The 539,886-nt window shown below is 37.8% G+C and overlaps 3 protein-coding genes and 4 pseudogenes across 3 annotated transcripts; 2 read left to right on the top strand and 5 right to left on the bottom strand.

Moving 5' to 3' along the window:
• Window positions 1-8,396: 8,396 nt before the first annotated feature.
• LOC124962944 (60S ribosomal protein L23a-like) lies at window positions 8,397-35,776 on the top strand (annotated as a pseudogene).
• A 4,556-nt stretch (window positions 35,777-40,332) lies between these two features.
• LOC124962945 (midkine-like) lies at window positions 40,333-40,756 on the bottom strand (annotated as a pseudogene).
• Window positions 40,757-53,824: 13,068 nt separating this feature from the next.
• LOC124962941 (dynein axonemal heavy chain 6-like) lies at window positions 53,825-346,806 on the bottom strand. Its single transcript, XM_047522202.1, is given in 79 exon segments — window positions 53,825-54,212; window positions 77,953-78,175; window positions 80,913-81,064; window positions 83,826-83,898; window positions 84,391-84,576; window positions 88,306-88,433; window positions 90,865-90,994; window positions 100,370-100,491; window positions 101,356-101,475; window positions 102,501-102,639; window positions 104,885-105,031; window positions 105,792-105,880; window positions 109,472-109,632; window positions 118,445-118,635; window positions 126,330-126,496; window positions 128,327-128,462; window positions 133,203-133,436; window positions 137,798-137,977; window positions 141,207-141,387; window positions 145,758-145,825; window positions 148,162-148,326; window positions 150,478-150,603; window positions 151,319-151,522; window positions 152,845-153,041; window positions 153,792-153,915; window positions 155,171-155,432; window positions 156,425-156,660; window positions 157,635-157,802; window positions 159,075-159,317; window positions 160,761-160,901; window positions 161,693-161,845; window positions 164,429-164,660; window positions 186,050-186,204; window positions 187,769-187,842; window positions 188,338-188,484; window positions 192,629-192,800; window positions 198,300-198,431; window positions 202,688-202,845; window positions 205,980-206,127; window positions 206,948-207,169; window positions 212,650-212,793; window positions 213,311-213,493; window positions 216,149-216,271; window positions 217,161-217,716; window positions 225,029-225,136; window positions 226,484-226,632; window positions 228,493-228,660; window positions 231,298-231,435; window positions 235,877-236,038; window positions 236,317-236,472; window positions 236,559-236,684; window positions 239,670-239,783; window positions 239,898-240,062; window positions 241,362-241,581; window positions 244,355-244,451; window positions 246,534-246,714; window positions 255,503-255,622; window positions 256,915-257,007; window positions 257,578-257,790; window positions 264,235-264,378; window positions 265,920-266,033; window positions 270,290-270,418; window positions 274,971-275,222; window positions 278,826-278,978; window positions 279,741-279,892; window positions 295,367-295,487; window positions 300,821-301,021; window positions 305,554-305,670; window positions 306,102-306,270; window positions 314,148-314,271; window positions 314,976-315,096; window positions 315,184-315,318; window positions 318,225-318,492; window positions 337,715-337,977; window positions 340,528-340,701; window positions 345,251-345,325; window positions 345,327-345,484; window positions 346,183-346,258; window positions 346,678-346,806. Coding segments are annotated over 77 exon segments (12,468 nt in total). The 5' UTR covers window positions 345,477-345,484; window positions 346,183-346,258; window positions 346,678-346,806; the 3' UTR covers window positions 53,825-54,108.
• LOC124962942 (spermatogenesis-associated serine-rich protein 2-like) lies at window positions 119,905-121,780 on the bottom strand. The gene is given in 1 exon segment (XM_047522203.1): window positions 119,905-121,780. A coding segment is annotated over 1 exon segment (1,632 nt). The 5' UTR covers window positions 121,668-121,780; the 3' UTR covers window positions 119,905-120,035.
• A 26,777-nt stretch (window positions 346,807-373,583) lies between the features above and the next one.
• Window positions 373,584-408,147, top strand: Suclg1 (succinate-CoA ligase GDP/ADP-forming subunit alpha). The gene is made up of 9 exons (XM_047523273.1): window positions 373,584-373,745; window positions 381,339-381,442; window positions 387,814-387,930; window positions 391,001-391,213; window positions 391,375-391,432; window positions 394,532-394,615; window positions 396,266-396,417; window positions 406,073-406,261; window positions 407,901-408,147. Exons 1-9 carry the CDS (start codon window positions 373,649-373,651, stop codon window positions 407,925-407,927), a joined length of 1,041 nt encoding a protein of 346 aa, XP_047379229.1. The 5' UTR covers window positions 373,584-373,648; the 3' UTR covers window positions 407,928-408,147.
• A 28,866-nt stretch (window positions 408,148-437,013) lies between these two features.
• Window positions 437,014-438,073, bottom strand: LOC124962860 (alpha-globin transcription factor CP2-like; annotated as a pseudogene).
• A 90,761-nt stretch (window positions 438,074-528,834) lies between these two features.
• Window positions 528,835-529,707, bottom strand: LOC124963536 (40S ribosomal protein SA-like; annotated as a pseudogene).
• Window positions 529,708-539,886: the final 10,179 nt, after the last annotated feature.

The following is a 539,886-nucleotide window of genomic DNA, read 5'->3' as shown; positions in this document are numbered from 1 at the left end:
AAAAAAAAAAAAATTGGAGTCCTGTGTGCATTTACACCCACCTTGTCACTGTGGCTGCAAAGTTGACACCAGAGGGTGTGGTCAGGAGGCCTTTCCGAATGCAAATTCTGGGAAGTTTCTAGAACAAAAAACTCTCTCTCCTATGTCCAATCAACCACTGAGCAGAGTGGGTGTTACTTTGTGTAATATCACCTTTTATCCCCATCCCCTGCCAGAACGGAGCACAGGTCCCCATCATCTCTCCTAACTCATCTACCACTTCCACTTTGACCCCCTCCAACTTCCCCTCCACACTGAAGCCTGAATGATCTTTCTAAAGTCTATCTTTGATTGTGCAAGTCCCTTGCTTGAAACAATGTCATGGCTCTGCAGGGTTTGCAAGATGTGGGCCAAGCTCCTCACCGAGGGCTCATGGCCCCCACCTCTGGCCTTGCTCTCTCTGCCTTTTTCATTCTTACCTGCTTTGACTGGATTCCATGAACATAGCTCACTCTGAAGGCCTCAAGGCCTTCACCTGTGTTATTTCCTGTCCATGGAATGCTATAACCTGGTAAATTCCTATTCGAATTTTAGTTCTTTATTTAGATCACATTTCAGTGGACTCTTATGAATCCTGGTCACACTCATATCACCATCATTATTTTTTAAGTTCTAGTTTGAGGTATCTCCAAAATAATTATCCCTAAGCCCCCAAATATATATATATATATATATATATATATATATATATATTTTTTTTTTTTTTTTTTTTTTTTTTTTTTTCCTAGTACTGGGGATTGAACCCAGGGCCTTGTGCTTGCAAGGTAAGCACTCTACCAACTGAGCTGTATCCCCAGCCCCCCAAATATGTTTTTAAATTATTTGTTCTTTTTAGCTATACATGACTACTATAGAGTGTATTTTGGCATATTATACATAACTTATCCTAATTGGTCATATTACCCTCTTATAATTTTCTTTTTGCCTGTTCATTTCTTGATCCTGCCTGCACATTAGAATGGCCAGGAAGCTTTTTAAATGCCAATGTTGGGGCAACACCCACCAGAGATTACTAGTTAACTAACTAACTAACCAGGGTGAGTTCTGGGCTTTGATAGTTTTTAAAGCTCCCAAGATATTCACATGTGCAACCAGATACAACAGCACTGGATAGGATGCTCTGTGGAGCCAGGAATCACATCTGTTAATAAAGGTATTGAAAAATGAACCAAGTAGTTTCTAGAAGGAATGGGGAATCTTTAAGGATAAAAAAATACTATGCACCAAATATGAATTGGTTAGAAAGTTATAGTTTTTTAAAAGATCTGTAGAACAATCACTAACTTTCATGGTTAAAAACCAATCATTAAGGTCAGTTTTAGAAAATGTCTGTAGTTTTGTTTAATTTGAATTCACAGTAAAAATAACACATTTAGACCATTGTCACTTGTGTATGGCTGGGCCCCTTTGGAAGCCTTCTCTTTTCCCTGTGTCTACTGTGAAGCCAAATGCTTCAGAACTGCCAGAACTCAATAGCAAAGCATAATAAAAATTCCCTAGTCAATACTTCTGCCTTGTTTTCCCCCAGAGTTGTCTCCAGTTTATTCACCCTTGCTACTCTTTCTGAGGGGTTGGGAACCTCCAGGGCCAGGGAGTGGTCCAGCAATTCAGCTCTTCCCCTCTGCTTGCAAATTTCACTGAGCAAGGCAAAAGCCTGAGGGTAGCTGAATAATGACCACCACTGTTTTTCCAGTGCTTGACTTGGAGGCCTCAGCTCATCTAGGCAAACTGTTAAGCTCTTTTCTGTTGGGAATCACACTGGCACCAACATTGTATCAGGCTTCCAGGAGCAGGTTAGCAGTCACCTCTGCACAGTGTCACCCAGGTGGTATGTGGGGAGAGGAATGACAGGAGAGGAGGAACAAGGGAGCAGAATAGGCACATGCCAATTCTGGGAGACCTTCCTTTGTGGCAGGAAATACAATGGTTGAGAAGCAGCAACCAGCACTCAGAGAGGAGGAGAACTTTATTTTATGCTGGCGGACCCAGAGGAAAACAAAAACTCCAAACTCTGAGCCCTTATACACAGTTTCTCACAATATTTATAGGTTATTTGACACCATCTTAGACCCATCCTATCATTGGGTTTTTTTTCTCTTTTTTTAAAAAAATTCCTCATCTATGTGGCTGAAGGCCTTATGCAGGGTCTCTAACATAAAGCATGCTCTCAGAACAGATAAGAAGAAATAGCTTTTTTCACAGACATCTATTACATTTCAGGGAGTAGTAGGACTCTTAGGGCAGTTATTGACAATGCAAAAGATAGGGACCCATGGTTAATTAAGCTTCCTGGAGAAAGGCTAAAGAGGGAAGGGGAACTGACCCCTTCCCCAGGCATTGGACTCTTATCATAATGTTTTTGTGATTCATAACCAGGTCTTGTTTTGCCATCACACCTTCACAAGTCTGAGGTTAAGACCAGTGGTAGCATAAGGGATAAAATGGGGACTGGGCAATGTCATCCCAAGTAGACATACAATTATGAATGCCCTTCAACTAAAACCTAATGTTGAATTAGTTGAATTGATTGCTCTTTGTAGTGAGGGAGAACTCTCTTATTGTCTTCTCTGTGTTTAGATTTCCTTATACCTTGGGTATGTTGCAGCAAGTGGGTGCTTAGGAGAGCTTGTTGTAGGATTTGGATTGGTGTCATCTGATGATTCTGGGGCAAGGAAGTAAGGCTTCATTCTGGGTAGGGTGCTCTCAGAAAGTAGGTGTAATTCTGATTATCTACCTTAGTCAACTTAGGTTGCCATAAAAAAGTACTCCAGATTGGGTGGCTTAAACAAAATAAATGTATTTCCTCATAGTTCTGGATGCTAGAAGTCTGAGATCAAAGTGTTGGCAGGCTTCCTTTCTCCTGCGCTTCTTTTTTTCGGCTTGGAGATGGCTGTCTTCTTACTGTATCCATGTGTGCCTGGTGTCTCTCTGTGTCTAAATTTCCTCTTGCTCTAAGAACACCAAATTGGATTACAACTCTTCCTAACAGTCTCACTTTAACTGAGTCACCTCTTTAAAGACCCTAGTTATAAATATAGTCACACTCTGAGATCCTGGTAGTTAGTGTTTCAACAAATAAATTGGGTGGGGTGGGCGCACTGCCAAATGCAGTCATGCCTACCCATAATTCCAGCTATTCAGGAGACTGGAGAACGAGGATGGCAAGTTTGAGGCTACCCTAGCAACTTAGCAAGACCCTGTCTCAAAATACAAAATAAAAAGGGCTCGGGATGTAGCTCAGTGTCAAAGCACTTGTCCAGTACAAGTGAAGCTCTGGGTTTGATTCCCAGCCCCACCAGCTGAAAAAAAAGAGGGTGGGGAGGCATAATTCAGATGCCTCTTAATATGTCTCAATATGACTGGAGAAATGAAAGGATGCTAAAGTTGGAATTGGCAAAGAAGCAACAGCCACGCGTTAGGATAGGGGGATGTCAGATCTTTTTTGTGATTTGAGCAATATACCTGTTGTATGTGTTTAGTTGTGATTATGGATGTTTTCGTCTTCACTCATCATGGTCAAAGAGTGGACTTGTTTGATGCCGAGTTCTGTAAAACTGTTTATGTCCATCAGGAGAACAGCAGACCTACTTGTGGGTGCCAAGCCAGCTTGTAAGCCATTCCAAAGCCTGACAGAGCCAGGCCAAATCCAAGGTATTAGAGGACGTTTTCTCTTTCTCACAGTCTGGTACAAACAGTATACTTGCTAAGCAATCACCACTTTGGGATAACTGACACTCTTTCCTACTTAAAAATTGTGGTGCCAACATTGTGTGACTGAGGGACTGTGGCAACATGCTAAGAACATAGGGAACTTGCATATCTGGCAGTGGAGGAAGTGGATGTTTCCACAACTCTGTCAACATAGGGTTTTGGCTGCTTACCTGGAGGACACACTCTGCTGGTGGAGCCCTATGCTGAAGCTCCCAGAAATGTGCTTGATACCTGGCTTCTTCTGGTTTATTATTACGCATTAATGGGTAACAAATTACCATTAATTTCAATGGCTTAAAAGAGCACATATTGTTTTAGATTGTTTGGATCAGGAGCTTAACTGAGTCCTCTGCTTGGGGTCTACTCACCACACCTGGCTGTCTTGACCACCTGGAAAAAGGCATAGAGGTGAGCTGATGCCACAGCAAATTCTCTACCCGCCCTTAAGCTTTTTTTTTTTTTTTTTTTTTTTTTTTTTTTTTTTTGAGGCTAATTCTGATTTTTCGGTAAAGAGTAAAAAGGTATTTCCTATTTTTCTCAGGTGATTGTTATTAAGGAATAAGCCTCATAGGTTTGTGCAAATTTAAGAAATCATTAGTAGGGGCACAAAGCAAGGAGTGAAGAGTGGATGAACACAAGGAGGGCTTCCGGAGGTATTGACTCTTCCTAAAGGATAAAGGGAAAGGACTAGGGAAAGGTTCAGAAGCATGTAGGCCTCTGGCAGAGGAATGTCAGAGGTTTGAACTAGTAACAATGCTCAGTTCAGTGAGTTAAACTCTATGTGAATACTCTGGATAGGCAGAGAGGAGGCCATGAGTATATTTAGGATCTCTCTCCTGACAAGGAAGGGAAAGTCAGGAAGGCCTTTAACCCAGAATCAGAAGGCAGGTGAGGACAGGTCATGTAAGCCTTCCTGTCACCAGATCTGGATTAGCACTGTGGATAGTAGACTTAGGAATGTCTGGAGGCAATATATGTAAAGTAGATGATTCCACTGACTGACCCCTGAGGGTCTTATAGAATAAACCTACTTCATGACGGATTGGCTAAGACAAGAAGCCCACTGAAAAAAATGTCAGAACCAAAGTTATCCATGTAGTAGACATGTCAAACTCAGTATCTCACCATATATCAACTTTTAAAAAGTCCTACTAAATTTAAAAATGATTGAAATTGTATAGAGTATGTACTCTGATTACACTGGAATTGGAGTAGAAATCTGTAACAAGAAGGTAACTAGAAAATTTTCCTAATTTGGAAAAGTTAAACAACATACTTCTAAACAATCTATGGTCAAAGAAAAAAAAAAAAAAAAACACCAGGGAAATTAGATAATGAATGCTAGTGAAAATATAATTTCTCAAAATTTGTGTGATACAGCTAAAGAAGTGCTTAAGGGGAAATATATAGCTTTAAATGTTTGTATTAGAAAAGAACACAGGGTCCACCTTAAGAAGCAAGAGGATCAAAAGTAAATCCAAAGGTAAGTGAAAGGAAGAAAATAACAAAGAGCAGAAATAAAAAACAATAAGAGAAAATTAACAAATTTGGGTATATTTTGTGATCCATTTTACTTCTCGCTTCCCTCTGGCCACACTGTTTGGCGAATAATTCATATGGAATCAGGAAAGCGCGTGATATAATAGGTAATTACTTTCTTTTGAGTTCCTGAAGGTTTTTTCTTTTTCTTTTTTTCCTTTCTGTACACCCAGGCGAGAACGTTTTGCCAGTAGGTGGCAGCGCTGGCACCCAAAAACCTGTAAGTTAGCGTCACGTAAAGGCTTAGGGACCAACGATTGTCTGCCGGCCTAAGCTGGAGAGTCTTTTGAAGACTGGAGTCAGCTCCAAGAAGGCAAATCGCTACTCGAATTTAGGACAGGAAAAAGCGATTTCACAAAAACAGCGGAACCCTAATCGTTCGTGGAATTGAAGCTTGGAAAATAGCCCTTTAAAGCTGGAGGAATCCTGCAAGACGAGTTAGGCATCTCAGAACTTCCCCGCCCCCTTCCCTGATTGTATTCAAATCTGAGCTGCTTTCCCCACCCCTTTTTGCGGGGAGGTTACCCACGGTTTCTATTAAATTCTCAAAATGGACAGTGACTTAAAACAATGAATAATCGCTGCAACAAATGCTCCACTTAACGCCCATTCAGAAGTTAACCACTCATAAACCTGGCTATAAAGGAAGATGGTAAAGTCCCCTCAGGCACAAGCGGGGCTCATCCAGCTGCTTTTATAATTTTTTGGGGGGTGGGGAGTACCGGGAATTGAACTCAGGGGCACTCAACCACTGAGCCACATCCTCATCCCTATTTTGTATTTTATTTAGAGACAGGGTTTCACAGAGTTGCTCAGTACCTCCTTTTTGCTGAAATTGGCTTTGAACTCGCTATCCTACTGCCTCAGCCTCCTGGGCCGCTGGGATTATAGGGGTGCGCCACCCCGCCAGGCTTTTATATTTTTATTCCTTAAGAACCGATGCTTTGAAAAATCCCCGGCGTGTGGTTGAAGCGGAAAGGAACGTCTACTTTTCGCTGACCTACCGTACTGTGCTCCAAACCACGCAGTTTTCATGAATGTCCTCATTTAATCTTTGCGGCAGTCCTCTGAGTTCGGTGTTATCATCCTTAATATTCCCCCAAATCCTTTAAGAGGACATTTAATAGAATGCCTGACTTTTGTGGTCCCGAATTTTAGGTGGACACCCACACTGTCCGTTCCCCTTTGTTTTACAAATACAACTTCCACGCAATTTCCTTTGCTTAAATGAACTTTCCTTTATATAAATAACCTATCATTTATTTATTAGGTCTGTGTGTTTCAGTCACGGAAGTCCCTCCTCTCAAAATACTGAGGTAGGGGCAGAGACTCACAAGCCTTTAAGTCGAATTACAAAAAGTGCAGGAACTTTGCTTTTTCCTTCTTGCTAGGTCACGAGGTGGGCGGCGGCACTGGAAGGGTTTGGACTTGGAGTAAGGCTGCTCAGGACTCCCGGGGACGTTTCGGCGCTCTCCCGGGGCTAGAAGTGGGTGATGGGGCCCACGTGGCCATCGCCGCCTGAATCTCTTGGGCGGCCAAGTAAACTCCAGAGCCAGCAGGCGAGAGACACCTGGCAGCACGCAAGCGCTCCTGACCCGCCAGCCTGGAGCGTACAGCTGGAGTCCCGCGAGTCCACAACCCAGCGGCTCCCGCTATCTCAAGTCTTCCTCCCGCGTCCCAAGTCGCGGAGCCGCTGTGAGGAAGCTGGGTCTCTGGATCTGGGTCCTGCTGCCAACTCTCTTCCTCCTGCCCCCGGGAGCCGGGCGCCCACCTCCTCCACCTGCGAGCTGAAGCCCCAAGTAAGGCGCACGTCCAGCGCGGGCGAGAAGGCCTTTTCTCACTTCCCCGGGCTGGTTTCCCTCCATACCCCGCCAAGCACCGTGCACTCGGACCCGGAGCCAACTCCCGGGTCTGGGCTTCCACCTCGCACCACAGCGGTTCCTCGTTCGCGAGCCTTTCTGCGCCCTCGGGTACCCATCTCCCTCTGAGATAGGGCGGAGCGGGGCTAGCACTTGGGCACCTCTATTTTGGAATTTTGTTCTTCTCTAAGTACAGTTTCTCCTGCTTTTGTAGAAAATGTAAAAGCACCCCGCAGCTGCTTGATTCAACCTCTGTAATGTCCAATGCCGGAATTAGAAGGAACTCTGCGAAGCTGAAGTCATTACCCTTGTTTTACCGCTTCAGGAATCTTGAGTCTCAGATTCGGTGCTCCAAGACACAACGCATTCACGCAGTCTGACAGCCTTGAGTCCGCACGTAGAGAGCTTCTTTAGATATTCGTGGGAGCATTTTGTGGGTGAGGGAATTCGAAGGGAGGGATACCGATGGACCTGCTTGGGTTCACTGAGCGCTACAAGAGCGTTGCGCAAAGCAGGCTGATATTGCGTCTCCAGGTGGAGGGAGATGAATGAAGGTTTCCTTATTTTGATTATTATTATTTTTTAACATTTGAAGTTTTCTGAGGTCCTCAAGTCCCCAGAACGCAGTGGAGGTTGAGATAGTGGGTTCTGTCAGTGTGCATGCCTACCACTGGAGAGTGATCCCAGGCTAGCTATTTCCGGCGGCCTGTGCCCCCTCAGACGCCAAGTGCCAGAGTTCAGGGGTTGGCTCTCCTTCCTTGACACCTGCGCAGATACCTGGCCCGCCTCCATCTCTGGACATCAGTAATTTAATTCATCTTCCTTAACTACAGCAAATGAGAGGGTGACCTAATTGGCTAGTTTGTGGCGACCGGCCCGGAAGTCACACTGTGTTTCCTATGGTGCTGCGGGAAAGTGGACGCCGGGAGGCTCGTCCTCACCCCAGGAGCGGGGTGCTGCGGAGGGAGAGGGAAGTTGGCACCCGGCAGTTTCAAATTCTGCCGCGGAGTGGAGGCTGCATGCCTGTTTTACCGACCTGGAGTCCACCTCTTCATATGAAGATATGAAGGTATAATGTCTTTCACTTCGGCGCAATCTGAAACCAGTCTGCAATTATATTACGATGCGTGGAACTTGATAAGGCCTTTTTCTCTTTTCTTTTGAATTTGTCATGAAGCTTTTATTCCATCGGTTCTCCACTTTTTTTTTTTTTTTTTTTGACCCAGGACCAAACAAACAAACAAACAAACAACAGAAGTTTTGAGAGCTTCAAAGAGGTTTTCTTTACATGGGTTAAAGGAGATATTAAACTTAAGAATGTGCAAGTGCACCCTTCTGTTAACCATCAGCCGGGTGATGCCCTTACATACATGCAGCATCCAGATAATTCTACCATAGGCTTGTGAGAGATTGAGGGTCAAAGAGGAAGGCAGTTTAATATTAGGTAAAAATTTGTCTTTTCAGTTTCCTGAAACAGGTCTTAGGGACACTCAAGATCTTTGGACAATACTGAGAATTCTTGTTTTATTCTGTGGATGAACTGTCTTAGTCCCTGAGAAGCTGGGAAGGCCAGTCAGTGAACAAGGCTGTATGCTTGAGCCACATGCTGAAGAGGGCATTGCAGGTAGGTCCCTCAATTGGTTGGGGGTTTTGGAAACTCTGGAATCCAGCCTCCAGTCCAGCACAGCAGCTGGCCAGGACAGGATTCTAGAAGACTGTTGGATTGGAGGGCTGGTTTGGATTCTATCCTTGGTTAATTATTAGCTTATCTGAGGACAAGTCCACCCACAGACTCTGAACACCAGGCAGGTTGTGTCTCTTAATATTCCAACGGAATGCTTGAGTGTTCTTTGCTATACTTTCCTGCTAATTTTTATGCCTGCTTTTTCTTCCCCACTGGAAAGTTATTTCCCTACTTATCCTGTGCTTGCTCCCTGGTAATGGTTCAAATGTCTCTCAATGTGAACTTTCCTGATTACCCTATTAAAGATGATGTCAGAATCCACTCCCCTTCTTGTCTGCTTTCCTTGGTTTATTTTTCTTTGTAGCTCTTGAACACCATTTAATTAAAGCATTTTATTTTTTGCTTTCCTCCAACCCCACCCCGTCCCACTCCACTCCATATAATCTTCATGTGGGTAGGAATTTTTGTCAGTTTTCTTTTCTCAGTGCCAGAAGAGTGCCTGGCCATAATAGGTGCTTAATAAATATTTGTTGAATGAAAAGGGTGAACTAAAGCCAGTTTACTTGAGCATCGATCTGTCTGGGCTGCTGAAAAGCAATCTGGGAAAAGTGCAGTTATCACAGGTCCCAGGATGAAGAAGGTGAGAGGTACAGGGTCTTAGGGAGTTGACTGCACTACATATGTCATTGCCCTCCTTTGTTCCTTTCATTGCATGTAGTCACCTGGTGTCTGTTAAAAATTGTGCCTCTGTCTTCATGGATATGTCTTCCTCTTTTAAGGACTATTGCAGCAAATTTTAGAAGGGACATGTTCATAGTGTTCCGTTTTTCATAACATTAAAATACATGGCAGCCATAATTACAGTGAAATGGGATGATTATTTTTTTCCCCATGGAGATAAAACAGCCCTACTCCTGAGGATATGGGTCTGAGGAATGCAGAGGCAGTTGCACCTGTAATCTGTGCTCTGGGCTGGGGACTCACCAGTAGGCAGAGACAAGGTAAGAGTTGCCTGATTAGAAGTCCTGAAGACTCTTCTTCCAGCATGAGCCCTGCCAACCGAGTGCCTGGGATTCAATGTCAGTAGCCCACAGGACTGTTTACTGGTACATAGATTGGGAAGCAAGTGCCTTGTTTGTCAGAACAGAACTTACTGAAGATGCCCTACAAGATAAGGTTCATTTAGTTAAAAACACTATTTGAACTTTCCTGTATATGGCAATTATTTCACTATAAGGGAATGTGAAAATAAGAATTCTTGACATAAAAAAATAATAACAATAATGGAAAAGCCCCTAAATTGGGTTAACCTGAAAAGAGAGAATGGAAAAGGTTGGCACCTGAAGGATTTCATGATGGTAGTATGGCATTTATCTGGCAGATCATCTGGGAGAGGAAAAGGGAGTTGGTCAGAGCCTTAATAGACTTGGAGCCAGGTGGCACTTCTGAGCAATAGTTCAGTCAGTAGTCTACTAATTGAAAAAAAAAATTGACTCTGAATTGCCAGCAAAGTCTGTTGCATGGTGAGGCCCTGTATGCTATTTGAAACCTGGAGCTCTGGAAGGGCTTCAGATCATGGGTCCACCACCTGACAAGCTTTGAGGCCTTGAGGAGAATAATAAAATTTGCAAGGTCTCAGTTCTCCATGTGGAAAGAAGTTGTGTCCTACGTGGTTCTATATTCCCTGCTCTTTCTCCCCACAATTTCTCTGTTCCTGTTCTCTCCTGAATAGAACAGGGGAGGTTTTTACTCCTGCCATATCACCCAAACTGTTTTTGTGTAGGTCCCCAGTGACCTCATTGTTGCCCAATGCTAAGGTCCACTCTCAAGCTCTCTCTCATGTCTGATCCATTACCCTCCCTTAACCCATTTGATTTTTTTTCTTTGCAGTTCTCTAGCAGTCTTGAGCTGGTTGCTTATTGTCTGTGGCCGAGTGTTCTTTTTCCCCTGACTTCTCTAGGTTAGAGGACTGCAGAGCCAAACCCAGACCTTTTCCCTCCTATTGATACTTGGACCAAGAGAGACTGGAGATCTCATCGAGTCTCATGACTTGAAGTAACATCTAAATAGAGGTGATGTCCTCATTTTTATCTCTGGCCTCAGCCTGTCCCAAACTCCAGACTCATGTATCTGCCTACCAACCTGACCTCACATATAGGTTGTCTGCTTGCCATTTCAACTCTCCAGGTCCAACCCTAAACTTGGCACCTTCCCCTCTCACTCAATTTCATCCTGTGTTCCCCTTCTTGGTGGATGTCATCTTCATTCTTGTATCAGCAAATCTTCTTTTCTAACTTCTAGAATATATCCAGTATTTGAATCACCTCATTAGGCTTGTCACTTCCACACTGTTCTCTCACTTGGGTTATTTTGGTAATATCCTAACTGATCTTCATGTGTCTGCCATCATCCCTCAGAAGTCTATTCATCACAGCTGCCAGAGTATACTTTTAACACACGGAGGCAGCTATTGTCACTTCCCTCTCAAAATCCTGGGCTAGTTCCCATCCTGCTCAACTTAAAAGCCTGAGCCCTTCCAGGAGCCCAGTGCCCCTGTGTGCCCAGTTTTGCATCCCACTTTTTCATCAGTCATCCCTCTGGAATCATGCTGGCATCCTTGCCCCTCCAACACATCAAAGACCTTTCTGCCTCAGGCCTTTGCACTGCTACTTCTCCTCCTGAAAATGTTATGGGGCGCAACTTAAGAACAGACCGATCACCACTAAGAAGTCCAAATTTGAGAGCTTTATTAAGCTGGCCAGCTGACTGTCTCACACCATGCCCCCAAAAAATGGCTATTGGGAGAACAGCCCTGACCACAGGGTTGTAGTGGTTCTTATACCAAAAATCACATCAATCATAAGTGTCTGTTGCTATGATTCAAAATTACACTTTAACATTATGAGATCATCGACAGAGGGGGAAGTGGGTCAAAATGACCCTTACCTTGGTACAAACTAAAGAATGGTTACTAACATCCACACAATCACCGTTCACATGGTACATTGTTTAGTAGCAATAGGAATCAAAAGAGAGCAATTCTTTACTACATAGGAATTGCCATTGTATATTAGTAAACATGTCACACCAAGTAACTGATGATGGGCACAGAGATGGGGTGTTCCCATGGGAGAAGCTTATTTCCTGGAGGTTGGGTGTGTTTGGTGTGGTGGTGGAATCCTGGAGGCCAGGTGCAATCAGACAGTCTGGGGTCCCTGTGATAGGGTGCAGTGAGTTGGTCTGGGGGTCCTGGCGGCAGGGAGCAGTCAGTCGATGTGAGGGCCCCAGAGGCAGGGAGTGATCGGTCGGGCTGAGAGATCCTGGAGACATGGCCAGGGGTCCTACAGGGCCTGGCTGTTGTCTCAAAATGGCGGCAGCCACGTGTAACCAAACCTGCAGGTACTGTAACAGTGAACTTCCAGGCAACAGCAGGCAGCTGGTGCTCCACTGGCAGTTGGTGATCAGTTTGCTGACGGTTGTTGGACGATCGGGAGGTGAACCTCCGTGTGTTGGGTGATAGATAGGTGTAAGGCAGGCGGTGGACAGGCGAGAGGTAGGTAAATGGCGGATGATAGGCGCCTGACCATGAGCAATCTGCATTCAAAAAAGGCAACGATATGCTGGCAGACTGCAGGTGATCACAGCAGACAAATGGGGTAAACAACAGGAGATCGATAAGCAGCAAAAACTGCCTCACCAAGAAACAGATATCCTCTGCTTGAAACAGGAGTTATGGAGCGACAAGGAACGCAGCCTCCCTCTAGTCCGCCATCTTGGATCCCAAGAAACTTATTTCCTACATAACATGGAGTCTCAGAGCAAAATGGAGTCTGTTTAGTCATTTCCCTTAGAGTCTGGTCTATAACATTCTCATGGAGCCAGTTCTGTCAGCCCATCACAGAAGGATGGTTCTTTTCTCAGATGTCCCCATCATTGGCCCTTCACCTTCTTCATAGAAAGACTTAGATGTTCTTCTAGGCATCCAGTGGTTTTCCTGATCCCCCTATCTAAAAATTGTACCCCACCCTTACACTAGATCTACTTACATGTTATTATAATTTGGAGATGAGGTGTTCCCTGAAAAGCTCATGTGAGGCAATGTAGGAATGTTCAGAGGTGAAATGAGTAGATTATTAGAGCTGTAACCTAATCAGTTGATTAATTCTCTTTTAGATTAATAATTTGAATGGATTACTGGGTGGTAACTGTAGGTGGGTGGGACATGGCTGAAGGAAGTAGGTCATAGGGGTGTGCCCTTGGGGCTATATTTTTTTTTTGATTCATTGTACACAAATGGAGTACAACTTTTCATTTCTCTGGTTGTACGTGTTGTAGAATCACACCATTCGTATAATCATATATGTACATAAGGTAATGATGTTTGTCTCATTGTATTATCTTTCCTTTCCCCCAACTCCTTCCCTTCCCCTCATTTCCCTCTACACAATCCAATGTTCCTCCATTCTTCCCCTACCCACCCCCCACCCCGTTGTGTATCAGCATCCACTTGTCAGAGAAAACATTTGACCTTTGGTTTTGGGGATTGGCTTATTTCACTTAGCATGATATTCTCCAACTCCATCCATTTACTTGCAAATGCCATAATTTTATTCTTTTTTTTATTTATTTTTATTGTAAATAAATGGGATACATGTTGTTTCTCTGTTTGTACATGGAGTAAAGGCATACCATTTGTGTAATCATACATTTACATAGGGTAATGTTGTTTGATTCATTCTGTTATTTATTCCTTCCCCCCACCCCTCCCACCCCTCTTTTCCCTCTATACAGTCCCTCCTTCCTCCATTCTTGCGCCCTCCCACCCCCATTATGTGTCATCATCTACTTATCAGCCAGATCATCCGTCCTTTGGTTTTTTGTGATTGGCTTATCTCACTTAGCATGATATTCTCCAGTTTCATCCATTTGCCTGCAAATGCCATAATTTTATTATTCTTTATGACTGAATAATATTCCATTGTGTATATATGCCACAGTTGCTTTATCCATTCATCTATTGAAGGGTATCTCAGTTGGTTCCACAATCTGGCTATTATGAATTGAGCTGCTACGAACATTGATGTGCCTGCATCACTGTAGTATACCAATTTTAATTCCTTTGGGTATAGGCCAAGAAGTGGGATAGCTGGGTCAAATGGTGGGTCCATTCCAAGTTTTCTGAGGAATCTCCATACTACTTTCCAGAGTGACTGCACCAATTTGCAATCCCACCAGCAATGTGTGAGTGCACCTTTTTCCCCACATCCTTGCCAACACCTATAATTGCTTGTATTCTTGATAATAGCCATTCTAATTTGGGTGAGCTGAAGTCTTAGTGTAGTTTTGATTTGCATTTCTTTAATTACTAGAGATGTTGAACATTTTTTCATATATCTGCTGATCTCTTGTAAATCTTCTGTGAAGCATCTGCTCAGTTTCTTAGCCCATTTATTGATTGGGTTATTTGTATTCTTGGTGTAAAGTTTTTTGGGTTCTTTATAAATTCTGGAAATTAGTGCTCTATCTGATTGGGGGTTATATCTTATCCCTGGTTCCTTGTGCTCTCTTTGTTTCCTGGCTGCCTTGAGGTAAGCTGCTTTCCTCTACTATGCCCTTCCACCACAATGTTCTGCCTCACCTCAGACCCAGAGCAATGGAGTCAGGCAAACATAAACTCAACCTCAGAAACCAGGAGTCCAAAGTGAACTTTTCCTCCTCTAAGTTGTGCTTGTTGAGTATTTTGTCACAGCAATGAAAAGTTGACTAACACATATGTTCTCCACAGCAGTTATCACTAACATTTCCCAAGTCAGACCCTGTGTTTCATTCACTGTTGTATTCCTAGTGTCTAGAACAGCACCTGGCACATGGGGCGTGGGCATGGCACAAATAATGGAGGAACAAATGAGTATTGGATGAAGACAATAGGACAATGCATGTGAAATGCTTGGACAGTGTCTAGTACCCAGTGAATATTTGATAACAGGATGCTTTTAGCATCACTACTGTCATTACATGGCAGATGCCAGAATAAAAGAATTTGATTTTTTAAAATCTGAGCAGTTTTCAGTGAAAATATCATACAACAGCCTTATATGTAGATTAATAATAATTGTAACAGTGACAATAAAATAAGTAATAAAATAAAAACTGATGCATATTGAATAAACTGAAGAGAAGTGCAGGTATTTTGAGGTAGTGTGGGGTAGTAGGCAGTTTATATTGGATAGAAACAGACCAAAGTCAAAACATGATCTTTTAGTATGGGTTTTGGAAATATATTTGCTTAATATCATGGCTGATAATGACAAAACAAATTTAGTGACAATGAATTGGGCACTCCTGGATTTATTAATATTTCAGCTTTTTTTGTGTGTCTCCCTGTAGAAAACTGTGTACAAAGTCCTGTGATAGATTGTGCGGAAGTTGTACGACTATGTTGTCTGTAGGTAACTGGTCCCCAGCCAACTCAGAGGATGGATCCCTTTGATGATAAGATCAATTCTTCCCTCTAAAATAAAAAAAAAAAACTAAAATTGTGCTGAAAGAGACTTCTAGCAAACTAGTTGCCTTTGAAGCTAATAATTATTTTGTTTTTCATTTTAAATGAGCTAAAGCCATAATTGTCAAACTCAGCTTTTCATTAACATTCACTTAATCGGTATTTTCTACCAGCCGGGTATGGTGTTGCTTGCCTGCAATCCTAGGCATTCGTGAGACTGAGGCAGGAGGATTGCAAGTTTGAGTCCAGCCTTAGCAACTTAGGGAAGCCCTACTTAGCTTAGCAAGATCCTGTTTCAAAATAAAAAATAAAAAGGACTGGGGATGTGGCTCAGTGGTTGAACACCCCTGGGTTCAATTCCCAGTATCAAACAAAAACAAAACCAAAAACAAAAAGTAGTGTTTTCTACCAGATTGATGGAATTCTAACCAACAGTGAGGCATTTGCTCACTTAATTAGCCTTGGCAGCCATTTTTTTGGTAGGCATGCAGTTTCTATTTGGATTTTTGAGGTATTTAAATAATCACGGTATTATTAATCAAGCCACTGGGGATGTAGCTTAGTGGTACAGCATTTGCTTAGTATACACAGGCTCTGGGTTTGATCCCCAGCACCACACACATGCACAAAACAAACCCTTATTACTCCATAAGAGGATGCCTATTGGCTGGAGACCCTGTATATCATTCATCTCTTAATATTAGTTCAACAATTAATAATTATTTGCTTTCTTTTTGCAATACTAGGTATTAACCTCAGGGGAACTCTACCACTGAACCATATCCCCAGCCCATGAAGTAGCTTTTCAAAATTTCAAGGGTGTAGCTGAAGCAGAACCAGAATTTAGACTCATTAGTGCATTCTTAAAACTTTGGGGGAGTAAACAGAACTGTAATTTAAATGCTTTAAATAACAAAGTTGCAGGTCAAAGACAGATGTATTCTGTTTGGCATGCATGAAGTTTAAGAAATTGAGGCAACCGTTATAAATTGGAAAATTTTATTTAAATATCAAGATTTTTAGTAAAAGTATTGCTGGCGGCTAAGCTAGGGAAGCTTCCGGGATCCTTGCTGACCAGATTCATTTATGTGCCTGCTGAAGAAATAGGCAAATGTGTTGGGCAACTTGGCTTATACCCATAATCCCAGCTATTTAGGAGGCTGAGACAGGAGGATCACAAATTCAAGGCCAACCTGGGAAACTTAGTGAGATCCTGTCTCAAAAAATTTTTAAAAAGGCTGGGATATAGTTTAGGTATAGAACACCCATGGGTTTAGTCCCCAGTTGAGAGAGAGAGAGAGAGAGAGAGAGAGAGGGAGAGAGAGAGAGAGAAATGATGGAAAAGGGAATTTAAACAGTTTGATTAAGCTGGAGAGAAATAGCTAGATTGCTTCCCCACTGGTCTCGCAGAAGTGGCACAAACAAAAACCAGATGATTGATATATATTTAGATTTAGATAGGCTATGCTAGACAGAGAACGTGTCAGTCTTAATTTCCTTGGTATCTGTCCTCACAAGGAAATTTTTATTCTCAACATGAGGAAATTCAGGAGTTCTCTGTTTCAGAAAGTCTGCTCTGGGGCTGGGGAGATAGCTCAGTTGGTAGAGTGCTTGCCTCGCAAGCACAAGGCCTCTGGGTTCAATCCCCAGCACCACCGCAAAAAAAAAAAAAAGTCTGCTCTGGAACCATAGTCCTTTCTTCCCTTGTTCTAGTCCTGGCTGGGGTTATTTAACCAGTTCAGTTTATGGAGAGTCGTGGGCTTGTTTGCTGCTGATTTCCCTGGCTCTCATCTCACCCCCAGCAAGGTGGTTACCTTCCTGCCTCTACCCTCACAGATCCGTATGTGCAGTTCTATTCAAATCGTGTTTCTGTGGAAGATGGCAAGCAGGTGGCAGAGAACTTCAGCTGCTCAACTCTTACCTATGTTGTATTTAGAGATTTTTTGTGATGCAGACTTCTTTGAAAGGGGTTGCTGCTGTTGAACAATAACACAAATGCAAACACAATTGATCCTTGTTATTTGCTGATTTCATATTTGCAAATTTGCCTATTAATTAAAATTTATTTGTAATCCCCAAATTAATACTTCTGATACTTTTGTGGTCAACTGAGGTCGTATGCATAACTGAAAAATTTGAGGTGCAGTGTGCACATTCCTATCTGAGGCTGAACAAGGCTGTGCTGTGCCTTCTTGTTTCTGCTCTCATACTGTCAACAAGTGTCCTTTTTGTGGCTTACTTTGTGCCATGGTTTTGCATTTTTGTGCTTTTTATAGGTAATTTTACTGTTTAAGATGGCTCCGAGCATGTTTCTGAAGTGCTGGCTAGTGTTCCCAGTGTAGGAATGGTGTAATGTGCCTTATGGAGAAAATGTGTGTTGAGCTTTTCAGTGTTACATACTAAATAAAGTGTCTCAACAGAAGCACACACAGAACAAAGTTGTGTGTTGACCAGTTGACACAAATGTGACCAGAGGCTCTGGGGAAATCAACCCTGTATTTCCTTTAGGAGCAAAAGGTTTGGTATTCATGAATCCAGTGTTTATGGTGAGTTTATACAACATACCGTGAATAATGAAAATTGATTATAGATTGAAACTCCACAATCCAAGGAAGTATGTTACATAAAAGGCTACTGAAGTTAAAGTCTTTTGTAAAGGAATATGTTCCAAATCTTCTTTCCTGTAAACACAAATTTTCACATTTCTGGATTGTGCGATGTGTAGTTCACCCCACATGTATGTTTGACCTTTGCACTTGAACTCCTTGAGAGCTGTCCTGTATACTTCTTTGAACAACACCCCTTGATAAACAGATACTTTATAAATGCCTTCATAAAAGACTGAGAGACACTCAGGAAGCCAAGGACATAATGTCCTGGCCTTAGATAGACACACACCAACACTGAGTCTGTGAGAATGCTGGAAGAGGATACATAGAACACTATCCATTTTTCTTCTGTTGAACCAGGAGGCTTTATAAGAAAGAAATTAACTAAAGCAGTACAGGGACAGGAGCAAACTAGGAAGCCAGGGCTCACTGAGACCACAATTTCATGGGCTGGGGTTGTAACTCAGTGGCAGAGCACTTGCCTAGCATATGTGAAGTACTGGGTTTGATCCTTTGCACCACATAAAGGAATATATTTCCTAAATAAATAAAATAAAGGCATGCTGCCCATCTACAACTACCAAAACAAAAAACAAAAAAAACCACAATTTCAACTTTAGCTGTAGTTTAGGATGACCAGGGAAGCTTTAAAACTACTACCTTTTGGGCTGGGGATGGAGCTTAGTGGTAGCAGTCTAGTGATATCAAGCCTAGCAGAAGTTTGGGTTTAATCCCCAGCACTGCCAAATAAACAAAAATTCCTACCTCTTGAGACCCAACATCCAGAAATTCTGATGTGATTGGTCTGGGGCTGGATCCAGCCAGTGGACTTCAAAAGCTTTGCAAGTGATTCCAGTGTGAAGCTAGCCTTGAAAGCCTCTACTTTTGGGAATGTTGAATTTGAGATATGAAGAAGTAGGGTCATCAAACTGGAGGCTATCACTTGCTAAGTGAAATAAGCCAATCTCCAAAAACCAAAGGCCAAATCTCTCTGATGTGTGAATGCTAACACACAATAAAGGGAGAGGGGAGGGAAGAATAGAAGTTCATTGGATTAGACAAAGGGGAATGAAGGGAAGGGAGGGAGGATGGGAATAGGAAAGACAGTAGAACAAATTGGACATAACTTCCCATGTTCACAAATGCATACATGACCATTGAAACTCCACATCATGTACAACCGCAAGAATGGGATTCTAATTAGAATAAGTTATACTCCATGTATCTATATATAAAAATACACTCTACGGTCATGTACATCTAAAAAGAACAAATAAAAAAAGTAAACAGAGTCATCAGGTCTACTCTGTACCTCTTTGAGGTACCTTCTCAGATGTCTCTTGGTATCAGGTATATCTTTAGATTCCTCTCCAATTCCTGTGCTGTTCATTGTAGTGTAGGCATGAGGCCACCTCAGAGCTGGTAATTTCTGCTGCTTTTCTTCCTGAATAAACATTTTGATGGAAAAAGGAAAAAGGATGTTGAAATACTGTTGGCAATGCATACTCTTGCTGCTGGCAGATGAATCTACCTGGACTCAAAAGTCTAAATCTTACTTTGATCATTTTTATCCTGTAATGCAGTTTACCTCAGTAATTCACTTTCTCCTTTCAGATTCCTGACTCCATCCTCCCGCCTATATCATACTTTGATGTCATCTCATTTCTTTTTAGCAAACTGAGTTGAATTCCTTCTTGTGGACCATAAAGTGAGACCTGCTATCTTACTTCTTTGGCATTATCCATGTCCCTTATACCCTTGGTCTAGGACTTCATCACTAATGACTCTAAGAAGTCTTTCCAGAAAAGCAGCATTGTGTAATTTGAGTTGGGCCTCACGGACTCCTACAATATCTCTGCCCTCAGCAGCTGTCAGATGCTGCCATAGGGCGAGAACCTCCAAAATGTGCTCCCCAGGGATATCTGCTGCCACTTCATGTACCACTTGGAGTATTTCAAGCTCACAATGCCCTCATGGATGATCTCAGAACAGAGGCAAGGAGCTATATGCAGAGTACCTCTTCAGTGCCAATGTGAGGAACTGGGAGCCAAGAGGCCTGTCTGGGTGATGCTCATGGTCAACTCCCTGACTGAAATGGACATGAAGTCCTGGAGGGTTCCTGTCCTAGACCTGTACCTTGCCAGGAAGCAAAGTGACTGGGAAACTGACTGGGGTAGTAGAAGAGGTGGAAGAACAGTGCCATCCATTGAATGGGCTGAACCCTTCCCAGGTAAGACTGCATGAAGGATTTGGTGGTATTTAGTTGTGTGGGTGGATTTATTGAGTTCTGACACAGGAGATAGACCAGAGGTGCAGCTTATCTAAAAGTTATCTTTGCTCAAGAATGCTATTCTGAGCATTAAAAAAATAAGCTTATTTGTTATTTATATCACTTATTTGAGTATTGCCAAAAAAGAAAATATTTTTTCTTGTCATCCCAACAAATATTGCATGCTAGTGTATGCATTTTAAATTCAGATCATTCATTAAGAAGCTGCTTTCAGAGACTGTGGACAAGTGAATGCCACACTAGTTGTCATAGGGTATGGCCTAGTTTGGAGATGATACCGGCTGTGGCTGTTTTGGGTAACAGCAGTCCATTTGAGATCATTGTGCCTTTTCAGGACACTGCCTCCTGGACAGTGCCTTTTCTAGACAGAGTTATGTTCTACTTACCCATGGTTTATACCTCAGGGCACTGGAATTTAGGTTGATGTTCAGGAAGTTCTTCACTTCACATAAAACAAGCAAAACTTGATTAAATAGCTTGATTTAACTTTATGAAAGTTGTCTTAAAGTCAGTTAGGTGGGTTTGATCCCCAGCACCACATTTAAAAAAAAAAAAAAGGCATTAGATCCTTCTGGGAGCCAATGGAAGGTTTGTAATATGAAATAAATCTTGTTTTGTGAATGTTCTCAGTGGGTAACCTTGAGATGTTGGTCCTCAGGATTTGGGATGGCCGTTAACCCAAATATCTGCTTTAGTAGACCTTGAAATGCTGAACTAGAATGTTATTTAAAGGATGTAAGGACAAGTAACAGCTTGAAAATAGTGTCCCTCAGCTGATAATGAAATGTTTAGGAGATTTGCTTTACTAAAATTCTATAATATTATGTACTCTGATGCTATAATATAGCATTTGTTTGGCACATTGAGATTTATGGACAAGGTAGGAATCACTAAGTGCGTTGATCTCCTGGCAGAAGGATTTCTTCTGTTATTTTGGAAACCCAAGGGGCCAATATTCTTATTTTTTCAATATCTGCATGTAATATAATGTTTTGAAAAAAAGTGCTTTGTTTTGAAGTCTCATTGATTTTGACCTTACAGGTTTAAAACGTTTGAGCATTTTAACAAATTTTAAATTTGTGAGCATTTTAACCTGAGCCTTTTCTTCATACTGTGAATTGGGAGAACAAAAACCTTAGAAGTAAACTATTAGCTAAAACAAGATATCTTTAACTTGCTTTAGATGTGTAGCACTCTCTCTTAAAGTAATACATTTATTTAAGAGACATTTTAGAGCTCTATAGTTATAAACTAGAATGTCATGTTAATTTCATAACACATTCTTTAGGGTCATGGAGAGATTTAGAATGTATAAACTAAATTTCTTGTCAGACATTGAGGTTAAGCTAATAAAGTTAGAGTTTAAATATAGGAGGGAAATACTATTCAATTTATTCCCGAGACTCTTGTTTAAATGTAAAGTCCTCATGTTTCATTCATAAATAGTGAAATATTCATAACCTAAGGACTATCAGTTTTCTGTGTCCATGCAGATTCAATCAACATCAGAACAAAAACATTTGAAAAAAAACTACAGCTGGATTGAACATACAGGTTTTTAAAAAACCTGCTAATTTCCTAAACAATATAGTTTAACAACTATTTACATAGTAGCTACACTGTTTTAGGTATTACAAGTAATCTCGAGACAATTTAAAGTACATGGGAGGATGTATTTAAGTTATATGCAAATATCACCATTTTATACAAGGGACTTGGACACACATGGATTTTGGGGATCTTGGAACCAAAATGACTATACATCAAGTTTATGTCACACATAAATTTCTAGAATTTAAGAAACAAGAAACTTGTTATATGAAACATACTCTTCCTACTCTTCATTAAAATGCTGATTTCATTACAATAAAAATATACTTGATTTTCATGAAAAAATAACTGAATTGTTTTTTATATGAACTTAATTGATTCAATGAATCAAAGAAGTGAAAAGTCTGAGAAAAATATCAGTAAGACTCCCTGATTTTTTTCCTTTGACATATTAAATCATTTATCCATTTAAAAAAAAATGACTATACAGCTCAGTGACTTTTTTTTATTTCTGGGGATTCAACCCAGGACTTTGAACATATCAGGCAAGTGCTCTACCACTGATCTACAACCCCAGCCAATTCATTAACTTTTAACAAATATGTATATGCAAATAACTATCACCCACATTAAGATTTCTATCACTTCATAAAATTATTTTAAAGTTTTTTGTTTTTTCTCTCTTGGTGCTGAGGATTGAACCCAGGGCCTTGTGCATGCTAGGCAGTGCTCTACCACTGGACCACCTCCAGCCTTTACTGCCAAGTTTTTATTGCAGCATAACTATACAGAAAAGTTCACTTGATGAACTTGTAGCACCCAGGGCAGGAAACAATGGCACCAATTTCCTGTCCTCCAAGGATAACTATTATCCTGACATCTTGAAGCATGAATTAGTTGGGCTGCCTTAAGTGTCCTACTGCTGAACTGCACTCCAGACCCCAACTGCCCCTTTTAGATGGGGCCAGTTCTGTTACTCCTTTGGTCTCAATCCCCACTCCTCCACGTTACCTTTCATTTAGCCCTCTTAACTCCTATACATCCTGTCTGCCAGGCTTTGGTCCCGCTCATGGCTCCTGGTTTATGTAGTGTAGGTTGCTCAGCCTAACCGATGTGTGTCAATAGGATAGACATGCCTGACACGGATACCTGGATTCATCTTGCCAGTTCAGGGCAGATACCATCCTTGCCCCTCAGGATGGAGCTGGGTTGTGACTACTATTCTCTGCTACCCAGATTTTGTGCCTCCTTCAAATTACTGGTTGTGTTGCTGCTCCTTATGTGAAGAAGTTTGTGAGCTGGGAGCTGGAGGCTCCCTCACTTCTACCAAGTCAGCACAGGTGGGTTTCCTTTAAAGATTCAGATTCCCCTGGAGAAACAATCTTTCTAAATCCCATGTCCATGATTACACACCACTGGGCATCTATGCACAGGCTCTGGGCATGGGTCATTGCTATGTCAACTTCCCCTGAGGCTAAAGAAATGCCTTGTCTAACCACTGGACTCCCCTGCCTACTTCCCTACAATGGACTGGATGTCATAGTGAGGTACGGTGGGCATCTTGGACAGTCCCAGTCTCCTCAGCATTGGACTCTGTCCTTTGGGACCTAGCCACCTCTAGATTTAGGGTCTGAATCATGGATCCCTAAAATAACATGAATGCACCCACCAGTTCTGGGATTGTCCCCTGCTTTCCACAAGAAAGGCCCGCAGTGTAAAAGTCTTTTGCAGACCCTAAAACCTCTTTTGTGGATGCTTAAGTGTGATTTGAATTGTTGTACAAAGACCAGTTTGTTATTGTTTTCTCTTGCCAATAGATGGCACTAACATATTTCATATTTGCCTTCTCAGCTATCCCTCTTCTAATTGTTCCTCCAGTAGTATGGGATGTATTAGCCTTCTTCACTTCTAGGAGCATAATAACTCACTCTCTTGTCTGAAAAGCTGCCCCTCCTTTTACTTTTTATTTATTTATTTATTTATTTTGCTCCTGACAAAATGAAACCTTATGCAATGATTTAGGCTTGGTGGATAGGCTTCTGGATCTTATGAAACACTGAGTTTCTTAAACCATAGTTTGAGATGTTGGGAAGATAGGGATCATTCTTTTTTGGAGCAAGTTGTCTTTAGTTTGGTCAGTCACCTGATAGAAGAAACAACTGGCTCTAGGATGACTTACCAGAAATGTGCTTGGCATGGAGCTTGTGGTCTAGTTTGGAGAGGCTGGACAAATTCCTACAGAGATCCAGTCTCCCCCCTCTAAGGGTCAGGAGAATGCTGGAGGAATGGGAGACAGGGAGGAGCTGGCAGTCTGAGGGGCGTCATGAGGAGCAGGCGATCAGATTCCTTGCAGAGGCCTAGCTAGTCTGAGCTAAGAGGTTCTAGTTATACCACATGCTGCCTTTTATTTTATTCCCCATGCATTCTTGCATTGGTGCATTGGGAGGCAAATAGGCAGAGGCCAGCCAGCAGAGGCACTGGAGACAGTTACTGGACTAACCCTGGACAGGCACAGCTAGAGGCAGAGGGTGGGACATAGAGTTGGTACAGGGCAGCCTTGGGCTACGAGATCTCCTGTTTCTAATCTAGCTCTGCTTCTTAGTGCTATCACCTACCAGATTTAGAAGTCTGATTTACTGAGAGGTTCCTCGATCATAGATTCCAGTAAGCTAGAGTGGTCTCATTTTTTCATATTGAGCATGATGCTGATGGGGGACTTCCCTACATTTTCCAGAATGATTTGGAAGACATTTGAACATAGAGATCTGATATTCTCGTTTTCCTGGGTAGGTTTAGTTTAAAGTAAAGGTCTAAGAAAATTATGTGAACTGTTTGAAAGGGAACCGAGCCCTAAAATATGGGTAGGTCTGTTCAGGTACTTGTAGTGCAACATCCTCTGTAGAAACCTCTAGAGGTAGGTAAGCTCTGTGTAGGCACATGCTGTGCCCTCTGCCTGGAGCCCTGCTGCATGCTTTTGCTCTCGCTGGTGGCTCATTCAGCTTACACATGACTTCTGTGAAGAGTTCCCGAGTCCAGAGTTGACCTTCTGCAGTCTTCTCAAAATCCCTGTGGAAGTGTTTACTAGGGTCCTGATCTGGCCTTGAGGCTGAACCTTTGGTTTTTATGTTCTACCAGCAGAAGGTGCTCATGAATGGTTGTTGGATAATGAGTGAGCCATTGCAGAATGTACCAGCCAGGTAGGACATGTGATAGTCAGATTTCAGTGTGCGGCACTGGGGAAGAACCAAGGGCACCAATGAATTTGTTAGTGCCTTGGTGGACAGAGGGCACGATGTGAATATGTCCCCAAGACCCAGAATAGTTGAGTACAGCTCTTCTAATAGCGTGTGAACCAGCATCTTAAAATTCATAGGAAGTCTAATCTCTGTGTTTTGCTTTGATTACATCCTTTTGATTTTTGACATTCTTTCCCAACATTACTATACCATAGTAGTTATACCTAGGCATAGATGGGTAGAAGTACTATAGTTACTATAAATATCCTAGGAACCTATCACATCTGTTTCCTGAATAAGACTTTGTTCCTGCTTTTACCATAAGCATGTGAAAGATGTGAACACTCTTCCTAAATTGGAAATCTGATGGACTTTTAGCTCTTTTGGGTTTGAGGGGGGGGTTCCATAGCAGTTCTTTATTTTGGTCATCCCTTTAATTATTTCTTCTCCTCCTCCTCCTCTTCCTCCTCCTTCTCCTTCTTCTTCTTCTTCTTTTTTTTTTTTAACCAGACATGGAAAGTCAAATCAGCTGTGAACTTTATGGCTGCCTGTGATGTTCATGAACTCCTAGGTGCATACTAGAGTTCTGTTTTCCACCTGGGAATGGGTCTGGCTTAGGATTTGCCTTCACAATTCGTAAGCCTCTGCATGGGCTAGGCACTCTGTTTCTTATTTGGGGGGCTCAAAGACAGCGCAAAGGTTGATTCTGCCTTCCCTCAACTCTGGGCTGCCTCTCTTAAAGTCTAAAGTAGACTTTGTAAAAAGAATAGGTATTTTTGCATTCATATATGGATACCACACAAACTATTAGTGTTGTTAGATACTGTCTAGGCTGGATCTGGCCCTGCCTGGCTGCCTTTGGGTTTGTAGGTCATAAAAGAAGTATGTCATGGACTCTGCAACTTAGTTTCTGCCCCATATCTCTAACTTTTCCCTTGGCGAATGTGGTTTAGAGCAGGGAACTCCTTCAAACTTCTGGCAGCAAGCTCTTTCTTGACATCTGTTTGAAGGGTCAACTCAAGGACACCTCTAGACTTTAGGAGTAACTCCCAGCAAGTCTTTATAGCAGACAGAGTGAGGGGGGAACTCTCTAGCTCTCCTAAGAATCTACCTCCTGAGTGGTAATGAATGAAGCAGAAGAGAAAGGGCAGGGCAAGGAGACAGGTGGGTTGGGACTAGTGGTTACCCAGGACCCTCCAAAGAGCTGGTTAAAGTCTCTGGGGGTCCAGGTACTCTAGGTGTTTCCTGACCCAGGGATGGAGCCAGGAGGCTGCCCTGGACCTTGAAAGTGGCTGTTGACCATGTAGTATCCTGCCATACACCACAGGCATTATTGCACTTATCCATATAGGAGCCCCCCTTATTCTCAGTTTTGTTTTCCATGGTTTCTGTTGCCCATGATCTGAAATACTAAGTGGAAAATTCCATATTTTTAGAAAGATCTATATAGAGAAGACACATTCATAAACTTTTATTATAGTATATTTTTGTTAGAATTGTTGTATTTTCTTATTAGTTTTCTAAATTTTAACTGATAAAACATAAAAACCATACATACCAATGGGATGATGTGATATTTTGATTCTTCTAGCTTTTTGAAATGTACAGTAGTTTATCATTAGCTATAGTCACCCTACTGTGCAATAGCACACCAGAACTTCTTACTCCTATGTAATTGTACCTTAGTTCCCATTGACTAGCCTCTTCCCATCCTTCCCCCCTCACCTACTCTCTCTTCATTCTCACACAGCCATTTCTTGGTATGAGCTAGAAGCAGTGGCGGGAGGAGAGGGGCAGGCAAAGTGCTCTGGCATATGTTCCTTTTCTTATAAGGATAACAGTTCTATTGGATCCAAGCTCTATTCTTTTTTTTTTTTCTTAACTTCTTTTTTTTTTTATTGTAAACAAATGGGATACATGTTGTTTCTCTGTTTGTACGTGGAGTAAAGGCATACCATTTGTGTAATCATAAATTTACATAGGGTGAGCTCTATTCTTATGATCTCATTTAGCCTTTAATTATTACCTTAAAGGCTCTGTCTCCATGTACAGTCAGGGGGTGGGGATTCATGTTTCAGCATATGAATTTGGGAGGATAAGATGGATGTGCTCAATTGGCTGTGGGAGTCAGGGCAGGACTTGAGCTAGTTGGAAAGGAGAAACAGTGACCAGGAGCCCTAACCAAAGAAAGGAGAATGCTTTGCAATAGCACACCAGAACTTCTCCAGACATTCTGGAGGTGTCAGGAAGAGAAATGGAAGGTCCAGTCTGCCCTGTGCATTCTTCCAAGTTCCTTCCATGCTCTCCTGACTTTCAGGAACAGATCATCAAGTACAAAATAGCACTTTCCCAGGTTGAAGTGTCACTCAAGTGCAGTTTCTCTGGTCTTGGTGCTTGAGTTCTTTCACTGATAAGAACTCAGTTCCAAGATTTGAGAAGTGCCTCCCCCTCTGCCTAGAAGTAAATATCCAAAGAAGTGCATGGCAGTTTTAGTTCCTAAGCATGGCAGCATAACTTATTAGTCTTTAAAAATTTTAACTGATAAAACATAAGAACTATACATACCAATGGGATGATGTGATATTTTGATTCTTCTCTTTGAAGCAGGACTTTCATTACCATCTTGCTTTGAAGCTGGTCTAGACAATTCTAAGGGACTAGTCCTCTTTAAGGTAAGGGAGAAGGAATTTTAAAGAGTAACTGGAAAGGGAGAAAATGAGCCTGAGAAGGACATCCCCACTGCCTGGATATCTGGGTAAGGTGGAGAGGCCAGGACCAGGCATCTTTTAGGTATCTTAAAAAGTTACTGGGGTGAATGACCTGAAGACAAAGGAGAACCTTTCCCTACTGCTCCCAAACGATCTTCAGGGGACTGAATGGTTCTCAAAAGTGAACTCAGAAAAAAGAAAATACAGCAACCCCAGGCTCTAGAAGGTAAGGTGAGTGCCTGAGCAGATGGGAAGCCCTTTGTTTGGAGCACTGGGTGGTTGAAGGCTGGTGGGGTCGTGTGAGCCCCATAATGGGCGGTGTCTTTCATATACAGAGCAGCTGTTTGATCTGAGGGGGATGAAAGTGCTGAAAAGTGGAGAGACTCACTGGGGGGGCCTTCGTGTTTGACAAAAAAGGCATCCGCTGAACTTGAACCCCCTCAACCAGTCCCACAGCTAATGAAGTCTCAGGAAAGAGAAAGAGGCTGACTGAAAATGCTGGACAGGGGCCTTAACTAATTTATTCCACAGCTCAGAAAGAAAGGGAGAGAGGACTGTGGGAGGAAAGGAGACAGTGGAAAGGGAGACTTGGGGCGGGAAGTGGAAGGAGGGTGAAATCGGAGCACTGGTGTGAACTGTCTGGTAATAAACTTGTTACTGTCTTCAGTGATGCAACCTTTCAGGAGACAGTGCAGGGGCTGTGCCTGTGTCATTGGAAGAAGTGAGAGTAGTTTTTTGCTGATAAGAAGATATGATTTAGAGTGAACTGATAATCATCTTTAAAAAAAAAAAAGACATACAGTATATATAATATAAGGCAAGCTCTAATGTGAAAGTAGCAGGATATCTTACCGTGTTTTCCAAAGAGAAAAATAAACCCTTTTGTCTTTTTACCATTGGAAACTCCATGCAAAATAGGAGTTTTGTCCTATTATGATAATTTCTAGTAATTCTTTCTTTCTTGCTGTCTTGTTACCCTTCTAGAAATCTAAACTCATGCAAATTAAAAGAGTTTTGAAATGAAGCAATTTGTATTTGATCTACAGATGAGTACTTTTTGCTTGTGGATGATTTTTGAGGCTATCCTGTGCAGATAGGATAGCTGGTGCTATGTCATTGAACCCTGTTTCCACACAGGTGTAAATGGCATGACTTGGGGAGGGAGGAAGTACTGGAATCATATCTTGGGCTGTTCATTCAGGGTCTGTGGTTTTGGTAGGAGGGTACAGTGATTTGGCACTTACAATACATCTTGCAAGACAGAATAGGCTGTGAGAAGAAGACAGTATCGTGGATTTTTCTCTCAGAGGTGGAAAGTGACCTGACACTGTGATCTCTAGCAGGACATGAAGGCTGTAATTGAATTTTCTGATCTGGATCATAAACAGGGCAGTGTGTGCAGGAGAATTTAGGCATGCTACCTCTCCTTACCTTAGAGGTTCTTGGGTCTGCAACTCAGGCAATCCTCACCTAAGGAGAGGTGGCTTTGGATACTTAGAGTGGTCAAGGGCAGGATTTTTTTTTTTTTTTTTTTTTTTTTTTTTTTTGGCGGTGCTGGGGATTGAACCCAGGGCCTTGGGCTTGTGAGGCAAGCACTCTACCAACTGAGCTATATTCCCAGCCAAGGGCAGGATTGCTGCCCCTCCCTGTTCCTCCTTCAGCAGAGGTCCTAGGGTAGCTTTGACTTGGGGGCCATGGGAACACCTTCTGGGGTGTCTGTACAGTGGACTTCTGTATCCAACCTGCTTTCTTACTTGAAAAGCTGCAGAGAACCTTAATTTTGTACTTTCATGCAGTTGGAAATTTCCTTTTTCCTGTTCTATGATTTGCCTCAGTCATTACTGTCACAGGAGAAGAGATGTTTCCAGAGGGTCTGAGAAGTTCACAGAGGGAGAGGGACTTTGACTCAGGAGCACTGTGGTTCTCAGCATATGTGACGAAAAAGGATTTTAGTCATGCACCTGAGAAAGGCATAGACAAAGGTTTATTTAGAAAGTAGATACACATTCAAGGGAGAACGTGTACTACTTAGAGAGTGAGAAGCCCCTCCTTGAGTTGGCATCCGATCTTTATGGAGGAGCTGTAGTTAGGGAACTGACTGGAGATGGAGCCAGGGTGGAACTGCAGTTTTGCACCATTCTCCCCTCTGCTTGTGAATTTCCCTCATTTTATAAGGGCGTCAGCCAAGGGCATGTCCTAAAGATCTAAGACTGCTTTCTGCATCTCAGTGACTTGTGGGCATTTCCTTTGAGACTCAATATCACTCTTTTTTTCCCTAAATCCCTATCTCAGCATTATCATGGGTTTAAGGATGTCTCAGGCTATAGTTCCTTAAAAAACAATGGAGGGTACCCTTCCCCAGACCTTGGCTTTTTTTTTTTTTCCTGTTCATTTTATATTAACTTCAGTGTTTGTTCACAGAAAGGCTTTTATGTTGTACTTAAAGACCAAAGAAACAAAAACAAAGAAATAGAGGAAATATCACTGTATCTCTGTAATTTTGTATTTCTGTATCTATCTCTATCTCTATACCAATTCATGTATCTATTGATTGATCTGTGGATCATCCATCTATCTTTCTGTTTTTACATACAGAGACCATCCATAGAAGAAGATACAAGATTCTGGCAACAGCAGTTGCTTTTAGGGAGGGTGCTTGGGGAACAAGAATTAGAGAGAGATCTATTTCTACATACTTTTTGGAATTTTTACCATATGCATATTAACTGTAAAAAAAAAAGTAGAACTGAGATTATTATAGTTTGTCATGTCCCAACCCTCTAGAATCCTAACACTCAGCACCTCCAAATGTGGCCATATTTGGACATTTGTAGATGACAAAATTAAGATGAGGTCCTTAGGGCAGGCCTTAACCCATTATGGACACAGAGACAGATACACAGAAAGAAATGTGTAGATTGGAGGCATGAAGGTAGGAGAATCCTGGGTGGGATCCTTCCCTAAGGCCTCCAGAGGCAGTGAGACCCTGTGGACATCTTGATTACAAACACAACCTGCAGAATGGTGAGACAAAACATTTCTGATCTTTAAGTGACCCAGTTTGAGGTGCTTTATTACAGTATCCCTTGGAACCTCATATAACATGTGAGAAAGCCTTAGCGGGAACTGTAAAGTTGGTTAGGAATGAGGAGAGGGTCAGTGAACAAGTGGAGCAGGGGGGGCAGACTCAGCCAGGACTTTCTGACCCTGTTTCCCCTCTGATCACCTACATGTTCCCTGATTTTGGTTTTTCGACTTTCCAGGACTAGGCATACAAAGGAAGGAAGATCATCAGGTGATATCTTAACATCACCTGTTATTAAAGATAGATGTTAACCAGAGTTGGGCAAAGGTGACTTTTGATAGAGGTCAAAGAGAACTGTTCTGAGGGCTCCTAGTTTCAGTTTTATAGGCCCTTAGATTAAGCCTTGTAATTTAAATTAGATCACATACCAAAATGCAGTTAGTGCCTGTTGGTCGCAGCATACCCTCATATGCAACACAAATCTACAGGCAAACTCTGTTTTGGTTTACTAACCTATGTTATCTGAACAAGTTGTTTGATATCTTTTCTTGCTTTTTTTTTTTTTTTTTTTTTTTTTTTTTTTTATTCTTTTTTTGGTATTGAGGATTGAGCCCAGGGCTTCACATGCTGGGTAAGTGCTCTACCACTGACCTATACCTGCAATTCTTTTATTTTTATTTTGAGACAGGGTCTCACTAAGTTTCCCTTGAACTTAGAATTCTCCTGCCTCAGCCTCCCAAATAGCTGAATTATAGACATTGCCACTTGGCCTAGCATTTTTGTCATCTTTAAAATATGATTAACAATAGTTATTATTTTTAGGACCTTAAGAAGATAAATGAGAACCTAAGCTAAGCATATAGCATGGTCCTGACACTCAGTTAACACTGAGAAAATTATAAATGTTATTAGCTTAGTTCTGGGATACAAACTTCTTTAAAGTTTAATCAACAAAAATAAACATAAAAAATTCTAACAGACTTTGTAAGCCTTGCATGATAAGGTGAAATGTCTTTTAAATAAATCTGACATTTGAGTGTGTTGAGAATGGGCTGCATAAGCAAAATTCTTCTTTTTATTTGATTCCCAATTTATTCAGAAAATAGGAGACAACATTCTTGTTTAATATCTGATGTGGTCTATACATGGTCTCTCCCTCCCTGTTTTGCAGAATGGCATGTCTATTAGAATAAATGGCTCTAAATACCAAGAAATTTTTTTTTTTAAATTGATGAATACCCTTGGAAGAAAGTCTATTAGCAGTAGGCAACCTGAGTTTGTCCTGAATGCCTTTAGGAGAACAGCAAAGCCTATACACAGGTATTTGTGAGCCAGTAAGACTTTGAGAGAGAAGTTGGCCTGAGTTGTATTGAGAATACAACTTGAGACCTTGGCCTGGAACCAGGTATATCTGATAGGTGTTTCATAATGCCCCTAATTCTCCCCCGTAAAGGTTTGTTCCTCCAGGTAATCTGATATCAGCAATTCCCCACAGTTGTGGGTAGGTCCTGATTATTCGGGTTTAGAATGCAGGGCTCATGACTGTGGAAAGCTGGGTTGCCTCACTTATATCATAATTTGCAAATAGCAAGTGTATTTACCTTTTTGTCTGGCCTATGACCATGAATGACAAGCTGAGCAGGCCATCAGCTCAGCTCTGGACTTGTCACCAATACAGGGTTGGGAGGGCGGGAATACACTATAGTCCAGAAGTACCCTAGATAGAAAAACTGGTCTTCAGGCCCTGGGGAGATGCCTCCCAGGAGAGGCTGGAGGTGCCTATGCAGGGAGAAGGGAAAGCATCAGAAAAGAGAGGAGGGGAGGGGATTTTACAAAGAAGGATCTGCCCCCAACCCTTCAGTTAAGACTGTATGACAGGAACAGGAAAGTTAGAGTAACTGAGGGAAGGTGGAAGCTGTGGGGGGATGATGAGGGGGACGGGGGTGGAACTATGGTTTAAGTGAGTTTGGAGGGGTCCAAACTCCAGGTGTTGCCAATGTCATGGTATCAAGAGGTGGTCTCTTTAAAAGGGGAACAGGTCATGAGGCTCCTCCCTCTGGAAGGGCATTAAGGCCCTTATAAAAGAGCCTTCCACAGCACTAGCTGGCTGGCCCTTCTGCCTTCTGCCATGCAAGAACACAGTAAGAAGGCTCTCACCAGATCAAATACTGGTGCTTTCATCTTGGACTTTATGAATTTCTTTATAAATTGCAGAGTCTTAGGTATTTTGTTGTAGGAGCACAAATAAACTAAAACAAAGGGCATGTGTGCAGGTAGGCCCATGCCAGAGTGACCTGTGGGAAGCAAATCAACATGTCTCCTTGTTTTCCCAATCAAAACAGGAGTGTGTGTGAAAGAGGAAAAAAAGAGGGGAGGGACTGGGGCTAATGAGGGTGCTTTGCTGACATGAGACCTCTATGTCCTGTATCTGGAGAGTTGAAAATGTCTTAGCGAAGACCTCTTGGTTAGAATGCTCTGATGGACTGAGCACATCTGTGTTTCAGCCAAGAAGAGAATGTTCCAGCAAAAAGCATCTTGTAGGCTGATTCCTTGAGAATCAGATGGAATAGTATCTGTCAGAGTCTATATATCTGTATCCATATCAGGGAAAAGGTGATAGAAAAATTCCACAGGATCTTAAGTGTTGTCAGTAATCTTGTAGGGATTATCCAGCCCTAATGTTGACATGATGCCAGAGCCCCCCTTTCCCTTAGATTTCCAGTGTCAGACAGAATTTCCTGTTGAGAAAAATTCCTTGAATCCTGATTTCCCATCATAGATGACCTCAAGTATGCATGCTCTTTTCCCACTAAGGAAGAAACACATTGCTCATTAGGGTATCAAAGACTCTGAGAAGTTCCATAAGAATAAAACGTGGCAAATTTCATTTAGTTTTCATTTCCTTTTTTTTTTAACATTAACTTTCATTAACTTCCAATGGATCTAGTGAATCTATTAACTACAATGCTGCACTGATGATTAGAAAAGACATGTGTATATCAATATGTTCTTCTGCAGGCCTACCTGTAATCGGACCTCCTGGATTCTCCAGTCATTCCCCCCAGGCAGCTCCTGGGTCTCCTTACCTCTTTGTAGCTCTCATGGAAGAGTTCCAGGTTGTCATGTCCCTCTTAGGACTCTTCCCCAAGTATGATCTGATTGGAATTGACTTAGGCCTCCTTTTCTTTGGACACCAGGCAGGGATTTGTGCTCTCTGTTTTAGCAACAGATCCTTGTATATTGAGAGATGAGACTATTGCCAGTTGTGGACAAAAGAAATAAGCAAATGATTGCCTTGTCATTGAACTTGAAAGGGACCTGTGTTTTCTCCTCTCTCTTTCAGGTTTTCTTTGCTGTGAACCAGTCCCTGCAGCAGGAGAGCCTGCAAGCGGGCAGCTTTCAGATCACCTACACCATGGACGATCTCATTAGACTCCATAACTGTGGGGACCTCCGCTCTGTCATCTTCAGCCATGGCAGCTCCCCAGTGAGTGGCCTTGTCCTCTGATAACATCAAGAAAAAGACATTACCCATGGGCATCTGGGTGTACTAAGGAGAGAGGTCATGTAAGGCTCTAAAAGTAAAATTGGCAGATTTAGATGTCATTGAATGAGATGCTTCAGCTAATGAGCATTCTTTATGAAGCTTCTAAGGATGAAGGGGGGCATTGATCAGGACTAATTCCAGGCTGCAGTTACAGGGTGAAGCTTCAGAGGGTTCAACAGCAGGCCCTGTGAACCAGCTGTCAGGTTCCAAATCCAATGGCCTCCTGATTGACTTGACACTTTTGAGAAATGATGGAGCAAAACTTGTGATCTTCCTATCTCAGTGTGCTGAGTTGCTGGGATTATAGGCATGCACCATTGCCCCCAGCATGCTTTTGAAATTTTTATGGAGGCTGCACATGAGAGCTGGGAAGGCTGCCAGCATTGCAGACATGGATCATTCCATCCTGCATTATAACTGGATGAGTGCAGCCATGCTGTGGTGGTGTCAGTGTATACCTAGGACAGGCCTTTTGCTTTGGACCATCAAGGGGAGCCAAGTGACTTATCAGGTCTCTGAGGATCTCAGCCCCTCAGCAGGAGGAAGGTGGAACAGATATTTACTATGCTTTAATCAGCAAGCTTCCATGGAACCCCAGCACATTCTCTTCCCCCTCTTTGCCCCTCCTCGCCAGGATATTGTGAAAGTGGCCAGTACCAACTCAGCTTTTGAAGTAGTGGAGTGTGTTGTCTCCCCCTCCAGGACCAGTGTTCTCACCTCATAAAATATTTGCCCAGGAGAGAAAAATAGGAAGTGGAGAAATAACGAAAATATTAAACGTATAAAATTTATAAAACAGGTAAATATTTATGGATATATCGTGTTTTGGATAGTGGAATCATAATTATTAATTCTAAGATATGTAACCATATAACATTTCTTTTATGAAAAAAGCAAGTGTTTTTCAAGTTAAAACTGTGCATGGACTGTACAAAGATATGTTTTCCTTTATATAAATACATAGCATCGCCTTTTCACCAAGATGGCGCCGAAAGCTAAGAAGGAAGCTCCCGCCCCTCCCAAAGCCAAAGCAAAAGCAAAAGCTTTGAAGGCCAAGAAGGCAGTGCTGAAGGGTGTCCACAGCCATAAAAAGAAGAAGATCCACACATCACCTACCTTCTAGCAACCCAAGATGTTGCGGCTCCGGAGGCAGCCCAAATATCCTCGGAAGAGCGCCCCCAGGAGAAACAAGCTTGACCACTATGCCATCATCAAGTTCCCCCTGACCACTGAGTCAGCCATGAAGAAGATTGAAGACAACAGCACACCTGTGTTCATTGTGGATGTCAAGGCCAACAAACATCAGATCAAACAAGCTGTAAAGAAGCTCTATGACATTGATGTGGCCAAGGTTAACACCCTGATCAGGCCTGATGGAAAGAAGGCGTACGTTCAACTGGCTCCTGATTATGATGCTTTGGATGTTGCCAACAAAATTGGGACCATCTAAACACAGTCCAGCTGTCTAATTCTAAATATATCCTTTTTTTTCAACCTAAAAATAAATAAATAAATAAATAAATACATGGCCTCAAACAATCTTTTAAGCAGAATGGAAGTATTATCTTAAATAGCCTAAGAGTTTTTTAGTGCACTTCACTTAATATTCTTTTGCTTGGGTAGAGTATGAAGCATAACAGACAGGAGACACCAAGAATAGCATGTCCCTCCTCACCCTTCTCTTGACCACCTCGTCATTCAGGTGGCGGGATTTGATGTTCAGGTGAAGCAACTTCATGAGTTACAATGTTGTCTTTGTTTTCTTTCTTTCTTTTTCTCATGGCAGAGGTTCCCAATTTCATAAACGCCTCACTTCAGCCTCAGGAGCACATCACTTCCACCAGGAGCTGATCTAAAAGTGGAATGAGAGAATGGAGGAGCGAGGGAAGGCTCTTTTGGAGGAGTTTCCTGACGAGGGCTTTTCCTTTGCTTTAGGAGCTGGTCGGCTCTGATTAGACTCTGGGATCTGCTGCCTCTGTGAGGGGAATGTTGAGGTGAAGCCCCTGCTCAGGGCCCGTGTTAGCCAGGAAGAGAGATGTCAGCAGTGACCTGCTTCATTTGCAGAGAGGCTCCAGCTGGTGCTGGGAATCCAGTGTGGTGGCAGTGTTGCTGGATGGCCCAGATATGTGACATCATCCATTGCTTTCCCTCCACACGGGGGCTTACTGACACACGAACCAGCAGGGAAGGCATCTCTCTGTCCTCTGAACTCAGCACTCAATCCCAACTTCTTTCTGACATCTTTTGCTTTTTAAACTGTCACTAATGTTTGTTTCTCTTTGCTTCCCTTCCTTTGAGACTCCCAAGTTAGGCCTGGGGCTGACACATCAGCCATTGTTAACTATTAATATATACATGGATGGGGGAAATAATTTCCTTTTCTGGGTCTTTTGAAATAATTTCTCTTCTGCTTTTGAGTGATTTTGACCCATAATTCTTTGTAGCCTGAGGAATTAAGGACAGAGAAGCCAGAGGCTGGGCAGTGTACAGAAGGACCATTTGCTGGCTAGGTGATGTCCTTTCAGATCCTTACACTGTCTTGGTGTGTCAGCAAGCTTCCCATTGCTGTAACAAATGCCTGAGACAGATCAACTTAAAAGGAGGAAAGACTTATTTGGCTCACAGTTTCAAAGGTTTTGGTCCATGACTGCTTGGCCTACTTGTTTTTAGGCTTGTGGTGAGACCGTACATCATGGCAGGCATTTGTGGTGGAGGAAACTGCTCCCCTCATGGCAGCTGGGAGGAAAACAGAGAGAGAAGAAGAGTGTAGGGTCCCAGGATCTCCCCCAAGGATGAAACCCCAATGATCTAACTTCCTTTCACTGGGTCCTTTTAAAGGGTCCACCTCCTCTCAGTGGTGTCATCTGCAGGGGACAACACATAAACCTTTGGGACATATTTAAGATCCAAACCATACTCTTCATTAATTTGAATAAGTCACCTTCCTCAGTTTTGTTTTGTTTTTTTTTTTTGCAGTGCTGGGGATTGCAAGGCAAGCATTCTGCCAACTGAGCTATATCCCCAGCCCTTCCTCAGTTTCTTTACCAGTAAAATGTGAGTTTAGAGATTAACACTTGCAGAATAACAGTAAAGGCTTCCCAAACAAAACCTGCTCCTCCATAAAAGGAAATGAAAACACTGAGAAAAAAATGGTCAGTATCAACTTTTACAGAGCTCTGGAAATGAAATAAAGACTTGAAACAAGCCCAGAAGTGTGTTTATGTAAGAAAACTAGAGATTAGTGACATTTAATGTGCTCCATTTTATCCTCTTTGTCCCAGATTCTTCCTAGCTTAGTCTTGAAAACCAACAGCCTTGAAACTCAGTAGCTATGACAACTGGTTGCTTAACAGTTATTGGAGGGGAGATAATGGGTTTGGAGTTCCCCTGAAGCTCCATCCTTAAAGAATCATCATTATTTTACCTATCTCATAGCTCCCTGAAAGTTTCATTCCAAGCTTATCTTCATTTGACTTGACTCAAAACTTATTCTGTGTATAGCCATATTCCTAGGGTGTTTGTTGAAAATAGTCAATGGCAGTTGTCATAGCTGCCCTTGACAGCAATAATTGTAGCTTACAACAGACTGACCAAAAAACTTAAAAGGAAAATGGATGTGAGATGTGCCATATGGGATCTTGAAAAGTTTTGACATATTCTTGGGAATCTCAAAGGCCAAGTGTAAGAGAAAGGCTGTGTAGACCTGAGAAGGTCCTAATCTGTCACCTCTGTCTGCACAGAAGAAAAACGAAGGCAGGGTTGTAAACTGCCTGCTGGAGCATTGAAGGCATGCCCCAAATTCATGCAGCCTCTCTTCAAAGGCTGGGAGACTTACTGGTTCAAGGTATTTAAGGAAATCTGAACAGTCGCTCTTCACTAAGCTAACTGAGCAGAGACTTCAGTGGCCACACCTATCAAGGAATCCTGACCTTACAGAATTAGTCCTGGAAAGTTACTAAACAAATAGCAACAACAGCAACATAACAATAACAACAGCAGATAGCAACAACAATGTACCCTAGGAAGAGGCGTTGGCTTCATCTAAGTTACCAGATTTGTGAACCTAGAGTTGTTCATATTCTTTTATTATCCTTTTACTCTTCCTGGGATCAGTAGTGATGACTCCTCTTTTACTTCCAGTATTAGCAATTTGTGGCTTCTCCCTTTCCCACTGTTTAGCCTGGCTAAAGGTTTATTAGTTATATTGATCTTTTTGAAGAACCAGTTTTTGATTTTGTTGATTTTCTATATTGATTTTATGGTTTCATTTTCATGATTACTGCTTTAATTTTTATTATTTCCTTTCTGCTTGATTTAGCCTTAAACTGCTCTTCTTTCTCTAGTTTTTGAAGGTGAAACTGGAGTTTTGAAGTGAAACTTGATTCACTACTTCTGCTGCCAGGTGGGGTCTTGTACAAGCCACAGGCCTCTGTGGTCAAGAAGTGTTGCAGTTCTTAATGGTGGGCCATGCCCTCTAGTGTTGCAGCAGACCCCAGCAGTTCATTGTCAATTTCTTCTTATTTCAGGGTTCTTGTCTCATGAATTTGAAGAATGAATGCCACGGACCAGGATGAGTGATTGTAATGAAGAATTTTTTGAAGAACAGGAGCAGCAACCTTGCAGTGCACTAGGGGACAAGGGGACCCAATAGCAGGTGTTCTCTGCTGAGGTGTGCTAGTTTAGGAGTTTGTATAGCACTTGACTCACTGATATTGGTCCAAACTTTTGTTAATTAGGGCTTGGAAACATACTAAGGCTATTGGTCAATTCTTGAACCCCAACTTTCATTCAAGTTTGCCCACTTCCATTTTCTTGTGGCAGGTCAGGAAGTGGGAGGTTAAGGTCCTGGGATGGGGCTGCAGCACTGCACACAGTGTTCTGCAGCAGGCATCCCCACTGTGTGCAGGCCATGATGCTGCTGGGGTCAGCATGCCTTGGCTCACCTTGGTTCTGGCTCTACACCTCTGCCCTGCCTATACCGAATCCATGCCACCACTGTACTGCTCCACGCTCCACTGCCACTTCTCAGCAGAGACCAGTAGGCTGACTGGGTGCAGCTGGCTGCAGCTGGGTAGCTCTGTCAAAGGTACAAGCTCAGGGCTGGGGTTGTGGCTCAGTGGTAGAGTTCTTGCCTAGCATGTGTGAGGCACTGGGTTCAATTCTCAGGACCCATAAAAATAAATAAATACAATAAAAAGGTCCATCAACAACTAAAAAGTATTTTTTAAAAAAGACACAAGTTCAGATTATTGATTTTAATCTTTCTTTTCTAATATATACATGTTGTGTGAATTTCCCTCTAAACATTGTTCTTACAGCATCCTGCAAATTTTGATGTTTTATTTTCACTTTCACTTAGTTTGATCCTCTCTTAAATTTCTCTGGAAACTTCTTTGAATCTTGTTCTATTTAAAAATATACTGTTCAATCTTTATGTATTTTGGGGTTTGGGGAATACCTTTGTGTTATCAATTTCTAGTTTAATTCAGTTGTCCAAGAACTTACATTGTATGACTTCTATTCTTTTAAAACTGCTGAGGCATGTTTTTTGACCCATAATGTAGTCTATCTTGGTGACTATTCCACATGAAAGGGTGTTTTCTTACATTGTTGGATGAAGTATTTTATAAATGTCAGATCCATTTGGTTGATAATGCTTTTCAGTTCAATCATATTTCATATCTGAACTTTTTTTTAATATTGAAAAGAAAAGCTTTTATTGGGGGGAAAAAAAGTTGGTTCATTTATTTATTTCTCAGTAACAGGTATCATGGTGGGAAAGAACGAAGTGGGTATTGGGAATCAAATCCCTTTGGGGAGAGGCTCAAGCTTCTCAGAATCGTGTCCCTCCCCACTTTGGGCACTTGGGAGTCGGGGTGGGGAGTAAAGACAGAGGCAGGGCATGATTGATAAAGCTAACAAACAGACAAAGGCACTGGGAGGTGGTAGGTTATATCTTGGGCCTGTGGGAGGGAAGGGTGCGGGCCTGGCCCTAGATAAGGCCAGTGGCTACATGGCATCCCGACCTGGCCTCAGTCCTTTCCTTTCCCTTTCTTGGCTTTGGCCTTGACTTTGGTCTTGGGAGTAAAGGGCTTGGTCACGCGGATGGTCTCCTGGCACTGGACATTGTACCCGACCTTCTTCCAGGTGCCTTGGCGGGTTTTGGTGCCTGTGCCCCCAACCCACGCCCCCCAGATCTCAAACTTGTATTTGCAGTCGGCTCCAAACTCCTCCTTCCAGTTGGAAGGCACCCTGCCCCGGATGCGCGGAGTCTGGGTCCCGTAGGTGCCCTCGAGGAAACCCACACCGTAGTCCTTGCTGCTGGGGGTGCAGGGTCCCCAGGTCCACTGCGCACTCGCTCCCTGGGACGCCCTTCTTATCTTTCTTTCTGGCCACCGCGGAGGTGAGAGCCAGCAGCGCGAGGAGGAAGAGGAGGAGAAAGTCTCGGTGCTGCATCTCCCTGGCTGCCTGCACTGCTTCTTTCCCTCCCACGCCGGGTCATCATAGCTGATTTTTCAAGAATCTTTATCACGTCTGAGTCTGATGCTTACTTTGTTTATTTAGACTGTTTTTCTTTTTTTTAAGCATATATTTTAAATTTTTACCAAAAGCTGGACATTAATCTGGCAATGAGAACTGCAGTGAATACTGTCATGTGCTGCATGACAACGTTTCTGTCAGTGATAGTGGATATTTGTGTCCTCCAAAAGCTCATATGTGAGACAATGCAAGAACATTCAGAGATGAAATGATTGGGTTATGAGAGCATTAACCCAATCAGTGAATTAATCCCCTGATGGGATTAACTGAATGGTAACTGAAGGTGAATGGGGTGTGCCTGGAGTAGGTGGTTCATTGGGGGTGTGCCTTTGGGGTATGTATTTTGTATCTGGCAAGTGGAGTGTCTCTCTCTCTCTCTCTCTCTCTCTCTCTCTCCTTTCTGATCATCATGTGAGCCACTTCCCTCTGTCTGCCATGGAGCGAAGATGTCTGCTTCCTCCCTTTCTGCCATGATGTCCTGCTTCACCTTGAGCCCCAAGGAATGGAGCCAGCTGTCTCTGAACTGAGACCTCTGAAACTGTGAGCCTCCAAATAAACTTTTCTCCTCTAAATTTATTTTTATCAGGTCTTTTAGTCACAACAGAAAAAAAGCTGACTAAAACATGTAGACTATGTATACAATGGTGGACCAATTAGATTGTATCATCTAGTGACATCATAGATATCTTAGTTTGTCTAAGTACTCTATATTCTCACATAGAGTAAAAATCACTGAATTTTATGCTTTAAAAGACCAAATCTTACTCTATGTAATTATTTGAATTAAAATGTTATAAAAAATGAGGGGTTTGGCTCCTATGTCTTGTTCATTGAAAAGTTCTGCCACAAAATAAATTGCTATTTCTGCCTTCTACGGTGCCCCTCAAGTCTGTGTGAATGAGTTCCCTCTTCTGTAAATCTCAGGTTCCATATTTGGATTCTTACACTATGCCCAATTCCATCCTGTCTCAATAAATGACTTTTTCCAACAAAGCTGTTAGCTAGGGTCTTGCCTTCTAAGTACCTGACAGTGGTGTAGGCTCCAGATGCCCTGTCTAGTTCCCTGGTGTGAACATTAGGAGGCAGCTTTGTCCTAAGTACTGATCAGGGATCGCAGAGATGAAGGTGCCTGGACACTGGAGCCCAGTGGGCTTTGCCTTCTGCTTTTGCTAGATCAGTTGATCTCCTAAGAGCTTCCCCTACATCCAGTGCTATGTTAATTGGGTGCTTGATGGAGGGTTAAGGTAGATGTGGGTTCTGGGCAGGTGGGAGGCTGCACAGCATAGTTTGATCTGGGTAGTTTAGAGGGTGGGCCTTTGGGATAGGGTTTGTGCAGGGGCAGATGGCATGAGTAACACTGGAACACCTGGCCTTGCCTGATTCTAAGGGCATAATTTATGATGCTGATGTATCCCTGGATAGAGCTCTCACAGCCCCTGGACTCCCAGATGTCAGGAGGGACCAGGATGGTTCTTTCTGGAATGATTATTTTCCTGTGACTGCTTTCTCCCTGTGCCTTCTGAGGTGGGGTTGATTAGGTGGGGTTGCTGACACCCTTACTCCTAGCATTTTAAAATTTAAAAAGCTGGATTTGGGATATAGCACTTTACTAGAATGCTTGAGACCCTGGGTTCAATCCCAGCAATGCCAAGGAAAAAGAAAAAGTCATATGGCTAAGAAAATACTTAATTGCAAAATGAGGATAACCAAAAACTGAGTGTACTGGAGCTTTTATATCAAACAGTAGCTTTTGTCATGGGGATCTGCAGACAAAGTATGAAGATAAGAAATGGAGCTCATCTTTGGAAAAGTCAAAGGTGCTCAGTAGAAGCTATAATCCCTTGTTCCTGGTTGTAATTCTCTCATTCTCAAGTAAATAAATAACCGACTATGAGTGTTTAAAGCCAAGATTTTTTTATTTTCTTACTTAGGTGTTGATCTTAAATCAGCTCAGGCTGACTTTTGGGCTCCTGGTTTGCCAGGGTTACCTTGTGAGTGGTGATAGCCTCCCCCCACTCCCTGGTTTGCTTTTGGTTAGAGTTGCTCTAGGCTGCAGGGAGAAGGAGGTTGGGAGCTAATGGTTTTACTAAAAAGACCATTGGAGTGGGGACTCTTGCTCCTTTCAAGGGAAGGCCTGGAGTGAGGGGTGTCCTGGGGTACAGTGGTTGCCAAGAAACATGTGGAGCCAGACACTCCTTTTATGCATAGAGATTTCCATAAGTGAAACCAGGAACCAAGGCCTCTGTGTTCCCTCTGGTTGACCTTGTTGTTACTTTTGGTGGTGTTGTAGGCTCCTGAGATCCCTGATTGTGGCTCCTAAAACTACAATAGTTCCTGTTCTATGCAGAAACCTCTAAGAGGGGAATTTCTCAGACTAGGTGGCTTTTGCTTTTTCTGGAAAGTGATGATTGGGTAGTGATCACTCATTTGGTCTCACCAGCCTGCTTGCTTCCCCAGAACCACATTTGCATTTCTTCCATAGATGGGAACACCCTCATATTCCCCAGACCAGTCCCCGTCCTTTAGAATCCTGCTCAAATGTCACCTCCTCTGGGCAGTCTTACCAGATTGGGGGTTTGATATCCAGGTTCTGTCTCTCCTTTGCTGTGTGACTCCAGGAAAACTCTCCCCATTATGCTGATCTTCAGTGACCTCATCTTATCCTGCCCTGCCTGCCTTGCAGGGCTTTCATGAGGCCCAATTACTGAAACTCTCTGAAACTGTACTGTGCTGGAGAGACGGGAAGGGGGTGGGCAGGGTGATTTATTTGTTCTGGAGTGTGTGGTTGAGGACTATGTTGGATGGTCCTGAGAGCTACAGCATTTCTGCTTGTTTTTCTCACCGCAGGCCATTTTATGGATAATAACATAGTGCTGGATGTGTTGCATGGTAAAGGCTATGAGGTAGAACATGCCCTGGCTGAATGACCCATCAACAAGTAACCTTCCTGTGGTTTTATCTGGGTAGGGAGCAGCAAGGGGACTGAGACCCCCATAGGACTGCCTGGGTACCATGGTAGCTTTTATATTCAGGGGCTCCAGCATGGCCATTTCCTCGGGGCCCAGAAGAATGGCCATTTGGTGGACATTAGATGACTGATGGACATCAGATGTAGGTGGCTGGGTGGGCACTTGGGACTGCTGAGGGCACTCTATACTCTTTTCCGGCAGCATTTAGGAGGGAAGGGAAGGAGGAGGAAAGGTTGCCCAGGGTCCTGGGATCCTCAGGGATTAATGCACTTTCCACTTCCCACTTTCACTAGGCACTTGACTTCTTCCAGTAAAGCCTCCCTGGGGTTTGTTTTTCTCCATTCCTATGTCTGTAGCCCATTCCAGGCATTTCTCCCTCTGGTTCATTCTTTGTCATTCTTGAGACTAATCTTTCAAGTATCCTATACTCAAAACCTTCCAAGATTTCTTTTTCTCTTTCGGAGTATAGTTTCTTCATGCTGAGGTCTCAGCATTCAGACCTCCCCGTTTCTATTATGAATACACTGCTTTCATCAGAAAACCATCCATTCCTGCTACCTTACCACCTTTATTAATGCTGCTTCCCCTAACTGAGGTGCCCTCCTCTCCTGCCCATGATTGGGAAATCTGCCCCTCCTGGAGTCACCTCTGCTGGCTGCCCAGCCTCTCTCCTTCCTGGTCTTTTTCAGCTCTTGAGTGAGAGCCTCGCCCTAAATGGTTCTCTACCTGTGGCAAGGAGACTGTGGGTCTCCCTTCATCTATTGAACTGTGTCTTCCAGGAAAGCTGGGGTACTGACTGAACTGGGACTGGACAGCTGTCCCTGCGGGTGCTAGAGAGGACTTGCCTGGGTAGTGTATGTGTGGTGTGCATGTGTGTGGTTTGTGTAAGATGTATAGTGTGCGGTGCACATATGTGGTGTACATGTGCACGTGTGTCTGTGTGCACGTGTATGTTCTGTGTGTCGCTAGTTGTCCCCAGGCTCTCTAATTTTGCCTCCAACCCTGATACCAGCCCCTGGGGTGGGGGGGAAGAAAGTGAGAAAACAAAATTTTACATTATTTATTATTTATTTATTTTTTAGTTATACATGACAGCAGAATCCATTTTTTAATATATTTTTTGTTGTGGATGGACACAATACCTTTATATTATTTATTTTTTAATGTGGTGCTGAGGATCAAATCCAGGGCCTCACACATGCTAGGCAAACACTACCACTGAGCCACAACCCCAGGTCCAGAATCCATTTTGATATAATTATACAAGCATGGAATATATCTTATTCTAGATCCCATTTTCATGGATGTACATGATGGTGGGATTCACTGTGTTTCATATATGTACATGGGACAATTACATAAGATCTATTCCACTGTCTTTCCTTTTCCTACCCCTCCTCTGTTCCATTTCCCTCTAATCTACTGCACTTCTGTTCTCCTCACCCCCCTTATGGTGGGTTAACTTTCACATATCAGAGAAAATATTCAACCTTTCATTTTGGGGGATAGGCTTATTTCACTTAGCATGATAGTCTCTAGACCCATTCACTTGCTGACAAAAGTCATAAAGTCATTCTTCTTTATGGCTGAGTAATACTCCATTGTGTATATATACCACATATTTTCTTTATCCATTCATCTATTGAAGGGCACCTAGGTTGTTTTCATAGCTTAGCTATTGTGAATTAAGCTGCTATAAACATTGATGTTACTGTACCATACCGATTTTAAATCCTTTGGGTATATACTGAGGAGTGGGACAGCTAGGTCAAATGGTGGTTCCATTCCAAGTTTTCTGAGGAATTGCCATACTGCTTTCCAGAGGGGTTGTACTAATTTGTAGTCCACCCAGCAATGTATGAGTGTACATCTTCACCAACATTTATTGTTACTTGTATTCTTGATAATTGCCACTCTGAATGGAGTGAGATAAAGTGTCAGTGTAGTTTTAATTTGCATTTCTCTAAATGCTAGAGATGTTGAACATTTTTTCATATATTTGTTGATTACTTCTGTGAAGTGTGTGTTGCAGTAAAATGAAATTTAACTCCTATTTCTCATTCTACATAAAACTCTGCTCAAAGTGAATCAAGGACCAAAAACCCTGGACATATGAGAAGAAAAGGTAGGCCTAACACTGCAACATATTGGTTCAGGAACTGACTTCCTTAATAGGATTCCTAAATGCAAGAAGTAAAATCAAGAATCAATAAATGGGATGGCATCAAACTAAAAAGAAAAGCTTCTTTACAGCAAAGGAAATAATCAAGAGCATGAAAAGAGAGCCTACAGAATGGGAAAATATCTTGCTCCTGCCACCTGCTCCTCAAATAGAGCATTATTTCCAGGATGTATAAAGAGCTCAAAAAACTTAACACCTGCCGGGGTCCAGCCCAACAGGAGTCCATGGGTTCCACACCGGTAAACAGGGCGCGGGGAGACAGCGTCGGCGATGGATGGAGAATGAAAGACACAGACTCTAGTTCTGGTGCAATCAATCCCACTTTATTCTGGGGAAGGCTGGGTTTATATACATTTTTCTTCAGGCTATAATGACAATCTTGTGGTTAATATTAAAGAAGTTTTCAAAGCATAGGCAGAAATTGTTTTTAACAAGGAACAGAAAATTATGAGAAAACAGTAACCTTACAGATTATCCTTACCTAATCACAATTGTTTTAAGAATATCTAACTACGTCGGTGAACTAATACAATATTTACTTCCTTAATATCTAAACTCTATGTGACCTAAGACTATTCTTAATATTCTCGTGGTTAAAACAATAGACAAGTACTCTCATGTGACTATCTCTACTAGGTCCATCTGGTTAATATCTGAATTGCTGAGTTAAGGGGTACAGGAGGGCAGCGGTCCCAATGGTTATTGTGTACCAACGTTTATTATAGGGGTGACATATTCTTAGTAGGAAGGAAGGAATGTTATGAAACCTTATTCTTATACCTCACCACCACACATGAACAAAACCATCGTTAAAACTTAACCAGCCTGTTGGAGACAAAGGCAGATCTACAACTATTTTCTCCAGAGGCTTTCAGGGACTCATTGTATGGTTGCAAAATTATTTTTAATTTTGTTAGTGGTAAAGACCCACTGTTTTTCAGATTGTAGGTAATATTTTCTGGAATTTTTGTTGTATTCCCTTCATCCCCTTAAGCAATCCGTTCAGACTGAAATGAGTAATATATTATCAGAGAAAACACCATGCTTCGGAGCAAAACATCCGGCAATTCCTTTTAGGATGAGCCTTTGCAATCATCCTCCAGAGGATCTTTGTCGAGCACTGGATGGAATTCCGGATGCCCCCGCAAACACCAAAACAAACAAACAAACACAACCCCCACAAATAACCCAATCAATAAATGGACAAAGGAACTGAACAGACACTTCACAGAAGGAGACAGTATTTTTAAACACTCTTCAGGAGATTGTGATGCACAGTGAGGGCTGGGACCTGCCCTCTCATCAATCTGGGAGGCTCACACTTTGCAGTGGGGAAAACGAACATTTACTGATGGATTGTCAGGTGGTAGCCAAGTTCACATAGACTCTCAGTTATTTCTCAAACCCAGGTAGGAGTAGCTGGTAGGTAGGAATTTCTTCCTATTTACTGATGGAAAAAACTAAAAGGTCACACAGATAGTCAGAGCCAGGATGGAACTCAGACTCCCTTCACCTCTGAAACTATCTTTTTGCCCTTTCTCACACCTTTTACTTTCTAGCTTTTTCACTTTTCTTTGTGCAGTTTCCTCTGCCAGAGATTCATTCACTATCCCCAACCCCAGTTCTTGCTGTTGGAATCTGTGACATCAGTGCAAACACCGCATCCTCGACTGCTGTAGCCTAGGGTTACCCTCTTCATGATCCTAAGAAATTTGTTCTGTGCTTCTGTAGCAGTTTTGAGTAAGAGCTCTCTTTTCCTTCTGGAGCTGTCAGGATAAGTATCTAATTTTCAAAATTAGGTTTCCAGAGCCTCTATCCTGGCACTTTGGTCCTTCGAGTCAGTGAGGGAGGATGAGATCTCCAAAGGAGCATCAGGGAGAAGGGGCCAACTGGGAAGGGTTAAGGGCCAGAGTAGGAAAAATGCCCACAGTGAGGGGTCTGGCAAGGAGGAAGAGGGCAGTGTGGACACACATGATAGTCCCTGAGGGATGATTCCAAACATATGGAACTTGAACCCAGGGCAGGCTGGTGGGCCGGGGTCAGGGGCAAGCAGGGCCACTAAATGGTGACCTAACTTACTCCAGGAGGTCCTGCCAGCTCTCTGAGTCATGGGGTAGGGTATTAGGAAGACCAAGACGGTTGAGTGTTGGGATGTGGGGAGGGCAACCTGTAGACACCACCCTTCACCTGTCAACAAGCTGGAAAACACAGGAAATGCTCCTGGCTGTAAAGTTGCCCTTCCCTGGACAGAGGAGAGGAAGAGATGGGTTTCCTTTGGGCCTTATCTGCAGGGGCTGAGCCAGTTCTTCCATTTACCCCCAGGATAATAGGTATTGTGTTAGTTTTCTATGGCTGAATTAACAAATATCACAAATTCAGTGGCTTAAAACACCACAGATTTATTTTTCAGTTCTGTAGCTCATAAGTCTGAGCTAAAATCAAGGTGTTGGCAGAACAGTATTCCCTTCAGGAAGCTGTAAAGAAGAATCTATTTTCTTTTTCTTGCTTCTGGACACTTCCCACATTCCCTGGGGGCTATAACCTTTTTCTTCATCTTCAAAACCAGCAACATTGTATCTCTCTGACCATTTTTCCAGTCACATCTTCTGACCATGGAAAAAGTTTCTCTGATTTTAAAAACAGGGACCATGTAATTAGATTGGGAATACCAGAATAATCCAGTACACTTTCCTCATCTTAAGTTCCTAATCACACCTGCAAAATTTCTTTTGTCATGTAAGATAGCATATTCAATTTCTAGACAGTAGGGCATGGACATTTTGGAGGTCATTATTCTATCCACCACAAATATTAGTGGGGATCTGGCAGATGTCCCTTAGGCTATACAGTAAGGTGCCCCAAGGTCTGGTAAGCCTTTTTAGGGTACAACTTCACTCATCCCCCTTTACAGAGGGCTGTACTGTGTGCTCAGCACTGAGTGAAGCATACTGCATAGACTGGTCCTCACAGGTGAGATAGGTCATCTTTACACAAGTGACAGAAACTCAGAAAGGTTAATAATCTCATCCAAAGCTCGAAGCCTGGGCTTTTTCCTTGATACCACATTTTTAAAATTCTCCAAATCTTGGAGAGCCTTGGGTAGGGTACCATTCCTCTGCAGGCCTCAGTTTCTTTGTTCCATCTACATGGTGTTCCAGTATGTGCCAGGCATTGTGCTGAGGAAGTTAATGACTATAATAGGTTCTGTCCTTTAGGAACCTTATATTTGTGACTTTGTTTATGGGGTCTTTAGTCTCAGGGTCAGAGTTGGGACCTTTTGTTTTCTTTCTTTTCCACTTGATGAATTCCTTCTTTTACCTTTTTTGCCTTGTATAGGTCTTTCCCTTATTTATTTTCTTATACCTCCTCCCTTTCTCACACAGGGTGGTTAATAGTAACTGACCTCTTAGGTTCTGCCAGGTTGTTGGTTAGAGCTGAGCCCAGGTTCTGGCAGGTAGACAGTTTGTTCATCAAGGCTGAATCAGAGCAGAATAAATGATTTCTTATATAAGCTGGTTGTCTGCACCCACATCACTGGAGGAGGAAACTTAGGCAGATAGATGGGAGCATTATGGTCTATATCAGGAGATAATGAGTGGAATTCTTCTCTTACTGCACTTCCTCTACCCCCAACCAAATCCTTGTTAAAAGTTCTATTGTAGGAAGAAACTTGGCCCTTCTAATGGCTTAATTTTTCACTGAAGATAATGTTTGGGGACTATAGCCACCTTTAGGGAAAAGCTAGAAGCAAGTCTGAGTTTCCCATCAGTTGTGAAAATACATGTTACCTTTGGGAGATGGTTTAAAGGCAGACCTGGTGAGAGGTGTTAGAAGCCAGACCTATGAGCCAGCACTTTACATCGGGATCAGGTGGCCACCCAGAGAGAGAGAACCTCTTTCTATTCCAATAAAGCCCTCAAAAGAATACAAGAGGATTAAGGGTCACTACTTTTTTTTTTTTAAGCAAATGGAATTTAAACAGTTTCTACCCCCTCTTTAAATGCTATAATCTTCATTGACTTTCTAGACAGTATTCACCTGTTTGTTGTTGGCAAAGTGCAGTAATTATATACAGTTTTAAAAGAATCTTGGGTTTTCTCCCAAAGCATAGGAGATTTTAAAGAACAGGGTGAGGATATGTGGAGGGGAAATAAAGGTGTCAAAGTGATTCATTCTCCAGGTAACTTTGTGAACCATGTGTTCTTGGCAGGACCATGAGGTCTGGAGTCATGGGAGACATAGGAGCAGGAAGAACCATGCTATGCAACCTTTCCCCCAATACTTCCTCCTTCTACCCACATTTACAGAGAGGAGTAAAAGCCCATCTTATGCTGGTCCCATTGGCCATCTTGGCATCGGAAGTGCCAGTCTTGGCAGTACTGGCACCGGAAGCCGTGTTTGTAATCCATTTGCAGCTGACTCATGTGTCCCTGCCTAGAAGTGTGGACCTGCTCTGCTAGGCAGGACAGAAGTTCCAGAAGTGGAGACACCTGGAGCAGAGGCAGCGATTCCTGCAGTTCAGCAACCTGTCGCTCCGCTGGGAGGAGAGGTGAGGCAGTTGGGCAGAGCCATGCAGGCAACTGTCCTTCCCCTGGAGCACAGGTGGTGCACAGACCCAGGTGCCTCTTAAACTGGGGGTGATGGGAATTGCCCAGTCATGGAGCAGCTTTCCCGGTCGTTTGTCTTCTGTCCTCTGCTGTGATGTGAATCCAGATTTAAGGTAGCTGCTTCCAGCCAGGGCAAGGGTCACATGTTTATGCTTGTTAAAGAACAAATGTGGGGGCAGGGATGGGTCTTTCAAAAGTAGAATGAAGCAGGAACAAAGGTTGCAAAGAACTTAATTTTCCAGCCCCTTCTTCCAACAGATCTGGGAGAATTTCATAGTTTTGCAGAACTAGAATCAACTTGGTAGGAATGGGTCTGTTTTCCCATAGTGGTTAAACACATGGTGCCCTCTCAGGGCTAGCGGGTGGCTCAGAGTTGGATAGAAGAGCCTGGTTCTGCAGGGCATAAAGCTGATAGAACTGTATCAAAAAGGCTGGGATCCATGATCCAGTGAAATTAAACCCAAGTTAATTGAGTCCCTCCTATGTATGCTGATATAGTGGTGTTATGTCTGTTGGGTGAACCACGTAGACATTGATCCTGCCTTCAAGGAGCCCACAGTATGTACAGGAAGCCAGATTTTGAGTTAATAATCTGCAAGGAAAGTGTAGGTGCTGTGGGTGTGTGTGTATTGTGTATGGGTTGGGAGGGTGGTGAAGAGCAGCCTCCCTGAAATAATCCTTAAGCCAAGAACCAAATTGTGTGTGTCAGGGGGAGAAGGGGTAGTTGGCAAGACTGCTGAAGTCTTTTGTCATTTGGTTTTGGGGGAGTAGTGGCCAAAGATGCAAAAGAGGTTCAAAGATACAGGAAGCCTGTCCACATACTAATATCTATTCTTGCCTTTAAAGGGGGGAAATGAAAAACCCAGGGGGCTTTTGGGGAAATTGGAGTGTACAGTGGGATTCTGCTGTGCCTAGAGTTTCTGTAGTTCTGTTGGCTTCCTAGTTGCTGTGGCTCCACAACCCCAGGTCCCCGTCCTGGACAGGCACATTTCTGCTAAGTCGCGGCTCCCTCACCACAGACATTCCCACCACAGCCAGATGGTGGCCAGTAATGCCTGCGCGTCTTTCTGGACTCCTGTGTACTGGGTACTGGTGGTGGCTTTCCCAACAGAGACATCCCTCTTGTAGCAACTGGAGGAGCCAGGCCAAGACCCTGACCCCATGGACTTTAAGGATGGCCATTCCTGCACTCCACATTCTGGTCTGACCTTGATAAGCCCAATCCAGGAGAAGAGACATCTGAAGAAGCCCAGTGGTGATTCTTCTCCTCCTAAGGAATGACCTGGATTATCCAACAGTGTTGGGAGGAGATGCACAGTTTTGTAACCTAATGAGCTGTATGAAAATAAATTATAAATGAATGGTATGAAATAATTACCTACTGTTTTGTGTAGACTTTTTTCATGATGTGAATTTAAGAGGAAAATAACTTTTGCACACACCCTCTGCATGCTATCATTGCTTTCTTCCCGGGCTTTGTGCTACTCAGCTGCAACTCTGGATCTTGACTTGTTTCTTCCTCCTGCTACTGTCCTCCCAGTTTGCCACTGATTCTGGATGCAGGGCAGTCAGTGCGACATGCACGTCTCTATTTAAGGTCTGGTTAGTAGGGTGCTCCCTATGTTCTGACAGGTACTTTCTTTACATTTGTTAGTGTGACTTGCTGACATGCTGGAGATTTAGGGGGATGGTAGGCATTTTCAGGGATGTTATGCAAGAAAGTGGTTTTCAAACTACCCACTCCTGTCTTGTTATTTTTTCTTTACGTTTTTTGACAATGTCTTTTACAAATGAAATCTTATGGGTCAGCTATAGAAATAATTGTAGAACTGCCCTAGTTGTGTCTGAAATGGGAACTTTAAGCCCTATCCAGCTTATCTGCCTCCCTCTTGGCCCCAGCATTCAGACCAGGATCTCCTGCCTTTGGCAAGGTTTCCTCTTGGTCCTCTTGGGCCTCTGAGTAGTTCACAAAAACCCAAAAAGGTCTGTGTAGGACTTGAGTGGGACCAATAAGAAGTAGTTGTGTTTGTTTCAAATCTGGTTTAGGGTAGCTCTGCCCTCCCTTCCTTTCCTGAGACTTTCTTGTGAGCTCATTCTCAGTAATTTTTGTGGCTTTAATGATGGTAGTACAATGGCACTTAGGGTCCATGTCTACCACCTTTATTTCATTCTGTACCCCATGTACTGTAGGAGGTAGGAGGACTAAAACCTTCCAGATTTCCTTGCTGCTATGACTTAGATTCTCCCAATGAGATACAATGAGTAAGGTTTGGAAGGCAGGAGTGGGCAGAGGGTCTTCTCCTTCATCGGCTGTAGCATTCATAGTCTCCAGCAGACATATGTTTGTGCAGTGGCCAGGTCTACCTTGCACTCTGGTCACCTTCATGGGTGTGGAGCACCTGTAAGGTTGGCACTTTCCTGCAGCTTTCTGGCTTCAGATTACAGCTGCCATGGTGCCTCACAATGACCCTCTACTTCTGCAGTTGTAGAAGTGCCTTTGGAAATAGGTGTTGGCACCTATTTCTGATTGAAACACCGAAGAGTAGTCTTGATTTGTGCACTGACAGAAATGGTACTCCCTGCTTCTTTGCAACTTGAGTCTGTTCTTAATTTTATCAGAAGTGGATAAAGGTGGGGGGCAGAGATAAATGGGACAGTAGGATCACTGTGGTTGATCCTGTTTCTCCCACTCTTTGTAAGGGGGTGGTGTGACATTTTTGAGAGGCCCACATCCTAGCTGGGTGGTTCCTCAGTGTCTTGGGTTATGTTATGTTCAAGGAAGCCTATGATCTATGTTGGCAGGGCTGACATAAAATGTCGAAATGGGCTGCTTCACTTATTCATAGAGCCAACAACCTCTGCTTTTGAGGTGATGGCCTTAAACATACCTTGGTTAGTTTTCACCCAGATTCATACTAAAGTAAGAAAGGAAAATCCCTCTGTACTTGGCTAGGAGCTGCCTGCACTTTCATGAAAACAAAGGCCCTTCCAAGGTTTGTAATATAACCTCATAGAGTGGGGAACTGGCACTGTGGCCGAGATAGTATCCTGCTCATTTGCTTTACTAGCTCTTGCAGCCACTGTATACACCTCCCAGGTGCTGGGTTCTGAGAGACTTAATTGGTCTAGAAGTGGAAGCACCCAGGGCTATGTGACTAAAGTACACATTGGCCTTTCCTATGAGTGTGATGAGGAAGGGAGCCTGTGCAGTGAGGGGATAAGTCCTGACTCTTCTGGTGGACCCAGCCAGTTGCTGATGGGAAGAGGCCTGACTCTCACATGGGGTGAAGTAAGCAGGTTTAATAGATGGGTGCAGAACCACCATCTTCACATCAGAGCCAGATTGCTAATGGAAAGAACTCAAAGCACTTTATTTTAGGTCATAAGAGAAATAACACCCATACTTACTACCTTTAAATCAAATCAGAAGTAATACCATTTTGCTCCAATGTAAATTGGTCAAACTTTCCCCTCGGTCAGGGAAGGTCTCTGGACCAAGGAGGCATTTTTTCACTCATTCAGTTGGCAGAGCAAAGCCGATCCCTTAGCAATCCAGTAGTCTTTGGACCGCTTGGAGGGCAAGAGGATAGTCACCACAAAGTTGGTTGAATGGCCTAATTAAAGATAGAGAGGGTGGGGGATAAGGATTGTTATTTAAAAACAGATACAAAGAGACAAAATAATGAGAGTTGAAACAGCTGGGTTACAGATCACCTCTAAAGAGGTAGGCAAATAGTCCTCTGTGAGTTTCAATTTTATGCACTATAAAATGAAGATTTTAAGCCGACTATAGTGGCACAAACCTGTGATACCAGCTACTCAGGAGATTGAGGCAAAGGGATTACAAATTTGAGGTCAGTTCGGGCAACTTAGCCAAATCCTGTCTCCGAAAATTAAAAAGTGGGCTGGAAGTATAGCTCAGGAGTAGAGTGCTTACCTTGCATGCTCTAGGTCCTGAGCTCAAGCCCCAGTAACACCCATGAGAAGATTTTAAAACAAATAGTCCTTTAGGACCTGTACAGCTTAGACATTGTAACTTTATGAGCTATGTTTAAGTTTTATGCAGTCTGAATCTAGGGCACTGGACTAGGATTCAAGGCTTAGTTTTGAATGGCACAAAGGAAAAGTTGTAGGTTGGGCATCCATCCATCCTTCTATCCATCCATCCATCCATCCATCCAACCATCCATTCTTTGTTCTATTCTGTAGTGGTAGGCACCTGGGCTCCTGAGATAAATAAGCATAGTTACAGTTGTTTTCTATCCTGAGCTCTTATACATCCAATATAAAAATTCACTTCTATAACTTTTCCACTGTGGGTTTCTATAAGGGGACCAGGGTAAGGTTGAAAAGAGGGTCTCACCCTGGGGATGGGATTGCTACTTATAACACTGCTTTCTCAGCAGCCCCCATCTGTGTGAACTTTGGGGAAGGCAGTGATGCCCCCAGCAGATAATGCTATATTTCCTTCTCCTTACTTTTGTGTGCCATCCCCTGCATGGTGCCTTGAGGTGCCTGTGACAGGCCTCCCAGTGCCACCAGCCCAAGTTTGAGGAAAAGCAAGCTTGGAAAGTCCTAATATGTACTTACTGATTTTATAGGGGCTAGAAATTTAGCCCAACGTCCTAAGTACCCCCTTTCGACCTCTCCTTCCCTTTCCCAGGCTTCCATTCTCACACCCACCCCAGGTAATCAGTGCCTCAACTGTATGAGGCCTCCTCTAGGTATGAGGAAGTACTTGGGGACACAACCAAATTCCTACAGTCATTGAATCTTATTTAAGCTGAATCAGTTTGCTCTTGTCCAGAAATGAATTTAGCTGACTTACAAAAATTCTTAATTTCCACATCCCACCACTGCTTTCTAAGGGGTTCATTGTACAGTCCAGAGATAACTTAGTAGTTTGATACAACTGTCTTCAACAGTGGTGATAGGGATTGATGTGTGTTGAATCACACGTCACATATCCTAGAAGGCTGATATCAGAGGCTCTGTGCCATAGTGGTTGCAAAACAAGAGTGGTTAAAGCAACCATACTGCTACTCCATCAGTGGATCAAGGTTAAAAGGAATTAACCACAGCTGCTTATTGTGAAAGGAAACAGGAAGACTGGAAGGAGCTTATGAATAGCTCAGTTTGTGTTATGAAACGGATGTAGAAATAAAGATTGTATTCCTTAAAGGGTCGGTGGTGCTTGGTGTGTAATATCTGAGAACCTGACACAAAGAGTTAAATGGGTCTTCGAACTATCAAGTCAGACAGGACCAGGTGCTGTCAGTGGTCCTAGCTGGACTAGTTCCCAGCGGGGTGGGAATTGTGCCTCAGTGAATGAACATCTTTTCCACCTGAGATTAACTCAGGCCTCCGTAGACTTCTACTAACATAAAAACTGCCTGTTTCCATAACTCCTTGCACTGCTACACTAGACATGCATTAGTTCAGTTAATTAGACCTGGATATGCATTAGTTCAATTAATGTTCAAAATAGTATAATTTTGTGACTTTTAACCTAAACACTGTAGCGATAAATTTTAAGAATGCACTGACCTATGATCCAGACTTACTGTTAATGTTTTATTCTTTTAATGGAAAAATCAAAAAATAGATAAAATTGAAGTTCTTTTTGTCCCCATCCTTTCCCCACACATTCCTTACACCCTTCTCAAATTATTTTGAAGCAAATACTAGAGAACATACACATTTTTCTTCAAATATTTCAAGCATGTAACTCCCAAAAAGCATAAACACTCTTATAGTAAAAGCATAAGAACTATTATAAACATTATAATAAGCACTATTATAGCACTATTACAGCAAAACATTAATCATTCCTAATAACAAATACATAGTTTATTATTTGATTTTCTCAAATTAGTGTGTATGTATGTGAATAGCTACCTATATATTTTTATAGTAAAAATACATTATATCTGTGATTAACAATTAGCTTGATTCAGGGTTCACCTTAAAATAGTGATATGTCTCAGGAGGGGGATATAGCTCGGTTGGTAGAGTGCTTACTTAGCAGGCACAAGGCCCTGGGTTCAATTCCCAGCACAACCAAAAAAAAAAAAAAAAAAAAAGTGATGTGTCTCTTAAATCGTTTAATTGGTAGGTTCCCCCTCTACTTCTTTGCCACCCCTAGCAATGTATTTATTGAAGCAACCAGGATATTTGGACCTGTTAAGTTTCCCAGAGTTTGGATTTTGCTGATGACATCTGGTGGTGATTTTAAACATGTTCTTTTATCCTTGTAAAGGAGTGTTTAGATCTAGAGGTGTGATCACATTTAGGTTTGAGTTTTTGGCAAGAACACTTCATAGGTGGTGTGAACTTCCATCGGGAAGCACATTTATGTCTGATTGATTTTCTTTTTTGGGATATTAGCAACCATTGGCTATTATTACCATTATTTCATTAGAGGATAATTATTTTAAAATTCAGTGACAATTAAGTCTCAATAATTCATTCGTGATTTAATTTTTTTATGTGGTATAAGATAAAATTTAATACAACCAATTGTTCCAGCACCATTTGTGGAATAATTTCTTCATTCTTGACCAATTTTAATGTGATACTGTTATTATGTCAAGTTCCCACATACACGCAATGTTTCTGGGCTCTTCATGTGCATTTGTTGAGTCTTGTGCCACTGGAACCCCATTTGAATAACTACATTTTAATATTTGTTAAAATTAAACTTTCCTGTTTTATTTTCTTTAAAGTTGTTTTTGTTATTCTTTGTTTTTTGTTTTATATAAGTACCAGACTAGTAAGTTCCTTCAACAATTATATTTATTTTATTGAGAATATTTTAAATTCAGAGATTAATTTGGGAGGTGTTTTTACAATATTATATCTTCCCACTTACAAATATGATATAGTTCCTCTATCCAAGTCTTGCTTTATGGCCCACAGTCACATTTTATGAAGTCCTCCGAAAGGATTTTGCTCCTTTCTGTCAGGTCTGGCCTTAGTCTCCTGATCAATTGTGTTTTTATTGGAATAGGATCTTTTATTTCACTTTCATTTCTATGTGTTTTTGATGGAACACAGGAATTCTATTGATTTTAAAATATTTGTCAATTCTGCTGGACTTCTATTTCTAGCAGATTTTCTTTAGATTATTTTGGGTTTCCATTTAATCAATTAAATTGGCAAATAATTCTGTCTCTTTTTTTCAAATTTTTACAGTTCAGTTTCTTGTCTTATTGATTTGTTTAGAATTTTCTGAATAATGATAAACTGCAGGAGTTTGAGTAAATACCTTGATATGAAGTTTTACCTTAATCAGAGCTTCTAATATTTCGACAGTAAGTATGATATTGGTTGAATTTGAAAATTATTGATTGATGTCATCATTGTCTTGAGTTGGATGTTGATCAGTGGGCAGAGACTACCACATCCTCTTCTGTGAGATGAGATTACTTTTCCTCACAGAGCAGCTTCTCACATTCTCCCAGAGTTCCTAACTGGGAGGCTCAGATATCAAGGTTTGCCCTTTCTATATCTGAGAATGTTAAAGTGGTTCTGTGCCAGAACTTTTGGATCATGACTAAAATTTATATTACCATTTAGAAAGAATTTAAACAGTCTTCTTTCTTAAAGTGAAATATTCCATAGTTCTTAAATCTAATTTTGTCACCCATAAATTTACATCCAAATCCAGGGAAAAAGCTGAATCACTGTTCAGACAAAATTTGCACCATGACTGCTTATTCTACCTGCAGTGTACTTAGGTGGTATTTACTATGTACTGGACACTTCTCTAAGCACTTTAAAGGTATCAACACATATCTTCACTATTTTAGAAATCACCCCACTGATCACTGAACCCGACTGACCCCATACCGAGGTTGGATGCCATTGCTGAGCCTGCCTGCCTGACCCCTACTGCTGAGGGACACTGCACTTGCCTCTGTGGTGACTCAGCGCACCCTCGCTGGGGCTCCCCAGCTTCCTTGGAGGCTGTTACAGGCATTTGAATTATTCCTGAGGGCCTGACCATCATCATCAGAAGGGCAGCTCCCTTCCTGAGACACCTACAGGAGACTGGAGGCCCTTTGACAGAACTCAGGATTCAAGAAGAGGAGGTGTTAAGAGACTCAGGACCAACTCAGAGTGGCCGGGAGAGTCTCTCCCACTGGGTGAGGCTCCCCAGATGGGGCAGTAATTCCGGAATGTGGGGAACTTTGTGGAGCAGAGTTGCCCAGTGAGATTCCCCTGCTGGAGTCATGAAGCCAGACAACCTGGAGCATTGTAGAGGAGGGCCACCCAGCGAGAGGCTTCAGTGCAGAGCGAGGGTACCAGGCACAGGCGGCAGGACTGAACCTCAGGCAGATTCTTGGAGGAGGGCCGCCCAGTGAGAGACTTTGGCACAGGGCAAAGCTCCCTAACCAAGGCAGTAGGTCCGGGCCCCAGGGAACGTCACAGAGGAGGGCTGCCCAGTGAGAGACTCATTCACAGGGCGGGGCTCCCTGGCCCAGGAGGTAGGTCCGAACTCCTGGGAACATCGCAGAGGAGGGTTGCCCAGCCCAGGTGGTAGTTCTGAATTGAAAGGAACTTCTTGGAGGAGAGTTGTCCAGCAAGACTTCCCCTCTGGGTGAGTCTTTCCTGCTGGGCGAGGCTTTCCCACCAGGGTGGCAGAACCAGAGACACAGGCCCAGATCAGGCATGCCCCAGCCCACAGTCTAGTCCTCATTTGGCTGACCATCAGTCAAACAGTGGAGGTGACTCTGCCCATTAGCAGGGAATATACCCCACCTGAAGGCCACCACCCCTAGAGGGGCAGCTTCGTTGTGAAGCACTGCATGATCAAGTTCCTCTAAGACTTCAGGTTACTGAAGGCTAAGAGGTGAGTTATTGGAAATCTACAGGGACACTATTAGTCAATAGAGGAAATCTGCAGTATCTCAGAGTTTCACTACTAGAGGGGTAGATACCTGAGCAATATGAGAAAGCAAGGAAAGAAAATGTCCTAAACAAACCTAGATGCTATATCAATAAAATATAATGACAGCATGGCGGAAGAAATGTCAGAAAGGGAGTTCAGAATGTACATAATGAAAATGATCAGAGAAGCAAATGATGAGATGAAAGAGCAAATGCAGGCTTTGAATGATTGCACCACTCAACTGTTAAAAGAGCAAATGTGGGAGGCAAAAGATCATTTCAATAAAGAGTTAGAGATACTGAAGAAGAAAAAAAAAACCAAACAGAAATCCTTGAAATGAAGGAAACAATAAACCAAATTAAAAACTCCATAGAAAGTGTAACCAATAGGATAGAACACCTGGAAGACAGAACTTCAGACATTGAAGACAAAATATTTAATCTTGAAAATAAAGTTGACCAAACAGAAAATATGATAAAAATTATAAACAGAATCTACAAGAATTATGGGATATCATGAAAAGGTCAAATTGAAGAATTATTGGGATTGAGGAAGGCACAGAGAAAAAAACCAAAGGAATGAACAAACTATTCAGTGAAATATTATCAGAAGGTTTCCTAAACCTGAAGAATAAAATGTAAAATCAAATACAAGAGGTTTACAAGACACCAAATATACAAAATTACCACAGAACCACACCAAGTCACATTATAATGAAAATACCTAACATACAACATAATAATAGAATTTTAAAGGCTGCAAGAGAAAAGTATAAGATTACATATAGGAGGAAGCCAATACAGATATCAACAGATTTCTCGACTCACACCATAATAGCTAGAAGGGTCTGGAACAACATATTTCAAGCTCTGAAAGAAAATAGATGCCAATCAAGGATCTTATTCTAAGCAAAACTTACCTTCAGTTTTGGTGATGAAATAAAATCCCTCTGTGATAATAAAAGTTAAAAGAATTTACAAATAGAAAGACGGCACTACAGAACATTCTCAGCAAAATATTCCATGAGGAAGAGATGAAAAACAACGATGCAAATCAGCAAAAGGAGGAGCCAAATAGAGGAGAAACCAAGTTGTGTTAAAAAAAAAAAAATGAGCCAAATGACCGGGAATACAAATCATGTCTCAATAATAACCCTGCATATTAATGGCCTGAACTCATCAATCAAAAGACATAGACTGGCAGATTGGATTAAAAAGAAAGATCCAACAATTTGCTGTCTGCAAGAGACTCATCTCATAGAAAGAGATACTCACACATTAAAGGTGAAAGGACAGGAAAAAAACATACCATGCACATGGACTCAGCAGAAAAGCTGCAGTATCCATCCTTATATCAGATAATGTGGACTTCAAGCCAAAGTTAGTCAGAAGGGTAAAGAAGGACATTTCATACTGCTTAAGGGTAGCATAAATCAGCAAGACATAACAATCATAAATATCTATGCCCAAAACAGTGGGTCATTCATGTACATTAAACAAATCCTTCTCAATTCCAGGAATCAAATAGACCACAACACAAAAATACTAGGCGATTTTAACACACCTCTCTCCCCACTGGACAGATTTTCCAAACAAAAATTGAACAAAGAAACCACAGATCTCAATAACACAATCAATAATTTAGACTTAATGGACATATATTGAATATACCATCCAACAAAGAGCAAATACACTTTCTTCTCAGCAGCACATGGACCTTCTCTAAAATAGACCATATGTTATTCCACAAAGCTACTGTTAGCAAATACAAGAAGATAGAGACACTACCTTGTATTTTATCAGATCATAATGGATTGAAACTAGAAATAAATGACAGAGTAAAAAACAGAAACTACCAACACATGGAGATTAAATAATACACAATTGAATAATGAATGGTAACAGAAGGCATCAGGGGGGAAATAAAAAAAAAAACTCTTAGAGGTAAATGAGAACAGAGAATCATTATATCAAAATCTCTGGGACACTATGAAAGCAGTACTTAGAGGAAAATTTATTTCATGGAGTGCATTCAATAAAGAAGAAAAAATCATCAAATAAAGGACCTAACACTACAGTTCGAAGCCTGAGAAAAAGAAGAACAGAGCAATACCAAAAGTAGTAGAGGAAGAAAATAGTTAAAATCAGAGCTGAAATCAATGAAATTGAAACAAAAGAAACAATCAAAAAAATTGACAAAATAAAAAGTTGGTTCTTTGAAAAAATAAACAAAATTGATAAACCCTTAACCAAACTAACAAAGAGGAGAGAGAAAACTCAAATTAGTAAAATTCGGAATGAAGAAGGAAATATCACAACAGACACGAGTGAAATACAAAACATAATTAGAAGCTATTTTGAAAATCTATACTCTGACAAAATAGAAAATCTCGAAGACATCAACAGCTTTCTAGACACATATGAATTACCTAAACTATACAGGAGGACATACACAATTTAAATAGATCAATTTCAAGTAATGAAACAGAGAAGTCTCTGTCAGGGGCAGGGCTCTGAGGGCCCCAGAGCTGCACCATGGCCTGATCTCTAAGATGGTGCCTGGCAGCTTGCCAGACATAGCTGCACTCATATACAAGTTTTAGGAAGTAACTCTGGTTGGCTGTTGTACATGAGGTGATCCTGGTATCTGCCTGGAGACTGTTCCTTGATAGGCTGACTTTCCTGGTAGTCTACTCTCTGATAGGCTGATGTTCTCAATATAAGTCTGAGACTTGTGGAATAAAGTCCTTTTTGGTTCCTGTGATCAAGAAGAGCGTACGCGTTGTGATTGTCCCCGCGGGCAGTGGGCGATCATAAGTGGTGCCGAAACCCGGGAACTCGAGTTACAAAGAAGGAACTGATCAGGTAAATACAGGGAAAGTAAAGTACAGTCTGGCCAGGTTAAAGTTCGTGGGATAAGCGACGGAGTTAAAGTTCGCAGGTTAAGCATCGGAGATTGAGTGTTGTAAGTGCTTTCACTTTTGTTTTGCTAGTTAAAGTGCTTTGCATTCTGTTAGTTTAATAGAGAAATATGGGCACTGAAATGTCACGAATGCGCATGGAAGGTCCCTTAAAGGATTTGCTCCAGGCCAATGGAATTCCTCTTGAAACTAAAACAGCCCGAAACTTTTTACGCACAGTGGAAGATATTGCGCCATGGTTCTTGGACGAGGGATTACTGAATATTCCTCAATGGGAGCTTCTAGGGGAGGATTTGAGAGCGACAGAGAGAGTAAAACCATTACCCCTGGGAACCATGGCCATATGGATGTTAGTTAGAGGGTGTTTAGATACTCCTAATACCAAATGCAGAGAGGCCATAAAACAAGGGGAAGAGGTTTTGGAGGAAATAAAAGAGGAAAGGTCTAAAGCATCAGAAAGGGCATCAATAAGATCAGAGACAGACAAGGAAAATGAAACTGGGTGTGAGGATAGTTCAGATGAAGAGGAGGATTTACTATGTAGAACAAAAAATCTTGCTATTACAGGATCTACTAAAGAAAAGATGGGGCAAACACACACCACACATGGTGACCCTGCGCTCTCAGCTCTTAGACTCATGCTGAAGAGTAGTGGCCTTGAGTGGTCTGATACACAGGCAGAAAAAGCCTGGGACACCTTTACTCGGGTGGCTCCTTGGCTTCCTGCCACTAATCTTTTTGACTGGTCCATATGGGATCGTGTAGAACAACTTGTTAGGAAGAGGAAAATCGGTTTAGGGAGGGTCCCCCATTGGGAGTCTACCCTACATTATCTGCCCTTAAGGCCTGCTTCTCTCCAGGACCTCCCAAAGCAGGCTTCCAGCCAGTTCCTCCTGTTGCATCTCCTTCCAGAAACTTGCCACATAGTAAACAACATTGGGAGACCTTTAATGAGGAGCCCAATCCATCTCCATCTGCTCCTCCAAAGGTTGAGGAACCACTAGGGCAGCCAACCTCTACACATAGGGAGGGCCCACTACCGCCCTGGGGAGGCTCATTGCTGCCATCTTGTATTCTGAGGCCACATCAGACTCCAATGAAAGCCCTCGCCCTCCTCCTTCCAGATGGTGAGAAATCTTCCCGGTGGCCATTTTATGATACTGGGCAAGAACTCACAGACTCTAACCTCCCCCCTCCCTGTATGGCCTTCCCAGTAAATGTTAAAATGTTAGTTTGGGAAGGAATGACTACCAATCACAAATTGGCCTGTGCAGGGATGAAAGATTGCTCCATGGGAAGGTGGATTGTGGCTACCAAAGATATTGGCACACAGCTTCCGCAAGCGAGCGGGCAGATGGAAAAGGATTCCTTATCTTCAAGTCTCTTCTTTCTTGTGCTTCTCTGCCTCCTTCTCCCCATCTTAATCCCTCCTCCTCTTCCAACTTTGACTCAGTTGTTTCTGCTTCCATTCCCCGGTCCAGCCCACCTAGTCCTCCTGCCATGAGGTCCCACGTACGCTGGTGGGGAGGGAGTAACCAGCCCAACCATCAGTGGCATGTCCTACTAAGGAGTATGATATAGTAGCCCCAGGCCCCACAAGTATTGGGAGATAATTGTTTCATAATTTTCTGCATCCAAACCTGAATTGATTACTAATCAGGATTAAGGGTTAAAATGCCCTAGGCATCAAGTTTCTGCTGGAACATTTTAGCCCCTTTCAGATCCAGATCTCGGTCAAAGCTTACATTGAAATGTAAATGGAGGAAGCTAGAAGACTCTCAGTAGGAGACCGGTCTCAAACCCAAGGAAAAAAAAAAAAAAAAGAGAGAGAGCAAAAAGAGTCTTACCTGAACTCCAGCAAAAGTAAATTTTATGGTGCTTTACTAAAGTACTTAATGGCCGCTTCATTTTTCCAGGACTCTTGTTTTTTTGGATTCTACATATTTTTTGAGCTCATGACTTTTTTGATCAGTTCTATTTTTTTTTATTCAACTAGAGTTTTTGAACATCTGTTACATTGCAATGGAGATTCACCTATAAAGTTTCAAGGCCTTTGATTTTGTGTTATGTGTATGTCGTGCTGTCTGATGTCATGTTTTGTCTGTATCAAAACTGAGCGCTCCTAAAATTAAAATTTAAAAATGGATCCAAATACTTTTAATTCACGTGATTTAAAAAGGTTCAATTTAATTTGGGTAAACTAATAGAAGTAAAATGTCTTGAAAATAACTCACAAGTCTTTAGGTGGTCAAATTAATAAAATGTTGATGTTAATAAAATGTTTAACATCAATTTTTCTAGGACTTTCCTTCAACAAGAAAAAGATGGCAAATACTGTTCAGGACACTTGTCTGATATCTTGGTTTTTACAAAATAATTAGAGTTGACATGCATGGGATTAAAAGTTTCAACTGTGTTTCAATTAGAGTACTATAAACAACAAAATATTTAATCTTATTAAAATAGAGTAATTTTTTTAAATTTAGATATTTCATAAGAGTTGTTTCAGAATGTGAACAAAAAGGGGTCAACAGGAAAGAGAAAATAAAGGTTCTGGGTATGGAAATATATTTAGTAAAAGGGAAAAGGAAATGTTTCTGGGTAAGAAAGTGCTTGTGTGATGAAATAAATGAGGGTCTAAGTAAGTGCTAAGAAAGTCTATGTAAGTAAAGGGCAAGTTTCAACAAGTTTGCATGTAACTAAGTTGGTTGTATGTATGTGAAACATTTAAAGCTATTTAAGGTTTTTCCTAAGGTGAAATACTAATGTTCTAATATAAACCAAAGTTTAATCTATATGGTAAAATGACATGGTAAAATAACAAGGATTTCTTAGAAACACTAATTTACTCTTAACTTTGTGTCTATTAAGTTTTATTCTTTAGAAAAATTAAGGGGTTTATACAATTATGGTTAAGCAACTGTTAGAGTATTGTACTACGTTATAGAGTCTAAATTTTTCTTTAAAAACTAAATTTGGTAAGATAAGTGTCAAGGTAATTGTGAAATGGTCACTCTTTGTATATTAAATGTGTTCATATTTTCCAGGTATACAAGTTTTTAAAACAGGGAATTTATCAAGCTGCTATTCTCCAAACTAAACTTGTCTGTAATGGTAACCAATAAAACTCTCTTACCCTACCCTGAAGCAGTAGCTCAAGTAATCTTAAAGGCACTTAAATCATCTATCACAGTGTTTGGAATTCATCCAGCTACTATCATTATTCCCTATGATAAGCATCAACTTTCTTGGTTATGTAATTTCATGGATTCTTGGACTGTTGTTAGATGCTCCACTCAAGCTAATTCTGTAATATTCCCAAGAGTTACCAGACAACAACCTATTCATAAGGCTCCTGTGATTTTCACTGATGGATCCAAAACAGGGACTGGAGCTATTTGTTCCCTAACTCTTCTGCTCAACAAACAGAACTCTTACTCAGATAGTTTAATGTGCAGGGCTTATTGCCTCAAACTCTACTATTTTTCATCCTTTACGGACTTTAATGTGCACATCTCACCCTCAAAAATACTCTTTATAAACAAAAAGGGGGAATAGGGGAGACCTTCAGGTCCCCTAAAGATAAACTTTCTCTTTGCCTCTTTATTTTAAATTTTTTAACTCTGGATAATGAGGGTCACTCTGCCGCTGAGAGACATGGCAATCATAAACAACATGATAGAGCAACGGTAAAATGAAAGGATGTTCTTACAGGACAATGGAACGGCCCGGACCCGGTGCTTTACTGGAGCCGCAGCTTGGTTTGTGTGTTTGCACAGGATAAAACATCGCCTATCTGGGTTCCTGAGCGACTAACTCGACCAGTGCCAATGCTACCAACAAGTAGCCTTTCCCCCCTTGAACTAACTTACAATCTCTTTTTAGTCTCTTAGGAGGAACAGTTCAATTATGTACCTTTCCACCTACCCCAGTTTGTGTGTTTCCCCCTTTTTATGTTTCTGCTAACTAACGAAACAACTGCTTCTCTCAATTGTACTTCAGATTTGTGCTATCTCTCAATGTTGGAATGCTTTTAGGTTCCCGCTGGCAGACTTAATGTGTGTTCCTACCTTCCTACCAGTCCCAGTCTCTGTTACAGATGCGGAATTGCCAGTGTTACTATCAAGAAACAGGAGAGGGGCCAAGATGGCGGACTAGAGGGCGGCTGCATTTCACGTTGCTCCAGGACGCAAGATTCAAAAGAGGAGATAGTGAGAGACTTGGTACCAACTCAAAGCCAACGGGTGAGTCTCTCCCTTTGGGGAGGTGTCCCGGATGGGGCGGTAGTCCCGGAACACAGGGAATTTGTGAAGTGGAGTAGCTCGGCGAGACGCCCCTCCCCCTGCTGAAGCGGTAAACACGGACAACTGGGATCATCGTACAGGAGGCGGCTCAGCACAGCGCTTGGACTCGAGCAACCACTGGGGCTCCGGGTGACTGCCTGAGGAGGGGCTGCGTGGCGAGCTGTTTGGACCCAGAGCGACCGCTTCTGAACACCGGGGGGTTGCCCGGAGGAGGAGGAGGAGCGCAGCGGGTCACTTGGTCTGGGAGTGACTGCATCAGAGCCACGGGTGGTTGCCAGAGGAGGAGCTGCGTGGTGAGCTGTTTGGACTCAGAGCGAGCGCTCCTGAACACCAGGAGGTTGCCCGGAGGAAGAGGAGGAGCGCGGCAGGTTGCTTAACCTAGGAGTGACTGCATCAGAGCCACAGGCAGTTGCCAGAGGAGGAGCGGCATGGCAAGCTGTTTGAACTCAGAACAACTGCTCCAGAACACTGGTGGCCTGCCTGGAGGAGGAGAGCGGTGGGTCGCTTGGTCTGGGAGTGACTGCATCAGGGCCGCAGGTGGTTGCCAGAGGAGGAGGCGAGTGGTGAGTTGATTGGACTAGAGGCGACCGCTCCTGAACACCTGTGGCCTGCCTGGAGGAGGAGCGTGGTGAGTCGCTTGGTCTCGGAGCCACCGCTCCTGAACACCCAGGGGGCTACCCCGAGGAGGAGGAGGAGGAAGAACGGGGCGGGTCACTTGGACTTGGAGTGACTGCCTGGGGCTGCGGGTGGTTGGCGGGAGGAGGAGACCCGAAGTGGGTTGTTTGGACTCCTGGTGACTGCGTCGGAGACCGGGCGGCTGTCCGGAGGAAGAGGTGTGTGGCGGGTCTCTGGGTCTCGGAGCTATTGTGCAACGCTCCAGGTGGTGGTTCAGGGGAGGGGCTGCATAGCCAGGCTATTGGTGCAGAGCAGGGTCCCAGGAGCTAGGTGGCTTCTTGCTGGAGGAGCCGCACAGAGACTCGCCTAGGGGCGGAGCGAAGTTTCCAGGGCGGCGGGAAGATTCTCTGGGAGAGGCACCCTAAGGAGACTCGCCTGTGAAGGGTGAGGCTCCCAGGCCCAGGACGTAGGTTCGGGCCCCTGGGATCATTGCAGAGGAAGACAGCCCAGCCCAGGCGGTAGTTGTAGATCGAGGGGAACCTCTAGGAGGGCAACTGACCAGCGAGATGTCCCCACCGAGTGAGTCTTCCCGGCCAGGGGAGGTTTTCCCACAGGGACAGTAAAACCAGAGACACAGGCACAAACAGGAATTGTCTCAGCCCACAGCCTAGTTCCCCATTGGATGACCATTGGTCAACAAGTGGAGGCACCTCTGCCCACTAGCAGGGAATATACGCCACCTGAGGGTCACCACCCCTAGAGAGGCAGCTTCTTCGTAGAGCTCTGCATTATCAACCTCCTCCAAGACTTCAGGCTACTGAAGGATAAGAGGGGATATACTAGCAATCTTCAGGGACATTATAAGTTGATAGAGGAAATCTGCAATATCTTAATGACCCACTGATCCCTGAACAATATGAGAAAACAAGGGAAAAAAATGCCCCAAACAAATCTAGATGTTACATCAATAAAATCCAACGACAGCATGGCAGAAGAAATGACAGAAAGGGAGTTCAGAATGTACATAATTAAAATGATTAGGGAAGCAAACGATGAGATGAAAGAGCAAATGCAGGCATTGAACGATCGCACCAATCGACAGTTAACAGAGCAAATTCAGGAAGCAAAAGATCATTTCAATAAAGAGCTAGAGATATTGAAAAAAAACCAAACAGAAATCCTTGAAATGAAGGAAACAATAAACCAAATTAAGAACTCCACAGAAAGCATAACCAATAGGATAGAACAGCTGGAAGACAGAACTTCAGATATTGAAGACAAAATATTTAACCTCGAAAACAAAGTTGAACAAACAGAGAAGATGGTGAGAAATCATGAACAGAATCTGCAAGAACTATGGGATATCATGAAAAGGCCAAATTTGAGAATTACTGGGATTGAGGATGGCTTAGAGAAACAAACCAAAGGAATGAACAATCTATTTGAAGAAATAATATCAGAAAATTTCCCAAATCTGAAGAATGAAATGGAAAATCAAGTCCAAGAGGCTTATAGGACTCCAAATACACAAAATTACAACAGACCCACACCAAGGCACATTATAATGAAAATACCTAACATACAAAATAAAGACAGAATTTTAAAGGCTGTGAGAGAAAAGAACCAAATTACATTCTGGGGGAAGCCAATATGGATATCAGCAGATTTTTCAATCCAGACCCTAAAAGCTAGAAGGGCCTGGAACAACATGTTTCAAGCTCTGAAAGAAAACGGATGCCAACCAAGAATCTTATACCCAGCAAAACTTACCTTCAAATTTGACGATGAAATAAAATCCTTCCATGATAAACAAAAACTAAAAGAATTTACAAAAAGAAAGCCAGCATTACAAAACATTCTCAGCAAAATATTTCATGAGGAAGAGACAAAAAACAAAGAAGCAAATCAGCAAAGGGAGGAATTATCCTAAAGGAACTGTCAAATAAAGGAGGAACCAAGATGTGTCAAAAATTTTAAATATGAACCAAATGACCAGGAATACAAATCATATCTCAATAATAACCCTGAATGTTAATGGCCTGAATTCATCAATCAAAAGACATAGACTGGCAGATTGGATTAAAAAGAAAGATCCAACAATATGTTGCCTGCAAGAGACTCACCTCATAGAAAGAGATACCCATAGACTAAAGGTGAAAGGATGGGGAAAAACATACCATGCACATGGACTCAGCAAAAAAGCTGGAGTATCCATCCTCATTTCAGATAATGTGGACTTCAAGCCAATGTTAGTCAGAAGGGATAAAGAAGGACATTTCATACTGCTTAAGGGAAGCATAAATCAGCAAGTTATAACAATCATAAACATCTATGCCCCAAACAGTGGCTCATCCATGTATTTAAACAAATCCTTCTCAATTTTAGAAACCAAATAGACCATAACAAAATAATACTAGGTGATTTTAACATGCCTCTTTCACCACTGGACAGATTTTCCAAACAAAAATTGAACAAAGAAACCATAGATCTCAATAACACAATCAATAATTTAGACTTAACAGACATTTATAGAATATACCATCCAACCAAGAGCGAATACACTTTCTTCTCAGCAGCACATGGATCCTTCTCTAAAATAGACCATATATTATGCCTCAAAGCTAATGTCAGCAAATACAAGAAGATAGAGACACTACCTTGTATTCTATCAGATCATAATGGATTGAAGTTACAAATTAATGAAAGAGTAAAAAACAGAAACTACTCCAACACCTGGAGATTAAACAATATGCTACTATATGATGAATGGATAACAGAAGATATTAGGAAGGAAATTAAAAAATTCTTAGAGGTAAACGAGAACAAAGAAACATCATATCAAAATCTCTGGGACATTATGAAAGCAGTACTTAGAGGAAGATTTATTTCATGGAGCGCATTTAATAAAAGAAGTAAAACTCAAAAAATAAATGACCTAACACTACAGCTCAAAGCCCTAGAAAAAGAAGAACAGACCAACACCAAAAGTAGTAGAAGACAGGAAATAGTTAAACTCAGAGCTGAAATCAACGAAATTGAAACAAAAGAAACAATACAAAAAATTGACAAAATAAATAGTTGGTTCTTCGAAAAAATAAACAAAATTGATAAACCTTTAGCCACACTAACAAAGAGAAGACGAGAGAAAACCCAAATCACTAAAATTCGGAATGAACAAGGAAATATCACAACAGACACGACTGAAATACAAAACATAATTAGAAGCTATTTTGAAAATCTATACTCCAATAAAATAGAAAATTTCGAAGACATCAACAGGTTTCTAGAGACATATGAATTGCCTAAACTGAACGAGGAGGACATACACAATTTAAATAGACCAATTTCAAGTAATGAAATAGAAGAAGTCATCAAAAGCCTTCCAACAAAGAAAAGTCCAGGACCACAAGGGTTCTCAGCTGAGTTCTACAAAACTTTTAAAGAAGAGCTCATTCCAATACTTTCAAAGTATTCCAGAAAATAGAAGAGGAGGGAACTCTCCCAAACTCATTCTATGAAGCCAATATTACCCTGATTCCTAAACCAGACAGAGACACATTGAGGAAAGAAAATTTCAGACCAATATCCTTAATGAACATCGACGCAAAAATTCTAAACAAAATTTTAGCAAATCGCATACAAAAACACATTAAAAAGATAGTGCACCATGATCAAGTGGGTTTCATCCCAGGGATTCAAGGTTGGTTCCACATCAGGAAATCAATAAATGTAATTCACCATATCAATAGACTTAAAGTCAAGAATCACATGATTATTTCAATAGATGCAGAAAAAGCATTTGATAAAATACAGCACCCCTTCATGCTCAAAACACTAGAAAAAATAGGGATAGTGGGAACATTCCTTAACATTGTAAAGGCCATCTACGCTAAACCCATGGCTAATATCATTCGAAATGGTGAAAAACTGAAAGCATTCCCTCTAAAAACTGGAACAAGGCAGGGATGCCCTCTTTCACCACTTCTATTCAATATCGTCCTTGAAACTGTAGCCAGAGCAATTAGACAGACCAAAGAAATTAAAGGGATACGAGTAGGAAAAGAAGAACTCAAACTATCCCTATTTGCTGATGATATGATGGTATACTTAGAGGAACCAGGAAATTCCACCAGAAAACTTTTAGATCTCATAAGTGAATTCAGTAAAGGAGCAGGATATAAGATCAATGCACATAAATCTAATGCATTTTTATACATAAGCGATGAATCTTCAGAAAGAGAAATTAGGAAAACTACCCCATTCACAATAGCTTCGAAAAAAATAAAGTATTTGGGAATCAATCTCACAAAAGAGTTGAAAGACCTCTACAATGAGAACTACAGAACACTAAAGAAAGAAATTAAAGAAAACCTTAGAAGATGGAAAGATCTCCCATGTTCTTGGATAGGAAGAATTAATATTGTCAAAATGGCCATACTACCGAAAGTGCTATACAGATTCAATGCAATTCCAATTAAAATCCCAATGATGTACCTTACAGAAATAGAGCAAGCAATTATGAAATTCATCTGGAAGAATAAGAAACCCAGAATAGCTAAAGCAATCCTTAGCAGGAAGAGTGAAGCAGGGGGTATCGCAATACCAGATCTTCAACTCTACTACAAAGCAATGGTAACAAAAATGGCATGCTGTTGGTACCAAAATAGAAAGGTGGATCAATGGTACAGAATAGAGGACACGGACACAAACCCAAATAAATACAATTTTCTCATACTAGACAAAGGGGCCAAAAATATGCAATGGAGAAAAGATAGCCTCTTCAACAAATGGTGCTGGGAGAATTGGAAATCCATATGCAACAGAATGAAACTAAACCCATATCTTTCACCATGCACGAAACTAAACTCAAAATGGATTAAGGATCTCGGAATCAGACCAGAGACCTTGCATCTTATAGAAGAAAAAGTAGGTCCAGAGCTTCAACATGTCGGCTTAGGACCAGACTTCCTCAACAGGACTCCCATAGCACAAGAAATAAAAGCAAGAATTAATACCTGGGATAGATTCAAACTAAAAAGCTTTCTCTCAGCAAAGGAAACTATCAGCAATGCGAAGAAAGAGCCTACAGAGTGGGAGAAAATCTTTGCCAATCATACTTCAGATAGAGCGCTAATCTCCAGAATCTATAAAGAACTCAAAACACTCTACACCAAGAATGTAAATAATCCAATTGACAAATGGGTTAAAGAAATGAATAGACACTTCACAGAAGAAGATCTACAAGCAATCAACAAACATATGGAAAATTGTTCAACATCTCTAGTAATAAGAGAAATGCAAATCAAAACCACCCTAAGATTCCATCTCACCCCAATTAGAATGGCGATTATCAAGAATACAAGCAACAACAGGTGTTGGCGAGGATGTGGGGAGAAAGGTACACTCTTACATTGCTGGTGGGGCTGCAAATTAGTGCAGCCACTCTGGAAAGCAGTATGGAGATTCCTTAGAAAACTTGGAATGGAACCACCATTTGACCCAGCTATCCCACTCCTTGGTTTATACCCAAAGGACTTAAAATCAGCATATTACAGAGATACAGCCACATCAATGTTCATAGCTGCTCAGTTCACAATAGCCAGATTGTGGAACCAACCTAGATGTCCTTCAGTTGATGAATAGATAAAGAAAATGTGGTATACATATACAATGGAATATTACTCAGCCATAAAGAATGATAAAATTATGGCATTTGCAGGCAAATGGATGAAACTGGAGAATATCATGCTAAGTGAGATAAGCCAATCTCAAAAAACCAAAGGAAGAATGATATCGCTAATAAGTGGATGATGACACATAATGGGGGGTGGGAAGGGTTAGTGTTGGGGTTGGAGTTGGGTTTAGGGAGGGGGGCAGGAATGGAGGAAGGAAGGACTGTATAGATGGAGGGGAGGGGTGGGAGGGGAGGGGGGAAGGGAAAAAATGGCAGAATGAATCAAACAACATTACCCTATGTAAATTTATGATTACACAAATGGTATGCCTTTACGCCATGTACAAACAGAGAAACAACATGTATCCCATTTGTTTACAATAAAAAACAAAAAAACCAAAAAAAAAAAAAAAAAAAAAAAAAAGAAACAGGAGAGATTTTGGCATCACAGCGGTCATGGTCGCCATGGTAGCAGTCTCTGCAGTGGCAGCCGCAACCGCAGCAGTAGCATTGACACAACCATACAGACAGCAACAACAATCACTTGGCTGAAAATACAGCTGCAGCCTTACAGACTAAAGAGACCCTAAACCAACATCTAACAGCAGCCATACTCCTTGTAAATCAAAGAGTAGACTTACTACAAGAACAAGTGGAGGTCTTACAAGAACTTTTGGGACTGGGATGTGTTTATCCTTTAAGAGCAGTGTGTGTCACCCCTATTGCTTATAATAACCTTAGTTCTGTGGCTATGTTATCTAAAAATCTGTCTACCTTACTGGCAGTTGGTCATCTATGTTTGATAATTTCAGCAGTCAGTTACGAGCTGAAATACTCAGAGTCAATGCCACCAGGATTCAAGTTGCATCGGTATCTAAAGCCCTGGGATTGACAAAACAGTGGGCTGGAACAGTAGCTGTACTGATTATTATCTGCTTAGGGATAGCCTATGTTATATGCAGCCAAATCAGAGTTTGCCAGGATGCCTGATGTCATCGACGGGCTATAGTACAGGCTTTGACAGCTGTTGAGACAGGCACATCCCCCCAAGTATGGCTAAGCATGCTGGACCAGTAGTCAAAGATGGGTAAGATCCGTGGAAATGCATACCAACCTAGGACAGGGTTCTGACGCCTGGAGGTCAGAATTCCAATGACGGGTAAGGATGTAATTTGCCTGGACAACCTAAGACAGGCATGGTCCCAAGTCATCTTTTCTTTATTTAAAGAATAAGGGGGAGATGTCAGGGGCGGGCTCTGAGGGCCCCAGAGCTGCATCGTGGCCTGATCTCTAAGATGGTGCCTGGCAGCTTGCCAGACATAGCTGCACTCATATACAAGTTTTAGGAAGTAACTCTGGTTGGCTGTTGTACATGAGGCAATCCTGGTATCTGCCTGGAGACTGTTCCTTGATAGGCTGACTTTCCTGGTAGTCTACTCTCTGATAGGCTGATGTTCTCAATATAAGTCTGAGACTTGTGGAATAAAGCCCTTTTTGGTTCCTGTGATCAAGAAGAGCATACGCGTTGTGATTGTCCCCACGGGCGGTGGGCGATCATAGTCATCAAAAGCCTACCAACAAAGAAAAGTCTGGGACCAGATGTGTTCTCAGCCTAGTTCTACAAAATCTTTAAAGAAGAGCTGATTCCAATACTTCTCAAAGTATTCCATGAAATAGAAGAGGAGGGAACCCTTCCAAACTCATTCTATGAAGCCAATTATCACCCTGATACCTAAACCAGACAGAGACACATCGAGGAAAGAAAATTTCAGACCAATATCCTTAATGAACATTGATGCAAAAATTCTCAACAAAATGTTAGCAAATTGAACACAAAAATATATTAAAAAAATAGTGCACCACAATCAAGGGGGTTTTATCCAGGGATGCAGGGTTGGTTCAACATCTGCAAATCAATAAATGTAATTCACCATATCAACAGACTTAAAGTCAAGAATCACATGAATATTTTGATAGATGCAGAAAAAGCATTTGATAAAATACAGCACCCCTTCATGCTCAAAACACTAAAAAAGGGACAGTGGAAACATCCCTTAACATTGTAAAGACCATCTATGCTAAATCCATGGCCAATATCATTCTAAATGGTGAAAAACTGAAAGCATTCCTCCTAAAAACTGGAACAAGGCAGGGATGCCCTTTTTCACCACTTCTATTCAACATTGTCCTCGAAACTCTAGCCAGAGCAATTAGACAGACCAAAGAAATTAAAGGGATACGAGTAGGAAAAGAAGAACTCAAACTATCCCTATTTGCTGATGATATGATGGTATACTTAGAGGAACCAGGAAATTCCACCAGAAAACTTCTAGATCTCATAAGTGAATTCAGTAAAGGAGCAGGATATAAGATCAATGCACATAAATCTAATGCATTTTTATACATAAGCGATGAATCTTCAGAAAGAGAAATTAGGAAAACTACCCCATTCACAATAGCTTCGAAAAAAATAAAGTATTTGGGAATCAATCTCACAAAAGAGTTGAAAGACCTCTACAATGAGAACTACAGAACACTAAAGAAAGAAATTAAAGAAAACCTTAGAAGATGGAAAGATCTCCCATGTTCTTGGATAGGAAGAATTAATATTGTCAAAATGGCCATACTACCGAAAGTGCTATACAGATTCAATGCAATTCCAATTAAAATCCCAATGATGTACCTTACAGAAATAGAGCAAGCAATTATGAAATTCATCTGGAAGAATAAGAAACCCAGAATAGCTAAAGCAATCCTTAGCAGGAAGAGTGAAGCAGGGGGTATCGCAATACCAGACCTTCAACCACACTACAAAGCAATAGTAACAAAAATGGCATGCTGTTGGTACCAAAGTGGACAGGTAGATCAATGGTACAGAATAGAGGACACGGACACAAACCCAAATAAATACAGTTTTCTCATATTAGACAAAGGTGCCAAAAATATGCAATGGAGAAAAGATAGCCTCTTCAACAAATGGTGCTGAGATAACTGGAAATTCATAAGCAACAGCATGAAACTAAACCCCTATCTCTCACCCTGCACAAAAATCAACTCAAAATGGATTAAGGACCTTGGAATCAGACCAGAGACCCTGCATCTTATAGAAGAAAAATATGGCCAAATCTTCAACATGTTGTCTTAGGATCAGACTTCCTTAACATGACTCCCATAGCAAAAGAAATCAAAGCAAGAATTAGTAACCGGGATAGATTCAAACTAAAAAGCTTTCTCTCAACAAAGGAAACTATCAGCAATGTGAAGAGGGAATCTACAGAGTGGGAGAAAATCTTTGCCACTCATACTTCAGAGCCCTAATTTCCAGAATATATAAAGAACTCAAAAAACTCTACACCAAGAATACAAATAACCCAATCAACAAATGGGCTAAGGAAATGAAGACACTTCACAGAAGAAGATTTACAAGCAATCAACAGATATATGAAAAAAATGTTCAACATCTCTAGTAATAAGAGAAATGCAAGTCAAAACTACCCTAAGATTCCATCTCACCCCAATTAGAATGGCGATTATCAAGAATACAAGCAATTATAGGTGTTGGCGAGGATGTGGGGAAAAAGGTACGCTCATACATTGCTGGTGGGGTTGCAAATTAGTGCAGCCGCTCTGGAAAGCAATGTGGAGATTCCTCAGAAAACTTGGAATGGAACCACCATTTGACCCAGCTATCCCACTCCTTGGCCTATACCCAAAGGACTTAAAATCAGCATACTACAGTGATGCAGCCACATCAATGTTCCTAGCTGCTCAATTCACAATAGCCAGATTGTGGAACCATCCTAGATGTCCTTCAATTGATGAATGGATAAAGAAACTGTGGTATATGTATGCAATGGAATATTACTCAGCCATAAAGAATAATAAAATTGTGGCATTTGCAGGCAAATGGATGAAATTGGAGAATATCATGCTAAGTGATATAAGCCAATCTCAAAAACCAAAGGATGAATGATCTGGCTGATAAGCAGATGATGATACATAATGGGGGGTGGGAGGGAGGCAAGAATGGAGGAAGGAGGGACTGTATAGAGGGAAAAGAAGGGTGGGAGGGGTGGGGGGAAGGAAAAAAAATAACAGAATGAATCAAACACTATTACCCCATGTAAATGTATGATTACACAAATGGTATGCCTCTACTTCATGTACAAACATAGAAAGAAGTTGTACCCCATTTGTTTATAATAAAAAAATTTAAAAAATCACCCCCCTACTTTGTGAGATCTCTTAATCAAAGAATGCAAGAGTTTCTTTAGTTTTGGAAGATTATCAACAATTATTTTTTTCAAATATGCCCTCCTTTCCATTCTCCTCACTTCTAGGTTTCTTACTAGAGAAATATTAGAGTTTCTGGCTCTTTTCAAAATGTTAATTTTTCCTATCACATGGTGCTGTATTTTGAGGAACTTTTTTTTTCTGTTCATTCTTTAACTGTTTCTCAGCTTTTCTTTGAGATGGTTTCCTTTCTATCTGCTTTCTTTTTTCAGGGTTGTGTCTGAGTTTTAGATCCAGAGTTTTGCAACAGAGCTTTCCATTTATCTGTTCATTTTAAACACCTCTTTTCTTAGATGACTCAAAATGAATTTGAGTGCGAGAGAGAGAGAGAGAGAGAGAGAGAGAGAGAGAGAGAGAGATATTTTGGTATTCCTTTAGTTAAGCATTTTGATACTGGAAGTCTCTGCTCATTAAACTATATTTTCTACTTATTATATTCTAACAGAAATAAGCATTAATTTTGTAATGTCAATCTACACTCAATATTAGAACAAACACAATTTATAACATTTGTAAAATCCTAAGTTACAGGTGGCCTTATTTTAAGTCTAGTTAATTGACCAGAGAACTCCCTTGTGCATTACAGCTAGTGTTTGGGCTTCCATTGAAGTTTTTATTTGATAATTATTTGTACTAATCTTAAGAACATCCTTACCTGTAGTTGAGAGTGTTCCTGCCCGGGCCCCTGTTTTATAGAGTGGGGAATGGTAAAGTGTTGGATCTGGCTCGTAGTTTTGTTGTGGTTCAAAATGCACCACAGGTAGCATTGGATTCATCTGTCCAGGCAAGGCATCTTCTATTACCATTGCCTCATCATCCCATCGAGAAGCATCCATAAACATCCCATGAACAAGAACACCATCCTCAGGAGAGGGTAACTGAAAGATGCAAGTTTAGAGGTGAGAGGAGGAGAAGATGATCAGCAGTTAGGGCCAGTCACATCCTTAACAAATAATTCTAAAAAACCCCCTAAAATTATTGTTACTATATTTTAAAGAGGGGCATCTCAAGGGTCTGAGAGGTAAAATAATTTGCTTCTCAGTTTGATATCAAATCTCATACTTTCCATACCCCACCAGGATGTCAATAGGGATGCCCCTAGGAAGTCCATTTATGGGCTTTCTGATAGTATGATAAAATAGCTTTCCCTTTCTCTTGGGAAGTGAGTAGGATAAGAGTGGTGGGATTATTATCTGTTATTCTTAGCAAGGTCTTGCATGAATGTGGATGCCATCTTTGAAGACAGATTGTATGTCTGCAATAATATTTGCAGTCTTTAAGGAAAATTCCTTTCTTTTCTTTCTTTCCACTTAATGAAATATGATTGCTTTTTAATGTTACTATTGAAAGGGGGAAAGAGAAGAGAGACCCTGTCCTTTAGAGTCCTGGGATTGGATGTCTCCAAGTGTACATATGTGACATTTTCCAATTCTGGGCCTGGGCCTGAACCTTTGAATAAAAGGAGACCTATGCCTGTGGACAGAGGATTAAGTATTGTGGGCAATATGTAGTCCAGGTTATAATGAATGAATTCTTTTGGGGCGGTCTGCTGTTTGGTGTCCTTAACCTTCTGTTTCTTGGGTGCAGCAGGGTGAGGTGGGCTTCCTGTTTTCTTAGCTGCTATGTAGATGTAGGGTTGTCTGAAAGTCATCTTGTCACCTTCTTGCCAAACCATGTATAGGAGCCATCTGGCATCCACACAGAGGGAGAGATTTTTCCTAAGTGGCACAAAGATGGCAAATTGGCTGCCAGTCTTCCTGCCTGTTTGTAACAGATGACAAGCTGTCTAAGCATATACCCTGGCTGTCTTTTTCAAACATTTTCTGGGTGGATCAAAAGACAGGCCAGTTAGACAATCTGAGGTCTCCAGAGAGCTCAGAGATTCTAAGGCATTGTTATGGTTTAGTGCACAGAATGGCTGGGGTGGAGCATGAGAAGTCCTGGTGGTCACTGTAAACTGTTAGGCAGCCTCTGTGGCAGAGAGAGTATGCCATGCTCATAGCAGGGTCACTATCCTGGAAAGTTTTGGTGAGAGCTTTTATGTAGGTGTTGTTTTTCCCTCCTGCTACCTTAATTATTCCTGATATGGGCCTGGGACACCATTCTGTCCAAGAAGGGTCTCAAAATAATGAGGAGTGCATCTCTAAATTTATTTTCTCCTAAATTTGAAAATTATTTTGATCCTAAAACAAATTTCTTTAATCATGTATGCCTTTTCATTATTATTTGAAGATACAGGCAACTAAGAGGCTTTCACCTTATAGTATTTCATAGAATAAGTCATGAATATGGCTGACTTTTTATGTTTTGCTAATCAGAAAAAGTATCTAATTAGATTAATGTTGGGATACTGATTCAATTACCCAGAAGCAATTTCTACTAATAAAGATCATGATGTTTTAAGGAAATTTTCATGAGTCATTCACCCCAACTATTCTGATTGATTAGAGAACAGTTTCTTGACAAAAGCAATCAGGACCAGGTCTTTGATCTCATGGCACATATAGAAAAAATATTATTTATAAGGCACGCTGGGTGGAGAGATGCTTAGAGGCAGAGGCTCCCTTCCCGCATCAGTATCTCTGCACATCTAACCCCGGCAGCACAGATCAAGTGGCAGTTCTTGTCCCTGAGTGCCTCCAGTAGACACCCTAGGGGATCTTAAAACAAAACAGAACAAAAACAATGCCTGGAACTACTCCAGAAATTCTGATGTGATCAGAGTGTGACCTGGGATGTTTAAATAGTTCATCTGGTGATTCTAATTCAGCCAAAGTTGAGAATTACTCATATTTTGGAGCTGTGGTTCTCAAATTTTAATGGGCTAAGAATTACCTGTGGCATTTATTAAAGTATAGATTTCTGGGTTCCAGCATGGAGAACTGATTCAGTAGGTCTGGAATGGGGCCTGGGAATTTACATTTCTAATAATTCCTTGGTGATGCTGTTGCTGCTGGTCTGGGGACTGCACACTGAGAATTACTGCACTAACTGAGTAAACTGCTTCCATAGCACCTTCCTACTAGTTATCAAAAGAGGCTATAGCTAGAAAATGTATAAAGCTAGCGTATCAGTTTTGCTAGGAGGTAACTGAGTGGATTTAGTCTCTAATACTAGTAATTTATTATTGGAGTGCTATGTGGTCACATGACATTTGCCATTTCATTTACACTGCACTCAACTCTGAGGTTGGTGTCATTGGCCCCATTTTACAGATGAAGATGGTGAAGTGTAGACATGTTAGCAATGGCTCCAGCACACACAGCTGATGGTGGGGAGCATCAGAATTCAAACTCAGGTTTGTTTGATTGTGAAGCGCTTGTTTTTAACTGTCTTGCTATATTATCTCTGCAAGATGGAAAAAGTCACCATATGTTTCTAAGAAATAAAATAGTATTGCTTAGAAAAGTTACTCTAAATCAGACTAAATTTAGGCAGTTCCCATCTAGTCATTGCCAATGGGGGAGCTTGTCTTCGGAGTGTAATTAACATTCTGCCTCTCCTTCTCCTGCAAATGGGAGGTGGTAGGAGGTTGGGGCAAGGGAGACTGGCTGAATTCTTGAATACAGTGGGATAGAAGTTTTTTGCCATAACAGCCAGGTAAGCAAACAATACCTCTAGGTCCATGGGCAGTTCCTGTCCAAACTGTATGGTCTTGGCAGCTTCTATTACTGCAGCTTGATCCCGGTAGGAAGGAATAAAGTTGTACTTGAAACTCAGTTCATCTATAGGTAAATTGTATTTCCGAGCATGGTTTTGAAGAGTTCCTGTAAATATGAAAACCAGAAGACTGGTTCTAGACAACACTGCTACTCCACACACACTGTACCCCTCTCCCCAACTAGATTGTTCTAGCATTAGAGAGCTTCCTCTCCATAGAAAATGCAACTATTACCACTCTACTAGAAATTAATTCATATATGAACTGGGGGGTCATGCTGGTTGGTAAGGATCCAAAAGATGTACAAATTCTGATCATGGTTGGGAAGAGAGGAAAGAAGGTCAACTCTGAAGTCAATGGCCCTGACATGAGACAAACTGGTGAGAAAGATTTATGGCCAAATATCCCTTTCTATTTTTTCCATATTTTTAAATTAGTGCATTATAGATGTACATAATGGTGGGATTCATTGTTACAAATTTATATATGTATGCAATTTAACAATATAATTTGATCAATATCATTCCCCAGTATTTTCTTTCCCTCCCCTCCTCACTCCCTCTTCCCTTTCCTCTGTCAAACTGATTTCTCTTTGATTTTCATGAGAGCCCTCCTCATTTTTCTTTTCTTTTTTTTCCACTCTAGATTCCATATATGAAAGAAAATATATGAACCTTGACTTTCTGAGTTTGGTTTATTTTTTTAATAAATGTTCTCAAGTTCACCTATTTTTATGCAAATGGCATAATTTCATTTTTCTTTATGTCTGAATAAAATTCCATTGTATATATATGCCACATTTTCTTTACCCAGTCTTCTGTTGATGGACCCTTAGCCTGGTTCCATAGTTTGGCTATTGTGAATTGTGCTACTATAAACATGCGTATGATTGTGTCACTGTGATGACTTTAATCAGAGCTACAGTAACAAAACCTGCATGGTACTGACATACACTGATTTTCACAGTGGTTGTACTAATTTATGAACCCACCAACAGTGTAAAAGTGTTCCTTTTTCTCCACATCCTCTCCTGCATTTATTATCGTTTGTAATTTTTTTCCTGGTACTTGGAATTAAACCCATGTTGGCTTGGGTTTAAACCCTTGTTGTTTAACTGAGCCACATCCCTAGCCCTTTTAAATATTTAATTTAGAGACAGGGTCTCCCTAAGTTGCTTAGGGCCTCACTAAGTTGCTGAGGCTGGCTTTGAACTCATAATCCTCCTGCCTCAGCCTCCCAAGCAGCTGGGATTATGTGTGCCACATGTGTCTGGCTATTGTTTGTATTCTTGATGACTGCCATTTTGACTGGTGCAAGATGAAATCAGTATAATTTTGATTTGTATTTATCTAATAGCTAATGATGTGGAACATATTTGTATTTGTTGGTCATTTGTATTTCTCCTTTTGAGAAATGTCATTTGCCCATTTATTAATGGGGTTATTGGGTTTTATTTTCTTTTGGTGTTAATTTATATATATATATATATATATATATATATATTTATATTTATATTAACCCTCTGTCAGAAGAGTGACTACCAAATACTTTCTCCCATTCTGTAGGTTCTGTCTTCATATTCTTGTTTCCTTTGTTGTGCAGAAGCTTTTCAACTTGATGCAATTCCATTTATGAACTCAGCATTATTTCTTCTACTGAGAAGGTAATTGTCTGTGCTTATATGTTGGAGTGTTGATCTTATGTTTTCTTCTAGGAGTTTCATAGTTTCTGATATAATTCCTAGATCTTTGATCCATTTGGAGTTAATCTTTGTTCAGGGTGAGGGATAGTGTCTAGTCTCATTCTTCTGCATATGGATAACCAATTTTCCCAGCACCATTAGTTAAAAGTATGTCTTTTCTCCAATATGTTTTTGGCAGTTTTGTCAAGGATCAGATGATTGTGATGTACAGGTTTATCTCTGAGTCTTCTACTCTGTCCCATTGCTATGTGTCTGTTTTATGTCAGTACCATGCAGGTTTTGTTACTATAGCTCTGAAGTATAATTTGAAGTCAGGTATTGTGATGCTTCCAGCATTGCTTTTTTTGGCTTAGAACTGCTTTGGCTATGCTGGGTATTTTATTTTTCCAAATGAATTTTAGGACTTTTTTTCTAGTTTTGTGAATGATGCCATGGGTATTTTGATAGGGTTTGCACTGAATCTATAAATTGTTTTTGGTAACATGACCATTTTTACAATATTAATTCTGCCTAATTCATGAACATGGAAGGTTTTTCCATCTTTTTGGGTCTTCTTCAATTTCATTTTTCAATGTTCTATAGTTTTCTTGTGGAGGTCTTTCACTGCTTAAATATCCTTAACTTTAGAATTTTGCCCAGCTTGTTTTATATGGATTATTTATTAGGGACTAATAATGCGATAAGTTTAGGACTGGGCTAATTGGAATCTAGTTGCCCCAGATTTCATCCTTTTGGAGCCATATTCCCCAAGGGGTGATGGGGAATGTGGATGACACTCTCTCAAGAGCATTTTTAGAGGGAAGGAGACTGCTCAATCCTGGGGCCTAAACAGGTAGAAAGTAGTTGACACCCTTGAGTGTGGGTGACATGGGGAACTGAATCACACACAGTCTGTTCATGGATTCAGGAGTGGAATGCACACTTAGGTAATCTGAGAGGGGCATGAACTAGGTTGCTAGTGAACATCTGGTGTTTCCACCATCCTCAAATCCCCACCAATAATCAAGGAAGAACAGGACTATGTTGGACTGCCCTATAATCAGTAGCTCTGTTTTCAGGTCATTAGCAGATATGCATTTCTCCAGCTCCTAGAAACCCTGTGCATAAAACAAAACAAAACAAAAAATCTTTTCCTGTGGGATTTTCCTTGGGAAAGCACCAGTACCTGTTAGAAATCCTTGAGGAAAGAAGAAACCAGAGATCCAGAAGGACTTGGGCTGTCCTCTTTTGAGCCACAACTGAAGGAGAAACACATCATTAGGCACTTTATTTCTGAGATTGAGTTTGTCATCTAAATCAAAGCCATATTTGAAAGGGCCTCTCAGGAGTTAGTTGTCATCTCCGTTTGACTGCCTGCCTTGTTCTACTTCCTTATCCACCAGTCTTATCGCAAATCCAGAACCTGGTTAGTACAGGGATGGATGAGAGGGAGATGGCAACAAAGTCACAACTGACTTTTTGGGCCCATGTTTGATTTGCTCTGTACTTTATATTTGGGTCCCATGCATAGCTTAACCCCAAGAATGACCTGGAATTAAAATTGAACATGTGGATAAGAGCCTAGAGAAAATGATACAATCAGTACAAAACTTTCAAAGTGATGCCATTCTGACAGTTTCTATTTCTCTGGGCTCAGATGATCCCTCAATAGTTGTTAACCTGAGACTCCTAGGGACCTTAGGGCTGGCCATATCAGATTTACCAAATTTCAAAGGAGTGAATTTTCTTACATCCACAAATGCAGTCCTCAGAATAAGATCTTTGACCCATGATCCTAGTGGCTTCAGGGATGGGTATGCTGTGTTGGACCACAGAGAGGGAACCTGGTTATTAAGAAAACTGTTGTACACCTTTTCCATTTCTTCAGACATCACCACTAATCCAGCAATGGCTTTGTTGAGTGTATCTAGAGAAGTCTAAAAAGACAGAAAGATTGGTACCCTGTTACAGATGTAATTATCAAGTGTAGATGACACTCATTCATGATACAAAGGGCCTACTGGCTTTTTTCATCCTTTTTGCACACAGTCTTCTGGATCAGACTGCAATATTTCATATGATTTTTGGGTACTGAGGTTCAAATCCCAGGGTGCTTTACAGTGAACTGAGATACATCCCCAGTCCTTGTTATTTTTTACTTTGTGTGACAGAGTATCACAAAATTGTTGAGTTGCTGAGACTGGCCTCAAACTTCCTATCCTCAGCCTCAGCCTCCCAAATTGCTGGGTCTGGAAGTGTGTGCCCACATGCTCAACTATTTCATGCATTTTTGTAACATGCAACTTGGGGATAGGAGGAAGGTTAGGTAGTTAATAGCAAAGTCCAATGCAGTGGAAAGAAGGGAAATAGGAGAGTTGTTTCCTGAGGCTGAGAAATGGTTGGGAGAAATGCCACTGCCTAGCTTTCTTCTGGGCTAAGAATAAAATGGACCTATGAGTGATTTGAGTACCCTAGAGCATGGGGATGTGGGAGAGAGGGAAGAGAGGAAATATCTCACATCATTGGCCATCTTTGCATAGCGGGTGCCTAAATCCTCCGGAGTTATAGCACCTGACATCAGAGGGTCTCTTTGTGCTGAAAACACTTCCTTAAAACATGTCTTTTACCCTCTCCTTCTCAAAAAAGACAAAAGCAGGCAGTAGTCCTGGGAGATGCAGGACTGGCAGCAGTCACAGGGAATACAGGGTGACATTTGCTACCTGGCTAATGACAAGGGCAGAGTATAGATTGGTGATGGCTCTTCTGAGTTCCAGGTTTGTGAAAACTGCCATATTTTGATAAAATATAATAGTTAGACATGTTTATGTTGATTAAACAAAAAATAAGGCCTAAGGATCAAATGTACATAGTCCTAGAGTCAGGCAATCTGTGGGTGAAACAGGGCTCAGCATCCCTTTATTCCTTCTAAGGTTAATTGGTTGGTCCCCTCCTCCTGGCACCTCTTTTCATAAGAGGCAGTGGGAGGAAAAAATAACAGTTCCAATTAATTTGTCCTTAGGATCTGAAGAACCATCTGCAGTAGAGTGCAGAAAGGAAGGAGGCCTTCAACCAGGGCCAAGATAGTTCCCCATCTTGGGGAAGAAGTGGAAGGTAGCAAGGGGAACCATGAAATGAGAAAAACAGAGGGGAAAGACTCTTGGACTTTCAAGACCTGTTTAAGGTAGACAGAGCTCAAGGGGCAGCAGATATTCCCCAAAGGAAGCACCAAATACATGTGTGTTTAAATGGGAAAAAGCACATGTTAAATGCTTCCTTCTCCCTATGGCTAGAAGCCTCAATGGCAGGGGCAAGGGCGTCCTCACCCCCAGGACCCGCCCCCTGTCACAGTTCCGAAGTTATCTGGAGGAAAGTGAACTCTCCAGGATGGCAGTCCCCAAGGCCTCTGAGTGCTGCCTCCTTCCCTTGGCTTTTCTGATTGCCACCACAGTGATGCCTTGCTGCTCCCAAAGTAAGGTGAAGGTGAGGCTAGGGGCAAAGCCAGCACAAGGCAGGACTGGACAGAGGTCAGGAGGAGGGAAGCTTCTGGTACAGGACAGCATTCAGGTGTGGGAGTGCCTGAATGTGATTCCTGATGCCCCTAAGATCTGAGGCCTGGAAATCACATGAATTCACTTGTACATTATAATATTCATGGAAGATTTAGTATGTCAGTTACTAAGGAAGCAAAATTGATCAATACACCAATTCTGTTTTAAGAAGTTCTTTGTTGGAGCAGTTATACTCCTGGGGGAATATACAAAAATGTGCTAAGTATAGTGATAGAAATACCTGAAATTTTGGAGCCCTGAGAAAGGGCTTATAAGTCATCTGGTGGTAGAGGGAAATGTGGGTGCTCCAGGAACACATTATAAAGGAAGTGACATCTTGAAGGAGGTGAAGTGTCATAATGAGGAAAAGACAAAAGATGAGCAGCAACCATCTCCTCTTCTTCCTTAGAACAGCAGTACCCCCTTAGTTTTAGCTGGGTACATGGTAAGCCTCCTAGAAATGATATTTACCCTTGCAGCTGGGATGTGTTCCAAGTTTTGGCTAATGGACTACAAGAAGAAATGATACATGCAACTTCTGGATCACAATTTTCTAAGGAAACTGCTTTTCCTTGACCCTCCCTTTCTTCCTTCTCACTGGCTGGTCAAAGACATTAGTGGAGCAGACATCTAGTCCCTGAGATGGAAGTTATCTGTTGAGGCTGCAAGAGCCAGCCCGCTCATCCCTGAAAGAACTCATAATGCAGAATGAACTACCTGCCCTAGACAGGGCTTCTTCTGGGGTGTGAAGGGATAGTAAAGTGAATTTCACTTTGATTTTTCACTTTATTGAGAGTTTTATCATGGTATCATAACATGTACCCTTATTTATTTGATAGAGAAGGTGTTAAATCCTGACCCAGTCACCCTGCCTGCTGACATTGGTATATACGTGTTGAGGTGTCATGGTCACAAGGTGAGAACTTCACATATTCATCTGACCCAGTGACCACTTAACAAGTCAAGCATTGTCAGCCAAGCAGCAACAAATGGAGACTTTGTTTTTTCAATAGGAGACAAAAATGATCTTTGATTTTAAAAAAATTTAACTCATTTTTTCCTAGTCTTATCCCCAAACCCTGCCCATTGGCCAGGTATTAGGTTCCCTGCTGAACAGTAATGCTATCTTGTTAGAATCCATATTTGGATTCTAGTAGTCTTCTTTTCTTATCAAAGTTGGTTAGAGAAACGAAGATGGCCTTTGGCAATCTTGAGGGAGAGTGGGTTGGGGAAGGGAATAAATATGTGAACACAAGGCAAATGATCAAACAATTTGCAAATTTTAGTTGTACTGAAATCATCAGGGGAGTTTACTTAAAACTCAAGGGGTTGAGGGTGTGGCTCAGTGATAGACCACCTGCCTAGCATGTGGGAGGCCCTGGGATTAATCCCTCTATTACTGGGAAACAAACCAACAAAAGCCTCACATTCCCAGGTACCATGTCAAGAAATTCTGATTTAGAAGGTCTGGAATAGGATCTAGGAATCTACTTTTTCTTTTCCCCTTTCTTTCTTTCTTTCTTTTTTTTTTTTTTCTTTTCTTTTCTTTTTTCAAAACAAGATCTTGCTAGTTTGCTCAGGCTGGCTTCAAATTCCTGGGCTCAAGTGATTCTCCTGCCTTATCCTCCCCAGTAGCTGGGAATACAGGTGTTTGCTGCTGTGCCCAGTTTCAGGAATACACATTTTGAACACATACCACAGAGGAGTCTAGTGCAGGCATTCTGTAGCCCACACTTTGAAAAAACTTTGGTTTTCATTGTTTTGCATAAAAATTGTATTATTAAATTCAAAGTAGATAGTGAAAACAACCACTGACTTACTCTCAATTGAGAACATAAACCCCTGATCAATTTCTAGTTTTTCAGTGGTAATTCTAAGGATAATGGATAAACTGAGGATCTGTAATGCCACATATCACTCAGTCATTATTAGAAAAAGGGAATACAGATTCTTTAGAGGAGGATAAATTTAACAGATAAGCTGGATCTGAAGAGTTATTAGCACATTCAAATAGAAATGGTGAAGTGATGGGAACTGAAAACATTAAGCACACTCATATTATATAGTTCCTACAAGGCTTTGATATCTAGTAACAAAGATGTAGATGAGCTCTCATACATGTATTAACTTTAGTAGATTGTTAAACCGGTCCACTTCCTGGCCAAGAACGGTGGTCAAGGAGTTCAGGCGTCCTTGATGATCCTTAACAAAAAGGCTCTCAGAAGCACCCTCCATTTCCAGTGTTTCTGAAACAGAGAGATGACTCCTCGGATCAGTCTTCATTGATTTCTGTTCTCATTACATTCTAGTATCATGTGCTTATCTTAACATTTTTTTCTAAAATCAACTTCTTTCATTATGTAAGCCAGACATACATGGCTTAAATGTGACAATATTTCTATTATTTATAACTTTGGTGATTCATCTGTTTACATAGAAGAAATCACAGAAATGCAAGCTTAAATTCATTTGTATCAGAGGAAAAATGTGTGTGTGCATGTGTGTGTGTGTGTATGTGTGTGTGTGTGTACATAAAAAGCATTATACCAGAGCATTTTATTTCTCACCATGGATATTTTTATCTGTGCCAATATGTAGACTCTGACTCTGAGAGAGATGGATAGGTCCTTGATTGCTTATGTTAAATAAAGAGAGACTGTGCTGAGGAGAAGGAGGACATGAACCCAAAAGAGTAAAGCAAAACCTACTCCCTTTCATTTTGGATAACTATGGGGAGGAGGAGAAGAATTGAGAGAGAAGAGAAAGAAGCAGAAGACCAGCATGACTTAGTGGTACCTGCTAGCTTGAGTGAGGGGTTTGTCTGAAAGAATCTCCAAAGGTCACTTGGTTAGAGGGCATGAGGTTGTGTGCCTAGCTTTGCCTGAATGAGAGACTTCAGTGAATGAAGACTTCAGTGGCAAATGCTTGCAGGTCAAAGCACCTGTGTGATAGTTAAGGGCATTCTAGAGCTCAGAGAGGCCAGGGACCCATTCTCCCTTCTACCTTAGATTTGTAAGAGGTATACCTTAGAGGAATGTAAGCCTTGTTCTTCCCTGAATATCTATATTGTATTGAGGAAAGGAGAGTTTGGTGGTGGTAGACTGAAAGATGTGAGAGACTTAGCATCTATCCCAAGTTACTAAGCATTATTTAAAGGAATTAGTGGAATTATTAAACAGGTCCGTGGTTCTATCAGGATAAAAAAATTAGCTCATGTTTTCTCCCTATAATCCACCAAATGGAGACTGATGAAGAACCACATGAACCATAAAAAAGGAAGGAATTGCATTTTCCTTGCACATTTGAATAAAGTGGGGAATAAATAAGGGATTCCAAAATATGTGCATCAAATTCCTTCTTAACCACTCACAATTTGGCTGCTGGAGAAAGAAAAATTAACCAACAGTACAGATAATCCCATCTTTTGAGTCCACAGAACTGCAGTTACACATGCCTGGTATTCCCTGTCTACCATTCCCTTCAGTGACAATTCCAAACCTTCAGTTCTTTTGTTGAGCAAATTGCACCTCAGTCTCAGCAGACAAATTGCTTATTATTTCATAGTTAAAGTATAAGTTTTCTGAAACTTGAAGAGAAAAACCTCCTTAGTGTCATTGGGACTCAATGAAACAAGTTCATGACCTCTGTAGTCAGTCATTTGTCTATCCATCTCTTTTCCATTCAGTTTTCTATAAATTGCTTCCCAAAATAACTGTCTCTGCTTTAACATCATTAATCAGAACTCTCTCCCCAGTAGACCTTTTTTTTTTTTTTGAGGGCTTGCTCCTCAGAGGCAGAGGTCACATGGTTGAGATCATGTTCTGAGGTCACATGTTCTAGGTCACATGGTTGCTTTTCTTCTGCGGGTCTTAAGTGTATTGTCAGGACTCAGTCATTTTCTTTTTCCTATTATCGCTTCCAATCATGAGCAATAGATTTTGGAGTATAAATCCATGGGCAATCTAAGAAAAGTATGAGTGTGGATCTCTTGTGATCATTCAGACAGGCTCCTCAACTCATTAGAAATCAAGGTAAAAATAACTTAGCAATTTCTCCTGAATGGGGAAAAATGACAGGACTGTTCAGTTGAACCTCAAATGATGATGGAAATGCCCAACATGGTAGTACTTGAAATGTGAACATTACAACTGAGGAATTAAATTTTAAATTTATTTAATCTAAGTTTTGATTTAAGTAGCCACATATGGCTAGTGGTTACTGCCCTGAACAGGGCAGGTCTAGAAATTTTAGAATCACGAAGCCAAGGAAAACTTGGGACAAAGTCTGGTTAAAGTTACAAGGGGCTAGAAACCAATTGGCTCTTGGCAATGTATGTTGGCATCTGTATGTTGAAAAAATGTAGGCTTCTAGTTTAAAAATGGAAAACTCCATGTCACACAAGCTCTCTTGGCAAAGCAAAGTCTAAATAATGGTGGAATGAGACGGACATCATTACCCTATATACATGTATGATTACACAAATGGTATGAATCTGTATTGTGCGCAACCATAGAAATGAAAAGATGTACCCCATTTGTGTACAATGAATCAAAATGCAGTCTGTAAAAATTAAAAAAAAAAACATAAAAAAAGGTCTGAACATCTGTCTACCACTCAATTATCTGAGTTAACTCCTACAACTCCCATTATATACAGATGCAAGGAATTATTTATTACCTGGAACTCTGGTCCAGACAGAAGCAACAAGCTCTTGGACAATTTCATCATTGCTTTTCCCCTCTCCGCCAGCAGATGATCTTGGCTGAACATCAAGTATGGTGTTGATTAAAGTGTTGGTTTCTTTGTACTGTAATCATGATAAGACACAGAACAGTGAAGACTCAAATTTCCAGAGTAATTTGTAGCACATATAGCTTACCTATAGAAATAAGGAAAGCTCTAAAAAATAGGTACATTTAATTTAATTTAATTTAATTTAACTTAATGGCAGTAATGCTTAACTTGAGATGTATCCTGTTAACAAATTTTTAAGTGTACATTGCTATTGATTATAGATAAAATGCTGTATGCTCTCTAGAGTTTATTCATCTTGTGTTATTTCTTCTTCATGCTTGTTGATTAGTAAGAAAGATAACAGTTATCTTACTAACAATAATCATTTCATTGACTTTGTCCAGTATATTGTTGATCAGTTGGATCTTGTCTACAACTTTAGATTGGGCTCTCTAAGGCAAAGTACTTTTCTTGGCAAAGTACTTCAATTCCTTCTTCATAAAAACAAACAAATAGGGCTGGGGATATAGCTCAGTAGGTAGAGTGCTTGCCTTGCAAGCACAAGGCCCTGGGTTCAATCCCCAGCACCAAAAAAAAAAAAAAAAAAAAACCCAAAAAACAAAACAAAACAAACAAAAAAACAAATATACAGCAACAAAGCCTCACTAGCCTTTTGTGGCAAATTAATCATAGCATGAAGCTGTGGGCTGAATGAGCAGTGGTCAAAACACCACTGACAAAAAAAAAAAAAAAAACAAAACAAAAATAACTCCTGAGCTTGGACAGCAAACCTTAGAAAACTTCTATTTTGGCTTTAACCCTGCTCCCAGAATCATCTTTTCCCTTTCCTTCTTTTTTATAGGAAAGTGGAGGTTCTTCTGCAGAATGACAGACCTGGCATCAGGACAGGTTCAGGCTACCTCCATTTCTGGGCCCATGTTGTACCTCAAGAACAGAACAGCTTTGACCAAGCAGAAATTTGAGTTCTATGACAACTGGTTCTAAATATTACTTGTTAGGGGGATAAGCAAAGGAAAGAGTGGAATGAATCTGACACAGTTTTCCCACGTACCTATGTGAAAACAACACAGTGAATCCCACCACCCTGTATATACATAAGAAAGGGACTCTAACTAGAATAAGATATAATCTATGCTTGTATAATTATATCAGAATGGATTCTGCTGTCACATATAACTAAAAAGAACCAATAAAAATAAAAATAAGGGGAGATCCAAATGGCAGACTAGAGGGTGACTGCATCTCCCGTCGCTCCAGAACCCAGGATTCAAGAAGGGGAGGTATTGAGAGACTCGGACCAACATAGAGCCGCGGGGTAAGTGTCTCCCACCGGGTGAAGCTCGACCCAGGCGGCAGGCCCGGACAGGGGCGGCTTCTCGGAGCAAGGGCAGGGCAGCCAGAGACTTCCCCAAGCAGCCCTGCTCCCTCCGGCAGCAGGCTCCATCCACAGCCAGCTTCTTGCAGCAGGCTGCCCAGTGAGAGCTTTTCCACACAGAGCCAACCCCAAGCCACGGACCGAGCAGCGGGCCCTGGCCCACAGGCGGCTTCTGGGACCAGGGCACGGCAGACAGAGACTTCCCCAAGCAGCCCTGCTCCCTCTGGCGGCAGGCTCCATCCACAGCCAGCTTCTTGGAGCAGGCCACATAGTGAGAGCTTTTCCACACAGAGCCAACCCCAAAACCTGAACCCAGTGGCAGGTACTGGCCTGCAGGTGACTTCTGGGACCAAGGCAGGACAGGGAGAGGCTTTCCCCTAGCAGCCTGGCTCCCCCAGGTGGGGGCAGGCCTTGTCTATAGCCAGCTTCTAGGAGCAGGATGGCCCAGTGAGAGGATTTCCATGCAGAACCAGTTCCCAGCCCTGGACCCAGTAGCGGGCTAGGGGCAACTTTCTTCAGAAGCACTGCATTATCAAGGTTCTCTAAGACTTTAGGCTACTGAAGGCTTGGAGGTGATATACTGGAAATCTACAGGGACACTATAAGCCAAAGAGGAAATCTGCAATATCTCAGAGTCCCACTGATATCTGACCAATATGAGAAAACAAGGGAAGAAAATGTTCCAAACACACCTAGATACTATATCAATAAAACCCAATGACAGCACAGCAGAAGAAATGTCAGAAAGGGAGTTCAGAATGTACATAATTAAAACAATCAGGGAAGCAAACGAGGAGATGAAAGAGCAAATGCAGGCATTGAAGAAAGAGATGAAAGAGCAAATGCAGGCATTAAAAGATCGCACCAATCAACAGTTAAAAGACCAAATACGGGAAGCAAGAGATCATTTCAATAGTTAGAGATACTGAAAAACAAACAAACAGAAATCCTTGAAATGAAGAAAACAATAAACCAAGTTAAAAACTCCATAGAAAGCATAATCAATAGGATAGAACACCTGGAAGATAGAACCTCACACATTGAAGAAAAAATATTTAATCTTGAAAACAAAGTTGAACAAACAGAGAAGATGGTAAGAAATCATGAACAGAATCTACAAGAATTATGGGATATCATGATGAGGCCAAATTTAAGAATTATTGGGATTGAGGAAGGCACAGAGAAACAAACCAAAGGAATGAACAATCTATTCAATGAAATAATATCAGAAAATTTCCCAAATCTGAAGAATGAAATGGAAAACCAGGTACAAGAGACTTATAGGACTCCAAATATACAAAATTACAACAGACCCACACCAAGGCACATTATTATGAAAATACCTAACATACAAAATAAAGACAGAATTTTAAAGACTGCAAGAGAAAAGAATCAAATTACATTCAGGGAAAATCCAATAAGAATATCAGCAGATTTTTCAACCCAGACCCTAAAAGCTAGAAGGGCCTGGAACAATATTTACCAAGCCCTGAAAGAAAACGGATGCCAACCAAGAATCTTATACCCAGCAAAACTTACTTTCAGATTTGACAACGAAATAAGATCCTTCCATGATAAACAAAAGCTAAAGGAATTTACAAAAAGAAAGCTGGCACTACAGAACATTCTCAGCAAAATATTCCATGAGGAAGAGATGAAAAACAATGATGCAAATCAGCAATGGGAGGAACTAGCCTAAAGGAATAGCCAAATAAAGGAGAAACCAAATCATGTCAAAAAACAAAAATGAGTCAAATGACTGGGAATACAAATCATATCACAATAATAACCCTGAATGTTAATGGCCTGAACCCATCAATCAAAAGACATAGACTGGCAGATTGAATTAAAAAGAAAAATCCAACAATATGCTGCCTGCAAGAGACTCATCTCATAGAAAAAGATACCCACAGACTAAAGGTGCAAGGATGGGAAAAAACATACCATGCACACGGACACAGCAAAAAAGCTGGAGTATCCATCCTCATATCAAATAATGTGGACTTCAAGCCAAAACTAGTCAGAAGGGATAAAGAAGGACATTACATACTGCTTAAGGGAAGCATAAATCAGCAAGACATAACAATCATGAATATCTATGCCCCGAACATTGGCTCATCCATGTACATCAAACAAATCCTTCTTAATTCCAGAAATCAAATAGACCACAACACAATAATACTAGGCGATTTTAACACACCTCTCTCACCACTGGATAGATCCTCCAAACAAAAATTGAATAAAGAAACCATAGAATCTCAATAACACAATCAACAATTTAGACTTAACCAACATATATAGAATATACCATCCAACGAAGAACAAATACACTTTCTTCTCAGCAGCACATGGATCCTTCTCTAAAATAGACCATATTTTATGCCACAAAGCTACTGTTAGCAAATACAAGAAGATAGAGATACTACCTTGTATTCTATCAGATCATAATGGATTGAAATTAGAAATAAATGACAGAATTAAAAACAGAAACTTCTCCAATACCTGGAGATTAAATAATATGCTATTATATGATGAATGGATAACAGAAGACATCAGGAGGGAAATAAAAAAATTCTTAGAAGTAAATGAGAACAAAGACACATCATATCAAAATCTCTGGGACACTATGAAAGCAGTACTTAGAGGAAAATTTATTTCATGGGGTGCATTCAACAAAAGAAGTAAAACTCAACCAATAAACGACCTAACACTACAGCTCAAAGCCCTAGAAAAAGAAGAACAGACCAACACCAAAAGTAGTAGAAGACAGGAAATAGTTAAAATCAGAGCCGAAATCAATGAATCTGAAACAAAAGAAACAATTGAAAAAATTAACAAAATAAATAGTTGGCTCTTTGAAAAAATAAACAAAATTGATAAACCCTTAGCCACACTAACAAAGAGAAAGAGGGAGAAAACTCAAATTACTAAAATCTGGAATGAACAAGGAAATATCACAACAGACACGAGTGAAATACAAAACATAAAAATTAGAAGCTATTTTGAAAATCTATATTCCAACAAACAGAAAACCTTGAAGACATCAACAAGTTTCTAGAGACATATGAATTACCTAAATTGAACCAGGAGGACATACGCAACTTAAACAAATCAATTTCAAGCAATGAAATAGAAGAAGTCATCAAAAGCCTACCAACAAAGAAAAGTACAGGACCAAATGGGTTCTCAGCAGAGTTCTACAAAACCTTTAAAGAAGAGCTCATTCCAATACTTCTCAAAGTATTCCATGAACTAGAAGAGGAGGGAACCCTCCCAAACTCATTCTATGAAGCCAATATAACCCTGATACCTAAACCAGACAGAGATACATCAAGGAAAGAAAATTTCAGACCAATATCCTTAATGAACATAATGCAAAAATTCTCAACAAAATTTTAGCAAATCGCATGGTATTGGCACCAAAATAGACATGTAGATCAATGGTACAGAATAGAGGACATGGACACAAACTCAAATAAATACAATTTTCTCATATTAGACAAAGGTGCCAAAAATATGCAATGGAGAAAAGATAGCCTCTTCAGCAAATGGTGCTGGGAAAACTGGAAATTCATATGTAACAGAATGAAACTAAACCCCTATCTCTCACCCTGCACAAAACTCAACTCAAAATGAATCAAGGACCTCGGAATCAGACCAGAGACCCTGCATCTTATAGAAGAAAAAGTAGGTCCAAATCTTCAACATGTTGACTTAGGATCAGACTTCCTCAACAGGACTCCCATAGCACAAGAAATCAAAGCAAGAATCAACAACTGGGATAGATTCAAACTAAAAAGCTTTTTCTCAGCAAAGAAAACTATCAGTAATGTGAAGAGAGAGCCTACAGAGTGGGAGAAAATCTTTGCCACTCATACTTCAGATAGAGCGCTAATTTCCAGAATCTATAAAGAACTCAAAACACTCTACACCAAGAATACAAATAACCCAATCAACAAATGGGCTAAAAGAAATGAACAGACACTTCACAGAAGAAGATCTACAAGCAATCAACAGATATATGAAAAAATGTTCAACATTTCTAGTAATAAGAGAAATGCAAATCAAAACCACCCTAAGATTCCATCTCACCCCAATTAGAATGGCGATTTTCAAGAATACAAGCAACAATAGGTGTTGGCGAGGATGCGGGAAAAAGGTACACTCATACATTGCTGGTGGGGTTGCAAATTAGTGCAGTCACTCTGGAAAGCAGTATGGAGATTCCTCAGAAAGCTTGGAATAGAACCACCATTTGACCCAGCTATCCCACTCCTTGGCCTATACCCAAAGGACTTAAAATCAGCATACTACAGTGATGCAGCCACATCAATGTTCATAGCTGCTCAATTCACAATAGCCAGATTGTGAAACCAACCTAGATGTCCTTCAATTGATGAATGGATAAAGAAACTGTGGCATATATATACAATGGAATATTACTCCATCATAAAGAATGATAAAATTATGGCATTTGCGGGCAAATGGATGAAATTGGAGAATATCATGCTAAGTGATATAAGCCAATCTCAAAAACCCAAAAGACGAATGATCTCGCTGATAAGTGGATGATGACACATAATGGGACATGGGAGGGGTTAGTGTTAGGGTTAGGGTTAGATTTAGGGTGATGGTTAGGGAACGTGGCAAGAATGGAAGAAGGAAGGACTGTATAGAGGGAATAGAGGGGTGGGAGGGGTGGGGGAAGGGGAAAAAATAACAGAATGAATCAAACAAAATTACCCTATGTAAATTTATGCTTACACAAATGGTATGCCTTTACTCCATGTACAAACAGAGAAACAACATGTATCCCATTTGTTTACAATAAAAAAATTTAAAAAAAAGAAAATAAGAATATAAAAACAAATTTTCTGATTAAAACATACAAAAGATTACTTGTCAGGCATGGGGATACCATCACGCTGCCTTTAGCGACTCATAAATACAGCTGACTTGGCTCCACTGTCCAAGCAGAACTGGATGTTTGGGATAGCAACCTTGATCTTCTGGTTGTTATCTGACTCTTATTCATAGGGGCATTTTAATTCATTCTCATAACAACACACTTCCCCTCACATTCACCTTGTTCAGAGTTAGCTGTTGGAAAGTGACATTTCGGCAATATTGTGCAGTGCTGGGATTCAGAAAGCAGGAGGGATGGCTAACAACATGTGCTGTGAATGTGTAGACCAATCTCCTTCCCTGACTATTCCCAGTCCTTTATTAGTTTCTGATAGGCATCTATATAACTTGCTGGGTAAAAGAAGAAATAATCTATATATTTTGTGCTAAGACTTTATTGATTGCAACAGGCAGAATTACCTAATCTAATGTGCATCTCAGATGAATGGTAGGAGAATATGCTACTCCAAAATAAGCCACTTTGACCTAAGGATTGCCATAAAGTAAAGGCCACTTGGAAAATAGCAGATGGAGGGACATTCTATTATCTCCCCTTTTCTTTCTGAATACAAAATATAAAATATCCTTATATTAAAGATGCCCTCCCTGTACCAGGAGAAAAGAGACATTCTCATAGTCAAAAGCCTGTTGTACAAACAGACCTTGACCATACTAATCTTGTTTCACCACCCAGCATAATTAAGTTACTTTCCTATAATTGCCTCTCTTTGCTCAACCTAACACATAGGCATGTGAGTTTTACCAGTTCTTTAAGGTTTCATTTCCTTATTGAAATGAAAGTTTATATTAAATTGTAAGCTTTTTTCCTGTTAATCTATATTATATCTATTTAATTCTTAGGCACTAAGAGTATAGAAATAAAATTTTGCCTTCCCTACAGAGGCATGAATGGATCTAATAACACTCTCTCTTGTTCAAGCTTTCAACTCTTTCTCTCTACATGGCTCTTGTTCTTTCCTAATGCATGTGAGTTTCTTCCATGTGGTAGATGGGAAGAGGTGAGTGTCAGGAACAAGGTCACAGATGGCTGCAGATATATAGCATTCTAGCCAGTGATTCTAGAGGAAAGAAAGTGCCCTTCTGCCAACCTGTATCAGTGTATGCTGTCTCAGGAAAAGACTGTCATTCATCTAGCTTAGTCATGTGTGTACTTCTTGGACCAGTTAGAGTGGCTAAGAGATGAAGCACTGCCTTTGGCCAGGCCTGTGTCACACACCCACCTTTGTCGAGGTAGAGGGTGGTTGGAAGTCTTATCAGGATGTTTGTGCAATGGGAAAGGGACAATTGCCCCAAAGGAAAGAGGTTAGGGTGGGGCATGTATTAATCCAGTAAAAGGGAGGAATGGAGCCTGCATAGAAAAAACATAACTGGTGGCTCACTATATACCTTCTCTCCCAGTCATTCTGAAACCAATGGAAAACACAAAAATCTACATTCCTGGTACACTGTGCCAAGGACTTTACCCCTACCAACTGTGCTGTCTTTCTGCTATTAGCCTTACCATATCTGCACTCAGTTTTTCTTTCTCATACTCTGCCTTTTCACCTCACTCTCCCTTTTCCCTTCCACAACAATCAGAGAGGAAAAAATATTGACAGTAGGTTTAGCCACCAATTTTTTTCTCCTGAAAATAGGATTTAAAAAAAATATATGATTCATTATCCTAACTCCCTGCTGAAAGGCAAAACAATTTCACTGGTAGAGAACATGAAATAAGGTGTCAGAACAATGACCTTTTTGTGGTCTTTCTTTTGTTTTTGTTTTTTGTTTTTTGTTACTGGGGATTAAACCCAAGGCCGTGTGCATGCAAGGCAAGCACTCTACCAACTGAGCTATATTCCCCAGCCCTCCGCTGTTGTTTTGTATGGATTCCTTGTTGCCTAGGCAAACTTCATGCTCTAACACTTACAGAGGAAAAAATTTATGTGGAAAAAAGATCCCCTTAGCCTTGTGAAGCTAAATATAGTCCTTAAACTTTAAAGTTGTCCAGAGCTCCCAGGGACACACACTTTATTTCAAGGCTTTGGTTCACCATGGATATCTGTGCATGGTGAATGATGAACCTGGAAGAGTAGGCAATGCCCAGGTCAGGAGAGATCCTCAAGTGCCTCAAGGTAATGGTGTAACATCAAAAGGTCTTGAATAGAGGAGTAAAATAATCTGATTTGTTCTTTGGACCCACAGCTGGGTACTGCAAACATGCTTTCAATGAACAATGTTTTAATTTATCTGCTTTGGGCATTTGCAACTATACTTGTACCGATCACGATATGCAGTTTCACTTGAAAAAGAGTTTGATTTTTTAAAATACATTTCTGGACTTTTATCATTTAATCGTGTATAGATTTAAGCTTTTGTATAGCATGTGACAAAAGTACTCAGTATGGAGGGAGAAGGGCAGCAGAGAAAGACTATGGTGTTATCCAAATCCCCATGTTCTGATGAGTGTGAGCAGGAAGATTATTGTTGTGGTTTAAATAAGAAGTGTCCCCCAAAAGTTCATGTTGTCAGACAACGTAAACATTTTCAGAGGTAAAACAATTAGATTATGAGAAGTATAACCTAATCAGTGGATCCTTATCCACTGATATGTGTTAATTGAGTGGGAGCTGTAGGCAGGTGGAGTGTTGCCTTTGGGGTTTATATTTTGTCTTCAGTGAGTGTGCTCTCTGTGCTTCCTGGTTGCCAGGTCCTGAGCTGCCTTCCTTTATCACACCCTTCCACCATGATGTACTACCTCACGTCAGGCCCAGAACTATGGAGTCAGCCAACCATGGACTAAACCTCTGAAACCAAAATAAATTTTCGCTCCTCTATGTTGTGATCGTTAGGTATTTTGGTCACAGCAATGAAAAACCTGACTAAAGCAATTATGGACTAAGCAGGAGGCCTGGGGATGGAGGAAATGGAAGGGGTTGGCTGGTGATAGAAAAAATACATGATCTTAGGATTCTGTAAAGGATCCAGAGAGAGCTGTCTAAATTGGAGCCACAGCTGAATGCAAGGTGAAACAATTACATATTTACTTAAGGATATTGTAAGTCACAAAGCTAGTGAGGTGCCAATTGATGTTTTGAATTTATATATACAACATACATAAATGTTTTCATTTGAAAGACCACATACCTGGTAAACTAGGTTGGCATTTTCATGCATTCCAAAAATTTCTGGATCATCTATCAAAGGCAGATTTTCAATGTAGTCCTTAAATTCTTGTAAGCTGTCAGCCAAGGGTGCAAAATATATGCCTGTAATTAAAAACAGAAGAAAAACACATCTCAAAAAAACTGACTCTGTATTGCCAAGTTTGGTGGTTCTCTGCCTCATTCAGATGATATCTGCCTCTTGTGAAAAGGGGATTGTTTCCCCTAAATCTCCTTGCTTTCACTGATGTGTCTAGTTTATTGTTTCTTGACACCTTGAGCATCAGATTAGTGTCTTAACTTTCCAAGGTGTCTCCTCCAGAATGTTTAAATATTCTGAGAATCTAGGGACACAGTGCTGAAAGATATGACTTGTTAAGAGCTCAAATTTATGCTTGTGTTAGAAATACTTTCACATTTCATTTGATAAACAGTGATGACCTTCTCTAGTTCCTCAAAGCAAATGCTATGTTTGCAAAACATTGAAATATAGGGTTACTCAATTTTTCCTAGTAATGACAAGATACAACTTGAAATGTAATCAGTGATTTACAACTCAGTGGTAGAAGCTCTTATAAGCTTACTATCCTAATCTGATTGTTCCCTCCAAGGGGGTTAGGACAATTAATTTATCTGCTTTGACCCCTGATGAGCTATTACTAATCCATACATCTGTTTTTTAAATTAAATTTGCCATATTAGAAATTTTCTTTAATTACATTAAAAATATAACTTTGAAAACATATTTAGACATAATAAAAACAACTTTAATGCAGAAATAATTCAAAGTGGTTTCTGTAAAATATTTATCTTTGTGCATTTACTATCAAACCAGCTTTGAAGGTATCAAGTGTGGGGGTGGATTGAGTTGCAAAGATTAGACACAGCGGGCCCTGGATGGAAAACCAAAAGATGTTGTCAATGGCTTCTTGAGAAAGGTCTTTTTCATAATGTTGAAGTGTCATTCACCTGATTCAGAATATTGATAATTATCTTCTAATGTTTCAGGAGAAAAAAATCTTTTCAAGACAGTACGAAGGCATCTTTGATCCCATGCGTCTGTAACTCTACCACCATATGTAATTTCACCTGAAAAGGAGTTTGCATTATTAAATATATAATTTTTTAAATTGACAAACAAAGCTGAATTATAATGGGTTTGTTTGGTACTGAAAATGGAAAAAGCACATTAAAATTTCCTCCCACTACCCCCTCAAAAAAAGAATGAAAGTCAATTTTTAAAAAGCAAAAAAAAAAAAAAAAAAAAAAAAAAATCTAGTACACATACTTTACCCTAATAATTTTGCTTTTTCCAAGTAAAAGAAACTAAAGACACTGATCTCTATTTATATAATTTTTCCTTTTTCTTGTTTTGCTTCAAAAATATTGATTTTGGTCTTATCCCATTCTTGACTGCAGCATTCTAAAATGTACACACTTTGCATGAAATAGTTCTTCTACTTAAGGTCCACGAATAAAATGGAACCAAACATCTGTAGCCATTCAAGTTCTATACATACCTTATAATTATTGCTATCAAGTTATGGAGGAAAGAGATCCAAGATGACATAGAGAACTTGCCTCACAGAAATTATGATAGGGGGAATTAAAACTTATTGGTATACTGTCTCTCTATTCATAAAGAAGCTACTTTCAGCATGCTTCATTGTTATCCCAAAACTATGAGTAGGAAGGAATCATACTGAAATGATATCTAATGCTGATATAATTCCTTGGATTCCAGATTCACTGCTACAAGTCATCCTTCATCATTGTAGGGTTTCTGACAGGATTTCACCCATGATACTAATAGTGTTGCTGTGAGGATTTAATTTACTAATTCATGAGAAATTTTTACAATAGTGCCTGGCATGTAGCAAAAGCAATGTGTTTTCTGTACTATTATTATCTGGGAAGACATCTTTCCAATTTTCTATGGGTAAATATTGACATGATGTGCTTATCGCAATCTTAAAGTCACAAAGGGAACTTCAGGAGGCATCATTACCACCACTAAACACAGGGAGAGGATGCTATCTTCTAAGGGTCAGGTAGGGGTGAATCAACAACTCTGTGGTCCACAGTAGATGCCCTGGCCATGTGGATATACTGACCAGTAATATAAATCAGTGCATCCCAGGGAATCTTTCCATCCTGGCAGTAAAGGTTGAGGTTCAGTAGAGCACATTCCCTATCACTGTCATTAAATTCATAGCAGATATTCCATCCAAGGGGGCCAAACTTCTTTCTCTCCTGGAATGGAAAATAAAAATAGTCTGACAAAGTTTGATAAAATTAATTATGTGTAAAATAGTGAAAAATAAATGGCTAACATTAAAACTGGGATTCCTGCACTCAAAATCAGTTAAAGTCATGCAGTTCAGCCTCAACTAGGCTTTCACCAAATAGGAGAATCACATCTTTCTTCAATACTGAACCCTCCCCCATATTTACAAAAGAAAATCTGTTATTACTGGAAATTCAACAGATTTGGTAAAAAGAAAATCTGTTTTTCAGGGTAAATAAAATATTTCTTATAGAAGAGGAAAAATAATCCCACCTAGAATATTTTGGCATAAAAATACTGATGCTATAATTATACATTTGGTGAGAGAGAACTACTCCCTACTCTTTTAAAGAGGTTTATTCAAAGCTTTCTGCCTTGCTATACTATCACGTTCCCTCTGCCCGCAGAGAGAGACACGACAAACGTCTGAAGCTTTGGAAGTATATTGCGTACAGTCTTCCTTTCTTTCCTTCTTATCTATCCCTTTCTCTCGTTCTCTTTCCCTCTCCTGCACTTCACTCTTCTCCCGCTGGGCTCTCGCCTGCTCCGGCCGCTTTGTTTCTCCCACTCGGCTCACGCCCGCTTGCACGCCTCTACTCCCAGCTTCTACTCCTACTCTCAGGTTCTTCTCTCTTTTCTTTCTCTTGCACTCTTTCCCTCCGCTTAACTCTCGCCTGCTCCGGTCGTTCCGCTTCTCCGCTTCTACCCCTACTCTCAGCCTCTTATTCTCTCAGCTTCTGCTCTCAGCTTCTGCTCTCAGCTTCTTCCCTCAGCCTCTGCTCTCAGCTTCTGCTCCCACTCCCAGCTTCTTCTTCTCCCAGCTTCCTCTCTCAGCCTCTGCTCTCAGCTTCTTCTCTCAGCTTCTGCCCTCAGCTCCTGCTCTCAGCTTCTGCTCCTACTCCCAGCTTCTTCTGCTACTCCCCCGCCCATCAAGCTTATATACACTTCAACCAATCAGGGGAGAGCACACGAGGTAAACGCGCGGACAGCTGCAGGTATAGAATAGGTAAACGAGGGGGGCATGCTCTAATCACATCGTTAACTAGCCAATCATTGGAATTCTCTGGTTGTTTACTGTATGGCTGGCCGCTTTTGGCTCAGCGCCAGGCGCCATCTTGACCGTGCCCAAGGCTGGGGGTCCCAGAAACCCCGACACTATACTATGTTGGTTACATAATGACTTCTCCATGGGAATGTTTAAAAAGAAAATGGTGCACATAATCTTAAACTTTGTTTTATGACATCCTTTCCTCTTTGTTATTTTCTTATCCTACCTTAATTTCTTAATTCTAAACTGATAATCATTTCCAAGTTCCTTTCTCTTGATCTCAAATTTTCACTAAATTTTAAACTACCTCCTCATCTTAGCAGCTTTTGTTAGTGGAACAGCGAAAGAGCTCCTGATACCTGATTTCCAACCTCTCAGATCTCTTGAAGGACCTTTTTGTTTATCTATCCCATACTTTACACTTTTAATCTTCTTGTTTTTCTTTACTGATTCTTTCTCTATAGAACACACAAAGTTGAAGACTGGGACACCAGTCTAATGAAGACACCACCTAATAATATGTAGTTGGAGAGTCAGAACTAGAATACAAGGTCACAGGAATGGATACCAGACCAAGCAGAGTTTGAGACAGAGGGAAGGAGACTGTTGCTGGGTTAAAGGTCATCTTTTGGGGGATTTGGGGCTTCAGTAATAGGTGGGGAAGGAACCACTAAGGTTGGTGAGTCCACTCAAAGGAACAAATCAGAGTGAAATTATTGTAAAATTAATATGGAGGTCTTGATGGTTGACAAAAATATATGAGCGAAGAGGAAGAATAAAAAATAATCCTGATGTTCTGATTTTGGGTAATTGAGAGAATGGGACCACTGATTTTAGAACCAGAGACTGAAGGGGAAGCGGATTTGGAGTGTGAGACCAAGTAAAGGAGATGGGTTTTGTGCTTGTTGAATTGGCCCTACTGCATTGATTCAGGTGATGGTGTTCTGTAGGCATATAGCATGTAGGTGGGAGCAACAGCTGTGAGATACTGATGCAAACTGAGTATATAGATCAGTGGTTGAATTAAAAGAACTTGGGTTCAAATCTAGAATCCCTCAGTGTTTCACAGTGCCATTGTAAGCTTTCACTTATTTTTTTACTACTTATTTATTTATAACATAATACACATCTTTGTTGCTATTAAATGGCAGAATTGGATATACCTGAATAATTGCATGAAAGAAGCAAATGCCAAATATTATTTGTCTCCATTTTTTTCCAAGGATATTTTCTTCAAAAAATGAAGCTGTCATTTCAGTAAACGCTCGCCTGATATTTGCACGTAACCCTTTTGGAGGCTCATTAGTTACCTGGATTAAGGTAGAGAAGAGAGGGTGATTTGTAGATTTGCATTATTTCTGAATAATACACATAGACTGAAGACACTGAGATAATCTATCTAACTTTCCCATGGAGGCCTTCCTCTCATGCGCAAGCCTACTTTGTGTCTTGTTCAGCCACAGTCCAGGGAGAATATGGCTTGGAGGGGTCCTCAGACCTTGAACGTCAGAAGCATCTGCACAAGAACCTCAGACATTTCCATTTGGTGCTCATTTTTCTAAACAGGGCCAGAAAGCATGCTAAGGTTTTCTCCTTTGGATTTTTCAGTCATCTCAAAATATGACATTGTCCCAAACTTTGTCCCATGACATGGGGCAAGGAGGAAAGAAGCACCTCTTAGTCCTCTTACCTTCCCACATATTGGAAACTTTCTGCATTGAAATTCAGCAGCTATACCACCTGCAGGCCTTCCTCTCAAATCAAATGCTGAAACATTCATTCCCTTTCTTGGGGGAGAGGATAAGTTCTCATCACTGTACACTTAACATTTTCTTGTGAAGGGTAAGAGCTGGAAGAATTGAATGACAAATAGGACTAGAACATGTAAAGATGGTCACTGTCTTGGGACCTAATTTCGCCTGCTTGCTATCAGTTGAAAGGGTATTGACATCTGCCTTTACACCCTGACCACACAAACTTCAACATTGTTCTGTGCAGGGTCTGAGCTCCCTGGAGCCTCTAGACAAACACTCAGAGACCAACTATTCCCATTCCATATGCATACTTTACCTTGACAGAATTCTGAAGAACTGTAACAGGAAATGTACTACTAGGCATAGAGCTTAGAAAAAGTCGAAAAGTGTCCTTGATAACATGACCTATTTGGAACAAAGACAAAACAACAAGAAAGGAAAATGTTTAGCTTGTAGTAGCACTTTTCTACAAGAAATAAGAAAGTATTAATTTTTAAATAAGTTATAATCATAATAATAAATAATTCTAGGGAAGGAAAATACTTCATATTATTTAAAACTCTAGTTGATCTTTTTCAAGTATGTTCTAAAAGGTTTTAAGATGGAGGTGGAAGGAGTTGTTCTGGACACTTCACATTGGGAGGCAGACTTCTAGCAGCATATGTGGATAAAGAAATTAGGCACATATCAATTTTTAATACTTAAGATATTAAGTTCTTTCTCTTTATAATGGGGAAAATTTTCAGTTGAAAAAGAGGACAGTTAATGATAGTGTATTTAGTTCATGATTTTTTTCTAAGCTGCTCACTTAGGGAAAATTGTATAAATATGTTGAGAAAGTCTTGTGGAGAAGAAAGGAAGCCCATTGGTAGAACAGAAGGAGCAGGAATATAGAGATCCTAAGGATGCAACTGACAATTCAACTCAACACACTTTCTGGGCAGTGCACACAGAAGAACTAAGCTCTACTTTTAGATTCAAAGGCCATAACATGTACAATCAGAAGAATGGGAAATTATACTCCATTTTTGTATTATGTATCAAAATGTATAAATGCATTCTACTGTCATGTATAACTAATTAGAACAAATTTTAAAAATTTTTAAAAAGGTCATGGTAAAGTTGGGAAAAATCATTGTTCCCATCACAGGAAGACAGGTATGATTTCCTTGGTATTTTCTGCTGTTTCTCAAACATGCCAGGTTAGGTTGGCTCCTTCCCTTGGCATTGGCATCTTTGCACTGGCTATTCCCTCTTCCTGGAATGTTCTTCCCTCAAATTCCCTCACTTTCTTCCTGTCTTAGTCAAAAGTTATCATCTCAAAAAGGCCTACAAGACCACACCATTTAAAATTGCTATCATCTTACCCCCAGCTCATTCTGATCTTTCTGAACTACCTCTCCCCTTACCCTCCTTTTTATTTTTTCCCAAAGCACAGTCACATTCTATCATACCATGTAGTTTATTCATTGTCTTTCTTCCCACTAAAATGTAGGCACTATAAGAGCAGATTATGTACGTGTGGTTTTGTTCACTGACATACTTGTAGAAAGCAGGCTGTGCCCTGCTGAGTTACTTCAATTTGGAAAGCAGTAATTTGCCAGGAGCTACTCATTTTGAGTACAAGTGCCAAGGTAAATAACTCTATGTCTTATCCGTACAGGTAAGCAACCACCCAGCAAAACCATGGGTACAAATTAATAAGTAATTTATTTATGACAATAAAAATTAACTTCTTAAATTAAAAAAGAGCACATGGACACTGGAGCATATTAAATCATATTAGAAACACCAGGTGCAGGGACTTATCAATCTCAGTAGATGTAACCCCCTCACCTAAGACCCATAAAAGGAGGAACACCCCAAGACTAGACACAGTGGCACACTGATCCTGTCACCTGGTCACTCCTCACCTCTGTGAACTGATTTGTTAACACCCTTATCTGACCACCTGCTGTGATGCCTAGCTTTTGTATCCTGCTCTCTGCTTTTTTACTCTTGGCATGACTTTCATTCTGTATCCCATATATAATATTCTGTGAAGTATGAGTGTTATAGATATTAGTAATTGAGAATGGACTAAAAGAACTTGTGATTGTCTTGGTCATGACTCCTAGTGAACCATGAGTATGTTGGTGAATTAAAGCTGATTGAAAGTGATGCAGCTTATGAATTTATTGTTATTTAATAAATTCTGGCATTGTGGAAAGACACAAACATGTCTGGTCTATGTTAATGGCATAACTCTATCAGGACATACTTTAAACTCCTACAGCAATGTATGGTACATAGCAAGTTCTGAAATGTTTCACTGAACGGGTAGGTGACTGAATATCAAAGCTGAATTTATGTTTCTCGGTTTGGTAATCTAAATTCATGAGCCATATTAAATAGTCAAAATTTAAAATTAATCCTCATACAATCCTAGACCAATACTAAAGTTTCTTGCATAATAAGACAACTAGGCATAGAAGTAAACAGTAACCAATCTTTGGGACTAATTATTTCACTAACTGAGAAAACCAAAAAAAGAAAAAGGTCAAGTTTTGAGAATCATTGTTTTCTACTTATGATTGCAAAGGCATCAAGCATTCCTCCTTGCCCCCATTTTTTTTTTTTTTTTTTTTTGGTGCTGGGGACCGAACCTAAGGTCCTGAGCATGTTAAGCATTTTCTCTACCACTGACCTACAGTAGCTCCAGCTCTAGTATCATGTATCTTAATGTTCATAGACATCACAGGAATTTACAGCTGGAAGAAAATCTTAGAAATCATCTCAGTAATGGACTTTTAGCAAAGATGATCTAAAGTCATTTTATAGCTGGGGAAATTAAGTCCCAGAGGAAAGATATGGCATACATAGTCATGAAGCAGTGGGGCAGAATTTTACTGAAGTCTTAGAATTTTAAGTCTAGAGGGTTTTGTTTTTGTTTTATTTAATTTTTTCCTTCTTTTCTTGTTTCAGTTTACTACTCAAATATATTTTATTTTATATGATTCAAGTTTAATATCAAAACTTGAATGGTTAGCTTATAAATGATTATAGCAAGAGGAGGATTTTTCTATCCATTGAAGGTTTTGTGAGCTGCAAACACATAAAGCCCACAAGTAACTGGTCTCCTTGAAGAACTGGTGAATGCTCTTGTCCTAGTTAGAGTGAAACTTATTGACCTCTCCATGTAGTATCACTGCAAGAAACTGCTTTTTTGATGCCTTCCCTAACATTTAAAAAAAATTCAAATCCTGAAATGTAGTGAAGACCTTCTTGTCATTCTCATTAAATATAAATTCCATTTTGGGGTAATTTTCCACTTAAACATAAATGAAAGGGACCATCAGAAAGTAGAACATCCTTTATTTGTACTGAAAAAGAGTGGACAGGATAGATTCTAGATGGTAGATACAAATGACTTCTTGTCCTTATTGGAAGCAGCCTACAGAAGGCAGGGTCGGTGGTAGGGCTGGGGCCAGGAAGTGAGGGAACGTTTGGGGAAGGTGGCTTGGTAATCAGTGAAGGCCAGTGATTCTCCAAAGGAGCAGTTCCTCACCTTTATAGATAATACTGAGAAAAGCAATTTCCAAGACTCATCGAGAATTTTCACATTCCCAGAAAGCATTCTGAGACCCCTAACAAAGGGCTCTGGACCATTATTGGTTCTCCTGGTTCTGTACTTCTTTTATTTTATAACGATTTCATTTCCTTTCTTTGACCTAAGTATGTTTTACTATTTCTTTTAATCACTCCATAGGAAATATATTTCAAATTCAAATGGCCTCCCATAAAGGTAATATGAAACAGAAGTGATCCAGAGGATTATCCCCTTAATGTGGAGTCTGAAGACCTTTATTTGAATCCTGGTTGTGTAACTTAACTGAACCTGCCTAGTGCTCAAATTTCTCATCTATATTAATAAGAAACACAATTTCTACAATTAAGATCTACTCTAAGGACTTGATAAAATGGTATTATTATGCAAATGTTATGTGCTCAACATACTTGGTTCTGTGAAGGATTTAATTAGCTCTTCCATTGCTAACATCCAAGAAACAGCAAGATGGCAATTTTGCAAAAATACCCAGTTTCCTGATTTCATTGCATCCTTGATCATTTTCTCAGCAATGGGTCCTTGTCCTTGCCCCAGCGAAATTGACTGCACTCTGAATTGAAAACAACAACAAAGACTATGTTATACTATTTTTAAGCAATGCAGATATTTTTAAAAATGTAAATATGCCATGATAGACTCTTTATGAATATGTACATTGCTAATCCCAGTTCTGGCTGAGGTGCAAACATTTTTTTATTTTGTTTTTAAAAACATGTTGATGATAACACACACACAGGAAACAAACAAATATGCAGCAAAAATAAATATATATCTGTGTGAATGACCACAAATGAACAACCATAGTTGAGAACTTTGCTGATACCCCAGTGACATATTGCCTCTGTCCCTTTCCGCACCTTCTTTATTCCTTTAAAGGATAAATTCTCCTTAACAACACAATAGAGCCATTCTGAAAAAAATTTAAGAAAATGTAAGTCTAATAGACATATAGAAAAAGTGTACAAATCCTTAGTGTGTGGCTTAAAAAATTCTCCCAAAGTAAATGTGCATATATATCATTACTCAGGTCAAAAAAGAGATAACTAATCGGCATCCTATCAATCAGTGTTCCAAAAGCAACAAAGTGTAGAATCCGAACACCATAGATTCATTTTTCTTGTTTTGGAATCTTATATAAATGAAATCATATAATAAATATTATTTTATATAAATGATATCATATATTTTTTCCTTAAATATTTAAATATTCATATAATATTCTTTTCTTTTTGTTCTATATCAATCAACATTATTTATTTATTTAATTTTTTATTGGTTATAAATGACATCTACTATTATAGATGAGAAATCTGATATAATTATAAAAGCATGGAATATATCTCTTTCTAATTAGGGCCCCATTCTTGTGGATGTACATGATGGTACATTCACATGGGATTTATTGTGGTGTATTCATATATGTACATAGGAAAATTTTGTCAGACTCATTAAAATGTCTTTGCTTTTCCTATCTCCCTCGCTTCCCTTCATTCTCCTTTGTCTAATCTACTAAACTTCTAGTCTTCCCCTCCCACCCTTTACTGTGGGTTAGCTTCCACATATAGGAAACATTCAACATTTTTTTGTGTGTGATTTGCTTATTTACTTAGCAAGATAGTCTCCAGATCCATCCATTTACTGCCAAATGTCATAAAGTCATCTTCTTAATGACTGAGTAATATTGCATTGTGTGTGTGTGTGTGTATATATATATATATATATATATATATATACACACACATTTTCTTTATCCATTCATTTCTTGAAGGGAACCAGGTTGGCTCAATAGCTTAGCTACTGTGAGTTGTGCTGCTGTCAAGATTGATAAGGATGCATCAATGTAGTATGCTGATTTTAAATGTTTTGAATATATACTGAGGAATGGGATACCTGGGTTAAATGGTGGTTACATTCCAAGTGTTTTGAGGAATCTCTATACTGTTTTTGAGAGTGATTCACTAGTTTTCAGTTCCACTAACGATGTATGAGTGTACCCTTTTCCTCACATCCTCACCAACATTTATTGTTACCTGTATTTTTTGTTGCCATTCTGACTGGAGATGAAATCCCAGTGTAGTTTTAATTTGCATTCTCTAATTGTTAGATATATTGAATATTTTTTCATATATTTTTTGATCATTTGTATTTTTTCTTTTGAAAGTGTCTATTCATTTCCTTTACTCATTTATAAATTGGGTTATTTGTGTTTTTGTTTTTAATTTTTTTTGAGTTCTTTGTATATCCTGGAAATTAATGCTCTGAGGTACAAGTGGCAAAGATTTTCTCCCACTCTGTAGATTCTCTTTTCACACTCTTGTTTCTTTTGCTGTGAAGAAGATTTTTAGTTTGATGACATCTCATTTATTGATTCTTGATTTTACTTCTTGCACTTTAGGAGTCTCATTAAGGATGTCAATTCCTGAGCCAATATATTGAAGTGTTGGACCTACACTTTCTCTAGTAGGTGCAGGGTTTTTGGCCCAATGCCAGTCTTTGATCCACTTGGAGTTGAGTTTTATGCAGGGTGAGATATAAGGGTTAAATTTTATTCTACTGTTTATGGATTTCTAGTTTTCCCAGCACCATTTGTTGAAGAGGCTATTGCTTCTCCAGTGTTATGTTTTTGGTGCCTTTGTCTAGTATGAGACGACTGTACTTAATGTGGCTTTGTCTCTGTGTCTTCTATTATGTTCTAGTGGTCTTCATGCCTGTTTTGATGCCAATACCATGCTGTTTTTGTTACTATAGTTCTCTAGTACAGTTTAAGGTCTGGGATTGTGATACTTCTTACTTCGCTTTTCTCACTAAGGATTGCTTTGGCTATTCTGGGTCTCTTATTTTATCAAATGAATTTCATGACTGATTTTTCTATTTCTATGAAGAATGTCATTGGAATTTAGATGGAAATTGCATTGAATCTGTATAGCACTTTTGGTAGTATGGCCATTTGGACAATATTAATTCTGCCTATCTAAAAACATGGGAGGTCTTTCTATCTTCTAAGGTCTTCTTTAGTATTCTGCAGTTTTCATTGTAGAGGTCTTTTACCTCTTTTGTTAGATTAATTCAAGGTATTTTATGGTTTTTTGAGGTGATTGTGAATGGGATGGTTTTCCTAGTTTCACATTCAGCTGATTCACATCGTTGGAATATAGGAATGCAATTGATTTATGGGTATTAATTTTGTATCCTGCTACTTTGCTGAATTCATTTATGAGTTCTATAAGTTTTCTGGTGAAATTTTTTGGTCTTCTAAATATAGGATCATGTTGCAAAGCAGAAATAGTTTGAACTTTTCTTTTCCTATTTGTATCCCTTTATTTTTTTTCTTTTGCCTAATTGCTCTGACTAGAGTTTGAAGAACAATGTTGAATAGAAGTGGTGAAAGTGGGTATCCTTGTCTTGTTCCAGTTTTTAGAGGACATGTTTTCACTTTTTCCTCCTTTGAGAATGATCCTGGCCTTGGGTTTGTCATATATAGCTTTTACAATATTGAGGTATGTTCCTTCTATCCTTATTTTTTTCTAGTGTTTTAAACATGAATGGATGCTGTATTTTGTCAATGCTTTTTCTGCATCTATTGAGATAATCATTTGATTCTTGTCTTTCCATTGATTGATGTGGTGAATTATGTTTTTTGAATTACGTTTTTTGATTTCTGTATATTTAACCAATCTTGCATCCTTGGGAAGAAACTTACTTGGTCATGGCGCACTGTCTTTTTAATGTGTTTTCATATGTGATTTGCCAGTATTTTATTAAGAATTTGTGGCGGGCAAGACCCGAGGCCCAGGGTTACACCACATGCATCCAAGATGGCGACTGGCAGAGAGCCAAAGGGTGTGCTGAATGCACCTTGAGAAAAACAGGAAGCATTTACCATTGGCTGTATGATAATTAGTTCAGGCGCCTAGCACATGGACAGATATATCTTACATGTATGCTTGAGCTCGTGATCGCTTGACCTTTAATAGGATTGGATGGATGTATCTGATTACAATTGCATATGCATGAGACTATTTATATATTGAGGGTGTTATCTGAATAAAGCGGAAGCTGCTTCATGAACTTCTGAAGTGTACGTGTCGTTTGTCCCGCTGGTGGGCGGCAAGCGGCATTTTTGCATCTGTGTTCATCAAGAATATTGGTCTGAAGTTTTCTTTCCTCGATGTGTCTTTGTCTGGTTTTGGTATCAGGGTGATAATAGTTTCACAGAATGAGTTTGGAAGAGTTCCCTCTTTTTCTATTTTATGGAATAATTTGAGAAGGATTGGTATTAGTTCTTTAAAGGTTTGGTAGAACTTGGCTGAGAATCCATCTGTTCCTTAGCTTTTCTTTGTTGGTGGGATTTTGATGTTTCTTTAGGCACTCTGTCCCAGTATTGAGTTTTAATTAAATCTCTCTTTTTCCCATCTCACAGAAAAGCAGTATTACCGCTGCTTGCATCCAGGGTCACTGAGTGAGGAGAAATCCAGCTTCCCCTTAGTCCCATCTTCTCCCTCTAACATTATGTTTTTTTAATTTATCTTTTAATTTTTTATATCTTGTACAACCATATAAATGAAATGATGTACCCCAACATTATGTTTTTAAAGATTCATTCATGTTATTTTGTGTTATTGTAAGTCCATACATTTTTCATTGTTGCATAATATTCCAGGGTGCTCTTAGACTACGATTTATTAACCCATTTTCTCCTTGGATAAAGTTATCTGTTTGTTGATTATTAATCATAATTCTTCAAAAACATTTTGTATGTACCTTTTGGTCTATGTTGGCCCTCCATTTCTAGTCATGTGACTATTTCTTGCTGTTTGACACAGTATGTATATATAACTTTTGTGTAATATCAAACTGTTTTCCAAGATGGTGTTGCAATTCCATACCTCCACCAGCAGTAGATGAGAGTTTCTCTTTCTTCACATCTTGGCTAACATCTGGTAGATGTGTAGTGGTGTCTCATTGAAGCTTTAAATTGTTTTTTCTTTTTTTTTATTGACCATTTGGTTACTTCCTTTTTTGTCTTTTATCCCCATTTTATTCTTTTATTTTTTAAAAATCCTACCCAGCCTCAAACTTATTTTGGTTGGGTTTAGTTATAATTTATAGACATTATGTATTTTTTGAGCAAATTTTTGTTTACAAAGAGAGTATAGTTATCATATAGCTCCCTTTCCCTCTCCCAGTTTCTCCTTTAACATCTTGCATCAGTGTGATACATCTGTTATAACCGATGAGCTAATATTGACATAATATTATATAATAAAAGTCCACAGATTACATCAGGGTTTACCTTTTGGGTTGTACTTTCTGTAGTGGCTATCTTTTTTATATTGATTTCTCAGAGTTCTTTAGGTCAGATATAAACCCTTTGTTATAATTTACTACTAGTATTTTCTCCCACTTTGTCACTTGTCTCTTTAAAACACTCTCTTAATACTGCCTTTTATGAATAAAAATTCTAGCTGGATGCAGTGGCACATGCCTGTAATCCCAGCAGCTTGGAAGGCTAAGACAGGAGGATCTCGAGTTCAAAGCCAGCCTCAGCAAAAACAAGACACTAAGCAACTCAGTGAGACCCTGTCTCTAAAGAAAATACAAAATAGGGCTGGAGATGTGGCTCAGTGGTTGAGTGCCCCTGAGTTCATTCCCTATATCCTCCCCCACAAAAAAAGAATAAAAATTCTAAATGTTAATGTACTTCAGCCTAATTTATCAATTTTTAAAAATGATCAATCACCCTTTTGCATTTAGGAAAATTTTCAATGCCCAGGATGATACTTTCTTATATTATCTTATATTTATTGTTTTGCCTTCTATTGTTTGGTTCTACAATCCATCAGAATTTATTTATATGTATGATGTGAGATACATGTCAAAATTAATTTTTTTGTGTGTGGCTATTCCAATGAGTTCAGGACTATTTCTTGGAAAGATTCTTTTTTCTTCCCTGCTCTGAGATATCACTTCTGTCATAAATAGGATCCCAATGTACATAAGTTCATTTCTGAATCATCTATTTTTCTCATTCATCTATTTGTCTAGACTTGTACTGCTATCACAATGTCTAAATGACTCCAGTTTTATAAAAAGTTTATATAGTAAGTCTTGACATGTAATAAAAAGTCCTCTTACCTTGTTTTTCTTTAATTGTATCTTAGTTAGTCTTTTTTAAAATTAAAAGTGTACAATTAACTATCTTCCAGTATACTCACAGTGTTGGAAAATCATCACTGCAATCTGGTTGTAGAATATTTTCACTATCCCAAAAAGAAATCTCATACCTAGTGTGATAGAGTTTTGCAGAAAAACAGAATATATATTATGTATGTATACATGTACGTGTGTGTGTGTGTGTGTGTGTGCGTGTTTTCCCATGATACACACACATACATTTAATGGGAATTAGCTGATGTGATTATGGAGACCACGCAGTCCCACAATCTGCCTTCTGCAAAGTTGAAGAATGAGGAAAGTCATTAGCATAATTCATACTGTGTGAAGGTCTGAGAATCAGAACATGCCAGCTCAAACAGAATATTTCCTCAGGTATTCTTTCTGAATATCCTTTCCCTGTTTTCTCCTGGTACTTTCATTATGTGTATATTGGTAGCCTCGATGGCATCTCTCAGATCTCTTGGGCTCTGTTCATTTTTCTTCATTCTTTTTTTTTTCTTTCAGCTCCTGAGAGGTTGAGTAATCTCAATTGACCTATCTTTCTGTCTACTGGTTCTTCTGCTTCTTCACACATGTATTCTTTTAGCGAATTTTTCATTTCAATTATTATAATTTTAGCCTCCAGAATTTCTACTTTGTTCCTTTTTATAATTTCTACCTCTTTACTGATACTCTCTATTTTGGTGAGATATCATTCTTATGTTTTCCCTTAGCTTTCTTTATGTTTTATTTAGCTATATGAGTATATTTAAAATAGCTGATTTAAAGTTTTTGTCTCTCAAATATTGCATGTTCTTTGTTATATGTAGGAGTGAAAAAGAAGTAGAAAATAGAACAGGGTTTACTACTGCCTGAGAAGGGTGTGGAAGGGAGGGTTGTAGAGAGGATGGTTCCTAAGTACAGGGGTGCTGCTGTATAGGAGGAATAACAAGCACAGTAGGATAACTATGGCTGACAATTATTTCAAATGACTGGTAAAGAGAATTTTGAATGATTCCAATACAAAGAAATAATAAATGTCTGAGGTAACAGATATACCATTTACCCTAATTTGATCATTATACATTGTATACATGTATCAAAACATCACACTGTACCCCATACATTACAATTACTATGTGTTATTTAAAAATGAAAATATATATAAAAATAAAGTTTTTGTCTAGTAGATTCAATGCCTACCATTCACCAGGGTCAGTTTCTGTTTTTTTCCCCCCTGTGAATGGGTCATACTTCTTGGTTGTTTGGATGTCTTATAATGCTTTTTGAAAAGTGGACATTTTGACTATTACAATGCGGCAACTATCAGATTGTTCCCTCTCCAATGTTTGTTGCTGCTACTCATGGTTTGGTTAGTGACTTTTGTGAATCCATTTTGTAACAACTGTATTATTTGTTGCATGTTGATACTGACATGTAGACATGACATCTCTATTTGTTTGGCTTAGTAATCAGTTAGTAATTCAATAGTGATTTCATTAAATGCCTAGGGTGACAAGAAGAGATCTCCCAGATTATTGTTATGTGGGCTCTGTGTCTGTCTTGGGTCATGCTTTCAACACTCAGCTGGGCTAAGTATGAGGGAATTCATCCTGCCTGACTGTTGAGTTGAGGTACTGATCTTTTCTAGCCACTAGACTCAGCTTGAAACCTTGCCTCTTGTGTCTAGAGCCAGCTGACTTTTGGACTGGAACTTGTACCAACAGCTCTCTTGGCTCTCAGGCTTTTGGATTCAGACTGGAACTACACATCATCAACTATTCTGAAACTCCATCTTGCTGACAGCAGATCTTAGGACTGCTTAGTCTCTATAATTGTATAATCAGTTTCTTATTAAAAAATATATATGTGTGTGTACATATATTCATCCATACATGTGTGTATATATGTGTGCACATAAATACACACACATATATATGCACATACGCATACATATTTTAAATATATTTATTAAAATATATTAAGTATATATTTTTTATATATTATTACACACATATACATTTAAAAATGTGTGTATATATATACATACATGTGTATATGTGTGTACATGTATATATATATATTTTAATAAGGAACTGACTACACAGTGACAGGGACTAAGACGTCCCAAGATCTGCCGTTAGTAAACTGAAGATTCAGAAAAGTTGATGATGTGTAGTTCCATTCTGAGTCCAAAAGCCTGAGAGCCAGGAGAGCTGTTGGTACAAATTCCAGTCCAAAAGTCAGCTGGCTCTAGACACAAGAGCCAAGGTTTCAATCTGGTTTGGATGAGTGTTCCCCAAAGATGCATGTGTTAAAATTTTGGTCCCTAGGGTCGTGCTATTGAGAGGTGGTGCCTAATGGTGGGTGCGCCCTTGAAAGGCACTGTGGAACCCCAATTTCTTCCTCTTCTGCTCTGCTTCATGAAGTCAGTGTTTTGCTCTGCTACATGTTCCTGACGTGATGTGCCACCCTTGCCAGGGGCTCAAAGAAATGGGCTACCCAATCTTGGAATGAAACCTCCACAAGTATAAAGTCAAAATAAGCTGTTTCTTTCTATAAGTTTAATTGCCTCACACACACACACACACACACACACGCACACACACACACACACACAATCTTTCCTATTGATTCTGTTTCTCTGGAGCAGTCTAACAATGCAGGTCATAAACTCCAAATGAAGAGACTGGATTCATCACATCCCTATAATTCTCAGTCCAGGGACCAGGCTGCATCAGAGCTGGAAGCCATCATGAGAAAGACCCAGCTACTCAGGAGGTAGAAATAAGAGGATTATAAGTTCAAAGCTAGTCTGGGCAACTTGGTGAGACCCTATTTCAAAATAAAAAATAAAAAGGCTTGGAGATGTAGCTCAGTAATAAAGTACCCCTGAGTTTAATCCGCATTACTGCAAAAAAAAAAAAAAAAAAAAAAAAAAAAGCAGCTAAATACTAAAAAAGTTTCAATCACTATTCAACTTCATTATTATACTTTAATATTTTAAGTAATCATTCTGCTCAAATGAAATTTATAGCTTTTATGATTTTTATTCCATTTTAATTATATACATAGAGAAATATTAACACATCTTAATTTTTTTGTGTGTGTGTGAAGAATACCAGAATGGTAGAGTTCATGTTCCACAGCAGAGAAGAACAAAGACAAATTAACAAAGAGATAAAAACTGCATAATGTGACCTTACCGTTCTGAGTACCCACTTTCCCGAGCGAACCTCTGAAATGCACCCATGGGATCTGAGCCTGTGCTTAAGATGAACACCAGCGGGGTGTTATATGACATGTCTTGGTACACAGTAGCCAGGTCCACAGGTGGTGCTTCTACAAACTGTTTTCCAAGATTTTCTATTACAAAGTCTGTAAGAGCAAAAACCACCTGAAAGTTGAAAAGAGAAGGAAAAAAAATTAGGAAATAGTACGTCGGATGAGGTTCATTCACACTTTTATCCTAAATTTCCCCTTTGACTCCTGGTGGTTGTGCTCTACACTTCTGCACTCAATCTTTTGTGACTGGGTAGGCTTCTTTTTTTAAAAATATTCTTTTTAGATGTTGATAGACCTTTATTTTATTCATTTATTTTTATGTGGTGCTGAGCATGAAACCCAGTGCCTCACACTTGCTGAGCAAGTGCTCTACCACTTAGCCACAACCCCAGTCCTGGGTAGACTTCTTTCTATGGATATAATCTGGTGGATTTGTATACCAATATCTGTTCACATAATTCTCATGACTTCACTGAGCAAGAAGAACTTCTGGATAAGAGGGAAGTTTCTCATCATTCTATTTGTGGTAGTCCCTATTTATCTATCAGGAATATGTTCTTTTTTTTTTTGCAGCTGTTTTAATTTATTTATCTATAAAGATTGACTGCAACAATTTTTTGATGGGTAATACCATAGATTAATACCAATTATATTTCTATAAATTTGGTTCAGGATCAGAACAGGATTCAGCAAAGGGGGAGAACATTCATTTAAAAAAATCCTCAAACACCGAAATGAAGAAATGTCTTTTTTTAAACTTAAAAAAAAAACTTTAATTAAATGCTACTTTCCATAGACTTCCTCAGACTGGTTTACAGTCTAAAGTACAGCCAAGTACCAGGAACAAGGCTTTGGGCATTTTGAAGAAACTGCAATTAAGCTATGGTGCCAAGCGGGGGACTGAGACCCTGATTCAAGTGTCAAATCTCAGGCACAATCTGATAGAGGCAGATTCTCAAATGTTTCCTAGTGTTCTCTCCTTTTCACCAATTAACATTTCCCTTTTCTGGCTAATCCAGTGTGGTACACAATCCCCTCAATTGCCTCTTCTGGTCAAACTGTTATTTGGAGGGAACCTGGCAGGCACCTGTGGCTTCCACTTAGACTGAAATGATGACAGGACTAGCTCTAACCCACTTTCTCCTGAGATAGTCTCAACAATGGGGACTTGCTGAACAAGGCCTCTTCAGGCAGTTGGAAGACTTGGTGTACTGGGAAGAATGTTGCTTACTCTTGGGAAGCAGGGAAATAGTTGCCCCTGATTCCTGGTGGAAATGACCAATCAAAATCAGTCCATATCACTGGGAAAGGTCAGAGGAAAAAAAACAGTTCCCCTCCAAAAACGATAATGAGGAAATAAGGAGAGAATAAACAAAAAAAATATTTAGAATGGCACAAAAAGTGATATGCATAAACTTCTTTTTGTTATTAAATCTAACTATAAGTTTTCTAAAGTCCAGTTATCAGGTTGAATTAAGTGGGATACAGAAGAAAGGCCAATTGGAATTTCTCTCAAGAGTTCATAGCTTCAGGCTGAGAGGTCCTGGGTTTGCGCTGGGGGAGCCCCTTTTTGAATGAGGGCTTGGGTGGACAAGCCTCCATGCTGGCTCCAGTTCCATTGGTCCCTGCAGAGTGAGCCTGGCCCCACTCACTAGTGTTTCCAGGTGCCTGGGGTGGAGCACTCTGATACCTAGAACCAGATGAATACCAGGAGCTACTTCTGTAACGACCCATACTGTCATGTTGCCCTTGGCTCATAGGGTCACTGGACTTTTGGCCTTGAGGCCTGAAGCCTTGTCCTCCTCGTCTGTTCCCCGACAATACTTCCTGATGAGGCTGGTAGGGTTGGCTGCTGTTGGCTGTAGGAGTCTCTCCTGGTGCTGAATTTCTCTTGTTAGCACCTGTAAGGCTGGCAGCAGAGGCACAGGTCGAAGAGGAAGCAGCAGAGGCATCACTTGGGTCACTCAAGGACACAGATATAACTGAGCTACATCGTGATCTGTTTGAATAGCTGTTCTTTGGATGCGACACTTGTCCAAAGGAATCAATGCTCTTCTTTAGAGTCTCTACATCACAGGTGAATCGGGCTACTCGTCCCAGATCCTCATCATATTTACGTTCACTAACAAAGTGTTTGATATCAGCTCTGAGCTCGACCAATTGCTCCTCTGACATTCGCACAGCCTCATCAGTCATCTTCTCTAGAAGTTCAGCTTTCTTTTGTCGGCTAAGCAAAATTTCCATTGCTTCAGCTTTCACTTTATCCATTTCAGCAAGCAATGCCACTTCTCGATCCATTAAACAACTTTGCAGTTCAGCAAAAGCTTGTTTCATTTTCTTAATGGAAGCATCCATCTCTTCTTTAACTACAACTCGATACCGTGCAAGAGAGACTGTGCAGCGCTGGAGGTCTTTTACAGATTTTTCAATATTGGAATCAAGTTTTTTATTGGTGGAGGAGAGTGGAATGTCCTCCATTCCCAGACTGGAAAACTGAGGTCCTGTGGTGGATCTTGAGAGAGATTTGGCAGCATTCCTGGAATGTTGGGCATTCTGAATAGGGTGTTCAGTTGAAGACCTGGACTCAAAGTCAGAGACACCATTCTCCAGTACGGATCCTGTTCTATCCAGTGTATCTGGCAAGCCAGACTCAGGATCTTCTAGTTCTCTGGCATCTACTGAAAGTGTCTCCAAACCTTCACTGAGTGAGTCCACAGACTCTGTATCATTGATGGCACCATTGACATGGTAACCATTAATGCCACCTTTTCCTGAGGAAGGCACAGATTGCTCCTCTTGAATGGAAACCGATTTACTGAAATCTAGGATACTGTTACTTGCTTTGGCTGTAGATTTTGGTTTGCTTTTCTTCTTTTAGTTCTTTTTCTTGCCTGTTACTGTCCATTCTTTGAGTACTTCACTGGCACTCCCTTCCATGAATGCTTGAACTGTTTTGTCCACACAATTATCAAAATGCTGCAAAACCAGGATGATCTCATTGTTGCTCTTATTGGGAACTATTGCACGCACTGCATTTATCTTTTCTTTCATGTTCTCAAAAGTACCTCCCTGGGCCAGTACAGTATTGGACTGTAAATCAAAAATGAATCCTGATGAATCCTTCTGGCTTTGTTTCCTAGACATTGCAGTTTCTTTGATCTCAAAAAAATACAGAAGAAAAGTATCCTTTTGCTTTGTCTGGGGCCTGAGATTATCTCTGATTTTAAATTGCCCAACAGAAGTCTACAGTTGAAAGTGATAAAATATCTTGGTAGTATGAAATTCCTTTCACTAGCTGTTAACTGCCTTTCCTTCGGTTGTATCAACTTCTTGTCAGGAAGTATCATTGCAGATAGTCATGGCTCTTTTTCCAGGGAGACTCTAGCCGAGGCCCAGCAGTCGCCGCGTCCCCCCAGTTCCGGGCTCTGAGTCCCGGACGCTCCGAGGTCTGAGAAGAGGAAAGGAGAGCCTCCGCCTCCTCTTCTGGAGCCGCCGCCGTCGCCGCCACGCTCCTCCCCCAGCTCTCCAGGAATATGTTCTAAAACCCCCAGTGGATGCCTAAATCTATGACTATTACTGGACCCTATGAATACTAAGTTTTTTCCTATCTATACATACCTATAATAAAGTTTAATTTCTAAATTAGGCATATTAATAGATTAACAATAACTAATAATAAAACAGCATAACAGTATGCTATAAGTTATGTGAGTGTGGTATCTCTCAAAATATCTTATTTGTGTTCATCCTCCTTCTTGTAATGATGTGAGCTAATACAAAGTCTCCCTGATGAGATGAAGTGAGGAAGTATCCCAACCTGGTCTAGAGATATGGCCTAGGATCATATGCCCTTCTGTGGTCAACTGGGAAAAGGTGTTCAGGTGTTTGCCCATATAAATTAGGAAGTGTTATGGTAATCCTCACCTAGCATGTGAGATACAACCCATCTTAGATTAGACACAGTCTTCTCAGATATGACACCAATAGCACAAGCAATAAAAGAAGAATAAATAACCTGGATACCAAAGTTAGAAAATGTTCAAGCTTCCTAGGACACTGGAAAGAAAATGAAAAGACAACGGAGAGAATGGGGTAACATTTTTGCAAATCATATCTAAAATTCATAAAGAACTCTTATAACTCAAAAATAAAAACAAATAATACAACTAAAATGGTAAAGGATCTCAATAGAGATCTCTACAAAGAGCTAGTAAGCACAAGAAATGATGGTCACTATCAATAGTTATTAGGAGCATGCAAAGTAAAACTACAGGATATCACCTCATACTCACTAGGATGGCAGTTCAGTAGTGCCCCCTTATCTGTGGAAGATATGTTCCAAGACTACCCAGTGGATGCCTGAAACTCTCAATGTTACAGAGTCAATATATCTAATAACTGAAATGGTTAGCTAGTAAGCAATAGCCATTAATGGGTGGGTAGTGTATACAGCCTGAGTAAACTAGACCAGAAGATGATTCACATCCCAGGTAGGGTGTAGTGATAGTGTGAGATTTCAGAATGCTACCCAGAACCATGTGCAATCTAAAACTTATGATTTGTCATTTCTGGAATTTTCCATTTAATATTTTTAGACTATTGTTGACCTTGGGTAACCGAAACCATGGAAACTTAAAACTGTGGATATGGAAATATTACTGTAATAAAAAGACAGGTAATAACAAATGTTCTCAAGGATCCAGAAAAATTGGAACCCTCATATATAGTTGTGGGAAGGTAAAATGGGGCAGCATCTTTGCAGCTCCTTAGTTAAACACAGAGTTGCCATATGATTAAGCCATTCCACTCCGAGGTATATATCCAGGAAAAATTAAAACACTTGTTACACAAAAACTCGTACAAAAATGTTTAAAGCAGCATTGTTGGTAATAATGGGTATAATGATAGTAATGGGTATAATCAAGTGTATGATTGGGCAGAAGTATGGCTCATATAGTACAATGTAGAAACAGCATAAATGTACATCATTTGTTGAAGGGAAAAATGAAACGTGGCACATCCATGTTATGGTATATTATTCTTGATAAAAAAGAATGTAATACTGACACCTGGTACAATATGGACAAACCCTGACAACATTAGGCTAAATGAAATAATATATTTAAAAAGCCTGGTATGCAAATATGTAGAGACAGAAAGTAGAGAGTGGTTGCCTTGGGGTGGTGCCAATGGCATTGGTTGATAATGACTATGGGTAATTCAAGGTAATGAAAATGTTCTAAATTGATTTAGTGATAATGCACAACTCTATGAGGACACCAAAAGTCAAGTCATTAAAATGAGTATCTTAAATGGGTCAATTTTATTATACTTCAGTAAAACTGTTTAAAAAAACTCTTGAGGGTCTTTCTATACATGATCTCTTACCCACACTCTCAATGGTGCTTTATCTTCTATACTTTTATTGCAATCACATGTATCCCAACTTAACCCCACAACCTATTTTCTGTGTTCAACAAAAAGTTCTTCAAAGCTGTATCAATATTTGCCAACTATACTTTAGCCTTTTCCAGTTAGTTCCCAGTTAGTTCTCTCTCTCTCTCCCTCTCCCATTTTTATCTCTCTTCCTAAAGAAACAACTTCCATTTTCCTCCAGTGCCTTCCAAACTCACCATTCGGATTCTTAGCAGGTAAATAAATATCATTCCCCTCCCTTGGAAGAATTTATTTATTTAAAAAAATTTTCCTCATATATGTATAAAGGGTAATAATGTCTGTCTCAATCTAGCATCCTTCCCATCCCCACCTGCCCCACCCCTCCCCTCACTCCCTTCTGTATAATCCAAAGTTCCTTCATTCTTCCCTACCTACCTCCCACTATAGATCAGCATCCGCTTATCAGAGAAAACATTCGGCCTTTGGTTTTTTGGGATTGGCTTATTTCACTTAGCATGATATTCTCTAGTTCCATCCATTTGCCTGGAAATACCATAATTTCATTCTTCTTTAAGGCTGAGTAATATTCCATTGTGTATATATACCACTGTTTCTTTATCCATTCATCTGTTGAAGGACATCTAGGTTGGTTCCACAATCTAGTTATTGTGAATTAAACTGCTATAAACATTGACATGGCTGCATCACTGTAGTATGCTGATTTTAATTCCTTTGGGTATAAACTGAGGAGTGGGATAGCTGGGTCAAATGATGGTTCCATTCCAACCATTCCAAGTTTTCTTAGGAAGCTCCATACTGCTTTCCAAACTGGTTGCACCAATCTGCAGTCCCATCAACAATGTATGATTGTACCTTTTTCCCCACATCCTTGCCAGCACTTATTATTGTTTGTATTTTTGATAATTGCCATTCTGACCAGAGTGAGATGAAATCTTAGAGCAATTTTGATTTGCATTTCTCTAATTGCAAGAGATGATGAACATTTTTTTCATATGTTTGTTGACTGATTGTATTTCTGCTTCTGTAAAGCATCTGTTCAGTTCCTTAGCTCATTTATTGATTGGGTTATTTGTTTTTTGGTATTATTTTGAGTTCTTTATATATCTTAGAGATCAGTGCTCTATTCGAGGTGTGTGTGGGAAAGATTTTTTCCCATTCTGTAGGCTCTCTCTTCAAATTACTGATTGTTTCCCTTTACTGAGAAGAAGCTTTTTAGTTTGAATCCATTCCATTTATTGATTTTTATTTTTACTTGTTGTGCTTTAGGAGTCTTGTTAAAGAAGTCAGGTCCTATGCCAGCATGATGAAGAAGATCTGGACCTACTTTTTCTTCTATTAGGTGCAGGGTCTCTGTTTAGTGCCTAAGTCTTTGATCTACTTTGAGTTGATTTTTGTGCAGGGTGAGAGACAGAGGTTTAATTTCATTTTGTTACATATGAATTTCCAGTTTTCCCAGCACCATTTGTTGAATAGGCTATATTCTCTCCAATGTAAATAAATACCAATGTGAATAAATAAATATTTATTCAGAATAAATAAAATTGGGGATTGTGTATGCAAAGATATAAAAACTGAAACTACTGCAATGCTTCATTCATTTTGTTGATAACTTTTGCATATTGAAATTCCATATCTAATTGACCTCTGCAATACTTCTTTCACATATTGTTCCTTCTGCCCTTGTGAATCATTCCTTCTCAAAGCCCTTCATCCCTCCTCTGTGCATCTTAAAAGTTGGTTCTTGTTAAGAGTTTCACTCTTCGTCCATCTGAGCCTTTGTTTTACTATGTATTATTCCTTTACAGATCCAACAACTATAATGGTTTCACTTTTCAACTCAATGCTGATGATTCCCAAATCTCTATGTCTAACCCATATCTCTCTCTAAAGTTTCCTACCTAAAAGTGAGCTGCTATCCACCCTGAGAGCTGACAGGCACTGTAGACTCAGTGATATCTTTCTGTGACACATTTTTCATGTTTGCTTAGTTTTTGGTATAACTATCCATACTGGCACCAAAACAGAAAATGGGAGCCACACCGGTCACCTCATCACATCCCCTTCCATCTCTTTAATCTACTACTTGTGTCTTACTTCAGGTTGCCACAATTTCTCACATAGACTACTTCAATCTGTACCATTTATGCAGATGGCATAAGTTCTCTAACAGCACAAAGTAGATAAGGGATGATGAAGTTCCTGGCTGGCTCTCCAGTCTTTCCTTTCATTGTCTTCTGTATAAAACAACATGTTCCAGTAAAAATACAGAGTCTCTATTTTTTAGAGACCTGGCCATTGTTAGTCTCAAACAAATTTAAGAATCATAACTAACTGGTGAGCTTTAGTAGACACAGTTATAACCCAGTTCTTTAATTTTAAAAAACCTACCTTTTCTTCTTTGCAACATTTAATAAGAATTAGTTTATGGAAAGAACTCAATTCTGAGATCCAAAATTCCAGGAGTATGGACTCTTCTTGTGTTATGGATTGGTCTTCCTTTCGAAATTCAAAATAGTCTTCCAATTCCTTTGAATTAATATAAGTCTCAAAAGATCCTGGAAACACAATTTTAAAAGCTTTAACTTGAATGATTTAACTTTGAAATAAAATAAATGTACATTTGGTAATTTAAAAAGATCATATTAGAAGTATGAATAATTTTAAAAAGTCCAAATAAAATTTCAAATTAGTAAGGGGGTCTAAGTAAATAAAAGAGTATGGATGATCCACTTAAATTTAAGAAAGAAGAAAGAAAAAGCTTGCCTCCAATCCCCTCCAAAGTTTCCAAAAGAGAAAAGAAATACATTAAAAATATTAACTTCACTAATATTGACACTTTAGACCAAGTAGCTATTTATTTTGAAGGATTATTTTGAGCATAGTAGGCTATTAGGCAGTATATCTGGTTGAAACCTACTAGGTACTAGTAGTGCCTCCTCAATTGTGGCAAATGAAAATGTCTCCAGATAGCGCCAAATGTCCTGTAGGGGATAAAATCCTCCCCAGTTAAGAAAAATTGATATAGACCAATAACCATAATAAATGTATTAATATCTTCCTATTAAAAAGAGACACTTACATGCCTCAAAACAACAAGACCCAAACAGGATACACCAGGAATATGATAATAACATGAAAGAATTGAAAACAAAGAGCAGAAATATACAGAGGTAACTAATAAGAGAAGTTTGCTGTCATAATATTTAGAAAACATATTTTAAGGCAAAAATATTATTCATAGTAAGGAGGAATACTTTAAAAAGGAATCATTTATTAAAAAGATAACAATCTCAATCTATTTGCATATAATAGTATAATTTCCCAAGAAATAATGGTAAAGATTCCAAAATTACAAAGGGAAATTTGCAAAAAAATAGTGGCACATCTTAATTGGTCTCTCTGATCAAGTATGAGAAAAAATCAGAAAAATAATACCATAATTGAAAAGCTTGAACTAAATGTTATATTTAGAAACTTAAACTATAATTTCCATAATAAAATATGAAAAGATGATCCCCAAAATCCTAAGTGGTTTTGAAATAAAAAGTGTACTTTTAGAATTGAAAAGGCCACATGTTACGACTTGTGGGGAAAACAATACAGAATGTTTTAATTCTGAGTAGTTGTTTTCTTCAGGGAAAAAGGAAAAGGTGTTGTGAAGTAGTATGAGGGGATTTGGGGATGTTGCTTCTGTTCTATTTCTGAGTAGTTGTTTTCTTCAGGGAAAAAGGAAAAGGTGTTGTGAAGCAGTATGAGGGGATTTGGGGATGTTGCTTCTGTTCTATTTCTGAGTAGTTGTTTTCTTCAGGGAAAAAGGAAAAGGTGTTGTGAAGCAGTATGAGGGGATTTGGGTATGTTGCTTCTGTTCTATTTCTTGATTTGGGTCATGGCTCATGAGTATATACAGTTTGTGATAGTTAATTAAGCTGTATAATTTTGATTTTTATACTTTATGTATGTTATCTTTAATAAAATGTTTTTAAAAATCTATGGACTGGGGCTGGGGTTGTAGCTCAGTGGTAGAATGCTTGCCTAGCATGCATTAGGCACTGGGTTCAAGACTCAGCACCACATAAAAATAAAATAAAGTTCCATTGACAACTAAAAAAAATATTTAAAAAAACTATGGAATGTAGCCAAAGCAATATTTACAGGAAAATCTGTACTTTTAAAAGGAGTATAATAGTAAACATGAAACACTGAAAATTGATGGGCCAAACATTCAACTCAAGACATTGTGAAAACAGTTACTTCAATTTCATAAAGGTGAATAATTTCCCAGTAGAAAATACTGACATTTCAGAAGATGCTTAAAGGAGACATTAAAGTTAGGATTCAAGAGTCTGTTTATAAACACCCTACAGCAGACTTTTTGGTCATATTACCTAAGCATATGGAAATAGGTTGTAACAATATATATTGTGTAAGTCCTTGAAAAACTGGAAATGACTCTTCTAAGTCACAGCATGCAAACCACATGGCAGTAGATAACCAGGGAGCTTCAGGCTTAGGAGGGCGATCCTACCAGAGAAAAGGAAAAAAAAAAAAAGAAGAAGAATTCATAAAGGTAACAATAAAATGCTCTTTTACCTTGTTTAAGTGAAAATTCAAGCTACAATAGTATGGTTTAAAACAACCATTTCTCTGGAACAAGTAATAAGATATAGTAGACCTCTGCAGAGAAGTGCAGCTAACAAAAACTTTTCAGGTTGACATTTGCAGAGAACAAAGTTGATCTGGAGAAGGGTTAAAATTAAATCTGTTAAGTTCACCTCTGGGCTCTTCTCCAACATCTTATACCAGTCTTCCTCAACTCCACAAATATTCTTATGGTTAATTATTATTTTTTTCTATTGAACTAGAATCCAAAGCAGATTCTGGATAATCTCACCTAGAAGGTGAGGAAAGCTGAGCAGTGGAGCAATATCAGTACCAAAACAAGTAACAATATTACCTTAGCTGTGCTGAGTGCATATCTAATTATTTCAATCCCAGATACCTCTAGGAAGATTATTATGTCATCTGACAATATTCCATGAAGCACTTACATGTGGGTAAATAATTTAAAAAAAGAAACGGCTGTGATTACAGACTTAAACTAGTTCTTTGAGAATTTCCTGAATATGTAAAACAGATTTACTGGATATAAACTGCATGCCATATGATTCACCCATTTAAAATATACAGTCTAATGATTTTAGTATATTATCAGATATGTACTACCATCACCACAGTCAATTTTGGAAGACTTAATTCTCTCAAAAAGAAACGATACAGGAGTACTTTGGATACTCTGGAGATATTTCAGGCTAAATTCCAGATCACTGCAATAAAATAAATATTGCAATAAAGTGGGTTACATGAATTTTTTGGTTTCTGATGCATATAAGTTATGTTTATGCTAAACTGTAGTCTATCGTGTGTAACAGCATTATGTCTAAAAAAAGTACATACCATTAAGTATTAAAAAATACTTTGTTGCTAAAAATGCTATCAATCAACTAAACCTTCAGCAAATTATAATTTCCTTACTGGTGGAGGATCTTGCCTTGTAGTTGATGGCTGCTGACTGATCAAGATAGTGGTTGCTGAACCCTGGAGTGTCAATTCCTTCCTTCCTGCCTGCCTTCCTTCCTACCTTCCTGCCTTCCTGCTTTCCTGCCTTCCTTCCTGTCTTCCTGCCTTCCTTCTTTCCTTCCTACCTTTCTTCCCTCCTTCCTTCTTTCCTTCCTTCCTTTCTACCACTGACCTACATCACCAGTCCTTTCCTGATTCATTATAGATATACATAATGTTGGGGTTAATTTTGATATAATTATAAAAAGTATGCAATATAATTTGTTCCAGTTCAGTCCCTAGTACTTCCCCTAACCCTCTCCTCCTCCCTCCCTGTTCCTTTTCCTCTACTCTATTGATCTTTCTTATATTTATTTATAGTTTTTTTAAAAAATGGAAATACATAAAGGTGAAATTCACTATGATGTATTCATATATGTACATAGAAAAGTTTGGCTAATTATTTATTTTGAGATAAGATCTCACTAAATTTCTGAGGCTGGCCTCAAACTTGCAATTCTTCTGCCTCAGTCTCCCAAGTAGCTGAGATTACAGGCTTGTGCCACTGTGCCTAGTTTCATTTCTTTAAATAAGAAAACAAAGACACTTACTGCAGCCATTGACTCTTCATTTCCAAAAGATTTCTCTGTAGAATATGCTGATGTTTGACAGCATTTTATACACAGAACTTCTTTCAAAATTAGAGTCCCTCCTCTGAAACCCTACTGTTGATTTGCTTTATAAACTAAGTTAATATATTTCTAGATCCCTTGTTGTTTCCACAATGTCAATAGCACGTTCACAGAAGTAGATTCTATCTCAAGAAACTCTTTTCTTTGCTTATCCATAAAATTCAATTCCTCATCTGTTAAAGTCTTATCATGAGATTGCAGCAATTCAGTCACATCTTCAGGCTCCACGTCAAATTCTAGTTCTCTTGTTGTAACTACCACATCTGCAGTTTCTTTCACCATTGATGACTTGGATTTCTCAGTCATCCATGAAAGATAAAGTCAATGTCTTCCGAAATTCTGTGTGATACTTTGATTTCCTCTCAGGTTCAAGATTGTTCTTAATGGGTTCTAGAATGTTGAATCCTTTTCAATTTACTTTGTACAGATCTATCAAAGGAGCTACTATTAATGGTAGCCGTAGTCTTATAAAATTTATTTCTTAAGTAATAAGACTTGAAAGTCAAAGTTATTTCTTGATCCATGGGTTGTAGAATGAATGTTGTGTTAGCAGACGTGAAGACATCGATATTGTAATCTCTGTCAGAGATATTGGGTGATTAGGTACATTATTAGTGAACAGTAATATTTTGAAAGGAATATTTTCTTCCCCTCAGCAGTGCAGTAAATCAGGCTATCTGTATTTTGTTGTTCCATTCATAGAGCACAGGTGGAGTAGACAGAGTATAATTCTTAAGTGCCCTAGCATTTTTGAGATGGTAAACATTGACTCAACTTAAAACCACTACCAGCATTAGCCCCTAACAAGAGAGTCAGCCTGTTCTTTGAATCTTTCAAGCTACTAGGTATTGATTCCTCTCTATCTACAGAAGTCCTAGATGGCATCTTCTTCCAACCGAATGCTGTTCCATCTGCATTGGAAATCTTAGCTATATCTTTTGGAGAAATTGTTGCACCTGTACATTAACACCTACTTTGCCTTATACTTTAAGTTGTGGAGGTGGCTTCTTTCTTTAAACTTCATAAACCAATCTTTGCTGGCTTCGAGCTTTTCTTCTGCAGCTTCCTCATCTCTCTTGGTTTTCAACAAATTGAAGAAAACTGGATTCTTGCTCTGGAAATGTGGCTAGTTTGATATATCTAGAACACTAAAATTTATGCCATACAAGCAATATAGTTTCTTTCTTTATATACATATATATAATTATATAAATAATATAAAATTATAATATTTTATATATATATAAATTTGTGTATTCACTGGAGTATTGCTTTAAATTTCCTCCAAGAACTTTTCCTTTGCATTCACAACTTCGCTTACTGTTTGGTGCAAAAGGTCTAGCTTTTGTTCTGTCTTTGCTTTCAACATGCCTTCTTCACTAAAATTAGGGAGGCCCAAGGAGAGGGAGAGAAATAGGGACATTTGGTTGGTGAAGGAGTCACTGTCTTATATGTGTATGGTTTGTGACACTTCAACACAATTATAATAGTAAATCAGAAATCACTGATCACAGATCACCATACAGATATAATAAAAATAAAAAGTTTGAGAATTACCAAAATGTGACAGATACCTGAAGTATGCACAGGCTTTTGGAAAGATGATTTCTGGGTAATTTTAAGTTTCTAGTTTTTTTGGTATTTAAAACATATTTTAAACTTCTTTTCAAAATACACTGCTCATGAAAATAAATAGCTGATACTGGAATGGGCAAGGACTTTGGAAGCTTAGACTAATCAGACCCTGCCATACATTAGTGTGATTCTGGAAAGTTCTCCAAACCTCTACATGAGAAAACTGTAAACAAGGCTGCTGTGATAAAGTTACTTAACCTTTCTGGGCCTTCCTTATTATCTTATCTGTAATAGTGATAATGTCAGGAATCTACTCAAGAATAATATTGAGCCAGGTATGATGGGTGCATGTCTGTAATCCCAGTGACTCAGGAGGCTGAGGCAGGAGGATTACAAGTTCAAAGCCAGTCTCAGCAAATTAGTGAGACCCTAAGCAACTTAGTGAGATCCTGTTTCAAAATTAAAAAAAAAAAAGAGGTGTGGATGTAGTTCAGTAGTTAAGTGCCCCCCCAAATATTAAAAAAGAATAATACTGAGAATAAATGAGATGATATACATAAAACACATAATAAGTCCTCTGTTCATATGAACTATATGAAGATAAGATACATCCAAAGAGAATGAATAGAATATACTTGTATGCAAGATGGGCAGGAGTTGGGGAGGAATGTCCTGGGGCTTGTCTTAGGGGCATGGGATGCTGAGAGTCAAATGAAAACATCAAGTTCAACCTCTCAGTGATAAACTGAGGCTCAAATCCTGAAAAACAGGTACAGATGTCAGGTATGCAGGATCTAAGGACAGGACTTGAGAATGACAGGCCAAGAGTTTAGAGTAGAGCTAAGAGGGAATCTCAGGGAAGGGCTAGAGGACTCATTTCTGTGGGGTGCTACGTTTATGGTACATAGGCAAGTTAGGTCTGTTCAAGCAGCTAGAGAAAATTAGACAAAAGAATGAACATAAAGAAGGGAACTGTAGAACTTGTGGTACAGTATCACAGGAGCTGGCAATCAAATAATTATGTACTGCTGTGATTTATAGTGAGAGATATCTCCAGGTAAGAGAAGTCATGATTTCACAAACAGTATTGCCAAATCTGTGAATCTTATGTTTTGCTGGATTTTTAACTCTTCCTATTTGCAAGATGGCTAACTTTTAAAAACAGGTTCACTTCTACTAACTCACTGGTTACTCCTGATAGCACTTTTCTGCAGATGAAGGCACTGCTGCATAAAGAGGTAAAGTGTTACCAAAATCATGCAGCTAAATAGAGGCAGAGCTGAGCAATAATATGGGCCTCCTGACCCACACCTCCTTCTACACTGGGCCACACAGTCAAATGTCTAATCTTCAGCTACCACAGTCTCCATGAAGCACTGGTAGGTACTTCAGGGCTCTATCTGTAATAACATGCACCATGCAAATATGTAATAGATACCTTTTCCAGTCCTGCAGAACCACGGAGAAAGAAATTCCATTCAGCTTCAGTTAGCAATTCTTGCTGACGCATGATCTCAACACAGAGCATAAAGCTATAGATTAGCTTATGTTGTTCAAAAAGTCCCCTTGAAACATTGACATAAGCAGTTAGGAGAGTTTGTTCCAGTAATATTTCCAGGCGATGCTGTAGATCATCTGTCTTCACAGAAGTTTCTATTGTTGTATTGAACAACTGTGTGGAAGAGAGAACAACGTCTCTGATTTAATTCATTTTCTGGGACAAAAAGAAAATCTCTGTCCCTCCTATCCCTCCCAACGCTAGGTTCAGTGAGCAAACAGCATCATGGGAGGTGAATGCTGTCCTCTAAAAAATCCAGACTTCATCCTAAATTGATATGTGATATTTATTTTCTGTACTCCTTTTCCTTTCCCATTTTTCAAAATAGACCAATACCAATCTCTTAACAATGTTTAAAATGCATCATCTTGATGTGGGACAGAAAGTTTTGGGAAATGGAGGTCACCTGGCAGGACTGGTTTTTTCACATTATCAACTCAGATTTGACAAACTCTTTATTTTAGGAGGAAAACCATAAGGGCAAGGCAAGGTCATACACTCTTTTTAGCACTTCCCCAAGATAATTTTTAGGATGTGGAAACAATGTGCAAGAATTTGTCTTGAAATGTAAGAGAAAATGATTTTAAAGGAGATTTCCATGCTATTTCCTACCTGGAAATTTTGGGAGCACATCCCTCCCCCAAAGGTGCCCACATCACATTGGGAAGGCAGTAGAGATGGTGGCATTGAGGGATTAGGCATGAGGGGGTCAAAGGTGGCCCTACACATTTTCTGCAACTCCCAAACAGCACAGAAGGAAGATCCCCAAATTCTTAAGGACCCAATCTGTGTAAGGAAGTTGAGCAGAGCCTGAACTCATGAGTATGCATGAAGTCACTGGGTAAGGAAACTATGTATCAGAGACTTTAGGGAAGTCTCATCAGTCTGGAGGGCATGCAGCTGAGGTCTCAGGAACCACACAGCCTAAAGGGGCAAAGGTGAGAGGTAGTGCCTGTTCAATTCCTGAGATCAAGATACGCTGCTCATGGGGAAATCAAAACGGACTGGAAACAGCAAGCCAGTTGAGGACCAGATTAGTGCCAAGAAATGTATTCTACTTCTCCCTAAAAATACTGCACTGTGGCCCTAAAGAAGAATGAAATTATGGCATTTGTAGGTAAATGGATGGAACTAGAGAATATCATGCTAAGTGAAATAAACCAATCCCCAAAACCCAAAGGTTGAATGTTTTCTCTGATAAGTGGATGCTGATCCATAGTAGGGGGGAGGTAGGAAGAATGAAGGAACTTTGGATTATACTGAGGGAAGTGAGTGGAGGGGTAGTGGGGATGGGAGGGATGGTAGAATGAGACAGACATTATTACCCTATATACAGGTATGATTACGCTACTTGTGTGACTCAGCACCATGTACAGCCAGAGGAATGAGAAGTTCTGCTCCCTTGTGTACAATGTGTTAAAATGCATTCTACTGTCACATATAACCAATTGGAACAAATTAAAAAACTTAAAAAATAAAATAAAATAAAATTTTCGAAAATATAAAAATAAAAATACTGCACTCCAATTGTGCAGACCTCTTGATACCTACCCCTGGGAGCACAATAGAGCACAATAGGAAAACTGCCTGACTGTGTCAGTGTCCTCATTAAAAGACAGGTCTCCATTTCCCAAATTAAAAGGGCTTAGAGAAAGCATATACTTATTGTCAAGAATTGAGAATGTCCTTGTTAATTGTGCTGAAGGTTTGGTCAACAAAGGGTAATAGCACCCGCAAAAGAAGACTGAACTTTCTTTAACAATTTGATAAGAAACAGAAGTTAAAGCCCAGTGAATATGCGATATTTTGGTGCCAAAATAAAACACAGCAAATCTCAAAATTCCCTAAAGAATTTCAGTGTGAAATGGAATTACGGATGGCTTAGGTTGAGAATGTCCTGGCTAATACTGTCACCTACATATACAGGTTGGGTTTCTGATTTTCCTTACAAACCATAAAACGCCAGGGCTTTGACAATTCATCCTGTATATCTTTTCTGCTCAGCCAAAGCTATTTTTAAAGCGTCTTCATTTTTTTTAAAGGAGACTTTAAAACCTTGAAAAACACAAATTCCAAAACAAAAAAGTTGTTATCAGAATCATTTAGGTGGCATAAAAGGAGTTACTAATCCTTGCTTTGCTTGGCTTTATTACCTGCCAACATAAAGGAAGGAAGAAGAGACATGAAAACACAAATCTCTGCCTCCAGGAATTAAGGGTTTGACTCGGTAAGGATGGTTTTCAAAGGCTGCTAAAGCAGATCACATCCATTGAGAGAGGCCAGGCATGTCTTAACAACACGACTCTCATTTTTTCTCCATTTTTCATATCTGTTCTCTCCTGTAGTTCTAATTGTTGCTGAACCCCTACCAATTAAGACCTTTAGAAGAAAACCAAGCGTGCTCTCCTGTCATAAGAATTGTCTAAATATGTCAATTTCAGTAAGAATTATTTGAAAGTTATGGAGGGATGGAAACAGATTCTTCATTATGAAACACATATGTGGTCAGCACCACGTGAGATATAGGGATGGGTGAAGTTTTACTCCTGCCTTCTGGTAGGTCAGAATGCAGCCAGAGGGAGATGCCTGCCATGCAAGGCAATGTGAGGTAAGTATCATATGCAGCATATCAAATGTGATGGATGAAAGACCATTAAAATTGTTTGCTACTCATTCCAGTGAGAGATGGAATCTAAATTCCCTCCTCTCTGATCTGGGCTATCCTTAGTGACCTTGCTTGATCAACAGAGCGGCAGCAGTGCTGTTGTATGACATCCAGAGCTAGGTCAGAGGAAGCCTTGAATCTTCCACCTTAGTTTCTTTGTACGTTTGCTTTAAGGAGATGTTTTCTTGGAACCCAGCTGCCCTGTAGTGAGAAGGTCATATCCCATGGAAAGGCCACTGAAGGCACTGAGGCCAAGAGCCCAGTCATGTGAGTGAAGCATTTCAGATGCCCAGCCTGGTCAACCTCCAAATGTGTGTAGCTCCAAAAGCAGGCTTTGTTCGAGAAAGTAGCATTTAATCTTGGAAGGAAGGCATTCTAAACAGAGGGAGTGCCATAAACACAAAAGTATCCCCTTGGTCTGAGGAATGTAAATGGAATCAGTGTGGCTGATATGCTAAAGAGAAAGAGGATGTACTTTCAGTTCTCCGCTATTTTCTACTGTGAGTGATGATAAATATGGTCTTGCAAGGCCATATTTATCATTTTTGGATTGGGTCATGGGTATAAACACAAAGGATTAGAAAAGTGGGAGTAGGTTAAATTGCCCTGCACAGAAAAGGGTGGTGAGAGTAGGCAGTGTGTAGGTTAGGAGATGGGGAGATGTAGGCTGTATCCACAAAATAGAAGACATACAGCATGACAAGTCTAGAGATCTAATATACAACATGAGGATTACAGGTAATAAAATTGTGCTGTACTTGGAATAATGTTAAATGAGTATATTTCAACTGCTTTTGCCATAAAAACAAAAATATGAGCAACTATGTGAGATGACAGATATGATTATTTGTTTCAATATAGTAACCTTTTTAATATGTATACCGGTTCTTTAACAGAACATTGTATACCTTAAATATGCATAATAGTTTATTTGTTTTTAACTGATGGGACAATACAGCCAGGAGGGAAGGATTGGAAGGTCAAAGGCTGAGCCAGTGAGGCATGTGTGGGTAGACTGAGAGAAAGGGGCCACTGGAACCTAATAGCAACTGGAGGTAAACAGGGGGGTTTGCTGGGGATGCTTGGGTAAATTCTGCTGTGTTATGAGCACTGAAAACTTCCTGTGTCCCATGGAAGTCTTTAGCAAAACTACATTGCTTACTGAAGCTTTGTAACATCTAATTTGCTTTTGGTAGATAATGGAGTGCTGATACCCAGAGGGGGAAAAAATCCTATTCACAAGAGAACAGATGAAATTCAACTGTGAATATGAGATAAAGGGAAAGGAAGGAAGGAAAGATCCCTTTAAGTCAAAGCCAGTGTAGAAGAGGGAGGAGGTTGTTGTATAAAACATTCTAAAAAGAAAAAAAAAAAAAAAAAAAAAAGACACAGAAATCAATTTGGTTAAGCTGGTGTTGTTAAAAAACTGCAACAAAGAAAACACTAACAGTGAGATGGAAAGTGGACTACTACAGAGAAAGTGTAAGAACTGGTAGTGCAGAGTGTGACTTAAAACAAAAGAAAGGCAGGCAAGAAGGCAAACAGGCATACTTGCTTAGCTGAGGGAACCAAGAAAAAAGGAACCTTGCAAAGCAGTTTTCTTCCCTTCTTCTATAATATTCTGTACAGAGCATTCCAATCTTTAGGAGACATAATGGGTGGGGTCACACTCTTGAATCATGTGTGTGGACCCAAATTCCTGGAGGATTTTATCTGAAAATTAGACTCATGGCATGTCTAAGGCAAGAAACAAGTGGGCTTAAAAGGAAGTCAAAGAGATGAATTTCACTAACAACAACCATGTACTTACCTGCTTAAAATATTTTAATGAATACTGATACATAGGATCTATTTCCGAGAGGCTTGCAATAACAAAGTACATAACAGAGCCTTGAGTGGCTACTGGACGATACTTCTCACGAGCAACATTGATCATCATCTCAGTGGACTCAGCTTCTTTCAGTCTGGTTTTAATGGCACCGGAAGTGATCTAAATAAACATATAAGTTCTTAAGGATATAATTCAGAAAAAATGTGGGAATTTTGATATATCCAGTCAGGACTAGGAAAGAAGAATGGAATGAGTTAATGATTATAATAAGGGAACTCCAGATGCAATGATTGAGGGTCAGAACTCAATGATCTTCTTTTGACTGAGCTGACCCTTGTTTCCTCCAGAGTTTGGAAGGGGTGAAAACAAATAGGCAATTTAATCAGCTCTGAAAAGATTGGAGCAGGACTTCTCTGAGACTCGTGTTTGAGTTACTTCTGAAATGGAAACACTAATGCAGCATGCCTAATAGCTCCCTGCCTTGTGAACAGAGCATGGTACACATAGTCTGTACACATAGTAAAAGAAAGTCTGAAGGAAGAAGGGATACCCTGGAAAATGCCCAACAGAGTGGGTGGAGAGAGGCTGGATGACAGTGGTCCTAAATTTCACCCTTGATAAAAAGGATGACTAATGTTCTTTACCCAACACTCCCAGGTATGAAGTGCTATAAACCTAAGTTAGCTGGAGACATTTTAAGGTATTTAGATATTCTTTAGGTTTTCTATATTTGGAGTTTGCAGGAAGCCTTTTGGTCAGTGGGTTTTCCAAGATTGCCTTCTGTATCTCTCAGACTCTTTCTGTTGCCATCTGTTCCTGTCTCTTATGAGTCACATATAATCCGGAATTTTCTAAATTTATTAAAAATAAAGAGAAACAAGTGAAATGGATTTTAACAATACATTTTAATGCAATATAACCAAAATATTATATAACAATCATATTAAAAACTATTGAGCTGCTTTATATTTTTTATATAAATCTTTGAAATCTGGTGTGTATTAACTCAAGTGCTCAACAGCCACCTATGCTAGAGGCTTCCTACCATAAGGAAGAGTGTAAGTCTAGACTTGTTCACGCCAGCCCATAGGTAAAGGAGGGGAGGGATTCAGTGCAGAAGATGCGTCTGGGAATCAGGAGGTTCAAATTCTCCCTGTAATTGCTCCTAAGGAAGCTGGGGGAAAAAAAAGGGTGGAGTCAAGTGGGGAATCCCAATCTCTTTACTGAACTCAACTAAAACTTTCACAAATGAGTAGAAAAAGGAAGTTGGTAGGGGAACAATTGGATCATGGGGACCCACTAGCAAATAGTTCTTTATTCTCTGAAGAGTACAAAGCCTTGATAATTCAGAACCCAATACTGAATCTTCTTTTTGTCAGAGAATGTTAGAACATTATACACCTTAGTTGGGTTTGGCAAGAACTTGTAGAAATTATGCCCTATAGAGACATAAGTCTTTAGCAGTGGTTAGAGAATATAAGACATATTTTAAAATAAGGATTGTGGGAGTTGGAGGAAGTACAAACTATAGGCAGAAAGTGGCAGGAAATGCAATGATGGCTTGGTCTGATCTCTACTCTATAAAAAGAATGTTTCCAAAGCATTTCCTTGAAAATAAATAAAAGAACCTGCTATTTATAGGAAAAGATGGCAGTAAGAACACATACAACTGCTTCACTCTCTATTAAAACCAGGATAAAATCATATTAAAGGAATTTAAAAAACAGTGTAGACCCACAAAGATGGGTGAAATGGGAGAGGAAATAGCCTTAAAATGTTGGGAGCTGGAGATCACACCAAAGAGTGATCATGACTGAGAAGACCCAGGAAAATGGATTCTTAAGCTGGCATAAGGGGAAAGCCAGAAATTCACCAATTTATAAAACACAATCCTCCTCAAAGATGTAGGAATTAGCAACAGGCACTGCTGGAAGTAGGAAGGGCCTAAAATAAAAATTGGTTGAAAGACTCCTAGGTTGTGTCTCCCACACCACACTGCCAGGGTTGTCTCTTCCCCACCAGAAAAACAGAGAGATTCCCCCTCTGAAGAAAGTATAAGACAGTTTTTTCCCCCTTTGTAGGAGGAAACAAGGAACAGTTGAGAGCTAGGTACCATTCTGAAAACAACAATTAGGTGTGCAGACTTCTCTCTCAACCTCCCAAACACTTGCAGTCAGATCTCCACCCTCAGGCAACAGAAGTACTGACCAGGTTATGATCAGGGAATAATTACAGTGGGAGGTTGGGCTATGGAAAGGTTGGTTGTGTGTGTGTGTGTGTGTGTCTGTGTGTGTGTGGGGGGGTGTTAGAAGTATAAGCAAGGTTAATGAGTAAAATGAAAGTAGTTACCCAGCTGAAGGGAACCATGGGTGTGTGTGGGGAGTGGGGACAAAGAAGGAATGCTGTTTATCATAACAAGCCTTACAGAAAGCCTTCATTCTTTAAACAGTTTGCATGTAAAACTGATAAAATGTAAAAATAAATGGATTAATAAATTTCCAGAAATTATAAACCTAAGGAAAAATGAATAAAAGGAGAACAGAGACCAATAAACAAACAAAAAGAGAAGGGAAATGGTAGACCCAGAATAACTTGTTTATTTTTCTTTCACACCAAGTTCTCAAGAGACTGTAGGATATAAAGAAACAACTCAGATTTGACATCAACAAGAGGCAAAAACATAACCTTATGCATTCCCTGTCTAGTAATGTCAAAGGGAGTTTTTATTCCCTAAAATATTTTATTTTTCATGAATTGATAAAATCATCTTATAGGCTGTGCTCCTTGTATATATTTCTTAAATGATGGCTTAAATCTGAGAAATAATTCACTGCAGTATTGTATGTTTAATGTAAAACTTCATCATACTATCAGCACGTTCTTTTGAACATCAGTTGTGTGCAACCATCATTTTTAACCCCTGGAGTCATAGATTCCCACTTCATGAAATCAGTCATCGAACAGAAGAGCTAGGACATGGAACAAGATAACTGTGACATAAGGTAAACAGCAACAAGTGCTACAATAGAAGTTTGGATAGACCCTACAGAAGTTCCAAGGAGCAGGATATTAATTCCAGTTGTGCATACTCGGGAGGCTTCCTGGAGGACGTGACACTAATATGAATTTATAAATGTGTTTATTCCTTTTAATTTCTACTTTTTCCCAGTTCTTTATATTACATACTTTACTAAAAAGCACAGAGAATAAAAGAAAATCAATTGCCTACAAGTTCTCTACTTGGATTGTAAGGAGGCCTGACAGCGAGGCACTCTTGTGCATGCCCCTGGTAGCTTCAGGTGGTCCCATTCTTGCAGGACCCTCAAAGGCTGTAGTTTTAACTTTTGAAAAGATGCATTTTCTATACATACTGAAAATATTCACTTGCCTTTGAGTCCTGGAGTGCATCAATAAGTTCTTCATTGTCCAGAATATTCCCTTCAGATGTAAAGAGCATTCTTAAGATCTTGTCTTCAATAGACTTCAACTGGTTTTTATCACTGTTGATCCTTACAATGAGCTGGATTCTTTGCTCTTCCAATTCGGGTTTTTCGAGTCGTACCACATCACTAGAACCAAAGTCGGAATAACTGAATCGCGCTTTTGTCAGTGCCCTGTAGTTGATTCTGTTTCCTTTCCTGTTTGAAATTGTTCTTATTCTCAGTGCTCTTTAGCTGAACATTCATGCTATTAGCTGAATTTGAATACACAATGCCACTCTTTCACTGGATTTATACAGTGGCTTTTCACTGCAACTACACGTCAGTTCCTATTCTACATCCTGCATTTCAGAGACCTGCACCCTATCACAGTTCCTGTCACTTCTACTCATCCTATAGAGAAGCTGTTGTCTGCTCTCTCATCATACAATCTCTCTCTCTAATACTTGGCTGTGCCAAACTGAAAATAATGCCTGGAATGTTCTTTTTTTAATGACACAGGAAATTATGAAACCCCCAACACTAAAATTCCTTTTTTTCAAGTAAAATATGATTAGTACTAATTGCATAAGCAATACATGAATTCATTCTCATAAAAAAGAAGACAAATGAATAAAGTACAAGTACCTATTTATCAGTTCCATCTTCAAACACAATTTCTTCCTTAGAGGTAACCACTATTTGACATACCCTCCAAAAGCATGTTCTCTAGGTGTATATTTATATGTACACAGACATAGAATAAACTTAAAGATAAACTGTTAAATAAAAAAATGCCAAAAAATAGTATTTACAGTCTGACAACACATTTTTTCCTTAAAAGCACTTTTAAGAATTCTATATGTCCTGAGAGTTCCCTTTATGATATATAATCTTTCTGTCCTTGAACATGGGGTGTCTTGCCAAATAGCTCTTCATCCATAGTTCTTGACTGTATTTAAACAAGGAGCCTTACCCTGAGGACCACCCTTGTCTAATATTGCATATGAACTTTTATCTCTTTTCACTTTTCCTTTCATAATTTGCTCCCAGTGCATGGTTTGCAGGAGCTCATCTTTATTAAGCATCATGCAGGTCAGGCACCTTACTGTGAATTTTATGTGGATTATCTCTTTTAACCACTTGAAGGCTCCTGGAGGTTGATACTGTGGTTCCCCTTCAGTAGTAGGTCACTTCCTCAGGTCACACAGTTATGAGAAGCATAGTCAAGCTTGCACCTGAGTCTGCTGACTCTAGTACACTATGATGCATTGCCTCATAGAACAAACCTTTGTTTGTTATGTTCATACTGAATTCAGATACCTTAATATCATTATCACCTCAAATTCAATTATTTAAATAACTTTTTCAGAAGTGAGGAATTTGGAGAGAGTTTTTAAGATAAAGGTGAGCTCAGATAACAACTTAAGAGAATCATAAGTCAGATCAAGCAAGTTAAAAATCAAAAGGAATGGCCAAGAAAATCTCTGTGGTAAGTTAGAGTTTCTGAAAGAAGAGAGGAAGGCAGAGGTGAGCTATTTGGATGGTTTAATGGAATACCTTAAAGTTGGAAAGGGGACTTGTCTAATCCCTGAAGGACTGTATTTGGAAATGCTGAGGATCCTGGAGGAAATTTTACTCAATGAACAACTAAATACAATGTGTGCTGCCTGCCTGGGAGCTTAGCAGAGCACAGGATGGCTGAAATAGTGATGGCTTGTTAGAACACAGGCAAATTGAGCTACATCCTCACACAGGCTGCAGGCTGTCAGCTTCCCTTTTCAATGCCATTGGTCGGGGAGAAAATGCAGGGAGATTCTGTACCCCATGACTGATCTCAGCATTGCTCTATTTCTCATTAGGGTACTTGTCCTTGTCCCAGGCAGTCTGAGAGTAGTCACACAGCTAAACTTAGCTATTCAGAAGAATAAACTGACTTGAAAATGTTCAGCCATGAATTTAGAACATGTCCATAAAATGTGATGAAATACCTTTAATTGGCAAGAAGTCAAGCAAGTTAGCAGCTGGCAGAATAATTTCTAAACTAAACAAGGAAAATAAGCCTTAAGCTCACTAGCAATAGTAGGTGCAAGAGTAGAATAATCCTGACTTGAATGAATGTGTATAGTTTTGTAGTGCTGGGGATCTAACCAGGGCCCTCGCATGCTAGATAAGCATTCTACCACTGAGTTATGTCCCCAGCCACCTTTTTTTTTTTTTAATTAATTTAGAGATGAGGTCTTGCTAAGTTGCTTAGGGTATCGCTAAATACCTGAGGCTGGATCCTCTTGCCTCAGCCTCCCAAGTTTCTGGGATTATAGGTGTGCGCCACCACACCCAGCCAAGGTATATATATATATATTTGAAAATGGCTCCAAATTTTATTTTCCTTTAGAGTTAATGAACACATGTACACACATATATATTCACATATACATATATGTTTGTGTATATGTTTGTTAAATATAGTCATACACTGTGCTATAATGTTTGGTTTACAATGAACTACATATATAACAAGAGTCCCATAAGATTATGTTGCCTAGTGTTGTAGCTGTCTTTGTGTAACTACACTTTATTATTTTTTCACAATGAAATTGCCTAATGACACATTTCTCAGATTGTATCCTTGTTGGTAAGTGGTACATGTAAGTATATATACATACATGTACATACACATATAATTAGCTTTTTAAAAATATATTTTTAGTTGTAGTTGGACACAATACCTTTATTTTAATTTTTATGTGGTCCTGAGGTTCAAACCCAGGGCCTCACGTGTGCTAGGTGAACGCTCTACCACTGAGTCACAACCCCAGCCCTACAATGGGTTTTAATAAACATCAGTATTATTATTGTAATAAATATTTTAAAAATTCTACTTTCTAAATATCTTGGCTAGTTCCAAGATTAATATTAACAACTCATAATCCCATTTTTGGGATATGGGAATTTAATCACATACTGAATATACTGAGGGAAGATATTTATTTTTTGTAGGAATGTGATGGGTTGACATATTTGACTCCATGGAAATGTTATAGGCCAGACTATATGGGCAATGACTAAACAGCCTCCATTTTACCTTGAGACTCTATGTTATGAAGGAAATGCTTTTCTCATGGGAATGTCCTACCACTGTACCCATCAACAGTTGCTTTAGCATGACTTGTTTGGCAATACAAAATGATGAAATGGCAATTCTTATATAATAAAAAATTGTTCTCTTTTTGATTCCTAGTTTCCTAAACAATATACCATGTTAATGGTGATGTTAACAGTGATTATTTAGATATCAGTAACCATTCTTTAGTTTGTACCTAAGTAAGGTCATTTTGATCCACTTCCCCCTCTGCTAATGATTTCGGATCCCATGATGTTAGTTTATAATTTTGAATCATAGCAACAGACACTTATGATTGATGTACTGATTTTTTTTTTATTATTGTACACAAATGGGATACATGTTGTTTCTCTGTTTGTACATGGCGTAAAGGCATACCATTTGTGTAATCATAAATTTACATAGGGTAATGTTTGATTCATTCTGTTATTTTTTTCCCTTCCCCCCCACCCCTCCCACCCCTCTTTTCCCTCTACACAGTCCTTCCTTCCTCCATTCTTGCCCCCCTTCCTAAACCTAACTCTAACCCTAACACTAACTCTTCCCACCCCCCATTATGTGTCCTCATCCACTTATTAGTGATATCATTCTTCCTTTGGTTTTTTGAGATTGGCCTATCTCACTTAGCATGATATTCTCCAGTTTCATCCATTTGCCTGCAAATGCCATAATTTTATCATTCTTTATGGCAGAGTAATATTCCATTGTATATATATACCACATTTTCTTTATCCATTCATCAATTGAAGGACATCTAGGTTGGTTCCACAATCTGGCTATTGTGAACTGAGCAGCTATGAACATTGATGTGGCTGTTTCTCTGTAATATGCTGATTTTAAGTCCTTTGGATATAGGCCAAGGAGTGGGTGTACTGATTTATGGTATAAAAACTCCTGCAAACCTATGGTCGGGGCTATTCTCCAAACAGCCATTTTTGGGGCATTATGTGAGACAGTCAGTCGGCCAGCTTAATAAAGACTTTCAAATTTGGACTTCTCCATGGTGATCACTCTGTTCTTAAGTGTGCCCCATAACAGGAAAATATCAAGAGTCCAGGGAAACAGGAGAAAATTTGTAGTACCTACTTTTTCACAGATTTGGAGAAAAAAGTTTCTAGAAACAACAGAACAAGTGACTTCATACACTTGTCAAGATTGGAGAGCCTAGTGAGGGAAAGAGGCAGGCTGGGCTCTCAGCTTTACCCAAACAATGGGTTAGAATAATCTTGAGAAGACTGGGCAAGATTGGCGACTGTGAGCAACTGTGATGAAGAACTTGGCCATATGCTATTATCTTTTTGATTGAGTCATGTGTGATGCTTTTTCCTTTCATAAAATTTCTAAAGAAAACATTAGAAAACTCATGACATCCCTGCTTCCCACACCTCTGTTTTACCTTAACAACTGATCCTCCAGACCTGATTTGGTTACAGTGAAATTGATGATGGTAACTTTAATGCACACCTAGAAAAGAAGCACGGAGTACATAAAAATGCTTAAGTGCACACGACTAGTAAAACAAGAAGTGCTTTCTTCATTAGGACTTGGCTCATTATCACCCAGGAGAATGTATCTTAAGTCTGATTGTTCACACATGCACCCTCCTACACACTCAAGCATAACATAGCTTTCAAAATTCTAATCTGTTTTTCCTCACCAGTATGAGTAACATTTTTGTTCCACAAACCTCATAGTTATAGAAGTCTACATGACGTTTTAAGGAAAGATAAGTTAGAAAAGTGTTGGAAGTAAAATTTTAAAATCAATGACTTGAATTCAAATTCCAGCTGCACCCTTGGGTGAATGTATGCTGTTGAGCAGTGTTTTTAGTTCCTGATATTTAAAAACTGATATAATAGTAGTAACAATTCATAGGTTAGTTATGAGGACTAAATGAGGTAATAAAATCATTTAATTATAGTAATTAAGTTATAGTGTCTGTGTTAAGAAGTTATTATTAAATCAAGCAATACATACTTTATCTCATAATGTTTTTGTGGAAAATTGTTACTATGCTATCATAATATTTTGACATCAATTGAGTAAATCAATAGCAAAACCCAATAAATACAGTAAGAGTGTTTGAATGCCATGCAGTTAACATATATTACAAATCCTTCATGGTTATGGTTTAAATATGAGGTGTCCCCGAAAACATTGCATTGTGTGAGACAATGCAAGAAAGTTCAGAGGTTAAATGATTGGGTTATGGGAGTCTTAATCTACTCGGTGCATTAATCCCCTGATAGGGATTAACTGGGTGGTAACTATAGGCATGTAGGGTATGAGTGGAGGAGGTGGGTCATTGGAGGAATGCCTTTGGCATACATATTTTGTCCTTGTTGAGCAGGGCTCTCTCTCTGCTTCCTGGTGCAATGTTCTGGGATGCTTTCTTTCATCACACTCTTCTGCCATGATGTTCTGCCACACTTTAGGCCCGCAGAAATGGAGTTGGCCTTCTATAGACTGAAATATCTCAAACCATGAGCCCCCAAATAAACTTTTCCTCCTCTAAAATTGTTCTTGCCAGGTCTTTTGGTCACAGCAGAAAAAAAGGCTATCTAAAACACTTGAGTTAAGTTTCTATCTCCACCTCAGAGTTGGCTGACTTGAGGATCCTGAGATGGACTGGGTTTTGTGTGCAGTACTCCCTCTTAAAAGTTAAATGAATGAGGAATCAAAGAGTCAAGTTAACAGAATGTTCACTTTTCTAAGTTCTGAAATGGAACTTGAGACATGATTCTTGGCAGTGGCTGTGTAATTAATCTCCTCAAAGATGACGAGGAGATCCCCGCTGTAGGCTTCACATTTACTCAAGAAGTGTGTCAATTTCATTCAACTTGATCACATCTAGTGAACACATATAGCTATGAGAAAATTCAATAAATAAGATAAAAATGACCCTACTAGGAATGGTATGTTCAAGAATATTGGGGTGGGGGTTCTGATGTAAAGGTCCTTCCTTAGGAAGATCCTGAAGAATGTGGAGATATGCCTGTAGCTGCATAGCACTCAGGGTACCTGGAGTAAAGTGGCCAGGTGAAGCACATGTGGGAGGGGAAAAGTGGAGTCCCACCTGCCTTCATTTTTGTTGCAACTGCCTTGGTTCTAGAGCCCTAGAATAGGGGTTCTCCTGCATGCTGTGTTGTTCAGTGATATATCAAGTGGGGCTCACATAGCATCCTTCAGAATCTACAAGCATGCTCCTCCCTTCTTTATTTCTAAGTACAGACACTGAATATCTGGCTTTTGATTCTCTAATGCTACCCTGTTATCAGTTTTCAAGTAGGCCACCACTTTATTTGGGGGTATATGCCATGGGCTTTCACACTTAAACAATGACTCCCCACCAACCCTGCCAGTTATTGCCATGGACTTTTAATTGAGATCTGGTTCATTTATTAGCCACAAATAACAGGGGATAACAGGGACATAAATAATGTTTGCTGAAGGAGAGAGGAGAATGATTAGAAGGGAATAGTGATCATGTTTATGAGGGGTCACTGTGAACTAGAAGGGAGATGGAGAGAGCATAATGCTGTGAGTCTGGGACCCAGTGGGCAGAGGCTTGATTCTCAACTGGATGGAGAGGATAAAGGTGACTGGAGTCAGAGTCAGGACTCAGAATTGAAATCAGAGGAGGGCCATTGAAATCAGAGTGGGGTAGTGAAGGGTGAAGAAGGAGAAAGGGAGAAGATTATTAGTTTTCCTTCTAAAACGTAGGAACCCACCAAACTTTAGAACTTCATTGCACATAATAATTCCAGTTAGGGTGAGAATTTCGGACTAGCAGTCCATACCTCAGGCAGATAGTGGGGATTTGACATTTTGGTTGTCATATAGAACCTGAAGTTTCTGTCATAATCAATATCTGAGTCTCCAAGGCGAATGAGTAGTCGTCCACCACTGATGAAAGTTTGTTTCAAAAGAATAGGTTCTAGAGCTGGATCCAAGGTTTCTTTGAGCTTCAAAATGGGGAAAAAAATGCGAAAAGTAAGCGATTACAATGGATGGCATCAACTTGTCAAAATTTTATAGGTTTAAATTTACTTTGAGTAAACCTTATTCTACACAATGCATACCTACCCCATACTGCCGCAGACTCTCAGTTAAGTTCTGATTCATTTGTTAGTCACAATATTATATTTTTTCCTCAAAGCCAATATTATGAACGGTTAGAATTCAGGCATGCAACCATTGCCCATGGACCCCATAGGGACACCTTTATGTCAGGTGAGGTTCCATGGTCCAAAAGTTTTCAAAATTTGACTATAATCTATCGTAACAAAACATTTCACATTGTAACATGGTACTCACACACGTTAATTCTTAAGAGCTTATGAGATAAAACTTACTCTATCCATGATATAATTTTGTGTTATAAATATCCTCTTCTAGTTCATTAATAACTGGTGATTGAAACAGACTAAATTTTTTTCATACCCATGAATGTGTAGAGACCAAGTGTGAAAATACCACCCTAACAAATGTAGAGAGCAGCTAGGTATATAATGTTAATGACCCCAAGACCCAGAGAAAGGGAAGGTCCAGTTAGAGTGTCCTGTTTCTGACTAGGGGCCTAACTCCTTAGAGTGCTCATTATAACAGTTAAAATGCTCTTCTGTCTAGGGGCAGAACATTATTGAAGGTCTTCTCTCCACTGCTATGAGTGAGAAGAGTCCCTCAAGACCTCTTGGGTCACAAAGTAAACCTGGGTTCCAGAATTCAGTTTAGGACTAAGGTAAATGCCAAAGTTTTCCAGAAACCTCACTCTCTCCTGTGATTTCGAGGTTTGAAGGAGGATCTGGAGTCCATTACAGAACCTTCGCTGTGTTGCTAAGTGCCAAAGCTTGGCTACATGTGCTCTTTATGGCACCTTGTGCTCTTTATAACTTGGGTGGGGAGTATTGACCTTTTTAATGTCTCAGTGTCCTCACCAGTAATGTGGGATAATAATCGTAATTACCTCATAAGTTTGCAATGAGGATTAATGAGTTAAATACTGAGAACCAAGTCTGGAAAGTAGTGAACATGTTAATGAATTAGTGAATTTTTACATGTTATTATTGCTAGTCACCATGCAAAGGTTGCAACCAAGATGCTCCAGGTCAGTGCTCCTTCCTGAATTTCCTGACTTTCTGCTGATCCGAGATACTGCTTAGTACAGTTAAATGGCTCACAGCCCATGTATTTGCTTACTCATTCTCCTCTAATAAAAATGGAATGGTAAATTAAGGATAAAACACAGCCATTAACCAATCTCTTGGTGCCCATGGCTTTTTATTTGCTGATCTCTTACCTGGGAAACCCTTCTCACTGAGCTCTTCCCATGGCTGAGCTCCTCACAGAGGTTACACCCTAAATCTCACCCTATAGCTATGCATCTAAGACAGGCTCCTATGCCTCTTCTTATTGGCTGTCTCCACACCCTGCTTGTTCCTTCAAAGCCCTTATCACAAGTTCTCCTCCTCCCCGCTCTTATTTTCTATTTTATCTTCTCTTTCTCTCTCTGATTTCTGCCTATTCTCAACTAGATTCTAAGTAATTGAGGACTGGAATCACATCTGTATTGTTTGCCATTTGTTCTCAAATGTTTATTGAATGAGTGAACAATGTGAAAAACATTCATTCTCGGAGTGATATCTGAAGAAACAGAACATCTAGACTCAACAATTCCCAATTTTAAACAATAGCTCATTCTTATCACTCATCACTTAATCTGTTGACATGAATCCCACATAGAAAATAATGTTTATACTCACTAGTGTATCTTATGACTTTATATCATTTGTGTATGTGAACAGTGGCTCCAGCTGGCACTCTGCTTTGAATTTTTCTAACCTTTAAGGCTCATAGTGAGGCCTAATAATGAGCAGTGTCAGAAAACAGAGGCTATCCCTCAACACCAAAACAACGACTGAAGCAGAAAATTCATTCAACCAACTGATTCCTCCTCCTACAAGAATATACTATTTAAGGAACAAAGCACCTGGTTTGACAATTTGAAAAGAAAGTTGACTGGTGTCTTTAATATGATGTGGATGCAGCCTGTATAGAATTTCAGATACAATCTGAAAGTTAGGAACTAACACGAGAAAAGAATGTGAAAAGCAAACCTCTTCCAGTAAGACAGGTAAACCAAGTCGGATGGAATTTTCAAGAATTCGTAAGAAATTACTATCTGTAAGCTTAATGATCTTTAAACCACTTTTGCTTTCCTTGTTCCTTATCCAACGGTTTGCCTGTATGAGAAAGCACAGAGCAGGGCATTTGCTTTAGAGTATGATACATGACTAGAAAGTGAAAGTTTTAAGAAAAAGTTTAGAAATTTTTGTTCAGTCTAGAAACATTGAAAACATTTTAAAAAGGGAAAATAATCTCCTTTTCCAATAAAACACCTATCAAGTCCAATGTTTGTGATTCTTTTGTTCAAATTTAAAACAAATGCAGAAAAGAGTCATCTAGGAAAAAATCTGTACTTATCTTAGTATTCAGGGTTCTTTCTTGATTTTATAATGGCTCCCTTTTCTGAACCCTGATTAGTATAATCTGACTTGTGGATTTAGGGAGACAGATGATGGGATTCTAAAAATTCCAGTCAGGCTTGCCCTAAATTCCATCATACCCTGAATTCATTTTGACTCCTCAGATCTTGTAGAACTTCATGGAATGAGTTTCTGTCAATTTCTACCCTCATAGAAAACAGAAAACTAATGGCCAACCCCCTAAACATAACCAGTCAAAATCATGAATAGAGAGCACTTACACACATCCCTTCTTACTTTCTGCATCCACAAGATGAGGAACCCACACTGAAAGAGCTCTGAACTCTCCTCCGGATCTAAATCTCTATGATCTTACAAATATGTTACAGTTCACTTTTATAACTTTTAATAGACAGATCAATATTAAACAGAACTAACTGGCTACTTTTTATATCAAGCATTTGTTACACACCTGATCTTGGGGATCGATCATCAAAGGCCATCGTCTCCCTTGAGTAACCAAAATGCCATTTTCTGTTGATGTCAAGTCACGGGGCAGCCCATCAGCATTCCATTGCCGTATTTCATAGGGATCTCCAAGAATGTTAATGAGATTAAAGGAAGGATCAATTGGGATGTCCAGAGACTGGCAGTCCTGGATCCAACACTCTATAAGCTGAACAAGGAGGAAAACTTACATGTATGGAGTCAGGAACACTCAGTTAACAAGGGCACACAGAAAACATGAAGGGCGGAGGAAACCAGTACATTATGGTTTGGACACGAAGTGTCCCCCCAGTAACTAATGTACCGGAAATACGGTATCCATTTTAGTAAGAGAGCTGTAACCTAATCAGTAGATTAATCTATTAGATGATTTAATAATTTGAAAGATTACTGGGTGGTTCTTGTAGGCAAAGGGGGCATGGTGGGAGGAAGTAGGTCACCTGGGGTAAGTCCTTGGGGATTGTATTCTATCCCTGGACCCCTGTGCTCTCTCTCTGCTTCCTGGCTGCCATGAGCTAAGCAACTTTCCACCACCATGCCTTTCTGCCATGATGTTTTGTCTCACCTTAGGCCCAGAGCCATGGAATTGTCTGATCAAGGACTAAGCCTCTGAAACTATGAGCCCAAAATAAACTCTTCCTCCCCTAAGCTGTTTTTGTTGGGTACTTTTGTTACAGCTATGAAAAGCTGTCTAACATACAGTGGCTGGAACAGGCAGGCCCTACTAGTCTCCTCAGACATCTTGGAAACAGGATATCCAAAAAAATGGACTAAAAATCAGAGAAGACCAGGTGCTAGAATTAAATAATTAACTATGCATTTGGCATATCACTCTCTTTGTCTGGACCCCAGTTTTCTCATATGTAAATGATTGGGTTGTTATAGGAATTTTCAACCAGGGATTTATTGCCTCTCTTTAGAGAATTTGGAAGCATGTGGAGAAGTTCGGGATTATCATAATGATTGTGGGTGCTATTGGAAGTATTTCATAAAAATAACTAGAGAATCCTTCCCAATATATTTTTTTCCTGGAAAGTGTAGGTAGATGGGAATTTTATTCTCTGATAATTGAGAAGTTTATTTTTTCATAAAGACGAAAGCCCAAGAAATCTCAAATTAATCCTGCTCCCTCCCATTTCCAGTCCTCTGGAGCAGTACCACTTCAGGACACCATATCCTGGTTGATTTTACATGCCACTTCTGACCATAAGGGTAAGAGACTCACTGTCTCATTTCCTTCCCCTAGGTTCTTGTGCTGCTTAAGTGGTGAACAGCTTTCTAAGGCCAGAGAAGGAAAGGGAGAAATATGTTAAGAAAGCCTAGGGGTGGACCAATGGGAAAGAGGGAGTGCTGTGGGACATATAAATTTCCACTCTGTCAAACTTCCATAGTAGAAAGCCTCCATCTGAACTCAGAAAAATGAACCCTTCCTCTGCCCCCTCCAGTTTCAGCTGCTTCTCACCACTCTTTACAGAAAGGAGGTTTACTCACTGATTGCCTGAACTGGGCCGTGAAAGCCCCATAATAAGCCACACAAGCCGCTGCTATAAACACGTTCCCAATGATGTTTGATATCTCCTCCTGAAATTTTGTTATGCTTTCTTCCCATCGAACCTGCTCATCTCCTAATGCAGCTGTTAGCTTTCCAGCACGTACCAGACGTGCTTTTGTCAGGGCCATATTCTTTGCTAGAAAATATTAAGAACCTCAGGTTATTCAATATTTTACTAAACTATTAAAAGTTTATACATTTGTTTTGGTTTGTAGCAGAATTAGGATTATTTAGCTAATGATAGCAATAAATGGCTAAGAAATCTCATACCAATTCAACATTATTTCCCATTTCAGAACCAAGTCAAAGTTTGATTTGTCCATTCCAAGAGCTCTTTTTTTTTTTTTTGAGTTAAAATAAGACATATTTTATTAACTTCAAGTCCTATGAATGTTTCTCAGCAAATTAAAATCAAGTTACAGCACAGGTGATTTTCTTTCTGAAGTCTCTAATGGAGGACCCTTTTCCAACTTTTATAAGTGGCCCACATTCCTTGACTGGCAGCCCCTTTACTCCATCACCAAAGCCAGCAAGGTTGCAACTCTGACCAATCCTTCATAGTCACCTCCAAGAGCTCTTTTTGATGCTACATTACTCTGACTGAAGATGATGTTCTCAGTGCCCTGTAGCATTAATTTTCTAGATAAAATATCTGTTGCTCTGGGTTTTAATGCAACATGCTCCAATAAGTTATGTTCAGATATAGGATGTTGAATACATACAATATATACAGTTTTTCTCATTTTATACTAGGAAGTTAATGAAAGAAGTCCAATGGAAATGTATTCTATATGTTGACTAAAAGCCAGTGTCAGATTGCCTGAAAAATTCTGAACTTTTAAAAATCAGTCATTTATTACCAATGCAAATTTTATGAATTACTTACCCAAACTTTCTTTTTCACTCACACCTTTGTCATATTCATCTTGTAAAGCGTGTATTTGATCTTCCACTTGTCTTAGTAAAGCTTGCTTTTCTTTTAGGGTAGCCATTGTAATATCAAGTTCAGCCTAATAAAATCAAGCAAATATTTAAGAACAGGCCCACAAAGAAGGCTGAATTTGCCCATTTATAATAAAGATCTATTTTATGTTCCTTTTATCATGTTTCTAAATATTTTGACATGATATACAAAGTTAAAACATTTACTGAGTAAAATACAAGAACAGAGTCAATCTAGACCAAACAAAAAGTTCAACAAAGTAAGTCATAAAAGGAGTAGAGAAACAGGTGTGTCAAGCATTTGAACTGAATAAATTACAACAATGGATATTAGCTTTAAATGATAAATAAATATTCTAGCAATAATGAAAAGTAACTTTTCCTACTAGTTCTCTGTAACAGGGTGTGTGAACTGTGACCTGTAGACCACATCTAGGTTGATGCTTGTTTTTGTATAGTCTGTGAACTAAGAAAGCTTATTACATTTTGTAATAATTGGAAAAAAATCAAAAAACAATTTTTACATGTGATACTTGTGTGAAATTGGAACTCCGTTGTCCTTAAATAAAGTTTATATTGGAACATAGTCATACTTATTATTTATGTATTGGTAATGGTTGTTTCTGTGGGGCAACAACAGAGTTAAGTACTTGTAACAGAGATCACATTGCCCATAATGAAATTGAAATATTTAGCCCACCAATTGAAATATTTACTATCTCGATCTTTAAAAAAAGTTTCTATTAGTGGATTATAGTTATATATAACAATGGGGTTCATTTTGACATATTCCTAAATGCATATAACATGGTTTGCTCCATTTCAATCTGGATTTTCACAGGAAAATTTTGCTTATGCCTGTTCTCTATTCACCATTCTTTTAGTAATCTGCTCCTCTAAATGATCATTCTTTGTTCTTCTTGGGAAGACTAAGGACCTCACACATGATTGTTAGTTAAGCTGATTCTAAAATCTTAGTTGACACCATCAGGTGTGGGAGTATTTAGCAAAAAGAAACATAAATTATCAGATGCTAGAGCTAGAAGGCACTTCAAAAACATTATGGACATAATTTCTCTTTTTTTTTCAGATGAATTATACTAGGGACTTATCTTCTTTTAATGCTGGAAGAAGCCTGAATTTAGAGAAAAGTTAAAAAATAAGAAAACCCACCAGCTATTATTTGAAACAAAAGTTAATTTTCAAGTGCTTTTACTATATATCTACATTGTGTAGGATCAATGTGGCATTACAAAGAGAACTTGGATGATTGATGATGATGGCTTTTAAGTCTATGGAAAATCATAATATGGGTAAATATACCTGGGCAGCACGGAGTTTTTGTCTCTTTGGTTCCACTTCCTTGACTACTCGAGAGTACAAATCCATTGCTCTTACCCACATGCACATGGATTTACAAGCTTTGGACACTTTTTCTACTTTTTCAGGAACAAAATCAGGATTATTAATATATCTTTGAAGCTTTGCCAATATTTGAGGCTTTATGTTTTCCTTATCATATTCTAAAAGCCTTCTTAGGAAGTTAGAATCACCAAGAAGTTGCTTTGCTGTGGGCCAATCAGGCCTGAAAGATAGACATATAAGTTAACATTATAATCAAGTAATATAAAACAAAAAAGATATATTCCTCTGAGAACATTACAGTATCATCCCAAAAGATGAATAGTGTTAATCTCTGTACTATAATCCCAGTAATTGGTAGTTACATGCATCACTCCATACAACCTAGATTTGCTGGAGGAAGAATTATAAAATAATAGAAAGTGGAATTCACATTTCATCTCTTTTGCCTAGTTTCAACCCTTAAAAAATCTCTTCCTAGGCTGCCAAAAATATCTCCTTCTAAGTGGAACTTAGATCTGTTGGTCAATCTTGCTCATTAGAACTTTTGCCATATTGGTCTTTCTGCTGTGAAAATTTGATTAGATAAATGTTCAATGATTCTCAGTTCCCGCTGCAAACAGAAACTATCTGTGCTCTGCAGAGATCCTTGGGATCTACCATTGTACCAACCTGAGGGTCAATAGAGAGGCCTGGTGATTAAGGTTTCTTATGGTGCTTTGCTCAGTTTTACACAGAAAGGTTCCTTATAACATAATTTGTTTTGAAAAAAGGATTGTATTACTAAAGAAAATTTGAAAACCATATCTTTAAGATAAAATTTGGATTGTCTGGTGTAGTATACAAAATTTCTCATGATGTGATCACTGGCTTTTTATTCAGCCCCAACCCATTTCATGAACATCATAGGTACCTGAGCTCTCTTCACAAATACAAACTGCACATCATTTCCCAAAAGACCTGCATGTATCTCTCCATTAGATTTCTGCATCTTATAGGGAAAAACATTGTTTTTATCTTCTATCATATAGCACAAAATAAATGTTGAAATAAAATGGTTGGTGAATCAATTTATTGAATGGTCAACCAAATTAATGAGAGGTTAGAGAAGAGAATCAACAAACATATATACAAATACAAAAATATGAAAGTGGAGAAAAACAGTAAAGAAATACTACCAGACAAGCTAATAATACAAGCTTCTGTATTACTCACTTGGCATTCAAGAGAATGGAGATTGCTTCCATTACAGTCATGACCATATCTGGGGGCTTTGTAAAAACCCTGATTTCAGCTATATCTGCTTTATCTAAGGAATCCAGTGCTTTATTGGCAGCATCAAGTGCAGGCAGTGCTTCTTCAAGGTCTCTCTGAGCATCATCTGCTATTGCTTGGGTTTCTTCAGCTTTCACTTTTGCTGTTGCTTCATCTTCTTGCACAATACTACGAACCTAACCATTGAAACGTGACTGCTTAAGTGGTCTCATTACATGTTGAACACTCCTAATCTAAAAATCCCAAATCTGAAACTTTTTGAGCACCAATATGATGCCATAAGTAGAAAATTCCACAACTGACCTCATGTGATGAACCACTGGCAAAATGTAGGCACACTAAAAAATTATACAAAATTATCTTTGGGTTATGTGTATAAAACAGATAAATTTTGTGATTAGACTTGAGTCCTATCCCCATGATATATCATTATGTATATGTAAATATTCCAAAATCTGGAAAAATCCAAAATCCAAACTGTTTCTGGCCCCAATCATTTTGGATAAGGGATATCCAATTTGCATTTGAATTCCAATGTTTTATATTTTTGTTTGTTTATTTTGCTTCTGTGGATTGAACTCAGGGGTGTTTTACCCCTGAGCTATATCCCTTCTAGCCTTAGCTTCCTGAGCTGCTGGGATTACAGTAACGTGCCACCAAGCCTTGCTGAATTTCAATGCTTTAAAACAAAGTCAGTAATAATGAGCTGTATTTATCTTTTGGATTAGATTAATGATGAAAAGGAATTAAGTAGATTACATTTGATGCTCTTCTGTGTTCAACACATACCATGTTGACAGCATTAAAGGGATAAAATTATTATATAGCAAGCAGTTTCTTCTAAGAGCTGCCTTTATATGAAGGTGATATTTTTCTCAGAACCCGTTCAGTCCCACTCACTGAACTACATCAATTCTTTGGGACAGAACCAGGCTGATTTGGTAAAGAGAGATTGTTTCTAGCTTAAAAACATTACTAAATTGGTAGAAAAAACAGTATTGCCAAAACTACTTATTTTAATGATACTATTAGTGACACCTAATTATTTGAATGACATATAATAAAACAATCTGATCATGGATCACTCTGTATAAATGATTAATTATTGACCAAAGACTTCTCACCTATACTGTCAGGTAATATGTCGTACCTGATCAGCACTTTCTTGATCCACTGCTAATTTTTCCATCAGGGTTTCAACATCATGTGATTTTTGTAAAAGCACAGGTTCTAGAGCTGAAAGTTCTAATTTCATATTATCTACTAGTATGTTTGTTTGTAGTAGCTTGGTGAGACCATTCTTCACCCGATCTCGTGCCTAAATGACAACAAAATTTTCTATTATAATGAGCATTATAAACTACGTGTTTACTGGCCTCTATTACTCATAAATTAGAATTTTACATCTACAGAATTAGTACATCAGTTTGTAATATTTCAACTTGTGGAAATTTTTGCAATTTGGAAAGTCTTCAGGTAACAGAACTCTAGAAAATGGACATGACATTTACCACAATGAGTGTGGATACATGTCCCCTGGCCACAGCTATGGGACATCACATCACTGGACTGTGACTCACGAGGGCAGTGACCACATTGCATTATCCTCATTCCTCATAGTAGCAAGTTGAATAAGTGAGGTAAAGGTTCAGACAGGGATACCTAGAGGCCTGGGAGCTTGTTTGCTCAGGGCAGATGAGCAGGGCTGAAACTCCAGGGAGACAAGTCCCATACACCTAGCTCTGGTTTCTGTATCTGAATCTTACTCCCCAGATGTAAAAACTTTTGATTTATATCAAAAGGGCTGTATGTGATAGAGGAGACACCTAGGAAGAACCATTTATTGAAGATAAGTCAGAAAGATTGGTTCAAATAGGCAGTTTTCAAAAATATCTGTTATTTTACAAGAATATGAATTTTATGAGGTAAAATCATTTGAAAAATATTTTAATAAGCTAATGGGAAATGCTTCCATTTTTACTGTGTTTAAACATTGACTATTTTAGGTCATGTTAATGGTCAGATGGTGATGATAATGGCAGTCACTATGTTTTGAGTATCTTATATACTTCATGAACAATGTCTTATTTAAATTCCAGAGCAATCCAAGAGGGAGCTTAAGATATTTTAAAACTTATTTCCTTCTAAACCTTAAAGAAATTATATAACATGCTCAAGGTTGCCCTGCAACAGCAACCTAGTTGCATGCAGTTTGGCAGACATTACAGTACTTGGCACAGGTTAGACCACTAATACCTTATCTTTATTGCTTAACACAAAGTTTCCCTCCATATTAAATACTGCAGAGATGACCAAATCTCTGCTTAACTTTGATGCTGTTACTATGTTCCTGTCATTTAACTGAGACAAGGATACTTATGTAAATGATAGAAAGAAAATATAAATATCCCAGAGGGAGCCCTTCAACTGAGAGCACAGGATCCTTTTGGGGCCATATTTCAGGTTGTCAAGGTCACAGGACCAGATGAATAGAGTTCTGGAATTTAGGACATGTACACAGATCTTCCACTCACTCCCAAAAGTTTTCAGTTCAAGCAAGAAAATGAAAAATTAATGGACTGAAACATACTGAAATTAACTGCTTCTTTTTCTCAGTCAGCATAGTCAGGTAGAGATTGATGAGCTCCAGGTAGGAGGTGGGCGTTGTGTAGTATCGGCGGCGGAGCTCGGTGTAATAGCGGTCTGCTGTTTGGGAGACACTCAAGTGAACATTCACACACATGAGGGAAAGCTTTTCTTTCAGTTCATCATTTCCGGTGTCAACAGTTGAGAAAAATGTCTTTGACACAGAAAGAAGTGCTTCTCTGGGCCACTGTAAATGAAGAAGCAATCTGGAAAATCTATTGGTCATTTCAACAATATGCAGAGTAACAAGAAAACTATTTCTCTGGAACTTTTCCTTGCCATGTCCCTCCTTTCACCAAGTTATCTCTTATACCTGTTTCTAGTGCTTAATGAACTGAATGGCTCTCTCTGTTCATTTTCAGAGAGGCCTGATTCTGCATTTGCTGACCAGTGTGTTCCCAGGACAGTGTCAGTTATAACAGATATTTCTTGATTGAACAAGACTGGGTTTTTTTAGAATTCCATGAACATAGTCATTTGTTATGAGGACCTCATGTTCTCACTCTATTTATTATACAGTTGTGATGTCAGGCCCATCATTGTAGTCACAGTCCTGCACACATCTCAGCTCCTGGGCACTTTTCTTATTTCTTTGAGCTTGCCTGAATCTTAGTAAAATGCACCTCTCTGTTATTCAATGCCTGCAACCGAGCAGCTGTCACTGGCTAGAGAAAAAACAAAACAAAACAAAACAAAACAAAAGCAACCACCACCACCACCAAAAAAACACAGTCATGTTGATGGGCTTCACATTAAATTTACAACTAACTTCTTAATGCAGCCCAAAATTTCTTCTACATTTTCTAATACTTTGGTTTTATACTCTCCTAAGTGAGCATTTCATATCTTACTCGACTTCCTTAGACTGCTCAGGCTTCCTTCTCAGTTGATAACTTTGTTTTCCCTCATCACACACACAAGAAGAAGAGAAGAAAAGGAGAGAAGGAAGGAAGGAAGGAAGGAAGGAAGGAAGGAAGGAAGGAAGGAAGGAAGGAAGGAAGGAAGGAGGGAGGGAAGGAAATCCAATGAGCTCTTACCTCTGTGTCCTCTTGCCACCTGGGTCTGTACCCCTGTCCCATTACTCAGGGCAGAGTTCATGCTCTCTGCTCAAGTCAACCTCTTAATTGATGACTCAATTATTTACTAAAGGACATTAGTTCCACATACTTAACATTGTATACTATATCATCAATGTATTTCTGTTTTTCTGGAACATTTTCATCTTCATCACACACACATGCTGCTTATATTTCTCAGTCAAAAACATTTCACTCTTGAGCTCACAAACCTCTCTTTCACCCTCATTTCTCTGCTTTCATTTTGATAAAACTTCCTGAAGTTGTTGCCTATTATCACTGTCTCTGATTTCTCTCCCCTCTTCTTTCTTAAACCCTCTCCCCCACCTTCCATTAACACAGCTCTTGTCAAGATTACTGATAACTTCTGTACTGCTAAATTCAAGATCTCTTCTTTCTTCATAAGTTATTTTGTCTTTTTCTAATTGTCATTGTCATCCCTTGTATGAATAACTTCCTAGTGGCTTTTAAAGTTAATTCAGTATTGTGAATTATTCTCAATTTTAACTCCTTTAAAATCTCTTCTCAAAGAGCTATCAAAGGGTGTTACCAACCTGGACAAACCAGTCAATTGTGCAGCAGTTCACAAGAGATGGGAACATTCGGCATCGGGACCGAAAGGCCTCTCCAACTGGGCTCATACAGAGAACAACGTGCAGTTTTTGACGGACTCTGCTGATAAAGTACTGAAATACCTGAAAAAAGCAACAATATTTTTCAATTTAAAATAAGGATGAAACAAAAATGAAAATAAGTGTTGGCTAATGCATCTGAGGTTAATACATTATTAACTTAAAATGCTAGCACAGTAGATATGTGAATTACTGTGTTGAACATCCATTCCAACTCCTCTCTCTTACAATTGGAAAGATTAAAAATGATATTTTGTGGACTTCATTTCATCTAGGGTTCTGCAGGTGATTTAAGTTCTCCTCATTGGTATATTTGAGGAGAAAGATATGAGAAAGAATAGCCAAAAAGTTGAAGAAGATGCAGATAGAAAGGAAAAGACTGGGGTAGATGAATGAAATCATGGTGTTGGAGAAATGGAGATGGATGGCAGGTACATTGTTTCCAACAGAGTGAGAGAAAACACATTTCTGTTTCAATTGTGCATAACATTCTGATAGGCAAGGGGATCAAAATTACCAGAACATGCCCACCAGCACTTCTCAGGAAGGGCACTGTAGGTGTGAGAAACAAAATTGTATTTAAAGAAGAGTAGGGGAAACTGTCCAATTTGAACAAGACTATGACTCTAAAGGGCAGGAGGATTTTTGCTTTCTGCTTCCATCATTTTTTTTTTGAAGGTTGATGAATCAACACTTTAGACAATAGAAAATAAAATGCAGAATTACAAAGAAAGCTAATTATATTGAAGAAATGCCATTCATAGATCCCCTAAGAGGTTTTGGAAATTGTTAAATAAAAGGTTACGGCAACATTTTTGTTTAGAAAGTCATGTAACTGTTCTTGCATGTCCTACCTCATCTCTGTTCCCCTCAGAAATTCCAACTTCTTTTGCTTTTGGTCTGGTGGCTGCTAACACATGCTCCAGTTCATCCTTTTCAAATAAATTAGGTACTTCACCTGAATTCAGGATGTTATTTATATCTTCTAGGAATTCCTCCACTACAATCTATAGAAGAGAGCAGAATGATTATTATAATTCATTTTAAAGTTACTACATGTAAATTATAAAGCAAATATTTATTCTAAAATTCACATAAGTTAATTTTATCTTTAGGATTATAAAAATTAGAATCCTAAAATTGTAACAAGTATATTCTAATCCTAAAATTCTAACAATTATATTGATTCCTTTTCCTTATTGTTTTGTTTCTTTTTAAAAAAAATTTTTTAGTTGTAGATGGACACAATACCTTTGTTTATTTAGGTGTTTTTGTTTTAAAGTGGTGCAGGGGATCAAACCCAGTGTCTCCTGCATGCTAGGCAAGCCCTCTACCACTGAACCAGAACCCCAGCACCATTGTTTTGTTTCTTAAAAAGCATTTATATTTTACCTAATGAAGTTAAATTCTATTTTTAACATCTTGTTTCTTTCAATTTCTTCTTACATTTATACTTTGCATATGTACAAATGTATACATACAAGCGATTTAGTTATAGCTGTAGCTATATAGCTATGTCTACTCTTCATTACGGTAGAACATTTGAGATTGGAACTTTCAATAGAGTGTAAGAGCTTTTTGTTTAGAGTTGAGCCAAGACAATGACTTTATCTTTGGAGCTTTAATGCTTAGAATCTTTTTTATATAAATTCCTTGATTTTTAAAAGCAATGCTAAAAATTCTATAAGAAATATTTTCATTTTAGAATAATTAGAAATATAAATAAGCAAAACTAAGAAAAATAAAATTACTCATAATCCCATGACCCAGAAATATTCTAGTCACACGCATGAGATATCTATTTAGATATATATTAAACTGAAGAGCCTCTATGGTTGATGTCATATACACATTTTAAATATCTTCACATTAATGCATACATTTCTATAATACAACTTTTATTTTCTGTTTTTGTGGTGCTGGAGATTGAACCCAGGGCCTCACACATGTCAACAAGTGTTCTCTAATAAACAACATCCCCATGCTAGGAAATTCAATATTTTTCATGTTGCTCAATTATGTGATTATACCTGAATTTACTTATATGACTTTCTCTCTTACTGTACATTGTAATAAATATATTACAACAGATATTCTTATATATGCAACTTTGTATACAGCTGTGATTAACATGTGAAAGTAATATAAAGTTTTTATCTACATATTACCAAATACCTCCCAGAAGGATTTCGCTATTATGTAATCTCCCAGTGAGGAGCAAACAGACTTGCTTTTCCCATACTTTGCCAGCACTACATGTTATAATTTTTAACTTTTTCCACTTGGCAAGAGCAAACCCCTAGCTTATTTATGTATCATTTTCGCTAGGGATTCAATCCAGGGCCTTCAGTATGCTAAGCCAATGCCATGCCATTTTTATTTATTTACATTTCTTTAGTTATTGGTTAGGCTAAATATTTGTTTTCAGAAACTTTTAATTCACATTCTATTACATTTTTATATTTCTTCTATTGGTTTGCCTTTCCCTTTTTTATCTGTAACAAATATTTTTATACTAAGATATAAACTCCTTGCATGTCATAGATGGTGAAATTATTTTCCCTATTTTGTGTTTGCTCTCAATCCTTGTTACAATGTTTTAAAAATTACAAAGAAGTTTAAAATATTTACATGTTAAATCCATCACATTTTCTAGGAGGTTTATTTTCCCTAAAGTTAAAATACCCAAATGTAGCCTTTTCAATAGAATTTAAGATCAATTAGCTTGGCTATTTTAGATATAAATGTAATCTTATTTTAATTTTAGAGTTAATCTGGCCCCAAACAATCCTTGTTTTCTACTTTTCCTGGGCAATGTATATTTTTCTAACTGATTTTACTTAGGGAATTATTTTCGTACTGCTAAAGAAAGAATTTATTACCTTTTGCTATCTTTGTCCTTTCGATTGAAGAATAGTTAAAAATTTCTCAACCCCACTATTATGTATAATTGTTATATACTAATAAAAACATAAAAAACACAAAAGTTTCTCTTTAACCTTTGATCATAATTACTTAGAATTTGCAGGAGGATACTTGGTAAGATAAATAGAAATATATTATAAAATCCTTTTGTAAAGTATAGGGAATCTGCTGTCAGAGACAATAATCCTCTGAACTTCATCCTACGACCTGTTCAAAGCACATGCTGCATTGTAACACTCATACACCTCCTGTTGCTAAAAGTGGGCTGTTTAAGACGAATAATATTATGGCATTTGTGAATAAATGGATGGAATTGGAGAATATCATGCTAAGTGAAATAAGCCAATCCCAAATAACCAAAAGCCCAATGCTTTCCCTGATAAGTGGATGATGATATATAATGGGAGTGGGAGTGTGGAGTGAGAAAAGAATGGAGAAACTTTAGAGTATGTAGAAGGAAGTGAGAGGGAGCGGGGTATGAAGAATGGTGGAATGAGACAGACATCATTACCCTATGTGCCTGTATGATTACATGAATGGTATGAATCAACATTGTGCACAATCATAGAAATGAAAAAATGTACACCATTTGTGTACAATGAATCAAAATACAATCTGTAAAAATAACAAATAATTAAATAATTAAAAAATAAGTAAATATGTACCTGGGTGTCTGTGAAAAGGAAAACCATATTTTTATCCTCTACACCAGCCATTTTGTACAACTTCCTCAGGTCATCATGAAAAGTATCATAATTATATCCACGGCTAAGTTCGATCTGCAAACATTTGTAACCACATATATGAGCTGCAAGTCTAGTAAGAGACTGCTTTCCTGTGCCTCCTACTCCCACGAGCAGGGCATTGCCTCTTTCCTGACGGATCATCCGGGCAATTCTGCAGAAAGTAAAGTAGAGAAAGATTAATTTCAAGATCACTGACATGGCCTCTGCTCAGAAGGCCTCCCTAGCGAGGAATGCTGGTGGCCAGTAGAGCAGAATGCCACAAGGAAAGAACAGGTTACTCTGAGGCTCACAGTTGGGTGAACCATACTGTGGGGCCTTTCCCTTTTACCATATGTCTGCCATTCCCTACAGGCTGGTGGCTTTCTTCCATAGACACATGGATTTAAAATGAAGTCAAATTTCTTTTCCCTTTGTCAAAGTGTAAAGGATTTCATCAGGGACCCAGACAGATATAGGCCACAACTCAGGTGAACCATTACATCAGCAAGCCCAGTTCTACATTTGATGAGCAAGCATAAAAATCATTGAACCTATGAAAAGACACCAGAGTTCTGAAAGAGAAATCAATGGGAACAATTACTGCAAGATACACAAAAGTGTAGAAATTCATGTTAAAAATTTCAGAAAGCACTGTAATCATGACATTATTATCCTAAGCACTTAAAAGGAGTAAATAAAATACAGGTTTAAGAAAAATTAGAGAGATAGCAAATCTAACCTCTAAAATGAAGACCCCAGTGGAAGATACACAGGACAGGTACCAAGGGAAAGAGAATATATTGGATATGGAAAATGAAAAAAACCCCAAACTTAGAAAAAGGAATGAAAAAGAAATCCATACATTGATAGCTTTCTCAGTGCATTCTGTCCCAATGACAGAACAATCCCTAGAAAGGAAGCCAAAGCATAGATCCTTCCCCAAATACATCCTTTCCCAATGACAGTACAATGGGACCCTGAAGGGAAAGAGATAAACACTGAACAATGATCCCAGACCCTTCATTCTTCTCCAAGTAAAAATATTGCCCAGTTAAAAAAAATTAAATTCTCACAAACCTATTTCCTGAGTGCCCAAACTGATATGCTCACCAGACCACTCCTTAAAATAACCTATATAAACTCAGGTCCTTTCTTTGTTCAGTGGCTCATTTTCCACCCAATAAGTGAGTCCACCAGAGTCATTTTATGCCTGCATCCCCTGTTCTGGTGTGAAACTTCATTTCTGAATAAACAGCTGACATGATTCATGATGTTTGTGTCTTGCCTGGTCTTTTTGTACTAACAGAATAGAACATGCTCAAGGGATGTACTCAGAGTTCAGAGAAAAAGAGAGTGACATCAAAATGATGAGATGAAAATAAAAGACAAGAAGGATAAATCTAGGAGGAAAAATGGGATCCCAGAGGCCACTTATTAGGAAGTACAGAAGGAGAGACAAAAGGGAACAGAACTAATATAATAGTGACTGAAATAATACAAGAGGTTTGAGGTGAGCCCACAAATTCAATGGAGCAGAGCAACTAAAGGTCAGGAGAGGAAATCAAATAGGAGATATATAAATAAATATTATAGTAAATAAATACATGTAAAACATTTATGTTACACAAATATATAATATAAATTCACATATAAACACATCATTGTCTGGGAACGTATTTCCCGTTGCTGTGCACAGACTTATAATTTAAATGGGCTGATCCGCTGAATGTACCACCACAAACCGTATAGGAAAAGATAGTATTTATTAAGACATATAAAGCATATACAAAAGGAAAACCATCCCAGGTAGCATACCAACTCAGCAATGGAGAGACATCATGGGCATTTCGCAGCATACATAACCAAAGAAAGCAGTCTTGTCACCTTTGAGTTCTTCTCATCTCTCTTAAATACACTGGAGTAACATATAAAGTTATTGTCTGGAGCCACTGGGCTCAGTGCCATCAGTACGTTTGGTCTCCAGACCTGGATCTGGCCAGGAGCCAGGCCGTGAAAGCAGAAACCAGATGTCTTTAAGTTTTTTTTGTTTTGTTCTTGGGCAGAGAGCTTATCTGTCCTTGATCAGGGGCACTGCCAGACCACTAAGTTTCTCATGCAAGTTGTTTACTCCTTGCCCTGATTTCACTTTTTGAAAGCACTCTTAAACAAGACTCCATTTTTCTCTACAATCATAGAGATCTATATATTAGATATAAGTGAAATGTTTTGTGAACATCTATATAGAATACCTTCAAAGAAATAAATAATTTTAGGCTGGCCTCCATTATCTATTCTATAAGATGTCACTTTACAAGGTAATAGTTAGAGGTAAACATCATGCTATGGGGTCAGAGACTAAATCATCTGCAAATCCTTCCTAAAAGATTCCTTGTAGATATACAGAAATATGAATAAAATAAAAAAATACAAGAAAGGGAAATGAATATCACTATAAAAGTGAGCAGTATGTATGAGAGTTAAGTCTATATGGTGTAAGTAGATAAAAAAGGAGATGATAATATCAATAAATTCTCAAAAAGAAGAAGGAAAATGTAAAAATAAAATTCCTTAAAAATTATCATTGCTGAAAACTTCAGATTGGACCAGCAGGAGTAGAAATCATGGGAGAAATGAAAAAGTAAGTTGAAACTTTTTTTTCATTTTTTTTTACAAGTCTCTATCTAGTTTTATTCATGATGCTGATAATTGCAGAAAACTAGATTCAAATGTTTTAGAATTATAATAGCTTTATTAGTTTTAAAACTACAAATAACATGGTCCCTGTAACCCATGACAGAAGACCACTGCCCACCTTTCCCACAGATAAGCTCCATAAGGGCCTGGATGTTGGTCAATTCTCTATAAGAATAGTGCATAGCATGTGGTAGATGTTTCGTAAATTATCTATATTCAAAAGATCAACTTGTAGAGACTTTAAGAGCTGTCAGATAAAGAACAGTGATTAGTTATCATGCACCATCATCCTTGGTGGCAGGGTAAAGGAGCACAAGGACTTATTTAAAAAGTGCTTCTTCAGGACAAAGCCCAGACTCTTAGACATTACTCACTTCAGAATCAAGTTTTCAAATTTGTCTCCTCCATCTTTATAGTCTCTTCTGTTCTTTAGGCAGGTCTGCTCTTTCCACAGCCAGAACATCTTGATAACATTGCTTTGTCTAGACCAGGGGTCAACAATTTGTGGACTGTAGGTAAAATCCTGCCCCTGAACTGTGTGTGTTCTATGACTTAAGAGCTAAGAATGATTTTCAAGTTTAAAAAAAATGATTGGGTGTGGGGAGCAAAAGAAGTGTAACATTTCATGACTTGTGAAAATCATGAAATCCAAACATTGGTGTCTATAAAGAAAGATTTGTTGAAACATAGCCATGCTCATTCATTACTGTCAGTGACTTCTTAAACATTACAATGGCAGAGTTGAATAGTTGTAGCAGGGGCTGTATGACCCATGGAGCCTAAAATATTTTCTATCTGGCCCTTTGCAAAATACATTTGTTAACTTCCTTCCCCAGAATCTTTTGCCAACTCCTTCCCTAGAACACAGAAGATCCATAGGCACCATTTTCATTGCTATGTCTCTATTACGGTGCACATCTAAATAGATCATCCATTTGCTAATTTCTCTTTAGTTACCCATGTAAGTATAAAATTGAGGAATGAATAGATATATAATAACTTTTTTTCAATATCATACAAGTGTTCTAAGTGGATGGATATTGTAAAAATCTTGCTGATCATGCTATTCTTGTTTCATGTACATTGTTACCCACAGTAATTTAATTATTTCTATCTGGGATTATTGGGGACAAATAACATGTCCATCCTGCTTCCCAGGAAATTTACATTTATATTCTATGTAATATAGCATGCAAGAGATGAATCTCCTAGTCAATGGTTTATTTTTTTATTGGCTCTTTTTCATTGTACATAACATTAGGATTCATTTTGATATAATTATAAAAGCATGGAATATAACTTGCATCAATTCAGCTCCCAGTACTTCCCTTTTCCCTCCCCCAGTTCCCTTCCCTCCACTCTACTGACCTTTCTGCTATTTACTTAGTTTTTTAAAAATTAGTGTCTTGTGGATGGTGAGTCACTGTTGTATATTTGTATACATAGGAAAGTTGTCAGATTCATTCCACTGTTATCCCTTTTCCAATCCCTTCTAGCTTCCCCTCAATTCCCTACCTCTACTCCACTAATATTTCTCCTATTTTTATGGAATTCCTTACCCTTATCTTTCACTTTCTTCCTTATTTTTGATTAGTTTCTGCACAACAGAGAAAATATTCAAACTTTGACTTTCTGGATCTAGCTTATTTCACTTAGCTTGATATTCTCCAGTTTCGTCTATTTATGAGCAAATGTCATAATTTTGTTCTTCTTTATAGCAGAGTAATACTCCATTATGTGTATATACCATATATTTTTAACCATTCTTTTGTTGAAGGGCACGTAGGTTGGCTCCATTGCTTGATTATTAAGATGTGTGCTGCTATAAACATTGATGTGGCTGCATCACTGTAGTATACTGATATTAGACCTTTTGGATATGTAATGAGAGGAGGGACAGTGGGTCATATGGTTCCATTCCTAGGTTTTTGAGGAATCTCCATACTGCTTTTCAGAGTTATGGGGACTAATTTGCAGTCCCACTAACAATGTATGAGTATACCTTTTCCCTCACATCCTTACCAAAACTTATTATTGTTTGTGTTCTTGATAATTGCCATTCTGACTGAAATGAGATGAAATCTAAATATAGTTCTGATTTGTATTTTCTTAATTGCTAGACATTCTGAATATCTTTTCATATATTTGTTGGCCTTTGTATTTCTTTTTGAAGTGTCTGTTTAGTTCTTTTGCCCATTTATTAATTGGGTTATTTGGTTTTTTTGATGTTAAGTTTTTAAAATTCTTTATGTTACGGATATTAATCCCCCTATCTGAAGAGCAAGTGGCAAAGATTTTCTCCCATTGTGTAGGCTCCATCTTCACACTTGTTTCTTTTGTTGTATAGAGCTTTTCCATTTGATGCAATCCCACTTACTGATTTTTGGTTTTATTTCTTGCCTTTTAAGAGTCTTGTTAAGGAAATCAGTTCCTGTGCCAACATGTTGGAGTGTTGGCTACATTTTATTCTAGCTGTTTCAGAGTTTCTGGCCTAATCCTAGGTCCTGTATCTGATTTGAGTTGAATTTGTGCAGGGTGACAGATAGGGGTCAAGTTTCCAGTTTTCTCACCACCATTTGTTGAAGAGGGTATCTTCTCTCCATTGTATATATTTGGCACCTTTGTCTAGCATCACATTACTGTATCTATGTGGATTTGTCCCTGTGTCTTCTACTCTATTACATTGATCTTCATGTCTATTACATTGGTGCCAGTAACCATGCTGTATTTTTTACTATAGCTCTGTAGTATAGTTTGGAGTTCAGTATTGTGATGCTTCCACCATTGCTCTTTTAGCTCAGAATTTCTTTGGCTATTCTGGTTCTCTTATTTTTCCAAATAAATTTTAGGATTTTTTTCTAGTTCTGTAAAGAATGCCATTGGTATTTAGGTGGGGAGTGTATTTAATCTGTATAAGGCATTCTGATGATATTAATTCTGTCTATCCAAGAACATGGGAGGTCTTTCCATCTTCTAAGTGTTCTTTAATGTCTTTCTTCAGTGTTCTATATTTCTCATTGTAGAGGTCCTTCACCTCCTTTATTAGACTAATTTCTAGGTATTTTATTTTAATTTTGGACTATCGTTAAAGGGATAGTTATTATGGTTTAGATATTATATGTCCTCCAAAAGCTCATGTATGACATAATGCAAGAAAATTTAGAGATGAAAATGGGTTATGAGAATTTTAACCTAATCAGTACATTAATCCACTGATAGGGATTAATTGGATGGTGACTGTAGGTAGGTAGGGTATGGCTAGAGGAGCTGGGTGCCTAGGGGTATGCCTTTGGGGTATATATTCTGTCCTTGTTGAGCAGAACTCTAACTCCCTCTCCCTCTCTCTGTCTCTGACTCTACTTTTTGATTGTCCATGTCCTGAGCTGCTTTCCTTTTCCACATACTTCTCCACGATGCTTTGCCTGCCCTCTGGCCCAGAGGAATGGAGTTGGACATCTATGGACTAAGACCTCTGAATCCATGAGCTCACAAATAAACTTTTCCTCCTATATTGTTCTTGCCAAGTCGTTTTGGTCACAGCTTGAAAAAGATGACAAAAACAGTAATTTTTGAGGTTTTCAAGATGGCGGACTAGAGGGCGGCTGCATTTCATGTTGCTCCAGGACACAGGATTCAAAAGATGAGATAGTGAGAGAATTGGGACCAACTCAAAGCTGCCGGCTGAGTCTCTCCCGTTGGGGAGGCGTCCTGGATGGGGCGGTAGCCCCGGAACACAGGGAACTTTGTGAAGTAGAGTTGCTCGGCGAGACGCACCTCCCTGCCGCTGGAGCGGTAAACACGCACAACTGGGACCATCGTAGAGGTGGCTGCTCAGCACAGCGCTTGGACTCGGAGCAACCACTGGGGCTCCGGGCGGCTGCCTGAGGGGGAGATGCGTGGCGAGCTGTTTGGACTCAGAGCAATCGCTTCTGAACACCGGGGCATTGCCCAGAGGAAGAGGAGAAGTGTGGCGGGTCGCTTGGTCTAGGAGTGAGTGCATCAGAGCTACAGGCATTTGCCAGAGGAGGAGGCGAGTGGTGAGTTGTTTGGACTCAAAGCGACCGCTCCTGAACACTGGTGGCCTGCCTGGAGGAGGAGCGTGGTGGGTCGCTTGGTCTCCGAGCCACCGCTCCTGAACACCCGGGGGGCTACCCTGAGGAGGAGGAGGAACAGGGAGGGTCACTTGGACTCAGAGTGACTGCCTAGGGCTACAGGCGGTTGGCAGGAGGAGGAGACTCGAAGTGAATTGCTTGGACTCCTAGTGACTGTGTTGGAACACCGGGCGGCTGTCCAGAGGAAGAGGTGTGTGGCGGGTCTCTGGGTCTCAGAGCTATTGTACGGGGATCCAGGTGGCGGCTCAGAGGAGGGGCCGCATAGCCAGGCGATTAGGTGCAGAGCAGGGTCCCAGGACCTAGGCGGCTTCTTGCTGGAAGAGCCTCACAGAGACATGCCTAGGGGCGGAGCGAAGTTTCCAGGACTGCAGGCAGATTCTCTGAGGAGAGGCAGCCTAAGGAGACTCGTCTGTGAAGGGTGAGGCTCCCAGGCCCACGAGGTAGGTCCAGGGCCCTGGGAACACTGCAGAGGAAGACAGCCCAGCCCAGGCGGTAGTTGTAGATTGAGGGGAACCTCTAGGAGGGGAACTGACCAGCGAGACCTCCCCACCGGGTGAGTCTTCCCTGCCGGGTGAGGTTTTCCCACAAGGACGGTAAAACCAGAGACACAGGCACAAACAGGCCTTGCCTCAGCCGACAGTCTAGTTCCCCTTTGGATGACCATTGGTCAACAAGCGGAGGCACCTCTGCCCATTATCAGGGAATATACCCCACCTGAGGGTCACCAATCCTAGAGAGGCAGCTTCCTTGTGGAGCACCGCATTATCAACTTCCTCCAAGACTTCAGGCTACTGAAGGATAAGAGAGGATATACTAGAAATCTTCAGGGACATTATAAGTCAATAGAGGAAATCTGCAATATCTTAATGACCCACTGATTCCTGAACAATATGAGAAAACAAGGGAAGAAAATGCCCCAAACAAATCTAGATGTTACATCAAAAAAATCCAACAACAGCATGGCAGAAGAAATGACAGAAAGGGAGTTCAGAATGTACATAATTAAAATGATCAGGAAAGCAAACGAGATGAAAGAGCAAATGCAGGCATTGAATGATAGCACCAATCGACAGTTAAAAGAGCAAATACAGGAAGCAAAAGATCATTTCAATAAAGAGTTAGAGATATTGAAAAAACAAACAAACAGAAATCCTTGAAATGAAGGAAATAATAAACCAAATTAAGAACTCCATAGAAAGCATAACCAATAGGATAGAACACCTGGAAGACAGAACCTCAGATATTGAAGACAAAAGATTTCACCTTGAAAACAAAGTTGAACAAACAGAGAAGATGGAAAGAAATCATGAACAGAATCTCCAAGAACTATGGGATATCATGAAAAGGCCAAATTTGAGAATTAATGGGATTGAGGAAGGCTTAGAGAAACAAACCAAAGGAATGAACAATCTATTCAATGAAATAATATCAGAAAATTTCCCAAATCTGAAGAATGAAATGGAAAATCAAGGTCAAGAGGCTTATAGGACTCCAAATACACAAAATTACAACAGACCCACACCAAGGCACATTATTATGAAAATACCTAACATACAAAATAAAGACAGAATTTTAAAGGCTGTGAGAGAAAAGAACCAAATTACATTCAGGGGGAAACTAATACGGATATCAGCAGATTTTTTAATCCAGACCCTAAAAGCTAGAAGGGCCTGGAACAACATTTTTCAAGCTCTGAAAGAAAATGGATGCCAACCAAGAATCTTATACCCAGCCAAACTTACCTTCAAATTTGACGATGAAATAAAATCATTCCATGATAAACAAAAGTTAAAAAGAATTTACAAAAAGAAAGCCGGCATTACACAACATTCTCAGCAAAATATTCCATGAAGAAGAGATGAAAAACAAAGAAGCAAATCAGCAAAGGGAGGAATTATCCTAAAGGAACTGTCAAATAAAGGAGGAACCAAGGTGTGTCAAAAAAATAAATAAATAAATAAAATTTAAAAAATGAACCAAATGACCGGGAATACAAATCATATCACAATAATAACCCTGAATGTTAATGGCCTGAATTCATCAATCAAAAGACATAGACTGGCAGATTGGATTAAAAAGAAAGATCCAACAATATGTTCCCTGCAAGAGACTCACCTCATAGAAAGAGATACCCATAGACTAAAGGTGAAAGGATGGGGAAAAACATACCATGCACATGGACTCAGCAAAAAAAGCTGGAGTACCCATCCTCATTTCAGATAATGTGGACTTCAAGCCAATGTTAGTCAGAAGGGATAAAGAAGGACATTTCATACTGCTTAAGGGAAGCATAAATCAGCAAGATATAACAATCATAAACATCTATACCCCAAACAGTGGCTCATCCATGGATGTCAAACAAATCCTTCTCAATTTTAGAAACCAAATAGACCATAACACAATAATACTAGGTGATTTTAACACACCTCTCTCACCACTGGACAGATCTTCCAAACAAAAATTGAACAAAGAAACCATAGATCTCAATAACACAATCAATAATTTAGACTTAACAGACATTTATAGAATATACCATCCAACCAAGAGTGAATACACTTTCTTCTCAGCAGCACATGGATCCTTCTCTAAGATAGACCATATATTATGCAACAAAGCTAATGTTAGCAAATACAAGAAGATAGAGACACTGCCTTGTATTCTATCAGATCATAATGGATTGAAGTTAGAAATAAATGAAAGAGTAAAAAACAGAAACTACTCCAACACCTGGAGATTAAACAATATGCTATTATATGATGAATGGATAACAGAAGATATTAGGAAGGAAATTAAAAAATTCTTAGAGGTAAATGAGAACAAAGAAATATCATATCAAAATCTCTGGGACACTATGAAAGCAGTACTTAGAGGAAAATTTATTTCATGGAGCGCATTTAATAAAAGAAGTAAAACTCAACCAATAAACGACCTAACACTACAGCTCAAAGCCCTAGAAAAAGAAGAATAGACCAACACCAAAAGTAGTAGAAGACAGGAAATCTGAAAGACAGATTTCAGAGCTGAAATCAACGAAATTGAAACAAAAGAAACAATACAAAAAATTGACAAAATAAATAGTTGGTTCTTCGAAAAAATAAACAAAATTGATAAACCTTTAGCCACACTAACAAAGAGAAGACGAGAGAAAACCCAAATCACTAAAATTCGGAATGAAGAAGGAAATATGACAACAGACATGACTGAAATACAAAACATAATTAGAAGCTATTTTGAAAATGTATACGCCAACAAAATAGAAAATTTCGAAGACATCAACAGGTTTCTAGAGACATATGAATTGCCTAAACTGAACGAGGAGGACATACACAATTTAAATGGATCAATTTCAAATAATGAAATAGAAGAAGTCATCAAAAGCCTACCAACAAAGAAAAGTACAGGACCAGATGGGTTCTCAGCTGAGTTCTACAAAACCTTTAAAGGAGAGTTCATTCCAATATTTCTCAAAGTATTCCATAAAATAGAAGAGGAGGGAACCCTCCCAAACTCATTCTATGAAGCCAATATCACCCTGATACCTAAACCAGACAGAGACACATCGAGGAAAGAAAATTTCAGACCAATATCCTTAATGAACATCGACTCAATAATTCTCAACAAAATTTTAGCAAATCGCATACAAAAACACATTAAAAAGATAGTGCACCATAATCAAGTGGGTTTCATCCCAGGGATTCAAAGTTGGTTCCACATCAGGAAATCAATAAATGTAATTCACCATATCAATAGACTTAAAGTCAAGAATCACATGATTATTTCAATAGATGCAGAAAAAGCATTTGATAAAATACACCACCCCTTCATGCTCAAAACACTAGAAAAAATAGGGATAGTGGGAACATTCCTTAACATTGTAAAGGCCATCTATGCTAAGCCCATGGCTAATATCATTCTAAATGGTGAAAAACTGAAAGCATTACCCCTAAAAACTGGAACAAGGCAGGGATGCCCTCTTTCACCACTTCTATTCAACACTGTCCTTGAAACTCTAGCCAGAGCAATTAGACAGACAAAAGAAATTAAAGTGATACGAATAGGAAAAGAAGAACTCAAACTATCCCTATTTTCTGATGATATGATTATATACTTAGAGGAACCAGGAAATTCCAGCAGAAAACTTTTAGATCTCATAAGTGAATTCAGTAAAGGAGCAGGATATAACACCAATGCACATAAATCGAATGCATTTTTATACATAAGTGATGAATCTTCAGAAAGAGAAATTAGGAAAACTACCCCATTTACAATAGCCTTGAAAAAAATAAAATACTTGGGAATCAATCTCACGAAAGAGGTGAAACACCTCTACAATGAGAACTACAGAACACTAAAGAAAGAAATTAAAGAAAACCTTAGAAGATGGAAAGATCTCCCATGTTCTTGGATAGGCAGAATTAATATTGTCAAAATGGCCATACTACCAAAAGTGCTATACAGAGTCAATGCAATTCCAATTAAAATTCCAATGATGTATCTTACACAAATAGAGCAAGCAATTATGAAATTCATCTGGAAGAATAAAAAACCCAGAATAGCTAAAGCAATCCTTGGCAGAAAGAGTGAAGCAGGGGGTATCGCAATACCAGAACTTCAACTCTACTACAAAGCAATAGTAACAAAAACGGTATGGTATTGGTACCAAAATAGAAAGGTGGATCAATGGTACAGAATAGAGGACAAGGACACAAACCCAAATAAATACAATTTTCTCATACTAGACAAAGGGGCCAAAAATATGCAATGGAAAAAAAGATAGCCTCTTCAACAAATGGTGCTGGGAGAATTGGAAATCCATATGCAACAGAATGAAACTAAACCCATATCTCAAACCATGCACGAAACTAAACTCAAAATGGATTAAGGACCTATGGATTAAGAACATCAGACCAGAGACCTTGCATCTTGTAGAAGAAAAAGTAGGTCCAAATCTTCAACTTGTTGTCTTAGGATCAGACTTCCTTAACAGGACTCCCATAGCACAAGAAATAAAAGCAAGAATCAATAACTGGGATAGATTCAAACTAAAAAGCTTTCTCTCAGCAAAGGAAACTATCAGCAATGCGAAGAAAGAGCCTATAGAGTGGGAGAAAATCTTTGCCAATCATACTTCAGATAGAGCACTAATCTCCAGAATCTATAAAGAACTCAAAAAACTCTACACCAAGAATGCAAATAATCCAATCGACAAATGGGCTAAGGAAATGAATAGAAGAAGATCTACAAGCAATCAACAAACATATGGAAAAATGTTCAACATCTCTAGTAATAAGAGAAATGTAAATCAAAACCACCCTAAGATCCCATCTCACCCCAATTAGAATGGCAATTATCAAGAATACAAGCAACAACAGGTGTTGGCGAGGATGTGGGGAGAAAGATACACTCATACATTGCTGGTGGGGCTGCAAATTAGTGTAGCCACTCTGGAAAGCAGTGTGGAGACTCCTTAGAAAACTTGGAATGGAACCACCATTTGACCCAGCTATCCCACTCCTTGGCCTATACCCAAAGGACTTAAAATCAGCATATTACAGAGATACAGCCACATCAATGTTCATAGCTGCTCAGTTCACAATAGCCAGATTGTGGAACCAACCTGGATGTCCTTCAATTGATGAATGGATAAAGAAACTGTGGTATATATATACAATGGAATATTACTCAGCCATAAAGAATGATAAAATTATGGCATTTGCAGGCAAATGGATGAAATTGGAGAATATCATGCTAAGTGAGATAAGCCAATCTCAAAAAACCAAAGTATGAATGATATAGCTTATAAGTGGATGATGACACATAATGTGGGGTGGGAGGGGTTAGTGTTAGGGTTAGAGTTAGGGTTAGGGAGGGGGGCAAGAATGGAGGAAGGAAGGACTGTATGGAGGGAAAAGAGGGTTTGGAGGGGTGGGAGGGGTGGGGGAAAGGAAAAAATAACAGAATGAATCAAACAACATTACCCTATGTAAATTTATGATTACACAAATGGTATGCCTTTACACCATGTACAAACAGAGAAACAACATGTATCCCATTTGTTTACAATAAAAAAAAAAAAACAGTAATTTTCCTGATTTCCTTCTCAGCAGACTCATTATTGGAGTATAGGAATGAGATTGATTGATGTGTACTTATCTTGTATCCTGATACTTTACTAAATTTGTTTATCAGTTGTACAAGTCTTCTGGTGAAGTTTTTTGGGTCCTTTAAATATAGGATCATGTCACCAGCAAACCGAAATAATTTAACCTCTTTTGTTTTCCTATTTGTACCCCTTTAATTTCTTTTTCTTGCCTGATTGCTTTGGTTAGAGTTTCAAGGAATATGTTGAATAAGAGTGGTGACAGTGGACATACTTGTCTTGTTTTTGGAGGAAATGCTTTTCTCTATTCAGTATGATGTTGGTCTTGGCTTTGTTATATACAGCCTTTACAGTGTTGAGATAAGTTCCCTCTATCTCCAGTTTCTCCAGTATTTTAAACATGATGGGCACTGTATTTTGTTAAATGCTTTTTCCTGAATCTATTGAGAAAATCATGTGATTCTTATCTTTAAATCTATTTATATGATTAATTACACTGAGTGATTTCTCTTTGCTGAACCAACCTTGCATCCCTAGGATGAAACACACTTGATTATGGTATGCTATATTTTTAATTTATTTTTGTATACAGTCTGCCAATATATTATTAAAATTTTTTGCATCTATGCTTTTCAAAGATGTTAGTCTGAAGTTTTCTTTCCTTTATGTGTCTTTGTCTGGTTTTGGTATCAGTGTGATATTGACTTCACAGAATGAGTTTGGAAGAGTTTCTTTCTTTTCTATTTTGAGGAATAATTTGAGAATTGGTATTAGCTCTTTAAAGGTTTGGTATAACTCAACTGAGAAACTGTTTGGTCCTGGGCTTTTCTTTATTGGAAACCTTTTGATGGCTGCTTCAATTTCATCACTTGACATTGATATGTTTAAATTTTGTATATCTCATGGTTCAATTTGGGTAGGACATATGTTTCCAGGAATTTGTCAATATCTTCAAGATTTTCTAGTTTATTAGAATACAAATTTTCAAAATAGTTTCTAATGATACCCTGGGTTTCCGTAGTATTTATAGTGATATCTCCTTTTTCATTTATAATTAGTACATTTGAGTTTTCTGTTTTTGTTAGTTTCACTAAAGGTTTATTAATCTTGTTTATCATTTCAAGAAACCAACTGTTTCATTGATCCTTTGTATTGTTTTATATTCTGAACTTCATTGATTTTAACGCTGATTTTAATAATTCCCTGTAATTTCCTGATTTTGGTGTTAGTTTGATCTTATTTTCTAGGACCTTGAGGTGTAAAGTTAGATTATTTATTTGGATATTTTTATAATTTTAAGGTATGATCTCAGGGCTAAAATCTTTCCTCTTAGAACTGCCTTCATACTGTCCCAAAGGACACATAAATGTGTTGTATCATTATTCTCATTTGTTTCTTAGAATTTTTAAATTTTTCCTGATTCCTTCTGCTACCATTTGTCATTCAAAAGTGTATTATTCTTTCTCTCAGCAAAGGAAACTATTGGCAATGTGAAGAGAGAGCCTACAGAGTGGGAGAAAATCTTTGCCACTCATGCTTCAGATAGAGCACTAATTTCCAGAATATAAAAAGAACTCAAAAAACTCTACACCAAGAATACAAATAACCCAATCAATGAATGGGCTAAGGAAATGACAGACACTTCACAGAAGATCTACAAGCAATCAACAGATATATGAAAAAAATGTTCAACATCTCTAGTAATAAGAGAAATGCAAATCAAAACTACCCTAAGATTCCATCTCACCCAAATTAGAATTGTGATTATCAAGAATACAGGCAACAATAGGTGTTGGCGAGAATGTGGGGAAAAAGGTACACTCATACATTGCTGGTGGGGCTGCAAATTAGTGCAGTCACTCTGGACAGCAGTGTGGAGAGATTCCTTAGAAATCTTGGAATGGAACCACCATTTGACCCAGCTATCCCACTCCTTGGCCTATACCCAAAGGACTTCAAATCAGCATACTACAGAGATACAGCAACATCAATGTTCATAGCTGCTCAATTCACAATAGTTAGATTGTGGAACCACCTAGAGGCCCCTCAACTGATGAATGGATAAAGAAACTGTGGTGTATATATATACAATGGAATATTACTCAGCCATAAAGAATGATAAAATTATGGCATTTGCGGGCAAATGGATGAAATTGGAGAATATCATGCTAAGTGAGATAAGCCAATCTCAAAAAACCAAAGGACAAATGATCTCACTGATAAGTGAATGATGACACAAAATGGGGGATGGGAGGGAGGCAATAATGGAGGAAGGAGGGACTGTATAGAGGGAAAAGAGGGGTGGGAGGGGTGGGGGGAAGGGAAAAAATAACAGAATGAATAAAAAACTATTACCCTATGTAAATGTATGATTACACAAATGGTATGCTGTTACTCCATTTCTTCTTTCACAAAATGTCTCTTTAGTTCTTTAACCCATTTTTTTATAATAAAAATAAATTTAAAAAATTTTTTTTAAAAGTGTATTATTTAATCTCCAGGTGTTAGGGTAGTTTCTGTTTTATATGTTGTCCTTGATTTCTAATTTCACTCCATTATGACCTGATAGGATGCAAGAAATTATCTCTGCTTTTTTTCCAATAATGTATTATGGTATATTTGATTTTTAATAGTGAGAAGTCTTGTTTTCTATATGTAGATGCACCATTGTTTGGGGTATAAATATTTAAAATCATTATATCTTCTTGTTGAATGATTCTGTTAACCAGTATGATGTGACCTTCTTTGTCTCTTTTGATTAATTTTGGCTTGAAGTCCACTTTGTCTGATATGAGAATAGCTTTGTCTGATAAGAGAATAGCTACTTGTTTATGGCTACCATTTGCAGTCTATATTTTTCTCATCCTTTCAGATTTCAGTCTTTGGGTGTCTTTGTAAGGTGATCTCTTGCAAACAACATATTGTTGTATATTTTTAAAAATCCAATCTGAATAGCTTATATTTAATAAAGAGATCTATTCTACCAACCTAGTACTGTGGTGACAACTTTGGAAGTATGTAATAGGTTGAAATGATGTGGTGCATTTATACTTTGAAAACACGGGTATTGAAGTAAAAGTTTTTTCCTGAGTTGGGGGGACTTTTATCCAAGTTACCCTAGGCCAAAACACAAAAACTAAAAATGTCACCAACAAATGGAATGTGCTAAATTACTAAATATTTAGTAATTACTTAATAACTAATGCTTATAATGAAGCCTTTTCCTCTACTAATCAACAATAGATGTTTAAAACCTCTTACTGATTTCTAACTATTCATCTTTAGAGAAAAAGGGCAACATGTCTATGGTATTTTGGATATCTGAAAATCAAATCTCCACCATTCTATAGATGGTTTTTAAATTTCTCCTTATAATATTTTAAAAACTGAGTATTTGGTAATTCTTTTTCACAAAAGTAAGAAAGATGGTAATAAATATAATGAAGCAGATTTGCCTATCATCTGGTGTAGTCTCTGGGTAGTGTGTTAGACCAGAGTGCTCCTGCTGCTGCTGTTATCATTATTTTTATTATTATTATTTGCAGATTTTGCCTCCATGAGTATGGGAATGAAAGTTGTTAGAAGATAGTGTATGGATTTATTGCCAGTTGTATCCTGACAACTCAATGACAATCAAATATATGTCATAATGTAAATTGTGACAAATATAAATTCTTGAATAAGATTTAATTAAAGTGCAGAAGCATAGGATAGGTAGAAGATTTATTTTCTTACGTGTTATGTGAAAAAATTCTGGGACTGAATCATCAGTCTTAACAAGGAACTCACTGACATGGAAAAAAAAAACAAAGTCACGAAAATTTTTCTACAGAAGTAGATCATGGAAAACCCTATTCTCACTCATATTTTGAATTGCTTATTCTACAGAATATATTAAATATGGTTACTGACTTTTAAGTGCAACTTGAAAAATTATAAAATACTCAATATGTTGTTGAAGGTTAGAAATACTCTCTCATGGGCAAAATGAAAGACCCAGGATAATTTTGCCTGGAGAAGATAAAGAGGAATTAGGAATAATTTTCAAATATTTGATGGGGCCATTATGAAAAATAGTGGGTCTGGTCTATTGTTCACTCGCTAGCAGCCTTAGACAATTTACCTAATATTATTCTCTATAGCATATTGCATTGTCAAAAATTTGTTGCAATAATATTTTGGGTTCTACTTGCTCTTCAAGCCCTTCAAAAGATAAAGTCTCTGTTCTCTTCCTATGAACCTAGGACTGGTCTGTATGACTGCTTTGACTATAAGAGTATGGTAGAATTGATGTTATATGATTTCCAAATTAAGTCACAAAGGGTATTTGCCTTCACCAGGAACCACAGGATATAATGATAAAATGAAACTGCTAAGAGCTGGAGTGGCTAAAAAGACCACTGGATGCTTTCTCTGATATGCAGAAGCTAATTCAAAATAAGGGGGGAGGAGATTCAATATGCTGAAATAGAGGAGGGTGTGTTATTGGCTGGTCCATGGAGTGAAATGAAGAAAGCAGACAGGCAACTTCTCCACAAATGAGGTACTGGAAACCTTCAGGAACACTATAGGTCTACAGGGTAGAAACTCTACTGTCTCAGATCCATACTATTAGATGGGAAGACACACAAACAACATGAAAAAGTAAGGGAACTAATCACCAAGATATTCCAATAACAGAATCCATTGATACCACAGTGGAAGAAATGTCAGAGAAGGAGTTTAGAATGTACATATTAAACTGATCTGCAAAGTAAAGGATGGTGTAAGAGAGCAAATACAGGTAGCAAAAGATCACTTCAATAAAGAGATAGAGATTCTTAAAAAAAAAGAAAAAAAAATCCACCAAACAGAAATCTTTGAAATGAAGGAAACATCAAACCAAATTAAAAATTCAATAGAAAGCATCACCACAGACTGTATCACTTGGAAGACAGAACCTCAGGCAATAGGGAAGACAAAATATATAATATTGAAAATAGAGTTGACTATGGAGAGAAGATATTAAGAAACCATGAACAGAACTTCCAAGAATTGTGGGATAACATGAAAAGATCAAATTTAAGATTTATCAGGATAGATGCAGAGATACAAACCAAAGGAATACACATTCTTTTTTAATGAAATAATATCAGAAAATTTCCCAAACCTTAAGAATGAAATGGAAAATCAAACACAAGAGGCTTACCAAACTTCAAATGTGGAAAATTAACAACAGATCCACACCAAGGCACATTCTAATGCAAATACCTAGCAAACAGAATAAGGATAAAATTTTAAAGGCTGTGAGAGAAAAATATCAGATTACATGGGGGGTAAACCAATTCGGATCTCGGCTGATCTCCCAACTTAGACCCTCAAAGCTAGGAGGTCCTAGAATAACATATTCCAAGCTCTGAAAGAAAATTGATGGCAACCAAGAATCCTATATCCAGCAAAATTAAGCTTCAGATTTGAAGATGAAATAAAAACCTTCCATGATAAACAAAAATTAAAAGACTCACAACCAGAAAGCCTGCACTTCAGAATATTTTCAACAAAATATTCCATGAACATGAAGTGAAAAAAAAAAAAAGAACACCAGTGAAGGGAGGAACTACACTAAAGGAATAGTCAATCAAAGGAGAAACGAATTCAAATTAAAAACTAGAAATAAACCAAAAGGACTGGGAACACAAATCACATCTCAATAATAACTTTGACCATTAGTGGCCTAAACCCATCAATCAAAAGACATAGGCTGGCAGACTGGATTGAAAAACAAGACTGAGGGACTGGGGAGATAGCTCAGTTGGTAGAGTGCTTGCCTTGCATGCACAAGGCCCTGAGTTCGATCCCCAGCACTGCAAAAAAATAAAAAAATTAAAAAATAAATAAATAAATAAAAAATAAAAGTAAAAAACAAGACTGAACAATGTACTGTCTTCAAGAGACTCACCTCATAGGCAAAGACATCCACAGACTGAAAGTGAAAGGATGGGAAAAAACCATATTCACATGGAATGTGTAAATATACAGGGTTTCCTATCCTCTAAAACAGACCAAGTTACATAAGCTATATAATTATAATCATATGATTGTAATATTACCTTAATACATTTTTAGCATCTGTAGGGTTGTTCTGACAGCTCCCTTTCTATTGACATATTTTCTTACTTTTTTTCTTGATTAAACTTGCTAGATTTTTATCAACTTTTAGCTGTATTATTTCTTTTCTATTTCACGTATTTCTGATCCTACTCTTATTTTTTCCTTCCTACTATCTAATTTGAAATACTTTGTTAATCTAGCTTCTTTCTGAAACAAATATTTAAAGTGTGCAGCTGAGTACTATTTTGTCCCAGAGTTTCTGATATTTTAAGCTCTTATCATCACTTAGTTCAAAGCACTTTTTATTTACCTTTCTTGTGCTTTCTTCTTTTATCTATGAGATATTTACAAGTGTGCCATTTAATTTTTAAGAAGTTGAGCCATGGAGTTGGGGTCCTAAATATTTTAAGGTGATTAATTTCTAATGTAATAAGTTTGCAAGATTTCAAATTTTAAAAAAATATCTCAAAGCTTATTTTATGACAGAATATAGTCTATCCTTGTTAATTTTCTACTTGTCATTTCTGTGTATAGTTCTCTATAAATAACAAATAGGTCATAACTCCTTCCAGCAAAGTGAGGGGGCTTAAAACCTCCAAATATGATTGTGGATTTTTCTTTCTAGTTTTATTAATTTTTACTTCATGTATTTTGAAATTTTGTTATTAGGTACATAAACATTTAGGATTTTTATGTTTTCTTGAAGAAGTTACCCTATTATGGTTATGAAATGTTCCCCTTTATCTCTGAAAATACTTTTTCTTGAAATTTATTTTATATTAATAGCTCTACTTCAGACTTCTCATTCTTATTTTCCCCTTCTTTTGCTTTTAACCTATGGGCAAATTGATATTTAAAGTGTGACATATGTATAGAGCATATAGTTACTCTTTGCTTTTTACATATGTTGAACATTTATACCTTTTAATTACAATATCTAGTTAATTTTATTTAAATTAATTATTGATATTATTGAATAAAAAGAACACCTGACATGCAGCTCTATGGGAAATTGGATAAATGATAGGTTTAATGATGTAATATTTTGGAAAACAGGTCAAACAGTCCTGCTATTAGGCTCAGAGAGAAGATTGTTAGAATGCTTTTGTTGCAATTGTTCATTCTCTCATTTATCATATGGTACACAGCAACAGATTAATTATACTGTTTGTTAACACTTTTTATTTTACAAATAAGAAATATATACATACATATGCATATATATACATATACATACACACACATATATATAGTATCATAGACAATCTCATAGGTATCCCCTTATGGTTTTAATGTGAAATTCTCTAACAGCAAATAATATTGGTTTTTTTTTCATATGCTTATGTACCATTTGATTATCTTCTTCAATGAATATCTGTTTATGAGTTTTGTTAATTTTTAATTCCATTGTTTGCTGATTGTTGAGTTTTCCAGTCTTTGTATATTTTGTGTATTGCAAAAAATAAATGAATAAATAAATTTTAAAAATAAGGGGGGAGGGGATAAAAAAAGAAAAGAAGAAAGATCAGAATAGTAGACAAAGGAGAATGAAAGGAAGGGAAGAGGGATGGGATAGGGAAAGTTAGTAGAATGTATCTGACCTAACTTTCCTATGTACATATATGAGTATACCACAGTGAATCTTATCATCATGTTCATCCACAAAACACTAATTAAGAAGAAAAAAAACAATAAGTAAAAAACAGAAAGATCAGTAAAGTGGAGGGAAGGGAACAGGGGATGGAAAGAAAGGAGGGGAAGGTAAAATACTGGGGACTGAATTAGAACAAATTATATTCCATGATTTTATAATGATATCAAAATGAATTCTATTGTACATGACAATAGAATTCATTTTGATATCATTATAAAATGTATAACATGACAATAGGGCTTTAATTTCTCATATAATCCCACATCCTGGTTCCATACTTTTGCTTTTAGGCTACTGATACTAGAAAAGCTAACTGGTTTAAATTCATGGCAATTAAAAAAGACCACGGGAACATCTCTGATTCTTATTTGTGAAGAGAGTATGATAACAAGCTAAGAGAGGAGTTTTGAAAGTTAAATGAAATGCTCCATATCATAGTTTTATATGTACACTGAATACCATTATTATTATTGCTCCATAGGATGGAACTGATACCAGAAGTCATAGGAAGTAGATGTTGACTTGTACTGCAAGGGTCATTTTTAAGTACAATCTATGATCAGTGTTCAATTTGTTTTGCTTTAATCTTGAACCCCTCTTTCTTTAGGCATGCATACAATTGGTTTTGTTACGTTGTACACATATCTATAAACAACCTCAGGTCCTTTATGTAACAATACAGAACATATAAAAGCAAAAATGATCTATTAATATATAGCAAAAATAACTACCTCTGGAATTAACAAATTTCATGGAATATTTATTTAAAATATCTTCTAAATTATATTGAGAATTGCTAAAAGACTTTAGTATTAGTATGTCTACCAATTTAAAGAGTTTTATAGAAATTAATTTTTTTAATGCAAAAGAAATAAAATCAATGCATAATTTGGCACCTGATAGCACTATACCTTGAAACATGCTCTATGGCATCCTGGAAAAACACCAACTTTACATCTTTGGGGTTTAAAAGGTTATAATCATCAAGATAATCCTGTAGAACATTTGCAATTTTCTCCATATCAGGCATATCATCATAAATCCGATCAGATTTATCTGCTCCAAACTATAAGGTGATTGATGGGAGAAAAATCAAGTTGGATCAATTCTGATATGACATGAATATGGGAAATCCATTCCATTTAACTTCTTCAAGTGGCACATTGTAATTTCAATAATCTTTGCAATGAAATAAACACAGAAACTTAGAATAGGGCTTTAATTTCTCATACACACCCACACCCTGGTTCCATACTTTTGCTTTTAGGCTACTGACACTAGAAAAGCTAACTGGTTTAAATTCATGGCATATTGCTATTGTTATAAACAATCATGCTGGAATTACATGTAGTTTTTACACAGCAGTCATCTAGGGTTATGTCAATTGTTGAGAATAAAAAATTAGATGTAAATACAGGGAACTGAGTCTCTCTTTGAAACTATTAAGGATGTCTTTTCTCTACTGTAGTAACTGCCCTGGGGACATTTTTGATTTGACTAAAATATATCTAGGCAATGCAAGAAGAATCCCGCTCTTCTTTTTCCTTTGCTTTATTCCCCCATTTAATAATATTATCACTAGAAACACGTAGGAAATATAATCTTTGAAAAGAAAACTTCAAATTTTATTTTTAATGGCAAATTTAAATAGATAAATTTCACACAAATAAATTACCTTATTTTTAATCGATCAGATGATAACACTCCTGATAGATGTCTGGAGGGGTGTTCAGAATGATGAGGTCATGTACACATAATATAAAGAGGTTGTTCATTGTTGAACCATTGTTAATTGAAGCATGCTATTAATGTTGAACCATTATTAATAGCATGCTATTAATTGAACCTAGCTCTGCATAGGAAGCTGGGGACTTAGAGAACAGTGCCCTCTTGGAGGGACACTGGGAATGTGTTACCTGATCAAGAATCAACCTGGTAAAACAAAATAGCTGTCTGTCAAGGAAGGTGGGGTGGTTAGATGGAAGATATATTCTAGGAAGGTCCAGTGGGTAAAATCAGGACCATGTATAGATATTATTGGGGGGATAGACTTGAGAAGCTTATAAGGAAATACAAAGGAAGTTAAATATATGGGAAATTTTGCTACTATAACAGAGTGACCCTGAAATAATAGGGCAATTCTGTTAACTAATCTACTTTCCAACACTGAAAACATTTAAGTAGGACTGTACAGCTTCACAGAATTCAATAGGAATTCCAGTTCTGAGTTGAGACTGCCTCCCTGCTTCCTTCCACATCAAACTGTCTAATGACTGTCTGATTCATACTACTAACAAAAGAACATAACTAGATCAAGTATCAGCAAACTGTTTTTTTAAAGGGTAACAGGTCTTCTGGCTTCTTCTACTACACTCTGCACACAATGTGCAAAAGGATTCGTATAAATGGTACACAACAAGCAGCTATGGATCTGTTCTGATACAACTTTGTCTACAGAAATATGTAGCAGATTGATTTGACCTACAGGGGCCATAATTTGCCCACACCTAGCCTAGATATTTAATCTTCACAAATGTAAACTTCTTATATAACATGAATCTGAATCTGAATTGAAAAATAGTGAATGCTTTATAACCTTCAAATGTGTTAAGACAATACAATATACTTGCCTTAAGGAAATCTCCAAATATGATGGGCTTATTTAAAAAGTATTCTAGGCCTATTGCAATGCCAAAGTGTTTATCTGTTAAAAAGTAAAAACAATTTTAATATAATGATAAGCTTGAATGTAGTATTTTAATGATGAGATATATAAAATAAAATCAGCTATTACTAAATTAAAAATCTTAATTAGTGTGAATATCAACATCATGCCACTTTTCAGATTTAAGATTAAGAATATTTAATAACTTTTTAAATAACTTTAACTTTTGCTAAATAATAAATGTTGGATAAATAAGAAGTACTTTAGAATTATCCTGGCATCTTATCAGACAAAATACTGTTTCTCTTACTTTTCTTTCTATACTTTGAAGTCTATACCTCTTCCTGAAGTCTATAGGCTTTCCTGAATTTCAATAATTATTTCAGAATATTTTTATATATTTGAGCAATCAAATAAAACAACTTTTGCTCATGAATACCTAAAATTGATAAACCCATTTTAATTTTCCTTTATAAAAATCAAATTGCTTTTCTGCTAAAAAAAGAGAATAGCTAAATAAAGATTTATATTTACTGGCCATTTCTGTTAAAATAACGTAGAAGTAGTGTTTGTCTTCATTATTAATCAAACGATCATGGAAGACTCTTTGACATTCATGGCAAAAGAGTCTAAATATCTGCATTTCTTCTCTTATTGTTCCTGGGTCACACTGGAGGATACCTGTTTTGTAAGGAAAAAAAAAAAAAAGAAAGAAAATTCTACATTTGTGGAATCTCTAGTAATAGTTTAATTATGTAGGAAATCCGGAAGTCCAAATTTACCCCACCATTGGCAGAAATGAATGCTTACCCAGTGGGTATACCCAGATAATAATGGTGAACTTGATTTTTTTGGAAGCAAAACTGGGACATGTTATGTGACAGAAACATTTTTTCCTTGCTTCCTATTTCATTAACTCAACATGTGGGCAGCGAGCAGTACGCTACATGAGAAGGGTTACATTTCTTTTTAAAATTTATTTATTGGTTCTTTTAGTTATACATGACAATAGAATTCATTTTGATATAATTATACAAGCATGGAATGTATCTTATTCTAGTTAGAATCCCATTCTTGTGGATGTACACGATGGTAAAATTCACTGTGTTGTTTTCATATATGTACATAGGAAAATTGTGTGAGATTCATTCCATTGTCTTTCCTTTTCCTTTCCCTCCTTCCTTCCCTCCATTCCCCATTGTCTAATCTACTGGAAAGCAGTATGGAGATTCCTTGAAAAACTTAGAATGGAACTACCATTTGACTCAGCTGTGCCATTTCTTGGTATATATCCAAAGCACTTAAATCCAGTTTAACTCAATGACACAGTCACATCAATATTTATAGCAGCAGAATTCATAATAGCTAAGCTATGGAAGCAAACTAAGTGCCCTTCAACAGATAATGGATAAAGAAATTGTGGTATATGTACACAATGGAGTATTACTCAGCTATAAAGAATGACTTTATGACATTTGCCAGTAAATGAATGGATCTGGATCTGGAGACTATCATGCTAAGTGAAATAAGCCAGTCCCTCAAAGACAAAGTTATCAAACTTATCAAACCACTTTTATCATGATGTTTATACTGTTTTCAAAACAACAATTCTCTCTTTCTTCCCCAGTGTTCAATTCTCATCAAATGCTAATGGCTGCTACTCAAATGACTTTGAGTACACTTAGTTACAACAAAAGCAGTGATATATAGCAGTGCCTGGAAGTGTTGTTTCTGCATGGGGAGTCCTCACACAGGATTCCTCTTGCTGTGCAGATGGGGTAGGGACAAGATATACCATGTACACAGTTGTACCAGAGTGTGTACCAATAATACAGTAAGTCCTGTTCACACTGTCTTGTAATACAAGGAATTTCTATAGATAATGATTCAATATTTTAATTCTTTTTCATCTAAAATTTGTGTGTTTGACATGTGTATTTCCTGAAGTTCTTAAAGTTTTGATAATTTTCAGCTAATATTTGTAGAAATAAGGGAATTTCCAGGACATTTTTGATGAGGATAAGTAGAAAGATATTAAAAATCAGAAATTCCTGGATACATTGATGTATTGCCTGAGAGAAAATGGGTCCTAATTTTTTAAAAATGTTTATACTGTTTTTTAAATATGTATTGTTTTAGTTGTAGATGAACACAAACCTTTATTTATGCAGTGCTGAGGATTGAACCCATTGCCCCACACAAGGCAGGCACTCTACCACTGAGCCACTGCCCCAGCCAAAAATGGGTCCTAAATTTTGAAGCTCAGAAGTTATTTTTAAAACAGAAATAGAAAGGCAATAAGGGAGGCCAATAAATAAATGACTAGATTAGACAATGTCTGAAGATCAGAAAGTGAGTCTGAAGAGCACCAAAGAAACAAAACCATATTCTACTATTTTCTGGGGGAAAAAAAATGGGCTTGTAAATCCCTGGAAAAAAACTGCTAATATAGAGGGTAAGATTTCACTGGAGAAGGAAAACAAGTTATGTTATCCTGTGGCAAGGATGGTTTTGGTATGCCCACTTCAAAAGTTATCTCACACAAAGAAGGAGGAAGAAAAATAAAAGTCACATGAGGCTCATGCAAATGAGAGTTGGAAAGATCAGGAAACTGTGGAGAGAACTGAGCATGAAAGAGGAACAGGCAGGGTGGTCAGAGTTCTTAAAGTCAAGCCTCAGTTTCCACCTTGCGCCATTTTCTTGTGTCTCCGCTTTATTAATGCACAAAAGGTAATGAATTAGATTTTGATGAGCTCAGAAAAGGGAACTGGATTTCAGAGTTTAGGTACTGCTTTATATAAAAGTACTTTATAGCTTTCACTTCGTTTACTTAATAGATATTCAGAACAAACTTACTTAAATTTATATCTTTGCTGAGAAAAAATATTAGTGGTATAGAACATAGGGCATTGGATAGAAAGTGAGGAGACAAAGCAGATCATGGGGCAACTGAGAATTAGTGTTCTTGTGCACAAAATAAAGGGAAGGTCTTGATCTGGGAATTGTAAACACATTCTTTAAGTTCTAACCTTCTCTAACACTCATTCATTTCATTCATTCACTCAGTACCAGCCACAATTCCAGGCCTTGGGATGTAGTGCTAAACTAAGTAAAAAGCCCTCAAGGAACTGGCATCCTAGTGGAAGAGACAAATTTTAACACATATGCAGATAAATATCTAGGATATAATTTCAGGTAATACTTGCTGTGAAGGAATATAGAAGGGGAAGGTTTTGTTGAATATGTGACATTTAGGCAAGGAAAGTGAGCCATGTGGGTAAGAGAATTCTAAGAGCAGTACAGAGGCTCTGGGCAGATCCAGTTTCAGGAGTGGCAAAGAGCTGGCAACAGTAAGGAGGAAAAAGGGAGGCAAGCAAGGCAGAAAGGAGGCTTGGTTCATAATAATAGAGACTCAACCACATAGCAGTTCTGGGGAAGCAGCCTAAGGAGGGTCTAAACAAGGGTTACATCTGGCTGCTGTGCAAAAGGCAGAGCTGGGTCCATGGTAGGGAAGGTAAGCAGACAGGCTGAGAGGAGATTAGAGAGGAGGCTTTTCCTGTTAGAAATCTTGGTGAAAGGTATGGGTACTCTAGGCTAGTATGGAGTAGACACAGTCTTCACTAGAAGACTAGAGGATAGATTTGGGATATATTTTGGAGGTAAACCTCTCAGGATTGTTTATGCATTGGGTGAGAGTTATCAAGGATTGTGGCTAGGACAAATGGTAGCACAGGGACACACATGGCCAGGGGTGGAGGGATAAATTAGGAATATAGTTTCAACATGTCAGATTAAAGTAGCATACCTAGAGAGCTGAGAGAAGACATTGAGAAGGGCATTAGATGTGCAGATCAGACATGCAGGGGAGGCTGAAGCTGAAGGCAAGCAATTGAGTACCATCTCTGAACAGATGGTATAACACCACAGAACTGACTGACACTAGACTGTAAAGAAGAATGAAGAGAGAGTCCTGAGGCCCCAACATCTTGAGGAAGGAAAGAGGAGGAACAGCCATCAAAATAGACTAGCAGCAGGAGGCAATGAGAGGAAGCAATACAAGCAAGCATGTGTCCTAGAACACTGGGGAGGGGAGGGGTTGAGTTGTGCTGACCCACGGATTTCACTAGATGACGAGGAGAACTGGGGAAGAGCAGTTTAGTACAGTGGCAGGTATAACATTTTGATTGTATAAATGAAATTACCTAAATGGAGTAAGTGGGACAGTGAGGACAGACTTTTTTTTAAGGAGTCTTTCTAAAAGGCAAATAAATGGGGGAGGGATGACATCAGGGATAAATGGAGCCTAAGGAGAATTAGTTTTTTAAGATAAGAAGTATGACAGCATTTTTTTTTGGTGTGTCTGTGTGATACTGTTAGGAATGACCCAATAGAATAGAAAATTATAAGAGCAAAGTAGAAATTAAAAGAGAAAAATACTTGAGTCAGCAGGAGGGGATGAGATTCAGTGTCAGAGAGGGTGTTGGTACATCATAGGCACAGTGACAGCTCAGAACAGGGAAGGAAGATGAAGGTTATCTGAGAGATTTGGAAGATGAGGCAGTTCTGGTCTGATTGCTTCCATTTTTTTTTTTTTTTTCAGTGAAAGATCATGAGTTGGGAGTGAGAAATGGGAGGGATGTTGGTGGGTTAAAAAGCTGTAAAGTGTTCATTCTGGAGTGGGGGTAGGGGAGACCTGAACAGGGACATGCTATGGGATTTCTAGGCAAGTCACAGACACCTGGGTACACATGATTTTAGTAAGAGGGTTGGTGCCAAAGGAAATGAAAGGAGGGTCAGATAAGAGAGTGAGAATTTAATACACTACCTTGCACACATTTGGATAAATCCCTCAAATTAAAGACATAGTGGGACTTGGCTGGTGTTGGCAGGAGATCAATACTCATTCTGTTATAAATCTCAACTGAAGCTTCCACTATGCTTGATGCAGTTTGCTTTACAGCTTGTGGGAAGTCAGTTAGGAAACCATTTAAGATGGCCTAGAAACAGAAACATGGGAGGGTTATATTTTTTAAATCAAATATTTATTTTTAAAATAACTCTATATATGATCCTGTTTCCTAATAATAACCAGAAAGCTAAATTCTAACACAAAGACACCTGAAAGTCAAAGCTCTTCCATTCAGTTCAGAATTTATTCCCAAGAATGGGCTCATTCTTGTCTTCTGTTGTCGCTGGCTCTCTGCAGTGCCAAATCCACAGGTATTTGTCACCGCCTGCAGCAACACTTTGCACGGGTCTCTACGGGTGGTGGACTGGAAACTGAGCTACCTCTATCTCTGAGCTACTTCCTTACTTGCTTGCTTGTTTATGGAGGATAGAGGAAATGAGGTTTACTTGCTTTGAGAGGAGAGAGAGAGAGGCTTTGCTTAAGAAAGAGACTACACTTTCAGAGATCCATGTCTTCTTAGTTTTGCTGCTTCTGCTTAAAGGTGCGTCCTGCATCCTGTGAACTAAGGGTGCGTCTACCTAAAGTGCTTTAGTGATGTGTCCCGCGTACTGCGATCTGTGATCTGCAACCTAAGGATGTGTTCTCAGTTCTCCACTCTGCGATGTGCCTTCCGCCGCTGCCCCTACTCGGTGCTTCTATCTGCTTGCCGCTTCTTCTTCTTCCTTTCTGCTAATGGCTCCTCTGCTTCTTTCTGCTAGCTGCTGCGCTTACTGTCGCACCTTACCTCTTGCCACTTTTCTCTGCCTGCTGCTGCTCCCTTCTCGTCTACCTACTATCCGCTCATATTCCCTCCAAGAGGCGGAGGGCGGAGTCACGCCAGTTAAGATCAGGCGAGGAGCCAGCTGCCCAATCAGAGCAGGCGCAAGCAGGAGCACTCAAGAACACCTGTGCACGTGTACCTCCAATGTGATCAAAACAGCTTCTGGCTGGCTGCCAGGCGCCATCTTCGGTGAGTTCGCATGGCATAGCCCCCAACATTCTGTGACAGGGATGCTTGAGTAACATTCACAAAAACCTTTTCGAATTTACCATGACCCTACTATTAGGTAATTTAGACTTCTACTCACTGTGAGTCCAGAGGGTCTTCATGGAGGAAATAAACTCAACTGGAAAAGAACTGAAGTCTTCTCTCTCATTTTCATGGGCGAATGACCAGCAAGTCACTAGATTTCACCTTCATGTGTATTTAAAGTGTGATTGTATCAACTCCCCTGCCTCTCATCCTCATCTCAATAAGTGGCCTTGCCCTCCTTCACTCAGATCAGGAGCTTGGAAGTCTATTTTGACACTTTCTAGATTCTGCCATGCACAATCTTGAAAGCATTTCTTGCACCACCCCATTGTATCTTCCACTCTTCCATCTGGACTTCCTCCCTCCTCCTTTCACTCACTGGCCTCTTCACTTCTACTTTCCTCTCCCTTTAATGATACAAATCCCATCACAGCTCCTCTGATGTTCACCATCCTCGAACCTCTCTATTTTACTTCTCTGTCCCCAATGCTCTCTCTGTCTGAGCAACACTGGCTTAACACCCCATACTTCTTCCTCCCTTAGGTTTCCACACTTGCTGTACCTCCTTCCCAATACCCACTCCACATGGCTCTCTCTTGACAGGTACTTTCTCAATCTTTCTATTTTAGGTTCCATGTCATCTCTTCAGAGAGGCGTTCCCTGACCACCCAATCTAAAATAAGTCCTATCAGTCTCTTTGACTTTCTCACACATAAATTGTCACAATTTGAAAGCGAAGATGAACTAGTCTCTCACCCCCAGTTGCTTGGGAAAGCCATTATAGTTTTTAAATAGATGAAATTTCATCACCATTAACCTTGAAGTTACTAATGAGAGAAGCCTTCAGAATGCATTGTAATGTTTATGAATTATTTCATATGACAGATTTGGGTCTTATATATGAGATAGTTGAAAATAAACCAAAGTTCAGTGGGCTTCTTGCTGAACATTAGTTTCAGCAGCTTAAAAGTACTATCTGTCTTTTTGAGGTATATCCCTTGTGGACCCCAAATGAGTTTACCATTCTTCACATGGTCAGTATTTTGAGTAGGAGCAACCCAAACCCAATCTTCAAATTTGATGATAATATGCCCAGCTTTCTTTGTGAAATGAAGAATAGACAAATTGGAGTATATTTGTGTGTGTGTGTGTGTGTGTGTGTATATATATATATATATATATATATATGTTATACATACAAATAAGATTTACATTACACGTATGAGAAAAGTTTCAGCCTGTCTATTCTCTATCACACCATTTCTAACATACATATTAGTAACTATATTTATCTGTATATTTCATTCATTTTTTATTATCTCTCCATGAGGGAAGAGGCATGAGGATAGACATTGTATCTGTTTTGTTTAAAATAATAAACCATAATCTGACACACAATAAGTGCTCAACAAACATTTTTAAAGAGTGAACTTATAGCTATTAAATTGGTATTCATAAATTGAAATTAGCATGTTGTTATAGAACTTACTGAAAACCATAGTTTGGTATTCTACCTATGGTTTTCATGACCTGTTTGACAGTTTTGCAAAGCTCCTATTAAGAATATGCACACAAAACAGAGCCATAGTTCTCACATTGGCGAAGAAAGCTTTGGTATGAGAGTATTATTAGTATTTTATAGAACTGATCATGGTTTTCAATTACTTGTTATGAATTTGTTTACAAATGCTTGTTGTGGTTTGAATATAAGGTGTCTCCCAAAAGCTCAGGTAACAATGTAGCAATGATCAGAGGTGAAATGATTAGATTATAAAAGCTGCAACCCAATCGGTGGATTAATCCACTTGATAGATTAATAATATCACTATACTGGGTCATAACTGTAGACAGGTAGGGTGTGGCTAGAGGAAGTAGGTCACTGCAGGCATGTCTGTTTATATTTTGGGTTTATATTTTTTCCCTGGCACCTCACTTTCTCCTGCTGCTTTTGCATTGCCAGAAGCTAAGCAACTTTCCTCTGTCTTGCCCTTTGTCTGTCATGTTCTGCCTTACCCCAGACCCAGGGCAATGGAGTCTGCATTCATTGACTGAAACCTTTGGAATTATGAACCAGAATAAAATTTTCCTCCTCTAAGTTATTCCTGTCAGGTATTTTGGTCATAGTGACATAAAACTGACTGACATCCTATTATTAAATCTTTCTAACTAGAAATGACATTTAATATAATGGCAATTTCATCAATTTAACTTATGTACTCTTTAGTTTACCCTTAGAATATATAGTGATACATATTTTGGCATATAAACTTCCAATAAATAAACAGTCAAGTGTGTGTGAACTGTGGTTCAAGGCAGAAGCACCATAACATACATATTCAAAATCTGTGCAAATCTTAACCTGTTATTAGTGATATGCTCCCTGCATATATGCAGTGTTGAACAAACTTGCAAAAGACAAAGAAAGCACCTTAAGATCTTGATTGTTTTAAAAATAACAGGAAATTAAAAACATTACATAAATTACATAATAAATTATGATGTTTAAATATAGTATATGTGTATACTATTTAGACTCACAGGCCTCTTTTATACTGTAGAAATAAATCAATTTATTATATATATTGCTAGTAAATTTAATTTATTTATTTTCCTGTTCTTCAGTTCTTGGCTAATCCCAGGATCTTCCACTGCCCTACAATGACAAAGGACAGGGCAGGTAGGCTGTGAACTCTTGGGTCTAGCTTAGATGGACTGTGATTAAATATGAAGTTTGAGATCCATGGGTCTAGATCAAGTTCCCTTTTTCTACAAGTAAAATATCTTTCTTTGGAAAGAAGGGAAGTATGTGCGTCCCACCTAAATCCAGTCCCTGCCAGTGTTCCCCAGAATCTCTTTTACTACCTTTATATTTCTACCCACAACTGGTATGAGTTTTAATTATAAGTCTGTAAATCAGAGTGGGAAGAAGCAGCTTCATCCCAGTCTGTTTTCAGCTGTGATGTTCTTGCTGGATAATGTTCTCATGAGTGGCACATTTGTTTAGATAAGGCAATCCCACAGGAAGCTGAGGGTTGGGATATTTTCTTTTCCAGAAGCCCAGTTCCACCTTTTCCATTCCACTCAGGAAAGTATTTTGGAGTATGACATTTTTGTAACTATTAACCCTGAATTTGTTTTAAATTATTAATAAATGAAACAATTTGCAAATTCAGTACTATTTCATCAGTCATTAAGTTAATTGGGACGTCCTTCAGAATTCATCACATCACAAAAGTGTGTCTGGGTGAGATGACTGGGAATCACTCACTTTAAATTTTAAAAATACAGTGTAAAGATTCTAAAAACTGAAGCAACCTTAAAAATCCTTCTAATGGTTGTGGTGGTCCCCATTGCTATTTCATATCTTGTTCTATATTTTTGTCTTTAATTATAAGCAATAAGTTCTCATCCTTTCATATTCTAAAGATTCTCCAAAATTTTTTACATCTCATTTTGGCATCTGCTTTTAACTTACTGGAACTACTTCAAATATAAAAATTAAAATCAAATTAAAAATAATTTCCCATGAATGTAAGCTATGTCAGTGTGAATAGAAAAATTCTCTGCATGTTCTAAAGAATGTACTTGCTGGCTGTTCTCCTTTCTCTCCTTTAAGAGGGCCTCCATTGGAAGAAGAGGCCTTTGCTGGTAAATGTAGAGGCACACATAATTTCAGCATCATTGAGCAATTAGTGACAAAGTCAATTTCTCCAAACTAATCACCTGAACTGTCTTGTTCCACCTGCATGCCTATTTCCTGCTTATGTGATTGCATTTGCCTAAGTACATTCTGTTCCTGGGATCTCTTCCTCCTTGCTAATTCCCATCTTTCTCCAAGACCCAGTTTACAATCTATCTTTTCTAGGCCCTTGGCTGGTTGGTTATGGCATGCTGTAATCACGCTGTTTTATGTTCTCTCATCGTTCTGTTCAAGATAATATCTCACATTAATTGAATATTTCTGTTGAGCATTTACAGGGTAGGCACCTATAAATTTTCTCCATTTCAAAGACAAGGAAGAAACCCCATAGGGAAAACAGTACTGGTGGAAGGACTATGGGTTATTGTTAGCAGTGGCAGTGGGAGACATGATGATTTCTTAGTGTGTTGAGTTTGACCAACCTGGAGTGTCATGTGATGCATTTGATGCAAATGGACACATACATAACCTGGAGGTAAGGTCTGAGATGTGTACAGAAGTGAGAGCCAGCCAGTAAGTAAGACCTGCTAACTGTGTAGAGTGTTAAGGGGCAAGGGCCTAAGACACAACCTGCCTTATGGGTAGAGGCCATGTTTGGACAATCTTTTTGCATTCCTAAAACTACCTCTGAGACCACAAACACAGAAGACAGGGATTTAAACATCTTCTAGCTATTTTCCAGATGCCCACACCTACCAGTTTTCTGCTCAAAAAAGGGACAGATGGGCTCCACAGAAATATGGTTGGTCACTTTGTGGGAGCCTTAGGACACATTTTCTTTCTCTCCTCTTGTCTAAATTTAGATCCACACTCACCTGAAAAATATGTTTCAGACTGTGCTCTGAGGGCATCGGGAGGCACAGCATGCTGAAGTGTCGGATAAAGCGAGGGGTCACAGGGTTGCGACCACCTCCTGGAGGTGCACATGCTGATACAATTGTTACATCCTACATAGAGAGAAATTCACTTGGGTCAGCCAGCAGAGAAAGAAATGAGATATACCCTTTCCAACAGCAGAGAAAGTATTAGCATTTTCTGAGGACCTGCTATGAGTCAGAATTACATTAACTTTTTGTACAGGTTAAGTGACTTAATCCTCATGACCACCTTACATGGTCACTGTTCTTACTCTCATTTCATGGATGAAAATGAAACCCAAAGTCCTGGATGGTTACATACATTTTTTTAAGGTCAAACAAGGAATTAGCAGTACCAGAGCTGTATTTTGAAAGGTCATTCTGGCTGTCTGCAGACTGGCAAACAGAGTATAAGTATGTGAAGACCAGCAACTGTGCCAATTTAAACCTCCCAATATCCCTATGAGATTAATAGTGTTCATTTTAGTATTCCAGGAGAGAGTGGGCTTGTCTTCAGATAATGGCCATGGAACGAAAAGACATAGTGATTATAGAAATATTTATAATGAATAACATGTAAGTTAGAGGAAAATTCTGGAATTTTGGCCTGTGTCTTCCTTCCCCTTGGGCTAATAACACTATTATCTCAATAACACTATCTTATAGGGATGCTGGGAGGGTTAAATGGGAAGCACTGAAAACAGTGCTTGGTATAATTTGCTTTTGTGGACAAAACTGAAGTCACTCCAGACATGCCCCCTTTGCAGAATAGAAACAGGGTAGTCAACCTAAGCTGCCCTTCTTCCTCTGAGTCCACACCCCAGGATACTTTGCTAATCTGCCTCCTAAACTCTGCTGGTCACACATTTGATCACCACACTGAGGACCTGACCCTCATCTCTTCTGTTATTGGTACTGTAGTTCCTCTGGTCTTGCCTCCTCTCTGGCCCATTCTTCCCTATAACTATTTTCCTCAAGGCTCCCTATCATATATAGGACAAATCTATATTCCTTATCATGGGGCCAGGGCCTTCTGGGATGTGACTTTTGCATCTCCTGCCACTTTGGGACTAACATTTCACGCCACTATGATATTTCACATTCCCTGCTTCTGATGTGTAAAATGCTGCCTTTCTTTTCTCTGATTTGCTCTGCCTTCATAATCCAACTCCAAGATCTCCTTCTTTGGGAAGGCTTCTCTCATCCTCAATCCATCCTTCACCCCTGTCTCTCTCAAGTCTTTTGCTCTGCACTATAAATGTCTGTCCATTTCCAGAGTTGAATTCTCACTTGCCCATGGATTTCCTGACTCAAGAATGGCAAGAACTCAATAGATTGAATTATTTGCATTACACATTTAAGAAATACCAAAGTCTTGTTATAGGCTGAATTATGTCTTCTACCCACAAATTACATGTTGAAATCCTAATTCTCAGTACTTTAGAATGTGACTGTATTTAGAAATAGGGTACTAGAGGTGATGAAGCTAAAATGATGTGATTAGGGTGAGCCCTACTCCAATATGATTGGTGTTCTTATAAAAAGAGATTTGAACACAAAGGGAAGTTCATTGCTATAATTTTAATATGGCTTGATCCTCCATAACTCATGATGGGGTTTAATCCCCATTTTGAGGTATTAAGAGAATGGAAACTTAAAGTATGGTATTTAGGGTTGAGGCTTTGGGGGATGATGACGATTAGATAAGATCCTCAGGGTGAAGCCCTCATTTTTGAATACTGGCAGTTTTAAAAGAACAGGGAGAGAGGAAAGAAGATACACACACATATTCTCTGTGTCTTGTCATGTGATGCTTTGCACTGCCTCAGGACTCTGCAGCAAGAATGCTATCACCAGAAGCAATCCCTCAATTAGGGACCCAAACAATGAGCCAAAATAAACTTTTTATTTATAACACTAGATCAGTGCTATCAGTAACAAAAAATGGCTAAACGCTAAAAATTATTACCAAGATGTGGAACTGCTGCCAACAATGAATACCTAAAAATGGGCAACCAGCTCTGGGACTAGATAATAAGTAGAGGTTGGAAGAGTTTGGAGAACTTGACTAGAAAAACTTGGAGTTCTGAAAATGGAGCATGATAGGTGATTCTTCTGAGGGCTCAAGAAATTAGACAGGGAACTAGTCTCAGATGAAAATGATGATCCTATTGAAAATCTTAGTAAAGGTTATCATTGCAAATAATTTGGCTGAACTATGTCCATATCCCAGAGTTTTATGGAAGGCCAAATTTAAGAATGATGAAAAACTTGTGGAGGAATTTCTAAGTAGTATATAGAAGGACTGTTTGGGGCTGTTTTCAGTGAAATTCAAGGGCAAAAGGAAATAATGGAAAGACTTGAAAATGTGCAACTTGAATAAGGAAGGAGTGAAGAAAAAACCTATAAGAGTGTGGCTGAGAAACCACTTACTAAGATTAGCAGGGATATTAGTTGTTAAGAGATGAGAAAAAGGCCCAGAAAACATCTTGGAAGTCTGTGAGGCAGGGGCTGGGATTGTGGCTCAGCGGTACAGTGCTTACCTAGCATGTGTGAGGCCCTGGGTTCAATTCTCAGCACCACATATAAATAAATAAAATAAAGGTTCATTGACAACTGAAAAAAAAAATTAAAAAAAATAAAAAGAAGTCTGTGAGGCTGCCTCTCCCATCACAGACCCAGAAGCCTTCCAGGGAAGACTTGGTTGAAGTAGGAGCCCTCAGGTACTCTCCACAGGCTGCTCAGGGAAACTTCAGGATTATGCTCCTTGTTTTCCAGAAAAGCACCCCACAGAGACTGCAGCTCTGGTTCAAGTGGGCTCAGGCACTGCTTGGGAAATGGGAGACTTTAGCAGCATTCACATAGTGCTGGTGCACAGAATGCAAGAGTTATGGGGTCATGGCAACTTCCACCAAGATGTCAAAGAAAGTCTGGAAGACCAGGCAAAAGCTTGCTGTGGGTGGAGCCACCACACAGCCTCCAGTGGAGCAATGCTTAATGAAGCTGTGAGAATGGTGCCTCAGCTGAGGCCAGGGAGGGTATAGACACAAGCAGTGTGCAACACCAGCTTAGGTAAGTTGTGGCCATCAGCATGCAGTCCAAGAAAGCAACTATGTGGTCAAGACCAGCAAATTGTGCGGCTGGGGCTTCCTGAGGCCTTGCAGCCCTGTGGTAAGCACCGGATGCCACAGTTGGGGCAGTAAAATTTAATGTCTTTCCTGCTGGCTGATTATGCCTTCTTTTTTTTTTTTTTTTTTTTTTTTGGTACCAGGGATTGAACATAAGGACACTTGACTACTGAACCACATCCCCAGCCCTAGTTTGTATTTTATTTAAAGATAGGGAGATAGGGTCTCACTGAATTGCTTAGCACTTCACTTTTGCTGAGGCTGTCTTTGAACTTGTGATTCTCCTGCCTCAGCCTCCCGAGCAGCTGGGATTACAGGTGTGTGCCACTGTGCCCAGCTGATTACTTCTTTCTTTTAGAATGGAAATATATACTCTGTGCCTGCCCCACTTTTGTAGACAGCTTTGGTTCTACAGACCCACAGCTGGAAGGAGTTTGCATTGAATCTCAGTTGAGAATTTGGGTTTTTGATTAATGTTGAATGAGTTAAGATTCTGGGACTATTTGAATGGAATGAACGATTAGTATTTTGTATATAAGAAGGACATGAGTTTCAGGGGTCAGAGGATAAATGCAGTGGTTTGAATATTGTTTTTTACCTCCCAAACTCATGCTGGAATTTTTCCCCCACTACAAGAAATTAAGAGGGTAGAAACAATCTGACTATGTTGTTTACACGTGGGTCTTTTGGGAGGTGATTAGGATCAGAAAATGTCAAAGGGAGGAGCTCACATGATTGAATAGCTGTGGCTCTACAAGAGGGAAAGAGAGAGATGACACACACGTTCTCTGTATGTCATGATAACGTGATGCCCTGCACTGTCCTGGGACTCTGCCATCGAGAAGGCCATCACTAGATATGGTCCCTTACCTCTGGATCAGAATCATGAGCCAAAATAAACCCTTTTTCTTTAGAACTTATGTAATCTGTGGTATTGTTTTAATCAACAGAAAACAGACTAATATACCCATGGAAAGACACAGGGAGAAGTTGGTCATCTAAGGTCAACTAAATTAAGGATGGAAGCTTCAGAAGAAACTAATCCTGCTGATACCTTGACCTTGGACTTCTAGTCTTCAGAATTATGAGGAAATAAGTTGTTTATACCACCCAATCTATGGTATTTTGTTATGGCAGTTCTAGCAAACTAATAAACCATGTATTTCCTTGCCATTTAAATTTGAATATATCACGTAATGATTTAAAACCTGAAATAACCTGTATATCTTTCCAAAAGAGTTTGTTTCTGTCATAAAATCCACCAAAATCTTGATACTGCCGAAGTAATTCAATTGGAGGCTGAGAGCCATAGCGATCCAGTCTGGGCATATTTAAGTCATCAACAAAAATCACAACTTGTTTGTTTCCTGGTGCTCCTGGGAAAACAAATTCAATTTAAGAATTAAATTTTTTTCTTAGAAAGTATCAGACAAAGCTGCTGTGGTTTGTTCCCACCCAAACTCATGTTGAGGCTTATTCCTAATATACTGATAAAATGGTGTTGGGAGGTGATGAAGTCTTTAAGAGGCATTTGAGGTCATGAGGGATCTTCCCTCAGGAATTGATTAATGTTTTCCTTATAGAAATGGGTCATACATTGCAGGAGATTGGCCCCCTTTTCTGTATTTCACATGTGCCTGGTTGGTCTTCTGCTTTCTGCCCAGAATTGACCTGTATGAGGCCCTCATCAGAAGCTGAGCAGATACAAGTACCATGCTCCTAAACTTCTAAGACTTTGACACAAAAAATCTTTTTCTTTATAAATTGCTCAGTTTCAGGTATTCTGAGACGATGGACTAAAGATAATGATTTCAGATAATTAAATAAAAAAAAAAAAAGAAACCTTAGGTATGACTTTGCACTCAATGATACACTGAGTTCAATTCTTTTCTCAGGAGTGAGGAGAGACCTAGCAGAGTCCCACTCCACGGAGAATACATCTCCTTCTGGCCCCATAAAGGGCCTTAAGGGAGATGTAGATCTGGCCAAGAGGCCCACATTGTTATGTCAGGTGTCCCTCACCCTCACTCTCAGAGTCCATGATGCTGGCAGCTCTCCAGTGAGATCTGGATCTTTCTCAATTCTTGACATACCCATTGGCCTCACCAATTATGTGGCTGGGGTATGAGTGTGGAATGCTAAAGGTTTTCTTTCAAAAATACCATCTTACCCTCAGAGGGAACACAGTTCAAAATTCAAAAGCATTCCTATTGTATCAAAGGGAAATCCAGGATTGTGGAGATACACAATGCCACATTTAAAGAAAACCAATATATACACTAATCAGAAAAAAATAATGATTAATAGCAGAGAAAAGTAGCAACTGAAGAACAGGAGGTGATTTCACCTATGCTGGTACCCAGTACTTAAGATTAGTGGACTAATAGTCATTTCCTGTGGGAAGTCATCCTTATTTAGAAGAACAGATTTGGTTGAGCCAAGGGACACAGAGGCCTGGCTTCCAGGAACTAACAGCTACAGAGGTCTGTCCCAGATTGCCAGGATGCTGCGTGGGAGTGGTTCCGTCTCCTCCTGGAATATTTTCCCTAAGAGAATGGCTCCCCTAACTCCACCCTACCCTGTCCATCACAGAAGAAGCTCTTCCCAGTCTTGCCCCCTTTACTTGTGTGTCTATAAATAAAAGAGAGTTGTATGACTACATGTTGTTGTTAGAGGCCAGAGCTGGTATTGACCAGACCCAAAGTCATGCCCCCTCTTATTTAAAAAGAGTATTGGCTCTTGTATATTTAGTGGGTAGATAAGTTTTGGGGTAATTGAATGATATACAGTCAACATCCTCCTCCGGCAATTAAGCCTTTTCTCATCCATGTAGGATGTGGCAGAGAGGCCCCCCACAATTTCCCTGTGGTCGGTGTTAATGATGAGTGGCAATTCCAAGGTAATTGAGGAAAACTCAGAATTTTACTCCATCTTCCACCTCCTGAAAGCCAGGAAGCATGAAGCAGAGTTTGGAAAGGATTCAAGAGGATCATTTATAAAAATATGGAGCCCTCATCAGAAAATGGGCCCTTTTCCTGTGTCTAATTGAGCAGGTAGAAGAAAGTTATAAGGCAGCAAGCAACTCCAATGTTTAGCATAACAGGGTCTATTAGATTATGTACACTGTAGAACACATATGAGCCTGAGCTCTGACTGGTGACCCACCCAAGAGGGCTGGCTATAGGTTGGGCAAGTGAACTCCAGCAGCAAGAGGCTAGAGGAAGCTGCTGGAGGATAAAATTGAGTGAAGGTTGAGACCCTGATTCCCAACCTCAGGGAATCTTCCAAAGGGGAGGCTAATACCTAACCTGAGGGTAGCCCTTGTAGGAGTCCCTCACAAGAGCCTGCTCCTGAAACTCTGCCTCTCAGACATCTTGGAAAGTCATTCAACATCAGCCAGAGAAGCAGGGACCATCCACAGAGACCATCCATTTAACTGTCTGTCACTTCAGGGAGAATTCACTTATCCTTTCTTCTTCTCCCATCCCAACTTATCAGTTTCTCCTATGAGGAGAGGGGGTGGAATGGGGGTAAAGAGCATTCCATTTCCCCCTTCATCTCCAGTGCCTGGAGCCATAAAGCTGGTTTATGACAGAAGAGAAGGTGAACTTTAAAGTAGGTTTGGGGTTGAAGTTTTACATTGGTCCAGATGCAAACCATCTGAAGGTGATCAGAAGTTATGCTATTTATCTAAGTAGTAATAAGTGTGGTAAAGGAGATAAGGAGATCCCTGACTTAAAATGCTGACTGAAGAAAAAACCCAAATAGTATTATGCTTAATCCCCACCGAGTTCAGAAACTCAATGTGCCAGGTAAAATGAGAATTGTTAATTTTAAATAAAGGGAAATCAATTCAAGTCTGAAGAGCCTGGGTGGAGAGAGAGCTAAGAAGAAGCAAAGAGTGAAGATGTTCTGGTTTTAAGGGGACAACAGAAATAAATGGCTTGCTTATTAACAGTAAGATATCTAGATATCTGGTACAGGAAAATTTATCACTAATAGAATCACCTTGCTATGGTTTAAATATGGTTTGTCTCCACCAAAACTCACATTGAGTCTTGGTCCCTAATGTAAGTGTTGAGAAGTATTGGGAGCTTTATGAGGGATTAATGCTTTTCTGTGGGAGTGAGTTCTTGGGCTTAAGAGACTATATTGACTATCATGAGAGTGGGTTGTAAGTTTTCATTCTCTTTCTTCCTCTCTCACCATGTGACACTTTTCTCTCACATGTGTTTCTGCCATGTGATGCTGTTCACCTTGAGGTCATCACTAGAAGCTGATTTGGGCATCAGCTCTTTCACCTCTATAAAGTGTGAGCTAAATTAACTTCTTTCTTCCTTGTAAAGTAACATGTCTCAAGTATTTTAGTTTAGCAACAAAAATCAGACCAAGGCACACCTTTACAAATAAAAAGAAAATATCCAATTGTCCTTTATTACATGTGGTGTTTACATAATTTATTGGATTAATGAATAGTTTATATAGAAAAAGTGAGAATGACAGTTCTTACCTAGAATATTTTTTCTTTTTTTCTCCAGTTTTGACTCAATGATCTCTTGTGTCCTTGCAGATGAAGTTTGGGCAGAAAAATTTAGATAAACAGGGACATAGCCAGCGGATTCTTGAATTCTATTTAGCAATCCTTTTGCAATAACGGACTTTAGATTAAAAAAATCAGTTTGTTAATTTCACATTCAATATAACATATTTTTAATAACCTGTATCAATAGTAATCCTGTACACTATGAAACAGTATGAGAGAGAAGTTAAATCCAGACTGAAATCTGTACAATTTTCTTACTAGACATTTCATTTAGTTATATTTATCAGAACAAAAGAAATATTCTAATCAGCTCTATCTCAGAAAAAAAAAATCTTATTTTAATTGCCTACCCAAATCCATCTTGGTTACTATCCAAGACAACTTGAAAATGGGAATTACAGGAAGGTGCAAACTTCTTTTAGAAATAACTTAGATGGGAAATATTAACCACTATACATGTGGAATCTTTTAAAACCAAGAAGCCCAAACAATCAGTATCCTCCCTCTACCTTACTTTTTTCAAAAATATTAAAATGATGTTATTTTCATGTCAGGTAGAAGTAAAGAGGCAAGAAGGAACCAACTGAATTTCATCAATAGTGTTTTGAGGATAAAAACTGTTATGGTCAATTCTTCCCAATCAGTGCAGTGGCAGTCCCACAAATACCAACGGAAATAATAGTAAAGCCCCTAAACATAAACTCTGGCCTGAAAGTCTCTTCTGATTTACATAATATCAGCCCAAGGATTTATTCAGAAACTGGCAAACTTTGAAGTAATTCCTAAGGCCAATATAGATTTAGCATAGTCTTAGTCTTCCTGAAAACATGATAACATTTTAAAAAATTTCCTCTGAGAAATATGTGTTATTTCTGGTGTAAGTTCACCGTGCCTTAATGTTTGGAACAGAACTTTTTTGATGTTAGGTTTCCTACCTTGCCAACTCCAGTCATTCCAGTAAACAAAACTGAATGCTTGACCGCAAGTAGTTTTTCCATTAGATACCCAAAGCGCACAGTGTCCATTGTGGGAACAAGCATTTCAAAAAATGGAACATCTCGGTTGTACTTGAAAGTAGGTATAATTCTTTCCCAGGGATCCATTCTTTTAGTGTCAAAGTCCACATGAATGCTCCACAGATCACCAGAACTTGGAAGCTAAAGTATAAAATCAAACACCACTTTCAATAGGTAACAGGCAGTACAGCAAATGGTAATAGACATATTCACACAGAAACAAAGAGAAGTCGAGAAACATGAACTTATTTGGATTTTTTTTTCTTTGTAGAGAGGAGTAGTTTAAATATCAGAGGTTAATTTTTAAGACACAATCATGTAACACAATGTGTGAAAAATCCAATTTACTTATTGTATTAAAATCCCATACCAGAAAAGCATTTTCAATTTAATTCAACATCCAGGGGCTTACTCTGTGCCAAATACTGTGCTTTGTGCTACAAACACATGCTATATGAGACCCAGCTTCTGTCTTTAATGATATGGAAGCCATATGCACTTCAGGTAATATCCATGGGGAAGTGGGGGGGTCTCTTGCATTCTACTACATTTACAAAGGAGGAATGGCTTACATCAACTTGTAGAAGAGTTATGGTGTGACTGAGATGCAGGAAAGCTTTCAGAGTAGTGATGTTATAGCTAAGACTTGAAGAGCAGGTTGGAGTTAGATTGATAAAGAAGGAATGGGATAGGGATAGGGAGGAAGAGGTCAAGTTCAGGTTATGGAAAGTGCAGTGCATACTGAAAACCATTAAAGCACAATGAGAGATAAGAGTGGGGATACAGATAGGGGCTAGATTGCAAAAATGTATTAAAGAACTCAGTTATGGATTCTAAGTAGGTGAGTGACATAATCAGATTGCATTTCAGAAGGTTCATTCTGGCAGCTGTACACAGCAGTGTTGTTTTGTCATTTAATAGTGACTCTTAGTAAGAAGGTAATTTTACATGGCGATCCTATACAGACATATAAGTACATCTACAAATGTATAATATTTGCCCTTGCAATGTATAATTCACTCTATTTTCAATTCCATTCTATTTAAAAAGAAACTCTTGAGGTATAACATAACATTTTATGCCAGATTTTAAGAGTTCAGTTTAAAGAACTCATGTTACAAAAGTTATGTATGCAAACAGTAATGTATACATTTACCTCTGGATCAAGACATAGAATGTGTCTGACACCTCAAAAGTATTCTTTCTTCCCCTTCCTTATGAAGTAATTACTAGTTTATTCATTCTTTTTATCTTTTCATCAATACTACATTCTCTTCATTACTATTCCTTTATTGATTTTAATTCTTTTTGTTTTCTTTTTCTTTTTTTGACAGTGCTGGGGATAGACCTCATCTCCAGGTCCTTGTCTTGAATTCTTAAAGTCATGTAGTTTAAGTCCTCCAAATTTGTGTTCTTTAAGGTTGTCTTTGTTATTACAGGGCTTTTACATTTTTGCATAAGTTTTAGAATGAGACTGTCATAAAAATTCTATTGGGATTTTGAGATTGGAATTACCTTGAATCTTCAGAATATATTTGGGAGAGCTGACCTTAACAATTATGAATATTTTAACCTACAAATGTAACACATAACTTCATTTATTTAACTCTTTAGAAGTTTCTCTCAGCCAAGTTTTTTAGTTTTCAGTAAAGTCTTTTACACCTTTAATTAGATTTATCTGTATTTAATATTTTCTTGCAATGGTAAATGGTATTGCTTTAAAATTTTACTTGTTAACTTTTTGTGGACCTTAACTTCTATAGCTTTGCAAAATTACTTATTAATGCTAATAATTTATTTGTATATTCTTTAGGATTTTCTAAATATTCAGTATTGTTTCCTAAATATAATGATGGTTTTACTTCTTTCAAAGTTTGCATGTTTTATTTCTTTTTCTTGCCTTCTCACACTAGCTAAGACTTCCAATAGTGCTGGCTAAAAGTTGACATAATGGTTATTTCAATTTCAAAAACTAGTCGTGACACTTTCCCTTGATTTCATGGTAAATTAATAGATTGTGACCTGTAATTTTAAAAGCACCAATAGAGAGGGTGAATTATATAGAACTGGACAAAAGTCTAGGGAATAAGAAATAGGCTATTCTATAACTCAGAGAAATGATAAAATACATAAATTATTCAGAGACAGGATGAAGAGAGAACACATTTGAAAAAATATTTAGGAGATAAAGTTCATTGAATTTAGCATTTTACTTGCTATGGGGGGTAAGCTGAAACTATAACAATCCTTAAGTTCTGATTAATACTACATGGCTGTAAGACTCTTAACTGAGACAAGGAACACAAATCCAATAACTCATTCACTGGTACTTGCAGACAGAAGAAAGAATCCAACTTTGCATCTGGACTCCCTCCTGCTCTCAGATGGAATGACTACTGACAGGTCAGTTTTCTTGAACTGCTCTGCCAAATATCCTGTAATCATAGTCCATCAATGGCTATTCACTAAGAAAGGAAACAAGCTAAATGAAAAGATTTTTAAGGCTTACAATGGCCTCTAAGTTCTATATATTCTACCTTCCCCTCCCTAAGACACCTCTAACTTCATTTCTTACTACCTTCCCATTTGGCCATTCCACTCTGACCTCACTACCCTCTTTGCTGTTGGACAAAATTGACAAGTGCCTTAGTGTTTAATGATCTTTGTATTTCTCCTTCTAACTGGAATACTTGCCCCCTAAATTATCATTAACTCCCTTGACTTCCTTCAGGACTTGTTATTAATTAGATCTGAAATGTCTCCCCAAAATTCACATACTTGAAAGCATGTTCTTCAATGTAGCAAGGTTCAGGGGTGGGAGTTTTGGGCAATGACTGGACCATGAGGGTTCTAACCTCATCAGTGGAATAATTCATTTGATGGATTTGAAGGGATTTATTGGAAGATGGTTGAAACTATAGGAGGTGGGGCCTATTTGGAGGAAGTAAATCACTGGGGACATAATCTGGAAAGGCTTATCTGTGACCCAGCCCTTTCCTCTCCCACCTCTTTACCAGCTGCAGTGAAATAGCAGTTTTCCTTCACCATGCCCTTCTACCTTATTGTAGGCCCAAAGCAATGGAGTCAGTTGACCATTGACTAAAACCTCTGAATCTGTGATCCAAAATAAGTATTTCCTTCTCTAAGTTGCTTATGTTAGGTGTTTTGGTCACAGCATTGAAAAGTTGACTAACACAGGACTCTAAAAACATGATCTTGGGGCTGGGGTTGTGGCTCAGTGGTAGAATGCTTGCCTAGCATGTGTGAGGCACTGGGTTTGATTCTCAGCACCATATAAAAATAGATGAATAAAATAAAGGTCCATCAACATCTAAAAATATGACCTTATTACTAAAGCTTTCCTAACTACCATATAAATAAAACAGTTCTTAGCTACTTCCTGGTACTCCCTATCAGACTTTCTTGGACATATTTTTCTCTAAAGCACATACCACCAACTGTCTTGCATGTTTGTCTATTCCTGAATCCCTTTCCTGAAATGTAAGCTGTATGAAGTTAGGTATTTTGGTTACTTGCTTTAGCCCCAGTATCCAGAATGGTGCTATGATATAATAGGCTTTAAATAAATATTTATTGAATTGAATGCTGAATACTTGCTTTGGGCCACCTTTTGCTGCCCTTGGATGATCCCGATTACTTCTCTGGAAAAGGGGTGTGTCTATCTGTCTCAAATTCCCAGGTGTCCCCAGTCTGTTTCATCCCACTCAATTATGAAACAATCACTTTGAGAATGCAGCAGGGTTTCATATCTATTAGAAAATCTTAGTTCATTAGGTCTCTGATTCTTGGGACATCATCTTAAAATTTTTTCACAAATTTTAATTTTGTACAATTTTTACAAACTTTAGAAAAGTTAATAGTACAAAGAATTCTCACATACAATTTACTTAGATCAACAGATTGTTCAAATTTTGCCAGATATGCTTTCTCATTAGCTTAAAAACCAAGAGTCAGTTGTATACATGATTCCACCTTACCCTAAATAGCTGAGTGTTTATTTTCTAAGAAGAAGGATATTTTCTTACATAACCACTATAAAATAATCCAAATCAGGACTCTGAACACTGACATACTGTTTAACTTATATTTTCAAACATTGCTACCTATTTAGTAATGTCATTTATAGTTATGTTTTTTCAAGTTTGATATCCAGTCCAGAATCATACATTGCATTTAGCTATGTATTGTTAGTCTCTTTTCATCCAGAAAAGCTCCTCAACTTTCTTTGTCTCTCATGACACAGACATATTTAAAGTACATAGGCTAGTTTATTTGATAAAAGTTCCTCAGTTTGGATTTTCCAGGTGTCTTCTCATGATTAGATTCAAGTGACGCATTTTTTTAAAAGGATTTCACAGAGGCAAGGTTGTATCCTTTGTAGTGCACCATTGTTGGAAGGCACAGGTGTGTCCTGATATCAATGAAGTTAAAATGATCATATACTTAAGGTGTTGTCTTCAAGGTTTCTTTACTAAAGATATTATTTTTATTTTTTCAATTAATTAGAAATTTGTGGAGATTCTTTGGAACTAAGTAAAAAATGCTTCTGATCAAATCTTCACTCACTAATTTTGTCATCCACTGAATACTTCTTAAATTTTACAATAATAATTGCAAGGGGGTGACTTTCTAACTCTATCCATCATTCCTTCATTGTATAGTATGAAGACCTTTTTTTTCTACTGATTTGTTGGGTATGCATAGTTTTACTATCAGTATGACCTCACAGATTTTTATTTCCTTCACAGGGTCATAACCCCACACTATCAATATTTATTCTGATGCTCAAATCTACCCAGTTTTGATTGATTGGAGTCCCCTTGGACTGGTTCCTGAGTTCTTTTGACATGTCCCAACATTTTTGGGCACTTTTTGTTTTTATTATCGTAAATAAGATGTTTGAGGTTACTGTGCACTTTCTCTGCCTCAGTCCTGGAAATATTATTTCACTGAGGACCTTAGGTTCTTTGTGGAGAATAGTAGTTAGAAAGTAACATATTAGGTATGCACATTTCCATCAAAGTGTTGTTTCTAGTTCATCTCAAAACACAGAACTAGGAAGTTTATGTATGTATAAATTTGACTCCTAATGGTGTTACATACTGATAAACTCACTGCAAATTGAAAATATCACAAGAATCAAAATGATTTTAATCACTTAACTTATTGAATAGGATAATTTAGCTTAATCTACCTTAAACATGTTCAGAACACTTACATTAGTCTTATAGTTGGGCAAAACAATCTAACATAAAGCCTATTTTATATAAATTATTGACTATCATGTAATTTACAGAGTACTGTGCTGAGAGTACAAGTCTAAAAATTAGTAAAATAAATTTGCAAGTTAGAATTTAATATTCAGCTATAGTAAAGAGTTTTAATGAACTCCACACTTTAATTTCTTCATAAGAATGGACAAGGACTTCTAAAAATTTTTAAAACATACAATGAATGTTATCTATGGTTGAAAAAATGAGTTTGAAAATCTTCTGAAGTAAATAATTTATTTTGTGGCAGAATGAAGACTTTTAGAATTTTAATCTTAAATCTGTTTTTAATGATTCAAAATTATGATTTTAAATTTATTTTGTTCTTACCCTAGCATCAGGGTTATCATCAAATTGTGTTCTGATAAATGTATCAAAAGAATCCCAATGATTTTCATTTAAGTTTCCACCCAAAGACCATAAGTAACAGAATACAAAAGTCTGGCACAGCACAGTGTTCAGTTTCACTTGCTCCTAAAAAATAAAGAAAATAGTTTTAATATTTCATCCAAAAACATAAGAAAAATCTTAAGTTGTGTAGTACAGAGGCTTTTTTCTTTTATTTAGACTCACATTGTAAAATGGGCACCATGTATGTTCAACGGCTCACAAAATAAAATTTTCTTATCTACATAATGAAATATTGATGAGACAATGAATGGAAAGGAATATGTAGGAAAAACAGCTCAAAGTTGTCTTTCAACTGCCTATTATAACTTTTCTAAATGCATGCATAAAGGTATTTAAGCAGATTGAGAATATGTTGTAGACTGCAAGTGAATTGAAAATTGAGTACAGGAATAAACTATAGGACCTCTAAGATTTCTTCTAACTTTGAGATTCTATAAATCTAATAATAGTCATTACTTCTCTGAAAAAATAACTTGAAAATCAAATAACCTAAATTTCAGAAAATTTGGAGGTATTTGCAAAGACTCTACACAATAATTTCATTTTCTTAGTTTTATAGAAGTAAGAAAACCCTTCATACCATTGTAAAGTTAATTCCATCTTTGCCCAATATCAAAGACTCTAGTAAGCAACAGAGTGTGGTAACTTTGCTGATGTCCACTTGTGGGATTGCTTGGCTGCACTTTTTGTTGATAAAATGTAAACCTTCATCAACATAACGTTGGAAAAGGTTCAATATATATTCTTGAGCTTCCTCATTCAGCTGAAAATGAACCAAATGAATAAAAGTTTAGCAAGACCAGATGAAACATATCAAGTTTAGAAAGAAATTGGCTAAAACCCATATATTCTACACTCATAAATCTAGTGCATTTATATTCATAAGTGATGAATCCTCTGAAAGAGAAATTAGGAAAACTACCACATTCACAATACCCTCAAAAACAAAAACAAAAACTTGGGAATCAATCTAAGACCTCTACAATGAAAACTACAGAACGCTAAAAAAAGAAATTAAAGAAAACCTTAGAAGATGGAAAGATCTCCCATGTTCTTGGATAGGCAGAATTAATGTTGTCAAAATGGCCGTACTACCAGAAGCACTATACAGATTCAATGCAATTCCAATTAAAATCCCATAGGTATAGAGAAAGTACCTCATAGGTATAGAGAAAGTAATAAAAAAATTCATTTGGAAAAACAAGAGACCCAGAATAGCCAAAGCAATCCTTAGCAGGAAGAGTGAAGCAGGAGGTATCACAATACCAGACCTTAAATTATACTACTGAGCAACAGTAACAAAAATGACATGGTATTGGCAACAAAACAGGCAGGTAGACCAATTGTACAGAATAGAAGACAGAGAGACAAATCCACTTAAATACAGTCATCTCATACTAAACAAAGGTGCCAAAAACATACAATGGAGAAAAGATAGTCTCTTCAACAAATGGTGCTGGGAAAACTGGAAATCCATATGCAGCAAAATGAAATTAAACCCATATCTCTCACCCTGCACAAAACTCAATTCAAAATGGATCAAGGACCTAGGAATTAGACCAGATTTGCACCAAATAGAAGAAAAAGTAGGCCCAAATCTTCATCATGTTGGCTTAGGACCAGACTTCCTTAACAAAACTTCCAAAGCACAAGAAATAAAAGGAAAAAATCAACAATGGGAAGAGAGATCCTACAGAGTGAGAAAAACATTATTATCCTATGTACATGTATGATTACACAAATGGTATAACTCTACATCGTGCACAACCAGAGAAATGAAAAGTTGTACTTCATTTATGTACAATGAATCAAAATGCATTCTGCTAACTAAATAGAACAAACAGTAAAAAATTCATGTATTCAGTGTATTCTGTAACCTTTAGACCAAAGGATATAAATATCATAAAGTATGAAACACATTTTAAGGGAACCTTAAAAGACTAGGAAGGGACACAGAGAAGAGATACTGGAGAGCTGAGAATGTTCTACTTCTTGGTTTGATGAGTACCTGGAATTTGAAATAAAAAAATATAACATGATTATACTACATTAGCATAAAAATGAAATAACTATAAATCTAACAAATCATATATTAGATCTACACAAGAAAAACTACAGTGCTCTGATGAAAGAAACCAAAGAGACCTAAATAAATGGACAGATAAACTATGTTCGTATCTAGGAAGATTAGTATTGTCAGTTTCTCTAAATTTCACCTATAAATTCAATATAATCTCAATCAAATTTCTAGCAAGTTACTTTGTAGATACTGAAAAACTAATTCTAAAGTTTATACAAAAAGGCAAAAACCCCCAAATCACCAAAATGACATTGAAGAACAAAATTGGAGTTCTGACACTACCTAACTTCAAGATTTAGTATAAAGCTACAATAATAAAGACAGTATGATGTTGGAAAAAGAATAAACAAATAGATCAATGGAAAAGAATAGAGCTCAGAAATAGGCCTACACAAATATGGTCAACTTATCTTTGACAAAGGAGCAAAGGCATTCCAATGGAGAAAAGACAGTTCCCTCAATCCTGTCTCTCTCTCTCTCTCTCTCTCTTTCTCTCTCTCTCTCTCTTTCTCTCTCTCTCTCTCTCTCTCTCTGTCTCTGTCTCTCTCTCTCTCTCTCTCTCTCTCTCTCTCTCTCCTCTCTCTCCTCTCTTTCCCTTCTCTTCTTTGTCTCGCTCTCATTCATCTTTGGAGGGGGAGAGGCAGAGAATATTATTCCCTTGGAGAAGGAGATGGTATAGTGGGAATTCTTATAAGTGTTAAAATGTTATAAAGGTAAAGATAAAATCCCATTTTAGTATGCAGGAAATTCAGAGGATAGCATGGAACTGAGTTGTTTTGGATAATAGTGTACACGATTTCCTTCATTTTGGGTGGAACTGTAACTCAGGTTAGAATGTGTCTTGGGTCTAGCTCCTGTGACAAGGGTGGAAGGTTTTCTTTACTTTCTGGCTCTAAAGGGTGTTAGGGGTTCCTAAAATATAAAATCCAATTAATGCCTAAATTTAAAAGTTCCTTTTATTCATAGTGATTTCCTCTTATTACCCCTGGGCCTTCTGAAAAGTCTGTCCATGGTTCAATCTTGTTATTTCTACATTTTTAGGGACTGAGGAAGTGGCTCCTGTTTTTACTGACAGGAACCTGTCTGAGGAGAAGTCAGGAAGAACAGACAGGAAGCAGAGTGACTGGGCAGGCTGGCAGGATGAGGTAACAGGTAATGAGGACAGACTTGGGGAGTATATAAACATTCCTGGAAGACCCAGGAATTCTTAGGGAGAGGGACAAGATAAAATTCCATCAATCAAGCACAATGCTGCTGTAACCTACTGCTATTTGTGCACTCTCGGGAAGTGTGAGCCCCAACAGATGACGATGTTGGGAAATATCTGGTTGCATTTACCTTTTTAGAAACACCCTTCATCCATGTTTTAACATAAGGCATCCATTTTAGTTCTTCAGGATCCACAAACACCATTCCACATCGACTGACTGTGGCAGGGGAGGCAACCTTAAGATCTTGTACCTAAAGTTGGAAAAAAGTTGAATAGGAAATAGTTAATTATGCTTTCTTAATGTTAGTGATTCACAATTTAAAATTTTAATGCCAAAAGGCTTTATGTGGAGGACAGTGGGAAAGCAATAAGTAATTGGAAATGGTGAAGCAAATTTAAGTGAGGCATAAGGTTAAAAAAAAATGAGTATAGGAGGAATTGTCAAATCCTTATGGGTAGGAGCTGGGTATAGTGGCACATGCCTGTAATTCTAACAACTCAGGAGGCTGAGGCAGGAGGACTGCAAATTGCAAGCCAACCTGGGCAACATAGTGAGGTCTTGTCTCAAAGAAGGGAAAAAAAAAAAAGAGCTGAGCACCCACACTCCTGGGTTCAATCCCCAGTACAGAAGAAAAAAAAAATTATGGGCAGGAATAGATTTTTTTTTTTCTTTTCTTCTCTTTACTTTTCTCTTCTTTCCTCATTCTTGGGTCCCAACACCTAGCCAAATACATAGTATGTAGTGGGCATTTAATCAGTAATTGATGAATGAATAGACCTTGGGTGGTCTTTTTCATATTTTATAGCAGTATTTGGTTCCACATCCTTTTTCTAATTTATTGTTAAACATTCATACCACAGTAGGATAATTTATTCATATAAAATAACACTTTTTTAACTGAAGAAGAATTTCAAAGAAAGCAAGTGCTGGGGAAACCAGGATTTATTCTATTTTCCATTTATAGAGAGACAGGAACATTTGAGAAGCTTTGTCAGAACTGACAATCTATTTCAAAAGGATAATTTAAAAATAAGTAAAGAAAATATCATAGATGGTAAATAATACATCAGCTGAAAAAAATTAATGATGGTATGTCAATTTAAGGAATGATTTCATTCCATAGTAAGTCATACATTTACCTCAAAGAGCATGTGTATCTGAGGTGTGAGTTTAATCCTTTCACTGTTAGCCAGGCAAAGCATCTTGTTATCATCCAACACTGTATTCAGGTTTTCAATCCAAAGAGCATCCACTGGTCCATCACTGATGATCCATTTATGATCTTCTGAAGTATCATTCACAGCTGCTCGGACACTTAGTGCCATTAAACCATCTTTCCATTCCAAGGTTATGTTATTAACTTCACCATATAATTCACCCATTGTGATTGATTTAGGATTAAGAACATATGTTTTAACTGCTTGATAAAAGGGATTGCCTAAATTAAGTTTTTGCAAATTCCCTAAAGTTTCTGCTAGTACTTGGTACACTGTGGTCTTGCCACCTCCTGTTGGTCCAACTAACATAACACCATGCCTCACAAGCATAGTTTCATAGAACTGTATCACTTTTTTAACCATACTAATTTCAGGTTGAAGGTTTTTTCCATTCATAACATCCACAATTGTTGACTGTAAAATACCATAGTTGTGTTCTGGAATTTGGACTCCAGGAAAAAGATCAGATATGATTCCACTGAGAAAACAAAAGAAAAATTGATTAGAAACCAGTGGTCATGGATACTTTCTCATATTTCTATAATTACTTGATTCTTTGGAATATGTATAATATTATTTCATCTTGTATGCTGTGATAGAAGCACTCATTTTTTCCTGATCTCTTGTGTAATTTTGTTTCCTATATAGTAGACCAATGTATACTAATATAATAGGAACTTCCTGAGGATAAGCAATATCTCTTATGCTTCTCTATTGCCAATAGTATGTGGTATAGTACAAAACACATAGAAGATGATAAATTTATGAATTTGTTTTAAAAATTATATTTGTGTCTCAACTTTTTCCAAATGTATTTACCTACACATAACTCTATGTGGACATTCAGAAAAGTGAGATGAGAATTTAAGTAGAAAATGAATACTGGGTATTAAAAAAAAAGGAGAAAGAGAAAAGTTGGCTGTTTCTATGAGAAGCATTTTTTAGGGAATGTTTCTATGGAGAAAAGAAATTAAATCTCTACCTTACATTATATACACAAATACACTTGATATACAGTAAAGACCTTACATAAAGTGACAAAAGTATTAGGTGAAAGTATGGAAAAGATGAATTTTGCTATATTTTGGTAAGGAGATCTTTCTAAGAAAGACAGGAAATCTACAACAAAAAAAAATGTTGATAGAGTGAAAACATAAAATCAAACAGACAAAAAACAAATTTAAGTGAGATAAAAGGCTTCATACATAAATTTAAAGAATGAACCAAAGATATATATTTCTGATGTTTATGTCAGATAAAGGTTATGAGTTCCTATAAGAAAAAAACATGCTTCAAGAATAATAAATGTATAATGTGGAGGTGAAGGAAGATAGTGGAAGTGTGCTAGTCAGCGAGTCCTGATCTCATCACAACACAGAAAGAAAGTCTCTCTCTCTCTCTCTTTCCCTCTCCTATTTTCCCAATCTCTCAATTCTTTGAGAGGTAGGTGATAAAATAAATCCTCTAAGGATCAATATTACAAAGTCTGAGACCTGGAGGGACTGGAAGATAGGTTGCCAGAGTAGATAACAAACTCAGAACCTGAACCCAAACTGAAGGGCACCAGAGAGAGAAGGTGCAGGGAGTGGACATTCTCTTAAGCTCACTCACTTAAAAACTGTTGAAAACACCAAATTTAAATTGCGACGGGACGGGGTGATCCAAGATGGCGGCCTAGAGGGAGACTGCACCCCCAGTCGCTCCAGAACCCTGGAGTTAAGAAGGGGAGGCATTGAGAGACTCAGACTGAAATAGAGCCACGGGTGAGTCTGCCCACTGGGTAAAGCTCGGTCCGGGTAGCAGGCCCAGATAGAGGTGGCTTATCGGAGCCGGGCAGGGCAGCTAGAGTCATCCACAGGCAGCCCTGCGCACTCCGGCGGTGGGCCCCGCCCACACAGCCAGCTTCTCCAGGTTCTCAGAACGGAACTGGCCCGCTAGTGAGAGCCTTTCTGACCAGAACAAGCTCCGAGTCCTGGAGCCCCTGCAGCCCAGCGTACTCCGGCAACGAACCAGCGGAGAGCCGAGATCTGCAAACAGCCTCTGGGATTAGGGCAGGGCAGCCAGAGACCTCTTCAGGCGGCTCTGCCCACTCCGGCTGCAGGCTCTCTTCACGGGGCGATCCAAGATGGCGGCCTAGAGGGAGACTGCACCCCCAGTCGCTCCAGAACCCTGGAGTTAAGAAGGGGAGGCATTGAGAGACTCGGACTGAAATAGAGCCACGGGTGAGTCTGCCCACTGGGTAAAGCTCGGCCCGGGTGGCAGGCCCAGATAGAGGTGGCTTATTGGAGCTGGGCAGGGCAGCTAGAGTCTTCCCAAGGTAGCCTTCCACACTCCGGCAGTGGGCTCCTCCCACACGGCCAGCTGCACGGTGCAGGCCCACAGTGAGAGCATTTCTGCACAGAGCCAGTTCCAAACCGTGGAACCAGTAGGGGGCTAGGGGCAGTTTTCTTCGGATGAGCTGCTTTATCAGATTCCTCCAAGACATCAGGCTACTGAAGGCTGGGAGGTGATACACTGGAAATCTACCGGAACACTATAAGCCAGTAGCGGAAAACTGCAATATCTCAGGGTCCCACTGACAACTGACCAATATGAGAAAACAAGGGAAGAAAATGTCCCAAACAAACCTAGATACTACATCAATAAAACCCAATGACAGCACAGCAGAAGAAATGTCAGAAAGGGAGTTCAGAATGTACGTAATTAAAACGATCAGGGAAGCTAATGAGGAGATGAAAGAGCAAATGCAGGCATTGAAGGAGGAGATGAAAGAGCAAATGCAGGCATTAAATGATCGCACCAATCAACAGTTAAAAGACCAAATACGGGAAGCAAGAGATCATTTCAATAAAGAGTTAGAGATACTGAAAAAAAAAACAAACTGAAATACTTGAAATGAAGGAAACAATAAACCAAGTTAAAAACTCCATAGAAAGCATAACAAATAGGATAGAACACCTGGAAGACAGAACCTCAGACATTGAAGAAAAAATATTTAATCTTGAAAACAAAGTTGGCCAAACAGAGAAGATGGAAAGAAATCATGAACAGAATCTACAAGAATTATGGGATATCACGAAAATGTCAAATTTAAGAATTCGAAACAAAAGAAACAATTGGAAAAATTAACAAAATAAATAGTTGGTTCTTTGAAAAAATAAATAAAATTGATAAACCCTTAGCCACACTAACAAAGAGAAAGAGGGAGAAAACTCAAATTACTAAAATTCGGAATGAACAAGGAAACATCACAACAGACACAAGTGAAATACAAAACATAATTAGAAGCTATTTCGAAAATCTATACTCCAACAAAACAGAAAACCTCGAAGACATCAACAAATTTCTAGAGACATATGAACTACCTAAACTGAACGAGGAGGACATACACAACTTAAATAAACCAATTTCAAGCAATGAAATAGAAGAGGTCATCAAAAGCCTACCAACAAAGAAAAGTCCAGGACCAGATGGGTTCTCAGCCGAGTTCTACAAAACCTTTACAGAAGAGCTCATTCCAATACTCCTCAAACTATTCCATGAAATAGAAGAGGAGGGAACCCTATCAAACTCGTTCTATGAAGCCAATATCACCCTGATACCTAAACCAGACAGAGACACATCGAGGAAAGAAAATTTCAGACCAATATCCTTAATGAACATCGACGCAAAAATTCTCAACAAAATTTTAGCAAATCGCATACAAATATATATTAAAAAGATAGTGCACCACGATCAAGTGGGTTTTATCCCAGGGATGCAAGGTTGGTTCAACATTCGGAAATCAATAAATGTCATTCACCATATCAACAGACTTAAAGTTAAGAATCACATGATTATATCAATAGATGCAGAAAAAGCATTCGATAAAATACAGCATCCCTTCATGCTCAAAACACTAGAAAAAATTGGGGTAGTGGGAACATTCCTAAACATTTTAAAGGCAATTTACGCTAAGCCCATGGCTAATATCATTCTAAATGGTGAAAAACTGAAAGCGTTCCCCCTAAAAACTGGAACAAGGCAGGGATGCCCTCTTTCACCGCTTCTATTCAACATCGTCCTTGAGACTCTAGCCAGAGCAATCAGACAAACCAAAGAAATTAAAGGGATACGAATAGGAAAAGAAGAACTCAAACTATCCCTGTTTGCTGATGACATGATTATATATTTAGAGGAACCTGGAAATTCCACCAGAAAACTTTTAGAACTCATAAGTGAATTCAGTAAAGTAGCAGGTTACAAGATCAATGCTCATAAATCCAATGCATTTTTATACATAAGTGATGAATCTTCAGAAAGAGAAATTAGGAAAACTACCCCATTCACAATAGCATCGAAAAAAATAAAATACTTGGGAATCAATCTCATAAAAGAGGTGAAAGACCTCTACAATGAGAACTACAGAACACTAAAGAAAGAAATTAAAGAAAACCTTAGAAGATGGAAAGATCTCCCATGTTCCTGGATAGGCAGAATTAATATCGTCAAAATGGCTATACTACCTAAAGTGCTATACAGATTCAATGCAATTCCAATTAAAATCCCAATGATGTACCTTGCAGAAATAGAGCAAGCAATTATGAAATTCATCTGGAAGAATAAAAAACCTAGAATAGCTAAAGCAATCCTCAGTAGCAAGAGCGAAGCAGGGGGTATTGCAATACCAGATCTTCAACTCTACTACAAAGCAACAGTAACAAAAACGGCATGGTATTGGTACCAAAATAGACAGGTAGATCAATGGTACAGAATAGAGGACATGGACACAAACCCAAATAAATACAATTTTCTCATACTAGACAAAGGTTCCAACAATATGCAATGGAGAAAAGATAGCCTCTTCAACAAATGGTGCTGGGAAAACTGGAAAACCATATGCAATAGAATGAAATTAAACCCCTATCTCTCACCCTACACAAAACTCAACTCAAAATGGATCAAGGACCTCGGAATCAGACCAGAGACCCTGCATCTTATAGAAGAAAAAGTAGGTCCAAATCTTCAACTTGTTGGCTCAGGATCAGATTTCCTTAACAGGACACCCATAGCACAAGAAATAAAAGCAAGAATCAACAACTGGGATAGATTCAAACTAAAAAGCTTTCTCTCAGCAAAGGAAACTATCAGAAATGTGAAGAGAGAGCCTACAGAGTGGGAGAATATCTTTGCCAACCATACCTCAGATAGAGCGCTAATTTCCAGAATCTATAAAGAACTCAAAAAACGCTACACGAAGAATACAAATAATCCAATCAACAAATGGGCTAAGGAAATGAACAGGCACTTCACAGAAGAAGATGTACAAGTAATCAACAGATATATGAAAAAATGTTCAACATCCCTAGTAATAAGGGAAATGCAAATCAAAACTACCCTAAGATTTCATCTCACCCCAATTAGAATGGCGATTATCAAGAATACAAACAACAATAGGTGTTGGCGAGGATGTGGTGAAAAAGGAACACTCATACATTGCTGGTGGGGTTGCAAATTAGTGCAGCCACTCTGGAAAGCAGTGTGGAGATTCCTCAGAAAGCTTGGAATGGAAACACCATTTGACCCAGCTATCCCACTCCTTGGCCTATACCCAAAGGACTTAAAATCAGCATACTACAGAGATACAGCCACATCAATGTTCATTGCTGCTCAATTCACCATAGCCAGATTGTGGAACCAACCTAGATGCCCTTCAGTTGCTGAATGGATAAAGAAACTGTGGCATATTTATACAATGGAATATTACTCCGCAATGAAGAATGATAAAATTATGGCATTTGTAGGCAAATGGTCGAAATTGGAGAATATCATGCTAAGTGAGATAAGCCAATCTCAAAAAACTAAAGGTCGAATGATCTCGCTGATAAGCGGATGAGGACATATAATGGGGGGTGGGAGGGGCTAGCATTAGGTTTAGGGTTAGGTTTAGAGTTAGGCTAAGGACAGCGGCAAGAATGAAGGAAAGAAGGACTGTGTAGAGGGAAAAGAGGGGTGGGAGGGGTGGGGGGAGGGGAAAAATAAAATAAACATCATTACCCTATGTAAATGTAAAAAAATAAAAAAATAAAAAAAAAGAGTGTTGGGCATGTTAAATTTAAGTTCTCTCTTTGATTTCTTAGATATGGAGATGAAGATATTACTGACCTTACAGGGTTACTGTGAAGGTCAAAGTATATATCAAATACTTGGTGAAAATTAGCTGATCTCTTTTGTATCTTCATTGATCTGTTAATTTATCAGTATATAGGATTGATTCATCTTTTTATGTTTTTTATATGTTGCCTTTTATCCAGAAAACTGAATAAAGGAATAATTCACCAAAAAAAAAAATTGCGACGGTAAGAGGTTTCTTAAAACAGCACAAACAGCTTAAAACTAAATTGTGAAAAGAAAGCTAAGCTGGGGGGGTCCACATCCAGTTATGCTCTTAACTCAGCATGGTGTCTTCCCATGCCCAGACAGCTGCAAATTGAACCAGAGAGAAAATCTTGAAGGAATCAATAAAACAAATTAAAAATTCAATGGAAAGTGTCAAAAATAGACTACTTTGAATGTAGATTTTCAGGTCTTGAAGGCAAAGTAGGACAAAGTATATAATCTTGAAAGTAAAGTTGACCATAGAGAAAAGATGTTGAGACCATGAACAGAATATTCAAGAAATCTAGGATAACATTAAAAGGCCAAACTTAAGATTCATTGGGATAGATGAATGCTCTGACATACAAACTAAGGGAATGCATAATCTTTTCAATGAATAGTATCAGAAAATTTCCAAACCTTAAGAATGAAATGGAAAATCAAATACAGAAGGCATATAGGACTCCAAATATACAAAACCACGATATACATTATTATGACACATTATTATGACCAACTATTATGAAACAGATCCACTCCAAGATACATTATTATAAAATCTCTCTGGAGGATAATTTAATAGAATCTATTAAAATTAAAAATGTACAAACCCAGGAAACTTATTTCCAGAATATCCCTTATGCAAATATGTATATGTATCTTTATATACACACATATGTATAAACTAATAAACTAAGACAATGAATAACTACAAGAAAAATTAAACAGAAAAGAAAAATATGTTTCAGCAGTGGGTAATATTTATATAGCTAATAAATTCTGCAAATGATGACTATTTAGCTCAAGTCAGTACAATCTACCCACACAGAAGATGTGTGGAAAGGAAAAAAGTGCATTGTATATCCTCATTTCACTTTAGTAACTAAATATCTAAAACTGAAAAAATCAAAAAGTAACATAAGCATGGTACTCAGATAAATGAGGGGGAATAACAATATAAATAAAATTTTAAAATTATTGTATTTAGAAGTGGGGGTTGGTAAAAGGCAAGTAATTATTGTTTTTCATGAGACTAATTTGTGAAACTATTTTATTTTTAAAACTATGTACACATATAACTTGGAGAAACACAAAATTAAATAATAAAAAAAATGGATAGGAGCAATAACATTTATGTTAAACCCCAAGCTTGAAATTTTTAGGCTAGAAATTTCTCTTAGATAAGGACTTTTAACCAAAAGCTAATTTGTATATAGCACACAGCCTGGTGATCAATATTTTGGGAAAAAAAATGATTAGAATAATGCCGAAAGTTGAGTATATTTATAGTAAATTAGTATTTCTTAAATTAGTATTAATAAACATCGCCAGAAAAGATGAGAAATTATTAATTTGTTAGAGATAGAAATAATGAAGACAAGACCATTCTTTTCCTCTATGTGGTAGCTATGCTTTATTCTGTGACAACATACCTGAACAAAATAGCGTCATCTGTTAGAAATTTTGGCAAGTTGGAGTCTCGTAAAGCTCTTATTAAAACCACCTCTTCACTTAGGTCTGGGTTCTCTCTTTTTAAAGACCTAAATTCAAGGAAATATTTCAGACAATGTTCCAAAAAGGTGAGATGAAATGTGATTTTTCAGAATTGTGAGTCAGGGATTCTACTTGTAGAAAGCTGGACAATTCCCCATCCCATTCCCAAAATTCCTGCTGGAAGGAGAATCATTTCCCCTTCATGCTCAGGGTCCATCTCCAGCACATCTCTAGCACAGGGACAAGTCCTGCTCTGGCTACATAGCCTTGAGGAGAATGACAAGGGCATCTTCTCAAATGCCCTTCCTCATTAACCCAGATTGTATCCAAGATACAATCCAACTAAATGCATTTAGTACCCCAAATGCATCACAATGACTCATATCCTTGTCACTGTCTTTTCCTATCGCCCAAAATGCCCTGCCTTGTTTTTTTTTTTTTTTTGCCCACTCTAACTTACCCTCCAAAACCCAGCCCACTAACTCCATTTTCTAGAAAGTCTTCTATCCTCTGTCCCAGGCCCTAGTGAACCTTGGGCACAGTCCTATGTTGCCCCCACCACATTGTATAGATGACTGCCTACTAGTCAGTCTTGTCCACTGAACTCTTAGTTCAGTGTATCTGAACTCTTAGTTTCCTAGTTCATTACTAGCAATTCTGTAAAGAGGACATGTACTGAATCTAGGAGGTTAAAAGAAAGGAGGATAGAAAGGGCAAGGAGAATTGTGCAAAGCTGTAGGATCACACAACAGGGGCTCTGGATGTACTGAGCCTGAGTCAGTGAGTCATTCTTGAGAGGAAGAACTAGAAAGACTATATTCTCCAAGAGACTCTAGGCAAGTTGGGGATTCCAGATATAGTCTTTTCAAGTAGTTATAAAGAGAAAAGTTTGGGGTTTGAAAATGAGGAAAGCTTTTTGCCTTGCTAGAAACTAAAATGCAGCCCAATCTTGGCACAGAGGTAGAATGTACGACATAAACCTGAACTGAAAATGGGATGACAAAATTTCTTTCAACTCTTGAGGATTTGTAAGGCAACATAAGACTCACCTTAGCATGTATGCATATCAGACCATGTACTTTTTAAGTCTAGTCATACTGTGTGATGATATCAAAGGTTTTTGTACACTAAAGCCCATTACATGTGATGAGTTTAGGGGAAATGAAAATTAGCAGAAGCCTAGTTGGAGTCAGAAGAGCAACCATGTTGATACTCTTAGTGAAGATCTGTCACATATCATGGGAGTGTCACAGGAAGAATGCTGCCAAAGCAGCAGTTATCATTTATAAGTCATTTGCTATGGATTAAGTGTTGCCGTAAGAGCCTCCTGTGTGTTACCCACGTAATGCACTTGATTATAGGATTTGGAAGTTTCAATCACTGTGGTTTCTTACCCAGCCATGACCAGTACAGACTTCACAGCTCTCATGCCAAAATCATAGTGATCCTGTTGAGAGAGTTGTTCACTGCAAAGTTTATACATCTGGGTCATTTTTCTTGCTAATGTTTTACTAGATTCAAATCCTTCAGAATATAGGATTACCTAGAATAGAAAAATTTAACATAATACCTCATATTATATTGATGACAATATATTAGTGTGATACTGATATATTCAAAATTGACTTCTTGGTTTTATGACTTTTCATGTTGTTATATCACTTAATAAAGAAATGTAAAGATTGAGGGTAAAAGAGTTTTCAGTGCCACAGAAAATGGTCAGGCAGAATATTGTGGGTAATACCAGGAAATTGATTCTGGTTTCTCTCTACAGATGAAGATGTGGGCTTGGTGAGTTTCAGTTCAAGGAATAGCAGAGTTCAGTTTTTGGAAACGTACAACTAGAGGTTGGATGGCATTATAACTCCTGAGAACAAAATCAAGAATTGGATTTCTCTAATATGACAAAAAGATCACCCTGATGGACAATACTCCTGATGGCCACCTGCTTCCTTTAGATTCCCTGGGAGTCAAGGGAAATTACACAAAGGTTTGCAGCCTCTCCCTATAAGACTACCTTACTCCTGAAAAATTTTTGCAGCCTTGGTTAAATTAGTTGAATGAATCCTGGCATTTCTGATAGGGTAGGTGGGAATGGACCCTTCAGTCTACCCATAATCTTCCCTAAACACTGCAGTTGGTCTCAGAAGCAGGATTTGAATGATGCACAGACTTCTTACAAGGTCTGTTTTGTTTACCACTCTATAATTACTGATTTTCAGTGTTTTGCACATAGGTGATGAAAATGTTTATTGATGACAGACTGACTATTCTCAATCTGTAACAAGAGGAATAACATTCAGAAGACTAGGTTTTTAAATTTGTCCCACTCAATACTGAGTAACAGCAATAGGACAAAACATGAGATATTAAAAGATATTGCACTGGGTTTTAAACCCAGTTTAGTTTCTATCAGCTAGACAATGAGCAAGAAATTAACCATACATGTCCACAGAGAGACTCAAGAGTGAAGACAACACCTGCCTTAACAGCTTCCCCAATCTACCATGCCCACAAAAATTATTGAGGATACTGAAGTATTGAATTGTAATTCTTATAATGAGGACTTGGCATGGTCTATTCTGGCTTTAATCAATTACCTTTACTTTGTAGAGAATATTTAAAATTAGCTATTATCAAAGGAATTTATTAGCTGTAGGAATAATCTGTGTTTTCTAAGAAATTCCATTCTTAAAGGGGTGGTATCTCTCGTTATGGAATGCAGTGCTGAACATACGGGGCCTCCTGGAGTCTGAAAATATTTTGGCCTTGGTAGTCAGACAGATGAATACATATGTAAGAATTCGCTGAGTTTTACCCTTGTGAGCCTGTGTACTTTATTGTATATATACCATACCTTAATCAAAGTTCCTTGAAAAATAAGTGTAAAACTTAAGAACATTTATTCTTAGTTAGTATTAAGGAACAAATACTATTTTAATTAGAAATATGCCTTGTTAGATAAAGACAGATCAAGCAAAATCATAATTAATTTATTAGTGATTACTGTTTTCTTTCTAAGTTATTGCAGACTGACAAACCAATTCTTCCATTATAGTGATTAGTATAGTTTCTACGCAACATCCCTTGATTCTAATAAAAAAATATGCATAAAGGGAAGTGAGATTAATTCAGTATTTTTAGAACCAATCCTTACATTTCAATTCCTGGAGATGAACTGATAAATGAACTGATTTGTGAATGAACTGATTAATGAAACTCATTGATTCATTCCAGTTTTAGGGCTACTGTATTCTAGATACCATTCTGGGCTTATATAGCAGTAAACAACAACAACAACAATACCAAACAAGCAGAATGAAACATTCTATGTGATAGAAATCATATCTGCAAAAAAAGAAACCATGTTGAAAATTTTGCTTCTTAATAATAGAAAGTTTACCTCTGCAATCAAAGCATAATTTGGAACCATCATTGCAAATGGTCTAAAAAGGGCTTTCAAATTATCCGGCAACTCAGTTCTGCCTGCATATCCGGGATTCATTGTGATGAAGGCTGCACAAGTCATAACCAACTTTATTTCCCTTCCCTCAAACATGAATCTAGAGAGCTGTTTAAAAAGAAAGTATAAATTAACCCTTCTCCAGGCATTTGTAACTTCTCTCACATAATAATTAGGCATGTAAAGAAACATTCAAGCAAAGACTACTGAATTCTGCTGTTGGACAATAAGGAGCATGTCTCTTCTGATTCTATCCTGCCTACTTCCAATAACTAGGTTCAGTGTTTCCTACTCTCTGCTTCCCTGCCCCTACCTTGACCAATCTGTCTCTTCTTTCCTGGTCCAGTCCTGAAATTTTCTAGGCTTCAACATCTTTTGCTTACACTCTCAGTTCAATGATCACTAAACCTCCACTCCCACTTTTCTGGTATTTTCCAAGAAATTCTAATCTATTCTTAGTCTTTGTTACCTTTGCTCTTTCATTCAACAGCAGAGGCTTGTTAAGCACTTGTTGTGAGTGAGGTTGTAGGTTAGACATGGAGGCACAGAGCTGAAGGAGACTGACTCTTGAACTCTTGAGAAGCTCCTATGTTTGCTGTGTATCATTAGAAAGTATGACAACATGGAGCTAAAAATGTTACAGAGGAGGTATGAGCAAAGGATCCCTTGGAGAGGTAATTTGCTTGAGACCTGAAGAATTAAGAAGGGCATTTCAGCTAGATAAGCAGGAGCAGCCTTTCCTGGCAAACAGAGCAGGGGGAAGAAAGAACACTGCATGATCCAGGAATGACCACCAATCCACTTTGCTACAAAATGAAAGTATAGTTAAGTTGATGTCTGGGCATTTTGAGTCTTGCATACTAAACTAAGGAATTTAGTTTTAGTCCCATGGTTGAAAGGAAAGAGAGGAGACTTGTAAGCAGAGTGATAGGAACAAAGATGGTAGTGGAGAGGTTGGGTAAACTATAGACAGGGAGGCCACTAAGTAATTGTCACTGGGGAGAGAATGAAAGCCAGAATTTGAGAGGTGTAAGTGGGGATGAGAGGCACCTAGTAGATATAATTAGTATAATTTGGTGACATTTTAGATTTTGGATTGATAATAGACAAATCAGAAGCAAATTCAAGGTTTCTAGTTGGGCCACTATACAAAGGTGCTATAACAGACATGAGGAATAAGGGTAAGGCCAGGGTGGAGCTGGGGCAGTGTGTCATTGCCTAGATGAAAGAATAGGGATGGCACAACTGAAGGCCAGTTCTGTGCTAAAAGGGTGAATGTGCTTTTCAAAACTCTCCATCTCTGTGCTTTAGTTTCTTCTATACCAGAGGATGCACTCCACTCCAACTACCTCATCTGGTCACTAGCAACTTAAGGACAAGGTTTGTTAACCTCAGAGTCCTCATACTTTCTTTATATCTCACATGGCAGCTCTTGAGTTGGCAATGCTTCTATTTTCTCTGGTCACTGACCCCCACTGTCCTCCAGTTTTGTTTTCAGTTACTCAACAGGATGATAATGATTTACTGGTTCTATCTGAAAGATCTTGCCTTTAATACAGACCTCCCCAGAGTATGTGGAAAAGAGGAGGGTGGACAGTTGAAGGAGTTAGACTTCAGGGTCTCATAGATTTAGGTGTGTACCTTGATATTATGTGTCTATGGAAATATTTTTTAACTTGAATCCTTTTTACCTATAACTTTGTGGAAGTACCATGTACTACACAAAGGCTGGTGTAAAGATGAGATAAATGTAAAGTACACCACAATGAATTTTATCAGTTATTAAAGTCCAATTCCTGCTTTACTTTTATTTGCTCTATAGTTTGTTTCTCTACAGAGGCAATAACGAAAATACTTAACAACTCTTTATCAGGGGCCCCTATTACATGAGTGGCTCCTGCCTCACAGCTGGAATTGAATCTAAAGGTCCCCTGCTCTGTCAGGGAAAACCCTTAGGAAAAGCCTAAGGAGATCTGGGGTTTTACTGACAGGGTCCTAGGGATTATCCGGAGACCCTGGAGGGGCTTGTGGGGAAACTGTGGTTTGTATGGACTGTACATCACTGCTGCCTTTCAAGGACTAAAACTCAGAAGGTCAATACAGAGCATTAGGAGTCTTGGACTCATCTTTCATTGCAATCAACTTTTAATACAAAACGCCCTTCTTCAGAAACATGTTCATATGTGGTTGAAACAAACATTAAATAACAGGGCCACTACATACATTCATTTAACCCTATAGTCCTTGAATTTTCTAGTCCAATGAGCTCTGGAAAGCCAAGTCCTCTTGTATTTCTTAGGACTTCTACCCATTTTTCCACCAGAAGTAAGCTAAGCCTGGGGGCTATAATGAAGGCTGTGAAGCTTATAAGAGGCAATCTTAAAGAAACAGAGTAAATAAATAAATGTCAAAGGCAAGAACAAGAAGGACAAGGAGGAAAAAAGGAGTGGAGGGCAAAGGAACAGGGCGTGAGTGTGTAAGGAATAGAGTTTCTTCAGGGCCGGGACTGAGTCTTATAGTCTCTGTATCTCCAGGTTCTGGCACAGCACTGGTGTTTCTCTGTGTTGCTTGCATGCAGAATTAATTCACCCAATTAAGTCCTATTGCTGTAGTACTCACCAACTAAACTGGAAATCGAACTAGATAGGCTAAATCTAGCATCCTCCTTTCTCAAATACAATAAGTTGTGAGTTAACAACAAACTTAAGAACATCTACTTTGATAGATAGTTGATCAATGCCTTACCTTTGCAGCTTTGGCATTCCTAATGGTGATGAGCTGCTGTGCAATGACTGACAAAACTTCTATGTCAATTCGATTAAATTCATCGAAGCAACACCAGGCTCCTGACTGGGCCAAACCACTGAAGAAGCGCCCCATCATCTGAAATCAAAATACAGTCACACTTGAGTTACACAGTTCAATTCCCTCAGAAGCTAAATTTTGAGCTGAAGTATTAAACAGAAAATAGCTGGTATCTGCAAATAAGCAATGTTTTTAAGTAAATAATGAGCTGTCAGATGTAAGCACTTTTCTACAAGAAGAAATCTTTTTACCTCTCTCCAAATGATTTGAAACTAATTTTTACTGTTAAATAACAAGACAATCTGACCAATTTTCTTTCATTTTTCATAATCTCCACTCATCTCCACAAATACTTGACAGGTTCTCGAAGACTCTAAGACATGGAAGAGACAAACTTAAAGACTTAAAAAAAACCAGAAAATTTTACTAACGTAGGCTTTTGTTATCTTCCAAAGGTACTCTAGGTGGTTGACAGCACATCACTACTACTGAGCAGAAGGCATCACTGCACAGGTTAAGGTATAGGTTCTTGCTTTTTTCTACAACAGAATCCTGATGGCAGAGGAAAATGAGTATGTATTGTTGCCATATAAAGTGTACAGTTTCTCTGGAGACTTGAATTTTGGGTTAGCACATATTGTGTTATCCATCTCTTTAAAAACAGCTAATAGGTTTTCTGTCTCTTAGGTGTTCAACATTGCATACACTGCTACCTGCCCTTATTCTACTTCCCATAAATCATAGAAAGATAGATGGATATGTATGTGTATCTCTACATTTCTGTGTCTACACTTGTATTAGTTGGACAAAAATGAAACAGAAGGGGTAACTGGTAGTAGGGAGAGAATTTTGAAAAAATATTAGAAGATTGAAAGTACGTGGAAATAGACTGCCTAAGTGAGAAGGGAAAATTGCAGACCCAAGACAGAAAGGGAGGAGAACTGTCCTTCATTGGTGCCTCCAAGAAATTCCAAACCCAACATCAGTACATCCAAGGAAAGCAGGCACAGGCTTCAGGGCACTCTTTGGAAATTAGTCAAAGATCAGCTCTTGGAAATATCAGATTTGTGTGGGTCTTATAATAGGGCTCTTGAGATTTCAGTATTGACTTTTTTTGTACCAAGCTAAAACTCAAGAACTGCCTTCTCTAGAAAAGGGATCTGCTTTGGAGAGATATTGGAAAGAGGCATTAACTTGGGAGATAAAGGAAGAAGAGAAAAGGAAAGAAAGATGAATTCAGATCTCTACTTTAGTTACTGAAACTCAAAAATAATAAAGAAAAGACAGCTTTATCCAAAGGTAAAATCCATTGAAATATACCTCTTTGGGGAAAAAAAATCCTTATTCAATACTTAATAGGGGCTTCCTGATTTTTTGACTTCTCCATGGCCACTTACACTCTCAGGAGAAGCCTACTGTCCACACATCCTATATTTTCACAATGCTTACAATCTCCCTCATTTAGAGAAGGACATTTTGAGTAAACGAGCTATCCACACTAGTCCTCAATCTATACTTATGAACCAAGCAGTGAAGATCAACAGACAATTGAGAGAAATCAGTATCATGAAAAAGAAAGAATGAGAAGGATGAACTGAATGAGCAATCCTGGAGAAAACTGAGATAATTTAGGGGACAGAAGAGAATATAAAAAAATCCACATGGCATCCTTGAGATCTGAAAGGAAACTGCACTCCTATAATAAAATCAGATGCTCTAAAAATGAATTTGTCAGAGATCAGAAATAGTCCTTGGAAATTAATAATACTGTAGCCAAGATAAAAAAATTAAATGGATGCACTGAATGGTAGAATGGTGAGTACTAATGATCAAGCTGGTATTCTAGGCAACAAAATTGAAGAAATCTTCTGTAGGAGTGGGAGACCACGTCAGAGCAATGGTCTTTACACTTAAGATTATGCATACTCCTTGGAGTACATGAAGATTTCCCTAGGAATATTTGTGAATGGACAGTTTTAAATGAAGTAAAAAACAAAATTATAGATCTTCATCTTTGATATAGACTCTTTGCTATAATTTATCTTCTTGAGAACATGCTTGTGGTCATACTCGTTCTTCATTTCTATCTCCCCTCCACAAAAGATCCTCTTTCCTTCGCTCCTGGTTGTAGTCTGTGCCTAGGAGAGCAGGAAAATGAGGGTTTGAAGTTCAGCCTTCATATGGCTGTGTTCACTAAGTCATGTGCCACATGAACAAAGACCCAGTAGATCCTAGTAGCTGCCATGCTCTCATCCATACTAAATCCTACTCTGGTACATTGCTCCAGGATGCAAAAACCTCTAGCCTGCCAAACAAAGGAGCAATTCCAAATACTGATTTTGAACAAAAGAACATTTCCAAAGACTGACTGGGAAATAAACACTTTTGTAAGTCAGGTAGTTTCTAATTTTTCACCTTCCATATAAAGGTTTCAGTGCTTATAAGTGAGAGCCAGAAACAGATCTACAGTCAAACACAATTGGGAATATTATTTATTCCAATAAGTGAGACCACACAGTATGAGGAACCTTGGAAACCATGAGGGAACTGTGGATTACTTAATAAAAGAACCTTAGGAGCAGTTATAAGATTTGCACTTATATTAGGAAATTTGGGGGAAAGGTTCAATTAGAAAAGAATTTGGGGCTGTATATTAGTTTTCTAGAATTGCTGTGACAATTTTCATAAACTGGGTGATGAGAGCAACAGAAATCTATTCTCCTACAGTCTGGGGGTTACATGTCTGAAACCAAGCATCAGCAAAGCCATGCTCACTCCAAAAGTTCTAGGGGAGGACACTTCCTTGTGTCTAGATTCTAGTACTTGGAGGTAATCCTTGGCATTCATTGGCTTGCTCTGCATCACTCTAATCTCTGCTTCTTGTGGATCTTCATATGGCATTCTTCTCTCTGTGTGACCATAGCCACATTTGCCTCTGCTCATAAGGATACTAGTCTGTCCAATTCTAATAGGATCCCATCTTAACAAGATTACCTCTGTAAAGATTCTATTCCCAAATCAGGTAATGTTCACAGGTAGGACTTGAATATCTTTTAGGAAGACACAAATAAATCCACAACACTCCAAATTAGGTGCTGATAGAAAGCAGAAATAATTCTGTAATGCATACCCTAATATGGGACCCTAATAAGGACAGCCTGCCTAAAGCTGTCATGGTAAAGATGGAGTTAGTTACTCTGGTTAGTAGGGAGAAGGAGATGTTAAGCCAGATGATTCATACGCACAATGTTCTAAAAGAAGTAAAGACAGTGGAATAGAAATGAAAAAACAGTCCATTAGTCCTGATACTTGCAATGTTTTATTTGAATGGCAGGGTTTCATGATGTTGTGTTGGCTCTTTTCTATGGGTTTAATATTTCATTAAATTCCTTGATGAACAATCCTTGATACCATATGTGCTGTGCTAAGGGTTTACATTTTTATATTCAACCCCTCAACAAAGCAAAGACAACATAATTATAGTTATAAAACAGCATGCAAATTTCATAAGCCTTGGAAGTGAAAAGAAAGGTAAAACTAGAACAGAAAGTTGGCAGGTTTTGTCTAACAGTCTTATTTAATGAGTGGGTAGACAGTGTCTGCCATTAATGTATTAAAAATACAGAAATAAATTTATGGTTTTACATCTTAAAAGCAATCATCAGAAGAAGTGAAAACAAATGAGGATCCCTGTAAGTCCAAAAGTTTTTTTCAGAGGGACTGCAAGGTCCAAGTGTTCTCATAATAACACTAAGGTGTTATTTGCCTTTTCCAATCTCATTCTCTCATCAGGGTACAGAATAGAAAAGTGCCATTAATATGGTTTCAGTTTTTACATTGTAAATTACCTTTAAGAAACTTTTTTTTTTTTTTGCAGTGCTGGGGATTGAACTCAGGGCCTTGTGCTTGCAAGGCGAGCACTCTACCAACTAAGCTATCTTCCCCAGCCCTTTAAGAAACTCTTATTTGTCAAGGTTTGATATAATTTTAAAGCATATTGACAATTACCTAAAGCATTATCAAAATATTCCTCTTTTTTCAAGTACATATCTATATGAGGTTAGATTTTTCTTAAAATATTTCAAACCATACTGCAATGATCTGAATGTAGATTATAATCTTACCATGAATTCTTATCTCCTATAGATTTCTTTCTTAGTACACATGTCTACAGATTGTTTATCTTCTCTGTAAATTTTTCTGTTCCTAGGTTTCCCTGCTATTATATTTTGCATCTCATCTTGTTCCTATCTACTTATTGACATGTAAAGATTTTAAAATATATTTTCCCACCATTTGCCAAATCCTTCCCTGCCCTGATTCTTACCTGGATTACCCAGCACACCATGTGTTTATTCTTCTTCCTTGTTCTATTTTTCCACTTTCATTATGCCTTGCACCACTTCATTTCTGTTGTTTGCCATAACCCCATTTTTTTCCTTGTTTTGTTATGTTGTGTTGCAAATATTGAAAGTCACATAAAACACTTAACATTTGTATTCAGATAAAGGGAATGTACCTTGTAGTCCAAACCATCAGAACAGTTAAAGACAACACACTGGATGGCAAGAGCTTTTGCTAGGTCTTTGGTGGTCTCTGTTTTCCCAGTGCCAGCAGGACCAGCTGGTGCACCTCCTAGGTCAAGCTGCAAAGCCCCCATGAGGCAAAGATAGCAGCGATCCTGAAGAAATTAATAAATTGTCACCATTGAAGGGAACTGAATTTAGCCACAAATTTATAAGTCATTTCTTTTCTATAGGAGGGTCACCATTTCTCATGTAGGGTTTTATACAACTGAAATATACTCAAAGATCATGTACATAATTAAATGATGTAAATCTCTGCTTTACAAAGATGTATCACAGCAAATTTCTTTAAAATTGTTAGATGAAACTTTTCAGAACTGTTTTGACAAAACAGTAATCGTATCAATATTAATCTAAGTGATCAGTAACTTACTGTGAGAGGAGTAATAACCAATCTTGGGCATGCTCCCAAATATTCATAGCCATAAGTGTACTGAGAGAGTGCCATTCTAGCCACACAATTGTCTAGGTCTACGTCCCAATAATAGCGGAGTTGCCTCTGCCAGTCAAAGGATTCAACTTTGTCTACCTGTGTAAGTGATTACAAATGAAAGGCATATTAGACATGCTAATTTCAGAAAGAAGAATGTGAGCTTACTTAAATGAAACATTTACCTTGGCTTTTACAAGTTCAGTGACTATATCTCTTGCATGCACATCAATAGTAATCAATGCAGTTATGATATTTCTGTGCAATTTAGGTAGACTGCCTCGAACTATTGCAGCCAGGGCATTTAATCTCTACAAATTGAAAAAAAATTGTCATTGTCATAGTGAATTTTAAACATTAACTTGCATACACATATTTTTACTATGAAATTTAGACATTTGCTAATATCATCTAGTTTTAAGAATTTATAATTCTTTGACCAAATAGCATAATACTTTAACTCACTCAATTTCCATAAGACTTCTGTGAAGTATAAACTGTCTTTACTCCCATATTACATTTGAGGAAACTGAAGATGAAAGAGGGTAAGCCACTTGATGGCAATCATATAGTTATACAGTAGCAAAATGAGATTTGAAAAGACATTTGCTTGAAGGAAAGTGAGACCATACTCCCAATGTGATGATGACTCTAAGGAAGACAGTTCTGTCTAAAAATTGATATAGTTAAAGGTAGTGTTCTGAATTTTCAGGGATAGTTTTTCCATTGATAATCAAGATACCTAAGCATTTTAATCAGGTCAATGGCTGATTAAGAACAGTTTTTGAAAGTGTTAGCTCCTGATTTTCACTGTTAAACTGTTTACAAAGAAGAGTAGTTTGGTTGAAGGTCTTGCACAGCTGGGTTGAATTTTCACTCACAACCCTAATCAAATGCCACTACTACATAGAGGTCAATGGAATTTTCCCTGCTGGGTCATTTCCCCTTCCTACAGCTCTGGTGATGAAATTTCACCAAGGACATTCATAAGGGTAATTTCTCTTATTTCAAGAAAGTTGTTCTCTCCTTTTTCTGTTTTAAGGGTGAATCTTTAAAAATGCAATATTGCTTATATTTGAATTTGGGTTAAAGATTAGGTCTAGGTCTTTGTAAGATATATAGTTTGCAAATTATTTTCCTATTACTTAGGTTGCTTTTCACTCTGTTAACTGTTTCCTTTGCCACGAAAAGCTCTTTTGGTTGTTTGTTGATGCAATCCCCCTTATCCATGCTTACTTTTGTTACCTGTGCTATTGTTATCATGTCCAACAAATAAATGCCCAGGTCCGTGCCTTGAAGTTTCTCCTCTACGTTTTCTACCAGGAGTTTTATAGTTTCAGGTCTTACATTTAAATCTTTAATCCACTACAAGTTGATTTCAACATATAAGGGTCTAATTTCTCCTACAACTCAATGGCAAAAGACTAAACAACCCAATTAAAAAGTGGGTGAAGGACTTGAACAGACATTTCTCCAAAGAAGACACACATATGGTCAACAAGTATATTAAAAGATGGTCAAAATATATGAAAAAATGTTCAACATCTCTAGCAATTAGAGAAATGCAAATCAAAACGATACTGAGATTCCATCTCACTCTAGTCAGAATAGGAACTATCAAGAATAAAAGCAACAATAAATGTTGGCAAGGATGTGTGTGGGGGGAGTTACCCTCATACATTGCTGATGGAACTGCAAATTGATGCAACACCTTTGGAAAACAGTATGGAGATTCCTTAGAAAACTCGGAATGGAACCACAATTTGACCCAGCTATCCCACTCCCAAAGGATGTAAAATCACCATATTACTGTGATACAGCCACATCGATGTTTATAGCAGCTCAATTCATAATAGCTAACTACGGAACCAACCTAGATGCCCTTCAATAGATGAATGGATAAAGAAATTGTGGTTATATACATAATGGAATATTACTCAGCCTTAAAGAAGAATGAAATTATGGTATTTTCAGTGAATGGATGGGTCTAGAGACTATCTTGCTAAGTGAAATAAGCCAATCCCAAAGAACCAAAGGTTGAATGTTTTCTCTGATATGTGGATGCTAATTCACAATAAGGAGGGCTGCTAGGGAAGAACAGAGGTATTTTGATTAGACAGGGGAGTAAACAGAGGGGAGGGTATGGAGGTGGGAATAATAGTAGAAAAAATTGGACATTATCCTATGTGCATATATGATTACATGACCAGTGTAACTCTACATCATGTACAACCAGAAGAATGAGAAGTTATACTCCATCTATGTATGATATGTCAAAATGCATTCTACTGTCACTTATAACTAATTAGAACAAAAAATTTTTAAAAAGTTCAACATCACTAATCATCAGGGAGATGAAAATCAAAACCAACATGTAATGTCACTTCAAAACTGTTAGGATGCTAGCAAAAATGAAAGGACAACAAATGTTGGCAAGGATGTATAGATAAGGGAACACTACAATATACATAGGACTGAAAAATGGTGCAGCCACTGTGGAAAATATTATGGAAGTTTTTCAAAAAATTTAAAATGGAATTACTATATGACTCAGCAATTCCACTTCTGGGCATATATACAAAAGAACTGAAATCAGGATCTTTAGGAGGTATCTGCACTCCTGTTAATAGTAGCATTATTCATAATAGCCAAGATGTAGAAACAACCTAAAAGTCCATTAACAGATGAATGGATAAAGGAAATGTGGCATATACATACAACAGATTATCACTGAGCCTTAAAAAGAAGGAAATCACATTTAATAATTTGGATGAATCTAGAGGACATTATGCTAAGTAAAATGAGCCAATCACAGAGGGACAAATTATTCCACTTATATAAGGTATCTTAAATACTCAGATCCATAGAAACAGAGTAGAATTGTGGTTGCCAAGGGCTGGGGAGAGAAGAAAATAGGAAGTTGATCTATAAAGTTTCAGTTATGCAAGATGACTAGGTTCTAGGGATCTGTTATACAGCATTGTGCTATTGTTAACAGTACGATAGACATACTAAACAGTTATTCCGTAAAAGCTGCAAACCAAGATAACTCTGTTTTCCTCTTGAACTGTTTTTCTTCTATATTTTTATGTACTCATATGAGTACTTACACCAAGGTAGTGTCCCTAAGAAAAGTTGAACACACACGATTTTCGTAAGAAACTCAAAGCTTTGAAAAGTTATGTCAGAGCATTAGAATTGCTGAAATAAACCAAATGTATACTAACCACGCAAATAAAAACCACTGAAACCATCCTGTATGTGAGTACATTCCATCACTCTGTTAAAAACCTCACCTCAAAATTTACTCTTTCAAAAACTTCCAGGGCCTCTGTGCGATTGCTGTCTTCTGTTTCCAGACACTCAGTCAAATCACGACACCACATAATTTGAGAAATGGTCAGGATAACCTGAAGGGGTTGGGGGAAGAAAGAAAAGAAAAGAAAAAAAATCTTCCTTAAGTGTGATGTATCTCACCAAAGAAGGATCCAGAAATGGAAATTTAACCGGTTTGTTTGTGTTACTTGAGAAGGGTGGCCAGCCACCACCCATTCTGTCCTTGGTTTCCCCTGATAGTCAGCGATGGCAGCTTTGCATAGACGACGCAGAGAAGTGAACATGGCTTCTTCCACTTTACCAAGCCATTCTTCCACATTGCCTCGGGCCTTGAGGCCTTTTCCCAAGCCAACCTACAAGGTAATCAGAGTAATAATAAAATGACTCAGGTAGGATTGTAAGTAACACATATCTTTATTTCTGTAACAGATCCCCAAGTTGTATAAATACTGAAACCTGACCGCAAATACTAGAATTTTCTATTGCTATTCCATAACCATCCCCCTTCCCCCAACACACACACACACCCTACATTGTTTTACTGCTTACTTGTGAAGCCAACTCCTTGTAAGAGGAGTATATGATGTTACACGAATTTCTTCAATTATTTCCATTTTTGTACTTGTCAAAACCATTCCTCAAATGTGTTCTCATTAAAGTGACCTATGTCCTCCCAACTGAAAAGTCCAACTGACACTCTTCAGTACTTCTCATATTTATTTTCTCAAAACTTTTAATGACTTGAATATTGTGCTTGTTTTGGACTCCTTCATCTATTCTTCTACCATCCCTTTATATTTCATGTTTCCCCAAGATTTTAACCTTAATCCTTCCCTTTTTCTTCTTCTGCATCATGATCTGCATCATGATCTTTTGAAAGATCAATTCAGGATAAAAATAAAATGTTTTGGGGGTCCCACTTCTCATCAGATACATTACTGTGCTCTAACTGAACCCAGTTCCTTGGCATTTCTTTGCATAGTTCTTTTGTTTATAATGCTTTATACTTTAATGACTATACAACAGATACTTCTCATCTTTTTTGACTCTGTGTGTGTATGTGTATGTACATACATGTCACTCTACATGACTATACACTTGCTTGATTCTTCAGTCTGCCAACACATTCATTCTCTTGGTGTTCACCATATTCTGGGTGCTCCCACTAGTAACTAACACATAGTGCTCACTGGGTACTGCCTTAAGTACCTGGTAAACTTTATATAAAGTAACGCCTGAAAGTCCGTATCATGCCACTTTACTATTACTAATCCTCACTTTATATGGTTGATTAAATGGTGGGTCTTGAATGTAGGTGGTCTGGCAGAGAACTGACACTCTAAACCAATTTATTATTGTGCTTCTTGTGGAGAGTTGGGTAAGACGTGTTTCTAGTTTTCTTTACTTTGTTTCCAAGAACAGAACATATGTCTCTGTTACTGCATTTACTGTGGTAATTTTTAATTGTTTCATAATATTTCTCCATTAGAGTTTGAGTTCTGTCAGAACAAAGGTTTTTATCTTGGTTATCCTTGAAACCACTAAGCTGGTAGAGTACCTGGCATGCTTAGAGTGAGAATGTGTATATGTCTACCCCAACCCTGGAAGAGTAACAATTTATCTTTGAGGATTTATAAGCAAAAGCCCCTCACCCTTTCTCCCTCTGGAGACAGCATCGCCAAGATATCATTAGTATAAACCTTTTCTGGCTCTCCATCAACACCAGGAATTCTTCCTTCAGCAGGAGGCATAAGAGCAAATTCAAGCTTTGAAATGGAGTCAAAGCATTTTCTTAAGTGTGGCTGCACAGCCTGTGGATTTCGAGTCTGGGCCAAGATTTCCAGAAGTTCATCATTTGACAAGAAGTAAAATCTGTATTAAAGAGAATCTTTAAAATATAACTTGAAATTGAAGCTAAGCCTTAGGTAGACATAGGAAATAAACTACTTAGGCACATGTCTTCCAGTCCACTGATTTTCTGGACCTTTAATTATACTGGATCTGGGTTCCTAGGGAAGCCACATTTCTCTAAATAAATTTTCTATGAATATTAGTGATGATACAGTTCAAACATCTAGAGTTAGTGGCTAGTATGTAAAAGGTAGATATTTTTCATAAAAATTATAAAAATGCTAGCTCTTGTTATGATTCTTATTTGTAAATATCAGTATTACTTACATTTGAGCTCTTAGAGTGAAGATATTATTTATTTGCTCTGGCGAGAATCCATCTTGCCTAGTACCTCACACATACCTACTATTATATACATTATTTGCTCAACAGGTAAAAAATGAATGAGTGGTTGCAGGAACCTTATTTGGTTCTATAAATGTATATGGGTCATCATCACAATCCAAAAGCACATGCACCTTGGTGGTCCCTGCAATATATGCTATGTGGAAAGTGACAGGATATTATTTTGCCAACTGTTTCCAATTATATAAAGGCTATACTTATGTAGAGAAAACTATTTTGTATATATTTCATTGTCATTATCAGCAAGACAGGTTAGAAAAATGTGAACTTATAGAATAGGGGGTTGGCAAGTTATACCCTACAGGCCAAATCGGGCCTGCCATCTATTGTTGTAAATAAAGATCTTTTGTCACACTGGCATGCAGATATATTTTATATGGCTTCTTTTGGGCTACAATAGTGGAGTTGAATATTTGCAATAGACTGTATGGCCTGCAAATTTTTAAATATTTAGTCGGTGGTCTTTTATTTAAAAAGAAAGGCTAATCCCTGCTCTAAATAATGAATATTCTTCTAAATATGTCTTTAGGTAATGTAGTTTATATATTATGTTTAATCTCTTCAACAGAATTTGATTGTCATGTATAACTAAAAAGAACTAGTAGAAAAAGAATTCAACAGGAAAAAATTGAATAATTATTGCAAATGACTACCCTAGCTCATTCTATAGTAGTCAAGAGTATTTAAATATTCAGGTTTAAGACAGTGATTTCTAAAATAAAAAACTGTTTTCCAATCAGCAAGAATCCTTTTTTAATGATATCCTCCTCTGATTCTCTTACTTTTGAGGACTAAGTGAAGCATTTAGCAAATGTCCTGAACTTCTGGTTGTCTTCAGGGAGGATCTAGAATGACATTTCTCAGAATCTCTTTCCATCAAGGTTTCATATTAGATTGCTCCCATAATATGCTCCTCTATGAAACTAGGAAGGTAGAAGGGATGCAGAAGTCATTATTCTTCCACTCAAGCTTGGGTGGAATGAAGAAGGTGGGATTTCGTCCTTGGTTGTTAACTGTCCTCCTGATAATCGTCCCCTTTTTTTTTGTTGTTGTTCTGGAGAGCTCAGACTTTGGAAGCACTTCCCTGAGATCTCTGCTGGTACTTCCAGATTTCCTCAAAATAGCCCTCCGTTCTTCTCTTCTGCCTCTAACATCTATGACAATCTCTAATTGCCTGTATGAATCTTTTGTTCTGAACACCTAGTTTACTTCTGTGTTCCTGACCAAATAATGCAGATAGATGTTAAACAATGTAACTATTTTAATATCCCTTTTGGTTGAAACTCTAGGACCAGCATTGCCTATATTTCAAAATGAAAATTCAGGTCTCCTGGGTTCCATTTCCAAGGAGAGGGGTAAAGTCTGGGGTCCTTGCTCACCAGGGGGAATAAAAGTGTTAAAACTGGAGTGATTACAGAGCTGGGAATAGGAGGTTTTGGGGCTTTGTTAGGGAGAGATGAGGAAGAGTGAGCAACATTCTGCTGAAGACAAAGTATCTTAGTGGGCTTAATATTTGTCCACCAATCAATCTAAAACTGCTTAGGAAGCATCAGTCTCTTTAACTTTTCCCATACACATCTGTGGACATATTCATACCTTGACAGCATTAAAATAGTAAAACAATGCTGCAATAGAGAATTCTTCCAAGATTGAGGGGGAAGGAGGAGGGATGGAATGAGAAGGAAATGCAGAATGAATTAACAAATTTTGCTATGTGCATGTATGCATATAATACAGTGAATTCACCTTTATGTATATCTATAAAGCACCAATTAAAAATATAGTGGAAGGTAGACTAGTAGAGTAGAAGAAAGGAAAGAGGTAGGGAGGGAGGAAGGAACGGAAAGGCAGGGTGCACTGGAGACTGAAATGGAGTAAATTAAATTCCATGCATGTATGATTATGTCAAAATGAAACCAACTATTATGTACAGCTATAATGCACTGATAAAAGGAAAACAAAAAACAAAAAACAAAAAAACAAAAACAAAAACAGAAAAACCTGAGAGAATGTGCTTAGCTTATAAAGTGGGGAGGCTGAATCTGAATTTCCTTAATTCTAGCATGTGTTACTGATTTTATTTCTCTGGTTGATTTATTTACAATGCTATTTTAAAACAATGCTTGTAATGCTTTTATAATATTCTAAATAAAAACTGGTTTGGAATAAAAATAAATCCTGCCAGCACTTACCCAACTAAATATTTACCAAATATTGTAAATTTATTCTTGAGACTTATACTCCCCAATCAAGAAACAAGTTGAATTTTGTTTGTCATAAATCTTTCTTATTTCCTTCTCTGCTTCTATGATGTTTTGAGTTTATAACAATAACCTCAAATTGTTGGACAGCTACTAAAAAAACACCTTAGGTTGCCTTATAAACTTACCTTGGAAAGATAACTCTTTTAGATTCTAAATAGGCCTCTAGACACTTCTGAATTTGGTCAAGTAATGCATTATTGTTTTGAAAAGTTTCCAGAAGCCCTGTTCAGTGAAAAAAATAGTATTGTTAAAATTGTATTAAAATAGAAGGTATGACTGTAAGTGAAAGTAAAATATAATTTTAACATTTAAAAAAATTAGCTTTATTTGATAAAAGAATGGGCTAATAAAAGTGGGGGCTGGCCAAGAATTTAACATTACTTTTAATAACAACATTGATTTTAATATTTACCATATATGAACAAATATATTTGAAACATTTCTAGTTGACCTCCATTTTTAGAGGTCTGGGATTACACAAATAAAAGACAGGCATTTCCTTTTGCTTCCTTTTCCAAACAAAGCCAGTCTAAAGAACCTCCCCATTTTCTGTCACTTTCTTACTTTCTGCACTTTTATTATTTTCTGAATTCACTGCTATCTTTAAATCACAAAATTGGGGCAATGGGACACTATTTCTTCATTACTAACCTTTGGCTCCTTACACAGCAACATCCATGTTTGATTCATTTTTGTGGTTTTGGGGCCTATCACAGAGGCTGCTTCCCCATCTACCCAAGAATCGAATGCAAAGTCCTTACCAAGGCCTCCAAAGTTCTGTGCAATCAATGACCCCATCAAAGAGGCGCTCACACTCACTTCTCAGGCCTTACTCCTAAGCCCTTCTCCTTGTCTGCTCCACTCCAGCTTACATTGACTTCTGTGATAACAGCTGCACATGCTAAACAAGTTCTTATCTGAGGAGCCTTGACTTTGTTTTCCTTTTGCCTTTAACAATTCTCCCTTATATATACATACATTTTTCATTCCTTCTTTCCTGAATGTTACTGCTCGAAATCTACTTTGTTAAAAAGTCTTCTAGAGGTGATATGTAGGCATGTGAATACATGTATACACATACACACACACACACACACACACACACACACATACAGAGCAGCATCCAGTCACTTTATAGCTATTTAACCCTGCTTAATTTTTCTTCATAGCTCAGTATTGCTTGAAATGTTATATATAGTTCTATACTTCTTTATATGAAATCCTTAGGACTTAGATGCATTTTGGAATCAGATTTTTTAAATTTAAAAATTATATTTTATAAGAACTCTAGTAGGGACTGGGACAGTACTCTGTAAATCACACATAACTATATTTTTTAGCAAAAAGTTTGAATATGATAATTGAGTGGGCAGGGAGAGTAAACTTCAAACATGTGAATATGTTAGTTCATTCGGAAACAGAAACTTGAATATGTGATCAAGTTAAGGATCATGGGATGGCAAGATTATTCTGGATCATCTGGTGGGCCAAATGTAACCATATGGACCTTTAGAGAGTTTGAGAAGGAGATGTGATGACAGAAACATAGGTTTGTGGGATGTGACTGCTGACTGGAAAAGGGCCATGAGCCAATGAACACGGGCAGTCTCAAAAGGCAAGTAATTAATTCTGTCATTCCATGTAGCTTTTTCTTTCTGTTTGTATCTTATGTAAGATACAAAGAGCACAAACCAACAAACTGCTTTTGCTTGGCAGGGAAGCTGCCTGTGGATATTCATCAAAATAGGCTATGTGCTGCCATTTGCTACATGATAAGCAGGTTTGACGAGACTTCTGTTTGAAGAGTAAAATTCAATAACCATGTATGTGCACCCAAAAAGACTGATTCCATACCCAGAGAACAGAATTTATTAAAACATTTCAACTTTGAGACTAGAATTACAGTAAGTGATAATATTTTAACTAGTATTAATTAATGAATTAAAATAAGGTGTGGAAATTTTTGTGGTTATGTCTATGGGAAACTTTAATGGATAAACTGAATGTAAATATATGTCTTATGACATGAAATTGTGAAAAAAAAGTAAAAGTTGTGAAAAAAATTACGGTGTGAAAACATTATAAATACCCTGTGTCAACATACTCAAAATGTAAAAATAGAAAAAAGTGAAGTAAATACTTATTTTCCAACATTACACATTAAGTTGAGAGAAGATAATAATAAAATGTATAGTGTTTCATGAAGTGTTGAAAGTACCATATACTATTAAATCCTTGTAGGTGACAAACATTTTAGATGATTGCAAAGTCTTTTTACTTGTTTTTTAAAATTTTGTTTTATACCTGGTTGAGTAGCAGCTCGAAGAGCATTAGGCAGTCGGTTTACTTTCCTCATGATTTCTTTCCAAGATTTATCCACTTGAAGGAACATCTTGGCCTCTGCAGGCAATTGCCTCTGAATATCTGGAGCATTAAAAATACTTTCTAGGTAGAGCCAGTTTCTTTGGCAGGTCAGCCATTCTTCCTAGAAGAAAAATATGGGATCTATCAAAATTTAACTTTCAAATCAGAGGCATATAGTTACATTAAAAACTATCACATGGGAAATTACTGTATCTTCTCTCCTGAGGATTGTTTTATGGTTCCTCCTATATCCTTTGAAATGAAATTTCCTTAAAAGACCCAAGACTCACCTCCATCTGATTTCACCACCACCCCCCAACCACTGAATAATGTTACAATGAATCTGCTGCATGAGTCCCATCCCCAGAGGGAACAAACTAGAGGGACGCATGATGCTTACTTAATTAATCTGAAGGGTTAGGAAAGTGGCAAGTTTAGTGACTATTTCCAAATTTACCCTGGGTTACTATGAAAAAATTCTGTTTTGAATTGGGGTTTCACTATGTTGCTGAGGCTGGTCTCAAACCTGAAATCCTCTTGCTTCCTCAGTTTCCTGAATAGCTGGAACTACAAGTGTGCAATATTGTGCCTGCTTTTTTTTGTTTTTCTTTCTAAATTATGAAGTTTTCCTTTACATTTTTTAAGAAAGTAAAATAAAAATCATAAAACCTGCTCATGACAAAACATGTGGAAAATACAGAAGACTGGGAGAATGAAGAACCTCATGCACTGCCTCTCCTTTTAGAGACAACTATTGTTAATAAAAGAAACCAGAAATGCAGGGCCAGAAATCAAAGTCTACAGACCTCATCTTCCCTTGGGGTCTCCAGTCATTGCGAATGTGGGCGCAAGACCTATGAGAGAGCATCTCACTTCTCACTCTAGATGTGGTAGTTACACCTATGTGTATTTCAACTGGTTTATCTAAGCTCTCACTCTTTCCAGACAACAAATTCTCTGGAGGGTCCCCACTATTAAGTACAGGCTACTTTTAAGAACCCTCTGTGAAAACATGTCCTTTGACTTTGGTCTGTAGTCCCTTCATAAGGCTCAGCCATCAGTCCAGAGGCTGGACCTGGGTCAGCTATGTAGTATTCACTGAAGAGACTGGTTTCCTGAAAAGTTTCTCTTTGAAATAACAGAAGACTGGGGGTGTAGTTCAGTGATAGAGTGCTTGCCTAGAATATGTGAGGCCCTGGTTTTGATCCCTAGCACTGCCAAAAAAATAATAATAATCCTGGGATAAATTACATTTTCCCACTTACTGATTTTATTATTTAACACCAAACTTTTCATATTAGAATATTTAGAAAACTTGAACATAATTAAATCAAACTAAACATCTGATGTGTAGGAAGAAAGTGAGATCAGTATGAGTGGGTTCTTGTCTTTCTATGGGGATAATTTGAGATAGAATAAAAAGGAAGTGTGCAACACAAGAAAGTATTCCAAGGGGACTTCAAGCAACAATAAATATTCTGCCTGTAAATATGAGGTTGTTGTTGCAAGATGCTTAAGGTGGCCCAAGGTATGATACTCATGTTCTTGTGGGAGCCTCCCCTTTTGAGTGTGGGTACCATCTATGACTTGCTTCTAACTATACAGAATGTGGCAAAGGCAACAGGATATGCATGGTTACATTTGTGTTTTATAAGACTGGAGCAGCTGTCTTGCCAGGAGATTTTCTTTTCCTCGCTAGACTGATAAAACTAAATGGTCATGTTGCAGAAATCTGCACAGAGAAAAACTGAGCAATAGTTAGGAGCTTAGGATGACCTTCATATGAGATCCAGTAAGAAATTGAGGCCTTTATGTCCCGAGTTGCAAGGAAATAATTTCTTACAACAACCTGAGGGAGCCTGGAAGTGGATCCTTCCCCAGTTGAACCTCTGATGAGAATCCCATCTGGCTGGCATCTTAATCACAGTCTTGTGAGACCCTGAACAGACCCAGTGCAACCATGTCTAAATTCTTGGCCCACAGAAACTTAGATAATAAATATATATTGTTTTATACCACTAATAAATGTATATTACTTAAGTTTGTTGTAATTTGTTTCATAGAAAAATAATAATGCAAGAGTGATGTTGATAATGAAGCCAGAATTGGGGACAGGCAGTTACTGTAGAAATAGGGGATCAGATCAAATCGAGGAAATGGAGGCCATGAAAGCCATCTGCCTCTGGAAGTTGGAGATTGCCCTTGGGAGAATGGAATGTTAAGGATCTCCAGAGCTCACTGATTACCAAAATTACCGTCCTTGTTAGGGACTACAGGCAAGGAGCTGCTAATTAATACCCTCTGGGCCCTCACCTGCCTGAATTACTTTGGCCCTCCCTCTGCCCATCCACTTCTCACTTTTTGCATCTTACCTACAAAACCGGGGCTAGTCAAATAGGCTGGAAGGAGAGATAAGGGGGGAGAAAACTGGAGAACAAAAGAGACCTTAACCTATAAAAGATGTGGGGCGTGCTCACTTCTTGGGTTCTGGAACATCAGCCATGGCCCCCTTCTCCCTCCTGGGAGAAGTCTGTATTATTACTACTTTTAAATAAAACCTGCTTAATATGCTTGCCTTGGCATGCTTCTCTAGTGTAGACTTCAACATTAGAGGAAGCAGAAATCATCACCCGACTCCGGCGGTGGGCCCCTCCCACAAGGCCAGCTTCTCCAGCTTCTCGGAGCAGGCCCCCCAGTGAGAGCCTTTCTGATCAGAACCAGCTTCAAGTCCCGGAGCCAGCGCGTTGTGCTCCGGCCCAAAAGCAGCTTCAGGGACCAGGACAGGGCAGCCAGGGACTTCCCCAAGCAGCCCAGCCCCTGCGGTGAGAGGCGCCTTTCAAGGCTAGCTTCTCGGAGCAGACCGCCCAGTGAGAGCCTTTCTACACAGAGCCAGCCACAAGTCCCCGAGCCAATGGAAAGCTTCGACCCCCAAGCAGCCTCTGGGATCAGGGCAGGGCAGTCAGAGACTTCTCCAGGCGGCCCTGCCCCCTCCAGCCACAGACTCTTTCCACAGGGCGATTCAAGATAGCGGACTAGAGGTTGACTGCATCTCCAGTCGCTCCAGAACCCAGGACTCAAGAAGGGGAGGCACTGAGAGACTCGGACTAAAATAGAGCCACAGGGTGAGTCTCCCCCACTGGGTGAAGCTCGGCCTGGGTGGCAGGCACAGATAGGGGCAGCTTATCAGAGCAGGGCAGGGCAGCTAGAGTCTTCCCCAGGTAGCCTTGCACACTCTGGTGGTGGGCTCCTCCCACATGGCCAGCTGCACGGTGCAGGCCCCCAGTGAGAGCCTTTCCGCACAGAGCCAGCTCCAAGCCCTGGAATCACTAGGGGGGTAGGGGCAGCTTTCTTCAGAAGCACTGCATTATCAAGTTCCTCCAAGACTTCAGGCTACTGAAGGCTGGGTGGTGATACACTGGAAATCTACAGGGACACTATAAGCCAATAGAGGAAATCTGCAATATCTCAGGGTCCCACTGACATCTGACCAATATGAGAAAACAGGGAAGAAAATGTCCCAAACAAACCTAGATACTATATCAATAAAACCCAATGACAGCACAGCAGAAGAAATGTCAGAAAGGGAGTTCAGAATATACATAATTAAAACAATCAGGGAAGCAAATGAGGAGATGAAAGAGCAAATGCAGGCATAGAAGGAGGAGATGAAAGAGCAAATGCAGGCATTAAATGATCGCACCAATCAACAGTTAAAAGACCAAATATGGGAAGCAAGAGATCATTTCAATAAAGAGTTAGAGATACTGAAAAAAAAAAAAAAAAAAAACAGAAATCCTTGAAATGAAGGAAACAATAAACCAAGTTAAAAACTCCATAGAAAGCATAACAAATAGGATAGAACACCTGGAAGACAGAACCTCAGACATTGAAGAAAAAATATTTAATCTTGAAAACAAAGTTGGCCAAACAGAGAAGATGGAAAGAAATCATGAACAGAATCTACAAGAATTATGGGATATCACGAAAATGCCAAATTTAAGAATTATTGGGATTGAGGAAGGCTTAGAGAAACAAACCAAAGGAATGAACAATCTATTCAATGAAATAATATCAGAAAATTTCCCAAATCTGAAGAATGAAATGGAAAATCAAGGTCAAGAGGCTTATAGGACTCCAAATACACAAAATTACAACAGACCCACTCCAAGGCACATTATTATGAAAATACCTAACATACAAAATAAAGACAGAATTTTAAAGGCCACGAGAGAAAAGAATCAAATTACATTCAGGGGGAAACCAATAAGATTATCAGCAGATTTTTCAATCCAGACCCTAAAAGCTAGAAGGGCCTGGAACAACATTTACCAAGCCCTGAAAGAAAACGGATGCCAACCAAGAATCTTATACCCAGCAAAACTTACTTTCAGATTTGACGATGAAATAAGATCCTTCCATGATAAACAAAAGCTAAAGGAATTTACAAAAAGAAAGCCGGCATTACAGAACATTCTCAGCAAAATATTCCATGAGGAAGAGATGAAAAACAACGATGCAAATCATTCAACGGGAGGAACTAGCCTAAAGGAATAGCCAAATAAAGGAGAAGCAAAAAATCATGTCAAAAACAAAAATGAGTCAAATGACTGGGAATACAAATCTTATCACAATAATAACCCTGAATGTTAATGGCCTGAACTCATCAATCAAAAGACATAGACTGGCAGATTGGATTAAAAAGAAAAATCCAACAATATGCTGCCTGCAAGAAACTCATCTCATAGAAAGAGATACCCATAGACTAAAGGTGAAAGGATGGGAAAAAACATACCATGCACACGGACACAGCAAAAAAGCTGGAGTATCCATCCTCATTTCAGATAATGTGGACTTCAAGCCAAAACTAGTCAGAAGGGATAAAGAAGGACATTACATGCTGCTTAAGGGTAGCATAAATCAGCAAGACAAAACAATCATAAATATCATAAATGAGCCCCGAACATTGGCTCATCTACGTACATCAAACAAATCCTTCTCAACTCCAGAAATCAAATAGACCACAACACAAAAATACTAGGCGATTTTAACACACCTCTCTCACCACTGAATAGATCTTCCAAACAAAAATTGAATAAAGAAACCATAGATCTCAATAACACAATCAACAATTTAGACTTAACCGACATATATAGAATATACCATCCAACAAAGAACAAATACACTTTCTTCTCAGCAGCACATGGATCCTTCTCTAAAATAGACCATATTTTATGCCACAAAGCTACTGTTAGCAAATACAAGAAGATAGAGATACTACCTTGTACTCTATCAGATCAAAATGGATTGAAATTAGAAATAAATGACAGAATAAAAAACAGAAACTTCTCCAATACCTGGAGATTAAATAATACACTATTATATGATGAATGGATAACAGAAGACATCAGGAGGGAAATAAAAAAATTCTTAGAAGTAAATGAGAACAAAGGCACATCATATCAAAATCTCTGGGACACTATGAAAGCAGTACTTAGAGGAAGATTTATTTCATGGGGCGCATTCAACAAAAGAAGTAGAAATCAACAAATAAATGACTTAACACTATAGCTCAAAGCCCTAGAAAAAGAAGAGCAGACCAACACCAAAAGTAGTAGAAGACCGGAAATAGTTAAAATCAGAGCCAAAATCAACAAAATTGAAACAAAAGGAAAAATTGGAAAAATTAACAAAATAAATAGTTGGTTCTTTGAAAAAATAAACAAAATTGATAAACCCTTAGCCACACTAACAAAGAGAAAGAGGGAGAAAACTCAAATTACTAAAATTCGGAATGAACAAGGAAATATCACAACAGACACAAATGAAATACAAAACATAATTAGAAGCTATTTTGAAAATCTATACTCCAACAAAACAGAAAACCTCGAAGACATCAACAAGTTTCTAGAGACATATGAATTACCTAAACTGAACCAGGAGGACATACACAGCTTAAATAAATCAATTTCAAGCAATGAAATAGAAGAGGTCATCAAAAGTCTACCAACAAAGAAAAGTCCGGGACCAGATGGGTTCTCAGCTGAGTTCTACAAAACCTTTAAAGAAGAGCTCATTCCAATACTCCTCAAAGTATTCCATGAAATAGAAGAGGAGGGAACCCTCCCAAACTCGTTCTATGAAGCCAATATCACCCTGATACCTAAACCAGACAGAGACACATTGAGGAAAGAAAATTTCAGACCAATATCCTTAATGAACATCGACGCAAAAATTCTCAACAAAATTTTAGCAAATCGCATACAAAAATATATTAAAAAGATAGTGCACCACGATCAAGTGGGTTTTATCCCAGGGATGCAAGGTTGGTTCAACATTCGGAAATCAATAAATGTCATTCACCATATCAACAGACTTAAAGTTAAGAATCACATGATTATTTCAATAGATGCAGAAAAAGCATTTGATAAAATACAGCATCCCTTCATGCTCAAAACACTAGAAAAAATTGGGGTAGTGGGAACATTCCTTAACATTATAAAGGCCATCTATGCTAAGCCGATGGTCAATATCATTCTAAATGGTGAAAAACTGAAAGTGTTCCCCTTAAAAACTGGAACAAGGCAGGGATGCCCTCTTTCACTACTTCTATTCAACATTGTCCTTGAGACTCTAGCCAGAGCAATTAGACAAACCAAAGAAATTAAAGGGATACGAATAGGAAAAGAAGAACTCAAACTATCCCTGTTTGCTGATGACATGATTATATATTTAGAGGAACCAGGAAATTCCACCAGAAAACTTTTAGATATCATAAGTGAATTCAGTAAAGTAGCAGGTTACAAGATCAATGCTCATAAATCCAATGCATTTTTATACATAAGTGATGAATCTTCAGAAAGAGAAATTAGGAAAACTACCCCATTCGCAATAGCCTTGAAAAAAATAAAATACTTGGGAATCAATCTCACAAAAGAGGTGAAAGACCTCTACAATGAGAACTACAGAACACTAAAGAAAGAAATTAAAGAAAACCTTAGAAGATGGAAAGATCTCCCATGTTCTTGGATAGGCAGAATTAATATTGTCAAAATGGCCATACTACCTAAAGTGCTATACAGATTCAATGCAATTCCAATTAAAATCCCAATGATGTACCTTGCAGAAATAGAGCAAGCAATTATGAAATTCATCTGGAAGAATAAAAAACCCAGAATAGCTAAAGCAATCCTTAGCAGAAAGAGCGAAGCAGGGGGTATCGCAATACCAGATCTTCAACTCTACTACAAAGCAATAGTAACAAAAATGGCATGGTATTGGTACCAAAATAGACAGGTAGATCAATGGTACAGAATACAGGACATGGACACAAACCCAAATAAATACAATTTTCTCATACTAGACAAAGGGGCCAAAAATATGCAATGGAGAAAAGATAGCCTCTTCAACAAATGGTGCTGGGAAAACTGGAAAACCATATGCAATAGAATGAAATTAAACCCCTATCTCTCACCCTACACAAAACTCAACTCAAAATGGATCAAGGACCTCGGAATCAGACCAGAGACCCTGTATCTTATAGAAGAAAAAGTAGGTCCAGAGCTTCAACATGTCGGTTTAGGACCAGACTTCCTCAACAGGACTCCCATAGCACAAGAAATAAAAGCAAGAATCAACAACTGGGATAGATTCAAACTAAAAAGCTTTCTCTCAGCAAAGGAAACTATCAGTAATGTGAAGAGAGAGCCTACAGAGTGGGAGAATATCTTTGCCACTCATACTTCAGATAGAGCGCTAATTTCCAGAATCTATAAAGAACTCAAAAAACTCTACACCAAGAATGCAAATAATCCAATCTACAAATGGGCTAAGGAAATGAACAGACACTTCACAGAAGAAGATGTACAAGCAATCAACAGATATATGAAAAAATGTTCAACATCTCTAGTAATAAGAGAAATGCAAATCAAAACTACCCTAAGATTTCATCTCACCCCAATTAGAATGGCGATTATCAAGAACACAAGCAACAATAGGTGTTGGCGAGAATGTGGGGAAAAAGGAACACTCATACATTGCTGGTGGGGTTGCAAATTAGTGCAGCCACTCTGGAAAGCAGTATGGAGATTCCTCAGAAAGCTTGGAATGGAACCACCATTTGACCCGGCTATCCCACTCCTTGGCCTATACCCAAAGGACTTAAAATCAGCATACTACAGAGATACAGCCACATCAATGTTCACTGGGCTCAATTCACCATAGCCAGATTGTGGAATCAACCTAGAAGCCCTTCAATTGATGAATGGATAAAGAAACTGTGGCACATATATACAATGGAATATTACTCCGCAATGAAGAATGATAAAATTATGGCATTTGCAGGCAAATGGATGAAATTGGAGAATATCATGCTAAGTGAGATAAGCCAATCTCAAAAAACTAAAGGACGAATGATCTCGCTGATAAGCGGATGAGGACATATAATGGGGGGTTGGAGGGTTAGCATTAGGGTTAGGGTTAAGGTTAGGGATAAGGAGGGTGGTAAGAATGGAGGAAAGAAGGACTGTATAGAGGGAAAAGAGGGGTGGGAGGGGTGGGGGAGAAGGGAAAAAAATAGTGAATCAAACATCATTGCCCTATGTAAATTTATGATTACACAAATGGTATGCTCCACGTACAAATAGAGAAACAACATGTATCCCATTAGTATACAAAAAAAAAAAAAAAAAAAAAAAGAAATCATCACCGGTAAATAGTGGTATCAATAACATTAAGCTGTATAATTATGTAAACAGGTCCATACATGTGTACTTTCCTTACATTCCAGACATAACAATCAAAAATTAAATCATACATTTCTAAATTATACAGTATTTAAATGGTAAAACAAACATTTCTAAGGTTCTTATGGTTTTCCTTGGAGGCCCTGTACTGAAATTACCCTTACTCACCAATGTTTGATTAAACAAAGCAAGTTGTTTTTGCCAGTCATCTACTCGTGCCTTGAGGGGACCCACGTAACGTGATGAGGCAATGGTTGCAATGTTGATGGTGCTGTCATCAAGAAGGACCTTTAAGGAAAAGAGGAGAAAAATACATGCAACACCATGCATTTGTGCTTTCAGTGATATTTCAGATGTTTAATCCCAAGAGTTCATTTAAAGGCCAAATTTTGGAATGAATAGTTGTAGCTCCAACTACTTTCTACACATCTATCTTCCTTGTTTATTCTCTTCCCTGTGTTAACAGCTCTATCACCCAGGGACTTACCTCTGACTGCCAAATCTTTGCAGTTCCTGTAATTATTGATGACATGTTTTTGTTTTGTTCAACACTCTCCTCTCTGCTCACTATTAGGTAAATGGCACCTTCTTTACACAATTTAGTCACACAAGCATACCTTCATTACTGACCATACACTATACTTGTAAAATTAACTGTCTTCTGTCCAATCAACACTTCAACTATCTCAAGTAAGATGAAATTAAAATTCATATCAAGTTCTGAAGGTCTATATAGTTTTCCTGCTACTTTTCTCCCTACTGCTCCCCCTCATACAACAGCATCCCACATAGAACATGTGGATTTAAAGAGATGTGTCTATTAATCTGGAGAAATAACTGTCTGTTTCAATTATAAGCTTTCTGAGAGCAGAAACCCCATCAGTTGGCATTACTTAGTTGCAGATCAAATACCCTTCATTTTGAATTTGCTCTTCCATGTATTGCCAAGAGTAATGTCTACTTTTGCTCTTCCAACCTACACCTGGAAAAGTCATTTTATTTCCAAGTTTGGCCTGGAAACACCCTTAGGCTAGGACTTTGCCTTTTAAGTTGGGCTATATGACTCCCTTTGCTAAACGAATGTACCTTTAGATTTCAAGTGACTAAGAATATTTCAATCATGGGTTATATTTATTTTGTGACTGATAGAGTATGAGCACCTACATAACTTAAATTCTTACTGTGCTCATTCATGTTTATTTGTTTCATTGAAACATTTTGAAATGTCCTTTATTCTCTTTGGTATTTCTCAGCTCCCACTGTTGAGGTCTGGCTTGTCTTGGCTGATGTATGAAGAATTCTATGATCACTTCAGAAATAACTGATCTCTTTGTTTTTATGATGCCATCAAGTACAAGTACTGTAACTCTTAAATATACGTGTCACTTTCACTGTTTTGAGAAATGTTTCATGTGTAAGTGTTCATGTCAATTATTCATATTTGTATCTTGCTTTCCAAATTTGATTTTTTTCATCTTTAATGGCACTTATATTTTACTAACTCATCTCAGTCTCTCTCAGAAAATTTTAGAAGTATGGTAAAGACCTTTACCATAAATTTGAACAATCCAGTTACCCACCTGTATGTCATCTGTGCCTCCCAGGATAAATACATCTTTAGCGTCACGATGAGGCAGAATGATGAATTCGGTTGTTTTCCAAGAGTCCTCCACCTTAGAAATAATTCAAGCTTTAGAAAATCTAAATTTATTTGTGTGATTAATATCAACACATATAAATAACTCATCGTAATTCAATATGCACTCCTTACCATCTTATGCTTTAAATTAAAAATATTCTTTTATATAGGCAACCTGCAGATTTGCATGCATTTTAAGGTAAGGAGCTAGTGTTGTAAGTAGGAAAGTTTTTTGGAATATTTAAAACAGTTTTCTTTGATAGTTTGGTAAATAATGTATTTTGCTCTAAACATCTAAAAGATGTTTCTTGGTATGTGGGTTTCTTATAAAAAATTCACATTTCAAATCTTATTGCCATCAAGTTCCTGTTGGGAGACAAGCTGGACAGAAAGAGAGAACTTATAGAAATAATATTAACAGTAGTGATAATTAGTAATAAATAACACAGGTAAGAAAAGAATAAAAGGATGCTGATAATTGAGAGGGTGCAAGCTGCAATGGTGAAAAATCCACCTAGATAATAAAAACTTGGTGATTTTTATGCCGAATCTGAAAACCTTTAATTCCCTGATTTTCAGATAAGTATATACTTTCCAGATTTACCTTTTTAAGAATTATTTCCAAGGAAGCTTCTCCAGAAGCTTGTCCAGATATGTCCTGGATTTGTTGGCCAAAATCAAACACATGCAATTCGGAGAGTCTCTCCAAAGTTAATGGAATTTCAGTATCTACCAGGGAGGCATCAACAGTTTGTTCAATAGCTGCCCAATGTCTAGGCTTCAAAGTTGGGTTCCTCAAGTCAATGATAACTGGAAGCTGGAAAACAAATATTCTTAGAGGCCTTGAGGCTGCAGGACAAAAAGATGGTCAGTGTAGATAATAAATAATTGGATTCGATTGGGAAAAGAGGGTTTGGTTGGAAGGAAAGGAAATCACATGTTGATATCTCCAAAGCCCTTCCCCTACTTCCTCCAACCTGTTGCTAAGGTAACCTGCTCCAGGAATTGTTCCTCCCTGCAGGGAGTTGTAGGAATTGTAGGAGTTGGTAATGCCTCCTGGGTTGGTCCCCTACTGCCTGTACCCCTGGATGGCTTCTGCTTCATTCCCTGCCCTTAGATCACCCCATTGTCACCTTTTGGCCCACCTTTTGGTCACTTAGCAGGCTGGGGAGAGGGAGAGGAAGATAAGGAGAGAAGGAGGGCATGACAACAAAGGAATTCTAAAATGTATAAAAGGGGTAGGGCACCCCTACTTCTTTGGATACCCAGTTCTAGACCCCTTCTCTGAGGAGAAGTCAACCTCTCTTCTATTCTTTGAATAAAACTTGTTTTCTATGCTTGCCTCAGCGTTTCTCAGGGGTTCAATCTTCATATCTGGGGAAACGGAACGTGGCCCTGATTAATTTCACCACCAGCAGTATCGGTATCATGCTTTTATCTTAAAAATATTACCCAGGCTTCTGTTTTCAATTTGTGAATGTAAAGAGCTGGGAAGAGCACTGCTTATACCCTTGAAACAAAGAAAAATCTAGAAAAACTGGAAATTAATGAGTTTTGTTAAGATAATCAGAAAACTGAGTTTTTAGGGTAGCCATCTAACTCAGTATTTGGGGAGAAACAGTAACTGAGAATTGTTTAGCTGGGGCAGATTCTTTGGACTTACATAGACGCCAGTAAGAAGATTCAGTTAAATTTAAAAACTAAATTGCTAATGACTACATGTGGGATAGCATGACAATGTAGTCTCTGGGTCTATAAATACAGGGCTGTTACCAGGAAGATTATAAACAATCTCATGAAAGTTCCTCTTGTAGTGCTGGCCAGGGACACTAGCCACTATTGGAATTCTAATCAATCATCTCCCTTTATTCCCTCTCACAAAAGACTTGATGTGCAGGGAAAAGAGCAACAAGCACATCACCTTAAGGCTCCAGCTGAAACACACTGCAGATATTTGCATCTAACTGGAGAAATGAAACAAGGCAAAAAAAAATTCTACCCTTGGGGGAAACACAGATACATGCTAAGCTGGGCAATATAGCTGGAGGAAGGGCAGGTACATCTGTGAAGGTCAGAATTCTAAGACCAAGGGACATAGTGCCTAGAAAGTTAATCAGAACATTAAGGAATACCCCAACTTACCCCTCCTCCTAATAAGCAGTGAGTAAAAATATCAGTGGAATACAGAATAGAAAACTTCAGGAGACAGATTCTCAGTGGGGCACAATACAGGAGAAGAACCCAAGGTCAGGAATAAATAAATTGAAAGTCCAAATCCTAAATACAATGTATCACAGGAAAATTTAAAATAAGGGGTTCACTGAGAATAACTGTAGTAACCTCAAACCTCAAACCTAGACCAATTCCTAACTAGATCTAACACAACATATCACATACATAGCCAAACAAGAGGAAAGACAAGCTCATCCCCTCAAATAAAAATTATTCACCTAAGTATCTGTTTGGTTTTCAACAAAAATAGTAATAGTCATATGTGGGGAGGGGGAACCCACTCAGCCACCAACAAGCAAACAACAAAACATATCTAAGAGACAAAACAGAATAAGAAATGACATATATGTTAGAAATAGAGAATTGAAAATAAGAAATAGAGAATTTACAGCAAAAGCCTTAAAGGATAAGGTAGAAACATGCAAGATCAGTGGGGAAATGTCAACAAAGAGATGGAAAGTGTAATAAAGATAAAACAAAAATCCTAGAAATGAACAAAGAGAAAAAGAATGCATTTAATGAATTTGATATAAATGAGGAATTAGTGAGCTTGAAGATAATTGAGTATAAATTCCAGAAACTGACACAAAGAGAAAAAAGAATGAGAAGGGGAGAAAACAATCATTGGTATTAAAAAGAAAGATCTGGCAACAGTCTTTGCAGCTGGAGTGTCAATTCTTCTAGAAGGTGATACATAAACTCTCCTCCCTTTATACGTGGATGTGCATAGTGACTTCCTTTCATAGACTAAAGTATGGAAAGGCAAGTTACTTTTTAGCTGAGATAAATGACACTTCAGCCATGTGACTGAATTTAATACCATTAGTGAAAAGTCACACTGATAGCATGTAATTTTGGTTTAATGTAATAAAAATGATACTTTACCACAGCGGTCCCTTAACTCCAGTCTCACCATGAGATAAACATCAGACAAAACAAAAATGAGATATATTTTACACAATACCTGATCAGTACTTCTCAAAGCTATCTTGAAAAAAACAAGGAAAGTCTGAGCTTTGTCATAAAAAAACAAGCAAAATCTGAAAAAGTTTAACAGTCTAGAGGGGGCAAAGAATGAAACTGTAACTTTTGATCCTCGATGAGTCTTGGGACAGAAAAGGGATCTTAGGTAAAATTAAAAATTCAATAAGGCATAGTAATGTATCAATATTGGTTCACTACTTGTGAAAAATATGTCCTACTAATGTAATATGTTAGCAATAATAGAAACTGGGTGCATGGTATATGGAAACCCCTTTGTAATACTGTTAACTTTTCCATAAATCTAAAACTTTGCAGTCTTTAAAAATAAAAAAGTAATAAAATAAATAAAATAAATGAGACAAAACTGATAGAACTGAAAGGAAAATTAGAAAAATTTAAAAATGTAGTTAAGGGCTTTGAATACTCCTCTGAGTCACTAAAGGAGCAAGTAGGCAGAAAATTGGCAAAGACATATAGATGACCTGAATAACACCATCAACCAACTTGACTTACAACACAATCAATGAGCAATAGCAAAATGCATTCTTCTCAAGTACATATGCAAGATTCACTAAAATAGGCATATTTCGGGTCTGAAAACGAACATAACTCTAAAAGGCAATAAATCACAAAAGTATGTTTTGGGGCCATAATAGAATTCACTTTAATTCAATAAATAAAAAATGAAAAAATGTCTATTAAACCTCCAAATATTTTAATAATGAGGAATACATTTCAAAATAGGTTATTTGTCAAAGAAGAAGTCTCAAGGGATATTAAAATTTCTTTTGAATTAAATACAAATATAATGTATCAAAATTTGTGGATTCGTAATGATCAAAAAAATTTATAGTATTAAATGTATATATTTGAAAAGAAAATTTCAAATTAGTATACTAAGGTTTTGCCATAAGAAACTTTAAAGAAAAAAATAAACCAAAAGCAAAAACAAGCAGAAGAAAGGACATAATAAAGATTACAGAAGGAATCAATGAACTAGAAAACAGAAAAATAATTAAAAATCAATCAAATCAAAAGCTGGCTCTTTGAAAAGGTCAAATTGATATTTCTCCAGCTGGATAAACTAAAAAAAAATGGGACAGGAGAAAGAAGGAGAAGGAGAAGGAGAGGAAGAGGAAAGAGAAGAAAAAGAGGCAGAGAAAGAAAGGAGGAAGAAGGGAGAAGAGTAGAGAAAGAGGGAGGAGGAGAAGTAGGGGACAAATTAGGAATGAAAGAGTGGACACAGCACTAATGATCTACATGCTGTAAAGGGATAGTAAGGAAATACTGTAGTTCTATGAATTTAAAAATGTTGGTGCAATGGATCATTTTCTTGAAAGATACAAACAATAAACATCCCCAAAGAAGAAACATAATCTCTATAATTCAGTATGTATTGAAGGAATTCAATTCATAGTTAAAACCCTTCCAAGAAAGAAAACTTCAAGCTCAAATGGTTGCATTGGCAAATATTACAAAACATTTAAGAAAGAAATAATACTAATTCTATACAATATCTTCCAGAAACCCAGACAGGGAACAGTTCCCAACTCCTTTTATGAGGCAGCATTACCCTAATACTAAAGCTATGTAATAAGATTACAAGAATACTATAAATAAATGTCCCTCATGAATATAAGCATAAAAATTCCACAACAAATATTAATAAAATGAATCCAGTAATATAAAAAAGTATAATATGTTATGACCCTAATAGGTTAATTCCAGGAATTCAGATTTGGTTCAATATTTGAAAATTGATCAAAGTAATCTACCACATTAGCAGACTAAAGAAGAAAAACCATGTGATCACAGACACAGAAAATCATTTTGCAATACTCATCACCTATCTATGATAAAAATTCTGAGTAAATTGGAAATAGAATTTACATAAATATAGGGCATCTTTTTGTAACTGTTTATAATTATACATAATAGTTGAATTCATTGTGATGTATTCATAAATGCACAATCCATAATATTCATGTACACATAATTTTGTCTACTTCATTCCCCCATACCCTTACTTTCCCTCTCCTCTTTCTTTCCCTTATCCCCAAGAAGCTTTGGCTAACATTATACTTAAAAAAAGAACTGAATGCTTTCCCTTTAAGTCTAGAATAAGGACAAGGGTATCTTTCACCACTGCCACTAATATCGTACTGGAAATCTTGGCCAGTGCAATAAAGCAAGAAAAAAAATAATGAAAGACATACAGATTGTAAAAGAATAAAGGAAATCTTGATAATCCTTTTGAGGTCTGCTTCCTTCCTGGTTATCTGTGTTTTCATAATGGTGCTGATACCGTGTTGGTTATTTTTGCTTACCCTTAATAGTACTTCTTAGTACTATAATCTCTCCCTCCCCACAATGCCTGGTAACCAGAAATCTACTTTTGTTATAGACTATTCTGGATATTTCATATATATGACATCATGTACCATAAAAGTGTTTTGGTGAATGGCTACTTTTATTTACCAAAATGTTTCCAAGATTTATCTATATTACAGTGTATCAGTACTTTATTCCTTTTTACTGATAAATAACATGTCACTGTATGGATATATCACATTTTGTTTATCTTTAGGCTGCTATGAACATTCATATAAAATTTTTGTGAAGGAATATTTGTTTCAATGTTCTTGTGTACTTAGGATTAGAATTACTTAGTAACATGGTACCTCTGTTTAACATTATGAGAAACTGTCAAACTGTTTTCTAAAGTTGCTGTATTATGTTACAATCCTACCAGCAACATATGAGGGTTCCAATTTCCCCAGATCTCTTCCAAATTATATATATATCTTTTCTGATCATAGTCATTCTAATGGTTGTGAAGTGGTATCTCATTGTGGCTTTGATTTGCATTTCCCTAAAAACTAACAATGTTCAGCATCTTATCACATACCTTGTCTGGGGAAATGTCTTTTGAATATTTTTTCCCAATTTAAAGAGTTATTTACCTTTTTAAATTTTACTTATAAGATTGTGTTATCGATTATAAATACTAGTACAAGCTCATGGAAGAATCTTAAATGTATTTTTCTAAGTGAATAAAGCTAGACCTAAAAGGTTGCATTTGTTATTATTCTATTTATGTAACAGTCTGTAAAAGGCTTCAATCAGGACAGAAAACTAATTCATGGTTGCTTGAGACTATGATGGAGGGAGGAGCTGGCTACAAAGAGACAGCCAGATGGCCAGGTTGATGGAACTTCTGTATGGTACTATTGTATGGAGTACCTGACTACCCATTTGTAAAAACCCATAGAAACACAGAAGTGACCTGTCCTATGTGTAAGTTTTTTAAAAATAACAGTATTTTGAGGGAATTCAAGATGGAATCCAGACTGCAATAAAAGAAATTATTTACAACTGTCTTTTATAACTACACTGAAGACAACAGGGAAGAAAGAAATCGACTTATATAATTTTGGGAAAGTGTTTCACCCATATATTTAAACTTAAAAACATTCTTTCCAAGGTGGAAACTTTTTTGCTCACTGTGCCAGAAATTTTGCTGACCTTTCCTCCCCATATCTTCTTTTAGTCCTTATCTCATCTTTTTAAAAAATACAAAACTGCTTAAAAGGATAAGATAATTTCGCTTTCCTATCTGTTTTAGAGTTAGCCTTGAACATCTACTGCTAAGCTTCTCAGCCGCCTTCATGTCACAGTACAACAGGAAAACGCTGTTGTTGTATGGTGGAGTGGAGCAAATGCCCAAGGCTGCCTTCCCCTTATCTGGCTGTTTGACAGCAGAGCAGATATGTTTCTTGGCACAAATACAATATATTCCTGCATTATTTATCCTACCACTTGGGTAATTCATACTCTGAATATCTTTCTAACCAAGACATTTAATTGTATGATTTGGTCAGTTGAAGCTATGAATGCAATCTGTGCTACTGAAAACAAATGAATTGAACTTTCTTCTCTCTGCAAAGCTAACTTAATTAGGAAATATTTCCTTATTTTGGTCTCTTACGCATCAATTAATAGCAGATTCACCTGTTGTTTTTGAAATGATATCTCACAACCTTACCTTTTCTTTCATTTTTTCCACTTTACTTTTGAGCTGTGGTACTACATTGTTGGGTGGCAAGCCTTTTTCCAATTGATGCACAAATTTGGAATATTTAGAAACCTGACTGTTTAGGAATTCTGGATCCAGGCAGTCAAATTTGGACTATACAAATTTAAAAAAAAATAAGTTAAAACATATGATAACAGTCAAGCTTGAAATAGCAAAAAGTATTTTACTTTACAGTTATTTTTCTAGCACTTATATTGCTAATCTAAATCAACTCTATGTATTTTAGGAAAGGTTTTACTTGTCAAAATTGCTAATAATATAGCAGGCATCAACAATCATGTGTTTGTCTTCCTTATCATCAAATGCATTATAATCTCTGGAATTTATTCCTGAGGCTCAATACTTGTAGAGTCTTGTAAGGAAAAAAAATAACTATTTTTGACTCTTGTAATCAGAAGTTTCAGATAACACGTGTAATGCAAATGCTTTAAAGGTGCACTGTAATACATACATACATCTATAATAGTATGTCTGTTATATTAGCATATAAATGTACACACTTTTGATAACAGTCATACAGACTAAGAGCAATAGAAAATTTGTAAATCTTCATTTTTCTTTTCTTATTTTTTCTAGACTGAGCACTTTCCTTCTGCTCCTTAAAGAGTTTTCTTGTGCATTTTCTAGAGTGAGGGCTCTAATATTCTGTGGAAATTGGAAAATTCTCTAAGCTCCTTCCTTACTTCTCTGAAGTATTTCTTTTTTTTACTTCTGAGATAAATGATAAATAATAGGTGAACCACTAAAATTCTCTAATATTAGGCCATATATTTTGCTTTTTTTTCTTCCTTCTACCAAAAGGTAAGTTCTATGAGGTCTTAGACTCTGTCCTTCTTATTCTCCACTGTTACTACCCATAGCTAAAAGAAGAGTTGAGAAACATTTCTTGCATCACTGGTTTTTGATCCAGACATGTGGCTTCTAAGTATAAGCTCAGCACAGTAGGATGAATATGAAGTGTAAAACATAATTTTGAATTTGATGATATTTCTAACATGTCTATATCACACATGAAAGTATCAGTGGCCATATTCTGCCTCCTAGACAGTTGACCCTTATTAAGGTTTGAATATATAAGGACATCCTAGAAACCAAACTATTGTGGATATTCGTACTTAGCTCCCTGATTAAGAGGGTACTACTGAATGCTCTAAGGAGGATTCTAGATCTTCTTTATCTAATCTTCTTCTATCACAGTGAACAAAACATTTTCTTTTTTAAAAGAACAATATGAATATAAACCTAAAATAACAAAAACCTAAAGCATGTAAATAATAAAATTCTATGGTCCTCAAGATCATGGATGTATCATGATAAAACATGTTTAGAAAGCACAAAGCAGTTAGGTATCATACATGTGGTCCTTTGGTGCCTCCATAATTTATCCTTCTTAAATGGAGGACCCAAGAACCCTCCCTTAAACAACCCTGTCTACATACTTTCTGCTATGTAGCATTTAGTGACAGAAAGACCTCTTGCACTTTACTGGAAAACTAACAAAAATTCCCATAAAACTATAAAACTGAATTTTTAATGTTATTAAGAATATAGCAGGTTGACAAAATGATAATTCATGGCATTAGGGTTTTAAGTTTACTTTAACAGAAACTTAAAAATTGAGAGCTTTTACCTACCTTTAACCATTCTTGTTGTAGTTTATCCCATTCAGAATAAGAATCCCAAAGCAATTGTTTGAGCTTCAGTTCAGCGCTAACTTCTTCCAAAGCTTCAAACTTGGACACTTCTACCTTTAATAACAAAATAACAAAATAAATAAATAAATAAAGTGCATTACTTATTTTCAGATATAAAGAACTTACATTATCCTTCTATTAGTAATACTTAATACAGTGATTACTTGGCAGAAGGTAGGTCCTACAATGAGGAAAGAAAAGATAGAAGCACATGAAAATTTAAAACACCATAAAATCCCACACATATTACATTTTTCATTTGAGTAACAAACTATAACTCTTTATATTTCCTTAAAATTTAAATATTCTCCAAAGACATAAATACCATAAGACCACCATGTGCATGCATTTTCAAGTTGGACCAGACATGCATGTATGTTGCTTTTTTTTTTTTTTTTTTTTTGAAAAACAGATGAGTATTCAGGGCTTCTGTATTTGGATGATAGAAGAAGATGATTGTGTGGCAGCTGGTGGTGGGTAGGCTAGTAAAGTTTAAGATAGATATGACAAAATGGTTTCTTACTTTGTTCTAACCCCAATGAACTACATAAAAACCTACAAAAAAGAAGAATTCAAGAAAACCTGAAGAAAGCATTTTAATGAGGGGTTTTAAGATTGCTTTGGCTTGAAGGTAGTAAACCTAAACACACACAAAAATTGCTGGGCTTTGTGGAAATATTTCCTGCAACCAAGACCATTTAGGCTTTCATATCTACTCTCCAAATGGTTAAGAGCTACAGAAAGAAGGTTGGTTCAGAGGCATTCATGAAGGAAGAATCATCCAAGTATAGATGAAGCATGTATAAAGAGGGATATGCTTCTGTTTCAGGTTGTTTAAAAAATACTTTTAAATTTATGTTTTTCTTTTTATTGTGGTACAAACACAAAACAAGATCTAGCTTTTTAACAAATTTTTAAGAGTACTGGATTGTTAACTACAATAATAATAACAATGTTATACAGCAAATTTGTAGTCCTTTTTCATTTTGCATAACTGAAACTTTATGCTCATATCCCCTCACCCCCAGTACCTGGCAACCACCATTCTACTTTCCACATTTATGGTATGATTACATTAGATATTTCATTAAGTGGAATGAATCATGCAGTATTTGCCCTTCTGTAACTGGCTTATTTCACGTAACATAGTGTCCTCCAGGCTCGTTTATATTGCATATAATATCATTTCCTTCTTTAAAAGACTGAATAATATTCTGTTGAATGTATATACATTTTCTTTATCCATTTATGCACTGATGGACATTAAGGTTGTTCCTACATCTTGACTATTGTTAATAATGTTACAATGAACATGGGAGTAAAAATATTTCTTCAAAATCCTGACTGTAATTCAGGATTCATAATCTATATGTATAGATGCCTAGAAGTTGGATTGATAGGTCATATGTTAGTTCTGTTTTCAATTTTTTGAGAATCCACTATACTGTTTTTCATAGTGGTTTCATTTTACATCCCTACAGTATAAAGAGTTCCAATTTCTCCACATCCTCACAAATACTTGCTATTTATTTTATATTTATAATGGCCATTCTAGTAGGTAAGAAGCAATACTGTGATTTGATTTTTATTCATTTTCCTGCTGATTAGTGATGTTGAGCATCTTTATATCTATCTATTGGCCATTTCTATGTCTTCTTTGGAGAAATGTCTATTCAATTCTGTTGCCCAGTTTAAATATCAGATTTGCCCATTTTAAATGTCAGGTTATTTGCTGTTGAATTGTAGAAATTCCTTATATATTTTTGATGATTCCTTATCAAATATGTGGTTTGAAGGACATTTCCCCCTATTCTGTAGGTTGACTTTTCAACCCACTGAAAAAAAAAATTTTTTTTTTGACAGCACAGAAGCTTTTGAATTTGATGTAGTTCCATTTGTTTGGTTTTGTTTTTGTTGCCTTGGCTTTTGGTGTCACAGCCAAGAAATCATAGCCAAGTACAGTACCTAGAAATTTTCCTATTTTCTTCTAGGAATTTATTATATTTCTGTTTAGCATCCTTTTGTTTCAAATTGAAGGACTCCCTTTAGAATTTCATATAAAGTATGCTTAGTGATCATGAACTTCCTCAGTTTTTGTTTATCTGGAAAGGTATTTATTTTGCCTTAAGTTTTAAGGGGTAGTTTTGTCAGATATAGTATTAGTGGTTAGTAACTGTTGCTTCATTCAGTCCTTTGAATACATTGCTGCAACTAGTGCAGCCCAACTTGTGGGTTCCAGTGAGGGGTGATGGGGGATTAGAAAAATAAAGACTCACTGGGGCTGGGGTTGTGGCTCAGTGGTGGAGCACTTGCCCAGCATGTCTGAGGCACTGGGTTCATTTGTCAGCACCACATCTAAATAAATAAAATGAAGGTCCATCAATAACCAAAAAAAAAAAAAATTTTTTTAAATAAAAAATAAAGACTCACAAACAGATTTTGAAGATAAAGCTGGGATCAGGTGGAGTGCTGCTCTCTGATGGAGATACAGATCTAAAGAGTTATGCCAGAAATCTTTATATATGTCTCATTATCAACTGAAAGACTATGCAAGCATTATTCTTTGTACTAAGAAAGCTACAGTACTAGAAACATCAATGCGGCTTTTCTGCAGTTGCAATCCACAGTTGCAAAGTGCAATGTTAGGAGCTTTGTGTAGCTCTCAAGAAAGTCTATTGCTAAAAGTTACTGTAGGGCTAGAGTTGTGGCTCAGTGGTAGAGCACTTGCCTGGACTGTGTGAGGCCCTGAGTTCAAATAAAAAAAAAAAAAAAGTTACTATAAAGTAGGCAGGAACAGGAGAAGGGGAGCTGGTGAAACATTGTGGTTGTCTAGCATAAGAATTCCTTTATTCCCAGGGCTATGTGCCTGAGATCAAGATCAGAGTTGATAGGACTCTTGCATAAAGCCTCCCTATGCAGGGCATTGCCACAACAGCTAAGCATACTGTGCCCTTGCACAGAAACATTTCCAGGCACCAGGCATGCCACAGCCATGAGGTCATCAGAGACCCCCAATTTCAGTTACCGCTCTCCACAATACATTATCTCATTCTTTTCTGGCTTGCAAGGTTGCTGCTGAGAAATCAATTGATAGTCTTATTGAAATCCTTTGTATATTATATTTCTCTTGGTGTTTCCAAAAGTCTCTCTTTGTCTTTTGATATTTTAATTGTGATGTACGTCAGTCTCGGTGTGGACTTCTTTGGGTTCATCCTTTTTGGAAAATTTTTGGGTTTTTTGAGTCTGGATAGTCATTTCCAGCTCCACATTTGGCAAATTGTCAGCCATTATTTTATTAAATAAGTTTTCTACCTTATTTTCTCTCTTTCTTCTCCTTCTGGGATTCCCATTAAGTGAAAATTGGTCTATTTAATTGTCTCCTATAAGCGCTTAAAGCCATCCTCACTCTTTTTAATTTTTTTTCTTTTTAATTTCTTTCTTTTGCTTGATTGGGTTTGCTGTTGAACTTTTCTAGTGAATTATTCAATTCATTTATTCATTATTCAATTCTTTAGCTCCCAAAATTTTGGTTTTTTAAAAATACACATACTTTTTTCCATCTCTCTGTTGAACTAATCAGTGTTCATCTACCATCTTCCTGAAATTTTTAAGCACATTTATGACTGTTCTCTTTTTCTGGTGGTCTCTCTAAAAGTTGCTAGAAGTACCTGCATCTCTTTTTCTTTATCTTCATTTTTTAAAATATATATTTTAGGTGTAGGTGGACACAATGCCTTTATTTTATTTTTATGTGATGCTGAGGATTGAACTTAGGTACCTCACACATGCTAGGCAAGTGTTCTACCACTGAGCCACAACCCCAGTCCCTTTCCTTATATTTTTTAAAGACACATTTTTCAGCTTTTCAAATCCATCCTTTCAGATCATTTTACTCCCTGGCTTAGGTGAGGATCTCTTCTTTCATCAAACTAGAACCAAGCCAAATCAGGCAATATTCATGGAATCATAACACACATATGCATGCAAAAGAGGTTTAAATCTTAAGAAATTATAAAAGGTCTTTAATAAACCACATTTAAAGTCCATATACATTTTAACAGAAACTAGAGTTACTTATCTGAGAATTTTCCATACTTTGCAATCATTTTTAATAATAAAGAATATATTGTCTCTTGGATATATTAATCTTTAAATACTTAAAAGGCAGGCACAAACCACATTTTGTAATTGAGACTACAGCACAACAACGAGCACATAGTTGACCAAACACGAAATTTTTATGATCACATTGTTACAAGCATCCTTTCTATGCACACATTTTAGAAATGGATATACAGAGCTGTCATTACCTTGAAATTCTTCTGGTAGGATTTATATTGAAAGGCACGTTTTTGAAGATCATCTATAACACATTGTAGATCACTCAAAATAGTACGTATTTTTTCTTGATCAGTGTTAATATCCAAAATCTGTGGATCCTGTAAAATTAAGATAGATTTTGGCTAGTCATGACTATTTTTGATGCAGAGCAATTAGATTAAATGAAATAATAAACATTTTCAAAAAAGATTTTTTTTTCTAATTCTCTTTTCTCTTAGATTTTTAAAACCACATTAAAGACAATTGCTTTTCCTGAATTTTAAAGCAAAGCATATATATCATAAAAAGTAGACATGGTTACCTAATGCATTCTTCATCATCTGCTTTCATTTCCTACACTTCTTTACCCAATATAACTTCAGAAAAGGAGAGGTGAATGTAACCAGAAAGAGAAGGAAGAGGATATAAGAAAATTTCCATTTTACAATAAATAAGTGGAGAGCCCTTTGAATTCTGAGAAGTCTAAAGACAGTAAGGAAAACCAAACTCAGTAATTCCTATTGTACTCCCCCAACATTTTTCTGAAATCAGGTGTGTGTATTGGGAGTGGGGTTTTTTCTCAGTACATCAAAGTCAACTCTGAATCAGACACCAGCTAGGTGTCCTCCAATTCAATTCAACTCTGGAGTTAGCATCACAACCCACAGGTTGAGGGTTAAGTCCTCACAATTTGCCTCCTGCAGATACCAGTTACAACCCCCAGATTTTTTAACATGTGCTTTTGACTTAGCAGTTATAAATTGGTGTTCCCATGATTCCCTCTTTAGGTTTAATTAATTTATAAGACTGGCTCAAAAAACTTAAGGAAATACTTGATTGGGCTTACCAGTTTATTATAAATGTTCTTACAGTGCATACAGATTAAGAAATGCATAGGGTGAGGTATGGGAAAAGGTACCAGGAACTTCCATGTCCTCCCTGGGTTACCACCCTCCAGGAACCTTCACATGTTTAGCTATCTGGAAGCTCTGAGAACCTGTTCTTCCAGGATTTTATAGAGATTTCATTGCATGAGTATGACTGAAACATGGATAACTGTATTGAAATGTGATCAGAAAAAAAAATCTAATGCTAATAGATTGCATAGGGAAAGAGAAAATGTCTGCCCAAATTTTTCTTGACCTCTCTGAGCAGCATTCCTGCCTATCAGCTATGAGGTAGAACTCTTTCTGAAATGGAGGTGTTAGGATCTACTATTAGGGAATTTCTTTATGGCTAGCTCCAGGACAGAAATGTGGGGGAAGATTATAGAGTACATTTTTAGCTTCTACAACCTACCTGGGGGAAGAGAAATAGTTTCTATAGTCTGTCTTGAGGGAAAAAAAAAAAAAAAAAAAAAAAGAGCAGGTGAAAGGATGGTGGAAGGTTGGAGAGCATGTTATGCTTTTCTTTCTGAGGAATTCTTCTGAAACCTAAAGGGCCTCAACATTATAACAAAAGACCATCTTTCCTCTTTATCCCTCTAAAGTTGTACCAAAGCATCTTCAGGAACCAAGGACAAAATACCAAATATTAACTTCATAACTTCATTGTTCTAGTTATTTAGGAAATAAGGGATATGAAAATATGAAATAAGGGATATGAGCCAGAAACTGTGGAACAAACAAAAATACACACACACTCACACACACGCACACACACTCAGACACACACACACACACACACACACACACATAGAGAGAAAAAAAGAAAATTAAGAATATAAGTGTTAAGACATACTAGGCATGGTAGTGCATGCCTGTACACACAGCAACTTGGTAGGCTGAGATAGGAGGATTGCAAGTTTCAGGGCAGCCTCAACAATTTAGGGAGATCCTCAGCAACTTAGACTATGTCTCAAAATAAAAAATGAAAAGGGTTGGGGATGTAGCTCAGTGCTGAAGCACCTCTGGGTTCAATCCCAAGTACAAAAAAATACATAAATATTAAGATGTGTTCTAGCTGACACGTTGGGGTTGAAAATTCAGTAATGAGAATAAAATAGTTCAGGAACAAAGTAGAAACAAGTTAACTAAGTTTGGGAGAATCTAAGAAAATTGGAGAAGACTGGAAACCATTAAAGCCCCAGTTTGGGGAGGTTAATTATTCCATCCCTTGTTCACTACAGTCCTACATTCAAAATTGCCATGTGCTCTAGATCAGAAAAAGTTAAGGGAAGTGTCCAGGAAGAAGATAATTATGTTAAAACTCTGGCTTCTATGTTGGGAATCCTGAAGTTGTTTTGTGTCTTGATTCTGGTAATGGGAATTCTTGAAAGAATTGGTGAACCTGAAGAGGTCTAAGGCCAGGATAAGAAAGTCACAGATTGAGTCTTTAACAAAAAGGCAAAAATAATGAATTGCAGCAGTAGGGACTAGTCTGGTGCTTAAGAGACAGGAAAGGACTGTTAGTTAACACTTTTCTGGGACAACCAGCCCAAGTGCAGTCACACTGTAATGCAAACTGCTATGATCTAGAAGATAGATATCTAGGGGACCAGATATCTATCCCTCCATCTACCATAAGGAAATGCAAAAGGTGGGAGTGTATGGTGTGGCAAGGATGAAGAAATGTCCCATAGGAGGTTTAGATTTTGAATTGAATTAAAATATATAAAAGAGACCAAGTTAGAATAAAATAAACATTTCAAAATAAAATAAATTATCATGAATTTTCACATTTAGGTTTCTCCCCAGTTTTCTTCCATCAGTGAGATTGGGGTCTTGACAGAAAGATGATATTATTTATGGAAATAATGAAATTATACTTCTTTGCCCTAGAGTGCCAGTGAATTAATTTAAAATCCTCAATAGATGAAGCATGCTAGGGAAACTCATGCTATCACTTTTGTGTATGTACATCATTCTACTTTTTAAAATGCATGATTACACACAAAACATGTGTTGGCAGTTTGATCATTCTAATGACCTATGTACATGCACCAAGAATAATCATTCCTATTTTAACAGCAGAATATTAATCACCAAAAGCTGACTTTCTTAACTTAAATCCTTTTTCCACCATTTATTATCTCTGTGATCCTGGGCAAGTAGATTAGCCTCCCTGTACCTTAATGTTCTTCTTTGCAAAATGTAATTAATAAAACCTTAAAGGCATTCTGAGAATTAAATTAGTTTAAAACATTTAAAAATATGAGAATGCTTGTAGAGCATTATACATCTTTTCCAAAAACTTTAAATAATCCAAGTGTCCATTAACCATAGAATAGATAATTAAAGTGTGAAATATTATGAAATAATATATAGCCAAAAAATGAAGATAAGCTATATCCACACAGCATGAACAAAACTCAGGAATATACCAAAAATAAAATAAAGAGCATACTGTATCATTCTAATTAATCAAAGTTCAGAAATAAGCAAAACTTATTTATGACATTAGAATTCAGGGTAGTAGCTGCCTCTGGAGTAGAAGAAAGAATCAATGATTAGGAGAGGGCATTAAAGGTAACAGTAAGGCTACAGTGCTTGACATTCTGAGATACAGAAACATGAATGCGTTCACTTTCTGATAATTCATTAAGGTACACAGTTACTACATTAATATATACTTTCATCTGAGAAAATACAAATATTCTTCAAACACAATAGCAAAACCAATGTTAAGTCCTTAAAACAGCTTGATAAGAAGTAAAGTATCTGCCTTTACTATTTCCAGGTCAATGCATATAAATGTATATTGTAATTTTTTTTTTTTTTTGATACTGGGGATTGAACTCAGGGGCACTTGACCACTGAACCACATCCCCAGCCCTATTGTATTTTATTTAGAGACAGGGTCTCACTGAGTTGCTTAGCACCTCACCATTGCTAAGGCTAGCTTTGAACTAGAGCTCATCCTGTCTCAGCCTCCTGAGCCACTGGTATTACACACATTGTCTGTATTGTATTTCTCTGAGTGAATTACCTTCATGTATTTTATTAATCTTTTTTTGTATTTTATTACTCTTCTGTTGATGGACATTGAGCTTTTCCAATTTTTAGATTTTTATTATAACTTTATATGGTTTTATAATTTTGTGGTAAGATTTAGTCAATGCTAATAATAAAATAATAAATCACTACAAAATGATATTTTCAGGTAGACTTTAGTTAAGAGTCACCTAGATTTCATTGTAAATTCTAAATTTTTTCTACAGTAAAATTGGTACAATTTAACCAAATAATCTTCACTGTCATTTAATTTAATATGCTAAGCAAATTTTAAAATTGTGAAAACAGCTATATATGTTCTAAGAAGTAATAAAAACACTCATTTCAAAATAATGCAAGGAAGACTAGAATTCAATATTATAAATAGGTTTTGCTTGTGATGGTCTGGTATTTATTCAGTATATAAAAATAGAGGTTCGGAAACACTTTAAAGAGTAGTTGAAAGATGTTGTTGACTTGTTAGAATAAAAACAAAAGTTAAATTAAGTATAAAGTGAAATATATTTTCAAAATGGTTTCAATATAGATCTTAAACGTTCTCACCACAAAAAGAAATATGTAAGGTGATGGACAGGTTAATTAGCTTAATATATTTCACAATATATACATGTATCAAAATATGTAAGACTCTATATACACAATTTTATCAATTATATTTTAATTTTAAAAACTATAATGAACTTTTCTCATATTAAAAAAAAATCCTGCTTTCTCTTACCTGTGCTTGCAGTTTTATTTCATTCACTTCTTCATTTAGATCTTCAAGATCTCTACCCAAATGCAGAGAAAATTGCTTAATGCTTGTTTCTCTGTCACCCACTGCTTTATCAATGGCATTCCGAACAGCAACAATAGATGGCTTCATAGTTGCAAAAACAGCAAAGTCTTCAGGAGGGGTGGATATCTGATACAGTTCGATAAGCTTGTACATTTGAACCACTACATTCCCTTCATCTTCCAGGGTTTCAATCTAAATGGAAACATTGGTTGCTCATTAAATAGAGCAGAGTTCTATTTTACCCTTTAATTTTTTTTTCAGATAGGAGACAGCTACTGTGCAATACAAACACCAAACTGTGAATGGTCAGCACAGGAGGAGTGTGTTTTTAACACTACAGTCAAATTGGCTGAAGTTGACTGGGCGATAAATTCAGTCATTGCTACAATACAGGTAAATCAGGCCCAGGAGGTAAGTGGTCAGAGCTGAGCACAGTTAGTAGTACAAACAGTAATGTTTCTTCTCTCTCTCTCCTTCTGCCCCTCTCTCTTCATTGTTCTCTAGCAGCATTGATTTAATGTCTTTCAAGACAAAATGTTCAGTGAGAATGTTGAACTTTAATATTTGAGTTTCCAGACATGTATGCTGAGTGGCAATTAATCCCAGAGCAGCCCCTGCAGTATGGACAGACCTTGTTCCTGGCTGCATGAGTTCAGAATTCAGATCTAGGGTCACTATTGTTTAAATTATTTTGTTATATCCAAATGACTACTAACCATCTTCATTTTGATGTCCTACCTTCTGTGGGCAAAAAGTTTCTGTTTTTCTTAAATTTCTGGCAAGGGATTCCCCAGTTTGGGAGAAATCCTCCAACTGCCCCAGCCTCCAAGTCTTCCTTGTTAAGCAGGAAGCTGACATGTTCATACTATTTGACTCAACCTCCTGCCACAAACTGAACCAAGCAGCATCAAATTATGACCTAGGGTCTTTTTCTTTAATACAGGAATGGGTAGACTCTAGCTGTGGATAGAGGCTATTTGCTTTCAGGTGGAAGTAGAAAGTACATCCTTAACATAAGATAACTGCAGAGAGCTTTTAAAAGAAACAGTTCTCAAACTGTAACTTGCACAGCAATGACTTTGGGAAGTTTGTTAAAACAGATTGCTGAGCTCTTTTGGAATTTCTAATTGGGTATGACCCAAGATGTGCATTTCTACCCAGTTCCCAGGTCCTGCTAATGCTGCTGGTTTAAAGATCACTTTTGAGAACCACTGTTCTAGAGAGCAAAAGAAATAAGAGAAGGAAGAGAGATCTTTTTGGTTTTCTTATGCTTTTCTAGACTCTAGTTCCTGTCCTTCTTAAAGGCCTGGCTGTATCCATTCTTTTGTAATCCAGAAGATACCCAAGCAAATTTAGAATAATTTTCCTCGTTTTTCTAAGCTATGAGTTTTGACTGCTTTCAACAAAGTGTCTAATATCTCAAACAAGTTAGAAATCTCTCTATACCAAGATCTGTTCATCATCCTATATTTCTTATACTGTGGATAAACATATATCCAGGTTTTCTGGGAGTGTCTTGGTTCATACTTAATGTCCTGGCATAATACTTAATGGTGTCTCTTTTACACTCAAAAACATATTATGCAGTCTACCCTGCCTATGCTGGCCTGATACTGCTATCAGCAGGTCAACTATAGAAAGATACCTAGGAGTCATCTCAGACTCCTTGCTGTCCTTTCATTCAGTTGTCCTTTCACTTATACTTAACATCTCTAGAATTCATTTCTTCTCTCCTGCTTTAGCAACACACAGTTCACTAGTTTTCTGAACCAAATACTTATTCTTCATAGCACTTCATCAGTTCCCAAATCCTGTTTCTGTCATCTTGCCTCATGTCTTTGTTCATGATTTTCTCTTTCCCTGGAATGCCTATTTGAATGTTTGATGTACTTTAGGACATAGCTTAAATATTCTATCCTCTACAGGGTCTTCTGTGACCCACAGACAAGAATGATTAAAAAAAAAAATTCAGCCCTTACAACAGTTTCTTATACCTCTACTTAATGTATCATAATTGTCTGCTTTCATTCTAGACTCTGATCTCCTTGAAAACAGGTATAGTTATTATTGTAATTCTGTATTCTGTTAAGTGAGAATTCCCTAAATTTGCTGAATGAATTAATGAAGTTCCAGAAAAAGATATATGTATATGCAGAGCATCTCTATAAGGGAAGCTACTTCCCCAACATACTACCCAGAAAGCATGAACAAATGGTCTGATTTTCCGCACATAGCAACTTCCTATTCTAGAACCGCACTGAGCCTTTGATTATGATATGATCCTACCTTCATAACATAATTGATAGAATTGGAGAGGGGACCTGAATCCATTTACTAGATAGTAGAATCACTATTGGAAGAGAGAAATTATTTTATTTTGTGGCTGGTTAGACTTGCAGGCTGTCACTTGTGAGCTACTGGTGGCCATGTTTGCTACTACAGGGTGAAGTAGCAGCCTGATTGTATTGGGAGAGAAATGAAGCAGACCTTCAAAGAGATGCAGAGTCAAGAGATGCAGAGAGAAGAAATGGAGAGAGAGGATTACCTGGGATTCCTATAGCTGTCCTGTACTGGTTCTAATCAGTTCCTGAGCCTAGTTACACTCTTGAAGAGGGTCAAGAAAAGATCCATGAAACACGTTTGAATTCTTAAATGAGGGCCCTATTTTGGCCTAAGATAAATTACCTGGGTTTTGGTATTTGTCCAAAAAAGCTTAATAAATACAAATAATGATAAATACTTGGCATCTCTAGACTGATGGGATGATGCAAAAGCACATCTGAGGAAAATCAAAATTATCTGTCCCTTTGAGAGTTGCTATTCTTGAAATGGTAAACAAGATTGTAACTTTTGTAGGCATGAGAAATAGATTTTACTATTAATTTTGTTAATAATATATAACAAACTGCCCAGTTATTAATGACTTAATCAGTTTATATTATTTATTCATAGTACTTCAATTTTCAGGTATTTAAGAAAGTAATTTATTTCTATTTCATTCCAAACTGCTATGAATGAAAGTTTTGAAAAACCGACTATTAAAGTCAAATGCTAGATTGCCTGCCACAAACTGAGAGAAGTAAATTAAGTTTCTAGAGAGAAAGAAGCAAGACAGACAAAGATTTCAGTGTGCTTCTGTGTGTGTGTATGTGTGTGTGTGACAAAAAGAGAGAGAGAGAGAGAAAGAGCACTGACCTTTCCATTGGCATTACTTCAGTCTCCGTATCTACATTTTACTCCCCACTTCCATCTTCCCGCTTAAGTTAGTCTGAGTTGGTAACCTTGTCCATTCTTAATAGAAAGGTTACTATTATTAGGCATATATATATTAAGGGTTAAGACTTCTGTTATGACTAATATCTGGTGACCATTCCATTACCATTTACTAAAAATTTGAATTACAATAAATTATGGTTGAGAATTTTGCTTTTGTGGTCAAAGAGACCCAAATTTAAATTCCAGCTTTATCACATACAAATTCTGTGATCTTGGACAGCATAACCTATTTTAGTTCCTGTTTCCTCATCTATAGAATGAGGATAAAAATTATTCAGATTTTGTGAGGATTAAAAATTTAACACATATAAAAAAATTAATACAATGCCTGATTAGGAGTAAGAGTTTGGTAAATATAAGCTGGAATTAATAATGTAGGCAACCCTTTACTTTGTCTAAAAATGTTTCTAATATTTTGATAGTGGTTCTGACTTGTAGTCCCTTAATTTTTCTAATCATATATACTCCTTTCCTACCATAAGAACAGGAATGTTGAGTTATATAAGACAATCAACTCACCCGTTCCTGAATTTCATCAAGAAATACTAAGCTATTAACATATTCTATGGTAGTGCTTGGAACAAATTCAAGTTTATACTCTGCATCTTGGGCCTCAGAGATAATGGCATCCACTTTTTTCTTGCTTAAACGAGGAAGCATAGAATTCAGCACCTAGAAAGAGAAAGAAAATGTGAATCATAAATACATGAATATTTCTACTTTGTTACATATTTTAAATAAGTCCTAATTGGACATTTGCTAAATCAGCAAGTTTTGAAAGCAGCAGTATAAGTGAAGGGAATTTTTTTTCTCATTAAATTATTGCTAGTCAAATGAACAAAAAATATCATATTTTTTGACAAAATAGGTTGCCCAGCTTACTAAACAGTTTCCCTTAAATGCTCTCAAATCTTGCAGGTGTACATTCTGCTTCTTTGCCCTATGTAGTGTGCACTGTGCTGCTCTCCCTAACATTGATCTCTTTCCTTTCATGTTGCGTGGTAGCCTTGTGGTTTGGGAGAAATTGATCTCCCAAACTCAGAAACAGAGTCTGAGTGACCACTTTGGAAATGATCCTTTAAACTAGATCTCAATATCCTATAGAATCAGCTAGCATTGCTACTAGAACACTGAAGGGTAATAGTAGTATCTCTTCCCAGAAAGTTTTGAAACAAAAGAAAAAAAAGTGGGAGTAAGAGGCTAGTCTGACACTTGCAGATCCCTTCCCTATTAAATCTATAAACAGATTATGTTTGTGATAGAAAGAACATGAGACTTTTCCTAGAAATTAAGGATGGCAAGTAGTCTTCCATTAATTTCTTTCATTATAAGAAAATCAATATAGTTTTATTTTTGTAGTGAAAAACAAGAAGAGACCATAATTAAAAATTATTGTAGAGACCATAATTAAAAATTTTCCTAGTTCATATTTACCTCCAAGCATCGCAAAGGTGATGGAATTAGTTTTTCTTTTAGCATCTTAGTGTCTATAAGCAGCAATCCTACATTTCTGGTAGGTCTTAGAGCCAAAGCATCCCTGTGCTGTTTGTGATATTTTTCCAGTTGGTCACTAAAGTACTTAACATCTACATAAAACAATTCATACAAATTATAAAATACATCATATTAGATTTCAAAGGGTCATTATAAAATACATTAAAATCATTGCATTAATAAATTTACACATGCATTTATAATGTTATTATCTATACTTAGAGTTCCTTGTCTAACTGGAGTGTTAGTTCAGAATGTTTTATATTTTATTCTTATAATAAAAAGCCCAATATTTTACAATATAAACATGTTTTCCAGGTCCTATTAAGAGCAGACAGATGAAAATATAAGTTGTTTTATTGTGCTTCACTCTTTTGCATTTCACAGATAATGCATTTTTAACCAATTGAAGGTCTGTAGCAACCCTGCACCAAGCAAGTCTATTGGTACCATTTTTCAACAGTTCAGATGATGTTAGCATTTTTTTAGCCATGAAGTATTTTTAAATTAAGATATATACATTGCTTTTATACATAATGCTATTGCACACTTAATAGACTATAGTGTAAACATAACTTCTGTATCTATATGTACTAGGAAACAAAAAAATTGTGATGATTCATAATGATTAATTATGAATCATTCAGTGATTCTGGAATAAACTAGATTCTAGAGTTAGGTTGGTTTGAAGTTGGGCTTAATCTAAGTTGATTTGAAGTTCTCTGACGATACCTGAAAGAAAAGCATTTTGGGGAATATTCACAACAAAATTTTAAAACAAAGGAGCTCGAATATAATGAAGTTATCTCCATTCCTCTTCCTAACACCTCTCTGCCATTCCTATTCTTTACGTGATGTTAAGGCATTTGCCAGCTTGCATCTGGCATATGCTGCAGTTGCATTTTGACAATCTTCCAGCCTCCATTTTTTTTTCATTCTCCAATTCACCTGGAACCAATGGAAGCCTGATTATCTTTGAATACATTTTTATCATATTCAAAAACAACTCCTTCGAATGCATATACAATTCCATGTTCTGATGCTTGTCTTTAATCATGGGGAATTTTCAAGATAGTGGAATAGAGAAGGTCACTTTCTTGGCTGCTCTGTGTCATGAAACCAAGAAAGCAGATAGGCAGCTTCTCAGCATGGTGGGTGAACAAAAAAAAAAAAAAGGGTTGTTGGGGAGGAACTTTACGACTTTACTGGAATTTAATACTAAACATTCAAAGCAAATCGGGGATACAGGAGGTTGAATATAATAAAATAAGGAAGAAATCCCCAGTGCCATAACCACTACTGCAGCTGGAAGCACCAGCCAGAGCAGTCCCTCCACAACAAAGTAGAGAGAGGAATGAGGGAACTAAAGGAACCCACATTTTTAGAAGACCTTAGGTGTGTCTGGTTACACAGAGTTTAGAGATCAAAGATACTGCCCAACTAAACTGAAAGACATGATGCACCATATTCCTTCATAGGAAAGAGGCTGCTTCTCTCCCAGCTGTGTGTGGAGGACAGAGGAAAAACCCATTTTGTAGCTGTGGCACAAGGGGCCACCAACTGGGGAGTCAATTCCTGGCAATTCTGAGTTTAACCTAAAATACAGACCCAGCAAACTCACGCTGCATGAAACAGAGTGTGCTCAAATAACCAGGAGAAAATCAAACTATATCTAGCAACCCCATCTTGAGGATAGAGCTAGCACCACACTCCAGATGAGCCTGCCTAACACTTTGGAGAAGGGAAGCTAAGAATCTTTTGAATTCCAATGAAAACAATTCTTTAACTTTTCACTGAGTTTTTTTTTTTTTTTTCTTTCCTTTTTTCTTTTCTCTGTTAATTGTGACCTTAATGGTTCATGGACATTATACATATTCATATTTGTTTTTTCTCATTTCTAGCATTTTTGAAACCAGTTATTTTTTCATGGATCTACTTTTTGAGGACTAGAAAGCTTGATTAGTATATTTCAGTTTTGTTTTGTATTCTTTATTTTTCATTTTTAATTTTTTTACCTTAAACATTATTTCACTTATCTGTTTCCCTTGATTCTCTTTCACTCTTTTCTTTTGCTAATAGCCAATCTCTATTGTTCCCTCTTTCACTATTTCTTTAATTTTTTTACATCTATCTTTTCTCCTAATCCTTCATAATAATCACATCCTATATAACTTCTGTTCTTGTAAACCCTTTTACAAACTTATTTTTATTGTAGGCCATAACTGATCATATCATTTCATGTATTTTGACAATTAAAACTGTTGATGTCATAGCAGGAACTATTTGGTTTAATGCTGTATATGCTTTGCATTGTTTGTTCTAATTATTTGTCTCCCTCTAAACAGTGAGGTACTAGAAACCTTCAGGGACACTATAAGTCCACAGGGTAGAATCTCTACTGCCTGAGATCCATACTGTCAGATGACTAGACACAAAAACAATAAGAAAAAGTGAGGAAAGAAATCACCCAAACAAACCAATATACTTCAGTAACAGAATACCACAGTGGAAGAAATGTCAGAGAGGTTTAGAGTATACATAGTTAAACTGATATGCAAGGTAAAGGATGACATAAGGAGTGAAATCAGAGAAAATATGGGAAGTGAAAGATCACTTCAATAAAGAGACAGAGATTCTGAAAAAAAAAATCAAGCAGAAATCCTCAAAGTGAAAGAATCAATAAACCAAATTAAAAATTTGATGGAAAGGATCACCAACAGACTAGATCCCTTGGAAATAGAGTTTCAGGCAATAAAGACAAAATATATAATATTGATAATAAAGTTGACCATGGATAACAGATGTTGAGAGACCATGAACAGAAATTCCAAGAAATAAGGGGGATAACCTGAAAAGTCCAAATTTAAGATTTATCAGGATAGATGAAGGCTGGAAGATACAAACCAAAGGAATGCACAATCTCGTCAATAAAATTATATCAGAAAATTTCCAAAACCTAAAGAATAAAATGAAAAATCAGATAAAGGATGCTTACAAGATCCCAAATACACAAAATTACAACAGACCCACTCCAAAGTACATTATTATGAAAATGCCTAACACACAGAAGAAAGAGACTATTTTAAAGGCTGCCAGGGAAAAACAAAACTTCACATTTACAGGGAAATCAATCCAGATCTCAGCTGATTTCTTAACCCAGACCCTCAAAGTTAGTAGGTCTTAAAATAATATATAACACATATATAACATATATACATGAAATATATAATATATAATAACTCTGAAAGAAGATGGATGCCAGCCAAGAATACGATACCCAGGAAAATTAAGCTTTAGAATTGACAATGAAATAAAAGCCTTCCATGATAAACAAAAGTTAAAAGAATTCATAATTAGAAAGTCTGCACTAAAAAACATAGTCAATAAAATATTCCATGAAGAAGACATAAAATATAAAAGTGAAAACCATCAAAGGGAGGAACTATACTAGAAGAATAGTCAATCAAAGGAGAAACTAATTCAAATCAAAAGCCAGAAATAAACCAAAATGACAAGAAATTAAAATCATTTCTCAATAAGAACATCTAATGCAAATGGACTAAACTCATCAATGAAAAGACACAGACTGACAGATTGAATTAAAAAAACTGACCCCTTTGTTTTCAAGATGGCAGACTACAGAGTGACTGCATTCCATGTCGCTCCAGGACTCAGGATTCAAGAAGAGGAGATACTGAGAGACTCAAGACCAGCTAAGAGCCACTGGGTGAGTCTTCCCTGCCCAGCAAGGCTCCCTGGTCCTGGCGGTAGTTCCGGACCACAGGGAACTTCGCTGATGAGAGCTGCCCAGTGAGACTTCCCCACTGCTGAGTCTTCCCCACCGGATGAGGTTTTCCCACTAGGGTGGTAGAAACAGAGACCCAGGCCAAGAGCAGCTGTGCTCCAGCCCTCAGTCTAGTGCCCCTTTGGCTGACCATTGGTGAACACGTGGAGGTGCCTTTGCCCACAAGCAGGGAATATACCCCACCTGGAGGCCACCACACTGAGAAGGGGAGCTTCCTTTGTGCATCACTGCATTATCAAGTTCCTCCAAGACTTCAGGTTACTGAAGGATAGGAGGTGAGTTATTAGAAACCTACAGGGAAGCTATAAATCAATAGGGGGAAATCTGCAATACCTCAGAGTTTCACTACTAGAGGGGAAGATACCTGAGCAATATGAGAAAACAAGGGAAGAAAATGTCCCAAACAAACCTAGATGCTACATCAATAAAATCCAATGACAGGATGGCAGAAGAAAGGTCAGAAAGGGAGTTCAGAATGTACATAATTAAAATGATCAGAGAAGCAAACAATGAGATGAGAGAGCAAATGCAGGTTTTGAATGATTGCCCCAATCAACAGTTAAAAGAGCAAATGTGGGAAGCAAAAGATCATTTCAATAAAGAGTTAGAGATTCTGAAAAAAAAAAAAAAAAAAACAGAAATCCTTGATATGAAGGAAATAATAAACCAAATTAAAAATTCCATAGCAAGCATAACCAATAGGATAGAACACCTGGAAGGCAGAACCTCAGACACTGAAGAAAAAATATTTCTTCTTGAAAACAAAGTAGACCAAACAGAGAAGATGGTAAGAAATCATGAACAGAATCTACAAGAATTATAGCACATCATGAAAGGGCCAAATTTAAGAATTATTGGGACTGAGGAAGGCACAGAGAAACAAAACAAGGAATGAACAAACTATTCAATGAAATAATATCAGACAATTTCCCAAATCTGAAGAATGAAATGAAAAATCAAGTACAAGAGGCTTATATACTCAAATATACAAAATTACAAGAGACCCACACCAAGAAGGCACATTATAATGAAAATACTTAACATACAAAATAAAGATAGAATTTTAAAGACTGAGAGAGAAAAGAATCAAACTACATTCAGGGGGAAACGAATACAGATATCAGCAGATTTTTCAACCCAGACCCTAAAAGCTAGAAGAGCCTGAAAGAAAACAGAAGCCAACCAAGAATCTTATACCCAGCAAAACTTACCTTCAGATTTGATGATGAAATAAAATCCTTCCATGATAAAAAAACTAAAAGAATTTACAAATAGAAAGGCGGCACTACAGATATTCTCAGAAAAATATTCCACGAGGAAGAGATGAAAAACAACGATGTAAAAGGGAGGAACTACCCTAAAGGAAGAGCCAAATAAAGGAGAAAACAAGTCATGTTAAAAAACAAAAATGAGCCAAATGACCGGGAATACAAATCATATCTCAAAATAACCCTGAATGTTAATGGCCTGAACTCATCAATCAAAAGACATAGACTGGCAGAATGGATTAAAAAGAAAAATCCAACAATATGCTGCCTGCAAGAGACTCATCTCATAGAAAGATAGAGATAGAGATACCCACACATTAAAGGTGAAAGGATGGGAAAAAACATACCATGCACATGGACACAGCAAAAAAGCTTCATCCTCACATCAGATAATGTGGACTTCAAGCCAAAGTAAGTCAGAAGGGATAAAGAAGGACATTTCATACTGCTTAAGGGTAGCATAAATCAGCAAGACTTAACAATCATAAATATCTATGCCCCAAACAGTGGCTCATCCATGTACATCAAACAAATCCTTCTCAATTCCAGGAATCAAATGACCACAACACAATAATACTAGGTGACTTTAACACACCTCTCTCACCACTGGACAGATCTTCCAAACAAAAATTAAACAAAGAAACCATAGATCTCAATAACACAATCAATAATTTAGACTTAACGGACATATAAAGAATATTCTATCCAACAAAGAGCGAATACACTTTCTTCTCAGCAGCACATGGATCCTTCTCTAAAATAGACCATATGTTATGCCACAAAGCTACTGTTAGTAAATACAAGAAGATAGAGATACCACCTTGTATTCTATCAGATCATAATGGATAGAAATTAGAAATAAATGACAGAATAAAAAGCAGAAACTACTCCAACACCTGAAGATTAAATAATATGCTACTGAATGATGAATAGATAACAGAAGACATCAGGGGGGAAATAAAATTTCTTAAAGGTAAACAAGAACAAAAATACAACATATCAAAATCTCTGGGACACTATGAAAGCAGTACCTAGAGGAAAATTTATTTCATGGAGCACATTCAATAAAAGAAGAAAAAATCAACAAATTAATGACCTAAATCTACAGCTCAAAGCCCTAGAAAAAAGAACAGATCAAAACCAAAAGTAGTAGAAGACAGGAAATAGTTAAAATCAGAGCTAAAATCAATGAAATTGAAAGAAAAGAAAAAATCAGAAAAATTGACAAATTAAAAATTTGGTTCTTTGAAAAAATAAACAAAATTGATAAACCACACTAACAAAGAGAAGGAGAGAGAAAACTCAAATTACTAAAATTTAGGATGAACATGGGAATATAATGACAGACACAAATGAAATACAAAATACAATTAGAAGCTATTTTTAAAATCTATACTCCAACAAAATAGAAAGTCGAAGACATCAACAGGTTTCTAGAGACATATGATTCACCCAAACTGAATCAGGAGGACATACACAATTTAAACAGATCAATTTCAAGTAATGAAATAGAAGAAGTCATCAAAAGCCTACCAACAAAGAAAAGTCTGGAGTAGATGGGTTCTCAGTCGAGTTCTACAAAACCTTTAAAGAAGAGCTCATTCCAATACTCCTCAAAGTATTCCATGAAATAGAAGAGGAGGGAACCCTCCCAAACTCATTCTATGAAGCCAATATCACCTTGTTACCTAAACCAGACAGAGACACATCAAGGAAAGAAAATTTTAGACCAATATCCTTAATGAACATTGATGCAAAAATTCTCAACAAAATTTTAGCAAATCACATAAAAAAAACATATTAAAAAGATAGTGCACCACGATCAAGTGGGTTTTATCCCAGGGATGCAAGGTTGGTTCAACATCAGGAAATCAACAAATGTCATTCACCATATCAACAGACAACATATCAAGTCAAGAATCACATGATTATTTTGATAGATGGAGAAAAAGCATTTGATAGAATACAGCACCCATTCATGCTCAAAACACTAGAAAAAAAAGGGATAGTGGGAACCTTCCTTAACATTGTAAAGGCCATCTATGCTAAGCCCATGGCCAATATCATTCTAAATGGTGAAAAACTGAAAGCATTCCCCCTAAAAACTGGAACAAGGCAGGGATGCTCTCTTTCACCACTTCTATTCAACATTGTCCTCGAAACTCTAGTCAGAGAAATTAGATGGACCAAGGAAATTAAAGGGATACGGATAGGAAAAGAAGAACTCAAACTATCCCTATTTGCTGATGACTTTATTCTATATTTAGAGGAACCAGGAAATTCCACCAGAAAACTTTTATAACTCATAAGTGAATTCAGTAAAGTAGCAGTATATAAGATCAATACTCATAAATCTAATGCATTTTTATATATAAGTGATGAATATTCAGAAAGAGAAGTTAGGAAAATTACCCCATTCACAATAGCTTCAAAAAAAATAAAATGTTTGGGAATCAATCTAACAAAAGAGGTGAAAGACCTCTACAATGAGAACTACAGAACACTAAAGAAAGAAATTAAAGAAAACCTTAGAAGATGGAAAGATCTCCCATGTTCTTGGATAGGCAGAATTAATATTGTCAAAATGGCCATACTACCAAAAGTGCTATACAGATTCAATGCAATTCCAATTAAAATCCCAATAATGTACCTTACAGAAATAGAGCAAGCAATTATGAAATTCATCTGGAAGAATAAAAAACCCAGAATATCTAAAGCAATCCTTGGCAGAAAGAGTGAAGCAGGGGGTATCACAATACCAGATCTTCAACTCTACTACAAAGCAATAGTAACAAAAACAGCATGGTATTGGTACCAAAATAGACATGTAGACCAATGGTACAGAATAGAGGACACAGAGACAAACCCAAGTAAATACAGTTTTCTCATACTAGAGAAAGGTGCCAAAAACATGCAATGGAGAAAAGAGAGTCTGTTCAACAAATGGTGCTGGGAAAACTGGAAATTCATATGTAGTAAAATGAAATTAAGCCTCCATCTCTCACCCTACACAAAACTCAACTCAAAATGGATCAAGGACCTCGGAATCAGACCAGAAATCCTGCACTTTATAGAAGAAAAAGCAGGTCCAAATCTTCAACGTGTTGGCTTAGGATCAGACTTCCTTAACATGAGTCCCAAAGCACAAGAAATAAAGCAAGAATCAATAACTGGGATAGATTCAAACTAAAAAGCTTTCTCACAGCAAAGGAAACTATTAGAAATGTGAAGAGAGAGCCCACGGAGTGGGAGAAAATCTTTACCTCTCATACTTCAAATAGAGCACTAATCTCCAGAATATATAAAGGCCTCAAAAAACTCTACACCAAGAATACAAATAACCCAATCAACAAATGGGCTAAGGAAATGAACAGACACTTCACAGAAGAAGATCTACAAACAATCCACAGATATATGAAAAAATGCTCAACATATCTAGTAATAAGAGAAATGCAAATCAAAACTACACTAAGATTCCATCTCACCCCAATTAGAATGGTGATTATCAAGAACACAAGCAACAATTGGTGTTGGAGAGAATGTGGGGAAAAAGGTACACTCATACATTGCTTGTGGGGCTGCAAATTAGTGCAGCTACTCTGGAAAGTAGTATGGAGATTCCTTAGAAAACTTGGAATGGAACCACCATTTGACCCAGCTATCCCACTCCTTGGCCTATATCCAAAGGACTTAAAATCAGCACACTACAGAGATACAGCCACATCAATGTTCATAGTTGCTCAATTCACAATAGCCAGATTGTGGAACCAACCTAGATGCCCTTCAATTGATGAATGGATAAAGAAACTGTGGTATATATATATATACACACATACAATGGAATATTACTCAGCCATAAAGAAGAATAAAATTATGGCATTTGCAGGCAAATGGATGAAATTGGAGAATATCATGCTAAGTGAGATAAGCCAATCTCAAAAAACCAAAGGACAAATGATCTTGCTGATAAGCAGATGATGATACATAATGGGGGGTGGGAGGAAGGCAAGAATGGAGGGAGGCGGACTTTATAAAGGATAAAGAGGGGTGAGAGGGGTGGGGGGAAGGAAGAAATGTAGAATGAATCAAACATCATTACCCTATGTAAATGTATAATTACACAAATGGTATGCCTCTACTTCATGTACAACCAGAGAAATAAGTTATACCCCATTTGTTTACAATAAAAAAAAAATGACCCAACAATATGCTGTCTCCAAGAGACTCACCTTATAGGCAAAGACCTCCAAAGACTAGGAACATAAACATAAACAAGCAGGGGTTTCTATCCTAATATCAGATAAACTGAACTTCAAGTCATAATAAATCAGAAGGGACAAAGAGGGACATTTCATTCTTCTTAAGGAAATTATACATCAATAAGACATAACAATTGTGAATATTTATGCCCCAAACAGTGGAGCATCTACACACATCAATAAACCCTTCTCAATTTCAAGAAGCAAATAGGTGTGACTTCAACACACATCTCTCACCACTGGATAGGTCATCCAAACAAAAATTAAATGAAGAAGCTATAGAACTAAAAATTGCAATTAATAATTTAGATGTAACAGACATATATAGAATATTTCATCCATCAATGACTGAATACACTTTCTTCTTGGCAGCATATGAATCCTTCTCTAAAATAGACCATATCATGTGTCACCAAGCAATTCTTAGCAAATACGAAAAGAAAAGAAATAATACCTTGCATTCTATCAGATCAAAGTGGAATGAAATTAAAAATCTATGATAAAAAATAGGAGCTACCCTAACACCTGGAGATGAAATAATACCCTATTGAATGACCCCAATAGATAGCATAAGAAATAGGGGATGAAATAAAAAATACTTACAGATTAATGAGAATACCAATACAACTTATCAAAGTCTATGGGATACAATGAAGGCAGTTCTAAGAGGAAAGTTCATTGCATTGAGCTTGGTCATTAATAGAATATCAACAAATAAATAATCTAACATTACATCTCAAAAGTTACTAAAAGAAGAAAAAAATCAACACCAAAAACAGAAGACAAGAAATAATTACAGTCAGAGCTGAAATCAATAAAATTGAAACAAAAAAATCCAAAAAATTGAAAAAACAAAAAGTTACTTGTTTGAAAAAATAAAATAGAATTGATAAACCCTTAGCCAAACTAATGAAGAGAAAGAGAAATCTCAAATACCTAAAATTTATGATGAAAAAGGATATATTACAATGGAAACTACTGAAATATAGAAAAAATAATAAACTATTTTGAAAATTTATACTATAATAAAATAGAAAATCTTGAAGACATTGACAGATTTCTAGAGACATATGAGTTGCAGAAATTGAACCAGGAGGACATAGCAAATTTAAATAAATCAATTTCAAGCAATGAAATTGAACATGCCATCAAAAGCATACCAACAAAGAAAAGCCCAGGGCCAAATGGATTCTCAGCTGAGTTCTGCCAGACATTCAGAGAAAAATTAACAGAAATCTTCCTCAAATTTTCCATGAAAATGAGGGAAACCTTTCAAACTCATTATGAGGCTAGTATTACCCTGATTCCAAAACCAGACAAAGACACATCAAGGAAAAAATTTCAGACCAATATCCTTGGTGCACATAGATGCAAAAGTTCTTAATAAAATACTGCATACAAAAACATATTAGAAAGATAGTATACCATGATCAAATGGGGTTCATCCTAGGGAAGGAAGGTTGGTTCAATATTTGGAAATCAATAAACGTAATTCATCACATCAATAGACTTAAACACAAGGATCACATGATTATCTCAACAGATATAGGAAAAGCATTTGACAAAATTACAGCATCCATTCACTAGAAAAACTAGGAACAGTAGGAACATACCTCTACATTATAAAAGTTACATATGTTAAACCCAAGGTCAATATCATTCTAAATGGAAAAAAAATTGAAAGCATTCCTTCTAAAACCTGGAAACAAGACAAGGATGCCCACTTCCACCACTTCTATTCAGCATAATCTATGAATCTCAAACCTGAGCAATTAGAAGAAAGAAATTAAAGGGATAAGAATAGGAAAAGAAGAACTCACACTATCCTTATTTGCTCATAAACATGATTCTTTATTTTGAAAACCAAAAAAACTACACCAAAAAATTTCTAGAACTCATAAATGAATTTAACAAAGTAGAAGGATGTAAAATTAACACCCCCAAAGAAATCATGTTCCACTATATCAGAGATGAATAAACTGAAAGAGAAATTAGGAAAACTACCCCATTCACAATAGCCTCAAAAAAATAAAATATTCGAGAATCAATCCAGCAAAAGAGGAGAAAGACCTCTACAATGAATACTATAGAACACCAAAGAAAGAAGTTGAAGAAGACCTTAGAATATGGAAAGATCTCCCATTCTCTTGCATAAACAGAGTAAATATTGTCACAATGGACATACTATCAAAAGCACTATACAGATTTAATGCATTTCCTGTTAAAATTCCAATGACATTCTTCATAGAACTAGAAAAAGCAATCATAAAATTCATTTGGAAAATAAGAGATCCAGAATAGCCAAAACAATCCTTAGCAAGAAGAGTGAAGCAGGAGGCGTCACAATACCAGACCCTAAACAATACTATCGAGTAATAGTAACAAAAAAGGCATGGTATTGGCACCAAAGCAGACATGAAGGCCAATGGTACAAAATAGGAGACACAGAGTAAAACTCACAAAAATACTGTTATCTCATATTAGACACAGATGCCATAAACACACACTGGAGAAACGGTAGCCTCTTTAACAAATGGTGCTGGAAAAACTGGAAATCCATATGTAGTAAAATTAAATTAAACCCCCATCTCTCATCCTGCACAAATATCAATTTAAAATGGTTCAAGGACCTAGGCATTAGATCAGAGATCCTGTGTCTACTTGAAGAAAAAAGTAAGTTCAAATCTCCATCATGTTGGCATAGGAACTGACTTCCTCAACAAGACTTCAAAGGGCAAGAAATAAAATCAAGAATCAATAAAAGGAATGCTGTCAAACTAAAAAGTTTCTTCACAGGAAAGGAAATAAAAGCATGAAGAGAGAGCCTACAGAATGGAAGAAAAGTCTTTGCCACCTGTGTCTTATAGCATTAATCACCAGAATATATAAAGAACTCAAAAATCTTAATTCCAAAAATCAAATAATCCAATCAGTAAATGGGCAAAGGAACTGAAAAGACACTTAACAGAAGAAATACGAATGGTCAACAAATATATGAAAAAATGTTCAGCATGGCTAGTAATTGAAAAATGCAAATTAAAACTATATTGAGATTTCATCTCACTCCAGTCAGAAATGGCAATTATCAAGAATACAAGTAACAATAGATGTTGGAGAAGATGTGGGGAAAAAAGTAAACTCATACATTGCTGGTGGGACTGCAAATTGGTGCAACACCTTTGGAAAGCAATATGGAGATTCCTAAGAAAACTTGGAATGGAACCACCATTTGCCCCAGTTATTCCACTCGTTGGCATATACCCAAAGGACTTAAAATAAGCATATTACAGTGATGTAGCCACATAAATGTTTATAGCAGCTCAATTCACAATAGCTAAGCTATGGAAATAACCTAGGTGACCTTAAATAGATGAATGGATAAAGAAAATGTGCTATAAATACACCATGGAATACTACTCAGTCATAAAGAAGAATGAAATTACAGCATTTGCCAGGAAATGGATAGAACTGGAGACAATCATGCTAAGTGAAATAAGTCAATCCCCAATAAAACTAAAAGCTGAATGTTCTCTCTGATATGTGAATGCTAATACACAATAATAGGTGGGGTGGAAGGAAGAACAGAAATTCACTGGATTAGACAAAGGGGAATAAAGGGAAGGGAGGGGAATGGGAATAGGAAAGGCAGTAGAATGAACTGGACATAACTTTCCTTTGTTCATATATGAATACACAACCAGTATAACTCTGCATCATGTACAATCGCAAGAAGGGGAAGTTATACTCTATGTATTAATATGTCAAATACATTCTATTGTCATATATAACTAAAACAACAAATAAAATTTTTTACCCTGTGTACATGTATGATTACATGAATTATTTGAATTTACATCATGCACAACCATAGAAATGAATAGATGTACCCCATTTGTATACAATGAATCAAAATGCAGTCTGTAAAAATAAAAAAATAATTTAAAAAAATCTTTTTTTTATTGTAAACAAATGGGATACATGTTGTTTCTTTATTTGTACATGGAGTCAAGGCATACCATTTGTGTAATCATAAATTTACATAGGGTAATGTTGTTTGATTCATTCTGTTATTTTTTCCCTTCCCCCCAACCCTCCAACCCCTCTTTTCCCTCTATACAGTCCTTCCTTCCTCCATTCTTGCCTCCCTCCCTAACCCTAACCCTAACACTAACCCCTCCCACCCCCCATTATGTGTCATCATCTGCTTATCAGCAAGATCATTCGTTCTTTGTTGTTTTTTTTTTTTATTGTATACAAATGGGATACATGTTGTTTCTCTATTTGTACATGGAGTCAAGGCATACCATTTGTGTAATCATAAATTTACATAGGGCAATGATGTTTGATTCATTATTTTTTTCCCTTCCCCCCCACCCCTCCCACCCCTCTTTTCCCTCTATACAGTCCTTCTTTCCTCCATTCTTATCACCCTCCTTATCCCTAACCCTAAACCTAACCCTAACCTTAAAACTAACGCCTCCCACCCCCCATTATATGTCCTCATCCGCTTATCAGCGAGATCATTCGTCCTTTAGTTTTTTTGAGATTGGCTTATCTCACTTAGCATGATATTCTCCAATTTCATCCATTTGCCTGCAAATGCCATAATTTTATCATTCTTCATTGTGGAGTAATATTCCATTGTATATATATGCCACAGTTTCTTTATCCATTCATCAATTGAAGGGCATCTAGGTTGGTTCCACAATCTGGCTATTGTGAATTGAGCAGCTATGAACATTGATGTGGCTGTATCTCTGTAGTATGCTGATTTTAAGTCTTTTGGGTATAGGCCAAGGAGTGGGATAGCTGGGTCAAATGGTGGTTCCATTCCAAGCTTTCTGAGGAATCTTCATACTGCTTTCCAGAGTGGCTACACTAATTTGCAACCCCACCAGCAATGTATGAGTGTACCTACATTTTTAAAACAGAAAATCTTGTACCCTCTGGTCTCTGAAAATTTAGAAGATCTAATTGATTAAATGGTTATTTGGAGTAGGCCTACTCTGTGTGCTGAAAAGTCAGGCTCTGTACTTCATTGACTCCATGATGCTATGGCATAGCACTCAGGCATCATATCCTATCTCCCTGTAAGTTCACTTCAGTTCAATATGCACTGTCACAGTGTGAGAGTGTTGCCAAAGAACAATGGAAGAAGACTTACCTAATTTTTTTGTTTTCTAAAGTAAGGTCCTTATTTTTGTTTTCTAAAGTAAGATCTTTAGTAAGTTAGCATATTGAAAAAAAAAGTCTGTTTCAGTTTTTTAAAACTTAAGAGACATAACAACCAGATACAATTGGTCTTGGACTAGATCCTGGGACAAACCAGATGTAATCTGCTTAACCTGGGGACTTTTGAATACAGAACATGTTTGACAATTGTTTAGCAATTCTTTAAACAATTAAGTTTTTTTTTGGAGGGTGTGTGATACTTGTATTTTGGTTCTGTAGAAACATATTTTTTGAGATGGATACTGAATTATTTAACTTAACACAATGAAGGATTGAAAGAAAAACATAAACATTATAGAAAAATTAATGCTGGTTCATGAGGCAAAGTATCAAAATAGTTATTTAGCATATAAAAAATAAAGCAATAAAACCAGTTCAAAAAACAAGAATATAAATGATGTGCTTCATGATTTAAATAGCAATAATAAATAATATATACTTAATTTTTATAATTATCTGAATTTCTTTGCCTAAAATTTTAATTGAATAATCTATATTACTTTATTTTATCAAAGATAATAGTTCTACTAAAATAATTTTCCCTAGTATAATTTCATGACTAAGACATGTTGATTCACAACCACCAGATCTCAGTGTGGTTTCCCCCTACCAAAAAAACCAGTTACTCAGATTCCTAAGATAGAAAAAGTTATATAAACCTCATTTAATAGAACTGGTAAAGGTATGTAGGTATTCTTTCAACTCATTCCCACATACAGATTATACAGCCTTAGCACCAATAAAACTTCATACTAAAAGATAAGCCATTTGGAGGAAACTGGTTCCCCAAATTTCCTGAAATAAAATAGCAACACTGAGTAAACATGAAAGGGAAAAGTAATTCTATGGAAAATAACCTAGAAATAAATAAATTCTTGACTATTGTTGGAACTTTTTAGGGCTACCATTTCTGTCACCAAATACCACCAAACAGAAACCTACAAGACCACATACTAGGTATTCCTATAAAAAATAATTAGTACATACAAATGGAAGACTTACCAGGTTCTTGAAGTTTAAGAGCTTGCAAATCAAGACTCTCATTTTCCTTAAAGAATAAATGGAACTTTTCAAAAGCAGCTGCATATAAGCGGGCAGATTCGAATGCTGCATGAATGGTGTCCTAAATGTTATAAACAAGCAGACAAAAAAACCCCTGTATTTTTCTTAAGCAGAATTTAGTTCAACATTGAAAAACACACATATATACATGCACGCACAAGCAGTGTCTCTGTGTCCAGCAACATGCTTTGACTTGGGAATACATGATGAGAAAAGGTACATCCTTGATGTCAAGGGGCATGTGATGAATTCAAGAAGAAACTTATAAAAAATTAAAAATCATCTTTAAAATTTGACTTTTGAAGAATTATTCCTAATGATTGAAAAGAAGTACATTTGTAATTTTTTTCTAGTAAACCTGGCAAAGAATTAATGCCTTTTCCAAACTGCAAATTTTATGTCTTAATTGATGTGTTTTTGAGCAAAAGCAAGACTATTTCGCATGCCTACAAAATCACTTGTTTAATCTTTATTGTCAGATTCTCTGCACTGACCAGTCTTTCATTCCAAAATGTCCTTCATACATTGCCCTAATAAAACCTTTTACTTCATTTTTCACATTTGGATCCCTACAATTTCCCACCCCACCCCCAAACCAAAACAATTGTTTGCACTTATTTCAGTCCCTTTAATACCTTTATCAACATATATTATTACATGTTCAATGCCTATGAAAGGCAGTTAGAATTTGTTGTTGGTTTTGGCCTATGACTTCCTGGTTGCACTTCAAGTCTTACCTTATATTTCTTATCAAGATTTCTTGTAAATGCACATTTTGTTTCATGGAAAACTAAAGACAATTAATGTAACTGCACAAACTCAACATACCAATGATAGGGAAAATGTTTCAGAGTCATGCTTTGTAGATGGTAAGCAAGTAGTAGAAAATTTAGTTTACAAAAAATGGTAAACACCCTAAATGTCTACATTAGTTGTTTGTTTCATTTATTTTCTTTGATTAGGCTCTTATATAATCTTCCAGAATGTTTGTGCCTTTACAACATAAATTTTTAAAAAACAGTCAAAACAGTAAAAAACTGTCAAACAGTAACTCTATTGAGCTGACTGATGTGGAAAATCATGTGGGTTACAGAAACATAATATGAGGCTATAGATGGAAAGCTCCACTAATATTCAAAATGATTTCATTTTTTAAAAAAAATTTTGAGATTTCTATTGAAGAAATGTTGCTGAAACAGTATAAAGAATTCCATTGCTTACACATATTCCCTAAACTTCAACAATTTGCCATATTTGCTTCATCATTCTCTTTCTATATGTATTATTTTACTCTAAACCATTTGGGAGAAAGTTACAAACATGCGGTACCTTTACCACATGTATCAAACACAAAAATATTTTCTTGCATAACTATAATACAATGGTCTAAATCAGAAAATGAACATGGATATTTATATTATTATCCAACTACAAACATTATACAATTCAGCCATTTGTCACAATCATGTTTTTCATAACAAAAGAAAGAAAACATTTTTTTACTAGTCTACTGTTCTATGTAGGATATTATATACCATCTTGCCATAGCTTTTTTTTTCTTTTTTGGCAGAGTTGGGGATTGAACCCAGGGCCTTATACTTGCCAAGGGAAGCACCCTACCAACTGAGCTATATCTGCAGTCCCTGCCATAGTGTTTTGATTTCCTTTAATCTGGGACATTTTCTCAATCTTATTTTTCTTTCATGACCTTTACACATTTCAAGATGGTTGTGTGCATTTGTGTATTTCATGCTTCCTTATGTTTCCTATACATTTCTGACTAGAATACCACAAAATGATGTGTGTTCTCAGTGCATTCTATCAAAAGACACAAAATATGAATTTGTGTGATTATTTGTAATGTTAACAGATTGATTACAGTGGCATCTGCTAGGCTTACCATTATAAACTTACTACTTTCCCCTTTGAAATCAATAAAAATGTTATGAAGAGAGGCTCTGAACCTATATAAATATCGTTTCTCATCATACTTTTGCATACTCATTTCACACTAAATTGCTGAGGCTGGCTTTGAACTTGCAATCTTCCTGATATCTCAGCAATTTGAATAGGGCTGTAATAAACATGGGTGTGCAGGTATCTCCAACATATTGATTTCATTTCCTTTTGATATATACCCAGTACTGGGATTGTTGGATCATATGGTACTTCTATTTTTAATTTTTTGGGAATGTCTATACTGTTTTTCATAGTGATCACACTAATTTACATTCCTGCCAATAATATGTCAGGGTTCCCCTTCCTCCACATTCTTGCAGACACTTTTGTCTTTTTGATAACCAGCCATTATAGTTAGAGTAAGGTGATATCTCATTAGATTTGACTGATATGTTCTTTATGATTAGTGTTGCCAAGCATTTTTTCCATATATTTGTTGACCATTTGTATGTCTTCTTTTGAAAAATTTCCTAAGATTTACTGCATACTCATTTTAGTATATAATGGAGATTCTTGACTATTTCTGTGATGGTATATCTGTAAGTTAGCTGATCATTTTTCTTTGTGATCTGGAGGAATTTTTATTCAGCTTTAATATATAATAGTTTTAGAAGGATATTATCTCAAGAGTTAATTGTTCTGGGTCAATTTTCCAAGGCACTTTGTATGTTCTTTTAAATAGAGATTCAACAGGCCCAGTAGTGCACGCCTGTAATCCCACCAGCTTGGGAGGCTGAGGTAGAAGGATTCTGAGTTCAAAGCCAGCCTCAGCAAGGGTGACACAGGCACTAAGCAACTCAGTAAGACCCTTTCTCTGAATAAAATACAAAATAGGGTGAGGGATGTGGTTCAGTGGCCAAGTGCCCCTGAGTTCAATCCTTGGTACCACCACCCCTCAAAAAATAGATTAAAATTTTCTTTTCAAGGACTAGTTATGTTTGCTTGATGCCCTTGTTCTTCTCCTGCAGCAACTCCAATTATGTAGGCTACATATTTTGCCTGTCTTCCATTAGAATTACTTATGTGTTGTACTTATTCTTTATTTTCATTCTCTTGGTTGTTTTCCTGTCTTCTATATCATTATTTTTTTCCTGTAATTTCTTTATATTCATATTAAACTTTTAGTCTTCATTTCTGAGATAATTTTGTCTTTTTGTTCATTTCTATTTTAATTTTGAATATTTGATTCAATGTGGTCTTCCATATATTCAAATGCTTCTGAGGATATTTACTTCAGTGTGTGGTGCTGCTTTAGTTTCATGGTTGGGTTGGGGGAGAAGAATATTCATCAGCAGTCTTAATTCTTACTTTCTGTTTTCTCTTCAGAGTAGTTTTGCATGTATCAAATCTATTTATGAATTTTTTCAACTCATGGATGTGAAGTGATTATAGTTCAAGGGCATTTTGTTCTGTCAGAGAAATATGCTATTTTATTTTATGGTGGTAGGGAAAGATCTGGGTGCACTCTGATTTTTTGGTTCTTGTTTATCCTCCAGATTTTGCATTTTTATTAATTGCCTTATTTTCTCTACATCACCCAACGTTCAGATAATGCCTCTTCTTCCTTTTTAAACTTATTTTCTACCCCAGAAATGATTCCATCTTGAATAATTGCCCTTTAAAGTCCCTTTCCTGCAGTCAGTGCTCTGATTTACCAACACTTTCTAAAAGTCATTTTTGCATGTAGGGTGGGTTTCTTTTTGGCTGTGATTTTAGCTTAACCTCAGGTCAACTGCTTGCTCCCTGCTTCTTTTTCATACATTTTCAAAGGACTGACCTCATTGTCTGCAAAAGTTTGTGGCAAGGGCATGGGAAAGAAAACTCACTGTTATTTGTGCATAAATTTCTGCTCAAAGGTAATATGACATTTGTGTATTCTCTGTTTTCTGGCTTTTGATATGACATAAAATTTGCTTAGCTTTATTTCTTTTTTTTTCTGAAGGTCATTATTCTTGGAGGATGCGTGGGATAAATAATATTCAGACAGCTGCCATTAATTTTGGCTCCTCCAAATTGGAAATACAATTTGTAATCACAAATGTTATAACCAGTCCTTTAAAGGAAAATAATTGACTAAGGAAGAAAAAGTTGATAAACACAAAAGTATTTTGGCTTTTTGTTATTAGGTCAGATGATTTGGTAGTTAGTGAATGAAACAAATCTGTGGAATACCCTCTGTAGTACAGTACTTAGTGGAAAAGAACCCACAATCTAGGACAAATTTTGGAATTAGTCAAGATAATTTGCAAAGTTAAAATTATGAAAGGAGGACAAAGTCAGATGATAGGAGTTTATGATTTTGAATTTATGATTGACAATGCAGTTGGGAATAAGAACTCTATCACAAGTAGGTGTAGAAACAGTAGAGGATGGAATATATTATGTTTAATTTGAATTTGAATACATTATGTTTATTTTACCCTGATTTGATGAGTGCATATTATATACATGTATTGAAAAATCACATTGTATAATTACTGTGTCAACCAAAAGTTTTAAAAATATTTAAGAAGAATGAAATATTAGTTACCCTGACTTGATCATTGCACACGTATTGAATCACACTATTCCAAAGATTTGTAAAATTAAAATAATAATTTGAAAAATAAAATCATACCATGATAGCTACAATGATATCTTTATGAAATGAACAGATTTAAACACTATGTTAATTTTAAGCTACACAAGGCTGTATGTAAAATGGTTATCCTATGACTGACAAATAGGTAGATTTTAAGATTCAAAATTATAGTGGCACTTGCATACCAAGGAGAAAAGGCAATAGAATTTGCGTTAAGGGCCACATTCCTGTTTTCCATAGAGACTGGATTACCCAAAGATCCAGGGAAGAAACAAACCAAGGAGCAGTGCTGCTTCTTCCCTTTTCACATCAAATCTTCTGTAAATGTGCTTTTGTTTTTAAAAATTGGGGCACTTAAGTTGAAAATTTTAGTATATGAAATGCTATGTTCAAATTCTTCAAGTATACTTGAGATAGTGCTTTTGAAGAGTTATAGAGAGACACTATTACATTTCTAATGAGTTTCAAATAATTACATTATACTTTTATAAAGCACAAAACATTTAATAGGAAATGACTTCAGTTAAAAAGATTGTATTGACTGGTAAGTCATCCAGGTTCTGCTTGTGTCTGTTAGGATTTTCAACAGTCATTACTGCTTCACTAGAAACACATGCAAATAGATTGCTAATGATGTGCAACTGTTTTCCCTGATAATTTAATGCTTTTAAAAAGTTATTTCTTGCTTAACAGGGCAATTTTTAAGATACCAACATTATTTTCAAATTTTGCCATGTTGAGATTATGTTTATTCCAATTTTCACAAATATTTAAAGATGAGAGAGGAAGAAAATATATTACTCAATTTCTTAAGAATTGAAAATATAAAATAGTTTTAGTAAAAGTAAATTTACCTTTATTTGAAAGACAATTGTGTGAAAATTCTTATCATCATCAAACACAGATGATAAGTTTGGCCCAGGTCCACAAGTTTTTTCTTCAAATTTGTTGTTAATGTAAGGGCTGGTGAAAGCATCAAAATATGTATCAGGCACAAGATTTGGAACTGATAACACAGTGTTTTGAAAATGATTAATTGAACCTGAAATACCATCCTGTTAGAGAGAAAAGCATAAACATAAATGTAAATATACAGATGATTACATTTATGAATATTCTGAATTACTAAAATAAACATGAATAACTCAATCAACCACGTCAGATGCTGTGTTGATTCTGAGCATATGATGAATTGGAAAACATAGTCCTGCTTTTAGGACACATAGTTTTCTAATTGAGAAAGAGGTAGATTTAAAAAAATGTAATACATTATGATGAGATCCACATTCAAAGTGTGAACAAAACACCAAAGGGTCAGAAGAAAGTCAAAAGAAAGTTTTAAGGAAGGGCTATAAGTTTAGATTGTTGGCAGGGAGAGGAGGGCTTATGTGTGCATGGTGGGTGGTCTATGCCTGTAATCCCAGCTATTCCAGAGGCTAAAGCAGGAGTATCACAAATTCTAGATCAGCCTGGGCAATTTAGCAAGACACTAGCAAGGAGGAGGAGGAGAATTGTGGGGTGGGGGGAAGAGGTTGTTGTTTGAGTAGTAATTTCTATTTTAGAAATCTAGGACTGAGGCTGTACAGAGACTTGCTTAGCATGTGTGAGTCCCTGAGTTCGATCCCTGGTACCATAAAAAAAAAAAAAAATATATATATATATATATATATACACACACACACACACACACATAACCTGAGAGAAAAAAACTTTTACATATAAACAAAGATTTATGTGAAGAACATTCACTGCAGCATAACTCATAATAATAACTAATTATACTTAAGTATTCAAAACTACTAGTATGGTTATAAAAGTTATGGGTATACCTTAAAGAAAATTAGATAAAGTACTTTGTGAATGAATCTTAAAAGATGAGTTAGAGCTTGCCCAGTGTACCAAACTCCTAGAAGTCCCATTCTCTCTATCATTGTGTGTGAAGGAGCCATCACCAAGAGGTGCTGGAGTACAGAGCTAGTGTGGAGAAACAGTATGCAGCAGATGTGTTAACACAGGCAGGCAGACAGGTAGATGTAAGCAGGCAGGTGGGGGAAGGAAAAATAGGGCTCACTCCACCCAGGGTGATGAAAAATAACTCTCCCTCAGAGGACAGGAAATTCCTCCTAAAACCTGCCTCCTTCTTGGTCAGGTACTACCTTCTTAAACTAGAAGAACCAGGTTTAACCAGTTTAAGGGACTTCCAACTTTGAAACATACATAGAGGTACTGTCATTTGGCAGACCCTGATTCTCTATAATTTATTATGGTTCTAAAACCTGGGTAGGTTTAGGTGGGATACTAATATAAACTTTCCAACACATGAAACCAGCACAGGGCACTAGGTCATGGCCTCCAAACTGCAGTAACCTCAGCAAGTTCATAAAACAAGAGGAAGGAGATTCCAAGACCAAATATAAAAATCCACTATGTGGAGTCAGGCAACATGATGCACACTTGTAATCAGTCACTTGGGAGGCTGAGGCAGGAGGATCACAAGTTTGAGGCCATCTTGGGCAACTTAGTGAGGCTTTGCCTCAAAATAAAAAATAAAAAGGACTGGGGATATAGATCACTGGTTAAAGCACCCCTGGATTCAATCCCCACTACCAACAAAACAAAACTCTCCCTGTGGAAAGCCTTAGGCCTCTTCTTCTCTGGGCAGGGGTCTGTTCCACAGGGAGGCAAGGCTCCTTTTGGAGCTTACCTCCATTAAATTAAATAAACTCTTTGTGCTTATTCTCTAATTCTCTTGACTGAACTATTTCAAGACAAGAACTGAGGAAACAAGAGTCTTTTTAGGACCTGCTAAACAGGACTTTCACATCTGCTAATATGTAAATGTATCATAACCCCTTGTTTCATATAATACCAGCAAAATCTCACAGAGCCCTCTTTGAAAAATGCTACCATAGGTAATGGAGAAATTTTAAGCAGAAAAGTTACATGATTAACTTTGCCAATGACAATGACTTGCTAACAGAAATGTGGAAAATGAATTAGAAGGAAGAGAAACAAGCAAATCAAAACAGACTATTATGTCAGGCCAGATAGAGATGATAAGGTTATGATTGAGAGAGCAACTAAAGTTCTACATATAACCTGGTGACTTGACTTCAGGGAGCAAAGGGAGAATCTAAGATATCTCAGATCTCTGGGTACCTGAATAGTGCCTTTCATTAAGATGGAGATAGGGTGGGAAGAGCAAGTTTTAGAAGAAGTAGATAAGTTTAGCTAATTTTGGTGATTTGGAGTTGATCATGGAACATTTTGGTGGCTATTTCCAGATGGCTGTGTCTGGGGCTTAGGAAAAAAAGTACTAGATGTAAATATATATTTATGAGTCAGTATCCTAGAAGTTCAAACAGGCACAGAAAAGAGCACCCAGGAAAAATTCATAGTGTGTGAAGAGGAGGGAACACTTTAGGATAGCATTAATCAAGCGGCTGACAAAAAAAAGATCTTGAAAGAAAGCTGAGAAAGAAAAAATAAAGGTCAAGAATAGAACCAAGGGAAATTAAACCAAGAGTCTATTTCAGGAGGCAAAAGCAGTAAACGGAGTCACATGCAATAGGAGATCTGTCAAACACAACAAGATGAGAACTGAAAAGCAAATACTGAATCAAGTATTTAATACACTGGTAACCCAAGCAAGAACAATTTAAGTATCATGACTTAAGCATATAATTTTCTGAGCTGGGATTGTAGCTCAGTGGTGGAGTACTTGCCTAGCCTGTGTGAGGTACTGAATTCAATCCTCAGCATGACAAAAAAATAAATAAAGATATAGGAAGAGTGAGTCATTATTAAATTTCTTTTAAAAAGCATATAATTTCCTTCAAATGAAGCCCTATATATATGCATGTATGTTTAAAATAACCAGATGGAGATGATTTATGCTAATGACTAAAATAATTGTGGGGGGAGAAAATTCATGAATGAAAGTCTTATTTACACTTTCAATTTTGGGTATGTGAAGTAAAATCTTACACTGATAGGAACACACAAACTTGCTGATTACTCCTAGAGCTCAGTCATTTGTAGGAATTAAAAATAACTATATGTGGAGCAGAGTTTTACAACAGAAAAATTAGAGGGGTGTGGAGTTTTTTGAGGACTCTCACTTGGGAGTAAAGACAACAAACTGCTTGCAGGGGACAGTTTCCTTGTGTCACCTGCAACATGGGGTTACCTGCATCCCAGGTGAAGAATATGAATCTTGCGGTCAGTAGATGTGAGAGCTCAGTCCTTCTCTGCTTGGGACCTCCCAAGAGCAGTTCCAGCCACCAGTAGCTTATCAGTCTGTCTGTCATTGTAAATGTCTTAAAATATTCTATCTCATAAATTACAGAATCATAGACTACTGGAAGAGGAGGCAACCCAAGAACTCATCTGCTTTCTCATTTTAAAAATGAAAAAACTGAACCCAGGGTGCTTATTATATTGTAAAGCCAAGACTAAAATCTACAGATCCTGAGTACTATTGTTTTTGCACTACAGTATACCAGCTAACAACAGAAAATAAGGACTGACTGATTTACTAATCTACACAGGTACACAAATGTGGCAGACAAAATAAGATGACCCCCAAGATTCCTTCCCACCAGTGTACACACCTGTACAATGCCCTGCTCTTGAGTGTGGATGGACCTATGATTATGAAGGGATATAACTCCTGGGATTAGGTTACATTATATGGCAAAGTTAGAAAGATTCTGCAGATAAAATCAAGGTCCAAAATAGACTGATTCTGAATTAATCAAAAAGGTGATCCTCCTGGGTAGACCTGATTGAATCAAGGGAAAGACTTCAAAAGAGAAATTGGGCTTCCTGGAATTCTCTAATAGGCCTTGAAGAGATAAGAGCTATGTTATAAACTGCTTATAGAGGGGGTCATATGTCAAGGGACTAAAGGGGGCTTGGCTGACATTTGCAAAAAAATGGGAACCTTAGTCCAGTAGCTGCACAGAGCTATATTCTTCCAACAATCTGAGGGAACTCAGATGTGGATCCTTCCCAGTCAAGCATGGGATAAAAAAGATATCAGGCCTGGCTGACAAATGAACTGCAACCTGGAGAGGTCCTAAAGCAGAGGATGAGCTAAGCAGCAAGTGTCCACATTCCTGGCCTACAGAAACTGAGATAAATAGTGGTTGCTTTAAACTGCAAAATTTGTGGTAATCTGTTACAGAGCAATAAATGACTAAGACTATGAAATTACCTCAGATGTAGAATGCTTTTGAAAAGATTTCAAAAATGGTGTTTTTGAGAATGATTTCTTGAACTCTTGTTAGAGGGATGCCTATTGTGCATTCTAAGGTTTATATAGAACATGTCCACCCAATGGTGTACCTTACCAAACCCCTAATTTGCCTCAAGTTAAAGAAAATGTGCTATACTTTTAGACAGTTTTTATGTACAGGAAATGCTGTAAAGGAGCAATGCTTTCTCGCTTTTGGAGGAGTGACAACTGCAGTTCTGCCAATCTTTTAATGGTAAAGCAGTTGCTTCATTTTCCAAAAATGTGTTTATTACACAGAAATTATATATTATATATAATATTGTATATTATGTATGAAGAAGCACACACCAGGAAGTCTTCCAATGAAGGCTCAAAGAGTAGTGACTGAATGGTCAAAATCAGTTCTGTGATGAACATGGGGATGAGAGATTCATCTTCTTCCTGTTTTTCTATCACAGGAGCCCCCTAAAGTGAACACATTTGCAGTGTTATAAAGACATTAGTACCAAGATGTAAAGTAAGACAAAGACATATAAACTTTAAGTTTCTATAATTAGCTGAATTTATAATCATAGCATGTGGAAAGAAAAAAGACAAATATTGAAAGATGACATAGTATCATAAAATGTCTGTCCAATAAAAACATTATCAACAAAATGGAAAGTAAACAATAAATTGGGAAAACATGTATACATGTTTTATACAACAAAGTTGGTAATATTTAAATAGGAGTGGAGTTCATATACTTAATAGAAATAATACTAATAACCAATACTTCAATAGAAATATGTTCAAACAAATTTCTCTATTTTTCTAATACACAGAAAATAGCATGATTTATAGTTAGCACTCCTCAATAAGTATTGATAATGAATTTTAATTTGATCTGAATATACCTTTTTGTCAGTGACTTCAGGCTTCTCCTCAGTAATCCATTTCTGAATGACATCTGCTGAAGGTGTTCTTTTCAGTTTATCAGTGAGATAATTCAGAAGAGAGTTAGTAGAATTTACTGTTAAGACATGCAGCGTATTCTCAATTAAATAATCATTTAGATAGATAAAGCTTGAAAAGAAAAGCAAATACTGTTTCAGTTTTCTATACTCACTATATATTTTTCATAGTGACTCTAAATCAAGAATTTAAATTTTAAAATATAATTTCTCCTTGACTTGTGATCTAATTATATAACAGTATCAGAGATTTATAGTCCAGAAGAGTTTTTCTTGGACAGTCTTCCTTTTAAAACACAATTATAGAAACTGATCACCGACCGCCAGGGGAGCACCAGCTGCCTGCTGTTGCCTGGAAATTCACTGTTACAGTACCTACAGGTTTAATTATACGTGGCTGCCACCATTTTGAGACAAAAGCCAGGCACCGTAGGACCCCTGGCTGGACACTGAGCCCCGTCTCCAGGATACCTCAGCCAAACCGATCACTCCCTGCCTCAGGCCCTCACATAGACTGACTGCTCCCTGCCACCAGGACCCCCAGACCAACTGACTGCGCCCTATCACCGGACCCCAGACCGACTGATTGCACCCGGCCTCCAGGATCCCATAACTACACCAAACACACCAGATGTCCAGGACCCCTGCCAGACCAACTGCATCCCGTCTCCAGGACTTCCAGCTGACTACGTCCACCCCTGAGTTGCAGGTCCCCATTTGCCAACACATTTCAAAGCCAGAGCGGCCATCTTGGATAATCCTAGAAGCCGTAGCTCCGATCTTTGGGTGGGGCAAATCCCATCCTGTGATGCCTGCCGGAGGCTTGAAGCTCACTGTCAGGTACCTCTCATGCATCAGGCTACTGAACACTGGGAGGTTTCATTAGTATATGACTGTTACACAGTAGATTTTCTTTTTTCCCCTTTTTAAAAAATTTAAGTTTTTATTTCTTTACTTTTCTTCCTCTCTTTTCCTTTTGTTTACCTGTTCCCTCAGAGTCTCTTTCTCCCTTTTTTGCATGCTAACATCCAATTTCTTTTGATTACACTCTCACCCTTTCTATTTTCTAGAACTTCTGTATATTCTTTTCTTATCCCATTAACAACCACATTCTACATCCCTCTGCATCCTCTTTGTCCTCCATTAGAAACTGCAGACCTTATTGCAAACCTGTTTGTTTTACCAAAGATAATATTTGAACTCATTCTGTGTACTATGACAATTTTGTTATTGTCCCCATAGGGGCTATGTGGTCTAGGATTGCACAGTGTTTGATTTGGGCACTGCTAATATTGATCTCCCCTTAAAGAAAGGGTTTTGGAAACCTATAGGGCCACTATAAGCCTATAGGGGGAAATCTGCAATACCCCAGATCTGCACTGCTAGAGGGGAAGATACATGAACAACATGAAAAAACAAGGGAAGAAAATGATCCAAACAAATCTAGATTCTATATTAATAGAATCCAAAGACAGTATGTTAGAAGAAATGTCAGAAAAGGACTTCAGATTATACATGATTAAGATGATTCGCAAAGCAAAGGATGAGATAAGAGAGCAAATGCAGACAATGAATGATAATACCAATAAGCTGAAAGAGCACCTGCAGGAAGCAAAACATCATTTCAACAAAGAGATAGAGATTCTCAAAAAAAAAAAAACCAAATGGAAATCCTTGAAATGAAGGAAACAATAAACCAAATAAAAAACTCAACGGAAAGCATCACCAAAAGACTAGATCACTTGGAAGACAGAACCTCAGACAATGAGGACAAAATATTTAATCTTGAAAATAACGTTGTCCAAACAGAGAATATGGTAAGAAATCATGAACAGAATCTCCAAGAACTAAGGGACATCATGAAAAGACCAAATTTAAGAATTATTGGGATTGAGGAAGGCACAGAGATACAAACCAAAGGAATGAACAATCTATTCGATGAAATAATATCAGAAAATTTCCCAAACCTGAAGAATGAAATGGAAAATCAAATACAAGAGGCTTACAGAACACCAAATGCACAGAATCACAACAGATCCACACCAAGGCACATTATAATGAAAATGCCTAACATTCAAAATAAAGATAGGATTTTGAAGGCCGCGAGAGAAAAGCATCAGATTACATATAGGGGGAGACCAATATGGATAGCAGCTGACTTCTCAACCCAGACTCTAAAAGCTAGAAGGGCCTGGAACAACATATTTCAAGCTCTGAAAGAACATGGTTGCCAACCAAGAATCCTGTACCCAGCAAAACTAACCCTCAGATTTGAAGATGAAATAAAATCCTTCCATGATAAACAAAAGTTAAAAGAATTTACAAATAGAAAGCCTGCACTACAGAATGTTCTCAACAAAATATTCCATGAGGAGGAAATGAAAAACAACAATGGAGGAACTACCTTAGAGAAAAACCATTCAAAGGAGAAACCAAGCCAACTTAAAAACCAAAAATAAGCCAAATGACTGGGAATACAAATCATATCTCAATAACAACCCTGAACGTTAATGGCCTAAACTCATCAATCAAAAGACATAGACTGGCAGAATGGATTAAAAAGAAAGACCCAACAATATGCTGCCTGCAAGAGATTCATCTCATAGAAAAAGATATCCACAGACTAAAGGTAAAAGGATGGGAAAAAAACCTACCACGCACATGGACTCAGTAAAAAAGCGGGGGTTTCCATCCTTATATCAGATAAAGTGGACTTCAAGTCAAAGTTAGTCAGCAGGGATAAAGAAGGACATTTCATACTGCTTAAGGGAACCATAAATCAGGAAGACATGACAATAGTAAATATTAATCCCCCAAACAATATACATCATTTGTTTGTACATCAAACAAATCCTTCTCAATTTCAGGAAACACATAGACCACAACACAATAATTCTGGGTGACTTTAACGCACCGCTGTTGCCACTAGATAGATCTTCCAAACAAAATCCAACCAAAGAAACCATAAAACTCAATAATACAATCAATAACCTAGACTTAATAGACATATATAGAATATTCCATCCATCAACAAGCAGATTCACTTTCTTCTCAGCAGCACATGGAACCTTCTCAAAAATAGACCATATGTTATGTCACAAAGCAGCCCTTAGGAAATGCAAAAAAATAAAGATACTGCCTTGTGTTCTATCAGATGATAATGGACTGAGAGTAGAAATCAATGACAAAATAAAAAAGAGAAATTACTCCAATACCTGGAGACTAAATAATATGCTATTGAATGAAACATGGATAACAAAAAACATCAGGGAGGAGATTAAAAAATTCTTAGAGGTCAATGAGAACGACGATACAACATATCAAAATCTCTGGGACACTATGAAAGCGGTACTAAGAGGAAAATTCATTGCATGGAGCGCATTCCAGAAAAGAATGAAAAGTCAACAACTAAATGACCTCACATTACAGCTCAAAGCCCTAGAAAAAGAAGAACAGAATAACAGCAAAAGTAGTAGAAGACAGGAAATAATTAAAATCAGAGCTGAAATCAATGAAATTGAAACAAAAGAAACTATTCAAAAAAATGACAAAACAAAAAGTTGGTTCTTTGAGAAAGTAAACAAAATAGACAAACCCTTAGCCACACTAACAAAGAGAAGGAGAGAGAAGACTCAAATTACTAAAATACATGATGCAAAAGGAAATACCACGACAGACACCACTGACATACAGAACATAATGAGAAGCTACTTTGAAAATCTGTATTCAAACAAAATAGAAACTACCAAAGACATTGACAAATTTCTAGACACATATGCTCCTCCCAAACTGAACCAGGAGGACATACACGATTTAAACAGATCAATTTCAAGCAATAAAATAGAAGAAGCCATTAAAAATCTACCATCCAAGAAAAGCCCAGGACCAGATGGATTCTCAGCTGAGTTCTACAAGACCTTCAAAGAAGAACTCACTCCAATACTTCTCAAAGTATTCCAGGAAATAGAAAAGGAGGGTACCCTACCGAACTCATTCTATGAAGCTAATATCACCCTCATACCCCAACCAGGAAAAGACACATCAAGGAAAGAAAATTTTAGACCAAATTCCTTGATGAATATAGATGCAAAGATTCTTAAAATATTGGCAAACCGTATCCAAAAACATATTACGAAAATTGTGCACCACGATCAAGTGGGGTTCATCCCTGGAATGCAAGGATGGTCAACATTCGTAAATCAATAAACGTAATCCATCATGTCAATAGACTTAAAGATAAGAATCATATGGTTATTTCAATTGACACAGAAAAAGCGTTCGACAAAATACAACACCCCTTCATGCTCAAAACACTAGAAAAAATAGGGATAGTAGGAGCATACCTGAACATTGTAAAGGCTATTTATGCTAAGCCCATGGCCAACATCATTCTTAATGGAGAAAAACTGAAACCATTCCCTTTAAAAACAGGAACAAGACAGGGATGTCCTCTTTCACCACTTCTATTCAACATTGTCCTCGAAACTAGCCAGAGCAATTAGGCAGAACAAAGAAATTAAAGGGATACGAATAGGAAAAGAGGAACTTAAGCTGTCACTATTTGCGGATGACATGATTCTATATTTAGAGGATCCAAAAACCTCCTCCAGAATACTTCTAGACCTCATCAATGAATTCAGGAAAATAGCAGGCTATAAAATCAACATGCATAAATCTAAAACATTTTTATACGCAAGCGACAAAACAGCTGAAGGTAAATGAGGAAAACAACTCCATTTGCAATAGCGTCAAAAAAAAAAAAAAAATACTTGGGAATCAATCTAACCAAAGAAGTAAAAGATCTCTACAATGAAAACTACAAAACATTGAAGAAAGAAATTAAGGAAGACCTTAGAAGATGGAAAGATCTTCCATGTTCTTGGATAGGAAGAATTAATATTGTCAAAATAGCCATACTTCCAAAAGTGCTATACAGATTCAATGCAATTCCAATTAAAATCTCAATGACGTACCTTACAGAAACAGAGCAAACAATCATGAAATTCATCTGGAAGAATAAGAAACCCAGAATAGCTAAAGCAATCCTTAGCAGGAAGAATGAAACAGGGGGTATCACAATACCAGAACTTCAACTATACTACAAAGCAATAGTAACAAAAACAGCATGGTATTGGCACCAAAATAGACAGGTAGATCAATGGTACAGAATAGAGGATATGGACACAAACCCAACTAAATACAATTTTCTCATACTAGACAAAGGGCCCAAAAATATGCAATGGAGAAAAGATAGCCTCTTCAACAAATGGTGCTGGGGAAACTGGAAAACCATATGCAACAGAATGAAACTAAACCCCTATCTCTCACCCTGCACAAAAATCAACTCACAATGGATCAAGGACCTTGAAATCAGACCAGAGACCCTGCATTTAATAGAAGAAAAAGTAGGTCCAAATCTTCAACTTGTTGTCTTAGGATCAGACTTCCTTAACAGGACTCCCATAGCACAAGAAATAAAAGCAAGAATCAACAACTGGGATAGATTCAAACTAAATAGCTTTCTCTCAGCAAAGGAAACTATCAGCAATGAGAAGAGAGAGCCTACAGAGTGGGAGAATATCTTTGCCACTCATACTTCAGATAGAGCACTAATTTCCAGAATCTATAAAGAACTCAAAAAACTCTACACGAAGAATGCAAATAACCCAATCAACAAATGGGCTAAGGATATGAACAGACACTTCACAGAAGAAGATCTACAAGCAATCAACAAACATATGAAAAAATATTCACCATCTTTAGTAATAAGAGAAATGCAAATCAGAACTACACTAAGATTCCATCTCACCCCAATTAGAATGGCGATTATCAAGAATACAAGCAACAATAGGTGTTGGAGAGGATGTGGGGGAAAAGGTACACTCATACATTGCTGTTGAACTGCAAATTAGTGCAGCCACTCTGGAAAGCAGTGTGGAGATTCCTTAGAAAACTTGGAATGAACCTACCATTTGACCCAGCTATCCCACTCCTCGGCCTATACCCAAAGGACTTAAAATCAGCATACTACAGAGATACAGCCACATCAATGTTCACAGCTGCTCAATTCACAATAGCCAGACTGTGGAACCAACCTAGATGTCCTTCAATTGATGAATGGATAAAGAAACTGTGATATATATAAAACATATATATATAATGGAATATTACTCAGCTATAAAGAATAATAAAATTATGGCATTTGGAGGCAAATGGATGAAATTGGAGAATATCATGTTAAGTGAGATAAGCCAATCTCAAAAATCCAAAAGATGAATGATCTCCCTGATAAGCGGATGATGACACATAATGGGGGGTGGGAGGGGGCAATAATGGAGGAAGAAGGTACTGTGTAGAGGGGAAAGAGAGGTGGGAGGGGTGGGGGGGAAGGAAAAAAAATAACGGAATGAATCAAACATCATTACCCTATGTAAATGTATGATTATGCAAATGGTATGCTGTTACTCCATGTACAAACAGAAACAACATGTATCCCATTTGTTTACAATAAAAATAAATTAAAAAAAATTTCAAAACAACAGGAAAGCTGCAACAAGAGTATAACAAAAAAAGGTATAATAGTGGCCTCGCATGAACCTCCACCTAGATTCACACATTAACATTTTGCTATGCTGATATTCATTTTTTAATCATGGTAAAAAGGGTATATAACTTAAAATTTATCATTTAAGCATACAATTAAGAAGGTAATGAATATATTATTACATCTCCAGAATTTTTTCATGTTCTCAAAGGAAAACTGTCTTGATTACACTAACCCCCCTTTCTCCTCTACACAAAGCCCCTGGCAACTACCATCCTACCTTCTGTCTCTATGAATTGGCCTATTGTAGTTATCCTATAAAAGTGTAAATATAAAAAAAATAAAATAAAACACAATTATATTCAAATATGCAGCATCAATGTATCTAGGGGTTCTAACTTTTCAATAGTCTATTTAATGAGAAATATAGCTATTAAGAAAAATGCACCTAGTTCATCTTGCCAAAAGGTCATACAATTTTTTAAAGGTGTTTTAAAGAAAAACCTAACGCATACAACAACTGTTATATTTAGAATAACTTTTTGGTTTGCTAAGTAGAGCTTTAGGGTTTCCTATGTCTCTAGGCCCTGATGGTGGTCTTTGGGATAGCTTCATGGACTTTCATGACTACAGACATTTTCATATATAAAAGGGTACACAGTTAAGGCATATTAAATAAATGGTTTTAATTTTGGGTTAAGTTAGTGAACACCAAATAATAATGATCAATGCTTTATAGTTTCACAGACAACTTTTCAGATAATCTTTGGTGATTTTGTTTATAAGAGTGATTTGTAATTATGAAGCTTTAGAATGATGCAAAATCTAAACTCTAAAATAGTCAAGTTCAAGATCCAGCTGGGTAAGCAGATGGCAGAGCTAATGCTAATATCGAGTCCCCTGGTGAGGTGCTAGGAGGAACACTTCCCTCCCTGGCTACCAGTTGCAAAATATGCTTTAGGGACAGGGTGGAACTTTGTGTGCCATACTTCCTTAGTGACCAACAGGATGGAGCAGGCCTTCCCAACATACTTGAGGAGGTTCACAAATCTGTGTGCCTGACTTCTTCGCACAACTTGATTTACTTCAGGAGTTGCTCTATCAGCCTGCCTGTCCTAACAGCTACTTTGATGAGCAGCAGTTGGAGGGATGGGTTTCTGGGGCATGATTTAGGCAACCATATTCCCTAAATTCTCATAACTATTAGGGAATTCTATGGTGAAAGGTTTAATTTTTTTAAAAAAGGTAATGTTCATTTCCAAGACAGAATTCTATATTTTGGTTTTAACTTTTCATTGTACATATTTGAGTAGGACATAAGATGTTTTGATAATTACTCCAGTCATATAAATTGACATATCCCTCATCTTCCAAGGTATAATTTTCAATGAAACTTGAGCAAGATGGATGATCTAATTTATCTTAAAATAAATCTAATCATTTACCATGTCAGCCTCATGCAATGATGCCTTTTGCTGGCCTGTTCGGTGTATGTCATTTTTTCAGAGTCTCCACAAGTAGGCAACTCAAACAGCACATCACTGAAACCCATACCACTTGTGTTTTTATCTAAGAACAACAGAAGACAAGAATTTTTGTGTAAAAATTCCATTTCTCTAAATATGCATTCAAAGAAAGGACAAATAAAATGTAAAAACAACAAAATCCTTTGGTTCACAAAGCTTTTACAACCCTACAAAAAAGTCTAACTATTCAAAAGAATTTCCTATCAAATCAATTTCAATTCAAGAAAAAAAATACAGATAGTTTGTTAACATTCTCCTTAACAGGAATTAATCAGTAGACCATGTTAACTTTCCCAGGAACACCTTGACCCTCAAGCATTTGATCTATCTCCATTAGAATCATTCTTTACAATCCTTGCCAACTGGGACCAATCCTGAGATCCATTCAGTCCCTTAATTTTAACAAACCTATAGACTCCAACAGTAGGCCTGACATACATTCAAGAAGACAGTCCCAATCTGAGTCCATTACAGAAGGTTTATGAATTAATATTCTGTGTCCAGTTCAGTAATATTTACATAAGTGGGAGAACACAAGACAATATTAATAAATGCAATATTAATTAATAATTATAAATAATTAATAAATGCAATATTTACCATTTCCGCACCCCCTTCCACAAAGTACATTGAATTTATAACATATCAAGCAGTAGTTTGAAAGAATAGAAATGCTGAAGAATACAGAAGAGCTGATATTTTAGAAACAGACATTTCTGATATATCCAGGTTCTGTGCCCTTCCTACCCTCAGTAGATTCAAATGTACAGTCATCAGGAATAAATCCTGCAGCACGCAAAGCAAATCGACAAGCCTTCCTGACCACATCTTTTGCCTCATTTCGAAATTCTTCTAGGCGCTCTGTCACCTAGACATTGATGAATATTTATAATTAGTGATACCAAAATATCAAGAATAGAGAAAAAACTTAATCCTTACAGGCAAAATTTCTTACCTCCTCTAGTCGTACGACTTGTGCAGCCTTAAACTCCTGCAGGGTGTAGGTATGACATTTTTCAATATAATAAAGTCCCATAAAGCTCAATTGATAACACAATTCATTTATTTTAAGAAGAGCTGGCTGCAAATACTGAATGAAAATAAGAATTTATCACTGTTTAGCAAAAAATAAATTCTATATTTTAAAAGTATAAAAACATGTGGACAGTAAAAATGGTTAATAAGGAAAATAAACAGCTCTATATGTTACAACTAGCTACAACTACAAAAACATATATTACAAAGAAACACTTTTGAAAATTTTTTTCTAAAATAATTTTTTGAATTATCAGGCTTAATTTATTCAATTCCTTCCTTTTCTGTTTGAAAATACATACATGTTTTTCTGCTATTTAAGGAACAAAAATGAGCAAGTGAAATGAAACTGGGCAATATCTTACATTTCATTAGTTTTTGCTAAAGTCTACTAAAAGATTCTTGTGTTACCTTAAGGACTTTACAATATCCAATCACAATTATAACAGAAGGGAACATCTATGGGATGTTCTAAGGGAACATCTTCATCTATGATGAAGAACAAGGCTAAATTTGATTTTAAATTTTAGTGGGCACAAGTAACTTTGGAAAACTTATGTTTCCTCAAAAGGTTAAACACAGGGTTACTAGTGATCCAGCAATTTCATTCCTACAGATATGACCAAGAGAAATGAAAACATACATTCAGACAAAAACTTGTACATGAATGTTTATAACATTATTCATGATAGCCAAAAGTGGAAATAATCCAAATTTCCATTAATAGATGAATGGAAATTCATCTATTAAAATAGGCATAATCACACAAAGGAACAAAATTTGCCAATGAAAAGAAATGCTATTTTATAACATAGAAAAATCTTGAAAACATTATATTTTGTGAAAAGTGCCAGTCACCAAAAAACAAAGAGTGTGTGACTCCATTTAAAAGAAATGTAAAGAACAGGCAAATCTATAGAGACGAAAAAACTGGTTATTGGTTACTTGGAGCTGGGGAGAGGGAGAAGAGAGTGACTGGGAAGAAATAGGGAATGACTATTTGTGAGTAATGGAATTTTTCTTTTGAATGATGGATATATTATAAAATTGACTATAGTGATTATCAGTAAATTCTGTGGATACACTAAAAATCATTGAATTGTATACTTTATACAGGTGAATTCTATGGTATATAAATGCCATATCCATAAAGTTTTAACAAGAAAATGAATGCACAGGTACCAACAAAGTTGGTTATTTAAAATGTCATAAAAATAAAAATGTCCAGAATAACTTCTTTCAATATTTCTTTCTTCAACCTAGTCTAGAAGAATCATTCACTCTAGTCAAGTAATTGTAATTATAAGACTTGTGATAAGTGTGGGTTAGCATCTAACAGATATTTAAATCATCTCAATGGGATTGTTGTTTATGTCAATTGTAGCTTAAAAGTATGAGAACATTCTAGTCTGCTAGAACCAAATCAAGAGGCGATATTATCAAGGCCAATGCACCACTGGTATGAATGGTGCACAGGAGATAATGATAAATTTTAGCACACAAAATAAGAGTCTTGACTGAGTGAGGTGATTTAGAGACAATTCTAGGGAGAACTATTTTGCATGTTTAGTAACAAAGTTATAATATGGATAGTGTTAAAGATGAAAGGTAGTGAAATAGCTTCGAATGAAGAAAGTAGAGGTCTAGGGGTCAAAATTGATGTCAAGGACTAAATTCAGAATGCTGGTTGAGATGGAGGACTTGAAATGGTACATATATTTGTTCTGTACTAAAATCCATGTTAAATGTAGTTCCTGAATATTCCTTTATTGTGTGACTAACATGGTGATAAGTCTTTCAGATTACTATATGAAAAGTGAAGGAAATGACCAGTAAAAAGAAAACTTGAGGCTTTTGACAAGAGAAAGTAGTGACTCGGTGTCATAGAAACAGACAGCTCATGGAGGGGAAGGAAAAAATAACGGAATGAATCAAACATCATTACCCTATGTAAATGTATGATTATGCAAATGGTATGCTGTTACTCTATGTACAAACAGAAACAACATGTATCCCATTTGTTTACAATAAAAATAAATTTTAAAAAATCATTAAAAAGTTTAAGGAACAAAAAAGAGAGACAGCTCAGAACCCAGCTCTTTTGAACGTGAAAGTAATAATTTCAGTACATTCCCAGGAGTCAAGTAGAAATATTCTAACGTAAGTTGAAATTCTTTGAATAGAGTTTGAATGTGGCCACACATTCTTTTTAGTTTTTTTTTTTTTTTTTTTTTTTTTTTTTTTTTTTAAGTACTGAGGATTGAACTCAGGGGCACTTAACCACTGAACCATTCCTGTTTTTTCAATAGCTTATTTAGAGACAGGATCTCACTGAGTAGCTGAGGGCCTCGATAAGTTGCTGAGGCTGGCTTTGAACTCTTGGTCCTCCTACCTCATCCTCCCAAGGTGCCGGGATTGCAGTTGTGTGCCACCATACTGGGCTTGGCCAAATATTCTTTAACAGTTTTTTTTTTTTTTTCTGTGATCTCCCATCATTCAAAGTAAATATTAAATTTTTTTCCCAATTGTCTTAATCCATAGTAAAGGAACCTATAAGATATACTGGGAGGTACTGGCTCACAAAAACAAGCACCAGATTATTTGGGGTCATTAAGTCCAGAATATTTCAGAGAAGAGGGGAAGTAATAGGGCTGCCAGTCTACTGTTCTCAAAAGGATATATAGCTTTCCTGATCAACAACAAAGGGGATTACAAATCCAAGAACCTGAGCTTGTTTCCAATCAAAGGGGACTCCCTTGTTACACTTCTACATTTTGCAACCCTAGTTAAAATGTAGAAATATGACTGGATTGTCACTCCTAACTGACTAGACAGGATGAAAACTGTGAATTCTCTTAAAAAAGTGAAATATTCCATTTCAGAGAGTCTATAGCTATATCTATAGTAGATTCACACTTTCTTTTTCTGTAATTCTTTAAATTACAATTAATAAATACATACAGGATTAACAATGAACAAATCTTTCTGTAGAGATTTTCGACATTCGGTGATTTTCTTGGAGTGTACATTCTTCTTCCATACGCTAAAAGCCTTCCATTTCCGGAAAAGTGAAAAGATGGGGATCTTAGTGAGTTCTCTGTGATATAGATATTCCTGTTCCCATCGATCAAGTTCAATAAATTCAATATCATCATTGTAAATGTGTGTCACTGCCTTTTGGCTAATTGTATAGTAGTCATTTTTATTGATGTTCTCATAAGATACAACTCTGTGAACAATTAAAAATTTAGACAAATGAATAAAGTGTTCAATATAAAATAAAGCAATTAAAGTTATTTTGTTGTAAGGAGATGAATTTCTTGAATACTATTAAAATTTAAAACTTAAAATTTTATGATTTAATACTATTTAAAATTTAACAAAATTCTAACAAACTACTTTCGGGTTGAATAAACTGCTCAAGAAAAGGAGGGGGAGCTGGTTTTAAATAATATTTGGTCTTATTATAAAGATTTCACGTTCTTGGCATTATGCCAATATCATAGTTACATAATTTTTAGAATAAAAGAAATCTATAAATATTTAAAACTTAATGATCCTGAGTGAAAACGACTAGGAACTGATTTTAAATTTATTATCAACTCTTTGGAAATTAGTCAATATTAATAACATTAAAGAGTTTTAAATGATCTAGTATTGACAGTTATCAGATATGAAAGAAAACATGATTTAGATAAGAACTGACCCAAATTAAGATAAAATTTATGTCCAAGTCATCACACATAAAATAATTATTATTCAGAAATTGTTTAACTCAAGACATGTCTTTCTTTAACTGTCATCAAGGACATTCCTTAACTGTATGTATAAGAGGAAACAGATCAAGTAAAAAAAAAATCAAGAACAGGATAAAAACAGGAACTGGAGTCGAAGAAAGAAAAAAGTAATGAGAACAGAAAGGGCTGATTTTCTAAATATTTTTTAAATAAAATTTACAGTACAAAGACATTTCCTATAATTTTAGCTATAACACTAAATATTATATGCAACTTAATATTAAAACATATAAAATATGATATAGCACCTTATTAGTGTACACTTAGGAATTTAGGAAAGTAATATTGTTGAAGATTCTCTGAGATTTTAGAATGGGATAAAGATTAAATAATATACAAAAACAAACTCCAATTGTTTTTAGTTAAAACTATGCAAAAATATGTATATTAGTAACACTCCAGTGTAAATCAATTGTTTCCCATGTCTGTATTCTCTTCCAGTCCTTCCTTCTGTATTCTGAAGCTACAGTGAAATGACTGAAATTGCTGTTTATAAACAAATTCATGTGCATGCGAATGGTCAGTTTTTGAGGGACTGGAACAAAATTCTTGTATGCTTTGGCTCCACTTGTCAAAAAGTCAAGAACCACTGGCATCAGTAATTTTTATTTTTTAATTTTTAATTTTAGTCTTAGTAAAACTCAGTAAGAATATTTTTGTAAATTGGGACATACAGGACCAAAATGAAAGCAAACCCAAGAGTTGTTCATGTGAGCCCACAAAGAAAACTGAGGGGCAGATGTTACTGTGGAGTGTGGGAGGGGCTGATAACTAACTTGAAGGTTGCTCTTATTTCAGTACTGCAATGGAAAACCTTCTTTGTTTTTATCTGACTCCATTAACTGACTTTTTGATGTGTTCTAATTAACTCACAGCAGAAAGTTCTGCAAAAGTCATTGCATGGGTGCTCTAAGATATATGGAAAACATTTAATTTTTTCCCCTTTTCCCATTGTCAATAGATGAAGATATAAACAGGACATTTTTGCAGTGATTCTAAAATGTGAAACTTCAAAATGTGAAATTTGCCAGTGAAATTATAATCAATTTCAGATGTTTCATTAACATCGGCCATCAAACCAACCTAAAAACTAGAGCAGCTGACCCAGCCCTTAGTTCATGTCTGGAAAACTTGCTCTGTGTGGTTTATCTGCTACTGACATCTGCTAGAAGGTGGTAGATGTGGTCCCTGATGTTGAATTTCAACTTGTTGACCCTCAATGCCACTTAAAAATTATTTGTGTTATTATTTCAAGACATTCATTCTCAAACCCTTAACTTTTTTCCTTTACACACCTCCAGTGTTAACAGAGTAAATGAACACATGTGGGTCTTTTTCAAAGATTGGGTCATCAGTATCAAAAGCATCTGGGGTATTAAGAAGAATCTAGATGTCTAGGTCAAACACACAATCTTCACGTATTATGAAACTCCTGATTAACAAGCTGCCTGGGTGATCCTAATACACAATGTTTGTGAAACACAAAAATTTATCTGAAAAGAAACAAACAATAGCAAAAACAGAACAGAGACAACCTGATCTTCTTTCATACTGTCATGAAAATCTACATACTATGGCTTTCCTTCCTGAGTATATCTCATGCTTTCCTCCAAAGAGAAGTTGCACTACACTTTTTTTCTAACTCTCCTTGTCTTCTGACTACATTTTCTCTGTAAATAAAGTTGTATAGAACTTCTCTCTTCTTCTTCTTAAAACTTTTTCTTGGTCTTGCTGGACTTCTGTGCTTTGAAGTACTCAGCAGTTTCCCCTGAGTTAACCACCACTCATGATACTGACTGCCCATTTAGCATTTCTTGGCATTCAGAATTCCAACTTCAGTTGCTTCCTGGATAGTTGGATTTGGAGTTTGTTCTACTGGTCCTCTCTTTGACAAAATAATCAGAAAAATTAAGCTTCCTCTAAAACCTTAAGAGAGAACTTTAAAAAACCAAGAATAAAATTCCTACTTTGCTGCTAAAGAAGATGACTTTATGATACATTTGTCTAAACAGAGATTCTTGGCTAGATAATGAATCAGGCTAAGATAAAAATCTTTAGTAAAATTATGTTTAACTATACTGTCTCCAAACTAGAAAAAAATATAATTTGTTTTTCAATGCAGGATCAAGGGATCACTTGGCTAATGATTTTGCTGTCGAATCTCTCTCTCTTCATCTGAAATGAAACTTTAAGTCATCTATTAATTTCTGTGTCTTGTTTGAGAGAGTCCAATGGAATGATAAAATTGCCTGGCTCTTGTGGTCGGTCATAAATTGTCCTATTATTTTTCATTTTATGTATAATTCAAAGTGATTCCCTAATGAAACTCTAAAAACAAGTCTTCTCTTGGAGTTAATTCTTGGATTTTTTGCAAAACAATAAAACCTTATTGTGATCTGTTATTTCAGGCAGCAGTTCTATTACACCCAGCAGTGATGGGAAATATTTCTGTTTATCTTTAAAACAGTTCACCAGATTAATCATGTTGAAACATGGTTTGCCTCATGTGACACTTCTGCTCAGGAACTTTGGATAGCTTCTGATTGCTTGGGTTGTTAAATCCTAATTATTGTGCCAGATGTTTGTAGCATTCTCCTGTTTCATATTAGTTGCTTCTTAGTGGGCACAAATTGCCCATTTCAGGCTGGTTTTTCATCATGTCCATTGTTGGCCATATGTGAATGCATGCATATGCTTGTTCCCTGTTTCCTCCTTCCACCTCTTTCAAGTTTCTAACATGCACGAGAGTAATTCCTGCCAAATTAGATAAGCTCTTGTAGCCCTCTGCAACTTCAAGCTCTCTAGTTTCATTATTACACAGCTTTAATTGCTATGATTTGAACCCATTTATTGGATGAAAGTAAGCAAGCACATGCCTGGGAATAAATGAGTTTTGCATTTACAAACTTCAATTTGTTTGATGACGGTCAACATCATGATTCAATATGATTCTAGATTTAACTTAAACTGGGGAAAAGAAATGCTTGCTTTACTTCTGGTTTGATTAACCAAAGATGATAAATTACCTCATAAGAACTCCTTTTTATCTACGAATTAAACAAACACATAACCAAAACACATAACCAAAAGGAAATTGCTAAGTTTCATCAATAAGAGTGAACTATTGTCCAAGAGTGATCTTGGACAATAGTTCTCAGTAGACTGTCTTTCGAGGAGCAGCATTAGCATCATGTGGGGACAGCAGATTTCCACAGCTCCTCCCAAATCTATAGACACTCTGGAGACTTAATAATCTGTGGTTTAACAAGTCCTCTGGGGCTTGCTTGAGAACTTGCTGTTCTGGGTCTATAGTGTCAAACTCCGGTTAAATAATGGAAACATCTGATGGGTTTTAAAGAAGTGCTATTCATCAGGTTCTACCACAAACCACTTAAATATATCATAGGGGATAAAGTCAAAGCTGAGAAATACAGCTTTAGATTCTTCCATTTATTTTTTATGAAAGGAAGCTATCATCCAGTAAGTTGCCATAGCTCCAGAGTACTGCCAGAATGTGTGTGTGTGTGTGTGTGTGTGTGTGTGTGTGTGTGTGTGTGTGTGTGTATGAGAGAGGGAGGAGATGGAGGGAAGGAAAGAAAGAGAAGAGGTGGGGGGAGACAGAGATTGAGATTGAAAGGATAGGAAGACGATCTAAAGGTAAAGATTTTTGATGTTCAAAAACGAAAATTCAAAGGCCTATAGAGTTTCCACTTGCTGACTGACATTAGATTTATTACATTTCAATTTCCTCATGGCCTAGTCTAAGAAAGCTGTCATTGTGTTTCTGATGTCTTCAAAATGATCTGTTAATACATAATATATAAACCACATAGTAGAGTTTTTAAAAATATGGTCCTAACAGTACAAGGTATACAATTATGTTCCTCAGAATTCTAATCCCAACCTCTGATTCAACTGAATGTTTTTCCAATTTACATTATCAAAGAACACATTTTTTACCACAACCTATTAACATAATTGAGGTCTAATGTTCCTAGAAAAATACACTGGGAAACACTGAAGTATGAGACATGGTGTCCTCTTTCATGGCTTTCCATGGGCCTTATATATGCTTGGTATATGGGGAGGGCTCTGTCATCCAGTGTGATCTAACCATTAAATTCAAATAGTTTTAAAATTGAAAAAGTACAGGATATTAACTCACAGAATTGGAAGACAGAGTATCAGACATTATTCTGAATTTCCTATGTACAAATCACAAAACAACATCAACTAGTAAACACCTTAGTATATCTCTACCTCTTTTCAGTTTATGAAATGATGCTCTTATGAGGATGAAAAAAAATTAATGTCAGAAAGCACTAAGCACAAATGCCTAGTATAGTGTGTGTGGCACAAATGTCAGGAGTAGTTATTATCATGAGGTTTAGTATGTCAGGCATAGTACATGAGAGCTTGGATTCTGAAGTCCAACTATTTGATTTGCTAAGTGTAAATTTGGACAATTTATTCAAATGTGGCCCTTAAATGCCACATCATTTGCAAAATGGATTTTCAATTCTACCTATGCTATAGAGTTGCTATGAAGATTAAATTAGTTAATACATATAAAACATTTAGAACAATGTTTAGTATACAGTGAGTGTGTTGGTAGTGTCATGTTGCAGTATTCACTGATTGACATTAGTACCATAATGTGGCTGCCTTAAAACCTTTACTGAGGTGATCAAGTTTATATTTCTATGAACAAATAAAAAAAGCAAAACATGGACTTATATAACTGATATAATAGTGAGGTGAGACACTACATAGATATGGAAAAATAATCCATCGGCTACTAGAAAGGGAATTATGTAACATCAACAGTAGTTCCTTTTATACCAACCAGAAAAAAAAAAAAAAAAAAAACTTAAATATTGCCCAAGCAGGAGTCTTCCTGATCCAACTAAATGTTTAAACTCACAAGACATTCTTAGACTATACTTTCATAAATGGTACAGGAACTACTTCTTATTATCAGAGAAGTATCAGACTTCTCTTTTCCAGGGACTCGAAGTAGCCAAAGAGCCACCTGAGAGCTATCTTCTCTGGGTGACAACTCCCATGCTGGTAGAAGAGATCCACACTGGGAGGGTGTGGAAGTCACCTTGACTTAAAAGTCACAGAAGCCAATATATCATTTTCAATAACTTCATAAGCATACATTTCAGCAACTTTGCAAGGGACATTGCCCCTAAAAGAGTCTCTGTACTTACTGGAAGTCTAAAGTTATGACTCTCAGTGAATTGTTTATAATACATTTTTAGTTCTCCCAATGCATGTATAATTTACCAGTTGGGGTCATTTTTGTCATAAACAATATTACCTGAAAAAAAAATCAACTTTTACTCTTATCAGGTCACCATGGAAACAGAGCTGCCAAATTAACTAAAAAGTATAATCTGATGCAAATTGTACTGCAATCCTCCACAGCAATGTTTCCCAAACTTTGCATGTTATAAAGCAGTCATATAATGATATAACTTTTATAACTACAGAAGCTTGATGAAGGTATTACTTATAATTTCTTCATATTATGTAATAAGAAAAATAAAACATAAGGTTGAAGGGACATAGCCAATATTGATTTTGATAAAAATTCCAAACAAAATCTTGGTCCACCATAGCAGTGACCAAAACTTTTATGAAGTAGCTACCTGAATTTCTTATTAAGACATGATGCCTGATCTGTTCAAATTATTGGTAGTTACTACTGTTGATAAAGTTGATAAAGTTTATAGAATAGGAGGCAGCAAATGGCAGAAAATGAGTTTTTACTCTGTTTCTAACGGTTTGAAATGTCCTTTTCCATTAACCAGAATTTGGATAACTTGTTCTCTTGAAATTATTTATCATGATACTATAATTTTTTAAACTCTAAAAGTTGTTTGTTTTCTTTCTTTGATAAATGTATTGTTGAAACTTCTTATAATAGTATAATTGATTTAAAGCCCAAACTTTTCCATATCAAGTTTTTCAGAAATAATGGTGAAATTTTCAAATACAGACAGATGTTATTCTGTTTAAGAATCTTTCTTCAGTTTCAAATCCATAACAGAAACTAAAAATCCCCAGATAATCATTTTAAAATAATATCACTTTTCCAAAGTTAAGTTTTTGCTTTGAATTCTTAATCCTTGTAAGTATGTGTTAAAATATTTTCTAGCAACTCTTGGAATTTTTTCAGTTCATTCAGGTGCTCAAATATCAGTTAAGTACCCAGTTGTACAAACACCAACTTTGCAAAGTTAAATAATTTGCAAAATATTTTCTGATTCTTAACAAAATTTGTCCTTTGGATCACCAATACACATAAGTATGAAGCAAACAAAGTGGTGTTCTGTTCTTGTTTCTTTGTAGGAAGTTAAAAACAGATGATTATGTGGTGGTGTGGATTTTATTATTGTCAGCATTTTCACAACATTATTTAATTCATAATTGCAGGGAAGCATTTATACATGGGAGTTCCTCTGTGAATAAAATATTACTTGAGTCTCAGGATTATCAGACTAAAGTCTAGAATATGACACATTTTAAGAAGTATTCGTATAATATTTCATTTGCCTTGAATATTTTATGTCCAATAGATTATTTTCCTTTTCAAAGTTCTTCCAAATATTTCATTTCAAGGGTTCTAAATAGAGTTGTTACAAATGGCTAAATGCTACTTAATTAGCAGTTACAAAATGTAGATTGATCAACATGACATAAGAATACTTTTTGTAATAAAACTTTAAATATGTCCTGAATTATAGCAATCTATGTTATCTAACATGCTGACCTATAATTACATTTTTCCTTGATTTTCAAATTCAAGTATAATAAAAGATTTCCACATAACCAGGAAAAACTACAACTCTGCAACAGCAATTCATTCTAACATTAGATATTGTGCGATTTCGTACTCCTAAATTCTTGAGTTTCTTGATCTGATGCTAACCTAAAACCAGGACATTTTTCATATTTTGTTCTCACACATGCTTTAAAATGTTCAAAGTCTTTTTTGAGTGGGTTGGATATATTCTGGTGAAGTGTTAATGTAGCTTGCCTGGCAACACTGATTTATTTGATACTCTTTCTGTATAAATTAGATATTCTTGCCAAAGAATAAATATGATTCACAAAACCAAGTTTAAGTTAATTATTATTTATTTAATTAAAAGACCTTGCTTAATGTTGAATCTTTTTACGGTTTGCCTTATATATCTATTAATATTCCAGCTTTAATAAAAATTTGTCCAATATGGATAAATGGAAGGAAAATGTTTGTGAAAATAAAATCCATTTAATTATAAAGTATTTAAGAAAATTGTAGATCTTAGTCGATGTCAGAAAATTAAATTCTAAAAATATTTTATATAACTTGCATTTAAAATGTTTAAAGTATTTTAAAAACTCAAGGGTGTGGTAAATCATTGAGATACAAAGTTCATTAAAAGATAAAATTATGAAAAAATTTAAAACATAAATATTATTTATACTTGTGTATGGTCAAAAACATTTTAGAAATTCCCAAGGCCTACACGGCTCTTTTGCAAAATTATTAGAGTATGTTTACAAATTATGTTTTGGAAAATTGTTTTTTAATTTTTATAAGCAATTTATTATGAAATTCAATTAAGACTGATTTTGTCTAGTTTATGACATCAAAATCAAATGAGAGAAAGAAATAAGGGCTAGAAAGATAATCAGAAACATTTATTTATTTTTAAGGAACATCTACTACTAAATAATAACATGAAAGTAACAGCAATGTTACATAAATATATATGTATGTATGTATGTCTACGTTTATAGGAAAACTGACGAAAGAGCAAACAAAATAAAAAAAATTAAACAAGAATTTCTTTTTGTTTCTCATACACACAAAACACAGAATTTTGCTGATAAATTGAATTTGTTTTAGGAATCTAAGGACAGGGTCTACTGTCTCAGTAGGAATCAAACTATTTGGGATGACTCCACAGGAAGGTGGCAGGGCTGTGCTTTGTTCCCACCACAAAGCTGATCTCTGGCAGTAGGGGCCATATGGTCTTACCTACAAAAATGTTTTCTGAATTCAGGAAGTTTAACAAGGTAAGCATATGAATATTAGGAAAAAATATCACTGTGGTAAATTTTTGAATAATTGTAATTAAAAAATTAACTTTGGCCTCCATAAATAACTTGGGCACATCAGTGCTCATTTTTTCTGGTTCAAGTGTCTTCCTAGGGCACTCCATATTTATACTACTCATTTGGAGCCTGAGGACCACTTATTGGGCATTCAGTACTTATTCAGGCTATCAATTTTATGTAAATTTAAGATCTCATCACAAATTTTATAATAATAAATAGAAGTCATAATATCTTAAAATTAATAACAAGGTTCTCTTTACTAGCTCAATGAAAAGTAGTATGAGCCACAGACGAGGTTCCTTTTCACAGTCTTATTATTTATTTAATTAAAAGACCTTAAGTGACAATTTTGTCTTTGGAAATGGCAGCATGTAATCTGTATTTCAGTTACACGGTTGTGGATCTCTGGATAATTTGTAGATCCAGAATTTCTTGATCATTTCACTCAAGTCTTCTTTTAGCACTGACTCTAATGCTTATGTTGACAAGTATACTTTGTTCTAAAGGTAGAAAATCAAGGACTTCTACTTAGGAGATGATAGTAAGAGTCTTAGCAAATCCTTTGTTGCATTTGAATTACAAAGTATCTCCTCAAATTTTCCATTTGCATATAATTTTGGATGGATATTCCCACTAATACATGATCAATTATTTTTCTCCAATGAGCAAAACTGGAAAGAGTAAGGGACATTTGCTATTTTCACTTGATTTTAATTGGTCTAAAATTCCAATATTGTGTTCTTACCTTAAAGGTGTTTTCATAAGAGATCCTAGAAAAAGAAAAACGAATCAACACCAAAATCAATAGGAGACAGGAAATAATTAAAATCAGAGCCAAATCATTTAAATTGAGATTTAAAAAACAATTTAAAAAATCAATGAAACAAAAAGTTGGTTATCTGAAAAAACAAACAAAATTGATAAACCCTTAGCCAAGCTAACCACAAGAAAGAGGGGAAAAACTCAAATTATTAAAATTGTGATGAAAGAGGAAGTATCATCACAGACACTACTGAAATACAGATGATAATCAGAAACTATTTTGAAAATTTATACTGCAATAAAATAGAAAATCTTGATGACACTGACAAATTCCTATAGGTATATGACCTACCAAAATTGAACCAGGAGGATATAGAAACTTTAAACAGATCAATTTCAAGTAATGAAATTGAAGAAGGAATCAAAAACCTATCAACAACAACAACAAAAAAAGCCCAAGACTGGAAGCATGCTCAGTTCAGTTCTACCAAACTTTTAAGAACTAATATCAATCCTCCTCAAATTATTCCACAAAATAGAAAAGGAGGGAACCCTTCCAAACTCATTCTATGAAGTTAATATTACCCTGATACCAAAACCAAAGACACATCAAGGAAGGTATGGAGAGCAGTGGTGACAGAGAATGGGAGAGCAGTGACTGAGACGGGGGGTCTCTGATGACTTCATGGCTGTGGTGTACCTGCTGCCTGGGAATGTTTCTGTGCAAGGGTATAGGATGCCTAGCTGCTTTGGCAATGCTCCATCCAAAGAGGCTCTGTGCAAGAGTCTTATCAGCTTCAACCTTGATCTCAGGCACATATCTCCCAGGGATAAAGGAATTCTCATGCTAGACAAACAACAACGTTTCACCAGTTCTGCTATTCCTGAGCTTCCCACTTAACAGTAACTTTAAACAATGGACCTCGTAACATTGCACACTGCAACTGTGGAAAAGCTGCATAGGTATTTTGAGTTTTGTAGTTTTTTGAGTACAAAGAATAAAAAAAAAAAAAAAAGAGAAGAAGAAGAATGCTTGAATAGGCTTTAACCTGATATTGAGACATAAATAAATAAAGATTACTGGCATAACTCTTTAGATCTGCTTCTCCATTAGAAAGCAGCACTCCACCTGATCCCAGCTATTAATCTTCATATCTGCATATATGTATATTTCTTTTCTAATCCCCCATTGCTCCTCACCAGTACTTCCAGTTTGGCCACACTGGTTGAGACAAGAAAGAAAACTTTAGACAATATCTTTGAAGAACATAGATACAAAAGTTCTTTTTTTTTTTTTTTTTGCTGGCGAATTCCATACAAAAACACATTAAAAAGATAGTGTACCATGACTAAGTGGGTTTCATCCTAGGGTATAACCTTATATAGGTTGGTTCTACATATGGAAACCAACAAATGTAATTCATAACATAAATAGAGTTAAAGACAAGAATCATATGCTTATCTAAATAGATGCAGAAAAGCATTGAAAAAATACAGCATCCATTCATGTTTACAACACTACAAAAAATGATGGAAGGAGGGCTGGGGAGATAGCTCAGCTGGTAGAGTGCTTGCCTTGCAAGCACAAGGCCCTGAGTTCAATCCCCAGTACTGCAAAAAAAAAAAAAAAAAAAAAAAAAAAAAAAAAAAAAAAAGATGGAAGGAGCACACCTTAGCATTGTAAAAGCTACGTATGACAAACCCAAGGCCAACATCATTTTAAATGGAGAAAAACTGAAAGCATTCCTTCTAAAAATAGGAACAAGACAAGGATGCCCTCTTTCACCATTTCTATTCAACAGAATCCTTGAAATTCTAGCCAGAGCAGTTAGGCAAAAGAAAGAAATTAAAGGGATAAGAATAGGAAAAGAAGAGCTCAAACTATCTCTGTTTGCTCAGGACATGATCCTATATTTAGAAGACCCAAAAAACTACACCAGGAAATTTCTGGTACTCATAAATAAATTCAGCAAAGTATCAGGATACAAAATTAATACCCATAAATCAATTATGCTCCTATACACCTATGATGAATCAACTGAAAGCGAATTTAGGAAAATCATCCCATTCACAATAGCCTCAAACAAAACAAAACAAAACAAAACAAAACCCTGGGAATCAATCTAACAAAAGAAAAGAAGAAACTCTACAATGAAAACTACAGACCACTAAAGAAATAAGTTGAAGACCTTAGAAGATAGAAAGACCTTCCATGTTCTTGGATAGGCAGAATATTGTCAAAATAGCCATACTACAAAAAGTGCTATACAGATTCAAGGCAATTCCCATCAAACTCCAATGATTTTTTTTTTAAAGAAACAGAAAAAGCAGTCATGAAATTCATTCGAAAAAATAAGAGAATAGCCAAAGCAGTCCTTGGCAAGAAATGCAAAGCAGGAGGCTTCATAATACCAAAACTTAAATTATTATACAGAGCTATAGTGAAAACACAGCATTGTGTTGGCACCAAAACAGGCATGAAGACCAATGGAACAGAATAAAAGACACAGAGACAAACCCACAAAAATGTAGTTATCTCATACTAGACAAAGGTACCAATAGCATACATTGGAGAAAAGATCCCTCTTCAACAAATTGTCCTGGGAAAACTGAAAATCCATATGTAGTAGAAAGAAATGTAATGCCTATCTCTCATGCTGCACAAAAATCAACTCAAAATGGACCAAAGACCTAGGAATTAGTCCAGACCTGCACATACTAGGACAAAATGTAGGTCCAACACTCCAACATAACAGCTCAGGATCCAACTTCCTTAACAAGACTCTTATGGGCAAGAATTAAAATAAATAATTAATAAATGGGATGAAATCATGTAAAAAGCTTCACAGCAAAGGAAATGATCAAAAACATGAAGAGAGTGCCTATAGAATGGGAAAAAAAACTTCACCATTTGCACCTGAGATAGGGTGTTAATTTCCAGGATATACAAAGAACTCAAAAAACTTAACAACAAAAACACAGATAACTCAATCAATAAATAGGCAAAGGACCTAAACAGACACTTCTCAAAAGAGAAATACAAATGGTCAACAAATATATGAAAAAAATGTTCAACATCTCTAGCAATTAGGGTTATGCAAATTAAACTACACTGAGGTTCCATTTCACTCCAGTCAGAATGTCAATTATCAAAATACAAGTAACAATAAATATTGGCAAGGATCAAGGGGAAAAGGATACACTCATACATTTTTGGTGGGACTACAAATTGGTGCAACCACTCTGGAAAGCAGTATGGAGATTCCTCAAAAATGTAGGAATGGAACCACCGTTTGACCCAGCTATCCCACTCTTTGGGATATATCCGAAGGATATAATATCAGCAAACTGCAGTGACACAGCCATATCAATGTTTATAGCAGCACAATTCACAACAGCTAAGATATGAAGCCAACGTAGGTACCCTTTAACACATGAATGGATAAAGAAAATGATAACTTGGCCATTAAGAAGAATGGTTTTATGACATTTGCTGTCAAATGGATGGATCTGGAGGCTATCAAGCTGAGTTAAATTAGCCATTCTCAAGAAAAACAAAGATCTAATGTTTTCTCTGATTATGTGGAAGCTAACCCACAATAAGGAGTAGGAGGAGGGATAGAAGAGAAGTTCAGTAGATTAAACAAAGGGAAGGAAGGGAAAGGAAGGGAGATAGGAAAAGAAAAGGGTATAATGGACATAACTTTCCTATGTACATATATGAATATACCACATTATCGTGTACAACCACAAGAATGGGGTCCTAAAAAGGATAAGATATAGTCCACGCTTGTATAATTATAGCAAATGAATTCTACTCTGGTAAATAACTAAAAAGAACTAATAAAATATTGATAAGGTTATCTATGAGAAATACTAAATACATCTCTAAGACATATCCCTTGAGCAAAACACAAAAATCATGGAAATTGTCTTTACTAGTATTAGTTTCATAAAATGTTTCAAATCTTAATCTTCACTTCCAAAACTTGTATGAGCATGGTTACCCACAGACTGTATATTCCATAATGGAAACAAAATCTTACACTTGCAATTTCATGAATATGATGGTGGAAAAGTACACATTCAATAGCTTTATTTGATAAGATTCACAATTTTCATTCTCTTTGTCAACAATAAATCAAGAACGGAAGGCAAACTGATGGATGTCATTATTCTCTAGAACAGAGCAAAGCCTTTCTTACTGCTGAGCACAACTAAGCACTCAGATGCTACTTATTCTCATGCACCTTTTCCAGTGTAAATCCTAGCTCACACCTAAATGAAAAAACTTACAGCACAAATTTTAGTGACAATTCAAATATGAAATTGTACAGCCCATTTCCTTTATATATGTACTATATTTATGGCAAACAGTGATTTGTACACTGCCAATCTAGGATTGATTAAAGAAAGGAGCTTTCAGCAAACTTTTTGAGATTGACGTCCACAGTATCAGTTAATAAGAGGATTTTGCCACTAACTTCTAACCAATCCTCTTTTCTCTCTGAGCATACTTCCCAAAGGTGCCTCATTTAATTTTTAATTTTTGCACTTAAGAAGTATAATTTTAAATGATTTCTATAGTTTAGGTCTCAGTTTTTGCCTTTATTCAATTCTTTAATGAAAAGCGTTATTTTCCATTTTTTCATATTTGTTCTGGAAAAAATGAACATGCTTATCAAAGAGATGAATTATTTTTTCAGATTTAGAAATTATGCAGCTTCACTACCCTTGGTAAATGAAGACATTCTTAATAGCAAGATTTCAGTCTAATGAGAATTTTCAAATTTCTTCTTGAAAAGGGGTAGAGCACACAGATTAAGAGCTAGCTTCTGAAGCCAGACCATCGATTACTTTTTATACAACCTGGGGTAAATTAGTCAACAATTCTGTGCCTCATTTATGAAGTAGAGGCAACTGTATCTATCTTATAGTATTATTATGATGATTAAGTGATTTAATGTATGTAAGTGCTTTGGAGTAACTAGAATGTAGTAAACACTGATAAATCATCACTTTATGACAAGCAAAATGTGATAACTTGCTATAGTATCCCTCACAAAGTGGATATATGATTCAGCTCTATAGCCAACAGCCTTCCCTCACACCACTACAACTAGCAATTATTATCACTTTTGTTCAAGGTCTACATCTTAACAAAATGAACTTTTTTGTTTTGACCAGCCTTATTCTTCGTTCTGTAAACTGCTTGTGATCTCCCTGGCTCTTGATCCTTAACCTAGTTTCCTCTTGGTAGCCCCAGATCTGACCAGAGTTATCCATTATTCCTCCATGCTGGGTAAGATAATCTACAGCATGTAGTTGTGTATTTACCAGGCTATCTGCCAATGGACTGAGATGAGACATCTCCTTGAAGCTTATTCTTGATACAATTGTGAATGCCTGCCACATCCTGCTAAATTGACTATTTAGTATAGACTTGATAAATGGAACTATTTTCTCACCCAGAGGGACCATGGTAGAGATAACCATTTTAGAACTACACATGGAATTATTTACTACACTTAGAAATTATGTAAAGATATTACTTAGCTATTTTATCATATTACTTTTAAAAGGAATTTGGTTAACATGTCCTCATCTTGTTGAGTCAGTATTTAATATTTTAACTTCTAGTTTAGCTGCTTCCAGTTATGTGGCATCCAAATAATTGTCTTTGCTTATAATATCTGGAGTTCAAGCTAGGAGAGAAATGTTTAACGTCAAACTCATGTGTCCATACAAATGCAATGGTGATAACAAAGCACAATTCCAACAATATCTTCTGATAGAAGACCTCGCATAATATCAAGCACTACACCTATTAGTCAAAAATGATAATATATCAACTCAATTCTAGTAGAGGTGCTAAGTAGTCTCAAAATACAATAAATCGCCAGAACTGAACAAAAACACAGTTTTCAGCTTCCTATTCAATACTTCATCTTGGTCTGGAATAAATGAAAATCCATTTTACTTTTGGTAAATTTTATTCTTTGTATTATAGGGAATGAACACCCTAAATAATACTCCTTCATAACTGGTTTATTAAATAATGTTTTTTCATGTGGTAAAGATTTTCTTACCTTCTGTAGGCCCACTTTACATTATTGATTGTTTCCTTTGCTGAGAAGAAGCTTTTTAGTTTGAATCCATCCCATTTGTTGATTCTTGATTTTATTTCTTGCATTTTAGAAGGAAGTCAGTTCCTAAGCCATCATCATAAAGATTTGAACCTACTTTTTCTTCTGTTAAGCACAGGGTCTCTGTTCCAGTGCTTAAGTCTTTGATTCACTTTGAGTTGACTTTTGAGTAGGGTGAGAGGGGTTTAATTTCATTTTGCTACATATGTATTTCCAGTTCTCCCAGAACCATTTGTTGAAGAGGTTACCTTTTCTCCAATGCATGATTTTGGTGCTTTTGTATAGTATGAGATATCTGTATTTATGTGGGTTTGCTTCTGTGACTTCTATTCTGTACCACTGGTCTATGTGTCTGTTTTGGGGCCAATATCATGCCACTTTTGTTACTATGACTCTGTAGTACAGTTTAAGGTCTGGTATTGTGATGTCTCCTGCTTCACTCTTCTTGCTAAGGACTTTTTTGGCTATTCTGGGTCTCTTATTTTTTCAAATGAATTTCATGATTGCTTTTTCTAATTTTATGAAGAATGTCATTGGGATTTTAATAGGAATTGCATTAAATCAGTATAATGCTCTTAGTAGCATTAATCTACAGGATATATGAAGAACTCAAAAACTTAACACCAAAAAAATAACTCTATCAAAAAATGGGATAAGGATCTGAACAGGCACTTCACAGAAGAACAAATATAATCGATCGACAAATATATGAAAATATGTTCAACATCTCTATCAATTAGAAAAATTCAAATAAAAACTACTCTAAGATTTCATCTTACTCCAGTTAGAATGGCAATTATCAAGAATATAAGTAACATTAAATGTTGGCAAGGATGTCAGGGAAAAGGTACACTCATGCATTGCTGGTGGGACTGCAAATTGGTTGCAACCATTATGGAGATTCTTCAGAAAACTTGGAATGGAACCACCATTTGATCCAGCTATCCCACTCTTTGGTTTATATCCCAAGGACTTAAAATCATTATACCACAGTGATGCAGTCACATCAAAGTTTATAGCAGTTCAACTCACAATAGCTAAACTATGGAACCAACCTAGGTGTCCTTCAACAGATGAATGGATAAAGAAAATGTGGTATATATACACAATGGAATATTACTCAGCCTTAAAGAATAAAATGATGGCATTTGCAGGTAAATGGATAGAGCTGGAGAATACCATGGTAAGCGAAATAAGCCAATTCCCAAAAAACCAAAGGTTTTTCTCTAATATGTGGATGCTAATTCAAAATAAGTGGGTGGGGACTAGGGAAGAATAGAGGTACTTTGGATTAGGCAGAGGGGAATGAAAGGAGGGGATGGAGTATGGGAGTAGGAAGTAGAATGAATTGGACATTATTACCCTATGTGCATATATGATTACACAACCAGTGTGATTCTACATCATGTACAATCAGAAAAATGAGAAGTTATACTCCATTTATATATGATGTGTCAAAATGTATTCTACTGTCATCTATAAGTAATTAGAACAAATAAAAAAAGAATGACAAAAATAAATATATAACATTTTTTCAGAAGACAAAACAATGAAAACATTTTTATATATGAATCAATAAATATAGTTTTAAAACAATAAACCATTAGTCTCAACTTAAGATCTAAAACTTCCCTCTCCAAAAACTGATAAAGAGCTATTTTAAAAAGTAAGATAGTGGTGAGAATTAAAAGTATTAAACATTAAAACTATTTTTAAGATCATTTAAGGGTCTTACGTTCCATTATGTTAATTTTCTCACTTAAAAAGACTATTTTCCTTATCTTTCTCTCTAGATTACAATTCTCCTTCATCTACCACCCCATTTATTTTTTCCCTTTGGTATCCCCAAATTAGTATATTCAATTCAAATGCCTATTTTCCCTTGATGAATCCTGTCTATTCAGTCATCTCTGTTTTAGTTAAGAGTAACTCTTCTTTTCCTCTTGCCCAGATTGATCACTGAAGTTATTCTGAATTCTTTTCTAGTTGTCTACCCTACATGTAGTTCATAAAAATATCTTGTTGGTTTTCTCTTCAAATCTCCAGAATCAGTCCTACATCTTCACCACTTGATTACAAATTGCCATCTGGTCCATTTCTCACTTGAATAACTAAATAAAGGCTTTGATTTTTTTTTTTCCCCCTGTTTCAACACATGCTTCCCAAAAGCCTTTCTACACAGTATCCAGAATGGTCCCTTTTAAAATGTAATTCAAATCATGTGACACTTACTCAAAATCCTTCAACGCTTCTTCAATCCCCCCCAACACACAGAATAGAAGCTGAAGTTCTAACAGTGGCCAAAAAAACCTTGTGTGATCTGACCTTATTTAATCTATTGTAGGCATGTCAGCCTCTTCTTTGCTCCTTGAACCTGTCAGCTATGCTCCCATCTTATTTGCATTCATTTTTCTGCTGCCTGGAGTGCTCTTCTCCTGCACCATCACATAATTTACATCTCCTTCCAGTCCTTATTGCATGCCTGTTTCTTCATAAGGCCCACAATGACCATCACTGTTAATTCACAACCTCTCACCCAGCACTCTCACTCCCTATTACTCTACTTGATTTTTTTCTACAATATTTATGATTTTTTAACATTCCACATAATTTATCCATGTACCATATTTCTTTCTCTGTTAAGACGCAAGCTCCCTGAGGGCAGAAATCCTGCTCTGAATGGTTCACTAATATATCTGTAGCACCTCAATTCCTGCTACAGAGAAGGTGCTCAATTAATTTAAAATAAATTATTGGATCATTGATAAATAATTTCCTACAAATTATCTCTCACTCTTATTAAAATATTTTGGATTTACAACAAATCTCCCATTTTACATTTGATTAGAACATTTTCTTTTCTTTTCCTTCTCCCCAGCAGGAAAACTGTCTTGTCATGACTAAATCAGAACTATAGCCCTGAGTAAGGAAATATGAGAGCAGAGAATGGTGAAGGTAAATCAAGGAATTTGGTGGCAAAACTAAACTATCATCATCATTAAGGAAGACTATTTTAACAATTGCTGTCAGTCCAAATAAATAACAGAGAAAAGTCAGTATCATCTGTTAAGTACTCTAAATAACTATCATCTGTGAGGTTAAACTTTAAAGCAATTCAGATTCACAATTATGTGGCTCTTCAAATTATATCAACAAAAAATGTGTTTTAAGCAACAATGGAAAAAAAGCATGCATGTACTATTAATCTCTATGAATACCCTAAGTTATCAAGTTCATTTTATTAAAACAAATTCCTATTTCTACTCTATAAAGGAAAACTGGAATGACATGTAAACAAATCATGTGTCACTTACTGTTTATAAATTGCCATCTTCTATTCTCATTAGTCACAAAATATCAAAAATGTTTGTAAAACTCATTAAAATAGATGGTATAACATTATATAAATAAATAAGAAGTACAACAGTGTACTATTTCATAGGATAGTTAATTTATATAAATAGATAAATGGAAAAAAAACAAAATTATAATTAAGACTAATCATTTATGATAATTGAAATCATTTTTATCATATTTATCATTAATATTCAATCAATTATGGATAATATTTATATTTTTATCTGCAATGTTTAATGCTAAATAAATTGCTTCATAAAAGATAACTCACTTTAGGTTATATGTATTGTATTCAATGGAAGACCTTGGCACTGCAGGAATCATATAAAGAAATCCAAGATTTTCATTTTCACGTATTATTTTGATGATTTGCAAAGGATCATGAATGTTGGCTTTAATGACTTCTTCTGGATCTTGGAAAATATATGTGGGGTAAGTTGATGACCTACTCCCAAAAAGACCTCTTCTTCCAATACCAGTTCGAGGCAGTTTGTGAGGAGAAGGAGAGAACACCTCATCAGAGGGTCGACGGATCTAAACAAAGTCAATTTAAAAAAATGAGTTTTTGTGGGGTAAAAAAAAAAGGAAGAGATGAAATATTACCCTCAAAGGCAAGTATTTTGAAATTTAAAAATTTCAAACCATTATTGTCCTCAGTATTCCCTACCCACATGCCCACCTGCTTCCCACAAAACAGTTCCCAGCATCAGCTCCCCTTTCCTTCTCCTCTCAGTTAAGCCCATGCCATGTTTATTACATCCAAGTACTACTAACTCTCGGGTGTTCACAAGAGCTCACCACTCTTTTTGCTCGGTTGCTTTGTATCAATCCTGACTGTGGCATCTCCCCTTAACCTACTCAACAGTTCTGACAAACTTGATGCTTTTCAGGGAGTGAAATCTTGGACACTTGTTTTCATAACTCATGATAAACTATTCAAGATAAATGTGAGGGGTGGATACAATCAGCATTAGAAATCATTGTGTAGTGATCTTATTTTATTAACAAATAATTGTCTTCTCTGCATGCCAGTGCTTCTCAAACACAAATGTGCATGCGAATTACCTGGGTGTCTTGTTAAACTGCAGATTCTGATTCAGTACCACTGGGGTAGAGTCTGAGATACTGTACCTATAACCTGAGCACAGGCAGTGTGGGTCCTGTGGGCCTACAGTCCACACTTGGAACAGCAAGGCTAAGTATCATCCTTGTCACACTCACATATTTGAGCTTTTCTCTCTAGGTTTCACAGTCTGTGCCTTAAGTACCACTCACACCCTTTTGTTCCTCAAAAAAAAAAAAAAAAAAAAAAAAAAAAACCCTCTGGGGTGGCATTGGCCACATCCATTCCTCTCATAAAGGTTCCTTGTTTGAGAAAATTTGACCTTACCTCCAAAAGTTGTCACCTACTCTCTCTCAGATTACAGGAGTAACTAGTTTAAAGATAAGAGTAACCATAGTGGATCTGCTTTGTTAAATGACTAATGTAAAAATATAAATGATTACCTTATTGCTTGTTGCATAATTGATAGAGGACGCCATTTCTGTAAAATATTTATTACCACAAGTTCTGTGGAACAACTGTCTCCAAAAGTTTATATTCATAGGAATTGTTTTTCTCCATCTCTGGTTAAATATACCCCACTGAATAGCAGTTTGAGAGGAGAAGCCCAGCAAACAGAGCTGAAAGAAACACATCCTCTCCCCTTTTCTTTTCTTCTTTTCTCTTTGTTCTTCCCTTCCTCCCTTCTTTCCTCCCTCTTCTAGAAAATATTCATTGTTGCATTTCCATTCTAAATTTATCATGAGAAGTCAATACCTGAAAAAATCACCTTCTTAGAATAAATATCTTCTCCTTTTGTATGGAATTTTTTTTTCACATTTCCCTTTAACCCTTAATTCTTTATTGAATTCTTCCCTGGAATGATACAATCAGGAAGCATAGTTCATAATTTAACAGTCCTTTCATCCTTCATTTGCATCCCAGATGTTCATACAAGTACTCTTTTCTTCCTTCACATACTTAAGCTCTTGGAGCCCATTTTATGTCACATTAATTAGTCTATGAGCATTCAAATCTTTTCTGGCTCTAATAGGTCTCTCTTCACAAAACTATATTAACTGAAGCTATGAAGCTATACAATTTTAGATAACTTTTCATCTGATTTCTTTCTCTCAGACTGACCTCACCCAAACCCATGGAGAACTCCTGTCCACCTGGATTCTCCTCAAGCCCCTACCTCTCCTAATTTATCAATCTCAATAACTTTCCACTCATTCCTCTGAGCTTAGTGCACCTCTCAAGGGTAGCTTTTCCTCCACTCACTGACTGTCTCCCGACCCACCGGTTTCTGGTGTAAGGGTTCCTTCCATTCAGTTCATCATTTTGTATCTTAAATGAGCAACAAGAATCATTACTATACTCCACTGTTCTTGAGTGTCCATTTGTCCACCTATCCACTTCCAGACTCTGACGTTCTCAAGGACAGAGTTTCAACTTGGCATTTCTAGCACTCTAGCCCACTGCCTGACAAGCATCAAAAGGCCCTCCAATCAAAAGCTCAAAGAAATCTTGTCTCTTGGTATCTTCATTGTAGGTGTGGCCTTTGCATTTTCTCCTGTTTCTCTTTTTATCTACAGATAATCAATGAAAGCCAAACTCTGGTAATTTCTCTTCTAAGCTACAAAACATTTGGCCTTGCAAGACAACTTACCCACTCTGTAATTCTCACTAGCTAAAAACATTGTCTTTTGAGCTGGCTTAGCCTCTGTTTTAATGCCAGTCACCAAAGTCTTCAAAGATTTCCATTTTTGGCAAAAAATGATGAAAAAAATTAAAATAATTATATAGTATTCAATACACTGATTTTTTAGCATGCAAGAGAAAGAAGACACTGTACAGATGCTGAAAGCTTCCTTCATGTTTTTCCTGTACTGTTCAAGTTTTCCTTAAGTAGGAAAAACTGAGAAATGTTTCCCAATTCCACATACAACCTTATAAAAATGATTTACCTCCTCTTTTGTGAGTTAAACAAATTTTAGTGATACTATACAAAATTAAAATTAAAAGTATCAATATTATACCTGCTTTTTTCCCACATCATCTTGAGGCTCAACAAATGAAGTAAGTGATTTGACAGATTTTCTTTCTGCTGCACTTGGTGATGGTTTAAGGATTCCGCGAGTTCTTAACTGCAGTCGGTTCTGTTCATATATGTATTCTGGCTGCTGATGATCCTGATAGACTTTTAGCACTGGCTTTGGGGAATACAGAGAAAGCCATGTTAATCTTTAAACATTAGTGTGAACTTGCTGTGTTCTTCACTACTCTTTCTCTGCCTCAGCCCTAACAATACCTACCACCATTGTCCATCCCTCACCTAGTGCTTGAATAAGAGTTTCCTACTTGGTTACCATTAATTTTATACTTTAATTTACTAATGGATACCTCTGGGAGTAAGCTTATCACAGAAAAACTCAGAGGCATGAAATCATATTAACTCCTAATTGCCCAGGACAAACTAAAACCATTCACTATCTCTCTACTATGAGAAGGAATTTTCAATATAACAGTTAGTGCACTTGAGAAAGTGAAGGGCAGTCATCAGAGCAAGTAAAGGCTTTGGGAAACCCCAAATTTTCCAACAAATACTCAGTAGAAAGCATGGCAGGAAAAACAGAATAAAAGGGAAATTATGTATGCATTCTTTTTTTTTTTTTTTTTGGTTTGGTTTTTTTTTATTGTAAACAAATGGGATACATGTTGTTTCTCTATTTGTACATGGAGTAAAGGCATACCATTTGCGTAATCATAAATTTACATAGGGTAATGTTGTTTGATTCATTCTGCTATTCTTTTCCTTCCCCCCCACCCCTCCCACCCCTCTTTTCCCTCTATACAGTCCTTCCTTCCTCCATTCTTGCCCCCCTCCCTAACACTAACCCTAACCCTAACACTAACCCCTTCCGCCCCCCATTATGTGTCATCATTCACTTATTAGCGAGATCATTCGTCCTTTGGTTTTTTGAATGGAATATTACTCAGCCATAAAGAATGATAAAATTATGGCATTTGCAGGCAAATGGATGAAATATGTATGCATTCTTAAAGTCAAATTCGCAGGTTACTGAGACTGAAGATATCCGAGAACAAATACAGAGAGGAGATGGTAAGGAAAAACTTGTAGGCTTTAGAGTGGAATTTAAAATGTGAGTGTGAATTCAAGACTTAAAAAATTACAAACATACACATATACACACCTACTAGCCCTGTATATTTAAAGTTCTAAATGCAATTATGTCCAATAGTAATACGTATACATTGTAACTATATCTTGGGTTATAAAATACCACTTCTTGCTAAAAAGAGTACCTAGCTCCATGTTGAGGGCATGAAAACTGCAAAGCAAGCCTTGAACATCTTGCTGTGCTAGAAAGCAAGGAAGTACTCAAAAACTGTTGCTAATATATCCAAAAGACATAGGAATTTAATGATATGCCCCAGAAAATTTAAATATAATAATGAAAAATTATAGAAATTAAGTACTAAATTTTTAAAAAGTTATAAATCCATACTTATATTTTTAAAGTATTTAGGACAGAAGATACAGCTGTTCTCTATAGAAAAAATGATAATTAATAAGTGTACGGAATAATCTGAGTATCAAAAATTATATAGTCAATTTTAAATATATTAAATAAAAAACACAAATCCGTGGGTTTTTTGAATGGCAAAGGACAGAGAAAGCAATATTATTAAAAGATCATAACTCATAATTGTAAATGTTATTATAGAATTAGAAAACCAATATTTTACCATCTATAATGCAATATTTGATTCAGGTAAGAATCACCAGTGGAGACTAATTTATTTTGTAAGACCTTTTTTGGGGAATTTGATATTGCAAAATGTGAAATATCACCTGCAGACTACTTATGAACTTGCCAGTCACAATCTTAAACAAGTGTTTAAACTAAACATCACGAATAGTGAAACAATATGATGTTATATGCTTCCTGATCTGGCAAAATATAGAATTCACAATATTATACATGAAGCATTCATACCAAAAATGTTTCAGCTCACTCTGATTAAGACTACAGTCTTAGAGAGAAAAAGGGAGAAAATTCAAATGACACAATGAAGTAAAATCAGACATATCCAGAATGTGCAATGGTGCTACAAGAAAATCCTGGACTCTTCAACTGATGTTACCAAAAAATTAGTTATAGGACTCTTCTAGATAAGGAGAAAAAAGAAACATAAGTATAAAATGTAGTACTTTAATCTTAATTAGATCCTTGTTAGGGATGAAAAATTATTAAATATATTTCAGGAACAAACATGAGAAATTGCAGTGTGGACTAGATTTTAGATGACACTATGGAATCAGTAATTTTCTTAGGTGTGAATATAATATTATACTATGCAGGGAACTGTTTCTTAGGATTGCATGCCTATGTATTGAGAATTAAGTGTTATTGTGTCCTACAATTTACTTCAAAAAATGAAGTAATAGCATACATGACAAATATGTCATAAGCATATGACAAAATATTGACAATTTTTGAACATAAGTGGAAGGTACATGAGTTATCCACTGTGCTTTTCTTAAACTTTCCTGTATATTTAAAACTTTTCATAAGGAAAATGGGAAGAAGTTGAATTTTAAAAATAAAGTTGCAAAAAACACAAAAAGTGGGATAGATTCACATAAATCATAATAGTAGTCATCCTTCTGAGACAGCACTAAGATTGGAATGAGACATAAAAGGTATTTGAGTTACATGAGTGAATTCCTTTAAAAATACATATTAAAGCAAACTGGGCAAAATTCAACATTATTTTGTTTATATATTTTCTTAACTTTATGTATTTGAAATTTTCAATAAAAAAAGGAGTAAATTTCTTAATATAATTGTAAAAAGTACTTAGCAAAATTAATAGCACACATGTATTACCCTAATTAGGAAAACCTTAGGTCATTATAAGTCAAGAACAAATCATTATTTTCACTAAGACCTTTATTATTCAATTATTATACTTGGAGCATATAAAATAAAGTTTTCTCTGACGGGTCAAATAGTAACACTTTAGGTGTTATAGGTCATACATCTATTACAACTACTCAACTCTATCATAGTACTATAAAAGTAGTCTTAGATGGTATGTAAATAAATGGATGTGGCAGTGATCCAATAAAGTATTATTTATAATAAAAGGTTACAGAAGTGATTTGACCAGTTTGCTAAATTCTGATCTAGAAAATAAAGTAATTGGTGTAAACACACACACACAAAAGGCAAATTTATCTAATTGTCAATGATGTTTCTATATATCTTGAAAACAAAAGTTTAACACTATATATGAATTTAAAATGTTACTAGTGAAATTCTGGTTAAAAATAAACATACAAAATCCATTTGCTTTTCTCTGTACTGAAAATAAACAGAGGGAGGGAAATCATTTCAAAATAAAGAACAAAATGAAGTAAACTAAAATAGTTAAGAATTTACTTGAGAAGTATAAGGAAGTGTATAGCAAACTACTGAATCTCACTGAGGATGAAAAACAAAACTGCAAAAAAATAAGAAAATGCTAAATGTGAATTGTGGGAAAATCACATGGTAATAGCCATAGATATAATAAAGGCATTTGATTAAGTTCAATATCTACTTCTAATAAAAATAATTAATAAAAAATAAGATGTAAATTGTAACAACGTGATGCCATTTTAGATCAGTCTTGCAAAAATAAAAGAATTAATAGCATCTGCTTTGACAAAGATGTGGGTAAACAGGCCCTCTCCTCCCTGTCAGTGGAAAAATTGGTTAGACCTTTCTGGAGGTCAAGTGGGCAATATTTTTCAAAATTAAATATGTAGATATTCCATCACTTATAAAATACAACTTCCAGGAATCTACCTTTTTATGTACAAAGACAAGGTCATTCACTGTAGCACTATCTGTAATAACAAAATAACAAAAGATAAAACAGCAAAAAAAGAATGAATCTTAATTCCCATCAATACAAGACCAGTTAATGAGAACCATATTATAGCATCCTTGCAACAAAATACACCTGTTAAAGAAATCTTCATATGCACCAATTAGAACATCTTTTATATGTTTAAGTGAAATAAGCACTCTTAAGATCAATATATATTACATAATCTTACTTTTAAACTACACATACTTATAGACACTGATATATGCAAATATACTTAAAAGAAGCATACAAAACAGTTTGAAGGACACACAACTATTAATTATAGTAAATATCTGAAGGTAGGGATAAGAATTTAACTTTTTACTTTATATACTTTCACTGTTCCTTTACATGCAATTACAATTATTAAAGGATATAACATTTCTTAAAACTAAGCATTTTCCAAAAATGCTAAAAAGTTTTCAGGACAATAGGAATGCACTTTAAAAACAATAAAAACTATACAACCACATATAATACTTTTACTGGAGTCCCCCAGTATTAATAATATCCTGATATTAAAAAAGGTCTTATAACCTACATAATTAGGTATTTATATTCTACATAATTCTAGATAGGATTTACCTGCTAGAAAACTTGGTTCACTTGTGTATCCACCAACTTAAACAGCGCCTAAAGCTTAATATTCATTGAATAAATATTTACAGTGTGTACGATTTAGTAAACAAGTTCTTAACCTTTTAGGGTTTTCATGCCTTCTTGGTCAAAAGACTGGAAATGATATTAATTCCACTAAAGCAATTCCTGCAATTTACTCTGTTGCCTGAAAGTGGGCAAAATACTGGGTTTTTAACTTACCAGAGGCTCCAATTTTATAGGCTGCTGTCGTTTTCTTGTCCTCTCCTGTGCTTTTGTGGTGTGCTTAAATGTCAAGGGTTTGTACATCAGGTTCAATTTCTGTAGATTTTATAGAACTTGTCCTTCCCTTTGCTTTTATACTATTCAATCTTGAAAACACAAGATTTTGTACAGTATCTTCAGTATTTTTCCTGTTGATTTCATCATTTGTGGGCTGAAAAGACATCCTTACTACTAGAAAAGAATAGGGTAAGGAAAAGAAAAATGAAAAGTCAAGCAGAAGGACTAGGGGAGGGGATATATGGTGGAGGAGGACCTAAGGATAAGGAAGAGATTATTTGCTGAATTCCCCTAAAGAAAACCAACCAAAGTTATACCAGTCTTTACAAACTTAGGACTAGAACCAGAGGAATAAAAATTAGGAACTTTGCCTGGGCTACAAGAACCCTGGGTGGACCCCAGGAATAAGTGATTGGTGATGTTGCTGATGGGGCTGATGTGGGAACCACATTGGCCTAGATTTGGATGAATGAAGAGAAATGCATTGAGATTAATGTTTTTCAGATTTGAGTATGCAAAATATCTCCTGGGGAGCCTGCTTTTGTTTTTTTAAAAGGAGGTAATCTAATACCTGCAATCTGAGAAATAAAATCTACATACTCAGGAAGAAACCAAGAAACAAAGATTGAGGGCTAATTCTAAAACAGTGGTTTTGGAGCTTTTCTGTGCAGCAGAATCCTGAAGAGCTTGTTAAAATGTAGATTCTGATTCATATACTTTGAGTAGCAAAGTCTTAAAACGCTAGAACTGTGAGCCTTTTGGAGAAATCTTGCACTCCTTATCATTGCCCACACTCTCATACCATTTGATGGGATGGGGATATACTTCAAAATAGTTTATAACACAAAAGTCTTGAACAAGGTGTGGCATACCGAGGTCTTAATCCAGTTCAGTCCTGGCCAATAGAAATTTGGAGAGCCTTCTAAGCAATTTTAATTTTTCAAGTAACTAGGAAAAAAGAACAAAACAGGTGAAATTAATTTTAACTGCATTTTTTTCTAACATATCCAAAATATTTTTTCAATACATAATATAAAAATTATTACTGTGATATTTTAATTTTTGGTACTACACCTTTGAAATTCTGGACCCATTTTGCAATTTGGGGCACAACTCAATGCAGGACTAGTCACTTGTTATCTAGTGGCTACCATACTGATTTGCTCAGGTCCTATATTTGACGATTCCCGATATGGCTATTTTTCACTTTCCACCCCTGGAATATGATAAGTAAATAGGTAATTTGTGAAAGCCTTTCGATGACTTTCTATGCCCCGCTGAGCCTTTCCTTCTGTGCTCCGAAAGTTATGCTGTTTCTGACCCGAAGTCGGAGGCCGGCTCTAAGGCTCGGTCCCCACAGGACTCACCAAGTTCGACTAGAAGCAGCCACTGCGGGGGTCTCCAGAGACAGCAACGCCTGGTCTAGGAGTTGGTCTAGGAGGTTGGAAGCTCTAGTTCCGTACTGTTTTCTGTTGCCTAGCAACCACCAGCCCCTCCACTCCCACCGACACCCGCTGCGCGACTGCGTAACCCGTTGCCACGGTAACGCCTTAGCCAGCCACTGCTCTCGGTCCTGAAGCGCTCCCCGTAACAGCCAATCAGCGGCTCGGGCATATTTCCTACGTCGCGGGTTGGTTGGTCCCCTGCGGTAGTCGCCCGGTTGCCTTCTCTGAGCAGGTAACCGAGTGCTGTCTAGGCGCTGCAGGACCGGCAAAAGGCGGTAATTAATTCTGTAATTAATTAACGAGTTAATTAATTAATTCCCTATCAACCGTCCAGGCTCATTATCTCACGTTTTTAAATGACCTCTTCTGTTTTCCCTCAAGAGGCTCAATACTGACTTGACGTTCGCTTTAATACCAAATTCTCTAGTTGGAAGAATTGAAAATCTCAGCAGAGGGATGTGTAGTGTAGACAGCTGAAGTCCCATTCTCCAAGGGCGACCATCCTAGTCCCTGCCCCACCCACCGACATGCTCCTCAAGGCGATAGGAATGTCTCACATTATTTAATGTAAATTAAATAGCCTGAATAAGCAAATTAGTAGAGATTGAAAGCACATAAGTGGTTGCCAGGGCCTGAGGAGAGGAAGGACTAGGGAATTTAATAGGTATGAAGTTTCCATTTGGGTGGTGAAAATATTCTGGAACCAAATTATGGTGTTGATTGCACAGTAGTTTGGATGCACTAAATTTAATGTACAACATTAAATTTAATGTTGTGTTTAACACACACAAATTTGTTGAATAGGTTGCATATTAAATACAACTCAAGAGAAAATAAGTTATCAGGAGGATAAAGAAGTTATAAAAATGAAGCATAAAAATCTAATGATGGAAAATATAGAAGGTGAGATTCATAAGAGTATTCTGAGTAAAGATCTAAATTTTGTTAAAATCTGGTCTAAGAAGGAAAGGAAAGAGAAAGTTGCAGAGATACTTGTAGATAAGGACATTATCTGAGAATTTTCCAGAGCTGAAGTTAGATTAGAATTGGCCTTGAGGTAGATAAAATTTGTTTCAGATGATAATATTCTGGCAGAATTAGGTTGTGCCTCAGTTTATGGTATCCAAATGATTAAGATGTAGAATTATAGCAGAATGAATCTCATAGTTACTGAGCAGCTGAATCATTTCAACAAGATTTAAGAACTATAGAAAAGACACTATGACTTTTGGCATTTCAGTAGATTTTTTTTACATCTCATGTTAACTTATTCTTATTTCCCTGTTGTGATATGCACCTCATTAAATCACTTAGTAAAAAAGCCAATTTCTTGGGGGAGGGACGGATTGGGAAAGGTTGGGTACTAAGTTGCAGTGAGATAGGAGAAATAAGTTCTGTTGTTCTATGTATAATGATGATATAATATATCAAAATAGCTAAAGGAAGGGATTTTGAGTGTTTTCACCACAAAGAAATGAGAGATGTTTTGAGTAGAAATACTTATTCTGATTCAAATATTATATAATTTATACATATATCAAATAATACATGGTACACGCTAAATATACATAATTTTTATATTAGTCTTAAAACAACATAAAAATAAACAAAATGCTATAATCTCCTACAATACTAGTAAATATAAAATGAATCAATTTTGTTATGTAATAAAATTAAAAATATTTAAATACTTCAAAATAATGACTATATAGAAAATTCTACATTTTATTGGACTCAACATGAAATAGAAGACATTAATGTTATTTTTAGAAAATTCACCAATCTTGCTCAACTTAGCATATATTTATAAAGACAGGCTATTAATTCAGATATTTGAAATTTAAAAGTATTTGAAGTTAAAAAAATATTTCCAATTTTAAAAACCTGAGCAAGCTTCTTTTCTAAACAAACAAGTGAAAAAAAAAAAAATTCCCATAAAGCAAAAAGCAACCTTTAACAAATGCTAGAGCTTTATACACAGTAACAAGATTTTTTTGAACATGCTCTGGATATGCTGTAAGTTGGGAGCCAGCCACGTTTGTTAAGTCCAGGCTGAAAGTTCAAAGACCAGATTATGATCAGTGATGTTGCCAAAGAAGCAAGGTTGTGAGCCCTACTACTGGGTGGTATAGGTGGGTACCTTAGTCTACAGATTGATGAAAGAAGAATGGGGAAAATATCCCACTTGTAGTATCTGGTTTTTCTGAGACCTTTGGGAAGTGCAGGAAAGTTCTAGGCAAGTTCTTTTGTTGAGTGCAGGGCCTGATTGGTGTCTTGCCAAAGTTTAGGTACAAAATTCTATCCAATCTAGAAGGACGTTGCTATACAAAGCAAACAGTCCAAAGTTCACAGTGGAGAACTACTTTGAAGGCTGGATAGGGACAGGATTTCTTAAAGAGACAAAAGCAAAATGCCAAAGGGTGGGGGAAAGTTAAGAGTCAGAGGTCATGTGGCTTTCCAAAGGATCATCATTGGGTCTATGCCTACAATTCAAATGCCATACACCACCAGTTTGACTAGATGCCTTGCTACTCCTAACTAATCCCTCCCTGAAGCTGATTTTTATTCTAATATTAGGCCTTTGGTTATTTAATAATGCTTTTGCTGCTAAATTACAGTATATCTAGTCATAAAAATATGTTATCATATTAAATTCCTGAGCTATAAAGAGCCAAGTTTTCCACTTGTTTTTTATTGTTCTAAACACTCCTTAACAATAGCCTATGACAGAATCCTGGGGCAGTTCAATGGCTTGAAATTCTGGTTTGCTCACCTCATTTTACAACAAAGTTTCAGAGTGGTAAACTTTCTCTCAAGGTCACATAACCAGTAAGTTGTTAGTAAAAGAGAATGTAGTCACGTGACCCAGGCACTTTTCTCCTAGGTATTTACTCAAGAGAAATGAAAGTATAGATCCATAAAAAGACTTGTGTGGATATTCATAGCACCTATATTTATAATAGCCAAATCCTGGCATCAACAGGTGAATGGATAGGAAAATTGTGGTATAATAATACCATGGATAATAATAACAATAATAACAATACCAGGAGGATCATGAGTTCAGAGCTAGCCTAAAAGTGAGGATCAGTGAGATCTTGTCTCTAAATAAAATATGAAATAGGGCTGGGGATGTGGCTAAGTGGTCAAGTGCCCCTGAGTTCAATCCCCTGTACCCTCCCCCTCAAAAAAGGAAATTGGACATAAAAGAGTACATATGTCCACTTACAGTTATATCAATATCTAGAAAAGGCAAACCTAATCAATAGTGAAAGGAAATATATTAGTTGTTGCTGGGGCTTGGGAGTGGGGTAGAAGATTGACTGGCAAAGCAAGAAAATTTGGGGGGATGATAGAAAGGTTTTATATCTAGTTTATTTTGGTGGTTACATGGGTACACAAATCTGTAAAAAATTCTATATATTGCATATCTTAGAATGTGTTTTATCATATGTAAATCATAACAATAAAGTTGATTAAAATTACATTCCTATACCTCAAAATCACAAATGAGGCTTTCTAAACATACAGATTTCCAGGCTTCATGCCAGACCCAATAAATTAGAAAAAAATCTCTGGAATTGGTGTCCAGGCAAGTATATGTTGAGAAATCTTTATAGATGATTCACATAAATTACATCACTGGTTAAAGAACCACGTCTGCAGGTAAAAGGTGAAAATGTTTTAAAGTTATATTGAATTAAGCAGTCAAATCATAAAAGCATTTTGCCTATCATGATTATATTTTTATAAGCACAGAATACACATACACACACATATAAACTCAGAAACTATATGGAAGCAATCTCTGTTTTAAGAGATTTATGTGTATATATATATATATATATATATATATATATATATATATATATAATAAAGACCACATACTACTTTATGCATTGAGAAAAATGAGTTATTTTACAATGAGCACAAGAAAATATAAGAAAGCATGAATTTTGCAGAGGCATCTATTCCATTTGATGGAAAGAAAATGGCAGTAGATTAGGTATATTGGAATATTTGGGTCCAGATTTCTATTTTCCCTATGAAGCAAGTGGTATAATCTATTAGATATGGAAAATGACAATCCCCAAAAATAGTGAGACCTAGGAAAGTGGAGTGAAAAAGAAAGCCATACATTGAGAGCATTGATCCTTTCCCAATACATTCTTTCCCAGTGATTAAAAAAAAAAAAAAAACAAACCCTGGGGAGGGGGTGTCCATCAAAATTAGAAAGTCTCTGGGAAGAGGCCATAGCATTAATCCCTCTCTAAACAAACCCTTTCCAGATACCAACCACTGACTCCATGCCCTCCATCTGGTCCAGTAAGATAAATCCCAAAGACTGACCGCTGACTCCAGACTCCCTCCCATTTCACCCAGTGAAACAGACCCCAAATTCCTGAGTGCTCAAGCTGACACGCTCATTAATTAAGTCACCTTTCAGTATAACTAACATAAGCCCAGTCCCATCCTTTGTTCAGTGACTCATTTTCCACCAGGAAAGTGGGTCTACTGGAGTTACCCCATTCCTGCATGAAACTTTGTTCCTGAATAAAAGGCTGAGATGATCCATGAAGTTTGCATACAGCTGGGTCCCTTTGTGCTAATACAATCTCCTGCTGAGAGGGATGGAGGTGGGAAGTGGTAGAAACTTCATATAATTTATATGGGGAATTATTAACTCATCTTTAACTCATATTCTAATTTCAGGTTCTGTGAACTGCTTAAAATTATATTCATGTTTGTGTGTTTATTCTTTTCCCTGTAGTTTTGATCAGATTTTTAAGGATGTCCTGTGACTTATCACTCTGTAGAATTGGGAACTCTACCAACTCAGCAGGTGTGCTGCCCTTGAGTGTTAACATAGGTCACAGAGAGACTATTCAACTTTTCAAGGAGTTTGTGATACTGTATTTTGTTACTTCATTACCACCTTGTGGTTAGATGAATGTACTGCTAAAGAAGGTAAAGACTAAACTGAGGCAGTGGTTTCTTATATTTGGAAGGAACTTGAGGCATTAATTATAAGAAAAATTACTACAAAGTTTTCCTCAAAATGTTGATTCAGTATAAATACATATAATTGAAAATCCATGTCCAAGTCCAGATGATTGTATTCCAGGAATTAAAGGTCTTTTGAAAGGCAATTAAGCTGCATATTAGGATCACTTGGAGAGTTTTGAAAAATTCTGCTGTCCAGGTCACACACCATATTAATTAAACTCTCTAAGAGTGGGACACCCAGACATCAGCACTTTTAAGTTTCCTCTTCTCCAGGTTATTCCAATGTGCAGCCAAATCTGGGTACCTCTGGCTTAGACCTTGCTAATCAAAGTGTGGTCCATGGATAAGCAGCATCAGCATCAACAGACTCCTGCCCCCAACCCTTTCTCCTAGGACCATATCCAGCAGAGACAGCCCTTTACTCAGTGGTTGTCAGGGGAAACCTCCAAACCCTACCTGCTACCTCTGATCTCAGCCTGTCCACTCTATTCTCCTGCCTTTGATTCCAAATTCAAACTAATAAGACCAATCCTGTCCTCCTTCCTGTATGCTTAGTTTCTTATGCTTGACCATAGCATGCTGTGTGTCTTGGGGAATTCTTTCCTGTTGTCATAGTCACTAAAAACTGAGCAAGCATCTTATCCTGGTCAGTCCCAGATCAGTTTTTCTGTAAATATTGTTTCAGCATCTCACTCCTTTACCCATTATGGGGCCCAAATCTGTATCTACCAAGGCTATCCCACCTGGCTTCCTCTTGAACCATTTGTTCCACTTTCATAGCTATTCCATCTTCTAGTGCTTATTCCATATAGAGCATTTTGAAGACATTTATTGATGACTCTTTTACTCACCTCTTTACTCCAAGAATTTAAGTAATCTGGGCTTAGCCAAAGTTTCTTGCCCACAGAGTTCAAATTAGCCCTATATTTTAGAGAGAAATGTTACAACATTTGTATTTGTTGATTTTTAAAAGTAATGCATATCTGTTTTAGGAATTTGCCTTAAAATATTTAATCAAGAGCAACAGATATTTATAAAAATATTTTATTTAAGGATTTTTATGGAAGCTATGTTTGAATAAAATATGATACACATTGAATAGCACTGTTAGTAAAATAATGATGTAGAGCTATTTGTACTGAATGAAGTAATTTAATATATTAAGTGAAAATGTGAATTTAAGATTATGCATTATCATACTTTGTTGAAAAGACTTATACATATGGTATATAGTCTATACATATACTGTAGAATCTGTGTACATATAATGTCCATACATAGTATAGAGCAGGGGTTAACAAACTCTAAATGAGGGGTCAAATTCAGACTGCTACCTGTTTTTGTAACATTTTTTTGGATCAAATCTATGCTAATTTGTTTACATATTTTCTACAACTGAGTTGAGAAGTGTGGCAGAAACCATATCACCCATAAGGTCAAAAATATCTTCTGGGGTTGGGGTTGTGGCTCAGTGGTAGAGTACTTGCCTAGCATGTGTGAGGCACTGGGTTTGATTCTCAGCACTACATATAAATAAATGAATGTTGACAACTAAAAAAATATTTTTAAAAAATCTTCTATCTAATCCTTCAAAGGACGAGTTTGCCAACTCTTGGTGTATGTGTGTGTTTGTGTGTATGTATGAAGTAGTCACCAATTCAAAATAAATTACCATTTTAACTTCAGTAGATTATATCTTTCAGGAAATTTCTCATTGCTATTAAATTTTTCCTGTCATGATTTTGTAATCTGTACCATTATTTTTTACTTTTTTTGTACCATTATTTTTTAATCTTAAGACACTGGAACTCAGTTAATGCTAGAATGACTCTAGAGATTGTGCTTGAAAATTGTAAGATAGTGACACACAGTGGGCAAGAGTAGGAAGCTCTGAGAATTACATTTCTCCCAAGTCACCTTTATTTAGCTAAAAGACGCTTGAAAAGATTACTCCTGTAGATGATAGGACAAATATAGTATTTTGAATATACCAAATTATCATAATTTTCTCTTAAAACCCCACTTAAATAGATAATTTGAAGTTATAAACAGAGAAGTTACATGAATGGAAGAAGAGATGATACTCTAAAACTTTGGTATCTGGAAGGCAAAAATATGAGTGGTAAAGGACTTAACAGACACAAACGAAAGGTGGATTCTAAGCAATGGTACGAAATGAAAATAGCCAATCTGATATACACCACAGTCTCTGAAGACTCTGGAATTGGCAGCACCAGATGTCTCTGGAGACAGGGCTTCAGTAAGGAGGTTGGTTGATGATCTTTTCAATAAGAGATCAGGTTTTCAGCTCTGTGCCATCTTTCCTAACCTCTAGAAAACTAGATATTTATTCTCTGGGGTGGGTAAGACAGAGCATCTCTAGACTTAGGACACAAGGCACATTTGAGAGTGGGTATCATGTTGAAACAGTGGGGTTACCTGAATGTGTGCATACATGACGTTACTCTTTCCCTACTTAGCTCCCAGAATTGTAGCATAGGGTGTCCAGCCATTTAGTTGCCTTGGTACTAAAGACATTCCAAGGACTGGGACATTCACTTTTAAGTCAATGACAGTTCTAAACAAACAAGAATTAATTGGTCATCCTAGCCTCCAAATATTGGCAATTATATCTCCACCTTCCAGGCAGGTAGCTGGGAATATCTTCTCTGGGGTATCTGACCAGCCCACGGGGAAAGACCTGAAAGTTTGGACACTGGATATTCTATAACTAAGTGGTCCAGTTGGATCAACCTCGTAGTAAGGCTCATAGTGCACAAGCTTCACCCAGGTATATGAAGGTTCCAATAGTGACCCTCTCTCCCAAAACTAAGCAGACAACTAAGGACTGTTAGACTATTCAAGGAAGACCTCTAATACAAAAGACAAACCAAAATATTCAAACAGGAAAAACAATTTGAGGAGTCAGCACATGATTCACACTGCAATGATAAGACTTTATCTTCAATTTTAAAACTTGGGTCTGGGAAAGAGAATCCTCTTTTCTATGCAGCCCTATCCATCATGTTCACATTTAAGACAGAAAGAAGGGAATAAAGTTGAAGGATATATCTCTTCCTTTATGGCAAAGTATCAAATGCTCTTTCGGAAGCCCCTATCAGATTTCAACTTGTCTCATTGGCCAGAACTGATCCAATAGTCACATATAACTTAAAGAATTAGGTGTGGAACAGAATTATTATGAGTGGCTTGGAACAGTCATCTATTGCCCAAGGCTGGATGCATTGCTACCTTCTCCTCACACCACACATACAGTTCGAATTCTACAATAAGGAAGAACAGTCAAAAAGATGCTGTATAGGAAATATGTCTGCCACAGAATAGCAGGTTAAAGTGTTAAAAACAGCTGAAATTGAAACTCACTCATTGCTGCAGGAAATGCAAAATGGTTCAGAGACTTTGAAAAACAGCTTGGAAGTTTCATAGGAAATCAAAAATATATTCTTTATATGCCCTATACATTCTGTTCCTAGAGACTTGCCCAAATAAAAATTTAAAAACCTATGTTTACTTAAACCTATATTGCAGATGTTTCTAGCTTATTCATTTTTAATCTCTAAAAATTAGAAATAATCCAAAAATCTATCAATTGGTGAATGGATAAACAAACTGCAGAACATTTATTAAATGATCTATACTATTCATCAATATAAAGGTGTTCCATGTATTGGAGAAAAGATAGTCTTCTTTACAAATAGTGCTGGGAAAACTGGAAATCCATATGTGTAAGAATGAAATTTAACCCCTCTCTCTCTCTCCCTGCACAAAACTCAACTTGAAATGGATCAAATACTTAGGAATTAGACCATAAACTCTGCACCTGCTACAAGAAAATGTAGGCCCAACACTCCAACATGTTGGCTCAGGGACTGACTTTCTTGACAAAATTCCTGAAGCACAAGAAGTAAAATCAAGAATCAATAAATGGGATAGCATAAAATTAAAAAGCTTCCTCACCACAAAGGAAATAATCAAGAGCATGAAGAGAGCCTACAGAATGGGAAAAAAAATCTGGGCATTAATTATCCATGATATACAAAGTGCTTAAAACACACACACACACACACACACACACACACACACACACACATCAAAAAATGGGCAAAGCAACTGAAAAGGCACTTGTCAAAAGAAGAAATTTGAGTGGTCAACAAATATATGAAAAACTTGTCCAACATCTCTAGCAATTAGAGAAATCCAAATTAAAACTACACTGAGATTTTATCAGAATAGCAATTATCAAGAATGCAAATAACAATAAATGTTGGTCAGGATGTAGGGAAAGCGGTTCACTCATACATTGTTGGTGAGACTGTGAATTAGCACAACCACTCTGGAAAACAGTATGGAAATTCCTTAAAAAAGTAGGAATGGAAATACCATACGACCTCTTATCCCACTCCTTGGTATATATCCAAAGCACTTAAAATCAGCATAAAACAGTGACACAACCATATCAATGTTTACAGCAGCACAGTTCATAATAGCTAAGTTAGGTGCCCCTCAACAAACGAAAAAATAAAGAAAATGTGGTATATATACACAATGGAGTATTACTCAGCTATAAAGAAGAATGACTTTATGGTATTTGCAGGTAAATGGATAGAACTGGAGACTGTCATGCAATGTGAAATAAGCCAGTCCCCCAAAATAAAATGTCAAATGTTTTCTCTGATATGCAGAAGTTAATCCAAAATAAGATAAAAAAGAATAAAAGTAAGATCAGAGGAATAAACAAAGGGGAAAGAAAGGAAGGGGGGAAGGATGGGATAGGAAAAGTCAGTGGAATGAATCTGACCTAACTTTCCTATGTACAAATACCACAGTGAATCTCACCAATTTAAAAAAACTACCAAGTAAATATTAGAAAGATCAATAGAATAGAGGGAAGGGATCAGGAGGTGGAAAGAAGGGAGGGAAAGAGGAAATATTAGGAACTGAATTAGAACAAATTATATTCCATGCATTTATAATTATGCCATATTCTATTATCATATATAATTAAAAAAAAAAACAGAACCCAATTTATATTCCCTAAAATGGTGTTGGAGTTTTTAGAGTTACCAGTTGACAAGAGGCAGAACTCCTTTAAAAAGACAGCTATGAATTGGACATCTATCCCATTGTTTCATGGTGTGCTAGAGTAGGGTGTTTGACCCCATGGGTGTACTCCCCTCTGCAGTTTTCCTCATAGGCAGGAAATTGGTACCAGGTTTAAAGAGTGTAGTCAGCAACTCAGTAACATGCTTTAAGTGCTGACCTCAGCTTTCCTGCTGACCTGGGAGAGGGACCTGCCCTTGCTCTCTGGATTCTTCTGCCACTGGGCCCAAAGGTTTGTAAAATTCTAGCAAGAGCAGGCTTTAAGTCCCCAATTAATAGCAGTATTTTTTGAGTATCTACAAGTGCTTGGGATTAATAACAAATCTTTTCCTTAATGTCTATGACTTTAATAAATTTGTGTTTTGTCTCCTTCCAAAAATCAGAGGTGATAGCTCATTGACTCTGCAGAAATTACTTTCTGTCATTTGGCAATACAATATGAGCCAGCCTCCCTGTGACTAAGGGGTATGAATAACACTGCATTTGTTTAAGCTGGCAGTGATAAGTTGAGTTTTCTCAAATCTTCACAGGGTTCATATCCTAGCTCATGCCATGCTGCCAGAATTTGAAGCATTCAGATAATATGATAATATCCTCCATTTACACAGCATCTTCTATTGTGCAGTGAAATTTCAATGCACATTTTATCCTCAAAATAGTTCTAGACCATGGGATGGCAGAAATACATACTGTCATTTAACAGATGGGGACTTTAATGCACAGAGTAACTGCACCTTTAAAAATCTTTTTTTTTTTTTTTTTTTTCCTAGTTCTGAAGACTGAACGCAGGGCCTCAAACATGCTAGGCAAGCACTGAGCTAATAGCCCCAGCGCTCAAAGTGTTAATTAGTTAATTTCAGGACCCAAATCCAAGGTCTCCTCACTCCCAAATCATAGTTCTACTTCTGTTCATGGAAAATGAGTAAGAAAGAAAAGTAAAAACCTGTGTGAAGACAAAGTATATGTTTTTAGGCATGTGGCCTGGCTATTTTAGCCTCCTGAGGCATCCCCAGCAGGAATCTTTGCCTCTCTAGGCCTCTTTTGCTCACCATTATAACCACCTAGCACTGTTGCAACACAGGAAATGCTGAATATTGTTGAAAAAAACCAGTGATTGACGAGTTGTAGCTCTTAAATCCCCTTTAAACCACTGAATCCAGGAATGCTGCAAATAGTTTTGTAGAATAGGTTTCCCTTAATATCTGTCTCTTGTCTGCTCAATGTTTTGTTCTTCTCTTATACTTGTAGTGAAAGAAAAATCTTCTTGCTATGTGAAAGGTAAATAGCTGCACAGACCAGGAAAATATCTAGGTCTGTATAGGTAATACAGGAGACAAGCTAGTTAGTTATTAACCAGCAGACCAGATAATTCAGCTACTTATTATGTTCTAGGCACCTCTCTATGGAGGTCCTTTCCTGACTTTTTCTGCCCAGGGTGGTAAGGCAGATTAAGACCTTATACAATCAGTGTACATTTGTCCTTTTTCCCCTTCTCCAACTGTATCTAGGTGGTAGTAGGTTTTAATAAATACTAGGCAGATTGAGGTGGAGGAAGTCACAGACAGGCAGGTAGTCTGTAAGCTAAGGGGTTATAAGGCTGGAGGAAGGGGAGCCTCAAGAAACTGATGACTTTAAATTTATCTTGGTACCATCTAAGGCAAAGCCCAACCTAATTCCCTAATGGTGGCCTCTCAAGGCATTGGGGCCCTTATATTTTATTTTTTCCATATTTTTATTGATGCATTATAATTGTATGTAATGGTGGGATTTGTTGTTACATATTTGTACATGAGTGCAATATAACAATAAAATTTAGCCATTATCATTCCGCAGGATTTCCTTTTTCCCTCTTCATCTCCCTCCCCCGGTTCCTTTCCTATACTATATTAGGAAATAGAGTATATTTTCACTTAAATTATAGAAGAATTGTGAAAATGTTAAGATATTTGAGAAAGGTTGCGCAGTGTAAGTGAAATGTGTTGTATAAACTAATGTAAATGGGGCAGAAAAGGCATTGTGCCAGTCAGGGAAGGGATAAGGGCCAGCAGTTAAAATATTTTTCACCTAATCACACAAAGTTTTTAAAAAGCTTAGCATTTTAAACATTTATGCTATGGTGATTAAAAATTTTTGAATATGAGTTTAAAGCTTTTCCTTCAATTCTGTTTCTGAACACATGGAAGTAAAATCAGATGGTCAGAGTCTGGGGAGAAAGCCAGCAATGCATCTTGTGTGACCTGAAATATTTCCAAGCCCCAGAGATGCATAGGGAAGAGCAGTGAGAGCTGCATTAGTGTGAAGGGGGCAGAAGATCCTACAGAGGACACCAATTCAGAGAGGTAGAGAGCCACTTCACTAAGTCCACTCTAGTTGTGAAGGGATATAGCCGAGTTGAACGCTAAGCTGAGCACATGACTTGTCTTCAGAATGAACTTGGTAGTATGGATATCTTTTTCTCAAAGTTCAAGAAAAATCTATTTCTGGGCAGGAAAGAGTGAGCCTCCTACTGTGTATTTACAGGAACACTTAGCATAGCCTTGTGCAATCCTCTTGTTCTGCCCCTCTGTGGGTGCTATTCACTACTACTTATTCACCCTAGCTTTTATTCTAGGGTGATCATAAAAACACCTAGAGCCCAGAGGATGGTACAAATCATATCATTCTTTACTGTCCCCAGTAGGTTTTCTTTCATTCTAACAAAATCAGTCCTGCCTCCTAGTCTTCTTTTCTTCCTTGTTTTCATCTTCTCTTCTTCTCCTTCTATCCCTCTGCCCTCTGCAGAATTCTATCTACAGCTTGCCTCACCTCCACCCTGTGTTTGAGACTAGTAAAACTCATTCCAGGCTCCATCTTGGAAGGACATCAGTATAGCATCTCCATGTAACTCTCCAGTTGTCATAGCATAAATTCAATGTATCATTACTTAACCCCCCTTTCCATTAGAGATTTTGAATAGGAAAAAATGAAGGAAGTTAATGAATCCCCTGTCACACCTATATTTAATTGCTTCTTATATCCTAGCCTTTTCTCCCCATTTCAGCTGTTAGGAGGCACTGAATGTTTGCCTTCTCTTGATTTCCTCACAGCACCCATACTGGAACTGGTGGCAGAATCTTTAAATACAATGAACTTTTGGGATATCATTTAGTCCAATGTTTTCAAATCTAGTGGCACACTTGAATTACTGGAGTGCTGTAGTAGGTAGAATAATGGCTATCTATCCTGATCTTCAGGTCCTGTAACTGTGCTACTTTCCATGAAAAAGGGACTTTGTTAATGTGTTTAAGCTTAAGGACCTGGAAATCAGGTCCAGATTATCTAGGTGGGACCCAATGTAGTCCTTAAAACATGAAGAACCTTTCCTGGATGTGGTCAGAGAGAGATGTGCCTATGGAAGAATATTAAAAATGATGACACGTTACTGATTTTTAAGATGGAAGAAGAGAACACAGGCAAAGAAATGTGGGCAGCCTCCAGAAGCTGGAGAGACAGAACACGAAATTTCACCTACAGCCCCCAGTATAGAATGTAACCTCTCCATTTTGATTTTAGCCTAGTGAGACTCCCAAAATCGTAAGAGGTGTTTTTTTTTTAATCTACTAAATTTGTGATAATCTAGTTTCTTCTGTGTTTTTATATTTTTATTAGCTTTCCATAACCATGACAAAATACCTGAAATAATCAACTTATAAGGAGGGAAACTACATTTTGGCTCACAGTTTCAAAGCTTTCAGTTCATGGTTGGTTGGTTCCCTTGCTTTTGAACCTGAAGCAAGGCAATATATTGTGAAGGGAGCTTGTGGTAGAGGAAGCCATTCACCTCATGGCAGTTAGAAAGCAAGAGAGAAAGGAAGAACAGGGGTCAGCATCCCAACATCCCCTTCAAGGTCATGCCCTGAGTGACTTAATTTCCATCTACTGGGCTCCACTTCCTAAAGGCTCCACAACTTCCCAAAAGTGCCACAGGCTAAGCCTCCAAACCATGGGCCTCCAATTCATGGCCTCCAACTCATGGGCCTTTGAGGGACATTTAAGATCCAAGCTATAACAATATTGTTCATGGCTCTAAATGGCAGCTTCACCTAGTTAACTGTAGTACACTGTCTTCCATCTCAGTTGTTCAAAACTTAGCATCAACATGTCTCTATTTCCCAATTCCACACAGAATACTGGAAATTCTGTCAAGGGGCAACTGTGAGTTAGATTTTCTGTGCTGCCCAGTCAGTTAAGGGCTGCAAGACAAGTTCCTATGGGCAGGAATTCCCTAAAAGGAGTGTGTGTGCCCTAAAGGCTCTTCCATACATCTAACACAGTTCAGTTGGTAGTCTGTACTTCAGTTTTGCTCTGGAGAGGCTCGAGGCCATGAACTAGTATAAATAGCTCACAATACTACCCCTAACACCTCTCGGAAGATGCTGTGTAAAGTGGAAATCACACCTTATTACGTTATTTTATCTTTAGAATACCAGAGAGTTTACCTGTATGGAGTCAGATGAAAATATCTGCTCACTTTCATAGAATCAGTATAACTGTTTTGAGCTGAAATATATCTCCAAAGGGAGGAAAAGAACCAAGTCAGCAGTTTAAAGTACTTGGTAGAAATAAGCTACAATGACATAGCCATTAGTTTCACATTTGACCCCAAATCATTGGGTTTAACTGCTAATACTCAATTAAATGCAGGCAATTAATGGCTGCTTAGGGAAATCTGATCTGGAGTGAAAGCACAGACCGTCTCAGGAGGGAGCTAGTTCTGAAAGTGACTGGAGGAGGCATTTTCCTTCTTGACTACTGCTAAAGCAGAGGGTTTCTTATGTATTGTGAACATACCATGCTATTATAATTTGGATCTGGAATGCCCCCCAAAGGTTCATATGTTGAAGGCATGGTTCCCAGTTGGTGGTGCTTGAGAGGTGGGGCCTACTTGGAGGAATTAGATAGTTGAGCCCATGTCCTTGAAGGTTATCCCCAGTATTTGTTTCTTTCTTTTTCTTTCTCATCCCTTCTGTATGGAACATTATTGAAGTGAACCAAACAACTTCCATTTTGCTTTCTGACTCCATTTTGTGAAACTTATGAAAAACATGTTGCTTGCTGTGCTAGATCAAAACAAAATGTGTTAAGATAAGTAGAGTGACGTGCGGTGACGCACATAGTGACTATGCAGACACTGAGAAAAACATTTGGCAGTTTGTTTACACCAAATTTACATTGGTTTTAATGGTAAAACTGGTAAAAATATTTACTAGATGAGTTTGCAGAATCTAGGATTTGAAAAACAAATTATGTAATGTGTGAACTTGTTTTGATGTGACTATATAAACTGCAGACCGATCCGGAGCTAGCGGGCACTACTCCATCGACAGTCTGTCACTATGTCTTGCTGACTAGTGACATGATAGTGCTCCCCAGCTCGAGGCTCCCGGTTGCTGCATGCTGTTACTTCGATTGCTGATTGCCATTTGCTGTGAACCGAGCATCAATAAAATCTCACCTGAGGACCAACGACTGACTACGTGAGTGTTACTTTATTCCTACCCGGTTCCCGATCCAGCACAGGCCGCAAGTGTCTCGACGTGCTCGTGACACCTTCTCTCTCCTCTTCTTTCTCCCCCCACCCTCCACCCTCACCTCCTTCCTGACTGCCATGAGGTAAAGTATTTTTGCTTTACCAATACTCCCTGCTTTGATATTCTTCCTTACTATGAGCCCACAGCTGGGACCAAGTGACTGTGGACTGAAACCTCTGAAACCATGAGACCAAACAAATCTTTCTTGCTTTGTTTGTCTTGGGTGCTTTGTAACAATGACAGAAAGCTGACTACTACATATGCTAAACACTTACATTTTGGAGTAGTCTGAATGTCTTCAAGGCTCTTTTAATTATCATTCAGTGATCAGAACTGCAAGAAAACAAGAATAAGAGCCAGCTGTAATAGCATAGGCCTGTAATCCCAACAACTGAGGATGAGGCAGGAGAATTACAAGTTTGAGGCCAGACTGAGCAACTTGATGAGACCCTGTCTCAAAATAAAAACTAAAAAAGACTGGGGATGTAGCTCAGTGGTAGAGAATCCCTAGTTCATTCTTCAGTGCTGGGGGATGGGGTGGGAGAAAGAAAACAAGAGTAAGCAATGATAAATCATAATACTAAAGCCAAACAGAATTGATAAACTATGATACAATGGCTACTACAAATCAAAGCTCCTCAGTCTGCTTGGTTTTCAAGGCTTGTGCATTTTGAACTCAGCTTTCCTTCCATCTTTACTTTTGCCTGTACAAACCTTTTATACCATTTGGGAATTACTCTTTATGCTAAGGTCTCCCACTTTCCTCTGCTTCTACTTACTCAAATCTTATTAATCCTTCAGCAACTCATCACCCTCACAACCCTCAGACATTCCCTTTGCCTTTAACCACTACTAATACGATGACAATGATGATGATGTTAGAGAAATCAATCACAAGCTACTCAAATGGAAGGGGCATGTCTACTATAATCTGGATTCCCTCCATTGCCTTTAGATTCAAGATGACTTGAACCTGGTGTTGAATATATACTTGTAGAATCAGCCATATGATAAGGAGTTAATTTAATGACTGCAAAATAAAAGCAACAAAACATTGCTGCTGAAGAACACAGAACTTTCATAGCAAAATCAACTTATTAGAACATGGATGTACCATCCCTCATCTGGTCTCCCAAGCATTTCATGCCTGTGCTCACACAATTCTTAGTCTTTAGATTGGGTGTTCATTCTTTATCTTAGAAATATATTTAGAATATTTTACCAGCACCAACTCTCACAATATGAAGACTTACTCAGATTTTAAGTCTTAAGATCTGAGCTCAGATATCAACTTTCGGTTTTGATGAACACTGTGCCTGCACTGTGTATCAAAAATTGTTGCTGTCAGGTGTTGACAGACCAAAATGTAATAGACACACTTTTCCCAACTCCTCCAATTAAGTACAGGTAAAATTCATGTGCTTAAATATGTAATATAAGACAACTCTGAAATGCATAGAGATGATGAAATAATGACTAAGGATATTGGGATTCAAGGGATGATATGGTAGTATGTTTCCTGCGGTTTCTTACCTCATATATACTAGACTGGGTACAGGAGAAACCAGTCACCCAGAAACACTAAGAGCATTATAAAACCATGCTTTCTCTAACCAAAAGATTGGGAAAGGAGGATAGCTTAGTAAGACAGAAATCTTATTAATCCTACCCCAGTCAAACATTACAAAGACATTAGTCTAGCTTTATATTTTTTATCAACTCTAACAGGTGCTCCTCATCACCAGAGGAGAGAAAGAGATACCCTAGTGGGTAGTTAAGGCTTTCACCTCCACTTATGAATAACGAAGCCCTCGCTTAAAGGGGTCAGGGAGGTGACACAGAATGCTAGATTTCCACCCTCACCCAGTAGTAATGAGGTACCCTTCACTCTCCTGGTCTGTGGTGTCAAAGGAGGCCAAGTGGAAAGCTGGAACTTTCATCATCATTCAGCATTCTCCAGCTCCTGAATATTTTACTGCCCTTCCTATAAATCTATAATTTACTATTGCTTCCTGTAAATTTATAACTATTTCAAAATAAAAACATTTTTTTCTAATCCAAAAAATAGGATGTATTCTTTCTCATCAAAGGAGGAGGAAGAGAGAGACAGTGACCAACCCAACATGACTGAGCACATTTCTAAGATACATCTTCAAGTTTGCATTCTATAGTTGGTTGTTTCCTGTTTGGTAGGAAGTATGAAGCAGGACCTTGGGTATAACATTAATTTCTACTCTTATTGGTATCTTATTTGTTTGTATGTTATGACAGAGAAAGTTTGCTTTCCCAGTTTGTGCAGATTTTCAGAATAAAATGGATACAAAAAAAAAAAAAAAACTATTGCTAAATAAAACATGTTGCCCTCGGTGCTTTGCTAACCTCCCACTTGTCTACCACTTGCATTTTTATATGCCTCCTCTTGGGTACTTGATGGGCAGGAAAGATACCCTATCCTAAAGAAAGTCAGGAAGGCATGGAACATTAATGTTGTAATCTCCTACATTAATGTTGTAATCTCTGAGCACTATGATGGTCTCCAATGAGAACAACCTGACTGCAAAACCTAGTGTGCCAATCAGAACCACATCTGTTAGGCGCTGTTAAGTTCACAACTATATCTACTCTGTGGAGCTATCTCCTGAGCAGTTGTTAGAGAAAACAGAGCTGTGAATATTAGACTAGACAGATCCCTTAAGCTGGTTTAAGTCTCCAGGAAGACAAAACATGCTTTGCTTCCTGTAGAAGCGAACAGCTTATGCTCTTTCTTAGCATCTTTTTAAAATGAGGTGATGCTATATTCAATAGCTTGATATATTGTGACTGTCTAATTTTATTTCATCTTCAGGAAGATCCAAAACTTTTGACCACCTATTCCACATGGGGCATTATTTAATATCAGTTATAATACTGTTATAAAAATAAGTGGATCAGAAGGAAGGTAAACTGGCATTGATCAAGAACCTTCTGTGGGCCAAGATGTGTTCAAAGCATTTTGGGCATTGTTGTTTTTTCTATTCCTTGCAAGAACACTGTGAACAGGTGTTGTGTTCTATAATTTATATACAATGCAAGCCATACAAAGGTGTTACCCTCCCAAATTAAATTTGTGAAGGTGTGTGTGTGAGTGTGCATATGCATGCATGTGTGTAGGGGTGGGGGTTGTGTTATAGTTTGGATGTCCCCCAAAGGCTCATGTGTTGAAGATGTAGCCCCCAGTGCACCAATGTTCAGAGGTGAGGATTTCGGGAAGTGGTAGGATCCCAAGGGTTCTAACATCATCAATTAATTAATCCATTGAGGGATTCCTAGCTGAATGGCATCAATGGGAGTTGGTGAAAACTGTAGGAGGTGGGGCCTAGTTAGAGAAGGTGGGTTACTGGGGGTGCCCTGAAAGGGTATTTTTAAATTTTTTGTCCTCAGCCCCAGCCCCTTTCTTGTTCTTTCTGATTCCTGGCTTCCATGAGGTGAGTAGATTTGCTCTGCCACACCCTTCCACCATGAGGTACAGATTCACTGCAGGCCCAGAAACAATGAAGCCAAATATGAACTGAAACCTCTGAAACTATGAGTCCAAATAAATCTTTCATCTCTAAGTTGATTTTCTCAGGTAGTTTGTCCCAGTGGTGAAAAGCTAACTAACACAGCTTGGTTCTCTTTCTTTAGCAAAAGGAATTTTCAGCTATCATAGAAGTAGAGGCAGAAAATCACCTGGAAGCGTTTGAAAACAGATTTCTTTTTTGAGTATGGTGTATCATCTTAGAATTACAAGATATGACTTCTCCTGGAAGATGGTGTAGAGGAGGGGGCACAGTTGTCTGCAAGAAAAGAGTGGGTCACTACATGCAAGGAAGGATAGTGGACTTGCAAGGTGAAAACATGAAGGTGGTTGGCAATGTTGCTTGGCAACATGGGCTTCTGCTACCTCTAACTCTTTTTGGCATAGTGACAGAGGACTTCCTACCCTCTTAGAATTGTCATAAACATTAGGAAGTATAAGTGTGGATAAAGATGATAGAACCGGATGTCTGACCTCTGGCTATTTACAGCATATGGGGAACAAAGCAGAACTCTGCTGAGCCTCATTAAATACAAGTGGGGAACTTTAGACTTGGAGATATTAGGTGATTTTCCAAAAGGTGACACTGCGACAGTACTGGAGCACAGATCTGAGCTCTAGACTGTCTGATGAAGTCCATGCAGAAGTAAGCTGTGCCACTTCCACCAGCAGTGGGTGAACATAAAGAGGCTATTTTCATTTGTTTTCCAAGCTCTTGTTTCTTTCTTATTTACCACTATTTCTTGCTTCTCTTTGAGCTAAGTTCATAGAGAATAATTATTAAAGGACAGATACCATTTTGTTATTATTAAGCATTTGAAAGTCTTAGCCTAGGATAATGGAGTAAGTGGGAATAATCAGGGACATGAGAGTTGGTATATAGCTTTGGGCCTTAAATAGCAGCAGGACACAGATTCCAGGGTATGGAGCCATCTCTGTGCCTTTACCTCTGCCTAGAATGTGTGCTGCCATCTGCTGTCCACACTTGGTACCTGCATCTAAAAGTACAAGCACACCTTTCTGATGTGTTTAATACAGGAACCAAGGCAGAGGCATTCTCTTAGTGAAGGCTCTGGTTGGAACTCTGAAGATATAAGACTAGAGTGAGGTAAGTCCTCATGACTATTTGAGCATCTTGGTCCAGCTGTCTGAGAGATATGCCTTAGATTTTTTCAGTTAAATGAGTCCATGGAAATAATGGTTAACATTTAATTGTTTATCATCTATTGTTTTTCTTCTAAATGTTTTACATAAAATATCTCATTCAATTTATATGCCAACCACATGAAGTAGGGACTGTTATTATCCCTATTTTACAAGTGAAAAAATAGAAGCACACAGATTTCCAGGTGAAATATAAATCTGGAAAATGATCTGTAGGGCAACAAAACCATCATTTTTATTTATTTATTTTCCTGATGTGTAGAAACACTTTGTTTCTCTATCAGCAAAAATCTACAAGCTTCTCAAAGTCTGGGTCCTAACTACATGACTTCTATGAAAAAAACAAAACTACTACATATCTTTCTTATTATAAAAGTAATGTATTAAACCTTGAAAAAAGTTGGAAGATATTGAAAGATCAAATCCTAAAATAGAAATAACCTATAAAATTATAATGAACAAAGCATATTACTTTTGTATTAGTAAACTTCCCATTACTGTAACAAATGTTTGAGATAATTAACTTAAAAAAGAGAAAAAGTTTACTCTGGCTCACAGTCTTGGAGGTTTTATTCCATGATCAGTTGGTCCTCTTGCTTTGGACCTATGGCAGTTTATTATGGTGGGAGCATGTAACAGAGCAAACTTGTTCACCATCTGGCCAGGAACTGAAAGAAAGGAAGAGGCTGGGGTACCATTCCCTCTTTGAGAACACATCTCCAATGGACTAAAGACCTCCTGCTAGGTGTTTCCTCTTATTGGGAGGTTCCATCACCTCCCTATAGCATCAAGATGGGAACCAAGCCTTTAACACACAGACCTTGGAGGGATATTTTGGTTACAAACTATAGCATGACTAACTGTGAAACGAAGTCAAATAAAGGTTCACCCTAGTGGGGAAGGAAATAACTCCTTGGTGGGCTTGTTAAGCAATGTTCCAGAAAGACACAGAAAGGGCATGCTTCCTCTTCAGTCCAAACAGATCCCATCAATTCTGTCAGGTGATATCATTCTGTAAAACTTAACTAATTTTAAAATTATATAAAGCCCCAATAAAAAGGCAACTTTTAATAGCACTTAGCAATGAAAATATTGAGCAAGATTAGTGATGGAGCCAGAGCCAGAAACTCCATAGCCTGGTAGTCTTTGGAGATGTTCTCTAAGGCATCCTTTGTCCTTCAGGATCATAGGTCATTCTTTTCCACCTTAGAGTTCTTTCTCAGGCCACAACAAGTTTTCCAAGAACTCTCTTCTTTCCACTCCCTGAGTCCCAGGACTTTATCTTTCCTTTTTTTTAGTAGAAACTCTTGGGACTCTATTGGTCCCTTCCTTACTCCCCACTCCAAATAGTTACAGAGCAGGTCTAAAGCTTTAGCTCTATTCCAGGGTCTCATGGAATATTGTTCTTTCTTGGTGTCTTTCTAGAATTTTCAACATGAATCACAAATTTGTGCAAAGATATTGGCCATTTCTGTTAAAATGCAAACGTTAACTTGGAAGGAATCTGTTAAACTAGGTCGAAGACCTGGCCTGATATATCTAATCCCTATAGGACAACACTGCCCTGAGAAACAGGGCAAAGTCTACAGTTTTTAGTAGCAGTATGTGCTGCATAGTATGAGAACACTGGATTTTTAGGGAAAAAGTCACTTTTGGAAGAAGGAGTTTGCTGAGTGGGAAAGGAAGGGAACCATCCTTTTTATGGTTTTGCTTAGGACTGACTCTTATTTTCTCATCAAACATTCTCCTGGGAGAAACAGCTGGTAGATACTAAGATGCACAACCCTGGTACCCTTCAATGAAGGAGATGCTGCCTTCCTACTGAAAGTGCTATTGGTAGAGACATTTCAGCTGTCTTCTCATCCTTTCAGACATTTTCTGGGTGAAAAGAAGTATCTCAACCATCATCAAACCCCTTTCCAGAGATGCTCACATTTGTTCATTACCACGTGGAGGTATAGAGGCCTGGCCATGTTGGCCCAGTTCAGAGCAATTTTAAGGACTTTGGCCAAAATTATCATCATGCTTGTGACAAACAGCTTGACCTTTTTCTACCTATTTTGCTGTCTTCCCCACTCCTCAAAAGATTGGTCTCTAGGGTAGTAATCTTGTCCAGGATCTTCATGTTTTCCATGGGGCAAAATCTGCACCAGGGCTCAAGTATGAGAAAAGAAATTATATTTGAAATTAATTTTTTCTAGAGGAGAGGTTGAAGCTTTTGACATTCCTTTAAGGTCCAATGTAAATGTAACTACCTCTTCAGAGGTGCCAAGTGGCTCAATTATTCAATTAACTGTTAGTGGCTTTGAAGGGGACTCCAGAGGTACATTTCAGAAAATTCCTTGTCCTTATTTTCTAAGAAAGGCAACCAAACTAGCAGCACAAGTCCCTGTCAGGGACTGCTCAAAATTCTCCGCTCAAATCAGTAAAAAGTATTAGCTGGTTCTTTCTTAGAATTGCACTGTGATTCATTCCACCTCTCTTTGAGACTATACTTCAAATGAAAATAACATCCAGTCTTTCTGATTCATCTCCCTTCCTTATTCTTCATATAAGGAAGAATAGGTGTTTCTGATTCATGTTACATCATCTTCTATAATTAAGGACAATGATACAGCTTCCTAGCCTATTTGTTGATGAAGGGATCAGTGATACCTGTGGTGGGACCTGAGGGCTTAGGATGGGCTTAGGATGAGCCCTAGAGGCCTCAGCCTCCCTTGACTACAATAGGTTTCTCTTAAAAGTGTGCTTGTATCACTGGGGATGAAGCAGACACTATTGCTTTTAGAAGACAGATTTTTTTTTTCCCCAGAGAGAAGTCCAAAGAATGGGCCTAGAGAAGGCTCTTCTAGTTCCAGTTCCACATGGCAGTCAGACTGCCCGGGTGAGTGAATACACACAAAATCTTAGCACATCCAGGAACATACTTTAATACTGTGAAACCAAGTCACAGTATTAAATAATACTAATGGATGCTTTTCCTTCTTATATTTCACTCTATTTCCTGACCCTTTTATCACCAACACTTACACCTCTTCCCCTTACCAATTTCTATGTTATTCTTGGTATATTGTTCCAGGAAGATAATGTCTTCTACAGACACCTGAGGACAGAAATAATTTAGATTTAGGACAAATGTGTGAATTAATGTCTCCAAGATCAGAAAATGGACCTTGGACTAGGAAAGAAGAGGGGAAGCCAGGAAAACTTAGGTGTTAATAACCCAACCTCCATGTCCTCAGCGTGGCAGTGGAGGGAGGTAAGTAATCCCAAGCATCACTAGACTGGTTGAGGGGTCCATGAAGCAGGTGGCAAGATGCAGCTAATGGAATGCCTGGGCAAGCAGAGATGTTTCTTGTTGCTCAGAGAGGCTGAAAGATTCCCAACATGCCTAAGAAGAGCTCAAATGAAGCTGACAGAGCCAGAACAAAGGGGTCTTTTGCAAGGGATGATGTAGCAATCACTTGGACCATCAGCTGAGGATGAGATGGAAAGATGTACATATCAGGTGATGTCAGCAAGTCAGAAGACCAAATCCTCCTTCTACTGTATCCACTTCACCCTAGCATTATTCCAGAGATTTGGACAAATCTCTGATGAAAGCTGGAGGATCTGAAAATCTTGGGAGAAACAGGCTTATATTAAAATCAAGGTAAGATACAGAACTATAACAGTTTTTACATATAAACAACAAAAATTACTTATCAGGTAGAAAGCCCATCAGACTCTTGACCTTTCTTTTCTCCCTCCCTCCCTCCCTTCCTTCCTTCCTTCCTTCCTTTTTCTCTCTCATTCATCTGAGCCAATTGAAAACATCAACCTTAAACCTAATTTAAAGCTTCTCCTTCCTTCCCAAATCTGGCATGATCTTTGGCTCTAAAATCTGAAGTTGAGAAAGGGTCAAGACCTGTTCTCCTTCCTCTTCCACTACTCCTCCTGTTCTCAATTTGCTCTTGGTGTCTCCAAAAGAGGGGTGAAGTCTGGATAAAATCTCTTAAATGGTGCTATTTGATATTCTCTCCTACTGGTTCATACTCTCTGGAACACTGGATCTTTGTGGGCACTTCATGAATTTTTCGTAAGCTCCTCTCCCATTCCCGTCTAGTACCTTTATTTGCACAGCACCCTAATAATGTAAGTTATGTGCTCCTTGGCTAATCTCTTGTAACTATCTGGGCCTCTTCCATGACTTTAAAAGACAGGATTCCTTGCCCCAGAAGATGATCTTCTTAGGGGGAAGCTCTGCTTCCTTTCCTGGCATCCACTTCACTACTGGGAATACTACATACTAAATTACTGTCTTGTCTGCCAATAAGACCTGTGCTAGTTAGCCTCCTGCCTTTAGAATGTTCTAAGCAGGAGGCTGACATAATTCCCTATGTTTAGGTCTGCCTTCCAAGTTCAAGTTTTCCCAAGCATTCTTTGATCAAGATGTACCTTAGTGCACTGAAGTGAGTTCATGAATTTCTGAAGTTTTGTAGGAATTTAGCCTGGAATTTAATTCTGGTAAGGAGCCCTTCCTCACCAACTTGGCTGGGTGAGGAAGGAAAGGGGAAAGTTAAGCTGACAACTCAAGATCCAAAAAAATTAATCCCCTAATCAGCGAATTTCTGTCTTTTCTTACTTGAGTGGGCTGGGCTGAGGTGGTGAGAACTCAAAGACAAGTTTGGCACTTCTTACCAAACTTTGGAGAGAGGGTGCTCTTGGACTGCCCTCTTTAGGATGTGGGGGTATTTACAGCTGTTGCCTTTAGTTTTAGAGCTTTAGCCAAAGTTGTGAGTCAAACAGAAATATCTTAGTTTACACCTGGTTATTCACATCAATTAAAAAATCTTCAAACATCATTCTTCTATGTGAATAAAAGCTTTTTTAATCTTTAATAACTACCATTTGTCAAATGCTTACAAGGTACCTCAAGAGCTTTACATACTAAATGTATGAATTGCTTACAATACTGATAAGATATGAGAAAAATTGTAACCCAGAGGTCACATAGCTACTGGCTGAGTTGGAACTTAAATCCATGTTTCCAAAACTCAATCTGCAATAAATAATAATATACTTACTGTCTAGTGCAATTGTCCCCCACTTATGAGCTAGAGAATTGGGATGTAGTTTCACATGGGATTAAATTATCCTTATGCCCAAGAAACATTGTGGATTCAATAAATAATGTATATACCGCTATTTCTTATATCAATTCAGTTGAGCACATAATGAGTTCTATTTTTACATCAGGCAATGGTTCAAGGTGCTAGGGATATAGCATATAAAACAAACTAGAATACATGAAAATACAAATTCATTAAAATCATTCTGAAATTATATTTTTTGCATTATGTATTTTACCAGTTAAATGAAACTAAAAGTGTAACTTATCAAGTGAAGGCTCAGGAAGAATTTAGCTATTTGAAATGAGTATGCACACTAGACATATTTGGAACGCACTGATACTATTCAACTCTGTCCCATGGACAGGATTCACTAGATGAGGGAGGAGTTTGCTGTGACATTCGGCCTAGGACTAACAATACTTGGGTCATGGAGAAATATTGGGCAATTTCCTTGGGCAATCCCACATAGCTTGATGCAAATTATAACTACTGTAGTAAACTAGAATGATAATTTTATTAATGATAATGATGAGGAATATCACACGCAGATTTCTTTATCTCTTGTTTACCTTTTGGCTCTGGGACTCTTGAGTTTCTTTCTAAAACTCTTACAGAAGATAGTAACGGTTCCTCCAAACTGGGCAAAATCACTTTCGACCTCGATTTTCAGTCTTTAGGATTCCTAGGAAAGAGGCTTAGTCCAAGTCAAGGGCTATATAACGGTATGTTTAACCAAGAATTTACATTTGAAGACACTGTCAGTAAAATTTTTTGGTCTTTCCTGTCGCGTCTTTTCCTTTACAGGCTCCTGGTGCGAATATAGATTCACTACTGGGGGGGAGGGGTTGGGAGGGGCAGCCCTTCCGGGTCCTCGCAGGGTGGACGTGAGGTGTATCATCCTCTCTATACGCCAGAAGAGGAAAATGAAGGTGCAGAAGACTGGCCTAGGCACAGCATTACTCTTCGCACCTCACCTCTTTGTTCCTTCACTCGTTCGGTCTCCGGGTCCTCTGCGCCTGGGTTAACGCTAGGGGCACCTCGCTTCGCACCCCGCCAGCTCCCCTTAAACTTGCAAATTGGACCTCAAACTACATTTCCCACAACGCCCCGCGCCGACCAGGCTCGCATGGGGTTTTTCCTAAACTGCCGTTAATAGTAAGGTTAACCAAACCCACTTTCGGGGAAGAGCTAAATTATTATCTGCCTATGAGATAGTGTGATGTTTTTTTTTCTCCACCTACGACCCATACTGCTCAGTGAAGAGCCCGCTGCGGAGAGGAATTCGTTCAGGCTATTGTCGGGGCCACCTTCGTGCCTCGGCCCTGCCAGGTCCCCGGGGGGCCTGGGAGTGTCATTGGGGGATGACCGCGGCGTTAGCCTCTGCAGCTGCCACCGCGACCATGGTCTCCGGCAGCAGCGGCCTGGCCGCTGCCCGCCTGCTGTCGCGCACCTTCCTGCGTGAGTCGGGCTGGGGCTTTGTCTTTCTGACCTTCGTGGTTCCTGGGCTCGCCGGGCCTAGCGTCCTGGCTCGGGCCGCAGCTGGCCCTCCAGGGCGGGATCTCGGCCGGACGAGGAAGCCGCGGGGGGCCCATTCCTCAAGTGGGACCGCTCTTGGGCGGAGGGAGCTTTGCTGGAACCTAGAGTGGCTCAGTCAGGATTCGGGTCTGGGAGCTTAGTAGACCTGGGATCATGCTTTTGCCCCCGTGGTGACAAGTGGCGAGTTGGAGGTGGCGTCTAGACTGGCCCTATTTGGAGCGAAAGGTGAAGAGGTCCAGATGAACTCAGCTGGGAGAGTTAGTGTCTGGATTGAGAGGTAGGGAAAGAGTGTGTGGGAAGGAAACTGGGTAATTGTAAAGAATTCGAATTGTTCGTTCTGTGGATTGTAGGGTCAGTGGAAAGGCGGTTTCTACTTCCTGAGTTAGCAGAACCTGGGTTGGCAGGGATTTTAACCAACTTATTTGCACTGTCTCCCTCAGGCGGTATGAACATCTCACTTCCTGAAAATTTATCACCCCAAGGTTGCTAGTCTGAGTAACGCTGTTGAAAATTCTTGCTGTGTTCAAATTCTCTGTGTTTGGTAGGTGGGTTACTGTAGAAAGAAACTTTAGAATTAGTCTCATCAGGGTTTGAAGTTTGATTAGGCCCTTTACAGTCTATTACAACCGTAGTTGTCCTTTTTTTCCCAAATGTTTCAAATCATGTGAAAATAATACCGTATTTTAATGGATCTGAGGTATTGCCACTTGTAAGGTGCACCATTATTTGGCCTACCGTAAATAGTGGCAACAATTGCTAATTAAAATTGTGACATGATTGGTTATCCGATACATCTTGATTTAAGAGATGTTAAAAAGTGAAATAAATTGTTTTAGAAATGATAATATATAGGATGATCTGTGTTCACTTCAGAAGTTATATGAAGTATCCCATATAAACTAGACATTCAATTAAAGTTTTTCCTCACCTCCTTGTTTCCACTTTGCTTCTAAATTAATTCTTTTCTTGAAAAGATTGCATTCTAAAAGTGTGCAATGATAAGTATGCATTCAACAGCTACACTTAATTACCAAATTGCTTGAGGACAAAGGTCTTGCTAGATAACTTTGGCAAGTAGGAAAGAGTTGGGTATATTAGGAAAAGTTTTCTGGAAATTCTCAGGAGGGTGTGTTAAGCAAAAGAAAAAAAAGGAAGATGTACCCACTAACATCTCTGAGGCTCAGTAAAGTTTGAGCATGAAGAATGAGTTCGTATAGGGCATGGGCCTAAGCCAGTTTAATGTGCATAGGTTATGGGTTAGGATGTAGAAGGCCAGGTGTGCAGCACAGCCGCTATGATAGGAAACCCAGGAAGGAGTGGCCCACCAGAAGGAGTGGTCTTTTTCTCCTGAGGTCTTGTTGGTCTGAGTGTCTGAAAGATCCTACCTTGTAGTAGGTCTGTTGTCTTAACAGGAAAAGAACATAGAGAAAAAAGAAGTGTGTCTAAAACTTCTGGTTCCTTAACCTACCCTAGCAGTACTTAACAATGAACTGAATTGTTCTTCCTAGATCCTTATAGAGATCATCCCATTTAACTTTCTGTTTTCCGAGTACTTGAATTATCTGAGTCATGGTATTAACCTGTATTAAGGCTCTGGGAGGTCTTAGATCTAAAACTCCTATATTGGAGGTAGGGTTACAGATGGCAGTGTTTCATGTATAAAAACCTCTAAGTCAGCATGCTGTATTTCTAAACCCATTTTCATTCCCACTAGGAAAACAGCAGCCACATCACCTGGCAAACTTTTTTTTTTGCTTTTTTTTTTTTTAAGTAATCACAAATCTGAGGTTAAAAAAACTAGAAATGCCAGGGAATTTTATCCCCTCTGCCAAGTTTCAGTTGGTGGCACATTATGGCTGAGGTCATAAGTGTTGCAATATTGATTTTCGTTTAAAAAAACAAGAAAAAAGTAAACATTCATAGATGCCTTCCCGAGACCTGTTGGAGGAGCAAATTAGAATGTTTATAAATTCCTGCACCAGACCCCACCCCACTTTTATACCTTATAATAGAAAGGAAAAAATCCAGTTGAAGTGGGTAGAGAAAATGAAAGACAAATATTTCTTCTGTGAGAAAGCTTAAGAATTGTATAATACTATTGAGGTTGAAATAGTGGTTTTTTTTTTTTTAAAAAGTACAAAAGCCAGGACTTTTTAAACATAAGTCAGGAGTTACTATAAATCAAGTCTTTTTAGAATAAATGGGGAATAAGAACAAATATTTTTGAGTCTCAGAATGATATTTTAATGTCAGAAAGTGAACCTTAAAATTCAGCTGGTTCCACACCTGTGTTTGGCAATTGAGGAAAAAAAATCCAAAAGGTTTCCCAGCCAGTATCAGAGGGACTGCTAGAACTTTGAGTCTTCTGATGCTCTGCAATCTATCCTTTCCACTTTTGTGTGCTGTGTGATAGTTTGAGCCTCCTTTTTTGAAGCTCTGATTTTTTTTTTTTTTTTTGTGGTATTCTCAGTGGTTTCTTGAGGTCATGACCCTGCTCAAAGGTACCACTTACCTTTTCCATGTGTTTGCCAAATTGTATGGGTCTGTTTTTCAAATTGGGGGAGTATTTAAAAGTTAAAAAGAGACACTCACCAGTGATGTTTCTGATTCTAGTATTTGTTCCCATTTTTGTCTGTGAACCAAATCTTTATTTCAGAAATAAAAAATAGACTCGATTCCCAAGTACAATGTAACCCTGAAAAAGTGACTTGATTTTCTGACCTCAAACTTGTTTCACAGAAACATTTAGAATATTGAAAAGCATCTTCATAAGTACAAGGGAACAATTTCATTTCATCAAAGGATAGATATTTCATTTCTGTAGACCCACATTTTTTTTTCAATGATCACTTTATTAGTTACTGAAGAACCTCCACTAGAATTTACATAGTATAAAAAAAACTGTTATTACCCCCAATGTGATAACAAGATGAAAATCCCTTCATGTTATAACTCAACTAATGTTACTAGTTTTAGAGCATTACAATTAGGACATTAAATTACAAACTCATGGTATATTTGGAAATTAAATTATGAAATAATACAAATACTTTTAAGGTGTGATGTGCTAAATTTTTAATTTTTATCATTAAGATTTAAATTTCAGTTTCAGATTAGAAAAACAGTTTGGTTGATTTTGTGGCATGTATAAAGGTTGAAAGGACAAGGGAGGAAGGAAGATGTCTATAAATAAATTAATTCACAGAAAATTTCTTAAATAAAAAAATCATTATGTTATTAGCAGATCAATGTTCTAGCCTATTGGTACAACATACATAAAATACTTATATGATGAATTATATGATGCATTTTTTTCTTAAAGCCAACAACAGCTTTACAAGTAGTAATACACAGTAAAACTATGCACTAAGGAAAAATTCACTAATGTTTTTATTCCTTGTGCTGATGAACACTTACTCTTACCAAGAGATCTCTTCCTAGGTCTCCAAAGAGTGAACCACACAACTTCCAGAAAATAAAACTTTTTCTGATTCTCATGCCTCATCCAAAGCCTAGTTCAGTATACACAAATTCCAAAATTTAACTAATGAAACAGATTATAAAGACATCATTAATACATATTTAAGTTTACTCTCAACATTGTAGTATTTTCTTTAACAAATATTGGGTTGTCCTCCAGAAGTGACCTGTCTCATATAAAAAAGGCTATAGTCCCTTGGTTTTGCTGGCAGAAGAGGTACTGCATGTGTGAGAGCATTTATTAAACAATCAAATACTTCCTAAGTCCATAGCAAAATTAAGTTATTGGTGTTCTGAAGATTTCTCCAACTTCTCTTTTGATACAAATGTCAAAAATATAAAATGGTGATTCATGATCAAAAGAGATACAAAATATAAGAAACCTTTGAAAAGCCATTACCTCAAGATCAAGAGTTACCTGAATCACTGACATGTAATAAAGGAAATTAACACCATAAAAAGTATGAAAAGCTTTTCAATTCACTTTTAAGATTGTCAGTAGTTCAAAACCTCTATCATTTCTTTAAACAAACTAACCCTTCCAAATGTGTAGAGACAGTAAGATCTGCCATGTATAAATTCATAGTTCCACATATTTTACTTTATAACATTTCTAAAATTAGGATGTGTCTTGTAATTGATGATACCTTACCAACATTGGCAGTATTTTTTCTTTCTTATTGGTACTGTTAGTAATGCTTCCTAAAAACCAGTGGTGTTTTAGATTTGATGAAATATGTTTCTTAAAATTGTCAATATTAAATGAATATATAATTTTGCATTTGAATAGCACGTTGTTTGGATTTGGGAGTAAATGCTAAGCTATGCTGCTGTATTTTAGGATTTTTTAGGGACCACATGAACCTATATATTACATATACATAAACTTATGGTTAATGCTATGATTTAGACATGTTTGAGTGTGTCCCCCAAGGGTTCATGGCTGGGCGCTTGTTCTCCAGTGTGACCATGTTGAGAGGTGGCAGCACCTTTAAGAGGTTAGGCCTGTTGAAGATAGCTAGGTCACTGGTGGCACCACCCTAAGAATAGATTAACATTGGTCTTCTGGAATGAGTTCTTGAGGGAATGGGTTCTTATAAAGCAAAGCCATACCATGTGTTTAGCCCTTTCTGCATAGGGCTGTTTCCCTTGCTTCTCTGCAACATTATGATGCAGCCAAAGGAGCCTTTACCAGAGGCATACCAAATGAGGAGTTTTGGAGTTTTGGCCTCAAACTGAAAGCCAAGTAAATCTCTTTTTTTCATAAATAGCTAGCCTCAGGTATTTTATCATCAGGAAAATGGACTGATACAGTTAATAAGTGTGCATTTGTTAAGTTCATGTGTACATGCATAAATAAATGAGTAACAGATGATTTAAGAGGTGAGTTGGAGAAGGAATATTTTCACTAACAGAATCTCAGGTTACTGGTTAGGAGCATGATACTAGTCACATAAGGTCATGGTATGAGTTCTGTCTGTACAGGTGCTCTTTAGCCATAGATTGCAACATTAATCTCACCATTCATCTTTTAAATGGTTCCTATCTATGGGAAATAGAACTCAGTTGTGCCTGACTGATGTAAACCCACTACCCTGGTTGAAAGCACATCTCTCTCAGGTTACTCAGTCCCTTTCTTTCAGCATCTTTATTGCAGTTTGTTCTTTTGTAGTTTTGTATTACCTCTTTAACAGTTAGCTCTTTGCAAGAAACTTCAAGAGGATAGAGCCCTAATCTACTTACTCATGAACCCCCTAGCACATGGCAGATACCCGCCACCATGAACCTCTCAAAACAGTTTCATCTGCTCATTTTTCATCAGTAAAAAATAATAATAAATTAAGCCATTAGTGATATAGCACTTAACTGTACCCTAGGTATTGTTTTACATGTTCTCTATATTAACTCATCTTAATTCTCAAATTGACCAATGTGGTATGTATTATTATCCCCATTTTTAGTGTGAGACTGCTCCCTTCACAAATGTTTCATACATTAAAAACTTACAAATATATTTGTGCATGCTACACATTGTATGTAGGCATGGAATAGTATATTTGTACATAAACATTTGTATATAGAGTGTATGTGAGGACATATTTAAAACATTTCTGGTTGGACTTATTTGATTTTAAAATATGAACTATATTTTTTCTCTTTTTAGGAAAAGATTTACCTTTGTGCTCATGTAGGATTTTGGGAGTGTACCAAGGCACTTTGATTCTCAATCTACAGGCATCATCTCATATTAAGATCACAGTCTCCTTGTGGGAAGCTGTTATTCCATTTACAGATGGGAAGACCAAGGCTAAGGGAGATCAAAAGATATGCCCTGGGTCACATTGCTGGTGAGCTGTAGAGCATAAACACAAGCCCTGGCCTGTCTGATTTCTGAGACAACGTTCTCAGCTACTCCTGGGTCACATTACCAAGGTTAGGCTGACCAGTTTCTAAGAACTCTAAGAGAAGGTGATGCTAGTCTGTCCTCTAGAGGTGACCCAGGATGTGGCAGCTACAGCCCTGACCATCAGGATATGCCTGGTGGCCAAGTTCAGGCCTTGCACTAATATTTAATTTAAAATGCTTATTTTCTCATTATTAGTAAAGTTAGACATCTCATCGTATGTTGATATCACCATTTGTCATCAGTTGTGTTTCTTGTTTATGGCCTTTATTGGTTTGTCTGCTAGCAAGTAGAATCTCTGAACGACAGCATTCACTGAGTGGGCTCTAGTGTACAGATCTGTGGGGGCAGTCTCTTGGGCCATAAATCCTGTGGTGATTTCCTCAGACCTAGGGTCAGGTGCTTAATTGTGCCCACTGTGCCAAGTCTTGGCTGCAAAACTCCCCCGTGTTCCCTTGTGCAGCATAGTCTAGTCTAAGGCTGTTACCCAGTAGTTCTATGTGCACACAGAACCCTCTTCTTCTGGATGATAAGGGTAAAATCTGGGCTTTTCTGTTCCCTAGATGTTTGGGGACTCCAGGTATCTCTGCCAGAAGCACATATTGATGCTATTTAGTTGTGGCACCTGAGGTCTGAAGATTAAGGAGGCATAAGGTAGTCATTCATAGTGATTCAAAGAGGAAAGCATGGGGTGGGTCCTAGAGAAAATTGTTATAAAATGGTTTTGTTCTGTAACTAGCTTTCTTGGGCTACTCGGCAGTAGGTAGAAGGCTTGACTGCTTTGATAATAGCCATAGAGGTAGGCTGATGGTTCTAGTGAAGGTTTTAAAGGTAGCCCTCAATTTTAAATTCATGTGTGCTTCTTCCTATTGATTTTTGAAGTGGGAGGAGTTAGTTGTAGTAGCTGCATACATTTCTTAATTTTCCTTGAGGTAGGATGCTGAAAATTAAGTTTTTTTTTTTTACAAGTTTTTTACAAGTTTCTCTCTCTCTCATCTACTTTTCTATTTGTTTTCCCCATTTCTTCTATAGTAGGTTATTGAATCTTACACAAGAAAAGATCAGTTTAAGTGATTTTTGGATTGTATTTTAGCAAACTTTATTCTACAGGTTAACATTTAATATATTGATATTATTGGGAAATGAGTAGTAGAATAGTTCTCATTCATAGTTCCTGACAAAATTTACCTCTTAGCTCATATGTTGTTTATAGGTATTGGACTTTAAAAAGTTAGGTCTAGTAAGAGCATGTGGTTATTATTATTAGTGGGGATGAAATCTAGTTTTTAGTCCCTGGATTTAATTTGAGCCATTTGTCTTTGAACATCAGTTTTCTTTCTAAGGGATGAAAATGAGAAACTTTAACTTTTCTTTCTCAATTTCTTTTTCAAGATTGTAGCTTTTTCTTGATAAAGAGAAGATCCTGAAGAGTAGAATAGGGTCTTTTTGGTTTGTTTTTCTAATTTATTTTTGTGGTCTATGTGTCTCATTTTAAAAGTGACATTTAAATTTTCCATGATGACAGTCTAGCTTTTGCATTAGAAAATTTTTTGTGTATGTGTGACCAAGTTGAATTCATTGTTCAAAGGTTTGGAAAAATTGTAATATGTTATATTTTCTTTACTTCTTAGTGCAACAGAATGCAGTTCGGCATTGCTCCTATACAGCTTCCCGGAAACATCTCTATGTTGATAAAAATACGAAGGTCATTTGCCAGGGTTTCACTGGTAAGCAGGTATGTGTGTCTAGATTTTTATTTAAAGTTTAGATTCAAAAATGTAAAACAATTTCACTATTTTCTACTTTATTTAAAATTTATTCACTCATTCAACAATTTTTTTGTTTTTGATTGCTTGTTTGTTTGTTTTTGCTATAAGGGATTAAACCCAGGGGTATTTTTTTTTTTGTTTATTTATTTATTTTTAACGTTTACATAGGGTAATGATGTTTATTTTTTTTTCCCTTCCCCCCACCCCTCCCACCCCTTTTTTCCCTCTATACAGTCCTTCTTTCCTTCATTCTTACCGCTCTCCTTATCCCTAACCCTAAACCTAACCCTAAACCTAATGCTAACCCCTCCCACCCCCCATTATATGTCCTCATCCACTTATCAGCGAGATCATTCGTCCTTTAGTTTTTTGAGATTGGCTTATCTCACTTAGCATGATATTCTCCAATTTCGTCCATTTGCCTACAAATGCCATAATTTTATCATTCTTCATTGCGGAGTAATATTCCATTGTATAAATATGCCACAGTTTCTTTATCCATTCAGCAACTGAAGGGCATCTAGGTTGGTTCCACAATCTGGCTATGGTGAATTGAGCAGCAATGAACATTGATGTGGCTGTATCTCTGTAGTATGCTGATTTTAAGTCCTTTGGGTATAGGCCAAGGAGTGGGATAGCTGGGTCAAATGGTGTTTCCATTCCAAGCTTTCTGAGGAATCTCCACACTGCTTTCCAGAGTGGCTGCACTAATTTGCAACCCCACCAGCAATGTATGAGTGTACCTTTTTCACCACATCCTCGCCAACACCTATTGTTGCTTGTGTTCTTGATAATCGCCATTCTAATTGGGGTGAGATGAAATCTTAGGGTAGTTTTGATTTGCATTTCCCTTATTACTAGGGATGTTGAACATTTTTTCATATATCTGTTGATTACTTGTACATCTTCTTCTGTGAAGTGTCTGTTCATTTCCTTAGCCCATTTGTTGATTGCAGAAATAGAGCAAGCAATTATGAAATTCATCTGGAAGAATAAAAAACCTAGAATAGCTAAAGCAATCCTCAGTAGCAAGAGCGAAGCAGGGGGTATTGCAATACCAGATCTTCAACTCTACTACAAAGCAATAGTAACAAAAACGGCATGGTATTGGTACCAAAATAGACAGGTAGATCAATGGTACAGAATAGAGGACATGGACACAAACCCAAATAAATACAATTTTCTCATACTAGACAAAGGTTCCAACAATATGCAATGGAGAAAAGATAGCCTCTTCAACAAATGGTGCTGGGAAAACTGGAAAACCATATGCAATAGAATGAAATTAAACCCCTATCTCTCACCCTGCACAAAACTCAACTCAAAATGGATCAAGGACCTCGGAATCAGACCAGAGACCCTGCATCTTATAGAAGAAAAAGTAGGTCCAAATCCTCAACTTGTTGGCTTAGGATCAGACTTCCTTAACAGGACTCCCATAGCACAAGAAATAAAAGCAAGAATCAACAACTGGGATAGATTCAAACTAAAAAGCTTTCTCTCAGCAAAGGAAACTATCAGAAATGTGAAGAGAGAGCCTACAGAGTGGGAGAATATTTTTGCCAACCATACCTCAGATAGAGCGCTAATTTCCAGAATCTATAAAGAACTCAAAAAACTCTACATGAAGAATACAAATAACCCAGGGGTATTTTACCACTGAGCTACGTCCCCAGTTCTTTTATTTTGAGACAGGACTTGCTAAGTTTCTAAAGCTGGCCTCAAACTTGTGAGCCTCCTGCTTCAACCTCCTGAGTTACTGAGATTACGGTGTGCACTGGCTGCTATTTTCTCCCTATAATAGTACATGATTGGTGTAGAAAAATAAGTTGTGCAAAAATGGGATTGTATCTTAGGAAGAGATGCCCTAGTTAGCCTGTAAGATGAAAATCGTATTTACACTTGCCTTGAAAATGCATAGAAATAGGCTGTGTTGGAGACCTACAGCATATTCCTTCAGTGTTGGGAGAGGCCACTGTAGATTGCTTGTAACTAGGTCATAAACAAGATCCAGTAGATCACTTGTGTCTAGGTTTTTGTACACAGAAATATTCATTTTTAAATGTGGAATCCACATTCAGTATGAAGAAGTGCATAAACCCAGGGAGGCTTATAAGAACAGGCAAAGGAACCAGCACACTGACTTTTCCCATCTTATATTTTCTCTGGTACAGACTCTTCAAAGAGGTTATCAGGCAGAATTGCTTAAGTATTTTAATTTGTTTGCATTCACTTGTATTTAGACTTTGCCTCTCCCCTGCTTATATCATGAATTTAAATATGTCTGTGATGTGATTCTACAATGAAATGCAACATAAGAATCTCCTTTTCTCATTTCTTATGGTTCTACTCACCAAGATTTCCTTCTATTAATAAGTTGGTTTTTCCAGATTTTTTTTTTAAAATACAAACATTTATCCTTATATTATATATATTTTATGGAGTTTATACTACAGAACTCTATATGGGCATAGCTGTATTCCAGTAAAACTTAATTTACAAAGCCAGATGACAGGACAAATCCCATAGACCATAGTTTGCCAATCCCTTTCTATAGGGTGATACCTAAATAGCCAGACATTTTGTGAGTATCACTTCTACATATATACATTCTAAGGAAAGTAGACGCTTATCCATGATTTGAAGGGCATTCTGTCATTCCCCTCCCAATTACAGTCAGTCTATTTTTGCATATATTAATATTATTAGCATATAATCAAATGCTTGATAAGCCTAAATTTCTCACTTAAGTGAGAAAGCATAATAAACTTCAGTTTTTTATACATATTTTGTTTTTTAGTTTGCTAAACTTTGTGTGATCCTATGACATTTAACCTCTAAGCTTTTTTGGTAAGATCTATTGCCTGTGGTATAAGCACTATTAGGAAACATCTTTATTTTCTGAATATGTAATGATTTACCTAAATATTTAAAACCAAGGTTAGTTTCAGTGTCTTTCAGTTAACTGCAATCAGATTGTCATTCACTTTCCTAGCTTTTGGTTTTTAAAGTAATCGAGAGCCTTAATTGCCTCAGATTTGTTGATTCAGATTCTGTTATTATGGAGGTTATGATAAGATCTGAAAGGTTGAGCTTACCTCCATGGGAAATCTGTAGTTCTCATTAGTTGTTTCTTTGTGCACACATTGTTCCACATATGAATGAAGAATGTTTGTTTTATGGAGTAGATTCCAGTAGTGCACATTTCCAGTGGAACCATCTGATTTCTTTAACTGCCTTTTATGAGCTGCTAAAATTGTTCCTATTCTTAACTGTGTACTGGCTACTGATAATGGAAAATGAAGGAAAGTGAGCTTTTTTTGTTGTTGTTGGTCCCAGGGATTGAACCAGGGGTATGTAACCTCTGAACCATGTCCCCAGCCCTTTTTTATATATTTTAGTAGAAACAGGGTCTCACCAAGTTGCGTAGGGCCTCACTAAGTTGCTGAGGCTGGCTTTGAACTCATGATCCTTCTGCCTCAGCCTCCCCAGTTGCTGGGATTACAGGTGTGCACCACCATGCCCAGCATGTAAGCTTATTTTAAATGGAATGTGATCTCTGTTTAACACCATTTTTAGGCCTAAAATTTTGATTCATTTGAATTTATCTAGTAGTGTAGTCTAGGTCAGTGCTTCTCAAACTATCTGAAGTAAAAGACCAGTTCGGGTTATTGTTTTTAATTTCTATCTAATGTGGATCAGTACTTTTGTAAAAATACAGAAAGAGTTGCAGCAATGTCACTGCTATGTTTATAAACATTCTCTGTTTTGTTTTTTATTAGATTTTTTTTTTTTTATCCTGGGGATTGAACCCAGGGTTGCTTTACCACTGATCTACATCCTGAACCCCTTTTTTGTTTTGAAATACGGGTCTCACCAAGCTGCTTTGAGCCTCACTAGGTTGCTGAGTCTTGCTTCTAATTTGAGATCCTATTGCCTCAACTTTCCCAGTTGCTGGGATTATAGTTGTATACCACCATGCCTGGCTTTTTATTAGATTTTTTATTTTCTCTTTCCCTCCCTTTCCTTTGATCATTTTCTTTTTCTTTTGTTTTGCTCTTGCTTTCTTGCAGACCAGCAAGAGTCTAAATATCACACTTTGAATAGCATTGTTTTAAGAGAGAGAATACTGGCCTATGGTTCTTTGTAAGACTCTGTCACTTCGTTTAATATGCTTGGGGTCAGTTTTCATATTTCGAAAGAGAAATTGAATCAGAAAATTTCTGAAATCCTTAAGGCCCCAGTTTTTATTTCTTAAGTAATTAAGAACTTGAATAGTTGGTTCAGCAGTTTTAGGTCCCTATAGAATGACCAAACAGACCCATTTATTTTTCAACAACTATTTATTGAGTACCTACTGTATGTAATTTAAGTTGTAGTGAACAAAATAGAAAGCACTTTTTTCATGGAATTTATGTTATAGTTGAGAGGAAAAATATCCATCAATGGAATCTATGAGTAATTGCTATGGAAAAAACAAACCAGGGAAAGGAAGAGTGTGTATGGAGTTGTGGTTGGAGTGAGGGAGAGGGAGATTTTATAGTAGGTGGTCAGGGATAGCTTGATTTCTGAGTCAAGATCTTAAAGGAGATACAGACGTGAACCAGTTGGAAAGCTAAGGAAATGTATTCCATGGAGAGAACATAGCAAGGCCATTAGGCAGGTGTGGACCTGCTATGTGTAAGCTATAAGGCCAGTGTGACTGAAGTAAACAATAGCAGAACAGTAAATGAGGGCAAGCAGATAAGGTGGTTTGATGTGGGAGACAGGATGTATGTTAACTTGTAAACCAGTATAAGGAGTTTGGCTTATACTGCAAATGAAATGAAAAAAGAGAGGAGGAGTGATATGGTTGTCCTTACATTTTAACAGAATCACTTTGGTTGCTGGGAAGAATAGATTCAGAGTGAAAAAGTTAATAATCTGTTGAGTTAAGGTGATTTAGACTGAGGTGATAGCTAGCACTACATGTGGGAGAAGTTGTTGATTATGTTTTGAAAGTAGAACAATAAAATTACTAGTGTATCTAATGTGTGATATAAGAAAGGGAAGAATCTGGGATGACTTCATGAATTTTGGTCTGAACATCTGTATGGAGCGGAGTTGTTATTAGCTGAGATGGGGTAGTTTGAGAAAGGGAATGATCAGGAACTCAGTTTCCTGAATGCTCAATTTCTCCAAGTGAAGATGTTAGATCAGCTATTGACAATGGAGTTTAAGGCAAAGGTCTTGGCTAGGTATGTGGGGGCAGGGATGCCAGGAGTCACTGTGTGGATGTTATTTATTTCCATGTAAGAGATGACATCACTAAAGGCACCTGTTTAGATGGAAAAGAAAAGACTAAGGAGAGAAAAAGAGAAGAAAACCAGGGAAAGTGGAGCCCCAGAAATCAAGTGAAAAGAATCTTGCAATCCCTGGAGTTATTTTTGCTGTTTCAACTGGATGGGTTTGCAAGGAGGGTGTACTGGCATCCAGTGGGAAAAGAGTAGGAATATTTTTAAATATCTTTCAAAGTGCAGAATGATCTCCCATAACAAAGAATTGCATGTCTAAAATGTCACTAATGCTGTGGTTGACAGCTCAGTCAGGAGGATCTCAAGTTCAAAGCCAGCCTTAGCAGCTTAGTGAGACCCTAAGCAACTAAGCAAGACCCTGTCTCAAAATGAAAAATAAAAAGAGCTGGGAATGTGACTTAAGTCACATTAATGTGACTTAATTCTGGGTTCAATCCCTGGTACAAAATACTACTACTAATGCCATGGTTGAGGAGGGAAAGTGAATGGATAGGGAAATAAAGGATGTTGAGTAGGCACTGTTGAAGACTTACTGATTTTTAACTTAAAGTGAGAAATTTGAGTATGGATTTGTTTTTCTCTAAATGTGGTTTGGTAGCACATATGCAGTCTTAGAGTAGATGGAAACTTGTGTTTAACCAAGTTGTCATCTTGTGGTATGTGTAATTTGAGGTGAGAGAGAGCCAGGGTTTTTATATGAATGTATTGATCAACTGTGGATTTTAAATTAGATAAAGAGGTATGTGAGGACATGTGGTATTGAGGAACATTGAAAAGAAGATGTTCTTTTAAATAAATAGCAGGTTGTTTCTGATGATCAGCCAAATTTGAAAACAGGGAATTTTAAAAAGACTGTTTTAATGAATATTTTGGCTTCACTGAAGCCTGTTTTGCTTCAGAGTATACAGCTGAAATATAGATATATGCTATTTCTGAAAATAGTTGATTTATTTTTCTTTTCCTAAGTTGCTAAGATTGCTTTTGCTTCTCTGTTGTCTTCTTGATCTGCCTTTTCTCATGGATATTTTGCTTTTTCTCCTCAGGGCACCTTTCATAGCCAGCAGGCATTGGACTATGGCACCAAACTTGTTGGAGGAACCACTCCAGGAAAAGGAGGCAAGACACATCTGGGCTTACCTGTCTTTAATACTGTGAAGGAGGTAATTAATGGTAATTAATGAGTTTGACAAGAAAAGAAAAGCAGGGGAATAGTGACCATTCTTTAGACAGAGATCTTAATTGTGTCCCTTTTGGGATGGTCATTTGCTATTTGAATACTCAGTAACAGAGATATTTAAATCGTGTTAAAAACCAATGTGTCATTTTGGTGTATAGACATACATCATCTCTTCAGGGTAAAGGCATTATGACCTGGCTTCTGTCTGGCTTATTATTCTTTCCTTATCTTTCTTCCAGTATGGTAGTAGTATTAATGTTAGCAGCACCCTCTTAACTCTGAGTATGAACTGTAGCAGGCACTGTGCTGGGTACTTCATGCACAATGCCCCATTCAGGCCTCACCACAATCCCCTGAGGAACTTGCTGTTATCATCCCCCTTTCAAAGTCAAAGATGTTACTAGTGCAGAGAGGGTGTCATAGCTGATAAGACTCAATGTAGTTCAGAGTAAAAGTAGTATGAACAAACTGAATTTTAAAGTTATATTGACATATCAAATGATCCTACTTCTCTAAATTGCTGATTTCCTAGTAATACTTTTTAAATGATTTTTAAATTAAGCTCTCGGTCTTTGCTACAAAACTAAGTGCTTATTGTAAAATGCAGATAGTTATAAAGCTAATTGAAGTTGGCTCAGATCTTGCAGCTTTAGAGACCACATTTTTCTCAACTCAGATCCTACAACTTTAGAGAACTAATTTAAGCTCAGTGTGTTTTCTTCCAGTCTCTTCTACTCTTATCTGAATTTATACAAAAACAAGAGTTTTTTTTTTTTTTGAAAAAAACCATAGTACAAATTCTTGGGTTATTTAATAAAAACAATTCCAGGGAATAACCCTATTACCTAGGATTGACATATAAAGCAGTCCTAACTATACTCCTCTCCTCTTCTTAGCAAACTTTAAAGGTATCTCTCTTAAGGTATTGCATTTTTAAAGTACAGATTTACAGACCTAATCTCTTAGATCTAAATACTAGCCAAATCCAAATCCAAATCCTAATCCTAAAATGTAGAAAAAAGCAAATATCCTTCAAATTGGGATATTTTATTTTACTTTAAGCTTGAAGGTAGACTGTGCTATATGTGTGTATTCAAGTGTTCTGTATTCTAAAAATTTTAAAAATTTAAAAAGTAAAAAAAGTTACAAATCATGTTCTTAGAAGATTTGTCTGACTAGTCAATTCTTTATTAAAATAATTCCTTGAGGCAGACTTTGCTTTTGTCATGGGCTTTTATTAAAAGACAGTTTTGTTGCTAAGCAATTTATTTATTATTCATGGTGTCACAAGATGTGGCATTTGGAATATTCTATAAATTCTTTGACAGATGCTATTTATTTCTTACCTGTTCAGCACTTAGAATTTTCTGCATGAGTAGGAATGACACCTTTCATCCAATCTGATTTCCCATCACATAGTACTTGTTACTGTCTAACTTCTGGCAGTGTTTATAGTTCTTACAGTTGAAAACTATCATTTTCCAATAAAATATCTACATGCTCATGACCTGACTTCTTTTTGGTTCCACCCTAGTTCATATTTCTTCACTTTTGTATCATCATCTTGAATAGAGTATTATAAAATTATTTACTCTGGCATTATTATAGATGATCTGTCAACATCCTTAGACTTTTTTTTCTTCTGTCACAGTTAAGAAAGAGCTTTTTGTTAGGAATGTAGAAGAGAAAGCTCTTTGATATCTGGAAATGTGAGGAATTATTCAGGGGTGATTCTTAAGGACACTCTTTTACTTCTGTCCCTTCTAGTTGTACTGTGCTGGTATGTTCTTTAGCTTAGTACTCATATACATCACATGGCAATCTTCCAAAAAATTTTTGATTTCCATTTTGATTCAGCAACAGTTTTAACATTTATGGAGAGGTTCCTGCTATAACTGAAATGAGTGGTACTTTGGGATCAGTTGTACTCAGGATTAAATCTTGTCCCTGCTACTTCCTAGCTATGAGACCTTGAACGGTTCTTTAATATATCTTGGCCTCAGCATCTCAATTTGTAAAATGGTGACACTAAAATTCAGGGTTGTGGTGCAGTCCTGCTGCTCTTAGAGAGAGGGAGATCTTCAACAGTCTCTGTCTTTAGGGAGCCTCCATTACAGTAGAAGACTTGGCTGCACAGAGAGGTTTATATGTCGAAAATATGTATAGACCAAATGTATAGACCAGGCTCATGTCCGCAGAAAGAACAGTGGTCAAATTGCTGGTCTCCAAGTGCTTTGCATTGTGAAAGGTGACAGCATTAAAACAATGCTTATTTGACACACTTTATTCTGTGGCTATTTATGCATGTGCATTTTTGTTTGATTAGTATATTTCTAATACATATGTATTCATAGTAAGAAAGATAAGAAAACTTCATTCCTTTTGATTATATTTACTGAATATATTTTTCTCTTTTTATTAGTTCAGTACAGTTACACATAATATTGGGGTTCATTTTGACATTCAAGAATAGACTATAATTTGCTTTAATTTAGTCCCTCATACTTCCCCTTTACTTCTCTTCCTCCCTTGCTTTCCTGTACTCTGCTGATCTCTCTTCTGTTTATTCATAGTTTTTTAAAATTAGTATATTATGGATATGCATAAAAGTGAAATTCACTTTTTTAAATTTTTATATGTATGTGGGAAAATTGGGTCAGATTCATTCCACAGTTCCTCCCTTTTCCACTCCCTCTTCCCTCCCCTTCAGTTCCCTTCTTCTACTCCACTGATCTCTTCCGAATATAATATATTTTAAAACATATTTGTAAGCTGAGTTCTGAATGTTTGGAGCACACTAGTCCTTCTGGAGAAGTACAGGGGCTTTGTTAATGAATAGGTGGTCATGGTAAGTCTGGAATAGAACAACCAAACAGCATGACCACAGAAATGAGGGGACACAAATGCATGACGAACTGGAGATTGACAGGAATGAGAGTAACCTTTGTTGTCTCCTGGTGGCATTCTTTCCTGACCCCAATCATAGTATTGAATTTATTTTATAATGTTTATGACTTGATCACTCATGAAGTGCTTTACGGTTAATGTTTCAGGCCAAAGAACAGACAGGAGCAACAGCTTCTGTCATTTATGTTCCTCCTCCTTTTGCTGCTGCCGCCATTGATGAAGCTGTTGAAGCAGAAATGCCCTTGGTTGTGTGCATTACTGAAGGTATCCCTCAACAGGACATGGTACGGGTCAAGCACAAACTGCTGCGCCAGGGAAAGACGAGGCTTATTGGGCCAAACTGCCCTGGAGTCATCAATGTGAGTGCAAAAAATGAAAGAAGCCCGGATTTAACCTCTCACAAAGTTAAATGGCTTTGAACCAACCTAAGGATATTTGTATATTTGATCTATGATTTAAAATTTTTTTCTCTTTTTTTTTTTAACTTTTCTGAAAGAATGATTTTTTTTTTTTTTCCCAGCCTGGAGAATGCAAAATTGGCATCATGCCTGGCCATATTCACAAGAAAGGAAGAATTGGTGAGTTAGTTTGTTACTTTCTTGTAGATTTAAAAAAACAACTCTCAAAACTCAGAATTCATGACTCTGAAAATCAAATTTGTTTAACTTTAGTAGAATTTACCAGAGGTTTTATGACTCAATTCTGTATCCCAAATATAATTAGCTTATTTGAGAAGCAGTTATAATTCTGTAGAATCAGTAAAGATTTTGAAGTTTTTTAAAGATTCTTTTCATGTACAGCACACTGTGGATTCTTTCATGTGTTTACATGAATCAGTAGTCAACTTCATGTTATTACTATAACAGTATTCTATTCTGTGGCTTTACTACAGTTTATTTGCTGTCATAGTGAACATCTTTGTTCCTAGGTTCAAGCCTTATGAATGAGGCTAAGATTCACATTTGTGTATAGGCTTTTTTTTATGGACACATTTTCATTTCTCTGAAGCAAAATACTGAGGAGTGGAATCACTAAATTGTAGGGCTGAATATGTTCAACTCTTTAAAAGCTACCAAATAGTACAGAGAACTGAATGTATCATTTTATATTTTCACAACCAGTGCACGAGAGTTCCAATTGTTCTACATCTTCATGTTTAGTGTTGTCAGTTTTTTTTTTTTTAATTTCGCCATTCTGTTGGCAATGAAATGGAATCTCTGTTTTTAATTTTAGCATTCCCTCATGACTAATCATGTAGAGCATCTTTTCTTGGGTTTTAGAGGATGCATATCGCTTCTTTTGCAAAATATCACTTCAAGTTTTTTGCCTATTATATATTAGTGGGTTGTCTTTTTATTGTTGATTAAAGGGGCTCTATAATATTTTGGATATAAATCCTTTGTCAGATATATGTGTTGTGAATATTTTTATCCTTAGTCTTCCTGGATCCTAAGAATTATTTTACTCTCTTGGATATTACAAACTTTCTCAAAATGTTTTGGGAACGTTGTACTGCTGCTTGGTTAGCTCCTTAAGGAAATGGCCAAACTGATATTTCAAAGTTAGGTTCATTATGACTGTTTTTAGACTATTCATAACTGTGACTAAGATATATTGTTTCTCTATAATAATAGATAATTGTGGTGTTCTTCTCTGTCTGTATACCATGACTCTTAATACTAAATAAGAATAATCGTCATGGTAGGTAAATGTTGATTGTGTAGTTTGCAGAATTGGGTTAAAGGTCATGATTTTTGTTTATTACTAATGTTTCTTAGAGCTGTCAATCCTTCTGCCAGTAGGATACTTGATAGGTTTGCTTAGGGAGGTTACAGGAAACTCCATAAGCCATCTGAGCTCCACTGGGGCCTGATCCACATAGTCACTGATGTCCTAATACATGTTTGAATATTCTTTGTATTCTTTGGTCTGCTTTGAATGAGTGTTCTTAATACTTCATAGCATTTGCTATACACTAGGGGAAAAAAATAGTTACCTATAGATCACCAAAAGATATTCATTGTTCTTTTCATAATCCTGCCTCTATTCTTAATATTTGGAAGTAATACCAACCTTGACCTTGAGAGGAAAAGGAGTTGACTGTGGTGTGTATGGTAACATTGGGGTTAATAGTGAACCATTCAGTGAAGGAAATTGTTTCTACACAAAAAAATACTTAGGTTTCATTGTGATAAGTAAAACATAACTTTTTTTCTTTTTCTCCCAATATAAAGGGCAACAGGAAATATAAAAGCACTGAGGAGATATATAGAAAGAGATTTTATTCCATTTCTGTTTGGGATGATCAGGAAAGACTTCTAAGACAAAGTAGCATTTAAGCTTTTGATGTAGGCCTTGGAGGATAGTGAGAATTTTTATGAGATGGTCAAGTGTTCCATTTTAAACAGAACAAATATGGAAAGATAGGAGAGCCTGAAGTGTAATTGAGAAATAACCCAGCACTCTAGAATAGAGAAATAATGGGAATAAGTCTTGGAAGGGAGCCTGAGCCTGTGCTCTATTGGGGTGTTGGAACAGAGTTCCACATGAAATGAGGCATTGTCAGGGAGAGACCTAGCTCTCACTGTCTGGTAAAATTCATCTGAAAGAACAACATGGCAGTGTGCCATCAGGTACTGTCTTAGCAGTGACCAAGATACTTGCTTGCCTTTCTCTCAATTTGACTGACTAATGCAAAGAATCATGTGTACCTGAATTCATAGTGAGAAGGTGTGTATTTATCACTTTGTACCCATGAATTTACAACAACGGTGATACAACACTTTTCCTAGGAATGTGAACATGCTACATTGAATCTAAGGTAGTGTATGGTTATTATGGTTTTTGTCTCAATCTGGCAAGAATTTTACTTGCCCTTTTAGGGGCATGATACTGTTACCTGAGATCTTCTGAGTTCTTAAAATGTGCTCCAAAGCAGAAGTTTAAAAAAGGAAAACCACAGACATGCTATGGTTACACTGTAGAGGCAATTCTCTGATCTTAATAAGGTTTTGTGATTTATTTTTAAAAAATTAAATTTAATATGTTCAACAACCGAAGTTTATTTATTCATGCTTTTTAACCTGTTCAAATTAGGGATACAACCATTATGTATAAATTGTGGCCCCGGATCAATTACCTTTGCAGAAGCTTAGCTAAGCATAATGTACTATAAAATAAGAAGACCATTGTATAAGGGAAATTGTGGATAAAGGAGACTTGATGAATCCAGAGGGATATTGCCTATGTATTGTTAGAAAATGCTTCAGAAAATAATTGTGGGGAAGATAGATAGCATTGCTAAATAAGACTCATGTTGGTTTTGATGGTTTAATGGTTGGGATACCTGAAGTCAGTCTGTTGCGTTCTACTACCCAAAGCAGAATTGTGCCTACCAAGTTTATATTGTTATTCTTATCTTCATAAAGATTCTCACAAGATTTTCTTGCATTGCTTTTTAATCATAAAATAACCTTAATAATGTACTTTATTCATCTAATTTTAATAACTTCCCTTTTCTCACTGCATCATTTGAAGGTATTGATTTAGATAGCAAATCATGGAATGAATTTTATACATACCCATGTTAGTTACTCAGAATATTTTCAATATAGTTTACCATATAATAATCTATTACATAAATGCAATCTAATATTTTTAAATTCTTTTAATTTAAGGTATTGTGTCCAGATCTGGCACCCTGACTTATGAAGCAGTTCACCAAACAACACAAGTTGGATTGGGGCAATCTTTGTGTGTTGGTGAGGGATTTTTGCTAAAATCATTTTTTGGAATGTAGTCTCTTTAATGAATGAGTATAGTAATTATTATTTATTTGATTATTTATGAGGTTTTAATACCATTTTATTAAAAAGATATTGTGATCTTAAGTTTAATTTGTCTAAGTGTGAAGCTCTTCTGTATTTTTTCAAGATTCATGGTCTGAGATTTGATTTTCAGGTTGCAAACAACCATTCTTTGATGTGTGGCCCCTAGAGAGTTTTCCTGCCTAAAAATATCACTTATTTTGCTACTGTGAAGAAATGGTTTCTTATGTTAGTACTTTTATTATTATTGTAATTATTTTCAGCGCTTCTTAGTTGCTGAATTCTTTACCATTCATTGTTTCATTCCTAAAGCAATCCTCTGAGATACCTCTCAGCTGACAAGTTGGTTATAGACTTATTGGGCAGAAAGTCAAGTTTGAGTAGGACTGAGTTCCCTAAGTCATCTCTTTTTGCCGCACCACATTGCCTCTCACTTCAAAAAATAAAAATTCCAACAAGTTTTTTACATTTTAAAATAATTTCAGTCTTTTTTGCCAAAAGCCAAGCCAGTTTCTCATTTTTATAACTATTTCTTCAAAGCCTTAGAATATCTTTTAAAAGCCTTTCAGAAATATCTTTTATGTAATAAAAGATTATAAAATATAGTTTTGGAATATTTTTGTTACTTTTGGAATTCATAAATTCAATTTGAAAACATTAATTTCTGCTTGTAAAGCACAATCTTTGACACAGATAATTAAATGTGATGGAGAACAAGAACAGATTTGGAAATAGATTTGCCAATTCCATTTTCTCCAGCTTCAGTTTTTAATTTTTAAATGTAGGATAACAATGTCTATCTCACAGAGAGCTTGGGGGAATTAACAAATATCAGGTATAAAGTATGCTAATAAAGCACATGATTTGTCATAATGGTTGACACCTAATAAATGCTAGTTTCTTTCTTCAACTTCAGTTTTCAGAGATGCACTGAAAAGTAAAATAATCAAGTCTGCTCTTAGTAAGTTTATAATTTAAAAATTAAAAAAATGTTGCAGCCACTCTGTAGGGAACATTTACTTTAATCCTTCCCAAGTACTCATTCTTAAATGTTGCATGCCCTATGTGCAGGCTCTCATCATTCACGCTGAATTTAAAGAAAAGATAGCCACACACGTTGATACTTGTGCCTTAAAACTTGTAAGTGGTTTTGCTGCAGTTTGCTTTATCAAATAGTTCCTCTGAGGAGATAAATTTGCTAAATATTTAATCTCTTGCTAATTTTTTCCTATGGTGAAACATCAGCTTACAGCACAAATCCCCATTTTCTTAAAATGCTCATTCTAAAGAGTTAGTCTGGAATAACTTTGTGCGAGAGAAGAGGCTTAAGTAAAGGAGCTGAAACACAAAGAGGGTTGTTTTTGTGCAGACCAGGAACCAGCAACTATTTTCATTGGTATAATATTAACAAACACAAATAAATGTAAAATTTTGTGGTTTTTGAATATTAAGTGCAAAAGTAATGATACATTTTGAAAGATTCAGAAGGGATAAGCAAAATCAGTTAGAATAGCATTCTTTACCTAAATTCCATGATTTATCCTTAAATATTCAATTGATGTTGATATTCTTTGACTTTCCCAGGCATTGGAGGTGATCCCTTTAATGGAACCAATTTTATTGACTGCCTTGAAATCTTTCTGAATGATTCAGCCACAGAAGGCATCATATTGATTGGTGAAATTGGTGGTAATGCAGAAGAAAATGCTGCAGAATTTTTGAAGCAACATAATTCAGTACGTTTGATTTTTTTAAATATAGCTCTTTGCTCTGAATAATATCAGAGGTTTGTTTTAGAAGTTAGTGTTATTTTTTTCAATGATGAGTGTTTCAAGAAAACATGAAAGATAACTAAACTTTTCTGAGCAGGGTTTTCTCTACTACACTCCTCTTTCTGTGATGATTCTCCTTCCTATTCCCACAGTGCCTATTTTGTTTCCCTACTCTGAATCCTCCTCCCCAGGTATCACCTCTCACTTTGTGATTAGTGAGCTGTCTTCTTCTGCACAAAGAACATTCAGGCCATCAGCCCAAGCCCCCACTTGACCTGCAGATATAAATTTTCACCTGTGTTTGATGTTCTTTCTCCAGGTTGCAGGGGAAATAAATGTACTTTCTCAAGGCTAACCCTTCTAATAAGATACTCTCCTTTATACCCTTATCCAGGATCTTGCTTCTCTCTAGCTTCAGTCTTTTCTTGTAGAGTGGCACTTTCCTTCAAAGATCATATAGAAAGGCTTTTCTTTCCATGTCCTCTGAAGGCTTTCCTTAGGAAAGCCACTGTCTTAGAATTAAATGTGTAAAGGAGTTGTGATGGAGTTGTATCATAATTTCATTTAACTGAAGGGAATTACTCTCCTTTCCTAGGGTGAAGTGGGTGGTTGGGAGGAGACTTAGTAATGAATGAAGCAACTCACTCCCCACATCCCCCACCTACTCATTGACTGTGTGCTCTGGCCGTTGTGTCTCAGAGCTGTGGGAAAACCTGCAGATGATTTTGAGAGTTTCTCTGGTGCTGATGAGTGAGTGAGTAAAAAGCATTTCAGACCGTCAAGAGGATGGATATAACTTTCTCTTAATACTTGTGAAAAAAATTAAAGATTGAATGAATTAAATGTCACAGGGTAAAAAATGAATATTGGAATGTTAAAGGAACCAATATTGTCACCTACAGGCCCATATACACAAAACCATGTGCATTTATTTAAGGAATTTTCAAGGGCTATTTTGAGTATACTTGATTTTCTTCTGTTGTGATTTTAAGTCCTAACTTCAATATAATATGTGACTCAACCTTCCCCACATTTCTGAATCTTTTTCCTACCTTGTTATTCTGTACCTAATCCATAGCAGTCTGGCTTCCGTCTGTCACTTCAAAGCTGTGTGACCTTGAGAATGTTTCTTAACCTCGCTGTCTTAGTTTTCTCATTAACAAAGGAAGAATATAATAGTATAAGCCTTCTAGAATTGTTTTAAGGATTGTGAAGTTTAAATGACTCAATAACATGTAGCAAAGTAGTGTCTGGCACATAATAGGCCCTCTTACTGGCTGTTTACTGCTCTTGAATCTCTTTACTCTCCTGACAGTTTTTTGCAGAGGTTCCCAGTGGCTTCCATTCATTCTTCATCCTATCCAGTAAGTCCTTTTGTTTTTTCTCCTAGTTTTCCTCCCCTGGACCTATTTTATGTGCCTGTTCATTAGGTATAAGTGATTATCTTGCATAATCAACTTTGCATTTCATAGTTTCCATGGCAGAAACCTCAGAACCATCTTTCATTTCTCTTTACTCCCATTTCTTCCAGTGGCTAAGCTCTATCTCAGAGTGGTATGTCTAGATTTAGGATTCCATCTATTACTCCCTCTCTTCTGGTTTGGGTCTGCGTCTTTTCTCACTTGTCCATCTCTGAATCTTATCTCTCTCTTTTTTAAATTTTTAAACTTTTTTGTAATGTTTTGGTACTGGATTGAACCCAGGGGTGCTTTACCACTGAGCTACATCCACAGCCCTTTATATTACTTTGAGACAGGGCCTTGATAAGTTGCTGAGGCTGGCCTTGAACTGCAGTCTTCCCCGCTTAGCCTCCCAAGTTGTGGGGATTATAGGCATGGGCCATCATGCCTGGACTTTTTTTGTTGTTGTTGTTGTCTCTTAAGAGTTTTTATTAGTGCATTATAATTATACATATCAGCAGAATTCATTATACCATATTCATATAAGCACATATAACATAATTGGCTCAACCTCCTTCTGTAGTACCTTTCCTTTCTCTCTCCTCTTTCCTTCCCTCTTCCCTTGCCAACCCCTTGTTCTATTCTACTGATTTCTGTTATATTACTATCATTATTTTAATTAGTGCATTATCATTTTACGTATAAGTAGGATTAATTGTAGCCTATTTATACATGTACATAGCATAATTTGGTAAATTCTGTTTCCCAGTACTACTCCATGCACTTTCCTCCTCCCTGCCTCTAGATCCAGTTCCTCTACTCATTTGGTCTCCTTTCTGTTTTCATGAGATCTCTGCTTTTTTTAATCCCCCTCACCCCGCCCCCCACATCTTATCCATCTAATTTCTGAACATGAATTGGTTTGACCTTTGACTCTTTGGATCTGCCTTATTTCATTCAATATGATGTTTTCCAATTCCATCTATTACCAGAAAATCACATAATTTCATTTTTCTTTATATCCTTTGTATATGTATACCACAGTTTCTTTATCCATTAGTCTGTTGACAGGCAGCTAGGCTGGCTCCTTAATGTCTCTCTTGTGAATTGCATGCCTATAAATATTGGTATGTATATATCACTATAGTATATTGATTTTAGTTCTTTTGGATGAATATCAAGGAATGGGATAGCTAGGTCATATGATGGTTCCATTCCTATCCTTTTTAGAGATCTCCATATTGCATTCCCAAGTAGTTATACTAATTTACAGTCCCACCAACAGTTTATAAGTATACCTTTTCTCTCACATTCACACCAGCAGTTATTGTGTTTTCTTAATGATTGCTTTTCTAAGTGGAGTGAGATGGATCTCAATGTAGTTTTGATTTGTGTCTCTTTGATTGTTAGGAATGTTGAATTTTTAAAAAATATGTTTGTTGGCCATTTGTATTTCTTCTTTTGAGAAATGTCTGCTTAGCTCATTTGCCCATTTATTTATTGGGTTATTAATTTTGGGGGGAGTTAAATTTTTTGAGTTCTTTTTTTTTTTTTTCTTTATATACTGAATATTAATTCCCTGTTGGAAGAGTAGCTGGCAAAGATGTTCTCCCATGCTGTAAGCTCTCTTTTCACACTGTTTTTTTCTTTGCTCTGCAGAAGTTTTTAAATTTGGTGCCATCCCACCAAATTAAATTTTGGTTTCATAGGCTTGAGGAGTCTTATCAAGAAAGTTGGTGTCTGTGCCAATATATTGGAGTATTGATCCTATGTTTTCTTCTAGCACTTGCAGTGTTTCTGATGTAATTTCTAGGTCTTTGATAAACTTTTGAGCTGTTTTTTGAGAAATAGGGATCTAGTTTCATTCTTCTGCATACAGATATCTAGTTTTCTCAGCATCATTTGTTAAAAGGCTATCTTTTCTCCAACACACGTTTTTGGCACTTTTGTCAAGGATCTATGTATCTACGTGGATTTGTCACTGTGTCTTCTGTTCTGTTCCACTGGTCTTCATGCCTGTTCTTATGCCAATACTGTGCTGTTTTTGTTGTTACAGCAGTGTAGTATAATTTTTTTTTTTTTTCTGTAGTAGTATTTGAGATCAGGTAATGTGATGTCTCCAGGATTGCTCTTGTTGTGCATGATTGCTTTGACTATTCTAGGTCTTTTATTTTTTTCATATGAATTTTAGAACTGTTTTTTTCTATGTCTGCAAAAAATGTCATTGGTATTTTAATGGAAATAACATTGAATCTGTAGATCGCTTTTGGTAATATAACCACTTTGATAATGTTAATTCTTCATATCCAGAAACATGGGGGGAGGGGTCTTTCCATCCTCTAAGGTCTTCAATTTTCATTGTAAAGTTCTTTCACTTCCTTTGTTAGAATTTTCTTGAGACTATTGGAATTATTTTTCTCATTTCTTTCTCAGCAGATTTATTATTAGAGTATGGGAGAAACTATTGATTTTTGCTTGATGATCTTATATTCTGCTACTTTGCTGAATTTATCAGATCTAAGAGTGGAATTTTTTGGAGCTGTGCTTTAATCCTCACTTGAAGTTTGGAGATGAGAAGTGGTCAACTTCCCCTCTCCATTTCCTTCTTTATCACATTCTTTAGAACCTTATCTTACTGCAAACTTTCCTAGGCACTGATTAATGTTTAACCCACACCTTCCTATTCTGATCCCCACTTTTGGAGGGCTATGGGGGAGGAATCAAGTGAAAATTATTATCACTCAGATACAGGATTCTCATATTTCTATGCATAGATCATGAATGAATGAGTAAATGACTTGTGAAGTCTTTTTAATTCTATTCCACACCTACTACAGTAGGTGCTGGACATACAGAAATGAGTGAGAACAATGTTTTTGTCTTCAGGGAATTTATTACATGGGAAGTATGTCACAGTCAGTGTACTGAATATAACAGTAGAAATATTGAAATGACACAGCAGGGTCACTCAAGAGGTGATCATCTCTAAGATCTTTTTTTAGCTCATTAATTACTATTATTTTTTTTATTTTTTTATTAAAATATTTTTTATTTTTCCAGACACATTTTGATTCAAATGAATTCAGCAAAATAGCAGGTTATAAAATCAACACACATAAATCATTGATTATTTTAATAATTAGTTTTCTCTGGAATTTCACCCCTTTAATATCTGTGATTTCCTTTGTTGGGGAGATTATAAATTTGGGCAAAAGACTTGTTTGCCTGTTTTCTTATGTTGAGATGGGATTCCTCTTCCTCTTTCACAAGGAGTTCCTTTTATGAGCAGTTGTCTCTTGTAATAAGTCCTGTGCTGGCTGTATATCTTAACTTCGACATGTAGACCTGGAGTTCTCCAAGTGTTAATTTTAACCTCCAATTCTTCTCAATTAGCCACTGCAGAACTACCACTTTAATTTACTCTTGGAGAACTACTTCAGCACTATGGAGTCCTCTGAGCCACCATCTTGGAAACGCTCTGCTTTTGCTATAGGAGTGAATATCCTTCAGTGGATTTTTTAGAGGTTCCCCCCGCCACCGGGTCAGTTCCTCTTAGGGACTAGTCATTGGTTTGGGGGTTTTGTCTCCCCTATTCTACACATTAAAGTATTATTGAAGCTTGAGCAGGGTTAGTTTGTATGTGAAGCAAAGTACAAACTTTTAGTGTCCCAGTAGATTGCCAGCACCTCTCTTAAACATGGGAAACAAACAACAGCAGCACCAGCAATTCACAGCATTAAAATACATACCCAGTGCCTAGTATGACATCTGCAAAATAAATTACCACAAAAAGAGAAATGGTGAGATCAGCAGTTAACAACGCCAACAACAATAAACACCTATGAGCTGTCTCAAAAGACAAAACAAAAGCAAAATACACATAGGTGAAAAATAAAGAGAAATAAAAGTGAGAAAAATAGCAGACAATTATATGTATATCCACAAACCAAACAACACGGCAAGAACACCAAAAAAAAAGGAGAAAAGGAAAAAAATAACTGAAAGAATTTTCTCCACTGAAGTTGTCAAAACTGTCAACAAAAATGAATATTCATTGCCTATGCCAGACTGCCCTTCTTTGTATTTCTTTTTGGACTGTGTTTCCAAAAAGATCCCTTAGAGAGAGTAAACCCTGGGGTTTATTAACCCCTTCTTTTAATGTTGCTTACCAAGCTGCCAACTAGAGTATCCTAGAACTCAGGCTGGCTAAACTAGCTTTTAGCTTCCTTTTCTCACAAGTATAAGGTAGGACAGAAGGGACATACTGTCAACTACAGTTTTGTCCTTATAGATTGATATACTCCCAGGGTGGGACTGATGCAGTTTTTTTTTTTTTTTAGTAGAGCCAGTGTATTTTTTCCCTATTATTTTATTGATCTATTATAGTTGTACATAATGGTGGGATTTGTTGTTTATATTCATACAAGAGCACAACATAACAATGTAATTTGGTCAGTATCATGCCCCACTATTTCCCCTTTCTCTCACTTCCTCCCTTCCCCCGGTCCCTTTACTTTACTGATCTCCATTTCATTTTCATAAGATCTCTTCCTCCACACGCACACATGCACCTTTGTTTTCCTTCTTCCTCTCTAGCTTTCACATATGAGAGAAAACACAACGCTTGACCTTGTGAGTTTGACTTATTTTACTTAACAGTGTTTTCAGATTCTATCCATTTTCCTACAAATGTCATAATTTAATCTTTCTTTATGACGGAATAAAACTCCCTTGTGTATATATACCACATTTTCTTTATCCATCATCCATTGATGGACACCTAGGCTGATTCCACAGTCAGCTATTGTGAATTGTGCTGCTATAAACATGGGTATGCATGTATCACTATAAACATGGGTATGCATCATACTGTAGTATGATGATTTTAATTCTTTAGTAAATATGGAGGAGTGATATAACTGAGTCATATGGTGATTCCATTCCTATTCTTTTGAGGAAACTTCATACTGATTTCCACAGTGGTTGTACTAATTTGCAATCCCACCATCAGTGTAACAGTGTTCCTTTTCCTCCACAACCTCTTCAACATTTATTATTGGAAGAGAAATCAGTCTCAACAGATGCATAAAACCCAACACAGAAATACAAGAAATACGATGCAAAGTTCTAAATGGGAAGTTCCAGTGCTTGGGAATTAAGCTCTAATTGAAACTTCAGAATTTCTTCAGTTGGTATCTGCTCCAGAGAGGTTAGATCAGTACACCCTCAGACTGGGAAGACGCTAATCTCTGCTGGACATCTGGATGTCAGGCCTCCCGAGAATTCCACTTGTAGGGTGGGGTTACCAACCCTGCACAGGTCTCACACATTTCACTGCCCATGTATGTGGTCTTCCCAGTCTCAGTTCGCAAGTATAATCACACCTGTCTAGTTTCTGTATCCGCTTAGCCGGTCCTGTGAGCTGCTAGACTCAAAGGGAAAGCAAGCCCCCTCATATTACTAACCTGAATTTCCCTAGGCATATGCTGCTCTGCCTGTTTCAGTCACACTCTACTAGGCACACCCTATGCTATGCGGTATGAACTTTCCAGGACAATATGACAATATGTGCTATCATCTTCGGGGCTCCCACAGCAGCAAGCTGCAGTGTGGCTTCTTTAAGAGGACTCCCTACCTCAGCTCTCCACTTGCCAGTTGAGAAACATGGAGCACTTTTCAAATAACAGCTTGCTGTCCAGCCTCTAATTCAGCTAAGTTCAAACTGTTTTTTTCTCTACACATTTTCCCTTGCCAGATTTGTCTGCTGTTTCACTCTCCCTGTTCGTATTGTTGTTCTTTGCAGTGAACTGGCACCACTACTGCCATTGGGTTCACTCCAGTATACTCTTTCTGGTCTTCTTTTCATAGCACTTGGATTTCTGGGTCTCATTGCTTCTCTATCCATTATTGAATTTCAGTGAATTCCTTCTGTCATCCACCTTCCTGAGAAGTAGTACTTTGACTGCATAAATCCCAAGACTCAGAGTGACTGAAAGTGTGGGCTTCCTCTAATTTGCCATCTTTGTTTTCCCTAACTCTGCATCTGTTGAATAACTTAGAATTTAGTAGAAAAACTAAACATACTTGTTTTGTTTCCTTTGACACATTTTTCTAAAAAATATGAAAAATAAAGTTTTACTTAAGAATGTTTTTGATGAAGCAACAAAATTACTGGTTTTATTAAGTCTTGGGTCCTCATCAATATATTGGAATAAGATAGGAAGAGAAGTTTTCTTGCAGTCAAGCTGTGAGCTGAGCAAACTGCTTTTTTCAGGGACCACCAATTTTACTTGAAAAAATGACCAGCAGACAAACTGGTTATTCAGACTTGAGTATTTGGCAGCAGAAGTTTTCTCAAACATAAACAAAGCATAAAACTTGCCATTGAAGAAAAACAACTGATAGTATTTTTTTGTAGTGATAAAATTTGAACTTTCAAATGAATATTAAAATTTTAAAACGCTTCTGTCTGCCATCATCAGGGAGCTTAGTAACTTCCCCCTACTTAAAAGACTTTTCCAATGAGATTGGTGGTGATACTGATGGCTATGATTTGTTGAAACTGAATAATGAAGTATGTCAGCATTTGGAAGATCTGTATAACTCAATGAACTGATATTTTCCACTTTACCTAGTGCATGCTATAAAATTGTGTGGATAGAAAAACTATCCAAAGTACAAGGCAGACTAATGAATTTCAAAATAACAAAGGACAAAAGTTCATTACTGTGGTTTCAGATTCCAACATTGCATCTAACCTTTAGGAAATTGCCATTTTAATAGATTTTTGTAATATCAAAAAAGAATATCCACCATTATCTGTAAGTCAATTAAAATATCTCTCCCATTTCCAGCTACATATCTGGGTGAGGCCAGATTTTCTTCTTATAATTCAGCTAAAATAACATTTACAGCAGATCAAATGTAAAAACAGTATCATTTGTCATTTATTAAACAGTCAAGTGTTGCAAAATTATTAAATGCCACTCTTCTCACAAGAATGTTTTTAATATCATTTAAAAAGTCATCATTTTAGATGAATTGAAAAATACTAAAAGTTTTGAGTGTTAATTTCTATGATAGTAAATATTATTATATATAATCTATGTAGAATAAATACCTCAGAATGTAGTACAGTGATTTTTATGTACATAGAGGTCACATATTACAGTGAATTTTTGTTATTTATAAAAGCAAAAGTTCTTTAAGGTACTCAATAATTTTTTATAAGTGTAAGGGATCCTCCAACCAAAATAATTTGAGAACTGTTGGTTGAGGGGAAGATAACGATGTCTGAATGAAAGTTCTCAGATCCCATTGTGATCAAGTTTAACCTTTGGCAGACTCTGTTTTACATGTTCCCTGATTACCTCTGGACTCTTATGAACATGGCATCGTTCAGTGTGAAACTTAACCATATATATATTCATACATTGCTATATGTATGACTGATAAATATGTAAACATTTGATATGATTTCTATCATTTCTTTAGTTATAAGTTCAGAGCCCAGAAATTCTTATATTTCCTGTGCATTATTTTAAATCTCAGTCTAGTACAGTGATATTTGTGTGCACAGAGGTGGCACATTAAAATAGATTTTTGTTGAATAAAACCAATCTTAATCATCCTTCTTAGACTAGAATTTCACAGTGGAAAGGGCTATCGACCATCACTTTAGTTAAGCCATTTCATTTCTGGGTGAGGAAGCAGAGGTCTGGAGAAGTGATGTGCCTTATCCAAGGGCATTCCACTTTAGTCAATGCAAAATTGAATCTGAGTCCTAAGTCTTCCCAGCATACCTTCCCACTTCTTTTTCTTTTACACATTTATTAAGGATGAACTAAAAAGGAATTGAGATGTAAAATTTGGTTACAGTAAAACAATCTGATCTTGGGTCTTAGGTCATTGTCAAGGTCATATAACAGATTTTCAGGTGTACCTTCTCTGTTTTTCAAATGAAAGATTCATATATATATATTTGTAAAACAGCCTATGCCAATGAAGCAGTTAATATTTAACAGATACAAAAATTTGATCAGGATTATTTTTTATTTTTATCAGAAAGTTGAGTCATCTTTAAGAAGAATATAGTGGTTTTGATATATAGTTTAGATTTGTATGGTTTTTTTTAGAATGAATGATGGGCTTTTACCATTTGCCAACAGTCATGATTTTGATTAACTTCTTTATTAGTTATTATATCACTTTCTCTCCAGGGTCCAAATGCCAAACCTGTAGTGTCCTTCATTGCTGGTTTAACTGCTCCTCCAGGCAGGAGAATGGGTCATGCAGGAGCAATTATTGCTGGAGGAAAAGGGGGAGCTAAAGAGAAGATTGCTGCCCTTCAGAGTGCAGGAGTTGTGGTCAGCATGTCTCCTGCACAGCTGGGCACCACCATTTACAAGGTGAGTACTGACAGTGACCCAGGCGCTGTGAAGTTATGGGACTTCCCAGTGTGGGACCACACTGGATGCCTAGAAATCATGGCCTTTTCTTTTGAGTCTTAATTTATTTTATTTCATTCTGATTCCATAGTTTGTCTTAATAGTACACCATTAGTGTTCTGATGCCCTAAGAAACTTTCTCATTTAAAAATTGGTCTTCTTTAAACATTGGGTATGCTCTTCTGTAAACAAGATATGACATGCAAAAATGACATTTTGGAGGACTTAAGTGCCACTATTTCTTCATTCCCATGATTTTGGGAATGGAGAGAGTGTATGCGGAAAACTGCCTTATGTTTTATACCCTGCCCCCCACCAGGGAGAACCTTTAGGATATGGCCACCTAACCCCATATTGTTTCTGTTTCCAGGGAGAGGGCTTGGGCTGAGAAACAAGAAACAAAAACTATGAAGAGGGAGATGGGGTGGAGGGAAGTCTATAAAGAGGAGAGCCGGGAGACTCAGCCTCTCATTTTGGCCCTGGATGTGCTGTGATACTATGTCACTTGTGGGTTGGAGGAGCAACTTTTAAACCATTTGCTTTGCTTTTCCTTTTCAATAGCATTTTATGATTAAAAATATTCTAAATTATCTTTTGTCTTCCATAATCTCTTTTCAGTGATTATCAGCTTGTTTCTTTGAGTGGTCATTTAAGGCTTCTCTACCTCTATTTTTGTGATGACCGTAGCTTTGACAAAAGAGCAAAATCAACCCAAAACCCTATTTTTCAACATAGTGACAAGACAAATTGTTTTCTCAGAAGGGAACAGTATTCAGAGAGAGTTTAAAAATCCTGACTTTATGTAATCTTTGCCCTTGTCTTAGTGATATATAAAATGAACTAATTGTGTATTGAATTTTTGCATATCATATCTTACATGGCATATCCTACTATGTGTCATGGTTTTTGAAATCAGTCTGGGTGGTTAATTCATTGTGAAGAATTCTGTTTGAAAGTAGGGGAAAGGAGGCAAGCATATACTTAAATTCTTACTGGATATATGTGTTACCATTTTGCTCCAGTAAGTGGCAGCAGGCATCTACACATTTTGTCTGACTCTAATTGTTAAAATGTAGAAAAATGTGATTTTCCTAGATTAAGTATTGTTTCCTTAAACAAAGTCTTTTTTTTAAGGTACTTGTTTATTTTCAAGTGTCTTTAAGGTTTTTGACACTTTTTCCAATTCTAACTGAATCTGTGTTTAGTTTTCTTCTGTGAGAAAGTAAGCAAAACTGTTTCCATAGCTTTACTAAAAGACCTGTTGTGTTTTGGATAAACACAACAAAGTTTGTCAACTCCTAATACTAATACTCCAGTGAAAAAATAATTATTATTTACAACCTCCCTCCCAGTTTCTGAGTTAAGAGACATAAAGGTGAAGCTCTGTGTCTAGCTTAATTAGATATAAGCTGACACAGACTGATTTGAAAGCCGTTATTTTGTGTTTAAGCACCCTCATCCTGGTACATTTTACTTCTATAATTTGGTTGTTCAAAGATCTTAACGATAACAGGTTTGAGAATCATTTTGACCGTGAATATAATTTGGATCTTTTATGTTTTTATCCCCTCTCTCTTCTCCTTCTCTTCTGTTTTTGAAGGAATTTGAAAAGAGGAAGATGCTATGAAAGAAAAAACAGAAAGATCCTAAAACTGTGGAATGAATCATGACAGACTTATGAATCATTAGCAGTTTACTTCTGTTGTCCACTGATTGTCGGCCTTTGTGTCTGACCCTGGTCTTTCAACACAACAGGAAGCCAAAGGAAAGCTTAGAATGTCCTAAATTGAGATATTTTCACCTATTGTATAACAGAGATAACCAATAAATCTACCATTTGATTTGAATGTGGTTTTGGAAACTTGTTATTATTCCATTGTGATGGGGAGGTTAGAGATTGGAGGAGAAATGGAGCAATATGTTTGTGTGTTTTAAGGGCTATGTAGAGAACATCATAACTAAAACTTGAGAGAATAAGACTGTAGTATTTTAAGTATGACATTTGTCTAATTATCATAGACCTTAGGTCTCTTTTGAATTTATAGTTTTCTCATATACATAAGTCTTCATCTTGCATTGTAGTTCAGAGAGAGGAATGTATAAAGTCCCAGGCAGGTAATAAGACCACCAGCACAATTACCATCATTGTCAGGATTATAGGCAGAAGCTCATCTGTATTTTAGTTTCTGCCTAATTGGGAAACTTTGCCTAGTTGAGAAAGGAAGGGTCTTCACTAATGCCATGCTTTTCTGTGATTCTGCAGAAAGCCATCCCCTGCCCCTTCAGAGGCTTATTCTTTGCTTAAGGTTTAGGAAGTTCCCTGCAAGAAAGCAGGAAAACTGTTAACCATCCTGTTTTGTGTTTAAAAGGGACAGGAATCAACTCCAATGGGTAATTGTCATGGAACAACAGACAGGGTGCCTGTCCACAGGAACATACATTCTGGAGGAAAGACACAAAATATTCTCAAGTCATATAACTGCTTTGAAGGAAACAAGCAAGAACTTAGATATTAGGGAGAAACCTCTGAGGAAAGGCTGAATGGGGGCCTTCCTGGGGAAGGGGACCTGAGGGCTGGGAAGGTATCAGACTTGGAAAAGGGAGGGCAAACAACAGGCAAGGGAAACTGTTGGTGCAAAGGCAGGGAGAGAAGAGTCATTTTCAGGAGATGAAGAAACAACAGGTGCACTGGGAGGAGTTAAAGGAAGTTTTGGGGGTCCTGGGGAAACCCATTCTGAGAGCTCACATGACCTTTGTGGTCCAGGCTGCTGGAGAAGGCACAAAGAGTAGGTGTCAGGAGTAGATTCACAGCCCAAGGGATTCTGTCCTTCTGTGGATGCATAGTCATTGACTTTGCAATTGATTAAACTTTGACTCTTGCTTATAGCTGTTTCTGCATCTTGAAAACAAGGATAATGATTCTTGTCCCACAGGGTACCTGGGTAAAATATGTGGAGAAGGGTGTGCTTATTGAATAGTGGGCTTGACATAAGCTTTTGAACTTGTTCTCTGCTGTCCTTAGGGCAACCCAGGCTGACACTACTGGCCAGGGAGGAAGACACTTCATCTCTGTCACTTTCAACTCAAGGTTCCTATAAAACAAATGTTCTTTTGTCTTAACTGGGGCTTTGTGACAGGGACACAGTTCAGATGAGGAAGAGGTAGACCTGTCTTAACTCAGGCCCCTATAACATAATACTATAATCTGGATGGCTCAGGCAACAGACATCTTTCTCCCAGTTCTGGAGTCTGGGAAGTCCAAGATCCAGATACTACAGGAATAGGCCCTTCCCTGGATACAGAAGCCATTTTGTCATGTCCTTAGTAAGAAGAGCTTTTTGGTCTTTTCTAAGTGCACTTACCCCATTTGTATGACTTAATTATGTCCTAAAGACCTCATCTCTAATTACCATCACATTGTGATTAGAGTTTCAACAAATGGATTGGGGGGAGTGCATAAACATTCAGTCCATTGCACTATTCTGACAGAAGAGATCTTTTTTAGGGTCCACCACAGCCCTAAGTTTTTCTAGGCCTGACTAGAGAAGCCAACACCTGACCCTGTCCCCTGAGCATCCCTCCCAAGACAACCTCCTTGTCCTTACCTCTCCTCCTATTGGTTAAACCAGAGAGCTCAGTGTCCCCAGGACCTTCCAGTTCTTTCATAACCCCCCATTTGTCCCATTCTCTTTCATTTTCCACTTACCCTCATCACCCCTCCAGGGATCTTATGGTACCATTCTTTCCTGATCACCTCTCTCTCTCCTCTTCCCTCTTACAATCACCACCACTTCCTTTTAGCAGCTCAAATAATGGACAGAATATTTGGTTCTCGTTTTTCCTATTTCAGTTTTACAAACAAAAAGTGGAAGTACTCCAGTGCAGTTTAAAAACTTTTGTTAAGAAAACTTTCAAACACATGAAATAGAGTATAATTGGGGCTGACGATGTAGCTCAGAGATAGTGTTTGCCTGGCATATGGGAGTCCCTGGGTTTGATCCCCAGTACCACTAGAAAAAAAAAAAAAGATAGTATAATGTACTCCCATGTACCCATCACCTAGCTTGGAAATTATCAACATGCTTCCATTATTGTATGATCTGACTCCCTTGGTGATGTTATTAGAGTTGTTTTGTTAAATTAAAATTTATATACATTGAAATGTATAAATCTCAGCTCTACATATTTCACAAATGGAATACTCATATAACCACATCCTTCTGGTATAGAACATGTCTGTCACCAGAAAATTATATCTTATCCCAAACACTTTCCCCCATAGGTCATCATTATTACATTCACTTTTAAATGAGTTTCATCTATTCCAGAAATTTATTCAAAGGAAATCATAAGTAGTCTTTTTGTTTGTCTTCTTTCACTCAGCATAATTTCTTAAACTTTCGTGCTTTTGCTTGTCTAAGTAATCCATTCCTTTTAATTGCTGAGTACTATTCCATTGTATGAATATGTCACATTTTCTTTATCCATTATCCAGTTGTTGGCCTTTTGTGTTATTTATACTTTTGGTTATTGGTAAATAAAGCTGCTCTGAACCATTATGTGCAAGTTTTTTTGTGAACATAAATTTTCTTTTTTCTTGGTGAGATATCTAGGAGTGGAATTACTGGATATAATGCCATGCATATAATGAATTACCTTTTTTCAAACTGGTTCACATTCTATCCCAGGAAAATGCAAGAGTATGGTTTTCTCCATCTTTACTAACATATGGTATTTTATGGTCTTGATTTTAAGTCATTCCAGAGGGGGTTTGAGTGGCATCTCATCATGTTTTAATTAGTATTTGCATTTAATGTGCTTTTCAGCCTTTGTTACTTCTTCGCCTATAGTGTCTTTTCAAATCTTTGGTCCAATTTTTATTTATTTGTTTTTACCACTGAACTCTTAACAATTCTTTATGTATTCTGGACATAAGATCTTTCTTAGATATATACTTTATCAATATTTTCTCACATTTCTACAGGTTTCCCATTTATTTCCTTACTGTGTCTTTTGATAGACTGAAGTTTTTAATTTTGACAAAGAGTAACAATCATTTTTTTCTTTACAATTTTCTCATTATACATAAGTTTTTTCTATCCCAAGTTCATGATGATAGTCTTTCTTATAAAATTTTATTACTTACTGTTTAAGAGCCTATACATTTTGCTCCTATCACCCTTAGGTTAATTTTTTGTGAGGTAGAGGTCAAGATTGGGTTTCTATCCTTATTGATAAGATATTTAAATGGGTCTAACAATGTTTGTTAAAAAAAATTCCTTTTATTGCCCATAAATCTTTCATTTATGTAGACAGATACATTGACCAAATATCTGTGGGTCTGTTTCTGGACTGTTTTCTGTTAGGTCTTTGTATTGTCATATGAATTTTAGAATAAACTTATTAATTCCTATAAGATTATGGTTGTGATTGAGTTGAATTTTAGTTTGGGAAGAATTGCAATTTAAAAATTGCTTCTTTTGTGTTCCAGTTTTTGGTTGCAAAAATATACAAATATAAATCGATTTTTATACATTAACTGTGTACTCTAAAACTTTGCTAAATGCATTCATTAGTTTTAAAAAATAAGGATTAAAAAATAAGTTCTTTAGGATTTTTTTTCTATAAAAATTTATGCCATCTTGTTTCTTTTCTGATATTGATACCTGTTTTCAAGATTGATAGATAATGATAGCATAAGGATGTTCAGTTATCCTCTGTCAAACTGGAAAATTCACTAGTAAAACTAAGCTTGAAATATACTTTGTGACAGTTTTTTTTTTTTTTTTTTTTTATTGCAAATCCAGTTTCTTTGTTAGATTGGGGCCTCCAAGATTTCCTACTGGAATGGTTGCATTCTTTTTGTTTGTTTTGTTTTGTTTTTGTTGAGTTTTATGTAGTGCATATTGGGGAGGGCCCTTAGGCAAGCAATCTCTCTTTTGTTCCTCTCTCACAGGGAGTCTGTTGTATCTTCTGCCTGATTTTGGTCTCTGTGCAGTGTTTTCAGACTACTGTTTTCTTAGGGAATAATTTGTCCAGATACAGTGATTATCATCTTCAGCTGTTAAGCTATTCCATCATGGCTGGAAGCTGGAACTCCACTGAATTTTTTCCAGACCTGGCATTCCTGCTCTGGAATGAGTAGTAGTGGACAAGGTGAGGCACACAATTCTCAGAGGTATTCAGGTGGATGTTTGGGTTTCATCCTGTCCTGTGAGCATCACATGCAATGATTTTGTGACATTCCACATCACTGTTGAAGTCCCAGCCTGGGACTTCAACACCATTTTAAGTGATTTCTGTGGTCCATAGCTCTCTTGGTTACTTGGCCTGGTGTTATAATGCTGATATTTATTGCTTTGAACTTCTCACCCATTTTGCCTTCTCCTAGGGTTCACACACCCCAAAAGAACAGAGTCTCTTCTCCTTGGTCATACCAAGGCCACAGAGAAATTCTTAACCAAGGAACTTTTCTCCTTTAGGTCCTGCCCCACTCCTCCCATCTCAGGCTGAGCTGTCAATTTCCCTTCCTCACCCAAGTTCCACTGCCATTAGGTTAGCTCTGCATCTCTCCACTGCTCCAGCTCCAGCTGTTGCCAACTCTGAAAATCTCTCGATTTCTTCTGAAGAGCCTTCAGCACTTTCTATGTCTTATTCCCAGCATGTCCCAGCTCTTCAGGAGGTCCTGGTCTTCAAGATAAAACATTCACATTAACAATCTCTAAACAATCCTAATCGCAGGTGTCCCCTGAAGGAATTCTGATGGCAAAACAAAGTGAAATTCTCTTGTCCTGCTTCCCAAACTCCCAACCTCTGTCTGTATTCTAACACTTATTCTCCAACACCGACTTGGTGTCACATGGTTCAATTTGATTCTGACAGTACCCACCTGGAATATTAATAGAGACCTTACAGGTTAGGAGACCCAGATTCACAAGATGCCCTCACCTCAGGTGCCAACTGCAAGCCCGTGTCTACTCACATTCCCGTCTTGCTTGGCTACAAATCTGTTTTCCCATAACCTCTTAGTTTCAATAATTTAATAGGATAACACACAGAACTCTATGAAAACATTAGACTTATGATTCTAGTTTTATTATTAAAAAAAATACAATTTGGAAACAGCCAAATTGAAGAGAAGAATGTGACAAGGCCATGGGAGTTAGGGCACAGGAGTTTGTCCCCATGGATTTGGGGTGTACCACCCTGCCAGCACATCAATATCAGTGCTGAGACAAAAGAAAAAAAAAAAAAAAAGGGAGCTAATTAATTTTCCTCCCCTGAAGAAAGAGAAGGTTGAGAGGTAAATGGACTGTAAGATTAACTGGAAATAATTACCATTTTTGGTGACAGATTTCTCTCAAATCTGATGAATCTTATGGATTCTGCTCAGAAATACTCACCTTCACACCCCGAGTTTCAGGGTTAGAATGCTTGTCTTAGACCCTTCCCTGAGGCATTTGCGTTTTAATATTGAGTGGAAAGACCAAAACCTCACCTGAGATTTACAGGATTCATTGTGTCCCTCATCCTTGAAGTCATCCTATTTAAGCAGTTTGTACCTTCTAGCAAGAAAATGAGCATGATTCTCCACTGGCAATCCCTTTGAAAGGCGAAGGCCCTTTGTTTCTGATGAGGTTTGTTCATTTGGTCCAGTTTTCTCTAGATTCTGACCTTTTTTTTTATTTTTATTATTTTATTGTAAACAAATGGGATACATGTTGTTTCTCTGTTTGTACATGGCGTAAAGGCACACCATTTGTGTAATCATAAATTTACATAGAGTAATGCTGTTTGATTCATTCTGTTATTTTTTTTCCCTTCCCCCCCACTCTCCCACCCCTCTTTTCCCTCTATACAGTCCTTCCTTCCTCTATTCTTGCCCCCCTCCCTAACCCTAACTCTAACCATAACACTAACCCCTCCCACCCCCCATTATGTGTCATCATCCACTTATTAGCGATATCATTCGTCCTTTGGTTTTTGAGATTGGCTTATCTCAATTAGCATGATATTCCTCCAATTTCATCCATTTGCCTGCAAATGCCATAATTTATCATTCTTTATGGCTGAGTAATATTCCATTGTAGTATATATACCACAGTTTCTTTATCCATTCATCAATTGAAGGACATCTAGGTTGGTTTCACAATATGGCTATTGTGAACTGAGCAGCTATGAACATTGATGTGGCTGTATCTCTGTAATATGCTGATTTTAAGTCCTTTGGGTATAGGCCAAGGAGTGGGATAGCTGGGTCAAATGGTGGTTCCATTCCAAGTTTTCTAAGGAGTCTCCACACTGCTTTCCAGAGTGGCTGCACTAATTTGCAGCCCCACCAGCAATGTATGAGTGTACCTTTCTCCCCACATCCTCGCCAAACACCTGTTGTTGCTTGTATTTCTTGATAATCGCCATTTAATTGGGGTGAGATGGAATCTTAGGGTGGTTTGATTTGCATTTCTCTTATTACTAGAGATGTTGAACATTTTGCCATATGTTTGTTGATTGCTTGTAGATCTTCTTCTGTGAAGTGTCTATTCATTCCTTAGCCCATGTGCGATTGGATTATTTGCATTCTTGGTGTAGAGTTTTTGAGTTCTTATAGATTCTGGAGATTAGTACTCTATCTGAAGTATGATTGGCAAAGATTTTCTCCCACTCTGTAGGCTCTTTCTTTGCATTACTGATAGTTTCCTTTGCTGAGAGGAAAGCTTTTCAGTTTGAATCTATCCCAGTTATTGATTCTTGCTTTTATTTCTTGTGCTATGGGAGTCCGTTTGAGGAAGTCTGGTCCTAAGCCGACATGTTGAAGCTCTGGACCTACTTTTCTTCTATAAGATGCATGGTTTCTGGTCTGATTCCGAGGTCCTTAATCCATTTTGAGTTTAATTTCGTGCATGGTGAGAGATATGGGTTTAGTTTCATTCTGTTGCATATGGATTTCCAGTTCTCCCAGCACCATTTGTTGAAGAGGCTATCTTTTCTCCATTGCATGTTTTGGAACCTTTGTCTAATATGAGAAAATTGTATTTATTTGGGTTTGTATCCGTGTCCTCTATTCTGTACCATTGATCCACCTTTCTATTTTGGTACCAATACCATGCCGTTTTTGTTACTGTTGCTTTGTAGTAGAGTTGAAGATCTGGTATTGCAATACCCCCTGCTTCACTCTTCCTACTGAGGATTGCTTTAGCTAGTCTGGGTTTTTTATTCTTCCAGATGAATTCATAATTTCTTGCTCTATTTCTGTAAGGTATGTCATTGGGATTTTAATTGGATTGACTCTGTATAGCACTTTTGGTAGTATGGCCATTTTGACAATATTAATTCTTCCTATCCAAGAACATGGAAGATCTTTCCATCTTCTGAGGTTTTCTTTAATTTCTTTCTTTAGTGTTCTGTAGTTCTCACTGTAGAGGTCTTCACCTCTTTTATGAGATTGATTCCCAAGTATTTTATTTTTTCGATGCTATTGTGAATGGGGTAGTTTTCCTAATTTCTCTTTCTGAAGATTCATCACTTATGTATAAAAATGCCTTAGATTTATGTGCATTGATCTTATATCCTGCTACTTTACAGAATTCACTTATGAGATCTAAAAGTTTCTGGTGGAATTTCCTGGTTCCTCTAAGTATATAATCATATCATCAGCAAACAGGGATAGTTTGAGTTCTTCTTTCCTATTCGTATCCCTTAATTTCTTTGGTCTGTCTAATTGCTCTGGCTAGAGTTTCAAGGACAATATTGAAAAAGAAGTGTTGAAAGAGGGCACCCCTGCCTTGTTCCAGTTTTAAGGGGGAATGCTTTCAGTTTTCACCATTTAGAATGATATTAGCCATGGGCTTAGCATAGATGGCCTTTACAATGTTAAGGAATGTTCCCACTATCCCTATTTTTTTCTAGTGTTTTGAGCATGAAGGGGTGCTGTATTTTATCAAATGTTTTCTGCATCTATTGAAATAATCATGTGATTCTTGACTTTAAGTCTATTGGTATGGTGAATTACATTTATTGATTTCCTGATGTTGAACCAACCTTGCATTCCTGGGATGAAACCCACTTGATCATGGTGCACTATCTTTTTAATATGTTTTGTATGCGATTTGCTAAAATTTTGTTGAGAATTTTTGCGTCGATGTTCATTAAGGATATTGGTCTGAACTTTTCTTCCTCAATGTGTCTCTGTCTGGTTTAGGTATCAGGGTGATATTGGCTTCATAGAACGAGTTTGGGAGGGTTCCCTCCTCTTCTATTTTATGGAATACTTTGAGAAGTATTGGAATGAGCTCTTCTTTAAAGGTTTTGTAGAAATTCGGCTGAGAACCCATCTGGTCCTGGACTTTTCTTTGTTGGTAGGCTTTTGATGACTTCATCTATTTCATTACTTGAAATTGGTCTATTCAAATTGTGTATGTCCTCCTCGTTCAGTTTAGGCAATTCATATGTCTCTAGAAACCTGTTGATGTCTTCGAAATTTTCTATTTTGTTGGAGTATAGATTTTCAAAATAACTTCTAATTATGTTTTGTATTTCAGTCGTGTCTGTTGTGATATTTCCTTGTTCATTCTGAATTTTAGTAATTTGGGTTTTCTCTCGTCTTCTCTTTGTTAGTGTAGCTAAAGGTTTATCAATTTTGTTTATTTTTTTGAAGAACCAACTATTTATTTTGTCAATTTTTTGTATTGTTTCTTTTGTTTCAATTTTGTTGATTTCAGCTCTGAGTTTAACTATTTCCTGTCTTCTACTACTTTTGGTGTTGGTCTGTTCTTCTTTTTCTAGGGCTTTGAGCTGTAGTGTTAGGTTGTTTATTTGTTGAGTTTTACTTCTTTTATTAAATGCGCTCCATGAAATAAATTTTCCTCTAAGTACTGCTTTCATAGTGTCCCAGAGATTTTGATATGATGTTTCTTTGTTCTCATTTACCTCTAAGAATTTTTTAATTTCCTTCCTAATATCTTCTGTTATCCATTCATCATATAATAGCATATTGTTTAATCTCCAGGTGTTGGAGTAGTTTCTGTTTTTTACTCTTTTGTTTATTTCTAACTTCAATCCATTATGATCTGATAGAATACAAGGTAGTGTCTCTATCTTCTTGTATTTGCTGACATTAGCTTTGTGGCATAATATATGGCCTATTTTAGAGAAGGATCCATGTGCTGCTGAGAAGAAAGTGTATTCGCTCTTGGTTGGATGGTATATTCTATAAATGTCTGTTAAGTCTGAATTATTGATTGTGTTATTGAGATCTATGGTTTCTTTGTTCAATTTTTGTTTGGAAAATCTGTCCAGTGGTGAGAGAGGCAGGTTAAAATCACCTAGTATTATTGTGTTACATGTCTATTTGGTTTCTGAAATTGAGAAGGATTTGTTTGACATACATGGATGAGACACTGTTTGGGGCATAGATGTTTATGATTGTTATATCTTGCTGATTTATGCTTCCTTAAGCAGTATGAAATGTCCTTCTTTATCCCTTCTGACTAACTTTGGCTTGAAGTCCACATTATCTGAAATGAGGATGATACTCCAGCTTTTTTTGCTGAGTCCATGTGCATGGTATGTTTTTCCCCATCCTTTCACCTTTAGTCTATGGTATCGTCTTCTATGAGGTGAGTCTCTTGCTGGCAACATATTGTTGGATCTTTCTTTTAATCCAATCTGCCAGTCTATGTCTTTGATTGATGAATTCAGGCTATTAACATTCAGGGTTATTATTGAGATATGATTTGTATTCCCTGTCATTTGGTTCATTTTTAAATTTATTTATTTATTTATTTTTTGACACAACCTTGGTTCCTCCTTTATTTGACAGTTCCTTTAGGATAATTCCTTCCCTTTGCTGATTTGCTTCTTTGTGTTTTATCTCTTCCTCATGGAATATTTTGCTGAGAATTTCTGTAATGCTGGCTTTCTTTTTGTAAATTCTTTTAGCTTTTGTTTATCATGGAATGATTTTATTTCATCATCAAATTTACAGGTAAGTGTTGCTGAGTATAAGATTCTTGGTTGGCATCCATTTCTTTCAGAGCTTGAAAATGTTGTTCCAGGCCCTTCTAGCTTTTAGGGTCTAGATTGAAAATCTGCTGATATCCGTATTGGTTTCCCCCTGAATGTAATTTGGTTCTTTTCTCTCACAGCCTTTAAAATTCTGTCTTAATTTTGCACGTTCGGTATTTTCATTATAATGTGCCTTGATGTGGGTCTGTTGTAATTTTGTGTATTTGGAGTCCTATAAGCCTCTTGAACTTCATTTTCCATTTCATTCTTCCGATTGAGAATTTTCTGATATTATTTCATTGAATAGATTGTTCATCTCTTTGGTTTGTTTCTCTAAAGCCTTCCCAAATCCCAATAATTCTCAAATTTGGCCTTTTCATGATATCCCATAGTTCTTGGAGATTCTGTCATGATTTCTTACCATCTTTTCTGTTTGTTCAACTTTGTTTTCAAGGTTAAATATTTTGTCTTCAATATCTGAGGTTCTGTCTTCCGGTATTCTATCCTATTGGTTGTGCTTATCTATGGAGTTCTTAATTTGGTTTATTGTTTCCTTCATTTCAAGGATTTGTTTGGTTTTTTTTCATATCTCTAACTCTTTATTGAAATGACCTTTTGCTTCCTGTATTTGCTCTTTTAACCTGTCGATTGGTGCTATCATTCAATGCCTGCCATTTGCTCTTTCATCTCATCATTCAATGCCTGCATTGCTCTTTCATCTCATCAGTCAATGCCTGCATTTGCTCTTTCATCTCATCATTTGCTTTCCTAATCATTTAATTATGTACTTTCTGAACTCCCTTTCTGTCATTTCTTCTGCCATGCTGTCATTGGATTTTATTGATGTAACATCTAGATTTGTTTGGGGCATTTTCTTCCCTTGTTTTCTCATATTGTTCAGGAATCAGTGGTTCCTTAAGATATTGCAGATTTCCTCTATTGACTTATAATGTCCCTGAAGATTGCTAGTATATCCCCTCTTATCCTTCAGTAGCCTGCAGTCTTGGAGGAAGTTGATAATGCAGTGCTCCACAAGGGATGCCTCTCTAGGGATGGTGACCCTCAGGTAGGGTATATTCCCTGATAGTGGGCAGAGGTGCCTCCACTTGTTGACCAATGGTCATCCAAAGGGGAACTAGGCTGCAGGCTGAGGCAGGCCTGTTTGTGCCTGTGTCTCTGGTTTACCGTCCTTGTGGGAAAACCTCACCCGGCAGGGAGTCTCACCCAGTGGTGAGGTCTCAGCTGGTCAGTTCCCCTCCTAGAGGTTCTGATCAATCTACAACTACACGCTGGCCTGGGCTATCTTCCTCTGCAACGTTCCCAGGGGCCCGGACCTACCTCCTGGGCCTGGGAGCCTCACCCTTCGCAGACGAGTCTCCTTAGGTTGCCCCTCCTCAGAGATCTGCCCGCAGTCCTGGAAACTTCGCTCCACCCCTAGGCGTGTCCTCTGTGCTGCTCTTCCAGCAAGAAGCCGGTCCTAGGACCCTGCTCTGCACCTAATCGCCTGCTATGCAGCCCCCTCCTCTGAGCCGCCACTTGTGGCCCTGTACAAATAGCTCCGAGACCCATATACCCGCCACACACTTCCTCCTCCGGACAGCCGCCCTGGTTTCCGACGCAGTCACTAGGAGACCAAGCAACTCACTTTGCGTCTCCTCTTCCCGCCACCGACTGTAGCCCTAGGCAGTCACTCCGAGTCCAAGTGACCCACCCTGTTCCTCCTCCTCCTCGGGAAGCCCCCGGGTGTTCAGGAGTGACGCTTTGAGTCCAAATAACTCCCACTAACTCGCCTCCTCCTCAGGCAGCCGCCTGTAGCTCTGATGCAGTCACTCCTAGACCAGCGACCGGTTGCACTTCTCCTCTTCCTCCGGGCAACCCCCCCCGTGTTCAGAAGCGATCACGTCTGAGTCTAAACAGCTCGGCACCCAGCTCCTCCTCAGGCACCGCCTGTAGCTCTGATGCAGTCCACTCCTGACCAAGTGACCCGCTGCGCTTCTCCTCCTCCTCCTGGCAACCCCCGGTGTTCAGAAGTGGTCGTTCTGAGTCCAAACAGCTCGCCAACGCAGCTCCTCCTCAGGCAGCCGCCCGGAGCCCCAGGGGTGCTCCGAGTCCAAGCGCGGTGCTGAGCCGCCTCCTCTACGATGATCCCAGTTGTCCGTGTTTACCGCTCCTGTGGGGGGGAGGGGCGTCTCGCTGAGCACTCATACTCACAAAAGTTCCCCTGCATTCTGGGGCTACCGTCCCATCCGGGACGCCTCCCCAATGGGAGAGACTCACCCGGCGGCTTTGAGTTGGTCCCAAGTCTCTCACTATCTCCTCTTTTGAATCCTGCGTCCTGGAGCAACATGAAATGCAGCCGCCCTCTAGTCCGCCATCTTGAAACCCCCCTAGATTCTGACCTTCTTGTTCTCTTTTTCCTACTTGATTCCTGGACTGACTCCTGAATTGGGCATTATGACTTATTCTCTCTCTTTGGCTCTCCTCAGTGGATTTTATTTGGGGGACCCTTTGGTTTTCAGCATCCTGGGTTGTCCCTGGTATGTGTCTAACACATAGCACACTCAAAGGTGAAGCACCTCGGATCAGTGACAGTGAGAAGCCATTACCACCTTTAGACCTGAATTAACAAGGGTTGGGAGTCATTCCTGAAGCTGGAGAGACCAGCGCTGTATGAAGCCTCTGGCAGAGCTGAGCTCCTGTGTGGAGGAATGCCACCACTGCCCAACCAAGGCCTTTCTTGGAGGAAGTGAGGGGGAGGAATGCTCTGACCTTACACACCTCTCATCCCCTGCCAGTAGAATTGGATGAACCCAAACCAAAGACAGAGAGTAGGCAAGCGCTGATGATGCCTACACAGAGCAGCAGTCTCCTGGGGGCACACACAAGGGTGGAGCAGGTGACGGAAGGTGGAGAAAGGTGAAAAACGGATCCAGGGGTGCAATTAGAATATCACAGTTTCACCCTCTTTGACTCTTACACTTGGCAGAGTAGCAGCAGGTCCCTTTGTGGGGAAGCTGGAGAGAAACTAGATATCAAGCATTGTGAAAGTTAACATAGGGCATGTCTGGAATAATTCCTGATGCCTCCATGTTAAGGTTTAGATATTAGGTACCCCCACAAATCTCATGTGTGAGAGAATGCAAAACAGTTTAAAGTGAAACGACTGAATTATGAGAACCTTAACCTAATCACTCCATTAATCTGTTGATAGGGATTAACTGGATGGTAACTGTAAGCAGGTAGGGTGTGGCTGGAGGTGGTAGGTCACTGTGGGTATACATTTGGGTTTATGTTGTGTTGTTATTGAATGGAGCAATCTTTCTTTCTCTCTCCTTCTCTCCCTGTCTCTCTCTCTTTCTTTCTCTCTCTCTCAGTCTCCCCTCTTCCTGGTGTGATGTCTTGAGCCACTTTCTTCCACTACACTCTTCCTCTATGATGTTCTGCCCTGCCTCAGGCCCTGAGAAATTGAGTCAGCCATCTATGGGCTGAGATGATTGAAATAGTCAACCCCAAAATAAAATTTTCCTTCTCTAAAATGTTCTTGTCAGGTCTTCTGATCACAGCAGAAAAACAAAACAAAACAAAACAAAAACCAAACCAAAATAAAACAAAACAAAACAACAACAACAAAAAAAAACAGACTAAAACACTCCAGGAAAGTGCTTGGTAGAATTTTGCATTATATTCTCTGCTAAGTGGGTTTCCCCCGGGGGGTGAGGACTATTCATTTTTGGTGTGTTCTTGGAGGTATTGAAAGATGAAAAGGCATTTGCAAGAGGGTCTATCAGGTATTAGGCTTTTTGAGGGCTCTTGTCATGAGAGAAGAGAAGAAAGGACTGTTCAAGAGGTGAAGGTGACAGCTACAGACAAACATCCTGGAGTCCTGGAGGTGAGGGGCCTGGGACCTGAGAGCAGCAGGCACAGGAGGCTGGGCCAGTGCAAAGCTTTGGAGAATCAAGGATTCATACTCTGTAGTTTCCCAGTTAGAAAATAGATAACAATCTGGGAACTTCGTTATCCCTGGTGGGATAACTTTGTTGTAAGTGTCTTAGGCCCAGGCTGCTCCCTGACAGGTTTTTCAGAGTGATTCTCCTCAGATCCCTCAACCAGGAGCCTTTTGCCTTGATCACAGTGGCAGAATGGGACTAGTATCTGAGATTTACCTACCGATAACACTGGCCAAGGATATGATTTTCTTTAGATGGTTTTCAGATAGTTATTTTTGTCCCTTGTTTTCTGGATGACAGAGGATCTGTAAGAGAAGATCAAGAGAGACCTAACTTCATTTTTCATTTAAGATTCATGGAGGTTAAGCCTGAAGTCCAACTGAGTTGGCAGCAAAATGGGATCTTGAATTAAGGTCACCTCACCTAGCTCCTGTTCCTGTGCCTTGCCTGGTGGGGCCTGAGAAGAGCATACCATCACAGAGTGGCTCAGAGGTGAAGGGGAGGGTCTTAGAATAGTCAGCATTTTCTGGGATATGGTTAGCACATAAGTTATTCAGTGTGAATCATGCATTTGACCTGCCCTTTTGGGATTTTAAATATTCTAGAAGTGGGATAGGTTTACCCTGGGACAGGGCACATTTAAGGGTACGGAGTAACAATGGAGGGCAAAGCAAGAGTCAGGGCCTTGATTTTTGCTTTTGTGATTCAGAACTTGACTCTTCTCACGAATTGAGATGGATGATTCAAGGGGGCCATGGCAACTTTAGGAAAGTGCACTACAAAAGGAACTGCAGTTCCATATCAATTTCACTTTATCATGAATTCCTCAAAGCTCTACAGGTCTGGGCATCTTTGATGTCAGCTCTGTCCAATCTGGACAGAGATTTGAAATTGCTTATGATCAAAGCTTGGTTAGGTATGCTGTAACCCAAAGGGAAATTGAACTGACAATGTGAAGGTCAGTATTCAACGCTTTTATTTGAATAAAGGAGTTCTGGCTTTAATAACTTTTAGTTCATTAGTATTCTGATATGGAAAGGAAAGCATCTCCTTAGCAGCTGAATTAATGATATTTCAATATTTGAGAACTTTAATTTTCACCAAGGAGGGGAATGGAGGGGTCCTCTGAAATATGATCTGGTTGGTGCTGTGGAAATTCCTAGTAGCTGAGGAAGGTTAACTAGTGATTTCAGGATAAGTGTGTCTACTCTACAAAGCACCTGCAGGTGAGTTTTCCAGAAGAGTAAGATGGTACTGAATCCAAGAAAGAGTTAGATGGGAGAAAGAGTCATCCTCAAACACCATCCAAGATTTGTACTGTGGCAAGCTCTGAGATAAACCATGTATGTTTCCTCCTTCACTTGGACCACCTTACCTGCTTAAAATCCATCTTCTTACAAATTTAACTGTCCTATACTTCAACCCAAATCTTACTTCTTCTTTTCCATTAGTATTTGTCATATGCCACCTGCCCAAAAGTCATTAGGGACTAAGCTTGATGTTTGTCCTCCTACAGCCCAAATTGAGTTCCTCCTGGTGTTCGGCTGGGTCCTGTCATTTATCTTTCCTATATCTGTCTCATGTTTACCAAGCATACTGCTTGTTTCAAAGGGCACATACTGTGTGTTTTATGTCTCTTTGTGTCTCCTGGTGTCATGTCCTACACTTGCTTGGTACTCAATAAATATGAAATGAAAACGGCACTTTTTAGACCCAACTCTGCAGGACTCAGAGGAATTGTTTTATGCACAAAGTTCAGAAATAAAAAGCCAAAACCCCAGCAAAATCGTTTCCTTTTGCATTCTTCATTTTGATGATGTCTCAAAGGTATGGTTTTCTAGATTCTTTATGCCTCTAATATACTCCAAATTACCTTATATTTCTGCTTTATCTAAAAGATAGGAGGTGACATGAAAGGGTATAGGGCCCCCAGTCACCTAGAGTCATATACCAAAACCTGCTGGAGTAATCTCTAAAACAAATCACACCTGAACATTTTATTAAAGGCTTTCACCCTGTACCAGAATAATTATGTCCCATGAAGTTAATTCACACTGGAAGGAATCACCAGAAATTCTGGATATGTTGAATGTAATTCAGTCAGTTGGGACAATGCTGATTAGGACCACTCTGGGTGAAATGGCAATGTATCATTCTGATTCAGTAACTACTTGGATCATTGAATGGATGCCATTTGAGATACTGGTATATTCTGGGAAAGGAGGAAAGGAAGAAAACAGCAGAAGATTTTGAATGATCCAAATTCTGTGTCTGAGTTATTTAAACCTATAAACTCTCCAGCACATTCCATTTCAGGGACATTCAAAGTCAGTCTGTTGAACTTTCAGCCTGAACTCAAATTAGCCTATGCTCTACTTTTGTGCACTAGATAATGATAATTGTTGAGGATGTGTCTCCTTCTAAAAATGATTTTTAGGAAATAAGTGCTGACCCGACATTTCCCCTCTCCTCTCTCAGAGTTATTAGTTATCTGAGTTACTTCAGGTCCATTGGTTATTCAGAATTAGCTTCTGGGAATTCAGCCTTCATTGCCAGTGCCATAGCTGAATTCTGCTTTCAGCCTTCTCTGCTGGATACTCACCTAAAGAAATTCAGCCCCTTCCTTCCTGTCTTCTTCAGGTTCTATACCCATCTACAAAATATAACTAGTTGCTAGGTATACCTAAAATGTCTTACAAGTAGGAGCAGACTCACTGCGCAGACTCAATACCTGACACAGACTACATGCACATTGACTTTATATATACTGTGTGCAATCTTCATATATACTGTGGGCTCTCTTTCTATGAGAATCTTTGAGATTGTCCTGCATTCATAGATTTTCATACTCTCTGGGAAGTCATTAGCTGTAATGATCAGATCATTAGCCTAGATCAACAAAGGAGTCCTGAAGCATTCTCTTACTCAAAAATTGCAAGACAGATGTACAATACTCAATCCACAAGACCAACATCTGTATTTATCTAACTCACAGCTAGACCCCCAGTCTGGTACAGTACTTGTTATATAGTAGGTGTGAAATATTCCTCTTGTCAAGCTTTTAGCCTATTAAGTGTGCTATAATTTTCAATGAAAAAAGATTGCATTTTAGATTTAGCCTAACACATATATGTATATGTTAAATGATCAAATGAATCCTGACTGCCCACACTACTGCTTTCTTCAGGATGTTTCCTGAATGGGAGTGTTTAGAAGTGGGTATAAATCTTATTTAGGCAGCTCCCTGGGAGGCTCTTATGAGACTGAGGCAATAGGAAAAGCAACATTGATGTAAAGGTAACTAGGCTAACTTATTGTAAAGCCAACTAAGCTTAAGCCTCAAGGCCTCTTAATTGCTTCAACCTTCCAAGATTCTTCTGAATGCCCTGGCAAATTCATATTTCCCATCTTGTATTCTTTTTCTTATAGCTTCATAAACTTCAGGCCAACTTGCACCTATCTTAGGCGTTTCTCATTCAAATCCCACTCTGATTTCCCGAAGACCTGTTTTGATTATCATGTATTTCAAGCCTCAGTTCAAAAGATCCTGTGTACTAAGGAAATACTGTTCACTTCCCAGATTCCTTTAGTTATTCCCCACTCTCCCCCTTCATCCCATCTCATTCACAGCAGCCCAATTAGCTTACTTTGGTTCTTATAGCACAACAATCTCTTTCCCACCTCCAGGATACCTCACATGTTATTCTCTCTGCCCACTCTGGCCCACAGACACACATATTAGCTTTATGCTATTCTTTGGGTTTATCTTCTCAGATTCTCCAATTATCATTCAAAACCCTTCTCATTTCTTGTTAATTCTCTTTCAGAGCTGTTGCCTGCTCATTTCTACCCTAGAAATTATGCTTGGCTTAGAGTTTTACATATTTATCTGTTTAATTGTCCATTTTCTCCTAGACTTCAAAGGTGGTGAAAGTAGAGATAATGTGTTTTGTTCACACATATTCATTCCAGACTCAATGCCTGGCACATAGTGTGTGCACATTAAATATTTAAGGAATTAATGAACAGGTGCATCAAGTGAAAATCACAACGAGTTATAGCTTAATTTTTGTTTTGTTTATTTTGCTTGTATGTTCTTATGTTGTTATTTATTTCATTGCATGTTTCAGCTCTTAGAAGACAGAACTCACATGTTTTTATCATTTGTGTCAGGCAAATAGATGAGTACTAAGACATAACAATTAAGAAAATATCATTTTATGCCCTTCCCAGTGCTAGTGCAACACATATTCAGTAATTTTTGCCAACTATTTACCTTGAGGACCTACATTGATGTATTAGTTTTTTATTACTATAATGAAATACCTGAGGTCGGGTAGATTTATTTTAAAAAGTTTTGTTGTGTTGTCTTTAGCTTGCAGTTCTGGAGGCTCAGAGTTATGGTGCTTGTGTCACTTTGACGCTGGTGAAGACCTCATAGCAAGATGGATGGGAGGCAGAAGTACATGCAAGAGAAAGAGATTATATTGCAAACAGGAAGGCAGGGACTCAGGGATCAGATTTGCTTTTTTTTTTTTATCCAGTTCTTTTTTGAGATAAATAACTCACAGTCCTATAAGAATTACCTTAATCCCTTCCAAGAATAGTATCCTCAGCAAGACCTAATGGGCTTCCACTAGAGCACTTCTTAAAAGTCCTACTACATTAACACTGCCACAATGAGGGTCAAACCTCTAATACATGAACCTTTGGGGTACAAGCCACATAGAAATCATAGCAATTGGTGTACTTATTTTATTTTCCACTGGATTAGCTGAGCTGGGGAAGAGACTCCAAGCCCATCCTGCTCCACCTGGTTTCTGCTTCTCAGTCTTATTAAAACACTTGATGATGGATTTTAGTAGGAGGGTACAAGAAAGTCATATTCCCTTTATTGGCTACTCTGAAGAGTGTCTGAAACACTGGAGCTATGATCTTCAAATTGGGCACAGGAGGCTTGCTGGGGAGGTTCTGGCAGAGCATCAGGGTCTGGGCCCTTCACAAGAACAATTACAGCAGGATCTCTGCAGTGAGTCCACCACTGAGGTGTTTGACATACTCCTAGGTGATTCTAATGTAGCCAGTGCCAAGAAACCCTCTCCTGAAGGAAAAACATGGTTGGGGCATTTTCTGGAGAAGAGTTCATGGACTCTCTACTAGAAACTGTCCAGGTTTTCTGTGACAAATATGAGCAGAAAATTTTGCTTCCAATCTATTGTCCCGACCCGCAGGACTGCAACGGGAACCTGGAGGGGGGAGCGGGGATTGGGAGAGACAAGAGACACGAGAAATGGAGACAAGACAAAAGCCTGATCAAGTCTTGTTTATTGGGGGAATAAACCCAGTTAATATCAAGTACAAAAGCCAATCAGGGGAAATAGCACGAAGGCAAAACTTGTCTGTGCGCCAGAGCTCGAACAAGGTAGTATACTTGGCCAGTCATGAAGCACCACGCAATCTAGCCTGATACACACCTGGTATTGTCTGACAGTTGCGTGTGCAGGAGAGGCAGCCCCGCCAGCATCTGGCAGGCACCATCTTAGCTCAACACGTGGCGAGGCGGGGGCGTGGCCTGCCGGCTCGGGACAGTCTATGATCCGTTTTCCCCTCTCACTAGTGTGGAGGAAACAAACCAAGAAGAACCTGTGGCTTGGAAATTTTGTGAAGGCAAACAGGGCTTTGGGGCCTGGTGTTTTTCGTTTGATTCCCGTACTCTTGGCTTTTATCAGCAGGTCAGGTAGAATTTATGAGGTCTGTAGCTAATGGGGCCAGGGTGATTTGAAACTTGATTATTTGGGGTATCAGGGCATTAAAGAGAGAAATACCACCAGGAGAACTACACAGAAGTGCCATTTATCTAGCCGCCAGTCTTTGGGCATAGCATTCTAGATTCTCATTCAACTTGTAACCAGAAGGCCTGGGTTTGATTCTCAAGTTGACTACTAACTATATGTATTGATCCTAGGCAACTCACTTAACTTTCTGAGCCTCAAAATCTTCATTTGCCAAATGAAACTAATGGTATATGCCTCCCTGAATTCTTGTGAGGATTAAATGGATTATGTTTGTAGGTTTCTATTAAGCAGAGAATTTTGTGCCTGTTCCAGACCAGTGAAGTGTGTAACCATCACTTCGAAGTCTTGTTGTAACAGGTATTTGGGCCCCAGTGCAGAGTTGCTCAGAGATCACAGTCTCTGAAATGGCCCCCAGTGATCCCATCTCTGGGTATTCATGCCTTTCTGTGCCTCCCTAACTTTGAGTATGGACCAGGTCTAGTGACTCACTTTTAATGAATGTAATACAGCAAGAGTGGTTGAATATCGCTTTTGAGATTACGTTGCAAAGACTATAGTTCCCATTCTATTTGCTCAGAGGGAAGCCAGCTGTTTGCATTGAGCCATTCTCTGGAGAGGTCCACATGGCAAGGAGCTGATGTCCCTCCTTTACTGGAAGCCAATAAGGACAGGAGGCCTGCCAGCAGTCACATGAATGAGCTTGGAAGTAGATCTTTCCCAAATTGTTCCTTGAGATGATCACAGCCCTACTCTACACCTTGATTGCAATTTTTTGATAGAATTTAAGCTAGAAGCATTCTACTGTCATATATAATTAGAAAGAACCAATAAAAAATGCAAAAAGTAAAATAGGAAAACAATAAATATGTTTGGTTCTCAGTGTGAATGCAAACAACAACAACAAAAGTGTAAGAAGCATCCTGTTAAGCTATGCCCAGATTTCCTGACCCATAGGAACAATTTTTTACATAGCAATAGATAACTAACACATTAGTCCTGGAGTGAAGTCCAATAATTGCATTTTTAACAAGTTCCCAGGTGACATTGAAGGCTACTGATTTGCGAATCACATTTGAAGAACCTTTGTTTTATCATCCAAGGATCATTCTCTCTTTGACTTCCTGAGACTAAGCACCTTGGGGGTAACTAAGGCATTATTTAAATGTATTTCTCAGATGCTAGGAAGGTGAACATGATCTATGCTTTTTACTCTGCTTTCTGCATCCCATATGACCAGACATATCCACCAACTCAAGAGTGGCTTCCTTGGACCATTCTGCCATGGTCATTAACTTAAAGTTCAGAGAATTTATTGAGTATTTGCTATGTACTGGCCCATACCCTTATTTCGGTAGAAGAGTTAACTTTAAAAAATTATTTTCTCATTTAGTATCTTATATAACTCTTCAGGAAACTAAATTTAGCAGATGACATTATTCTCATGTTAGAGGTAAAAAATGGAACCACTGGGAGCTAATGTGATTTTCTAAATTGAATACGGAGGTAGGACTACAATTAGGATTTGAATTCATGTCTTCAGGTTTCATGAAGCCATCCTTTTCTAACCTCAACCTTCACTCAATATCTATCCTTTGGTTTTTCCCATGAATGATTATTTGCGATTTTATGATTTTTAATGTCCTAGGTAGGACTTAGTGTATATAAGAAACAGAAACTCCTTAAGAATTATGAAAATCTACCAAATGATAGACAGGCAGTCCTTTAAGTGCAGTTTTGAAGAATGTATGACTTGGGGACATGGAGACTAAAACCAGAAGGCCCAGAGCCAAAACTACTTCTTCAGTTTCTTACGGGCCCTTTGTACTATGTCTGTATCTCTGTATTCCAGAATTTCTCCTCTTTACTCATGGACTTTCTGCTCCCCTAGAAGTTTGGCATGGTTTTGCTTTTGGTTTGCTATAGTGTTGACTCTGGCTTTCAACAGCGACTCTTTGGTTTGAGAAATTATCATTAATTGACTAAAGACTTGGTCTCTTAGTACCAATTATCGAGACAGAGAGTATATCATTAACCTTCCAGACCTGTGGATTACATACACTTGGGTCAGGTGTTACTCCCTCTCTCTACCATCAGATGAGGAGTGGAGGGTGTGCAAGGTTGGAGGAGGCCCACTCAACAAGTTATTAAGTCCATTTTTTAATTTTTTTGAGACAGGGTCTTGCTGAGTTGCCCAGACTGGCCTCAAACTCATGATCTTTCTGCTCAGTTTCTTGAGAAACTAGGATTACAGATGCATAGCACCATGCTAATATCAACAGAGTCATTAAAAAACAGAGATCAGCAAAACATTTTTTATAAAGGGCTGGGTATTAAATAGTTTAGGTTTTGCAGATAAATGGTCTCTGCTACAACTACTCAGCTCTACCATTACAGGGCTTACACAACAAAGTGCTTGGGTATAGTATGTTACAACAAAATTTTATTTTCATAAACTAGGAATGGACTAAATTTGATACCTGGTCATAGTTTGCTGACCCTTGTACCACATGAAGTTTGGGGAACACATGCAAACCATACATTCTTCAACACAGAAATAGCATCATTTATGTGTGTATTCATCATAGCAGTAACCTGGTAAGAGTTGAACATCATAGCACTAACCTGGAAGGTCTGTCTTTATGATAACATTAGTATTATATCCCTGGCTAGGGTCAACCTGGCTGAGGCAGAATAAAGATCTGCTGAGTGAGGGTTTTCATTCCAGCTAATCATTAAAATTCCTTAGTCCATTCCTATATTCTATAACAAGATATTGTAGACTCTGTGACTTATAAGTAGTATACATTTATTACTATAGTTATGGAGGCTTAGGAAGTCCAAGATCAAGATGCTGGATGGTTCAGTGTCTGGTGAGGGTCCAGTCTCTGCTTCCAAGGTGGCACTTTGAATACTGCTTCCTTTGAAGGGGACAAATACTGTGTTCTCACATGGTGGAAGAGAGGGAAAGGGCTAGCTAACTTCCTCAAGCCCTTTTATAAGATACTATTCCCATCCTTGTAGGTGGAGTTTTCATGAACTAATCCCCTCCTAAAGCCCCATCTCTTAACATGGTTGCATTGGGGACTTAAGTTTTAATATGAATTTTAGAGGGGACACAAACATTCAAACTATAGAAAATACAATGTCCAGACTTCAGATTCTGGCTTGAGATCTGGGAATTATGTCTAAGTGAATGCTACAGGCTGGAAAGCTAAGCACATTTCCAAGATTCCCTTAGATTTTAGTTCTATAGATGACCCAGCTTCCTCCAAGCTGATCGTTATATGTGAGGTTACAAGGAAGAAAGAAATGAACATTGTGAAGAGAATATAGTTGTGGAGGAGCTCTGCCCTGTACCCCCAGTAGCTGTAGTAGAAGTTCTATTATCTGGTTTTAGCTTTGGGGTTTTTAAGAAGCAAGATATTTAATTTGCTGATGAGGATCACAGAAGTATGATGGTCTTGTTGCTAACAGGTGACTTCTGAACCCAGCTTCCTAAACAGAACAGAGGCAGCACTCTCTGGGTAGTCAAGTTCTGCATTGTCTGTAGGTCATTCCTAGAATCTCTGCTCAGTTATCCTAGTTTTTTTTTTTTTTTTTTTAACAAGTCACCTTTTTTAAACAAATTACTTCATAATGAGTATTAAATTTATTTATACTAGAAGTAACTAAAGTAAGTTGGTTCTAGAAATTGGCTCTAGAAGTGATTACAGGCAGCAGCTATTCAGAGATGGTAACCTGGGGTGACTTACAACGCTTGTTTGAGTTTGAATGTCCTCAAGCTCTGATAATCAACAGAGGATGGATGGACTACTGATAGACCAGATCAGGGTAGGGAGAGACAAAAGTTACTTAAATTAAATTACAAAAGTTCCAGTAAAAAAGTGCTTATTGGAATCATGGGTATCCCATACTGAGTATGGTGGGTTACAAGATATAAGCACCATGGGGTTGAGCTGGCTGTTTATAATAGCATTTGAAAATGTAAACAAATGACTTGAATTTTAAAATTCTTACTCCAAGGCTCAGCTGGAAAACTGATGTTTCTTCTGTCCTAAAACAATCTTCTGTCTCTCGTTGCTGCAGTTGATCTAATCAAGGATTAATTAGTTGGGGGTGTGGGGGTTGGAGCTCCTCATCAGATCACATGTGAAAGTCAAGCATTGATGTGAGGCAGAGGAACCTAAAGTGGAAAGTGATTACATTTGGGATGAGTTAGATCACTTGGAGAACTCTGAATCCCCAAGTCTTACTAAGCCTTCCTTACATCAGAGGCCTGTGTTTCCCAGACTTTCCTATGTCTTGGGCTCTGCAGATGTCCTAACTTTCATCAAGGAGACATGGTGCCAGGAGACTGTCCCTCATGTCATGGAGCAGATATCAGAACACAGATGCCTCCATTCTGAATGGCAGTTTGGTCCTGAAGTCAGCAGATGTGGAGGGAGCTTCCTGATTCCTTGACATTCTTTCTGACATGGCGGAGCCTCTCTCAGAGGGTGAGTTCTGCTGTGTGGTTCTGAAAGTGTTGCTGAAACCTGTTGTGAGCATGCTTTTCTGGTATTTCTGCCTGTAACTAATAGCATGTAGTGAATTCCTTTCTGCCTAAAGTAGCTAGAGCAGATTCTGTCCTCTGTATCTGAACCCAGATACAGAGGGCTAATAAATCATTTCATCAACAGTCTTTAACATTCTATCTCAAATTATATTATTAAACTCTTTTTAAGGGTCTTCTAGGACCCATTTCTAAACACAGTGGAAATGACTTAGAACAACTCTTAAAAGGAAGGACAGATTGACTCTGAATTCCTCCCAGGATAAGTTTCTTAGGCAATTCATTCCATGTTAAACAAATTTCAATTCTAGAAAAAATTTTTATACTTGGAATTTATCTGTTTGTAACTTGAACCCATTGATATAGTTTCCTGTTAGCTGAAAACTCAAATTCCTTCATGAGTTCCTTCTGTGGCATGATTCCCAGATTCCTTAACACTGTTTCCAACTGGTTGAAAAAGTGGGAGAAAGATGAGAGGAAAGGAGAGGAGAGGAGAGGGGTTAGTTAGTTTGGTGGGGATGGTTGAAAGTGTCTGAATGGGCTGAACCTTTAGAAAAGCAAAAAGGAGGTTGAATAAGGTATGTGATTTAAAACCTTATTTAACGAGAGTCCTGGTGCCAGCTCATGTTTATTTTCCCAGGCACAATGGAACATTTTCTTTTCACCATAATTTATCCTTCATCTTTATCTTTCTGTTGACAAATTAATGATGTTTTGGTAATATCCTTGACACCTTGAATTTTATTTTGTCCAAGGGATATTTACTTATGTTGAAAAAAAGATAGGAAAGGGGAATAGAAATCAAAAACATCCTAATAGAAATGGATTAATTATGGCCCCTGTTATTTTAATTTCTCCACCTACTTATCACTATGAAAAATTTTGAAAAAAAGTTGTTTGTATTCTGTTTATCATTTTTTATTTAAACATTTTTTCTAGTTGTTTATATTCTTTTTTTCTGTCTTCCTCCAACAGAAAGTAAATTACAAGTGGACAAGAACATTCTCTGTTCTAATCCTTGCTGTAGCCTTGAAACCTGGTCCAGAAATCTGACATTAAACAGAATAGAGTCTCATTCTCTCCCTCCCTCTCCCACCCCTCTCTCCCTCCCTCCTCCATCCCTTTCTCCCTCCTTTTGTGGTGTACTGAACATATACACAGACATATATAGTGACTTGATGAATGAATGAATGTCTGTAGACATATTGACAGAACAAAGAGCATTTGAAGGAACAGGAGGGACATTGTGTTAGTTTTTTATTGTTGCTAACCAATTACCATATAGTCACTTAAGACAACACTCATTTCTTATCTCACAGTTTCCCTAGTCAGAAATCCAGTCACTAGCTGCCAAATCTGCTGGGGTTATACCTGGAGGTTCATCTGAGAAAAGAGCCACTTCTGATACCTGATGATACTTTAAAAGCACCTATGTTTCCATTTCTTTGTGGGTACTAAGGTGCTTCTCACTATTTAGGTATGGTTTGTCTCTATCAGTGGTCAATTGCTCAGTTCAGACTCAGTGTTACATCCTATTCACCAGAAAAGCTACAGTAAGGAACAGTGCTGAGCACAGACCATCAAGGGTGGCTTTAGCAAAACTGAGTGGTGAGTAACAGAGGACAAGTTGCCAGTGTTTGGATTTCATCATCACCTCCTGCTAGTGGCCTCCTATTTATCAAGCTGCTTAGCCACTGTGTGTCACCATTCACTTGTCTGCAGTTATGAATCACTATAGTATCTACTTCATGTAGGATTATTAAGAGGATTAAAGAAGATAATCCATTTAAAGAATTTATCACACTGCCTAGCTCAATAAATGTTTGTTAAAACTACTATTTGTTATAATATCACAGGGGAACCAAAAGAAAAATCCTCTATTTCTCCTCATTGAACCCAGGGATCAATTATGGCAAAAAGCAGAGGTATCAGTATGTTTGATGCAAAAGAGATTGAGGTTCTCTCTCTTTTCTTTTAATGGTCCAATATGATTTCTTTATTGAGATTAAGTAACTACATAGATTTACAGTACTATGGCCTAGTTATATTTAGCTTAGTCACAAATACATTTTGACATTCACAATGATGAGCATCATCATTCCCATTCCCATCTATAAAGCTTATGAATAAAGAAAAATACAAAAACCTCAAGTCTTACAAAAGAAAAATTTTACATCTACATACATTAACAATAAAACCATTTCTTTTAGGTAACAGGTAAAAGTATAAAGGCATACCACTGAATTTTTTTTCTAAATATCCAGGAATGAAAGAATGTTTAATATCTGTGATGCTTATTAGGACCTTCAAAGTTGCCCCTTGATTTCCTCTACCAAAGCCACCAGGACCACCATTCACAGGACCTACACCACTCATGGGTGCTTGAGGTGTTTCAGAGTCTGTTCTGTTCCCCATAGGTGAGCCCATTGGGATGGTGGTGCTTGGGGAAAGCTATCACTGTGCACTGCTCCATTATCTGGTATCACTGTGATTCCTATATTTGCAGCTCCTTCTGGTTCCATGGCAGGACCAGGACCCTTTGGTGGGCCAGGTATAGTTCCTCTGTAGTTCATATTCATACCCATAATTGGAGGAGGACCTTGGTTACCAGCAGCTGCTGGGATAAACACATCTCCCATGTTTATTGCTCCACGGGGACCGTATCACCCATTTTCATTTCCTGTTCTCTATTTTCCATATAGTTTGGTTTAAAGCCTTCCTGTTGTTCTCTTAAATATATAAAAATATATGTATATGAGCATATACTAATAAATATAGATGTTCATTTTAATGTTAGAAAAAAATTAATGTCTCATCTGAGAAAATATTCACTTCTGATACTTGAAGGGGAACAAGAATGGATATTTGAAGATCCTCATTTAACCTCTTTCCAGTGAACATAACACAATTTTCCTCATTATTATGCCCTACATGCATACCCTAAATGATGTGGAATTTCTAGTATATTCAACAATCCCATCCAGAAATTTTAAATAAGAAATAGCTGCAGAACTGCAAGTTGGGCAGTAATCTGTGTGTGCCAACAAAGTTTGGGCCAACACAGAAGTCTGGGATTCTGCCTCCATGGCAGGTTCCTATAAACCTTCAAATCTTCATTCATGTACCCTTCAAGGATGCCCACTCTTTTTCTTTTCTTTCCTTTTTTTTTTTTTGTTTCTTTTTAGTCTGAACCAACAGCTTTCAGTTGTTTTAGATAGATGGCAACATACATGAAGAGCATCATTTGAATCTCTATGTTTATGCATCTCCTGCTGTTGCTACTGCTTCTTCAACTGCAATGTTTCCTGACAAACAAATGGTTAACCTTGGATGTATTATCTAGCCTTTTTAAATTTATTTTTTATTTTTTAAATTTGTTCTAATTAGTTACACATGACAGCAGAATGAATTTTGACACATTGTACATAAATGAAGCACAATTTCTCATTTCTCTTGGCTATACACAATGCAGTCTCACAGTGTGTTTGTGCAATCATACATGTATGTAGGGTAATAATGTCCATCTCATTCCACCATCCTTCCCATCCCCATACCCCATTCCTTCCCATCCCTCCCCTCTGGCCAATCCAAAGTTCCTCCATTCTTTCCTAGCTTCTCCCCTCCCACCCCACTATATTACGGACCATTATTCGCATAACAGAGAAAACCTTTGGTTTTCTTTCAAACTTGGCCTTTGGTTTTTTGGGATTGGCTTAGCATGATATTCTCCAGCTCTATCCATTTACCCGCAAATGCCATAATTTCATTCTTCTTTAAGGCTAAGTAATATTCCATTGTGTATATATACCACATTTTCTTTATCCATTACTCTATTGAAGGGCATTTAGGTTGGTTCCACAGTTAGCTATTGTGAATTGAACTGCTATAAACATTGATGTGGTTGCATCACTGTAGTATGCTGATTTTAAGTCCTTTGGATATAAACTGAGGAGGAGTGGGATAACTGCATCAATAGGTGGTTACATTTCAAGTTTTCTGAGGAATCTCCATACTACCTTCCAGGGTAGTTGTACCAATTTGCAGTCCGACCAGCAATGTATGAATATACCTTTTCCCCCACGTTCTCGCCAACTCTTATTGTTGCTTGTATTCTTGATAATTGCCATTCTGACTGGAGTGAGATGAAATCTTAGAGTAGCTTTGAATTTCTCTAATTGCTAGAGATGTTGAACATTTTTTCATATATTGGTTGATCAATTGTATAGCTTCTGTGATGTGTCTGTTCAGTTTCTTTGCCTATTTGTTGATTGGGTTTTTGGGTTTTTTGGTGTTAAGTTTTTTGAGTTCTTCATATATCCTACTCTATCTTAAGTGCACATGGTAAAGATTTTCTCCCACTCTGTATCCTGTCTCTTCATGTTATTGATTGTTTCCTTTGCTGAGAAGAAGCTTCCATCAGCAGATCTGGATCACATCAATTGCAGTTAGTTTCGGTAAACTTCTTCCCTTGAGAAGTTTGCAAAAAGTCTTGTCAAGTAGAAAAATACACTCCAGACAACCACTAATGAGGTTGCTAAGGTGTGGTTGTTGACTTGAGGTTATTTGTGATTGGAGGGAGTGGCTCTGGCTGCTATAGTGTGAACCATTTCTTTCCTCCAAAGAAAAACTGCCATGGGCACTGTTGAAGCCAGGGGGTGGGACATCATTAACACATGTGATTTTGGGCCATGAAGTTCACTCTGTGAGTATGGTTATCTCATAGGAAGATTGATAGTTCTCTTTTTCATGAGTTGTTCATTTTTTAATCCCCCCCCATTTGTTTTTGGTTTTGTCTGCACCTTTGGACTTGAAGACCTTGATCAGTTAGCTGCCTCAGTGTGAGTGCTCAGTATATTTCTCATTCTCATTCTCCTTCAGCCTTCAATTCAGAACAGCACCCCCTTTTCTACACCATGTTTCCTCATAGTAAACTTGGTGCTAATGAATAGACAGAGATGTCCTCTTTGCTGTATTCCATAGAGATTACTCTCTATTCATTTGGGTTGGCTTAGCCCTAAGATTGATTATACCCACAGACATTGGGATATTTATGTTAAGAATCCTATCTTCAGGTTGACTACACCTCCAACCCTTCAGCTACTAATGTCCAGTGTATTGTAGCCTTCTGTCCTGGAGCACTACACAGGATATACTCTTCACCACTTTGGCATTGATTTCTTAAAGTTCTGGAAGTTTCCTAATGTCTAGTATTTAGATTTCAAAAGACTGCCCTTGATTGAGATATGTCAGGGTTTCATCATGATGATATTGCTTATAGAGGTATCAGTGCAAAATAGGACAAAAAGGTAGGATTTTATCCTCATTAATAGGAAATAAACTTGGTTCTTATTGCTTAAAAATGAGAAATGTGAGCACCCAGTTTCTGGTTAATCCTAGATGGGTTAGCATCAAAGTGTTGCATCTGCCCAGAGGCAATGATTCCATCAGTCAGAGGTAGCTTCAGATTCCAGAACATCCTGGCTCCTTCCTTGTCCCAAGAGACACCACTTTTTCTATAAAGGCATAACAGAAAGGGAGAAGATAGTAGAAAACCTCAAACCATGATCTCCCAGGAGATACTTTCTTTCTTAGCCCCAAGCCTTACCCACACTGCCTACCCAATTAATCATGTCTCCTTGTTTTGGACTGCTTAGGCATCTGAAATTCCTTCTGGCAAGCTCTCAGCAGAGAATAGTCCTCTTTGCTCAACTATTCCAGACTTCAAAGAGGCAGCCCTGGACTCTCCCTTTCCCACTCCTTGGGTTATCCTCTTGGACTCATACTGGTTGCTCGTTACTTTCCAGATAGACCTCCAGCAGCAACAGACCTACCTCCCTACCTGCAGCCTCCCCAGCATCTTTTCTTGCTCCTGCTGGAAGTTCCCTCCCTCCAGGACTGCTTTTTCTTTCACCTCCAGATCTCATTTCCAGTTAGTTCAAGGTCATCTCTACTCATTCATGACTCTTAGAACAAAATCCAAGTTTCTGCTGAACTAACTCATAGCTCTTTGTAGGCCCTCATGGCTTGGAAACATGACAGGAGAAAGCCCAGCACAGGCTTGAAACCCAGATCTGTCAGGCACCTCCAGGTCTGAGACCCTCATCAACCAATCATGGCACCCTCCTCCTTCCGCTGCTGGTGACCACTGAATTCTAAATTAGTAAATCTTTCTGATGAGTTAAGTCATTATTGATCTTTTAAAAAAAATTCTCACAATACTATTTGCCTTAATGTTTATTTTGTCTGATATTAATACATTTGCTTTCCTTAATTTTTATTTCCCTGCTCTACTTTTTCTGTGTCTGGCTCTAACTTTTGAGAGTATTAATACTTTTGACATTTTTTTATAAACAACATTTTTTAACTGAATCTAAAAATTCATGTCTTGTTAATGTCAGAATTTCTTATGGTTATATTTGTAAAAGTTATTGATATATTTGTATTCATTTTATTAATTGTATGTTTGCTTTTTATCTTCCTTTTTTATTGGCTTCTGTGACGTGGACGCCAATCATACTTACAGGTGACCACTTCTGAAACTTCCTCCTGTGGCCACTTGCTCTAGTCACCTGACCTCACTGGCAGTTCTGGAATGCCTTCCTTGTTAGGCCTCCCTGTACCTGCCTGTGACACTCATCTGCAGGATGTTAAGTCCTTTCTATTGTGCAACTTATACACTGGACAATTTCCCACTCACCCTTTATGCCTCAGTTCAGGGTCACCTTCTCTATGAAAATTTTCAGGATCCTTTGAGCACAAGATGTTTGCTGTATCTTCCTCTCTATTTCCATAGTATCTAGTGCATCTTTTTTTATGGTTCTCACCATATTGATTTGCTAAATGCATGTTTAATTGCCTTTATTTTCTAGACTAGGAACTCCTTAATGGTAAGGAATATGGTTCTGTTTCTATCCCCAGAGTCCAGTCCAATACTTGACCCAATTCATATTTGTTAAATAAATGAATAAAATTAAAATAGAGTTACTATAAAGAAAAAGGACTTGTTCTGTAAATCATAAATAACATCACTCTCACTTCTTATATTTGTATTTTTTTTTCTGTTTGAATGAGACTGGTTTATTTTCCCAACTGCATTGTGAGGTTTATGTAGCAGGGATCATGTTATATACTAGGTTGGTGCCACTATGTTCCTTAACAGAGTGTTGTGTGTATAACAAAATCCCAGAAAATACTGTTTGATTGATGAGAGACTAAATGTACCATACATTTTGACCACTTATATTTTACCCATACAGTATGTTTTTTATTGAAATATGGATGTGACAAATCAGTCATAATGTACAGTTACTTGAACGAGGTGACATATGGGGACATATATAAAATGGTCCTTCAGTGGAGCTAGTGCTACATGGCCACCTGGTGAGATAGTCATTTCTGGCCTTTGTCCAACAGCTCAGACTCTTATATAAGTCCACTTTCAATTGCAGGAGCCCTAAAATTTTTCTGGTTTACTAACTTTAATCTTTCTTTTTCCTTTTCAAAACCATGTATCACAGAATCTTAAGAGTAAATTGTTGTTTTTTCTTTTTCTTTTCAGAAGTGTCTTTCTTCCTCCCAATGATATAAAAATGACTTAGGAGGAAATTCTTTATAGCCAAAAGCTCATTTGCATATTCTTTACTGTACTAAACTCTAAAAAAAGTTCTTTAGACCAATGGATTTCAAGGTGTGGACCCAAGGGTAGCAATATCAGCATTACACAGAAACTTGTTGGAGATGTACATTCTTGGGACCCACCCCAGAACCCACAGATTCAGAAATTCTAGTGGGGCAGCAATTTGTGGTTTAGTAAGCTCTTTGGGGGATTCTGATGCATGCCAAAATTTGAGAACTACATCTTTTACATTGTTGCCCAAAGATCTATAAGGTATATAGCTATTCCCCTTCCCCCAATCGTTTCCGCATGATCATTAGAACAAATTTAAACTGCTCCTAGTTTTTTTTAGCTCTGTTTTTACTTGTTTGCTTATTTTTAATTGATACAAATAATCATACATATTTATGAGTACAATGTGATTTTCAGTATGTGTACACATTACATAATGATTAAGGCAGGGGATTTAACCTATCATCTCAAATATTCACCATTGTTTTGTGGTAGAACAATGAAAATTCTTTCTTCCAGTTTTTTAAAAAATATATAATACCATATATCAAAAGCTAGGGGGCATGAAGGGGAGGGAGAATGGAGAGAGAATGGTTAAGGAGGACAGCCCTGATTTTAGTTCTGCATACCATAATGCTAGAGCAAGGACATGATCAGGTCACCTAGTAGCCAGAAAAGACAGTGTAGATAGTCATTAGGTAATGAACTTTGAAGTCAGAAGTGGGCTTGCATTCACATCTTACCTTTACATTCACTCACTGTGTGATTGGAACTTCCTTACTCAATCTCCCTGGGCTCTCGTTCCTCAATTTCTTATCTGTAACATTCAGATCACAGTAGTACCTACCTATAAGGAGGATTGTGGTAACGAATGAATGAATTCCTATTCAATAGTGCTTAGAACGGTGTCTAGTACAGAATGTAAGCTACAAGAGTAACTGTTAAGTTACTTACTGGAAGTTAAAGTTTTCAAGCAATGTGATCCAGGACAGCCCCCTATGAGATGAGAGGGACTGGTTCCCAAGGTGGATGGAGGAAGTCCCACACCTTGCTGAGGAGTCTTTGCCACAGACCATGGTGATCATTACCTATGTATCAGGCCAGACCTGTTCTTTTTTTTTGTTTTTTTGGTACCAGGGATTGAACTCAGGGCCACTCAACCACTGAACCACATCCCCATCCCTTGTTTTGTATTTATTTAGAGAAAGGGTCTCACTGAGTTGCTTAGGGCCGTTGCTAAGTTGCTGAGGCTGGCTTGGAACTTATGATCCTTTCTGTTTCAACCTCCCAAGCCACTGGGATTACAGGTATGTACCACCTTCCCCAGTCAGAGCTGTTCTTTTAGATGCCAGGGAACAGGTACAGAGATCGTAATCCATATCTATTTAAGCAGGAGGGGACACCTGGGCTGTTCTGACTTCTGAAGGAGGAAGCATAAGAAAATGTAGGTTATGCTTCACCACATGTGGCAGGTGTCCAAGATCCTTGGGCTACATTTTGGTTAAATCTAAGGATTGAGAGCTCCTCATATGTACTGCTTTCTTCAAAAAATTCCGTGTAATCTAGGCCCTGACATCCATTTCCTGCAGCTTGTTGTATATCCCCGTCACTTTGCAGATTTGATGTATTTTAAGCCAGCCTTTACTTCTCTAATCTCAGTTCATCATCCTTCTTTGCTCAGCATGTCTGCCTTCAGTTGGGCAGACATGGCAGATTTTCAGTTCCCCATGTAAATGACTTGTTTATTAGCAGTAAGGGTCCTAGACTTTGGAACAGCTTACAGATATCCTCAAATAGAGCTCAGAAAGGGCGTCATGAATAATAATGCCCAAGTAAACCTGAGATGAGTTTGGACATTGCCTCTTTGAAATTCATACATCATCCTAAGTGCTGTCATTTAAACAGAAAATTCAGAAGTCTTCCTATGAAGGCTGAGTCTGAAATATGCTTTCTTTACAAAACTTATCATTTCAGCACCAAAACAAACAAATAGCAGACTGAAAAAGGTGGGAGTAGGTAATTCCTGGTCTGTGTTTTACTTGAGCATAAAATTTGTTTTCTGATTATATTTGGGTTTTTAACAGTTCCTGGTTTTAACTTTTTAATTTACAGTTCTCTTTCTATTAAATACTCCTCAGCCTCTTTCTTCTAGGTTATGAATTAACTGTAAAAGATACAGAACAAAAGATGAGGACACAGCCATCCAAAATAAGCCAACTCTCAATTTCATTGTCTAGGGAAACCAAGGAGAATTGTCAGGTTATTTGTGTCATTGTCTTCAGTTTCTATCTAAATCACAGACCCTCACATCTCACTGCGCATTGCAATCACTTGGAGCTATTTAAAGACACTTGGTGTCTGGCATCTATTCAAGATCTTCTGGTCTGGGTACATCCTGATCATTGTGATTTTTCAAAGATGCCCAGGTGATACTATGTGTGGCAAAATTTGGTGTCTATTGTGTCACCTACATGGATTTAGAGATGGCCACACATTGGTAGAGAATGAATCAGCTGGCCCAGTTGAAGTCTTTCTGAAGAGAGGGCTAGTGGATTCTTAAGAGAGAGTTCATCCTGAGGGAGGAAGGAGCCAGGCACACTCATGTACAAAGAATGACAACTCTGCTTCAGGGTATAGTCACTTCACTGGGTCCCCTGCTTAGTTTCAGGAGTGCAAATCTCAGGCCTGGGGAGAGAGAGGACCAAGAAAAAAATAGAACATGCTTTTCCCCCGTAAGAACTCTGTAAACAATCGGTTCCCCAGAGTATTACTAACATGTATGACATTAGAAGGTAAGGCTGGCTTCTCTGCTATGCTGCAGACCATGAGCAAATCAGGCCTCCCAAAATCTGAGGGGCAGTGGTGTAAGTGGCCCAGTGAGCCATAGTGGCCTCTGGGGCAAACTGCAGAGCCCTGTGTAATTGTGTGCAGCAAAGGCAGAGTGGCAAGCAGGGAGGTCTGCAGCATGGTATCTACAGCAGCAAGGATTGTGCCTGGAGATGTGCTGGGCGGATGGCAGACGTATGTGTGCTGTTATTTACATTGGTGGGCAACAGGAAGATAAATTTGCTTGATGACAGTTTTCTATTTACTTAGTGAGAGGTGAGGTCTAGGGACTCAAGGCATTTTATCTATATAACTGAGGGTACAAGGACATTGCTATACTGTATCAAATTAGAAGATCAGAATCCTACCTTTCTGATCACATTGGGTTAGCTCCCCTGAAGAGTAGTTGTACTTAATGGAATTACCTTTGTCTAACTCGAGGAAACAGCTACACAAAGAAGGTTTTGGATATTGCTATGGAATTGCTGTTAAAGGAATTGTCCACTATATCATTCTTTGACCCTCATAAAACCCCATGTGATAAATTTCTTTCAGAATTCAAGAATGAATATATTTTGAATAATTGATTTGCTTCCATTAATGAGATAATAAGAACTGGGCAACCCATTACATTTCATGCCTTCCTCTCCTCAATCAGCAGTCAGGAATCTCAAAATCAAATAGAACACTTACTTGCAATAAATATAACCTCTGGGTTAACAGTATTGAATTTTCCTTTCTATTATGATTTTATAGGGTGCTCATAATTTTTGTATTTTTTTTTTGCTTCAAACCACTCTAAAATAGTTTTAAAAGCAAAGGGAAAACAAAAGTATTGTGATAAAATCCATTTTTCTTAATTTTTACAGCTTGTGATGTAATAAACTGCACATATTTAAAGTGCAATATCTGAAAGGGATATAAACACAAGTTTTGACATACCCTTGAAACTATGAAACCATTGCTGTGGTTTAGGTAGTGAACATGGCAATCACCCCTCCCACCAGATTTCCTCATGACTCTGTAATCCCCTCCTTTTCAAACCCTTTCCATTCATAGGCAACTACTGATCTGTTTCCTGTCACTTCAGATTAATTGCATTTTTTAGACTTTTATACAAATGGAACATACAGTATGATGACAGAATTTGGGTTAGAACACCTGGGTTTCAGCCATGACTCTATTATTACCCAGCCATGTGAAACTGGGCGTAGTAACCTCTTTGATCCTTAGCCGTCTCATCTATGCAATATGAAAATAATGTTGCTTGGTGTTTAAATTAATTGTGGAAAATTACTGTGCAGAAAAGGAAGTGGAATAATTTTCATTGAAACAATTTGTGTATGTAAGGATACAGTCATTAATCGTTCTGAAAAAGGAATTATTTTGCATTTGTGGAAACTATGAAATTGAATAATAACAGCTAATATGTACTGAGATATTACTTTGCATTCATTGTGGTTCTTAGCTCTTTCCACATTAACTCATTATTATCACAACTACCCTAGGAGGTAGTTGCTATTTAGACTCCTTTGTAGAGAAGAGGAAACTAAGGTTCAAGAGGTCCATCCTCTTAAAAAAAGAGAAGTTTCCTCTGCACAAGATCCAAATCATTTGTTCTTTTCTCTTTCCACTGAACACGTTCCTGAAATCTCTTGCATGTTTCCCTCTGATGTCGGAGAAAGTAGTTTTCCTTTGTTCCATTATAATCTTATTACCAGGGTTACAGAACCCTTGCAGCTATATCTCATTAAAATGGTTACTGTCCTGAATTTCCTCTCACTTGATATTATCCAGAGATTCCAATATTTACAGGTGTAGTTCTTATCCATTCAGAAATTTATAGGAGTCCATTAAAAGCAGGAACCCTGCTTGACTCTGCTGTCTCTTTCATCCACCTCCTGTTGCATTCATTCCTTTCCCTTTCAAATTATTCTAAAAACATAGCCTATTACTGGATTCGATTACCATTTCTTTTTAATCCCTGAATTTGCCTCCTAATCTCTCCTCTTCTGTGCAAACACAGTGTCAATGAAAATCTCTTTGGAAATTTTCCTGAATCTCCTTCTCTGCAGGATTAACAACATTTTTCACTTTCATCTTCTACACTTCCCCAGCAAAGACTCCTGAGAGCGTCCAGAAAACCCAACTGAAATCACACAGTTCAGGGAACTTTCTTTATTTCTAACACACACACACACAAATATATGCATGTAGTATGTGTGTGTGTGTGTGTGTGTGTGTGTGTGTGTGTGTGTGGGCTCTAGTTACCTTCCTTCTTACTGAATTACTCTTTATCACCTTGCTGTTTCATTCTGAGAAATTATTATTACTTGGAATCATTATGTACTTATTTTTATTTTCTGATTATCAAAATTGTTTTCCTTCTTCATCTTTTCTATCTCAATGGCTGTATTTCCTGCAAGGGGCACATTGGTAGGATAGATTGAAAAATAAGCCAGTTCTTCTGTGTATCTAACTGGAAACAGTATCTTTTGTACCAAATCTTCTGGTCTTTGAGACTTATTTGAGGGCTTCTTCACATGTTATTCTTGTCACTACTAGGGTTTTAGAGGTGTCAGAGAACACAGAGAGCATGGGAGGAAAAAATAGACAAGCAAGATAGCAATTAGTATAGGTGCCAATAGTGAAGACTCCTTTCTAACTAAGTCAGGCCGAAATTGGTGGAGAAAGAAGTTTTAAAATGGATAAGACATTGATGCTTTGATATCAGTGTGGTTTGGAGTCAGAAGGCCATTTCCATAGGCAGGTGAGTGATGCAGGTAAGAGAAAAGAGACTGGGGTGGCTGCAGGAGATAAGAAGTTGTTGATTCTGGAATGTATAATATTTGCAAATGGATTCGGTGGGAGTTAAGGGTAAAGAGCGTCAAGGATTACCCTCGGTTTTGGGGGCGCTGAGTCATTTGGCAGATGATGGTGTCATTACTAAGAAGAGATGTGGGTAAATCAAAATTTGGGTTGTAGATATAAGGTTTGGGATGTCTTGCACAGACAAGCAGATGTAGAATAGATTGTCTTTTCTGTTTAAAAGAGTTCCTACCCTCTCTAGATTTAAAAACTTTCACTTGGCATGAATTTTCTGATGTATAAAAAACTCTGTAAACCAAGGGAAGTGAGAGTATGGGTTGGTTGGCAAGGTTTCCTATATTCATCACATGCATAGGATTTCTCTGGTACTAATTCCCTAATTAGACATGGCAAATTATTTCATGTTGTCTACCAAACTAAGAAATAAAAATTAATAAATAAATAAATAATAAAAATCCTCATTAATGGTTTTATGTGCCATGGATGGAAGAGTAATAAATCAATACGATTTACTACAAAATATATAATAGAGTACATTTTCATCGCTGATTCTAATAAAATAATTCAAAGGCTTGATCAATATTAATGATGATATAACTTCTAATTTGTCTTGTTATGTGAAATCATTCTTCTTTCAGAAACAAAGCAAATTTATTTCTGTATATACAGTTTTATTATAGAAAAGGCATTTAAAAAGATTACTTATTGAGGAAAATGATAAGTAAGAATTATATTCTTTAAAAGTCATGAAAAGTATTAGGTTATCACTTTGGGAGGTATAGATACCACAACTACAGTCTGCAAATAATATGATAAATACCTTAATGATGTTGTTCTGCAATTGATGGGTCACATTCTGGGTTATTTAAAAATTCTACATGTATTTAACTGTATGATCTTATCTCCATTTCAACTCAACTCATATGCATGAATGCATGTAAGTTATTTTGGCCTTTACTTTCAAAGCTTGGAAAAATAGAACAACTCACTTATGGCTTTACAAATAATTCACCATTCAAAAATGAATCCACTTATGATCATTTATTTGTATACTTACTATTTTTCAGAATCTGGATTAAACACTGAGTATACACCCGAGATAGAAATCAACAAGGTGAGGACTTTGTGAAGATTACATGATTGTTTCACAAGGTTTTGTGAAGATTATATATGATTAATACATTGATATGAAGCAAATCTTCATTATATAATTTGAACTGCTTACAACATTTAATAACTTATCTTTTTCATGTGTTTTTAAATATTGGGAAAATAATGTCTTACCTTCACTTATATTTTTCTGTTAGGCCTATGGTTTGTCTTAAAATATCATTTTTGCAGAAAATAATGTACAATAAATTGATTTAATGTATAGAACACGTGATGAATTGTCTATGTTTTAGAAAATACCTCATTTGCAAATCATGTTTATTTCAATCAAGTATATCTTCCCTCTTCCTTAACTACTAAATTATAAAATTCAACTGGACAGTTTGTATAATTAAAAAATTGAATGGATTTTAGTTTCTCTTATCAGAATTTTAGGATGCCAATAAAATCATTCAAGAAACCATTCACAATTCAAACTAAAATCAAATTACTGCATTCAAACTGAATGGAAAGTCTTTGAGTTAGGTTTTAAAAGTCATTTGCAATGAAACAATAGGACAGCATACTTGACAGATTAAAGAGCTACACAGAATAAGATTTCAAACAAACTAAACATTGATTCAGTAGGTGCCATAAACAGAATCTGTGTCTGCCCAGAATTCATATGTTGAAATCTAATTCCTTTTGTAATGGTATTTGGAGGTGGGTCCTTTGAAAGGTGAATTAGGTCATAGGGTAGATTAGTGTTTTCTGTAGAAGAAATCAGACAGCTGCCCTTCCTTTTCTACCATGTGAGCACTAGCAAGAGGGCATCACCTATGAACCAGAAAGTGGGCTCTCACTAGACAGCAGCTCTGCTGGGGCCTTGATCTTGAACTTCCCATGCCTGCTTTTATAACTATGCAAACAGACTAGACTTAGTACCGTGCTCAGGCAAGGCATACAACACACACAGGCAGTGTTGTCAGATGTCCTTAGAGTCAGACTTATTATCAGATTCATGATACCAAATTATACTCTCCACAGAAAAACAAATTCACTACAATAAAATGCAAGTAGAAATTCAAACCAGTGAAAACACTATCCTTTCAAAAAATTTAATTGGAAGTCCAATGAGATTATTAAAGTAAAATATTAATTTACAGTAAATATTAATCTCTCCTTGCGATGAACCCTAATGTGTATGTTTGTATATCCAAATTTAAGTCTACATCTGTAGATATAGATAAACACATACTCTCCTACATGAAATGTAGGACTATACTTAGGCTTCCACATTCTTTATGTCCACTTTTTTCCCCCCTTTGGAATGAATATCAATGATTAAAAAGTTATTTTGGGGTAATTTCTGATGTAGATAAACTAATTCTTTGGCTCTGGAGCTGCTATAATCAGGGCCAATTGTTTGGCTAGACTGTACGGGCAGTTCCTTAGAACCCAGAGGGTGAATCATTAATCTTTGCCTGAGGATAAAGGCTCAGTTTCCACTTCTGGGAGCTGGAATGAGATCATGACTCAGGAACAAGACATCACACTTGGAGTTCCATTTTGCTACTACCTCAATATGTGAACCCAGGCCTCCCCAAACTTTACTAAACTTCTGATTATAAAATGAGATCAATGGTCCGATTTCATTGTTTCTTCACTTGCACAAAGGATCTCAGAAACCTAAAATAAATCTCCCCTTCCAGGGTTTCTCATTCACACATGGTCAACTGATGATCTTTCTTTAGTAAGCCCCTCCAGATTGAATCAAGGATACATGCAGTTTCCCTTGAACTTATAGGAATGGAATTATCTGCCTTTGTTACCTGTACTTCATAGGCAGTATTTTCCTTTTGTTAATTATTTTTCTCTGAATTCAATGGGATTTTCAAATCAGCAGAAATCTCTCATTGCAGATGCATATACTTAACCCTATAAGTGTCCCTGGAAAAGCAGACCAAATTCAACAAGTTCCATTTTCTTTTATGGTTATGTTTGAGGCCTGCATGTCTATACCATCCCAGAGCAGGACAAATTATTCTTCACTGAATGCCTGGTACCAAATTACCACATAAGAGGCATTCTGATATCTGTTTAGGGCTTTTGCTGAGAATCTGGCTATGTCAATTTGATTTTTGTTTGTGATCCACCAGGTACCTCTTGTGGCCAGACTCTGTGCTGGAGTCCAGTGGCTGGTCACATACTTGAGTAGTTAAATGTGTTATCAGTGTACAAGGTTTTATTATTAATTCTAAGTAAATCTTCGGGCTCAGACTAAACTTCTGATTATATCCTGTTTAAGGCAGAATGTCTGTTTCCTCAGCCTCAGAGAGCTTTCTGGCTTTCCATCATAAAGAGGACCTGGTGTACCAACTGACTTGAGGTAACTTTTTGCTCAATTTGGGTAGAACTCACGAATATGCAAAGTGTAGCTCTCTTGGGTGTCTGTCAGTAGCTCTGAGCTTCCAATGCCAGCGGCTTTCAGCTTCATGTTAGCAGCCCTCCTGGCTGTTCTGGCAGTCAGGGCTAGCAGCTACCAGCAACTCTCTGGAGCTCTTCCAGCAGCTGAGTTGGCAGCTCCCGGCAATTCTCAGCCATTCACCACTATCTGGCTGATAGCTGCCTCGCAGTTACCAGCCCCAGCTGCTGGCCGTTTTCAGTGCCAGTAGCCAATAGTGTTACCAGATCTTAGAGCAACAAGCTCTACCTGCTCTACTTGAGAAAGATATCAAGAATAGGCTACATGTAACCATTTAAAAGGCTTTACTAGCACTTCTGATGCAGCATAATGCGAAGCAGTACAAGGACTTTTCCAATAAGGGGTAGATTGCTTCCATGAGGAAATAAAGTAAAATAAAATAAAAGGGCAGGTCACTGCATGCGCAGTGTCCTGCTAACGACTAAGGGTGGGCTACTCATACCTTATTGGGGACAGCTGAAGCTTGAAGCAGCTGTAGAGGGATGGAGTCTTCCAGAGAGGCTTTAGGACAGAGTCATTTGGGATGCACCTTTGTCAGAGATTGCTACAGTCAAATTAAAGTTTCCAAGTGGCTCAGGGATGAGTGGTGTGGTCACTGACACTGAAGGCTTTTGGGGCAGCCACAATGTCAAAGACAGAAAAAAAAAACAAAAACACCTTTTGGAGGAGCATCAGGTTCTTCTCCCCTCACTGTTACTGGAAGAAAAAACAGGTGCAGGTTGGTTTTTGTGCTGTTTGACCTAAGGTGAACTTGGTTTGTTTAGGTTCTTTCATAGTTGAGGTTTTAGAGTCCAGAAGTGTCTGTAGACGTAGGTAATGTCACAGAACTCTCCTTGGGCACACCTATCTCTAAATTTGGTCTCTTACCTTAAATAACAATGATCATACTTCTGGCTATTAATAATATCATCTGAGGAATTGGAAGAAGCAGTGGTGGCCTCAATCTTAGGGATTCAGATTCAGTCAGTCCTGGGGAGGGGCTCCACATCTATAGTTTCATAAGCAGTTTCTGATGTAATGCTGGGGTTGCAAAGTTGCTCCCAGAGGTGGATTATCAACTCTGATCATACATTAGAATAACCCAGGGAACTTTAACAGGTTCTCACCTCCTGGGATTCTCATTTAATTGCTGAGGGATGTGGCCTATGTTTTTTTGTTCTCTTAGCACCTGTGTAATGATTTTTGAATTGTTGGGGTAAAGGTGTCTAGTAATTTTGAAAAGTTCTCAGTTGGTTACATTATATAGCTAGTGCTAAGAATACGTGTCCTAGAATTCACAGACTTGGAGAAAGTTATGTCTATGGCTGTCTGGGCCCCTCACAACTTCCAGAATTAAGCATATTCTTTTCCCTTTACAAGCTCCATCAAAATGTCAGATCTAAACACAGGAAATTGCTCTGGGTACCTTCTGCTGTCTTGACTCACACAGCAGGCAAACATTATGCTCCTTCAGATCCTGCAATTGGACTGGGATTTTGCATAAGGCATTTTAGGTGCTTCCACATCAAGATAGGTGATACTTTTTGGGGGGTTCATTATGGATTCAGGGAGTGAGCCTTTCCCGCTTCTCATGTTCTGGGTGACCTCTTCATCCTTGGATCTTACTCTATTACATACCATTCAAAACAAGGCTCCCTAAATATCTACAGTCTTATAGCCTCTGAGCCTGACCCAAGACTGAAGGCTGTGGGAAAACCTGGGTTTTAGGGGTTTGTTCTCTACTACTGTGGAAATTTGAGGTCTTATGTATATTGAGGTTTGTGGGGGGAAAGTGTTAAAGGAAGTGCTTGCTTTGTCACAGGAATACCAGTATATTAGCATTACCAAGTATGAATTTTTTCACAGGGATGAATTAATAAATGGCACCCCTGGAGTACCTTTGCATTACACAGCAGGCAATTTCTATTTGCTTTATTCCATCAAGGTTGTCTTATTAGTTTCTGAGACTCAGTATAACTCTTACTTGGACTGGTATAAAAACCTGGGAAAAACTAAAAATATTAAGATTCCTAAGGATTAATGTGAATGTACTCAAAGTTCCCTCCTGTAGTTCCCAGGAGTTATATTGTAGTTGGGACACTGTATTATTATCTTCTGCTTCAATCACTACTAACTCCCTTCACAAGCCCCCAAAACCAAAACAACAAATCTCCCCAAACTAAACCCAAAATGGATGTCTTCATTTCTCTAAGGAATTTTATCACTTTCTTTTGGGGACCAGACTCCTTTAAAATAATCCATTTCTCAGGTAGCAACTACAGCTTATGCCAGTGATTTCCCTCCTCTGTCTTCACCAAGAGAATTCTGTACTTAGAATTACAACATCTGTGCAGAACACCTGGACCCTGGGATATTTACTCAGAAAAAAACTTTTTATTTGTTCTAATTATATATGGCAGTAGAATTCATTTTGACATATCGTACGTAGATGGAGTATAACTTCTTGTTGTACATGTTGTAGAATCACATGGGTCATGTAATCATATATGTGCATAGGATAATGATGTCTGATTCATTCTACTATCCTTCCTACTCCCATACCCCTTTCCCTTCCTGAATTCCCCTCTGCCTAATCTAAAGTATCTTTATTTTTCCCTAACTCTGCCTGCCTTATTGTGAATTAGCATCCGCATATCAGAGAAAACATTCTGCCTTTGGTTTTGTGGAATTGACTTATTTGCTTAGTATGATATTCTCCAGTTCCATCTATTTACCTGCAAATGCCATAATTTTATTCTTCTTTAAGGCTGAATAATATTCTATTGTGTATAAATACCACATTTTCTTTATCCATTCATCTGTTGAAGGACATCTAGGTCAGAATGGCGATTATCAAGAATGCAAGCAACAATAAATGTTGGTGAGGATGTGGGAAAAAGGTACACTTGTACATTGCTTGGTGGGACTGCAAATTGGTGCAACCATTAGGGACAGCAGTATGGTGATTTCTCAGAAAACTTGGGATGGAACCACCATTCGATCCGTTTATACCAAAGGATTTAAAATCAGTGACACAGCCACATCAATGTTTATACCAGCTCAGTTTATTCAGAAATTTTGTGAAGTTTTCATCTACATCCAGAAAGAATCTGAAAATCTCAGAATTAGAGATGAATAGGCTCTGATACTACTGACTTGTATATGCAATACTACATTAGAAAATACTGAGACTGGAGGCTGATTGGCCATCTAGACTTTTGTCTGGTCTCCACTCTTTGATAAGCCTTACCAGCAACCATGGGAAAAATGAAGTGAGTGGCAGTTGACTGTGAATCACTGAACCAATCTGTGGTAGACTTTCACATGGCCCCCAGCACTGCTCCACAGCTGCTTCTGGACTAGCTAGGTCTCAAGGTCCAGGAGCAATATAAATTCATCTGTGTCCTTGACAGACAAAAAACAGTAAATGAACTTGCTGCCATGGTAGAATATTACTTGACTTGCCAAATTATTAGGATAGAAACCCCCATGGATAAACTTATAGTGTAACCAATCAAAAATTTTAAAGCCCCATTAGGTGGGTAACAAAACTTTAGAAAAAGGATGGGAATAGTAATGAGGTAGAAGGACCCCAGAAAATATCTGGCAAATGGGGGAAAGTTACTGGAAAAAACAATGTATTGTGGTCAAATGAGAAAATCACCTGGCACAGTCAACTTTGTCCCACAGAGTTTGACTTTTGGATTTTCTCTTTCACAGAGACCAGGAAGTAGTAACATCATCTCTGTTTCTCTTCCCTCAAGGACACTGAAGTGAAGTATATTGTGTAATTAAGGAGCCAGTCATATCTGCTTAGATCTGAGGGCTCAAGATTTCCCCAATTTCCATTAACCTCTAAAGTATTTAATGCAGTAGAAAATGTCCATCACATCATTCCTTATTGTAAACATCTCCCTTGGGTCCATTTCTGACAAATATATTTTCCTTTTAAGAAGATTTTTCTCTCATAGATCTGTTAGGTCTTTTGTAAAATAACATGTCCCCCTTCTTTCTGTGCAGGAATTATGTATATGTGCTGATGTAACTAATTTCCCTATCCAGAATTTCATTTCTAATAACCTGAGCTATGATTGCAAGTTTGGGACCAGACTAGACAACTTAGCGAGAGCCCTCTCAAAATAAAAAAGACCTGGAGATGTTGCTTATGGTAGAACACCTCTGGTTCAGTTCTTAAGGGGAAAAAAAACTAAGAAAGAAAAGAAAAGGAAAGAAACATTTGTGTCTGCCATTCTGCAACTTTCTGGCCTACTCTTTATACCCTGTAGTCTCAAAACATAAATGAGATCAGACTCATTCATTCTGCACACTAATGAAAATCAATGGAAATCCAATGAAGCCCCTTCCCAAATTGTCTCAAACTGCTCTCAGCTGGAGTAAATCACATTTTTCCTGCCCTGTCCTGCCAGTTGAAGGACATCACTTTCATACAGGATCTTCAAATGGTAGGTGCTGAAGTGTGCCCTCCTTTCCTGTCATTCTAAACATAACCTACAGCCCAAATATTTTAATGGTGCATCCTGGTCCTGCTTTCCTTTTCATGATAATACATCTTGACAGGCAATTTCTATTTGCCTTCTTCCATCAAGGCTCCATTTCACCTAGACCAAAATTTCCCAAGACTATAGTCCAAAATCTTAAAAGTGATTTAAATTACATTAGGTGTCCTGGACCTTGTCTAAAACATTAGCAATCTTCTCTGCCTAGGAACTTACAAAGGAGGTGTCTTCATCTTGCTGACTTCTGTAGCACACAAGGTCTGCAAAAGCCTCTGACGAATCATTACAGTCAGTCAAGCCTTCTCTGAATAGTCTCTGACTTAGGAAATGGCATGTGACCGGGTATGCTGGGTAAGGGATACAATTTGTGTCAGTGGCAAAGCCAGTATTGCAGTGGACTGAAACTGACGCTCAGAACATTTAGACTACCTTTCTCTTTGACCAAAACACAATCCATTTTGAATGCTTGTGTGTTGGTTGGTTGTTATTAAGTGAGTCCTGTCCCTTTGTGATTGTCTTTCCCGCACATGCTCAATTCTCATTCTCCTCTTCTGCCATGTGACAAAGCAACTCAAGGCTCTCAAAACCATGTCCTTAGACCTCCCAGGTTCTAGAACCATGACCAAATAAAACTTTGTTCTTCATTAATTACCCAGTTTCAGGCATTCTGTTATAGCAACATAAAATGGAGTAGGACAGAGGATCTGCTCCAAGAGACTTTCAGGGAAAGATGGTCTCCAGATGAGGTAGTAAGTGTTCTTTTGCCTTTACCCCAAAATCTCCAACCTTGGGTTATAATTTTTCTCTTCATAAGTCTTGTTTTGACCTTGTTGATTATGTGCAATTGTGTAATTAGTAAGAATTTTCACTTTTGAAAAGAACATTATCAATGGCCCTTGTTTTCCTTTTGTGCTTCTGTTGAGACTGCTATAATGTCTGCTCAGAGAAAACCTTCCTTGAGATTACATGTAAACTTTGGCTGATGCTTTGGCTAATGAGACAGCAAACCATTGGCCTTTGGCCTTTCCCAGATCATTCTTTTGTTTTTATCTCAGTTCTCTAATAATTCTGTCTGATACTTCTGTTCCCATATATCCTTATCTTTAGAGACGTCTTTTCTATAGTAAAGGATGAAGTCCTCCATATTGGATCCATAACCTCATGCAAGAAGATGCTGCCTCAGGTAAGTAGTCCAGAATGATTACTGGCAGCTTTTTGGGGTCTTTAGCCCCCTTGCTCTTCTCCACCAGTGACAAGGGAAGGGAGCACTCCCGACAAGGCCAGACTGGGAAAGGTAGTGCCGACTGACTGCCCGTACCAGCCCTCCGGGCGGAGGACAATCAGACGCCTCAGGGAGACCAGTCACAGCAGGAACTCATTTATTGAGGAAGTCACACAGCTTTTATGTAGGGTGAAGGCTAGGCAGGAACCAATCAGCTTAAAGGTCAGCAAGGCACCGGGGTTCACACAGGCGGAGTCCCATAGGACTATATGGCAAGCATGAGCTGATCACGTTTGTGGAACTGTTGTTAACCAATCCCTGTCAGTGGTCTGATTTATTGTCATTAACTTGAAACCGCCTTTGAGTACTTGATCTCGCTCACCCGCCAGGAAGTAAGGAGTCAGCCTGAGTTAGTTAACGTGTCATTTGTCCCAACATTTCCCCTTTTTGTTTTATATTAAGGATGTGTCTGTCTTAGGTTGCCCCTGGGAGGGTCTTACCCATCATGGAACATCACCCTAGCAGTTTGGGGGTCCGCCTTACTCGAAGGTGTGCTTGTCTTAGGTTGTCCTCCTCTGAGGATCTTACCCGTCATTGACTACCACCTTAGCACTTTAGGCGGGTCCCTCAGGAGGAGCAGGGCTTAAGGGAGAGACACTTAGACCCCAGTGTCCTGATAGGAGTGATCCATGATCCTATAGGGCTCCCAATCATCATTATGAAGGGCGGTATAATGCTGTTGGATCACCATGCGCTGCACAGACTTAGCCTGGCTTTCAGGAAATGGGTAAGCTTATTGATTATGCAAGGCCCAAAGGTGAACACAAGGATAATGGTGATTAGCAGTCCATAGCGGGAGGAGGTAGGGGAGCCACCCGTGTAATCCGGTCCAGAGGAAATTAGAGTGGAGCTCGTGCCTACGACGTTCCAGATCTTCTTGTAGGTTTTCGATTTTATCTTGCACAATGCCAGAGCGGTTGGCGTAGAAACAGCACTCTTCACCAAGGAACAGGCAAAGCCCTCCTTCCTTCACTGTTAGCAGATCCAAACCACAATGATTTTGCAGGATTACAGCGGCCCAAGGAATCAAGTTGAGCCTGTAGATCTAAGATGGTACTGGGAACATATTGCATATCATCAATTATCTGTTGAGAAAGCTTATTACAGAGAGCGAGAGACGTGCTTATGTCTGAAATTCCTGTCCATACTCCTGTGGTCACTCCTATCCCTAGTAGGAGGGGTATAGTGTTTATTGCCCTTTTTGCTTGTGGGTTGGAGTGCTCCACAGATGATGTGGGTAGGACTGATTATTGGGAGGATTGTGACCTCTGGGAATAAGAGGGCAAGAGCACATATTCCTGTCCAGTTACCAGGGAGCACATTGGATGCTGGTCCTCCATAATAAAAGACCGTACCATTTGGAGCACATAGGGGTATATTTGCAGCAGGAATAGCGACATTTTTCTGCATATATTAGGGTTCAAAGACCCCATGTCCTCAGTTTGATTAGAGGTTGAGCTAGGAAGAAAACAGGTCACACTGGGGGAGCCAAAGAGGGGTATGTATATTTCACCATAGGGGGCAGTATAGGGCAACTGGAGGAAAAGGTTATGGTTTCATTAGGGGTTAGCAGAAGACCCATGACCCCAAAGGGTCCATTGCAAAAACAAAGCCAGCAGTCTTCTGCAAGAGGGGGGGTTAGTGAGATTTAAAAGCTGAAATGTAGCCTGCAAGATGGCCTGAGTTCGGGATCAAGGTTGAGCTCTCCCGTCAGCTCTGGTAAGGCTAAGGAGTGATAAACATGGAACCTAGGACTTGATTCTGCTAGGCCAGCATGGAATTATAGGTCATTGTACATGCCTTAGGACAGGGCAGGGGACCCCGAAGGTTTGCTAGGTAGGGGGTATGGATTTTTTCCAGCAGGTACTATCCCCTATTTTGACCCCACAGCCAGAGGTAGCAACCACTATGGCTGTCCACTTACCGTGGGGGGCCCACTGAGACAGTGAGCAAGTCTTGAGGTATAATACCTTGGTTCAAGGTGAGAAACAATGGCACAATTTTGACATGGATTTCTAAAGGAGTAGAAGTGGGAAGCTCTTAGGGGACTCCCTGAATAATCATAAAGACTGTGAATTGGAGTAGTGAATTAGGGGCTCTCAGTGTGATTAGAATACTTGCAGTAAACATCCAAAAATGTGATGCCTAGGATGAACGTCAGAAGAGAGATGATAAGTCCAGTAACAATGAGGCAGAGAGTCCAAAAGAAGGAATATTATACCTCAAGAGGGTGTGCTCTTGGGTGAATTATATTTTGTGGTTGATGGTACTTGAGATTCCTGGAGGGCACCCCAAATAGGGTTCGGTTCTCCAATTGGGAACACACATCCAAAACCTCTGCCAGCACCTATGAGCGGGTCAGGGCCACGCCAGCATCCAGTTAATGGATCTTTCCACTGGACTTCAATCTTAAGGTAAAGCACTTGATTAGCCCATTGTCATTGGAAGGCAGTTAAGGGTTGATTTTTTGAAAAATTTAAAATATTTTATGTAAGCATTGCTATTCTTAATTGATCATGGGGTTATTTCCCCTTTTTTGTTTTATTAGTTGATCTTTTAAAATTTTATTATGTCTTTCAATTATGGCTTGCCCTTTCAGATTATATGGGATCCCTGTGATGTGTTTAATATGCCAATTGTTGAAGAATTCTTGTAATGATTTACTTGTAAAACAGGGTCCATTATCTGTTTTGATCTGTTGAGGCAAGCCTAAAATGGCAAAACATTGTAAGAAATGGCTTTCAGCATGCTTGGCCTTTTCACCAGAGTGAGCAGTGGCCCAGCAGGCATGGGAGTAAGTATCATAGACATAAATATATATTTAATTTTCCAAATGGTGCATAATGAATCACATCAGTCTGCCAGATAATGTTAGGTTTACCCCGGAGGATTGGAGAGGTGGAATCTAAGAAAGGTAGGCAAGATTGCAAGTTCTTACAATCTTTTTTAAATCCTTTACAGTGACCAAAGGAAACTTATGATGTAACCCTCTCCAATTTAAATGGGTCAGGTCATGAAGGTTTTGGGCTAGTTGTAAGTCCTGTTGAGGTTGGGCCATAGCTATTGAGGTCCCATGATGTGGCTAACTGGTCGGCCACAGCATTGCCTTGTGCAAGGGAGCCGGGTAGATTTGATGTCCTCTTAGATGCTGTAAGAATATGGGTTCAGCTCCTTTAACAAGGACCATACCTGGATCATCAAGGGGGTAATAGGATTTTTATCTAACATGATATATGAGGAGACCAATGTGGGTAGCAGGTTTACCACATATAGGCTATCTGAGAAAAGATTCATAGGTTCTTGTACTTGAGTTAGTGCCATAGCAATTGCATATAACTCCTTAAATTGTGCTGACCCAATAACTGGTTCAAAATGGGTAATCACTTCCTCTTTCACTAATCTGGGAGAGGGGAGATAAATTACAACAGCAGATCCCTTTTTTTCCCTCCATCTGTGAATACATTTACAGCTTTAGGGAGGGGTTTTAGTGGAAAAAAGTATAGGGGGTACCCATTTCAGTTTTGAAAATGAGGACACCCATTTGGTTGACCCATAATGGCAGTCAATCTTCCCTAAGAAAGCCCTCCAGTGTACAGGATACTCTATTGTTATTCCTTTGAACCCATTCAAAATCTGACAGGTGATAGGGCTCTTTTCCATAGTGCCTAAGGGCGGCATCCCTGCCTTTAATTATAAGGTCAGCCAATTGGTCAAGGTAAGCGTAGACTCTAGGAACCCCCTATGACTGTGTGTATCCATTGAAGGGTCTCTTACCGTTGAGTTAGGGCTGCATTGGACAGCTGAGAACCAGGAAGAATCCAGAGGCTAAGGGGGTCTTCAGGCTGGTATCGAGCCAACCTGGTAGAGTTAGGGCTACTTGTATTTTTGAAGTATATGTTGATGGTCTTGAGTTAGGGTAAAAATGTCTGTAGGATCTTTGTCCTGTAGCCGGTCAAAGAGAGGGAGGATATCCTCTGTAGAGATAGGAAGCCATGGTCTCAACCAATTAAGCTCCCCTAATAACTTTTGTAAATCAACCAAGAAATAGGAGGATTGGAGGAGTAATTGAGGCTTAAGGGGACAAACAGAATCCAATTTGAGCTCAGCTCCCAGTATCTTGAAGGGAGGGACAGTTTGGGCCTTATTACATATATGTAGTCCTCCTTTCTCCAAAAGGCCTTGGAGTTCTTGTATGTGGAGCTTAGTTGTAAGGCATCAGTGGCTCTTATGATAATATCATCCGTATAAATATACGAGGTAATTTGTGGCCTTTTGGTAGGGGTTGAAGGAGCTCAGAAACAAAATGTTGACAAAAGGCAGGGCTATTAGCCATGCCTTGGGGTAGAACCACCCATTCATAACGTTCATCTGGCCCTTGGTAATTGGTAAAGGACACTGAGAAAGCAAACATCTCACAATCGTCTGGGTGGAGTGGTATTAAGAAGAAGCAATCTTTGATATCAATAACAAGAAACAAGAGATCTCTTGGGATAGAGGGGGATCCAGGGAAGACCCCTTTAAAGGGGTTCCTACTGGAACCATACTACTATTAATTTTCCTGAGATCCTGAAGCATCCTCCATTTTCCTGATGTTTTTTGGATGACAAAAACTGGACTATTCCAGGGGCTTAGAGATGGTCTGATATGACCTAAGGTCGGTTGTTCTTGTACAATATCTCTTAAATGTTGGAGCTTATTTGGGGTAATGGCCACTGTTCCACCCATACTGGGGGGCCTGGGAGCCATTGGATGGCTGGCATCATTGGAACAGTGGCCTTTAGGATTGGAGGTGTGGCCTTACCCAGGGGACTGGGAACTTTTGCCCAGATGCCTCAAAAATAGGGTCCCCTCTATAATTACTAAAAGGGCCAGGCAGATTAAACTGTTGTTCATATTCCTCCTGCTCAAAGAAGTCATCATACACTGTCTTGTGATCAGTCGTTATATAAACCTTGGTTCCCTCAAAATATCTTGTCCTAATAGATTCGCAGTAAGACCTGAGGCTACAAGGGGGCGCCCGTCTCCCTGGGCACTGTCCACATCCTGCCATTTGAGCAATCTTGGTCTCTTCTGATTTAGTATCACCTCCTACCCCAAGCAACTAGGGGCCAGGAACCAACCTCCATTGAGGTGGAACTTCCTCTTCTTAACACAGTCCTATCTGCTCCAGTGTCAATGAGACAACGGAACTTCTTTCCCGCTATAAAAATGTTCATTTTTTGGCCTGACCCCAGGGACATTGGGAACAGTCCAATGTGCCTCAGAGGGGCTATTGGGGGAGAAACCTCCTTTGTGTGACAGGGCTGGAGGGTGCCCCTTGATTAGTTTAAAGGTTTCCCTCAATGTCAAATTTAGATTTGCAATCCCTCTGCCAATGGAATCCCTTTCTGCATCTTGGGCAAGGTGTCTTGGGGGTGGCCGACCTTTGAGCTAAACCTGTAGAGTGCCTGGGCGGAGCCTCAGAATGCACCCGACCAGTGGGGCAATTCCTCTTGAAGTGGTCTGGTTGCCCGCAGCCATAACATACTCCTTTGCCCTTAGTTGCAATTGGTGACAAGGCTGCTGCGAGAGCCTCAGCAAGTGAGGTGGTTTGGGCCTGTGGGGCGTGACCAAGGACTGAGACTGATGCACTTGCATGCCAATATCTTTGGTAACCACAATCCACCTTCCCATGGAGCGATCTTTCATCCCTGCACAGGCCAATTTGTGATCGGTAGTCATTCCTTCCCAAACTAACATTTTTACAAATTGATCTCTTCGGGACCCCAGAGGAAATTTTCTCTCAAGGCTTCTTTCTACCCTTTCAATGAAGGTTACTAAGTCCTCAGTTGCCTTCTGGGTAATCCCTGTGATGGGGGTTCTGAGGGAACCTCCTCTAGCTTTTTCCATGCTGCCAATCCTAGGACTCTCACTTGTTCTTGATATGGGGCTGGGATGGCAGCCTGTAAGAGGCCAGTAGAGAATTGGTCACTGGACCACGAAGAGCATCCCATAAGTAACCGGGAGGGGAGGGTTAGTGGCCTGGTTCCGTTCAGCTTGAGCACGACATTCTTCATTAAAAAAGGCACACCACTTTAGATATAAAGGACCAGGAAGGACAGCTTAAGTTAGGTTCTTCCAATCCTGAGTGGTGCACTGCTGGTGGGCGAGGCCCTGGAGGATGGTTTCAGCCCAAGGGGAATTGGGCCCATCCTCTGAAATAGCTTTCTTTAGATTCTTTAAATCTTGTGCCTCCCATGGGTACCATATAGCAGGCCAGTTACCTCCTGGGTCAGCATTTACCCAGAAGGCCATACAGGGAGGGGAAGGTTAGAGTCATAAAATGGCCACAGGGAAGATTTCCCGCCATCTGGACAAGATGGCAGCAATGAATCTCCCTGGGGCAGAAGTGGGCCCTGGCTATGTGTAGAGGCTGGCTGCTCTCATGGTTCCTTTGGATGGGGCAGTAGTAACTGTTCCTCAGGTGAGGATGGGCAATAAGGAGGAGGGCGAGGGCTTTCATTGGAGTCTGATGTGGCCCCAGAATCAGATGCAGCCATGGGCATGTTAGAAGCACCAAAAATGATATCAAAGGGGTCGAAAGGCTCTCCTTTAAGATCCTCAACCTTGGGAGGGAATGGACGGAGATGGATTGGGCTCCTCGTTAAAGGTCTCCCAATGTTGTTTACTATGTGGCAAGTTTCCAGAAGGAGATGCAATGGGAGGAGCCAGCAGTTCTTTAGGCGGTAGCTCTTTGGGGGGAAACTTGGAGCCCCCTGTGGGAGGTCCTGGAGAGAAGCAGGCCTTAAGGGCGGATACTGTAGGGTAGACTCCCAATGGGGGACCTTCCCCTAAATTGATTTCCCTCTTCCTAACAAGTTGTTCTACATGATCCCATGTGGTTCAGTCAAAAAGATTAGCGGCAGGAAGCCAAAGAGCCACCCGAGTAAAGGTGTCCCAGGCTTTTTCCGCCTGTGTATCAGACAACTCAAGGCCCCTACATTTTAGCATAAACTTAAGAGCCTTGAGTGCAGGGTCATCATATGTGGTGTGCGTTTGCCCCATCCTTTCAGGGATGCCCTTACCTCAGAACTTGCTTAGCCCGATCCCCCGGTACTTTCGGTTTTGTAGCTGCTCCTTCGCTTTGGCCGCGGCTTCTTTGAATCAGCCTCAAGGTGCCCCACGTTGGGCACCAAATGTTGGGGTCTTTAGCCCCCTTGCTCTTCTGGACCAGCGACAAGGGAAGGGAGCACTCCCCAACAAGGCCAGACTGGGAAAGGTAGGGCCAACTGACCGCCTTTACCCAGCCCTCCGGATGGAGGACAATCAGACACATCAGGGAGACCAGTCACAGCAGGAACTCATTTATTGAGGAAGTCACACAGCTTTTATGTAGGGTGGAGGCTAGGCAGAAACCAATCAGCTTAAAGGTCAGCAAGGCAGGTGGGGTTCACGCAGACGAGAGTCCCATAGGACTATATGGCAAGCACGAGCTGATCATGTTGGCAAAACTGTTGTTAACCAATCCCTGACGGTGATCCAATTTATTGTCATTAACTATTGAAACCGCCATTGAGGCCTTGATCTTGCTCACTCGCCAGGAAGTAAGGAGTCAGCCTGAGTTAGTTAACGTGTCATTAGTCCCAACAGCAGCTCCATGTCAAGTTGGACTTACTTCCCCAATGACCATAGTTGAGGCTAATTGTGTATACTAATAAGCAATCACTTGCAGTTTTTAGTTTCTACATCATTTTCTTGTTTTCTCTAGTATAAATTATTAATGAAAGTGAAGGGGATTTGAAAATAATAGCCATTATAAGTGGAGAGGGCTTACTTTTCCAAATATGTAAAAAAAAGCTCTTGTGTTGGGCCTATATCAGTTGGTAGGGTCACTGTGAAAAGTACCATAAACTGGATGACTTAAATAAAATAAATTCATTTTTGTACAGTTCTGCAGACTCCAAGTCTGAAATCAATATGTGAACAGGGTTAGTTCTTTCTAAGGGTCAGAAGGAAAGATCTTTTTCAGGCTTTTTTTCTTTCACATTGTCTTTCTCTTCACATTTCTCTATGTCTAAATTTCCCCTTTTTAGTAGGACAATGGTCATCCTGGACTAGGGCCCATACTAATGCTCTCTCTTTAACCTGATTACCTCTATAAAGACTCTATCTCCAAATCAGCTCACATTCTGAGGTCCTGGGGCTTAAGACTTCAACATATGAATTGGGGCACAGTTTGACCCACAACAGGGCCTGTCTCAGAGTGTCCTCCAGTTTGCTGTATAGGTAATCATAAATGTGTATATGTCTGAACTCCAATCATGGATTTGAATGAAGTGCCCTAAAGTTTTCTCAGCACTTAAAAAATAAACTAGAGACAATTATGTTAAGTGAAATAAGTCAAACTTAAAAGTTAAAGGTTGTATGTTTTTTCTCATTTGCAGAAGCTAGAGAGAAAAGGGAAAGAAAGATGGGGGTGGATCTCCTAAAAATCAAAAGGGAAATCAGAGAGGAAAAGGACCAAGGGGTGGAAGGTGAGGAGGGAGAGTAAAGTGTGGGAAGTGATATTGGCCAAATTATATTGTTACATTGTGTATTGTGTGCATGTATGAATATGTTTTCTTATTGAAATCTTCTTTTATTTTTACAGACTGCATTTTGATTTATTGTACACAAATGGGGTACAACTTTTCATTTCTATGTTGTACACAATGTAGATGCACATCATTTATGTAATTATATATATATATTTATATATATATATATATATATATATATATATATATATACATAGGGTAATACTGTTTCATTCTGCTATCTTTCTGTCCCCCACCCCCTTCCACCCCATTTTCTCTACACCATCCAAAGTTCCTTCATTCTTCTCTTCCCCTTGCCACTGCCCCCCCCCCTCATATATTGTCATGCACTTATCAGAGAAACATTCGACTTTTGGTTTTTTGGGTTTGGCCTATTTCACTTAGCATATTTTCCAACTTCATCCATTTACAGCAAATGCCATAATTTTTTTTCTTTATGGCTGAGTAATATTCCATTGTGTGTATAAACCACAGTTTCTTTATTCATTCGTCAATTGAAGGGCATCTAGTTTGGTTCCACAATCTAGCTATTGTGAATTGAACTGCTCTGAACATTGATGTGGCTGCATTACTGTAGTATTTTAAGTTCTTTGGGTATAAACTGAAGAGTGGGATACCTGGGTCAAAATGTGGGTCCATTTCAAGTTTCTGAGGAATCTCTATACTGCTTTCCAGAGTGGCTGCACCAATTTGCAACTCCATCAGCAATGTATGAGTGTGCCTTTTTCCCCACATCCTCGCCAACACTTATTATTGCTTGTGTTCTTGATAATAGCCATTCTAATTGGAGTTAGATGAAATCTTAGGGTGGTTTTAATTCACATTTCTATAATTACTAGGGATGATAAGCACTTTTTCATGTATTTGTTGATCACCTGTATATCTTCTTCTGTGAAGTGTCTGTCTATTTCCTTAGCCCATTTATTGATTGGTTTTTTTTTTTTTTTTTTGTATTTTGGGTGTAAAGTTTTAAGTTCTTATAAACTTTGGAGATTAGTGCTCTGTCTGAAGTGTGTGTAGAAAATATTTTCTCCCATTCTGTAGGCTCTCTTTTCAAATTATTGATTGTTTCCTGTGCTGAGAAAAAACTTTTTAGTTTGAATCTGTCCCATTTATTGACTCTTACTTTTATTTCTTGCACTATGGGGGTCTTGTTAAGGAAGTCTGGTCCTAAGCCAACGTGATGGAGATTTGGTCCTACTTTTTCTTCTATTTGGTGAAGGGTCTTGGGCCTAATTCCTAGATCCTTTATCCATTTTGAGTTGAGTTTTGTACAGGGTGAGAGATAGGGGTTTAATCTCATTTTATTACATATGGATTTCCAGTTTTGCCAGCACCATTTGTTGAAGAGGTTATCTTTTCTCCATTGTATGTTTTTAGCACCTTTGTCTAGTATGAGATAACTGTACATATGTGGGTATGTCTCTGTGTCTTATACCCCTTCATGCTCAAAACACTAGAAAAAATAGGGATAGTAGGAATATACCTCAACATTGTAAAGGCTATTTATGCTAAGCCTACGGCCAACATCATTCTTAATGGAGAAAAACTGAAAGTGTTCCCTTTAAAAACTGGAGCAAGATAGGTATGCCCTCTTTCACCTCTTCTATTCAATATCATGCTTGAAATACTAGCCAGAGCAATTAGACAGACTAAAGAAATTAAAGGGATACGAATAGGAAAAGAGGAACTCAAGCTGTCACTATTTGCTGATGACATGATTCTATATTTAGAAGATCCAAAAAACCCCACCAGGAAAATTCTAGACCTCATAAATAAATTCAGCAAAACAGCAGGATATAAAATCAACACACATAAATCTAAAGCATTTTTGTACATAAGCGATGAAACATCTGAAAGGGAAATGAGGAAAACAACTCCATTCACAATAACCTCAAAAAAAAAAAAAAAAAAAAAAACCTTGGGAATCAATCTAAACAAAGAGGTGAAAGACCTCTACAATGAAAACTACAGAACATTAAAGAAAGAAATTGAAGAAGACCTTAGAAGATGGAAAGATCTCCCATGTTCTTGGATAGGCAGAATTAATATTACCAAAATGGCCATACTTCCAAAGGTGATATACAGATTTAATGCAATTCCAATTAAAATCCCAATGACATTTCTCATAGAAACAGAAAAAGAAATCATGAAATTCATCTGAAAGAACAAAAACCCAGAATAGTCAAAGCAATCCTGGGCAGGAAGAATGATGCAGGAGGTATCACAATACCAAACCTTAAACTCTACTATAGAGCAAAAGTAAGAAAAACGGCATGGTATTGGCACCAAAATAGACAGGTAGACCAATGATACAGTATAGATGACACAGAGACATACCTGCATGTATGAATATGTAACAACAAATCTCATCAGTATGTACCACTATCATGCACCAATAAAATGTGTGGAAAAATAATGGATATAGTTTATATGACTTTGCTTGATTGCCTCACAGTGAAGCCTAGTATTGGACATATCCAAATATTAACTCCAGTACCAGAAACAGATGAATAATTTAGACCCTAACCTTGAGAATTTACAGAAACAACAGGAAAGACAAAATTAAATGTGAATATAAACAACATAACTACCAAGGAGTTTACATTACAGAAGAAATACACATCTTAAAAACTTTTTAAAAGAGATGGGTTTGAACTTTGGAAGGACAGGTAAGATGTGAAGAGTTATGGGGAGAATAGATAGTGGAGAGAACTTTAGACAAAACCTTTTTTCTTTTTGGTACTGGGAATTAAACCCAGGTGCACTTTATCACTGAGTCACATTCCCAGAGTGTAGAGACAGAGTCTTGCCAACTTACCCAGACTGACCTTGAACCTCTGATCCTCCTGACTCCTTGAAATTATAGGTGTGCACCACCGTGCCCAGCTCAGACAAAAATCTTTTAATTGCAAATACTCTAAGAGTTTTTGGGAACTATATCATTGAGGAGACTTCTGTGGATGTTGAGAACTTTTCCTGTAGTATTTGGTAGGGTTTCTTTGGGTACATGAGGTAGAGGAAGGTTGTGAAGGCTCATGCATTTACCCCAATGATCACTGAGCATAGGGGATGTTTTGCAGGAGAGGAGCGACATGAGAAATGCTTGCAGGACAAATGATTGAGTGGTGTGGAGAATACACGGTGAAGAGAGGTAGAAGATTCCAGTATGAGTGGACCATGTTGTAAAGATGATGACAGTGGACTAATTCTTTCTGAGTCTATAATCAGTCCTTGAAGTGTACCCTGCGAGGTAAGGCAACATATTATGTAGCTCACATGCATTATTTGTGGTTTGGTTCCATGTGGTGACTTCTAGAATCATTTCAGACAAAGGTAGACCATGCTTAGAACTTAAGGTAAAGGTTTGTGTTCCTTTTTTCACTTTTAGATTTTATAAGAACTTTCAATACTGGAATTCTTATCAGAGTGGAGGTAAAGGGGATACTATAATATTTTATGACCTAATTGTTTGCAGTAACAAAGTCACATGCTGATTTAGGTTATGTATGCCAATTGTGTTAGTCAGCTTTCCATGGTATGACAAAATGCCTGAGTTGATCAACTTATAAATAAAAAAGGTTTATTTTGGCTCGTAGTTTGTGAGGTTCCCATCCATGATTGGCTGGCCCTATTGTTTTCACTATCTAGTGAAGCAGCACATCATGGTGGAAATATGTGGCAGAACAAATCCACTTGCTTCATCAGCCAGGAAGCAAAAGTAGAGTGAAAGAGTGCCTATCAAGGACAACCCGGATGACTTAAGGACCTCCCACTAGGTTCTAACTCTTAATGATTCTACTACTCTGAAGACCAACCCTTTAACACATGGATCTTTGGTGGATATTTAATATTCAAACTACAGCACCAATATTTATATTAATGATAGTGAAATCACACAGGAAAATAATTTTTTCAGGGTTAAGAAAAATAAATACCTGTAGGAGTTTGGTGTGAAAAGTCTTGGATGTCTGTGATTAGATTTATTCCTAAGTAAGGTATTTTTTAAATTTTTATTTATTTTATTTTATTTTATTTTTTTATTTTTACTGACTGCATATTGATTCATGGTACACAAGTGGGGTATAACTTTTCATTTCTATGGTTGTACACACTGTAGATTCACACCATTCATGTAATCATACATATACATAAGTAATACTGTCTGTTTCATTCTACCATCTTTCTGCTACTGTTTTCTTAATATTATTTTCAGAGTATTAATTTTGCTAGTATGTAAAATACAATTGGTTTTTGCATACTGATCTTATATCCTGCATGAGCCTTCTCTGGAAATTCTGACCAACCCAACAGAAAAGTCCTTAGGATTCTGAGAGGTGGGTTAGCCACCCTACCAACTCTGGAAAAAAAAACAAAAAACAGTCCTATTATCCTACCAGAGGCCCCTGAGTAGATTGCAAATGATAGATTAAGAATTCACGATGGGGCTGGGAAGATAGCTCAGCTGGTAGAGTGCTTGCCTTGTAAGCACAAGGCCCTAAGTTCCATCCCCAGTACCGCAAAAAAAAAAAAGAATTCACGATGATGTTGAACTTCTCATGATAATGCTAGAAATCAGAAGACAATGAAGCAGGACCTTAAAAAATTCAGGGGAAAAATATTTCTACCCTGGAAATCTAAATCCAGTCAAATAATCAAGCAAAATAGAATATCAAGCAAAATCAAGCAAGAATAGAATAAAGATTTTGGGATATGCAAAATCTAATATGTGTAATCTTCCATGCACACTTACATAATTAGCTACTCAAAAATGTGTTTAACCACAATGAGGGAGTAAGCCAAGAAAGAGGTTGTTGGTAAAGGGAATTCCAGGATGACATGGAAGAGAAAAATCTGTAACAATAGCAGCAGCCCTGGAGAGCAGCAGTTCAGTCTGCAGCAGCCAAAAGCTTGGAGACCTTTAAGAACATGAAATAGAGAAAGGGTAACACCTTGGTCAGTGTTTTGGGGACAAATTGGTGACAACTGAACTGAGAAACTAAGAAACAAGACAGTTACTATTTTCCTATGGAAACCAAAGTGTTACACAGGAAAGAAGGTGGCATTTTTTTAGGTTACTTAACTTTCAGTTATGCTTACTAAGTCATAGTAAATTACCACTGAAATGACCAAAGTCATGTATATCTGTATTGGGCTGGTGGGAAAATGTGCATGTGTATGATTAGGAAAAGAGGCAATGATTTAAAATGGAGCTACATTTCAGTGGCAAGTATGAATAATCAATAATAACAGTGAAAAGGCTGCTGCCCCTGCCAAATTTCAAACATATTACTTAGTCAAATGGAAGGAAATATCAAAGTGTTCAATAATTATTTTCATCGGTGGAATGGGAGTAGGCAGCAGGGGCAATTCATTTTTACAAAAAGATAAAACAAACCCTAAAACAAGTGCAGAACTATTAGACTGTTGAAGTCTATTAGTTAAATTGTCACAAAAGAATTAATCCACAAGAGAATTGGTAATAAAAGGTAGTGAACATATTTTCATCTAACAGATTGGAAAAGTTTAAAAATATCAACTTTTTTTTTTTCCTGAAGGACTGTAGGACAATACATTCTGAAGATTAAGCCATATATTCTTGTGCTCAGTATTTCTGGTTGTAAACATTGATCCTGAAGAGAAAAGATGATAACTATTTTCAGCTGAAAGATCAAAATTGTTCTCTGATTAATGATCATGTCAGCAGCTATTTATGAGCTTTTTCATCTGCCTTGCACTTTTCAGAGTGTCTGACTTAATCCCAATTGTGACAACCCAATTAATTAATATATTGACCACTCTTATATTACAAGGAAACAGCTCTTCTTTGTTCTCATCTCCTTTTCTTTGCCTCACATTCCTCCTCTTTTCTTTCCTTCCTCTTCACTTTCATTCCTCTTTCTCCATCCTTTCTGTTCCTTAGTGGTGGGACCAAGAGTTTAAGACCTCCCGACTAGGATGATGACTGCCATGTATTAATATGTACCATTCAATTCACTTCAAGGAATGGGAAGGGTCATGAAGACCACTTTTGTCCACAGAATATTTTCTGTAGTATATTTCTTTTCATAAAGACTGATTTTGTCCTTCTGTTTCTCTTAGTTTCTGAGAATTGGGGTGGAAGACAATGGGTAATCAGTCAGCTTTAAAACTCCAGAAGTCCCTGTCAGAGAAAGTCTTAGTACTTAATAACCATGCAATCAAAGAATTTTAGATACAGCAAGAAAACCAGCCATATTAGGACCCATGGGAACTCATAAGTTTAAAAGAAAATAGATATTCCATCCATGAAGTGGCCTCAATGTCAGTAATAGTTTCAGCAGCAGCAGTTTTGATTGGTATTAACTTTCCTTTGTGCTTCTACCACCCAGAGTTTTCTTCTTCTTCTTCTTCTTTAATGCGCATATTCACCCACTAAAATAACTAAACTTTCTTAATCATAGTTGATCACCCATGTCTTAGGCAGGAAATTCAGGATGTGTTTTGGAACATTTGGCTGTTGCTAGAAAGCAAGGGCAATTCCAAACTGTGAAAGTTTACTAATCAAAGACCATCAGAAACTATTTGGGTATTTTTAAGCTTGTTGTAGTGGGGATGCTTCAGGGGAATCTTGAGGTGTCAGGTCAAAATGAGTAGGAAAAGTTTTACTATAAGATTTTTGCTTATGCTGAATGATTATATGGAGAGATTGAAGAAGCAGGGACCATCTCTGGATTGGATAATGCCAAGAAGCTAGGAGCCATTCAGCAACTGAGTAACCTTAAAGAATCTTGGTTCAGAAGGTCACAGGAATGAAGATAGACTGGGATGTCATTGGTAAGGAAGTAAATTGCTCAGGCTATTCTTTTTTTTTGCTAGCTGTATTATGGTTTGACTGTGCTTGTCAGAAATTATTTATCACAGTTTGATAGCCAACAGTGCTACAGTGCAACAAGGAATAGCAGTTATGATAGAGGAGTTGATGTTTGTTTTTATTGGCCATTCCTGTCTAGTTATAAGATGCACCTGCAGGCTCAGGCAGGAATAAAGAGGAACTGGTAACTAGGAAGATTCTGATCAGACCTGTCAATAAGAAGGGTGTATGTCTGGAAAGTTTAGTGAGGACCCTCTCTCCCCACTATGTGGAAAGTCATACATGGCAATACCATGGAACTCTTCTCTCTTCCTCAACCTTCAGATATTCCTGGGGACTATTTTTTCCCCTGTTTTCTTTTTCTTATGTCTTTAGAGAAAATAACACAAATATTTAACAGAATTTTTATTCTTTGTTGAAATTCCTCAATTTATATTTCCAGTTCTCTTGTCTCTACTCTAGTTCTACATTCTGAGTTGCTATATGAAGTTCCCTCCAAAAACTAAAAACAGAACCAGCATGTGATCCAGTAATCCCACTACTGGGTATATAGTCAAATAAAATAAAATTAGTATGTTGAAGAGATATCTGTATTCTCATTTATCACTGAATTATTCACAATAGCTGAGATACGGAATTAGCCTCTGTGTCTATCAATGGATGAATGCATAAACCAAATGTGGTCTATATACACAATGGAATACTATTCAGTCAAAAAGAAAAAGAAAATCCTGTCATTTGTAACAACATGGATAAAGCTGGAGGAAGATATGTTTAATTAAATAAGCCAGGCAAAGAAAGACAAATACCACATGATCCTGTTTGTATGTGGAATCTTAAAAATGGTGAACTTTTATAAGTAGGGAGTGGAATGGTGGTTTCCAGGGACTGGGAGCAGAATGAAGGGAATGGAATATGTTGGTCAAGGGATATAAAATTTCAGTTAAACAGGAGGAAGATGCTCAAGAGAACTAATACACAGCATGGTAATTATAATTTATAACAAGGTATTGTGTGTTTAAAAATTACTGAGAGTAGATTTTAAGTGTCCTCACCACACACACACACTCATACACACACACACTCACACACACACACACACACACACAAAACCCAATAAGTTTATGAGGTAATACGTGTTTATAGCTTTATTTAGTTATTTTGCAATGCATACATATTTCCAAACATCATGTTGCATACCACAAGTATATACAACTTTTGTCAATTAAAAAAACAAAACCCCAAATCCCAAAGATTGCATTCCCCAATCCCTGAGATTTTACTTCTGGAGTTTAGTCCAAGAACTGTATTAATAACAGATTCCCAGCTGATGCTGATACGGTTGGTCTAGGGACCACACTATTTTACCAATCTAGTTCTTAGTGAGATGAAACAGTCTCATTTGTTTGTTTTTTTTTTTTTGCTTGACTTCATATACTTAAATATTTCATATGCTTGCTTAGGTCTGGCTTCAATTGTCATGGAAGTTGTTTGTATAATACTTCAGAGGGAAAGACTGTTGGGGGATATTTGGAAAGAAAAATCGTAACAGTAGGAGTCCTGACATTCAGATTCCCTGGATGCTTTGTGATGATGTTAGAAACAAAGTAAATCATATTTTCAAGGGTGGAGGGCTCTAATCATTGTGCAGTTCATTGGTTAGTGAGTGAGCTACACTGTCTCTTTCAAGAGCCGATCTTGGCTGAAAAAAAAAAAAAATGGGATTCAACCCTCTTCAGAGCATCAGCTTATCTCCAGCTCTCTGCTCACATGAAAGGAACCACCTTTGCAGAAGAATTGAGTCCAGATGAAAATTAAATATCTGGTGCAGACTGAACCCTGTAGTTTTAACCATAAGACAGCAGTTCATATATTTTCTTAAGACATAATAGAAGATATGGGACAATTTTTATTAAAAGTGTAGATAAAAATCAACTACAGTATATCTTAATTGTCCAATGTCTTCCTTGTTCTACATCGGAACCCTAACTACTGATGCTTTTTGACTATAATAGTTTGATTTTCTTCTAAATTGTGTGGCTCTTTAAGCAATAATAAAAATAACTAGTATTTACTACATCTCAGACACCATGTTAAACTTTTATCACTCACTATCTTATTATATCCTAACTTCAAAACTGTGATGTAGATGTTGTTAGTCTCACTTTTTTATAGTAAAAAAAAACCCCAAGACCCTGGGAGGTTCAATAAATTGTCCAACACTACCTGACTGGTAAATGGCCATGTGGAGACTCAACCTCTGGATGTCTGATTCCTTGCAGTAAAGCACTGTGAATGACATGTAACAAATCCAGCTTAGGTTTATGATTAAACTTGAAATCCTTCCTGCCTTCTAGGCATTTTCAAACCTCTGGATCAAAAAGATCCAGAACAGGATCTTTGGGCAACAGAATGAGCCAGATAAGAGGGTATAGAAGTAATACTCCAGGTAGATTTCTCTCAACAATTAACTCTGGTTTTTTGATGTTAAGGGAAATTTTCCTTCTTCAAGATTTTGACTGGCATTTCCACTCATGCTCTTACTTTAACTTCTTTCTGTTGTTTTTAATTAAGGTCACATATTTGCCTAATTAATAAGATCTTTTAGTGTCAGACTGGCACAATATTCTCAGTCTGAGATGGTGTAAGATCAAGGCTTAGGGGAACATTTTTCTTCAATAACAGTACCTTTTTTCAATCAATATTTTGCATAGTACCCTAGTATCTAAAGGGCAAAATAGTTACACTACTGAAGTTGGGCCTCTCTTTTGCATTGATGTTTATGTGTATGACTTTCTTGTTACTGAGCTCATCCCTCATATTTTCTCATTTCTTCAAAAAAGGTCAGAACCAGGATTATACTAATGACGAAGAGCTCTGTTCTTCCCAGGAAAGTTTTGGGTCCAGGTCACATACCTGAGTTCACAGGTGGTTGCCTCTGCTTCCTCTTGTCTTTCTAGGTAGCAGCATGTGACAGCCATGACACCAGCTCAGGTTACAGCCTGTGTCTCTGGGGGCAAGAGGGGGAGGTGCCAACCTTACCCCCACCCCAGTTTTACTCCAAGGGTCTCTCTTTGGTCTGCCAACATCTTTGGGGGACCAAGCCCAATAAATCTGTCTTCATCTCTTAGCTGTTTTTGTGTTGTGCTGTAATTGTTCTGTGTGTGTCAATCTTACCTCTTCACTAGTGCAAGTTTTGTGATGTTTGTGAGTGAGGTTAAGAATTGTATACTGTTCTGGGTGTGGGTGAAGGCTCTGGATGCAACCTTATTGTTCCATCTTATACTAGATTCCTTAGTATAAAATATGGAAGACACACCCTCCTTTTGCTAATCTTTGCATCTGTGTAGCATAACTTCCACTAATCTTCAAATAATTGGGCTAACAAAACTTATGTCTCTTTATCATAGATCTCTTTGCAAATCCTTCTGGGAATAAAATATTAAGGGAAGTAGAGAGTTAAGGGGGAAGGAAATTCTGTTCTGCCACAAAATAAGTGTTTCAGATCAGCAAGATTAGATAACATTGATCTTATTCGTAAACTTAGGTTTATGCAGTTCAAAATCTTTAATGGTCTCAGCATTGAGTTCTTGGACTTTCATTGCTGTCTTCAAGGCCTAGCTCAACTCTTTCCTACTTTCTTAACGTTTTTCTCAGTGCTTGGATCACCTTCTCTTATGTTTTCTCTTATTGTTGCATGCAGTCATATTCAGAGTTCATATGTTATAGTGTCTTTTCATCACAGACTTTTTATAGGAAGGTTGGTTTGAGCTGGAATTGTTCTGCATGTTTCTTTCTCACTTCCTTAACAGTGGAAGCCCTTCAATGTCAATCTATGTCTTTTCCTTCTTTGATCAGCATTGTGTGATGGTTTATGCAACAATAGTACTTATTGAGTATAGATTTATTTCATTGGAGATGTATGGAATGGTTCCACTCAGTATTGCTGTCCTGTGTGGCTCATTTTGGTGCATTTCTGAAATTTACCTCCAAGACCTAAATCCCTCTTATTGTGTGGTCTATTATTATGGGGATGTATGATTCAGTGGTTTTTCAAGTATTTTCTTATTCAAGGAGCACTGCCTTCAAAAACCTTAATGTGAAATAGTTAAAACAGATAGTAGTTATCTATTCTGATTACATGGATTTTAGGGGAAAGACTCAGATACCCCTGTGCCTTCATAACCTTATCATCTCCTCCATCTTTTTGGTTGTAACCCAGCATGTAACTGAATAGTACATAATCCATAAATCATATCTGAAAATTTTCATTCTAGTCCAAATTTCTCATTTGTACAAACAGAGGCCTATTTAAAGTCTATGGGTGGCAGCAGAGTCAGGTTTAGGATACACTCTTCACCTAATTCCCATCTACCATGGTGCCTATTCTACTTTGCCATGGCATCCTAAGAGTTTAAAAAATAAATTGTACTGTTAACCAAAATTTTGCTAAGTATCCCCCCCTTTTTTTTTTATCCCAAGCCTTCAGACTTCCCCTCCTGTGTTGAGTCCCAAACAGCAGAATCTTATCAGCTTGCTGCCAAATCCACCAGCTTTGTCTTCTGGAGCAGACTACCTCCTGAAGATATGTGAGAAGGCCTGGGCTCTATTCAGTCTCCCAGAAAGTGTCTCAATGAATGTGTCCTAAAGATTAGTACTCTATGTACTAATCCTTCCAGGAGGTCTTTGCTAAGAGTACAATAGAGAGATGGTTCAAGGAGCAGGGATTCATGTATATGATGAGGAGGGAGAAGGTGTAGGAATCTGTTTAGCTATGTGATTACTTGGTTTACTAAAATATTCTGTTAACTTCGCTACTGTTTTTTTTTTTTAAATTGGATATACTATTTCATCAGAAAGGCGGAGATCCAAAATTCTTGACAGAAACATATATTCATATATATTTATAGAAAACTTAATAATTAGCTTCCTTCCTTTCTTCCTTCCTTCTTTCCTCCCTCCATCCCTTCCTCCCTCCCTCCTTTCCTCCCCCCCCTCTCTCTTTCTCTTTTGTGATAGAGAATTAACCCAGGGCAAGTGCTCTACCACTGAGGTACATCCCATTTCTAATAATTGAATTTTTTAAAAAAGGAAGTTATTGATCTTTAGGATACATAAGAAAACCAAGCTTTTACACACTTTCACTTATTGGATTAATTCACATAGTTAGACTGTATGGCAATCTAAAAGGTACTTGTAAGGTTCCATCTCATTGAATTTTCACAATATTGCCAAGAAGATGGTATTATGAGTACTATCTTACAGATGAGTAAATTGAGGCTAGGAGTAGATCAATAACTTGCTCAATGTCATGCCATTCAAAGTGGTGGAACTAGGCCCCATATACAGATACTTCTGTCTCTGAATTTTGTATTCTTTTTGCCCTTTAAAAGGCAGAATACTGGACAGGACAGAACATTGATCTGAGCCAGTTCGGTAGTTTTTATGTACAGTGATGCCTCATTAATCTCATATTACTGGGGAATGAGCTGTTCTACATAAGTGAATATTTCATGTAATGGAAGTTTTAAGCACTAAAGCTTAACATAAAGCTTAACCATTTTGAAGGGAATCTTTCTGGCTTGTATTAGATATTTTTCTTCTGTAAGTTACTTCCTGTGCCAGCCCAGTTTTCTCTGTTTTCTAATGTCGTCTGCCATCTGCAGACCCAACCCAACCTAGGCTCAGGGCCAATAAAACATGGACCTGGGTATACACGGTAGCCCTTCCAAATGTGGCAATTGCAATCTGAGTTCAAGGCTCTGTTGCTCCTGGGCATCTTTATGATCACCGAGCTGTGGCTTTATTCTCACACCATCATGTGCCTGGACAATAGACATAATTGGCCTTATTTGCGAGAACCTCCTGCTCAGTTAGCCCAACAGAGACTGCAAAGACTGATGTGGAGAGATGACTATTGTCTAGCAGAACTGAAAGCTTAACTGTGACTCTCCTTGGCCATTTTCCTAAGAGAGTCCTGCTTCAACATTCTTGATAATTTCCTGTCCTTGAATTAAACACTCATGCCCTTGACTAACGTTAAGAAGCACAGACCTTAAGGTATTTTCATTGCATCTTGCCTCATCCCTTTGGACAGGCCCCCTTGGACTTTGATGATGGCTGAGGTCATTTTTGAGCTTGCTTCTCTGGTCAGTTTTCCTGTAGTCCTCATGCTACAGTCACTTTAACTTTACTGCAGCATGTTCTCTATTTAGGCAAGGGCTTCTAAGCAGAACCGCTGGCTTGGGTTAAGCTATTATAACATCTGACTTCATTTTTAAAGACATGTAAACATTTTACCAAAGTAATTTTTTAAATAAAAATCTAACAAAAAGCCATTAAAGAAAAATTTAAAAAAAAAAAGCCAAAAATAACAAAAACTATCTTCTTGGTGATATTGTGATTTCTACTCTATCCCTCCCTAAAGTCATTTGAGTTGAATCTTAGGTCTTGATTTATCAAATTTCATCCTTTTTCACTTTTTATTGGCTTCTTATTATGAAGAAGAGGACTTAGCATCCTTATATAATCCAACATATTTGCTTTCCCTACTGTTTTCCAAATAAAATTATATAAAAATTTTAGCTAAAATAATATAAATTGTTTGCCTAATTTTCCATCTAGCTTTTTGTGATTACATTTTCCTTCTTGTTCAATGTATTTTTGCTTCCTGGAGTTAATAATTATCTTGTTTTCTTCCCACCTTCTTATTTGTCTATGTTCTTATTACTAATACTTTAAAATTTTCCAACCCTAATAACTATCATTTCCCTTTTAGGCAAAAGCATTGCCTTTTCTTTGTGCTTGGAGATGCTCCTATGGAAGTCCTCTATCCTCTTCTTCCCATCTGGTCAGGTTGTGCTTTGGGTACTGTCAGAAGCTATGCCATTAATGTAGACTGAAAACCTTTGTGGCTTTCCACAATTTCCAGAATTTATTGAATAACAATAAATTCATAGGCTACACCACTTTCATCAGTGGTAGTTCACTAAATACTTGCAAATCACCTGGTAGTCAAAAGCTGGGCAATCAGTTTCTTTTATTTAAGTTATGCACTCATGTGCTTTTGATTAATTTGGTAAGTTCACTGGTGGTTATTTTTATCAGCATGATTAATTTATTTATCAGTTTGTCCCTTATAATTATTCCAGGCAGATGGTCGTGGTTTATCTGTACATATAAGGTGTAGTCATTCTGCCTCAGCACTTTAACTCAAAATGAAGTAGCTTAGGGAGAACTACTGCTTTACAGAATGAAGTAAGGGATTTGGGCAGCCTGAAACTGCTTTCCACGGGCACGCTGAAGAGTTGTCCTCCTGGCCCTTCCCTCTGCCTTTCTGCCAGGATGTTCCCTCTTGATTCACATACCCAACCTCTTTCTCTTCTTTGGTTTATGCCCTGTTTCAGTAAAGCATATTCTTTGGTAGTTTCCTGTATAAATGAGAAGCATTTTTTTAGATCCTAAAAGTCTTAACATATTTTAGCCTCTCTTCACACTTAATCTATAATTTGATTAAGTGTAGAAGTCTGGGATGTAAATTTTCATTTTCCATTTGAAGCTGTTGCCTCATTGACTTCCTGCTTTGGGTGTGTTGTTGAGAAATCTAATGGCATTCATATCTCCAGTCTTTTGTATGCCAGTTATTTCCCTATGACTTGAAAATTTCTGAATCTTCTCTTTATCTCTAATACTCTGAATTTTTACAGCACTATAATATCATGTGGGAAAGTTCTTTATTCATTGAGCTATCCAGACAACAGACTCACTCTGAAAACTCATGTCTCAAATTTATGAGAAAATTTTTGTGCATCACTATTTTGATAATTTATTTTATTCTTTCTGGAACTTTTTTAGATACTAGCTAGACTTCTTGAACTGACTGATTCTAAAATTTCCTCTTTCTCCTATTATTTTATCTCTTTGTCTTCTTGTTTTACTGAAATATTCTCTTGATTTACATTCCCAACTTTCTAATGAATTTTCTCTGTTGAATCTTTTTTTTTTTTTTTTTTTGAGTACTAGAGATTTAACCCAGGGGTGCTTTACTACTTATTTTTTATTTAGAGACAGGATCTTGCTAAGTTGCTAAGGGCCTTGCTAAATTGGTGAGCCTGATTCTGAACTTGTGACCCTCCTGCCTCAGATTTCCAAGTCACTGGGATTATAGTGTGTGCCACAGCTCCTGGCTCTGTTGAATATTTTATTTCAAGAATCACATTTCTAAATTTTAAGAGTTCTGATATATGTTCCTTGAACCATATGACACTCTGTTCTTTTGCCATGGATAGAGTTTTCTTGTACCTCTATAAAGGTAACAGTTACATACATTTAAGGCTTTCTTCTGTGTTCGTCTTAATTTCCTTTAAGTTTCTTTCAATGATTTGTTTTGATCTTCGTTTCTCTTGTTGAAGGCTTTTAGTGTTTTTGTCTGTTTATAATGGAGAATATTATATTGGAGGATAGTCATTGCTCTTTCTTGGGAGAGGGAGAGCTTTTCTGGTAAGCTAGAAATCCAGCTGTTTGTGGGAAAATGTCCAGTGTCAGGATTCAGGGATCTGTCCTCTGTGTTCATTCCACAGAGATGATGAGAATCCTCTAGTTTTCTGCCTGGGAGGGTGATGTGGGAATGATTATGTTCCTAAGTTGCCAGTGTCTTAGAATTGAGAAAGATGAGGGCAGCTGGAGGCCCTGCTCTGATTGCCGATTTTCATTCATGCCCATGTTTTTAAAAGTGTGTCTTTCAAATGCTTACATGTAGCTGAACAAAGTTGTTAATAAAACAGAATATTTTAGTTTAAAAAAAAAAAAAGTGTGTTTTTCCCTCCCATCTGCTGCAATCTAGGGGCTAGACACTTTCCGAATCCTTGCCTTTGTGGAATAAATCTTCAACTTAAGAATTTTACCACTCTTTTAACTGTAAATGAATCCTCCTGTTTGCAGTTCAGCTCCCCAAGCCTCTAATATTTTAGTCTTTCCAGGGATCTGAGGCCTGATCTGGACGACTTCCCATTGGCTCTCTCTGAAAGCCCTTGCTGTTTCACTTTATCAGCTCTGATAAAATCATTTGATGTTTTCTCATCTACCAATGTTGGCTGGCATTTCTTGTCCACTGGGGATCTTTCCCTCTCTCTTTTGCTCTGTGACCATCATACACACCTCTTTTTTCTTATTTTTAATGGGGTATTTGGAGAGAGAAGAGATAAAACATGTGCCTAGCCCACCATGTTTAACCAGAGGTAATCATTTGCCATCTTAATGAGAGCTTATTAAACATAGTTTATGTTTTCATTGCTGCTTTGGACACCCACATGCATATTAATTGAAAATGTGAAACATTCTGTGGGTGGATCTTCAAGTGTATTTGGTCGTTTGTGTTTGTACTAAGTGTTCCCCAACCACTGTACATAAGCACAGTGTATGTACTTTTTGGAAGCATTGCTTTCATATGTTCCTTTATTCTTTCTTCATTCATTCAACATTTGTTGTGCATATACCACATGCACGACATTGGGTATGTAAGAGTGAGCCAGACAAAATCCTTGCCTCTTGAAGGTTTCTTTTTTCTCCTTTGGGCTTTCACTAATTATTGTCAGTATCATTGCCTCTTTCCCTCCCACCCCCTTTCTTCCAATTTGCCTTTTCTAGTGTGTTAGGAATCTAGCAACTAGGGAAATCAAGTTCATTAGGTCCAGTGTATGAAGGACGAGGAACTTGATTTTCAGCATGGGTCTGCAAGGTTCTGGGAGATTTAAAATGCAAATGTTACAAATGATTTTGTCACATTAACCTATGCATTTCATGGATATTTTCTTTCCTTTCTTTGCACTCTACTTTTGATTCATGCTATTTTTTCTTTTTTGATAGGTAAAATGGTCAGAAAAGGAACTTGTGAGTAAATTGTTTAGGATCAAAGAATTTTAGACCTGGATGAGAACTTTGAGAGCATACAATAAAATCTTCTCAGTTTATAGTTGCATTAGTTCATGCCTAGGAAGAAGAAAAGAATCACTCAAGGCCATACAGCTAGTGACTGGCTTGTCCAAGGTTGGAATCCAGATCCCTCAGTCCTTTGTGCTTAAAAAAAAAAATGTTCCCTGGGGCCTTTGTGCTTAAAAAAAAAAAAAATGTTCCAATTGATATGTAAGAAGCATGCATGGAAAAATTAGCAGCAAGTTCAGATGATGGGAAATGACCTCAGAGATGAGGCCAACTTTCCTGAAGGGAGTGGATCTCATTAGAATACTAGGGTATCTGTAACTTGAGCCAACCCAAGATTAGAACAAGAAGGGATTTAATGTCTGTACCCTTCTGATGTGTAATGTAATTACATTTTCACTTCAGCTTAACTGGAAAAAGAGCTTGAATTTACAGTGCGCACGATCTTTCCGTGTTTTCTGCTGATCACTGCTTAACAAGGTATTCCACAGGAGAGGTTTGTTAGCTTTAATAGCCCTTAAATTACTTATGGCAATTACCTGCATCACTTTCAACTCCATGGAGGTTATTAAAATGCTCTCATGGCAACTGTAAAGAAATATAAAAATAGGTAAAGATGAAATTATGCTCACTCCCTGAAGGCATTTGCTTGGAAATGTATTTGCATTGCTTTTATACAGGGAGATGAATTTCATTCAAGAAAAATATCCTAACCTCTGAGGCTTAATCAACCTAAAGGCAAAAATATCTTAAAATTTTTTTCTTACCCCAAAAGATTGATTCCAGTGTTATCCTCACAGAGCCAAACTCAAAACTATTTTGGTTGAATTTTAATAAGCATTTGTTGAGCCTCCAGCATATGACAGGAACTACACCAATAATGTCACATACACTATTTCATATGATACTCCAAGAACCTCTGTGATACTATACATATTTCGTGGGTAAGGAAACTTAGGTTCATTGAAGTGGAGTGAAAATCACAAAATTACATAGCTAGCAAGTATAATAGATTGATTCTAATTCAGCCTCTGCTGCTGCCTGATTTGTAACAGGACACCACTACTCCCTCTGAATCAGATGACCTTACCTGTGAACAAAAAGGCTTCTGTGGTATCATTTGCAAGAATCAGATGATAGGTGATGTCTCACCCGTTCCATCTGATTGTTGAAATTCCATTATTTCTGTAGGCTAAGGAGCTCTCTTTCTGGCATTCTCTTCCAGAAATTAGAAAAAAAAAAAAATTAAAGCTTTATGTAAGTCTTTGTTTCCTGATGCTTATGGACCCCAGGCCAGCAGCATCAGCATTGTTAGAAAGGTAGAATCTCAAGTTCCATCCCAGAACTACCAGAGTTAGAATCTACATTCTATAAAGAGCCCCAGAGGGTGTATATGTACATTAAATTTTGAGAAGCATTGTCCTAATGTGAGGAGGGAGTTTTCTAGAAACCTCTTTTTCTGACTGAGAGCATTGATTGTTTGGGGAAGTTGGGTGAGAGGAAGAGGGAGGATTTCCATGCCGAGGGGGAGAATCCTGCTACATTGCATATGGGTCTCACCTATATCTTGATCTTATCCAGGATTTGCCCCAAGTAACTAACCACAGGAAGGAAGAGTGCACCTGCGTGCTGGGAGTATGTTTTGACTATGCATGTTGTGATTTTCCCCTACAAATGGTTCACAGTATTTTTATGTGAAATGGGTAGATGTGTGTTTCTGCCTTCTGTGGTGAAGACCTTCCAAAGCCATGCCTCTGTGACCTTTATTTTTCATTCTGTCCTTTCCCTGAGCCTCCATCTCTATCTGACTTATTTCTGAACGTGATAATCCAAGGGTCTCAGAGCACCACTGACTCACAATACCCAATGTTAAACACACCCCCTTTCCCTGTTCTCTCTTTGTTTCTACCAGTGGTCAGTTGTGCCTTTCATTTACCAAGTCATCCAGTCATTACTCTACATGGAGTTATTATGTCTCTGCCATGAGTCAGCCACTGTTAACTCATTTAGTCCCAAGTTTTCAGTCCTGTGAATATTTCACTGAAATTGACTCAGGTACATGCAAATAGGTTGGAAATAATAATTTAGAGTGTATATAATAGTATATATATTATAATTATGCTATATGGTTATGACATATAATTTTATTATGTTATATACTGTATTTGAATTTTTATTAAAAATTCTACACAAACTAAGAATAAAAGATAACATTCTTAACTAGTTATTTTAGTCAGCTTTTTTACTATTGTGACGAAAAGATCTGACGAGAACAATTTTAAAGGAGGAAAAGTTTATTTGAGGGCTCGTGGTTTCAGAGGTCTTAGTCCATAAAAGGATGGCTCCATTTCTCAGGGTTCAAGGCAAGGCTGAACATCATGGCAGGAGAGGGTGGTGAAGGGAAGCAGTTCACATCACGGTGATCAAGAAGCAGGGAGAGGGAGGGGAAGGGAAGGGGGAGGAGTAGAGGGAGAGAGAGGGATAGAGGGAGAGGGAGAGGATTATACATGACTGTAGAATGTATTTATACATTTTTATAGATCATACATAAATGGAGTGTAACATCTCATTTTTCTGATTATACATATTATAGGATCACATGGGTCATGCAGTCATACATGTACATGAGGTAATAATGTCCATTTCACTCTACTGTCATTCCTACCCCCTACCCCCATGCTCCTTCCCCTCCCTTCACTTCCCTCTTAAACAACTCCACTGTAATAGGGCAGATGAACACGTAGATACACAATTACTCCAAAATCTGTGAAGTATTATATTAGGCCACATGTGGCTCCTGAGCATCTGAATGTGGCTAGTCTGAATGATGTGGTTTTAATACATGCTGTACTCCACAGACTCATAATGAAATAAAAGAATACAGTGTTAATATCTTTAAAATATTAATCATAGGTTGAATTGATACTATTTTGGCTATATTGAATTAAATAAAAGGTATTATTAAAATTGGATTCACCTGATTCTTTTTACTTTGTAACACGCAGCTGCTAGAAGGGAGACTATTAGAGAAGAGGGAGGGGATGGAGGAGAAGAAGGGAGGATTATGGGAGGCAGATAAAATTAAAGTATGTTACACTTAGCATAAATATGCCACAATGAAACCTATTATTCTGTATAATTAATATGCATTAATAAAAATGCAGTTACTAGAAAATTTAAAATTACGTGTGTGGGTAACATTATATTTCTGTTTCTATTGGGCAGTACCCCATTCTGGGCTTGGGACCACAGCAGAAACACAGCCTCAGGGAAGTCTTCAAAGGGGTGAAGAGGACATAAGAGTTTTCCAGGAAAGGAAAAGATGCACTATGGCTTTAGTGATTAAGAAAGCAGGTGAATTAGTATGAAAGGAAATTAACAAAACAATTGCTTATTCATGAATGTGTCCAGTCAGAGAAGTAGGATCCATCTCCTGCTGAAGGTATATAATTAAATTGAGCCCAAATTTGTTCCACTGCAGGGTTTTCTGACTTTCTTACAGTCTCCTTGAAGTAGAGACCTTGATTCTACTGCAGGCTGCAGTGTGAGAGAGTGAAATAAAATTCATTTCCAACTCTAGATGAAAGGTTAAGGATAGTTCAAGGTTTGTTTGTGATGTCCTGTTTTCTCTGCTAAATGGTGACTTAAAATCAATTATAATCAAATGGGACAAGGCAAAAGTTGCTGATTCCTGAGACTTTGGGGAGCGGGGAGGCAGGGACTTCTCTTTCATTTTTGTCCCTTAGATTAAAGCTGGCACTTGTGAGCCCAGGTTTATGATGTAGATTGATAGTTCTGACATGTGGCATATCTACACCACTTGGGAACTTCTACCCAAAGTCCAGATCAATGAGGACTGTGGATCCTTAGATGGAAGAGAGGGCCAGTCTCTCCTCTGAGAGGCATCTGCCCTCATTTTTGCCTGTGAATCCATTCATCTCTCTTCTGTTTTGGGAAAATCTAGGATGCTGAAGGGAGGGCAAAGACCTATAGAAGAGAGAAGAAAGAGACAGGAACTGGACCTTATGAAAAATCTCAGCAGATATCCTCTGGATTCATCTTTCAGCTTTAGAGAAAAATACTCTAAGGGAGGATAACTTGAGATTTTTTAGCTGTAGACTCAGAGCTGTCTGTGGATAAAGTGTGAAGTTTATTTAGTAAATATTTATCAAATTATTTCCCTATACCAGGCACTGCTTGGAGTAAGAAAAACGAAGGGAAACACCATAGTCTTGTGAGACAGGTATTTTTGTTAATATTGTATGGATGATAAAACTGAGGTTAAATGTTTCTGTGTACCATAAAGATTGATAAATAGGGTTATGATGTGTATATTAATTAGATCTAATTACTCTATAATATATACATATTTTGTAACGTCAAATTGTACCCCATACATATATCCAATTGCTGTTCATCAATTAATAACAAAACAAATGATGTATAAATTCCTTTGCTTCAGGTGATCTTAAAACTCAGGTCACGGGGCTGCAGTTGTGGCTCAGTGGCAGAGCACTTGCCTAGCATGTGTGAGGCACTGGGTTTCATCCTTAGCACTACATAAAAATAAATAAATAAAATAAAGGTATAAATTAAAAAAAATAAAACAACAACAACAACAAAAAAAACTCAGGTCACTAGCCAGGGGTCACAATTGTGTCCTCTGCAGAGCCATAGTGCAACCCTGACTCCCTTTGCCTGCTCTCTCTGATCCCACTCTGTTTAGAACTCAGCGTAAACATATCTCAAGCCTGAGAGAGGCAGCCCAGCTGACTCCAAGCACTCTGTCCTTCTCAGTATGTGTTTGGAGGGGTAAGGGACAGGTGAGGCAGCCAGGGGCAGACTCTAAGCTCCCAGTGTGTGTTTTGAGAGGTCAGGGTCTGGGATCATCTTGAGTAAGTATGCTTAACAAATCTTGCCAAATGCCTCCCTCGCATAGGGCACAGAAAGCTGCTGTTTTAGGTGAAACAAGGGTAAACATCTGATGGCAGAATTTTCTTTTATTGTATTTTCTGCTGTGACTTTTTGTCTCTGAGACTCGGCTACATTTGTGTTTCTGATAAAAAGTAAAAATTTCCTCCAACTTCTCACATATTGCACACACTTTTTGTCCACTCTGGTTGCCAGATTTCTGAATCCAACCCGAAAGCCAGATTTAAGCACCCAATTGCAAAGATGCCAGACTTATAAGTAGAACACATGTATAGCATTGTAGTCGGTAAGTATTTATCAGGTGTGTGAAGTATTTCTGTTGAAAGCTTCTGACAAACCTCTCTCTCCTCTCTACTGTTTTTGACATGCTGCAGTTCAACTTCTGAAGACCCAAATGCTGTGTCAAAGACAAGCAAGAGAGAAAGGAGGGATTCAACCAGTCATAGCACCAAAGAGAAAGCCAGTTGTGGAGGACTTCAGGTATTTTTCCATCAAGTCTCTTGTTGGACAGATATAGAAACTGAGACCAGGAGAGAGGAAGTGGCAGAGGAACCTAGCATGTGGTAGGCAGGGCCAGGTGGGAAATGGGATTCTTTATGGTTGGTCTCTCAGGAAGGGAAGGGCAAGGAGCTATTTTTGAGAGGTTATTCAGGGAGGAGGCAGAGGACATGAAAATTCATGGCATCCTTCCATCAGTCTTTTCTTCAAGCTGTAAAGGCCGTGATGTGGGATTGTGTGCAGTGCTGGATGAAGATTTAGCATTCATCTCCTCACTTCATTATGGAGAGGTTTTGTTACTTCAGATGAGGCTCTGAATTTCTCTGTACCTCCCTCTTTCTGTCAGTGAGTGAGGGGCCTACTGCATTTGTTGGATTAATCAGGTAAGGTGTGGAGAGATGTCAAGACCCTCCTGAGAATCCAAATCAATACCTTGCATGAAAACAAAACTCACTTTGAAACCCCTGAGTTCACAAAGGAAAGTCTCTATGCTGCCAAGACAAGTTAGAAGGATACAAAAATGGTTAAAACTAGTTCAGGAGTTTTCTTTTTTCTTTTCTTTTTTCCCTCAGGAAGTTTTGGTGTTGAGAAGGGATTTTCCCATAGTGCATCAGGGCATATTTGAATCTATATAAGGAGGAAAGAAATACTGTCACTACTTTGCTTCTGTTGGTTGATGATTAATCTCTACAAAGCTTCTTCTCCCCTTTGTCTGGGCACCCCGGTCTCACGCTCTTCTTTAACAGCCCACTGCTGCCAAACTGGGCTCACTCTCCTGAGCATTAGCTCTCTTTCTGGAGCTTTCCTCCTTTTATCCAATCTTACATGTACACCACATCCATTCTAAAGCTCTGCTCATAAATGCTTGAGGCTGGTTAAGCAGCCTAATCAATGCTTTTTAAGTGTGAATTTTGGATATAAGTGCTTTGCTTTAAGAGAGAGATGAATGTTCTGTGGTTTTGGACTTGTCATATAATATCAGGGAGCTTTCATTTTCTTATTAGTGAAAAAGTGGTATTTGCTGTATCAACCTGTTATGGTTTGGATGTGAGGTGTCCCCCCCAAAGCTCATGCGTGAGACAGAACAAGAATATTCAGAGGTAAAATGATTGGGTCCTGAGAGATTAACCCAATCAGTAAATTAATCACCCATAGGGATTCACTGAAAACAGGTAGGGTGTGACTGGAGGAGGTGGGCATTGGGGGCATGCCTTTGGGGTGTATATTTTGTATCTGGCAAGTGGAGTCTCTATCTCGCTTTCCCAATCATCATATGGGCCATTTTCTTCTGCCATAGTGGTTTTGCCTCACCTGGAGCCCCAAGGAATGTAGCTATTTATGGACTGAGACCTCTGAAACCATGAGCTCCCAAATAAACTTTTCCTTCTCTAATTGTTCTTGTAAGGTCTTTAAGTCACAACAGCAAAAAAGCTGACTAAAACATAACCCAATAGGATTATTGTGAGATTTAAAACAGATATGCATTAATCAATCTTTGTCAAATGGTAATATGCTTTCTAAAAAAGGAGTTAGCATCATTAAATGCCTTAGTTTAAATAAGTAAATTTTCAGGGATCACATCAGGTTTTGGGGCAGGTAATTGTTGGTGGATAACCTTCCAACCCCAAGATTCACCTATAGAGACTCTACATTTCTTTGCATATGCTTGGCTTGCCCTACTCCTTTAATACCTCTCTTGCTGCTTCTTCTGCAGAGCACAGAGAGTTCCATGTGGACTTAACCTCTGCATATGTCCTAAGAGATGGTGCCTCAGTAAAGCTAGTTTTAAATGCACCTTCACAGTAGTGGATCTAGTGGCACCACTGGAGACGGACCAGAGGGCTTTGCCTTTTACTCCATTCAGAGACTCATCTGAGCATTGGTGTGAACTGTCCAGGAAGTAGATACTGAGTGGGACTTCTGTTGCCCAGAACTGGTGCCTAGGGACCCCAAAATGAGGATGAACAGTTGCCAAATTATCCATAGAATAGAAAGAAACTAAAGATGCTCCCCTCTCCAGCCTAGCCAGGCATGGGTCTCCTCTCTCCCCTCCAACTCCCAGTTCATTGCTCCAAGAAAAGAGAACAAGTGAAGGGAGAGTGTTATCAGTGCTCTGAGCCTCAGACGGGAGATGCTCCTGGGGAGGGCGGTTCCCTGTACTCCCTGTTGGGGAGAGGAGAAAGTGTACTTTTCCTTCCCTAGGGCCCAGTGGGATGGGGACCAACTCCTTTTACATCCCTTGTGATGATTTTGGGTGTCTTCAAGGAGGGGCAGAGGACATCTCATCTCCTAGGAGGATGCTCATTGCTGATCTGTCCGAGGCCATGTATGAGGGACATAAGAGTAGATGTCCTGGACATAGTCTTCCTTCATATTACAATGATGTTAAGAGTTCCCTGTGGGTAAAGGAGATCAACAAGAAGATAGCCATTATTAGATAGTTATTTCTATTCTACTTGGAAGGAAGAAAAGGTTCGGATTTGTTAAGTTTCTGGTCCAAGTTCATACAAGAAGATTGCCAAAATGTGAGCCTCACCACTGAGCCAGAGGACCACAGCAGAATGATGTGGAACCCTGATATCCCAGAAGTCTTTATAAACGTTTGTGAGCAGGTTTTTCTGGGTTCTGCTCAGAAATATGCTGGATAGACCGTATCAGAGGACAGCAAGACCCTCCAGACTTCCATTCAGATCAGTAGTCAGGGAGTGTTCCTGGTTTTCTGCTTTTGATCCAAATTCTTCTGTCATTTTGTGGCCCTCAGGATCTGGACTGTCCTTTGGATTGTCTTGTGTATAAACTCTTCCCCCATGGTGCTCATGCCCACTAAGTAGCCTGTGCGGCACCATCTCGGGCAGCTTTGTTTATAAGTGTGTATGGGTTGCAGCTGGGAAGCGTCTCCTTGACAGGTTAACTTGCAAGGTGTTAGGTGAGTGAAGGCCACAAGGTGGCAGCAGAGGACCAGTCTGGCCCGAGGCCTTTAGTCCTTCACTTGCTAGTGGAGTTGGGAAGCCCCTGTGGGGGTAGGGAAGTGCCTTTTCCTTACCACAAGGCTGGTTGGAAAGGAAAGAGAAAGCAAATGTTTGGGGGGTTTGGAAAATCAATACTAACATGTGCAGGACGATTCTAGGAGAATATTGATACGGGTCTTGAATAGAAGGAATGTTAATCATGTATTGAATAGTTATTATGAGCTGGCAATGGGTTTAACTCTTACACATTATATGACCCATTTCTTGGAACAACCTTGTAGTTATTTCTATTCTACTTGGGAGGAAGTAAAGTTTCAGATTTATTAAGTTTCTGGTTCAAGTTCATACAGTGATTAATGGATGGGGTTAAGAATAAAGACCATATCTGTCTGACTTCAGAGCTTGAGTTCTGAACCTCTTTCTTAAACAGTGCAAGGGGAAGGATAGCCCAGTGTTTCTCAAAGTGTGGTCCTGAGATCCTTGCTTTTTAAAATGTAGATTTCAGCCTTGCCCACTACCTCGTGAATCTGACCCTGGGGTGAGACTCAGTGTTTTTAAAAGCCCTCTGCAGGACTCTGATGCTTCTCAAGTTTTGAGAACCCAAACTGGCTGGTCTGTGGCTTTGTCTCTGGCTTTATCTCTTGTGGTACAGTCATTGCTCTGGTCTGAGCTGGGGCAGCCCCACTCACTCCTGACTTGAGGTCAGTTGACCCCACAGGTCAGCAAGGGGAGTCCTATTCACCCCAATCCCAAGCCTGAGTTACTAACAGCTTTCTCCCCTTCAGCTATGGGGGAAAGTCTTTGCGGAACTTGAAACTTTTCTCTTCATTAACATGACAAACAGGCTACCTCTATCAAGGGCAGTCGGGTGAGACCAGCTTGGAATTTAGAATCTCCTTATAAATAAAGTCTCAGCTTTGCGCCTTAATGAAAGACATAGGATCTTTATGGCCCCATTCATTTCTGATCTCGCCAATTCAGTAGCTGGAGAGTGTCTTCCGTCTTTACCCCTGCCACTAATTATGAAACTTGACCCTGATGTGTGGTAGATGAAGCTCTTAGCAAAAATCGTTATTCATATTATAATACAAATATTATATAAAACTGGAAGAAAAGACTGTGAGTTCTTAAGCTCTGTATTTCTAGCTAGGAATTTTCTAAGTGACTTCAACTTGTTTCTTTGTGCCTTTAGTAATTTTTTTTTTTAAGGATTTGAGGGTATATGCAAATTTCTCAGTAAGAGAAGAAAATAATAAATACTATTTTATAAACATGTCTTCTATTTTGGGAAATGAATCCTATGGAATGAAAGTTTTATAAGTCTAAAATTCCTGATAGAGATAATTTCACTAGGGAAGAGCTGTTTGAAGCTTTCGTATAGTCACTTAAAGAAAAAGAAAACTCATTTATTTTTCACTTTATTCATTTGAAATTTGTGATTATATCCATAGGAGATATAAAAAGGAGCCCTTTTTGCCGAGGATACAAAAGGATATTAAGGACAAGACAATGTTTAGGAGAACAGATTATTTCCATGGAGTTTGAACCACCCTCCACGTTCTCATTTACTGACCAGCACTGATAGGCTTATTATTCATTTTTCTTATTTATTCATGAATCAGATTATAGATGGAAACACTCATATTAGCACCTATCTCTAGCCTCGAAATTAGATTATGGGATTTATCAGTATAACAATTAATCTCCAATTGTCTTGAATGTTATTAGGTTTAGGAATCCTCTCTCTAGGTCAAATTCTGGCTATCTAAGCCACTGGATGGCTTCTGAGATTGCAGAAGCAAAGCAATGATATCCATTAAAGTGATCATGGCTCACAGAATGGGCTTCTGGGCACTTCACTTTGGGAAGGTGAAGACTTCTTAAGAGTGAGTGGGCTCTTCATTAGCAAAGAATCCTCTTTGATGTTGGGGAGGAAATACCTTGACTCTCTTCAAAGGCAAGCTGGCTTCAGTCTCCCTCAGATGTCAGGTAAGCTTCTGAGGACAGAGGGACAGAGGGCAGCTATAGGAGCACAAGTCAGTATTCCCATGAATGGAGCCACTGAGGATCCCTGCGTCTCCACTATAAAGCAAAGTGTGTCCTCAGAATCTGGGAGGACTGAGCTAGATACCACCCAGGGGAGCCCTCCTCCATGGGACTTCATGTCAATAGGACTGAAAGATGTGCATGATATCATTATCTTGCTCATACATTTGTCCCTGGCTTGTCACCTCTATTAGAATATTAGCTGCCTGTAAAGCCAGACCTTATTTCTGGACTTTAAGGGGGGACCCACAGCACATGTAGAGACATAATAAGTGTGCAGTTAATTAATATGCAAGGGTTATTTTAAACTCTCGGTTTATGGTATTCATTGACAAGTGTAGTTAAGTTGTGGTTTTTTTAATCATTGAAGCAAATTTTTTATTTTCAGCAATTGCATATAAAAACTTCAGTGACTATGGTGCCAAGTAAGTAACTTCAAAGACAATGCTGAGAAGAAGTTTGGTTGATACAAAACCCCTGGACTCTTGACATTTAAGAAGTTTAAGATACTGTTTTTTTAAAAACTTATTTATTTTTTCAATAGCACAGTGCCCTTTAGTCAATGGAAACCTGAGGCAGGAGTTCAATAAATAAGCAAGATAAAAGTAGGAAGGCTCAGGTTCAAGCTGGGATACAGAGCTCCCAACCTGACTCAGATCACTTCTTTCCACCAAGGAATCCCAATGAACCTCTCTGTCCCACACCTAGGATCCTGGTTCTTGGTTGTAGATTAGAACCACCTGGGTGGTTTTAATCCCCCCTGAAACCCAGATCACATAGCTGACCATTAAATCAGAACCTTGGGCAGGGTGGATTGGGTGGAGTGGTGTTAGACTGGGCATCAGTGATTGTTAATCCCTTACTCTAGATTCCCCCATCCCATGAGGCAGGTGGGCCTTGATGTCTGTCACCTGGACTCTTAGAATGGTCCCGTAGTGTATGACTTAAGTTTGGTCAACTGCATTTTTTCCCCCCAAGGCCCTTACCCTGAAACAGAATGATGTAAATGAGAGGAGGAATGGTTTCCTCTATAGGTTGGCAGTGGCCAACAGAGGAGCAGAGAGTTGATTGAATCTTGCCTTTATACTTCCTGGAGCTGGAGCTCCAGGAAGCTCCATGATTCTCCAGACATGATTACAGACATGATTCTCCAGCTCTCCTCAGCCCTGCCAACACCTCCACAGCCTTTGAAACGTTTCTTTTTTGCTTCAGTTGGGTAGTTATTTTCCATTGTTTGTAACCACAATGCCCTGTTGGAAAAGCTCCTTTGCTGGTTCCCTTGCCTCAAGAACATCCCGTACATTTTACCAAATTGCAAGAATGCAATTTGCAAGCCTGTACCTGAGAGTCTTCATTGTCATTCTGTTTCCTCTAGAGAAAGCGCATGCTCCTTAGTCTTAGCTTCCTCCTGCCCTTGCCACAAGGTGGTGCAGCCTCCTAAATAATTGTCTCACCCAGTCCTTTACCTTGTTATTCCAATTTACCTCATCATTCTGAATTTAGGGCAAGAGTCACCTCCTTTATGAAATCTTTATTGACCTTTTCTTCCCTAGAATCGAGTACTCTGTATACAATTCTGTTTTGATCCACTTATTTGTGTCTCTATAACATAGTAATTTACATGTCATTGAAGGTGGGCATTATATCATATTCACCTTTGTATTCCCAGGGTAGATTTTTCATTTTGTATCTGTATTTATGCAATGGATGGATGGATGAGTTCTGTAATTCTCAAGGCACAATCACCCATGAGTCTGGTCCTGTTCTAAACACCTGGATTGGAGAATGCACTTGCTTTGTAATTAGGAACGTGATCCTGCTATTCCAAATGGAATGTGGTGTTTGTAAAAATGACTGCAACCTTAATTTGTCTTCCTGTGCACATTCTACACATCTATATCTTTTTACTGGGACTTTAGTATAATTTTCATAAAGTTGTGGGTTTGATTCTCCTACTATTGAATCTGATGCTGACTTATTTTGGTTAAATGAAGATATTAGAAGTCAGATTGTGATTCTGAATCTAGACCTCAAAATGCTGCAGTTTTTGCCATTGTCCTTTTGGGATTGCTGACTGGAGACCACCATGGAAAGTAGCTCTGTCCAGCCTTTTGGAGCCTGAGAACCAAGGTACTGAAACCAACAGCCAGCACCAATGGCCAGACATGTGCATGAGGCAGTTTCTTAACATCCCTCCCTGGACAAGCTGCCAGATGACTTCACCCATGTGAGTGACCCCCAGAAAGACCAGTAGAAGTACTGACTGCTCAGATGCTCACAACTTGAATTGCTGACCCTTGTGAGCAAATGAATGGTTGTTATTTTAAATGTTAGGTGATTTGTTATGCCACAATAGGGAACTGATGCAGAGATACTGGGGACCAATAAATCTAAAGAACAACATGTGTTGTCCTTCTGTTCTTTAGTAATTGCAACTTGATCACAGTTAATTCAAGACTCTTTGCTACCTGTATCAGTTTTTGCTGCCATAGCAAAGCACCACAGACTGAGTGGTTTAAACAACAGAAATTAATTTTCTCACAATTCTGGAGTCTAGAAATCCAAGATCAAGGTTTTGGCAGGATTGATTCTTTCATCTTCTTCCAGTGACTTCTCATTGTCCTTTTTTTTTTTTTTATCTTGATTGTCTGTGTTTCAATCACTTCTTTTTATAAGGAGACAATTCAAATTGGATTAGGTGTATCTGTATGTGTGTAACAGATGGATGGATGAAAGTTGTAATCCTGGAGGCACAATCACCCATGAGTCTGCTCCTATTCTTCTAAATGCCTGGGACAATTAGATTGGATTAGGCCCTACCCATAAGCCTCATTTTACCTAAATTACCTCTTTTAAGGTCCTGTCTCCAACTATAGGCATACTCTGAGGTACTGGGTATTAGGATTTCAATGTATAAATTTTTGCAGGGGAGGTCATAATTTAATCTATAATATACCTACAGTTAAGGATTAACTTGCTTTACTATCCTCTTCTTGTCTACTAGTAGCTACCTTTCCATCCAACTACAATATCCTTTCTGGCTGTATTCTGGGGTTGCCTGATCATTTTCTGGAGGAATATTACAAAAGACAAGAAGAGGCAGCCTGAGGTAGGAGTTTGGTGATCTATGGAGGATACCGCAAGCTATGGCCACCTCTGCCAACACTGAAGAGTTCCTGGTTTAGGAGTTACCTGAATAAGAATTGGCAAAGAATAACACATTTCCTTTTTGAGTAAGGGATAAATATGGGGATGTACCTTTTGCCAAACTGAAGAGGAAAAGCAAACTCACAGTCTGTAGAGAAGAAATTTGCTCACATTTTAAGAATTAGATTTGATTCTTTAGCAGGTAGCCCAGGGAGGCAAGAGAGGGAAGGCACAGGTCAGAGGTGGTGGCAGGATGGTTGTGCATGTGTGGGTATTGATTGTTCACTTAGGTTAATCTATACACATATGGCAAAGGAAGGATTTGGCTACTAGAAGTGTCTAGGTTTCTAAGAGGTAATTGGTTAGTATTTATTGAATGTTTGCCACCTGTGAAACTCTGTGTTATAGATTGTGAAGAAAGATTCCAGTCTTAACGTTTGCTGTTTAAATACTTTCTGAAATGTCTGAGTCAACATTTCTGCCTAATTAAGTCTAAGTTAGCCTGTAAGTCTAAACCTGATGACTTAGCTTTTGCACAGCCTCAGGGTGCTAATTCTTATTTCTAGTGATCATTGGCATAGGGCTGGAGTGAGCTGTAGATAGATGATTGGGTTGCTTGTCAATGGATCCAATTCATTCTCTTGTCTGTGTAACAAGCATTTGTTGAAGATCTTATTATGGGTGGCAGACTTGTGCTGTTCACCCTGATGTCTGCAGAAACTACTAAAGCACAGGGCCAGTATGCCAGCAAGCTTAAAGCCCAGTAGGTTGTTTAAAGACTCAACCTAGAAGTTGCTTGTTTAAGTGAATTCCTGAAAAAACAAAAACAAAACAAAATAAAACGGCAGGCGTCCCTGTTTTAGTCAGTTTGTTTTTTCCCATCTCTATGACTAAAAGACCTATTAAGAACAATTAGAGAAGAAAAAGTTTATCTGGGGGCTTGTGGCTTCAGAGGTCTCAGTCCATAGATGGCCGATTCCATTCCTCAGGGCCTGAGATGAGGCAGGATATCATGGCAGAGTGTGGTGGGAGAAAGTGTGACTCAGAACATCACACAGGAAGCACAGGGAAAGCTCTCCTCACCAGGGACAAAATAAAAACCCCAAGGACAGGCCCCCAATGACTCACCTCCTCCAGCCACACCCTACCTACTTATAGTTACCACCCAGTTAATCCCTAACAGGGGATTAATGCACTGATTAGATGGAGGCTTTTCATTACCCAATCATTTCACTTCTAAGCTTTCTTGCATTCTCTCATGCATGAACTTTTAGGGGGCACCTCATATCAAAACCATAACAATCCCCTTTACTTGCATCATTCTAAAAGTGGACCCAAAGCATTCTAATTAGTGAATACCAGTTAGTTATGCTAAATTAAAATTTATGTTACTACACATTAATTATTAATACACATTAAATTATACAACTTTATACAATAATCATTCTTATTAATCAAGTCATTACTGTTATGTGCCTGTTCTTGCTTATGTGTGTATCCACACAAACACGCAAGAATTGACCTGCATACATAAACATGTCTGTGTTAAAACAAGGGTCTTTGTGAAGCTTCATATACTTTCATTCCTAAAAGAGAGATCATAGGAACAGCACTAGCTTGAGATTTTAGAGATAAATTCTTAGACATTAAATCCAGTCTAAGTTTTGTGGTGGGTGGTCAGGCTTCATGCTGGCATTCACTGGAAGAATAATTTCTAAGACTGGCATGAGAATAAGTGACCAGGGATGCAGATGAAGGGATAGGAGTATAAAATAAGTGGAGCATTCAATAGGGAGAGACTGACCAATTCTTCTTAATAAGTCTGCTGGAGGGTGCCTCTGTGGGAGGCTGTGTGATATAGAGGATTCTCCCATGGAAGCCAGAAAGACTGCTCTGAATACTACCAGCATTTCTGCACACCTCACACTCATTGAAAGGATTAAATGAAATAACATGTATAAAGCACTTATTACTTGGAATTTTTCAACACATGCTAGATGCTTTCTTTCTCTGGATTGAAGCTATTTTTGATGTCTTGAAGAGAAAAGACAAAAACGATAATGCAATGTCTCCCCAAATGTGCATCTCGGATGGAGAAAAGTTGAGAAATCTTTTTCTTTTCTATCACTTTCAGAGCTATTTAACTTCCCAGGGATCATAAGAAATGTCCAGGGAGAATTGATTTCCACATCTCTTTGATCTTTAAGTCAACAGAACTAGGAGCATCCTCCTGGTAGGAAGCTCAAATGCCTGCAGATGGCAAGTGAAGCATGTAAATATCAACACGTGCAAGAAAATTGTACAATCAAAAGCAGCTCTGCAGGCAGAACGCTGATCATGACAGCACAGAGCTTTGTGGGATCTTGTTTCTTTGATGTTGTTTGGGGGTGGCAGGGATGATCATGGGGTCTGAGTTAGTTGGAATAGGAACTTTAGGGACAAACAAAGATACAGATAAGTCTTATAGAGCATGTAGTATGTGCCAGATATTCTTCCTTCAAAGTCCTTTTATGTGTACTAACTCATTTAACTCTCATAAAAGTACTCGCATAAATAGCACCTATAACATAGGTACTATTGTGACTGAGGAAACAGGTTCTCAGCACTACCCAGTTACTGAGTGACTAAGCCATGACTCAAGTCAAGCAGCCTACCTCCAACTTAGTGCTCAAAACCATGATGTGACTATATCTGTTATAACTGGACAAAGAAATTTGAGACATCTTCAAGTTTAATATCAAAAAGACAAAGACCTAACTGTGAACAATAAAGCTAGAAAAATTTTGAAAGGGAATATCAAGCAATATCTTCATATTCTCAGGGCAGGGGAAGAATTCTTAAAACCCCCAAAATACTAACTCTAAAAGAAAAATGTATAAATTCAGCTACATTAAAACTGAACTTATGTTCAACAAAACACATCAACAAGAAACCGAAAAGACAAGACACAGGATTGGAAAAGTATTTTCAACAATTATCATTGCAACCTATAATCCCAGGGACTCAGGAGGCTGAGGCAGGAGGAATACAAGTTCGAGATCGGCCTCACTCATTTAGGAGGCTTAGTTGTTTCAAACTTAGTTGTTTCAAAATGAAAAGTAAAAAAGAACTGGGTATGTGGCTCAGTGGTAAAACACCCATGGGTTCGATCCCTGGCACCAAAACCAAACAGAAACAAAACAACCCAAAAAACAAAAACAAAAACCAAATCCCATAATGACTCCTTGAAACCATTAAGAAAAAGACAATTCAATAGAAAAATTGGTAAAGAATTTCGACCACTCTTCATATAAAGAAATCTAAATGGGCAATTAAATGTGTGAGGATAGGCTTAGCCTCACTAATTACCAAGAAAATGTGAACTAAAACCACCAAGAAATATTGCCACACACTCATCAGAATGGCTGACCTGATGCACTCCGAAACATCAAATATTGGTGAAACTGTGGAGCAGTGTAAATTCTCACTCACACTTGGAACATGAAATGGTGCAAACATGACAGTTGAATATCTTCCCACCTTCCAAAGGACACCCAGGGCATTTTTTCCAGGTATTTAACTTCATGAACAAATAATAAACAGCTTTGTTCTTAATTATTCCAAACTGCATACAATGTAATTGTCTATTAACAGAGAAATGGATAAAAAAAAAAAAAAAATTGCACCACATGCATACAATGGAATACTATCCAGAAGTGAAGAAGCGTGAACCACAGCAACACAAAGATGTATGAATTTTGAAAACATAATTACAAGCATAAGAAGAAAGGTATTGCTTCTTTCATTGCCAGTATCACAAGCTCTACCAGCTTCCTTAATGTTGGAGGGTGACAAGGAGCAGCCCCTGATCCTCATCAACCATGAAGTGTGTGAAGCTCAAGAATTTCTCTGAACATTCCATCCAAGGTCATGGACCTGTTATCTCTGAATTGCAAAAACAAACATACTTGGGCATTAATGGGTTATGAAGGTGTTCTTAAAAACATCCTATTTACATTTGAAAGAATCTCCTGGAGAAAGTGCATGAAGCACCTCTGTAGGCCAGTGGGGATAACCTTGGGGATAAGTTCCCATTTGAAGCAGAAATAGTGGTCATAGCTTGCTCATTGTGAGGCTGAACCACCTAGAACCTCTTCTGCAGTCTATTGATAAACTAGGAGGTTCTAATAGAGGTAATTGAGAACTTTTCTAGGCTTGGGATTCAGAAGAAACACATGGATGTTTCTAACATGGTAGAGGGTGGCTGAGTTTTTAAAAGTAGAGTCAATGTTCTCTGAACAGATGGTTTTCCTATTGGTCCAATTTTCTGTTGGGTTTTCAGGAGAGGAAAGCAGGGATGGTGGAGGGCTAGGATTGCATTTCCAGTATTATTTGAGAAATCCTAGGCCGGGCAGGTCCCAAGAACTCAGGATTCTAGTCCTGCCTCAGGCATTCTGTTAACTTTGAATTTCATTATTTTTCTCTATACTATGAGGAATCAGAACTGAATGATCACTGAGGTCCATCTGAGCTCTGAAACTGCTGTCCCCACACATTTCTGGGTACATTTTTCAAGTCAGTTATATGGATATTGTAATTTTCAATTCTGTTGGTTGCAACTGATTTCCTGACTAAGGATGGAAATATCTATACCTTTCATTGTCTGAAAATTCCCTGGATACATACTAGGTGTCCATTTGGGCTGGAGAATTACTATGTGGAGGTCTTTGTTGAACGGATGACTTGACTGACTCATGCCTAAAATCCAATCTAGTTTTATGAGCTTATAGTACAGCCCGAAGAGAGCTGTCCTTGATGCCAGGGTCCCGGGACAGCTGGGTGGAATGGATAGGTCTTATATGCTGGGGACCTTTTCGTTCTGACTTTATTTCTAATATTGTGGGGACACAGGCCTGGCCGAAGGCCAAGGTGACCAAAATGCTGTGGATGTGCTGTGATTTAATCCTCCAGTGCTCAGAGCAGACATTGCTAATCCCTCATAGTACTGCTTTCTGAAAAGCCCAAGTGCAATTCCCTAATCCTTCACAGTACAACACTCAAATCAGAGTTGGTGCCCAAGATGGGACCAATTTGCCATCTTTGAGAAGGAAGAAATTATATGCGGTAACTAAGGTGGAGAATATGGTATAACAATCTAGCCTGGCCTGTGATGACCCATAGGTTCCTACTTGATTCTGTGACTTTCCTATTTCTCAGGGCTCCTTTTGTCTTCTGCTTCTGTTTTCATGCACTTTTTATTTTTCCTTTAACTTTGTTTTCCATAATAAATGTACATCACATTTCAGGAAAATCTTCAGCTGTCCTTGAGCTCTCTCTGTCTGAATTCCCTATTCATTCCCATTCATTCCTCTTAGGAGCAACAGATTTATTTTCCCTCTCATCCAGTTTATTGACAATTTCCTTTGTGTCAGGTGCTAATCTTAAATTCTTTGCATATTTTATTTCCTTTAATTTGCACATGACCTCATGAAGGTGCTTCTTTGATTATCCTCATTTTACAGATGAGAAAACTGAGGCAGAGAGGAGTGCGGTAACCTATTTAAGGTCACTAGGTGGTAAGCAAAAGAGTTGGTATTCAGACCTAGGAAGTTTTGTTTCAAAGCTCATAATTTCGGCTCCTACATTGTACTGTCTTTTATTGAAGGATTTCCTCTAGACAAATTCAATATTCTCCATAAGAGAGTCTTTGGTGAATGAATACTCTTTCATCTCTCTAAACACACATATTGCTAAATTTTGTTTTGGATAGACTATGTTGGGAATACTCAACATCGAAAGTACTGTTTATTGACTCTAACACACCATGGATGGGAAATGCACCATTATTTTATGCATCATTTAAACTATAACACAAGACCCTAATGACAGCCTAACATGACCCATAACATGTCACCTTCCTTCAAAGTTTCTTCAAGAAAAATCAAAGGTCTAGGAAACTTTTCTTTCCTTCAATCTCAGCAACAATATGTTACTGAGATATACTTCATACACTTGTAGATGTTTTCTAATTAAATGTAAAATTGCAGTCATTTCTTCAATATCAAATATTTTACTAATATCACACCAACACCCTTATAGCTCTATTTTTCTTCTTTTCTAAAATGCATGTTAATTTCACAGTAACATGGAACCAGGTATTTTTGAGGATTTTTTTCCATTTTACTATGAAAATGGTTTAAGTGTATAAAAAAGTAGAAAGAATAGAATAAGTCACATGAATCCATCATCTAACTTCAACAATTACTGAATATTGCTACTGTGCTTGGAAGACATTTTAAATGGTAATTAAAGTCAATACATGAGTGGAGAAAATGGGAATAGCTCTGATCAAGTTGGGGCTTGTGGGCAATGACAGTTCTACCCTAACCACCATCTGGCTGTGAAGGACTAGAGGTCATCATTATTTCCAAGCTGCACTCCAATTTCAGAGATATTAAAATGTAAAAAACGAAGTGCATCTTAGAATTTATGTCATGTAGTGGTTATGAAGTTGGGGTACATTTTTTCTATACTGATACCTGAGAGGTTAGGATTTTCTTTACTCTGTGCTTTGTGAGGGACTCCCCCCTTGTCAGCCTCTCCCCATCATCAAAACACAGAGAGAAAATAATATTTCCATATTTCTTAAATGGTTTTTTTTCTAATCCAACTTTGAACTGTCATTGCCAGGCAGGCCTTTAGCAATCTATTGATTGCTTTTGTGGGGTCTGGTTGTAGAGTTGCCAGAACTGACTTTCTCTCCTCAGGGAAGGATGAGCTTTTCCCCTGGAGGATTGTGTCACTCCCATGTGCTTGAGGATGTGTGCACTGTTTGGGTCTGTCTTGCTCTGGGCTTTTGAGCCATGTCCAGTGATATGTACTTCTGAGAACCACAAGGGAGTTTCATCATTTGCATATTTAGGACCTACCCCAGGTATGAATGCCCTATACCCTCTCTTGTTTTGATGGTCCTTCTTATCCATGGCTCACTTTTCTACTTCTCTGACAGATTTACCTCATCTCATAAGTGAACTACATGCATTTGAAAGTTTATTTCAAGTGTGGCTCCTGGGGATCCCCAAACTAAGAAAATATGTAAGAGGGTCATTTAATTTCCTTGGACCACAGGTTTCTCACCTATTAGGTGATAGAAAAGCTCAGGGGTTCATAGTGGTATTAGGGTTCATGTGTTCCATCTTTAGAGCTCAGGACAGATTTGTGAGCAGGCAAGGCAGGAACCAGAGGTCCTGAGGGGTTTTGTGAGTTGCCCAAGGCCTCTCTGCTGATAAGTGGTTCAATTGAGATTGAAATATAGGCCTTTGAACTCCGAGACCAGTTAGTTTCCTTATCAGTGTTTCTTGGGTCTTTAGTGTTTCTTTCCAAAGTGGATTTTGTATTTCATAGAGTGTAACAAAGAACAGTTTAGTGTTTGAAACAGATTCAGCATCTGGACTTTTTCCTCTGGATCTGTGGTCATCCTTGGACAGAAGAGGTTCTTCTGGGTATCTCTAGTAGCCTGGATGACTCAGAGCCTCTAGGTCTTCTGGAGGACTGAGCTCCCAGGTGACTGAGCCTTAAGGGATACATTCTCATCTCATGTCCCACCTTCTGAGAAGATAATCCCTGTGGTTCTCTCTAATTGGCTTTGGGTCATTGGCTCCAGTGCCAAGGATGAACACAGAAAGAAGCACAGCAAGAGCTGCCTTGGCCCTGCCCTGTAAGGGTAGTGTCTTTCTGCAGGATGGGCTGTTTGACCTTGGTTCTATATCTGCATGTGGTTAAGTCATCCTAGCAACGTTAACTAGTTCTTGGCACTGACTCTCAGCAAGGCCTTTGCAATATGACATTCTGGGAGACAGGGGGATAGTCATTAGGTCTTGAGGACGGAATGAAAATGCTCAACAAAGGGCATTTTCCTACAGTGAGACAGCCTGGCAGGAATATCAGCCCATCCTAGAGAATGTGTTCAGATGATGTTCACACTTGCCTAAACCTTTAACCTGGGCCTATATCCTATCCAGCCTTTAGGCAGGAAAACAGGTGTGAGCCCCTGCATTCTTGTAATTCTCAGACTTACTGCCCTTTTCCCTTGTTTATTCTTGGAAAAACCCTGCACTCCAGCAGTGTTCCCTATTAACTCGGTTGTTCATACTCGGTCTTTCATGTTTAGAAGGTAACAGAATTTAGTCAGTCCTACCTTGACCTAGCAATCCCTAGGACAGTTTTATACTGCACCCACCCTCCATCTGTTCCTGATTGGTTGCTGATTCACTAGAGTCAGATCTAGCTGCCAAGGCCAGTCAGGTATTGATTTCTTGGCCAGCAACTGCTGGGCCAGTCATGACCCACCACAATGAGTATCTGGAAAGACACCACTGCTCACTTAGGTGACCTTTATATCTCTGGAAATAAACAGCAGACTATGTAGCGCTTCTGCAAACTCAAATGCTTAGACACTCTCTGGGTTGACTTTCTTCTATTTCATAGGCTATTTTTATTTTGGGAAATATTTTTGGTTAGCATCTGTAGTCATGGTCAGGCTGATGGACAGCCACAATCCTCAGATTTAGAGATGCTGGAAAACAGTCTCAGCTTTTCCCAGTACTACCTACACCTATTAGCTACAGCAGTGTCTGCAACTCATATTGCTGTGAGGTATGTGTTGAGTCAATGGAACCCTAGTAGTGCCAACTGGAAGGGGTGACTTTTGGTCTTTAGTACCTTAGCATACAGGGAGAGCATCAAGAGCATCATGAAAGGTACTTCCTAGGAAGTCAAATGACCAGATTAGAGTAGGTGCATTGCTTAGAGTGAGGGTGATTGAGAGGGACACGGGTAAGGATGGGTAAGTTTTGAAGAGAGTAGTTCAATGGAGCCAGAGGGAAGAATGCCACTCATGCAGGCAACACTGAAGAGTCACATTATTTAGCAAAGGGCCGAATGAGGACCCTGGGCATTGGAAGGTTGGGGAGAGGGGTCATGTAGAACAGGAGACAAAAGGCAGCAAGGTCCACTAAACATTCTTCATGGTTTTGCTTCAGATCAGCTCTCACCTTAATCTACCTCTTTCAAATTTTACAGAAGTCTATCACATTCATTTTGAAAGTGTGACACCTCAATTTTTTATTCCTTTCATTTTCAGAAGCAGTATAGTATGGGTGAGGAGAGCAATGAACCATGAGTCAAAAGGTGTAACTCAATTCTTTGTTGTTTCATCTGTAGAATGGGAGAAATACAGAACCATTGCTAGGATCCAGTAAGAGCACAGGTCTAATGTATTTTGTGAACTGTGACACTCCAAGGCAAATGTTCAGTTGAATTATCTTGGAAAACACTTTTCTTTGCACTGTCAATTCTCTCACCTTTTGAGAATTAGTCAAAGATTTTATAACATCTTGAGGTAACCAGAAGCCTCTTCAGATTTTGCAAAGCCAGAGTGAGAAATTATTTCACCAGGCCTGGAGGCAGCATTTATTTATTTCTCTAGGACTCACCTAGAAGGAGCTGTCCAAAGTGTCATCTGTTAGGAGGTCCGGAGGAGAGGGTGATGCGCTTGAGGAAGCAGACGGGCCTGAGTCAACAGCCCTTCAAACATGAAAAAGCTGTGCTGCCTGAGACCTTTTATTTGGTGCTTTCTCAGCCTACAACAAAGAGCCTTTCCCAATTTGTGGGGTTTGCAATGGCAGACATTGTTGCCCAGGAACTCTGCAAATGTCAAACCCATTATCAGGTTGAGGAAGGCAGAATTTTAATTGAACTTTTTCTCCAACCTTCTGCCCTCCACAGCCATAACAGAGCTGCTTGTGCTGTTGTGGCCTTTTTACAAGGCCCAAACTGAAAAAAAAAAAAAAAAGCAAATTATCTTCAAAGAAATGTTTGGACAGGAATAAGTCTGAACTTTTGAAGTATTTGTTTTTTATGTCCTGGCATCTACTTGCTGCTAGAATTTCTTGCTCACAGGTTAAGGACGCCAACTGTAACAACATGTCTTCATGCAGGTAAAAGAGAAAAATAAGAGCAAAGAAAGTAGAGAGAGAATTGGGCAGAGAAGATGAAGTGTATATCTCACTTTCCTTGCAGTTCTATAAATGTTCTCCAACATTCTTTTCCTGTTAAACTCCCCTTCCTTTGCATCCTGTCAAAAATTTTGTTTAATCCCAAATTCTCTTTCCTTCCCCACCATGGCCAAACTCCTAAAAATGTATTCTCTACTTGCCATCTCTACCTCCTGCCTCCCTACAGCTTGTCATCTACTTCCTGCCTTTGCCTTGACCACTTCACTGACCTTGTACCATCATAAGAGTTCTCTCAGTTGTAATCCATTTCCTCTCTCCAGTCCCACTTCTGCTACTGTATTTCAGGCCATGTCAAATCTTGGCTGGATTACTTCAATAGCTCCCTAACTGGTCCTCATGTCTCTTCTCTTGTCCTCTTCTAATCCATTCTGTTTACTGTCACAGAAGAGATCTTCAAAGGTACTTCAAGGCCTTCAGGACATTCCAAACTCCCAATCTGGTTCACTAAACCAATTGAAGTAGCCACACCCACCCTGCTGCCTCACGGTCTGCAGATTCCTTCATACATTCTGCCCCACAGTCGTATTGATTTATTTATAACTTCTTTCATGAGCTCTGTTGCTTGTTTTCTCAGTGCCTTTGCATCAGTTGCCTCCTCTCACACAGATTCTTTCCCGCTTTGCTTGACTGATTCCTATTCATCTCTACAATGTCAGCACAGATTCCCTGTCTCCCAGAAGTCCTGTCTTTCTCCAGGAGTCTAGATCCTGGACCTTTCCCATGTGCTCCCTCAGTGCAATGTATTTCCCTCTTTCTTCTTGCTTTCTTGAGGAGTACCTTGATGGCCTCCTCAGAGGACTTCAAGGGCAAGTGATGCTGTTAAGGAAGGTTTCTCTGGGGAGCTGGTCAGGGTTGGGGGAAGCAGGACAGTGAAGGGAAGAAGACCAAGCAAGAGGATGTCCTCAGACATCGACTGGGGAAGGGGAGGTTAGGGGTGTAATTACGCCTCAGAGTTGCCCATGGGAGACTCAGGAACTGGGCTGTGGTATCCCAGTACCTATGATCTCTGGTTCAGGACTGTCCCAGGGGCACTAAGTTCCCTGGATTCCAGCTCTTCTATGTGTGAGTGTGTGTATATCAGTATTTCATCAGCCTGGGGCTTTTTTCACTGCCAAGACTGCCCTTATCGAAGAGGGGTGGTGCATAAAATGGCAAAAAGTGTTTCCAGGGTTCAAGGTGGGAAACTGATGTCACTACACTCACTTGTGTGTCCTGGCCAAGTGTTTGCAGTGCCTGGCACAGAGATGTGTAGCCATTTGTTCCTTACATGAGCATTTTTCATTCTTTATCTCACTGACCTGTTTGTATTATTTTATGCTATTTAAGTCTCCCTCCTTGAAGTCCTCTCTTTCATTGACTCTTGAGGCACCCCTTTCAGAACTGATCCTCCTACTACTACTCTGCCTCTTTTTCTTATTCCCTGCTTTGCCTTTAGCACTGAATCAGGAGACCTGGCTCTAAATCTTTAACTACTTAGTAGTTGCAATCTTAGGTAATCAATGTCACTGAGCTTTGGTTTTCATCTGGAAACAAAACAAAACAAAAAGAGAAGCTCCCTATTCCTTGTAGACTCTGAAAAGTAGTTGTGATCAAGAGATGCTTAAAAGAATGCTGGGATGGGCACCCACTGGGTACTCAATACATGTTAACTGATTGAACACATAAATGAATGAATGTGAATGTATTACTAACGCTCACATTAAAATAGCTGACATCTTGTCTAATGTAACATCTAAAGGAGGAAAGCTTACATAAAAACCAATAGGAACACCATCCTGATTTGTAAATACGTTTGTGTGTGCCTACATTTCAGTTTTGTGTGTACATGTACGTGCATATTCATATACATATGCACAGACACACACACACATCACACACACCACACACACATACACACACACACACACACATTTCTTCTTTTCTCTTGTATATATGTCCACTTCCTAGGATTTTTGGCTGGTTATATAACAAGCTTCTAGAAGAGGTCTTGCAGAGATCAGAGAAGTTGAGGCAGCTTTGGCTACAGTTTTGGCATTACACTCCAGTGAAGTTTCATCTTCATGTCTGTTTTTTAGTGCAAGGCTATTACACAACTTTCCTTTATGTGTGTAGTTGATGTGTGCTGCTTACCAGGGTTTTATCAGCCAGTCTGATGGTCTACTATCAACATTAGTATTCTATGGGCCAAGGATTTCTAGTCTTTCTGGAAAGCACTGATATATCTTATCATGTGGATGCAGGAATTTTTTTTTCTTCCCATGCTTACTTTCCTTCCATTTTTAGGTGTGATTGAATTCTATAAAAGCCTCTCAGTGAAAGAATGTCTTTTGATAAGCACTTGAAGTCCTCCATTTGTCAGATTTCACTTTGAGTTGGTCTTGGGCTATTTTATACACGTAAGTACCTCTGAGCTCTCACTCACATGTATGCGTACCCTGTGTATCCTCTCACTATTTGTTGCCAATCCCTGCTCCATCTTTGAGCATATTGTGGGAAAAGGTGGATTTTTTCATATCTGCTCTGATGATGGTTAATTTGTCAGCTTGACAGAGGTAAGCAATGTTTGGATAGATATTAAGACATTATTTGTGGTTGTCTCTTTTCAAGAAAAGATCAACATTTGAATTGGCTGAGGAAAGAAGATTACCCTCACCAATGTGAGTGAACAGCATCTAATTTACAGAGGAACGGAATAAAACAAAAAGGCAGAGGAAGGGTGAATTTTCTTTCTCTCCCTCTTTTCATTCATCTATCTATTACTATACCCAGTTGGTTCTGTTTCTCTGGAGAACCTTGCCTAATACAGCTCCTGAACTGATCCATAATCCATTTTGCATTGCTACAATAGAATACCTAAAACTGGGTAAATTATAAATATGATAGAAATTTATTTGACTCACTCTTCTGGAGACTGGGAAGTTTGAGAGTTATCTTAGTCAGCTATTTCACTGCTATGACTAAATGACCTAACCAGCACAACTGTAAAGGAGGAAAGGTTTATTTGAGGTCTCACGATTTTAGAAGTCTTAGTCCATAGAAGGCTGGCACCAATCCTTGGGGCTTGAGGTAAGGCAGAACATCATGGTGGAAGAGAGTGGCAGAGGGAAATGGCTCGCATCATCAAGAAGCAGAGAAAGAGTTTCAGATACAAAAATATATACCCCATAGCCATACCCCAATTCCCACTTCCTCCAGTCACACCCTGTCACTTCAATTAGTCCCATCAGGGATTAACTCACTGATTGGGTTAAGACTCTTACAACCCAATCATTTGTCCTCTGAACCTTCCTGCATTGTCTTACATATGAGCTTTTGGGGACACCTCACATCCAAACCATAATAAGAGCATAGCATCTACATCTGGTAAAGGCTGTTGTGCTGCATCATGACAAGGCAGAAGGCCAAGTGAGCATGCATGAGACCAAAATAAGGATTACCAGAGGGCTGAACTTATAACAAACTCACTGTCATGTTAGCTGACCCACTCCTGTGATGACATTAATCCATTCATGAGGACTCTAAATCACCTCTTAAAGGTTTGGCCTCTTAATACTGTTTCAATGGAAATTAAATTTCAACATTAGTTTTGGAGGAGACATTCAAACCATAGCAACCTACTTCTCTACTGTCAGGCCCAGCTCTATTTTAGTTCTCAGCTCTGGTCACCAATGACTGGGTCCTTGAGCATTATGGTCCTTCCTCAGTAAGATGACATTATCCGCACACTGTCCCCAGAGACAGAATGTATCTGGGGACCTGGTGTGGAGAGGTTTATGTCTCCATTCCATTACTACACATTGCCCAAACTTTGTTTCTCCTTATCACCACCAATGTGATGCTGTATTGGTATGAAATCTTGGGGCTATCAAGAAGAATTATAGCATGGATCAGAAATATCTTGAGACTGTTTCCCAAATTGACAAGTCATCATCACAAAAAGACATCTCTCCCTGATCATGTTTCACTTGAGGCCCCTGCCTGCTACTGGGCTGGTGAGGTTTGGATTTTCTCAGAGACACTCTTCTTCTTCAAAATGGAGCTCAGAGCCCTCATATTAGTAGGCTGCTCAGAGGAAAGCTCAAATCCTTTTCCTTTATTACTTAGAATAGTTTATCTTCTGTGTAAATCACTCTGTTCAGCAAAACATGGCCCTCACATTCACAGCCCAAATGCTCCAAGGGACCTTATCAAACAAAACAGCAAACTTCCCTCCTTCCTGGAATTTTACTGTTCCCCTCATTGAATGAAAGTGATCATAGTTGGTTTCTCACATTTAAAATCAGTAATATGCTTTCCCTGTATGATATATAAATCTCTATTCTTTCAAATATTCACCCCTGGTTTTATATTCCAAACATATAAATATTCATATGGATCATTAATATTGAACCATTAAAAATATTTTAGAACTATTAATCCATGGCCATTTCAGAGCAGGAGGGAGGGAGGAGAATTTAGGTTATGACTGGTCAAATAATTCATTTCAGTTATGACTGGTCAAATAATTAATAACTATTATAATAATTATGATAATGATAAGAAGTATTATTAATTCTCAGAATATGTCTCTTATAAATATCTGTGATAACTGATACTACATAATCATCATTCAAGGAAAGAATCTCTTCAAAGTCACATATCCAGGGTAGTATTTAATTATTTTGATGCACTAGAGAAGGGTATCAGCCAGAACTCATTTTCATTGGTCAACTGTAAGTGATATGATTGATAGGTGCCCTCTAAATATTTTTTAATGTTTCCCTTGTCCATGCATGTTGGCATCAAGTAAACAATTGGAAGTAAAATCAATCAAGCTTCTAATTACTTGGAATACATAAGTCCAAGCACTAATTTATTCTAATTACCAAATTAGCTTAACCAAACAGATACGTGAACATCAGAATTATATCCTAATTGTTGGGACTGTGTATTCAGGTAACTGAAAATCTAACTGGGCAGACAGGACTTCCCCATGTAATGAGTACTTTATGCTTCAGTATGACATGCTTGTTTCCCACTCTTGGATAGTCTTGGCCTTGATTGATGATGACAATGGTTTCTGACAATGACTTCCACACAATCTGATTCTCAGGATTATATCTGGTTTGGGTTTCTGGCAGCTCACTTTTTCTCAGTTGCAGTTTATTATTTTTGGTGACTCCTGTAGTTTCCTGTCCTTATTCCTTTGATCTGTTCTGGATGGTTAAAAAGAGCTGGGTAGAACAAAGAAGAACTGAAGGAAGCACTTCAGGCATAGTGCTAAGTGAGATGCAGTTTTATGAACTGGGTAGGAAGCAAAATATAGAGTTTTCTCACTAAGAAGATCAGGCAGGAGAAAGAGCCAGGGGATATCTTTGAGGTAATAACCTATGGAAGATGGGAGCCCTTCAAAGGGGGCTGGTGGCTCTGGGTAGGCAGGCATTGTTAAAGGCTGGCAATCTTTCCCAATTCTTGTGTCACTGTGGGCATTTTCATTCAGCAGATGACTCTGTTCAAATCCTCAGGACCCCACGGCTCCTCAAGTTGGAGAGAAGCCCCCAACAAATGTATTACCAACATGACATGATCTGATATCTAAGTGATGATTGATCTAAATTCAGGTACTTCAGATTTTATTATTTCTTCTCTGAAGAAACATCAAACAAAATTTCAAGGGAGCTTGTCCAGGCAAGCCTGTGACTCTACCAGAACTATGAGGGGTTCTATAGCCTTCAGCCCTCCCTTATTTCCAGTATACACCCTGATTTTCTCAGACACTTTCTTTGTGGAGATCTTCCATGTGGGTTTGGCAGCAATTAGCTATGTCTTTGTCTAAAAGTCATCACCCCAATGTTCTAGGGGCAATCTCTGAGTCCTTAATGGCCTGGTGGTGCTCTTACAGATATTTTCCTGGTGTTTTTTTCTGGAAGCTCAAGGATGGTATGCAGATCGGTCTTCACTCTGACATCCTGGATATAGATGGGAAGGCAAGACAGTGTGCAGTACTGCTAAGTCTGAGGCTGTCTTCTCTGGCTGTTGATTCCAAGGGAACAAGGACACCAGTCCTAGGTTTATGATTCTTTCCTCCCTTTTAGTATAGAGTTTGTCTTCTTCCCCTCCCTCCCTCTGCTCTGGCTTAATGTCCTGATGAACAGACCTCAGCTTTGATTGTCCCTCCCTTCTGGCCTTGGGTACAATTTGTATATGTTTAATGTTCCTCTTAGCAGAAGCGCGAGGAGAGTTCTCACCACATGGTCCTCATGGTGCACCTCTGGCTGTTGCAAGGCCAACCCAATTTGACAGGAGCTGGACAAAGGGTCGCTGCACAATGTGCAAGACTGTCAGTTGCTGTCAGTTATGAGCAGTGCATTTTAGGCTATGATGACATTTCAGGCCTGATAGAAGTTTTTTTTTTTTTTTCTGCTAAAAAAAAAATCACAAGATCTAGGTTATACTTGGTGCAAGGTGGACCTTGCCATTCTGATAGGAAACACATAGTTCTTTATTCTCACAATCATTGCAATTTTCACTGTGAGAGAAAAATGAATCAGCTGAGGTTCTTATTCCAGCCCTTACATATGCTGATGGTCTGGTCCAAAAGCCTGAGCTCTATGCTATAAGTGACGAAAGGATAATACAGGGATTAACACACCAGTAGGAGAAAGTGAATTGTGACTAATGGACTACTTGGAGAAGGGAAAAATCCCTGGACTATCAAGAGACAGTCTCTGAGGTCATCACTGATATTACTTGTTGATTTTAGCTATCTATATTTATACCTCATTTTTCCTGTCTTTAAAATGAAGGAACTGACATAGATGACTATTAAATTCTCTTTCAGTTGAAGGCATGTGTAGAAATGCCATTGATTTAAATTTCTAGGACTGCAACATGGCACATAATGAGATTTTTATATTATTTTGAACAAAATGTCAAAAAGTGGCTTGTGGTTACCAACGTTCAATGGTTTAGTAATGAGTGGGATGCCATAATAACATGCAAGTCTTATTTATATCTATCAGGAAGTAAGGTAAGAAGTAAGAAAGACATGGAAATACTTAAAATCATGACCCTGAAGATTTGAAGGAAGTATACTCATATATTCAGAATAATTTCACAAGAGGTATTTGAATTCAGTTAATCAGAAAGCTAAGTTTATAAGAAACTTTTATTTCCCAAGTACTTTAGTTAGTTGAGGTTTTACTGTGCTAAAGATAATGTTGCATGCACTGTTTTTTTTAAGGCTTAGGCTTGCAACTAAAAAATTCAGTTGGTCTGAAGAAAAAGTTATGACTTTCAAGATTTACTACAATTTTTTCAAAATCTATTTAGAAGCTCAAAAGCATGATTAATCTCTTTTTCTTTGTATTCTAGGCAATTTTTTTTTTCTAGGAGGTAACACCTCTCACTGACTTGGGGGCATTTGGATGAAAATTCTGGTAAGAAAGTATGGAAATAGGAGGTTCCAGGAATTGCTATAGTAATCCCAGAATGTAATTGGATGTTTTAGTTAGTTTTTTCATCATTCTGACCAAAACAGGTGACAAGAACAACTTAGAGGAAGGAAAGTTTATTTGGGGCTCATGGTTTCTTTCAGCGGTCTCAGTTCATAGATGATCAACTTCATTCCTCTGGGCCCAAGATGAGACAGCGCATGTGGGGAATGGACCAGCAAAGGAAAGCTGCTCTGCTCTGCTCCTGGCAGGGTCAGAAAGCAGAGGGTGGGGGAAGGTATTGCAGGGAAGTTGTACCCAGTGACACATCTCTTCTAGCTACATCCCAACATCCTATAGTTACTATTCAGTCAGTCCATTCGAACTAGGATGGATCGATTAGGTTATAACTCTCATAATCTAATCATTTACCTCTGACTATTCCTGCATTAAAAGGAGCTTTTGGAGGACACTGCATATCTAAACCATTACATTAGATATTTATTTAAGTCCATTTTCCTGTGCTGGATTCAAATATTCCATGGAAGAAACAAAACAGAGGATCCATTATTGGTTTGTGTTAGCAGTTTGATGGAAGTTTCTCTTCATTACAGAGGTTGAGTTCTGAGAAGAGGCTTGACAGGGAGAGTAGAGAGGCTGGTTTGTGTTAAAAGGAGCAGAGAGAACAGGTGTGGTGGGAGGAAGAGCAGCAGTGGGTATTTTACGGGCAGTGGAATCCTGGAATGGCATTAGGGCTTGGGAAGAGGAAAACAGGGGGCGACACTGGACAGTACCAAAGACAATCTTCACACATTGCACAGTTATACCAAAGTTGGGAAATGTGAGGTCTGTAACAGGCAGAGGATGAGAGAGGTTTGAGCTCAGAGTCAGGTCAAAAATCACTTCAACATTCAACAATTTGTAAAAGTATGTAAGAGACACACTTCTCAGACTTCTACGCAACTCAAAGTAATAAAAATAAACTCCAGTGTGACAGAAGTCAAGGTGTCAAAAGAAAAATGAACATGAATGGGGCTGCCCCAGTCAAGTGAGGAGATAAGCTATCCGGGAATATAGGGAGCAATAGTGCAGTAGGCATTACCTAAGGTTCATGAAGGGGCAGAGAGTTCTAGGCTGGGGGATGGACAGCCTGGGAGAGGGTCAGTTGCATCATTCTGAAATTAGAGCTTTGCATTCTTAAAATGAGGCAAGATAGGACCGTTCCTTCATGACATACGGCTGAGAAGAACAGCTGGATGTCATCATAGTATTCTTTTTGGTATTCTTTATTCTTCCTCCCTGCTCTGCTACTTCATGGATAGAGTGATTCCTAGACTTTATTCACAAGTCATCAGAAAGTGTGACATTGCTTGAAAGTTAGGGAAAAGAAGAATGCAGCTTTTTCCTTGAAAGCTCCTTGTGTTCTGAGTTTTTGGCTCTCTTTTAAGGATATCTTTACTAAAAACCATTCTATCACACGATGGCAGTAGAGATATAATCTAAATTTATAAGCTCTGATGCATGGATGCATCCCAGTGGGGGAAAAAGTCTAATTTATGTCTTTCCATATATTTTTCTTTCGTTGGTGTTTGTGTTCTGAGTTTCTGGAGGCATCAAACATAGAAAAGCTCTGTAATTCCAGAGGGGATTAATGCACACAATATTTCATTCAAGAAGTGCAACCATAAATAAGAGGAGGTACTTTAAAATGGCCTCTAAATTTTTTGAGATACCACTCAAGTGTCTGTAAAACCAAAATCAACTTTCTGCTTGCATTCTTAATTTTCTCTGCACCTCATTTCTTTCCTGGGTAGGGATGATTTTTCAGGCTGGTCAGGACAGGAAGAATGTTTGAAAAAGAAAAATTTTCTCTTTTCACATTTTCTTTGCACTACCTCTTAATTCCTTTTGTTTTCCTTAAAGAGAAAAAAAATTTTTTTTTTGATTCTAAATGGTTATAAACAAAGCCACAAGGAAACTGGAATGTATTAGGTGGGTTGAAATCTTTGGGAAGTTTTATATATTTTGCCATTTTCTAAAGCCATGAAGGGGCCTCCTAGACTAACCAATGTCTTCTTCAGTAACATATTTCTTCTGAAAGAGTGTTCAAATGCTTCTTAGGATTCATTCACTCATCAAACACAACAGACACCATTATATGCCACCGCACTATGGAAAAATACTGACATTAAGAAACAACTAATCATTGCCACAGAGAGCCCTGAGTTCTTTACAGAAATTGCCCCATTTGATCCTTTCCACTTTGCTCAAGGTAGTTACCAGCAATATCCCCATTCTTTTCACAGATGAGGAAACTGAGACACAGGGACATATGGTATCAAAATAAGGAGGTAGAGTTTAGCTCATGATTGGCAACCAGTCCGAATTCAAAGTTCTTGCTATAAACCAGGGAGCTGCAGGAGCAAAAAGGGTCTGTCTACAGATAGATTATAATCTAGTAGAAAATAGAAGTCTATAATCTATGGGAGACAGACTGAATCTAAATGAGATGTTATTTTGATGGCACACTAGATACGACTCATGAGAAAAGGTTAACCCAGAAGATGGGCCACTTCATTGTAAGTTTGTGAATTATACAATGAAAAAAATCAAGAGATAGGAAGTTCCTCCATCTAGAGAGTGAGACAGATATTCCTTTTCTCCCTCGTTCACCCTGGACAGTAGGAGGTTTTATGTGGGATCTTTGATAGGACAGTGAGGAAACTTGAGTCTCAGAGATCTTGATCAGTGGGAAAATTTGTCTCTGGGGATGGGGTAGTGACTTTTGGTTGTGCTTAGAAAGACTTTGGCTTGAATACTTTAGTGGGTTTTTCTCTTTCATGTTTACTCTTTTACTTCCTCAAATTCTTTCCTCTTAGGAGTCCCCTCATGTGTTGCTGAATTTAAGGGTGAAGAAGGAAAATTTGGCTCATCTGGGATAGGAAAGGAGGAAGGGATTCAGATAGAAGTTCTGTCCAGGAATAGAGTGTACCTTACTCTGAAACATTTCTTGTGCTATAATTCTGAGAAACCAGGGTAATGTATTGTCTAAACCCAGTACCAGTCTCTTCATATCAAAATCAATTCTGTGCCTGAATAGCAAAAATTTTACTAAATCATTTTCTTGGTCCATCCAAAATTCTGTTCATTTTGAATTTTTCAATTATGTTGAATGTTAAGAATAACTTGGGGTAGTTTGGTACTTATCCTAGAAAACACTGTTGTTTTGGGATAATTTTCATCTTCCCTGTTTTTTTCTTTTCTACACTTTTGAATTGACATGGGTTACAGATCAGTTACCTAAAAACCACCTTTATTCTCTTTATTTCCAGACACGGGATGATTAAGCTCTTTTCTGCTTAATCTTTTCTGGTCGACTTTTAAATGTTTGTATTTTAAGAAAACCATTGTCAGAAGATGGATAATCAAATTGAGGCCATTCTTAGGGATCATGACATTAAATAGTGCTAAGGATACTCAAAATGACAAAAAAGCCAAGGAATAAAAATAATGCTTGACTTTCATTTTACTGTTCAACCATTTGAACTATTAAAAGTGAGAAAATTTATTATACTGCAACAGTTTATGTTTTCCCATTTCTAAAGAGATAAATAAATAGAGAAATAGGGCCATATTTCTCCAAAGATGAATGGCTTAAGACAATAGAGAGACTATTCACTAAAAGCCATAATGAGTAGGGGCTAAAAATATAGCCACTTTACGATATCTGCAGCAGCTCTTCAGCTATCTGCATTTTATGGGGTGGAAGAGAAAGTATCTTCACTCGCCCTGACTTATCCTTTATTCAATGCACTTATTCTATCTCTCAATACCATTTGTTGGCATTCAGGTTAATTCCATTTATTTTTTCACTAGCTAAGAAGTAAACTGGCTTGGAAGGTCAATCTGAGAGTGAGGTGAGGAGAGAGGAGGACAAGATGTGACAGTTTTGACCAAAATGGTTCTCTGTGAATCTCAGATCCTACAAGTGAGACTTTTTGTCTACTTGTCCTCTTTCTCATCTCTGGTTGCCATGCATTTGTGTTAAAAATAAATAAGGCAGTATCATGAAATAGGAAAAGGACTCACATCTCAGTAGAATTACTGTCAGGTTGCATTTAAATAGTCAATTAAAGTTCTTTTTAATGGAAGGTGCATCTTTTATTTCCAGTAGAGAGAAAACCGTCCATTTTTAGACAACCCCTGCTCCCTTCAAAGACTTACACAGGGCTAATTTACAATAATGGGACCATTAGCTCCTACATGAGTTCAAGCAATAAATAAACCTCTGAAGAAGTGGGAAGTAGTGCTGCTCACAGCCTCACTAGATCAGGAAGGAGGGCCCTTCTAAGTAGTACACTGTTTTGTTTAGTTTACTTTTCAAAATTTAGAGGTAACAGGAATAAATTATTATCAACTCTTTTGCCTGTGTAAATTGTGCTTTTCATTGACTTTATATGATTCTCTATTAAGTGACAAACCAAACGAATCAGTTCTTGGTTGGCGTTTAGCTCCTCAGAGGGCTCTGGAGTATTAGATATTCATATTGTAATAAGCCTGCCCAGTCCATGAACCTTGAGAACCTTGAGAATGTATGTTTTGAGAAGTACTGTCCACTCCTCATCCTCTGGAAAGGATTATCAGGGGTTAAAATATATCTCAAATTGGGAGAGAGATGGGGATATGAATGAGAATGGACTAGAAACAATGCAATAGAAATATGAATTGATGTATTTTCACAGGTTGGAGGGTAAACATATATGTCTCTATAATTAAAGAAAATGAGGAAGCTAAGAAAGTTGATCTGGTGTTAAAGTGAGAAAAGGAAGAAAGCAGAAAGAAGTTTGCAGTTATTTTATTTTTTTTATCTCCTTGGTTTTTGTGAAAATCCCTACATCCCTGTAATAAATTGCCCCAATTTATTTTATCTAGATAAAATTGGTTCCTGTAACTTACAATCAAAGGGCCCTAACTAAAACACAGACTAAAGAAGACACTGAAAATTTATTTGGCTTGTGGATTTATTTCCAATAATTTAAACTATAAATTGAAAAATGGCTTGTATCCAACTTGCTATGACTTTAGAACAGGAAAGTCAGGTACAGAGTAAGTGTGGATAAGGGCATGCTTTGGAGTTAATCCAGAACCAATATGGATGTTGGGCTCTTGCTATCTTTGAGAAAGTAGGTATATCATTTAACCTCTATGAGCCTTAGTTTCTTTGACTTAAAATGGAAATCATACTCATAGGCTTGTTGTTAAGTTTGTGAACTACCATATGTAAAGCAGAAAGCTAGCAAACAGGCATTCCTTACTAGTTAAAGGACGTTTCTGTTGAGGCACAAGCTATTGCTTCCACCACCCTGCTCTTTGCCCTCCCTGCCACCAGAAGATTGTTCCAGGGCCTGGGCAGGACTGATTCTAAATGAGGAGGAACTCTAGTGTCCCCAAGTACAAACTAGATGGGTGAAAAGTGCAGATGGGCTGAGGACCTTGAATGGGTGAAGAGAGAGAATAAAGAGGGCAAGTACAACCTTTGCCTATCAAAGTTTTGGTGCTGACTTGTCAAGGCTGAGAGATACACAAGAGACTGATGATAAAGTGACAATAATCACACTACAGGAGTGGTTTTTCTTCTCACCACTCTGAGGTTTCAGATGCATTTATATGTTGTTCTGTACTTGTATTCAGTACCCAAGCTTCCCTGAGCATCTTATACACAGCTTCTCAACCTGGCCCAACTGACATTTTGGGCCCAGTTTTCTCTTTTGGGGACTCTCCTGTGCATTGCAGGGTGTTTATCAGCATTTCTGCCCTTCATCCACAAGAGATGACCACCAAAAATGGCTCAAGACACTGCCAAGTGACCACTGGTTGTCATGGGGTGGGTGGTAGGGGAAAACAAAATCAGCCCTGGTTGAGAACCACTGCTCTAAAATATTCTTTTCTTATAGAAGATTGGCATTTCTTTTATCCAGGGACTCAAATCATAGAAAAAATAATAATCAGAAGAAATGGGACATTGCACTTCTTTCACTCTCGCTTATTCTTATGAACTTGATCCTGATTGTCCCGTGTGGAATGGATCAGGTGAGAAGGCTGCACCTGGAAGACCTTAATTCAGATACCTCACTGTCTCCTACACAATGAAAGCCTCAAATGACCTGGGATTTATGGGATCCTAATTCTTACCTCTCTGGATTCTAATTAGTAACACAGTCACAGAGATCACCAGTCATGCGGTGACTGAAGTTTTGGGCTCACATCTGGGCGATTGTAAAATTACTCCTATCTCCCAGCCAGCTGTAAACACATTGCACACTCAAACCTTTTCAGGACACACAGAAAGCAGCAGACTTCCTCCACTAGGAGGAAACTCCACTTACTTGTGCTATTGAAATTCGAAAGAAGCAGCCGATGGAAGGTAATGCACTCACAGGTGGTAGCAAGAATCAGAGCTAGAACCCACAAGACGCATGTGCAGTATACTGTGCCCTGGCGGGGTCCGCTGGAACTGCTGAGGCCAGGTCAGGGACAACTCTGCCAAGCACAGGAGCCCTTCCTCTAGGAGATGGGAATGAGAAGGAGGGAATTGAACATGCCTTCTCTTCGAACTTTGTGGCTTTGTGGCTTTTTTTTTTTTCACAAAAATAGAAAGGCAGGAGATAGGGAGAGGGCAAATGTTGCATCATTATCCCTTCTTATAACCTGAGCATGTGAGAAGAAAAAAGAAGAGGAAGGGAGAGAGAGGGAGAGAGAATGAGAAAGTGAATGAATGTGTAAGACTGATTATTAGTAGCTCTCATTACCATTTTAAAGACAACAGGTTTGCTGGTGGTTCAGCTGAGAGTCATTGGAGTTTAAATGCAAGAAGGATGGTCCTTTACACTTTCCCCCACCCACGCCCTGCCTCCCCTGCAACAGAGGTTTTGCTTACTTGACATCAATAGAGTAGGATCACCAGGAGCTAGGAGGCTAAGTACTAAAGTCTCAGAGTGATCTTGATGGGTGAGTTCTGAGAGTAGGAAGGTTGTAAATGAAACCTACTCTTTTAAACAGTATTCATTTATCCATTATTTTTAAGACAATATTAAAAAACAAAGTTTGTGTAAATTCTGATACGATCTTGAATAGGCAGCAGTGAATACCATCTGTTTTGTTTTGCATTGTTTTTGGAACAATGTAGGACAATTCCTGCTGACCCTTGATGTATGCACAGTAGGCGCAGACTGCTCTGCTGCTGGGTTTCTCCTGCCTGTTTTTCATACTTGCTTTTGTTTATTATTAGGAACAGCAGCTCACTGTTATCAGAAGTTGTTTACCAAAAACCTCCTAATTTCCTGCAGAAAATTAAGTATAGCCAAAGATACTAAATGGATAAATTTATAAGAAGAGTCTCTAAAATAGGAATAAATAGACTCAGATTGGGGCCTCAGGCACATTTCTCCAAGTCATGAATCACATTATTCTTGCACTTTATAATATCTACTTTGAAAATTTATGATCTCTAGTCTTTCTCATTACAAACAAACAAGTATTACTTTGTTCTGAGCAGTTATGGTTTTTAGTACCTGACCTTTATTAAACTTATGTAGTAGAATACATACTGTTACAAACCTAAATACAAACAATGTTAAGTATAAATAAACGGTTTTGGAAAGGGAATCAATTCTGTGGTTAGATTTGTCAGTAACCAAAACACAGTTTAGCAATAAAGAAATAATTAGGGGAGTATCCATTAAATATTATACTTTGGAAAACATTCAAAATATGTGCATATATCTCTGTCAAACTAATTAAATCAATTGCTTAGGTCAAACAGCTGAGCTAGGAAGATAGGTTTTGTAGGCAAGCATATGCTTCTATCAATAGCATTTTAAATACTATTATTAGTATTAGTGTATTTTTTAATACTGTATACTCTCCTTTGTCTAAAATATAAAGCTAATTGAAATGTCTATATTGGAGGGCACCATATGTGGAACAGGCAGTCTTGTTGGGAAGGGATAGGGTTATATTTGGAGAAATGTTCTCAGAAATCATTGAGGGTTCGATATTCCAAAAGATGACAGAGCCCAGGTTCTGTGTTCTCTTTGTATTGGTGGCATTTCTGATATCGCTTTTATAATGAGAATGCTTTCTAAAAGAAAGATGTCCTGGAAATGTATTTGGACAATCTCATTTTTTTCTTCGTTTCTCCCTATGCATTAGAGAATGTTCCACCTATTATTTGGAGTTATCTAGAAAGATAGCTACCAAGTTTGCTGAATTGGGACCAAAAAAGAACAATTTATATAGGGCTTCCTGGGTTCAAAGGCTGTGATGATGATGTTTTACCCATACTTTTATCAATATCTTCTGATTCAGACTCAGTTGGTAGCAAGATTCATGAGTAGGACTGAAAAATCACTAGTTCCCAAGTATCTCCTCATCACTTTGTATGAAATTCTTCCCATAGGGCACTCTTAGCTAACATCAAGTTAGCTAAGAAGTTTTGGAGAAGCAGGGGTGAATTCATCCCTCCCTTTTAGAAGGGAGCCCTCCTGAATCCCAGCTCCTGGTGCTTTCATCAAAGGTAGGTTCTTGGACAGGAAGGATCATGGATAGCTTTTAATTGTTCTGCATATTTTACACTGGGTAGTTTCTAAAGGAAAAAATATATAGCATGCACATGATTTGTCAATTCCTTGTGTTGAAATCCATGGACTTCCATCAGAATCTTGGCCTTGGGCTTTGGTAACTCATATGTCATTCTCCACTTTAGCTGTAGAAGCAGCAGGTGGCGTGAAAGAGCCTGTGCAGAGCAGCCAGATTCTGTTTTGGTTGTCAGCTAAAACAGAAACCCCATCATTCTGGACTTGGCAGCTCGTTAGTAGAAAAACCACTGGGAAGCTCTGAGTTAGTAATTTAGAGCACAAACTTATTCCCTGATCCAGCTGCAGAGCAGCAGGTGGTTGTGACTTAAGCAAACACTAGCTTTAAAAAAATGGAATAAGCTTTTTATTATTTTCGCACATGTCAATATGGCTGAGGATATGATAGTTTTGTTTCTTGTTCCTCTGGGTTCTTTTCTTATTAATATGCCTAGACATATACAAGAGAGTATCTTACTCCAATTCATTTCAACAAACACTGAGCACCTACTGTGTGCCAGATACAGTGCCAGTTATTGGGTATCTTAATTTCCTGTTTTAGATTTTGCTGTGGAGAAGATATGCATACAGCTTCATAATAAAGGAGTGAGAAGCCTTCTGGAGAAAATGAATAGGATTTAAAGGGATAAACAGAGCAGAAATGGATTAGGGAGAGTTTTAGGCAGAGGGAGTTGTCAGAGAAAAATCTGAAGATTGTCAGAGTGATTGAGGGTGAGGGGGGGAAAAGGATGGATGTTCATTTTGTGTTTCTGTCTTATGGATATGTTCACATTAAAGATGTATCTCTATTAAGCCATCTTCCCTGGGTGCTACTGACCAAAGATATCCCAAACCACAAAGGTCTGCAGCAATCTTTTCTTGTTTTATGGAATGTGGGGAGAACAAAAGGGTGGATCATTAATGAGACATGGAGGATAAGAGGAGCTGTGAAAAACAGAATAGAGTAATGAGAGTGCCAAAAGTCAAAGTGATCTAGAATACATGTAGGGAATTCAATAATTCTTGTCAATACATCTATCACTGCTTCAAAGATATAAGGGAAAATGTTATCCATGTGAATGGTGCAAATGAAGAATACCTAACTTTCATTAGAAATTGGATGCAAATCCTAGATAAAGAAAACTACAAACTGCTATAGAAACTCTAAAAATGATTTTACTAAATGAACAAAAATGAAATATCAATGGGAATCCTCATCTTGTAAGGATATTGTGGATTCCTACATTTTTATAAGTTTAATGTGATCCCAATTAAATTCCAACAGAACCTTTTTTGAAACTTATAGTATATGCAACCTTACAAGATAGTAAAATGTATTTTAAGGTTAAAATAAAATTTTGTGCATTGAAGCAAAAATAGATATAAATGAATTAAACAGAAAAATACCTCAAAAACTCTGAAACAGACATTTATATGTGTAAGAATTTAATATATGATTCAGGATTGATTTCTAATTAATAATTAAAGGATTTGTTAGCTTATACTATGCAAACAAATGCAATTAATTAAGTATATGGAAAAAAGTCCCAGTACCATAGCACACAAATACTAAAATGAATTAACATTAGATTAAAGATTAAATGTAAAGGAATAAATCACATGACTGTTTTAAGAAAATATAGGTAACTACGTGAGGAAAAAACCTTTTTTCGACAAAAACTATTACACAAAAGATTGACAGATCTGTGCATAAAATAAGTTAAATTTTAAAAAGGACAAGTATTTGCCACATAAAATTTGGTAGGTTTAGATCCTTACTATTGAAAATAGGGCCAACAGATCAATGTACTGGCCAACAGATTAATACACACAAGGTAACAAACACAGGAAAATTAACATAAGATACTGGTACAAATTGGCAAAAGATGACAAAATGTGTCATCAAGATCTTTTTTGTTGTTTATAAATTTGTAAAGAATTTGCCAATATAATATTTGGTGTTTGTGTGGGTGAGGAAAAGGGAATTTTCCCCAAGTGTTAGTGAAAATTTAATGTTCACAGCCTGTGGGGAATGATGTAATGATAGTCATCACAAGTCATAAAAATGGTTAATGCTATCTAGCAGTTCTAGGAATTCACCCTAAGGAAATGATTAAGATTGTGTCTAAAGCCTTATAAATCCAGATGTTTATTCCAGGCGTTTTTAAAGTCATAGCAACTATTTAGAAATTACTCAAATCTCCAAAAAGGAGATAGGCCAAATACATTTGCATGATAGAATATTATAAAACCTATAAAAATCAAGTTATGTGAGACTTTAATGAGTGTGACCAAATAGTTCCCATTTACTCTACATGCAAGAAGAAGAAAAACAGAATATCTGACATCATTCTAACTTTGAAAAAAAGTTAGCAGTTATGCAAATATTTACATATTTTATGATAGAAGCACATAAATCTTCCTAAGTGATTATTAATAAGTGTGAAGATTAAAGATTATTTTATTTTTTGTGTTTTGAGATTTACTACAAAGAAGTTGAAATAGAAAAATTATGTTCCTTCCTCCTTCCCTTGTTTTCAAAAGCCTACTATCAGTAGCTTTGAACAAAAATTTTTTTTGGAAATAGAGGTCTATCTGAAGTACCTGTGGAAAAGATTTTCTCCCACTCTGTAGGCTCTCTTTTCACATTATTGATTGTATCCTTTGCTGAGAAAAAGCTTTTTAGTTTGAATCCATCCCATTTGTTGATTCTTGCTTTGATTTCTTGTGCTTTGGGAGTCTTGTTAAGGAAGTCTGATCCTAAGCCAACATGATGAAGATTCAGGTCTACTTCGTCTTCTATTTGGTGCAGGGTCTCTGGTCTAATTCCTAAGTCCTTGATCCATTTTGAGTTGAGTTTTGTGCAGGGTGAGATAGAGGTTTAATTTCATTTTACTGTGTATGGATTTCCAGTTTTTCCAGCACCATTTTCTCCAGGCTATCTTTTCTCCATTGTATGTTTTTTGGCACCTTTGTCTAGTATGAGGTAAGTGTATTTATGTAGGTTTGTCTCTGTGTCTTCTATTCTGTACCATTGATCTGCCTGTCTATTTTGGTGCCAATACCATGCAGTTTTTGTTACTATTGCTCTGTAGTGTAGTTTAAGGTCTGGTATTGTGATGCCTCCTGCTTCACTTTTTCAGTTCAGGATTGTTTTGGCTATTTGAGGTCTCTTATTCTTCTAGACGGTTAAAGAAATTGTGGAATATATACACAATGGAATACTATTCAGCCATAAAGAATAATATTATGGCATTTGCAGATAAATGGATAGAATTGGAGAATATCATGCTAAGTGAAATAAGTCAATCCCCAAAAGCCCGAATATTTTCCCTGATAAGTGGATGATGATATATATTGGAGGTAGATGGGTTGGGGGTGAGAGAAGAATGAAGTAACTAGATTATGTAGAGGGAAATGAGAGAGATGGGGGTATGAAAAATGATGGAATGAAACAGACATCATTACCCTTTGTACATGTATGATTACACAAATGGTATGAATCTACATTGTGTACAACCATAGAAATGAAAAGATGTACCCCATTTGTGTACAATGAATCAAAATGCAGTCTGTAAAAATAAAATAATAATAGTAAAAAAAGATGATTTAGAAATTTTATCAAAGAAGGAAAAAGAAAATAAAATTACTCACTTGGCAACCAGGAAAAAAAATTAAATAGTGGTATTGTAGCACTTAATTAGTTGAAGAGGAACTTCTAAAAATGGGTGTCACTGGCAGTAAGAAGGTGTTAGCCAGGTCCTCCAGTTTCGCAGCAGACTGAGAAAGCCAAAGGCCCTATAGGACAGAGAGGGTGACGGAGGGGGCAAATAATCTGTAAAATGTCTCAGAAGTCTTCTCCTGCCTGTGTTCTGCTCTCCCTACCTGCCACACACACTGAGAGTCAAGGGAAGTAGTACAGTTTTCTGGCAACTAAAGGGTTGGTGCACAGAGTGGGGCTGATGTTCTTTGCTGTGGACTGATTCACACTGTGTACTCTGCGTCCCTCCCAGCTGCTATGACCTTGAGAAGTGCCTTTTGTGTAAAATAGAAGAAAAGTGCTTTATCTTTAAAGAAGCTGACAGGTTGGAGAATCAGAGGGAATGGCAGTTAACACAGACTGAGGATCTCTTAACTCAGTATGTCAAGAGACTTTCATCAAAAAGGGTCAGCAGATGAAAGAGAATTCCCAAACCCCAAGTGAAAATGAAAGGGTTTGACTGCAAGTGGGATAGAACTGGGATAGGACTAGGCAGATCATAGAATGAGAATTAACTCAGGATTAAGGTTGGCAATGTTCTACTCATATCTTTTTCTCTCTCCTCACTCTCTTTTCTTCTTTCCTTTGCTCTCTTTCTCTCCATACTAATTAAGTACTGCTGAGTTCCACCATACCCTGGGAACTCTGCTTGCAGACTTCAAAGGGCTCAGATCCTACCAGAGCTACTCTTCATGGTGCAGGGATTCTATAATACCCTTGTCCCTCTTTCAGGGTTGCTTGGACTCCTGCTTTCTGGTTCCTCCATGAGAGTGATCTGTACTTTCCTCCATGATATCAAGTCAACTGCAGAATTTAACCTCTATCTCCCTTGAAGGTGACTAATAATAGGAAGAAAGAAAAGAATGGAGTTTCCTATTTTAGTGGAGTGGGGTTAAGGGGACATGATGGGAGAAACATATTAAAATGCAGATTTTTAGGCTCATAACCAGATATTCTGGTTGAGTAGAGAAAGAAAGTAGGGTCCAGACTGTCTGAATTTTTAAACAATGCCCTTGGTCAATTCTGAGGTCCTACACACTTTGAGAAATGTTGAGGATCTCAGATCCTCAACTCAGTTTCAACATCTTGACATAGTCTTTGCTTCCTTCAGTTTTAAGTCTCATAGGTGACACATTGTATCTATGGCCCTCTGAAGTTTCTGTGAGCAACTATTAGGTCTCACACCAGGCAGAAGGTCTTTTCAGACCCACATCTTGTCTCACCTTCCTCTTGAACTCCCTTTTCTTCAGCCCTCTATGCCACTGTACAAGTTGATCAAGAAATAGAATTTTTGTTCAGCATCCTCTAGGTTTCAGAACTTTGGTACCTCTTGCTGGTGTGTAATCAGTGTACCATGGTAGACTTAAAGAGATTTTGTATTTCCTCAATGGAGCATTTTAGAGGCTCAGTACAGAGGATCAGTATCAAAGAGAGCAACAGCACAGTAGCCAGACTTAGTTTCAAGAGGGAAGTTTGAGCCTATCAGTGGAAAATAGCCTTCTGACATTCATGGACCTCTCAGGTAGGCTATGATAATCTACCCAAGCTGCCAATCACCTCTCCTGAAGAAGGAGAGAGACAGCACTCAAGAATCTTGTTGCTTTTACCTCTGTTCACTTGTGACTTTCAGTTCTCAACCTTCCTTTAGCTCCTATTTCAGTGATGGCTTTTGTTATTCAGGTTAAGTCAGTTCATCTGCTGCTGTGATCTAGGTATTGGCTGAATTCAGGGACTTGGTTTGTTACATGTTCGAACCTGATCTTGACTTCCCTACCTCTGACCCTGTCTTCCCACTTCTGACCCCAGAGATTTTCTGAACCATATATTATTTCCTGGTGCTGGTGCTCAGCATGATGACTAAGAATGATGATAAAATGTGATATGCAGTGGACCTGTGTTTTGGCTCCCAAAGAGAGTAGCTAACACAACCGTTCTTCCTTATCTTAAAGCGTGAACTTTATGAACATATAGTCAGCATGCTCTAAGGAATTTTGCTAGCTCAATAGACACATCTAAAGCTCTCCCATGATAAAAGGTCTGGGGCCTTGCCTCTGGACCTTTTATCAACAAATTACAAAATACACTTTTTATTAACTTCCTACCTTTGTGTGTTTTATTGAAAAAAACAAAACAAAACAACAACAACAACAAAAAAAAAAACAAAGGCTTATGCTGTACTGGAATTGGAAAAGCTGAAACTCTTACACTTTATATCCGATAGTTGAAAACTATTTAATCAAGGTCATAGAAGCATTGATAAAAGGCATTTAATTTTGAATTCATAAGCCTGACCATGAATTCAAACTTCTGCAAAGGTCTCATTCCTTTCAGTAATCTTCCTGATTTTTCTGAATTATTCTCTCTCTGAACTCTTGGAGCTTATTGCCTATACTAATTTGTTTTCCACTAGGTTTTCTCACCATTTTTTCTTTCTGATCTCTGCAATTTGATTTTGAGCATTTTGAAAGAAAGACAAATTTTCTGTTCTTTCTCCTCCTCTTCTGCCCCTTCTGATCCCATTTTCCATCTTAGTCCTGTTACCAAGAGTGGAACAGCTGCTATCCTAAGGATTTACAAAATGCCTGTCTGGGCTTTGAAGGTCCACTACCTACAGCACTTACTTTGGTACTTCTTGCTGTTGTGGGATAAGTATTCCCTGGTAGGCTCTTTTCTCCTTCTTCACATGTTAGTGTTCTCTGGGCCTCTTTTGATGGGAAACCTGAGCTATCCTCTTTGGTGTTGGAGTGGGTAGGCTTCTTAGGGGCGTTTGTGCTTATGTGAGTGCATGTGCATGCATGGAAGTAGAAACTTAATATGGAAGCCCAAACTATGCCCTCTTAGTCAGTTTTTACCAGAGTCCTCAATTGGCCTTCAGTTTTAACACCATCATAATACTGTCCAGACTCTACTCTTAACATAATGCATTTTCCATTGGTCTTTCTCATGTACAGAATTAAAAGAATAAGCAAAAGAATGAAGTACTGAAGAAGCAAAACAAGGTGATCTTTTGAGTTGCATCTTAAAAAGTGATGAATGTTTGACAGTAATGGAAGAAGACATATTCCCTGTGTCTGGGAAGGGCTGGCCTGAGGCAAATTTGTCAAGTAGTTAGCCTGGTTGTCAGGGGCCTTATTTTCTGCTAAGTCATCTAGTTTCCTAATCCTGCCTTCGGGCTCTCCAGATTTTTTACTTTATGTCTGTTCTCTTAGTTTTCAGTTCAGGATTATCTACCTCCAACCCATAGACACATTTCTTGTCCACTACTAAGGTGAAATAAATTCAATGTTTGAAATCTAGTTTATTTTGAAGTTATGTATTTAAGACCCACAGGAAATGCATTTGAGAGCATTGTGGGGTAGAGGGAACTGGAGTGGAGGATCCTATTGGGATTGTGGTCTGTGTGGGGTAGAGAGGGAGGAAGGGAATGATTCTATAGTTAAAAAGAACTTAGAACATGTTTACTTTCCACTTATAATAAAGGTGAAGTTTCCAGGGTCCGAGGTAGAGCTGATAAAGCGGCTCGGTGGAGCACAGCTCACGTAGAGGGGAGCATCAGCTGTCTCTGGGAAAGGCAGTGAGTTCACATGAAGGCAGTTGCACATGTGGTATCATCTGGCAGGCAACAGAGATCTCCTTGAAGAATCGTTCCTCTGTTGACCTACGAGGCAGGAAGGTAGATCTCCCAAAGGAAGCCAAGATAAGGGCCTTGGGCAGGAGGGGAGAGGGACATCACCCCAACCTGAAAGGAGACAGCAGATCTGAAACACATCCTGTGAATTTCTACTACCTGCCAGTGTTAAACTCAATGCCTTCTTCTGACTTAGAATACCTGCTTCTGTTCCTCCACAGCTGTAACATCCCTTCCTTAGTTACCCTTACTCATATCCCTAGCAATGGCTGACCACAAGCAGACCCTTACCTGAAATGCTCCCTCTTTCTAAAAGACATGTTAAAAACCACTGAGTGAGACCCGTTTGCTTAATTATGTAAATAAAGGATTGAAATTATGCACTTCCTATTGGTTTATTAAACACAGAGCTTAGGGAGCTTGATTGGTCCAATCCTTACCCCACAAATCACCTGTGCTAGGTCATCAACTATGCCTTTAGAAACTCTAAGACAACAGACACGCATTGTCATCTCTCTCTTGGGCCCCTCCCCTTCAGGAACTTCACTTTATTTCTTTCTATTACTCTAATAAATCCTGCCACTTTGCTCCCACCCTTGTGTCCATGGATTTCATTCCTCAAATTCTCAAGACAAAGAACCTGACTGTCTAGATTCGGTGTTAAACTACCATGGTGCTAGAAATTCCCACATATCTTGTATTTGCAGATTTAGGCATATTTTCAAACCCTTGCCAAAATAATTATCAGGTTAACTGTAGGTAACATACAAGTAAATACCGAAACTTGGAATAGTAATATATAAATTCATGGGCACCCAGGAAACATGGGCTTAGGGCTGCCTGTGGTTGATGGAATGGAACTGAGGTCCACTTGGTTGCCAGGAGTGGGAGTGGTTAGTGTATTGACGGAGATGGTTTATATGGAGATTGTGAGAATGAGGAGGGCTGAGGTTTCTGGGTATTTGAGGAAAGAGTAATGGTGAAAAACCTGAGGAAAGATGTCTAAATGAAAAGCAGGACACTGAAGATAATCTTTTGTAACTTCAAAGTTTTTTCAACATTTATTTTTTCTGTAGCTATTTTGTTTTTTAGAAACTGATGTTTATTTTCCATAACCTTATTTCCATTTTGCTGAATAAGTATCTACAGAAGAACAGCTCAAGACCACTTGGTGGTTGTTCCTACCCACTCAGTGGCCTGAGCAGTGGGAGCTGCAGATCAGTCTTCAGTGGCCGGCTGGGCACTCCAGTCTTCAGTAGGGAACTGCTGGATAGGCACAGAAGGTACCTGCATACCTTCAGACCAGGCTGCAACCTCAGGTTGAGTAGCAGTGAACTCAGGAGCTGGAGCAGTCCATTCACACTGAAATTCCTCCTCGTCACAGTTTTTTTGGCAGCAACCTGCTCTTCCTTTTCAAACTCTTCAGGATCTCTGTAGAAGTAGAGATCAAGCATGACCTCCCATGGGTGTTCACAGGAAAGTGTGCCACACATGTGCAGAACGTCTCAGGTCAGCATCCACCACATCAGACCCACAGAATGAGCTCCCTTGTTGATGGAATGGCCGTGTCCACATAGCGTAGAGGAGCGTCTGTGTTACACAGAGCAATGGTAAGCAGATTGACATAAAATGCTTCAGTAAGAGGCTGGTGGTCAGCCCTTGGATCAGAAGATGTGGCTCCTGGGAAGCTGCCTGAATCTGGTTAGTGAAAGTCCCAGGAGTGAAGTGGCCAGCAATAGGGGTGGTTCCGGTGGCAGCAGCAAACTTCAGCACAGACCGCTGGCCAGTGTTCTTAGAGGATGTGACAAGGACATCAGCAGGATTTTTGATGGCAACAATGGCATGAGCTGCCAGCAGAAGCTTCTCCCAGATCCTCTTCAGATTTATGATGTAGATGCCACCACTTTTCCTTTTGTAGATTAATTGTTCCATCTGGAAATCAAGGTTGGTGCCACCTAAGTGGGTTCCATCTGCAAAGAATTTGAGAACATCCTCCTTCTTCATTTGTAGGACATCAAGGGCTCTGGACATTGTGACAGTTTCCATTTAAGGTACAATGGGAATCAAAAACAATGCCATATGGACACCCCGTTCCTGGGTATTGTGAAAGGTTGTAGCTATTTTATTTGTTTTTAAATATTTGAAGAGTGAATAAATAGCTCATTTTAAAGGAGAAATTTTAATTAATTGCATATTATTAGGTTGCATTACCAAACTTGTTATCTCAGGCTTGTCATAGACATAGAGTAGTAAACTCTATAGATTGACTATCTACATGACCTGAAAAGAAGAGATAATTGACATATATATTCAAAATCATCACATAGTACCTTGTTTATACTGGAAAAGAAAATGACCCTTTACATCTGTGGCCCAGATTTTTTCACATCACATACTTACTTTGCAAAGAGAATGGGAGCAGGTGTGTGTGCGATGTGTTTATCCTGTCGTGATAGTGAGGTTTATGTGTCACTTTGACTGGGTTTGGATATGCCCAGTAAACTGACAAAATATCATTTCTAGAAGTGTCTGTGAGGGTGCTTCTGCAAAGATTAGCATGTGAATCAGTAGACTGAGAAAAGAAGATACTCTTCACCAATGTGGGCAGGTAGCATCCAATTCCCTGGGAGTCCAAGTAGAAAAAGGGGTAGAGGAAAGGTGAATTTATTCTGAGGTGAGATATCCATCTTCTTCTGCCTTCAGATATTGAACTTTGTTCTCAGGGTTTCAAATTTGGACTTACACCATCATTCCTCCTATCCTTCCTTGTGAGACTTGTCCACCTCTGGAATCACACAAGTCAATCCCTCATTATTTTCTATCTATGTATCTATGTATCTATCTATTTATGTATCTATCTATCTATTTATCTATCTATATATCTAGCATCTATCTTACATCATATATCATCTATTTATCTATTATCTATCATTCAGCTCATTCGTCCTTCCTTCCTTCCTTCCTTCCTTCCTTCCTTCCTTCCTTCTTTTCTTTCTTTCTTTCTTTCTTTCTTTCCTTCCTTCCTTCCTTCCTTCCTTCCTTCCTTCCTTCCTTCCTTCCTTCCTTCCTTCCTTCCTTCCTTTCCTTTCCTTTCCCTTTGTTTCTGTCACTTTGGGAAACCCCAGTTAATACATTTGGCAGTTAGGGAATTAAGGAAATATCCAAGATCTTCACTTCAGTTGCACGAAGATACTGAAAAGGTTTCAGACCTTATTCAAAAGATGTGATGTGGCCTTCTATTACTTTTTGATAATCTTAATTAAAAATTCTATTTTTTTTTGTCAGAAAGACATTCTGCTGCCCTATTTCTCCAGTCAGGATGGATAAGGCTCTCTACTAATTTTGTTCTGGGGGTCTCTATCCCTGTGTCATTGTTTTTTCCCCTGCATTACCTCTTTTAGTCAAGTAAAGATAACCTATCAATTGACTCTGATAGGTTAAGCTAAGCTGAAGCAACAAACATACCCTGAAATGTCAAAGGCTAGGGCAGAGACTTTTTATTATTCATGAACATCTGACATGGGTCAGCTGGGTTCCTTTTCCAAAAAATTATGTGGTGAATAAGTGACACAATTTCTGCTTTTTTCACTGATAAAGACCTTGAGGTCAGAGATGGTACCTGATTGCTTTAGTCAGCTTTTTTGTCACTGCAACCAAAAGACTTTACAAGAACAACATAGGAGATAAAGTTTATTTTGGCAATTATCCTGTCAGTGGTCTCAGTCCATAGATGGTCAGCTCCACTGCTGTGGGCCCAAGGTGAGGCAGAATATCATGGCAGAAGGGTGTGGAGGAGAAAAGCAGTCAGGACATGGCATCAGGAAGCAGAGAGCATTCTGTTTACCACAGACAAAATATAAACCCCAAGATCATGCCCCCAGTTACCTATTTCCTCCAACCACACCCTACCTGCCAACAGTTATTGTCCAGTTCATCCATATCAGTGGATTAATGCACTGATTAGGTTTAGGTTCTCATAACCCAATCATTTCACCTCTGAACTTTCTTGCATTATCTTACACACAAGCTTGTGGGGGAATATCTCATATCTAAGCCATAACATTGGTAAAACAGGAAAAAAAAAAGTGTGGGTCCTATGAGATCAGACTGATCTGTATTTTAATTCCATGAATTAGCTTATTCTCTGAAAATGTAGATAACCTCATGGTTTATTTAATTGGTGCATTATATATAATAATGGGATTCATTGTGATATAGTCACACATGCATAATGCATAATTTGATTGGCTTCATTCCCCTGTGACTCCCCCTTTCCCTTCTGTCCTTCTTTCCCTAATCCCCATCTTCTAGTCTACTCATCTCTTTTCTATTGTCACTCGGTCTTTTTTCTTTTCTTTTCCCCTCTAGCTTCTGTATATGAGAGAAAACATTTGACCCTTGACTTTCTGAGTCATACCAATCTCACTTAGCAAAATGTTCTCTAGTTCCATCTATTTTCCTGCAAAAGACATAATTTCATTCTTCTTTATGACTTAGTGAAACTCAATATATACCATATTTTCTTTATAAATTCATCTGTTGATAGGCACCTGGGTTGATTTCATAACTTGGGTATTGTGACTTGTGCTACTATAAATATGGGTATGCATGTGTCACTATAGTATGCTGACTTTAATTCTTTTTGATAATTACTGAGGAGTGTTATATCTGATCATATGGTCATTTCATTCTTAGTCTTTTGAGGGACTTATCTCCATACTTATCTCCATAGTGGTTATTCTAATTTACAATCCCATCAACAGTGTGTAAGTGTTCCTTTTTCTTCACATCCTTGCTAGCATTTATCGTTATTTGTATTTGTGATGGCTGTCATTTTAACTGGAATGAGATGAAATTTCAGTGTAGTTTTGATTTGCATTTCCCCGATAGCTAAAGATGTTGAGAATTTTTTTTTCATGTTTGTTGTCCATTTGTATTTCTTCTTTTGAGACATGTCTATTTACTTCTTTGCCCATTTATTGATTGGATTACTTGTTATTCAGATAGTAAGTTTTTCCAGTTCTTTATGTATTCTGTATATTAACCCTCTGTCAGAAGAGTTGCTGGCAAAGATTTTCTTTCATTCTGTAGACTCTCTTTGCATGCTTTTTAATTGTTTCCTGTGCTGTGCAGAAGGTTTTATATTTGATGCCATCCCATGGGGCTTAGCGGAGAATTAGTGATATATTATTCATATAACTCTTAATTCAGTACCTGACTCAGAGCAGATATTCAACAAATGTTATTTTCCTTACTTCCAATGTCTGACTCTGTTAGGACAAGGTTGTAGACAATGGAAACAATTATAACTCAGTTTCTTCCTTATAAATCTTGAATAGATAATTTTTGGGCAGTTAACTGTAACTGGTGGGAAACTGCCTAAATTTCCAGGCTAATTCTTTCTATTCTCTTCTTTAGTTTATTTTTAGACTTCACATTTACTGTAAGCATGAGTATCTCTATTTGAGTGCTGAGCTAGAGAAATAAACATACTGCCCCTTTCTAATTAACCTGGCTACTCCTTAACAAGCAGAGATGATATATTCCTTTTATTTTTCTATAATGCTAGGCTCCTTTCACAAGCATTTTCCTCTGATGTCTGATTTCCTAAAGGACAAACACCAGCTTCAATTCAACAAGACTCCCCTCACAGAAGTGGGGAGAAACAACTTACCAACACCTTAGTTCTCTAAACAGCTGTTTCTTCAGAAGCAAGTGTCTCACCATTGTGTGCTGGGCATTTCTGTTTTTATATCTTTCCTGCAGGAGTCACCTGCAATTGTTTGGAATCAGTGACTGTTTTCTTTTTGATGACAGAGAACAAGTTGTGAAGTGGGTGAGGATGGAGGAGGGAAGGGAAGGATCAATGGTGAAGGAGGAGAATAGGTAGAAAGGCAGAAGCAGTGAAAATAAAGAGGTGGGTGATGTGGTGAACCTGGGTTGCAACCACTCTCAAAAGATACAAAACAAGATAGTCTGGGAGTGGAAACCATCTAGAGATGAAAACAGAAACCCTGACTTTGAGTTTTGTGCAATTTGAGAGTTGGTTTTAAATCCTGCTTTCACTGTTTTCCAGCTGTGTGCTTTTAACTGCTAACATAACTTTTTTGAAAAAAAAAAAAATATATATATATATATATATAAAGAACCAGGTGGAATCAAAGACACCATTCAAATATGAGTCATTTTTAGCTATTTTATAGAAACTTAAATGCACAGAGTTGGACTGAGGAACAGTAAGGAGGCAAAGCTTATACTCATTTAGGAAAGTTTCTGAATGTGTGTTTTATATATGACAAGCTCAGTGGAGTCTCAGTTCATCTGGAGTAAAACAGGAAGTGGTTTTGTTTTTCTGAGCAACTCTCAACAGCTGGGCACTGCTTCACCTTTCTGCCTGGTAGAAGGCAGACCTTAAGACTTTAAGACCTTAAGACCTTGGTCTGACTTCTGATCTCTTAGCCACTTTTGTTAACAAAGTTGCCTTCAGTAAATTCTGTGGTACCCAGTCCTGATTATTTGAAATGTCAATCTCTAGCATAGGTCAAAGCCTTTCTCCATTCCTACCACTTCTTTCTCTCCTCAGTGCTTAGAGTTGGTTCAGGAGCATGAAGGAGACAGGTGATCAAAGTTCCCACTTAGGCAGGGGCGTTATCATCCTCTCCTGGGCTGTTCCATATCATCAATCAGTTATTCTCCTTTGGGCGGGTGTGATTGGTTGCTCATGAGAGACCCATTTCCAAATTGCTCCTTAGGTACTCACTCTGATCCTTTCTGGGGCAGGTCACACCTTTGGGATGACTTTTAGTTGGAGGTTTCTGTATAGGGTCCTCTGCTCACAGTCCTGTGCATTTCATGACTGAAATCAGTCAACTGTTTGAGGAGATTATTGCCCCCACTGAGGGATATATTCTAAACTTATAAGTGGGAAATTTTATCTTTTTCTTATCTGTGTCTTTAGTTGTCAAACTAAAAATTAAAACTAGGGGATTTGATAAGGGGAACATATCTTTCTGGAATTTAATATGTACGTTGATAGGTAAATGTATAATATGTATGTAGCAAACTCTTGAGGAATCTTTTTTTTTCTTTCATTTTTGTGTAAAGCCTGTCACACAAAACTTTGAAGTCTCAATTTACTTCAAATTTTTTCTTTGAAATGTTTCCCTTCTTTTTATTTTTATTATTAATTAATTTTTATTGGTATATTATAATTATACACAGTACTGGGATTCAATATGATCAAATTATCGCATGTACAAACATATCCCTTTCATTTTGTAAATTTTTAAATTTTCATGTAGTAAACAAGTGATGTTGACATTTTCCACAGATGGGCATGTTGGTGAATTCTACATAGGAGCTGTCATGAAATCAGAACCTGGCCTGTAACGTTCTTTACACTTTGCATAAAGGAACTTAGGCTTGATGAAATAGAAATTTGTGGTTGATGTTTTTGTTAAGAAATCATAATTAATGAAATGTATTGTACTGTAAGTTTACCTATTCAGATTTGCATAACTCGTCTGTAATGTTTCCTTGATTCTGTTCTCAGAAGTAGTTTTATTGGGTTCATATGACCTTAGAGTCATCTTTGCCTTGAATGAGAACTTCATGCCAATATTTAATGTCAAACATCAGGATTTGTTTCACAATCAGGAACAAGGCCTTGAATCCCCTAGGAAGGATTCATTCATGGCTACCCTTTCATGGCTCTGCAGGTCTCTACTCACTGCTATATTATCTTCTAATGATTACTCCAGGGCCATTAGAAAGATTTCCCTGAGGAATTCTTGCAGATAACAGAATCCTAGGAAATGAAATGGAAGACAGTGGCAAACTATAGGGGAGGACTTGCAGAGACACTATATTTTTTTCTTTCATTTTTAAGTTTCTGCAACCAACTTCTCTTCTGTCAGTACCATTTTGTTAGGAAGGTTCTTCAGAGACATCCACTCAGTAAATTAATTTCATCCTAATCAGAAAAATAGAGAATCTCAGCACTAAAGAAACCTTGCAAACTATGTACTCTAGAGATCTGCCCTATGTTTTAATTTTTCCTCCAGTAACCTGAAAATATCTCTCAGTATTTGTCTGAAGAGCTCCAATGATGGGCACCTACAACCTCAGGAAACAACATGTTCATAGATATTGAAAACACATCTATACAAGGAACCTAAATCTATCACTGGTCCTTTCAACCCTTCAGAGCTTGAATATAGTCATTTTCTCCTCTTTGTATCTCTTCTCCTTTCTCCAGTTGTTCTTTCCCACTCTTCTCACTCATTAGATGGAAATTCAAGATCTCCTTCATCTTGGTTATAATTCATTTACATTTACCTTTGGTGTCATACCTAGGTTGGAGCCCAATAACATAGGTATGATCAGGGTAAAGCAGAGAAATATCTCTCATTCATTAAGCCTCTAAGTTTCCTTTTACTTTTTCTCCTTCCTTTTGCAGATGCTAAATCACATTTCCCTTGCACTTGTGAAGTTGAATTTTGAGTTCAAGGACAAGATGTTGCATTTGTAGACACTAAATTTCATTTTTTAATTTCTTTTATAAATATTTTCTTATTACATGAATTACTAAACTTGCCCTACTTTTTATTTTTTATAAATCTTAAGCTTTAAAAATAATTTTATTTTCTCTTTAATAGCATAGATGAAGACTTCTAGGGTTTTGCAACATTTTCTGAAATTTTGTTCCATGTGAGGATTCATTTATATTTCTCCTTCCTGATCCCCATCCCACTCCAGAGAGACTGTTAGATTTAGAATAATTGTCTTATTTAAAAAATTGTTCCTGATGTCACATATCCTACTTTTTTATACTTCTAAACATATATTATTCATTCTTTTAATTCAAACATTTAAACACTAATTTTTTAATATTATATTATTTTATACATGTTCTAAAGTCTTTTAAAGTGATTTCTTCCTTTTCATTTCATTTTAGTCATTTTAGAGTATAGTTGTGGTGATGTTTTTTATTATTTCCTCCATCTATCTTTCAGAAAGCTTATGAATGTGAATGGGTGGCTGTGTCTCCTTGATTGATTTTCAGGGTTCTCTGTATTATTTTAAAACCATTATTGCCTCAGTTAAGGAGATTATTTTTTCTTTTTCTTTTTTTTGTACTTTTGATTCTAAAAACTCTTTTTTGAGTTTCAGACTGTAAATGGTGTTCAATTAAATGGTGTTTAATTTTTAAAAAAATATTTTTTATGGTCATCTTATTCTCAGATATCTATAGTATATAGCTTACTAGAAATGGGCCTGTCATTTCCTGCAGTATCTGTTTTTAGCCATTTTCACTGTCTCTTTTTGTTCTTTTGTGCTTACTTCAGACTTCCTGTATCCTATCTTAGAAATTAAATTCATGGTCAGGCTTTCTTCCTTCTTTCCTTCCTTTCTCCCTACCCCTACCTTTCTTTTTTCGTGTAATCTTTTCATGTTTATTTATTTTTTCTCTTATTGTCCTTTAAAAATCATTTGCAGAGTAGCTGATGGCTAAGCCCACACATTCAGTTTCCTCTATTGGAGATAGTCAGTGTAGTGCTTGCTGATACAGCTGTGGTCTTCCACATTTCCCAATTTCCCTTGCAATTAGGTTGGCCATGTGAGTACTTCTGGCCACGCAGTTATCATTTCTAGGCTGAGCATAGCTCATTATATACTGTGCCTTCACTATCCTTTCTTTTCCACCATCTGTGGTTGGCAGATCCTCCACATGACCAAGAAGCCACAGGTTGGTAAAACTATGAGACAGAAACTGTTTTGGTCTCATAAATAAAGAAAAAAAATGCATTGCACATCAAACTGTGTTGTGAATGACGATTAACTTCTGTTATGTTACCTGGGATTTATTTGTTACCTCAGCTTATGCTGACCTATCCTGACTTAAATAGCTGTCTGGCACCTTCACACAGATGATGCTAACTGTGATAGGCAAGCTAAGGGATTGCTTGTTGTTCATGACACTCATGGTCATTTGCACGTGAGGATCAAGAATACAGGAGCTGTTGGCCAGCCACTGCATTTTCATTAGTGGTGATAATTTTTCTATGCATCCTGATTTTAAGTGTTTTCTAGACCTCTTAAAGAAATATTCTCTTTCTTCCTCTCCTCAGACTTCCTGAAGCCCAGATTTTCACAACACAAAGCCCTGAGCATTTTCTGTTCATAAGATTATCTCTGATTATAGGTTCAGCCAACAGTTTTCAAGAAATCTAGAGAAATCACTTGTTTCTCCAAGCTCTTACCAAACCCCCATTGGTGCAGACTTTCTCGTACTATCTCAGCAATGTCATCTTTCAATTCAAAATGCTGAAGACTCCCATTTAGGTATATAGCCAAATGTACCCAACAGCTGCCTTCCCTAAAATGGTCTATAGCAGCTGAAAATCTGCCCAGAGAAGAACTAGGCAGATTTTTGGTTTCAGGGAAATCCTAGGGCAGCTCAAAACTTTGCTTCCCCACATGTCTGCGGCAGAAGATGTGGGGAGTAAATGATCAAGTGCTACTTGTTAGGTGATTTTGTGCTGTCTGGACCATGGTATGGGAGAAACAGGCCTTTGTGATGTTTAAAAAAATGTACATTTTTCTTTATTTCTTGTAATCAAAATCTTTGAGGCAAGGGAATATTCCTGGGGGATTAAGATCCAAGCCTATGGTTTGATTTCAAATACAGTTGTTAAGAGATATGGTGGATATGGCTACATCGTCTTTGGAAGCTCTAAATTTGGTCCAAGCATGCAATTGTGACAGAAAGGTCAGGCCTCCAAATCTGTTTCTAAAGCTACCTAAAGTTAATGATTTGTAGTAACAGTACAAAACCTTAGGAATAATGGACTGTAAGGAGATAAAATAATGTTTTATTCTCTTGTATTAAAGAAGGTAGATACATAGTTCTGAAAACAGTACATTTCTGCTATAGGCATCAAGACTAGTCTTTCATAAAATGTAGTGATAGTTTCTTAGGCAGGGATTCAGCACCAGGGATGGCTTTCAGCAGTCTCTTCCCTTTGATCATTATAATTGAATAATTATCTTATGCACTTGAATGTTCTATTTATGCTAATGCATTGGTTATACAGAATGACACAACAGTGTTCAGATTATGCTGGCTGCATTATGAATGGAAAAAAGTCCACATTGAGGTAATTTCTTTTCATTACTTTTATAATTATTCCCCCTTCATTAATGCTTCTTAAGATCTTCATATTCAAAGCTGGTGTTTATTGAACAAAATTGCTCTTTCTTGGGCTAGAGTATCATAAAGCCCTCAAGGCTGAAAAACATTTTGTATCAACCCTTCCTGTGCTCATAAGTTAAGATTTGTTTCATCTCTTACTGAAAGAATCTTAAACAAGTTAGAAATTTATTTCTGGCATGGAAATGTGGATGCAGCGGGCTGTCCAAGGCTGATGTAGTGCCCATGTTCTACAAGTTGTGAGCAATCCAAACTCTTCTACAGCTAGTTAGAATCCAAGTACTTAAACTTGCTGATCCACTTTTTGTGATTTCTATTCCTGATATCAATCAATGACCCAAGATGACTGGAAAAAAAAATTTCTTCTTTTCTGCCTGAATTTCTTTTTTAGACTATTTAGATTCTTTAACTGTTTAAAGCTTTAGTTAGATGTGGTTTTCTCTGGGAATATTAATGAATGTACCAGTGTGATGTAGAACAAGAATACAGATGACACAATCAGATACAACCACATTTAATTCTGGCTTTTTCATTTACTATATGAGGGAATATGGAGCAAATGAGTATCCTGGTCTCAGTTTTCTCATCTGTAAAATGAGTTACAATAATGCTTTATGTGTTTTATGTATGTATGTTAAGTTTTATGGTATTTGCAAAGTACAAAGTTGATGATTAAAAGTAATCCTTTCTTTGTCTTTCCCTACTAGCCATGTACTTAACAGTTTCAATTAGATTCTCATATTAGCAACTAGATTCTAAGGGCACTGAGTCTCTTGCTGTTGTGCCTGATTTTGGGAAGTTTTGATAGAGGGTGATCAAAATAATTCTGGGGAAGTGGGGGATCTTTCTAAAATCATTAGGCTGCATCCAGGGACACACACACACACACACACACACACACACACACGTATATATATATACGTGTGTGTGTATATATATAAATGTGTATATATATATATATATATATATATATATACATTTTTTTTTTTTTGCCATGT

Source organism: Sciurus carolinensis, chromosome 13 (assembly GCF_902686445.1).
Source record: "Sciurus carolinensis chromosome 13, mSciCar1.2, whole genome shotgun sequence".
NCBI lineage: Eukaryota > Metazoa > Chordata > Mammalia > Rodentia > Sciuridae > Sciurus > Sciurus carolinensis.
This window is presented reverse-complemented; position numbering and strand designations above follow the sequence as displayed.

Coding starts and splice junctions, on each gene's coding strand:
- Suclg1 (XM_047523273.1), top strand. CDS start 373,649: ATGACCGCGGCGTTAGCCTCTGCAGCTGCCACCGCGACCATGGTCTCC. Junction 381,443..387,813: donor AGGGTTTCACTGGTAAGCAG/GTATGTGTGTCT, acceptor TTTTCTCCTCAG/GGCACCTTTCATAGCCAGCA. Junction 391,433..394,531: donor TCACAAGAAAGGAAGAATTG/GTGAGTTAGTTT, acceptor TTTTAATTTAAG/GTATTGTGTCCAGATCTGGC.